Source organism: Paroedura picta, chromosome 1 (assembly GCF_049243985.1).
Source record: "Paroedura picta isolate Pp20150507F chromosome 1, Ppicta_v3.0, whole genome shotgun sequence".
Lineage (NCBI taxonomy): Eukaryota > Metazoa > Chordata > Lepidosauria > Squamata > Gekkonidae > Paroedura > Paroedura picta.
Genome location: NC_135369.1, coordinates 201,663,669 through 202,075,887, shown reverse-complemented (window position 1 = coordinate 202,075,887; position 412,219 = coordinate 201,663,669). Strand labels below are relative to the sequence as shown.

General features: G+C 45.6%; 9 protein-coding genes and 2 long non-coding RNA genes across 20 annotated transcripts; 6 read left to right on the top strand and 5 right to left on the bottom strand.

Annotated features, from left to right (window-relative positions):
- Window positions 1-38,808: 38,808 nt before the first annotated feature.
- Window positions 38,809-45,893, top strand: LOC143827407 (uncharacterized). The gene is made up of 2 exons (XR_013227300.1): window positions 38,809-40,927; window positions 41,022-45,893. It is a non-coding gene; the product is annotated as an uncharacterized LOC143827407 (long non-coding RNA).
- Window positions 45,093-52,430, bottom strand: KCNRG (potassium channel regulator). The gene is made up of 2 exons (XM_077316923.1): window positions 51,707-52,430; window positions 45,093-45,723 (listed from the first exon to the last, which is right to left on the bottom strand). The coding sequence occupies exons 1-2, from the start codon at window positions 52,279-52,281 to the stop codon at window positions 45,477-45,479; spliced, it is 822 nt and encodes a 273-aa protein (XP_077173038.1). The 5' UTR covers window positions 52,282-52,430; the 3' UTR covers window positions 45,093-45,476.
- Window positions 52,431-57,907: 5,477 nt separating this feature from the next.
- Window positions 57,908-66,417, bottom strand: TRIM13 (tripartite motif containing 13). Of its 3 annotated transcripts, XM_077316912.1 has the most exons (3): window positions 61,954-62,366; window positions 61,010-61,078; window positions 57,908-59,437 (listed from the first exon to the last, which is right to left on the bottom strand). In XM_077316912.1, the coding sequence occupies exon 3, from the start codon at window positions 59,429-59,431 to the stop codon at window positions 58,214-58,216; it is 1,218 nt and encodes a 405-aa protein (XP_077173027.1). In that variant the 5' UTR covers window positions 59,432-59,437; window positions 61,010-61,078; window positions 61,954-62,366; the 3' UTR covers window positions 57,908-58,213. The 3 variants fall into 3 exon arrangements, with proteins under 3 accessions (XP_077173027.1, XP_077173014.1, XP_077173023.1); XM_077316899.1 differs by lacking the exons at window positions 61,010-61,078; window positions 61,954-62,366 and adding an exon at window positions 66,321-66,417; XM_077316908.1 differs by lacking the exon at window positions 61,010-61,078 and having other exon boundaries at window positions 61,954-62,362.
- A 6,968-nt stretch (window positions 66,418-73,385) lies between these two features.
- SPRYD7 (SPRY domain containing 7) lies at window positions 73,386-85,375 on the top strand. Of its 2 annotated transcripts, none has more exons than XM_077316880.1 (5): window positions 73,386-73,549; window positions 76,139-76,255; window positions 79,171-79,337; window positions 81,675-81,777; window positions 84,662-85,375. In XM_077316880.1, exons 1-5 carry the CDS (start codon window positions 73,432-73,434, stop codon window positions 84,757-84,759), a joined length of 603 nt encoding a protein of 200 aa, XP_077172995.1. In that variant the 5' UTR covers window positions 73,386-73,431; the 3' UTR covers window positions 84,760-85,375. The 2 variants fall into 2 exon arrangements, with proteins under 2 accessions (XP_077172995.1, XP_077173002.1); XM_077316887.1 differs by lacking the exon at window positions 73,386-73,549 and adding an exon at window positions 74,616-74,797.
- Window positions 85,376-88,626: 3,251 nt separating this feature from the next.
- On the top strand, window positions 88,627-116,295 carry KPNA3 (karyopherin subunit alpha 3). Its single transcript, XM_077316867.1, has 17 exons — window positions 88,627-88,879; window positions 95,810-95,854; window positions 99,595-99,684; window positions 100,195-100,224; window positions 100,316-100,368; window positions 100,453-100,548; window positions 102,076-102,161; window positions 103,756-103,842; window positions 104,199-104,368; window positions 105,593-105,637; window positions 106,127-106,258; window positions 109,441-109,569; window positions 110,983-111,087; window positions 111,195-111,266; window positions 111,372-111,534; window positions 112,523-112,617; window positions 113,415-116,295. Exons 1-17 carry the CDS (start codon window positions 88,769-88,771, stop codon window positions 113,511-113,513), a joined length of 1,608 nt encoding a protein of 535 aa, XP_077172982.1. The 5' UTR covers window positions 88,627-88,768; the 3' UTR covers window positions 113,514-116,295.
- A 6,149-nt stretch (window positions 116,296-122,444) lies between these two features.
- Window positions 122,445-137,234, top strand: POFUT2 (protein O-fucosyltransferase 2). The gene is made up of 9 exons (XM_077316835.1): window positions 122,445-122,774; window positions 125,105-125,355; window positions 127,091-127,235; window positions 129,479-129,586; window positions 130,558-130,624; window positions 133,668-133,793; window positions 134,654-134,834; window positions 135,655-135,778; window positions 136,836-137,234. The coding sequence occupies exons 1-9, from the start codon at window positions 122,608-122,610 to the stop codon at window positions 136,987-136,989; spliced, it is 1,323 nt and encodes a 440-aa protein (XP_077172950.1). The 5' UTR covers window positions 122,445-122,607; the 3' UTR covers window positions 136,990-137,234.
- A 3,411-nt stretch (window positions 137,235-140,645) lies between these two features.
- On the bottom strand, window positions 140,646-219,184 carry ADARB1 (adenosine deaminase RNA specific B1). Of its 3 annotated transcripts, none has more exons than XM_077316804.1 (10): window positions 218,935-219,184; window positions 191,743-191,808; window positions 182,590-183,518; window positions 176,445-176,559; window positions 170,090-170,258; window positions 163,283-163,431; window positions 162,484-162,652; window positions 157,579-157,760; window positions 148,249-148,427; window positions 140,646-144,024 (listed from the first exon to the last, which is right to left on the bottom strand). In XM_077316804.1, exons 2-10 carry the CDS (start codon window positions 191,768-191,770, stop codon window positions 143,848-143,850), a joined length of 2,097 nt encoding a protein of 698 aa, XP_077172919.1. In that variant the 5' UTR covers window positions 191,771-191,808; window positions 218,935-219,184; the 3' UTR covers window positions 140,646-143,847. The 3 variants fall into 3 exon arrangements, with proteins under 3 accessions (XP_077172919.1, XP_077172928.1, XP_077172936.1); XM_077316813.1 differs by lacking the exon at window positions 218,935-219,184 and adding an exon at window positions 218,783-218,920; XM_077316821.1 differs by lacking the exons at window positions 191,743-191,808; window positions 218,935-219,184 and adding an exon at window positions 183,997-184,804.
- A 17-nt stretch (window positions 219,185-219,201) lies between these two features.
- On the top strand, window positions 219,202-312,693 carry LOC143827356 (uncharacterized). 2 transcript variants are annotated; one of them, XR_013227275.1, is made up of 3 exons: window positions 219,202-219,325; window positions 309,486-309,694; window positions 312,202-312,693. It is a non-coding gene; the product is annotated as an uncharacterized LOC143827356 (long non-coding RNA). The 2 variants fall into 2 exon arrangements; XR_013227276.1 differs by lacking the exon at window positions 309,486-309,694.
- SLX9 (SLX9 ribosome biogenesis factor) lies at window positions 268,916-327,653 on the bottom strand. Its single transcript, XM_077316848.1, has 6 exons — window positions 327,427-327,653; window positions 319,107-319,215; window positions 283,743-283,811; window positions 280,622-280,775; window positions 273,825-273,887; window positions 268,916-269,468 (listed from the first exon to the last, which is right to left on the bottom strand). The coding sequence occupies exons 1-6, from the start codon at window positions 327,547-327,549 to the stop codon at window positions 269,342-269,344; spliced, it is 645 nt and encodes a 214-aa protein (XP_077172963.1). The 5' UTR covers window positions 327,550-327,653; the 3' UTR covers window positions 268,916-269,341.
- A 1,630-nt stretch (window positions 327,654-329,283) lies between these two features.
- On the top strand, window positions 329,284-379,511 carry ITGB2 (integrin subunit beta 2). 4 transcript variants are annotated; one of them, XM_077316780.1, is made up of 17 exons: window positions 331,754-331,873; window positions 337,157-337,329; window positions 345,457-345,531; window positions 349,153-349,241; window positions 351,209-351,392; window positions 354,486-354,656; window positions 355,925-356,166; window positions 358,599-358,754; window positions 360,615-360,710; window positions 361,348-361,437; window positions 363,118-363,258; window positions 366,331-366,518; window positions 367,682-367,926; window positions 370,934-371,153; window positions 375,322-375,524; window positions 376,788-376,954; window positions 377,592-379,511. In XM_077316780.1, the coding sequence occupies exons 3-17, from the start codon at window positions 345,474-345,476 to the stop codon at window positions 377,655-377,657; spliced, it is 2,316 nt and encodes a 771-aa protein (XP_077172895.1). In that variant the 5' UTR covers window positions 331,754-331,873; window positions 337,157-337,329; window positions 345,457-345,473; the 3' UTR covers window positions 377,658-379,511. The 4 variants fall into 4 exon arrangements, with proteins under 4 accessions (XP_077172882.1, XP_077172888.1, XP_077172873.1 ...); XM_077316767.1 differs by lacking the exons at window positions 331,754-331,873; window positions 377,592-379,511 and adding an exon at window positions 329,284-329,378 and having other exon boundaries at window positions 376,788-377,143; XM_077316758.1 differs by lacking the exon at window positions 377,592-379,511 and having other exon boundaries at window positions 331,752-331,873; window positions 376,788-377,143.
- KMO (kynurenine 3-monooxygenase) lies at window positions 376,127-410,577 on the bottom strand. The gene is made up of 15 exons (XM_077316793.1): window positions 410,376-410,577; window positions 407,036-407,105; window positions 405,043-405,140; window positions 403,347-403,436; window positions 401,826-401,874; window positions 400,272-400,359; window positions 397,756-397,921; window positions 397,555-397,626; window positions 394,359-394,480; window positions 388,010-388,157; window positions 385,386-385,443; window positions 381,955-382,037; window positions 381,781-381,882; window positions 381,630-381,689; window positions 376,127-379,936 (listed from the first exon to the last, which is right to left on the bottom strand). Exons 1-15 carry the CDS (start codon window positions 410,427-410,429, stop codon window positions 379,787-379,789), a joined length of 1,410 nt encoding a protein of 469 aa, XP_077172908.1. The 5' UTR covers window positions 410,430-410,577; the 3' UTR covers window positions 376,127-379,786.
- Window positions 410,578-412,219: the final 1,642 nt, after the last annotated feature.

The following is a 412,219-nucleotide window of genomic DNA, read 5'->3' as shown; positions in this document are numbered from 1 at the left end:
TTTCGCTGCCGGAATTTCCCTCGTTTCTATGGCAACGGCCAAGCCGCTCCGTCTCCGGCCCCCCCTCCCAGCCCTGTGACAAGCTGTGGAAACCGCCAATCATGAAAGGGGGCGCTCCCCACACAACCAACCACGGTGACAAGTTTAAGGAGCCCCGCCTTTCATTTTCTGCGAAAGCTCTGAGCCCTGAAGCAGAGGGGGTCACCCATGGGGGGGGGGGGGGCTTATATGCATGTTGGATATACATTGTTGGGTGCTCTTCAGTTTTTAGTAGCGTTCAGCACCTGATCAGGAAAATTACAGAAACTTTTATCCTTGACAGCTAATTAATGCAAGTGTGAAATACAGCTTTTTAATCTTGCTTGAGCAGTTACTGAGCATTATCAGTTCTCAAGCAACTTGCTGCAAGTTGTGAGCCTGGGCCTGGGCCAAGAGTCCTTCTGTTCTTCAATTCACACTCAGAGGCTCATACCTGTGGCCTCACCCAGGCTAAAATACCTGCAGTAAGTGGAGGGGGCAGGATGGAGAATGGAAGATTATATGCTATGGCTAAGCCATACCATTTCCTTAACAAGGGGAATAATGCAACTCAAGTCGTCAGTAGAAGGCTGGAAACTTCTCATTTATTATTGAAACGTAGTAGATAATCTAAAAATATAGGCATATTTTACATTTTTTTTACATATTTTACAAAATATTTTTATCTAAGTGTCTCAGGATGGCAAATATAACTATTATTGTGCTTCCAAAATACTTAACATCTATAACTCTTCTGCACTGCTTCTTCATGGGGGAGCACAAAATTTATACTCTTGAAAGTGTAAGCAAAGCTCAAAATCTGGCTGTGAAGATTTTACACCAGAACCAGGAACTCAGACCTAAATCATCACCAGATCTGAACCCAAGACTCATGACTATGAAATTCTCTTGCCTTTCCCCTGGTTCTCCATGACTCACTTTCAATTACATTTTGAATAACTGGCTTCCAAACAAGATTCACATTTAGCCACTTAAAAACAGCATTTTAAAAAGAACGTTAATGTATTTCGATGTACATCAATACATGTCAAAAATAACATACAGAAAGCCACTGTGGATGTAAAGTTTGTGGATACGCCAAGTCATGGAACTGTTGCATTCCAACCTCTTGCATTCCAGAATTCTACCTGTTGCCCTTCCCCCTACTTGACAAGAACTGTCTGTTCAACTGCCAGTTGGCTAGGGATGGCAGAAGTTAACCGAAGGATGATCTCAGTTAGATGTCCAAGCCTTCCTGAATTGTTATTAGGGTTTTTTAGTATTCTGTATATTCTATTGTCCGTAAGCCACCACTGGTCATCTGACTCTAATAGGCTGCAAAACACAAATGTTTGAAATAAATAAAGAGGTGAAAGTAATTGCGCTTCTATGAAGACCTGCTGAAATCAACCAAGTATGTATTTCATGGTGGAACACTGAATTACTTAGTCAACGATGGGATTACCAGACCTCCCTTTGAAGCTTACTTCTTCCATGTTACATCAGCAGGATTTTCTGAAGTCCTTCTCCATCTTGGTAGGTTAAGCAAATGGCTTGGCCATCAGAGAAAGTGCTGATTGGACCTGGGTTAGGAAATACCTGTCCTGAAGACGCTCACCAGACCTTGAGTTTTAGGCACCAACACAAAAGGATTGTATTTGAGCACTTAATTGAATTAAACCTTCTGATGGCTCCTGTATCTGATGAAGGGAGCTTTGACACCTGGAAGCTTATATTCCAAAAATCTTGTTGGACTTTGAGGAGCTATAGCAGATTCAAATCTAGTTGCTGCCTCCTGTATATTGGCAGTGAGATCAGTGGTTGTTCTCTTGGTTTTATATTGCTGTGATTTGTGTCATTTAACTGAAAGGTGGGACCAAGAAGAACCCAAACAAAGAAGTGGGTTGGAGCAGATGGGAAGAAAGTTCATAATTCAGTCCAAGAGCAATTATCACCGGGAAGGTATAGAATGAGCCATTAAGGCTGAAAGAAATGAAACAATTATGTACAGAGCAACAAAATTTTAATTCCCGACTTTTTCCAATCAGGAATGAGCAGAAATGACACGCTCTGGTGTGAACAGGAATGGAAGAACCATAAAATGAAGCCTGCATACTTCCTCACTGCAGTCTGGATTGGTGAGGAAGGTAAAGGTAACCTGTGGTGTTGCTACAAAAGCTTGCCTTTCAAAGACCCGAGCACTTACGTGTTACAGAGATATCCTGATTCATGGGAGAACGGTGAGGGGGGCGAGGATGTCTGTGATGACTTCTGTTGTGGGTAGAAGAGAAATCACTTGTCAACCCGGGGTTTCCGAGAGAAATCCGATGGTGTCATTGCCCTCCCAATGCATTCTAGATTTTTCTCTACCCCCCCCCCCCCGCAACAGAAAGGAACTCTGCGCTTAACTGCCAATGGTCCAGAGAGGGAGGATGTGAGTGGAAGGATCCTCTGGCTATTAGCACTAGGCAAAAGTCCAAAGGCTATGGAGGAGGTCATTTTAAAAATGATATTTTAATTTTTTTTTTTTTAGTCAACCTTCTCATTGAAAGATAGAGCGTAAGAAAGAGAATATTCTGGAGAGATTCATCAAAGAACAAAGCAAATGCTTCTTGGGGAAATATTTAAAAGCTCAAGGAAAATCATGTAAAGCTCTTTCTGCTGTACTGCTAATGTGGGGGAAGGCTAGCCAACTTTTGGCTGCTGTAGTTGGGGGGGGGGGCACTGTTCCTAAAAAGCCTACATAAGACTGAAAGGCACAATATAAATAATCATCCCTGCTCTTTTCTGGGAGAAATAAAAGGATAATTTGGGGTATTTCTTCACTTTTCCAGGAGGCAGAAGTATGGACTAGGCATGTGAATTTGGTTTACCCAAGCAGGAAAAAAAATGGCCAAATAAATTCCTGCTCCAAGCCAAATACAGATTCTCATTCTGTATTCGGCTACCGATATAATCAATACTGAAAAAAGCTGAAAATATTCTGGAATACCAAATGTTTTTTAGCTCCACTGTACCATAAAAAAGGTAAAGGTATCCCCTGTGCAAGCACTGGGTCATGTCTGACCCTTGGTGTGACGCCCTCTAGCGTTTCATGCCAGACTCAATACAGGGTGGTTTGCCAGTGCCTTCCCCAGTCATTACCGTTTACCCCCCCCAGCAAGCTGGGTACTCATTTTACCGACCTCGGAAGGATGGAAGGCTGAGTCAATCTTGATCCGGCTGCTGGGATTGAACTCCCAGCCTCATGGGCAGAGCTTTCAGACTGCATGTCTGCTGCCTTACCACTCTGCACCACAAGAGGCTCTTCCACTGTACCATACGGGGCCATTAAAATAAGTGGCAAATCTAACCTGAGTCTACTCAGTGGTCTGGTGGGAGGAGATTGGGGTAAAGGCACCAAATTTACATTGTTCTTGCTGGAGCCCCTCCTCCAAAGAACCCCCAGTTTGAGAAAGATCAGACCTAGGTGTCCAATTATATGAGCACTCAAAGAAGTTGCCACCATCTTTCATTGTTTCCAATGGGGGAAAACAGGAAGGGAGCAGTACAAGCCCTGTATAATCTCTGCAGTAATTGTGTGTGTGTGTGGGGGGGGGGCTTTTTTGCAAGGCCAGCCCAGTGCAATTTGGGAAGAAAGCAAAACATTATTGGGTTTCTGTGGTTAGGGCTCAGGTGAGCTAGCAAAATGCTTGCCCACCCTGCACTTTTTAGCTCTGCTGGGCTTCTACTGCCCTTGCGTCTTAAAAAAAAAACTTGTGGGATTCTCAGGTATCACACTGGGTTGGTCTGTTGGGTTTGCACTGGACTGCTGCTGCAATGGCACAGGGTTGTGCAGCAGGGCGCTGCTCAATTTGTTCTATAGTTCTTGCAAAAAAGAAAAAAATCCTCCCCCTGCCTGGGGCTGTGATTCTGTGCTTGGCATTAGTCAGTGCTTTTGAGCTTGTACGTGCCACACCGGTGTCATTGGGTTCTGCCTCTGGGCACTAGTAGGTAGGTAGGCACCGGTTCTGCTGTCCCTGCAGGAATTCCCCCTCAGCTTCCACTTCAGAGACTTTCAGATGCGAACTTAGTCCTGCTGGGTTTGGCACTGCCACAGCAGCACAGGTTCTGCCGGGCACTACTGCATTTGTTCTGCTGTCTTTCTCCCTCCCTGGGATTGTGATTCCATGCTCAAGTCCTACTGGCCTGGCATTTACCACAATGGGGCACTAGGTCCTGCTGCTGGGCACTAGTAGCTTAGAAAAAAAAGGAATCACAAGACAAAATAATGTAGTAATCCTCTCTGTATTATTAGTAAACATCCAAATAAAGAGTCAATCATCGAGTCAACCAAACTCTTTATCAGTAAGACTGATGTAGTTATGCTATACAATAAGACATACCTTCAAGAGCCTCTTGTGGCGCAGAGTGGTAAGGCAGCCGTCTGACAGCTTTGCCCATAAGGCTGGGAGTTCAATCCCAGCAGCCGGCTCAAGGTTGACTCAGCCTTCCATCCTTCCGAGGTCGGTAAAATGAGTACCCAGCTTGCTGCTGGGGGGTAAACGGTCATGACTGGGGAAGGCACTGGCAAACCACCCCGTATTTAGTCAGCCATGAAAACACTAGAGGGCGTCACCCCAGGGGTCAGACATGACTCGGTGCTTGCACAGGGGATACCTTTACCTTTTTAAGACATACCTTCCAATGTAGTTATGTTATAACTAGTTTCAAAGCCCATTTCTAAAAATGGGCCTTGAAAGGGGAGAAGGGGGAAGGGGAAAGGAGAGAGGAGGGCCCCCGGCCGCGGCAGCTTACTTGGTTGTCCGGGCGAGTCCGGAGCTTGCAGAGGCCGGGGCGCTGGGCAGGCGCGCAGGCCACTCCGGACAGTTCTTGCGGGCCACTTCTTGCGGGGCGCGGCCTCATTAGCCTGAGGACAGCGCGCGGCTCGCTCTGCAGCCAGGGGAGATTTCTGAATGGGCTGCCTGAGTCACCCGGCGGCTTGTCGACACAGGCCGGCCTGTCTGCGGCAGCCACCAAGCGGGGCCGGCTCGGGCCGGTTTTCCAATTAGCTCCCCGGAGGCTCAGCTCACGCCCGTCGCTCAGCCTTGCCGCTTCCTGGCAGCGGAGCGCCTTTGCAGAGAAGGAGTTGCTTGGGCGGCGGCCTGACGCAGCGAGAGGCACTTTGCGCCTCTCGCCGGGTCAGGCTGCCGGGCAGGGAGCCCCTGGCAGCCGCGCTCTGCGTGGCTGCCGGGGGCTCCCTTGCGGCCGGCCTGACTCGTCGGAGGCGCAAAGCGCCTCCGACGCACCAGGCCAGCGGCAAAGGGAGCAACCGCGAGCCGCGCTGTCTGCGGCTCGCCGTTGCTGGGGCTGGGAATCGGAGGGACCAATCGGCAGGCGCTGCGCGTCTGCCGATTGGTCCCTCCGATTGTCTGTCTGGAGGAAGGGTCCAATCCGGACCCTTCCTCATCACGGACACATCCCGCCCTAGAACCCCTTAGCCTTTTACTTAGTCCGTGGCACCCGTGGTGCCACGGGCGGTTTAAAGATGATAGTAATATGCATTCCCCGACCTGGTGGAATGAGCTCCCGGGAGAGCTGCGGGCCCTGCGGGATCTTTCAATGTTCCGCAGGGCCTGCAAGACGGAGCTCTTCTGCCAGGTTTATGGTTGAGGCCGGGGCTGATAATAGATCTATGCCCCCCCCCGGGAACTCGGGTTCTGGACCTGAAGCAAAACATCATCAGGACCTCCTCTCCACCCGCAAGTAGTGGGAGGGAGGGGGGGAAGTTGAGCTGCCGTTCTTGCCATGCCGGCAATATTGGCAATGTTATTATTGTTTTTATGGGGTTTTAATGGGGATTTGTGATATTGTTACCTGCCACGAGCCGCAAGGGAGTGGTGGGCTATTAATAATAATAATAATAATAATAATAATAATAATAATAATAATAATAATAATAATAATAATAATAATAATAATAATAATAATAATTGGCAAATGCTCATCACACTCTGGGGATTTCATAAAGTGGGGCACTTTGTAAAATTATGAATTACGTTTTTTTGAAAGTTTGTATGGGTATACTTTCAACTTTATTTATTCTGCAGAGCAACCATTGATGAAGATAGACAGAAAGCGGGTTATTTAACCTAGGATTCCGTATTGGTTGACTCGTTAGGATTGACTCTTTATTTGGATGTTTACTAATAATACAGACAGGATTACTACATTATTTTGCCTTGTGATTCTTTTGTTTCTGGGCTCTAGTAGCTTGGCACTGGGTCTTGATGCTCGGTCTACGGTAGTACTGGCAACTAGTACTACTGATTCTGCTGTCCCTGCAGAAATGCCTCCCTGTGTTTCTACCTCTGAGATGCTCAATGTTGACCATGGTCATGTGACCACGGCCACAGCAATACTGATTCCGCTGGGCACATTGCACTGGCTCTGTTGCAGGATTGGACATGCAAAAATGCACCCCCTTCCACTTTCACTGCATGTGTCTTCAGTCTATACTTTAATTCAGGGGTAGTCAAATTGCGGCCCTCCAGATGTCCGTGGACTACAATTCCCATGAGCCCCTGCCAGCATTTGCTGGCAGGGGTTCATGGGAATTGTAGTCCACGGACATCTGGAGGGCCGTAGTTTGACTACCCCTGCTTTAATTCCTCTATCAGTGTCTTTCACCAGCAGGTGAAGAGGTTTTTTGTTTTGTTTTGTTAGATATATCCCTAACACAACATTTACTGGCCGACCTTCTAGTGTCGTTTATGTTTTGAATTGAACTATATTAATTTTAATAACTTTATTTTAAATTGCTTGATTTTTTTTTAGGGGGGGGGAATGTTTGTCATCTTATAGGCCCCGATTGAGTGGACCAGTACCATAAATTAATCACTAAGCGCTTACTTTTCAGGGCAAGAGCCCACAGACTTGCTCCTGCTTTCTGTTTCAGCAGTTTGGGGATCGGGAAAGCAACTCAGCCTATAGCAAAAAAAAAGAGGAGTGGGTATTCTTTCGACGGGGATTGACACCCATAGCCCCTTTCCACGGGGGGCTTGCTCCCTTTCTGAATCAGACTTCATCTGCGAAGGGAAAAGGAAACTCTTTGGGGCAGGGGTAGTCAACCTGTGGTCCTCCTGATGTCCATGGACTACAATTCCCATGAGCCCCTGCCAGCAAATGCTGGCAGGGGCTCATGGGAATTGTAGTCCATGGACATCTGGAGGATCACAGGTTGACCACCCCTGCTTTGGGGGATCCTCGGGGAGCAAGGGGGGCACAGTGGTGATAAAAACAGCCCTGACAAGACGCCTCCTGAAGGAGGGTTGTCGCCTCTTCTTTGAACAACTTCAGGCGAGCGCTAAGAAACGCGCGTCTAGAGACCGTTTAAACTCCGTTTTTGTCCTAGATCCGATTCGGACCCTGGATAAGGGGGGAAAAAGCCCTCCGCATCTGAAAGCGGAAAGGAAAGGAAAAAAGAGTCGCTCCGACCTCCGGAGGCGCCAATCCGGAGCCTCGTCTGAACTCCTATCTGTCCCAGACACGCGTCTTCGCCTGCTCTCGCCCCAGCCCCGTCCGTGAAAGGAAACCCTCCGCCTGCCCCTCTTCTCCTCCTCCGCCCTCCGCCGGGTCCCTCCTCGGCCCCCCAGAGCGGCTCTCGTCGAGGCGGCGCCGCCTCCGCTCAGCCCCCTTTTTCCCGGCATGCCGCGGCGCCGGCTGTGGCGAATTTGAATGAGGAGTCCGGGCTTTTCGGCGCCATTTTCGAGTCGGGTCTGGCTCGGAGCTGCCGCGGACTGACTGACTGACTGAGTGAGTGACGGGAGCGCCGGACGCGCAGCCGGTAGGAGAAGGGGCGCGGGCAGCGGGCCCCGGCGGGAGAGCGGAGCGAAGACCCTCCCCTCCCTTCCCTTCCCTCGGGCGCGCCCTTCTTCTTCTTCTTCGCCCCTCGCCGCTCTCCCCAGGGGGTCTCCCGGGCGCCCCAAGACCCCCCTCCCCCCAGACCCCCTCCCCCCATTCCGCGGGAGGCCAAGTCCGTCCCTTTCGGGCGAGGCGCCTGTGGGCACCCCGAGTCTTCCCGGACACGCGCCGGGCCTTCCTCACGTTACTTTCCCCGCCGGCGGCGGTTCCGCGCCGCCTGTCAGCCGCTGGGGCGCCGACGGGCCCGGCCTGTGGGGCTCTTGCCCGGGGCGAGGGAAGGCGTGTGGCGGCTGAGGCGGAGAGGCGCTTCCTCCCCCTTGGCCCCCCGGACCTGGGGAGAAGGACGCGAAAGGGGAAGCCAAGTTCTCCGTCCCTTCCCTTGTTGCTTCCCGCACCCGCTTATCTTCCGCACTTTGGAAGCCGAGGGACTTGCGCTGTGCCAAATCGGAAAGGGGGGGGGGGGGGCTCGCGCCAGCAAGTGAATTGAGCCTGTCAAGGAAAACAAAATTATTTTTTGGAGGGGGGGTTGGGACGAATTGATTCTGCACAGAGGATCTGTTTGAAGCGGGGGGGAGATCGAGATCTGCCCGACGACGCGCGGCGCGAACTGACAGAGAGACGGCGTCGTGTCGGCTGCAAGAGGGCGAGCTCCGCTTTGAAACCGGTTCCACCCTTTTTTCACGCCGCCGCCGACTTCGGGAGCTTCAGGTTTTCCGTCCCGTGCGCGACGGGGAAGAGGCGCTGGCGCTCATAGGATCCTGGGCGTGGGGGTTTGTTTTTTTCAACGGGGAAGTCAGTGCCCTGCCTCAACCGCCGCGTCTCTGCAAAAGTTCGTTTCTGGCTTCTGGCACTGGGGGGAAAAACAAAAACGAAAAGGGACAGTGCCGGGATATATCCGTGTCCGTTCACGATTGATTGAATGCAGGGACACGCGCACAAGTTTCCCCCCCTGACGGTGTATTTATATCTGCGCCAAGGAATCGGTGGTGGAAGTTAAATGATAGTCGTCAACTTTCACTTTCAGGCGCAACTCATTTCTGGCATGGAAAGTAGAATAATTCGGTGCTCCCGGACGCCTATACTCTTTTTTCAGAGGTCTAACTCCTATTTTTCAGTATCTTGTTTTCAGATCACATTTAAACTGTTTGCATTCAGCCCCCCTGTCCCCGTCTCGGCCCCCCAGTTTCATAATTAATGTGAGGCAAGCTACATCAAAGAATGCAAGAAGGTCGGGCTGTTTTGAGGGTTTGATCTTTAAATGATAGTTTGTTGAAACCTTTTGCTTTCTCCCTAGTTTCAAGGTGACCAGATTGTCCCACTTTTGGAGGGACATCTCGGGGTACCTGGCAAATTGTACTTATGTTGAAATTAAAAAAAAAATATTACAATACTATTTTTGCATTCTATGCATTCCATGAATCTTTTTGTTGCTCCATATAGACCAAATTTTAAATCAAGACCCCCCCCCCCCGGTCAATGGTGTCCCACTTTACCAATGTTAAAATCTGGTCACCTTACCCTAGTTGATATTTGGATTTTTGATCACTTGTTGGGGATCCTGAAAGGAATTACACTTTTCTTAAGCCATTGGATTTGTAAAATCAAACTTGGTGTTTTATAGTGTAGCTGGCCATGGGTGAGGTGGTGGTTGTTGAAGGGTTTTTTTAGGGAGGAGGGATTGCTTTGTGTTGTTTTCAGTTTACTAAGATGTTGAATGTGACATATAATATTTATACATATATTTCTGTGTTAATTCAAAATAGGTCAAATAGTGACCTTTCTGCCAGTCATATTGAGAATGCCTTTTTCAGTGTGAACAGCATCACAAATTTATTTATTTATTTATTTATTTATTTATTTATCATACTTATATACCGCCCTCCCCGGAGGCTCAGGGCGGTTTACATCATAACAGAGAACAATACATAAAACAGTCTGTAACATGTATAACTGATAACTAATAATTGTAACCAAAATAACAGCACAATATAACGGTATAACAATATAGTACTACAAACAGGTCCAGGGCTTAAATGTAATGCAGGTACATGTTTTATCACTATATATGTTAAGCCTTTCAGCAAGTTCCCTTGTTGTACTTGCAGAATAGGTTTGAGGAAACTGCAAAATGCAATTTTGTTTCTTACATCCTACAGTATCATTACTAATGGAGCAATGCTTCATTTAAACGGGATATCTGCTCAGCCTGTCCTGGAATAATTGGCTAAAACATAAGAGACAGAGGGAGTCTGCTTTCATAGGCTGCCCTAACAGGCCTGTTTCTGAAAAACTTAAAGCACTTCCTATAAAAACGTGCATGGATTATTGGTGTTCCTACACAACTATTCCAGTCTAAGGTCATTGATTTAAAGTGGTCTTAAACTGCAGTGACTGCATAAGATTGTACTATAGGTCTCCTTTATTAAAGAAGAGGTAATTGTTTAATGGAGGAAGGTTAAAGGCAAAAGAAAATGTAAGCCTGCAGTATTCTTACAACATTCATTCCTATGTGTGTAGATATATGCCTCAATCAAATCAACATTAGTTGTCGCTATATATAGTTGAAATCAATGGAACAAGTTTTTTACCAACTACAGTTTGGGGCCATGGTATTCTAAAAGTGGCATTAATGCTAAATTTGTCATTAAATCCACAGTTTCATCCTCTGATTTTAATTGGGAAAGTACTGGTTCCTTCATTAAATAAAGAGCATATTGAAACATTTAATATTATTTGCAATAACAGACCATGGAAAAGGTAAAATTATAAACCCTGGAAAGAGCATACCATCTCCCTATTGACACAAATATTTTAACTGTTTTTTCTGAACTGTGTATTGTTTTCTGTAGTTCTGTCTTCGTATTGCCTTATAGGGACATCATCTGACACTTTTGTGTATACAAGCAAAAACAGGAAACAGCAAAATATTTAAACGTGGTTAGAAAGAGTATGCAAACAGGAATATACATTGCTAAACTCTTTAATATAAATTGGAATATAGGTAAATTTCTGTAGTGTTGGATCCAGCTCTATAGCATATGTAAAGTTGCTTAATTATTTATCTGTATTAATTCTACTATAGTGGTACACAACTAATCATATGCAAGAAATACTGATCCTTAGGTGGACATTAATATCCCCATCAAAAAGTGCATTTAGCTACCTCATAGAAAACTAGATGTATATTGTTCTTCTGGTGAAACATGCATTCAGGTATACTTCTACATCTTTACTGGCTGGAAGCTGTTTACATGCAGTTCTCTTCGTGAACTGGGACAGTTGTCCATATATCAAAAATAAGATGTTTTATCCTGCCATTCCTTCATAGAGCTCAATGCAGCATATAGGCTACACCCTTCCTTCATCGTCAATAGATGTGAATAGATGTGGCCCAGTGAACTTCATTGCAGTGTGGCAATTTGAATTCTGGTATCCACAGTCTTTTATACTTGAACCACAGTATTATGCTGGATTCAAGAAGGAAAGAAAGAAAAGTCTAGCAGGAACTTTAGCCTTATAGTGCAAATAAATATTTGTGGGGCTTTGGAAACTAATTAGAGACTGAAGATGAATTCCTGAAACTGCTGAACAGATAAGGGCATTGCTTCTAATTCTGCAAAACCTGGATTTTACCCCTTTAGGGGGACAGGTGCACTTTAAAATCTGATTTTTAAAATATATATATTTATTGCATTTTAAAATTAATAGAGTGGAATTATCATGCTATTCTAGATATTTTTCCATGGGGTTTTTTTTGGGGCAGATGTGGCCAATTACACGTTCAAGAACTATAAGAAACATAAACATAATCTATACATAATCTATAAAATTTCCCTTTTTTTGAAATTAGTATATTTAATAATATCTCTTTTGCAAGACTATGGCATATTTCTCCAAAAATAATTTTAAAAGAAGCTTCAGATATTAAGCTCTTACTTCAATTAGACAAATACGGCACTACCTTTATGACAGGATTAGTGTTTAAGGAAAAATAATGCTTGAACTTTAGACCGAAGGTTAAGCTTCAAGGCTAGGGTCGCCTGTGGCCCTGCTAAAGTTAAGAATTACTAAATGAGAAATATTAGCTTATTCAACTTCATTGGCAGCTCACCAAGATTTCGTTGAGAAGGAGACATGAGGAGAAAGGCCATCTATGGATATATATATTTAATATAAAATACACATATTTAAGCCCCTGCAGAGCCCAATAATTATATTTTAAAGTAAGTATTTGTTACAGAGGGTTGTGATATAATATAGCTTGAGATATCTCCCAGGTTTTTATTCATAGCAGTCACTTACAAACTGAAGTCGGAATATGTGTTGTCAGACTCGTACTGAACACAGTAAAACAGCAAAACAATTTGGTTAACTTTTGTTTTGATGTTGGACAATTTTTGCATTCATGAAAAACTGTGCATGAAGTATTAAATATAATTCATCAAGCTGGCACTTCTAAAATGGTCTTATTTCTGATATACTGGAACTACATGCATGGATTCTGAGGTGTAATTTATATAATGTCTAATATTTAAAATATGAATTGTTTTAATCTTGTAATACAATATTTTAATTATAATAAAATATACAGATATTTTACTGCAAATGTAAAACAATGCACTTTCACATATTGTGTTTAAAGGAAGCACCGAAACCTTAGAAAACAAACAGTAAAGTGTACAGTTTTTTTCTAAGTTTTCTTTGGGAGCATATTACAGGCATTTTAATATCAAATAGTATTTGAAATGTGGAAGCTTAAAGTAAAATTCTATTTTAAGATAACCCGAACAGTGTAATTATCCCGAGATGTATGAGAATCAGCTCTAAGATATTGGATGGTGACATTCTGGTAAATATGATTTTTTCAAAGGCAAGTTTTTGAAATCAAGCTGATTGTAAGATTATGGAACTGTAATAGGACTACCTGGCTTCTACATAAAGTTAAATTGTGTTTCATTCTGGAGTTCAAAGTGCCTTGAATAATTTGCCAAATTATTATTGAACTTTCTCAATCTTGTTGAAGGTAGAATCTGACACATTTTGGATATTTAAAAAGTTCAGCTAGTACAGTATTTTTTAAAAAATTAAAACGGGGGCGGTTTTATCAGTATTAGTAAAAAATTAGTCAGCAAAAATAAGTGCAGTTACTTAATTCAAGAAACATTGATTTGTGTTTTGAATTAAAGAATGATTTTATTAACTAGCAATGCAGCAATCTTGGCTGGAATTCAGAGTTTTAAGTAGCTTTTTCAGGAAGAACCTTTTTATCTACGTAATAAAAAGGGAGTATTGCAGTAAGGACTAAATATTTTCTTACATAGCTGTATGAATCCACACAATTCTGTGAGTTTAGAGCTTAATGAAAATGTACTTACTGAAAGTACTTAATGAAAATATCACAAAATATAAACAGCAAACAGATTACTTAAAGCAGCACCTTTTTGGCCAATAGGAACCCATTCTTCCCTTCTCCATTTTATCCTCCTACCTGGACTGTGAGAGAGGTGAGGCTGAGATTCCAGCCTGCTTCCATGACAGAGTGGGGATTTACACTGGGTCTCCCACACCCTAGTCTGACACTAACCACTGTGCCATGCTGGCTCTAGATGAACCCTGAGGCATGTACAGTAATGATTCAAATGCAAATTAAGGGTTTCCTCCCCACACTTTTAAAAAGTGTAAATTGTCCTACATTTGCACACAAGTTAAGATATAGTAAATAATTCATTTCTGTGTGTATAACATTTAAGGGGGCCATCTTACATTCAGGATTGTCTTCCCTTTGAGTATGCCTTCCTTGTTCTGCCACCTCATGGAAAGTTCTGCTGTTGCTCTTCGATGTTACGCAGTTCACATACTCGAAGGCCAGAAGAATAGTTCATGAATAAGCTATTTTGCTTCCATGAGACTGCATCGTGGTTGGAAAGGTTCCCTCTTCTCAGTAGAATATGAGCCAAGGAGAGCTGGCAGAATTACAGTACACGTAAAAACTGATTTTAAATCAAGTTGATTTAAATAAAGAAAATGATATGTATTTTGATCATTTCCACTTTCTAGTGTCTCCTGAGCGTGCAGGTGAAATGGTTGCTGTAGTTAACGAAGCATGATCTAAAGCAGTCTTTCCCAACCCACGGGCCATGGACCGGTACCGGGCTGCACTGCAGGGGAGGAGGCGCAGGCACGGAGCTGCCATGCCTGCGCATTTGCACCTGCGGCGCTCGTTCCTGGGCCCCAGCGCAACGAGCGCCATGCTGCGGGGGGAGGTATGGCTGCAGATGCGCAGTCATGGAGCTGCCGCGCCTGCATGTTTGCGCCCACTGGCGCCCGCGCCTCCCCCCCCCCCAGGCCTCCCTCCCAGGTCCCCGTCCCGGAAAAGGTTGGGGACCACTGATCTAAAGCTTTTGGTCATGTTGCCCCTTACATTACAGAATTTACTAGGAGAGTTATTGAGAAATTAAGGTTTTATGTGTAATTCTTTATACATATGTTAACAAGATACATTAAGAAGATACTTAGTTGACCACTTTCCAAGCAAGTTACTCAGTGGAGCATATGAGGATGTTTAAAATATCTATGCTGTCAGGTTGGAATCCATACCTTCATAATACTAAATACAATTTGTCAGGTTTGCCTACCCGGCCAGCTTGAGTATCGTACGAGAACCTGAGTGACCAAGGTTTCAATCCCCCACTCCGCCGTGGAAGCTCACTGGGTTGTCATGTTCAAATCACCCAATCTCAGTCTCACCTACCTGACAGGGTTGTTGTGAGGCTAAAATGGATAGGAGTACAATGTAAGCTGCTTTGGGGGAGAACATGGGGTATAAATGCTGTAAATAAAACTATGACCTACTTAGACTCTAGACAGCTTTCATTTTCAATCCTAGTTAAGCAGCAAAATCAAGAGGCGTATGGAGCATCGATACATATCCAGTGGGCTGTTTATGGCTTGATACATCATGAGCTGTACAAGCCTGAGTCATATCGTTCTGGTGATTCTTGTCAGAATTTCTCACCTTTTCTTGAAAAGGAATCCCAGTCTACTTTCTTGAAGGAGCTTCTTATGTTTACATCTCCTTTATTAATCTGTTCCCCAGAGATATCGCAACATTAATGATAAAATAACGATAGTTTTCAACTTTTGTCTACATGTTAAGCAGTCTCTTGCCTAGTTTTATGGCAGACAGTAGAATGATAACAGATTTGTTCCAGGATGCTGAGGACTTACCTTTTCTGATGTTTGCTTTCTACTTAAGCATAAAATGAGGCTTCTAGAGCAATATATAAAAATATTAAATTTTGCTATTTGTGTCAGATGGCAGATTCATGAATCTACATTTAACTAGTGTGTGGTGATGTTTATTATCTCACTGTCTAGATATGTAGGTTTCCAGAGGAGCTCAACTCAGCAATCTATGGACAGACAAGAATTTAGTGAAGTTCTCGAATGTAGTTTACAGACTTTTATACCATCTCCTTTATGAAACGTCAGTTATGCAGACTTATTAATGTGTGGTCTTGGAAGTGATCTTCAGGGTCATCTAGTCCAACCCCCTGCAGAATGCAGGAAATTCACAACAACCTGTCCACCCACAGTGACCCTAATTCCATGTCCAGATGATGAGCCCCCACACACACCTGAAAAGAATGATTTTCTTAAGTCATTGAGTTGTAGTTCAGCATTATTTTTACAATTAGTTATTTAGGGTGGCATGAAAATAGAAATAATAATGTAGGGGGGGAGGAAGGAAATGTGAGCTTACTGCTTGCCTGCTGATTAGTTTGCCTCCTATTTTCCTTTGCCAGTTTGGGGGACTAAAATAAATTCTCTGAACTCTGTTCAATATTTATATTGCAAGCATTGTGAATGCCTATTTTACAGGGCCATTTTAAAGGTGTTAAGGACACAAAGTATGCAAAGTGCTTAGAACACTTGAAAGAGATATACAAACTGTACTTTACCAGCCAGTCCTGCAGAGATGTCACAGCATTTCAAGCTCTGAGGGTCCCTTCCCTCTGTAGAGGAGTGCTGTGAAATACAAAACTTGGCAGCATTTTTAAACTTGATGGGTTTTTTAAAAACCCTGATTTGTGGAAGGGACAGTATGGAGAGCAGGCTAGAGGCAACAGGCAGCTATGTCTGCCTTCCACACTCTGTGTTGCATGCAAAAAATAATCTGACATCCAGTCCCATGAAAAAAAGATTATTCAATCCAGCTTCCGAAAGGGAACATTTCATTTTACAGAGGCCTGGCTGCTATATTGAGTGCACATCATGTGACCAAGGAATGAAACAGCTCATGCTGAGAAATCGTGCAGAATCGCCCAAAATGTCCAACTTCTCAAGCATAGAGAAGGAAACATTCATGAAGGAGGCCAGAGCTGATAGAGAAAGCCCAAGCAGAAGCAATGGCTGTCTTTTAAAGAATAATCTCTAGACACAGAAAATTATCTTTGCCTTGCCTGCAGTTTAAGCAAAAGCCAAGTTGCCGTTTAGTACAGCTGTGATCTTCAAAGATATCGCTGAGAAAATTGACCCGACTTCTGTTCCATTTCAGAGACTGCACTGCCAAAACGAGCAAGAAATACACAGAATTTGTGTAACTACCTTTTAGATTAAAACGTCGCTGCATCAGTAGATACCCCCTTCATTAAACCTGATTTGTGATGAGAGGTGCTGGCTACTGTGAGCAGAGTTGGCTTCTTGTGCGCCCTCAATCTATGAACATCAGTGTGTGTGAGATTGGGTCAGGGTTCCTGAGAACTGAAATAACCGAGGAATATGCTGCAGAGTATTATGACAAGAAGAGCCTCTTGTGGCGCAGAGTGGTAAGGCAGCAGATATGCCCGTGAGGCTGGGAGTTCGATCCCAGCAGCCGGCTCAAGGTTGACTCAGCCTTCCATCCTTCCGAGGTCGGTAAAATGAGTAACCAGCTTGCTGGGGGGTAAAATGGTAATGACTGGGGAAGGCACTGGCAAACCACCCCGTATTGAGTCTGCCATGAAAACGCTGGAGGGCGTCACCCCAAGGGTCAGACATGACTTGGTGCTTGCACAGGGGATACCTTTACCTTTATTATGACACTCTTGTGGCGCAGAGTGGTAAGGCAGCAGACCTGCAGTCTGAAAGCTCTGTCCATGAGGCTGGGAGTTCAATCCCAGCAGCCACCTCTCGGTCGACTCAGCCTTCCATCCTTCCAAGGTCTTGCTCAGGGGATACCTTTAGAAGAAGAAGAAGAGTTGGTTCTTATATGCCGCTTTTCCCTACCCAAAGGAGGCTCAAAGCGGCTTACAGTCGCCTTCCCATTCCTCCCCCCACAACAGACACCCTGTGAGGTGGGTGAGGCTGAGAGAGCGCTGATATCACTGTCCGGTCAGAACAGTTTTATCAGTGCTGTGGCGAGCCCAAGGTCACCCAGCTGGATGCATGTGGGGGAGTGCGGAATCGAACCTGGCATGCCAGATTAGAAGTCCTAACCACTACACCAAACTGGCTTTACCTTTATTATGACAGAAACAACTGCAGAGGTTTTGAGAAATGACTGGAATCACTATATTGATTTATTGGTGCAGCACTATATGACCCATGGTCATGTTTTAATTACTGGAACATGCTGTCAACATTACAGATATTTCATTGCAACTGCAAAAGAAAATAGACACATGTGAATGAAAAAGTATTCCAACTTGGCTCGCAAAAACAAAAATAAGCTGATTAAGTCTGGCTGCCTGTTTTTTAGAGATTTGAGCAACAGTGGGATTCTCTTGTGTGGAATTTCAGCAGAGAGGCGTTTGGGAATGGGTTCCCAAATTACAGCACAGCTTGTCAGCATGATTCATTATTTATCTTAGTTTCCTGAACTGGGTTCTGCCTCTTCTGCTACCCAGAAATCCAGCCCTATAAAAAGAGAACTGTGATTTGTACAAAACATACTGTTCTTTGGAGAAGTACAGGAAAGACTTTGTGAAGCCTTCTAACCATCAGGGAGCCAGTGTGGTATAGTGGTTAAGACTGCTGGACTAGGATCTGGAAGACCCAGATTTGAATCCCTACTCATCCTCTGGAAGCTCACTGGGTAATCTGGGGCCAGTGGTCTCCTCGCAGCCTAACCTACCTCATAGGGTTGTTGTGCCGATAAAATGGAAGGGAGGATAACGGTTCAAGTCTCAATGGTTGCCCATTGGGGGGGAAAGGTGGAGTACAAGAATAAATAAGTTAAAAAGCAATATTGAGAGACTGTGAGAAGCAGTGCCTTACATAGCTAAAGAGATTGCTGCAGTGTAGACATCATTCCATATGCCAGAAAGTTTGAACAGGTACGCAAGGCAGATTACCTGAAAAAGACATGGTGAAATGTATGGTTTACTTTTTTACGCCATTTAACCAAGAGCTTTGAGTCTCAGACTTTTTAAAATTGCTCTAAGGTTTGGAAAGCATGTTGACTGAAATGCAACCTAAATTTAACAGCTGGAGAAAATGTGGGACAGAAGCAAGCATTTGATCAACGTGAATGGCTCTTCACTGACTCCAAAATATGACTTGCTGTGTAGTGTCTCTTTGCCCCCCCCCCATGTGCTTCTTAAAGTATTCAGTGCTTGGAGAAAAATCCTCCATGCTGTCTGAAACAGCATCTTCCCCACTGCAAGTTTGTCTGGGACAGATGTTGTCCTGTTGTAGTACTTGGGGAAAACTGGTTGCCTCAAATATTTGCTGGCAAGGGCTCATGGGAATTGTAGTCCATGGACATCTGGAGGACCACAGGTTGACTACCCCTGCTCTAGAGCATAGGTACATACACACATTTTTATTTGAGGCAACCAGATTTCCCCAAGTACGGCAGCATTTGCTGGCAGGGGCTCATGGGAATTGTAGTCCATGAACATCTGGAGGACCACAGGTTGACTACCCCTGCTCTAGAGTGCTATATTTTGGCCTATATTGTGTGTAGACAGACATATGGATAGCTTTGCGTTCTTACAAGAGTTGGACTTATGTCTTTTCTGCCCCCCCCCCCCCCCAGTGTATGCTGTTGTGAATCATGAAGTAATTTAATGGTGAACATGTGCAGATAGGGGAGCTTATTCCAGACGTCTGGAAAAACAGCACTTGTGCCCAACTGACTGGCTTATTAATTAAAAAGGTTCATTTAATAATAAGGAAAAACAGATGTGAATTATAGCAAATGATTTTCTTCCTGAGAGCTTTGAAATCCATCTTTGAGAAGTTTAATAGAATATCAGGACACATTAAGAAGACTCTAGATCAGTGGTCCCCAACCTTTTTTTGGCTGGGGACCGGCAGGGTGATGGCCACGCCCACGCAGCGCGCATGCGTTTCAGTGTGCATGTGCGCATGCGCGATGCTTGGCGCGGCCCTGATTCCCTCTCCCCCCCCTCCTGCAGTAAGAAGCTTCCCGGGCCGCAAGCTTGTGGCCTGGGAAGTTTTTTACTGCAGGGAGAGGGAACTGTGGCCCGGCGCCCTGGCCTTCGCGGCCGGCACTGGGCCGTGGACCGCAGGTTGGGGACCACTGCTCTAGATTGCAATTGTAATGTATCCAGTAGCCGTTCTATCTCTTAGTGTGGTGGTTTTGTGTCTTTACTTCATCTAACAGTGTTTTGGGTATGGCAAGAGAAACACATGTCCATCCATGCCATTGTACTGATGGGTTTTTGTTTGTTTTTGTGATCTGGCTGATGCAAGTTATCAGCTTGAACCAGCGGAGGGCTGTGGAATTTGCATCTAGCATTAGTTTTGCGCAATGCCTCGTGGTTTGAGATGCCGGCTTCTGTAAGGGCCAAACTAAACATGGTGGCACCTTGGTGGCTGTCACGAGGATCTGAGCAACGTGACATTTTTATTCTCCTTTCAGCCTTTTCGAGTGTTGGAACAGTTGTGGACGGGGAGGAACAAGCTCCCCCACAGCTGCTTCAGTACTTGAAAAGATGGAGATAAGCATGCTGTATTTTAAAATTACCGTTGAATGGTGATGGGGCCCTTCTGGCAGCCCTCATGTCTAGTTTGCCCATAAAACTTCCACTGTGCAGCATGAAGTCGTTTATATGGCCGTGCTTTGATCAGACTTTTATTGATGGTTTGATGTAAGACCCCATGGAATGAAGGCCTGGGGAATAATTTGCTGAAAATGGCCAGTTCTTATGAGGTGAGCTGACTTTAGGAACAAGTCTGCAGTTTCTGAGGATCCCACCCCCAGCTGAATACTGCTCTCCAGAGTCCGCCGAATTTACACAGGGGTTTAATGTAGGAACATCTTTGTGCATATCACTTCATTCCCATTCAGTCAATCAGTCAATAAAAAATTGCAGCTTTCAACTTTGCAAAGGCAAGAACAGGCTCCACCAGTCCTAAGCAGTTACCAGAATGTGTATTAAGAAATTCACTGCCTCATGACAGCAGTGATGTTCTTAATTATGACTGTAGTAGTGCATTTCTCATAAGAGATGTAGGGATGCGCGCAAATCTGGAGGGGGGTTCTGCCACAGAAGTATTGGCAGCATGAAGAAGGAGGAGGAGGAGGAGTTGGTTCTTATCTAAACTCAAATCTAAACTCATTTTAGTGATTTAACAAAATAAAATGCATTATTTATAACTTTATAAAAATGTCTTAGGCGAAGAATTGTAAGCATACCCAGTACTTGAGATAGTTGCAAAATGTGTTGCATGCTAGTCTAGTAAATGTATCTTAATTTCTGCCATCTGAAAGTTACAGGGGAAAGCTTGGAGAAGACATTCTGTAGTAAATGAAACTGTGTTGTTTTGATCAAACAGTCTCATATAGTCACAATAGATAATACCATTAGCATGTTTATATACTGTATTAAAACTTAAAAAAATAAAAGCATCAAACTGATGAATTAACTAGTGTAGCATATTGCTGCTAATTTTTTTAAAAATATATTGAATCTTTTACAGGCCTACAGTATACATAGGCATTATCATTATGTAATGCTGTAGATTGCTTTGCATACATAGTTTCTTACCATGCATTTGGAGTTCATTCCTGTCTTTCATTTAACTCATTTCCAATGGGGGGTGGGAATCATGGAAGCCCGCCCCCCCCCAAAAAAAAATCCCCATTTTTTCTTATTGGAAAAATAGAAGATGACATGGGGGAGTGCTTCATTCCCCCTGACCTTCACATTTTTAGCAGTGACACCAAAGACATTTAGAAGAAGAAGAAGAGTTGGTTCTTATATGCCGCTTTTCCCTCCCCGAAGGAGGCTCAAAGCGGCTTACAGTCGCCTTCCCATTCCCATTTAGGAGGTTGAGATGGCATTTTGCCTTCTGTTAACAACTGATGCATGCACCATTTGAATGCAATAACTAATCTTCATAACAGCAGGAAACGTACATATGTAATGTACATATGTAATTAAGGGAAACATACATATGTAATTAAGCATCCTCCGATATGTTAAGATAAAATAAAGAGAATTCTTTATAGGAGAATAAAGGAAGCTGAAATATCCTCCTTAAGGGGTAAAGCCGAATGAATCTGCACAAAGCCATGGGGACTTCCAAATATCTCCAGATCTTTGCATTTGTAAGAAATGTATCTCTTTATGTATTGCTGCTCACTTTCTCTAGAAACTTCTATTTCTGTTCAGAGGTGGCTGCAGTTAAGTAAATGAGCAGGAGAAGAGCTAGGCCCATCATCCCAAACTGTGTCTGCCATGAGAGTGAAACAACTGGGGAACGACAAGAAATGGCGTAGATAAGGCCTTCCTGCAAGGCCCAGAGTCCACACCCGCGGAGAAAGCTACCTGGTGTGCTCTAAAATCATTGCTCTGGCCTTGCCTCTAGCTGAGGGGGTAGTTCTCCCACATTTGTTGCCCCAGCTGCACACAATGCAGATAATGCTCTATTCATGTAGATGTATGCTTAGTCCTGGAATACCCACCCACAGGGATTAGATTTACAAACGGATGATCATGAGAACTGTCTTCTTTGCCTTGGTGAGGCTCACAATGTGGGAGCGTGTAGGATCTGCCAATGGTTCACACCTAAGGCAAGGTCAGATCGCTTAGCCAGACTCAAGGCTGCTCTTTGGGAAAAAGCCCTTCAAGGCCCACAATCCTTAGCTCCTTCCAAACCGGCTTCTGAGCCTTCCTCCGCTCCCGTCCTTCCTCTTGGCTTGGCATCGGTCCGTTCCACCAGGTCCGTCCCAACCGTCCTTTTAACCCAAGTGGAGAACAGAAAAACTGTTCCGTCTACTCCGTCAGTTCTGTCCCTGGCTCCTGCATCATCCAGGGCCATAAAGAGTACAATACATACCAGTTATGGAACAATTGAACAGTATAATGCATCATCTGACTGAAATTTCACAGTTAGAGAATCAAGTTCCAGTAGACTTGTATTTCTGAGTTACAGGATGTTGCACTATATATACTGTAGAGCAGTCTTTTTCAACCTTTTGACCGTGGAGGAGCCCCTGAAATAATTTTTCAGACTTTGAAGAGCCCCTCCCCCGCCACACCCCGGAGGTGACATCACTACATACACCCTTAGCCTTCCTTTTGCTCCCTCTCAGTGCCTTTACTTCTACTTTGGTGACTCTGCCTCATGCAGGCCAGAAAGAAGAGTAGGAGCTGAAAAGACAGCCCCCCCCCCCCCCGTCAATACCACACCACTTTAGAGTTCCCCTGGACCCCTGGTTGGGAATCCCTGCTGTAGATAGTCAAGTAAGCAGTACAATCCAAAGGGGGAGTAAAAGAAAGCTGGTAGCCTTCAAATTTTAGAAATATTGTCCTAGGATCATAGATAGAAGGGATCTGACAAAGGAGGCTTTGACTCTCAAAAGCTTCTATCTCAAAAAAATCTTGTTACTCTAAAGCGGTGGTCCCCAACCACCGGGCCATGGCCCGGTATCGGGCTGCAAAGGCCCTGGCACTGGGCCGCGGATCTCTCTCCCCGCCCCGCTCCCCCCCCCCCCCCCGCAGTAAGAAACTTCCCAGGCTGCAAGCTTATGGCGTGGCAAGCTTCTTACTGTGGGAGGGGGGAAGAAGGAATGTGCATGCACGAAAGTGCCGCCCGTGCGCAGCCGCGCATTCACCCTCCCTGTTGCCGCGGTCCCCAGCCTGAAAAAGGTTGGGGACCACTGCTCTAAAGTGCTACTGGACTTTAATCTGGATGGAATGAAGGGACAGAAGTTCTCTGTGGAGGTTCTGTGAGATCCTGGCTTTTGTAGTGCTGGAGCAAAATAAGCTTCTAGCACCCACCACTGTTGTCACATCTTTAAATAGGACAGGGTCCTATTAAATAAAAGAGTAAGGCCACCTGGGGAGGAGTTAGGGCGGGCCCTGTCCAGGATAAAAACTCAGAGGGCCCAATCAGGAGCCGCAAAGCGGCTCCTGATTGGGCCCTCCGAATGTCCATCCAGGGCCAAGCAGCCAATGGGGAGGCGCGCAAAGTGCCTTCCCATTGGCCCCTCACCACGACAGACCAAAATTCCATTCACCCAGCCCAGTCTGGCTGCCAGTCTGCTCCTGACCACCAAAGGGAGAGGAGGTCAGTAGGGCTGCCAAGTGGGATGAGAACAGAGGCTTGGACAGGCTGCGCCAGCCATTTTCACCCCAAGGCTGTCCTAACTGCCATGTCCAACTGCAAATTGCCTCAGAACCCTGACAGAGCTGGCCGGAGGCTGCAGAGTGCCCCCCCTCCCCCCCTTCAGGCCTGCTGTGAAGGAGCCTCTGACAGCCCCTGACTGAGGGAAGGAGGCCTTTCCAAGAGCAACGCAGGGGAGACTGAGGGCCTTCCTTTTGAGGGGGGGGGCTTTCCCCTTCTGCCAAACAGTTGCCTGACAGGGAGGCCACAGAAAAGCCCCTTCTCACTTAAAATACTGCTCTGGCCGGGGGTTAAACACAGCCAAGCCATGTGTCTTTCTTCTTTGCAACTCTCTGCAGATTTGAGGCCACTGCACAGCGTTATTCTGCAGAGGAAGCTGGCTCTTTTGTCTCCTGTTTCATCTGCACAACAACCCTGTGCAGTAGGCCTCAAGTCTTTCAATTCAACAACAACCTGTGTGGGAAGCCTTAAATGTTTCTTCTCTACCACAGCCCTGTCCAAAGTAGCCCTTTCTGCCTGGGGAGCTGATCTTTATACACTGCAGGTGAGCTGTAATTCCAGGAGCTCTCCAGGCCACACCTGTAGGTTGGCTACCCCTGGGTTGGAAATATTCCTGGAGGTTTGGAGGTGGGACTTCAAAATCGTACAGTGCCTCAGAGTCCAGCCTTCAAATGAGCCATTTTTGCCTGCAGTTGGTAGGGAGTGGTGCAGGAGTGTCCCTCCTGGCCTATGGGTTATGGCCAGCCCTTATCAGCAACTGTTTGTATTCTGGGGCGCAGACAGGCAGACCAGCATCAGTCCTGTGAGTCTGGAAAGTGCAGGAAGATCTAAATAAATATTTACAGCCTGAAACGAAATAGAGAACAAGTAAATGTCTGGAGACACATCGTAACTGAAATAGTAACTGGCCTGGCAAATAAAAAAAACAGTATTAAAAACCTTACTAAGATCAAGACTGCTGTGCACAGACAGTCTTCCTCTTAGGTTTGCCAGCTTCCCTGTGAGGCTCGCTACTCCACCTCCCTCATGGGGAGTTTGCTATGGGGAGAGAAGAGGAAGATGATTGGAAAATGCTTAGAGACACCTGAGGCCTGCTGGGTCACTGCGGCCCATTCCCAGTTCTCTCAGATCTCCCACAGCCCCACATACCTCACAGGTTGACTATTGTGGAGAGACAAATGGAAAAGGTGTTTGTAAACCGCTTTGAGACTCCTTTGGGTAGTAAGCAATAGGGTACAAAAATCCGTTATTCTAAGGAGCAACCATGAAAGAAGCATGTGGGCACATAACATTTTACCAACAGTGAAAATATGGGAGACAGAAGGAACAGGGTGGACACCTGTGTACTGTGACTACCCTATGTGTATTAGGGCAGAGGGACATTAGGGTGAATGTGGCCTAATTCACACAAGAAGGGAAATGACGCAGAACTGGGGGGAATTGGTTGCCATGTAATCTTCCCCTAAGAAGAGTCTCCAGTCTGATTTTCCCTTCACATATCTGAGGACATGGCTCTGGAAAGTTCATCTGTAACCACTATGCCACAATTCCCAAAGGTCAGTCCTCTCCTACAATCAACGAACATTCCACACCACAGGTTCTTGACACCCATATCTCCACACCCATGGCCTCATTTGCCACCATGCCACCACAACCTCCCACACAACACACATGACAACCCCATGCCCTTACAGACTGGACAACCCCTCCCCTTCCTCTTCCCACTGCCAAGCTCTAGCGCCCGTTGTATTCTTGGAGACAACGGGCTTTGCCCCTAGTGACCACACAATACAATAAGGTGCAGGTGTGTATTTCTGGCAGAACTGCTGGACCAGACTAATGGGAAAATACTCAAAATGTCACAAAGCAAAGGGAAAAATAAAATTACTGCTATCTGGGTCTTATACTACAAAAACCATTAACATTAAAACCAGATAGCATTTTAAAGTTTTAATGCATTCAGTGTGATGATGTAGCACATTAGCATTTTTACAAAGAAGATAATCCTTCAGGATAGAACAGAATGCACTTGTAACTTGTGCAATGTGCCAGTTAGGGAGGAGCATGTTAGCAACTGTGATCTGCTGCATGATATCCTGTCATGTTATTCCAATCTAATTATTGTATTGAAAAAGAATGGGCATCAGCCCCTTTGCCTTCTAAAAATGTTGATGACATATTTATAATGACTACAGAAGTCAGACTACTGACTTGACCCCCCCACACACAGAAACTCCTATCTTACTGTGTACAACAGGGTCCCCAGCATGTCCTTGTTGGTGCCATGGTGCCTGCCAAGCATTTTTAGGAAATGGACATGGAGACTTGATTGTTGTTCAGATGGGTTTTTTATGTTGTTTTGAGTGCAGCTTCCACCACAGCACAAGAATCTGTACTGTTTTCTGAACTTATGCCGTAACAATAATTTTGCAGTTGGCTCTGCCTACTGCACAAGCCATTTTGTTGCTGCACGCACCATGCTGTGTCAGAAGTCCAAATGTGCCTGCAGGCTGAAAAGGATTGGGGACCTCACCTCTAGAAGCATGCAAAGACACCCCCCCCCCCCCCAAAAAAAAAGAAAAGAAATCCCTGTCTGGTTATAGAAGTGATCCAGCTTGCTGGGAGGGTGGACTAAAAATCCAATAAACTTAAAAATACCCAGCCATAGGACTAAGCAAACAATTTTAGTCAAAAATCATAAGTAATACTGTATCTGATGACAGAGCAATTACTTAGCTGAAAAAAAATCTATATTAGAATTTTCAGGTCTTGTGAATATTATGCTCGCTAATGTAAACTCTTAGTGGAATAGCAAGTAATTTCCCATGAGAAATTTCTGGTACAATATTGGGATATGGTATTTTCTTGAAGAGCTTTCCTAACAGAAAATGGAATTCAGATTTTGTTAGGCCCACAAGTACTGCAGAGAGGAGGTAGAGAAAGTCAAAATGGTGGACATCCTTTGCCAGTAAACGGGCTACAGCTCTATTACAGAAAGGTGTCGAGTGACCATTAAAGTAATGTTGTGCTCCTTGGTGTTTATATATGGTATAGAATAATTGTATCATTAATAGCCTATTAAAATATTGTGATACTCATTGAGACAGTTGGATAATCTGACATTGAAGGAGTAAGGGTTTTTAAAATAAAGGAATATTTTGGGTATATATTATTTGTATCTTTCTAAAATATGACTGACACAAAATTGCTTTTTTTGTTTTGTTTCAGGTACTGCATTTCAAATAACTGGAAACAAGTGGACCAGAGAAGTACTCCAAGAATGGATATCAGCTACTTACTACATTTAATATGGCAAGAGGGAAATTTAATAGAGTGCAATTCCAGTTCTGAAGACTGCCATTATCCCAATATGTTCTATATAGTAAAAAAATGGTTTGCTTGTTTTGCAACAGTTTTCACACACAAACCTTCTCACAAAATTGTTCTGTCAATAATGCACAGAAATATTTCAGTGATGCCGTCAAGAAGAGAGAAAACAGTTATGTAGATCAGACTCAAGTAACAGTCAGTTTGGAGGTGGACATACTGTCAGTAGCAACCTAGATAGGGCAACCTATCTGGAACTCAACAGCCTGGATGCTAAGCAGAGTCAGCCACGGTTAGTACTTGGATGGAAGACCACCGAGGAAGGCTAGGGTTGCTATACAGAGGAAGGCAGTAGCAAACCACCTCTGCTTATTTCTTGGCGTGAAATCCCCCTGATGGGGCAACTACAAGTCAGTTGCAACTTGACAGCTCATGTTATGTTTTACGTGTCATCAATGTTGTGTACCCTCTGCCATGCTGAGAAAGAATGTGGTACATGTCATGCCAGCTTCACTGATGGGCAGACAACACCCACAGCTTCTGCATCAGCAGCAAAGATTGTATTCAGCGGTTTAACGAAAGGACTTTTAATATAGATATCATGCACACCATTTTTGAAAAATATGACATGCATGTAAGTAGTCTGTACATATTGAGGGAGGGAGGTTGCTGTAAACGAATCATTGAAAAATGATACCTTGAATGCTGTGTTTCCATGACTGCCATGAAGAGATGAAGCTGTGAAAGAAAACACGAGTTCAGATCACAGAGGTGTGACAGCTGAAAATGCTGAAGACAATATTGAACCAAATATATATACTTTGTAGGGAACCATGTGGGCTTTGGGAGTCTCTTAACACCTAGATATATGAGATCACAGGATACAACAGAGGAACATATTCCATTAGAGGTGGCTCCATTATTCAGATGGTTTGCTTTTGGTAGGATAGAAAACATGTCTTCAGGAAGGAAGTGTGAACAAGGCAACTGTGAACATTTCACAATGTGCTATAGGCATGACATACACAGATAGAGGTAGGTCAAGGATGTATGTCAACCTGGTGACGGGAGGCCTCAGCAGGTTCCTGAGAGGCTGCTAGTTCATCAGGCTTCTGGATCGAGAAGTTCTATCATTACACATCTCTGTGTTCCATTTCCAAAAACTGGTTATAACTGGGAAAAGAAATACTATGTACCCAAGAAGACTTGATTGTTGTCAATGTCAGGGAGTAGCTGTGTTGGTCTGCTGTAGAAGATGTAGATTTGAGTCTGGTAGAACATTTAGACCAGCAAGAATATTGAGGTACTAGAAATAAAGCCCGCTGTCCTCTGAATACAGCGGGCGCTAACATATGTAGGCTGGGGGTGCGGGCGGTTGTAGGGTGTAGAGTTCAGGGGCCATAGGAAGGAGGTGGAGAGGGTGGCTACCCGTCGCCGCGTGAGAGTGCGCCAGTGGCGGGGCGACAGAGGCCGGAATAAGGCCAGGGCAGCGAGGCGTGGCAGCTGCGGCGGGCCCCGACTTGGGGCCAGCGGTGCAGCCCTGACCTGGGGCCAGGGCTTGGGGGTGATGCTGCCAGCAGCGGAACGGAGTAGGGAAGAGCGCCGTCGCGTGGGCAGGTGGCCCTGGTGTCGTGCTGGTGGCGGCGGGGAGGCGACAGAAGTGGGGGGGAAGCGGCAAGTGGCGGCCGGGAGAATGCTTGGGGGGGCCGCCAAGGGACGTGCGGGATTGGGGTTGGAAGGGTGTGTTGGCGGGGGGCGGAGAGCCATTTGGGGAGGTGCAGCGGGGGTAGCGGGGAGTTTGCTGGGCAGGGAAGGTTACCCTCAGCCCAGCGGCGTGGGGCGAGGCTCCTCTGCGGCGGGTATGCCGGTGTACGCGACTGACTTACTGTGCTGCGGGCGCAGAAACGACGATGGTGGCCTTGGAGGAGTGGAGAGTCGGCGGTGGGCCAAGTATCCAATGGCGCGCCCCCCCATTGGCCACTTGGGCCTGGAGTGGCACTTGGTGGAGCGAATCAGGAGCTGCTTCGCGGCTCCTGATTCGCTCCTCCAAGTTTTTATCCCGGACAGCGCCCGCCCACTCTCCTCCCACTTACCCCTTACCCTTTTATTTAATACCGCAGAGTGGTTTAAAGATGAGCTTTCAAAAGTCAAAACTTCCTCTGTCAGATACAAGCAGGAAAAGTCCCTTCATCAGATAAAGATAGGGAAACCTTTCTTACTTGTAGATGACAAAGGGAGCTTTGACTCAAAAGCTCATACCACAAAAATGGTCATTAAGGAGAAAAAGAAAACTAATATGCATCATAGATTGCAGTTGCCACCCATAGGTGTCCAAGCTTTGATATATAGGATAATTCCAGAAGTGATGGAGACTTCAGGGGTAGTCAAACTAGGGCCCTCCAGTTGTCCATGGACTACAATTCCCATGAGCCCCTGCCAGCATGCTCTTGTAGTCCATGGACATCTGCAGGGCCGCAGTTTGACTACCCCTGGTTCAGATGGTGATAGTGGATGACTAACTGTACTGCTAAAAAGGAGGCATGTAGAAAAATAAGTACTTGAAACGTTCTCCCTCCGGGTCAGGAGGACAGCTGGAACGGATTTTTCCCATCTCTCTTTGAGGGAGGCAGGTCATTTGCATATTTTGCCTTCCGGTGGGAAACGCCCCTTCATCTCCAGTCGAAACTTCCGGAGCGCCATTCCGTCCATCTGCGGACCTCTGATCAACACCTTCTTACTCTGAAAGGCAATCTGTATTACCCTGAACACAACCCTTAACATGGAAGGCAACAAGCCACATATGCCCCAAACCTCAGCTAGTCTGCGTAAGCAAGGATTCTCTTTATTTATTTATTTATTTTGAACAATAACTGTGAAGCGAAGTGATGGACCACCCTATGGGTGGGACCAGCTGTCCTCCTGACCCTTGAGGAGAAGGACCCCTCTCGGTATGTAAACCAGTGGTCGTTCTCCCTCCGGGTCAGGAGGACAGCTGGAACGGGACTTACAAGAGCAGTCCCTAACCCAGGGAGGGTCCAACATGGTCCATCACGTGCGACAGAACTCTGCGCCCGAAGGCCGCCTGTTCCGCCTCTCGTTCCTGAATTTTGTAATGCTTGACAAATGTGGAAGGAGTAGCCCAAGTAGCTGCCCTGCACACCTCCACCGAGGCGTTTCTGGCGAAAGCCGCTGAAGCAGCAGCACTGCGCAGAGAATGCGCCGTAATGCCCTGTGGAATCTCCTCCCCCACAGCCCTATAAGCCTCTACGATGCAGGCCCTGACCTGTCTGCTGATGGCTGCCTTAGTCAAGGGTTCTCCCACCTTGGACCCTGATAAGAATACGAACAGCGAATCCGACTTCCGGAGACTGGCTGTCCGCCTAACATAAATCCTAAGGACCCGCCTGACATCCAACTTGTGCCATTCCCTCTCCTGGTCAGAAGCCGGACTAGGAAAAAAGGTGGGTAAACTGATTTCATGCGAAATGTGAAACCGGGAATCTACCTTTGGCCGGAATAAAGGGTTCACCCTCAGGACCACCCTGGACTTGCGGAACCTACACAACTCCTTGTCAATAGACAGGGCCCCCAGTTCCGAAACCCTCCTGGCCGATGTAACAGCCACTAGAAATATGGTTTTCATGCCTAACCACTGCAAGGGAATACCCCTAATGGGTTCAAACGGCTCTTTCGTCAAGGATGACAGAACCAGTCCCAACCGCCAGGTCGGGAACATGTGTCTAGGCGGTGGCTCAAGGCTGGCGGCTCCCTTCAAAAACCTCACAATATGAGGATGCTTAGATAACGGAGCACCCTCCTGCAGTCCTAGGACCGTAGACAAGGCCGCCACCTGCCTACGCAGAGTCCCGGAACGAAGCCCTGCCGCTCTGCCATCCTGTAAAAACTGCAAAATGTTACTAATTTTAGGCCTGGATGGCGTCACCACCTTTTTCCTACACCATCTAACGAAGGCCTTCCAGGAACAATTGTAAATTCTTGTGGTAGAATCGTGCCTGGAAGCCAAAATGGTGTCCATCACAGCAGCGCTGTAACCTCTGGAGTTCAACGCTGCCCGCTCAGTCGCCACGCGGTCAAGTTCCACCATCCCGGGCGGGGATGAAAGCAAGGACCCTGAGCCAACAGTTCCGGCGTGACTGGGATCGACAGGTGCGGACGTACTGCCAGCTGGACTACTGTTGAGAACCACCATCTTCTGGGCCACCACGGTGCCACGAGGATCACCTCTGCGCGCAGCTCTTGGACTCTTCGAAGGAATCTTGGCAGCACCGGAAGAGGCGGGAACGCATACAAGAGGCCCCTTGGCCACGCTGCTGTCATCGCGTCTGTCAGCTCCGCTTCTGGATGCCAAAACCTGCTGCAAAACCTCTCTACCTGTCGATTCTGCGCTGTCGCAAACAGATCCATGATCAGCGATCCGAACTGTACCGTGATGAGATGGAAAGCCTCTCTGCTGAGAGACCACTCCGCCTCCTGGATCCACTGACGGCTCAGCCAATCTGCCTGAGTATTCGCTAGGCCCTGGATATGTTCTGCTCGGATCGACGCCAAGTGAGCCTCCGCCCACTCCATCAGCAACTCGGCTTCCTTTTGGAGTCTCCCCGATCTGGAACCTCCTTGGTGGTTTATGTACGCTTTTGCTGCTACGTTGTCTGTCCTCACTAACACATGAGTGCCCTTGAGACTGTCGCTGAAGAACATCAGTGCCAACCGGATTGCTCGAAGCTCCAGCACATTGATTTGCTGCTTGCTCTCCGACTGGGACTACGCTCCCTGCGCCGGTGTGCCTTTGTACATCGCCCCCCATCCGGAGAGACTTGCGTCTGTGAACACCTGCTGCCACTGCTCGTGGAGGAAGACTTTTCCCATGCTTAGATGGGACCTCATAGTCCACCATCTCAGGCTGATCTTGACCTGTTGGTCTAGCGTCACTGACACGTCCTTTTTCTTCGATATCCGCTCCTGGAACGGTCTGAGTGCCTTTTGAAGAGGTCTGGCCCGAGCTCTGCCCCATTGAATGGCCTCTGTGTTGGATACCAAGACTCCTAGAACCTTTGCCAGCTGTAGTAGTGATGACCGTCTGGCCTGAGTCACCTGGGACATCAACTGAATTGTTTTCAGCATCTTGCTCTGAGGAAGGAACAGGGCACACCTCACTGTGTCTATCTCCACCCCCAGATGTTCTAACCTCTGCGCTGGGACCAGGGAACTCTTTTCCCTGTTGACTACAAAACCAAACTGCTCGAACACCGCAATTGCCCGGCATGTGAACTGGCTCGCTAACTCGAGCGATGGAGCCCTGATCAACAGGTCGTCTAAATTCGGGTGAATGTGCACTCCCTCCTGTCTCAAGATGGCTACCATATTCACCACTAGCTTTGTGAACACCCGGGGAGCGGTGGAGAGTCCAAACGGGAGCGCCCTGTACTGATAATGCCGCCCCCCTGCGCAAAAACGTAAGAACCTTCTGTGTTCTGCCGCTATAGGGACGTGTAGATAAGCCTCCTTGAGATCTAAGGATGTCAGGAATTCCCCTCTTTGCAAGGCCTCTGCAATGGATTTTAATGTTTCCATCCGGAACTTCTTTAAGGGGATGAATGAGTTTACAAATTTTAGATTGAGGATGGCCCTTCAATCCCCTGTCTTTTTGGGTACCGTGAACAGCAGAGAGTAAACTCCCTGTCCCTGTTCCTCTGTCGGAACAGGCTCTATCGCCCTTATGGCCACTAAATGCTCTATGGCTTGAATCATGCGGTCCCACTTTACTGGGTCCTTCGATATGGGGGAAGGAAAGAACCTGTCTGGAGGCACGCGTCTGAATTCTATTCTGTACCCCCGTTGTACCAATTCCTGAGACCAGCCGTCTATTCTGGAGTCCCGCCATTCCTGCGAGAACTCCGCCAGCCTTCCCCCCACTGGCATATTCTGGGTCTCATGCCTGAGATCCCTTGTTGTCACCGTCTGTGCGGTCTGATCTCTGCTGTCTAAATCTATTGTTTCTATTATTGAACGTCCCCCTGCGGAAGGACTGTCGTGACTGACCCCAGGACCCCCTTCTGCCTTCCGGTCGAAACCTGGGACCTGACCCCTGACCCCGGAAGGCTGATGGAAAGGGCTTCCCATCCCTACGAATGCGTCTCGGGAAAGCCTTTTTCTTATCCCTGGTCTCAATCAATACACGATCTAAGGAGTCCCTGATCAATTTATCTCCCTGGAATGGGTATGCCACTACTTGGGTCTTAGAATGGGGATCCGCCTGCCAGGCCTTGAGCCATAAGAGCCTCCTGGCCACTGCCGTCGATGCCATAGCTCGTGCTGCGAAAACCACGATGTCTAAAGAGGCATCTGCATTGAAAGCTGAAGCTTTGAGAATTCTGCTGGTTCCCTCCTGCAGCCGCCCCTCTGACTCTGGAATAAGGGAAAGCAGCTTCTTGCACCAGGCCATAGACGCTCTGGCCACCACCGAAGCTGTTGTAGCTGCTCTAATGGCCATGGCCATCACTTCGTGCGCCTTACGCAATGCAGTCTCTGACTTGCGATCCATCACGTCTTTAAGGAAACCTTCCCCGTCTTCAGAAACCAGTCCTGATGACTGGAGCGCTGCAACGGGTCCATCTATGATTGGCACCTGTAGGAAGGACTCAGCACAATCAGGTAAAGTATACATCTTTCTGATGAAGGCTGGAAATTGCTTAGTTACTAGCGGTTTCTCCCATTCTGCCCTGATCTTTCTTTCAAAAGACTCTGGCATAGGAAAGTTTTTTAAATTCGTCTCAGGCTTAGGAAAAAATTCACCACTGCCCCACGGGCCATAGTACTTCCTAGCCTGTTTGGCAGGTGGCTCCTCTGAACCTGACTGCTTCAATTCCAAAATAGAAATGGATTTATTTAACAAGAACTGAAAGTCCTCAGCATTGAAAAAACGTTCAGTCTGTTGAGGTACCTGAATTGGCTCCACCTCCTCCTCATCTGTGATAAATTCACCTTCTTCCCTCTCCCTGAGTTCCAATTCCTCATCAGAGGAAGGAGATTGCTGCTGAGAGCAATGAGGCCTCTTCTGCGCTGCCTTCGTTGGCCAGCTAGCCCTGGGACGTTGTTCCCTGGGAGACCTCCTATGGGCAGAGCTCCGCCTGGATGCTCTGGACTCTGGGGAAGAAGATCGGGACCTGGAACATGAGGGCCTGGACATACTAGGCAACAATTGTTGACATACTTTGGCAATCTCCGTCTGCACAGTATTTTTTATCATTGACAAGAATTCTGCAGGCAAAGAAATCTGGCCAGAACTGGCCTCAACATTACCAGTGTCCAGCCGGTCCCCAGACGTTCCCTGGGTCTGCACCGAAGAAGTGGAGTCCTCAGTGCCTGCTTGCCTCCTGGCTGATGAGTTAGGCACGTCTGGATCCGGCCCCTTACCCTTAGCCGCTGAGTTAGACGGCTTTGGGGGGCAACGAGCACGATTTTTGGCCCTGGAGCGCTGTCCTTGCTCCGCTGCCATCTTCGTCGCCGGATCAGGCCTGCTCGTTTCAGCCACGGCCTCCCCGGTAACTGCAGGGGGCTCCTGAAGGCTGATGTCCTCCTCGGAGGAAAATGCGCCTTCCCAGCGCTCGGCCGCCATTTCGTCGATGCCGCTCCCAAAATGGCCGCCGGACCACGAGCCGAGCACGTGGCCGCCGCCGCGGAGCTCTCTCCTGCTGCCTGATCCAGCGCAGCCGAAGAGGGAGAGCTCTAGCTCGTCGAAAACGGCCCGATCTTGAAGCGCGGCTGATTCTGCGGCCCGAAAAACACGCGCGGCTGTTTTTTAAACAGCCCTCAATACCGACTCGATCTTCCTTGCTCACTAACAGAACGGGACACTAAAAGTCACGTCTGCTCCCTCGCGAGGCAGGAAGAAGACTGGAGATGAAGGGGCGTTTCCCACCGGAAGGCAAAATATGCAAATGACCTGCCTCCCTCAAAGAGAGATGGGAAACACCCGTTCCAGCTGTCCTCCTGACCCTTGAGGAGAAGGACCCCTCTCGGTATGTAAACCAGTGGTCGTTCTCATTTTCCTGAACGTCTAGATTCAGGCGGATGGCAGAGATCATAATGGAATTAAGTACTTTAGATGGATGAGGCCGAAGCTGTGCAAACTTCAGAACTGTTAGTTACATTTCTCTTTTTCCCACGTTTTAAAATCTTGCCTCTTGCAAAGCTGGGACAGGGAGAAGTGGCAGAATTTGCTACTCTCAGGGAATCCTGTCATCTAAAACTTAGCTTTCAATTGGTGCTCACAAATTGGTGAACCATTTTCACTTTCCATTTTCACAGGTCAGAGGGCTATATCCCCTGAGAGTGGATCAAACTGCTGCTTTCTCTGCATTGATTGTAATTATAGACCAATTACAATAGACCAGTGCAGTGATTCAGCTGTACATAACCTCTATTCCAGCCTTTTTCAACCAGGGTTTTGTGAAATCCTGGGGTTTTTTTGATGGCCCTGGAAGGGTTTCTCAAATAGGTGGGAGTTAATTGATTTTTTGACCTGTGAGTACCCAGCTTGCTGGGGGGTAAACGGTAATGACTGGGGAAGGCACTGGTAAACCACCCCGTATTGAGTCTGCCAAGAAAACGCTAGAGGGCGTCACCCCAAGGGTCAGACATGACTCGGTGCTTGCACAGGGGATACCTTTACCTTTACCTTTAATTGATTTTTATATCTTTTAAAAATGTGTTAAACATTTATTGAGTGATATGACCATCTATAATCATGTCAACTTGCCCTGCCCCTCCCAAAATGGCTAATGATGGGACTGGAGGGGGTGAGAAGGGGAGGGGCCCAAGGTGGGTATATGCACAGCTATGCTTCCCAATGAGATTCTGGGGTTTCTTGAAGTCTGAAGAATGGTAAAGAAGTTTTTCTTAAAACTTCTAGATAAAATTGTTGCTTTTTCTAATGCCAAAAATAGGACTTTTTTTTTTAGGTGGGACCAGTGAAAGGACACACTTAATCATGCATGACAAATTTGTACAGGATGTTGTGTTTCAGTATAACTAGAGGGGTTTTCTAATCCTCTGAGACTGCATACGTACCTTGAAGCAGTCTCACATACAGCTGTGGTGCAGAGTGTTCTTATACTGAAGACTGGGTGTAGCTCATTCCTGTCTTTCTAGAATAGTTGCCTTCAGCCTTACGAGATCCAGAACCCCACCATTCAGTTCTAATTTATGGTGTGGAACCCACCTGAAACTTACTTCTGCTTGTGTCCGTTTATTTGTCTCTACTTGTGGGATGGTGGTCTAACTTTACCCCTTTGTATGCGGCTGTTATGCAACCAGAGTTTAACAGAACTTAGTTCATCTACAAACGGAGAGCCAGCGTAGCGTAGTAGTAAAGAGCAACAGACTAATCTGGAAAAATGGATTTGATTTCCTATTCTTTCACCTGAAGCCTGCTGGGTGACCTTGGGCCAGTCAGTTTTCTCAGAGCTTTCTCAACTCTACCTACCTTGCAAAGTGCCTGTTGTGGGGAGAGGAAGGCAATTGTAAATTGTTTTGAGACCCTTTGGGTTGAGAAAAACAGGATGTAAAAACCTCTTCAGTATCTGCTACACTGTTTTACAGGAAAACCTATAGCACTAAGTTTATTACTACTTAGGAAAAAATTGTCATTTTGTAACAATTTAAGTTTAAATAAGTCCATTTAAGTATTCCCTATAATTTCTCACTTGCTACTACTTTAAACCTGCTTTTCTAACAATAGTCCTCAAAAAGGCTAAGCTCTGACTGCATTTTTAAAATCTGTCAGAAATTATTTTGATTTGATCTTTACACAAATTCTCTTGAGTAATATATTCCTATTAATAATATAGACCAGTATTTAATAACCTACAGATTGTTTCTCAATTATTAATATCTACCACTCGGTTCTTAATTATTGTATCAAAGCTACATCTTCAAATGTTGGTTGTTCTCAGATGTTGGTGTTGCTAATTTGGTAATTGCCCATGTGGTTGTGTACTTTGATAAAATTGTTAAACAGTGTATGCTGATTCTGAAATTAATTTTAGAAATTCTCAAACTGGAAGGCAGGCACAGTACAGGAAGAGCCAACCAGCAGGATAGTAATGAAATGAAGGTCATCAGCCCCTCCATCAGAATGTAACCTTGGGATGACCTTCGGTCTGTCAAGATTCTCTCAGAGCTAACTTAAACCCACTGCTTATAATAGACTTAGAGTGGTATAATTTTCCCCAAGATTGTACTATAAGTCTGTCATCCAAGCAGCACTACTGTGATCAGCTGATGATTTGCTGCCCGGTCTCCTGATGTGTGTTCTTTGCGTCAGTTTTTGACGCAACAAATTATAAATTGCTGTACTTAAATATTAAGTATGTACATGGAATGGCAGAAGGCAAAAACTACAACTTTTTGTTACGCTTGTGAATTTGTTACCAAAATGCCTCTGCTCTGTAATTATATTGTATCATTGAACAAATGCTTATTCGGTTGAAGCAATGTTGGCCATGTGGGTATGTCAGATTTCTGTGTTTGGGTCAAGACATTAAACCAAGAACTAGAACTAAAACAGCATGGTAAAGACTTAATTGCCCCTGATAAGGTGGTAACAGAAGTCATCCACTTCTGTCACTAAAGCAAATACTTTAGTAGCCACATTTTAGACCAGTTGTACTTAGAATGAAAAATGTGCACGTACTAAAGAGACTTTTTCACTATTGTATTCCACAATTTGGGAAAGGTGCTGTTACTTGTATATGACAATCATCTATGGAACCGTTTGCCAACAGCATCTGTGCTTCCCTAATCCTGAGCCAACTTGCTGGAAGGGCAGTATGAATAAAAACCCTTTACTACAGAGGCTTCGGGGTGCCTGTCTAGTGATAGCTTCTTAAGCACCACCGTTAAAGACAGGAGTGGGATCCTGAAAAACTGGTCTGTTTGCATTATATCTTGGATTGGGAGTAACCAGGAAACGAGAGGAAGAGGAAGCAGAAATGGAGAACTAGGATGCCCTTGAAAATGAAGCTGTATGAGTGAGCATACATGCTTGCTTATGTCTGCTCATAAGACCCTTTTGCAAATATACCTTACCACATGGGGTTATACGCATTGTGTGCATATATGGTGCTAAACAGTTAGTTGCTGGACCCCAGCTGACCTTGCTGCTTCTTGTGGCTGAAGCAATTAAATCTGCTGCCCTAGCATGGTTACTCCAGCCTGTCCATTTAAGTCAGGTTAAGACTGGAATAACCCTGCATAGGATTGCACTGTCATTCACCACAGTTCCTTCCCTATTTCCTGTTCTCTGACAGCACAATCATGTCTGCACTTTAGGTTCAGTGAGACTTTTCCCCATGTAAACAAATATAAGGCTGCAGCCTGAATCTCCCAAAAAAACAGGAATGTTTGCTGACAGCCGATGAATTCAGGGTATATGTTACAGAGCTAATTTATTTTGTCTTTGCTTTTAATGTGAATAGTATAGCATTCTATTTCTTTGGGGCTGAGATAGTGACTGGAAGGTTCCAAGGTTGTTATTTATATTATTTATTCATATTAGTTTTTGTTAACTGCCGTTCCCAGATCGGCCGGTATAAAAACCTGCAAAAAATAAAATTACAATAAGACACTGGCAATGAGATCCCCTCACCTCCCCACCCATCCATACCCAGCAACATCCCCTACCACCGCCCTAACAACTAAGGGTGTACTAGTGCCCTAGGGCAGCGGTCCCCAACCTTTTGATGGTTGAGGACTGCCTCCAGGGGTGAGGAAGAGCTGGTGGCATGCATGCGCGTTAGCGCCCCTGGTGGTGAAAACGCGCATGCGCAGAGCTGCCGCATATGCGTGTTTTCACCACCAAGTGGCGCTAATGCGCATGCACAGCAGCTCCGCGCATGAGTGTTTGTGTCTGCCGGCGGCCACACCTGCTTCTCCCCCCCCCCCCCCCGTCTAGCAGCAAGAAGCTAGCCGGGCTGCGAGCAAAGTGGCCGCTTTGGCGGCCGGTTCGCTCGCGGCCTGGTGAGCTTCTCGCTGGGGAGAGGCAAGCGTGGCCGCCAGCGGCCCATTACTGAGGCCTTCGCAGCCCAATACCAGGCCACAGACCGGGGGTTACTACTGTGTGGCAGAAGGCATAAGCAGGGAAGGGACCCTATCTTCCTGGCCTGGCCACAATCAAATGCCTGATGGAAAAGCTCCATCTTACAGGTCCTGTGGAACTGTGATAGCTCTGTCAGGGCCTTCAGCTCTTTTGGGAGTTCATTCCACCAGGTCAGAGCCAGGACCGAAAAGACCCTGGCCCTGGTCAAAGTCAGATATGCCTCCTGGGGGCTGGGAACAACCAACAAATTAACACTTGCTGAGCGAAGAGCTCTATGAGGAGCATAAGGAAATATCCCTCAGATAAGGCCACAGATGGCCTTAAAGGTAAGAACCAAAACTTTAAACCTGATCCAGAAGATAACTGGAACCAATGCAGCTGCCTCAGCACAGGCTGGATATGGGCCCTTCAGGATGACCTTGTGAGGACCCTAGCAGCCACATTTTGGACCAGTTGTAATTTCTGGGTCAGGGATAGGGGCAGGCCTGCATAGAGTGAGTTATAGAAGTCTAATCTGGAACTGACAGTTGCATGGGTTTCAGTGGTCAGATGACCTGGGAACAGGTAGGGCACTAGTTAGCCTCATTTGGCACAGATGATAAAATGCCACTTGGGCTACTTTTGTGACCTGAGCATCCATAGAAAGGGAGGCATCAAAGATCACCCCTAAATTCTTGGTGGAGTCCAGTAAGCTGCACTCCATCCAGGACAGGTAAATGTGCTTCCTGATATAGCCCCCTGCTACCCAGCCACTGGACCTCCATCTTAGAGGGGTTGAGCTTCAGGCGACTAAGCCTGAGCCATCCAGAAACCACTTCTAAGCACGTGATGAAAGTTTCCAGAGGGGGAGTCCGTCTGTCAGAGCTTGGTGTCATCCACGTACTTGAGACAACCCAGCCCCAAGCTGTGGACCAGCTTTGCCAGAGGGCTCATACAGATATTAAATAATGTAGGGAGATTATTGCCCCCTGCAGTACCCCGCTAGAGAGCACTAAGTGGTGTGATAGCTCCTTCCCCACTGTCACCTGTGTCCGGTTCTGGAGGAAGGAGACTAGCCACTGTAAGGCCGTCCCCCTAATCCCCATCCTGGCGAGGCGGTGAGCTAACTCATGATTGCATCAAATGTGGCTGACAGATCTATAAGCACGAGGATTGCCAAATGGCCCCGATCCAGCTGGCACCGGAAATCATCCATCAAGACAACTAGAGTAGTCTCCACCCCGTGGCCAGGAGGGAAGCCTGACTGATATGCATCCAGGATCAAAGCTTCCTCCAAGAATGCCAGAAGCTAGTCCATGACTGCTCTCTCAACTACCTTACCCAGAAATGCTAAATGAAAGACTGGGTGGTAGCTGGCGGGATCCCATGGATCCTGCAATGGTTTTTTTTTTTTCAAAAGAGGGTAAACCACTGTCCCCTGAAGCAGTTTGGGGAATTTTGGATGACAGAGGTTAATAATACCCCTCAAAGGGCATCCCCTTTCCTTTGGTTGCCCGATTTGAGCAACCATAATGGACAGGGATCAGAGAGACAAGTGGTAGACCTCATTGAGCCCAGCAACTTGTCCACTTCGGATAGAGAGCCCCTGAAGCCATCAAATGTTATCCTCTGCAACGGCCACAGAGCTTTTCTACCAGCACCAGGATACCAAAATCTCGTTGTACCTAACTGAGATACCTTGTAGAAACAGTAGGAACTCTTTTATAAAATCTGAAATTAAAGTTGCTACTCTAAGGCCTTTCTAGATAGGGGCAAATCTTGATTTTCCAGCCCTGGAAGTTTGTGATGTGTAATCTGCTCCCATATCTGTTTTCTCAGAGCTTCATTTGAGTAACATCAATAGGGTTACTATTGATAGGCATTGAACATACGGGTCAGCCCATTGATTTATCTAAGCCATTCCTTTCTCCTCTAACTGGTATCAACTCTTTGAAGTAGTAGATTCTGGCCCAGCCTTTCAGATGGTGCAAAATTCATTGTGTTGATCACATAGACCAGGGGTAGTTAACCTGTGGTCCTCCAGATGTCCATGGACTACAATTCCCATGAGCCCCTGCCATCTGGAGGACCACAGGTTGACTACCCCTGACATAGACTGTTGGCTGTAAAAACGCGTTAACTTTTAAGACAGTCTTTCCGAACCTTTCTACCATTGAGAAACCTTGACATTCTTCAGGCTTCAAGAAACCCCAAAGGTGGTGCAATTGTGCCAAATATGGTTGAGAAACAAAATGGTGTATACCAGGGCCCCTCCCCTTTCCACCCCCTCCAGACCTATCATTGGCCATTAGGAGGGCAACATGATCATATATGTTCATATCACCTGGTAAATGTTTAACAATTTTAAAAAAATTAACTCCCACCCATATGGGAAATCTTTCCAGGACTGTCAGGAAACCCCAGGGTTTCCCAAATCCCTGTTTGAGAAAGCCTGTTTTAAGATGTTGCAGAGTTACTTGTTCCGAAAAACTTGTAGCTCCACCTTCATTTTATAACAAATTTGGACAGGGTTTACTAAGCATTGTCTGGTCCTCTTTTAACAGAAAATACTTTTTTTTTTGTATTGAGCTTTTGCTAACTTTTCTGTCTATTGTTTTATGATAACATTTTGGGGACTTGGCTCACCACTCTTGAAGGGGTTCAGTGATCTCTCGATGGCTGGGTAAAGAGCCCGGGGATGATGCTGGCTGCTTGTAATCCACCTTCAGTCCTAGTGAGAAAAAAACCCAAAATAAAGTGTTCTAGGACAAACAAAACCCAGCATGTGGGTTTTAATGTAGAAACTGAGAACATAAAGGTTGGTCAAAAAAAGAATGCCATTTTGTAGCTGAAGCTATGGATCTCTGCTTTGGTTCTTAGATGTGTCAAATCTTATTAGTCTAGAAATCCTTTCTGTTGTGGGCGGTACCGTGGTGGGGTCTTTCATGCAGGCCAATAGAACATTTTGGTTGTGACCGGACTTGACTACCCATTTGTGAGGCCTGTAAGAGAGGAAGTGTCAGCATTCACAGCTTACTTTATTGTATTACTACCATCCAGCCTTTTCTCTCTGTAAATAAGGCATTGTATATGCTTCCTATGTAGTCCACTGTCACATAGCATCTCTTAACTGTAGCACCTTTTCTTTCTTTGGTCAATGTATTAACTTAGGGGTTTTTTTGATACATAAGTAGTTCCCAATTTATTATTGAACAACATCTTACCCAAGTCCAGTCACACACCTCTTCATCTGTTTGGCCAAACAACTTGCCCTTATCACTAGTGGGGAAACAGGAGAGTTCCGTGCAAGTAAGGAGAGCAGGAAGCTTACAAGGCCAGGGTGTGTCCTCACTCTGTGTATGGAGTTACGTTATGTTTATGTCTACAGTGTGTAGTATTTAGCCTGGACCACACCAATGAACATTAACATAAGGGCGATATGGTTTGGGGATCTGAAGGATGGCCTGTAACAGTATACAGGGGTGACATCAGTATATCTCTAAAATGGTTTGTCAAGAAGTTCTGTCCATTTTGCACTAAGAAGGATGTGTAGTATGCTATAGTTTAAGGCAGGGATTCCCAACATGGGTTCTAGGGCAGTGGTCCCCAACCTTTTTTCGGCTGGGGACCGGCAGGGCAACAGCCCCACCCATGCATCGTGTATGCGCGGCAGAAATCGCGCATGCGCGATTTCGGCCGCGCATGTGCGCAGGCGCAGCCTGATTCCCTCTCCCCCCCCCTCCCGCAGTAAGAAGCTTCCTGGGCCGCAAGTTTGCGGCCTGGGAAGTTTTTTACTGCGGAGGGGCGGGGAGAGGGAACCGTGGCCCGGCGCCATGACCCGCAGGTTGGGGACCACTGTTCTAGGGAACCCGAGAACTCTCCAGGGGTTATATGGCCCTTCGAAAAAAATTCAGATGACAACTGACACCTCTAGACATCACTGGAGCCCACTTCCTCTGTTGGTCTACAGGCCTAGTCTCTGTTGCCACAACGGAAATGGTAAATGATCGATTGGCTAGCTCTTGCATCTTATTAATGTGCCCACTTCTCTGAAGGGGCATGTCACCATTTCCAGGGGTCCTCAAAGCCTGAAAAATATTTCAGGGGTTCCTCCACAGTCAAAAGGTTGCAAAAGGCTGGCTTAGGGTCAGTGTATGGACAAGGCCCAACCAGGTCTCACTGCTGCGCTTGTAAATCCTCCTCCCTGGAAGTCTGTCGATCCCTTGAGCAAATGTAGCAGCACATTATGGTTTGTGGATTTTGGAAAGGTACAGGCCATATTGTGCTGCCTCCAAAATTCAAGGATTTCTTCCTCATGAACGGAGGCTTCAGCTGTTGGACGGTTGTGGATAGGTTCCTGGTGTCAGCTGTGCCCTAGCAGCACAAAAATATTGGGAGTTATTATTAGTCAAGTGCCCCCAATATTGACTGTGCTGCTGAAGTAAGGCTGATGATTCTTCCACAAGTCTCTTGGAGTAAACGGATATCTAGTGCCGGTGGTGCTGTAATCGTGCAGCTCATGTCCATCGACGCTGCTGATGTAATTCTGTTAACTGCAATAAATGTTCCAGAATTGTGTTGTCTGGTAGATAAATTTCTGCTATAATTTGAGTTCATGACTCTGCTTAAATGTTTTAATGGCACTATGCAGCAATCCGGCCGACTGATTGGCCTATCACACAGTCGCTGTGTGACCCATTTTCTCACGTTAGTGGATTTGTCCTTCATCTAAGGACCTCAGGGCAGCATGTATCATTTTCTCCTTTTCCATTGTATGTTCACAGTAGCCCTATGAGGTAGGTTAGAAAGAAAGAGGTCCTGTTTGGTCAGCAACTCTTAGGGCAGAGCTGGGATTTGAACCAAGGTTTCTTAAATCCTATTTCAGCACTTCCCAGTATGTTATACTTGGTCATACAAGTTAGGAGAATACTTGGCACGTCACGTTGGTGGTTGAAACTTCTTCATATATGTTAGCTCATCTATACTTATTATATAGGTCATTATTACTCCAAAATTGAAGGAAGGCTCAAAGATTAAAAGTGAAATACAGCTTTCGTCACTTCTGTTCTTTTTAGTTATTATGCTGAAACTAGTACTGTGCTGCCCTATCCTGGATGGACCAGGTTGGCTGATCTCATCAGATCTTCCAAACTAGGTACTTCGGTGGGAGATCTCCAGAGAAGTCCATGGTCATTTTGCAGAGGCAGGCAATAGCAAACTACTTCTGAATGTCTCTTGCCTTCAAACCTCTATGGGATTGCCATACATTGGCTATGTCTTAACAGCACTCTACCCTATCAGTACTAAGCTACCTCCAATTCCTGAGAGAATTTCAGCAAATTAAATTGTCTCACTTACCTTTATCTAAATCTTCACCCATGGGCTACAAGTAACCTTCTCCCAGCTTGCTCAGTATGTATGGGAGGTGAGATCAACCATTGGTACCTACTGTGAAGGGTCCTTCTCCCCTGAGGTAATGGAGGACATCTTGTTGAGTTTTCCCACTCTGTTCTCCAGGGAGGCAGGATAGAACTTTCCCCCACTTCCTGGCTCGCGCACTGTGGATTCCAGTATTGGACTAACAAAGCTTAAGAGATACTGTCATGCAACAGTACTCATGGGAACAAAACTTTTAGAACACCAAAAAAAATTGAAAACACTTAAGAACAAGATAAGAAGAATCCAATGGAGGAAAACCTAAAAGAAGTCTATTCCTAATAACTAGGTCAAACTAACACCTAAACCCTACCTATGACAGGGTGGGACAGGAATATTCATTTTGGAGGGGAAATTCTCACAGTGCGGAAGGGTGTAGAAAGAGATGCATCATAACTACACTAGGGTAACCTTCCAAAATGATCAGAATTCATTCCAGTTACAACCACAAAGTTCATAGTACCACCCGAAAACCCTATCCCAGGGGTCTCAAGCCTTTTTAAAGACCTTTGGGCACCTTTGGAATTCTGATACAGCAGGTATACAATGGCTGAAGTAGCTTAACTTCAGTCATAAAGATCTTTGTACTGTGCTGGCATCTACTATCAAAGCAGTGTCTTAAAAATCAGCACAGTCAACCAAATCTCCTGTAGCCAATCGGAAGACCTTTTGGCTAAAAGGCCCACCCTTTCTAAAAGCAGAGGAGTTTGTAGGCACCGTATTTGGGGACCCTGCCCTACCTTTTGGGGATACCATGATTCCAGAGATTTTCAGATTCTTGCAATGCTTCCCTTCCTGTTTATGAGGTCAGGCATGACTGGATTTATTTTGTCCTAGGAGGCATACGATCTTGTGTGAACAAATTATTATAATAGGTAGCAGACTATGTTACCAGTGGCTGCAATGGAAAACTGTGTTTTGACATTTAAAATAAGTGTAAATGAGCTTTGAAGCTGCAGTAACTGAACCTACATTTATTTCACTAAAAAGAACCAAAGAACAACTGTATGGCAGCAAACATCTAGCTGCCACCCTTTTTAAGCTACATTTATACACCCATTGCAATTTTGAGCCCAGTAATTTCTACACCATATCTAAAATGTCACTGAAGACTTCACTTCTGTTTGTGCCTCTGGACAGCCTTTGTTCGGGGCACAGCAGAACCCTGCTGAGCTCGGCTGATGGGAAGGGCATCCAGCTGTCTTGTTCTTTCAAAACAGTAGCACTCGATTTTCTCTTCGGCCGAGACCGTCCTCGTGCTTACTAAATGGAATCCTTCTTTCAGTAAGACGTCCACCAGCAGGCCGAGAACATTAGTCCCGTTAATCAGTTTCCGGGGGTCAGGTTTGATGGAAACATACCTGGAAAATGTGAGGAAGTTGTTGATTGTTGACAAGCTTTTATTTTGCTGCATTTATTAATAATAAAAATAACAAAAATAAAATTTGCTTTGTGGATGGATTTTTAACCAGTCCTGTTTCTGAAGTCTGAAAAGAAGTACTTTGCGACAGATAATAAAGACTTGGAAATATTTGTGACGTGATCTTTACTGCGGTAAATAGCATATTGTAAGTAGGATCCCAAATGCTGGCAGGGGCTCATGGGAATTGTAGTCCATGAACATCTGGAGGACCACAGGTTGACTACTTCTGACTTAATGTGTTGTTAATACTCATGCGTACTCCTGTGCTTTCTGGTGGCTCCAGGCTTCTAATGTCCTAACATGTTCGTTATTGATTATCTCGTTTTGTTAATTGTACTGACTCATTACGTGAAATCTGCCTTGTCCATGTGAGAAAGGAAGGCTAAAATTAAAATACAATTCGGTCAGCTTCTAATGAAAATTGTAGGTGTTCAAACCCTACCATGTTTCTGAAGGAAGCAGGTTCCAATTCTGAGAAATGGCCTCTGAAAACAGCTCTCTGTGGCTTATGGCTATGGAAGGAAGACCTGTTTTTTTGTCCTCTGCTTTCAATGCATGAAGGAGCCTCAAAGTGGCTTACAGTCATCTTCCCTTCCTCACTCTACAACAGACACCCTCTGGGTTAAGTGGGGCTGAGAGAGCTCTGAGAGAACTGTGACTGGCCCAGGGTCACCCAGTTGCCTGCATGTGGAAGAGGAGTGGAGAATCAAACCCAGTTCTCCAGGTTAGAGACCGCTGCTCTTAACCACTGACTACACCATGCTGGCTCTCAAACCAAGAACAAATTCTAATGCAATAGCAGGAGAAGCTTCCATCCTTTTAATATGTTTTAATATCAAAAATAGGATCCCAAATAGCCCCTACTAGCCTTGGACTGCAAGGAAAACAAATCTGCCAGTTCTAGAGGAGATCAGTCCAGACTGCTCCTTAGAACGCTAGATCCTGAAGATGAAACTGAAATACTTTGACCACCTCATGAGAAGGAAGGACTCCCTGGAGAAGAGCCTAATGCTGGGAGCGACTGAGGGCAAAAGAAGAAGGGGACGACAGAGAATGAGGTGGCTGGATGGAGTCACTGAAGCAGTAGGTGCAAACTTAAATGGACTTAGAGGAATGGTAGAGGACAGAAAGGCCTGGAGGATCATTGTCCATGGGGTCGCGATGGGTCAGACACGACTTCGCATCTAACAACAACAAGCCTGAGCTTATCAAAGTTCAGAAGCTAAGCAGGGTCATTTGTGGTTAGCACTTGGATAGGAGAACACCAAGGAACTCCAGGGTTGCTATACAGAGGAAAACAGTGGCAATAGTCCTGTTGGGTGAAGTGTTCATAAGTGCCCCTGTAGAAAGAAACTCCCAAAGAGCTTGAGTCTCTTGCTAAAACACCACTAACCCCTGAGCTAAAATAATTCGCAGGCACTTCTTTGAAGTCACACAACGCCATCAGCAGCAGCCAGAGCACATCGTGGATGTTCAAAACAAATGCATCACGTTAACTGTATGCCATATCGCACAACGTAGGAGCACAGCCACAAAAGACGTGAGGATAACTGGGGCTAATCGGACATGACTTCGGTCAGTATGTACGTTCACTGGGAAAAGTAAGACTTAAATGATTCTTTAGTTATCCCAAAAGCCATGTACCAAATAAAGGTGTCTCTCTAGTTGAAAGCTTCATTATATCAAGAAGCGCAGTCTGTGAAGACCAATGCTATGTGGATATGATCATTTTTATACAGCGCCAAAATAACCTTTTCCCCTTTACAGCTGCTGTAACGCTCCCCTGGTTGTTGGGTATGGAATCTTCACAGAGATGGCAAGAGAAGGATTTGTTTCCTAATTCTGAAAAGAAGCCGCTTCCCCAAATCCTCATAGATGTCAAGAATTGTAAAATTGACCAGAGTGGATTTCATGAGCTCCTAGTAGTTTTCCCAATTTTATTCCTAAAGGAAACTTTCACAAATAACATATTATTGAAAGTGCTGGTGTCCAGGAAGCCTTCAAAGAAAAACATACAAAATATTTTATAGAACCCACATCTTCTGTTGTGAATATAATATATAGAATATTTAAGGTGGGTTGCTGTATTGGTCTTGAACAGCAGAACAAAGTTTGAGTCCAGGGCCTACTTTAAAACTAGCAATGTTTTATTCAAGATATACAAGTTTTCATGTGCAAGCCCTCTTCTTCAGATATGTTTTTATTTTGTTTATCTTTTATTTATCATTGGATTTATAGGACTGCCCCTCTTGGCCCATCCATCTCAGGACGGTATACAACACATAAAATCAACATAGTTAAAACAGCTCTATGAATTTTCTAAAATTGGTATCCCAAACTTTCTATCTCACCTGCTTTGCTCCTCCCATTAATTGCCAGAACTAGATGGTACAGGAGATTGTTTCAAGGGGAGAAGGGGTTTTCTAGATGTTCCTGGCAGCCTGGCCTCAACCAAATGCCTGGTAGAAGAGCTTGGTTTTACAGGCCCTGTAGAACTGAGTAAGCTCTGACAGGGCTTTTATCTCCTCCAGGAGATTATTCCACCAGGTAGGGGCCAGGCACATCTCTTGTGGACCAGGGACCACCAGACTGTTGGAACCAGCAGAGTGCAATGTTACTTTTTGGAGGGGGGGCATATATCTGAAGTTAGATAGATTAGTTATATCTGAAGAAGTGGGCTTGTACACAAAAGCTTATATCTTGAATAAAACTTAGTCGATCTTAAAGGTTCTCCTGGGCTCAAATTTTGTAATATATTTAAGTTTTTCATCTTTTCACTAACTAAACCATTTTCAAATGATGGGACATTGTCAGAGGTCCCACTACCTGCTAATTTTCTTTATAGAGAATATACAATCAGGTGGACATGCACATTATTAGAGAAAGCTTGTTTAAAAGTTGATTCCAGCAAGGGAAGAGGGAGGTATTTAAGACCAGTGTTGCCCCCCCACCCTTCTCCATAGGTTCCTGTGACATTTATATGCAGGCTCATGGTGGTTGGGTGAAAGATACCATTGGGAACTTGTTTATGTCAGGACTCCGTAAAGTGAGTTTGCCCGGAGCTCATGACTGAATAAAGAGAATGGGAAGGTACAAAGCAGGCAAGGATTGCTGGACCTATCATTGTACCTACAGATCTCTGCTGTTAGCATCTGCCCACAGTGTTACAACAGAAAAAACCAGGGAAGCTTTCCAAGGCAATATGTTTGTGATAATGTATATAATGAATTTCAATACAATATATTTTACGATTCCTTTATATATATATACCAGAAGGATGGCTTCTAGATAAATTCCGTTTTCATTGACTTCATCAGTGGTTGAATCCTCCAATCCTCCAAAAGCAGTTTATTGTATCAAAGGTGGCAAAATCCTACCGCCTTTCCTTATATTACTGTTTTAGTATTTTAGTATCAATAGGCCATAGGCTCTCTAGGGCAGGGGTAGTCCACCTGTGGGGCTCATGGGAATTGTAATCCATGGACATCTGGAGGACCACAGGTTGACTACCCCTGCTCCAGGGTACTGCGGGGAATGCTAGTCAACGTGGTCATTGTAAAAGAATTGTAAAAGAAATTGTATTGAAATTCATATACATCAGTGGTCCCCAACCCCCGGTCTGGGGACCAGGACCGGTCCGTGGATCATTCGGTACCAGGCTGCGGCTCCTCCTCATCCTCCTCCCCAGCAGCCCCCCTCGGGGGCTGCCCCTGCCACTCTGCCGTCGGCTCACCTTTGGTGCTCTCCAGCAGCCACCATAGCTGGGGCTCCCCCTCGCCGTGGCACTGCACAGCTGCTGCTGGTAGCACCCCCCAGCGGGCGAAGTCAGGGGTGCCAGCGGTAAAGCAAATGGAGCAGGGGCTCAGGCTATGGCGACATCCCTTGGCAAAAGACTACCTACCCCCCCGGGCCTCAGTAAATTGTCAAGTGTTGACCGGTCCCCGGTGATAAAAAGGTTACATTATCACAAACATATTGCCTTGGAAAGGTTCCCTGTTTTCTTTCTGTTGATTTTCCATTGTGAACCTTTATTTTTTTTTCGTATTTCATAGTGTTACAATATGCTGATGCCACCTAGCTCTATATTTCTTGGTTCAAATCGCCTAGTGATGGGATAGAGCAGGGGTCCTCAGTCTGGCCACTGTGGGCAACATGGCACCAAACACCTTTCCTGGTACTTGCGTGATATTTTTAGAGTGGGCGGGGCCAGGTGCAGATTTTGTCCAGCAGGGCTTCCTACTGGTCATTGCAAATCTGACTGGATGAACATTTATTTTACGCTTTAGCAGCCGTTGCCACTGCACCAAAAGGTTCTTTAATGTGTAGCATATGCAACAATTTGTTTGTAACCAAGATAAGGCATCCTGTTAGCAGATTCTGTCTGAAATGCTGAAGACTTCCTCCGAGAGTCATTCAAAAAGCTCACCCTCTGACGTTTTGTATTGGTACCATTTTATGATTGTGACCACCATCCTGTCTCACAATTCCAAAGGTTTCCGCTGGCTCACAAAGCTTGGGAACCTTTTTGGTAGAGCCTGAGAACCAATCTGTGACTACTATGTGACTACTGTGACTACTATGGTGAAACAACTACAGGTTAACTAAGGAATCCTGATATGACGGAGGTTGGTTAGTAAGGCTGAGATCCTGAAAGACCTCAGTAATAATGTAGTGGTTAAGAGCGGCAGCTTCTAATCTGGTGTGCCTGGTCAGATTCCCCACTCCTCCTCATGCAGCCAGTTGGGTGACCTTGGGCCAGTCACAGTCCTGTTAGAGCTGTTCTCACAGCGCAGTCCCATCAGAGCTCTCTCAGCCCCATGTGCCTCACAGGGTGTCCGTTGTGGGGAGAGGAAGGGAAGGCAATTGTAATCTACTTTGAGACTCCATCTGGTAGTGAAAAGTGGGATATAAAAAAATAAAAAAACTCTTCATGCATTTTGGAGTGATATTTGATCTAGCTTTATTGCTGGAGAAGCAAGCTGATATAGGTACACAAATAGGCATTCTACCAAACAAAACTTAGGCCGGAAGATGGATTCCTGTTGTAACTGACCTGGCTTCATGGATCCAGGACTCTGGTTACTTTGAGAATAGACTACTACATAACTACAAAGCCTTCTGAAGGTGCTACCCTGCAAACAGGTAAATTCAGTACTTGCCCGTTCATATGCATTTATTGTAGTAGTTCCTACATTGTGGAACAGCCCTCCTCAGGCTAGCAAACCAGAATTGTTTGGGAGAACTTTGTTGTGGCAAGAGTAACACTGTGGTGTCTTCGTTTGGCTCAGGAGGTGACTGTTTCTAAGGAATAAAGTCTTTCCCATTCCGATTGTCCTGTCACCTTAAAGAGATATTTTTGCATGTTTTCCCCCCATTCTGTAATCCCACACCAACTACATTTTTGTCTTACTATGTTCAGAAGGTAGCCATGTTGGTTTGCAGAAGAGCTAGATCCAGTGGCACCCTAGAGACCATAAGATCTTCAAGATATGAGCTTTTGAGAGTCAGAGCTCCCTTTGTCAGATACAAGTCAGGATGGAGATCTCAGAGTCCTTATACCCCAGTCAAAAGTTGGGAGGACGGCATAAGAATAAAGAACAACAAAGGATGGTATAAGAACTGGGATATATGGAACTCGAGATCTCTTTTCTGACTTGTGTCTGTCAAACAGACGGTGGAATTATGGGGATGTGACAAAAGGGAAAGGAGCATGTGATAGAAAGTGACCTGGGTTAGAGCCTAGAAAGGCTTTGAAATCACTGTCAGAATTACAGGGGAGTACAATAGGCAGGTCACAGATAACTAATTGATGAAATTTCTTTCTTGCAGTAATGTTAGGCCTTTCAGAAATAAGACTATACATGCAGTTTGTATTGTCTCATACAGCAATGGTTTGTAAACACACACACACATATATATACCTTGCCCCAAGCCGATCACTGTAGTCAGTGCCGCACTGGAAAATAAAGTCATGATGAGAAGGCCTTTCCAAAGGAAGGGAGACCAGCGGTTTCTGGGCAGGGATGTTGTGGTTATTCCAGGTTGGTCCCCCAAGCTGTTCTGCAAAGATGGTGACACACCCAGCCAGTGCATCGATCGTGGTGCTGCAAGAACCAAAAACCCGGAAAAAAGCCTGAGTCTCTTGGAGCAAGAATCGTATTTCCAGTATCTCCACCTTTGGCTTCAGTGCACTTTCCTGACTAAGGAGGTCAGCCATAGAATAAAGTTCATAGAAGTTAACCTCTCTCTGCAGCCTCTGATAGTCATTAAAATCACTGGGCAGAGAAACCTGGAGAGTTCTCAAGAAATCCAGAATATAGCTAAACAGAACTCCATCACGATCGACAAAGAACTCGCCGTTCACCAGCTGAAATTCCCGATCGCTGCCATTAAGCATCTTTGCCAATCTGGACTCAGGGAACTGCTGTAGTGTAGACGGCCAGGTAGTGAATTTCAACCCTCCCACGTTCAAAATGACCACACCTTGATGGCTCATTTTCTCCTTGGGGAAAACTGAGAATCCAACCGGTGTATAGCCAAATGACACAACGATAAGCCCAAAGCAAAAGCCGTTGATAAGTTTTGTGTTGGTGTGTGTTTGTTGTCGGGGAGAAGGGTAGCACCGGATTCCCAAGCAACCAGAATTTTGAATACACATTCACCAGTTCTGTTGACAGTGCTTGTTGCTTGGGAACCAGATATTGCCAATGAAATAAAGGCCAATTTTAAAGATGTTGAAAGCCCAATGGATCCAGTCCCAAAAGTTTACTGGTGAGCCATGCTGCTTCTCACATGGTTTTTGGATATCCCCCAGTCTAAATTAATGGTCTACCAAAACAAACAAAGTAAAGTACAACTCAAAAGGTCGCAGAGTGGTGAGCAAGTAGAAATACTGAATTGCTTTGAAAATGGGAGAGGTTGCTATAGAAGATTCATTAAGCTGCTCACTCACCTCCTGAAACGGTGGCTGAAAATATGCCTTAATTTTTCATAGCTCTGCAAAGTATTTGCTAGAGATCTCTACCTTCTTGAAGTTGAACCGTACCATCTGAGAAAACTGGCATAAAATGTTTTATAGATGGCATGTGACCCCTAGGTTATTGGGCAAAATATCTGGAAACTATGATACAATATGTTGGAAATGTAAGAAGGTTGGTTCCTTCTATCATATGTGGTGGACATGTAAAAAAACCCAGAAATTCTGGATAAAAATTCATGGTATTGTAGAAGGGATGCTGAAAATCTAATTCCCACTATGTCCCGAATTTATGCTATTGAGCGTTCTGCTGGATAACTGGCAGAAGCCGAAAAGCTGGTCACTTCTTCCACGGAATGACGGTGGCCCAGATGGTAGCTGCTAGACTTCGGAAACTGTAGGACATTCTAAAAGTGTCAGACTGGTTTGAGAAATTAGGGGAGCTGGCTAGAGTGGCAAAGCTTACAAATTCAATGGATAATCGACCTACAGATGAATTCCAGGGACTCTGGAGCTATTACACTAATTATTTAGATAGGCAGCCAGTAAACGTATTAGCGAAATAGCAAGGTAATAATTTGTGTTAAATCATGTTATCTATATATTCCTTCTTTTGCTTTATTTTCTCTATATCAATTTTAATAAACACTGGCTTACCAGCACTTAGAAAAAAGAGAGAGATGGCAAAAGGGGTTTATAAAGTTGTGTGAGGTAGAGAGAATTGAGATAAATTTTTCTCCCTCTCCCCAAATCCTGGAATTCATGGGCATCCAATAAAGCTGAGGGGTAGTAGGTCCAGGACGGAGAAAAGGAAATACTACTTTACAGAGCAATTAAAATATGGACTTCACTGCTAGAGGATGTAGCGATGGCTTAAGGCAGGGGTAGTCAAACTGCGGCCCTCCAGATGTCCATGGACTACAATTCCCAGGAATGCTGGCAGGGGCTCCTGGGAATTGTAGTCCATGGACATCTGGAGGGCCGCAGTTTGACTACCCCTGGCCTAAGGAATAAACAGCTTTAAAAGGGGATTGGATAGCTTCATGGAGGACGTCTATCAATGGCTGCTAGTCATGGTGATTGAAGAAAACCTCCGCATCCAGAATCACTAATCCTCTGATTACCAGAACCAGAAGGCAAAATCAGGGAAAGGCCTTGGTCTCTATGCCTTGTCCTTGGCCAACCAGAGGAACTGATTGACTCTCCTTATGTTCCTATGAGCCTATGGGTGCTTTTGGAATTCATAATGAGCGCAACCATTAAATGGCTGCTGACCACAGGAGGCGGAGCCAGCCACTAAATGGCTATCACATCTTACCTTTAGTCCCACATTGAAGATCCTTATGCTGCTCCCAGAGAAATGGTTTTGAAAATCTGCACCGCCAATCAATACTCCATTGTCCAGTGAGAAGCCTTGCTTGGCAACAACCCCAACTGATCCCGACTTTCTAAAAACACTTGGTGAGCACTAGGGTGCCCACAGGTACCATGTTGGGGTCCCCTGTTCTAGACTATGTGCCTATATAGCAGGGGTAGTCAAACTGCGGCCCTCCAGATATCCATGGACTACAATTCCCATGAGCCCCTGCCAGCATTTGAATGCTGGCAGGGGCTCATGGTAATTGTAGTCCATGGATATCTGGAGGGACGCAAATTGACCACCCCTGATCTTATGGACAGTGGACATTGATTATGTGGGAAGGAGTTGGTCTAAAGCAGCAGAACCCATCTTGAGGCCAGGGGCAACCCTTAAGAGCAGCGAATGCTGGCAGGGGCTCTTGGGAATTGTAGTCCATGGACATCTGGAGGGACGCAGTTTGACTACCCCTGATTTAAAATCTACCAGATCTCTTCCCCATTGCTGTTGGGGGTTATGAACTACTTTTTTTAACATTTTGCAGGAGGATTCCAATGGTTTACCTTGGTCACCAAAAGAAGATCCTGGTTTTTGTACCCCGCTTTTCACTAAATGAAGGAGTCTCAAAGCGGCTTATAATTGTCTTCTTTTCCCCTCCTCGCAACAGACACCCTGTGAGGCAGGTGGGGCCGAGAGAACTGTGACTGACCCAAGGTCAGCCAGTAGGCCTTGTGAATCTCAAAGCTGCTTACAATTTCCTTCCTTTCCTCTCCCCATAATAGACACCCTGCACGGTAGGTGGGGCTGAGAGAGCTCTGGGAGAACTGTGACTGGCCCAAGGCCACCCAGCTGACTGCATGTGGAAGAGTGGGGAATCGAACCTGGTTGTCGAGCTCAAAGGCTGCTGCTCATGACACCATGTGGTGAATCTTCCACAGCTAGCAGTCCACATATGCAAAACGGCTGGTCCTTTAGCATCCAGTTATACCGGCTGGACAGCTGTCAGCAGTTTCAAAGCATAGTGCCATAAAGGCCACTCTGAAATTGTCATTTGAGAACCTAGCTAGACAGGGTGATCTGCAATGATCATTTTAACATAATTTAAACCAGTTGCACATTGTGATTGTAAAATAAAGGATCTATCCTAAAGTGTCATTAATAATCCAATCTCTCGACTGTGAATTGCCAGCATGCGGACCCTAAAAGGTCACCAGGAATGGTATAACACGGGGGTAGTCAAACTGCGGCACTCCAGATGTCCATGGACTACAATTCCCATGAGCCCCTGCCAACGGTCGCTGACAGGGGCTCATGGGAATTATAGTCCACAGACATCTGGAGGGCCGCAGTTTGACTGCCCCTGGTATAACATGACACATAAGGGAGGGACGTAAAGGGTCTTTTGCTGCCATGGTGCTGAACGGGGTCTTTTGCACCCCACTTTTTGTCTATCCAAAGGAGTCTCAAAGCAGCTTACAATCGTCTACCTTACCCCTCCCACAACAGACACCCTATGAAGGTGAGGCTGAGAGAGCTCTGAAGGAACTGTGACTGGCCCACGGTCACCCAGCTGGCTGTACGTGGAGGAGGAGCGGGGAACCAAACCCGTTTCTCCAGTTTAGAGCCTGCCACTCTTAACCACTACACCAAGCTGGCCCTCTTGTTGGTGCAGGCCTTATCAAGAGTTTATTCTCCAAACACTGCATCCTCTATTAGTTAAGCCAGTTTCCTAGGTATGGGTCTGAACAGGGGAAATAAAAAGACCTTCCCTGCCCCAAAAAAAATACTTAGGTTGCTTACCTGTAACTAATGCCTTTTGAGTGGCCGTCTGTACACACAAAGCAGCCACCTTCCCTGCTGCGTTTGCTCCACTGCTGCAGTGGTCCCAAAGGACAGGAAAGTGATATTTTCTCACCTCAGGGAACAGGGCTATTGCAGCAGCTTTAGCCTTTAGCTCTCAGATGTTCCAAAGGGTACTCTTCAGAGGAGTAGAACCAAGTGTTTGAAGGGCATCATTGAAGGGTAAGCAACCTGTTTTATGGTCATGGTACCACGTGGGTTACTGTGCACATGCAGTCCTGCCATTGCTATTCCGAAGCTCAGAAATTTCCTCCTTCTCCATGCTGCTTTCTCAGCATAAATCAGTGGTTCTCAACCTGGGGGTCGAATGACCCTGTCGCAGGGGTTGCGGCAGGCAAGCAGCTTGGCGGGGGGGGGAGGCTTCACCCACACAACAGCCTTGCGGAGTAGATTGAGATAGAACGTTCGTCTGTCTGAAGCAGCGGAAAAGAGTGAGATCAGCATGGTGGTGTCAGGATTGCTGCTGAACCCTGCCATGATTTAGCATGAGTTTCTCCATGTTTATTTCTCTGATCTTTCCCTTGCTTTGTTCCTGGGGCCCCAGGCCCATATATTATGCTTGCATGCTTGCTTGAAACTGAAACTATGGTGTTGCATCCTGTTATCACAGAGAGCTGTGAATTATTTGTCTTTTGAACCTCTCGGCCGGGTCTGCCTTTAGTAACCATAACATCTTATCTTGTCCGGAGACGACCAAGGACCTGCGAATTGTAACACTATGGTTTATGGCACCTGCAGCCTCCTTTCCCCCTCCCTTGGGAACTTTCAAGTTTTAGGCGGGAGAACTGCCTTGATAAGGGGAGGCAAATCTGTCCTCAGGCAGATTTGACCTCTTTAGCTTAGGTGTATGAAGTAACTTCTCAATAAACGCTTTCTTTATTAAAGAAGCTTGTTGTGAGTTCTTGCAACGCTTGACAGGTGGGACAAGAGGCAGAACTGAACTGAGAAACCCCGGAAAAAAACAATTTATATACAATCCTGAACAATGGATCTTCACGCCATGGGTCAGTTTCGGTTTAATTTCTGTGAAAGAACCCTTGCATCATTTTACGGTTGGGGGTCACCACAACATGAGGAACTGTATTAAGGGGTCGTGGCATTAGGAAGGCTGAGAACCACTTGCATAAATGAAGGGGGTGGAGAACCTGCACAGATGATCACTCCATGAACAACACAACAAAACAAAATCAGAGTCCAGTGGCACCTTTAAGACCAACAAAGATTTATTCAAGGTGTGAGCTTTCAAGCTAGATTTCCTCAGGAAGAGTGCTTGCCCTCAAAAGCCCTCAAAAGCTTGCCCTCAAAAGCCACTGGACTCTGATTTTAGTTAGCTGTGCTGCTTCAGACCAACACGGCTACCCACTTGAATCCATGAACAACAGTTACAGGTCAGTAAAACCCTGTCTGGTTTTTTTTTTAATCATCTTGTTCCATACCAAGTGACCTCTAAAATCGGTAACCAAGTCTGATACAGCATGGACTTTTTTCCCTTCTCCAGTTCCCCCGAATGTATACAAGGTTAATTAAGGTTGAAACAGTTTTCACCTCAGGAGTATCATCCATGTACATTCATCAAAGGAAAACTCCTTTTAAGTTAATGAGGCATACTTAGTTTAGAATGAGAGTCTCATTAGCAACTGCTTTTCAAAACTGAACACTACACACTGGGCATAACATCCTTGCAGGAGGCTACGAGTTATTTTAGGATAGGTACTTGATTTTCAAAGTGCCGGGCCCAGAGCTGGCGCAATGAATAAATAACTACCACAGTCTAAAGCAGGGGTAGTCAAACTGCGGCCCTCCAGCTGTCCATGGACTACAATTCCCATGAGAATTGTAGTCCATGGACAGCTGGAGGGCCACAGTTTGGCTAGCCCTGGTCTAAAGCTCATTATCTGTCATTACCAAATGATCTCCTTGACTCCGAGATTAACTGAACAGAATTTTTATTGTATTTCATTAAAAAGTTGTCGTTATTTTGCTGTCTATTCTTTCACGTTAGAGGTACATCTGTTGTGCGTCCCATGTATAAAACAAGCCCCCAACAGGGCAGTATACTTGTGTTTCCTTTAGAAGTCAGCCCCCTTTGTGATATGTTAAATATTTCAGTACATGACTCTCAGAAAATCACATCTGGACCTGAAAAACCAAGATATTTTAGGAAAAAATCTGAGGTTGAAGCAATACAGGACAATTACTTCTTTTCAGTTCAAGTTTTGTGTATACTAATGCCTGCTACAAAAGTTTATAGTTGCAGACAAACTGAGCGACATTACCCAACATCACAAGAGTGTAGTTTACACATTTTTCACTCACAACGGAAGCGCCGTCAGTCATTTTTTCCCAGTACAACACGGCATGATCTGCCATCTCTGCTATGTCCACAAGGTACCCTGAACCCAGCTCTGAGGCCAGATCTTTCCAGTGCAGGAGCGTGTCACTTAGAGAGTCCATGAAGGGCATTCTGGTGATAGCCAGGAGAAGCAAGACAAGAAAAGCGGCCACCATCAACTTGCCTGAGCAGAGCAGAGGAATGAAGGTGGCTTTCTCCTGTGGTAAAGAAAGTTTGTCCACATCCGCTAGCTTAAATTGCTCCCACTGGCTGGTGTCGAAGCCTTTCATGGTGGAGTGGATCTCCACTGTGGGACAAGGCAACCTGGTCTCCTTGATCACTTTGATCTTCTCTCGGAATTCCTGCATCTGCTGCAAAAACACGATGGGCTCAGACACATCCTTAAAGGCTTCTGCGATGTTAAAAGCCATCCGCTGCTCTCGGATGATAGTATTTAACTTGTTGATTTCCGGGTCGTACGCCTGCATAACGGCAAGCTTCATCGTCTCAAAATCGGACAGAATCTCATTCTTCTTTTGCTCCAGCGTATATTGCAATTTCTCAAAGAATTCTTTGACTCTGTCATAGTCTTTGGTCAGCATCTGGAGGGCTTTCCTCTTACTAGTTTCCAGCGTGTCCAGCCGAGAGAGTGCGTCTCCACAGTGCCATATTTCGAACCCCTGGAACAGGGTCTCAAAAGCACGTTTCTCTTGGAAGTAAGCATCTTCGATGGAGCAAAACATGTGCTTTATATGATCTCCTCTAGTGGCACAGATACCACATATCAACTGTGTGTCAGTCTGGCAGAAAATGTTGAGGGGCTGGCCGCTGTGCACCTTACACACTGGCATTTTTGTCGTTCCTTTAATTTTGTTATATTTCTCCACAATACCTTTTAGGGAATAGTTGACCTGCAGGTTGTTCACTCCTGTAACTGTAGTTTCCTTCCTGCAGGTGGGACATTTGAAGAGTGACTGCCTCCAAATTACATTTCGGGCATTCCCCTCCAGGATCCCTTCCAAACATTTCTTACAAAAGTTGTGTGAGCACGGTAGCGCACGAGGATCGTCAAACAAGCTGCAACAAATGGGACATGTAAGGTCTTCCTCCAGAAGCTCCATTGCAGTCTATAACAAAAGAAAACATTTCAGAGGATATTACGGTTACAGTCCAAGATGTTTTGCTCGCTTTCATGCAGCCCTAACAAGAAGCCAAGGGACCAAGAAGTCCAAGGGACCAAGCCCTATGAAGATAGGTTGAGGGACTTGGGAATGTTCAGCCTGGAGAAAAGGAGGTTGAGAGGGGACATGATAGCCCTCTTTAAGTATTTGAAAGGTTGTCACTTGGAGGAGGGCAGGATGCTGTTTCTGTTGGCTGCAGAGGAGAGGACATGCAGTAATGGGTTTAAACTACAAGTACAACGATATAGGCTAGATATCAGGAAAAAAATTTTCAGTCAGCGTAGTTCAGCAGTGGAATAGGCTGCCTACGGAGGTGGTGAGCTCCCCCTCACTGGCAGTCTTCAAGCAAAGGTTGGGTACACACTTTTCTTGGATACTTTAGGATGCTTAGGGCTGATCCTGCGTTGAGCAGGGGGTTGGACTAGATGGCCTGTATGGCCCCTTCCAACTCTATGATTCTATGATTCTAAGCCCTGTGAAAAATCCTTAAGCTACAGCAGGAAAGTTTTGGCGTTTATATTTCACAGGGATGTTGAAATTATTATTTTTTAAATCTGAATTCCAAAAAAAATGATTACTTGCTAAAAAGAACAGCGCTGACACACAACTAAGATGTTCCATAACTACAACTTCAGGTTCAGCCATGCCCCTACTCAAAATGGAACATTCAAACATATTTCTAAGGTTTCACTTTGTTGTCAAAAAATTTACACAAGCGTCTGTATATGATAATGTGGAGGAGAGCTGATACACCAGCAGTCCCTACAAAGATGGACTCAGACATCAGGTATCTGAAGAGGTGGGCATGCACACAAAAGTTTATACCTTGATTAAAACTTGGTTGGTCTTAAAGGTGCCTCTGCTGCTTCAGACCAACATGGCTACCCACCTGCGTCTATCATCAGGAACATGGCTTCTTGTGATCCTACAGCACATCTAGCTACCCTGTTCCAACACGTTATCCATGACTATCATTACTTTAGATAGGGAGATCAATAGTACTTCCATGGCTTCAGATTACACCAACATATTTTTGGCTAACAACGCTGCCTTAGCTTTTGTCCCCAAACTCTCCTCTGCCTGAGACAGTTCAACGATTAATTCATCGGCTACCGCAGGGATCTGGAATCTCTGAACCTGTGAAGCAGCTTTAGAATTTTGAGAGAGGGTGGTGAGCGCCACCTCAAAATGGCTGCCACAGGAGGCGGAGCGAAAGCCAACTGACTGGGGCATTTTAAAAAAAATGAAAAGAAGATCTTCACACTTGACACCCTGGACAGCAGCTGCCAGTCAGAGTAGACAATGCTGAACACTGCCAAGCAGACTCACTATAATACAGGACCTTTGGACACGCACATATGGAACTGTCGTGCTACAGATCAAGTGAACTGTGGTCCTTTGTGGTCCTGGGCTCAGCGCTGGACTACGATCCGGGAGACCCAGGTTCAAATACTCATTCTGCCACAGAAGCCGGCTGAGGTGACCTGGAGCCACTCAGACCTTCTCAGCCTAACCTACCTCACAGGGTTGTGGTGTGGATAAAATGGAGAAGGAAGTCGAGTTGCTTGGGGGGTGGGAGGCTCTCCACTGGGGAGAGAAGCAAGAGATACATCAAATTGAAAAAAACAACCTTGACAAATCCCGGCTGCCAGGCCACCTAGGAACCCAGCATTCTCAGCAATTATTCTGCTGGCAATCAGGGTTATCCCCCCCCCCCAATATTAATAAATTAATTATGCTTGACAATCTTTGCACTGCAAGCATTACAGAGGAAAGGACGGAAAGCAGGCATTTCTACACTATTATTATCACCTTCTACGCTGTACCACTAGTTGTATGAATCATCATCATCATCATATTTTCTATGCTGTATCACTGGTTGTATTAATAATAATAATAATAATAATAACAACAACAATAACAATGATAATAATATTTTCTATTCTGTATCACTGGTTGTATTAAGAGTAATAAGAATGATAATAATATTTTCTATGCTGTATCACTGGTTGTATTAATAATAATAATAAGAATGATAATATTTTCTACGCTGTATCACTGGTTGTATTAATAATAATAATAAGAATGATAATAATATTTTCTACGCTGTATCACTGGTTGTATTAATAATAAGAAGAATGATAATAATATTTTCTACGCTGTATCACTGGTTGCATTAATAATAATAATAATAAGAAGAAGAATTATAATAATATTTTCTACGGTGTATCACTGCTTGTATTAATAATAATAACAACACCAATAATAATAATAATACTATTTTCTACCCTCTCACTTTCTGCACTCTAGCACTGGTTATAATAATAATAATTATTATATTTTCCCCCACTAGACCCCATCCTGCTCTCTATCGCTGGCTGTCACCCTCACCACCACCACTTGATCTTCGGAGCCGGCCCTTCCCAGGTGGGTGGGTGGGGGGTGGGTGGGGGGCCACCTACCCCGAGGCTCCCGTCGTGTGGCCGCTCGAGCGAAATGACAAGAAGCCGGGGAGTGTTTCGCGGCAGCGCCCATTCGCGAAATGCGGGTCTTTCCAACGCAAAGCCCCGGAGGGCGGGATGAAAAGCGGGTCCGCGCCGGGCGGGCGGGCGGCCTCTGTCCCGCCTTTAGGGCTTCCGCGGCTGCAGCCAGACGGCGGCCCGGCCTCCCCGCCAGCCCCTTCCCCCGGACCGGCCTCTACCCGCCCGCCTCCCCGCCGAGCCAGGCCCAGCCAGTCGCCCTCGCCGCCGCCGCCGCGCCCAGCCCTCCTGCGGCCCAGCCAGGCCCCGCCCACCCCACGCCCCACCGCCCAGGCGGGCGAGGCCGAGGGAGGAGCAGCCTTTCCCTTGCACCTTCCCGCCAGTGGAGAGGCCAAACTGCACGGGTAGTCAAACTGCGGCCCTCCAGATGTCCATGGACTACAATTCCCAGGAGCCCTTGCCAGCATTCGCTGGCGAATGCTGGCAAGGGCTCCTGGGAATTGTAGTCCATGGACATCTGGAGGGCCGCAGTTTGACTACCCCTGCTGGGACGGAGCCCCCGGGGCAGGGCAGATTGGCTTGGGGGAGGGGATGACGGTTAAATGTTTCAAATGTATTCAATGCAGCACGATTTTTTGTTTATCATTCCTTCATTCATTTAGCATTTATATACCGCTCTCTCCTGAGGCTCAGGGCGGTTTACATAGAACTTAGTGGAACACGAACAAGACTAAAAAATAGTGGCTGTAATTAACAGTAACAGATTCAGATACCTTTATTGGCATAAGATTTGATATACATAAAACAAAATTTAAAACAGAAACAAATTCCGGACATGGACATATGGACAACAGTAATAAGGCCTTATGCTGTATAGCCGATCTGCAGCAGAGATAGATTAATTCTCGAGATAGTTGACAGGATTTTTGCCAGGTCCACTATCTGAGAAGGCTCCTTGACACTCAGCAACATCTTCACACTAACAGTCAACTAAAATAAACCAGTAATAAAATAGAACAATGGTGCAGAAGTGAACAGTAGCAACGACAGCAGGCTGACGGCCCATGGTTGGATGGTTCAGGCGATGATTTTCATGGGAGGGAGGCTTGGAGGCCCAGAGGGAGGTCATGGTTCTGGTCAACCTCAACCAAATGCCTCTCTGTTCCCTTCCTCCTGGATTACCCCAGGTCCAGCTGGGAACAAGAAGTCCCCACCCCCTCCACAGGAAACTGTGGACTAATTCTGGGGAAAAGCCACCCCCCCTTTCCAGATACTGGCTTTCTGGCTAGGCCAGGTAGCATACAAAGGGAGGTGAGCAAGGGATTATGGCTAGATAAGAAGAAGAAGAGTTGGTTCTTATATGCCGCTTTTCCCTACCCGAAGGAGGCTCAAACCGGCTTACAGGCGCCTTCCCATTCCTCTCCCCACAACAGACACCCTGTGGGGTGGGTAAGGCTGAGAGAGCCCTGATATCACTGCCCGGTCAGAACAGTTTTATCAGTGCCATGGCGAGCCCAAGGTCACCCAGCTGGCTGCATGTGGGGGAGCGCGGAAGCGAACCCGGCATGCCAGAGTAGAAGTCCGCACTCCTAACCACTACATCAAAACTGCAATCATAGGTATATACATAAAACAGCTAGCAAAAAAACCAACAACACTGGGAACCGATACAAAATTTTAAAATGTTTAAAATGGCATGATTAATAGGTCCATTAAAAAGTGCATAGTCAATTTCCTCTAAAACACTTTTAATGGGGTGTGAGTTGTCTTTCCCGTGTGCTGAGCACATGAGCACAAAATTGGGCAGCCTGCTTAATAATATGGACCTTACTATTCCCCAAGAGGAGGGTGGTGATTATGATCATTGCAGGCAAAAAGTAAGACGGCCAGCCCATCATGCGGCGGATGCACTTTCAGTGCGCTTTAGAAGTGGATGATGCTGTTCTACACAGGGTGAGCCGGCTGCAAAAGCATACTGAAAGCGCGTTGCCCAAGGTGCGGTAAAGTAAAATAAAAAAATAAAATAAAATCACACACAAAGTCTCAAGAAGCGGGCATGCACAAGAAAGCTTATCTCCAGAATTAAACTTTGCAGGTCTGAAAAGCACCCCTGGACTTGAAGTTTGTTCCTGCTGCGATATATGTCTTTTGCTTGAAGAAAACATTCTACTAGCTTGCACACTCACAAGAACTAGATGTTAGGGCTAGGGCTGCCAGCTCCAGTTTGGGAAAGTCCTGGAGATTTGGGGGTACAGCCTGAGGAAAGTAGGATTGCGGGAGGTGAGGAATTTCAGAGGGGGAGAATGCCATGAGCATCTTTAACCGCTCCTGCGGTTAAATAAAAGGGTAAGGCCACCTGGGGAGGAGTTAGGGCGGGCCCTGTCCAGGATAAAAACTCAGAGGGCCCAATCAGGAGCCACAAAGCCCTCCGAGTGTCCATTCAGGACCAAGCAGTCCATCCAGGGCCAAGCAGACTTTGGACAACAGCCTTCCTATTGGCCCCTCACCAGGACAGACCAAAATTCCATTCACCCAGCCCAGTCTGGCTGCCAGTCTGCTCCTGACCACCGCAGGGAGAGGAGGTCAGTAGAGCTGCCAAGGGGGATGAGAACACAGGCTGAGCCAGCCCTTTTCGCCCCAAGGCTGTCCTAACTGTCATGTCCAACTGTCACTTTGCCTCAGAATCCTGACAGAGCTGGCAGGAGGCTGCAGAGTGCTCCCCCCCCCTTCAGGCCTGCTGGGAAGGAGCCTCCGAGAGCTCCTGACTGAGGGGAGGGAGGCCTTTCCAAGAGCAACGCAGGGGAGCCTGAGGGCATTCCTTTTGAGGGTGGGGAACTTTCCCCTTCTGCCAAATAGTTGGCTGACAGGGAGGCCACAGAAAAGCCCCTTTTCACTTAAAATACTGCTCTGTCCGGGGGTTCTTCTTTACAACTCTCTGTAGGTTTGAGGAAACTGCACAGCGTTATTCTGCAGAGGAAACTGGCTCTTTTGTCTCCTGTTTCATCTGCACAACAACCCTGTGCTGTAGGCCTCAACATTCAACCCCATGCCCTTACGGACTGGACAACTCCTCCCCTTCCTCTTCCCACTGCCAAGCTCTAGCGCCCGTTGTATTCTAGGAGACAACGGGCTTTGCCCCTAGTTTAGAATAAGGGTTTGCATAGAGATACATGAACACCAAAAGAAATGCCTATGCTGATGATGGCTTGAGGTATTATGTTGTTGTTGTTGTTAGGTGCAAACTCCATCCAGCCGCCTCATTCTCTGTCATCCCCTTCTTTTTTTGCCCTCGATCGCTCCCAGCATTAGGCTCTTCTCCAGGGAGTCCTTCCTTCTCATGAGGTGGCCAAAGTATTTGAGTTTCATCTTCAGGATCTGGCCTTCTAAGGAGCAGTCAGGTATTATTCTTTCTATACATGTTGTTGTCCAGAGTCTTTTAGTTCAAATTTATTGCTCAAAGGCTTCACAGGAAAATCAAGACAATAGTTTCTGTCAATATGACTTTTCGCAGTTGATAATTCATATAAACATTTTCATACACTCCAAAAAGAGCTTTCCAAAGTACATGAAAAATTCCCTTCACAGGTTAGTCTACATCAGGGGGAGTCAAACTGCAGCCCTCCAGATGTCTGTGGACTACAAATCCCACGAGCAGGGGCTCGTGGGAATTGTAGTCCATGGACATCTGGAGGGCTGCAGTTTGACTACCCCTGGTCTACATTTATCCCTCAGGCTTCTGCAACTATCAAACAATAAATGGAAGTAAACAACTTTGGACAACAGCAATTGTAGAAATTACGTCAAGCCATTATCTGTATAGGCATTTCTTTTGGTATAATGCCATAGAGTCTGCCTTCATAGAGTTGGAAGGTACCTCCGTGGCCATCTAGTCCAACTCCCTGCACAATGCAGGAACTCACAACTACCAGGGTTAACCTCAAGGGTCATCTACTCCAACCTCCAGGTAAACAGTGTCCACAGCATCCCCCTGATCTAACAAGGTAGTAACTTTCTTTAAAAAGAGAGATATTAAGCCAACTTTACTTGTTCTTGGGAAATCCTTGCTGACTCTTAGTAATCACAGCCATCCACTCTAGCTGCTCAAGGACTAACTGATTGATTTGTTCTAAAATTTCAGCTATAGGTGTCAAGCTGATGGGGCAGTAGTTACCTGGATTCTCCTTTTTCCCCTTCTTGAAGATGGGGACAACTGGAGTCATGGGAATTGTAGTCCATGAACATCTGGAGAGCTAGTTTATCCACTCCTGCTCTATAAAGTCAGTTGATACCACAATCCCCCCCAAGGTTTGCATTTCTTAATTTCATTTAAATAGTACCAACCAACCTACCAGAGGGTACAAAACAGAATCCACGGTTGTCACTTGGCAGCCATCGAGCACAGCTTCTGCTCCTCCGCATTTCTCCAGCATTTCCCCCATTCTCTGCCTTAAAACAATTCAGTAGTTGTAATAAAATAAGACAGACACTTCATTTCAGTCAGAAACTGTATTCGGATGAACTCCAAAGCTTTCTCAGGGCATCAGTAGACAGCACACTGGAGATCTCTGATCAGGGCTGGTTCTGCACTTACTCCCCCACCCGTTGTCAATCCTACTGATTTCAGATTGATCTGAACCCGGGTCTTCCGCCTTACTTTTTCCTGAATTGAAACAGACTGCATTCTACACTGAATTCTGTAGCTGCTCTCTCCTTCCTGCTTGATTGGGGAAGCTCAGAGGGGGGAGAGGGGGGAGAGGAGTGGTGGTTGCAAAGCTCCAGCCGGCATTGAAGGAGCACAAGGCTCGAGAGGGGCTTATTCCCTACCGTTCGTCTCCTGATTCTACAGCCAAAGCAAACGGGGGGGATGCAGCACTAGGCTGCTTGTTTATTTTTATTTTCTAGAGTGGGGACAGACAATCTAAAAGGCAAGTCTCAGCACATAGAAGTGTGGGCTTGGACCGCAGTCACTTCAGAATTGAGTGCAAAAATAAGTCTTCTGAAGGAATGGCAACTGGGAACCAGGCAGTCTTTGAACTGGCGCCCTGACTAATCAATGACAGACTACTGTGATATGTCATCATTGGAGGCACGGGTGACAGTTAATCCGGCAACATGCAGAACATGTACGCTTATACTGGGGCTTTGGGAGTGGTTTTCTCAAATGTAGTGCCTTATATCCATTCCTGGATATCACAGGAGAAGAAAAGTTGGTACTTATATGCCGCTTTTCTCTACCCGAAGAAGTCTCAAAATGGCTTACATTCGCCTTCCCTTTCCTCTCCCCACAACAGACACCCTGTGAGGGAGGGGAGGCTGAGAGAGCCCTGATATTACTGAAGAAGGAGGAAAGTTGGTTCTTATATGCCACTTTTCTCTACCCGAAGGAGTCTCATAGCAGCTTACAATCGCCTTCCCTTTCCTCGCCCCACAACATACACCCTGTGAGGTGGCTGAGGCTGATAGAGCCCTGATATTACTGCTCGGTAAGAACAGCTTTATCAGTGCTGTGGCGAGCCCAAGGTCACCCAGCTGGCTTGCCAGATTAGAAGTCCACGCTCCTAACCACTACACCAAGCCAGAGAAAGGTAGTGTCACCGCAATCATAAAGTTGCAGAGGGAAATTTTAAAGTTCTGAATATCAAAATGGATATCTAATAACGTGTAGATGACTTTTTAGGATCACTGGGATTAGAAACTCCAGTGCAGATTCAGCCCAGATCTCCCCATGGCCTTGTGCTTTCACAACCACTGCAAGCCCAGCACCGTCCCAGGAAGGATTGGGCCATGGTGCTGGGACAGTGCATTGGATAAACCCTTCCACGTCATTCCTCAGAGAGGATTCTTCCCATTGGCAACAATATATACACCAGCTGCTATTGGCACAAGTAGAGAAAAACGTGCATCCTTTTTCTCTGACCAGGTAAATGTTGCTTGGTTTTTGCATGCAATTCATTCATAGGAAGGAAGTCCACAGAAAGTCTATGGGTGATGGGAGAAAATGCTAAAAAGAGAATGAGAATGCTAGCCTACCATTACTGAACTTTCCTGGAATTAAGGCCATTTTCAAACAGTATCCACCAGGGGTGGGCAAACTGTGGCCCTCCAGATGTCCATGGACTACAATTTCCATGAGCCCCTGCCAGCGAATGCTGTTGTGGGGAGGTATGTGTTGTGGGGAGAGGAAGAGAAGGCGATTGTAAGCAACTTTGAGATTTGTTTGTGTAGTAAAAATCAGGGTAAAAAAAAGTTCTTCCGGTAATTTTGCTGTATAATACATAAATAAAATAAATATAGACTTCCCCGGATACCTGTATATGCTTGGTCTTAGGAGCTTTTTACTACACTCCAGTTGCTTATGGTTGGTTCTTGGTTCTGCTGATTAAGCACCTACCTCAGTTTTTGCTATGATAACAGAAATTCCTCTTTAAAAAAATGAAAAAGGTCAAATCTACATCAGTGAGATTAGATTATGAATAATCCGTCTTCCATTTTGCGAGTCTTGATGGTGCTGTGGCAGGAGTCCTCAAAGTCCTTGATTTTATTCTTTTTTAATGCTGGTAAGTGTTTAAACTCTGTTGCATATTGAAAATCTTTTATGATACTTCATGGTTGCTAGTCATTCTTCTGCTGCCCTCTGTCTGATTTTCTTTATTTCCTTTACCTGCTTTCTTTACCATCTTTTGCTGCTAAACTGAGATTTTGTGTTAATGCTTTAAATTTGCCAGCAAGGGATTTAAAGGCCGTTCACAACTTGCCTGCCATTGTGACAACAAGGGAGATAGGAATGACATGGGGGGGGGGGACGATCCCGCCGGGTTACCCTCTGCAGTCCCTCCAGATTGGCTTTTCCCATCCTCTTTTTGCAGGTATTTAGTTTAAAACATGGCTGACCCATCCAGATACATTTCTGGATTCTTTGCTTGTTTGTTATTGAAATTATCTCCCCTCCGGGAGACAATCAACCTATCTCTCACAATGGGAGAATTCCCAGAGGGACTGAAAGAGGAATGTCCACTATTGAAAAAGAAAAACATCAAAAACATCTTTAGACCCGCAAGAGCCTGACAACTACCGACCCGTCTCTCACCTAGCATTTCTGGGGAAGATGGTAGAAAGGGCTGTCGCAAACCAATTAAAGACATTCCTAGAAGAAGCTTCAGTCCTAGATCAATCTCAGTCAGGTTTCCAGCCCAGCCATGGGGTAGAGATGGCCTGTGTCATTGGACTGAGGCCGGTCACTGCTGCTGATATTACCAGACGTCTCAGCAGCGTTCGACACAGTCGATCACAAGCTCTTAGCTCACGGCCTCATGGAATACGAGGGACAGCCCTCCAATGGCTGATCTCCTTCCTCCGGGGTTGTGGACAGAGGGTCGCAATAGGTGAGAGAACATCAAACCGCCGACAACTTACTTGTGGATTCCCACAGGGAGTGGTCCTCTCTCCTATCTTATTCAACATCTTCATGTGCCCTCTTGAACAACTGGTACGGAGGTTGGGGCTGGGTTGTCATCAATACGCAGAGGACACCCAGCTCCTCTTCCTGATGGATGGCCACCTTGACTCTCCCCCAGAAGCATTAGCCAGCTGCCTGGAAGCAGTGGCGAGATGGCTCAAGCAGAGTCGTCTGAAGCTCAATCCTCCAAAGACGGAGGTCTAGTGGCTGGGTAGGAAGGGTCCATGTGAGGAAGTGCATCTGCCCACCCTGGATGGGGTGCAGCTCTCAGCAGCTCACACTGCCAGGAACCTGGGCATGATTCTGGATGCTTCCCTCACAATGGAAGCCCAAGGTCACAAAAGTAGCATGGCTAGCATTTTACCATCTCCATGAAGCCAAGCTACTAGCTCCCAACCTGACCCCGGAACACCTAGCCATAGTGATCCATGCGACGGTCACCTCTAGACTGGACTTCTGTAACTTGCTCTATGCAGGACTGCCCTTAGCCTTGACCCGGAAACTATAGCTGGTCCAAAACGCAGTGGCCAGGATCCTCACTGCAACATCATGGAGGTCCCACATTTGGCCCATTCTCCATCAACTACAATGGGTGCCACTTGAATTCCGGATCAGACTAAAGGTTCTGGTAATTACCTTTAAGCCATATGTGGTCAGGGCCCAGTGTACCTGAGGGACCGCCTTCCTGACTATGCCCCTCAAAGAGCTCTATGCTCCGCCACCACCAACCGACTGATGATCCCTGGCCCTAAATAAGCCTTGTTGTTGTTGTTATGTGCGAAGTCGTGTCCGACCCATCGCGACCCCATGGACAATGATCCTCCAGGCCTTCCTGTCCTCTACCATTCCCCGGAGTCCATTTAAGTTTGCACCTACTGCTTCAGTGACTCCATCCAGCCACCTCATTCTCTGTCGTCCCCTTCTTCTTTTGCCCTCGATCGCTCCCAGCATTAGGCTCTTCTCCAGGGAGTCCTTCCTTCTCATGAGGTGGCCAAAATATTTGAGTTTCATCTTCAGGATCTGGCCTTCTAAAGAGGAGTCAGGGCTGATCTCCTCTAGGACTGACCGGTTTGTTCGCCTTGCAGTCCAAGGGACTCGCAAGAGTCTTCTCCAGCATAAATAAGCCTACCTGGCCTCAACCAGGGCCAGAGCCTTCTCTATCCTGGTCCCCACCTGGTGGAAGGAACTCCCAGAGGAGATCAGGGCCCTGACGCGGCTAAAACAGTTCTGCAGGGCCTGCAAAAGGGAGCTCTTCCACCAGGCATTTGACTGAAACCGAGCAAAACCAGCAGTATCTACAGGGCTCCTGCTCCCTCCCTCCCAGAAACCCATTCATGCGTTCTGCCCCTGGACCTGTTAGCACTGTTATAGTTACCTCTGTTACAGTTACTAATGTTAATATTGTTGTGGTTATCTATACGTATGGAAAAACTAAGTTCTCTACATTCTATGTAAACTGCCCTGAGCCTCAGTGGAGGGTGGTTTATAAATACACCAAACAAACAAACAAACAAACAGTCTTTTTTTCTGTAAGCCGCTCAGCCCCTCAGGGAAGAAAAGCAGCCTTAAAATACTGAACCAAAATTAAATAAGATACAAGCGTCCAAGGCAAGAAAGACTGTGTGAATCAGGGGATATCCCCAGACGAAATCCCTGCTTTACCCTGAACTCCCTGGGGGATCTCAGGCAAGGAATAAATAGGAGCATCAGGAACATGGATTTTAACATCTCATTAGAAGCAGGCAAAGGAAGTGGTTCATGTGACTGGATTTATGTTGTGTGTGTGCGGTAAATAGGAGGACGACGTTTGAGTCAGCGAAACCTTTAAGACGAACGAAGTTTGATTCAAGATATATAAACTTGTATTCAAGACATAAGCATGCCCTGGAAGGGACTCATGCCCTGGCAGGGACTACGCTGGCAGGGGCTCATAGTAATTGTAGTCGGACATCAGGAGACCCATAGTTTGCTCTAGAGCAGGGGTAGTCAAACTGCAGCCCTCCAGATGTCCATGGACTATAGTTCCCATGAGCCCCTGCCAGTGTAGTCCATGGACATCTGGAGTGCCGCAGTTTGATTACCCCTGCTTTACCAGTGATTAGAACCAAAGGGTGTTCTTCCAGATAGGGTTAAAAGGTAAAGGTATCCCCTGTGCAAGCACCGAGTCATATCTGACCCTTGGGGTTACGCCCTCCAGCGTTTTCATGGCAGACTAATTACAGGGTGGTTTGCCTGTGCCTTCCCTAGTCATTACCGTTTACCCCCCAGCAAGCTGGGTACTCATTTTACCTACCTCGGAAGGATGGAAGGCTGAGTCAACCTTGAGCTGGCTGCTGGGATTGAACTCCCAGCCTCATGGGCAGAGCTTTCAGACTGCATGTCTGCTGCCTTACCACTCTGCGCCACAAGAGGCTCTCCAGATAGGGTCATGTTCTCATAAAACACATAATGTGGATCATTCTCTCCCCTGCCTCTCCCTCCCTGCGGCGTGCTGGGTGCATGCACAGAAACAGGATCCACACATCAGACTATGGACCCAGCTGGATATGACAGCATCCTCACGGCTGCCACAAGACACCATGGCCATTTTGAAGTGATTTGAAAATGCTTATGTGCAGCAGGCTGCGGTGCTCTTGTTTCTTCTCTGAATCTTATAAAGCAGGGGTAGTCAACCTGTGGTCCTCCAGATGTTCATGGACTACAATTCCCATGAGCCCCTGCCAGCAAACGCTGGCAGGGGCTCATGGGAATTGTAGTCCATGGACATCTGGAGGACCACAGGTTGACTACCCCTGTTATAAAGTACCAAACCGACAGGGGGTGGGGGTGATATCTATTTTTAGGGGGAGACAAGAACCTCACACTGCCCACAGCCCACCTTGCCGCTGCATTTTCAAATGACATGTTTCAACATAGCAAGGGTGTCCCTTTGCTGGCCATCAAGGTGCTGTCATGTCTAGACTGGCCCCAAGATGTTCCCGGTGATTGGGCCAAATGCTTGTCCAATTCAGCACCCAATCCAAGAATTAGACATAAAGTCAAGGATAAAATGGGGGGGGGGGGGGGAAATAGTGCAAACAGAGAGACCTGTTTATGACATGGCCTGTATTGACCTTTGTCTATTAGTGCTGGGACATTTTTGTACAACTTCCTGTTCCTTGTCTACAAACTGGAACTTTAGGGCTGCTTATGATGTCTCACATGCTAATTGGTTCTTATCTATAGAGCCTCATAAAATACAGAGAGCATCTGTACAAAGCTGATTAGAACAGGTTACGGCAAATCTATTTCCACAGGCTTCCTTACGACCTTTGCTGTTAATCAGGCACGTTTTGGGACACCCACTGTGCCGTTTCTCTGGTCATTTCGCCCACTGGGTGAAAAGCAATACAACTTCTGAGAAATATTGTTGGTATAATTTCCGTTCCCGGCGGGAGGACTTCGACACTCCCTCTGGGAGACGCCAGGGGGCGCTCCCGCTCGCCAAGAAAGCCGAAGGAAATCCCTGGTAAGACAAAGAGGTTTTGAAGGTGGAGGGAACACCCTAAACTACCGGGATCGAAGTGACATTTCCCCCACGCGTGGGTCAGAACTGAGGTTTGGAATGGAAGAGAAGCGCCTGGCGAAGGGACCTTCGGAGCACAGAGATGCGCTTGCAACTCTCCACATCAGGGGGTTGTCAAAGTGCGTCCTTCCAAATGTCCATGGACTACAATTCCCATGCGCCCTTGCCAGCGTTCGCTGGCAGGGGCTCATGGGAATTGTAGTCCATGGACATCTGGAAGGACGCAGTTTGACTACCCCCGTTACATTTTACGCGTTGGACGAGGCACTTTCCGTGCAGACTGACCCGGGAAAACGCAGCCGCAAAAGCGCCTTGACAGCGCATCCTTCAAGGCGGGACCCCTGTCGTCCCCGCACATGGAGGGCGCGCAGGGCCGTCGGACGGAAACCGGTCGTGCCGCCGCCCTCCTTCGGCCGGAGGGAGCGGGGCGCGGGCGGCCATGGCGGGCTCGGGCGCGGCGTGGTGCTGCCTGCGCTGGGCCTGCTGCGGGGAGGGCGGCGGGGGCCACATCCCGCTCAAGGAGATGCTGGCCGTGCAGCTGGACACGCAGCGGATGGGTAAGCAAGCAGCTCCAGCAACACCCCTGCCAGGTAGGCCAGGCGGGGGCCAGCGGAGGAGGAGGAGGAGGAGGAGGAGGAGGAGGAGGAGACTCTCTCTCTCTCCCCCCACCCCCGGGGCGGAGCAGCCACAGTCTTCAGGGGGACGACGGGCAGCTTCGTCCCAGCGTTTGCTTCCCTGAGCTAGAGCCTCCTGTGTCAGGCGCAGTGGAGCTTGTTTTTGCGAGGTAGGCTTGCCGGCTCTGCGTTGGAAGGTTCCTGGAGATTTGGGGAGGGGAGAAGCCTCAGTGGGCAGGTCCACCCCCTCCAAAATTTAAAAAAAGCACCTGATCTTGTAGGGGAGGCCGAATTGTGGCTCTCCATATGTCCATGGACTACAATTCCCATGAGCCCCTGCCGCTGGCGGCAGGGGCTCATGGGAATCGTAGTCCATGGACATATGGAGAACCACAGTTCGGCCTCCCCTGCAATAATAATAGGAATAATCTGTGAGTCGTTTTACTATGATGCAAACCACCCTCAGCTCCTTGGAAGGACGGTATAAAAAGGCAATAATAAGTAAATAATACTAAATTTTATTTTTATATATTCCAGCCTTTTCTAGATAGATCAGGGTAACAGCATGGTTTAAAACAGTTCAGTTACTTAAAAACCAGTATAAAAATCTGTAAAATTTGGGGGAGATTCCAGGTATTTCTTGGAGAGGATGTTCTGTGTGACCTCTGTTGTAGGCCTGGTGGGACAGATCTGCCCCGCAGAAGTGATTAAGGGCCTGCAGAGCCTTGATGTCCTTTGGAAGAGCGGTCCACCAGGGCCGAGAAGCCCTGACCCTGGTCGAGGCCAGTCTCTTTGGGGTTGGGGACCCTGAGCAAATTCCAGTAGCTTCATTTTAGCACTCTAGGGGGGGCCTAGTGGAAGAGGCGGTCCCGCTGAGATCTAAAGATTAGTTTTAACTCTGGGACAACTCCAGGCCCCATCAGGAGGTCAGCACCCCCACTTTGTGTTTATTTCATGCAGGAGAGGAAAATTTGAGTCCAGCAGCACAACTGAAAGTAACCCGAAGTCACGGCTTACAATTGAAAGCAACAGGCAGTCAAATCTCACCTTGGCGGAGTGTTAACCCTGAGTGTTAACCCTGAAACCTTATGTTGTGGAGAATGTTGCGGATCTCTGTGATGCTTCTGGAGTCAAGTTACTTTGCATTGCAGGCTGACACGGCTCTTCACCTGAAGCTCTTTAATGTAGGAGGTATAATTTTAAATATATATAGAAGACCCTCTTGTGGCGCAGAGTGGTAAGGCAGCAGACACGCAGTCTGAAGCTCTGCCCATGAGGCTGGGAGTTTGATCCCAGCAGCCGGCTCAAGGTCGACTCAGCCTTCCATCCTTCCGAGGTCGGTAAAATGAGTACCCAGCTTGCTGGGGGGTAAACGGTAATGACTGGGGAAGGCACTGGCAAACCACCCCATATTGAGTCTGCCATGAAAACGCTGGAGGGCGTCACCCCAAGGGTCAGACGGAATGCAGGAAGTAGACAAAGCTGATCTAGTAACCTAAAAGAAAGAACTTCTGCTAGTTATTATGTTAAACTGGTTCATATCTGTGACTGATTTTATTATAAGAGAAGCATATTCTGTTGTTCAATGTAGCACACTGTTTGCCCGTATTGAAGTTGTTTGCGAATAGGAAACACCTGTGTTGTCCTTTTTACGCACTATGAAAAATACACATATCAGGAGGATCACAGGATCCTCGAATCTGGAGAACCGGATTTGATTCTCCACTTCTACACACGCAGCCAGATGAGTGACCTTGGGCCAGTCACAGTTCTCTCTGAGCTCTCTCAGCCCCACCCCCCTCTCAGGCTGTCTGTTGTGGGGAGAGGATGGGGAAGGCAATTGCAAGCCACTTTGAGACTACTTTGTGTAGAGAAAAGCAGGGTATGAAGCCCTATGGCTCAGTGCCAAAATCTAAGTCTGAACAGGCCTGATATGTGCGTGCAACCGCATACCAGTTCAGTTTTTGTAGGAAAATTGCTGTGCACCCCTCTTAAGCGTGTCTCCCAGAAATATAACTTTCCTGATGGTTATAAAAGCAGATAGGGATGATAAGAGATATTCTGCTTTCTTCCTGTGTTGCTGGGAATTGCAATTTGTTCAGTAAAAAGGTAAAGGTGCAAGCACAGGGTCATGTCTGACCCTTGGGGTGACGCCCTCCAGCGTTTTCATGGCAGACTCAATACGGGGTGGTTTGCCAGTGCCTTCCCCAGTCATGACCGTTTACCCCCCAGCAGCAAGCTGGGTACTCATTTTACCGACCTCGGAAGGATGGAAGGCTGAGTCAACCTTGAGCCGGCTGCTGGGATTGAACTCCCAGCCTCATGGGCAGAGCTTCAGACAGCATTTCTGCCACTTACCACTCTGCGCCACAAGAGGCTCATAATTTGTTCAGTATTGATCCGTAAATGTTTGGATCTTAACGCATTATCGAATGGCTTGGATTATTCAGTATAAGTGCAGTTTAAGTCTTCAGCGAGAGCTGGGCCCTGTTTAAAATCTCCTCGGTCTTGTGACCTTTTGTAATTCTACAGGAACAGACGTTGTCATCGTCAAGAACGGCCGGAGAGTCTGTGGGACAGGCGGCTGCTTAGCCAATGCTCCTCTGCATCAAAACAAGAGCTATTATGAATTCAAAATCCAGTCTACAGGTCAGTGGGGAAGGGAGGGGTCACACGTTTTCAAAAGGTTTGCATCTTTAAGCTCCAAATCTCAAGCTGTTTTCCCAGATAAAATGAGCAGTATTCTGCCAGCAGCGCTTATTCGGCCCCTGTCCCCCCCCCCCCCCCCATTAACAATCCAAAAACTTAACTTAGGTCTCCAGCTGTAACTCCTGCTGCCTCTTTTAAAAATACCCGGTCCTACAGAATATTGGTAGAATATCTTGTCTGACTTATGGTGACTCTGTAGGGCAGGGATTCTCAACCAGGAGTCTGTGGACCCCTGGGGATCTGCAGGAGCTCTGAAGGGGGTCTGCGGGAACTCCTAAGTGGTGTGGCATGGGGGTCCAGGCTCTCTTCAGCTCCTATGCTTCTTTCCAGACTGCATGAGGCAGAGCTGGCCACCTGTTATCATTTCGGGGAGCTCCTTGAAGTCTGAAAAATTATTTCAGGGTCTCCTCTATGGTCAAAAGGTTGAAAAAGACTGCTGTAGGGTTTTCAAGACGAAAGACATCCAGAGGTGGCTTGCCGTTGCCTGCCTCTGCACAGCAACCTTAGCCTTCCTAAAGCCAATCCATCAACCAACTACTGAAGCTGGGTTGTCCATGCCCAGCCAGGGCCCACCCCTCCAGAAGCATCATTGGCCATTGGGGGAGGGTTGACATGACCGCATGCGGTCATAACACTCAATAAATGTTTAACAAAAATTTAAAAATATATTACAATTAATTAACTTCCGCCCATTCAAGAAACCCTTCCAGGGTCATCAAGAAACCCCAGGGTTTCATGAAGCCCTGGTTGAGAAAGCCTGGCCTAAGATGTGGGAGGGGAGAGGAGGGGCGGGAAAACCAAAATGTATAAAAATCTTTCTGAGAAAAAGAAACAGAACAAGGATCTCTCAAGTGGCAACAAATGTTTATTTACAGTCCGTTGACCAGTGAATTCCAACAAATAAAATGCCACAATGCATATAGAAATTATTACAATGTGGCATAGATTAATAACGATGATAAAAAGAGGATAAAATTAATATTAATATATAATGATAATTAGAGAATTACATCATTATTAAAAGAGCTTTGTGTTTGCAAATCACAGTATAACAAAATTTTACTACCATATATGATTCTCCTATATGATTCTCATATATGATACCATATCTCTCTTCCGCTTGTCATCCAGTAGATGTCTCTGTATTAGACCTTCAGCATGTTTAAAAGATCTTTCTAAAGGTATAGACTCAGACTCAGAAACCTTTATTGGGATACAGGGAAATGAAATGCGTAAGGAGGGCCATGATTAACAATTTCCTTTATGTGACATAGATTGTGCAAAATAATAGAATACGGGCAATTGTCTCAACAGTGTCCAATCAAAGACAAAGCATGAGGGTGATGGAAAATCTACCCTTTAAAACCGCCAAGGGGAAGGCATTAAATCTAGCCCTGGAAACACCCATCTTAATTTTGGACTTCTGACTTTATCAAGATATGAAGCTGGAGTCATGCTCAAATCTAATTTTAAATTATACAAGGGGGAAAGTGTGGCCAACTCATGTTGGGCTTCAATATGCGTTAAACGCTGCCTTAGCCAACTTCTTGCTTTAATGTACCCACTTTAAAAGCTGTTCAGGGTCTAGCATGATCGATCTTAGTTTGTCCAGGACTCTGAGGGACTATTGCAGGTGTGGAAGAAAACAAATGATTATACTCCAATAAATTTAATATACATATATTCAAAAAATATTGTAGTAACAAAAACTGTCCAACCTAATTACAAAAGAAACGATAGAATTCACACCATATAAACAACGAATGAGGGAAAAAAACATAACCATTAGTATTTATTCTTATCCATTGTTCTTCTTAATAATTGTGAAACAGCCCTGGGGGTGGAGAGTGTCCTGGCCATCCCAGATGGAATAGGGCCAATCAGGGTGTGGCCAGCAAAGCTGGCCGCACCCTCATTGGCCCTCTTTCTCCAGTTCCCGCCCTCCTTCCCTGGACACTAGCCACTTTGCTCTCAGATGCCTGAGAGAAACACACAGAGACCCCTGCCAAACCGCAAACGACCCCTGATTACCTGCTATGGCTCCTGCTGCAAAGGAGAGAGAGAGATAGACAAACTGCAAAGGAACTCCAAACTGCAAACAACCCCTGATTACCACCTATGGCTTCTGCTGCCAGAGAGAGATATCTACACCTGCCACTGTCCCCTGGGTCCTAGTGCCCATTTTATTCCTGGTTGCAATGGGCTTTCTTGCTAGTTTATACATAGAATAGAAAATAACAATGGGAAAGACTAAAAGAAGCTCATGCTGGTTGTCAAAATTCATCCCTCACATTGGCTCTAAGTATTTTTGATCCACTGTAGTTCTAAATAAGTATTCAGCTTAAAAAGAAAATGAACTATCTCCTTTGTTAAGCATTTTGTTTCATTGCGTAGATAAAATGGAGTGTTTGCCTACCCCCTAATCAAGGACAGAGGAATGTTGTCTTAGTGTGGCTACATCTCTCTCTGATTTGCTATAACTTTATGCTCACTTTTGGAATGTTACTTTCTTCCCTTGGGCCCATTATGCACGGGGGGAATAGCGCACATTCGGGGTGGAATGGCGTCGACTAAAATAATCGATAACGCACAGTGCCGGCTGCAACTGGCCGCAGATTCGGTGCATGCCGCCAAAAAAGCCGCATTAGCGAAACGCGGAAGAAAGCACAGCTTCCGGGTGACCGGGCCGCAACCAGAAGCGGCGCTGGGGTCGCCGCGTGCATAATCGGTTACTCTGGGTTTTGCCTGTGACCCGAAATCGCCGTTTTGGCAGCCGTGCATAATAGGCCGTAGTGGCGTTTCATTTATATGTTTTTCTTTGTCTTCCTGGCTGTGTCACTCCACCATTCTTCCAGGAATCTGGGGTGTGGGTGTTGCGACCCAGAAAGTCAACTTGAATCAAATCCCTCTTGGCCGTGACACGAATAGTTTAGTCCTGAGAAATGACGGAGCTCTTTACTACAACAATGAAGAAAAGAACAGGTTGCCGGCAAACAGCCTTCCGCAGGAGGGTGACGTGGTGGTGAGTTTCTTTTGGTGTCACATATGCAAATCTTACCCAAACCTGTGTTTTGATCTCTTTTAAAATTATATTCATTTCCAGTTCATTTTAAACCAGACCTGCTCATTAGAGCAGTATTTCTGATGCCCTTATATATGCTTGCATTGTGTAGTGGTTAGGAGCGCTGGCTTCTAATCTGACGAGCCGGACTTGATTCCCCACTCCCCCACATGCAGCCAGCTGGGTTCCCTTGGGCTGGTTACAGCTCTGATAGAGCTGTTCTGACTGAGCATTAATATCCGGGCTCTATCAGCCTCACCTCCCTCACAGGGTGTTTGTTGTGGAGAGTGGAAAGGGAAGGCAATTGGAAGCTGCTTTGAGCCTCCTTCGGGTAGAGAAAAGCAGCATATAAGAACCAACTCTTCTTCTTCAGTAATCTCAGGGCTCTCTCAGTCTCACTCACCTCACAGGGTGTCTGTTGTGGGGAGAGGAAAGGGAAGGCGACTGTAAGCCGCTTTGAGCCTCCTTCAGGGAGAGAAAAGTGGCATATATGAATCAACTCTTCTTCTTCTGTTCTGACCGAGCATTAATATCCGGGCTCCCTCAGCCTCATCTACCTCACAGGGTGTTTGTTGTGGGGAGAGGAAAGGGAAGGCGACTGTAAACCTCTTTGAGACTCCTTTGGGTAGAGAAAAGCAGTATATAAGAACCAACTCTTCTTTTTCAGTAATATCAGGGCTCTTTCAGCCTCCCCTCCCTCACAGGGTGTCTGTTGTGGGGAGAGGAATAGGAAGGCGATTGTAAGCCTCTTTGAGACTCCTTTGGGGAGAGAAAAGCAGCATATATGAACCAACTCTTCTTCTTCTGTTCTGACCGAGCATTAATATCAGGGCTCTCTCAGCCTCACCCACCTCACAGGGTGTCTGTTGTGGGGAGAGGCGAATGCAAGCCGCTTTGAGACTCCTCCTGGTAGAGGAAAGCGGCATATAAAAATCAGCTCTTCTTCTTCTTGGTCTAGTGTTTGAGAGCAGCGGAGTCTAATCAGGTAAATTGGGTTTTTCAACCTTCAGATACAAGTTCAGCACCCCCCCTTTTTTTTTGAAGCCGAGATAGCAGGATGTATTTTGTTTCTTTTTCATTCAGCAGTTTCCATTGTCTATTTCTTTTGAAAAAAAGTGACTTTCAGATATGCAACCGTTATGTCCTGGAAGCTTAAAATATTCCCCCACTATCTTCTGAGCATTGTGATTCCTTCCATCAGACTTATATTCATTGATTCTCTCCTGTTGGCACTGGCGCATTTATCCAATTCAGATAGTTAAAAGGGCACTGCTGGTGCATGATGATGGCATATTAAACCGAGTGACGTGCACACGGATGAGACGGTGTAGCTGATGCCATTTAGATTAAAACAAAATTACAATTAAAATTACCTCGGCATCAACCGAGACTTGGATTTCATCATTATTTCTAATTATCACTTGTGCCTCAGCTGCACAGAAAGGAAGGCCATCCATCTACAGCAGGGGTAGTCAAACTGCGGCCCTCCAGATGTCCATGGACTACAATTCGCATCAGTGCCTGCCAGCAATTGCTCATGGGAATTGTAGTCCATGCACATCTTTAGGGCCGCAGTTTGACTACCCCTGATCTACAGCCTGACACTATCCTTATGTTAGATGAAAGAGGCTGACAACCGCAAGGTGCACTGGATGTTATTCACAGGAGGCCATATGGCAACTTTCCAGTGCTGAACAGATCTGTGTGGCCTAGAAGATGCTCTGTCTTCTTCCTTATACAGAAGAATTCATAAATCCTGAAGTCCTGTGCAAACTTCAGTCCTGAGAAAGGTGGCATCAACCATGCTGCATCTTACTTCTGCATTGACCCTCCAGCTGCTCCTTAACTGGGCTCATTAACCCATTTTTCTTCCTAGTGTAGCCTTTCTCAACTTTTTTTGCCGTTGAGGAACCCCTGAAACATTCTTCAAACTTCAAGAAAACCCAGAAGTGGTGTGATTGTGCAGAATATGGTTGGGAAGCAGAGCTGTGGTCACGCCCACTTGATGCCCCCAGCAGCGTTTTTACACAGAAAGTCATCTTGATGAGTGAAATACTGACTTGGGGCACAGCTACGAATAACCAGCCAAAGTTTTCCAGTCTGTGAAAGAGTGGGTTACTTCTGGAATGAAAGAAATGTGCCCTGTAGCAAGAAATGACTTATAGCAATAAAATCTTTTAAAGATGTTCTTGGAAGAATTGGCCTCAGAATGCAGAGACCGTATTGAACTTTGTTTGCCACCTTGACAAACCGAAGCTGTGGGTGATAGAATTGACCATGCATCTTTCTGACTTACAGGGCATTACTTACGACCACGTAGAACTGAATGTTTACCTAAATGGGAAAAATATGCACTGTCCGGCATCCGGGATCAGAGGAACAGTCTTCCCTGTGGTTTATGGTAAGTTGGAGTTCCTAAAATTTTCAAAAAGCATTGAGCGATCTCTACTCACGAACACCTGCCGGTAATGCAGCTCTCCCTTAATAGCTGGTGGATGGATTTCCTGTGCCCTCTCTGGCATTATTCATATGCTACAATTTGCAGCCAATGCAGAAGAGTATTAGGAATTGGTTGACATGCAGCATTGGTCTGGTAGTTTTGTCTTCCAGGCCACAACCACACATCCTGGAAGACCCACAACAGCCAGTTGAAAGTCTCTGTGTATTAGGAATTTACTTGTTTTTAACCTCTGAGCCAGAAAACTTAGGACATGACGGAAGTTTAAAATGTCATAGGCTCAAGCTCTGTTTCAGGACCTACTTATTTATTTATTATATGATTTATATACCGCCGCTCTCCAAGACTGGCAGTTTACAATGATAAAACAACAATACCCATAAAATCCCCCATACAAAAGAGATGGCTCATCAGTGGAGTTGACTCCCCTTTAATCCCTCCCTGACCTGTCCAGCTAGCATTCCATGAGGAGCGAGGGACCTGTTCTCAGTAATTCAAGGGGACCCCCTGATGGTAATTCTGGGTCCTCAACCTGGCCTCAAACGTGTGCCTGGCGGAAGAGCTCCATCTTGCAGGCTCTGCAGAAAGCTGTTAGTTCCGGCAGGGCTATTAGCTATTCTGGGAGCTCATTCCACAAGGCCAAAAAAGCCCTGGCCCTGGTCAAGGCCAGGCAAATGTCCTGGGTGCCCGGGACAACCAGCAGATTCATACCCGCAGAGCAGGGGGCATAGCTGCGTATGGCCTTAAAGGTCAAAATGATACCTTAAACTTGATCCGGAAACAGACTGGTAACCAGTGCAGATGATGTAGCACCGGCTGTATATGGGCCCTCCAAGATATACCAGTGTGGACCCTCACAGCCACATTTTGTACCAGCTGTAATTTCTGGGTCAAAGCTAAGGATAGGCCTATGTAGAGCGAGTTACAGTAGTCTAGTCTGGAAGTGACCATTGCATGGATCACTTGCTGCCCAAAGACCACTCTCGGTTTCAACTTGGGCGTTTGGCCTCTGATGACTCTGATGTCACACGACACTGACGGTTTCCCATTTTAACGCAAAAATTCTTTGTTCAGTACTGAGACAGAATCCTCAGGAATTAAGTGAGGACACTGCTTGCCAGGGAACAGCTCATGATAAAACATCTTCTACCAAGTCATCTAAATATACTTGTGCCACGGAACTGGGACATACTGCAGGATCTCCACAAATTGGCCGCTAGCCATCATAGCTAAAGGGAGCTTCCATATTCAGAGGTGGTCAGTCTCTGATTCCCAGTGCCAGGAGGCAACATCAAGGGAAGGTCTTGGCTTTGATGCCATCTTATTGGCCCTCTAGAACCTGGTAGGCCTCTGTGTGAGACCTGTAGCCGGAGTAGATGAATCACTGGTCTGATCCAACAAGGCTCTTCTTAGCCAGGGGTAGTCAACCTGTGGTCCTCCAGATGTTAATAGACTACAGTTCCCATGAACCCCTGCCAGCAAATGCTGGGGATTGTAGTCCATGAACATCTGGAGGACCACAGGTTGACTCCCCCTATTCTTAGCTACTGCTTTCTTATTTCATCTAGAAGTCAGCACAGGAGCCAGGTAGTTCAGCTCAAACAACTTAACTGGACTGAAACGAACATGAGATAATATGGAGGACTGCAGTTTCAGCGTAGTACTTTCTGCCCTTTTTTTGGCAACACCTGTGTTTTAATCATTGTTTAATCAAGAGTAGGTGAACAAGTTGTAAGAGTGTGAGGATCTCTTCTCTGTGCCTTGGAATTGGTACTACGTATCAAGAATGGACCTCCTTCATGAACCAAAATAAAAAGATGAACAATAATCTATAATGCCCCATAGTGGCTGGATAGCTAAACTATGACCATTTTTCAGTATTCTGCAGTTTCAAAGCACAATCTAGTAGGGTTGTTCGCTATGGTGTGGTTTGGCCGCTTCGGCAATTACCGAAGCCCGAGGCAGGCAGTGCTGAGGAGGGACAGCGCCCACATGGAAGAGTAGCCATCTTGGGCTTCGGTGATCACCAAAGCAGCCGAACCGCACTGGACCACACAACCCTACAATCTAGTTCTCGGGTCCCCAAGCATTTTTGAGTCTGTGGGCATCTTTGGGTTTCTGGCGGAGTGCGGTGGGTACAGGCCCAAAATGGCTGCCACAGGGAGCCCGAGCCGGCTGACATAGCTTGCATTCACCATATGCTGCGGGGGCAGGTGCTACCAAAGGAATGTTTTAACAAATTGGCACAGCCAATCAGAACCCTAGCTTGTCAAAAGCCCCACCTGGCAAAACCCATTTTCTAAAAACAATTGGCAGGAAGAGGGGATTGGCAGGCACCCGGGAGACCACGGCCACCATGTTGGAGACCCCTGATCTTGTTCTTCTAAAAGCAGTAAGACTTGTCCAATTAATATTAAATGTCATCTAGATCAGGGGTAGTCAACCTGTGGTCCTCCAGATGTCCATGGACTACAATTCCCATGAGCATTTGCTGGCAGGGGGTCATGGGAATTGTAGTCCACAGACAAATTGACTACCCCTGATCTAGAGAATCTCCTTGATGGGCTGTACAACCAATCCATGCTTCTGAAAGCCAGCAAGATGGTGGAGTTTACAGTAATTCTGTCTCTTTCATTCTCATTTGTATATGACTAAGTGAACCTTGACTCAGGAAATCTTATCCCCTGGAAAATGTTGTTGGTTTTTAAAGGTGCTACTAGACTTCTACCCCTGAGTCCAACTACTCACCTGTATCAAAAGTTGTTAAAGCTGAAATGCGTGCTTGTCCTTCACTGTTTTCCTCTTCTTCTTCTGTTCTATGCTACAGTGGATGACAGCGCCATTTTGGATTGTCAGTTCAGTGACTTCTACCATACGCCTCCAACAGGGTTTGAAAAGATCCTCTTTGAGCAACAGATTTTCTGAAGGTTCCCATTCATTGCCCAGCCCTCGTTATAAACCTGCTCTCTGTTCCTGGAGCACACGTACCTGTATTGAGTCAAAGTACTTCTGATTTTTTTTTAAACTACCTTGCAAATGCTAGACCAGATATTGTTTTGTGATGTGGACAGTATTTGTATTTCATGTCAAGCTATTACAGCTGACAGTGTTTGTTGACTCACAGTCTCTGATGTTGCTGTACAATAAATAGTTCTTATACATATCTGTATGTTTCCCCCAAACTGTACGGACTCAAGTTTGCCCCAACATGTTTGTAGTATACCTTTCTATTCTCTGTCTGTACTTTGTCTGAGAAACTCCTCCAAGGCTTTACAGATTTCCGATGTCTTGTACAGAGCTGCTCATGGCTGCAAGGTTGGCAGCTATGATTTTTGTTATATTTTTAACTGCAGAGATTCTTATTTAATTTAATCCTGAGAGTTCCTTTGGTTAAAATCTGGGCAAGGTCCCGAATGTAAACAAACAAGCCAGCCCAAGCTGAAGGTCACCTTGCCACGTTCTGCTGGCAAAAAAAATAATTTAAAAATTGGCAAGTAATCTGCTGGTAGTGATTATAATAAAGCTTTATTTCTGAACCAAATCAGATTTGGGTGGATAGTTTGTGCTTTCCAGAAAACAAGTTATAGGAATACATCAGTTACTGTGTATCCTGTTTCTGCCATTGTGACAAATGGCCTGGTTTTGATAAAGATGGTATTATTATTATTATTATTATTATTATTATTATTATTATTATTATTATTATTTGCAGCCATTGTGGAAACTGTAATATGTGATTTTTGTTAATGCAAAACAAATAGCATCTTTAGCAGGTAGAAGCCCTTAAATCAGAGACACAATCATGTTGCCATTTTAGAGCACTGGGTTGGATCCAACCAGGGTTTTTTTTTAATTCATTCTTTCCCCCCTCCTTATGGGGATCCTGCCCCACACACCAAAAAGGAACAGATTAACAAACTCCTTGTTTTTTCGGTCAAGCTGATGACAAGACATTCGGTAACAGGTCTTCACTGAGTGACAAAAACACTCCAGTTGAAAAACTCAAGAGGATGAGAAACCGTGGCCCGCTCTGTGCAAATGCCTTTGGACACAAGGTCCACCGCATGCACAATTACATTGCACGGCTGGTGGAAAATGTGCACAAAACCAGAAATGACATGGGTGCAGGGGATACTGTGCAGGGCCCTTGGAAGACAGAAAGTACAGGCCCAATGTAGGTTATCTGTGAAGTTGTCCCACTGTTTTTTAAATGCACAGCCAAACAAGACAACCATTGATGAGGTGAAGACAATAATGATATCCGTGATGGAGACACCAGTGAGACGGATTCATTTAGCACAGGGGTCCCCAATATGGTGCCCGCTACCACCTGTCCTGGCATCCTCCCAAGTGTTTTTAGAAAGTGGGTGGGCACATGTGGGTCTCTTGCTCAGCAGAGCCTCCGAGACCCCAATGTTGGTTTCATTCACTCTTGCTCTTCTTTCCGAGTATATATTTTAAATTACCCATTTTTTCTCCGGCACTTGGGCTTCCTATGTTTGTGTGCTCCCCTTCTGAAATAGCCATTTTGTGCTTGGCTCCACCAAGGGATGCCAGCCTCAATGTGGGAACTGGGGATCCCCTGGAATTGCAGAGATCAGTTCTCCTGGAGAAGATGGATGCTTTGGAGGCCTTATACCCCACCGAAGTCCCTGTCCTTGCTAGGCTCCCCAAATCTCCAGGAGTCCCCCAACCTGGATCTGGCCATCCTTAACTTCCCTGCCATTGGCAACATCTTGCAGCAGCCATTTTGTGACTGTATCTACCACCCTGTGCCCAAATTCCAAAGGTGTGCACAGATTCAAAAAGGTTGGGGAACCCTGGTTTAACACATCAGATAATAAATTGTAACAATGGTTAATTTTAATTTTATAGCCTGCCCTTCTCTGGTTGATTCAGGCTGGATAACATCAAACTCAGCAATTATGATGAGCACAATGGTGTCTAAGAATATCCATAAACCCACAAAACATGCTTTGTGTCTTATGAATACAGGAAATGCCGAGAAGCCTTGGGTTTGGGATTTTCGTCCTTTCCGTGGCACTTCTTCCCTTGTGTGTGCAACCAGCCACTGAAATTATTCCATTCTCATTGCACAGCAGATTTTACCGTTCATCCAAACCAGGGGTAGTCAAATTGCGGCCCTCCAGATGTCCATGGACTACAATTCCCAGGAGCCCTTGCCAGCATTCGCCAGCGAATGCTGGCAAGGGCTCCTGGGAATTGTAGTCCATGGACATCTGGAGGGCCGCAGTTTGACTACCCCTGATCCAAACCATGAAATGATGGCCAATGCTGTTCTTGACAAACCAGGCTACTAGGTCCATCTTTTAATCCTTGTTTCGAGGGAGTACCCTGAGATTGTGGTTTGGATGTTGTCCTCTGGTACAGTTTGCTGCAAAATGGAAGCTTTTCATTATATCTCCAAAGGGAGAAAGGACAAGATCTACCATCGTTCATCCAGCAACACACAATTGTTTATGTTATACCTGAATTATAGCTTTTAAAAATTTACATGCTGCTATTCTTCTTGAGAGTGGGTCAGTGCAGTTCTTGGGAGTTCTCAGAACAGTAGCAGCTTTTTCAAGGTTCTTTCCAGGAAACTGTTGGTCTAAAAAAGTTCATCTTTGAGACCCAGCTCATTCTTACCTCCTCCGTCCTATCCCCATAACAGCTATCTTGCAAGGTATGTTAGGTTGAGTGATTGGGACAGACACAGGGTCACCTGGTGAGCTTCCATAGCACAGCTTGCAGGTGCTAGTCTGACTCCATAACCCAGTCTTTTTCTCTGGAAAGGTGTATTCTGTGGTATCTGCATCTACTTGGGTAAATATATTCTCCACAGCTTGTTAAGAGTTGCTTGGTATTTCTAATACAGACTTTATATCACCTAGGGGTGGTTCCTGGGAGGATGATATATAAATCATCAAATAAATAAGAATTTGTATTTAAAAATTTGAATAGAAAAATAGGTGGCAGTCATTGACAGCATACAGTATAAGATTATTGGCAGTAAGTTTTTGGAGGCTGTATTACATTTTCATTTATTTTATGTAGCCTTGCACTGGGTTTTGTTCTTGCAGTTGCATTGACTCAACAGTGTGCTTGTGTTTATTGATGATCAGACCCTGCAGCCTGGAAATTGGGAACCTGGAGGAATTGCCTCCCCAAATCCTAGGGAAGGGTAGTCAACCTGTGGTCCTCCAGATGTTCATGGACTACAATTCCCATGAGCCCCTGCCAGCAAACGCTGGCAGGGGCTCATGGGAATTGTAGTCCATTGACATCTGGAGGACCACAGATTGACTACCCCTGTCCTAGGAGGTCTCCCATCCAAACACTAGGCAGGGACGTCTGTTGGTGGTGTGCCGTTGCCTACCTCCGCATCATTAGTATTCCTTAGGAACCACCACTCAAAACTTTGGAGGTCTCCCACCCAGGCAGCTTGCCGTGGCTTGTCTCCGTGCCGTGACCCCTAGTATTCCTTAGAACGAGAAACCTAAACCAGGGGTAGTCAAACTGCAGACATCTGGAGGGCCGCAGTTTGACTACCCATGCCCTAAACCTTCCGTAGAAATGCCACAGAAACCGCGTCGCGAAGCACCTTGGGAAATGTAGGCCGGCGCTTCGCTCCTCCCCATAGCCAATAAAGCGCCGAGTCCGTGCGGCGCAGGCGCAGCAGCCGCGAAACACCCCCACCTCCACCCCCCTCCCAACCGCTCCTCAAGGAGCGTCACGTGCCGCAGGCTTCCGCCCCTCCTCCGCGCCCGGCCCGAGAGGCAGAGGCGCGCCTGCGCACCGCGGGCCCGTCGTCACGGAACGCGCCTCCCCCCCTCCTCTTCCCCCCCTCCCTCGGCTCGCGCTCTCTCGCTCGCGCGCACGCCGCCGCCGCCCCAGTCCGGAGCCGGGAGACGCCGCCGCCGCCGCCGCCGCCATGGCCGACAACTCCGCCGCCGCCGCCGCTGCCGCAGCTGCCGCCGCCGCCGCCGCCGGCCTGGAGAACCACCGCCTGAAGAGCTTCAAGAACAAGGGCCGCGACGTGGAGGTCGGTGTCAGCCGGCGGGGGCTCCGCGGGGCCTGGCTCTGCCCCTCCCCCTCCCCCGGCCGGCCGGCCGGCCGGCCTGAGGGGAAGCGGCGCGGCGGAGGGCCCGGCACGCCCACACGCCCCCTCGCCCCGGCCCCTTCCCCGCGGAGCTCTTTGTGCGGCCTCCCGTCTGGCCCTCCCGCCGCGGACACACACAGACACAGAGAGAGAGAGGCGCCGCCGCCGCCTGCCCTCCTCCCGGGGATCCCCAGCCAGCCAGGGGGCCGGGCAGGGCTTGCTCCCGAGGAGACCGGCGGGGGGGCTGCGCCGCTCCCTTTGTGCCTGCCTGCCTTCCCTCCCCGAGGGGGGTCCTGGGAGCCGCCTTCGGCCCTCTGTGTGCCCCGCCTGACAGGCTGGCCTGCCGGTTGGCCGGGTCTCTCCCTGGCTCTGCTCTTTCTTCAACTTTATTTTTGAAGGGCACACTTTGTGGGACCTGACCTTAACGTGTAATTCCCCCCCCCCCATAGCTGATATGGTTCCCTCGGTGGTAAGTATGGGTGCCGTTCCGCTCAGCCGTATTCGGAGGACCTGCAGCGTTCCTAGGCTTCCATGAGCAGTTGGTACGCCAAACGGGCCACCTCTTGCTCTCAGGGGGCGCTGCAGATGTCCTGGATGCCTTCTAGAACATCTTGGTTTGGGGATGGTGGAGCAGAACCCCCCATTGTAGCGCAGGGATTCTCAGCCGGGGTTCTGGAGAACCACGGGGTTACGTGAGAGCTCCCATGGGGTTATGCGGCCGTTGACATCGCTAGACATAACTGGCACCCCCGTCCCCTGTTGCTTTACAGGCCTGGTCTTTCTCTCCACAATAGAAAAATGGTGATTGATTGATTAATAGATGGGTTGATTGGCTGGCTCCCACATCGTACTTCCACGCTTGCTTCTCTCAAGGGACGCGTCACCACTTCCGGGGTTCCTTAAAGCCTGGGACACATTTCGGGGGTTTCTCCACAGTCAGAAGGTTGAAAAGACCTGTTGTAGTGGGAGGGATACGTGTTGTGGGTCCAGTGATGGGAAAACATTTTTTGGTGTGATTGAGGAGATCGTGTCTAGTGAAGGCGGTTCCTTTTGAAGCATCGTTCTCCTAATCCGGATGGCCAAGGCCTACCGGACCTCAGAAACTTAAGTAAGGTAGACCCTGGTTAGCACTTGGATGGGAGACCACTAAGGAAATCTAAGGTTGCTATGCAGTGGCAGGCGACAGCAAACTACATCTGTCAGTGTCTTGCCTTGAAAGCACTAAGGCAGGGGTAGTCAACCTGTGGTCCTCCAGATGTTCATGGACTACAATTCCCACGAGCCCCTGCCAGCGTTTGCTGGCCGGGGCTTGTGGGAATTGTAGTCCATGAACATCTGGAGGACCATGGGTCGACTGCCCCTGGAGTACTGCATCAAAATGTAACTGGGACGCCGCCTATTGAATGGAGAAGGCTTCTTGACTCAATGGCACGTCATCTGCAGGCAGCCCCACGTTGGGGAAGGCCTCTTGACTCGTGTTTGATCCCTATATTTCGTATGTAAAAGGATCAGATAGGAAATGATGTGAGACCTCCGCTTGAGATTATAGCCATCGCTGTCCATCAGAGTTGATGATACTCACTCTGAATCGTAAACTACTTTCATAATAAGGAGACACAAAACAAGTAATAGTTCATTTAAAACCTTCAAAGGTGCTCACCAGCCGGCAAGAGGACCACTGATGAGGAGACAAAAGGTCTCGGGCTAGGGACACACACACATCCCTTGTGCAGAGTAGCTTATCAGCAAGACGTATTGCCACGGTTACCAGTCCCTATGCCTACTTTACTTGCCTCTGAGGGGGCAGTTGCTGTGTGCCAAGTGGTATTCTACCAGATTCTTGATATGGCCTTGAGACCTCCAGTCACTGGCCCTTTCTTTTATACGGGAAGGAGAAATTGAAAAATTGTAAGGCTACAGACACATTTTAAATACTATAAAGCAAGTAAAATCTAAAATAAATGTTATTAGGAAAACATCACCCTAGAGCATTGCACAGTAACAAGCCAGCTTCTCAGTTTTCCTAAATTCGCCTTCAGGCTTAGAAATGTAGTTAAAAGGGGGAATGAGAAAAATTCTTCAGTATATGGCAGGAAAGTCCGGCGGTCTGTAGATTGTGGCAGTCCTCGAATGATGGCCTAGGGGTGGGGTGTGATGCAATTAGTTTCTGTTCTGGAGACAAAGCATTTACGCTCACACTGAGTACTTTTGGGTCCAAGAGGCAAGCCGTGGTTGCTTTGGGAAGCATAAAAACAAGCACTAATTCACTTTTTCTTTTAGCAATAATAGGGATCCTTATAAGATGGAGCACAGAAGAACAAAACCGCAGGGTGGTCCTTGTGGTGACAAACCCAGGGGTTATTTCTGGTGTGTCAGGCAGTGAGTCAGAAAGCCACAGGGGGCAGTATTACTTAGTGCAAGGGTAGTCAACCTGTGGTCCTCCAGATGTTCATGGACTACAATTCCTATGAGCCCCTGCCAACGTTTGCTGGCAGGGGCTCATGGGAATTGTAGTCCATGAACATCTGGAGGACCACAGGTTGACTACCCCTGACTTAGTGTTCTGAGGACTTGTGACCCTTACAAGCAGACTTTTGCATGTCTTTGATAACCCTTGGGAAGTAAACAAAGGGAGTCTATAGATTTACAGATAGGTCTTCTTCTTGCCTGTCTTATCAGCTGGTATAGAACTTACCTCTGAAGTAAGGTATTACTCTTATTAGAGAAATCCTAAATACTGCCAAAGAGCCTCTTGTGGCGCAGAGTGGTAAGGCAGCTGCCTGAAAGCTTTGCCCATGAGGTTGGGAGTTCAATCCCAGCAGCCGGCTCAAGGTTGACTCAGCCTTCTATCCTTCCGAGGTCGGTAAAATGAGTACCCAGCTTGCTGGGGGGTAAACGGTCATGACTGGGGAAGGCACTGGCAAACCACCCCGTACTGAGTCTGCCATGAAAACGCTGGAGGGCGTCACCCCAAGGGTCAGACATGACTCGGTGCTTGCACAGGGGATACCTTTACCTTTACCTTTAAATACTGCCAAGCTGATTTTGTTCTGTTTTTCGGAGCTTCTGGTTCCCACCTCTGCTGGAGAGAAGGATTTATCTTTTTGTTTTACTTTGATGAATCTTCCTGTTCTTGTGTATGAGAGAGTGTTAACTGAAATTTGTTCTGGCAGTTAAATCAGCAGGGTCGTAGCTAGCAAAATAACACTGTAAACAAACTGCTGGGCTCCCTTATTCTCCTTTACTTTATAGCATGGGATAAGGCCAGCTCCATCTTGTCAGATTTCAGCCACTAAGCAGGGTTGGCCTGAGTTAGTATTTGTATGGGACGACCAAGGAAATCTAGGGTTCCTACGCCGAAGCAGGCAATGGTAAATCACTTGTTTGCCACCTGCCTTGAAAACCACACCAAAGAAAACTAAAATGTTGCTGTGCCCTGTCTGTATGCAATGTATTTTGAATTTTCATGCTGTATCCTGTAACCACAAAACAAATCTAATACAGCTGGTTAGATCTATGCATTTTTATCATGAACGCATATAAGCAACAGTTTTAAACTATGTTAATGCTTACATTGATGTAGAAGGGGAAAATCCCAAAATACAAGCCATGTAATATAGTGTGCTTTTGTTTGTTAGTCAGCTTGAATACCCTAGTGCAGCCTTTTTCAACCTTTTGCCAGTGGAAGAGCCACTGAAATAAATGTTCAGGCTTTGAGAAGCCCCGGAATTGATGTCAGCTAGCCATGTCTCCATGTCACACACCCTGGAAGGGACATGTCACCTTCACCATCCTTTCACTCCCTCTCCCCACCTTTACTATGCCTCATGTAAGAAGGGCAAGAACTGAAAAGATAGCCCACAACCGCCACCCATACCATGACACTATCTACTCCTCCCTTTTGATTTTTACACCCACAGGCTACCCCCTGAGCCCTCCAGGCAGGGATGGCCAGTTCCCTAGCTTGTGGCTAAGGCCGCAGATTCCCCTCTTAAGTTCCTGTGGGCCCCCGGGGGTCCAGAGACCCCTAGTTGGGAATCTCTGCCTTAGTGTATCCTGGGCTCATCAGAGCTTGGGAGCTAAGCAGGATCAGCCACAGTCAATACCAAGGAAGATTTGAGTTGCTATGCAGAGGCAAGCCATGACGAATCACCTCTGCTCATCTCTTGCCTGGAATGCCCCATGGATGGGTTCACCATGAGTTGGTTGTGCGCAACAGCGCTCTCTTCTTTGTTTATGAAAGTTGAGGCTGATCTGGAACCTACAGACAAGACAACCTCAAGTACAGCTGTCAGTGCAAGTCTTGCTCTACTCACAGAAGAACTTTGAGTAGAGCAAGCTCTGAGCTTGAGTGGTGGTAAGAGGTGAAGGTGAAGCAGGTTACAGTTGCCTCTAGATTCCAGAATTGTGTCTGCATTCATGTCCATCCTGAGCGTCCTTCCAGTTTTAATGTGTGATGGTGAATTCTAGTATTGTAAGACAACAAAGGTGAAAAGATTTATCCCTCTACACTGTTTGTAGTCCTTTAAATCTGAATCATCTCCATCCTTACTTGGATTTTTGAAAAGTGGCCAACTTTTTTGTAAGGAAGTTGGCTTGAGCCCTTGGGTAACTTCGTTCTTTTGATGTGCTTGTTTTAGTTCTGTGATACTTACTAAGAGCAGGTGACTGGAAATGTATGCAGTTTTCCAAAGAAACATGGCGGAATTATGGAATAGCACTGTGATAGTTGCCTTTTAGGTTTTTCCCCCAGCCCATTTGCTTTAAAAAAAAAAATCCTAAAATTAAATTAGAGCCTCTTGTGGCGCAGAGTGGTAAGGCAGCGACATGCTATCTGAAGCTCTGCCCATGAGGCTGGGAGTTCGATCCCAGCAGCCGGCTCAAGGTTGACTCAGCCTTCCATCCTTCCGAGGTCGGTAAAATGAGTACCCAGCTTGCTTGCTGGGGGGTAAACGGTAATGACTGGGGAAGGCACTGGCAAACCACCCCGTATTGAGTCTGCCATGAAAACGCTAGAGGGCGTCACCTCAAGGGTCAGACATGACCCGGTGCTTGCACAGAGGATACCTTTACCTTTACTAAGATTAAATTTCCTTTTTCTACCATCACTGCCCATTTTTTCTTAATTTTTCATCCTGACCTCATATCTTTTTTTCCTCCCCTGGGTAGTCGTGTGCAATCTTGCACATTTTATAGCAGAATCCGGGATAGTTTAATTCTCCCTTTGCTGTCACACTATACATCTTTAACTTCATATAATAGTAACACCTTAGTTAGATTTTTGTTAAGGGATAGAGTTCCAACCACTTCTTATATGGTAGCAAAATTTCTTTATATTTCTACTAGAATAAGACTAGCAAGAGGGTCTGGAGGATAGCAAAGTGTAGGTAAATATCAATTGGAACAATTGGATCTGTTTTTGCAGATAACATCTTATTTTTTGCCATATTGCACTCATAAAAATAATATTTTTGATATTTGTTCTTAATATGTGTAACAATTCTGTACTAATTCATGATATTTTAATTTTACTAATCCTTTCCTGTTTGTTATACAGTTTTACTGATCTTAGTCCTTACATGTGTAGTATTACATGGGTCTAATGACTGAGTAAACTTGACTGGCTGACACATCATCTTCTGTATGAAGTTAAGACTTCCTTTTTTGTTCCTGGCTAGAAACTTCTTAATTAGACTCTTGCCTCCGCTTTTGCTCTTGAAGAGATCCTTTTTGGTACTTCACTGCTTCATCAGTTCAGAACTTCATCTGTAGCTGCTTCCCTTTAACATCTCATTGGTTCATACCAGGGGTAGTCAAACTGCGGCCCTCCAGATGTCCATGGACTACAATTCCCAGAAGCCCCTGCCAGCATTCGCTGGCAGGGGCTCCTGGGAATTGTAGTCCATGGACATCTGGAGGGCCGCAGTTTGATTACCCCTGGTTCACACTCTCAGCTAATGTGGTGGTAACCCTGACATGTTATATTACAGGTGGAGAATTGCAGGAAGAAATGTCCCCATGCTTGTATGTGTGTGTTTTTAAAAACCCCGCATATAGAAAGCTACTGTGTCAGACACAAGGTTTAAAATGCTTTGCCATTGGTGTGTAGTTTTTTTTTAACATGCAGGGGCTTTCTCATTCACAAACAGGTGATGTCTCCCCCCCTCCCCCCCCCAAAAAAAGGTCTACTTTCCTTAATCTGCCATGTTTGTGAACGTAGGCCATATTTCTTTAGATTTTACCCCCTCATACGCTGGGCTCCAAATTCAGATTTCTCAACCATGGGCTTTGTTGTGAATCTTGTGCATTTTACTAAGTCTGCGCATTTGTTGCCATACACCACAAGTGTGTACAAACTATTTAATATGTTATTTAATATGTGTGGATGAGGCGAATTGCAAGAAAATGTTTCATAATTCTTAACTTGGCACCAGAATACAAGTGATTATTTAAAAAAATCCAAAATGGGTCCAGGTACAGAAAGTAATTGTCTGTACAAACTTGGGAACTGTCTAGTTTGTAGGGGGAAAATCCCCTAAATTTAAAAAAAAACAACAACACCCCCTTAGTGGCCTTGTCTGTTGCATCTTTTCTGTTCCTACAAGTTCCCTGCAGGAGACCTTGACTTCCTCCAGGGGCACAATAGTTTGAATGAAGTGGTTTAGGGGAGGGGGAACACAGGCAGCCCTCCCCTCAGTCTGTTTTGGAGAAAATCGGCCTTGTGACAGGTGGGATGTGACTCTCTAACACTGGCCCATTGTGAGTCCTTAAGTACTCTTCAGCAAGTTTAAAACGGAAGTGCTGTTCTAGTCTGAACTCATCTTTAATTTGTTATGGTGAAACCTCTAACCCTTTCCCTCCCCTGTTTTACAGACTATGCGAAGACACAGAAATGAAGTGACCATTGAACTTCGTAAGGTGAATATGCCTCTTTTCATCTGCTCGTATTTAAAGTTGCTTGTGGGGATTTCCACCTACAGAGTTCAGGTTCATGAGGGAATTTAAGCCATGGTTCTAGTGGGGAAGCAGAGCATGGAGTCCATTGTGCCAAGCACATAGTTGCATCCACTGCCCTTCACAGGGCAGTATATTGATTTTTTTTTTTTAGAGATTCCACCTAAACTCTATTGTATTGAGCAAGGTGACACTTCTCTAATGCAGTGGTCCGCAACCTTCCGGTTGCTGCGGACCGCTGCTCTGGAGTGGCGGGAGAGGGCGGCCCGGGGCCCCGCGCACGCGCGACAGCCCCATCGCGAACGCGCACGCGCGGACTGCCGCGCACGCGCGTTTGCGGCCGGCAGGGGCGCAAATGCGCGTGCGCGGCAGTCCGCGCGTGCGCATTTGCGCTGCCGCCATGCCAGCGGCTGCGGCTCCCTCTCCCGGCCCCTCCGGGCCGCCAGCAAATCGGGCACCAAAGCTGCCGATTAGCTTGCGGCTCGGCAAGCTTCTCTCCCCCCCCCCCCGAAACAAGAAGCTTGCCGGGCTGTGAGCTAATCGGCCGCTTCGGCGGCTGATTTGCTTGCGGCCTGGCGAGCTTCTCGCTTCGGGGGGGGGGGCGGGAAGAGGGAGCTGCGGCCCGGCGCCAAGGCCTTCGCTCGGATCTTCCTGGCGGACAGAGCAAAAAGTGCCACCCTATATGAAATATAGGGGTCGACATCTGATAACAGGTGACTTTATCAAAATCAGAAGTGGGGTGTGAGTTTGGTAGTAACTTGGCAAGGAATTTGCCCCTGGGTTCGGAGTACAGGGGACAAGCCAAAAAATAGTGGGGCAGGTCCTCCACAGATGAATTTCCACATATACACAAGCGTTGGCCTCTTGGTATTTAGAGATATCGTCCAAAGAGCATGGCTGATGGCATCATTTCAAACCGCAAAGATGTTAGGGCCATTCTAAGATTGCGTGTTGTTATGTTTACTAAATATGATGCTCTAGAGTGGTCTTTTTTAATTGGAGTTATTAATTCATGTGCATTCAGTGCCAGAGGCCGTTATTTGTTCCTCTAAACTGCTGTGCCGGTGAGGGGGGGGCAAGCTGGACGAGTTAGCCTAATGGAGGGAAGAATGCCACAGGCAATTTATTGAATGGCATGTATGTAACATAGCTAGGAGATCTGAGGATTGTCTGGGGGTGGTTTGTCATTGCCTGCCTCCATGTCATGACCCATAGTATTCCTTGGAGGAACTTTATCCAAATCTTTGGAAGTCTCCCATCGGCCCATTATGCACAGAGTGGAAGGTCTGCATTTGGGGTGGAATGGTGGTGGCTAAAATCACCAATTATGCACACTGCAGGCGGCAACCGTGCGCAGTCAACGTATGCTGCTGAAAAAGCCACGTTTGCGAGATGTGGAAGAAACTGGAGCTTCCCGGGACCAGGGCGCAACCAGAAGCGGCTCCAGAGTAGCCGCATGCATAATCGGATACTCTGGGTTTTGCTGCCGTTGCGTTCTGTCCCGTGCGTAAGCAGTTTGCTTCGTTTCTTCCTCCTCCGCGTTCTCCATGTCGCCGTTTCAGCGGCCGTGCATAATAGCCCATCCAAATGCTAGCCGAGGTTAGCCTTGCTTAGCTATCCGAGATCAGGCATGGCTGAGCTATCTAGGTCAGAGCTACCACAAACGGGAAATAATGAGCAGATTTTAAGACACTTCTCATTGATGCATGCCTTCAAACCTTTCTTGTTGAACAACCTGCATTTGCCTGGCAGGTTAAGAATTTGGTGGTGATCACGAGAAGACAAGAGTCATTGGACAATACAACAATTCTAGGAAAAGGGGAAGACCCAACATGAGATGGATTGACTCCATAAGGGACACCACAGATCTCAGTTCAGGTGCAAGACCTGAACAAGGCTATTAATGATAGGATGTTTTGGAGGATGTTAATTTATAAGATTACCATAAGTCCTAAGGCACATGGCACAAACCCATGCTTGCTGTTTGGAAAGCAGGTTGATGTGGTGACCTGGAATGCCTCTGTTAGCTATATTTGGCCTGCCAGTTCTCTCCTTTTATTAGATTTGGCCCACTCAGCCATGGTAATCAATGTTTTTGTAACCTCATTGCTGGACTGCTGTAATAAGCTCTACATTGGGCTGCCCATGAAGACATTGTGAAAACTCCCCACTGGTTCGGGATGCAGTTGCCTAACTGTGGTTTGGGGCTCACTTATGAGAACAACTCTCACGAGTTTTAACGTAGCTAGATTTTCTGAGTTCAGTGTGTTGTTTTGTGTTGTTCAGTGTGCCTAGGACCCCCATATCTAAAGAACTGTTCCTGTACGCCAACTACAGCCTCCCTGGCACCTGCCAGAACCCATGCTTTTTTTTTTGCTGTTGTTCTCACTGTACAGCAGGCTCCATGAGTGAGGCAGACTGTCACTCTAGGACAACCCTTTTCAACCCTTGGACCATGAGGGTGCCCCTGAAATAATTTTTCAGGCTTTGAGGAGCCTGGAAGTAATGTCAGCAGGCCACGCCTCCCTGCCACACCCCCTGGAATTGCCATGTCATTCCCCATGCTAACAGGCAGGCTCTAGGAGGATGGATGGGGCAGGGAGACACAGGAGGCAGTTTAAGATGGGAGTAGGCATGCATGCTCCACCTCCTTCCTGGTACAGAAACCACGAGAGATCTCACTTGTGCTAAGGAGGGGGATGGAGAGCAATGGAAGTGACTATAAGGCAGGAGGAGAAATACTGCAGACTCCCTCAGGAGTTTCCATGGACCCCTAGTTGGGAATTCCTGCTGTAGCCTAAAAATTCACACTACGTTCATGTTGTATGTTTTTATTCTTTCTCATGACCAGCTTTCTGAATTATGCCACATGGGCTTTTAGTAGTAATATTGATTATTGGCATTCAAGTGGGTTTGAAAATGTTTATGGCTGTGGGGTCAGTAGCAGAGCATCCGCTTTGCTTGCAGAATGTCCCAAGTGAAATCCCTGGCATCTCCAGTTAAAAGGATCAAGGAGTAGATAACCCTTTTTCTACCTAAGGCCTTGTTGAAGCCCTGCTGGGCAGAGTGGACCCGAATGACCTGAGTAATGTCAGCCAGTTTCATGTGTCCTCTGTAGAGCAGGAGACCTTTAGAGCATTAATGTACTTGGTAAATAGTGGCACATCTAAGATAAATTGCATATGGAAAATTTCTTTTTCTCTTTACCAAAGTTCATGAAAATATGAATTTTGGAAAATATCTTCTGACTTGATAATTGTAAAAGCAGATGCCAGTTGAAGCAAATGCTGCCTCATTTTGATGGTAAATTTTATTATAGGCTCCACATTTAAATAGCAATGACTTAAAGAAAAATTAAGGCTGTTGGAAGTGTCACGTGGTAGCTAGAATCATGGTCTTAGCCCTCCACAAGTGATCTCGTATTTGTCCAGCAGGAAATTGGTTTGCTTACCTGGAACTTGTTCAGTAGACCATTTAACAGAAAGAAAGGTGTTCATAATGAACGCAGTAGAATTTCTTTTGCTCTTTGTACATTAATTGTAATCCAAGGGGTGGCAAGGTAAATGTGCCTTCCAGCTAAAAGAAACTGCAAGATTCTTTATGTGAATAAAGTTTGTTCATGCAATTTTTTTTTCAATTCTATTTTTAAGAATTAATTAGCATTGGAAAATATTAAGAGCGCTCTGTTGATGGCTTATTTTCAGAGCAAAAGAGACGAGCATTTGTTGAAGAAAAGAAATGTGCCACAAGAAGAAAGTTTAGAAGATTCAGATGTTGATGCCGATTTCAAAGCAGTAAGTGCTTTTTTTTTTAGAGAGCCGGTTTGGTGTAGTGGTTAGGAGTGCGGACTTCTAATCTGGCATGCCAGGTCCGATTCTGCACTCCCCCACATGCAGCCAGCTGGGTGACCTTGGGCTCGCCATGGCACTAATAAAACTCTTCTGACCGAGCAGTGATATCGGGGCTCTCTCAGCCTCACCCACCCCACAGGGTGTCTGTTGTGGGGAGAGGAATGAGAAGGCAACTGTAAGCCGCTTTGAGCCTCCTTCGGGTAGGGAAAAGCGGCATATAAGAACCAACTCTTCTTCTTCTTCTTCTAAATGCAAACAAAACATAGAAGTCAGAGACTCTTGTTCTATGAAATCTTTAGCTTAATAAGTAGTGGATATTGCAGAAAAAGTATGTGGGGAAAATTAATTAAGAAACTGTATCACTTTAAAATGTTTTTTTTGTCCCTTACTTTGTAAAGAATATGGGCTTTGTAATGAGACTTGTAACTAAACCACCTCTCTCTTTGATTTAAGCAAAACGTAACCCTAGAAGCTATATTGCAGGTGAGTTGCTGAACAAGTCTGTTATTTTCCTTCAAATTAATTTTCTGAATTCTTGACTTCTAAATTTCTGAAATCTGTGTTAACGCTGCAGAATGCTACCAGCGATAACCCCGTCATTCAACTCAGTGCTGTCCAAGCTGCTAGGTGAGTGTTTACTTGGGCTTCATTTGAAAGGCTGAAGGGCTGTTGCTGTCCTTTTCATTAACTTCTTGTGTTTTAATTTTACAGAAAGCTGTTATCAAGTGACAGAAATCCTCCCATTGATGACTTAATAAAATCTGGGATTTTACCCATCTTGGTGAAATGCTTAGAAAGGGATGATAAGTAAGTTCATAGTTTCTCTCTTCTCAGTACTCCATTTATAACCTAACAGTGTTCTTGGAAAATGTGTTAGGAGCTGGATGGTTGCAGTAATTTGTATTTAAAAAAAACATGCTATGTATTGTGATAAAATTCCTGTCCTTGTTTACTCAGGTGATAGTTACGCGTTTTATGTAGCTTTCCTCATTTGCAAAGATATTTCTTGGTCCTTAAAACAACCAGTCATTGTTTCCAGTTGCTGTTGAGACTCTGTATTGAGTCGATATCTGAACTATACTCTTGCCACTGGTCACAGGACCATCTTGCTATAAATATGGTATTTTGGATGCATTTGGGAACTGTTTTGATTGCTCACTGAAATATACAACCTCTGAGTTTCCCCCATTGTATTACTAAGGTTGGTTGCTACCTTATATTATTGAGGTTATTTTTCTTTTCCTTGTTGTAGCTAAATATTTACTTCTGGGAGTCCTAAAGCTGAATATCTTGTGTTATTCTTTGGGAAATCTAGGTTTAAGAGGCAGCTGCCGTGAACTTTTAACAGTAGAAATGCTGTCTTCATAGCTATTTTGGAAAAAAGCTCCAACCCTTGCATTAGAAAGGCCCTGATAGAAATCTGTGGAGTAATTCATATTTCTTAGAGTTCTTTATGATGCAATATTTAGTGTTGGTGTACACTTTGTAAAGACTGTTCTACAACCTACGCAGTGGTAGGATTACAGAGTATAGCAGTGAATGCTTTCGAAAGATTTCAGCATTTGCACCCTTTCTGTTGCCATTAGTTACAGAATGCAATGCAACTATTATTTTATTTATTTACTAGGCGAAACCCCAGCTGCCCTGGGGGCCTCAGAGCAGGGCCGCCGCATCCCCGACATGGTGGGCCTGCTCCGAGGCCCGCAGGGAAGCCTCCCCACAGCCGCCCCCTCCCCGCTGACTCCGTGGCTTCCCTGTGGGCCTCAGAGCAGGGGTGCCGCGTCGGCGACATGGCGGGCCTGCTCCAAGGCACACAGGGAAGCCTCGCCCCCATCCCCCCCCCCCCACTGACTTCACGGTTTCCCTGCGGGCCTCGGAGCACGCAGCGGGCCTGCTCCGAAGCCCGCAGGGGAGCCTCCCCCTGCAGTGGATGCAGTCGGTTGATGGGCCAATCGGAAGGAGCTTCACACCTTCCGATTGGCCCCTCAGATTGTTAGTCCCCTGTTTTCTATACCAGACTCCGACTGACCCCTCCAATTGTCAGTCCCCTGTTTTCTATCCCGGATTTGGCCCACCCCCCTTAGCCTTAGCGAATTATTTATACCGCTCCCCGAGCGGTTTACAGATTTATTTATTATATATATATATTTATATACTGTCTTTCCCGGAGGCTCAGGGTGGCTTACATGGAACGCAAGAACAATACATAAAGCAATCCATAACATATGAATAACCGTAACAATAATACTAGTAACTGATAGTTGTAAGAATAGAAACGATGTAAACAATGCAACAGTGCAAATGCTGTTTTGTCTTTTTTTGTTTCTTAAACAGTCCTTCCTTACAGTTTGAAGCTGCATGGGCCCTGACTAACATAGCATCAGGCACTTCTGCACAGACTCAAGCAGTTGTACAATCCAGTAAGTGCTCTGTGTCCTTTAACTTGGCGGATGGATGCTTATTTCCTGGGGAAAGATTTGTGCTGACTTGGAACAAGAGGAGAACTCCTTTGGAGTTCCTCATGCATTGCGTGCTTGTTTTGGAAGAAGTACGTGGCTTGCTCCAATTGAATGACGCAGAGAGTGTTCGCATGTTATTTTGTAAGGGTAGAATGGGGCATAGAATTGAGTTCTCTGAAAGAAGGGGGAGCAATAACTAGTCTTCACAAAGAAGGAGGCGTGACCACGACTCTTCTGGGGGTCAGAAAAGGCAACCATTGTCAACCTAAGTTGGGCCAAGATGGAGCAGAGGCAAAATCAAAGGTGGGATGGCATTTGAGACTGTGAAAGTGGTCTCCAAGCACTGTTTCATCTCTGCTACGCAAGTTGTGCAAGTAAGGAGGAAGTGACAAAATAGATTTTCAGACCCTGCATCCTTTCTGTTACCATTGGGAAAGGCATGTCTGACACATCTGTATTTGTGGTCTTAATCATGGCCGGGCTGGTCTCCTCATTATCCCTGGGGACAGATGTCAACTTGACCATGCTTCAGATGCATCAAAAGAAAATCTATAGCCATACTATTCGAAATGTTCTTTCCCTCCTTCACCCAAGGAAGTGGACTTGGAAGCTTGGGATCAATCGGGGCTCTGAAGTTTGGGGGGGGGGGTTTCCAGTTACAGCTTCCAAACTTTCAGGGTAGCTCTGGGAGGCTCTTCCTTAAACCCCCCTCTAAATTTCACAACGATTGGACCACGGGGTCCACGTCCAGGGGTTCCAAAAGAGGGTGCCTCCAGCCGCTCCATTCTATCCAATGGGGACAGACTCTCCATTGGGTAGAATTGAGAGGTGGACATTTGGACCCTGTGGTCCAATCGTTGTGAAAGGGGGGGGGGGTCAGGGAAGAGCCTCCCGAAGCTACCCTGAATGTTTCCCCTGGCCCCGGGAAAGGTGGGAATGCTGGACTTCCCATTAAAGTCAATGGCGCCATTGACTTTAATGGGTGCCTAAGCCAGATCCAGATCCGGCCCCTGGTGCACAAACCTAGTTGGGAGTATTCTGTGTTCCAGCACTTGGGAGAATCAACAGGCAGCTTAGGGAGATAGGCATGAGGTTGCCACACCCTTCTTGTTCTCTCCCCTAATGTTAGGCCCCAGGTTGGAGCTTCCCTTACCTGTCAGCTGCCTGACTTCTGTGTCAAACTAAAGCACCTCTAGGAGAATGTTGGGAAATGACTGCTGTCCTCAATAAGGCCCACTGGCAGAGTCAGCTCTCTTTGTCATAGAGCCGTGTGTAAGGGGACACTTTAATGGTTAGGCACCTTTTTTTCATAAACTAGAGTTTTTGACTTTTCCTCTTCCAAAAGTAGCATCTCTTTCCCCCTTCCAAAAGTGAAATCTTTTTCAAGGATAAGCATCATCTGTATACTCTTGAGATGTGTTTCTAATCCAGTTTGAATTCATGTCACTTGATTTCAGAACCCCTTCCAACAATTGCAGGGATACTCAACAAAATGTAGCGCTGTTCTGTATGGATGCAGTATTTCACTTATGTCACATCCGGGGTTCTCTTACAGATGCTGTGCCTCTCTTCTTAAGACTGCTCCACTCGCCGCATCAGAATGTTTGTGAACAAGCCGTGTGGGCTCTTGGGAATATTATTGGTAAGGATTAATTGTGTTTCTAGAAAGAAAAGAGAGAAAATAGCCGTTGAAGGCTTTAAAACCTAATGTTAAACATTGGCATCACCCTCATGAGACTATGTTTCCTCTTAAATTCTCTTCTTGGTGCACTAGAGTTTAAATAATGAAACATCTTTGTTTTGGTAACGTCACTCCTCTTGCTTTCCATAAAAGTGGGACAAATTGTGTTGCTCAGATTTTCTCTGAACAGTAACGTTTTTGTACTGTTCATAATGGGGAAACATAGCACATCAGTATCCCAACATAAGTCATTGCATACATTTCAGAGTTTCTCCATTGTGAATGTAATCTTCTTTAAAAAATTTTCATTTCTGTAGGTGATGGTCCCCAGTGTAGAGATTATGTCATATCACTGGGAGTTGTCAAACCTCTTCTCTCCTTCATCAACCCTTCCATTCCCATCACCTTCCTCCGGAACGTCACATGGGTCATTGTAAATCTCTGCAGGAATAAGGACCCCCCGCCGCCTATGGAGACCGTTCAGGAGGTAAATAGAGAATTGCACCTCAGCCTCACTGCAGGTCGTTTCCCACCATGGTGGCATGCGTGCTGTGTGCTTCTGTGATGCACCCTTCTTTGCTGGGTTCTGGTGACTGGCTTGCTAGACCTAGTGGTTTTTGAGGGATTTGTTTATCTTACCTAATTGCAAAGTTAAAATAGCAAATGATGCTAGCCGGCAGCTGGTCTTGAGCCAAATTGTCAATGTGGATAGGCCCATAAGAGTTCTAGGAGGAGGCAAAAGCCCACTAACATCAGTGAGAAACTAAAAGCACAAGAAGTCCACCATGTAAGAGAATGCGTTTGGAATCAGTAGGATACACAGAGGGTGTTTTTCAGAAAAATGAACCTTGAAATACAGGGATTTGCAGATGTATTTGGAGAAGCAGCAGTTCCCCTGCTGGCCCTTTCCCCCTCCTGTATGTTTTCACTTGCTGGGGGAGATGGATAAGATTCGTTCTTTTCATCAGCGGGACACAGTGGGGGGGGTAATCTTGATTGGGGGAAAATGGCTGAGCAGAAACTCAAGGATTTTCATTGCTACTGTTGCCCCAAATAAATTTGCCACTGCCTTTAGCTCCATTTCACTTCTTCAAAATAAGCTGTCAGCTGCTATGAGTATAAAGTTATTTGAAGCTTTCAGGGGACTGTGCCCATGTTGTGTCCAGCATGGCCCCAAGGCATGTGCAGCAGCTGCATTTAAATCCAGTAGTTGAGCAGGATGTTCCCTGCCATTGCAACCAGCTCCCAGCATTGCCAGTTCCTCTTGCCGGTGGGCTTAGGAAAGGAATCCTCTCGACTGGGGGAGTCTTTTTTATTTATTTCTTGTCTCCGCTGCTCTGTAGCCATAATCTCCGAGTTGTTTGCACCACAAAAGGTGAACAAAATAACAAATCAAGAATATCAGTTGAGTTGTTAGGGGTCTTGTGATGTTTTTGGCTGTTTTGCAAATTTGTTGATTAAAAGTGGCCATTCTGAATTATGGAGAAATTACAAATTAGTTTATGTTCTTGATATCGCCTTCTTATGTAAGATAAAATTGTTGTCTCTTCTAAATAACTAAATGTGTCCAATATAGGTTAATTAGTAGTTAAAATTATTTACTTGCTACAGTTTTAGTCAGTCTGCCTTAGTTTTGTTGCCCTCTTACAGAGTTGTCCTGCTTTCTTTAACAGTAATAAATTTACTGTAACAATTTTTTTCCTTCCATCAGATTTTGCCAGCCTTGTGTGTTCTCATATATCATACAGATATAAATGTAAGTAAATGCTGAAACTCTGATCTGTTTCTTTTAATATTTGAGCTGTTTCTATTCAAAATGTCCAGAATTGATACCAAAAAAATTCATGCAAGTAATATCAAAAGTTGGCTTTCGTGTGAGTTTCCACTGGAGAATTACAAGAAACAGAAGCTGGCTACTGCCAATAATCTTTAATAAGCACTTTTATTTATTTAAGCTTTTTGCACATCAGAAACGATTGCTTTAAAATCATTAATCCTAGTCCACCACACTAGCCACTACCCCACAATGGCTGGAAACAAATCTGTTTGGTTGTGAATCAACCAACACTGATTTCTAGACTGCTTTGAGATTGAATTCTGGAGCATTCTGTGAAGAGTATGCAGAGTGGGATTTATCTGGAGCAGGGAAAATCCGAGAATTTTCAAATTGTCAAGGACACTTTAATCTGTCTTGAATGTTTGTGGTAGTCCTATGCTGACTGGTGAAAATCTCTCTCCCCGGTAGATTCTTGTGGACACTGTTTGGGCTTTGTCCTACCTAACAGATGGCGGCAACGAACAAATACAGATGGTAATAGATTCAGGCGTTGTACCTTTTTTAGTTCCTCTTCTGAGCCATCAGGAGGTTAAAGTTCAGGTAAGATTTCTTTTGGTTGGGTGTTACAGTACACCACTGGTGTATTGTCCAAGCCCAATCAGTTTGTTATTGTATATGTTCCATTTTGTAATCCTTCTTTCAGCCTGTGGAAGCCTTTGCTGAAGAAGGGGACAACAGATGAGGTGGATGGATGGAGTCACTGTAGCAGTATGTGCGAGCTTAAATGGACTCCGGGGAATGGTAGAGGACAGGAAGGCCTGGAGGATCATTGTCCATGGGGTCACGATAGGTCGAACATGACTTTGCACCTAACAACAACAAAAAGCTTTTGTTCATGCACATAGCCAGGACCCTAGTGGTTAACCAGAACCTGTGTCATGTCACTGTATAGATGACACATATTAAGAAGACTCCTCTAGATCAGACCAGTAGCTGTGGTTAGTCCAGCATCCTGTCATATACATGGTCAACGAGTTCCCCTGGAGAGCCAACAACAGGGCATAGAGACTGAGGCCTTCCCCTGATGCTGCCTCTTGGCTCTGGGATTCAGAGGCTTAGTGCCTCTGAACATGGAGGTTCCCCTGCTCAATGCTGATACTGTTGCACAATTTAATTTTAGTTTAAATCCTATTTTATTGTATATTTGCATGTTGTACACTGCCCTGAGCGGGTCCACTGGGAAGGTGGTATAGAAATCAAATAAATGAGTCCCCAAGGCTAATAGCCATTGATGGACTCTTGTGCAAATCTGCCTACTTCCAAACTGGATTTGTTTGGATATTCCACAGCACTCAAAAACACTGAACTATTTAAGAATGCATTACAATTCAGCACATGTTAATTAATTGTTAGTGCGGTAATTGCAGCCAACATTATTTACATGTAAACAAAACATCTTGAAAATATTGGATACTAGAAATTAAGCCTGCTGTAACCAAAATACAGCGGGCGCTAGTGATGGGGAGGAAGGTAGAAGAGGGAAGGAGGAATGGGAGGGAGAAAGGAGGGGAAGGGGTGCTTGAAGGGATGGTTAGAAGGGAGGGAGGAAGTAAGGCAGGAAGACACGAAGCAAGAGAGAGACAGAACACCAAAAACCTTGCCATTGAGAAGCAATTTACTCATCAAAAGACAAAGCATTATTTAGGAGTTTTTCTTGGTGTTCTCCTGCCTTACATTCTCTACATCCTGGGCCCTCACAACTTTATATGATCTGTTTTCTGATTGAAGCAGACTTCAAACCTATGCACCCCTAGAGGTTTGTACGGTCACAGACCACGATATAAAAATTAGACATAGTAAAAAAAAAAGATTTTAGAATACGTTGGGGTGTAGAAAGTAAAATTGGTTCTTGTCAACGATTTTCTAGCAAAAATAGAGGTGTTTTGTTTCCTTCTGGGTTTGTTTCACATAGGCGCAAAATTTTGCTACCTGTAGAGAGACTTGAGGCTCGAGCTGTGACTGACCCATGGTCATCCCGGTGGCTTCCTGTGGAAGAGGAGTGGGAAATAAGAGACAGTTCTCCACCGTCCTTAACCACTATACCAGTGGTTCTCAACCTTGGGGTCCTGACCCCATTTGGGGTTGCTTGGCCCCTTCCTTGGGGTCATCAGGTTGCTGGCTGCCATGGGTGGAGATGGCGGCAGCTGACGGGCGGCGGAGGCAGGCGGTGGTGGCGGGTGGTACTGGCGGAGGCGGCGGACCTATGGCACTGGCCGCCTCCAATGGCGCACATCGTGGGCTGCCGCTGCCGCCAGGGTCGCGGCAGTGAGAAGGTTGAGAACCGCTGCACTATACCATCATAGGGGGCTCAGCTTTGAGGGGTAGAATTCCTGAAGATGCAGGCTGGGAAGCACTGTTTTGTAGTGGTCCGTGGTGGACTCAGACCTAGAAGACCCAGGTTCAGATTTCCCACTCTGCCTGGGGAGCTTGCTGGGTGACCTTGGGCCAGACATGCACAGCTTTCCCTGCTGCCTCGTGCATTTGTGATGAGGATAAATGGAAGAGAGAGAGAGAATGATGTATCCCGCTTTTGGGTCCCCATGGGGGAAGAAGGCAGAATATAAGTGGAATAAAGAATAAATAGAAATAAAAATATGCAAGAGTCATCCTGATGGGGGCAAAATGTTTGGATTCTCAGTTGCAAAGCTGGTAGTGCTTGAGAGGATCTCTTCTTCCTGGGCATTCCCTTTGTGTCAGGACTACACATTTCCACAGCCACTTGAACATTGTCCTTGAGGGCTAGAATCCTGCTGTAGCCAGGTGGCCTGCCCTCACAAGATGGCCCAGGCTGAATGAGTCTTGTCAGATCTCAGAAGCTGCAACAGGCTGGCCCACATTAATACCTGGATGGGAGACCACTAGGGAAGAGTCCAGGGTGACACAGAGCAGGTGATGGCAACCCACCTCTGAACATATCTTGCCCTGAAAACCCCACAGGGTCGCCATAAGCCAACTGCAGTGGCGCTGGTCTTTTTGCCGTGAAGTCACAGGTGGTTTAGGGTGTATGATTTCCAAGGCAAAACGTTTATAGAATAAGAAGAGTTGGTTTTTATTCACTGCTTTTCACTCCCTGAAGGAGTCTCAGCGTGGCATATAATTGCTTTCCCTTCCTCTCCCCACAACAGACACCCTGTGTGATAGGTGCGGCTGAAAGAGCTCTGACAGGACTGCTGAGTCAGAACACCACTATCAGGGCTGTGACTGCCCAAGGTCACCCAGCTGGCTCCATCTGAAGGAGCGGGGAATCAAACCTAGCTTGCCAGATTAGAAGCTGTCGACTAATCTGCCTCCTTTATCCTGCAGATATTCTCTGGAACAAGAACTAGACAATAGCTGCCAAATTACTTGAATTTGGAAAGACAGGTGGGCTGGTCCCTAAGCCAGAAGGCTAGAGTATTACACGAACAGAATAGAGGCTGAGTAGTCGGGGCAGCTGAGCGTGAACACTTTCTCAAGGCTCAGTTGTCCCCTGTCTTTTTCCAAAAAAGAAAAAGACGGGCGAACTTAGGTGAGCACAGCCTAGCTACATTGGTCTAGTTCAAAATTCAGCGTGCATTTGAGGAAAGCATGTAAGCTCGGTGCTTTCTGAATGAGGTATGTTGTATGCATAAATTATGATTAAAACATCTAAAAGAAAAATGAATGGATGGGCATATCACCCCATACTGGCAGGGATCCACAAATGGCCTTTAAAAATGTTCCTTGTATTTCTTCCACCCTAGACGGCAGCACTGAGAGCAGTCGGCAACATCGTCACGGGTACCGACGAGCAGACGCAAGTTGTTCTCAACTGTGATGTCCTGTCGCACTTCCCAAACCTTTTGACGCATCCAAAAGAGAAGATCAACAAGGTAACGGCTTGGGTGTCTGTAATGGTTTTAATGTCTTTCTGTCCTGAGTTCTGTAGACCAGGGGTAGTCAACCTGTGGTCCTCCAGATGTTCATGGAGTACAATTCCCATGAACCCCTGCCAGCGTTTGCATGTCTGCTGCCTTACCACTATCACCCAATAAAAGTTTAACATATTTTGAAAATCTATAAAAAATGAATTAACTCCCACCCATTCAGGAAATCCTTCCAGGGCTTTGAGGGAAGCCCAGGGTTTCATGAAACCCTGGCTGAGAAAGCCTGGCCTATACTTTTTGGCCCACCAGCCTCTCCAGTCCCCGCTGTCTATGCCCTCATCTGCCTTTAGAGGCATGTGGATGCCAACTAGACACGGCATTTTCTGTGGTGGGACCTTGCCTCTGGAACGCTCTCCCCCCTGAGACTAATCCAGTGCCTATTTTATGTTCTTATAGGCACCAGGCCAAAACACACCTTTATACCCAGGCTTTTAATTAGAGTATATCAACATCTTTTGGATGACAGTTTTTGTGTTGCTTGTGTCCAGTGTCTTGTTTCTGTCTTTAACTGGGTTCTGAAGAAGTGGCCTACAAAAATGCCCTAAGTAATTTCCTATATTCTAAGTCAGGGGTGGGCAAACTGTGGCCTTCAAGATGACCATGGATGCTGGCAGGGGCTCATGGGAATTGTAGTCCATGGACATCTGGAGGGCCACTGTTTGCCCACCTCTGTTCTAAGTGCCCAGCATCACTTTCAGGTTTTTTAATCTGTTCTTTAGAGGTTGGCCTTTGGGTCGTCTTCAGTGTATAAAACACAAAGGCTTTCTCAGTTAAGTTTTAAAAATACCATAGTGTATATCTCCTTACTGCACAAGGAATACAACTGAGGTAGTTCTGAGGAATGGTGTTTGTTTTGGTCCCTCACTAACTGGAGGTCATGTCGTTCCTGATGGTCTCACAAGGCGAATTTCTCTGACTTTTTTGTCAACTGCTTTGAAGAACTCGCTAAGCCTAAAAGTCAGGATACAAATCGACAAGTAATTCAGCCTAGTGTTGCACAGATGCTTCTTGCTTGCTTTTTCCCCAGATTAAGACTATTACTCCAGGTTGGACATTACCTCCCCCCCCCACACACACACATACGGTAGGGATGGGAGTGGGCTGTTACTCTCACTGCTTCTGCACTCATTTTGCCTTGTGTCAAAGTGAGCATCCAGATTACTGCTCCTGGAACTTGGCATGATCTTGGGCACTGACCCCTCTTCAGCTTCAGTTTCCTTGTATGAGATGTCCATTGACCCCCGGTAAGGGCCAGAGCCCAGAGCAAAGAGATTTGTTTCTGAAACCTCATTATTTAACACTCCATGTTAAATAACACCTGGCTCTAGCCTGAACTTGAAGTTTTGTTTTTGATTACAGGAAGCGGTTTGGTTCCTCTCCAATATCACGGCAGGTAATCAGCAGCAAGTTCAAGCTGTAATAGATGCTGGACTTATACCGATGATCATTCATCAGCTGGCTAAGGTCAGTTGGCTTTTCAGACTAGCCACTTACTTTGTTTAAGTTAGCCCAAGGTCCTTAGAAACATACAGACCTTATCTTGCTCATAAATCGTCTGTTAAATCCTCCAGGGAGACTTTGGCACACAAAAGGAAGCTGCCTGGGCAATTAGCAACTTGACAATAAGTGGAAGGAAAGATCAGGTACGTGTGTCCCGCTCTGTGACTTTGTCACTGTTGACCCAAGTTCATTTGAAGTGCCTTTCATTTATGCTTGCCTCATTCTAAACGCTTTCAACTGTTGTCTAGGTTGAATACCTCGTACAGCAGAGCGTAATCCCACCTTTCTGTAACTTGCTATCAGTCAAAGACTCACAAGTAGTGCAAGTGGTTTTGGATGGGCTGAAAAACATCCTAATAATGGCTGGCGACGAAGCAAGCACAATAGCAGAAATCATTGAAGAATGTGGAGGTAAGATTTCTGGCTGCTGTCCGCTGTGAATGGCTTTGAGATGCCCATCCATTCATTTTTCTTTTACATGTTTTAATCACCATTTATGCATACAGTATAACTCGTTTACACCCCTACCGTTAAGATGCTGGTGATGCAAGAATTTTTACTGGGAAAATTCAGCCTGAAGCTGAAAGTCATGCAAAAAGAAATATTCCAGTATTCAACTTGCACAATCAAATAGGGAGGTTCTAATTTATTTATACTTTCTTACTGGGACCGAAGGCAAATTCTGAATTCCATCAAACCCTCCCCACTTGTCAGGCAGTCAGAACTTGGAATACGAGATACAATAACATTTGAATCTAAGGGCAGAGATTCCTAGAAGGACATTTGATATCATCTGCTTACAAGAAACCTAGTCAGTATTGAACTTGATGGACCAATGATCCGATTTGGAATAACACAGCATCATGTGTTCCTGCTCTCCCCCATGTGTGCAGAGTCCAAGAGCATCCCCAGAACATATCCCAGAGTATTTCAGGAAAAGTACAGCCCTTCCTGAGTAGACGGAGTGCCTATTCTTGTTCAGCTTTTGTTCCAATCCGTATTTAATTTTACTTTTGAAATTAAGCTCCAGTTCAACCCCACTCTTTGCATTCAGAACCAGCCCAAACCAGTGCCCCCTGTAGTCACCCTGGCCAGGTGTTTCAGATTGTTAAAGGTATCAAACTCACTGCGAGGTCGAGGGGAACGAAATGCCAATGATCTCGTTGACAGCCTTTACAGAACTCTGCTTTAATGTACTGTTGAATTTGTGGTATACCTGAGGCCCTTCTGTCCCATGGACGTAGCCAAGCATAAGCAAAGCTCCTTGTATTTTTTTTATCTTTGTATTCTTCATAGGACTTGAAACAGTGATATAGCTGAAGTGAGCACCTTCAAGCATTAAGTGATTTTAAGAGCAACTAATGTTTTTTTTTTGCCTTTGTGTTTACCTCTTAACCAGGGTTAGAGAAAATCGAAGCACTGCAGCAACACGAGAATGAAGACATTTATAAACTAGCATTCGAAATAATAGATCAGTATTTCTCTGGTGACGATGTAAGTACACCTGTGGCTATTAGAAATACCGGGAAGGAGTAGTGCAGAGTTTTCCGTGAAGGCTTAGAAGCATCCATGGTGAGGGCAGGGGTTATGGAGGGGTTATGGAGGAGGGAAGGAGGAGTGACTCCATGCCCAGAGGAAATCTGCTAGACAGCCCAGGCTGCCTGAGAGCATAATGAAGCTTACTGTAACCTTTCCTGAGGCTCACCCAGTGTTTTGAAAAAGCAGACAGTGCCAAGTGGGGCTACCAGTTGGCCACTGGAGATCTGATTGGCTGTGCAGATTAAAATAATGTTTCAGCAGCAACTGCTACCATAGTGTTGGTTTTATTCTCTCTTTGTTTTGGTTTTATTCTCTCTTTAAATGTATTTTTTTAAAAACTCCTCGTTTCCAATGTTTGGGCTTCCTCTGAGTGTGTATGTCACCCAGGGTAGCTATTTTGTGAGTGTTAATACCTTCCTGAAAGGTTATTTTGTGGTGGCACCTACCACCCTGAAGCCATGGCCACAGGCTCAGAAAGATTGGAGACCTATGGGCTCAAGAAATGACTCTGTGCTAAAAGCATCTGTCCAGTGACATAAAGTCACAGAGTTGAGACAGAATGTGAAGAAACAGTTTCTGAGAGTTGATGGTATTGTCCAGACCAGGCCTGAAGGTTGTCACAGGACTTTATTTTTGCATATTAAGAAATGCATATGCGTGAGACCCTCAGGGGGCTCAAGGTGGGTAGAAACCTTAGGTCTCTCTCTGCGTCTTTTTTAAATGCTTTTTTTTTTTTGGTTTGGCCTTTGCAGATCGACGAAGACCCCAGCCTCATTCCAGAAGCAACGCAAGGAGGCACTTACAATTTTGACCCGACGGCCAATCTTCAAACGAAAGAATTTAATTTTTAAGCTCAACACAACCGCAGTCTGTCTGTCCCACACCAATAAGATGTTACCACCAGATGGCTACCATTTAAAAGAAAAGGAGAAAAAAAAGGTTCCGAGCCTATCCCTTCCTGTCTGATGCTTCTAAAGCAAGTCATATATTGGTCACTTTCGCAGTTGCCAAGTCACTGTCACATGGACTGTAAAAGCATATGCATGATCTCATAAACTGTTTTAGAATTTTTTAATGGCCCCTGTTACCTTTTCTTTTTCTTCCTTTTTTTTTTGTCTCCCCACCCACCCAGTGCCACATGCTGGAGACCCCCCCACACACACACCTGCAGTTTTGTGCTGAGTATCCCTTTTAGTGGTGGAACGTTGCCTTCCCACAGAGAGAAACTTTCTTTCGACAGGAGCGCCGTGCTGTGGATCAGGACTCCTTTAAGTAGGATACGCTTACATTTTTGGAAGACTTTTTGGGAGGCCCGATTTATTTTTTATTTTGTTTGAAGCCTCCACCATTGTTGTTCGACAAGCATATTTTCATATATTTCATGTGGAGGAATAAAAAGAAAAGAAAATGCAAGTTCAAATTATTTTCATTGGTGAAAACTGAAATTAAAAAAAAAAAAAACTTCTCAAACAACTTGATAATTGATTACAGGTTTAAAAACAGACACCTTGACCGGTAATTGTGTTTTATTACTGCCTCAGAAGCTTGGAAATTGAAGAACGAACTTTTAGATTTGGACTAGCAAAACATGGGCATTGCACCTAATTTTTTTTTCTGTTTTCTTTTTTTGGGGGAGAACAGCACGATGTACTTGACCACTCTTCAGCCTGTGTGTTCCTGCTGTTTTTTGAAGTAATGAAGTGCTGTGCATGGTAATTTACCTGAGCTACAAACCTGTTACAGACTTGAACTTCTGTTTAAAGCTGAAAGCAAGGGTCCCAGATTAAAGAAACGCAAGCTGTCCCAAACAAGCATTGGTTAAGGAGAATCTTGCTTTCATCTTTTGGTAGTCAGTATATTATTATTTTTTTGGTTTAAATTTATAAATTGAACAATGTTGATTTATATTTTGGGTTTAAAACTGTGGAGCTTTTCATGTTTACTGTAATTTAGTCTTAAAACTATTTTTTACTTACCAGTGCTTTTGATGATGTGGTTGGCAACAAACTAGCAACTCTTCTTCTTTTTTTTTTTAAAGAAGCATCATAAAAGCTTCATTCTTTGGAGTATTGGAAGAAATTAGAGGAAATTCTAGTCATAAACCTATTTCACATAGTTAAAAAGATACATACTAGTTGTGTGAGGCTTTGTGGGAGCTGCTATGTGGTTCAGCATATAAGCATTAATAATATGTGCAGCTCAGGACAGATGAACTGACATGAGTTGGTAACTTAGGAGATCGGTAGTTAATGGGGGAAACTGTCCAACCTGGCTGTGTTTTTAGATGGATTTTGGGATTGCTGTGGGTAAAAAGTGAAATTTAAACTCTTGTTTGCTGTCACACAAACTGGCTTTGTCGTCGCTGTTCACTGGATGTAACTTTCCCAATGCCTTGGTGTGAAAGGATTCAAAACAAAAAACAAAAAAATGTAAAACTAATGTAATTATTGGATGTGGGTTGTATTTACTGTGATGAAGATAAGGACAGATGCCATCAAAGCTTTGTTGATCAGCTGTTTTTTCCACTGAGGAACAAGACATTTGCAGGTGTTCATTCATTTTAAATATCTTATCTGCCAGGTGGAGCCACTTTAAAGAGTGAGTTGTCTTGTATCTCTAAAGGATACAAGTGTGTGTCTTAAACTGCAAGATTTTTACTTGCTAGATGATCTGTTTTAATAATAGTGGTTTGGCCTCTATTTATAGGTTTTATAAATTAAAAAAAAATCAATTTCTCTTTAAGGTGGCTCAGACTTTTCAACTCTTGTGCACATAAAAACTGAGTTGAAATTCATTGTGCCTTTTCTTTACCCAAATGTTTAAGTTAAAATTTTGGTAACTTGTGTCCTTGTTCACACATGGTCGAAGATCCTGACATTTTGTTGTGTTAGCTAAAAAAAAAAAATAGACATTATCAAATCAAAGCTAACTATGGTCACAGTTTTTGGACTTTTAAGGGAAGACAGGCAGCTGTTAACATGAGCAAATCTCTTTCCCTGTTCCCTCCCTTTTAAATAGCCTATGGTCTGTGTCCTATAATACTACATTCAAAACCAGTTTGATTTTCCACTACCGTGGTGATCCATTCCCCCCCCCCCTCCAATTAAGTGCATAGAGACAAACATAGGAAAATTGACTGAAGTTAACATTTTTCTCAATCCTGATCGGTTCTCGATTGGGATTCAACCATTTCATAGCTAATAAAGGAAGCAAATGTTTGGATGCGGAAGCCCATGCTGCATGAGTGGAAGGGCCTTCCGCTTGTAGCTGGTGCTGCCAGTTACCTTCTCCGTGCAACACCCTGCAGTCTGGCCCAGGGGAGCCCCCGAGAGTCCAGCTCCAGGAGTTACAGACCGAGGCATTGGTGTGGTAGCAAAGCCACCCCTCTCCCACGCAAGCAGAAGGCCTTCCACGCACGCAGTGGGATCTCTGGATCCAAGCCAAAAGTCTATTTGCTGCACTTTTTAAGTTTTCAAAACAGTGTTTTAAAATTGCATTGTGTTTATTATTTTTTTTTAAAGACTTATCAGTTAATAGATTTAAAATCATTCTTTCAAAAGAGGCATCTAAATGTGTTCCTAATTTTGTATATGGGCTTAGGTTTTATAACCAATAAAAAGCTGCTATCGAATACGCTCCATCTTAAGACCTTATTTTGAAGACGGCAAGAGCTGCTTTTGCCTTAAGCGGATTGTGTGGTTATTTTACTTTCTAAGCTGTTTGATTTGGGGAGAGGCACCGATGTGGAGTTCTATAGCGTTGCCAAGAAATCAGCTAGTGTGTTGTGGTGCTCCTTTTCGAGCACTCATCTCACAGGAGACATTATTTGATCATGTACAGCAGGGGTAGTCAAACTGCGGCCCTCCAGATGTCCATGGACTACAATTTCCATGAGTCGCTCATGGAAATTGTAGTCCATGGACATCTGGAGGGCCACAGTTTGACTACCCCTGCTGTACAATAATAAAGTCAGTGTCCACCAAATGCCAGAATCCAAGAGGAGAAGATGGACAACCACTTCCTAAATCCGGATTACTGCAGTGGAGCCAATTCTAGTTTTGTGTGTGTGTTTGTGTGTGTGTACATGCATGCCATCAAACCTTATCTGATTTCTGGTAATCCCATGAGGTCTTCACTACAAGACATTCAGAGGTGGCTTGCCATTGCATGCCTCCCTGGCATTCCTTGGAGGTCTCATACAAATGCTACCAGCCAAACCCTGCTTAGCTTCTGAGACCTGAGGAGAATGGGCTACCGTGGCCTATCTCGGTCAGGGAATCAGTCTTAAACACGTCCTACAGTGGCCTGTTCTAAAGAGCAAAGTGTTTGAGGTGTACTTGACCAGCAAACAACTGAGGAAATGACAGAAGACTCCATATGGCCAGTTGTAGAGCAGAGGTCCCCAACCCCCGGTCCGGAGACTGGTACTGGTTCGTGGATCAGTTGGTACCAGGCCGTGGCTTCTCCTTGTCCTCCTCCTTGGGGGCTGCCCTGCCACTCTGCTGCCAGCTCACCTTTGGTGCTTTCTAGCAGCCACTATGGCTGGGGCTCCCCCTTGGTGTGGGACTGTGCAGATGCTGCTGGCAGCGCCCCCCAGCAGGCGATGGGAAGTCAGGGGCGCTGGTGGGAAAGCAAGTGGAGCAGGGGCTCAGGCGGCGGTGGCGTCCCTTGGCAAAAGACTACCCCCCCTCCAGACCTCAGTAAAATTGTCAAGTGTTGACCGGACCCCGGTGATAAAAAGGTTGGGGACCACTGGCTTAGAGGATTGGGAGTTGTATCCCAGTGTTAACCACTGCCAGTGGCAATCAGATATATTTTTATTTCACTGCTGTAACACTGTCCTCCAGTTTTGCAGGCTTCTGTATCTCTTCAAACAATACCCTGGGCAAGTTGAATTACCCTCCCAATGCAAGCCTCCCAACTACTGGCAGCCGCCTCAGAAGGTGCCGATACGGAGGTTATGTGCATGTCTTTTTTACTTAGTAGGCTAAGAACCTACTTTCCGACTGTTCTGGCAAATGTCACTGTTTCAGTTAAACTTGAACCAGCTGAAGAATTGCAATTAAGAACTGCACCCCCGGTATCTTTCATGTAGCAAAGCACCCCCCCCCCATTCTGTTTGATCTGACAGAGAAGCTGGAAAGGGAAAGTTGCTGCAGTGATTCTGTAGCTGTTGCACACGTGTTGGTGGTAAATGCCATCAAGTCATAATAGGGGTTTTCAAGATAAGACATTCGGAGGTCATTTGGCATTACCTGCCTTTGCGTAACAATACTGGATTTCCTTGGAGGTCTCCCATTCAAATACTAATTCAAATACCAGGATTGCCCTGCTTAGCTTTTGAGATCTGGGCCTTGACCATCTAGGTCAGAGTTTGAATGCCTGCAAAAAGTAAATCTTATGGGCAAATGGTCGAAGGGAAAGTTTTGCAGTTTAAACGTTTTGCAGTTTAAGAGGGGAGGGACAATTGTTCACCCTGTTTCTGAGGGTGGGGTAAGAGGCTAAATGTAAGGCCTAGAAAGGTTGTAAAACATCCAGGGAGCTATTTGGCAAGCATTCTTTGTCAGACTAAGAACTCACCATCATAACAGTGAGAATATATAGGCAAAAGTTAATCTTGTTACATTAGTAAACACTGTCACAGCATCCAAACACAGCCACATGATGACTCCCTGCCAAACCAGCCAATCAAACCCCTTGAAGTGTTAGTAATATGTAATGTAATTTTGAATTCTACTTTCTGGTCCCAGGACAAGATAGCTGCCAGCTTTAGCTTCTACTTGTAAGAAAGTTTCACACTGGTATGGGGACAGATGGGGCCAACAATAAATAGTAGGATGTGAGCCGTGGATTTGACAGTTTTATTTCTAATATATATGTCTTTGTGAACTACAAATGGGTTCAAGGGGTCTGATTGGCTGGTTTGGCAGGGAGTTATCATGTGGCTGTATTTGGATGCTGTGACACAGTTTACTAATGTAACAAGATTAACTTTTGCTTATATATTCTCACTGTTATGATGGTGAGTTCTTAGTCTGACGAAGAGGGCTTGCACTCGAAAGCTCACACCTTGAATAAATCTTTGTTGGTCTTAAAAGGTGCTAGTGGACTCTAATAATTTATTTGCTTTCAACCTGGGCATATTGAACAAGGTTTGAGATCTACATCTCTTGGCTGAAATACAGCATGACAGCTGCAAACAAGTCTTGTATAAACAACTGGGTAAGTAGTATTGCATCCTAAAATTGGGAAGCGGCCAACCCTAGTTCATGTCCTCAGGTGCAATGAAACGGCGTGTAGTCTTGCTGAGTGAGGATGCCAGTAGTTTTGGTCGTGGAAGAAGGAAGGCAGTGGGAAAGTGACTCCTTCCCTACCTTGACATCTGGTGATGCTAGCCACTCAGTCGATTCCGACTCTTGGCGATCCTATGACTCCTCTGCCACAATTTCCAATCTCGCACCCTGTAATGTTCTAGTTGGTATCCACTTTGATCGTATCTAATCACGGTATTCTTTGTTGGCCTGGTTTCCTTTTTCCACTGACCTATCCTAGCATAATTGCTTTCTTCATTGAGTTTCGACTGCATGATATGGCCAAAGTAAGTGAGCCAGCGTTTTGTGATTTTGCCTACGAGTGATATGGCGAGCTTCATAAAACCCGCAGAAGCCTTCTCCAACAACAGAGTTCAAACGAATGGATTATTCTCTTGTCTGATTTTTTTCATTGTCCAGTTTTCACAACTGTAAGTGGCTATTGGAAATATGCTAGATCTAACATGTCCTTCCTCTCCCACATTCAGTTCAAGGTCATCATTGCTGAGCAACCCAGAACAGTCTGACGTTTCATTTCCATACTGCAGTCACCGGTCTCATTAATCTGTGATGTGAGAAAAATGAATTCTTGAATGCATTTGATCTCTTCACCACCTATTGTTATTGTGACATGTCTGGTTTTTGCCATGGTTATTATTTTTGTCTTTTCAGTGTTTAAGAAAAAGCCTTTTTTTTTTTTGCTTGCTTCATTGACCTTTGTAAATCAGCTGTTCTAGGTCTTCCTTAGTTTCTGACAGGAGGGTAGTGTCATCAGCATACCGAAGTTTATTTATATTCCTTCCTCCAATCTTAATTCCAATGTTTGATTCTTTAACTTCAATCTCTCATAATGATCCAAAAACAAGTTGCCCCACGGTTTCTGAAGGAACCAGAAGCAGCACACGGAGAGAAACATCACCACTTCAGATGCAAAAATCACATGCTGCTGGAGCTTGGCTCTGCAGAGGTAAAGACCGACCACAGGCCCTGCACCTTTCCTCCACAAAGAGTTGGGGTAAGTGCAACTTAGGACTACCAAACCTTTGTTAGACAAGAGGAATGCAGACACTGAGGCAGGAGCCAGGAAAGACACTACAGCAGGGGTAGTCACCCTGTGGACCTCCAGATGTCCATGGACTAAAATTCCCATGAGCCCCAGCCAGCAAATGCTGGCAGGGGCTCATGGGAATTGTAGTTCATGGACATCTGGAGGTCCACAGGGTGACTACCCCTGCACTACAGTGCCTTCGTAAAAAGCCCTGTGAACTCCTCAATTGCTCACGGGGAAAAGGCACCCGTCTCACACAGGGTTCAGATCCTGAAGTCGGAGGCTGACATGAAGACAGGCACAACTTTAGGTTTGGTCAGCTGTGTGACACCAAAAGAGATTGGACTAGTCTAAGACCTCCAGTCCTCTAACCATACACCCAACAGAGCAGAGTATGAGATCCTTATAGCTGCCCTCAAAGAAGAAAGCAATGACTCACAAAAGCTCATCCCCTGCCTCAAATTGTGTGTTTATGGAGCTACCGGGCTCTTGTTCTTTTCTACTATAGCTGCCCTAGTATCAGTGCCAGGCTAATATATCCAGGAAAGGAAGCAGGCACAGTTCAGGGGGGGTGGAACAGGCTTCTTAGTATTCCCAGTAGATATACTTACTATTTAATGATCACTCAGCCATTTGGACATAGTAGATTGAGTCATGGTGATATCAAACGCAACCAGATTGAAGGTGTGGTCTCTTATCGAGGTTCTGAATCTTAGACTGTCATGAATGGAAATGATCAATTTTTGGGTGCCAGTGCTTCCTTTGTGATCTCTACAATTCTTTTCTGACTGAGAATTGTTCTACCAGCAATCATTTTCCTTTGTGAAAGAAACGCAAGTTAGCTTTTGCCTGTAAATATCTTTTTATTGTAAACCTATCTATTAATTTTGCCCATTGTACGGTATATTTGTAGTCTCTTCCCTTTGTATGTATCTTAGCAATCTCAGCATCATTGGTTGAAGCCCTGGGTTAAGTTCTCCATGTGGCGACTTCTAGTATGGTGAGCCAGGTTTGGTTCCCTGCTCTTCCACATGCAGCCAGCTGGGTCACAGCCCTGATACTGCTGATGTGAATGGGCAGTCCTGTCAGAACTCTCCCAGCCCCACATCCCTCACAGGGTGTCTGTTGTGGGGAGAGGTGACTGTAAGCCACTTCTTACAGTCTCCTTTGGATAGAGAAAAGCGGCATATAAGAACCAACTCCTCTTCAGTAATATCAGGGCTCTCTCAGCCTTACCTCTCTCACAGGGTGTCTGTTGTGGGGAGAGGAAAGGGAAGGCGACTGTAAGCCGCTTTGAGCCTCCTTCAGGGAGAGAAAAGTGGCATATATGAATCAACTCTTCTTCTTCTGTTCTGACCGAGCATTAATATCCGGGCTCCCTCAGCCTCATCTACCTCACAGGGTGTTTGTTGTGGGGAGAGGAAAGGGAAGGCGACTGTAAACCTCTTTGAGACTCCTTCGGGTAGAGAAAAGCAGCATATAAGAACCAACTCTTCTTTTTCAGTAATATCAGGGCTCTCTCAGCCCCACCTACCTCACAGGGTGTCTGTTGGGCGGAGAGGAAGAAAACGCCATTGTAAGCCCCTTTGAGACTCATGAAGCCTACTGGGTGACTTTGAGCCAGCTACAGTTCTCTCAGAGCTCTTTTGGGCACACCTGCCTTACAGGGAGAGGAAGGGAAGGCGATTTCAAGACTCCTTCAGGCAGTGAAAAGTCGTATATAAAAAACCCAACTCTCCCCACATTTCAGATGAGTCAGTTTTTTTCCCATCAAGTGAACTGTTTACACATTTTTAAAGAAGCTGTGCCGTTTTTCCAGCTTCTTATTGCTTGTTCGTTTTTTTTTCCCCATTGGGATCCAGTGAGACTCCAGTGAGCTGGCCCAGAATTTCATTTCTTTAGTCTATCAGGGGTAGTCAACCTGCGGCCCTCCAGATGTCCATGGACGCTGGCAGGGGCTCATGGGAATTGTAGCCCATGTCCATCCAGAGGGCCGTAGTTTGACTACCCCTGATGGTGCTGCCGGACGGAAATTTTGTCCAGATACAATATAAATGGTGTACCAACTATACACGATGCCTTTGTGTAGACCAGGGGTAGTCAAACTGCGGCCCTCCAGATGTCCATGGACCACAATTCCCAGAAGCCCCTGCCAGCCAATGCTGGCAGGGGCTCCTGGGAATTGTAGTCCATGGACATCTGGAGGGCCGCAGTTTGACTACCCCTGGACATTGAGAGAGATCCGTTTCCCAGTCCACCACCCATTTATTTTATGTTTTAAAACTTAACAAAAAAAAATTAAAATGATGGCTGTTCTCATTAGCATGGTGAGAATTCTGGAATTTCCTTTCATCAGGCGCGGCTGGGGGTGGGGCTCTCGCTCAGCCCGGAAATTCAAAGAACGCCCAACCCGCCGGCCCGTCTGAAGAGGCCCTCCCGAGGGAGCCTCCGCCGCGCGCGCCGCGCCGCAACCCGGCTAGCCAATGGCAGCCCAGCGGGGGCGTTCTCGCCACGACGAGGCCCACTGGGCGGCGGGCCTGGGCTGCCCCACGGCGCCTTCCCCGGCCCCAGCGCGGAGCTCCGGAGATGGCGCCGGGAGCCCGAGGGCCCACCGCCGCCGCCGCCGCCCACCTCCTCCTCCTCGGTGTCGTCGTCGCCGCCGCCCAGCCGCCCCAGGAGGCCTTCCAGGCGGGCCACGGCGCCCCCTTCGCCGCCTCCCGGCCCGCCGCGGCTTCGGCGGCGCATCACAGGCGGTGAGAGAAAAGGCCTGAGGAGAAAAGCGGGCCTCAAAGGCGGGACGGGGACGAGCCTGAGGAGAAAAGCGGGACTCAAAGGCGGGACAGGGACGAGCCTGAGGAGAAAAGCGGGACTCAAAGGCGGGACAGGGACGAGCCTGAGGAGAAAAGCGGGCCTCAAACGTGGGACGGGGACGAGCCTGAGGAGAAAAGCGGGCCTCAAAGGCGGGACGGGGACGAGCCTGAGGAGAACCTCTCTGAGGGACCGAGAGCGGGAGGACGGGGCGGGTCTCGCTTGGAGCCAAGCGCTGAAGGGACGGGAGAGCGAGAAAGGGCCCCGCCCGGACCCCTCCTCGCGGCCTCCTTGCGGGAGGGGGGGGGGATGAGTCTATCGAGACAAAGAGATTTGTACCCCGCTTTTCACCCCCCGAAGGTGTCCCCGCGCGGCTGACAGTCGCCTTCCTTAGCCAGGCTCTTGAATCGGTTCAACACCTTCCTTTTGCTGTGTATTTGTTGGATGTTTTCGTGGTGCCGCTTGCTAATTTACTCTCCTTAGATTTGTAGTCTAGTAGTTTGCGTTGTTTCCTCTGAAGAAGTGTGCATGCGCACGAAAGCGCACAGCTTGAATAACGCCTTTGTTGGGTCTTAAAAATGCCCCTGGACTCAAACTTTGTGTTCCCCGCAACAGACACTCTGTAAGGTGGGTAAGGTTGAGAGATCTCTAAGAGAACTGCTTTGCGAGAACTGCTGAGAGAACCATGACTGGGCAAGGCCACCCAGTTGATCTCATGTGTCCCAAAGCAGCTTACAATGCCCTTCCCTTCTTCCCGCAGCAGACACCCTGTGACGTGAGGGGAACTGCTTTATGAGAACAGCTCTGTCAGGGCTGTGACTACCCCAAGGTCACCCAGCTGGCTGCATGTGGAGAGGTGGGGAAATCAAACCTAGTTCTCTGGATTAGAGGCTACCGCTTTTTATACCAGGACTCCTTGTCCTGCCCTCTGCCTCCAGAGGCCCCTTCATACATGCCTAGCTATGGCTTTCAAAACTACAATGATTGATCTGTCTGGACTCTTGTAACCTGGACAGTCCCTCGTCTGGATTTTGGTCTTGGAAATCACGGCTCTCTTTTGGCCTTCCAGGCAGGGAGGGAAAGGGAAATTATTTTTATTATTAAAAAAATTACTTGTTAGCACCCATCTCTCTTCCATCCTCACATCCAGTAAGTCACTGCCTAATCAGTTCAAGTTGTTGTTTCTGAATTGCACCTTTTCTGAGATCAAAGCTCGTGTTTTTGTTTTGTTTGTTTTGTTTTAAGCTTTGGAAACTTTTGTTTTAAAGTTCTCAGAGTTTTTGGATGTGAGACCACTGCTAATCTACTGAACAAAGTTTGAGTCCAGCGTGGTACCTCCAAGACCAACGAAGTTTTATTTGTTGGCCTTGAAGGTGTTATGCTGCTTTAGACCAACACAACTACCCACTTAAATCTGCTGACTCTACTGTAGTTGTCATGATTAACTTCTGCAGTGAAATATGCAGAGGAACTCCTGCTGCCCCCTTCAAAAAAAATGCTAAACAAGTTCATATTAGAGAGAGCGTACACCTTCCAAAACTGTCAAGCCTATCATCCTGTCCCCCTTCTCCTCCTACCTTCTGGTCTCCCAACCCACCTGTGAGAGTGATCTACCACACTTTTGCATCCCAGGCCCATCCCAGTTTTTGGAGAACTGCAGTTGTTGATTTTCTAACTGACTGTACTTCAGTAGCCCATGGCCAAACTGCCCTTGAGAGAAAATGAATTAATACAGCTGAGACTAGTCCTTGGTGTGAGTTTAGGCATGGGAGGTATTTAAGTGTCTTTCTATTCCCTTTGAAAAGTTGGTGATAAATAATCATTATGAAACAATATATCCTGTCACTGGTACATGCATGAGTATTGAGATCATGTGAATCACCTCTTAATAGCAAACTCCAATTGGTTTTTCCTTAGCTTCCTTTACACACCTGGTCTGCAGGTAAAACAGCGTGAGAGATTATGCGCTGTTGTTCTTTTAGTGCATAAAGGTGCATAAATGTTTACAGAGCCATGTTGCTTTGTGTGACTTCACATTCTAGTCTGTTACAGTAAGTGTTCAAACTCTTCTTTTCCTCTGTGGGAAAATGCAGGTGATTTGAATTAGAAGGTTAAATCAGTCATGCGTCAAAAAGTGTAGATATTTAAGGTTTCTGTCTCAATTTCTATGCCATAAAAGCAGTAAAGATGCTCTACAGCTTTGCATACTGAATTTATACCTGGAATTACTGTAGCTTTGCGAAGCCTAATAATTTTATTTCTTTGTTATTTCCAGGTACCTTTTGTATGATGTAAATCCACCTGAAGGTTTCAATCTTCGTCGAGATGTCTATATTCGAATTGCCTCTCTTATAAAGACTTTGTTAAAAAGCGAAGCTTGGGTGTTGGTTTTACCACCCTGGGGACATCTCTATCACTGGCAGAGCCCTAATATACATCAGGTCCAAATTCCATGGTTTGAATTTTTTGATGTTCCAAGCCTCAATAAAAACATACCTGTAATTGAGTATGAACAGTTTCTCGCAGGTAAATGATACAACAAAATAATCTGTGTTACAATATTTTGAAGGAATTTAATTTAAAGTTTTACTCTATACAGCCATGTATTTGTAGTAAGAAAAAATGTATAGCATTTCTATGTCCCTATTCAGTAAATTTATTTTCTTGGCCTTTTCAAGGTATTTTACTGATATTTATTCCCTTCCTCCCCCCACAACCTATGAAGTAGGTGAGATAGAAACTGTTCTGTGAGAACCACTCTCTGGACTGTGACTAGCCCAAAGTCACCCTTATGGCTGCATGTGGAGGAGTGGGGAATCAAATTCAGCTTTCTATAATGAAGCCACCTCTGTTAAGGACTTTATCAAGCTGACTTAGTTAAAAGAATAAAGACGTAGATTTAATTGTACACTATATTATGTATTTATTTAAAACATTTGTTAGCCATCTTTCCATCTTGTGGAACTCCAGGTGGCTTACAGTGTAAATAAAGCAACACTTGTAAGAACACATAAAAGACTGCAATTTAAAATCTCAGTTAGGACTGCCAATAAGTAAAAAGTAAATTTAGTGAAATGTCGCCCTAAATAAAACTGTCTTTAATTGCTTTCTGAAGTGAGGAGGCTATGGAGTTGCCTCTGATTGGCCACCAAGAAGTAATATACAACAATAGGTAATGTTTAATTACATTTTAATTTACTAATCGATCTAGTTTGTGTTTATCCCATCCTTCTTCTGAGAAGCTCAGAGCAGCATCTATATTTCTCCCATCTTCATTTTATATTTTTCTGTGAGTAAGTTAGGCTAAGAGAGACTGTCTGGCCAGAGATCACCAAGTATGCTTTGTGGTAGAGTTGGAATTTGACTCTTAGCCTCCCTCACCTTAATCTGACACCTACCACTATACCAACCTGGCTCAATGTATTTCAGATATTATGCAATTTAAATTTATTTATTTATTATATTTATATACCGTCCTCCCCGGGGGCTCAGGGCGGTTTACATAAGAACAAACAACAATACATAAAACAATCTATAAACATGTGAATAACTTTTAAATTGAATACTCTCAGCTGATTTTTGTCTGAAAAATACAGTGAGCCCCCCATTTAGAATACTAGCCGTTACCTTTTCAGTTTCTTTAGGAAAATAGTGTGGATTAGTTTAGAAATACATATGTATTTGATTTCAATTCTGCTTATCCTGAGGTTATCCTCAGAAATGTATATGATGTGGTGGTGGGTTTGAACTTGAATCTCTCAGATTTAATCTAACCCTCTAATCCAGTGGTTTTCAACCTTCCTAATGCCGTGACCCTTTAATACAGTTCCTCATATTGTGGTGACCCCCAACCATATAATTATGCAAGCGTTCTTTCACAGAAATTAAACCGAAACTGACCCATGGCGTGAAGATCCATTGTTCAGGATTCCATATAAATTGTTTTTTCCCCCGGGGTTTCTCAGTTCAGTTCTGCCTCTTGTCCCACCATGCCGATCTCGCTCTTTTCTGCTGCTCCAGACAGATGAACGCTCTATCTTGATCTACCCCGCAAGGCTGTTGTGTGGATGGTGCCCCCCCAGCCAAGCTGCCTGCCCTGCAGCGACCCCTGTGAAAGGGCCATTCGACCCCCAGGTTGAGCACCACTGCTCTAATCGTTATACCATGGTGGCTGGCTGTGCTTTACACTCACTTTATCAAATCAAATGTATAGATATAAATTGCATAGCTATCTGCTAATCTCTTTTTGATTATTCTCCAGAATCGGGTGGACCTTTTATTGAACAGATATATGTCCTGCAAAACTATGCTGAAGGATGGAAAGAGGGGACTTGGGAGGAGAAAATAGATGAAAGGCCATGCATTGATCAGGCTACTTATTCAATGGACAAAAACAAATACTACAGGTAATCTCCTGAAATAGTAGTTGCCTTTACCTAGTTCCTCTCCTACTTAATCATTGAGTCTTGCAATGTCTCCCCTCCACCCTGTATGCTGAAGTACAATGCATTTGAAAATTGGTTGTAATTATTGTTTTAAATACTCAGATTCACCAGACATTATGTACATTTGATACCACTTTTTAATGATCTGCAGGAGAGTTCAGTATTGGAATGAAAATGCTTCTAGAGACATTCTAAAGACAATCTGTGACAGGGTAGGAGCTTTTGTGAGTCACTTCTCACTTCTCCAGATGTATCTGAAACCGTGAGTGGTGACTCAAAAGCTTCTACCCTGCCACAAATTCTGTTAATCTTTAAGGTGCTGCTGGACTCTGGCTCTTTACTACTTAAACAGATGTATCTGCACAGATTGTTCAGGTTTCTTCCTTGTTCAGTTATCCCTCCCCAACTGCATTTTTGGTCTTAACTGGGAAATGTTAGATTCAAATATCTTGTTATTTGCCTTATAATAACTGTAACCTGCCTGTTTCCATACTTATGCTGGTTTCCCCATTTTGGCTTTCCAACATGGCAGGATTTTCTCCATTTGCGGGGAGAGTTGAAACCAGCAATTGCCATGTAGCATTAAAGTAGTCTGTCTGCCAGGTTCTCTGTACTCCTAGCATCCTTCCCCTCCCCCCCCGAAAGAAGTAAATCTGCAGCCCCTTTCATTCAAGTGATAGAAGGGGAAAGGCATATGTCTGCAATGAAAGTGGATAAAGACATGCTTCTTAAAGAAAAAATGAACGTTAGGAGTTCTGAGAACTTAATGCTACAATAGATAATTGCAAAAAATATTAAAGTTCTCCAGTGGAGGGAGGGAGTGGCTGATGTGAGGGTCTGAGCAGGGTACTGATATGGATGAGTCCAGGAAGATTGGGACTTTCCCATCCACATGACTGCCATCCTGGCTCTGCATCAATTCTTCCCTAAATGTCACAGCAAAACCAACTTGAGAAAGATCACAGGAAAGACAGATAAGATTCCTGAGGTACACAAAAGCACCATGATGCTGTGGAGAAACCAGGGGTTGGGGTGAGGGGAGCAACTTCCCAATAGTAACCTCAATCCCACTTTTCTCCATGGTGAGAACTCTCTAGTTACTTCCACACTGGCTAAATGTTCTGGCTTTGCTGCTGTGGACATTTTGTGCACCTTCTGGCTTTTTCCTGGCTTTCCTGCAATCTTTCCTAATCCTTCTTGATTCCAGTCTTCTAGGAAAGACTGCAGGGACACTGGGGTGGCTGCCTTGTGGACTGGAAAGTATGGACCTTTCCCACCCCCAGCCCCCCTGGGTGGCTAGGACCCCCCCCCTACACACACACACATCACTGGAGAGCTTTTTTGAAAAAATCAGCAAAGAGAAATTGATTAAAAAATCAGTAACTGACAGATTGTCTTGATCTGGACAGCCAGGGTTAACCCAGTCTCCTCAGATATTGGAAGTTAATCAGGGTTGGCCCTGGTCAGAATTTGGATGGGAGACCACCAAGGAATTTTGGGGTCATAACGTGGAGGAAGGCAGTGGCTAACAACCTCTGAACATCTCTTGCCTTGAAATCCCCACCAGCAGTCACCATAAGTCAGCTGCGACTTGACGACAAAAGAAACCAACCAAAAAAACTGACTAATTTCTGTAACATTATAAGGATCTGTATATGAAGTCTTGTGAAATCCTACCTTTAGTTTTTTTTAAGTTAGTTTTTAGCCATTTATGCTCCCATTTTAACTGCTCACACCACACCACAAGCAGTGGCTTCATTTTTTGTCTTTATGTTGCACATATTCCCAAACTTCCAATTGTTGACCCAAATGTTCAGGTTTACCAGATATTATTATACCAAGAAGAACAAAGAAAAACCATAACAAAAATTGAGTCAAATAGCGAGAGCATCCATTCTTCCTCAGACTAAATGGAACAAGTGTCATAAGCATACCGATATAAGGCAAAAGTAAATTGTGGCAAATTAGTAAACTGTCTCATAATATCCAAATTAAGCCATATTATGCCATATGATAAAATCATTGTTGGCCTTAAAGGTGCTATTGGACTAAATTTTTGTTGTGCTACTTCAGACCAACACAGATACCCACTTGAATCAAACAAAAACCATTATAAGCCAGGAAACTGTACATTAACAGTCCATCAAGTTGTTTTAGACTATACCAGGTTGTGTGACAACGGATTAAAGATTTTCATCTTATAGGGGATGGTTCTGGGGCTACGAGGAAACACGAGGCCTTAAATTAGCCTGCTTATCAGTCCAAGGTTCCGCATCTATCATAGCTCCTCTTCTTTTGAATACTTCATCTCGGTAAGGCATGATCTACTCATTTTTACCTTGGATGTTTGCAAGTTCACTTTTGCTCTACAGAAAAGCTTATTGCTGTCTCTGATTATAACAACTTTGGGCGGTAATAAATATGAATGAATATAACCTTGGTAAGATTACATTTTCATGGTTAGAAATCTTTTTGTGTGGGCCACCCAGTAAGAGTTCTATTTCGGCATGTTGTGCATGAATACTGAATATTGCAATACACAGTTTTGGTTGTTTACAGTGACATTGCAAGCAGCCAACAGTTTATTCGGGGATAATGGGGATGGATTAACGTGAGCACTCTTAAGGGCTGCACCTCTGGGAGGTGCCACTAGGCAGGGTTGACTTAGCTGTTAGGCACAGTGCTTGGGGCCCATAATAACCTTAAGGGCCCATGAAAATGTTTGGATTTCTTTTAAAATCAGAAGAGAAAAAATGAACTTTTGGGGGTCAAAGGAAATGTTTCATTTTTTTTCTCCACCTGAAATGTTTAGGGCCCAAGAAAGTTTATGAAATGTTGTCTAAAATAGGAGGAAATGTTGATAAAATCATATCAAAAATAGTTTTTAATATTGATATTATTATGGTGGGAAGGGCCCATGAAGGCAAAATGACCTAGGGCCCATGAAAGTCACTATGTGGTCCTGCCACCAGATCTACCGCCATCCGGTTTTTTCTCTGCCTCTTAGTTGACAGAGAGGAGATCACCCATGATCTGACCCACTGTCAGGAGGGGGAGAATTTGCAGGTAAGCAAGGTACCCACTTCCAGTTTTAAAAAGTGCATTGTTTGTATGATGTCCTGGATCAGGAAAGCCTACCTATTTTCACTCTCCCATAGAAGTTGTACTTTTAGAGCTGTCAGCCTCAACAGTTTTTCTGTCTCCTTGCTTTGCATGGAGAATGAATGACTTTCTAAGAGCCTGTGATCCTTTTGTAAAGGAAGATGCTTTCCTTTTTTATTAGGTCAGTGATGCTAGACAGAGCAGAAAATCTTCTTCATGACCACTATGCTGGCAAAGACTATTGGGATGTGAGTATTTATCTTGGGCTATTCCCAGATGACTGATTTGATTTGCAAAAAACAATTTGTTTTTGTTGCCAGTGATATGACAAATTTCCACAGTCTACAGTTCACTGATTTTTTGCCATGCACAGCTGCCATTTCTTTATTTTATAATAATTTTATTGTTTATTATTATATAAAGCATTTACAGAGAAGTTGTAAAGAAAAAGCGACCAGTTGATATGGTTTGCCATCTCTTTTAACATAGATATTTAGTTCTCATCACCTATTATTCCTAGTCTAGAAGTTTTTACCATTTTTCTTAGCCAAGTGATTGTTAATACATATGAGATCTGTTATAGGAATACATTCTGTTATTATCTTACATGATATTAGGTCAGTCTCCTTCATAAATTGGCCCTGACCCAAGAATTACTACTGTTGTCTTGTTAATGCCTATAAAATATGGTTTGTCGTCCTCTTTTGGCATACATATTAACATACATATTCAATTCCCATCGCATATTAATCCTGATCTAGGAGTTATTACCATCTTTCTTAACAAAGTAGTTGTTGATACATAGGAGAGTATAATCTATTATAAGGATATATTCTATTATTGTCTTAAACGATATAAAGTCAGTTCCCTTCATATATTGGACCTGTCCTAAAGGTTGCTACTACTATTTTTCTCCCAGGAAGCCAGGAAAATACTCCATTGTTCAGCTCATCTTTCAGGTGGTCGCAGAAAATGAAATTGTGTTTTTTTCCATAGTAGAGTGTTTCTGATTGTCCTTCTGTCAGGGCCTCTTACTTGATTCTTGCTTGTAATCGCCTTTGAGGGGGCTCTGAATCCTTTGTCAATCTGGATCTCTTCCTCTGGTCGCACAGAAATATCTCCTGATAGCTTCCTAGTTGCTGTCGCTTTTGAATAGACTCTTTTTATTTTGCTGATCCAAGTCATTTCCTGCTCTGAATAGACTTCCAGGTTTTTGGTACTTTCCTTCTGTGAATCTGTTTTCCCAGGTTCTTTAAAGATACTTTGGGTTTTTACATCTCTGGCACTCTCTCCCTCCAGTTGATTAGCTTCCAGACATTGAAGTTTCACTTGATTTACTGTTAGCTGAGCTGCGTCATCAGCTGGTCTCTCCGGACCTTGGGCTCCATCCAAAAGCTCCCCCTTAGTCCCACGAATTTCCTTTTCCAGCTTATTGACTGCTTTCAGTATCTCTGAGTTTCCTTTGCATAATAAATGGAAAAGCTGTGCCTTAGTTAATTCTTCCATAGTTCTAGGCAGTCACAAACTGTAAACAGAAAGTCTCGTAAGGTCTCGCGGGAGCACGAGTGATCCCAAATTATCAGTTTGTCGATCTCCGTATCAAGTCAAATTCCCCCACTGAACCTTCACCCATAAATCTTCAAAGCACTCTCTTTGTTTGGTTAATGGGTATAATTAGCTGGGAGTCTCTCACTCGGGGAAAGAAGGAATTCGCTTGTGAATTGGTTGAGGGGGGGGGGAGGGAAGAGCTTGTGGGAGAAGAGAGAGAAAAGCCAGAAAGCTTTCAATTCTTACTGTTGTAGGTTCCAGCTTCTGTCAGCTTCTGCTCCTGTCGATCTGGTAAATGATGGTCTGGGAAGAATGTGAGGTCGGCTGGTCGTTTCAAGCTTGTAAAGTTGTTTGCGACAAAGACGCCATCGTGACCTTGAGCACAAGCCGCTATTAATCCAGGGAGGTCTTGCTATCTCCCTACGGATCTGTAGGACCCTCAGGTCACCGTTCCCGGTTCCTGGGGCGACCGGTGAGCAGATTTGCGTATCTGTTCAGGTCAGCCAGGTGCAGAAGCCCCTGACCCTCGGCATGGCTTAAGAGCTGAACAGAAGTCCAGCTTTCTTTATGGCGCCATCTTCAGTTCTCCCACAGCTGCCATTTCTGATGTTGGAGATTCCCATGACTTTGTCCCAATGGGAATGAGTCTTTTGTGGCAATGTGCATCATCTAAGACCATGGCCTCTGCGGTAGCTTTACATTGGCACACCTGGTTTCGGTCCACTTGTCTATCATCAGACACAAGAAACTGCTTGGAGAGGCCACTCTTTTGACAGCTCTTGAAAAGACAAATGTTAAAACATAAAAAAACCTTGATGCCATCTATTTATTCTTCTTCCATTCATGATTGATCTTGGAAGACAGTGGCTGACCTGTTGTTCTTCTGGTCAGCAGGGTATGACGACATAACGACTGCAGGAAGGCAGCTGAACTGGAGCTGTCTACTGGTTACAAAACTGTCTGATACTGAATCAGACCCTTGGTCCATCAGTATTGCCTACTCAGACTAGCAGTGGCTCTCCACGGTCTCAGGCAGAAGTTTTCCATATCATCTCTTGCCTGGTCCTTATAACAGGAGATGCCAGTGATTGAACCTGGGACCCTCTGCATGCAAGTTAGAGGCTCTATCACTGAGCCATAGCCCTTCCCTAAATGTAACAAGCAGGAACCAGAGAAATATACAAGGAAGCAGGCAGGGGCCTGTTGTGCAGGAGAATGTTTCAGTGGGGCCCACAAGCAGGTTCTTAGAAGATGCTGAACTAGCGAAGGTTGCAGCTCGACTGAGAAGTTGCATAGGGAATCCGTAGCTCCTGATCCAAAATATGATCCTCTCCTGTCTTTAAGCTGCCTTGGGGCACTTCTTGACAGTTGTGATTTTGATGATAGTTGGCAGAGGTTACCATTAAGTGGACTCTTGGGGAGGAGATACTGAGACATTGGAAGACATTGGAAGAGGGGAGACATTGGAAGAGGAGAAGGTAGGCCAATAGCTGTGATGAGGGGTGCATAAGCGGGGAAATGCTGTTAGGTGTTGTAATTAAAGAAACATTTACATATTGGCACATAGAATACTAAAAATCCAAGTGAGTGGCAAATGCCAAAGTATGACCTGCGTTCCTAGAACTGTCCAGCCACATGCATTAGAAATTGCTGCTGAGATGCCTGTGCATTTTTTGTCTTCCTAAAAGAAATCTTGGTGTTTCAATTAATTAACCAAAAGCTTTTTTTTATTTCTCCTGACAGACTCGTCGAAGTATGGTGTTTGCAAAGCACTTGCGTGTGGTGGGAGACATGTTTAGAGCCACACACCTTAATTCCACTGATGAGAAGGACAAGATACAGTACACTGAGGACTGGACAAAGATGAAGGTAAAATGGGCATTTAGTTCTCTCTGCACTGTTTGCCCTTCCACGTTCACAGGCACTCAACCTCTGAGTCCCAGAACCGGGAAGCAGCATTGGAAGGTTGTGGCCACTACGCCCTGTTGTTGGACTTCTACAAGAATTGAGGGGCTGCTGTGTGTGGCAGGATGCTGGGCTAGATACAGCAGCACGTTTGCATTCCCTTCAACGTCACACCCTCCTTTATAGGACAGGAGTCCCCAACCTTTTGAGCCAGTGGCATCCTGGGTAGTAGGTGCCAACTACAAATGGGCACTATGGGAGGTAGAGCCAACCACAAAATGGCGGCTGCAGGAGGTAGAGGTAGAAACAGTCAGGAAACTCAAATGCAGAGGATTAAAAGAGTAATTTCAAAAAATGTGCCAGAAAAGGGAAAGCAAGAGAATAAAACGAACATGATGGTGGCAGCTTGTACTGAAGTGATGTTATTTTAAGCTGCATAGCCAGACAGATCCCCAATACTAATCAGTATCCCTAAAATCTAAAATTGCTTGGCGGGTGCTAGAAAAGTTGTTTGCGGGAGCCATGGCATCTGTGGGCAACATGTTGAGGAAGCAGCTAAAAATATATGTTTGTAAAGTGTAAGCAAAATGCCCTTAAAGAAACTTGCTTGGAGTGTCCTGATGAGGGCTTTGTACAAAGGCAGTTAAATGCATAAACAGGTTGACAAGTCACACAGAGTCCAGCTAAATGCACTTTTCCCTGGTAGATTAGAACTGTCCAGCCCTGCTGGGGAACGGGTGTTCACAAGCGGAGATTTTTTTTTTCCCACTGAACCAATGCCATTTTGTTTCAGCTTCAGCATGTGCTGGTTCTTCTGTGCTTAGGTCAAACCGGGCACAGCCATTGGTGGCCCATACCTGGGAGTTCATCTCAGGCGCAAAGACTTCATCTGGGGTCACAGAAAGGATGTGCCAAGCATCCAGGGGACGGCTAAACAAATCGCCAGCCTGATGAAGCTGCACAAGCTTGAGAAAGTGTTTGTAGCTACGGATGCAGTCGCAGAAGGTAGGCTGTCTTTTCAAGGCCACTTAAGACTTCCTTGTGCTCTGAACCGAGCCTGTTTGGTTTAGTGTTTGTGAATTTCTGAGTCCCTTCGAGAGCCATCGCAATGGCGGTGAAGGAAAAAGCGAGCTGTTCCCTGGGTCACGTCTGAGAGGCCAAAAGATCAGCATGCTTCTCTTTGTTTAGAACAGTTTTATTTTAGATCACCTCTCTGACAGTTTCTTGAGGTGACTCACATAACACAAACAGAAATACTGTACAGTCAGTTAAGATTCTGCGTTGAGCAGGGGGTTGGACTAGATGGCCTGCATGGCCCCCTCCAACTCTATGATTCTATGATAGCCAAATCAGTTTAACAAAGAACAGTAGAACAAAACAGCAGCAATAGACTAAGATTAAAAAACCCCAACAACTATCTGGGAGGGGTAGATGGGGTGGCCTGAAAGAACAGAAATGTTTTCTCTGGGCACCTGCATCAGATAATCTCTCCGATCATTACCTTCCTGCCCAGAGAGAGAGAGAGAGTGTTTCTCGTAATGATTTGCAAAGGGATAGCTATGTCAGTCTGTTGGCGCAAAATCAAAGTCCAGTGGTACCTTAATGTTGTTAGTGTTTAAGATGGCATGGGACAACCCATCTCATCTCAGGAAATGGGAGCACACATGGCAGGACTGTGTTTGAAGGGTCTGTCAAATGAGAGGCTCCCCCCATTCAACTTCTGACATCCTTTTATTGTTTCTGGTTGTCACTGTGCCACAAACACCCTTGCTTCTGTCGATTGGTGGAGAGCTTTCATGGGACAGCCGTCTTGTATCCTTTGCAGAGTTGGAAGAGTTGAAAGATCTGCTGCCAGGGATGGTGAGATTTCAGCCTTCTTGGGAGGAGGTGGAACTCTACAAGGACGGAGGCATCGCAATCATTGATCAGTGGATATGTGCCCATGCCAGGTAACTGCAGCATTTGCTTTTATTGGAGCAGTCGCCAGGCATGCATGACTCCCCCCCCCCCCCCCCCCCCCGGATGGGAAGAAACAGAACAAGGAATGATTTTGTATTTAGTAAACACAAAAGCCGTTTACCCTGCTGTAGGGACAGTGACTCATGCATGGAAACTATCCCAGAAAGGCCACAAATAGGATGGCTGCATCTTGCCAGTGCTTCCAAAGAGGCACTGGAGGGAGTCGCTGTCCAGTGTGATGCCCCTTTCCCTGCTTGCTACTTCACAAGAGCTGGGCTGAGAGGTTTCCCTTTCTCTGCTGGTAGGGGTGGAGCTGTCTGTAATTCTAGGGAAGCACCTCCTTTGGTCACAGGCAGGCTCCTTAGGCTTTTGGTGACCTTAAAAAGAGGGGCTTCCGTCTATCCTAGTTTGGCTAGTAGAGAGCAGGTCTTAGTATAATGAGATGACTCCATTAAAAAAAAATCACCTTTTCTCTCCTTTTGAAGATGGTAGGCCTTTGGCCACGCCTCTGCTTGCCTTGCAGAAGGGTCCTGGATTCAGTCCTCAGCATCTCCATTTTAAAGGCTCATCCATCCATCCATATTTTTCTACCACCCATTCTTTACCATGTAGCAGGTGAAAGAGCTCTGCCCAAGACCCTAGAAGGCTGCTGCCAGTCTGAGTACAATACTGACTTCAGTGGACCAAGAAGCTGATTCAGTACAAGGCAGCATCAGGGCTTCAGAAGGGTTCGAAGGAGTTGGGACACTCCCCACGCACATAGGGGTTGCACAAGTCCTTGTACAAGAGGAACTGCTAGGCCTATTTCTGCTTCCCCCTTGCATGTTGCTGGAGCCAAGTCTCGCTGTGTCTTGAGGTAGTCAGCCTACCCTTGCCAGGCCAGGCTGAACAGATGATACGCTGTAGCAAGTAAGAAAACCACTCATTGTAGGATGGCCCTGTGGCCTCATGCATAGCTGGTATCAATGTGTGTTTCGAATATGTAAATATATCCTGCAACTATTTTCCTTCCTTCCTTCATTTCTTTTCTTTTGCATTCCTTTACAGATATTTTATAGGCACTTCAGTCTCGACGTTTTCCTTCCGCATTCACGAGGAAAGAGAGATTCTAGGCTTCGACCCCAAAACAACTTACAACAGATTTTGTGGCTATGAAGAGAGAACTTGTGAGCAACCAACTCACTGGAAAATTGTGTATTAACATGGTTCACTACAGAGAACAGCTACTTTGTGGGCTCACCAAAGCAACATCATTTTTATGGGAAGAATTTATTTTAGACCGTCTGCCTTTTCGCATTTATGGAGATAAACAGATGCAAAAAAGTAGCAGTTTATTTCCTCATCCGGAACACAATGCTGTCATTCTGACAGATTATCTGCAAGGATGCTATATATTGGATCAGGTAACATTTGTAACATCATAAAACATTTATTTTTGAAACATCATGATTATAGCAGTCGGTGTTCATTTGAGAGAAGTTTTTGGTAATTTTTTGCTTTACCCATTTATAAGAAAGTTTTTGGCTATAGTTAATTTTGTATGAGGCTATATACAAAATGTGACGTTTCATAGAGTTTTTAAAAAAATATTAATGGCAAAGAAAAATGCACTAGAGGTCTGCCTGTATTTTGAACCCAACTGAGCTTTACCATAGTGACCATCCATCTGCTTCCCTTGGTCAACAATTTATATGGGAAATCCTTCACCCTCTGGTCTCTCTCCAGCTTGTTCCTGTATTTTTTTTCTTGCTGCTGCACTGCTCCTTACACAAGCTTGTTCCTGTGTGAAAACCACCAATGAGAATTGTAGTCCATGGACATCTGGAGGGCCGCAGTTTGACTACCCCTGCCATAAGGTTTTCAAGGCAAGAGGCAGAGCAGAGGTGGATTTCACCTCAGCCAGCTTCAGTGTTGCTACTGTCTACTTCCTTGGTGGTCTCCCATCCAAATGCTATCCAAGATTAGCACTAACATAAGTAGTAGACAGTGTAGTTTGCAGCTCTCTTGCACTTTCGCACTTGGCGTGGTTGCAGTTTTGCCTGCGTTTCTGGTTTATATTGGCTACAAAAACCAAGGGTTTTTTTTATATTGGCTACAAAAACCAAAAACCAAGACTAGAGCTGGAACCATAAACCCATCTGAAAACATTTAGAATCCACAAAGGTTGAATGTCTATTGTTGTTAAAATTATATTACTTTTATTGTGCACCGTTTAAAAAAACTTAATGAAAGAAGATGTCTAGTTTTCAGTCATTAGTTCTCTTCCAAAGGCTGCCCAAAATTTTCAATGGTGTGTTTCCTTATTAGTGCACTAGATTTTAAGCCCATTTTAAAAAGCAATAAAAGGGGCGCTAGAAAGGGGCGAGGGACGGCGCGGTGATGTGGGAAGAGTTCTGTGTGGGCAGGGAGGCAAGGGGAAGAAGGGCATGGTGTGAGTCTACCGCGGGGGAACCTACCTGGGTGAGGAATTCGTGCCGTGAAGGAGGTGAGGAGGCGTCCGCGGCCATGTCGTCGTGGATGAGCGCGGAGCAGGGGGCAGCGGCGAAGTTTGGGGCCGCGGTGTCGCGCAGAGCGACTCGGCGTCGGCGTCTTTGTGTCGATCTTAGAGGACGTTGGCTGGGCGCGGGAGAAGGCTGCCCGGCCCACCCCCCACCCAAGACTCTGTCGAGCCGTCTCCCGGCCGGCGGAGCGGCCTCGAGAAGGCTTCCCGGCCCACCCCCCACCCGAGGCTCTCTGGAGTCTTCTCCCGGCCGGCGGAGCGGCCAGGCCGCGTCCCCAATGCAGCGAGGCCACTCTGCCGGCCAGGAGAAGGCTGCCCGGCCCACCCCCCACCCGAGGCTCTCTGGAGCCTTCTCCCGGCCGGCGGAGCGGCCTCGCCGAGTCTCCGATGCGGCGAGGCCGCTCCGCCATATTCCCTGGGCGGGTGAAGTAGCCGGCTGCTTGGGGCGGGATGGACACTCGGAGGGGCCAATCAGGAGCCGCTTCGCGGCTCCTGATTGGCCCCTCTGAGTTTTTATCCCGGACAGGGCCTGCCCTAACTCCTCCCACACAGCCCTTACTGCTTTATTCAGTCCGTGGCGCTCCGTGCCACAGGGCTGTTTAAAGATGTATTGCAATGAGTGAAGTCATTAAGTGACTCTGATACTTTACAGCTCTTGCTTTGGAGCTTTTCTTGGCTGCTGTCCATATTTTCTGCGTTAAGAACTGGTGTATGTTAAAACCAGACCGTTGAAGAAGGCCCTTTAAAGGCCGAAACGCATCTGTCTATTGGTTCACATGCGGAATAGCATACTGGTTTGCAATAGCCTATGGGCTGGATATATGCTTTAATTCCTATAGTTTTAAAAAAATGTGCACAATAAAATTAATTTTAATAACAATGCATTCAACCTTTGTAGGTCCTAACTGTTCAGCTGTGTTTATCTTGGCTACACTCTTGAACTGTGTGTGTCTGTGGGTTCAAGTACAAAGCTTAAGACTGTTGGCTAGAAGGTATCCTACAGCTCTAGTGGCCAGAAGATGAAGGGTAAGCGTGGGACTGGGTGTACCTGCCAGGCCAGAGCTACAGAAATATTGGGAACTACTGAAGTGGTTTAGTTGCATGCTTACAAATGCAGCAAGGGCTGGAGCATCCATGTAGAGAATGGACCATCTCAGCTTGTCCCATTACTTAGCCTGGAGAGCATCAGAAAATACAGAGCCCATAAGAATTACAAAAGCTTCCCCCTCCTGATTCTCTTCAAAGTTTTTTTGGCATGCTCTTTCTAAAACCCAGGTATAGTGCATAATTTCAGGGGTTTGGAGACCAAGACATATGAAGAAAGGTTGGGGGAGCTTGGTCTGTTTAGCCTAGAGAGGAAACGACTAAGAGGGGATCTGATAACCATCTTCAAGTATTTAAAAGGGTGCCATATGGAGGATGGAGCAGAGTTGTTCTCTCTTGCCCCAGAGGGACAGACCAGAACCAATGGGATGAAATTAATTCAAAAGAAATTCCGTCTAAACATCCGGAAGAAGTTCCTGACAGGTAGAGCAGTTTCTCAGAGGAAGAGGCTTCCTCGGGAGGTGGTGGGTTCTCCATCTTTGGAAATTTTTAAACGGGCTGATTCTGTGAAGGCTAAAGGGGGTGGCAGGCTACAGTAGATGAGCGATTGGGATGTGAGTGTCCTGTATAGTGCAGGGGGTTGACTAGATGACCCACGAGGTCCCTTCCAACTCTATGATTCTAGGGGCTTGCATCCGCATCCTGTAACTTGTACTCCGTGTCTGAGCACATCACACATCCACACCCTGGTAGGCAACCACTTCAACCCAAGCATCTAAAATCTGGAAAATGGTGGTGTTGAAGGGGGAATAGCTCCATGGGGGATGCCAGTTGGACTCCATTAGAAACACTGGAGAGCTAGTCAGTTAACAGAGCATTCCATTCAGTCCAGGAACTTTGCACAAGGGCAGCACTCTCAGATTTCAAATCAGGCCTACGCAGCTCCTTGCCTGGTCAGAAAGGAAACTCAAGAACACACTCTGGAGAGGAAGACCTGGGGTGGGGTAAACTGCTTTTTTGACATATTATAATACAGGATATCGCCTTTTAGGCAGAAGAATCAAGAGGTTTTTATTTATTGCTTTAAAGAGGACCAGAGCATTTAATAACAGGAGCAGTGTATTTTACGTCATCTGTTAGCTTTTACAGAGTGAGATGTATTGTAAAGCCTATTGCAAGCCTGTCTGAAAGCTCGCTTACACATTTGGACAGCAGAAACAGTCTACTGAGTATTAGAGCGTCTTCAAAGGCCTCAAAATTGAGACTGCCCCCCTCCTTGTACATTCCAAATAAACACAACACCACAATGCCAATGATGTTTGTGTCCATTTTATTTGTGGACTTGCTTAAATATTTGAGTTCCCATCACAATATATCCTCCCCCTCCCCACCATTCTTAAAAGATATCAGATTTTTCCACAGCAGATTGTGCTTCAACTGCAGACGACAAAACCTGAAGTACTTTCCTCATATTGGAAAATAAAAATAACTTTGCATTGCAGTTATGTGGCAACATCAACCGTGTATTTCCAATATTCCAGTCTTTGCTCTGTGAGGAAATGGGCTGGCTGAGCTGGGAGGAGATGGACACGCAGCGTTGGCCGTCTGACCTAGCATGGGAAAGCACCTGTTCCTTATATCTTTGTACAGGTGTTGCCCTACCGGTCACAAAGAATAGAAAACGCAAACAGGGTATAGTGCCAGGAATTCTGACCTATTTGTGCTGGTGTTAGGCAAGTTACCTGATCAATGACATTTCCACCACTGGACTATTCTTTCTAGAGATCACTTTCTAGTCCTGTACTAGTCAAGGAAGTTTTATTGTGCACACTAATAATTATCTCACACATATACCAACAGGCCTTCACAAAAATGACTGCTGCATATTGCAGACCTGGTGTCAAAGGCTACAACAGCCTTGGTGTAAGAAAGATCTACAGCACGCTTATGAAGAAGCAGAGAATTGAACAGCAGGCTCCGTTTAAAGCTATGAATTGTAGTCAGCATGAAGACCTCACAATATAGTATTGATTATGACATGCCTTTTAAACCAACATTTTTAAGGTCCACAATTAGGATTGCCAGTCAATCATCAGAGGAAATAAATGAGCCAGCCATAGCTTCTTTCTGCTAGATTTTGGGGCTTGTGGGCTTGTTGTTTTAAATGGGGTGCACTCTTTCAGGCCAGTTCCCTAGGAAGCAAAGCATGGCTCTTCATTTTTCCCCCATCAGATTTATTTTTCCAGTCCAGAGGCCCATTAAAAAACCTTCTAGCTTCCACCCTGCCCTCGCCATCCTCAGGCATCCTCCAGGATCTGTGTTGTGACCCAGAGAGACTTGATGCTAGGACCTGCCCAGCTACTAGAACTTCCAATTTCAAGAACTGGCAACCCTCGTTGACTTTGTGGTCATCCACACCATGGCCCTGATCCACGGGACTAGAATATGCTTGAGTGGAACTATTTAGGTGACCTACTTTATGCATATGGATATGTTTACCCCCTATTTAAAACCAGAGTACTGCAAGAAAGATGCCCATTAAATATTTTAAAATATATATATATTATTTGCTTTCATATAATAAAATTCTGATTTATTCTATTAAAGGCTATATTAACATATTGCTATCATGCCATTGGGTCATACTCTTTTAAACACATACACTTTCCCTCTCTTTTTAACAGAGATGGGTACCACTGAATAGCACAGGGCTCCCCTGGGCATGCACAACCACCTTAGACTGCTTTTTTTTTGCATCTATTGCTATGCCACTATGATGGTGAAAGTGCCCAGAACAATGTCTTGGAAAAGAGGAACTAGTTACCATTAAGTCTACTACATATAGTCACAGACACCTTTAAAAATACTTTTAGCTGATGTGATACCTTCCACCATCACATCACACAGAAGCCAAGATTATACATGATAGATCACTAGTGCAACTTTGATTTCTGGCACTGGTTTAGCAAACCGTCCAAGCATTAATTATAAGCAGACCTACTGAACCTGTAAGATGTGTTTGGCTGACAAAGATCAGGCCCAGATTCCCTACTCTGATTGGCATCACACACACACACACACACACACACACAGAAATTATTTACAGAAACAAATTCTCTGCAGTATTTCTTATATACATCTAATACCTCTAGGACAGCCCACCTAGGAAGGCTGTTTGTAAATGTGGCATCAGCCTTACAGCTTGTCCGGTTCTGAGCCTCCTATGCTTGAGGCGCCTGGTCGTGTTCTTGCCAGACGGAGAAGCATTAAATGGGAGACTTTTTAGGGGTCGTCTGTGGGACTGATGGCTTCAGAGACGAGCTAACAACGGCAATCAGCAGGGACTTTGTCAGAGGACTTCCTGCAGAGAGGTGGCCCTTGTGCTCAGCATGGGTACGACTAACTTCCTCAGTCCGGATTGCAGCCCTTCAGCAAACGGAATTCATACAAAGATGCTGATGGATCAGAGACTGTACACATTAGTAGAAAGAAAAAAATGAGATTGATCAAACAAAAGTGAATTTCAGATTACTTGGGCGAGAATGTTATAGTCTCAGTTGTAAAAAAAATCACATGCAATTAAGGGGGACGTTTTGGCGAAAGCAGAGTATAAAATTCTTTTGTCCTCTGATTAACTTCTCACTTCCTTAACGACTTGTGGAGTTCATGCACTATTCTGTTTGCTTTCTTGGCAAGGCAGCGTATTTCCTCACAAACAAGTGTTCTGAAGTTGCCACATCACTGGTAATATTTATCATGGTCCTCCACTGAGTTCCTGTGAAGCACAGAACATCTACTTCTCTTGATTTTTTTTTTGATTTTTACATTAAAATCTAAAATGTATTAGCTTACAAATTTTTTTTTGTTTCCAGTTTACAATGGTAAAAAAAACAAATAACTTCACAATGCGTGTGTAAATGGAAAGCAAAGACAAGTATTTTAAAAATGGAATTAAAAAGTGGCATGTTAAAAAATTGAATCACAGGCTAATAAATACATACATCAAGGACACAAAAGTGTTCAGCAGCTGGTTTTTAAAGAGCAAGGAGGCAGGGGGGGAAAACACCCTAGCTATTCCAAACTCCAGCTTGGTTTTATGAATTTCAACAATTCAAAAATAATCTAGAAGCACATAAATTATCAGGCTCTAAAAGGACACAGGAATTCAATCACAGACTTAAAAGGTGTACTGTAGAGCTTCATGGGTTTTACATTATTTCATGAAATTGGGTGCAATGCTTTTAAAATAATTCCTAAACTGTCCAGATGAGTCATTTTAAGACAGCTGCAGAAGCAAGATCTTGAGAAAATATTAATTTAAAAAAAAAATTCTAAACTAGTAAAAATATCACCAGTTTTCCATGACAGTTCAGCCAAAAAAGAAAAAAGAAAACGATCACCAATTAGTTGTCTATAAACCAAAAAATTTAAAGCTGCCATGATAGCTGAATCAATGCAATGATGTCGGATATATCCACCATAGCCCCTATTGTGAGTGAAGTCCAAATCCGCGGGTCAGACTGCGAGGGAGAACTGATCCTGTTCTATTGGTTTCTCCACCCAGGCTCCAAGCCCAGCCTTGGAAAATGCTTTGAACAAAGATTCTTTGGCGCTTTGATATTCCAAAGCTACTTGCTTGGTTTCGTAGTACAGGTTTGGTTGGGTGACTTTTGAACGAAGGCTGGAAGAAAGCTAGAAGAAGGGAAGAGTACTTTTACACAAAGCAAATACTTTATTCTCCCCATTCCCAGCATTTAATTACTTAATTGGCCTATTACAAGAAAATATTTTGTCTACACAATATGATCTGAAAACTGACTTCCCATTGAAACCAAATTCCAAAACTAGGAACCAAATATACCTTCTTCCCATGCCCTTTCCAAACACTTTTTTGGCAGTGAATATTATAAATACCATGGCCCTTTTGGAGGGCGGACTATGGCATCATCCCATCGCTCCTCTAGCTCAACCCTCCAATCCCTAGGTATTTCCCAGCCTGGAATTGAGAACCTTACTTTAAACCCCACCCGCCCTTTTCGAGAAGCAGTTCTATTCAGTCCTTGGGGATAAGTGCTCCGCCTTGGAGCAAGAGGACTCTTATGAGTGGTGAAGATAGGGCCCTTCGGCCACTGAGTCCACCAACACTGAAGTCCATCAAGCAAACCTGACCGCTAAAATTCTCAAATTCATCATTCCCCCAAAATTATACTACAATTCTTGCTCATTTCCAGAAGCATTCTACAACTGTCGTATGACAAAAAGGTGGAGATTTAATAACATGACCTGCAACTGTTGTTCATCATATGGTCTTCTGTGCAAGCACACATGGGGACTATGCTTTCACAGGCCTGCCACAGAAGAGGAGCTAGCAAGCGATTTAAAGATATTTCTTGATCCCAAGGGTGCTCTCTCTCCCATCTTAGCTGAGGCTGGCTTTTCTGCCCAAAAGTCACATGATGTGGGAGGGGTGAGCAATCCTTTGCAACCCTTAAAGGTGCATACAAGCAAACAATTGTTAACTCCCAGTGGGGGAAAAGGAGGGAGGGATATATGTCTGCACAGAAGACCACTTGGTGAACAACAGTTACAGGTAAACACAACCATATTTTCATCTTTGTGGCTTCTGTGCAGTCAGTCACACATGACAGAATAGTAAGTTCACTTACTTGAGTGGCTAAGGAGTCCCTTCTTAGTGTATCTGCTAATATGTTTATATCTCCTGCTGTGTGTACACTGTAATGTATCGTCCACTGCCATATTCTGGTTTCTTTCTGACATAGTTTGAGTGATTCTATTTCTCCCTGCTTATTGATATAGCCACCTGGGTGCAGTGGATAGTCCAAAAGGTCAGACTGTACTGAAAAAGATGCCCCTCACAGGAAAAGCACAAGAACTTGTGATGTTCAGGGTGGAGTGAAATACGAAAATACGCATTCTTCAAATCAATAACCATGAACCCACAATTAAATTGTTATAATTGCAAAATTGAAGGAATGGACACCATTCAGAACTTAGAGACGTGAAGAAAATCATTCAATTTTCTGTCTAAAATGGATCTAATTCCCCCATCTTATCTACTAGGGACATACAAGAGAAAAAACCCTCAGAAGCCTGAGATCCTATAACCTCTTAGATGGCACCCTTATCAATTAGGGAAGTCAAAGCCAGGGAATGACCCAAAGCAGCTTGGTTGGAAACCCATATAGGTAAACAGCAAGGGGGGAAGGATAGACTTAAACTGTAAACAAATCTAACTATGGACAAAACCCACTAATCAGTAGTAATAGCCTCCCAGGCTGTATCAGACTGGGTTATCTGTCTCTGACCTAACAGAGGTTGACAATGGTAAATGGTTGACGGGTAGGATATTGAGGGGGCAGAAAAGCAGTAGTGCCATTAATACAGATGCCAGGGCTGTCTCACAAAGAATCTCTGCTTAAGCTGGGACATGGACAACTGTGAGACTCCTAGAGACTGAGATGGCTGCTTGTTCTTCAATAGCAGGGAAGGCACCTCCTCCTTGGGAGAGAAGAGAGTAGAAACTTCTAAAGTCCTCAACTAAGCCTGTTCTCCTCAGGCAACAGCATTGATCTTAACCATGCACGCTCACCATGGCCCATGAATCCAAATCCACAAAATGTCACCTCCTGTGTAATGGCCTCAGTATGAAGAACTCTAGCGAGGGGGCACTTACCTACTGACATAAGTTTCAGAAAACACCGAATCCTCTCCTCTTAGAACTCCTGATAATCAGCCAGAATGGTTTCATAGTGATTTTGAAACCTAATGATACTGAAAAATATAATTTTTGACCCAGGACACTCAGTTTTTTCCCTTCTTTGTAGGAGTGGAGTGGTAGGCCTGGCAGCCTTTCAGCTGCATCTCCTCTGTCACCAAAGTAGTTAACTAGCTCCTTTTTGATCTTATAAAAATGTTCTACCCTTCTCAAGGTAGGCTGGAGAGGTGCAGGCTTCTGACACAGTTTCTGTGTGAGGTCCTCAAGACCCTTCAAATACGGGAAGGCAATAATCCCAGGAGAACCTGGACAGAGGCAACTCAGCATCTTATCTTTAGTTTATGCTTTAAGATAATGACTTCTATCTTGAGTAACTGGAACATATGAATAATCTGTTCTCAAAACATTCAGAGTCTCCTTGGGGGATGCTGGAGATGGCTCGCCAACCCTGTCATCTGGGCTCCAATTTGATTTTTTCAATCACTACCTCTTATTCTAACTGCAAGAACAGAAGGATGTAGCCTTCATGCAACAGTCACTGAAGGCAGATCCAAGACACCTGATGAGGGTAATGATACATATTTGCACCCCAGGGGCCTGTAAAATTTTCACCCCATTCCTCTATATATTCTGGAGACATCATGCAGGGATGTGAAGGCAATCACAAAAGCAGTTGGGGCTGAGATCACAAGACCGTGGCCATTTGCTCTGCATTGGACTCACGTGGAACCTGGCCAAGAAGTAAGCCTGCGTAGCCATATCCTCACCTGAGACAGAAACAGACCCAGAGCTGAAGTCCTGGAAGTCTCCTGCAAGGCTTGTGTTAGCTCAGGAAAGCAGATGGGAGCGCCCTGCTGGGAAGCTAATTTATGTTTTTCTTTAGGTTTGCCCTTCTTAGCTAGAGGTTCAGAAGAGACATGATGAGAAGGGAGTGTGACCAAGATGGGAACCTACTGAAACATTGATCTGGGAGGTGGAGCCAAACACGTCAATTACAAAGATGCAGAATTGGGAGCTTTCTCCAGGGCCAGCTAGGTTGAGGGTTCCTTTGGGAGTCACAGCAAGGCAAGCAGCTTGGCTGGGGGGGGGGGATCTACACAACATCCATGTGGGATAGATCAAGATAGAGCGTTTGTCTGTCTGGAGCTGAGGAAAAGAGTGAGATCAGCATGGTGGAACAAGACGCAGAACTGAACTGAGAAACCCTGGGAAAAAACCAATGTATATACAATCATGAACAATGGATCTTCATGCCATTGGTCAGTTTCGGTTTAATTTATGTGAAAGAACACTTGCATGATCATATGTTTGGGGTCTGTACGGTTGGGGACTTTATTAAAGGAAGGTTGAGAACCACTGTTTTAAAGGCTTTCTTCTACATGTTGCCATGCCTTTTGATGACCTCTCCTCCTGAGCTTTAGGAGTGAAGGGTTGGGCAGGCCTTACAAGGACATTATGACTTTACCCAAAGAGAACAGACAGAGGTCAGGTTCACCACTTTGAGTCGTCTTTGCCCTACATTTTATCCAACTATCAGAGTCAGCTTGGTGTAGTGGTTAAAAGCACCGACTTTAATCTGGCGTGCTCCCGTACATGCAGCCAGCTAGGTGACCTTGAACTTGCCACAACACTGATCAAGCCCTGTTCTGACCGAGCAGTAATATCAGGGCTCTCTCAGCCCCACATACCTCACAGGGTGTCTGTTGTGGGGAGAGGAAAGGGAAGGCAAATTTGAGCTGCTCTGAGGCTCCTTCTGGTAGAGAAAAATGGCATATAAGAACCAACTCTTCTTCATTAGGAGCATTTCTTGAAAAGGGCCTTCTGAGCTATAGAAAGGACTCATAGGTTGACATAGCTTCAACAGATCTGGAAGAAATCCTCTCAGCTGTAGCTAGAGACTGTGAAAAACACGACCATAGACAGCACAAGAGGAACAAGATCCCTGGGGTGAGAACAACGTTTTGGCCCTGCTGTGCAGCACCCCCTGGAAGCTTTTTGCTGTAAAGACCTATCTGATGGTAGGCCTGCCCACACACAGATCCTCATTCACAGAATCTCAATGGTGAACTACTGGTACCTTTGGTCTTGAAAGATGAGGCATTGAAGAGAGAACTGAATGTTCAATAAAGGACAGGCTCAAAGGCCAAATGGTTAATTCTACCCGACATTCCCAGACATACCTTTGCATGAATGCGCATCCAGCGACTGTACAGAGCATGCTTACAGAGACGAGATGCGCGGCCCAATTCATCCTTGCCCGTTGTAGCATTAATTACTTCAAGACCAGCATCTCCTACAGTCCAGTTTATACTGAAATTCGGTGCTTTTCCTGGTTGACGGGCTTCAGCATTGCTGATACCTGAAAGAAAGACGAAAAGGTTCTCAACAAGGAGATAAGTTTATATTCAACCTTTATACCTTCGCTTCACACAAGAATTAGAGAGATATCATTCATGTCACAGTCAGATATGAAAGCTCAGGGCGGTGTGGGGGGGGGGAGATGGGAGGAATATTCCTCCCACCCCCCACTAAGAAATTTATATTTTCAATTTTTCCAGCAGAAAAACAGGAAATTAAAAAATAGGGGCAGCTAGTTCTAAAAACAAACTCTTATGAAATAGTTCATCTTTAAGAATGAGTAAAATACTTAAGCAATGTTTGTCACACTCAGAATGCATAGCAGGGAAAAGTCTGAGGACTGCTTCATTTTTTCCAATGGAAAAATTGGGAAATTTTGGGAAGTACTGAAAAAAGTCCAAAAATATTTTCTGTTCTAATGAGGAAAATCTTGTCTTTCCAAGCATTTCACACATTATAACTGCACTGGATGAAAACGTCTGAGAACCTGGAAGCACTTTAAAAAAATCAAAAACTTATATTATCTGAACACAGCCCGCGGCCGTGGGCGCCGTGGACTAAATAAAGCCGAAAAGGCTTTGTGGGAGGAGTTAGGGCGGGCTCGGTCCGGGATGAGGAAGGGTGCCGATTGGCCCCTTCCTCCGGACTGACCATTGGCCGGGCCAATTGGCAGGCACGAAGCGCCTGCCGATTGGCCCGGCCGATTCCCGCCCTGCTAACAAGGAAGCAACTGCGAGCCGCGCAGAGCTCCTTTTGCCGGCGGCCTGACGCGTCGGAGGCGCAAAGCGCCTCTCGCCACATCAGGCCGCTGCCCAAGGGGGCTCCCATGCCTAGCACCTGCTGTATTTTAGCTACAGCGGGCTTGATTACTAGTAAACATATAAAGCAAAGCTTTAAAACAATAAGTAAATAATTCTGACAACAATTTATACTATGAAGTGCTTAATGACAATACAGTATTAAAGAATTCAATATTTTCAAGGTTCAGTTTGATATCTCAATATCCTGACAATCATATTGTGACGTTTCTGTCCAGCTTTCTTTTCTTTCTACTCCAAAATTTGTTTTCTGCCTTCATTTTTGTTTTTGCCTGCTCCTCAGAAATCAAAAAATGAAAGACAGTGTGTGCTAAGGAAGCCTAGAGCACAACTAGGGTCTACTTTCTCAAAACTAGGATACACTTGCAATTTTTCTTACAGAAAATGAAAATATTTATAATTGAAAATTCCATAAATATAGCAAATATATTTGATTGTGCGTTTTAGGTTGCACATTTTAGGTTGTTAAAACAGTCAAAGAAGTTTAGGTTTGATAGGACAGTAAATATTGAATACATATATCAATTTTCAATTTCCCCCCCAGAGGTTCAAAACTTCTGGAAAATTAACAAATCTCATATTTATAATACATATTATAATAGTTTACAAGCTGGGCTACTGTTCTTGAGTATTCACGCTCAAAGACAAATACTTTACCACAAACACATGTTCCCACTAATACAGAACGTGGCTGAAATCTTCCAGCATCACATGAAGAAGAAGAAGAAGAGTTGGTTCTTATATGCCGCTTTTCCCTACCCGAAGGAGGCTCAAAGCCGCTTACAGTCGCCTTCCCATTCCTCTCCCCACAACAGAGACCCTGTGGGGTGGGTGAGGCTGAGAGAGCCCTGATATTCCTGCTCGGTCAGAACAGTTTTATCAGTGCTGTGGCGAACCCAAAGTCACCCAGCTGGCTGCATGTGGGGGAGTGCAGAATCGAACCCGGCTCGCCAGATTAGAAGTCCGCACTCCTGACCACTACACCAAACATGCAAAAGGTCAGAACCTGGCAGCCATTCTGAAATGGCTGCAACTTTGGCACCCTTTTCCTACGCCATGTAGAGCAAGTTACAGTAGAGTAGTGGTTCTCAACCTTGGGGTCTTGACCCCAATCTGGGGTCACCTGGCTCCTTCTGTAGGGTCGTCAGGTTGGTGGCCGCTGCGGGCAGTGGTGGTAACAGCCGGTGGGCTGCTGGCAGAGCCATGGCACTGGCCACCTCAACGTTGTTGTTCTGCCCACTTGCCTGTGCATGCTGCCAGCGTGTGTGTGCACGCCACCACTGCCACAGTTGGGGTCATGCCGTGACGGCAGTTGAGAATCACTGCAGTAGAGTCTTGTTGATGTTAGTATGTGAAATCCCACTGCTAAACCATTCCTGGGTTAGTAAGAAATATAACTATCGTATTCCATGGGGTGGTGTAAAAGTCGACTATTTATATTGCTGTGGGTTATTTAAAAACCTCTCCTGTGTTTTTTCAGTTTTATCTGGTACCGGCTTCAGTTAGTTCTGTTTTTCTTATTATGATGTTTTTTTGGGGGGGGGTGGTCAGCTATCCCCACCTGCCTTTTTAAAGTGCGAGAGTTGGGGGATATACGTTTAGATAAAATATTACTATTTCCCGGAGGGGGAAGAAGGAAGTATGAACAAAGCTCTCATCTAAAAGAGCAACTGTAAATATCCTTTTAGGACTGTACAAAAAAACTCAAAACTGTATTTTTTGGTTTCAGGTATACTGAAACCCCAATTTCCTGGGAAATATGAAACCTCCCCATATTCCTGAATCCCAATACTACTATGGTATTAAGATTTGGTAACTATTTGGGAATGCAAAATTCTTTCAGTTCCCTATGGGGACAATTATAGTTATTGGTCCCCATAGGGCAGTGCTTCTCAACCTCCTTACAGTCACAACCCCAACTGCAGTGGGGGTGGGCACGCAGGCACAGGACAATCTGGAGGCAGCGTGGAGCTGGAGGTGGCCATGGCTCGGCCGCTGCCACACCCCCCAGTTGCCTGCAGAAGGGGCCAGGTGATCTCACTTGGGGTCGGGACCCCCAGGTTGAGAACCACTGCCATAGGGTATAATGGAGAATTGATCCCGGGTATCTGGGGCTCTGGAGGGGGGCTATTTTCTGCAGTAGAACTTCTAAAAAGAAATTCCAAGTAATCAAAAAGATTAGACCAAGGGTTCAGTTCTGTGGGTCCCCAAAGAAGATGCCCCCATCCAAGGCATTCAATTTTTAAAGGGAATGCAGTCTCTTTAAAACTATAATGCCTTTTGCAAGCCATGGCGCAAATGAACTCTGAAGGTGTTTAATGGGTTTGCAATTCCTTTAAACTTCTTCTCTAAGTCACAAATCCACTTCGAAGGTGTTTAAAGGGATTACAACCCTTCTAAACAACTTCCAGCCATCTGACCTTGAAAAATCATTAATATTTTTAGGATTTTTCAGGCTCATTCAATTTCAGATAGCCAAAAAAATACCAAAATTTACATTTAGCTGAATTAATCCCTAAAAAATACCAATATTTTTCAGATGTTTTTTTCAGCTCAGATTAACCAAATGCATACCTCAAGTTCCTTGCGTGGATGGATGGACAACGTCCTGCAATGCGTGGATGGATGGACAACGTATAATTCTTTAGTACTCAAGGACACTTCAGGGTTTGCTTCAAATTGTACACAATTATTCCAATTCAGAGGAATGCAACTGGATTTTCAGCTACCAGGATGAGGAGCAATCTTTTGCAATTCTCCTGATTCTAAACAAGCCTTCTCAGCTATGGTTTTGTGAAACCCTGAGGTTCCCTTTCCTGAAGAAGAACAAACTGGTAGCCAGCTCAGAGTGAAGGTTTGGTTCTGTTCACAAATTATCTGAAAATATTTCTGTGCTGTCACTTCCCGCACTGTAGGAGTGGCCTGGTGACATCTGGTGGACTATCTGGGCGATGTCACTTTTGGTGGCATGTGACTTCTGGGGACGTGGCAGGAAGGTGTGGCCTGCTGACATCACTTCCAGGGTTTCTCAAATCCTGAAGAATGTTTCAGGGGCTCCTCATTGGCAAAAGAAGGTTGAGAAAGGTTGTTCTAAACTCCACACCCACAATTCCGGGAGTAGTTTTTCTAAACTGTTTTGGATACCATGTTTTCAAAACAAGGACCCCCCGTGAAGACAGGTACATGCATTTACACAAGAGTGTTTGTATGTGTGTCTGTCCACGTATGTGTGAGAGCGAAAGCAAACATGCATGCATGCTGGACTGAGGACAATGTTTGGAAAAGGTGTTCAAGGAGGACCACTTTGAAGTATTGCCAACTCGCATCATTACCCAAAAAAGTTGAAGGAAAGATCAGCTAGAGGGGGATTTGACACATAATACCTAGGGCTTGTATTCTATCCACCTAAAGATAAACTGGAAAACTGCACAGGCTTATCTTTGGCCACACCTGCAAAGAGCCAATCAGACTTGCATGGGAAGGCAACGGAATGGTGAGCTTCAAAGAAAAATGCGTTTCCGTGCATATGAAATTCCCCCGACTGTTCTTGATAAAAGCTCCCTGTAAACTCTGAAGAACCTTCTTTCTCTGCGAGACCACTCTCAAAAGTTTGCCCTTTCTGGGTCACATTCCACAGCGCTTACTGAATTTTCCAAGCACGCGTGAGTCCTGCTGCATGATGCTAGAGAAATACCACTGCCGGATCAAACTGCAATGCAAAACTCTGTTCCAAGGTGCATGGGATATGTTGCTGTTGCGAGGAAGGCACCAATCCCTAATGCTTTTAAAACCCACCCCAACAGAATGCAAGGGAATTCAGGGAAGGCTCCACATTGCTTAAGCCAGGGGTAATCAAACTGCGGCCCTCCAGATGTCCGTGGACTACAATTCCCAGGAGCCCCTGCCAGCGAATGCTGGCAGGGGCTCCTGGGAATTGTAGTCCACGGACATCTGGAGGGCCGCAGTTTGACTACCCCTGGCTTAAGCTGTCCAACAGGATCGAGATGCTGCTGCTTTCTGAATTTACAGTCATTAGAATACAGTCCCATCAGTTTGCATTTTTCCTCTGAAATCAGGCTATTTAGTGGCCTTATATGGAAGTTTCTCTCCATTTATTGCAGGCCAAGGCCAGAGTGCCATAAATTTACAGCATTCACCAAGGAAATATTTAGTAAGAAGGGGAAAATGGGAGGGGAGGGGACAAGAGCCTTGGAGACCCCCTCAGACACAGCTGGCAACAGCACGAATCCAGGTGATGATAACCGGCATAAGCCTGTTCCGTAGGAGCTCACCTGCAATGCTTTGGGGGAAGGCCGTCCAAGTGTGCCAAGCAAAACGCTGTGACATGTTGTTTTCAGCATTCCTGGAAGAAGCAGTGTGGTGTCATTCCTGTACCAGTTTGGAAGGCAGGGCCAATGGGATTTCTTTCTTGGAGAAGAGAGGGGGAGGATCTTCCCAGGATTACAAATCACTTTAAACTGCTCTTACAAGTTGAGTTGCAATCAAAAAAACACCAGCCATATCCAGAAAGATGGAACAAGGAGCAGAAATAATAGAAAACAAGCTAGGGGGGGAAACGGAGTCCCAAGAGACCCCTGCCCTAAAAGCTAAGAGTGCAAGGCAAGCAAATATAAACCACCTCAGTAGAAGAGTTGGTTCTTCTATGCCGCTTTTCTCTACCCGAAGGAGTCTCAGAGGGGCTTACAATCACCTTCCCTTTCCTCTCCCCACAACAGGCACCCTGTGGGGTGGGTAAGGCTGAGAGAGCCCTGATATTACTTCTCGGTCAGAATAGAAGAAGAAGAGGTGGTTCTAATATGCCACTTTTCTGTACCAGAAGGAGTCTCAAAATTGTTCAAAAGTGCCGACTGATCCACGGACCGGTCCAGGTCCCTGGACCGGGGGTTGGGGACCACTGCATTAAAGCATACTGCCCTTCCATGAACAGGAGGAGGGAACTGCTAGATCCAACTGAATTCCCCTCACTATATCCTAATTGTTACCAACATCCTACATTCTCTCTGTTTTTACTGCCCGCAAGCCTTGGCAGACCTCTTATAAGAAATGAGGCTGGATGACCGACCACTTAACACCTGCAAGTGCTGAATCTTCCAGGTTATGTCGACTGAATGATCTGCGTGTGGCAGACCCTGCTTTCAAGACGCTCTCATTTGAGCCTTGTTAACAACAATTTTTAGCATGCATGAAAATATGTTTCCTTGTATTCATCCATCTCATGTAGCTGGTTCATGTGCAATAAATCCCTTAAAATCCCTGCCACAAGACTTGTGATACAAAGACCTCGATGAACAAATGGCACCAAGCCCTACAGAATTTGCTGGGTAAACTATCATGTGACACATCATCTCCCGAAATAACTAGTTAACCAGTGTCATAACAAGAAGACAGGTTATGTGACAATTCTGATGGCCATTGTCCTGAGATCCTGTTATTTCTTTATGAAGAAGGAAAAAGTCAATTCATAACACATGCTTCCTCCGCCTTAAAACAGGAGGATCACATGCTTCATAAGCCAGGCTCTGCAAATCAAAGCAATGCACACAGCCGTGAGAACGTGCATCTCAGGAGGAAATCTTCTGCCTTCAACCTTTCTGGGAGCTATTAAAAAATGCATTTCATAAAGTTTTCAAAATGTACATCTGAGAAGGTTCCTTAGTACAATCTTTTGTCTCAGTCCCTTAAACTGAATTCCATCCAGTTTAATTTATCCAATTCATTCCGTCAACTGCTTAGTTTTATCACTGACTTCCTTCTCCCTAAGCAGTTCCAACTGCAGCTCCAAAAAAGGACCGCCTACTGAAAACAAGTGGAAAATTCTTTTAGGTGACACCCAGATCCATTTCAGAATTTGGCCCAAGTCATCTTTAGGAGTCTTGGCAAGCACCACCTGAGCAAGAAGGTGTTTATCAGCCCTCAAAAATTGCCTACCCCAAATGACCGAAAACCACTTGTCCTGAACACCACGGAACCTTCCTTTGCAACGTGACCTGGCCCAACCTGCATTGTGGCTCCCTTCCCAGACATTTCTTTGGCTGGAAGGGCCAGTTTCTCCCTGGTGCTTTTGACTCCAATCAATCAGAACCATTTTCTGTTCAAAAAGACTGATTTTAGAGGGTTGGGTATATTCTCCCCCCCCCTCCCCGTGCCCCTAGTAACAAAGTCATGCAGGCTAAATTGGCCGCCATGCTAACTGAAGCCAAAGTCGCATACAAAAAACAATTAAGAAAGAAGAGTCTGATGACAAGAAGAAAATACAACCAAAGGCAGCTGGGAAGTTCTCTCCATCCATTTTACTGATACAGAAACTCAGCTGCCACCCTGTTAAGTGGCGTGGGCTGCCCAAATATCTGCAACAGTAAGAAAAGCAACAGTGAGACCTAATGCACTATTGTAGGGGTGGAAGGGAGAAGATCTCGCCTGACCCACACATTTGGTTTACGTCAGAATAGCTAAGACGCCTGAGAGTGGGTGCCCAGTACAGAGTTGCAGCAGACTTCTGACTGAACGGCTACTTTAGTTCCTGCGGCTGTTGATTTCTTTCATGTCGGGGAGCAATTCCCATGCTGCAGAAAGAAGTCACTTGGCCAACTGCACGGGACGTCATCACCAAAATTCACTTTGTCAATACACACCCCTTTGGGCAGGGCTCACTCATTTCTGCAGAAAGTTCCCTAGAAGGAAATAAGCCCCCAAAGGGTAGGGGAGCCTGGCTTGGAGGGTGTTGGATCAGCAAATGTTTTCTCAGGGTCCCCCCCTTTTAAACAGTTATACTTTATTGTTGATATCTATAATGTGACTGTGGGGAGCTGCTGTGAGGAAAGTGAGGTGTTCATCTACCAAATAGCATTCCTTAGGGCAAAAGTAGAGCCTTTTGTGGTTCAGAGTGATAAGGCAGCGGACATGCAGTCAGAAAGTTCTGCCCATGCGACTGGGAGTTCAATCCCAGCAGCCGGCTCAAGGTTGACTCAGCCTTCCATCTTTCCGAGGTCGGTAAAATGAGTACCCAGCTTGCTGGGGGGTAAAACGGTAATGACTGGGGAAGGCACTGGCAAACCACCCCGTATTGAGTCTGCCATGAAAACACTAGAGGGCGTTACTCCAAGGGTCAGACATGACCCGGTGCTTGCATAGGGGATACTTTTACCTTTACCTTTAGGGCAAAAGTGAGTTGCTGGCTGTCAGTCATTCAGATAATGAAGGTTGGCAGGACAACCATTTTCTGGACTTTGTTTGGTCCATCAAAGAGACGAACTAAAGCTGTTTGCAACCCCAGACGTTCTATAGGGGTGATCCAGGGACTATTTTAATCCCTACTTTTCACCATTCAGTAGACAGTTCTCCCTTGTACTGTGAGCATCTAATAAGTAAATCAACCACTCAATTAAATTTAACATCACTTCCTTCCAAAATTCAGTCCTTGGAAAAAAAGAAACGTGATGCACACTTTTCCCCTCACATTCCTGCATTTTTGTTGAGGTAGGATGAACTTTCTATAAAATGTTCCGGAAACCCTAAAAGTGGTTATGAGGCCCAGGATAGTAATTTAGAAATTCATGGTTAAACAGATGGCACTTTATAAATTCAATCTTGAAATTTTATTACTTGGAGATTGCTGGCTTAGTGGCAGTTTAACCTATTACATCTTCCATGACTCTGAATTTGAATACCAATTCTTCTTCTAAAAACACTAAAGAACGTAAAAGTGCCTTTCAACTGAGCTGTGTACGGTTGCTGTGCAGCCATTTGTAATGGAGTGGAACCCAATTAACCGCTTAAAGCTTGTCAGCCCTTCTGATGTCTACCCACCCACTATCTGCAACCCCTGAGGGCCTGCCTGCATGAGGATTCCAGTGGGTCGAGGGAGACATGTTCAAGAAAAAAAAAAAACATAGCTCAATATTTTTACATTGCCCCATTGTACCAAAATTTTATCACCACTTGAGCTTCCACAAGGAGTATAATCCGCATATCAAAGGTTTAGTTAACAAAAACAAGTCCAGCTTAAAGGATATTACCAAACCTTCCCCCAAAACTACAGAACCTAACTGCCACGAGCATGCTAGGGCTTCTCTTTCTTTGTGCTGGATTCTGATTTGGCCCCCTTGAGCGTTCTCCCCTCCCCCCTTGAAGATGTGGCATATAAAAAGCTCCGAGTAAATAAATAAGCCTTAAATAAGGACTTATCATGCTTACTTCTAAATTCCTTTTAATTCTACCATAATCTTACCTGAAGCAAACACGTTCTGTGAATGGGAATGTCTGCAAATATCCCAGCACTAGAAGAGATTCAGTTTTTGCTCCACGCAAACTTACCACTGAGTAAGGGTCTGTTAAGAATGTAGAGTGGTGGTAACTCCTCTATCTCTGCTATTCGCTGGTAGACCGCCCTGGACAGATGATCGCCATGGTATAAACTTCCTAAGATGATGCTGGAGAAGTAAATAGGCTCCACAACGAGGCTAAGCAATGCTCCTTGAATGCCCAGCACATTCCACCTAAAGGGAATAAAACGGCAACACCACTTTGTGTAGCACATAATTTCTGCCTACAAAGAAGACAGGCAAAAATAATTATCAAAGTCAGCGCTGAAGAACCGGCTTGTTTACGATTGCCCTCTTGCTGGCTTTTTTTCTCACCCCCAATCGTTTCCCCTCAAGAATTTTTTTTTTAAGTAACCACAAAAGTTGCATTATCCCAAATCTGACCCCTTGTCTACTCACAAATCATTTCAGCATCTCGTGGTTTGTCTTGGTTTTGATGAAACAAATGATGGAGACTTTGCATAACGCTCACTGTGTATTTATTATTATTAGAATCATTAGGAAAAGTAGTCCTGAATTAGCTATGCTGTGTCAACAGCGATATAAAAAAGCAAACGCATGTTCCTATAGTATTCTACTTTTTAGCAGCGCACAAGCAAAAGAATAAGATCTGCCCACAGAGACTGTAGAGCAGGGATAGTCAAACTGCGGCCCTCCAGATGTCCATGGACTACAATTCCCAGGAGCCCCTGCCAGCATTCTGCCAGCATATCCCTGCTGTAGAGCAACAACTAAAATCCCATGGGACATTTGTTCATAGATAATGGTTCAGTACCTGGATGGCCCAGATCGTGGAAGTTAAGCACCATTGGGCCCTGGAAGACTACCATGGAAGTCCAGAGTCGCTACATAAGAGGCAAGCAATGGCAAACTGTCTCTGTGCATCTCTTGTTCTGGATGGCTCAGGCTAGCCTGATCTCTATGAGGCCTAAGAAGGTAAGCAGGGTCGGCCCTGGTTAGAACTTGGATGGGAGACCGCCAAGGAAGTCCAGGTTGCCACACAGGCAGGCAATGACAAGCCAACCTCTAACCTCCTGCTTGAAAACCCACCAGGATCACCATAAGTCAGCTGTGACTTGACAGCCCTTTCCACCAACCCCCAAAAAGGGGATTAAGAATTAGTACAACGATAAGGACAATGTTAGATGGTTTTCGTGCCCAGGTTGACAAACTTTTAAGGTTTTTTGCCAAGGAAGTGCTTCTCTAACCAAAGCAACAATGTCCTGTGAGTTCACCTTTCATTTATATGAGACAGATGAATGCGAACATGTCACATACAATTGGTCAGTTAGTTGTCCACTCACATTTGTCTTTAGCTAAAAGCCAATGGGCAGGCAGCCTGATGCACCAATCAGTGGTTGACTAAAGGGTCTAGCCAGGCTAGACATAAAAGCCCAGACATAACCTGGTTACAATCAGGAGTTGCTGGCACAGGCCCTGAGAGCTGAAGGGGACAAAAGAGGACAGGGTGGCATAGCTGTGAGGCTGAGAAGAAGAAAAAGAACCTGAAGAGGATTAGCTAAGGAAGCAATGGAGTCTGGGTGTCCTATTTCTAATGTCTTCTGTGAGCAATCCTGACCACGGGGAAGGGGCATTGTTCTATTTTCATGAGCATTGTTACTGACATAATTGATTGATTGAATTAATGATTGATTGGTTAAATTTCTCTACCGCTGCTCCTAGACCACCTAGCACACAGTGGCTTACAACAAATATAGAATGCAATAAAAAACAGAACATTATTATTAGTACTTCAGTAACAGAGCAACTCCTTGGCATATGGAATGTCCCAATGCCCCTTCTTTAAATACCCAGGCACAGTATTCCACGGGTTTCTGCCTGGGTAGGCACATCTTAAGGTAATTTTATCAACTGTCTGCCATACGCTGGGAGCTATTTTAAAATGCTTCTTTTCAAAGGGAGGCCAGCTAACAGTCCCAGCCCCATCCCAGGGTAAAGTTATTATGCAGATTTTGTATGAGACTGAAATACGGAGATGGAATGATAAAATGCCTAACCAGTTTGCAATAATTCAAAACGGCTTAAGGAAAATTTGGGGTCTCCCTCTGGGAACTCGTGTTGCACATTTAAGGTTAGAAATTGGACTACCCACTATTACAAAAAGAGTCCACTGGAAACGATTTTAAAAACTAGAGGAAATACAAAATATATAATTTCTTGCCTCCTATTCCGCAGTTTCTTGCCTCCTATTCCCTCTTCAGAGGCTATAAAGTTTTGTGACTCGGATAAAATTTGTAATTGGCTTTTTGAAAAATATGCCTGTTGAGATATTGATATGGCTCCAAAATCTAAATGTTCTTTGTGGTATCCTCGGATTAAGAAACACAAATTCTTCTATCACTATTTAGCTGACCTTTCTAATGTTCCACTAAGAAAGGCATTTACTAGCATACGTTTTCAAACTGTGCCATCTGAATATTTGCAGGCAGATTTCAAAAAAACATCCGTGAAATGCTTCTGCCCCTGGGGTCTTAATCAAGTGCGAGCGCCGACTGGCACTCGGTCGCTGACCCTCCCCCTCCCCCTGCACCGCGGCGCTGGTCACTTCGGGCTCGAATGGCAATTTCAGCGGCTGAGCCACACACTATTGTCTATGGATCCACTTGAAACAAACCACTGAATGTCAGGAACCAGGCAGAAGACACCCGAGTCAAGTCCTCGCAAAGCCAGTCCTCAAGACCACAGGGCTTGTGAAATCCAAAAGGAAGCTTTAATTCAAAGAACTAATACAAAGGCTTCTATGGGCAAAGTTCGGTGAACAAACTTCTTGGCAGAGACAAAGGATTAATAGCCCCCAAAGGGGTACTTATACAGAAGACCAAATGAGGGAGGGGGGAAGAGGGGTGCAAAGGCGGCAAAGTACACTGGTTCTCAGCAGGGCCATCTGGTCCCTGCTTTGATCTAAAATGTTACTAGTGTTGAGACTTCACAGATTCTAGCAAGGTCATTGAGAGCAGGATGAGATAAGGTGTTCTGGCGGTTAGACGCTTTAGTATGTAAAGGGAGGACAGGAACCAACAGGCGATTTATGGTTTTATGACAACCGCCCGGGAGTCTCCAGGAGAACTCAGGTGAAACTCAGGTCAGGAACCCGGGTTCATGACACCGAATCAATGTTTTGTACATTTTTTCCAGCTCAGATGAGGAATGTATGATTTTTTTTATTGGCTGATGGTACCCTTTTTTGTTACCCACAAAGTGGCTATTTTCATCTTTTTATCAGTAAATAGAAGATAAATAGAAATTTAGGTAGAATTTGTGCAGAAATTAGCAGATGCACAAATTCCACCTAAATTTTAACTCTATGTTATCTTATGTATTTTATTATTATTACTATTATTATTGTTGTTGAATTAATTTTTTACCATGTTAGTTTTAAATTTTGTCAGTTCTATCCTGTTCTGTTACGTAAAATTTTTTTAACCCTTCTGCTGCGGTACACTGTTATATGTTTGGTGTATATGCTGGGATGTTACGATCTATGGCTACACCAATAACCACAAAATATAAACTGTAATAATGTCAATTATCAGTAGAGTTAAATGTTATCACTTTGGTTATATGAACGGGCTCCCCCATGCTGGCTGGCCATTGATCTCTTGCTCTGAATGCAGATGTCATTTGGCTCTTTAATTCTAAAAACTTGCTGACCCCAGTCTGAAATGAGTTCAGACATACACTAGAGGGACTCAGAGACCTTCCATAATCAGCAATGGACTGCTCTAAGATTGGAAACATTTGCGTTGTTGCTGGAGAATGGGACTGCACATTCATTCCAAACAGTCTGGTCAAAGGATCAGGAGAGGGAATAAAGTAACAAATAATCTTTGGCTTCCTCTAGGAAGACATACTGAAACATTCACTGCCTGAGTCTCCAGTGTGGGAATTATCTGGCTGTTCCTATCTCACTTGTTGGGATATTTCTTGTCGGGAGGGGGCGGGGTTATCAGAATGAGACTAACATGCCCTAACCATTTTTCTCCTCCCATGTCAAAAGGCACTGTGGAGACCTCCTGATCAACTGAGTGTCACTCTGCAGCTAAGATTAATGCCGACTCTAAATAATCCCATTCACATTTGCCTCTAGTGCCTGGCTGTAAAAGGATTGTCAGTTCTCCTCTGCCACCATCAGAACCTGCCTCTCTGCCTTGCATGTCCCTCCTCCAAGACCTTTGACTGCTCACCTTGGGCCTAGCCTTCCTCACAAAGTTTTTGTGATGATAAAATGGAGGAGACTGCTGTAAGCTATTTCAGGGTCCCACTGTGGTGTACATGAAGTCTACAATAATATAATAATAACCAGGGTGGGCTATAAAAATAATTTATCCTGCTCCTGTACAACTAGAACTTGAGGGCCCCCAATGAAGTTGATGGGTAACAGATTTAGAACAGACAAAAGGAAGTCTTCCTTCATTTAAAGAATAGCTAAATGACAGAATTCACTACTAGTAGACACAGTGATGTCCAATAGCAAGGATTACTCAAAGGAAGATTAGATATACTCATGAAGGGTAGGTCTATCATTTGAGGTGTTTACGTGAATGGCACGAGGAAACAACATCAGATGCAACACTGACCTCTTACATCCTGTTTTTGACCCTGTATGCTAACTGGCTGGCCACTGTGTGAATACAGGATGCCAGATCAGTGGACCCTCTTGCCAGCCTGATCTGCTTATGTTCTTGTGCAGCATTATCCACGAAATGTGCATACACTTCAGTTAACAACACTGACCAATCCAAGGGTGGCCAAACTGCTGGCAGGGGCTCATGCGCATCTGGAGAGCCACAGTTTGGCCACCCTGGGCTAATCAACAATCCATGATCAGGCGTATGACAAAACTGTCTAGACAGAAGCCTAAAGAGAAACATCTCACCTAGCTATCTTATCACTACATGACATTGTAAGCAATCTCTCTCCTTGCAATACTCCATCCCACGTCTGGATTGTAGTTGTAGATCGGACAGGAATTGTTCCTTCCCCGGATTCAATTTTTGTCCGTAGCTGCCCTCTTGCTTTCCGGTTTGGATGTCTGTCTCCCTGATCTAAGTGACAAAAGAGGCCACAGTTACTGATCACAAAATGGGGGAGAAAAGCTACACATTTTTATGTAGGTCTACGCTCCACACAACAGAGTCTGATACCATTTTTCATGCCTTAGTTGAGATAAAGGATGTGCAGAATTGCATATCACCTTGTAGGACAAAAAGGGCAAAGAGGACAAGTAGTGATGTACATTAAAGTTCAGCAAGGATATGGTTTACATAAATTTACATCCAAGACTTGTTCTCCAAGGACCAGTTCAGATATGCCAAAATTGACACACGGGAATGAATCTTTTACAACCAGAGGCTGTGTAGTGTTGCAGTTCTGCATGTCCAAATTGCTGTGTCTGTACACATGTAGAACTGGCACATCACATGGATGCAACACATTACTTCCTATACAAAGTACCTTCAGTATAAGAACTTTGGAATGTATGAAATGCTCAATGCTATCAGCTCTTCCATCTGCACATTGTGGGCTTCATCGCCATCCCCCCAAAAGGAAAGACTGTAATTCTACAAGATACCTTACAATAAATATGGTACATTTCCTCACATTATGGTTATTTAGGGAATTTTCTAAATCAATCAATAAATTTGCAATTTTAATCCTGAAAAAAATGATCATACCTTCTTGTGCTGCCTCATGGGGTGAGAAAATTCGAGCATCACCACAAGGAGAGGTGCTGATGTAGAGATGAAACTGCACATTTTCTTTCAGTTTAAACCCACCTCTTTCTGACTGGATAAAAATAGATTTCTGTTGATCCTCCTTAGTACTGAAGAAAATGGATAATATGTCATTCAGAAGACCCAAAGTTCAGCATAGGTACATATTAGAAGTTACAGCATAATAACATGCAATCAATTAACACTCTTAAAATAAGACATTGATTGCTTCTTCAGTAAGTTCCATCTGAACTTTAAAATTTCTTTTTATGTCTCCCTAAAGCTTAAAGAACAATTTTGGGGATTCAGCAGTAGAACTCAAGGAAGCAGAGGGGAAACTAAGTTTGCAAATCTGACACTTGTACACTTGGGGGTTCTGGGCCACCTTGTCTGATTTTTAATGTATATTACAATATAAAATAAAACATACTTCCACTATGGCCCAATATCTGGCAATTATGAATATATAAGCAGGAGAACTGCAAGGATGTGGGAAGGGGAAGACCTCATTTCCCCCTCCTACAGAATTTTGTTTCCCTTCCCAGTAGCCTCTCCACTTTTCCTGCTTCCTGCTCTCCATCACCCATCCCACTTTCCCTTTTCCTGAGAACACTGCACAGTGCTGTACACCAGGCTGAGCCCAGTTGTGTAATGGAGAACCCACAAGGACTTGCAGGAAGAACCCTGCTGTTCTCTATATGCTCTTCACACTGGCAATTTCACCTCTCTCTTTTTTCTCTCTTTCCTGTTTACCTACCAACCTACCAACCTACCTGCCCTCTCATCTTTAGCAATATTATTTACTTCTCTTACATCCTGCCTTTCTCCTCAATGGGAACTCAAAGTGGCTTGCATAATCCTTCTCTCCTCCATTTTCTCAACACCCACGTGAAGTAAATCAGACTGAGAATGTGTAACTGGTCTCAAGGTCATCCTGCGAGCTTCCCCGGCTAAGTGGGGATATGAATCTGGGTCTCCCAGATCCTAGTCTGAAATGCTAAACACTATACAACACTGGCATTTGTGAAACAACTGTTGTTGAACACTGGTAAGCAGCAGGGCCTGGGTGAGTCATGCAATTCATATGGCAGCATCTCATATAATGGCTGCTGCTGGGGTGGGCCTGCCCCCAATGAGTCCTCCCTTCAAAGGCCAAACCAATCATAGAAAGGACCCTTCCCCTCCTCCCACCTTTAACTGGCAAAAAACAAGGCTGGAAGAATGGCAATTCTGCTGTGGTTGTCTGGCAACATCTATTGAGGGCATTAGTTTCTTACAAGTGCTGCTTCTATCAATTTTCTAGGTTTGTAACCATCCAAGGTGTTCTCTTTTTCTTTAGATTTCTGATTTTTCTCCAAACCTGGGGCTTTTCTCAAGTTGGTAAAAAGATAAAGAGTTGCATTCACATGTAACTGTGTCTTTAGTGCAGACACACATTGGAACTACGCATGCACAGGCCTGCCACAGACAATTTTTCCCTAGCTTTTATAGAAAGCTCAGACCCAGTGCATGTGCCCACTTCTTCCTGCTTCAGGAATCACGTGTCCTTGGGCAGCACATCCCATTGCCTTCAGTTCCTTATGCTACCATGAACCTCACCAATCTCTCTTTTTTGTGTGTGCAGCAGGGCAGGTGGGAGGGAATGTGTGAATGCACTGAAGACATTGATGAACAACAGTTACATATAAGTGCAACCCTGTTTTCATCTTCCGTCTTCATATGCAGCACCGCATTGGGACATTATCAAGCTACCTGCTATGAAGGTGGGTAGGATCTCTCATTGAAACACTGCCTTTACATCTGCATCTTTTCTAGATTAACAGTCCACAATGTAGTGTCAGACAAATGTCTCCTCCAAAGTCCATGTAGCTGCCCTGTATATATCCATTAATAACAGTCAATGATGGAAAGCTGCAGATGACCCTAGGGCTCTTGTAGAATGAGCTTTCAGTTCCAAGGGACATTATCTCCCTGTGTGGCTGTTTTACCTTTCTTAGGTCCCCAATAACAAACTAAGACTGGTCTTCACAAAACGGTTTGGTTCTTTCAAGATAATACAATAAAGCCCTTTTAACATCCAGAGTGTGTAGGGCTAATTCCCCCGTGAAGTTGGTGATGGGAAGAACACAGGCAACACAGTCTCCTCAGCTAAATGAAACTTAGACACCACCTTAGGGAGAAACTTCAAACAGGTAGAGATCTACCTTTTCCTTAAAAACATTTAGGAAGGGAGGATCTATCCTTAAAGCTACTAGCTTGCTAACTCGGCAAGCAGAGGCAGTACCCACCAGCACCTTCCCAAAGGCTCAAAGGGCTCCTTCATGAGTATTGCCAATACCAATAACAGGAACCACTGAGGAACCATACTTAGTGAGTATAGGTTTTATAATCCCTTCAGGAAGTACTGGGGCAGCTTATGTGAAAATACAGTGCAACCATGCACTTCCTTGTGAAAAGCAGTGATTGATGCTAAGGACACTGCTAAGGAGTAACAGGTAGATTGATTGCGAGACTGAAGGGGGACCTTCTCCTGGAAAAGTAAGGAGGGGTTGAATTCTCCAAGCAGTTAGATGCCTTGGTAGATGATCCTAAAAAACACCTTCTCTAAATACTAACAAATGTGGTACCCTCAGGAGAGACTTGTGCTCCCATTTGGCCAGCTGATACAACTCTGGGAACCATATCTGTCAGGTGCTATCAATATGGTGCTATCAAGGTATAATTGTTTCTCAATGACCCTGTATAATAATCAATGGAGGAAAAGCACAGAACAGAGCTCCTTTCCAAAACATTTGAAAGGTATCTCCTATCAAAAGGGGATTGTTCCCCGCTAGATAGCAGAACACAAAGGCTTTAGCTGACTCCATTATCGCAAAAGAGATCCACCACTGTGAACCCACATTCCATGAAGATCGGGTATAGGTAAGTATCCTGAATGGACCATTCATAGTTTGTTCTGAAAATACTGCTTAGGCTGTCTGCTTGAGTATTCATTATCCTGTTATGTGCATTGCCCTTAGGGAGATTCCCTTGACTACTGCATACTCCCATACCTCTAGGGCACCCTTGTACAGACATCTGGAACAGGCGCCCCCTTGCTTGTTCAGATAACGAACAGTAGCCGAATTGTCCAATTGTACCAGGACCTTCTTTCCCTGCAGTTTATCTGAAAATGAGATAAGGGCAAACTTCACCGTATACAGTTCTAAAACATTAATATGATACTGGGCCCAAGCAATGGGCCATCAGCCATGCAATGATGTGTTCTGGCAGTATGCCCCCCAACCCAACTGGGAAGCACTGGTTGTTACTGCAACATCATTGGACCAAACGACATCCCTGCAAGTAGGTGATCCTCCTCCATCAATCAAGATAAGGTCCTCACTGCCTGCTTGGGGATCATAAAGCATACCCCAGGAGAATGAAAGTCAGCCTTGCACCTACTTAGAAACCCCCTCACATGTAACATAGCCAATGCAACCACAGCTGTAGTAAATGCCATCCTAATAGGCATTGAATGTTCCAAACCTATTGCATTCAGTTTAGATTTCTGCTGATTGACTAGTAACCTTAATTATGACAAGTCCTGAGAGTAATCTCAATATCTCTGCACAGGACTTGGTTATCACGAGCTACTAATAACCTGTCATTTAGGTAAGGAAAAATCATACACTCCTGTGTAAGTAGAAAGGCCACTACCAAATACTTCGTAAAGACTCTTTGGTCTCTCAAAGGGGAGTGAAGAGTACTGGCAAACTCATTAAAGGTAAAGGTATCCCCTGTGCAAGCACCGGGTCATGTCTGACCCTTGGGGTGACGTCCTCTAGCGTTTTTATGTCAGACTCAATATGGGGTGGTTTGCCAGTGCCTTCCCCAGTCATTACCATTTACCTCCCAACAAGCTGGGTACTCATTTTACCGACCTCGGAAGGATGGAAGGCTGAGTCAATCTTGAGCCAGCTGCTGGGATTGAACACCCAGCCTCACGGGCAGAGCTTTCAGACTGCATGTCTGCTGCCTTACCACTCTGCACCACAAACTCATTAACCTTGTCTAAACCAAAGGAACTTTCAGTGTGATACATGAGTAGAGATATGAAAATAAACATCCTTGAGATCAAGGAATACAAACTACATACCCTGCTCAAGCCATTCTATTATAGACGGAAGACAGACCATCTTAAATTTAGAAACTTTAATCAATTTATTCAAATCCCTTAGATCTAGGATAGGTCAATGAAAAAAACATTCCATGACTTGGCTGTCTGTCTATGCTTCTTCATGGTGGTGAGGAACGTAGTCTCAGAGAACAGTCATGCCTTCAAAAGGTAAGTCTTCTACCTTGCAAAGGTTGTTCAAATGCAGTGCATTGCTGTATAACCAAGAGTGGTGCCAGAACACAATGCTGGATGCTATGGATCTAGCCATTACCCCCACAGTATGCTTGCCTGCACTGATTTCCTGTTTATAAACTTTGATGGCCACATTCTGGATAAGGCTAGCCTATCCTCTGGGAAGTTTCTCCCAATATGGGTACAGGCTTTCCCATAGGAATAGCTGGTAGCCAGCCATAATCACAGTGATCCACCCTATAATCCAGGGCTGCCAATGCATACAATCTTCTCCCAATATATCAAGCCTCTTCTGCCTTCCCTGTCAGCTGGTGAGGAATGCAGTCCCAGACACTGATGGGTAAGAATGTCCATAGTAATAAGGTATGACAGAGGTAGACGAGTCAAGAAGAATTCACGGGAATCTGTTTTAATACAATAGAGGTTTTCAATCTTTCTTGGTGTTGTTTGTATAGAAGCCAGTCATTTCCAAACTGGAATAGTCAAATCAGACAGTCCTCCTAAAATGGGAACGCTACTGAGCCCATCAAATCCGCATAGAGGCAGCTGAGGATATGATCCTTAGGTCTACTATGAGAAGAAGAAGAGTTGGTTCTTATATGCTGCTTTTCTCTACCAGAAGCAGTCTCATAGTGGCTTACAATCGCCTTCCCTTTCCTCTCCCCTCACCTCCCCTCCCCTGTGAGTTGGGTGAGGCTGAGAGAGCCCTGAGATTACTGCTCAGTCAGAAAAGCTTTATCAATGCTGTGGCGTGCCCAAGGTAACCCAGGAGGAGAACTGGGGAATCAAACCCAGCTCACCAGATTAGACATCCGCACTCCTAACCACTACACACATGTGAAGATATCAATTTTGAGAGCTCTAGCAATCCTGAGCATCTGTTCACTATAAAGTCTCAAGTTCTCACTAGGTCCCCCACAACTTCATCTGGTGAAGGTTTCAAAACACTCTCAGAATTGTATTGAGAAACCATATAAGCCAAATTCGAACGACACTGGAATGCAGGATGGAAGCGTTGTAAGTCATCAAAGACAAATATCGCTTCTGGGTCATCAAAAAACGCAAGCTGACATCCTCCCGCTCCCTTTGAGAGGGGGAGAGGCAGTATTCCAAATGACCTGCCAGTTGTCAGACAAGAGAAGGTCTCGACTGAGCTGACACTAATTGACCCACCGGAATGGAGGGATGCATCTCTTCTACCTCTGGATCTGAGAGGCATGGATGCTACTTTAGGTGATGGAATATGGGAGGTCCTCACCTTTGATCTAACACTCCCCCCAACATCAGATTTAGACACTGACTTAAATGGCTCAACATTAAAGCACTCCTTATGTTTCAATTTCTTATGTCCCTTGGTAGGTGGAGCATCAGATGCTGAATTAGTTCACTTTGAAGAGGAAGGATTCAATCACTCCTTTCTTAATCTCTTGAGCTACAGAAGAGGCTTGTCAAGGAGGTTCTACAGCCGTGCTTGACATAGTGCCTGTCAGAACTGAACAGCTCTACAGCATGCCTCCTTCAAGGTCAGGTTCAAGGATGCCACGCCCGGAGGTCCTGGAGATGGAACTGACAGATGGAAGGGAGGCTGAAAGTGTGTTCCCCCACAGCACTGCCTTAAAGTGAAAAGGCTTTGGACATGAAGTGCTGGCAAACTTGACACGCAGATACATTATGCATCTGTCCAAAGCACAAAAGACAGAGCTCTCGTTTGCGACTACAGACCATCTTAATGAAAGTACCTCTGAAAGACATAGGCCATAATCTTCCAAAAATCATAAGAAGAACACAGTCCAATCTCCAAGCTAATAACAAGGAAAAACATCTCTGCTCTTTGCAGCAGCAAAAGAGGAACTGAGGGGAAGGGGGCAACATGTGACACCTGGAGCATGGAGGAATTAGTGCATGCACTGGACCTGAGGGTGCGGTGCGCTCCTTGCAGAGCTTTCTATAAGTTAGAAAAAATATGTCTGTTTCAGGCCTGTGCATGCGTAGTCCTAGTGTGGGGCTGCACATGAAAACAGAAGGTGAATCTTGCCGGTCCATGGCTACAGTCTCTGGATTTAAGCATCCACAGATTTGGCCACATTGAGAATTAGATATATGGATGATATCAGTGATAATAATGATTATCACTGATATCTTGATCCATGGGTGCTGAGACAGCTACCAAAAACTTTAGAAAGTTCAGAGGTGTTGAGTCAAAGGCAATTACTGTTCCCCTGCCTGTGCTGATGTTGGTTTCAATTGTCATCCCAAGGGAATACCAGAATCTCATCCTATTATTTGTTGCACTAGAACAGGAACTCGCAGAATTGTATTATTAGGCTCTGAGCCCAAGCAAAATGCAACCAAGGGACCTTTGCTTCAACTTAGTGCCCTGAAGAGTGAGATACTAGGGAGCTGGGCTTTCAGCTTACCTTAACAGCAGTTCAAGTTGCATATAGAGAAATTTAAGCAGGCACCTGCGAGCTATAATTTCTGCATGGCAATCATTCAACGCAAGACCACGATCACTCATGTATTCTCCATTGATACACTTTGTTCCTGTGGAAACACTTATAACCTGAGCATCTTTCACATCGGTACCTGAAAAACAAATGTAAGAGTGGAAAAAAAATTTCCAGGGACATATTAGTCTGTTGCCCAGACTAACTTGCTTTGAACATGAGGCCTGGGGGATGCTGCTGAATTACAAAAGACTGTTCAACCTCTGTCAGCTCTCATTCTATATTTTAAAGAGCATACTTGCAATGGAAAAAAAATCACAATAAGATCCTGTCACACTGTTTGGGTTGACTTCTAGACCCATGTAAATGTAAGCGTAATTATTAAAATACGCAGAATTTAAATTTATTCTTCAAACCTCAAGCTATACTTAAGCAGTGAACTTGCAATGGCCAAATGTTACAACAACATTTCCTTCTCAAAACATGAACTGAAAGTGGCTTCGATTGAGTGGCAATGGAAAGAAGTTCCATCAGAGCACTGGGTCTTCTTTGCCCACCCCCAAAATACCACCCCGCCCCCAGGAGGGAAATGAAAGGCAGCTGAAAATCTAAAGCAGGAAGGAGGAATCAGCAAAAAACATTCCATAAACAGAAATCATCTGCTATCCAACCCAGAGGGTCTTGAGATTTGTATCGCTACATACCACAAGCCTTATCTAGAGAAGTAAAAGAGAATTCCAGTATCACCTTAAAGACTAACTTTTATTTCAATATGAGCTTTTGTGAGTCACAGCCCACTTCATCAGATAGGTATCTGAAGGAAAATAGTTACTGGGATATTTTATGAGATAGGGGGTAGTCAACGATTGGTGTAAATTGCACCATTTCTCTTCCAAGGGAAGAAGAAAAGGGAGCGCATCATTGGCGCATGATGGCCTCTATTAAATTGGATAATGCCCCAATGGGTAGGTATATACATATCATCGATATATGCTAAGTACAAGACAAGAGCCAATGGGCATGAGCTCAAAAAGCATTGCTTGAAGTCAGCCTTGAAAATGCTTGTATATTCTTGGTGTCAAGTAGGTGCCCATAGCTGTGACTAATTCATCTCCCAGAGTTGTCAAATAGAGTTAGATGCTTACTAATTTCAAATATGCGATCAGGTAGACCAGTCCTGCTCAGTTGTATATAAAATTATGTGTTGGGAAGGCATGAGATTTTTAAAGCAAAAAGGCTCACAGATATGGGGGAAGTAAATTCACCCATTGCCTATTCCTCATCTCTCTGTGATCTGTCTCCCCAGTCACTTTCTCCTTGGTCAGACTCTGACACAAAAAGTGATCTTGGTGGGGAGAAAAACCCCAAGTAAGCAATGGAGAGAGTTTAGATTAAAGTATGTGGAATACAATTAAGATAATTTTGACCTAAGGAAAAAGGATGGCATAACTGAAGGTTAAGGGCTGGATGTCAACAAATGAGTCATCAACACCATACTTGCCAAATAACAACAGCTCTGGTGGCCTATTTTCAGGAGATAAATTTTCAGTTAATAACTGTGCTGTGAATATGCAGGACTCCAGTTAATCAGCACACATGACTATATGTAACAAAGTCTTCTGGCTTGGGCATTTTCTGTAACAAATGTTCCCAAGGAAGGATGTTCATTTATCTCTGTGCAGAAACAGGAGTTTTTTGAGTGGTTACTCTGCAGCTGTATGAAACATCCTTCTGAACCCCCAAGAGGAATCTAAGATTTCTGGCACTGGTTCCATCCGTCTTGAGGAGAGAGGCATCTTCTAGGAGGCAGGTCTCAAATGGGTGGAGCTGAACCCTCCTGCACAGTTCCTCCCTTAGGGGGTGGAGCAAAATAAAGCATACAAAGTTGCAGGACAGAAGGCGCATTGTTTCAAAGGGCAACCATACTGGTCTGCAGCAGAAGAGCTACATTAGAGTCCAACGGCACCATGGAAACCAACAAGATTTTTGGGGTATGAAAGTTAAAGCTCCCTTCATCAGGTATCTGATGCAGGATGTTTTGATTCTCAAAAGTTTATATACCCAGAAAATCTTGTTGGTCTCTAAGCTGCTACAGCCTTTGTACAGGGCAGAAAACCAAATCCAAGAACTCACAAACTGACCTACCTGGACATTATGTCATCATGAAAAAGAGCACTGAGCTTGACCAAAGACCCTCTGGTTTTCACATCCAGGGCATAATACTACTACAAGCAGGCTTTCTCAACCAGAGTTTCATGAAACCCTGGGGTTTCCTGCTGCCCCTGGAAAGGTTTTCCAAACGGGTGGAAGTTAATTATTTTTATGTATATAGTTTTGTATATAGTTTTTAAAGTTGTTAAACATTTATCATGAAATATGACTATATATGGTTATATTTTAAAAAAAAAAAAACCTTGGCTAATTATTGGCCTGTAGGGTTGGGAAGGGGACGGGCACCGGGTAGGCATATACACAGCTATGCTTCCCAACCATATTCTGCCCCTTCTGGGATTTCTTGAAGAATATTTCAGGTGTTTTTCAATGGTCAAAAAGTTGAGAAAGGCTGTACTACAGGATGGTGGAGGGCTGGGACTAAACAGCTGCTCTGCAGATAAGGGCAAACATTTGCTAAAAGCTGTGTATGCAGCTATTGTTTGTCGTGTGTACCAGGAAGAGGCTTACATGCTGGTTCACAACACTAGGATAATAAGCACTATGATCCAGCAACTTAGGAACTGAGAGGATGCCCTCCAGATGAGTCTCCATATCAGGAACACAAGTTGGGGGTCTTCTCTGAAAGAGGAGAAACCAAACCCAAGGGTGCCACTGGACTCAAACTTTGTTCTGTACTAGAGATGTGCATCTCAGCGATCACTGAAGCCTGAGGTGGTGTGTAGGAGGCCAGCGCCACAGAGAGGAGGGGCGACAATGGTGCACCAGCCAGCGGCTGCATACAGGCGCAGAGCTTTGCGCCTGCATGCAGCTGCCACCATCACCGCCCCACCTCTTTGTGCTGTGGCGCTGACCTCCTATGGGCTGCCTCGGGCTTTGGTGTTCGCTGAGGCGCACATCCCTGTTCTGTACCTGTGAGACTGTAAGGAGAATAAATATTTAAGGACTGTAGGTTTCAACAATGCAACCGGGCAAAAAGGGAGGGGAAACAACTTGGAGGAGCTGCAGTAGTGTGCAGAGGGCCTGGCGTTTCAAAGCCAGGCTTATCACAAGGAGCACCATATGTTCTGCTGTTTGTTTCAGTGTAGGGGTAATATCGTGACATGTTCTGGGGATAAGAGATCTTTGGCCTCAGGAAAGTAATGGCTTTGTTGACCAGGTGTAATACTTTGGCAAACCCATGGAATACTTGGCTAGCATGAAGTGAGCAGTGTCCTGATTTTGTGAAGTATTCCAGCTCTGAGGAATATAGGCTTGAACATAGATAGAGAACATTTCCAAAGGTCATAAAGTCATCTTCAAGGGAGAGATCTCTTCCCCCACCCTAGTGTAATACTCGGAGCACTTGGAATTAACTGCAAGCTGAGAGCACCTCAATATTTAGAATGATTCCCCCCCCCTTCATGCTCACCTAGCAGTGAATGTGCTAAGTGTGTGGATTTTAACTAGAGGTCTCTCTGTAACATAAGCACTAGTTTATGGAGATTTGTAGGCTGTTAAATGGCTGTTTTATGTTGGAGGTTTTTTTGCCAATGACTTATTTTTAATACGGTGTGATTTCTTGGTATTGGTGATATTAGCAAGTTTACTTTTTTCACGTTTCCCAATGGAAAACTGGGGGGAGGGAGAGTGAAAGAAACCTCCTACAGAATATTTTTCTCATTTGGAACAAGAAAAATGCGACTTGGCGATCACAGAAGCCCCAAGTGGCACGTAGGAGGCCAGCGGCGTGGAGCGGAGAGGAGGGGTGGTGGCGGTGCTGACCACCTTGGGCTTCGGTGACTGCTGAGGCAGCTGAACCATACCAAGGCACACAACCCTACTGTAGACATATAAAATAGGAACGGGGTTCTGGGGAAAGTTTCTGCTAATAGGAAGAGTTTTCACAGATTCCTTGAGTTGTTCCTGTGGGTCCCCCCATCTCCCAGGAGCAATGTTTCAGGAGTCAGTTTGGGCAAAAATAGTAAGGAGGAAAAATCCTGTTCCATAGATAGATACTACATAGGCACATCTTCTCTATGCAATATTGTTGAAACGCCAATGTAAATTAAAGAAAAATCAGGTTAAATGGAGAAAAGATCTTTGTTAATGTGATCAAGAGTAAGCTGTGGGAACTTCCCGATGCATAAGTGCCTCAATTTCGGTTTGTATCTTATGTAAAGAAAATATAATGAGCATTTATCTCTTTGGAAGTTAGCCAAAATATATAATAATATGCTGGCACTGTACAATCTCCAAAGGGATTTTTTCTGTATGTGGTGGACATGTGAGAGAGTCAACAGATTCTGGGAAATGGTGGGAAACTGATATACAGCCAAACTACCCAAAGGATTACAGACTATTATTTTACACTTTCTATCTTTAGAAAGACACTCCCCAAATTTTGGAGGGAAAACACTTTTCACAAGAAATCAGATTGGCTCAAAGTTAACTAGGTATGTATTTTGTCCAGACTCACAATTTTGCAAAAACAAAAACCCTAAAGGACATAGAGCTGACAAATTATGGCCTTTGGTCATAAATTGGGTTGAATCTGACACAGCAAAATGTGAAGCTTTAAAGCCATGCAGTATTTCAGAGATTATAAAGTCAATTCAGATATGGCATTTGAAAAGGCAAACTCTACACTGGGGGTTAGCAGGGAAGAAACTGAAAATAACAGTCAATAGTGAAATGTCCTTGTAAGAGGCAGCATCATTTGGAGTATTAAGTATGGTTCTGGTTGCCACATCTCAAAAAGAACCTTATGGAGCTGGAAGAAAGTACAGAGGAGGGCAACCAGGATGATTACAGCAACTTTCTGATGGGGAAAGCCTACACAGTGGAAGGATCTCCTGACTGTGCTCAATGTTGTTTTGGTTTTCTTCTGAGAGAGCTGCTCAGTTGATGTCAGGATCAGTCACCTGCTCTCTGCCATGTCTGTATCAAGCTAGCCAGAGGGAATCCATCTTTGTGTGTGTGTAACTTCTATTGCTTTTACCCATGTAACCATTTGTGCTTATGGCTCTGTAGCATTTCCTTTGAACCTCTATCCTCCCTTTGATGCCCCTGAGCTTTTCACACTGCATGTTCCCCCTGCTGTGATACTTTGTTACCAGTATCCCTGTAAACATCTTATCTACAACTTGAGGCGCCGAGCTGACCAAGGACGCGGCAACAGAAACACTTTGGCAGGAAGCCCAGGATGGCACCTGGGTGGAGGATGTCGCCCCTCCCCTGGGAACGGGGCTGGTTTAGGCGGGAGAATTGTATTGATAACTGCCTGCTTTCCCGATATCGAACAGTCCTGACTTCAGATGTTTGAGTATTCAGATCTACTTTCAATTAAAGCTTTCTTTCTATAGAAGCCTTGTTGTGAGTTTTGTCTGCCTCTGACAGTGGGTTGGAACACCTTTCCTATGAGAAATGGCTGAAGAGTCTGGAACCTTTCAGTTTAGTATAAGATGACTGACGGGAGAGGACATAATAAAGTCTTATTAAATTATACATGGGAAAGAGTGGATAGCACTTCTTCTTACTCTCCCATAAAACAAGAACTCCATGGCGCCCAATGAAACTGATGGACAACAGGTAAAGAAGAGACCAAAGTAAATACTAGTGATGACCACAGGCACAGATGGCTTCAATAGGGGATTAGAAGGATTCTTAGGTCTGTCAAGGGTTTCTAGTCCTACTGACTGAAGGCAATTGGCCAATTCAGAGACATAAACACCTCTAAACACCCTGTACTAGGAGAACTTCAAGGAAAGGCTGTGGCCTCTATGACCAGTTTTGTCCAAACTCCGCACTCAGGCAGCTGGTTGGATGCTGCATAAAACAGATTCCCCAGCCAGAGGGACCAAGTCAGCAGGGCTCTCCTTATGTTTTCAAGTGTATGAGGTTGTATGGATATACTGAAGATTGTCTTGATAGCTTTCACAAATGTTTAAATTTAAAACGTAGTTGGGACTTCTTTCACTAAAAATCAAAAACAATTATTTCCATATTCAACTTTTTTCTAGTGATCAGTTTGCTACATTTAATTACATCTAGAAATCGGAATTAACCCTTTACATTTGATGCATGAAGAAACACAGGAACCCCTTCAGGAAAAGGAAGTGACATATAAGCGACACATAAAACAACAAACCAAGTGGGGGGAGTTTTTTGTTACCTGTCGTCATGACAACTCCAGCAAGAACTTTTCTACGTGCATGGGGTGATGTAAAATTATCAGTCAATTCACTGAACTTATCTACCACCAAGCGTGCTACAGCATCGGCTAAAACCTGCAAAATCATAGAAATAGTAAGATCATCCAACAAAACACATCATATGAATGTTCAACTTAAGGAAACTTCTTTCTAACATTTTCAAAAGTCATTTAACCACTGTGTAATATTATTTTAATATTTAACAGAAGTTGTTGGCATTTCTAATCACTGTTAATTAATTAAATGTATTAAGGTAATCCAAAGTAGTTAAAATATACACCAGCCATCTCTCTAACGCATTATTCTCAGATCATGATGCATTTTTTAATGGCAGCTTTTGGCAATCATCTTGGAATAGTATTTCAAATGCAAGGGGTGAAAACTGCATATTAACATCAAGGCTTGTAGTCTGGCCTCACATAGCTCCTTCCTTGGAAAGTGCACACATGCTTATCAAACCAGTTACATATCTACTCTGTTAGTTCCTTCTCATCCATTGCACCAAAAGGTTAGACTGAATAAGCTTGATTTCCATCCAGAAGGCATTGTTCCGTAGATGCCAATCAATGGTCCGTTATCATTTAACGCGTTAGTGACTTGGACAGAGGAGTCAACAGTATTGTTATCAAATCTGCAGACAGCATCAAACTTGGAGGAACTGTGAAAACTTCAGCAGATGGAATAAGAGGTTTTAATTGCCTTAGTAAGTCAGAAAACCAAGCCAGTAACCATATAATGTAACTGAGCGCAGACAAAAACCACACGTAGAAAAAGACAAGCACAAAAATAGAAACTTTATGTTTGTCCAGTTGGTTTATACATTATAATTTTGAAAGCAAAGTGAATCACACAGTCTTATGTACTGCTACAGCATCAAAAGCCAAAAGAATCTCAGCTGCAACTGGAGTGACAATAATGGCAGCCAACTGTGAAAAGAGCATTTATTTCAGCCGCTCCTGTGTGAACTAACCTCTTATGTCTGGTACCATCAACTGTAAAAACATTAATCTACAGCTGTTGCTAGTCAGTGTTACACATCTGACCAGCAACCAAATTTAGCAGAACAGCAAAGCTGAAAGGAAGTCATGTCAGTTCTGAAAATGGAGTCACAGATAATATGGCTAAGTTTAAGGTGGCAGTCTTAAACACAGTTGGGTACGCTTAAATCCACTAACTTTGAAAGGATGAGGCACACCTGTTCCTACTTCAAGATGGCCAATTAATAACAATTATTATCAGGGGAATTTGTTCAGAACAAAAAGATCCACACCAAGTCTAAATCATGAGCAAGAGAGATGTAGTTATTCTTCATAAAAACACAGGAGAGTCTTTAGAGCAGGGGTAGTCAACCTGTGGTCCTCCAGATGTCCATGGACTACAATTCCCATCAGCCCCTGCCAGCGAATGGGAATTGTAGTCCATGGACATCTGGAGGATCACAGATTGACTATCCCTGCTTTAGAGGGATAATTGATAGACAGTATGGATTTTGATGGACAGTACTATTACTCTAAAGTAAAACCGTAACCAAGTTTAAGAGAGGTTGGAATGATAAAAATCGGGAAGAACTGAAAATATAACTTAAGGGACTACTTGAAGAAAGAGAACCCGTTCACTGAAAGTGAAGAACAAAAGGGAAGGTGGGACAAAACAAAGCTCTATCTATCAGAAAAGTTGTCCCACAAAAATGAAGCACAAAGAGAAGTTGAGGAAATGTATTTAGACCTGAACACTGCAAGCAGATACAATTCTACATAACCACTGGGGAACAACTATCAGTGAGCCACAAACTCTCCCTCTACCCCTTCCTTCCTTCAGGACTATTAACTCAATGCTATGTCAGCAGCAAGCTTGGTCATGATTAATGCTGTTCAAGCTTAAACCCCAAAACCTGGAATCATGTTGTATTGCACCTATGTCATTCTGCATACTTTGTTTTTTCCATTGTGGATCCTGCTGAATTCAGATCTATTTGAACTCGGGTCTTCCTCGATCCCCCCCCCCCCCCAATTGAAACAGAAAGCGTTCTGCACTTGATTGGGAAAGCTCAGAGCGGGGAGAGGAGCCAAGCACAGCAGGAGTCTCTTTCTTTCTTTTCTTGAATGTGTGTGTGTGGGGGGGAGACAGCAGAGTAGGGGGAATAAATCCAAGAGGCAAATCTCTTCTGAGAGAGAAGCTAGGGCTTCTGGAGCGCAGTCACTTCAAGACAAGCCTTGCAACCGGAAACCACGAAATCTTTGAGCTGACGCCCTGGCCAATGAGGTAAGACTGCTTTGCTCCGAGGTACGGAGCAGTGAGTTAATTCACAAAAAGGAGACATCTACACATTTACTCATGGTGGTTTTTGAAATATCGAGGCTTATATCTACTCCAGGATATCATGGGGGAAAGGTAGCATCACCATGAATCAATCATGTATGTTGCAGAGGGAAAATCTAAAGTGCCCCAAATCAAAATGGAAATCAAATTCAGTTAAGACTGCAGGGATTTAGTCGATCTGGCAGTGGGTAAAAAGCCCCATTCAGACTACACCCAGGTCTCATGAGGATGGCAATTGGTTATGGGGACGTTTCTGACAAGAAAAAGGGTTTCAGAATATTCACCAGCTGCAGCTCATGATTTTGCATAAGCATAAAATATATGGCAGACGTCTAAATATCAAGGTACTTTAAGTAATAAAATCCCAATGTTCTAATAACTATCGGCTTTCTCCATCCTTTTCCTGCCCTGATGTAAGTTGTGCTGAATTTCTTCACTAAGCTAGTTCTTACTTAAAGCCAAAATAATTATTTGCAAAATACATATCCTAGAACAACTTCTGTGATACACAATGTAGTTTTGAGGCTAAGCTTGCATTTCCAATGTCTTCAGACACTGTTTGGAAAAAGCAATGGAACAAGTGTAATAACGATCTTATTATTATGATCTTTTAAAAAAAAATTAAAGGGAATTTTAGGGAAACTCTCATATCAATATAAATAGGTTGCTGACTACACTTGCTCAATCTCTAGCACTGCAAGGTTGATGTAAGAACTGCTTGGGAGTTCTTTAGATCTAGGCACTCCTTATTCAGGAGAGTTATACTCTATGACCGTTCAAAATCTCTTCCCATATGTTAACGCTGCATAAAAATACCTTCCTAATAAACACATTGCAATGCAGTTAAAATTTTTAATTTGCAGGAGGCTGAAGTCTTATGAAAAGTGATACAAAAAGCACTCACTTTAGGAATTAGGCTGTTGTCTGACTTCCAAACAATCTATGATAAATCTGGAATATTCTTAATTAACATTCTTGAAAGGATAAAAACAAACTGGTGCTAGTTTTAAAAGCTTACCATATATTTTATGTTACCATATATTTGAGAAAGATATTATTATAGCAAGATGATCCATAACTCAGGAAGCTCCAAAAAAATAAGGTGATAAGATTCATTAAGGTAATAAGGTTCATAAAGTCTTTTCCTGATCATTTTGAAGATATTATCGTTAGCACTTTATGAAGAGTGTGCTCAGTTTAAAAAGTGCAATTTGATCTTTACAATGGCAGCTATATATGGCTTATAGTACAGACACAGGGATGTCTTACAATGGTGACCTAAAATATTATGACCCACCAAGTCTCTATGCCACAAGTTCGTCTGCTGAATAAGGATTTTAAATTTTCTTGCATTGGATTTAATTTCACCCAGTCTATACGACATTTGTTTTAACAACACGGGTGCATTGCGTCATCCGAGAAGTCTGTGAGCAATGCCGCAGTGATGAGGCTATACATTACCAGCCTCAATCCTTTGAAACTTGTGTCAAAGATCTAGTAACAGAGCACAAGCAATGCAACGGTGGCTGGGAAGAACACAGAAATAAATTGCTGCCAGGACTCCTGGCTTTGGGTGCGTGCATCAGACAGTTTCAGATTAATTTTGGATTTATGTTTGGAGAGTGTATGCTTTTCATTATCCTGGATTTTTGGGACTCTCCTTACTATTTCAGGAGAGAAAGTGAGTCTCACCCAGCAGCTGTTTAGTCAGTCTCCTTTCCTTTAAATGTTTAAGGGATATTGTGGAAAGGAAGGCAATTGCAAAACACCTCCGCTCATCCCTTGACTTGAAAACCACTTGAAGGGTCACTGTAAGTTAGCTGAGACTTGAAAGCACATTAGTAATAACAACAATAAGAACACCAACAATAATAATGTATTGTTATTAGTTTCTATGAGAAGATGTCACCTCTGAAATCGGAGGCCAGTCTACCCCCACAGAAAATAATGGCCCTATGTATCGTACAGAGACCAGGTCTACTACACGCAGGAAACAATGGGTCAATTATTTCCTATGGATGGTACAGATAGCCTAGGCCAGTGGTCCCCAACCTGCGGGCTGCGGCCCAGCGCCGGGCCGCGGCTCCCCCCCCCGCCCCCCCCGCAGTAAAAAACTTCCCAGGCCGCAAGCTTGCGGCCCGGGAAGCTTCTTACTGCGGGGAGGGCGGGAAGAGGGAATCAGGGCCGATCCACGGGCGCGGCCCGCAGGCGCGGCCGGGCGCGGCTCGTGGGCGTGGCCCGCGCGGTCCGATGCCCTACCGGTCCCCAGCCTAATAAAGGTTGGGGACCACTGGCCTAGGCAGCCAGGTTTATCAGTCGGCCTCTCCAGTTCCATTAAATATTAACTGAGCCAATGTTTTCTATGGGCCTCTGATTTTAGATAGAAGATCTGCCTTTATAAACTAATGGCCTTTAAAATTTAAAGGAAGGAAGAGACAAGCAGTGGACCAACTTCCTTTCTCACCATTTGACTCCTAGCACTCAAATCTCAAAACATTGCCAGAATTCCAGGAGATACATTTTTGTTAGCCCTGGAGTTTGGGAGTGGTTCAAGTCATTTTAGATATCCCCAAGCTGACTCCTGATTTCTGGTTTATTTCTGGCTCAGGTATATTTGAGCACACATCCTTATCCTTGGCCCCCTGACAGGGTGATCAAGTAGAGTGAGTGCTAATTTCTCCCATATAATTCCAGGTAGCCCTGCATTTCTGTAAAAACAGCCCAAGTACTGCCCCTTCAGAAGACTACAGAATGGGATCAAAACCCCGGACCACCAGCAAAAGGTTTGCATTGTCTGGAAACTGTGAAAGAAAGAAAAAGCTGAACTGTGTTATGGTTGGATGGTGAGTTTCAACCCTACCAGAAACCATATGGTGGTGGAAGGGGAGAGCCTTTATTCATCCCGCACCACTGTAGTGTACCTGCGTGCAACCTTTCAACTTCTTCCACAGAAACAAATGGCAACCATTCTCCTGTATGAAAAAAAAATCTGAGATGTGTGAATAGAGACATGACCATGCACAGGTATGTGCTGGGTCATTTACTGTCCAAAAATATGTACAGTATCATACCAGTGTAGCCTCCTCCCTCTAGAGGTAGGGGTAGGAGTTGCAGGTAGAGGGAGTTTTTCCGTCATGTTGTTGGGTTGTTGGTCCACTGTATTTTTATTTTTTGTCCATTTTAATAGGATTTTAATGGGGGTTTTAACTGGACATCTGTAACCTGCCATGAGCCTACTTGGGAGTTGTGGGTAATAATAATAATAATAATAATAATAATAATAATAATAATAATAATAATAATAATAATAATAATAATAATAATTGCAAATAAAGTCATAGTGGCTCCTGCCGGCATTGAGACGCTGTGTTGTTGGCTCAAATTGCCTGTACAACGTCACTGGTAATACACCCCCTATACTGAACAGCTGTTTGCCAACAGTGTCTAAGTTAATTTGATTAGACCGTGCATTAGTCTCAGCATAGCCATTCTTATTTCTTTAGGAACTGGAATATATTCTTCCCTTTCAATTCTTTCCTCAGCAGCAAAGACAAGGTGTTAAGTAAGAGGATTGCTACATTTGATATCCCACTGGACCAGCTGGGCAGATCTGCCCCACAATGAATGTTAGAAACTCCATTGCAACAAAAGCAATACCCATGTTTTGTTGCACAGTACCTTAGTGTATGATTTCTGTAGTTCCATAGTGCTTAAAAACAAACAAACAAGCAAGTCATCTTTTACAGGTAAAGGAAAAGCTAAAGACAAATGCTAACTCTTTCTTACCTGTGGCAGGTGTAACTGAAGGCCCTCGCTGGGAATGGGCTGGTGAGATGGGGTCTGATCCAGCTGCATGTTAAATAAAGACGCAAGAGCAGACTGAGCTGCCCGAGCCTTTGCAAGTTTTTTGTTCCTTCCAGACCCTTCAAACATTTGACCATCCACCGACACGGCCATCACAAAGTTCTTTGCGTGGCTTTCTCCGCTTTCTGAAAGAAACTCGTATTTCAACCCTGGCCGAAGTTCATTCAGTATCATGACTGGGTTTTTCCCACTGGTTGGCGGATATGGCGACGGAGTAGGAAGAGACGACTGGATAATACTGGTAGTCACAGCAGATGACAGGTTGAAGTCTGTGCTAGAGCTGAAGGACCCATCGCCATTGGAATCCAGGCAAAAGGAAGGATCTGACTGAACTGGATTTTCAAACCCGTTAAAAAGTGCATCTGGGAAGTCGGCCTGGTCAGAGGTAAAGTCCGTATTTAACGAAAGAGTTCTCCCCATTGCTAGATGCGCTTCCGAGGCGTTGGGAAACTGAACAAAGGACCTCAAAGCTCTTTCTGCTGCATGAAGCTTTGCTTTCTTTTTGGTAGGGCCAGAACCTTCAAAAACTTGCCCGTTTACTTCTACTGCCATCACAAATATAGGGGCATGAACCGGTCCCGTCTGGGAGAGAAGCTTGTATTGTAAGCCAGGCTTGATTTCATTCAGCTGCATCAGGGCGTTTTTAGGCAAGACGGGCCCTGGCGTTTTCTTCCTCTTCTTTGGGCGGAACTTGGAGTGGCCATTGTTTCCCTCTTCCAATAGTCTCTTTCTGCTGCCTGTGCCACCACCATTGGAGAGCTGATTTCCCTCCCCGGTACCTTGCATACTCCCATCTTTAGAGGAAATGTTGTCCATGTTGCGGTTCTCTTTAACATCAGTGCTGCCTGAACCTGTGGTGCCCAGAAAGAGTAACTTACAATGCCTTCGTTGCAGGACCTTGTAAATGTAAAATTTACAGATTCCTTTATCTATCTTTGCAACTGGTTAAGTGATGTGTGCTCAAATGTTAGTCTCTTTGTTAGACAGATTGGAACATTAATGCTATCAATACATTAAGGCATTTGATATTCCTTATGCACTGTGCAGAAAACATGTCAATGTTCTCTCGGAATACTTAATATGCTAGGTCACTCCTGCCATCCCCAGTACTAAATTGAAAAAGCACATTCACTGTGCTGGGATTTCCATCTTTACTTGGTACCTGATAAAACCTTAAGACATAGGGTAGCTTTGTAAGATTGCTCATGTACTTCAAACTAGACACATGCGCACCTGAACCATGAGATAAAACACAGTTCGTTTGCAGGGAGTGAACCACAGCTATTCAAATGCAGGTAACACAGAAAAAGATGTTAAGCATCTTCTCACCTGCAAATACTCATGTTAGCAACTTCTAGGAACTGCTTCACACTTTATGAGGCTTCCAGGTTCCTGCAGTATTCCCCACAGAAAATTCATAAAAGCAAAGGGATTAAAGAAATGCCTAAACATGAAAAGGATGCTACTAACATAACCCGGCTGCCATATAATGTGAGAAGCTGTTCTAAGTAAATGACATTTATGCTAGTTTCTCAATAAATGTAATCAAGAATCTAGACTCAGTCATCACATACTGATTTTGAACTGCTCAATTATCCAGATCCTTAGGAACTCAACTGGTTTTTATACAATTTAGAAGCTACCTTAGCTGTTTGTAAGTTTAAAGTCCATTCTAGAAGGGTCAAACAGGCTAGGAGATTTTCCCTACCAATAGCAGAGACCTCCTTCTTTGCCGGAAAGTTATGTGGACTAAAAACTTCCCCCTAAACCACTGCAAGAGAGAGTTGCACATGTATCCTAGTGTATCTGGTGAAAACCTTGACTTCAGTGCATAGGTACTAGATTTCAGCTTCCAGGGACATGAGATTTCTTGCCTGAAAGGAGAAAGAAGTATCCTATCACCTGCTTTTTCTCAATCTAGCAGAGGTTAGGCCCCTCCAAAACAATTGAAGGAGGGGGAGAGAGAAAAGTGGCTCAGAAACAGAAAGGTGCCTTGCTCAGCCAATTCCCCCCTTCTTCAGAGATGGTGAGATGATCAGTGGTCTAAGGTAGCGATCCCCAACCTGTGGGCCTCGGACCACATGTGGTCCTTTGACTAATTGGAGGTGAGCCCCGAAGAACGGCTTCTCGCCCCCCGGCCCTTTACTTCCCCCCCCCCAGCCCTTTACAACACACTTCATTGTTGTGGCGTGTCTGTATCTTATTTTGAAGGGATGTTTAAACATTACCATAGCAATCAGAGAGCGCTAGGGCAGTGGTTGAGAGTAAACTACCTCCCCACCGGGCCTCAGTAAAAGGCTGTGAGTGGTCCCCGGTGATAAAAAGGTTGGGGACCACTGGTCTAAGGCACCCTAAAACGTCTCAGTCAGGGAGAAGGCAGTGGACCGGGAGGAAACTTTGAATGAATACAATTGTAGACACTACCAAAAAAGGGAATTACGATTGCAAATAAAAACCAGATATGCATAACAAATATTTTAACTGAAGCACATTAAAACTGTAGCCACAACATAATAAAAGAGGATTATACCAACAAAAGGCAGCATGTTATGAATACAAATGGCAATTGTGAAGAAATGCATTTTGGGGGGTAGATGGCAGTAAACCTTTACCAGGAAATTTAAAAAGTTTTTTCCTCTCTGGGCAGAAAATTGGCTGGGGGGGGGGGATCAGTTCCATTTGCTTTCCAGATCTTCCTCAGTCCACCTTCATACAAATGCTAATAGAGGTGGTATTGGGTGGCTCAAGCTCTCCCCCTTCTCCAAGCAGGAAACAGAGGTTTGGAGGACTTTGCACTAGGTAGCCTCAAGGTATAATCTCCAGGAAGGTGCTTTAAACAAGTTGACCTGTGCAGTGGGTGGAAGAAGGTGACAAAAACTCCTGGCAGCAAGGAAGGAAGTCTCTTTTGTGCCATGTCAATCATAGCAGTCAGATCTCTTAGGTCTGGCAGGGTTGCCATTTACCATGTGCTCACCTGGAGAGCTGAAGGTAATGGAACGTCTACAGAGATCTGTAACTTCTTAAGCTAAGGGAGTCTTTCCTATATTTTAACATCTATTAGGGCATGTATAGCAAGAGGGACAGAGGATTTGCATTTTACCCAATTCTTTTGGAACCTTTGCTCAATCTGGTGCGGTGCTAAAAGTATGCTTATGAACTTAAAAAAAATAATTTCTAACTCTGGATGCTGGTAATGGTTCTCGAACCACATAGCTCTCCACCATTTTGGACACACTACTTTAAAGAAGAACTCCAAGAAAGGGACAAGTTGGCAAGCAGTTATCACTCCGGGGGCATACCCAGCAGTAAACAGTCCCCACTGTGGTCAGATGTTGGACTGCAGGAGCAAGGCCTCAGTATTGAGGAGGCAAGTTGGGAGTTCTGAGCCTCCCAGCATGCAATTCCATACCCAATCAGGTGATGGTAGCAATGTTACCCTAAAAAAGAGAGAAACAAGCCTCTCCAGGAGAAACCCTTAGAGTGAGCAGGATGGAATAGGGCAGGCTGGCCAGAGCAGGCCTGTTTTACCACAACAAAAAAACAAAACAACAACAACAAAAACTAATAATATAATCACTATAGAACAGTACTTTCTCAGAAGCCTGCTCCTTCCTTTAATAAGACAAGGGAAGTGACTGATTTTAGAATAAAAAAATATAACTACCAGAAATAACTTTCATGGAGATGACAATGGTCACTGGAAGCCACATGGGATTGACAGTTAGTAGCTCTAGCATAACACAGCTTTATATCTACTTGAAACTACCCTTTCAATGAAAATGAAAGACCCACGAGTAGCAGAATCCTTTTAACCCAGACAAAGAAATATATAAAAACACACTGCTGTTGTATCCCACAGCAACATCAAAGTATTCCTCTGTGAAATTTTATTAGAATGAGGGTGCCAGATCTTATGACATGTATTAAACTGGTCCAAATTAAATTTGCAGGATAGAAGGGAAATAAGACTAAACTAAATCACAGTTTGCTACAATTTGAATTTGAATTTGCGTATTTTTTGTTTTTAGCAAACTATATGTAATACAGTGTATTTTACTATTAATCCCTGTTTTAACCTTTTTTTAAATACATATGCTGGGGATTTCTTTTAGAGATGAAGAAAAAAAAGTGATACTCCTAAAGCAATGTAATGACAAAGTATTTTTTGCTGAATATATCCAAACCAGACATCAAACACTATATAATTTTCACAACGTTAAAGAGACACAAGCATTCAACATTGCTCTTCTGCCTAGTATATTTAAATCTGTCAGAAAGCTAAACAATGAGAAGAAATGCACACACCACTTTGCCCAGTTGACAAAGGTGAAGGAATGGTTATTAAATTTTCATTTATAACATCCTCCAGCAAAAGCTCGATAGGTTACTCCTTTCGGTGCTCAAAACATAGAATATTAGAGGAGACTGGGTAGAAAGTTAACATACAGGTTAAAAAGGCATGAACATTTTGTGAAATAGCAGCAAATCAGAAAATGAATTCTTGCGTTTCTTAAGAAAGAATTCCGTAGACCAACTATTAAATTCTTCTTTTACCTAAAACTGAAATCTGTATTGGAAGGCCATGTACAGATGCACATTTTGTTGCTCTCAGAATGGAACACGACAAGTACACATGTAAAATTTCCCCTCCTATTGCAAGCTGTGGCCACACCCAATTTGAAGGTTTTCAACATCTTTCAGTTTAAGAAGAGCCTGATCCCTGCTCTCACAGAAGGGAGGCCAGGCAGAGCAGGAATACCTACTTCTCTCCCACCCTATGACAGCACCCCACATTAAGACCATTTTCCACTGAATTGAGTGTATGCCTCCCCCTTTGTAGCACAAGAGCTGACCTTTATTTTAAAGAAGGGAGACATCCCCCCCCCCCTTAAGTCAAGGCTCTCTTTGGTATGTGCACGTATTTATTCAGATACCGAAACAATTCAGGCTGGAGACACCATAAAAGGAAAAAGAAAATAACTCTGAAAAGGTTACATTTTTCTGCATCCGGTATGTTAACACTCAAAAACTAAATTACCATAAACTGCTCTAGCATCGCTTGGAATTAAATGGAGGCACCAGATAGGGAAAACGAAAATCTCATTCACTGAACGTTACACACATATTTGGATTTCACCTCAAGGAACTGTTAAACAAAACCTGTCATCAGTTAAACCTCACTGAGATTTAGATATAACTACATGCAGCACTGAGCTCAAAGACCTAATAGCCCACCTGCAAAATTGTAAAGTTCCTTTCACTACATAGGAACTAAGCCAGATATTACTGAGGCAGCAGATTAAATGCACAAAAATCTACAGATGCATTTTTCTCTCACCCTTCCTTCTACTTCATCATGGGGTCCATATCTGCATAATTAACACAACTTAGTTGTTGAAAAGAAAAATGACAAACAAGCAGCTATGGAACGTATCTCAGCATTCTATCCTCATGTACTAGCACAATACAATAGTAATTCAATAGTATCACCATACAAGTGCTCTACAGATTTCCCATGGAAGTATATGCCCTGCCATGAATATTCCCTCCCAATAAGCCCTGTGCTTCCATAAAGTATATTAAGAAGAATTATAATGATTTTTACATTTCAGAAACAGGCAATGACAATATTATAAAATTAAAACATTCAAGGTATTGTAACTGGAGTCATTTGCAGGGAACAAGAAATGCTTTCAATGCCTCATGGAAACCCACACATCAGCACCACCAGCCCACATCCCACATCTCCATATAAGTTTTCTTTAAGGAGTTGGTTCTTTTCAAGCCAAATGCAGCCATTTGGATGTGGTGTTTCTTTGCTCTCTAAAACTGTCAAATAGAGACAAAAAGAGGAACAACAGAACTGACCAAGACTAATGCAGCAGGCCAGGAAATTGCACCAACATCATGCATGGGGGGAAATTTCCTGGTGGAAATTGGCCTGGTGGAATGCTCTGCCTACCAAGATCAGAACCCTACAGAACTGTTCCATAGGGCTTGCAAGACAGAGTTGTTCCGCCAGGCCTATGGTTGAAGCCTGAAAATCACATCTAAATTTTGCTGATCTCCCTGTCTGAACTCACTTGCTTATCAACCTGTCTGAACCCACTTGCTTATCAACAATCACATTTTATGATTCTGCTGCTCCCATCCCATGAAGTGAGCAGATTGGCAATATTTAGCTTAAATAATGACTACTGTATTTTAAATTTTATATGACCTACATTATATTTTATGGGATTTTAACTTTTATCAGCTGCCCTGAGTCTCCAGGGAAGGGCGGCATATAAATACAAAAATAAATTTAAAAAATAAATAACACATTTCAACAGACTCATATTCTTATAGACAGAACACACCTTCTATTTCACCTTCAGAACAAAACAAAGGCAGGGAGCAGTTCTATGAATGAGGTGAAAATCTTTTTAAATTGATCAAGATGCAAAGACACATGATGTGTTCTGGAACAGATTGGAGGAGGGATGGAAGGCAAAAATTCAGGCAAAAAAAGAAGGCAAAAAAATGTACTTGCTCTGGTTCGGCCTCACTTGGAGTACTGTGTTCAGTTTTGGGCACCCCAGTTGAAGAGGGATGTACAGAAACTGGAGCATGTCCAGAGGAAGGCAACAAAGATGGTGAGGGGTTTGGAGACCAAGATGTATGAAGAAAGGTTGGGGGAGCTTGGTCTGTTTAGCCTGGAGAGGAGACAACTGAGAGGGGCTCTGATAAACATTTTCAAGTATTTAAAAGGCTGTCATATAGTGGATAGAGCAGAATTGTTCTCTCTTGCCCCAGAGGGACGGACCAGAACGAATGGGATGAAATTAATTCAAAAGAAATTCCGTCTAAACATCCAGAAGAAGTTCCTGACAGAGCGGTTTCTCAGTGGAACAGGCTTCCTCAGGAGGTGGTGGGTTCTCCTTCTTTGGAAATTTTTAAACAGAGGCTGGATAGCCATCTGACAGAGAGGCTGATTCTGTGAAGGCTAAAGGGGGTGGCAGGTTACAGTGGACGAGCAATAGGGATGTGAGTGTCCTGCATAGTGCAGGGGGTTGGACTACATGACCTATGAAGTCCCCTCCAACTCTATTATTCTATGATTCTAGGGAAATATATGCAGTTCCCTCCAGAGATGTTTGGGAAATTTGGGGGGGAATACTGAAAAAGCCTTCTCTAAAATATCAGAATGAGCAAAATGCTTTTAAAGATTTTATTCACTAAAAACAAATAGCTGTTTTATATTTTTTAATACTTATGTTTATCATTTTAAATTCCATCATCATTTAGTACAATTTTAAATACTAACTATGGTATAAATGATGTGTTTCATATAGGCTTGAAAGAAAAGTACTGCATGTGTTCCCATTTCCCCCAGCCTTTCCATTTCTCTCCAGATAAAAATTTCCCTCTCCATGCCTTGATAAATTCCACTTTTTTTACATTCAGTGTCTCTAAAAACATTCAGGCATGTCAGTGGAATGATTACATCTATGAAAAGTGAATGCAGTCTTTTTAGGCCACCTCTTTTGCCTGACACCCTCCCCAACCAACCAAAACCCAAAGTACCTGGAACACTGCAGTGAGGAGGGAAATATCAAGTAGGTACTACTCTTGCACAAACAAGACTTTCTTACAACTCTGTAAGAAGCCCTGCTGATGGAAGGTTAAGGCAACAAATTTCAATCAGTTTTCCCCTCTTCCCTGCAAAGGCAGAGACTATTGTTGAATGACAACTGATATACAATATCCCTACTTTTGGCCTTACGAAAACCATATCATAAATTCATGGTACCATGAGGCTCTGCGCTGTGTTGTTTATGCATCCTGTTTGCTGGGACTGAGTGGCCAAAGCATTTGTGCTGCCCACATTCAGCTTGCTATTCAAATATGAAGCACATCAAGAACTGTTGCCTCATCTCCTGATGTGGTAGTAGATATTCAGCGGTTTCAGCAAGTGGGCCAACTTAATATTTTCTCAACCCAGTCAGAAACTCAAAATCAACACTTTTAACCACTTTCAGTTGTGAAGCTTTTAAGCTGAGCAGCATACTGGCAATGACAGTGTCCCAGGAAAACTAATAGAACAACTGGAGATTTGTAGTCCCTCTTCTGTGCCATTAAAAATACTCTCACAAATCCTGACTTTTGTCCAGTTTTTGTTTCAGGGCTCCACTGTGGTTATTTCCTGAAATATTAGCCTCTGAACTGAACAGTGCAGTGTTTCTAACCATCAATGTGAATTCAGGTCCATGGTCTTGATATAAGACCACTGATGTGACATCATGGCAAACTGACAGGCATCACTTCACCACTTCTGCTGCCCCATAAAACAGAAAAATAAAGAATATAGTTATACGTGAACATATGCCCTGACCTGGATAGCCCAGGCAAGCCCAATCCTGTCAGATTTTGGAAACTAAGCAGTATTTGGATGGAAGATCTCCAAGGATTCGGATGGTAGTTCCTCCAAGGAACACTAGGGGTCATGAAAGTCCCTTGCGTGGCTGACAAACAATCCTTGCATCTCCTGGCCATAGGACACATGTCATATGCAATACAATAAATAAAATTATGGAATATGCTCAGGCAACTACTGCTGGCGATGAACCAGATTTGCAGTTGCAGAACAATGGGTTGGCTTCAACGACCCTCAGAATGAATGGGTAAACTGACCTTGCAAGGAATGGATGAAGAAAGTGGCAGCACTGGGACATCAGAGTTTGTAAAATGCAAGAGTATGATTGGGTATAATTCAGAGAAATCCAAGTAATATGAAGTCCTGAAATCAACAGGACCTTAGCATGTATAGAAGCATTTAACTCCCGTTACTCTCATTGATACTTAAGAAAGCTTTGTTCCCCCTTCTATACTTTTTATAACAAATTGACACATTCCAAGATACCTGATTCCATCACTGCATATATATATGAAGAAGGAAAACCATCATTTTAACTCAGGTTTGAAAAGCAAAATAAATAAATAAAAATTCACAAGTGGGAAAGGAATAAACCACCAAGGCAGTAATAAGCTGCAGAAACCACAATGTTTTAGCACCATGTAATGTGCACATCTTACTCATGTTTTCTTCATCGTCTATGTCCATTGTGGAATAGTTCAGGCTTCTTGACTGGTATGAATGTTCTGAAAGACAAAAACACAGCAGTCGTAATCCTACATATATTAAATGCCTGTGAACACTTTCAAATGCAACAGATTTAACTCAAATTAGTTTCTTTCAAGAAACAACCATTCTCCAAGTCACCCGCACATTCCTCCTGGGCTGAAACTTCTGCTACACAGAGAACTGAGCCAAACTCTGTGAGTCAGGCTTCACAGGTAAGTAGAGATATGAGCCAAGATTCCCTTGATGCAGCATTCTCCACCAGGTTCCATGCCTCTGTTGTCGAATGAAGGTCAGTGCTGCTCCATCACCACCCCTTGGCCTCTGAATTCCTGCGTCTGCTAGACTGAAAGGGAGCCTTCTCAGATAATAATTGGTGTGCTACATAACACACATATACACAGACTCTATATATTTAATATAATTACCTTCATCTGAGAAGGCTCCCTTTCAACACCGAATAAGACACACACACGCACAAATCCGGGGTTATCCTTAGCACAACTTGAAAGCTGCCTAACTTTACCCGTAGTACACTTGTAGTGCTACGTCACTAACAAAGCTTCCCTTACAAGGTGCGACAAATTTGCACACACCATTAATTGTGAAAATTGAACACAAATCCTGTTTTACCATATTTATACATTTTTCCTGCACTGCATCCCCCCCAAAAAAAACCTGGGGTTTAAAGCAGTTCTGGAGCACTAATTACTCCTAGGGAGCTATGGAACAGAACCAGAATAGTAGCCCTATAATCAGAAAATAGGTGTCTATAACTCAGAGGTAGAGCATCTTTTTGATTCAAGTGCCAAACGCATTGTACCTGTGAAGACTGTTGGGGGGGGGGAGATTTGGCTGGAAACAGTGTAATCCAAGCCCCAACAGTGCTGCTAGCACCATAGGGTTTGCTTTGGCGCATTCCAATGCAAACCATGCCCATCATCTTCTCCCATGGCACCATCCCCAGCCATGTGGCCAGCACCTCTGTTACTGAGGCACTGAATATGCCTGGCATATAGAGCAAAACAATATGGCATATTCGGGGGCTGCCTACACCTGATTTAGATATTTGGCCAAAGTATTTATATTAACAGTCATTAACATTCTTCTCTATCTCAGGACTGTATTATTTTCTATTCTGCTGGTGGAGTTTTGTGTAAATTGACAGGTGTGACTATTCACTGTCAAAAGTTGGGGCAACAGAACATATTGTCTCTCCTGACTTATAATCTGTTTTGATTAGGTTTGGGTAATTGCTGCTCATGTACAATGCACTTAGATTTGTATGTGTGGGTTAGATGGTTGCTTATTGATTAAGAGAGTAACTGCTGTTTACATATGAAGTCATCATCTCTCACATTCCCGCGTAAGTGTTTCATGCTTCTTTATTCATAGCTATGAATGAGTCACAGCATGCTCAGGGAACCCTAAATGGATTTTTAAAACACCGTTTTAGAACATAAATAACAGTGTATTGATTTGGCTTGAGAATGACATGCAAGACACATAAACCAATCATATGTAAACAGTACATCTGGAAGATTTATGGCGATTTATTGGCCTACAAAAAGTCCATCTATCTTTAGAGTAGAAGGAATTTTCACTTTTTTGTATATGGTTCCTCCATGGACACTCATAAATCTATATGGCATAGTTTAAAAATAAACACTGAGCTACTGGCTAAAACTGTGAGCATTATTAGCAAGCATAATGAGCTGCATACACTTTGCTATTTTGAACGCCTCGCTTGGTCAAGGCTGAAAATACAGAAGCTTTCTCTGCACAACCACCCTGCGACTAAGCAGTCTAATTGTCAGAAGGCAAGGACAAGAACTCACTTTGCAGTTCTCAGATCTCGGCACAGAAGAAATGCTGTGTATTGTCTCAGTGCAGAACACGAAAAGAAATTTAACACTCACATGAAAACAAGTTTTACAACCGAAAGCCGAAACTATATGAAAACCTGAAAACTGAGCATTTCAACTTAAATTAATTTTAATGCCTAATGCCAAGAGTCTTTTTTTCACAAAGTAGTGCTGGAAAACACTACAATGTTTAATCTCATTAGGGCAATCAATACATTTTGTAGCCGTCTGCCCTTTAGCCAGTCATTCAACTGACTAATAAATGAAATTTAGTATTACAACAACTTTAAGGTTTTTTTTTAATTTGGAAGAACTACATTTTTAACCGCTCTGCGGGAGTGGTATAAATAAAGCAGTAAGAGGGGATTGAGGTGGGCCAGGATGGAGAAGGTTGCCCATTGGTCCCTTGCCCCGGACTGACAAGCAGAGGGCCCAAGTGGCAGCCGCGAAGCTGCCGATTGGCCCCGGACTGGGCCCATGCCCTGGCTGCCAACATGGCAGGTCGTCGGCCGGCCGAGCCTGCCCTGCATATCTCTGCCATACAGCGGGCTTGCTTTCTAGTCACTTACAATTCAAGAGACAGAGAACTGCTATTTATTGCCCCTTGTGAAAATTTTCTCTTCTGAAACTGATAAACCTACCATCTACTTATACAGAACCAATATCAAGTACACTCCTTCAAGTTCAACAATATCGACAAGGATATTACCAAGCTATATAAACAATCAAGGGAGACAGCATTAGCTGCCATCTGCTGGGGGGAAAGTTTGATTAAACTAGGATGTAGGACCCTCTACCAAAATGCTACAACAGCTGTGGTAATAGCCCATTTTGGGATGCCTGACAAATGAGGAAGTTGCGGCCCAGATCTTGCCTTTCAAATGTCGACTACCAATGGAAGATAAAATTGCTGTGGTAGAAGAAGTGTTGTTAGAAGTTGGTTCTTATATGCCACTTTTCTCTACCTGAAGGAGTCTCAAACGGCTTGAATTCGCCTTCCCTTTCCTCTCCCCACAACAGACATCCTGTGAAGGAGGTGAAGCTGACAGAGCCCTGATAGTACTGTTCAGTCAGAACAGCTTTATCAGGGCTATGGTGAGCCCAAGGTTGCATCTGGTTGAGCGCAGAATCAAACCCAGCCCACCAGATTAGACGTCCGCACTCCTAACTACTACACCAAGCTGGTAGCAGCAAGGTTCCCATACTGAACCTGCTTGGGTTCAGCAAGGTTCTGATTTACAAAGAAAAGGATGATAAGAGGGAAGACCGAAAGAAAACTATGGAATGTGTGGGTAGTAAGGACATACATCTTGACAGTTTTGTTGTTTGAGATGGAGCAAGAAAATTTATGTGGCTTTTACGCTGCCCCTCTCTGAAGTGGTCTCAGGGCAGCTTACAACGGATGGGGAAAACCAAGCTGCAAAGAATGGAAGAGAAGAACATGCAGCTCACAGGCAGAACTAGCAAATATCCTGATTGCTGCTATTACTGCTGGTACCTCTAGAACATGCCAACACTAAGGCATCTGTCCTACGGTGACTGTTCTCAGCTCAGTGAGCTGGATTTATCATGCTCCAGTGCTTAAGGCAGGGATTCCCAACCAGGAGTCCCTGGGGGCTCCAGAAGGGGTCCGCAGCCTTTCCCCTCCTACCTTAATGGACCTGGCCACAAGCTTTGGAACTGGCTGCCTCTACTCAGAGAGTTAGGTGGGTAGGCTGTGGTTGTCAAACCACAAAGGGGGGGGGAGTTGGTTGTGTTGTAGTATGGGGGATCTGGGCTGCCTTCTCAGCTCCTGCCATTCTTTCAAGCCAAGGTGGAGTAATAGTAGAATAAGGGGGGGGGCAAAAGGTGCAGGTGGTACTGTTACTTCTTGTGACTTGTGACAGGGAGGTGTGGCCAGCTGACATCATTTCCAGAGATCCTCAGAGCTTGAACATTTATTCCAGAGGATCCTCCACTATCAAATGGTTGAAAAAGGATGGCATATGGTGTAGGAACATGAGCACTGCCTGCTAGTTTTTTGGTTTTTAATTTTATTTCATCAACTGTTTAAACAGTACTGGATTCCAAACAGCTCCATCTCTCCTCTTCTCTGTTGCTTTGCACTCTCTATCAGTTGACTTCAGCTCACTGGGCAGCAGTTCTTGGCTTGCATAGTCCACTTTCTGGATGTGGTTGGGTGCTATATCTCTTCTCAGTCACTTTGCAGTTCATTCAAGGGATTTCCTCTCATCAGTGACCTTCACTTTTCCGCCAACCCTCCCACCCTTTCCTGTCACTCTCATCTCCCACCCAATATTCTCCTTAGCAACCAGAATCTCTCAGCAGTCTGCTTCATCCTTACTTGGCTATTCCCTATGCAAGGCTCACTGCAACATTTTATCAGGGAGAAGAGGGTCAAATATGGGAGTAATCTGTTCCCAGAGGAAAATACTGGTAATATGCCACACATGACAGGCAGTTGGCAATCCAGACTAAAAGGGGGCAGAGGAATAGAAATTGGGCAGGGTTAGATCCATGCACACTGCTTGGCACAACCAAAAATGTAAATGACTAAAAGTTTCCCAACTATGCCTGGTATAAATGCAAATCCTATAATGTACCTGCACACATACACACAAAGCTGATTAGGACTCAGGTAAATAGATAAATCATGATTAGTTCCATCTCAGTGGGTACAATTTATCAGAGGTATGCTGAATTCCTTTGTGGGAAAGGATTTTCTACTTCCCAAAGCAATACAGGCTATATGTGCCTTGGATATATGGTTTCAATCAGTTCAGAAGATTCTGTGCCTTTTGGGATATATGACTTCCACCACTGCATTCCTGTCAATGGGTAGGTTACATATGCAGCCCCTGCAGCTCTGGTTTCTGTCTTGTTATAGAACTGGGGTTCAGATTTTCTTACAGCACAGATTTTCTATTCCTAGACCTGTCATACATTCTTTATTGTTGTGGTGTTCTATGGATAATTTATCTCAGGGGATTTCCTTTGGAATTTCTGAACCTGAGGTCATCCTTACTACGAATGCTTTTCTCTGGGGTTGGGGTGCCCACTGTGAGGGATTGTTGGCCAGGGGTATTTGGTTAGATTGAAGATGAAAATCTGCTGTACATTAACAGTTTAGAATTGTGAGAAGTTTGTTCTGCTCTTAATTTCTCAAATATCCTTTGGGACTGGTCCATTCTTGTCCAGATGGACAATACAGTTACAATGGTTTACTTAAATAAGGAGGAAGGTACACTGAAATGGGGCATGGCCGTGAAGCTCGGTGTTTCCATTCAAGCTGTCCATGTCTCTGGGAGTTTAAATACAGAAGCCGACAGATTGAGCAGGGCTGGTGTAATCTTCCCACAAGTGGTCCTGAAAGGCTGCTTACCTGGAACCATTTTCTATCCTCCGAGTGGGTCTGGATGTGGATCTTTTTGCAACATTAGAAAACAAGAAGGCATTAAAAGATTCTGATCCTGATTCCAAGTTCAAGGTTGGGGTTCCAGTCCAGGGTCGTTAGAAGGTTCAAGGCATGAAAGTAGAGTCAGGCTGTCACAGGCTGATAGTGTTACTCCTGCATCCCATTCTCCCTGGGCAAGCTTTAAATGCTGTTTGCCTGGGGCCAGCTTCAACAATCACACAGAGCCTGCATCTTGCAAAGAACACTGGCTTTGCAGGCAAGCAGATCTTCACCTCTCCTGTAGTGCTTCTCTAAGTTCCTGTCTGCACCTATGAGTTAGGAGAGGGAAGTCAGAGCTGCCAGTGCCTCCAGCTGAACATTCTCCATCTCCAATGCCTTGTTGCTTGTTTCTGGCTGGGCTGGAAGGTGATTAATTTAAAATGCCTGCACCGTGTCTACAGACGTCTCCAAATCTTCCTCTGAGGAACTCTCAGTGCTGACAGGAAGTGCTGTGATATCTTCTGGAGGTAGTTGGAGAGATGCAGGTATTTGTCACAGTTCCTGCATGATGTCCCCAAGACCCTCCAACAATAAGCCCAGGAAACTCTGAATAGAAGTGACTCAGAATTTAATCTTTGGGTTTATGCTCTGAGATTCTCTCTAAAGAGACTGAGCCAAATGAATAATCTGTTCACCAAACATTTAGGGATTCTCCTTGAGCGATACTGGAGATAGCTAGCCTAACCTCTCATCTGGGCTGAGATCCGATGTTTGTCAGATCCATTGTATTCAACTGCAGTTTCTTCTCCTCTCACTGCAAGAATAGGAGAACCCAGCTTTTGCACAATAATTGATGAAGGCAGTTATAACAACACCTAATGATACAAAATTGTGAAGCGGTCAAAAGATGTCGTTCTGAGAGTGTGGCAGGGCATCTGCTCTGCTATCTCTGAAGCCTGACAGGGGTCAATTGCGCAAGCAATTGGCAGAAAAGAGGAGGGGTACGCAAACCCCACCTCTCCTTTCTACCCAGGAAGTTCTTGGGGCTGTCTCCAATCCTTTAGGGAGTATATCTCCCTGGATTATAGGCTGTCAGGGTTCCAGGTCCAGAGGACGACTGCCATTTTCTATCTCAGACTTTCTTTTCTTTCTTTAATCTTAAAGTATCTGCTTCAACCCTACACGACGATTTACTGCAAATGAACGTTGTGAACTGAGGGGAGGACATCGGCTAAGTTCCAAAACATCATTTACTGCAAGTATCTCTCGGTTTTTTTTCTCCGTCTCTCTTCCTGCATCAAAGCCCTTTGTTTCCCCCCTCCTCTTACTCTGCTCTGCCCGAAGCCACCTCGTTATGAGGCAGGCTAATTCTCCTAACTAAGCAGAAGAAGGACTCAAATCAACTCAAATTAATTGGCAAATGCTCTTATTGTAATTGTTTTGGTTTTCAGAGATAAGAGATAAGAGCTGTGAATGGGAAGATCTCACGAGAACTCTGTTCCAGCATGAGAATATCTGCCTTACTGATACGTCACATGCCAGAGGATAAAACAGAGGACCTCTACTAGCCACTTGTAAAATTGTTTGAGGCCGGCTGTTTTTTTTTTAAGTCAAAAACATGTCTATGTTAAAAAGATTGGCTCATCTAATAGAGAAACAAACCCAAGATTTCAAAGTATTTACAAAAAGATTGGTCAAAAATATCTTCAAGGAGATCCAAGATGGCAAGGAAGAAGTCTCCAACAGGAATGATGGATCAATAACAGTTGCTGATGACAGCTTTAAACAAGGTGGAAAACCAACAGTAGAAGAGAAATCTGAAATTCATATCTTCAAGGAGATCCAAGATGCCAAGGAAGAAGTCTTCAACAGGAATGATGTATCAATAACAGTGGCTGATGACAGCTCTAAACAAGGTGGAAAACCAACAGTAGAAGAGAAATCTGAAATTCTGGAGACGGAAAAGGGGATGCCGGAGTTCTGCAGCCCAGATAAGGACACCCTTTTTAAAAAGACATACAGCCATCTCAAAGCAACAGTGTACAAAAATCAATCAAAAGAAATATGGATCTGTAGTGAAAGTAACCGATTTAAAGGAACTCTTTGGGAAAAAAATTGTATTGATACTGGAGTCCAGGAGGTGCAACGGCCTCAAGATTTATCGATGCATATTCTGCGGGAAAGAGTACAACTGCATTTTCTACGCCAAAGGCCAATGGGGCAGAATATAAGTCTACAGGAACGACAAGATGTTGCAAGCCTTGAGATGAGACCCCCTTAAGAAGACCGAAAGCTCATATTGTTTTATGTTTAATGTTATACTGTATTCTATATTTCTATTTTTATGAAAAAGGGGAAGGAGTGTCTCTTTCTCTCTTGTTTCTTTTCCTTTGTAGGCATATAGGTAATATAATCATTAGTGTTGGAAATATAAAATGGGGTTCTCCCCCCCTTATTTTTTCTTTTTTCTATTAGTATATTGTTCTAGGGCCAAAGCCCACACTGACCTGTAGAAAACGTTTAATGTTAAGCTTTCAACTTAAATCTGAAAATATACCTGTCAGGATGGCTCTTAGAATGGGTTAAGTATAAATTGTTTTGTAGATGTATCTGAATTAAGGATAAGGAGAAGCTATAGAAGACTGAAAGCTTATATTGTTCTATGTTTAATGTTAAGCATTTAATCTAAACCTGGAAACTTTACTATTCTCTGTATTAACAACATATACTGTATCCTACATTGCTATTTTTATGAAAAGGGGGAAGCAGTGTTTTTTCTCTCTTGTTTCTTTTCCTTTGTAGGCATATAGGTAATATAATCGTTAGTGTTGGAAATATAAAATGAGGTTTTCCCCCCTTATTTTTTCTTTATTGGTGTATTGTTATAGGGCCAAAGCTCACACTGATCTGTAGAAAATGCAAAGCTCTCAACTTATACCTGTCAGGATGGCTCTTAGAATGGGTCAAGTATAAATTGTTTTGTAGATGTATCTGTATTAAGAATAAGGAGAAGTTATGAAATCCTCTTGTAACTTTTTTCTTTGTACATCTTTAAGGCAAAGCTCTACTTTCCTTTCCCTTCATTAGGGTATTGATACAGGGCCAAAACTCATAATGTTCTACAAGAAATGTTTAATGTTAAGCATCTAACTTAAACCTAGAAATATCTGCCGGGATTGCTCTTAGATTGAATCAAGCAGTTAACGTGAGGTCTACGATCTCTCAAGTAAGTTAATAAATAACAATTTTTATTTTGTATATCTAAATAGGCCTTTTTTTTTTTAATGTAGTGGAAATGTGGATGGCTCTTAGACTCAGTTTTGGGCAAAAGTTTATATCACTGTGTAGTTAATGTGGGGTCGTATATTTTCAAATGATTATTATATTTTATTTACTGTTTTTTGTATTAATAACTCGTATTGCATCCTATATTTCTATCTTTATGAAAATAAAAAAAACTTGTATATAAAAAAGAATTGTGAAGTGGTCACCCCATTCTTTCTTATATCCTGCAGACATCACATAGGACTATGAAGGGCACTGCATAGGTGATTGGGACCATGGCCATTTACGCCGGATCAGATTCACATGGAACCTGGTCATGTGGTAAGCCAGTATCTTCATCCTCATGTTGAGTGGGGGGAGGGGGGAAAGAAGTTTAGTGTTCACTGTCAGAGAGGGTTAGGTTCTAAGGCCTGAATTGTTTTTATGGTTTTACTGTGGGGTTTTTATTGTTGTACCCTGCCGCAAGTCAACATGCTGGGAGCATCGAGTAAGAAATCAAATTAATCATCATCCCCATTGGAGGTAGAAATTGGTAGAGATCTCAGACCTGGGGGTGGATTCCTGAGCTTTTCTTGCAAGATTGGCATTAGCTCAGGAGTGAAGATAGGAGTGCTCTGATGGGAAACTTACACTTTTCCTTTATCTTGCCTTTAGCTTTTTTAGCTGGAGGCTCAAGAAGAGGCACAGTGAGCTTGAGGGGAGGCTCAGCCAAGGTTAGATATGCTGAGACCTGGATCTGGGAGGTGGAACTGAATGTGACAATTACAAAGAAGCAGAATTTCTCCACAGCCAACTTGAACAAGGGCTCTGAGATGTTAAGAGCTTTCTCCAAGAATGCTGCCTTTAGTAGGCCTCACACAGGGGGACACTATGCCTTTCACCAAACAGAAGTCATATTCATTAGTTCATCTTCTCTTCACATCAGGAGCACTTCTTGGAAAGGGCCTACTGAGACAAGGAAGGGAATCAGAAATCTAAATATCCAACAATTCCAGATGAAATCCTCTCAATTATAACTGGTGACTCAAAAAATACCAGTAAAACATATTGGTAACACTTGTGCATGCTGAACTCTCACCTCAACTGAACAAGTCCCCTCACCTCAAAACTCCAAACACAGACATCTAAATGGAATCACTATTTCACTTCACCAGCTAAAAAAAGGAGGAAAAACAACCTCACACAAATAAGCAAGAGGGATTCCATGCTTCAAATTATGACAACTCTCCTCATATATCTTATGGCTATTCAAACATGAGATTCAACATCAAAGTGGTGGAGAGTGAAGCATGAGAAATACAGGATTCCGCAGTTGGTACCATCATTGGTTCTGCAGTTGGTACCATCAATACTGACTATTTGGCAAGGTCCTGAGCCGTATGGGAGGGCAGTGTAAAAATCTAATAAATAAATAAGGTTGTAGGCCTAGCATTTCTGGGAAATTATAGAGGTTTATATACAAATGCTAAAAGTGTCTGAGGTAAGTCCAGGGGAAGGGGCCTATCAGCACCCTTCCTCATCCCGGACAGAGCCCGCCTTCGGGGCCCTTACGGCTTTATTTATTCCGCTCCGCGAGGAGTGGTTAAAGATGGGATGGTCACTGAAGAAAAAAATAGGAATCACAAAAGGAATGAAGCAGGGCTGTCCTTTATCTCCACTTTTATTTAACTTGCTTTTAGAAGTTTTGACTGTGAAAATAAGACTTAATCCAGAAATCTGGGGTCTCAACCTAGACAGTGAAGAGGTCAAGATATGCAGGTTGATGTGGTGATTAGAGTTAAAAAACCTGAATTGTCAATAGCAAGACTGATTAAATGTCTAAATGATTTTGGACATGTATCTGGTTATTAAAATAAATAAAAACAAGACAAAACATGTTTACAAGGAAGCACAGACAAACTGAAGAATGAAATTGCACAAATTACGAACTCCTTAATCTGAATAACATAAAATATCTTAGAATTTATATTGACAAGGCTTTAAAGAATATTTTTCAAAACAGTTATGAAACAACATGACAAATGATATCTAAGAATTTACAAGGATGGTTTAAATTAATTTTTTCTTGGTCTGCTAGAATGGCAACAGTTAAAATGAATGTCTTGCTAAGATTAAATTTTCTTTTCCAAACGTTACCAATAGAATTAAAAGATAAAGTTCTAATGAAAAGGCAGAGTTTTACTAATAAAATTGTACGGAAGAATAAAGAGACCTAGAATTGCAGTCAATGTTTTACAAGGCAACAGAACGAGGAGAACTTGGTCTTCCAAATTTCAAACTATATTACCATGCAGTGGTTTTGTCTTGGATAACATATTGGATTAAAGATCCAATGCAGAGAGGGCAGAAATTGGAAAAAAGTGGACTGAAACATGGTTTGTAATATTAAAAAATTAGATTTGGGTAAATATCATATATGGAAAAACAGCTTGATGAAGATATGGAAGAAAGATACAGATCCTTGTATATTCAAGATATGATTAAAGAGGATGGAAAACTAAACAATTGGCAAAAACTGAAACAGGAAGGGAAAACTATAGACTGGTTTATTTATATGCAACTGACTTCAAGGATAAACGAAGAACTAAAAGAGTTTCAAGGGATTTGAAAAATTAATTTTACAAAATAAGTCATACCTTTTAGGTCAAATATCCTTATCCATTGTTGTTCTATATTTCTGAAACAGCTTAGGGGGTGGGACGTGTCCGGCTGTCCAAGTTGGAATAGGGCCAATCAGGGTGCAGCCAGCTTTGTCCTGATTGGCCCTGCCCCTGCGGCTCCCACTCTCCAGCCCTGGATACTAGCCTCTTTGCTCTCAGACGCCTCAGTGCCTGGAACCAGCAGGAAGTAAGGGGAGAGGATCCTGGGCAAAGGGTCCTGGCAGAGGGCTAGCTAACGAGAGCCTCCCGGCCTGCCGACTGCCTGCTAAGGAGCTACGTCTCAGCCCTGCTAACGAGCTGCCCAGTCTCCGCCCACCCCACTTGATCTGGCTGTGACCTGCGGCCCAAAGCCACCTTAAGCTGCCTGCCCAGGGGCCAGGGGAGGGGACCCTTTCAGGGCCCATTCTTAGGAACGGGCTTTGAAACTAGTATATAAATATTTGCTCAAACTAGAAAATGAACCAGAATGGTATGGTAAAATGGTTGCAAAATTTTGGTGGGACTATTTCAATTGATGATTAGGAATACTCATGGTGTAAGAATGTAAAACTGACAAAATATTAAATGTTGCGTGAAAATTGGTATAAAATGTTCTGTAGATCGGGGATCATCAACCCCCAGTCCGCCGCCCGGTACCAATCTGTGAAGGCCATGGTACCGGGCCGCCAGCAGCCGCGCCTGCCTCCTCCCGCCACAACGAGAAGCTCACCAGGCCCAGCTATCTTCTCGCTGCAAGAGGGAGGGGAAGAGGCAGGCACAGCCGCCAGCATGCCGGCAACGCAAATACGCATGCGCCCCTGGTGGCGGAAACACGCATGTGCGGCAACTGTGCATGCGCGTTTGCACACAGCTGCCATGCGTGCGCAGCGCCCGGACCGTCGGCTCTCCCCTCACCCCAGAGGCGGTCTCTGACCACAGAAAGGTTGGGGACTGCTGCTGTAGATGGTATTTAACACCAAATGTTATATGTAAAATGTCTAGTCAATCAGATAGCAAATATTGGAGATGTCATGATGGCTTACGATCATTTTTTCATGTGTGGCAAAATTGTAAAGTTTTTAAAAAATTGGATAAAAGTTCATGATAAACTGCAGTCTGTTTATAAATGAAAATTTCCTCTTGATCCCAAAAATATGCTGTTAGGCATTTTCCCCGTGGATTTACTAAAACAAGGAAGACAATGTTTTCCCCATGCAAGAGCTGCTAGACTTCAAATTGCATTGTGCTGGAAATCACAACTTTCCCAAATGGGCTCAGTGGTTGAGATGATTAGAGATCTTACCATAATGGCTAAACTAACAAACTTGGTTAACCAAAGGCCACCGGAAGAATTTCAAGAATGCTGAGATGACTATATTAATTCTCTGTAACTTTTTTTCTTTTCTAGGTAAATTTTCTAATACACTTAAAAATAAAGAAAATCTTTAAAAATAAGAGAGAGAGGAGGTCCTACAGCTGATGGACAAAATAAAAAACTGAGAAATACCAAGCCCAAGTGACATACATCCAAGAGTTCTGGAAGAACTCAAATGTGAACTTGTGGATCTCCTGACAGATATATGCAATGTATCATTAAAATCTGTTTCTATTCCCATGGATTGGAAAGTAGGTAATGGAACTCCCATCCTTAAAAAGGTTCCAGAGGAGATTAGGAAGTTACAGGCTGGTCAGTCTAACATAGGCAAATTGGTGAAAACTGTTATTACAGAAAGAATTAATAGGCACCTACAAAAGCTACTGAGGAAGAATGAGCATGGATTCTGTAATGAAAGATCTTCTCTCACCTGTTAGAATTCTTTGAAGGAGTAGATAAACATGTGGGCAAGGATGACCCCACCCACTTAAACCCATAGATGTTGTTTACCTAGACCTCAAGAAAGCTTCTGATAAAGTTCCTCATCAAAGGCTCTGAAGTAAGTTCAGTAGTCATGGAATAAGAGGATAAATCCTCTTGTGGATTAAAAACTGTTAATTAACAGGTGACAACGAGTGAGTATAAATGGGCAATTTTCACAGTACAAAGTGGTATGCAGGACTATACTGCAGAACCCAGTACTAAGTCTGGTGTTGTTTTTTTTATTAATTATTTGGAGCTGGGAGTAAATCATAAAATGGATAAATTTGTGGATGACAGTAAGTCAGTAAGTTGTTCATGGAGTGAAAACTAGAGAGGATTGTGAGGGGCTCCAGAAAGATCAGTGAAGGCTGGGTAAGTAGGTGTCAACATGGCTAAGTTCAATATTGGTAAGTGCAAACGGGCACGTACCTAGCTATGGGGATGGGGCTTGGAGACATGGAGGGGGCCTGAATCATGTATCCACCCCAGAAAGCCCGCCAGAGCCCCCACCCACCATTTCTCAGAATTCTGTCTAAGCTATGACATTAATGCAACAGTAACCCTGGCTATCACCACAAAGTTTGAGTCCAATAGTACCTTTCAGAACAATAATGATTTATTCAAGGTGTATGCACACTTCCTTGGACAATGGAACAGAGATAATAAAAGTACAGCTATAAGGAAAAAGTAAATTAATAGCAAATTAGTAAATGTCATCGTAATGCCCAAAATATGCAGCATAATAATTATTTGCTATCACCATAAGAGGATCACTGCTGAGAATACCATGTTCTACAATTAAATTCTTAGGTGCCAGGGCTACTTGGCATCTGGAATTTGTCAATCTCTGGTGTACAGCATTATGTTGCTTGGTCATTTTAATGCAGAAAAGACTTCAGCATCAAAGCCATAAGCAAGAAAATTAATGAGATCAGAAAGTACCTTATTGCAACTAATAGACAGCCACTCTACAACAATAGAGAGAGGAATGAATTCATTACAACAGGGGTAATCAACCTGTGGTCCTCCAGATGTCCATGGACTACAATTCCCATGAGCTCCTGCCAGCATCTGCATTTGCTGGCAGGGGCTCATGGTAATTATAGTCCATGGACATCTGGAGGACCACAGGTTGACTATCCCTGCATTACAGTACTTGACTTGAATTGAAACGTCACACTCTAAAGTCAGCAGTGTAAGTACTCAGTCAAATGCCAAATGCATCTCGACCCCACAGATTATGGTTAACAGCAAAAGGGATGCTTTGGTGACAAGCACAGAAGCTTCTCCTTAGCTACAGCTTATATTCCTACAGTCTGCCTTACAGTTATTTTTCCCTCAACAAAACTATGATCTTGGAATGGGCTTCATGGCAGAGGGACTGCAGAAAGGCAAGCACTGGGAAAGTTGTGCATATTATCCATGCCTCTTTTTTGTTAAAATTGGAACCCAACCCACCTTCTGTGTGACTGGGGAAGCATCTGCTGGTGTTTTGCCCACAATTTGGCTCATAAAGAGTATGCTAAAAACAGAAATGTTGCTTAGCAAGGCCAGGTGTGGAATAAAATAAAACGAACTGTAGGGATGGGGCATAAGCAAAACAGATAAGCAATGCAAGCTTTTCCCTATAAACAAATTATTGATTGGCAAACTGAACTGCCAGAATAGAAAGGGGTGAAAGCTGACTGCTGGTGAAATAGAAAGTGCTGTATTTGCCAGCGTATAAGACGACTGGGCGTATAAGACGACCCCCAAACTTTTCCACTCAAAATATAGTTTGTTACATTACATTACAATACTATGGGCCACTATCGGCAGCTATGTCTATTCCAACTGAAGTGCACCCGGCGACCCCCCCACTTGGAGGCATGTTTTTCAGGGGGGGGGAGTAGTCTTATACGCCAGCAAATACTGTACTTTAGAATGTTTTAAAATAATTAAAGCTGCCCTTCCTTGTTTAAAATCCCACACACAACACTTAACGAGATATAATACTTGTTGAATCTAAGGAGAAAACGTGCTTGATTTAACAACTAGCCAGTTGTCATTATGACTAGCCAATGGTCTCCTCATGGACAGCCACCCGGACTCCCCCCCCCAGAACCATTTGCCAGATGTTTGGAAGCCGTGGCTGGATGGCTTGAGCAGAGTTGTCTGAAACTCAACCCCTCCAAGACGATGGTCCTATGGCTAGGTAGGAGGGGGGCAGAACAGGAAGTTCATTTGCCTGCACTGGCCAGGGTGCAATTTATCACCTTGCCTCAAGCCAGGAACTTGGGAATGACCTTGGATGCCTCACTGACCATGGAGGCACAGGTCACAAAAGTAGCTTGCCATGTGTTTGTCTATCTTTGTCAGGCAAGGCTACTAGGGTCCTATCTATCCTCTGAGCACCTGGGTATGGTGACACATGCAATGGTCACCTCCAGAATAGACTTCTGTAACTCGCTCTATGCAGGTCTGCCCTTGTCCCTGACCTGGAAATTGCAGCTGGTACAGAATGCAGCTGTGAGGAACCTCATAGGAACATCTTGGAGGGCCCACATGCAGACTGTGCTGAGGCAGATGCATTGGTTACCAGTTGCGGCCCAGATCCGGTTCAAGGTTTTGGTTTTAAGCATTAAAGCCTTCATGGTCTGGGATCCACATATCTAAGGGACCATTTTGTTGCCCTATGCCCCCCCCTCTCAAATGTCCTTTGGGGGGGACCTCAGGGGCCACACTTTTCTGTGGCCTCAAAATTACTGAACATTTCACATAATCTGGATGGACCATAGCACAAACTGAGGTTACTATCTTAAATACCTGTCAACAGATATGTCCCCCTATAAATAGACACAAAAATGTTGAGTAAAAGGATTGTTTTCATTATTACAAAAATGAGACCAACCTGGTAAGCAGTGAAGGAAATCAGCATACACTAAGCAAATAGAAACAACAGAGGAAACAAGATCAACTCACAAAAGCTAATGGCCTGGCAGAACAGTGTGAATAGTGTAAACAAACACCTTCAGGGACACTTACTTGTCTAGAGAGGTAACAATTGCAAGGTCCGACTTTGCTGATGTTTTCTTGTGTCAAATTTAAACTGGAATACAACCTCAGCAGCTATACACTGCTGTCTATACAAAGGATGGGAATCATGCTCTAAAATATGCTGAATAAACATGTGACATCCCCCCTCCCGCAAAAAAAAGTTCAGGAACTTTTCTCTTTGACTTTTAAGTTTTTAATATGTCTGAATGTTGTTTTTGTACCATTGCCTGCACCAGGTCCCAAAATGACTGGGGTAAAATTATATAAATATTTTAAATAAATAAGTTGGCATTCTTACCACCACAACTACCAAAGAGCTACGAATCAGTAAGACTGAAGACCTGCAGTTACAAAAATGACAAGTCCGTCCGCTCTGGGAATATGAAATGTGCTGAAAAGACATCTTCTGTAAAAAGTGATGTTATCAAACTTAAAACATAGTGTGGCATGGTCTACAAAACTGCTGACTTGAGCAAAATTTCCCAACCGATTATTCCTTTCTCAAATATTTATTTACTAGTCAAAAAGCCCATTGCATGCAAAAATGCAATGGGTGCTAGAGGCCTCCAGAAGTGAGAGTGGGCATGGGAGGGGCAACATACCTGCATGGCTGGACGGGAGGCACGGATTTGGAGGCCACAACCACGGGGCTGGCGATGGGATTGGCTATGGCGGCCAGCAAGCTTCTGGGCCCGAGGCCGGCCAAGCGGCTCACAAGCAGGCAGGCTGCTGGCGAGCAGCTGGAGTGCCAGCAGTTGGTCAGAGGCTCGCTGGGTGCCGTGAACATGGGCCGATGCTGTCGCCCAGCCAACATGCGGTGGTGCCGTCTCCGAGGTGGCGGCACCCGTCCAAGTACGCAAGCAGCATCCACCAGCAGCCAGCCCACCCCATGGTGGCCAGGCCCAGCGTGGTGGAAGGGCATGAGCCACAAAAGTGCCCTCCTCGCCATCCAGGGAACCGCCTGATGACAAGGCTGGATGAGCGGCTCATGCGTGACGGGCGGAGGTGGGCCCTCTAGGTGCCGGCCCAATCCAGATGCACCCAGCTTTGGCCCGCTGGAGCGGTGGAAGTCCAGGCTGGACCATGGGTTCCAGTCCTGGCCAGGGCCACCCAGATGTCCCTTTCCAAAACATTAGAGGACCTGTGCTAAGGATGTTACAAAACAACACCTGAAGCTTCGTCATAAATCTAATAGTTAAGGGTGGTCTTCCTATGCACACTGAAAAATCCACAACAGGGAAGGAATGCAGAGCTAGGGTGTTTGTCTCTGCAAACTTAAGAAGTTACAAAAAAAAAGCAGGGATATTAAAACTTCAAAAAAATCCTCAAAAATTTAACCCCCCAAAAGCATATGCAAATAAAACACTAAAAAAGGTAGGGAGTGGCAGAGAAGAACGGTTAATTGGACAGGAGGCTAATGGCTAATTGGGCACTCTCTTTTGTGCGGTATTGAGAGAATGCCAAACAAAAGAAAAGTCTTCATTCACTGGCAGAAAAGAATGTCAGAAGAAAGCAGGACCAAAAAGACACTTTCTCAAGTGTCCATCCAGCTTCAAAAGGCAGCAGCACCTGATGCAGGGTCTGTGAAGATGACCAGAATCAAATTATTTACAAAACTTGGAGGAAAGCCAATTTTAAAAATGGGCCTTGGAAAGGGGCCTCCCACGGCCTCCGCTGCCAGCTCGCCAGCCGGACAAGGGGTCATGGAAAGACACCCCCCCCGGTGGGCCAGCATCTCCAGGAGGAGCCGCTCGGCCTGTGAAGGCCTCTCGCCACAAGAGGCCTTTGAGGGGCAAGCAGTGAGGGAAAGCCCCCTGTCCCCTCAAGGCCGGAGTTCCCAGGAGGAGCCGCTTGTCCCGTGAAGGACTCTCGCTGGGGCAAGCAGCTAGGGAAAGCCCCCCTCCCCCGGTGCTCTCAGACACAGGAACCTGCCAGCCATGGATGCACCCTCCTTGCCGGCCAGAAAGCTTCTGGTGCCAAGGCTGGGCAAGTGGCTCAAGGAGGTGGACACTCAGGGGCTGGTCCAATCCGGACACGGGCAGAGAAGGAGCGGAAGTGCCAGCCAGACAGCAGGTTTCTGTGTCCTGGATAGCGCCCGGACAGCTGCCAGACAGCACCGCCCAGATGGCCATTTCAAAAATATATAGAGGAATTGTGGTAAGGATCAGTAGGAAAATCAAACAAAATATGGAACTATGATACGGATAAATTCAACAAACTTAGCTATTTAGGAATCATATTCTAATCGAACTTGTTATGGTCCAAGGCACAGTTAACTTCACCCAACTGGTACTAAAAAAGTTCAGTGTTCAAGGTGCCCAGTATATCCCAGCTCTTTAAAAAACTTATAAGACTAATAATACCACACATTTTATCATGGCTCTCAGACTAAATTCACTGGACCAACAGAACTTGAGAAACTTCAATTTATTTTGTTCACAAAATATTAACTCTGACACCATGCATTGCTTTTGGTTGAGGCCGCGGGGGGAGGGGGAGTTGGAATCCCGGGGCTGATTAATCCCACTTATGGGTCCCACCCTAAGACATCTGACTGCCTGTTTTCCATCATATGCCATTAATGGCATGATATGCATGGTGGTATGGGAACTGGGGGGTTGTTTTTGGTTTTGTCCGCCATCTGCCTTGCTTGGTTATTCATGGGATTGGATGCTATGTTTTAATGGGGTGGGGGGTGTTTTTTGTGTTTTAATTGTATTTATTATTGTTAAGGCTGTTTGCCTTATTTGTAAGCCGCCCAGAGCCGACTTGTTGAGAGGAGCGGGGTGTAAGTTTAATAATAAAATAAATGTAGTATGATCTGAATCTGGCCTCCCAAAAATCTCAATGTTGATCTTACTAGGTCATGAGTAATGGCATGACATTGTAGATGCCAAAATGAGGCACTTGGGTAAAACTGAAAATTTAACTCAAAAAGGACAATCACTACCTCTACAGTTCAGGAGAGGCAGAGGTGTGCTAGGTTATTATCATGACATCTGTCCACCCTGGCTTCTGATACAGAGTTGATGCAGGACCAAGGATTCAGTGAGTAGGAACTGGGTTTCAGCTTGGGTTGGACACTCCGGAGAACGTTAGTGCGGAACGAAACCCAAGGCTCCAGATCTCTTGGTGGACTGGTTTGCTAATTCTGTGTTATTTCTTGCTTTAACACCTTATAACTGACTGTTCTTGGGAAGAGTAAAAACATCATGCTGGGGGCTCAATGAGATATTTGATTTATTACACTTGTTTGTGTGCCTGCTGGCATAGCTTTTGATGCAACAGTGTAACATTCAGAGGTGTCAAAAGGGCCTCTGAGAAGGAATCCCACAAACTAAGTTCAAGGTCTGAGAAAACTCTGCATTTAGTACTCCTCAGTGGGCAGCAAAAAGATCCTCAGAGGGTCTCAGTGGATGTAGTAATGCTCAGCTAGGGATGCCAGCCTCCAGGTGAAACCTGGGATCCCCTGGAATAACAGCATCTCCAGAGTACAGAGAGCAGTTTCCCTGGAGAAAATGGATGCTTGAAAAAGTAGACCAGGGGTACTCAAAATGCGGCCCTCCAGATGTCCATGGACTACAATTTCCATGAGCCCCTGCCATGGACATCTGGAGGGCCGCAGTTTGACTATCCGTGGAGTAGACTCTGTGACACTGGACGCAATCCTCTCCTGACTTAACAGCCTTCCTTCAACCATTTTCTGCCAGTGGGGCTCTGAGAAGGGAGAAATGGGAAGAGCCAATGGAGGGGAATGCAGCAGATTCAGCTCTTCCATCCCGTTTCTTTTTCACTGTATCTGAATTCAACAAGATCAACATACACAAGACAGATGAACAGAGGAGAAGAAGAGTTGGTTCTTATATGACACTTTCCTCTACCAGAAGCAGTCTCAAAGCGGCTTACAATCACCATTCCCTTTCCTCTCCCCACAACAGACACCCTGTGAGGGAGGTGAGGCTGAGAGAGCCCTGATATTACTGCTCGGTCAGAACAGCTTTATCAGTGCTGTGGTGAGCCCAAGGTCGCCCAGCTGGCTGAATGTGGGGGAGCGGGGGATTAAACCCGGCTCACCAGATTAGAAGTCTGCACTCCTAACCACTATACCACTGTCCACTATACCACCCTGTTAGGTGAATAAAAATATATATATTAATGTATTTTTTAAAAATTAAATCCCTCCTGGTAGAAATAACCCTGGTTGAGAACGACTGCAATATACCAACAGGAATATATAAGAATAAAACTACAGGAAAATTAATTATTCACAATAGAGTGATAAGAGTCCCCCACATTTTAAGAATCGTTGAAGCAGAGTCACCAAAAACTCAACCCCTCCAAGACAGCGGTCTTGTGGCTGGGAGGTAGGGGGCAGGAGCAGGAAGCGTGTTTACTCACCCTGGAAGGGACACAACTGACAATCGCGCCCCAGGCCAGGAATCTGGGTGTGACCATCGATGCCTCATTGACCATGGAGGCACAGGTCAATTTAGTAGCTGGTCAGGCATTTTTCCATCTTTGCCAGGCTCAGCTACTAGTGCCCTACCTTGGCCACGGTGATCCATACAACAGTCACCTCCAGAATACATTTCTGTAAGTCGCTCTACGCAGGCCTACCCTTGTCTTTGATCCGGAGACTCCAGCTGGTACAAAATGCAGCTGCTAGGGTCCTCACTGTTACATCTTGGATGGCCCATATCCAGCCTGTACTGAGGCAGCTGCACTGGTTGCCAGTTGCTGTCTGGATCCAGTTCAAGGTTCTGGTTTTAACCTTTAAGGCCTTACGAGGGTTGGGACCCACATACCTGAGGTACCACCTATTGCCCTATGCCCCCCGCAGGGCCTTACGCTCTACGGGTGAAAACTTATTGGTTGTTCCCAGCCCCAAGGAAGTGTGCCTAGCCCCAACTAGGGCCAGGGCCTTTTTGGTCCTGGCCCCAACCTGATGGAACAAGCTCCCAGTTGAGTTGTGGGTCCTGCGGCAGCTTTTGGCATTCCGTGGGGCCTGCAAAATGGAGCTCTTTCGGCAGGTCTATGATTAAGGCTGGGGTCAGCAGGGTAGATCAATGCCCTCCACCCTGGGTGCAAGTAGCACATCATTGACCTCCTTCCTCACCCCTCTTGTAGTGGGGGATGGGTGTGGGGGTTTCCGCCCTTTTGGGATTTTTATGTCTTTTAACAGAGTTTTTATTGGTGTTTTATAAGACTTTGTAGCCTGCCACAAGCCAACTCGGAAATGGTGGGGAATAATAATAATAATAATAATAATAATAATAATAATAATAATAATAATAATAATAATAATAATAATAATAATGTGCTCATCCTGTACAAAACAACATATAATTGCAATCATAATGAGTCATCGTAACAAAACTTGACAATGTGTTGACCATGAATATTTAGCTTTTAAAATCTAGCTTTTATTTAAAGTCAGTGAGCTTCCCATGCCTGTAAGAAGCAGGAGTTGTGTAGCATCCAAGGGGTAGGTCATACTGAGCTATTAATCAATAAGATGGAGACATCAATCAAAATATCCTTTTCTGGCAGCCTATCTGCTGTTAGGACATTAGATATAACTGGAAGGCTTTGCAATGTTTTTTGCCTTCTCACTGCCTTTAAATAGAAAGGCAACATTTCTAAAAGTTCTAACTACTGCATTAGATGGGAATGCCAGGTCCACTATCTTATTCATTTGGAATGAAATTTCTGCCAATCCTGTTGGAACCAGGCATACATCAATATGTTATCCAAGAATGCATCCATACAATATGAAGGAAGGACCACTGACATCTTGAAAAAAGCACTTCAGGAGAATAGTAAGTTAACAGGACTGAGCTTACAATTAGTAGTAAAACCCTCAAACTATAATTGTAGCTTCTGACAGCTGGTCATCCATAACCTCTACTAACTGAAGGAAGCTTTGAGAACTTTTGACTTACAGCAAAGTCCCTATTTGAGACCTTATTACTTCACCTTCTAGTTGGAAACTGGACTCCATGCTTATACTTTGCTAGCCTAGATATATTATTGCACTCATTTTGGGTCTGAAGAGTATTGAGTATACTTGCTTGTTCCCACCCCACTTCTCCTTAATACCAACCTGGTTCAGCAAGATGTAGTGTGGGACCACGACTAGACATGTTAAGACCAATAAAACTGGAAATATCTGGGGGAACACAGGGTTTTTTTCCACCCCAGGCCTTCATTTTCAATTTTTCTGATGGAAAAACTGGCCATTTGGGGGAGTACCAAAACAAACAAGCCCTCTCATCCTTAACACTATTTCACTCCCTTATCTGTTTGGAAAACTGCCTCCTGGGAGGAGACTGTCCGGGGCCCTGTCCATCCAGGTCCACCCTAATTGGCCCTCCCCCTCTAGCTCCCACCCTCTCTCCTTGCCTGCTAGAAGCCTTGTGGCTGCAATGTCCACGAGGAGAGAGGCAGTGACAGGGATTTGAGGCCCACAGGTATGCTCCTGCTGGGAGGGAGCTGGGGGGGGAGTTTGGAGTCTCCCCGCGGGCTGCAAAGCCCTGTCGCCGCCAGTGGGGCGGGGCCCTTTCCACTCCCTTTAGCCTGCTTTGCGGGCCCAATTAAAACTCCATCAAAACCCCCATGATACAACAGTACCAAAATGAGCAAGATGGCAGCAAAAACCAATCCCTTCTCCAAAACCGTACCCCGACCACAGGGGCAGCAGAGGGCTTAAGTCCAACACATTCCACCCATGATGTTCTGGGTTGATGACATGACTTCAAGTCATATTGCAATGGTACATGCTAAGTAAGATAAATAATGAATTATATGTTGTTAAAGCAATACAATTAGTTTAGGCTTGATACGACAGTAAATATTGCATATTTTTTCAGTTCCTGAGTAAAACTTTCTGGAAATGTTACATCTCTAACCCTGAGCTAATATTTGTGAATCACTTTTTTGTGACAACATAATGCAATAGCTGGACTCTGGCAATTAAACTCCTGGTCTTCAATACTCATGTGTAAACTGGAAAGTAATCTTTATCAGATAAATACTACAAGGATGAAAGAAATGTAAAGGATGTGAAGTGCTTTTTCCAAGTAAAATGCTAGAAAAATAATGATAAATAAATTGGACAGAACTTAAACCTAGACCACAACCAGAACAATTAAATTAGGTAAGATTAAGATAATGCTTTTAACAACACATTTTCCATTCCTTTAGCTTTCATATTACTAGCAAGTTTGGACATTTTCAGCCCTAAAGAACGTTCAGTAATCATGAACTATTTAAAACAATTTTAGATTCTTTTCAGAGTGGACACAACTTTTTTTCAATCAAGAATATAGTATTTTAGCTTTACATGAATATATTTTGCTATAAGAAGTTTCTCTTTCAAGAACAAACTGATTTAAATTAAACTTGAGGCAAACACAGTCAACTGAACAGGACAAATTGAAGACTTATGAAAGGCTGCTTTTCTTTGTAAACACAAAAAACAGAGGAAAACATCTTCAGCACAACAGTTCATATCCTAGCCAGCTTGGTGTAGTGGTTATGAGTGGTTTAATTCCCTGCTCCTCCACAAGCAACCAGCTGGGTGACCTTGGGCTCACCACGGCACTGATAGAGCTGTTCTGACCGAGCAGGAATCTCAGGGCTCTAACCTCCCTTACAGGGTGTCTGCTGTGCAGAGAGGAAAGGGAAGGGAAGCCACTCTGAGACTCCACATAGAGAAAAGCGTCATATAAAAAACAACTCTTCTTCCTTATATAATTTTTTAATAGTCAAGGCACGGACTGGCAAATCTCCCCAAGTGTCACATCTGGACAATATTTTACTCCACCAACTACATGACCTGCAATCATCACAGTAGCTTCATTACCAGTGTTTACGACTCTGCCTATTCTACCAGTCAAAGAGCATAAACATTTTATCTTTAATCTCACTGAGAACACTCGGTGACTATCGTCAGTCCTCGCTTCTAGTTGAGGTGATTTAAGGGGCTGGGGGCACTCTTGTGACTGAGGAGGAGGCACCCATTCGAAAAGGTAAGCCTGCATTTTCCAGGACTGCTTTCAAGCATTGCCTGTCTACAAGAACCTGTCATGGATGCACGTCATAAAGAGAACCTTGTTTAAGGTCATCAAACGTTCAGAGATCTAAAAATAAGCAATAGAGGTAATTTCCATAAATACTGAAATTATTAATTATTTACGAAACCGTTATCTCTGAGGTTCTATAAAGGCCCTATTCAGTGTTCTACGGCCATAGCAACCAAACTGCCTGCACTTATTTAGAAAATATCAAATTAAATAGAAAATGTGGATTTAAACCATCCTTTCTTTTCATTTCTTTTCAATGACTCCACCATGGGCGCTCACAAAAACCTGGGGACAGCAACCAGTATATAAGCTTGTTACACGTCAGCAGCTGTTCTAGTTGACGGCTTTTTTGGTGGTGCTCAGGGATACCGAATACCCGCACATTTTTTAGGATATTCCCAAGTCTGGATCGTCATGCATTGGCCTTCCCCACTTAGCTAGAAAAAGAGAAAGTGATGCCTCAGGAACAGCTTAGAGGAGGATCTGCAGAGGGAGAGGGGGAATTGGTGGAAATCGGCACCTTGTTTTTACAAAAAAAGCAATGCTATCTATAAAACTTTCAACACAGTTTCTCTCCCCACTCCTGTGATAACAAGGTGCTTTCTTGTTTCTTTCACCTCAATACACTTGGCAATGTTCAGTAATTTGATAAACCACTGTCCTTATAAAAACCGACTTTGTAAAATAAAATATTTTACATTCTTCCTTTAAACTAGCAAGTACAGCAATTTCTGCAAAATATATGCATTTGTTTGTGAGTCTTCCCTCCCAGTAAAGGTCTGTGGCTATATTTAAGCTTTCCTAAAGCAAATAAAGCTACAAATGAAAGAGTCTTTGCCTACCTCAATGTCCCCAAAGAAACCAGTCTTACAAGATTACAGCCTTTTGAAAATACCACGCAAAATTACGTATCAGCAAAATAACAGTTTTTAGAAAAGCAATCAATCAACACTGTACTCTTCGCTCAAAGCAAGAGACCCTCAGCTTTCTCCCTGCTTTTGAAGAAAATGACATTTAAAGTAGCTGAGTTTAAATCAGAATTCACCAGGTACATTAAGAAAACCCACATGTATCCACTTTAATCCTGTTGTAAACAAAGTGATAGAAATTGTAACACTGAACACTTTAAGCTCATTTTGATCTTTTTGCATCTGAAGCAGTATGCTAATCTGATCAACTGTTAGCCTTTTATAATCCATGTACCATATCAACAGCATACTTGCAGTCTGAAGAAAAAAAGCTATAATGCAGCCAACTTTTAGTAAGAAGTTTAATGCTAAAACCAGTTTGGAAGAATATTGTTTTAAAGTTTTTCATTAGAAGACAATTTACTCGGAAAAAAAGTGAAATTAAAAGTTTATGATTTAAACCGTACGGTAGTTTATGATTGAATGTATATGTATTAACTGGCAGAATAAAAAAGAATATGAACCACTGGCAGAATAAAGAAAGACGGGGATGCTCCCATCACCATCATCCCCGGCAACTGACAATTCCTGTTCTCCAATGTTTTGCCAGCCCTTATCAGAGGATGGAACATTTACAGGAGGAAAATTGAGCTGTGGGCCTCTTTGCAATCATTGGGACGTGAATTGTAGTTCTTCGAAAGTTCAGAAATTAACTTTAATTAAAGAGGTGCCAAAGGAATTAAACAGCCACATAGTCATATAACCACTGCAGCTTCTCTAAAAAGACGCTACCGGGTTAGAACAGCAAGCCGAAGAAATCTTCCCACCCCACCCAACCCTCATTGCCTTTCTTTCCCTGCAAGGAGAGACTAGCTTGCAGGGAATATTCTTGGTGGGCTATTGGCAATCTGGAGCAAACAGAACTAAGACCCAGTACCTCTAACTTTTCAAGCACTGCTCAGCCTTACTCCAACAAGCTTTATTGGCATGTATAATGATTACCAGCCTATCCTACTCCAGGGCCATTTTACCTTCCCAGCCCAATCCTAATTCCCTGCAACATACAACCTAGTGCCCATTATTACTGTATCATGCCATGAGCTTTAGCTGTAAGCACATCTGATGGAAAGTGCAATGCAATAAAGGATCAGTATGCAAAGAAAGGTCAGCAAGTCAGTGGTGAATAGGGGGAAAAAGAGGCAGAAGGGGGGGTGCCAGAGCAGCCATAGGCAGGCAGGCAGGCCCTCACACCCCAGAATCCCTGTCTGATTTTCCCCTCCTGACATTTGGAGCACACTGCAGGAGAGGAGACAGAGGCCTGTAGGCTGAACAGAGGATTTAAAAAAATTACTTACAAGTTCAGAACGACCCCCCCACACACACACATAAAACAAGGATTGTTATCTCACTAGGGATGCTAAATTTCTGCTCCTAAGCATTACCCTTCAGCAATAATTCACAGAGCCGCTATAAGACAGAAGTGACTTGATCGCACTTAACGCACCCACCACTCCAGCTGACAATACCCATTGAGCCCCTCCATCCTTTACAAGCATCCTTCACAAAGCCCCTCCTACCTTTGACCGAGGGAAAAGAAAGATTCGGAGACCCCCATTCCTCACTGGCGCCAGAGGAACAGAGTTTCGACCCTCTGAAAATCTTACCCATCTCCAAGGTGCTACCGGAGTCGAATCCAACTATTTGTTTAATCGGAGCTCCCCCCCCTCCCAAATAGCCCATGAAGGAACACCACCTCTTCCTGCTGTGCTACATTTCTTCATGCAGGGCGATTTTCTGTTTGAAAAAAATTTGCTTCGCAAAGGGCCCCCCCCCAACATACATTATCATCACCAGCACGTCAGGACTCTGCCCCCTCCCTCCTCTGCCTACGTGGGCGGGGGGGAGGAGAAGAAGCCCCTCTGCACCTGTCGCGGCAGCCCGGCGTCCAGGCAGGCAGGCAGGCAAGGAGGGAGGGAAGGAGACAGGAGAAGATGCCTTGCGGAGGAATCAATCGCTCGCTCGCTCCCTCCTGAGGGGAGGCGAAGGAGACCGGCCAGCGGGAGGCTCGCCGTCCTACCTCACGCAGCGGCGCCTCAGCCGTGCTGCGCTCGGCGTCCCTCTGCGGTGGGCGCTGCCGGGCTCCCTCAGGCCTCCGCCGCCAATCCCGCCGCTCCGCCAGGCAGCCAAGCCGGACTCGCCGCTCCGCTTCTCCCCTTCCCAGGGCGGCCGGGCGGGCAGGCGGGCGCGAGCGCCGCGAAGGCAGCCAACGGCGGGTGCTCGAGCGGCGGCCGCTCTCCCATTGGCTCCGCGGCGCGAGGGAGGGGGGCGGAGCCGGCGGGCGCCGAGCACGCGCGAGGCAGGCAGGCAAGGCAGGCAGGCGGGCGGAGGAGCGCGTGAGAGGGGGCGGAGCCGGCGCGGACTCCGCCCCCCGTCTTGGTTCTCGCGAGGGCGGTGTCGCCGGGCCTGAGGTGAGAGCGGCCGCGCCGTTTTCTGTGAGGGGCCCGGTCGGCCTTGCCGAGGGCGGGGTTGGAAGGCGCCGGTTTGGGTGTGTTTCCTGAGCTGAGCTGGCTTGGCGGAGGAGGCCTCACGCCTGCTGAGGCGGTGGGAGAGCGGGCCGGGCCTCCTATTGAAAGAGCTCCCTGCAGCTCGAAAGCGAGCATGTCAGGGAATAGGCTGCGCCACGGGTCAGCGATGGCGGGAGTTTTAACGGTCTAAGCTCCTACCATGTGGGCCTCTGCACATGCCTGCAGCCCAGTTTCGACCTTCAGAACCGGTCAAACAATGTTATTTTTTAGTATTTTTGTACAGAATATAGCCCCCCCCCCCCCCGTGTACTTCGGCATAGGTAACGGGGCACGCAGGAGAATAATTTTAAGGCTTATACTGGTTATGCTTCTAGTAGAATTTAGACTGAATTTTTAACATGTTGTACTCTGCACCAATTCTGTCTAGGGAGGGGTGGTTTATAGGTCCAATTAATATTTATATTTTATTTACTTCTATAATTTACATTTATAAAATAATATGGTTAAGCTTTTCTATCTAAATTTTAATGGATTATTAAATTGTATATTCTTGCTGTTGTAACCTGCCAACAGCTCCTGGGGAAGGGTGAGGTAAAAATCAGAAAACAACTAAGAGTTGGTTTTAATACCCAATTTTTTAAATTAACTAATCACCTTCCCTTTCTCTCCCCACAACAGACACCCTGTGAGGTGGGTGGGGCTAAGAGACCTCTATGCAAACTGCTCTAAAAGAACTGACTGGCTCAAGGTCACCTAGCTGTCTCTATATGGAGAATTAGGGGATCAATCCCAGCTCTCCAGATTAGAGGCCACCACTCTTAACCATAACACAGGTGCTGGCTCTCCACCTCAGGTCTAACTGTTCTACTACAGACCAGCATGGCTACTCTTTGAATTATTTGGAGGGAGATTTATATAGAAAGCAGTCACAATGAGTAATTGCTATCTTTTTTTCTTATCACCAGGGGGGGATAAAATATTTCTAACCCAGCATGCTAATAGGCATGCCACACTTCTATGAGTCATTGGAAGATCCTTTGCTTTTCATTCGTAAGGTCCCAGGCTCAATCCCCAGTATCTCCAATTTAAATTAACGGGTAGTAAGATATGTAAAAAATCTCTTCTGGGGACCTCAGAGAGCTGCTGCCACCGATTAGATCAGCCTTTCTCAACCTCTTTACTGTTTAGAACAGGGGTAGTCAAACTGCGGCCCTCCAGATGTCCATAGACTACAATTCCCAGGAGCCCCTGCCAGCATTCGCTGGCAGGGGGCTCCTGGGAATTGTAGTCCATGGACATCTGGAGGGCCGCAGTTTGACTACCCTTGGTTTAGAACTCCCAGAAACATTGGAAAAACCCAGAAGTGATGTTAGCAGGCCGCATGACCATATATTCATTAATTCATTTATTTTACATCAGGCTTTCAGTGTGATCATATACCCAAAAATATTAAAACTTAAGTAACTCCCACCCAATTGGCGACACCCTTCCAGGGCCCATCGCAAAACCCCAGGAGTAGAGCCTGGAGTAGACAGTACTAATGGTGATGGATCAAGGGTCTGAGGCAGCTTCACGTCAGTATTCGTTTTTGTTGCCGAGGGCCTGTGGCTCAGTGCAGGAGGTCCGAGGTGTGCAGTCCCTGGTATCTTCAGTGAAAAAAGGACAAGGCAGTAGGTGATTTGAAAGGCCTCTTCCTGAGATCCTGGAGAGATTCTCTCAGAATCAGTACTGAGCTGGAGTGCCAATACTGACCTTGATGGACTGGTACTTTGATTCAGTATAAGGTCCCTTCAACATAACCTGCAAGGTTAATGTTCAAATTGCAACCCCTTCAACGTGTGAATAGCAGCTATAGCAGCATTCTGCTGCTTATGTTTACCCCCATGTATCTGGGATGTTGCTATTATTTTTTTTAATGTGGACCCTACAGCAGACAATCAGCATGCACTAGCTTATTTGCTATTTATTTGCTATTTATTTATTATACAGCAGCACTAGCTTATTTGCTTGATAGGTGTTTTTTATGTCTAAAATTCCTAAACAAACAAACTGTATTTTTCCCATCTTTTCCCCATCTTCTGTAGTGTGATGGTACAGGCTATTACAGCTTGTTGTTTTCTGTGTGTGTGACCTAAGGCTTTGATTCTTTGCAGACTGATCTGGTGTGTAACTAAAGTGAGATGTGATTCAAGTGGGTAGCCGTTAACACAACAAAATCAGAGCCCAGTGGCACCTTGAAGACCGGCAAATATTTATTCAAGTCCTCTGCACTATCAAGTATGGATATTCCAGTTTGGTGTAGTGGTTAGGAGTGTGGACTTCTAATCTGGCATGCCAGGTTCGATTCTGCGCTCCCCCACATGCAACCAGCTGGGTGACCTTGGGCTTGTCACAGCACTGATAAAACTGTTCTGACTGGGCAGTGATATCAGCGCTCTCTCAGCCTCACCCACCCCACAGGGTGTCTGTTGTGGGGAGAGGAATGGGAAGGCGACTGTAAGCCGCTTTGAGCCTCCTTCGGGTAGGGAAAAGCGGCATATAAGAACCAACTCTTCTTCTTCTTCTTCTTCTTCTTCTTCTTCTTCTTCTTCTAATAAATCATTTTTCCTATTCTTAGTACAGCGTGTGCAACTTCAATGACTTATTTACTCTGTCAACAGTTGCTAGGTCCAGTAATTGTGCCATTGGAGTGTATTGGAGTCATGGTGGAAGTTCATAGTCTGAGGAAGAGTGCTTGCACTCGAAAGTTCACGCCTAGAATAAAGCTTTGTTGGTCTTAAAGGTGCCACTGGACTCTGGTTTTAAAGTGAGATGTGTCTACTTGGCTGCTCACAAGTAGAACACAGATTCCAGTAGTGCTTCGTGGGTAAGGTGCCATCAAGTCACAGCTGATTTATGGCTATCCCGTAGAGCAGGGGTAGTCAACCTGTGGTCCTCCAGATGTTCATGGACTACAATTCCCATGAGCCCCTGCCAGCAAACGCTGGCAGGGGCTCATGGGAATTGTAGTCCACGAACATCTGGAGGACCACAAGTTGACTACCCCTGCCGTAGAGTTTCCAGAGCAAGGGAAAACCAGATGTTGTTTGCATAGCAACCCTGGACTTCTTTGGTGGTCTCCCAACCAAATACCAGGGCTGAGACTGCTTAGCAGCCTAGCTCTGACATAATCTGACTTGATAGGGCAGGGCAAGTGGGACTTGTTGCACTGTAAATATTGTTAAGATTGTAGTCTTGATTTCCACATTCAACCTTGACACTCCCCCCCCCCCAAATTCTCCCAGAATATCTATTTCAGTACAATATTCTGTGGTATCATTGTCACCTGACCGTGAAGCCAAGAAACCATGCACTATAATCTTATAATAATCTCATGGTGTTTCTAGTTAATTTGATTCAAACCAGCATTGCACACTGTTTAGAATATATTAAAAGTGAATGCTAAACTTACTTCCTAAAACCGTTCCTCAGGATGGATATACATAAATAGATATGTTTTCCTGTGTCCTAGTAGGGAGGAAACAAATTAATTTTATTTTTAAAAGGGGGCATTGATCCATCCAATACTTTTAACTCCCATTAATTATGTGGGGAGAGTTAAGCCCATACCTAAAACTTTCTTAGAATTGCTTGGTTTTTGCTGGATTAGGCCTGTAATTAGTTTTATATCATTCCAATATTTGAAGCAGATTCTTTTGTGGGTAATTTGTTAATGTATTGATATGCCATTTTAAAAAATTGCTAGTGCTTCATTTTCTTTCCTAAGTGTTTTTTGATCTGCTTCTGAAGCATTCCCCCCCCCCATAGCTAAAAATATCCTTCCCTTTTTTGTAATATCAACATTTGCTATAACCTTGTTGTGACCTGAATCAGTTAAACCACAAGTGGATTCATTTGTGTGTGTGGAGAGAGGGGTGTTTTAAGCTTAATTGAAAGCAGTAGATGTTGCTTCCACAAAATGTGTTTATAAACAGGTTGCCACTTCATATAGATTGATTTGTAGCATGTCGTTAAATTGTTAAATAAAAAGATTTCTGTATTTGGGGGACTTAAAGTGCCCTTGAAAGTACTGAAGAGCTGCAGACTGCAATCCATCTGTGATTCAAATGCACCATTTTGTACCTCACTGAAATGCTATTTAATTGCTCTTAATTGTGCAAGAAGGCCTGCCTCAGGGACCAGTGTATTTCTTTTCAATGAACACTTGACTCTGGTTCCCCAGTCCTTTTTCTTTCCTGGCTAGCTGTTTTAGGAAGGTGAGCTTGCTTGTTTCTGAATGTATCACAGTTAGATTTCCTCTTCATAGTAGGAGCTCAGATTTTTGCTATGTTTCATACGAGCATGAATGCAGACAACATCTCCAGTGTTTAAAACCTGCGTATCAAACTGCATTTGATACTATATGGAAGTGCAAAACTGATTTTTTTTTTCCTATTGAAAACCAAAGAAGTCGGGAACAGAAGATTCTCTGCATGAATTAGGCTATTGTGGAAGCGGGGAAATTGAAATGGACGTGCATTGTGTCCTCTGTGATAATCTTAGGCATGTATTTATCAGACCTAACCTCTATGTACCGTATCTACATTTTATGTAAACCGTCCTGAGCCTCAAGGGAGGGCAGTTTATAATAAATATAAATAAATAAAGAGTTGTGATAGCTTGACTCTCACAGGTATATGGAACACATACCTGCTCCTGGGCTGTTTGGTCCCTCCCTGCCTGCTTCATACACATGCGTGCGCGCAGACTCCCCCCCCCCATCTCAACCTCCTAATTCCCTCCTTCTCTCCAGTTTTCTTGAGCTCCTCTGTGGTCCCTCCTCCTTTTCTCTCAGAGAGAGACACATAGACTCCTTCCCCCCTCCCCCTCCCTCCTTACCTGTCATGGTAGGAGTGCTCCAACCTTCTGCGGCTGTGCGGGTGGCGCCCCAAAAGCTGCGCAGGTTGTGGGGCAGCCCTACCAGCAACAGGGGCAGTGCCCCACCCAGCAGCAGCCACATGGCTCATAGGATGGCTCCAGCTGGCTTCAGGGACAGCGCCTTGTCTCACAATGGTGACACAGAGGCCCTCACCCCACAGCGGCCCCACATGTGGGGCAGCCACCAGTGGCTTCAGGGGCCCACCTCCACCTCTGCCAGCTTCGCGACTGGTGCCATGGCCTCAGCCTGCTCTGCTGACAGCCTCCTCATGTCTTCTGGTGCACTCATGTCCGTAAGCATTTCCATCACACAGGGCATGCTAGAAGATGTGTTCCACATAAAAAATCCTTAAAAGATAGGAGGAATAGTATACTTCTCCAGCAGACCTTGACCTTGGAACCACCCTCCTTCATTGCCAACTCATGAAATATATCTGCAATTTTTATGCTTTTTATGTATTTTTGCTAATGCATGTTTTATACTGCTGGTCTGTGACTATAATGCACAATGGACTGATTGATTACTCTTTCTGGAGTTTCTCTTGACAAAGAAATTAAGCAGGCAGCTCTTTCCCAGCATCTCCATGCCAAGAAAAGTCTCACCTCCGTAAATTGTGTCTCATGCTGCTGTTAGAAACAAGGAATAGGGGCCAGAAACAGAGAAGACAAACTTTAGGATCAACGTGTCCTGACTTAGCAAAAACTGGGAAGTGCTGATGCTTATAGGAAAAGTTTGACAGTTCTGCATAAGCTATTTTTAAAGCCTAAAAAGTGCAGGTTTTGGTTATACACCTTTAAAATTGCAGTTAGTATCTGTAAACTGCTCCCGCGGGAGCGGTAAAAATAAAAGAGTAAGAGGTAAGTGGGTGAAGAAAGGAGTGGGGAAGATGCGCCAGCCCAACTCCCTGCCTGGCCGCGAAGCCAGGAGCATGGGGCGGGAGGGGGCCAGGGAGAGGGCTTCGCGCCAGGGAGGGAGGCGCCCCAAGGAGAGCTCCTAGCGCCCACTGTATTTAGGGTACAGCGGGCTTAAGTACTAGTCATTTATATCAATGGTAACTCCTTCAGGGTGTAGACTTTGCCATTTTTGCAAAGGTCTGATCTCGCAAGGCACTTCTTAAATTTTTAGGCAAAAGTGGACACCTGACCACTTTACGTGCATTAGTTATGCTTTAGTTCAGGGGTAGTCAAACTGCGGCCCTCCAGATGTCCATGGATTACAATTCCCATGAACTCCCGCCAGCAAATGCTGGCAGGAGCTCATGGGAATTGTAGTCCATGGATATCTGGAAGGCCACAGTGACTACCCCTGCCTTAGATCATGAAAAAGCACTTGTACTTCATATCTTTAAAACCCAACTGGTGGAGAAGGATATATCCAGTAAGAAATGAGACCACAGAAGATGAATGCCAGCCTTCCCTTGATACATCTTACTGAGTTGTAAGCATCAATTCTGCATGGAAAAATAACAAGCTTGATGATTTTCTTGTCAGCTCAAAGAGGCATCCCAGTTTCCCATGTACAGTGGCTCCTTTCTGTCCTCTGATCTCAGTGCTTACTGAATCTCAGTCCTTTTTTTTTTTTTTTACATGGGAAGGGCTGTGGCTAAGTGCAAGAGCCTCTGCTAGGCATACAGAAAGCCACGGGTTCTATCCCCAGCATTTCCAGATGAAAGGATCCGATAGGAGGTGATGTGAAGGAGAGCTGCTGCTAGCCTGAGCAGATTGTTCTGACCTTGATAGACTAATGGTCTTATTCAATAGAAGGCAGCTTTGTGTGTATGACAAAGTGCTCATATACTTCACTGCGGGAATATTAATTGCTCATTCCATTGTTGTAGGCTGCTTCTTGCTGGCCTTCCTCTTGTTTGAGTCAGCTCTGTTAAATGTACCCTTCTGGTTCTTTGTCACTTTCCTTAGCCTGGTGCATCAATTGCCTGTCACTCAACTTTCACTTGTATAAGACTCTATTTGCATAACCTTACCTGTTTTCTCTTTAGAGCCTCTTGTGGTGCTGTTTAGAGCTTCTTGTGGCGCAGAGTGGTAAGGCAGCAGACATGCAGTCTGAAAGCTCTGCCCATGAGGCTGGGAGTTCGATCCCAGCAGCCGGCTCAAGGTTGACTCAGCCTTCCATCCTTCCGAGGTCGGTAAAATGAGTACCCAGCTTGCTGGGGGGTAAACGGTCATGACTGGGGAAGGCACTGGCAAACCACCCCGTGAATCTGCCATGAAAACGCTGGAGGGCGCCACCCCAAGGGTCAGACATGACTTGGTGCTTGCACAGGGGATACCTTTACCTTTACCTGTTTTCTCTTAAGCCTCAGGTGGTTTTTCATAGGTTGTTTTTGCTGCCGGTACTCCCCTGACCAGTGTAAAGTCTCTTCCGGACACCCGTAGCCTCCCCGCCCCTGTTCCAAGTGTCAGTTCTTGATCTGGCCGTTGTTCACCTGGGTAGGTACTTTCTGCTACGTTCTATAATGCCTAAGTAGTATAGGTAAAGGAAAGGTCGTGGCCCAGTGATAGAGCATTTGCTTTGCATGCTGAAGATCCCAGGTGCAATCACCAGCTTTTAAAAGGCTTGGGTAGGAGGTGATGGGAGAGACTCTGGAGTGCTGCTGCCAGTCTGCTGCCAATGCTGTCCTTGATCGTCTGTTTCAGTATAAGGCAGATTTGTGTGTTTGTGTAAAAACCTAGATAGGAAATGGTAATTTACCAGTCCAGCTTATCCAGAGAGAAATGAGGGCACCTCATTGCTATCTGGGGTTGGATCCTGTGACCCATCAACAGAAGTCACTGATCGTCCACACTTCTCTTCCTCCAGGTGTCACAGAGCCCACTGAGGGAGGGGGGGCATTTTGCCCCCTTCCCCCACCTCACTACAACCCATTGACCCACCTGTTACTTAATGTGGGTCCCAGTACCCCAGGGAATAATTATCTCGGGGGTTGAAAGGAACTGATGGGGAAATGAGATACCGGCAGAAATCTGTAACCCTTAAACCAGTGGATAACTGGATCTAAGCTAGTAAGAAACAGCTTATTGTCTATTTAACACAGCTCCCTTTAAAAACTGACTTTAAGAATAGCAGTTATTATTTTGCTTTTAAAATTTATTATTTTTATTATTGTAACCGTGGTGTAGTCTTGATGTTCCGCAGTAAAAGCCAGAGAGATGAGACAATGAATTTTTCACATTTATATAAATCTCACAACACACTTCAAAGTTGTAATTCATTACTGCTTGCTTGAAATTAATTTCATGATAACAGTTGATTTAGGTTTTTTTAAAAAACAATTGGAATAAGTACCAAACAGGTTGATGATTCAAGTGTCTTTGCTGTTCAGATAAAGTTAATACTTAAAAAAAAATTGGATCCGTCAATGGACCAAATCTTTGAAGTTTGATTCCAGCACAATTATTTCAGTAAGCTTTGATTTCAATTTAACATGAGTGGTATGTTCTTTTTGAAAGATGTAATGAGTAAACTACATTTCAGATCAAATGCCAGTGAGGTTGCTTTTAGGATTAATGATACCCTGTTGAAGTAAAATGTGAAGGATAATGCATCTCGATCAGTCACATTTAGACAATGCCAAACCATGGGAACAAGCCTCAGAAATCCTTGGCTTCTCATACCTTCTCATCCTCTCATGTGCAGTTTCTAAACTAATCACTTCTGTGTTCAAGACAAGCCATAATTTGTCATTTTGTCTGAACTAAACCATGGTTTGGAATCCCAGTTTGGAGGCCATTATTTGTCTGAAACTGCAAAAAATCTTGAAAAATTCTTGAGCCTCTAGAAGGAAGGGAGGGAAGGAACATCTGCGCATGATGATTTCCAGTGTTCCACAGTGTTGCCATGTGATCATGGCCGAGCCTAGATGCCGTCTGCCTGCTTTTAAGTGGAGATTCAAAGGACCTAATACATGCAGTTTCTGAGCTGTCCATTAGTCTTCTCCCGCAAATTATCTGTATTTTAAAGAGGATGATGCTTGGAAGGTAAGATAGAGATATAAAGTCTCCACAGACACCCAATGGCTCCTGTGTGTCATAACAATTTGGGGAAATAAGTGTTTTCCTCACTGTAGAATCCTTTGACCCAAGGCAGTAGGGCAGATCAGCCACAGGAGGGGATAACAGTGGTCTCATGTAACGGGAGGACGGTCAAGAAATATCTTGGTAGTAGCAGCTGAATAAAGAGTGGTCTGTCCTGCTGCTGCATCTCTGTTTGCAGGTCTTTAAGCCTGGGCATGCCCAGGAGCACAAGCCCTTGGGGTGAGCCAAAGGACTCTGGCCTTGGCTCACAGCCTGGTGCCCATTGGACCCCAGCACCCATGCAAGATTTGGAGTGTACTTTGTTATTTGGTTTGTTTCTGTTTGTTTATTTAAATTGATTTTTGCAAATTGCTTTGGGTCCCAGTTGGGGAGAAAAACAGTAAAAATACTCAGTCTAAAAACTTCAGCATATTTCATATAGAAGAAGAGGATTTTGTTCCTGGAAACGTTTCAGAATGATAGTGATTTCCATTGCAAACTGAACAAGCACAAAGGTTTAAATAGTTTTGCCCCATGAGTAGTCCTAGTAATATGGGTGTGGTTAAGTTCATAATATCTCAAGCAGCAAAATCACATTAAAGAATGGAATTCAAATGTTTAAATGTTGGTTTTGTAAACGGATCTTTGTTTAGTCAGTTTCCAGCAAAAACTAAGAATGAGACTGCAGTGGATTCAGGTGGTATTCGTGCATTCCAGAAAGTATGGGGCTTTTCCTGAAGACGTTGTCCTCGGTTTCTGAAGGGGCGGTCTACCTACAAGGGTCGGTTTACAAAATTATAACTTGATCATAAGAAGAGCCCTGCTGGATCCAGCCAGTACTCCATCTAGCCGGTCAGCCAGTTACTGGAGGGCTAACAACAGGGCCTAGAGGCCTCATCTTACCTCCAGGCACTGAGATTCACAGGTTTACAAAAAGATCACTTGGGCTGGGCTTTCAAGCCACTCATTTCTTAGTGTTTTCAATTCTGCAAAAATCATGTAACAGAGTTGTTTGCTTCTATAACTCCATAACTTTTTTGCAATCAAGTTACAGCAGGGGTAGCCAAACTAGATATCCAGATGTCCATGGACTATACTTACCATGTATTATGCTGGCAGGGGCTCTTGGGAATTATGCATCATGTGTTATGCCGGCAGGGGCTCATAGGAATTGTAGTCCATGGGCATTTGGAGAGCCACAGTTTGGCCACCCCTGCATAGAGTTTTCATTCAGATGTGGTTTGTCAATGCCTACCTCCACATCAGGACCCAGGTATTCCTTGGGAGTCTGCCATCGAAATACTGACCAGGGACATCCCCACTTAACTTCCGAGATCTGACAAGTTCGAGCCAGCCTAGGCGATCTAGGTCAGGGCTCCATAATGCTTAGGAGCTCCCAGAGAACTACTTTTAGCTTCACCCAATGACTCTGTCATCTCTGGTGGATAATTGATTGCTCGTAATTTTAGAAATGAAGAAACAGCTCTAACCCATCGCAGTTATCAGAGGAAAATCTTTTTCTTCTCTCGACTGTAAATATGCAGTTGTGTTTGCCCTCGTATAATTTGAGCTAAATAACTTGTCAGTGTGAGTCTGTTTGTTGACAGATCAGCAATGCTGTTTACTTGTTTCACGTACTTAATGTACTTTTAAATGTACCCAAGAGGCTCTCGGAATTTAAACACATTAAATCAAAGGGACTTGCTTCCATGTCAGGGCTGGGATCCAATTAACTGCACATGTAGTTCCAACATTTCCCCTCCCCTTCAGGTCTTTAATAGTCCAGCCCACCTCTATACAGAGAACTGCTAGGCTATGGTTCAGGAAAGCTATAAAACTCATTGGGATGACTCAGCATTCATGTTCACCTGTAAATCTGCCTCCAGTCTCATCCAATTGCTTCTTTAAAAAGAAGAGCAGGGCCTGTGAAACTTTAATTGCAGGCAGCTGGCTTCTCAGGAAGGGTGTTGTCAGAAGTCTACAATCCTGAGAGCTCGGAATAGACATTTTCCCTTGCAACTTAAGAGCCTCTTCATGGAGAACCTGACTCTTAGAGAACCTCTGCTTCAGAGCACATGCCTTCCAAGGCAGGCTCAACCCCAGCCCCGTGAAGCTGTTGTTGCATTTATAAGGAGAGGGGAAGTGGATCACGGAGTACAGGCCCACACCAAGCTCACTTCCATCCTTCCCCTTTTGGCCCCAAGCAAGTCCTGGCTTTATTTCAGCCGAACTGTTTCCTACACACAAACCTCAATTAATCTGGCTGAGGGTTTGCCTCTGTAGGATGCTGACATCTCTGCATAACACATGAATGAATTAGATTTTTCAAGGTAAGAGAGGTTCAGAGGTGGATAGCGCTTGCCTGCCTCTGCATAGAATATCTGAACTTGATGGACTTCCATCCAGGTACTAACTAGCACCAATTTAGCTTAGCTTCTGCGAGCTGATGAGATAAAGCAGGGGTATCCAAACTGTGATTCTCCAGAAGTCCATGGACTCCATGAGCCCTGACAGTGCTTGCAGGGACACCTGGTAATTGTAGTCCATCAACGTCTGGAGGGCCACAGCTTGGCCACCACTGAGATAGGACTAGCCTGAGCCATCCAGATCACGGCCAGGTGACTTTCATCTCCCCCATTTTTTTCTGCAATACTATGTAGAAATCTCCCTGGGCTTTCTGACTATGAGAACATTCACCAACTTAGGAAATAAGGGGTCCCTCTCCCTATTCTAATACATCTAGCTGATTCTCCCAGTTATGGCTATCTGCTATTAACTGTGACAAATTGCTTTTACCATTCACATTTACTGTTTCCGCACTGGAGGTTTTGCTCCAGGCTGCAGGCTGGAGTTTGAGTTGGGGCAGGTTGCCCTGCCTCTTCCTGCTCACACATGAGGGAGCGTTTGGCCTGGTGCACCTTGCCCAGCCTGGGTTTGTGCTCCCATGCAGCAGCTGGGGCAACAAAGTTCCCCATACAGCAACAGTCATTGTCTTACCATAGTTATATAGAAATGCATCAGTTACAGCGCATCCCCCTCTGCTCTCCAGCTTCCACTCGAATTAGGCTTTAAACCAGTGGCAGGTCAGCTAATCCTTGATAACCTCAGATCCCTCCCACACTAGAAGCCTGCACGTGCCTCCCACCCTGAATCTGTTAGTGGAAGAGTTTCCACTTGCCATTTTCCCAGAACCAAATTTCTCATGTAAAAGTTGTACTTTGTCATTTCCTACAAGAAACAAACTGAGCTACCTCCAGATTGCTGAGCCAAATGCCTTCCAGGAGCCTAATGAAGTGGAATTGGATAATTGCTCAGAAGAATGCCCTAGATCAGGGGTAGTTAAACTGCGGCCCTCCAGATGTCCATGGACTACAATTCTGGGAATTGTAGTCCATGGACATCTGGAGGGCCGCAGTTTAACTACCCCTGATCTAGATCATGGCTTCATTGATGGCGGTCACAAAAACCATCCAGATTTCAGCCCAGGAAGAAAGGAAGTAAACTTCTGGTGTGAGCACAACTGTAGGGACCATCTTGAGATGCACATCCCTGTCCCTCTGGAGCAATGTTGGGGGTGGCATTTTGGACAGCTTGTGGAGGAGGCAGGGAAATTGCACTACATGGAGAAATGTCCCTGGTTGACCCAAACCACAGAATTATTAACAATGAATAATAAAACGTTCTGTTTAAAATACATTCATTTCCTTCAACAGGAAGAATGACGAACCAAGTGTGTTTTGGTGGTCACAATCTTCCGCCCCCGTCCTTTGCTGCCTATAAGCAACACAAAGCTGTGCTTCCTTAGCAAATCCCTGAGTTTCGTAACCAGGGAATTCATGGGATCCTCTGTAGACTTACTCCAGCCTGAGAGGCCACTGTTTTCAAGGGGCTTTGCCTGCAGTAGACTTTATTCATTTAACGGATTTGGATTTTCCAGAGCAAGGTGGTACCCCTGGTAATCAGCATAAAGTTGTTCAAGGCTACGACTTCCTGCAGCTGACAGCAAAGATCATCACAGACCTTGTTTGTTCTTTACAACACACTATAATTTGCATTTAAAAATGCTTGACAATTTTGCAGGCAAAATAGCAGGTATCTCATCCGGGATAAAGATCTTCCAGTGCTGTTGGGTTTAAGGCAGAGTGCTACACTGGGCCCAAAAATAGGAATCAGGACAAGGAGGGATGCACAGGCAGGAGGGTGTGGCAGGAGGGTGAGTGGGTGGGACAGGGTGGCCCTGTGAACTCTCTGCCCAGGGCCCCCCAAAATCTGCCCCCCCCCCAAATTGTTTAGTCTTGTTTTCTGCATTGGTGTGATGTATCTTACCTGATACTTTTTAATTTATTATTTTTTGTGCCTAGAGTGGGAAAGGGAGGGCCCCTGGGTGGGCGTGTATACAGCTCTACTTCCCAACAATATTCTGCACGATTGTTCAACTTCTAGGGTTTCTTGAAGCCTGAAGACTGGTTCAGGGCTTTCTCAATGGTCAAAACAACTGAAAAAGCCTGCTCTATTACTGCAAGATCCTCTTGTGGTGCAGGGTGGTAATGCTGTCTGAAGCTCTGACCATGAGGCTGGGAGTTCGATTCCAGCAACCGGCTCAAGGTTGACTCAGCCTTCCATCCGTCCGAGGTCAGTAAAATGAGTACCCAGCTTGCTGGGGGGTAAAACGGTAATGACTGGGGAAGGCACTGGCAAACCACCCCGTAATTAGTCTGCCATGAAAACGCTAGAGGGCGTCACCCCAAGGGTCAGACATGACTCGGTGCTTGCACAGGGGATACCTTTACCTTTAACCACTACTGCACTGCATTACCTTTAGTCTGGATAACCTTAAATAAAATTTGACTTTGACTACTGCGCTATGCTGGTTCTCTTCACACTGTCCACACTTTGAAAGCTCAAAATACTTTGCAACGCATCTGCTTCTGGTCACACTAGACAATAGAGTGCCTGTTTGCCCTTTTTAACGTTTGCCATATTCAGCAAGGTGTTATGTTTAAGATGCATTCAGCAAGGATGGTGGTAAAAAATGCCATAAAGTCACAGTCAGCTTATGCCAACCTGTAGGGTTTTCAGGGCAAGAGTTGTTCAGAGATAGTTTGCTATCGCTCACCTCAGCAATCAACGTTTAAAATAACATTCCCTGTAATTGTCTTTGGGTTCTTGCAGTATCTTCCAACCAGGAACCAAAAGTCATATTGCAACCAACAGGTGTCTAGTGTGAAGGTGGGGATTGATAGGAGGCTTGTGAACTGTGAAGGAATGGGACTGAATAGGAGGTGTTTTTTTATCCCTTCTGATTTTCCTGAGTACCAATCCATGTGCCACTGCTATCCAATTATAGCCCAATTTATTTTATCTACTTTAATTTTACAATGACACAACACATCAAAATAAAGAAGGGTTCATACAAGCACACCTGTTAGCTATCCTCTTCAAAGGTCTTAGGTGTGCCATCACAAAATGAAGTCATCAAGGTTGGAGAGAGATGCAAACCTTTGCTCCAAGCTGAAAACTCAGGCTAATTTATGATTTATTTATGATTTATGTATTCATTCAGCTTAAATACCGCTCCTCACTGTGACATCTCGGGGCGGCATACATAGAACAGAGGAACAAGAAAATACATTACATTTGTAACCATATGAAACAAAGAAATGTAACAGTCATAGATAACCAATATATAGCATATAACAAAGAATGGCCTAACATGAGTAGGATGTATTGGTGTTACAGTTTCCTGGTGATTGGATCAGTTATAAGGGTCCTCATCACTGGTCTTATCCAAAAGCCTGGTGGAAGAGCTCTGTTTTGCAGGCCCTACAGAACTGCTTGAGTTCTGCTAGGGTCTTGATCCTATTTGGGGTGCTCATTCCACCAGGTTGGGACCACGGATGAGAATGCTGCAGCTCTGATTGAGGCCAGGCAGATTTTTCTGGGGCCAGGGATCATGATATTGTTGGAGTGGATGAAGAAAGTGGCTCTTCAGAGAGTATAGGCAAGCTGACAGTTTTTGAGGTACACAGGACCCTGTCTGCATATGGACTTGAAGGTGAGTCCCAGCACCTTAAACCTGATCCGAGATTCAGTTGCTATCTGGTGTAAGAGCCATTGCCAATGTAAACTGTTGGTTGTGGAAGTCAATCATCTCATCATGCATGAATGATTTGTACTGGGTAAAAATTCCACTTGGGAAGGAAGGCAGTATGATGTAGCCTGATCCCATAACCAAAGCAGGGTTGGTACTTGGATGGGAGACCTCTGAGAAAGACTCTGCAGAAGAAGGCAATGGCAGGCCACCTCTGCTTCTCACTTGCCTTAAAAGCCTCTCACTGGGGTCACCATAAGTCGACTGGGACTTGACAATACTTAACAAATACACATTCAGTAATTTATTAATCTACAACTTGTGACTGACCAGAATTAGGCTGTTTTATAAAAGAGTCCCTGGTGTCTAATTGCTCGTTAGAACATTCACGTTCCATAAAACCTTGTGCATAGAATAACATTGGGAATATCAAGTTTTAATTAAGTTGCTAACTAAATGGAAGTAGATAATGAAAAGTTGCTTTTATTTATTTTTTTAATTGACGGTACCAGCATAAAGATGACACTGGAAGTTGTCAGATGTAAAGGTATAGGTTGGAGAGAAGCTACTTTTTAATTTTTTGCATATTCATAGCCTGCCTCCCCCCCCAGGGGACCCAGAACAGCTGACCATATTGTATTCCTTCAACAGCAGCCCTACGGTGTACGTTAGGCTGAGCAACCTTCCATGACAGAGCATGGGTCCCATAGTTCCTGGTGCAGCCCTCAAACCCAGGGTTCCCCAGTGGGGTGCCTGCAGACACCATGGTACCCTGCAGTACTTCCCCCGGCGACTTCTGAGGTTTTCGAGAAGTGAGTGGGGCCATTTTAAGGACTGGTTATCAGCTGCCCTGTTCAAATGAAAGGGTTTTTCAGGGGAGAATGAGAAGGGGTGGAAAGCAGCTGGGTTTTCCTTAGTGTGCAGTTCTATGCTTCCTTTATGGTGTCCTTCCCGGGAGACACTCCAGTCAATCCCTCGTCCCCCTCATTCAACCCCAGGTATAAGAATCCCTATGGCGGCCATTGACCCTTTGTCTCTACCAAAGAGTTTGTTCTCTGAACTTTTCCTGTTGATGCTTTTCTGTATTAGTATGCTGAATAAACATTCCTTTTGGATTTCACTACAACAGTGGTCTCGGGGAACTGCTTATTCAGGTGACTTTACTTAGGTGTCTTCTGCCTGGTTCCCGACAGTGGGTTGGCAGCCTCCAAAGTTCCAGCTCAGCAGTGACTGGAATTTTATTATTTAATCACAGCATAGTCCACCTTCCACGGTGAGGCGCAAGGTGGACTTTCACAATGCGGTCCAATAGGATGAGGCGTGTAAGAAGCAATGTAATAAGACGAGGGCAGGAATCTAAAACAGAACACAGATTTATTTTAGCTTTTTATGCCACCCTTCCATACGGCTCTAGGCAGTTTACATATAACATCATGGGGTAACTACATAGAACATTGCAACAATTATAACAATAATAGCATAACAGGTCAACCAGAACAATATTTAAACAGGAACATGGACACAGCTTAGGGTAGGTCGGATTCTTCAGTCATGGGAGAGGTGTCTGGAGGGGCAGTGGGTGTTTTGGGGCTGGTCGGCCAAGCAAATGCCTGGTGGAAGGAGCTCTCTTTTGCGGGCCTTGCGGAACTGTGGGAGTTCAGGCAGGGCTTTGATTTCCTCAGGGAGCTCGTTCCACCAGGTGGGGGCCAGGCCCAAGAAGGTTCTGGCCCTTGTTGAGGTCCGACATGCTTCTCTACAGCCAGCTGGAGGTGGTGGAGCGTAAGGCTCTTTGGGGGGTATAGGCAGGGAGGCAGTCTCTCAGATACACTGGGTCCAGACCGTGTATGGCCTTGAAGGTGATTGCCAGAACCTTAAGCTTCATCTGGAATTCAACTGGGAGCCAGCCGAGTTGCTGGAGTATAGGCCAGATGTGGGATTACGCAAGTAGAAATACAGTGTGGTAAGAGCAAGATGATACATATCACATACTAGACTGAGTATATCTCCAACGCTGACACCTTTCCTGGGACTCACTAAGTGTTTTTAGAAAGTGGGTGGGGCAGAGGCAACCACATGCTCCAACAGGTTAACCCATGCTCCATACCACATGAAAATAAAAGCAAAGGATGCTTGAAGATGCCTCTCATAATTATCCCATTAGTTAATCCTTTCCTAATACTTTGCTGCTCAGTTTGTCAAATTTATTTTGAAAAACTCCCAAAATTCACATGAGGCCGATTCAGGTCAGCATAATAATTTGAGGTAGTGAGACTAGAATAATTACCTCCTGGTAATCCTTTCCCCGTCTTGAATTCCAGTAGAGTAGTACAGAAGTGGATACATTTTAAATGACAACAAAATTTGCATTTTACCTCTTGTATTAATTCATCCATAAGGAAGGCTGAGCGTCAAAGAATTGAGGCTTTTGAACTCTGGTGCTGGAGAAGACTCTTGCGAGTCCCTTGGACTGCAAGGCGAACAAACTGGTCAGTCCTAGAGGAGATCAGCCCTGACTGCTCCTTAGAAGGCCAGATCCTGAAGATGAAACTGAAATACTTTGGCCACCTCATGAGAAGGAAGGACTCCCTGGAGAAGAGCCTAATGCTGGGAGCGATCGAGGGCAAAAGAAGAAGGGGACGACAGAGAGTGAGGTGGCTGGATGGAGTCACTGAAGCAGTAGGTGCAAACTTAAATGGACTCCGGGGAATGGTAGAGGACAGGAAGGCCTGGAGGATCATTGTCCATGGGGTCGAGATGGGTCGGACACGACTTCGCACCTAATAGTAACAACAACATTGATTCATCCTGATGGGCCAGACCAGCCTGATCTCTTCAGAGTTTGGAAGCTAAGCAGGGTCAACTACACAGTGCTTGGAGGGAGACCACCAAGGAAGGCTGAGATTGCTCTGCAGAGGGAAGTAATGGTAAACCACCTCTGCTCATCTGTCACCTGGAAACCCCCCATGGTCCCCGGGTCTCCATGAGTCGGTTGAAACTTGACAGCACACTGCTATATTATCATTGATGCATAATGTCAGCGCAAATGGTGCAAGTCAGATGCGCCTCCTTGTAAGGTGAGCAACAACAGTTCAGGATGCTCATGCATCATTCACTTTCTCTCTCTCTCTCTCTCTCTCTCTCTCTCTCTGAGCTTCCTCTTCACACATACAGAAACTTAAGCACCAGTTTCCTTACATACCTTTCAGAAGCTTAGCAGGGAGAAGGGATCCCAGAAGCAACACTGAGCTTCAACTCTTCATACAAGTCCAGTCCACATGGGTAAGGTCCAGCATGTGGTCTTGTTGCTGCTAATCCTCCAGAACACGCAACTTTCCCATGACCCCAATCTCTTCGAAGCACTGGCAGCGAGTCGATACGGCACGGAAGTCCTCAGGTCTCTGTGCCTGTCATTTCCTATGCTCTTTGCCCGGTCGCCCTTCTGAATGACCACAGATGGATGTAAATATGACGTGACTCTCCTGTCCCATGGAGTCAGCGCAAACGGCTTGCAAAGCCCTGCGCCCATGATGTGACTACACACTGGATCTGACATTTGCCAGTTATTCATAAGTGGATCCGTGAGCAAAAATATATCTCTTAGGCAGGATCTGTTCGTTTGAATCGGGGATCTGTTAGGTGATTTACCACACTTCTGCTGTCAGAAAATTCCCGCTTCAGGTTTCACAGGCACCTTGCCCTTCGTAGCAGCAACACAAGAGCCTCTAATGGTCTCACAAACACAGGGGTGGGTGGGGCAGAAGGGAATCGCTTGATGAGCAAACGCACAGGGTAACTCACCCTCCCTTCCATATTGCATCATTAGCAGCAGAGATATTAGCATACACCAGGTCAGTGCTGTCAATTTTAGACTGGCTACAGGTGTGAAGTCTTTCACTTCACTTAGTACGTGATCTTTTAAACTGGAGAAGCTGGGAATTGACCTTGGCACCTCCTTCATGCAAAGCAGAGGCTCTTCCTCTGAGCCCAAACCCTTCCCTTCTGCTATATCTTATAGCTTTTAAGTGCTTAGAGTCCTTAAAAGATTATCACATCTAGCTGGACTCAAGAGGAAGAATTCTGGGTTGGCCTGCAGCCAGAGGTTTTATGGCGAGGGAAGCCTACCATTTGCAATCACCAGCTCAAGGATGAGAAAGCCCTGAAGATTTGGGGGAGGAGCCTGAGAAGAGGGATTTGCGGAAGGGGGAGATCTCCGTGGGGTATAATGCCATAGATTCTACCCTACAAAGCAGCCATTTTCTGCAGAAGATCTGATCTCTGTAGTCTGGGGATCAGTTGTAATTCTGGGAGGTTTCCAGGCCCCATCTGGAGTTTTGCACTAGTATTGATAGGCGACCAGATTTTAACATTGGTAAAGTGGGACACCATTGACTGGGGGGGTGGATTAAAATTTTGGTCTATATGGAGCAACAAAAATGTTCATAGAACTGCAAAAGTAGTATTGTAATATATATATATTTTATACTTCAACAAGTACAATTTGCCAGGTGCCCCCAGATGTCCCTCCAAAAGTGGAACAAGAGGAAACCCTCACAAATCTTAAACCAGCAAAAGCGTATACTGACATCCATGATGCTAAGCAAGTCTACTTTGAAGTAAGACCCATGTTATTCAGTGGGACAGACTCCCAACAAAGTCATTTTACGACTGCAGTGTAAATATTTAAAGAATTATTCTGCATATTTTGGACATTATGATGCTATTTACTAATTTGCTTTCTCCTTATATCTGTATTCTTTTGATCCCTGTTCCATTATTTGAGGAAGTGTGCGTGCACAGGAAAGCTCACGCCTTGAATAAATCTTTGTTGGTCTTAAAGGTGTCATTTTGCTACTTCAAACCAACACGTCTATCCACTTTGAATATACCTTTTAGTCAGGTTACTTCAAATTGAATGGGATTTTAAATACCAAGTACCCAAGTAGGCCTCAGTCTAGGGTGACCATTGACCGATATTCCCTTCACCACAGAGACGTAAAATTTGTCCTAAGATCACTGACTGAACATTTCCGCACCTTGCCAACATGAAACCACAATCACAGTCGCGGCAAAAATAATACTCCGATGCTATGAGAGGTAATTGAGAAGCCTCTAGACTCCAAGGGGTATAACAATATCACAGAGGTGGAAATGGATGATCCTGTATTCTGCAACAAATGAGGAATTTGAGAATGGCTCTGGTTTGCAGCACATGAGGAGGAAAGAAGAGCCAGGAAGGGAGGGGCAGAGAGCAACGTGAGACTAGGTATCAACCCTATTTCGGAGTAACTCATCCTCTTTCAGTAAAACATTATACACTTTTTTTGGGGGGGGGATTTTCTCTTCTGTGCTTCAGATTCAAATGCTTGTGTTTCCTGTAAGTCACAGAGTGCAAACGCTGCAAGTATGTCTAAAAGGTAAAAATGGACTTTGAGGATGGGTGAAGTTAGCATATCCATCAGAGCATGGTCCTTTTGGTTTGCAACAGAAGAATCTGGTGGCACCTGAGAGACCAGTGTGATCTGGGGGTTTTGAAGGTCAAAGTTCCCTTCATCAGAAGGAAGCATCACCCTCAACTGTCAGGGAAAAAGTGATTGGCTTGTAATCATGGCCCCCATTACACAAATGTTTTCCTGCATAAAATTTATAAGTGCCCTGTTGCACCTTAAATCATAAGGGGCGCTTAGATGCTCGAGGGAAAGACAGGAAGCATGGTATGTATGGAGATGACTTTCAACTGGGTTTTTTTTTGGGGGGGAGGGCAGGAGGAGAGACAGGCTATTAGTAGGAGTTGAGGAGGAAGCCAACTCAACTCTTGAGCTTCCTCACTGGGTAAACGCAAATTCCCTCCCAGAGTATGGGGAGGAAACTGGTTTTAACATCATTCACAAAATGCACAGTAAACAAGGAGTGCTTTGCACCTGAATAGCAAGATTTCAGTGTAAAATGCTTGTAATTCCACAGACCCTTAAGGCAGTCGTTGCGCCATTTTTTGCAAGGGTGGAAACAGTCAACATGAAAAAGTGATGTTTTGGTGTGCATATCCCTCCCAAAAATGTTAACAATGGAAACCGTATCCTTAGGAACCTTCCCCTGTATTATTGTTCCAAGGACAATATGTCAAACTTAATTCCAAGTTCTCTTCTGACAAAGCATGAATTACAGAGCCAGATTTTTCTTGGGGTGTTAAATTCCCTCTGGCCTTTGTGTTTCAGTCTTGATGAGATAGCAGTACAGGAATCAGTGATGCAGCTTTCAGGATTTGGCTTAGGTTCCCTTGGTGTCAACTCTACTTCAACTACTGTTTGGAGATAACCACAAGCACTTGGGCCCACATTTCCCATGGGCCCCTGTAATACAGCTGAGGTCTCCAAGGCATAGAGCTCTTTCAAGTCTATGAAAGGCTGGGTTATGTCATGCCACCTGCTCTCCCAACTATCGTTCTTAGTAGCAGAAGGGCTGTCAAGTCACAAATGACTTCTGGCAACCCCAGCATGCAGTTTTCAAGCCAGTGAGAAGCAGAAGTGGTTTTCCATGACCTCCTTCTGCAGAGTCTTTTCTGGTTGTCTCCCATCATAGGACTGACCCTGCTTGACCTGTACCCTGCCACCTCCCCTCTCCCCTATGACTCACCCCACACATTGATATATAAAAAAGGAATGCAAAACCCCATGTATTGGCATGTCAACTGGATCAAAACTGGGCAGGTAGGTTGACAAAGCAGCTGGTTCAGCTTATGTCCAGAATGCAAGTAGATTAAAAGTGAATGTGGAAAGCAATTCTCCCAGTGGGTCCTGTCTTCTGTGATGGGAAAAGCCAAACAACTTGGAAGTTACCTCTTGGAAGCTGCCAATCAATATGGAACAAACAGCTGCCTGTGATAGTATTGACTGCTAGACAGTATCGACAGGGCTGAGAATATTTCCAGCAAAGGCATTTTCCCTGAGGGAGGATAGAGAGGACCCCCCTCCCTTGTGCCTCTTCTAGGACTGCCCATTGCTCCTTCATATGCTCCCACTGTGAACTCTGGTTTCTGAGATAAGCGCTGGTATTTCTGTGCTCGAAGATGTGGAAAGGGCTGGATCTAATTTTGAATAATGGTTTAAACCAGGGGTAGTCAAATTGCGGCCCTCCAGATGTCCATGGGCTACAATTCCCATGAGCCCCTGCCAGCAAACGCTGGCAGGGGCTCATGGGAATTGTAGTCCATGGACCTCTGGAAGGCCGCAGTTGGACTACCCATGGTTTAAAACAACAAAGGGGCCACAACTCAGCTGGGCTTTACCACCAAGATTCTGCAGCTGCTTAAAGTTACTTTATTCTATTTATTATATTTCTTTGGAGGCTTGGTGGCTTTCCTTGATTCGAACCAGAAGATCAGATTGTTTGAACCAACAGTGCTTCCTTAGCCATCAAAACAAGGCTGTGTGGACATGTATCCCTTTACAATTAGTAACAGTTTGTGGTATGCCAAGCGTTCAGCATGTTATCACAATGCTCTCTGACTAGCCTTTCTCTACATTTTACCATTGAGAAGCCCCTGAAACATTCTTCAGGTTTTGAGAAACCCCAGAAACGATCATTCAGAACATGATTGGGACGCAGAGCTGTGTACATTCTCACACCGGGCCCCTCCCCTTCCCACCCCCTCCAGGCCCATCATTGGCCATTTGGGGGAAGGGGAGGTTAAAATGACCATATATGGTTATATTACAAATAAATGTTTAATACAATTTTAGAATATATTTAAAAAATCATTAACTCCCACCCATTCGGGAAACCCTTCCAAGGCTGTCAAGAAGCCCTTGGATTTCATGGACCCCTGGTTGAGAAAGCCTGGAATAAACTGTACTCCTGCAACAAACAACTACTTTTCTGTAGTCTAAGGTGACCAGATTTTAACATTGGTAAAGTGGGACACCATTGACCGGGGGGGGGGGGGGTTCTTGATTAAAAATTTGGTCTATATGGAGCAACAAAAATGTCCATAGAATGCATAGAACGCAAAAATAGTATTGTAATATATATATTTTTAAATTTCAACTTAAGTACAATTCGCCAGTTGCCCCCAGATGCCTCCCATTTGGAGGAGGGCAGGATGCTGTTCCCACTGGCTGCAGAGGAGAGGACACGCAGTAATGGGTTTAAACTTCAAGTACAACGATATAGGCTAGATATCAGGAAGAAATTTTTCACAGTCAGAGTAGTTCAGCAGTGGAATAGGCTGCCTAAGGAGGTGGTGAGCTCCCCCTCACTGGCAGTCTTCAAGCAAAGGTTGGATGCACACTTTTCTTGGATGCTTTAGGATGCTTTGGGCTGATCCTGCATTGAGCAGAGGGTTGGACTAGATGGCCTGCATGGCCCCTTCCAACATTATGGTTCTATGATTCTATGATTCAGATGTCCCTCCAAAAGTGGGACAATCTAGTCGCCTATAAAGTGCTACCAGGAAAACAGCATGCAAAACCTTATCTGCATTCCAGTAGGACCACAATCAGAAACGTCCCTCGCCCATCAGTTGGAAGTTACCACTTCCTTTCTCAGTATTGTCTGCATATATCAGTCTCCAAAAAAAGAGAGCGATGGAAGGACTCATCCATGTATTCCACAACCGTCTTCTAATGAGCACAGTCCAGCCCTTTTCACGCAGTGCTTGAACACATGAACTAGAATCCTGGCTCATCAACTTCAGTGCTGTCTGCTGTAAGTGGCAACAGCTCTCCAGGGTCTCTGACAGAGGACTTTCACGTCACTTACTTCCTAATCCTTTTAGACTGGAGGTGCTGGAGATTGAGCCTGGTAACTTCTGAATGCCAAGCAGATGCTCTACCACTGACCCATGACCCTTCCTCATTAGAACAAAATTTTAGTCTAACGGCAACTTAACAAAGACCAGCGAAGAGTTATTCAAGGTGTGAGCTTTCGTGTGCACGCTTCCTCAAGCAATGAGATAGAAATCATCAGAGTACAGATAAAAGGAGAGGGTAAATTAACCACGAATTACTAAACAGCATCCTGAAAATATCGAACAAATATGTAGCAAAATGAGGAACAAAAAAATGCCTTGCTGGAATAACGAACTGAGTTCATCAGTCCTCTGGATTCAGTTGTCGTTCACAAAAACATTCTTAATCACAGCTGGCTGCACCCTGATTGGGCTGGCCCCTACAGCCTCCCTCACAGGAGAGAAAGGGAAGATGATTTTAAACTGCTTAGAGACACCTGAGGCCTGCTGGGTGACTGTGGGCCATTCCCTGTTCTCTCAGACCTCTCACAGCCCCACTTCCCTCACAGGTTGTCTATTGTGGGGAGATGGAAGGGAAAAGATGTTTGTAAACCACTTTGTGACTCCCCTTGGTAGTAGGGTACAAAAATCCAGCCCTTCTTCTTTTAAGGGGCGAAAGTGGAAGAAGCACATAACATCAACAGTAAAAAAATTGGAGACAGAAGGAGTAGGGCCACAACTGGGAGGAACTGGTTGCCATGTAATCTCCCCTAAGAAGAGTCTCCAGTCTGCTTTTCCTTTCACATATCTGAAGACATGGCTCTGGAAAGCTCATCTGTAACCACTATGCCACAATTCCCAAAGGTCAGTCCTCTCCCACACTCAACAAATATTCCAAACCACAGATTCTTGATACCTACACCCACACCCTCATTTGTCGCCACGCCCCCACAACTCCCCACACAACACACATTCAACCTCATGCCCTTACAGACTGGACAACCCCTCCCCTTGGTCTTCCCAGTGCCAAGCTCTCTCTATCTTAATCTCTTCCTTTCTATCTCCCCCTTCTCCCCCCTGCTAGCACCCGTTGTATCAGCTACAATGGGCTTTAATTCTAGGGGAATAAAAATGCTAAGGTTAGTGATTAATGGCAGTTGCTTTCCCAATAGTGAACAGAAGTAATTAAACGAGGCCTGTTGTTAGCTCCATCCGTTTGTTACTGTGACTAGCTTAAAGTCACCCAGCTAACTGCATGTGAAGGAGGGGGAATCAAACTTGGCTCTCCAGATTAGAAGCTGGCTCTCTCAGCCTCCTGCTCCTGGGAAAGTAAGTGTAAGGACCTCCTATTTGCTTCCAGACCTAGCCAGAGAAGTCCTGGGAGTGATGTCTAGACCTGCTGCTGGCTCCAGGAGGATGTTCTCCACCTCTAACCCAATGAGGTCTGTGGCCACACCCTTCCTAGCATCCAGGCGTAATTGCTCCCTGTTATCCAGTTTTAATCTCTGCCCTTGAGTCTCAGCAACAAAGATGAGCTATAAATCAAGCAAATACATAAATGCAGAGAGCCAGACATCCTGCAAGCGGAAACACATCAATTTCCTTTATTTTTGAAAATTATTAGTTTTTTTTCCCCATATACAAAACAACATGATCAAACCCACCTTAGCTCCAGGGGCTCCAACATGGCTGAGACCTTTCCCGGAGCCTGCCAAGAGTTTTAAGAAAGTGGGATGAACCAGTTGTGGCTTTTGGCCAGCTCATATAAATGGAATTGCCAGATCATCAGATGCCTGAGAAATGAAGGCAGATCCTGCCAAATGACTGATTCTAACTAGCTCAATACATACATTTACCTTGTGGGTATGCAATAATATGTTAATTTTAAGCACAGTTTCTGTTAAACAAAGCTTCTGCCTGAAATGCTGAAGACCTGCAAGCAGAGTTATGCCTCATGACATGTCATGACATTTCATGGTGAGCTCTACCTTCTGCAGCAGCCATTTTGTGGTCAGCTCCGCCTCTTGCGGAAGCCATTTTGTAGTTTATAAATTAAAAAATACATATATCGTGTCAAGACACAAATATGCAGCAATTCTCAGGACGTCAGAAACATCTATATCCAAACAACTATATTATCACAGCCAAAATTAACCCGTTTTGTCTGCCAGACTTTGCCTATCTAAGATTAGTTTGATATACCTTGTCATATCAGGTGGAGATGCGGGTGTCACTTTCCTCTGAGCCTGTCTGCATAGAAAAATCCCCTGGGGAAAGCGTCAAAGTATTATTAAATGTGTACCATTGTTATGTAATCACTAGGTGCCTCTGTTTGGTGCCGGGAGGGTTGGGAATCCATCGTACGGCTAATGCTTGTATTTAAGTGCTTCTCCTGATTTCATCTCTCTGCATCGAAGGCTGTGGCATTTTCCCTCCTTTCACAGAAAGGGATTTAAGCCTGGGTAAGATAGGCGAACTGCAGCTTTGCCAACCAGAGAGGGATGTATTTTCAGCCCTGTTTAAAAATGTGTCTCCCAGTCTTAAATACCTCGCTGCAAATATTATGCTGATGTCGATAATATTAGCTTTGGCCTTCTGCGGCACGTTCTCTAGCCCGGCAACAGCAGCTGAAGCCTACGGAGGAGCCCTTTAGCCTGGCGTCGTTCTGCCAAAAGCCCTTCCCTCTCGGCTGCCTCTCGCTGTCCTTGCCGACTCTCTGCAAATGCCCTTCCGAGGACTGACAAGCAAAACTGTGAGCGCCAAGGCTTCGCTTGCAAATAATCAGGCATGGCAGGCTCATGGGCAGGGGTAACTTAAGGACGCTGTGCTACTGCAGAGCGCAAAGACCTACCGGGGATGGGAAAGTAAGCAGACTTGGGTGTGAGGCAGGAGTCCTGCAAACAATTCCCCCCTTGCTTAGTGAACAGGCAGGCACCACCAGCTGTGATGTGTCTGCACCAGCCGATTCCCTATTCCCTGCCGTGTGGCCTGGAGTGTGCTGGGAAACCACTGCATTTCTCTGCCTCCCTCCTTACCAGTATGGGTAGATCTGCCCTGTAGCACCATGCGATGCTTGGTTTCCTTAAGACTTTGCTCCACATCTCTGCCTCTCTCTGGGCTTCCACACCTGCAGAACACACACCTCTGCTAATGAACTGAGAGAGACATAACCTGTGAAGCAGAGGAAGAGGGGGCAAAGGCGGAAGTCCTGGCTGCTCGAAAGGGCACGCTCAGGCACTCTGGGCAACGGTATTGGGGCAACAGCAGAATGCCTCAGGAGAAAAGAACGGGCAGTGACCAGGTATGGTGTCAGAGCACCGTGATGTTGGCCTGCAGCCGAGGAGATGGATTTGCGTCCGGGAGCAACTTGAGTCCCGTAACATCAGGGGAGCTCTGACTCTTGAAAGCTTATGCCCTCCAAAGTTTGTTGCTCTCCGTGGTGCTGCTGGATTCATTTCTAAAGTGGTGTCAAGCTACAGCTGACCTACAGTGACCCTGTGGGGTTTTCAAGGCAGGGGACCTTTGGAGATGGCGCCACCATTGCCCACCTCTGTGTAGCAGAACAGGACATCCTCGATGGTCTCATATTAGGGATGCCAGTCACTAGGTGGGGCCTGGACACCTCCTAAAATGACAGCTCCTCTCCAAGCTACAGAGATCAGTTCTCCTGGAGAAGACGGATGCTTTGGATGGTGGAGTCTATGGCATCGGACCCCACTGAGATCCCTGTCCTCCCCAGGCTCCACCTCCAAATCCAGGAGTTTCCCAATGGGAGCTAGCAACCCTAATCCCACCCACCCACCACCACCAGTGGCCAGGGGGGGGACCTGGCAAAGCCATCCAAGTAGTAACCAGGGCCAACCTTGCTTAGCTTCAGAGATCTGATAAGATTGAGCTGGCCTGGGCATCCAGGTCAGGGCCGATAAGGTGCAGGAGACACTAAACAGAGTATAGCTTCAAGGGCAATCAGCTACCATTTTATTCCCAGTACCTGAGAGGTACATCTCAGTGCCAATCCTGATTGAGCAAACCTGGCGAAAGTGCAAGCGTACCTTCCATTCCATCCCCGCCAATGACTGCCAATGAGAGCCAGTTTAGTGTCGTGGTTAGGAGTGCGGACTTCTAATCTGGCATACCGAGTTCGATTCTGCGCTCCCCCAGCTGGGTGACCATGGGCTCGCCACGGCATTGATAAAGGTGTTCTGACTGAGCTGTGAAATCAGCGCTCTCTCAGCTTCACTGGGGAGAGGAAAAGGAAGGCGACTGTAAAGAGAAGCAGCATATAAGGACCACCTCTTCTTCTTCTTCTTCTTCTTCTTCTTCTCCTTCTTCTCCTTCTCCTTCTCCTTCTCCTTCTCCTTCTCCTTCTCCTTCTCCTCCTTCTCCTTCTCCTTCTCCTTCTCCTGCCACCTCTGTGTTTGCAAAGCGCCAGCTGCTGAGGCCTGGGGTGGTGGGTTAAAAATAGCTCCCATTCATTTTGAAGTCACAGAAACTTAAGAGATTTGTGTTTCTTTTTTCCCCTGACGAGTGTTATTTTTAATAACTTCTCCCTGCACACACATCCCAAGCTAAACGTTGCCACATCAGCCTTTATTTAGTTGTTCTCGTGAGACGGCACCTTCCCTTCCTGAAGGATGCTCACCGTTTGCTGGGCTGGACTGATTTAACAGGGCAGCTATATTTATACAGAACTATATTCACACTTGGCAGGTGTGGGAAGCCAAGGCTTGTAGAGTAAATCATTCTTTTGATGCTGCCTAATGAGGGTTTCCCTCCCCCCGTGCACCAGTGTAGAGACGGGTGAGATCTATGTATGTGACTTCCCAGTGCATATGTGCGCATGAAAACAGATACATGGCAAACATCATGCATGTTTGCTTGATTTTATTTCCTTCTTCCAAGGACACCCAGGCATGAAACCCCCCATGAGTTTGATCCCACTGAGTGTTTTTGCAGATGGAAGGATTTCCATCCAGGGAGGACCCTTTTCCCTTTACCTTCACCTTCTTGTTCATCCCCAAATATGCCCCCTCCCATATGCTGTTCTTAGGGTCTCTTGTCTCCCAGGAACTGCACTGGAGGGACAACATATTGGGCTGCAGCCAGGATATAGAGATGACAAGGCATTCCTTCACCGGTTATGAATTTCCGTTCCCAGCCACACTGGGTTTATTCCAGTCCCCTGCATGCCACCCCCGTGTATCATCTGTAAGTGGCAGCCAGTGTGCTTTCAATAGGCAGAGGCAGAGCATGACAACTTGAGGGGAGGTTGCCCTCGCATGTCTCCTGTAGCTACAGGCCTGCACATGTCTAAACCAGCTTTTCTTAATTTTTTAAAAATGTTGAGAGTTCCCTGAAACATTCTGCAGGCTTCGAGAAGCCCCAGAAGTGGTGCAATTGAGCAGAAAATGGTTGGGAAGCAGAGCTGGGTATACACCCATCTGGGACTCCTCTTCCTCTCACCCCCTCCAGGCCCATGGAGGGGTGTGTGGTTGACATGAATATTTAACAATGTTAAAAATACATAAATAATTCATTTACTACTACATCCATCCAAGAAACCCTTTCCAGGGCCATCAAGATGCCCCAGGGTTTCACGAAAACCTGGTTGGGGAAGTCTGGTCTAAACTAAGTATCGAATGAGACCAAGTCTGGTAGACTGGTTAGAGCAGGGGTAGTCAAACGGCAGCCCTCCAGATGTCCATGGACTATCCCTGGGTTAGAGGGTCAGACTAGAATGTGGGGAGCCCAGATTCTGATTTCCACTTGTGCCAGGAAAGCTTGACTCGGTGACCTTGGGCCAGTCATACAAGCCCAGCTTCACCTACCTCACAGGGCATTCTGAGCATACAGTGGAGGAAAAGAAATCAATGTAAGCCAAATGGGTTTGACCTGCCAACCTCCAGGTGGGACCTGGTGATTTACTGGAATTACAATTGATTGAGGTAAGTTCCCCTGGAGAAAACGGCTGCTTTGGAGGAGGGACTCTATGCCCTTATTGAACCTTTTAATCATGGAGGAACCCCCGGAAGTGGTCAGCTGGCCAAGCCTCCCTGCCACATCCCTGGAGGTGTTATGTCACCGGAAGTGACATCACCACTTGCGTTAACAGGCAGGATTGAGGAGGAAAGGCAGGCACAGGAACAACAAGAGAACTTCCTCATGCGCAGGAGGGGAGGAGGGGGAGCAAAGGAAGTGGCCAGTTCCCTGGCTTGTGGCTGAGTCCATTGAGTTAGTAGGGGAAAGGCTGCAGATCCCATCCGGAGCACCTGCGTACTTGCATGGACCCCTAGTTGGGAATCCCTGCCTTATAGCCTGCGGAGGTCCCTCCCATCCACAAAGGCTGCCCTCTCCAGGGCTGATTCTGCACTTACTTTGTTTATTCCATTGTGGATCCTGCTGAATTCAGATCGATTTGAACTCAGGTCTTCCTCTATCCCTCTCCTCCCCATTGAAACAGAAAAGTATTCTGTCTCAGCACTGGCTGACTATGAGCCCTCCAAGGTGTTCCTGTGAGGACCCTCGCAGCCACATTCTGCACCAGTTGCAATTTCCAGGTCAGGGACCAGGGCAGGCCCACGTAGAGCGAGTTACAGAAGTCAATTCTGGGGGGTGAGCATTGCATGGATCACTGAAGTCAGGTGCTTGAGAGGCAGGTAGGGCACCTGCTGGGCAAGGGTGGTAAAATGCCTGGCGGGCTACCTTTTGTTTCTAAATCGAGTTTACGCTTCCAGTAGGAGCACTGAGGTAATGTTTTCATTTTGGAAGGGTGTTTGTGTGTAAGAAAATGCAAGCTAGAACTGCGAAGGAGAGGACACGCAGTAATGGGTTTAAACTTCAAGTACAACGATATAGGCTAGATATCAGGAAAAAGTTTTTCACAGTCAGAGTAGTTCAGCAGTGGAATAGGCTGCCTAAGGAGGTGGTGAGCTCCCCCTCACTGGCAGTCTTCAAGCAAAGGTTGGATACACACTTTTCTTGGATGCTTTAGGATGCTTAGGGCTGATCCTGCGTTAAGCAGGGGGTTGGACTAGATGGCCTGTATGGCCCCTTCCAACTCTATGATTCCATGATTATATGAAATAGTCCCACTGTTTCCCCAAGCCTGGCTTTTCTTCCTTTCTGAGCCATGTGTTCTGACAGTTCGGTGAGAGAGCAAATGCACATCCATCTGACAAATTTCCTTTCGGTGTCTGATAAGAGGACCATAGAAACGGCAGCAACATCCATTTTTGTGGGCACTCAAACACCACAGCCATGTTCTGGAACTATCTTGATGGATTGCGTTCAGAGGACAGCTCTAATTCAGATCGTAGGTTTACTGATATTTCAGTTAACTTTCAAAAACACTCATTCCATCTCATTATACCCACGGACGGGGTTGCTAATAGGGTTGTGTGCTTCAGCTGCCGAAGCGGCCGTTCCAGCCCGAAGCGGCCAAAGCTGCACTGCAAGGAGAGGGTTGGTGCTGGTGCATCAGTCGGCGTACGCACTCAGGAGCTGCACCTGTGTGCATGCGCAGTCTGGCATACTGGCACCGTCCCTCCCTCCCGCGCCGTGGCGCTAGCTGCTTCAGGCTGGAACGGCCGCTTCGGCATGCGAAGCGCACAATCTAGTTGCTAAGTCTTCCTTAGCCATCAGCAGGGGGATGAGAGGGCACCGTTTCCAGATCCAGGTTTGGAAACTTCTGGACAGAGACCTCAATGGACAGAGACCTCCACCCTCCAAAGCAGCCATAATCTGTAGGGGAGCCAATCTCTGTGGTCTGGAGATGGGCTGTAATTCCAGAGGATCTCCAGGGCCCACCTGGAGGCTGGCATCCCTAACTCCTGAACTGTATTTATTTGCATGCTGCATGTTACTGAATATTTGTATTAGGCCTAGCCTGATCGAGTCCAAAAAGCCGTTGTGCTTTGTGGACTCTTTTTTTTCTTTTTAGAATAAAACTGAGAATAAACTCCGATTCCACTTCAGAAGGAACCCTCATTTAATCTGCCGCCGCTTTATTATTTCACCTGCACAAGAGCTGCCGTAAGCTCACTGTACATCTTTTGGAATCATAGCGGTTGTCAGAACAGCTTTGCTGAAAGCCACATCACTGGTCTCCCAGTTTCGGCCATGTAGAAGCACGGCACATGTGCTGGGGCAGATATGCACACGTCCCCAAGCTCCCCGCATCTCTCTGAGATATGCACACAGGAAGAGGAAACAAGCTGGTTATTTTTTTGCTTCTAAAGGACCCTGAGAATTGTGCCTTGCATGGCCCCTGCTGTTCCTGTATTTATTGAATTAAAAATATTTATAGCCTCACCTTCCGTCAAAGGGCCCAAGACAGCTTGCAACAGGCAGACAATAGGCATCAACAACAGACACTTGTAGTTTCAAAACAATGACAAATGCCCACAAACCCAGAATAAATTTCCCAAATCATTATCAAAGAAAGCATAAGGCACAATATATTTTTAAAAGCCCGTTGGAAGTACGTAGTTTTCTATGTCCTTCTGAAGGACGACTGCCTGATGGTTCCTGCAGGTAAGGGGTCCCCCCCCCCCAGAGGCGAAGAAACATGAGAAAAGCCACGGCTTCTTGTAGAGGCCAAATGAGAAAGGTTATGGAGAAACCGGAAACTGTTTTGGTTTGATACCAGGAGATGCAGCCCTTCAGCTAAGAGGGCCTGAAAATGATGAACATGAGGGCTCCCTCAGCCTCACCTCCCTCACAGGGTGTCTGTTGTGGGGAGAGGAAAAGGAAGGGGATTGTAAGCCACTTTGAGGCTCCTTTTGGTAGTAAGCAGTGGGATATAAAAAACCAACTCTTCTTTACCTGCTCAGACTACCAGCAAACAATACCTCAACTTGTTCCTCATCCACTTGACCACTGGTTCTAGGCACTGGTTCGGGGGGCAGGCCATCGGCCACAACTGGAGCTATAAAGCTATGGGTCTCAATAACACATTGATTGCACCATCACTCACTGGTTTGGATGAGCTCAGCTAACACAGCTTTTACACACCATAGGTGGCCAGGCTTGACCTTAAGTCCCCTACTGTGGCTATCTTCTGCCAGCAGGTGAAGACATTCCATGTTTCCTCTGACGCTCCTTCAGCAATCCCTCCTTCCTGCCCTGTTCTTACTTGTTGTTGTTACATCTATTGTATTATGTCTTTTAAACCTTGACTTCAATTGTTTAAATTATCTATTTTTTCTTGGCTTCAAAGGTTTTTAAGATTTCTTGTTATTATATATGTTTTTAACATGCTAGCCTCCTTGATAGCCTAGATGTGGGCAGAGAAGGTAGGGTACAAATTGGAGAGATGGATGGATGGATGTAGGGGCAGGAGTCGCTAAACGGTGGCTCTCCATGGACTACAATTCCCATGCTAGCAGGGACTCATGGGAATTTTAGTCCGTAGACATCTGAAGAGCCACTGTTTGGCCACCCCAAGTGTAAGGTAGATGGTAGGAGGTCAGTTCTAGCTGAAAACTACACTTCTGGAAGGGATAACTCTGAATTAATACAGTGGGGTTTAAACGGTACTTAAAATGGTTTTCTGAGCACTGTAAACAATCTATTACTTATTCTGAACTGCAAACTGCCTTGAATTGAAGAGCAGAGAGGCATCCCATCAATGTATCCAATCAATAAAATAAAAGCAGGTTCTCATAAATAAAAACAAACATGAAGGGACTATGAGAAGAAACTGAGATCCTCCGAAGCAAGTCAGCATATTTTTGTTTTCCATTCTTTCTTCTTAGGAAAAGCAGCTGGATATTTGCCATTTTACAAGCACCAGATAGCTTGTCCATGGTAGAAATTTGGCTCTGAAATCATTAATGATATGCATCTATAATTTTATAATTTCTATAGTACTATCATATAATTTATTTGCTCATGGCCAGCTAACCCTTCTCTGTCCCCCTTGATAACTTTCTATTGAAAACCTAAGGACAGCTCTGCTGGCTTATGTTAAAAACAACCCATAACCCAATATTCCTTTTCCAACAAAGGGTTATATCGCCGTCTCCCCTCAGCATCTGGCTTCCAGAAGTGCACAGCCTCTGACCCCAGACCCTCTTAGCCATCCCGGATAATAGTAGTTGATTGATTTTTTTTCTTGCAGGATTTGTCTAATCCCTTTGTAGATATTTCACTGATTTCTTTTTTAATGCAAGTCTGCCCTGCAAGCTCAGTGGAGCGCTCAAAGAAAAACAGGCCTGCAGAAAAAGATAGATGGGCCACTGGGGGTGTGAGTTTTCAGGACAGTCACTTCTGTGCTGCCACAAACAAGAGATATGAAGCAGACCGTTTGGGATGCCACAGGAAACAGGGTACAAGTGAGAGAGCTTGGATTGTTATGTAGTACCAGCAATGGTCATGACACTTCACAAAATGAACAATACTTATCCCTTTCTCAAGGAGCATATACCATCTCACAGAAAAAGAAAAATAGTTTTTATATGCCTGGTGGTTTTCTCTACCAGAAGGAGTCTCGGGGAGGGGGGGACTTACAACCGCCTTCCCTTCCTCTCTCCACAACAGACACCCTATGAGGGAGGTAAGGCTGAGAAGAGAATTACTGCTCGGTCAGAACAGAAGAAGAAGAAGTAGTAGTAGAAGAAGAAGAGTTGGTTCTTAAATGCCGCATTTCTCTACCCGAAGGAGTATCAAAGTGGCTTGCATTTGCCTTCCCTTTCCTCTCCCTACAACAGACACCCTGTGAGGGAGGTAATGCTGAGAGAGCCCTGAGATTACTGAAGAAGAAGAAGAGATGGTCCTTATATGCCGCTTTTCTCTACCCAAAGGAGTCTCAAAGCGGCTTACATTCACCTTCCCTTTCCTCTCCCCACAACAGACACCCTGTGAGGTGGGTGAGGCTGAGACAGCCCTGATATCACTGCTCGATCAGAACAGCTTTATCAGAGCTGTGGTGAGCCCAAGGTCAGCCACCTGGCTCCATATGGGGGTGGAGCAGGGAATCAAACTCGGCTTGCCAGATTAGAAGTCCATGCTCCTAGCCACCATACCACCCTGGCTTTCTCTACGGTCTATGCCATGCAGAGACATGAGACACAACATGGGGGTTAGAACAGTTTCTCAGTGGAGCAGGCTTCCTCAGGAGGTGGTGGGTTCTCCATCTTTGGAAATTTTTAAACAGAGGCTGGATAGCCATCTGATGGAGAGGCAGGTTATGGGTTAAGAGTGTCCTGCATTGTGCAGGGGGTTGGACATAGATTCTGTGATTCAATGAGTAATTCCAGTGGCACCTTGGTTTAAAAGCTAGATGTTGACGATGCCAGTGATCCCCTTACCGCGATCTGAGATGCTACCTACATTTAAGGGTTCTGATCCACTAAAGCTCAAAGAGTCTTAGGGAGAAATTAACTGCGGTGGGAGAGAGGAGCACCCATATCCTTTAGTCCAGTGGTTCTCAACCTTCCTAATGCCACGACCCTTGAATACAGTTCCTCATGTCGTGGTGACCCCCAACCATAAAATTATGCAAGTGTTCTTTCACAGAAATTAAACCGGAACTGACCAGTGGCGTGAAGATCCATTGTTCATGACTGTATATAAATTGGTTTTTTTCTGGGGTTTCTCAGTTCAGCGCTGCCTCTTGTCCCACCATGCCCATCTCGCTCTTTTCCGCACTTTTAAACAGAGACTGGATAGCCATCTGATGGAGAGGCTGATTCTGTGAACATTCAAGGGGGTGGCAGGTACCAAATCCCTCTCCCCAAGTTCTTCTCCATTATAAACTCCAGTTACTCCTCATAATGAAAAGGGGGTGGCAGGTACCAAATCCCTCTCCCCAAGTTCTTCTCCATTATAAACTCCAGTTACTCCTCATAATGAAAAGTATTATTTGTTATTGTGTTAACAGCCATAACAATAGAAAATTTAAAAAAAAGATAGGTTTATTCATCCACAGATTCTAACAAAAAGTCCCAACAGTCATTACATTCTTCTGGCGGCCTTCTGTTTACTAGGTTAGTCAACATTGCCCTTGTGGCACACTCTCAAATCTTATCCTGCCATAGATCTCTTTGCCGAAAAAACCATCACTGGATTCACGGGACCTGGCCAACTACCACGCAGTTTTGCATTTTGCGTTTCAGACCAATTCCTTGGAGGAAACTTTAGCGCTTAATCCATGCCAGTCAGGCTTCTGTCCTGACTGATCGCCTTGATGGATGATCTCTGGCACCAGCTGGATCGGGGTGATTCGGCCATACTTGTGATACTTGATCTGTTGGCTATGTTTGACATGGTCGGCCACGAGTTATAGGCCCACAGTCTTGCTGAGGCTAGGATTTTGGGACAGCCCTTCAGTGGCTGTGCTTTCTCCGGAACCAGACACAGAGAGTAGCAGTGGAGGAAGAATTATCACATCCCTATCAACTTCCTTGTGGAGTGGTTTTCTTCCCCACATTATTCAACATCTTTATGGATCCACCAATATGGAGATGACACCCAGAAATATCTCCTGGCCACCTGGTCTCCCCCCTGGATACATTTGCCAGATGCTTGGAAGCCTTAGCTGGATGGTTAGAGCAGAGTCACCTGAAACTCAACCCCTCCATGATGGAGGTCCTGTGTCTGGGCAGGAAGGTGGCAGATCTCGAAGCATGCCTGCCCACACTGGCTGGGATGCAACTTAACATCTTGCCCTCAACCACAAATTTAGGTATGATTCTGGATGCCTCCCTCTCAGTGGAGGCCCAGGTCACAGGAGGAGCCCACACAGCATTATTCCATCTATGCCAAGCAATGCTACTGGTGCCCTAACTGTTCTCAAACTGCTTGGCCACAATCATCCTTGCAGTGGTCACCTCCAGACTAGACTTCTGCCACTCGCTCTATGTGGGCCTGCCCTTGTCCCTGACCCAGAAACTGCAGCTGGTGCAGAATGTGGCTGTTAGGGTCCTCACAGATACATCTTGGAGAACCCATATCCAGCCTGTGCTGAGGCAGCAGCCTGAATCAAGTTCAAGATTTTGGTGTTAACTTTTAAGGCCGTCTGTGGTCTTGGTCCATCATATCTGTGGGACCTAATATCTAGGTGCTTATTTGTTGGAGGTTCCTGGCCTGAGGTAGGTGTGCCTGGCCTCAACCAGGGCCACGGCCTTTTCAGTCCTGGCCCCAACCTGGTGGAATGAGCTCTTGGAAATGCTAAGGGCCCTAACAGAGCTGTCCCGGTTCCATGGGGCCTGTAAGATGGGGCTCTTCTACCAGGTCTTTGGTTGAGGCCGGAACAATTAGATCTGGAATCCTCCCTGAGTAAGCCAGGCTATTGGGCGCTTCCCTGAAGATTTTGCTGTGCAGGCTATAGGGTGGAAGAGGGTTTACTGTCACTACCAAGGGTGGGATTGTATTGGGTTTTGCTGTTTTAAAGGGATTATGATTGGGATTACTGGGTTTCATTGTTTTAAGGGGATTTTATTGTTTTAATTGTTACCTGCCGTGAGTCACTGTGGGAGTGGCGGGATAGAAATTTAAGCACAAAGAAATACATTTCCCATCAAACTGACTTGACATTCTACTTAAACCAGGGGTAGTCAAACTGCGGCCCTCCAGATGTCCATGGACTACAATTCCCAGAAGCCCCTGCCAGCATTCGCTGGCAGGGGCTTCTGGGAATTGTAGTCCATGGACATCTGGAGGACCGCAGTTTGACTACCCCTGACTTAAACATTTAGGAGTCACATACCACCTATAAAACATTTTATACCCATTTTCTCTCAATGACTGACTTTTTGTTAGTTTAACATTCTTACACCGTAACTGCCCCTCTTCAACAAATGTTATTTTTGACCTAGATTTTGCATCTATTTTACCATACAGCTTTTAACTTGTTCATCCTCTGTCTCTGTCTTCAACAGATGCTGATAGATTTGTCCTAATAATTTACGGTTTACTCTGAATAATTTCACGTTCAAATCCAGCCCTGAGGACACTCCCGGTGGTCATTAACTCTTCTCTCAGTCTTGAGACTATTTGCATATGGTTGAACCAAGTTGTAAATATTGAAACAGGAATTAAATGAGTTGCCCGCTCTTGGGTCATGGGAGAGAGAGGGCTCATTAGATGGACAGCTGAGTTAACTGGTGGATTCTGACAGGGAAGCCAACTGATCAGATGATTTTTAAGGCCTCAGCCATACAAGGCCTGCAGAATTGTCCTGCAGGGGAGTGATCTCTGGTCTCAGTTGGCCGAGCATTCCACCATGCTTGCCCCAGTGCTGAAAAGATCTTGGCAGTGGTAGAGGCCTCTCTGATCTCTTTGATCCATTTTTAACTCACCTATCCCCGGCAGTGCGGACCCAAAGTGGCTAACATCATTCACCTCTCCTCCATTTTATCTTCACAATAACCCTGTAAGGTAGGGTATTATGTTGAGAGAATGAGACCAGCCCAAGGGCACCCAACTTGCATGCTCTTGAAAGCTCATGCCTTGAATAAATCTTTGCTGGTCTTCAAGGTGCTGTTGGACTCAATTTTTTTGTGCTACTTCAGACTAACAGACCCACCCACTGGAATCTAACAATTGAATAAGACAGATAAAAAAGGTAAAATTTTGATATAAATAAAATCAGAAATCATAACATCACACAAACAACTGCTGTCAGTTTCCGCAATAGTTACTGAGATTAATAAGTAAGATGCTAGATGTAAGGACAGGTCAGAGGGGAAAGAGGGAAGGAAGGAGGGGGGCCTGTAATTTTGATGTAGATATTTTCTGGCTGGCCGAAAGCTTGGCAGAAGAGCTCTGTCTTGTAGGCCCTGCAGAACTAAGCAAGTTCAGACAGGGCCCTGATCTCCCCTGGGAGCTCATTCCACCGGGCAAGAGCCAGGACTACAAGGGCCTTGGCTCTGGATGAGGCCAGATACATTTCCTTGGGGCCAGGGACCCATAAATGATTGGTGTTACTAGATCAGAGAGCTCTCTGGAGATAGTATTCAGAGAGAAAGTCCCTCCGACTGCACTGGCATGCTGCTAACAAACTCTTCGTTTGCACAATCATTCTTTAGGAGTGATGAAAAGACCACTCTGTAGCTCCATTAATAGCTCTGGGTGATGGGCCAGCTAGGAAGGCCAACCTCCAGGTGAGACCTAGGGAACCCCTAACATTACAGGCTACAGAGATCAGTTCCCCTGGAAAGCGTGGATGCTGTGGAGCAGGGGTAGTCAAACTGCGGCCCTCCAGATGTCCATGGACTACAATTCCCAGAAGCCCCTGCCAGCATTCGCTGGCAGGGGCTTCTGGGAATTGTAGTCCATGGACATCTGGAGGGCCGCAGTTTGACTACCCCTGCTGTGGAGTGTGTATTCTGTGGCCTAGCGCCCCACTGAGGGCCCCTGTCCTCAGGCTCCATCCTTAAATCTTCATGAGTTTCCCAGCCTGAATCTATCAACCGACCTGTTGGCAGAGTTTGAATATGCAGGGAGAATGGAACACTTAGAGGATAAAATAGTTTTATTTGGAAGAGAAACAACTATGCACAGAAAGGGAGAGCAAGAGACTTGACGATCTAGCTAGTGGTTGTTTGCAGGCATTCTTCTGACAGCTGTTCTGGAGGCAAGCAGGGAGAACGTGGGCTCGAACAATCAGGACGTCTCCTGTTGAGCCAATCAGGGCACTGGAGGAGATAAAGTCATCAGGAAGCTCCTATCCTATCTATGCTAAATATACATCTCCTCTGATGGCTCATGCAGGACACCCTTGGTATTCGGCTCGGTTATGCACATTGTGTAGATCTTTTATATTGCAACACTACCCCCATCCCTGCTGGGGAGGGGAGACCTGGCAACCAACAACAACAAGCCTTTAATAGCATATAAAAGTACAATATAAGAAGGGAAAGTGCAAAAGGATCCACTGCTAGAGAAAACAAAGGCAAAGGTCATGCTTTAGACATAATACATTCACGATTTCTCATGACAAGATGTAAAAACTTTGCTACTGGTTCAGTTATATCAGGGTTCTGGGATGTCAAAAGAAACTGAGTCTTTCGTTCATCGGAACGCAGTTCTCTTTTACACAGCAGTGAGTTAAGAAATTTGGCTCGGATCGAAGAATAAAATGTGGAAGAAAACATGTGTAATTGATTCTATACAGCAGTGGTCCCCAACCTGCGGGCCGCGGCCCGGTGCCGGCCCACGAAGGCCTTGGCGCCAGGCCGCAGCTCCCTCTTCCCGCCCCCCCGAAGCAAGAAGCTCGCCAGGCTGCGAGCAAATCGGCCGCTGAATCCCCCCCTCCTTGTTTAGGGAGGGGGGGGAAGAGAAGCTTGCCGAGCCACAAGCTAATCGGCCGCTTTGGCGGCCGATTTGCTGGCGGCCCGGAGGGGCCGGGAGAGGGAGCCGCGGCCGTCGGCATGGCGGCAGCGCAAACGCGCATGCGCGGCAGTACGCACATGCGCGTTTGCGTCCCTGCCGGGCGCAAACGCACATGCGCGGCAGTCCGCACATGCGTGTTTGTGCTGGGGCTGCCGCGCGTGCGCGGGGCCCCAGGCCGCCCTCTCCCGCCACTCCGGAGCAGCGGTCCGCAGCAACCGGAAGGCTGCGGACCACTGCTATACAGCATTGTCCACATGGGCACAACCTAGCTGAATGCGGGATCTGAAGGTAGAGCATTAGTTCTAGCTAACGTGAATGCTCTACGCTGTTGTGGGATGATTAGATGGTAGAAGTATGCAGATAGGGGCTGAGAGCTTGGTGAGATCCCCAAGCTCAATGGCGAGCAAACGTTTCTAGCTTTACTGCTAAGTTCCTGCAGTTCTATGTCTAACAGTCTGCGTTTAATTAAATTAAATGCAGATTTTTCAGATATCAGATACAAGGAGTCTAAAGATATCCCTATAGATTTAATTTTTCCCTCAGTGTGTCCTAACCAAGTAGATGATTCTTGTTCAGATAGCACGAGGGAAATTAGACTATTGGGGTCAGATCTAAAATGAATGCGAATGTAAGCCGTGACTTCTTCGGGTAGACCTGGCAACCCTAAAGGCTGCTGAACACAAAAGGCAGGCTTGTCATAGAGGAAAAAGGGGAAGTCACGTGCCCACTTGGATGGGAAGCATTCAACAGTTCAGAGCATTGTAGAGATTCTCACTCATTTGTCAACTGTGTTATTGTCCCACGACAGGAGATATGGGTGTGGAGAGAGGACTGGGGGGGAGGGGGATGGCTCTCTTAAACCTCCTTCAGAGTTTCAAGTGAGCAGCCGTGTTGATCTGCAGTAGAAGAGGAAGGTTCGAATCCAGTACCCCCCTAGAGATCCGCAAGATTTCAGGTTATATGCTTCCAGCATGGTGTCAGGGTTAAGAGCGGCGGTTTCTAATCTGGAGAGCTGGGTCCGATTCCCCGCTCCTCCATATGCAGCCAGCTAGGTGAACTTGGGCGACTCCCAGTCTTGGAAGAGCTGTTCTCACATTGCAGTTCTGTCAGAGCTCTCTCCTGCCTCACAGGGTGTCTGTTGTGGGGAGAGGGAAGGGAAGGCGATCGCAAACCGCTTTGAGACTCCTTCTGGCGGAGAAAAGCTGGGTATAAAAACCAGCTCTTCTCTCAAGAGTCAAAGCTTCCCTTGTCCATTGGGCAGTGTCTCTCTTATTCATCATTTCTCCGAAGTGACTCCTGGGGCAAACGCCCTTCACAGCCTTTCCAGACAGGAACGGGTGGATTCCCAGAAGCACAGCACACTCTGAGCACACTCCTGCAAAGGCGGCCCCTGCCACCCCCCCCCCCTCTTCCGAGGGACTCCTCCAGGTCAGGCAGAAGATGCTCCTGCTTGCCAACAGCCACAGGAGCTGCCAAGACGCAGTGGGGGGGGGGCAGAAGATGCTCCTGCTTGCCAAGCCCAAAGTAAACACTGAGAAGGCCTACCGAACTGGAACTCCAGGCCGGGAAGGGGCAGGAAGAGCCTGAGGAGCACAGAATGTGGGGGCTGCCTTCCTGCCAAGAAAGAGGTGGGAGGTTTGTCAACACGGTTTCATGCAGGAGACAACACTGCGGCCCCTCTTAAAGGGGGATTCTGCAGCAAAATGAGCAAAGTTTGAGTCCAGGCGCACCTTTAAGACCAACCAAGTTTCATTCCAGGGATAAGTTTCTGTGTGGACCAACACATGAAAACTTATGACTTGCATAAAACTTTGTCAGCCTTGAAGAAGGAGAGTTGTTTTTTATACTTTTTGCTTTTCACGGCCCGAAGGAGTCCCAAACACCTTTCCCCCTTCCTCTCCCCCCAACAGACACCCTGAGAGGTAGGTGGGGCTGAGAGAGCTCTGAGAGAACTGGGACCGGCCCAAGGTCACCCAGCTGGCTACATGTGGAGCAGGAGCAGGGAATCAAACCGGGTTCTCCAGATCAGAGTCCGCTGCTCTTTAGGCACTACACCACACTGGTGTGCATAAATACAATTTCCACAACTCTCAGGAGGAACCTCATTTTTAATCATTTCTCCAGCACCTCACTGTGCCAGTGTCTTCCACCACGTTTGGCTGATTGGTTCCCTTCCCCCCACAGCTGGGGCCTGCTGCATCCAAGAGGGATTGCCTCCCCATCTCCCGTTGTAGGTTAGCGGAGAAGTTCCTCTTGGCACGGCTTCCGTGCATCGCCTTCGAGCAAAAGGCATTTGAAGCAGCTCTCTAGCTCTGCTGAACCTTCGTTCTCCTGGAGACAACCAACACACCAATCAGCTCCCGCAAGCACCGTGATGCTTGTTAAAAAACGTGGCTGCCTGTTGGTATCCAGGATACCCTGTGTGTGTCTTCAGCCATGCATCTGCGACACACAAACAAGGGGCGCTCAAAAGAAATCAGCGTGGCGGATTTTAACAGGTTAACTTCCATTTGTTCAGTATGTCGCAGAGCCCAATGATAAGAGGAAACCGTGCTTCTTCCCTGCCCTCCACGGCATAGCATAATCTACATAACGGCCTTCTTATGCAAGATGCACTGCCCTTTCTTTGCTTCTCTCCAATTTTATTCTTTTTTCTTGCTGACGCCGTCTTTACCAGAGATGTCAATAGTGAGCTGGCTAAAAGTCCCACCGTGCAAGCAGAGGTGTGACCTTGCACCTTTCTCCCCTTCTGAATCAGAGCACCACTGCCACCACCTCCCATTTCTGCAGCTGCGCTCTGTGCCCCCTGGCCGGGGCTGGTTTCCCACTGAAGTGGCCCAGCGGGCAGGAGGGTGGCAGTGTGCTACAGGGCCTTGAACTGTTCCCAGCCATTTGCGGTACAGGAAGAGAATTGGCATCCACCTCCTCCCTGCCAGTGCTGCCACCAGTAGGTTCCACTCCATTGGGGAGTTGTGTTGTAATTGCAATCAGCAAGTGATTTGGTGATGTCAACTCTGAAGGGCTATTGTTAAACTGTTTAAGCTCGCTAATGGTCAGTGCCGGGATCTCCAGCCAGGAGCAGCGGAAAAAGCCCAGCACATAGTCTGGGATTCCCTTTGCTTAAGCTGGGCTCCTGCCCACTTCCTGTTTCTTCAGGAAGAAGAAGATCAGTGTGTGTGCTTGTAGACGCAAGGAGCAGCTATTAGGCTCTCTGCTCTCTCCATATGTGGTCCTGCCTGCAAACCTAGCCATAGAGACTTGCAATGTGTTTTCCTTGTAACTATCTTTTAAGCTTTTGTACTCTGCTTCAGCAAGCAGACTGAAGCAGATGGATATTTTTCTGTAAACAACCATGCAGTAAAGATTCTCTCTTTTAAACTTCAAAACGCTGTGAGTCTGAATCTGTGACTCGTTCACAAAGGTTGCTATTAACAGCATACTTTCAAACTGCTCTGTGACTCTGGAGGAATTCAGGACCCAGTCACGTCCCAAAGTCCCAGCAAGTTGGCATCTGATCACCCGGTAGCTCCACTCCCCCATCTGTTCACCCCCATGGTCACCCGGGAGCACATGCTCCCCCCCCCCCAATTCTTCTGTCCTTCATCTGCTTTTGTTCATCAGCACCTGCATCAAGGCCCTGCTGGAAACAGGGGTGGGTTCTGGCCAGCTGTCTCTCCCGCCCCGGTGGACAACAGTCAGGCCCGATGAATGCCTCTCCACGTCCCCAGCCACAGCATCTCCATCACACTCAAAAGCCCCTTCCCCCTTCCCACCCCCTGCCGTATTCACACAGCAACACAGACCCGGCTGCCGCCACCAACAATGGGAACGCTGTCCAGTTTATTGGGAAACAAACCCGGCGCCCTCATTAACGGGCGGCTTAACAAGCTTTTGTGCAGCAGGCAGTGGGCTCCACATGCGCTCCCGATGGCACTCGGATCGACCCAGCTCGGAGCAGGACAACCAGTTGTCTCTATAGTAACTGAGGCGGGCAAACACGGCGCTATTGCGCTATTTTTAGCCGCCAGGACTCGGGGGCAGGCCACTACTTTTCTACGCTGTTGCTTCTGATTATACAGTCGCAGGGAACCTTTTGGGAGAGGAGGCAAATACACTTCAATATTCACTGGGTGTAATGGGCAGGTAAGCCCGGCTGTTGGTGTGTGGCCTCGGAGACGCTGAGCTATGTCACGCAAAGGAATGAAAGAAACAATGGTGACGCTCCCTTTCCCACCCGCCTTCTATCCCCATTCTTCCCGTGGGCCTGCAAACTTACATAAACCCAGCATATAAAACCAAAATAGCAATACTCTTTCTAGACTTCCCACTTACCAAGGTATTTTAAGGGAGCTGTGGACCCTACAGTCCATTCTGTCGGTTCAGCACAATCACTGGCTGCTCTTTCCCTCACCTACAAGAATACAAACATTTCACACTAGCAGAAAAGCCTTTATCTGTGAATACAACGGGTGCTAGGCCATCCCCCACTGTCCCAAGGCAGGGAGGAGGTGCTGGTGGGCAGTTTGGTCCCCCCTGCTGCCCCCAAAAGGCCCACTGAAGCAGGTGGAAGTCTTGATGGGCCTTTTGGGGGCAGGGGGGAGGTGCTGGAAGGCAGTCCACTTCTCCTGCTGCCCTGGCAACTCTCCCAAGCCCTGGCAAGGCTGCCCTTCCTCCCAGCTTCTGGTTACCAGGTTGGAACTTCTTCCAAGTGGAAGAATTTGGAGGAGGATGCAGCCAAAGGTGGGACATCCTTCCTGATTGGCTGTTCGTTGGACAGCCAGCCAATCAGGAATAGGACAGCCAGGACAGCTGACCTGATTGGTGGTTAGGCGAGTCCCAGCTCCTCCCAGAACCCCTTACCAGCTTTATTAATGCTTACAGATACTTTTTTGGGGGGGTGTTTCTTTGCACTTCTGTGGACATTAGAAAACTCTTCTTATGGGCAGATGGAGATTTGCCTCCCATTCGGTTACAAGAGGCACCAGATTGTATTGTTTTTTTTTTAAGTAGTAGGATGGTGTTGTGAAATTTTATTCTACAAGGTAAAATTAAAAGTTAAATGTGCTTTTAAATGTGAGGTGGCGCATAGGAGGCCAGCGCCACAGCGTGGAGAGGAGGGGCGGCAGTGCCGCCCCTCCTCTCCGTGCTGTGGCGCTGGCCTTCTATGCGCTGCCTCGGGCTTTGGTGACCGCCAAGGTGGCTGTGCCACACCAAAGTACGCATCTCTAGTATTTATCTTGAAGGCCATCCATGGTCTGGGCTTGGCATACCTGAGGGACTGCCTCTGCAAATGTCCTCTGAAGAGTTTTGTGCTCTTCAAATACCAACCAGTTGGTGGTCCCTGGGCCCAAAGAAGTACGTCTGGCCTCAACCGAGGTCAGGACATTTTCAGCCCTGGCCCCTACTTGGTGGAATGGGCTCCCAGAGGAGATCTAAGCCCTGACAGAACTGGTTGAGTTCCGCAGACCTTTTAAGAAGGAGCTCTTCCACCAAGCTTTCAATTGGGGCCAGTGACCGCCCCCCTACAAAAGCATCCCCCCCCCTACAAAAGCACCCCAAAACTGGATAAGACCTACTGATAAATGGGAATGTGTTAGAAGTTTTAGTTAGAAGTGATGCTGTGGTTCATCATAGTTGCTGATTTTAAGTGGTTTTAAGAGCCTCTTGTGCAACACAGTGGTAAGGCAGCAGACATGCAGTCTGAAAGCTCTGCCCATGAGGCTGGGAGTTCAACCCCAGCAGCCGGCTCAAGGTTGACTCAGCCTTCCATCCTTCCGACGTCGGTAAAATGAGTACCCAGCTTGCTGGGGGGTAAACGGTAATGACTGGGGAAGGCACTGGCAAACCACCCCGTATTGAGTCTGCCAAGAAAACGCTAGAGGGCGTCACCCCAAGGGTCAGACATGACCCGGTGCTTGCACAGGGGATACCTTTCCCTTTAAGAATGTTTTAGAAACAGTAATTGTTTTTCATCTGTTATTTATTGTGATGGATCCTGATGTTGTACATCGCCTGAGCCGGTTTGCTGGGAATAAATAAATAAATAATAAAAGATACCGAGCATCTCAAAAACACTCAAATGTGGCCAGCTATTAATAGGGAGAAACTTTCCCACTCTCTAGGCTCCACATTAATAAAAGGGCCACTTAGCCGTTTGTAGGACAGACAGTTTGCAGGAGCCTCCCTCCCCCCCCATCGGCCATCTGGTTTGAGCTCCGTTTGGCCGCCTGGCCGGAAAAGACCATTCGCCAGCCCCGGCAGAGACTATTAGCGATCATTCATGGGTATCAAATCAATTGGGAAAGGAGGAGGGGGAGGGAGAAAAGTAGGTCTAGGACAAAGGGCCTTTGAAACAGGTCCTCCATGACTCAGAGAGACAAAAGACAAGACCGGCATTAATAGGTCGAGAAGAGAATGTACAGAAGGGCTCTCAAAGCGATGGGGGTTATATTGCCGAGAACATCTGGGGTCCCAGCAGAGGCAGCAAGGACCGATAAAAGGAAACCTCTGGTTGAATCTTTTGAACATAAGGCATACAAAGGGGTTTTCATTGGACCAGACTAGACACGTAGGTTACATAGGCCTTGCTCTCCTTGCTGATTGTCCTTCTGTTCTCTCTTTCTCTTTCATGGGTCATTTCACCAGGGATCGGTCTGGATTAATCTCCCACACTGTGCAGAATAGCTCTATCTGACCAGTCCCTCAACCAAGTTGGAAGCATTCCCCCAGGCTCAGAAGCCTTCCTCTGAAGAAAGAGCCACGGGTGGAAATCTTCACTCTTGGCCGAGTAACATTTTTAGGCTCTTCATATGTGCTAGCTTTTTTGGAACTAATTGTTCTCGCTTTTCTTAAATGTTCTGATTAGATTTAGTGGGCTTCCAAAACAGAATAAAATTTCAAGATGCAACGGTTACACTTAAAGGTGTTCCACTAATCTGTATCTAACCAATCATTGGCTAACACCAGCAGGTATGCATTTGGGTCCTCTGCACCTCCCACCAAAAGTCCTGTTGAGTTATCACTGTTGTGCTATTAGCTTTTTCAAATACCATGAAAAAACATTTCAGAAGGGCTTAAACTAGAGATGCCAGCCCCCAGGTGGGACCTGGAGAATCCCTGGAATGACAGCTCATCTCCAGACTAAAGAGGTCAGTTCCCCTGGAGAAAACAGCAGCTTTGGAGGGTGGACTTCATAGCATTATATCCCACTGAGGTTCCTCCCCACTCCAAATCCCACCCAATTGCTCTCCAAAAAGTGCTCAATGAGTTCTTTCTAAGAACTCTCCACCCTCCTTTTTAGAACAGTGTGGACAGATGTTCTTCTAGCTTCTGTACTTTCTCCTCAAGGAGTACTACTAACTTGCACTTGGTGCATGTGGATTTAAAGTTACTCTGAGGCAAAAATATAAACATGCCACAAACAGTGGACATCACCGCCTCAGGTCCATCGCCAGCTACGTCACTTTGATCCATTGCGGGAAGAAGCAGACCCCTTCTGCAAACTCTGGAACATTTACAGAACCTTCTGGCTTGATCCACAAGCCGAAAGTCCTTTAGCTTTTGTAGTTTGCTGTGCATCTCTGGTGAGCAAGAGCCTTTTATAGCACAAAGGCCCACCCAGCAGAGGGTGGAAATAGCAGTCAGCCTCAGGCAAAACTACCAACTAATGCAAATTAGCTAATGCAATTAGCTGCAGTCCTCCATCACCCAGGCAAGGTTTGGATGGCCACAGACATCACTAGACATCACTAGAGCCACCTCCTCTCTCTTGCTCTACCAGCCTGGTCTCTTTCTCCACAATGGAAATGTTGAACGATCGATTAATTGGCTGGCTGGCTCTCGCATCTTACACCCACTTCTCTGTGGGGGGCGTGTCACCCCTTCTAGGGGCCCTCAAAGCCTGAAAGATATTTCCAGGGTTCCCCCCTGGTCAAAGGTTGAAAAAGGCTGCTCTCATCCACACAGCAGGACGGCATTTGCTTTTAAACTCTCCCAGAGCCAATGTGGGAAGGAAGTCCAAAGCCCTGGGAAGTCTGCCTCTTAAGAGCTTTCTGGCACAAGGCATTCTCGTCTAACTGGAACGAATGTTAAGACCGCTAATTCCGTTGCGGAATCAGGAGGTATTAAAATAAGCTGTAAAGAATGGAACAATACAATTCCTGACATACTCTGCATGAAATCCAAGTTTGCCCGCGTGTGTGTTTTAAAGCAACTTAATAGTGGAAAACAGGCATGTCCCTTGCAGCACCTCCCATCCGGGCATTGTTTGCAAAAGTATAAGGCAGAGAATATGTGCGAAGCCATTGGCCCAACGGAGGCAAACGGGAATGGTCTTGCGCCAAATATTTTTATCCCAGATTACCAGACAAAAACAAGTCTCCAGACGCATTTCTGTTTATTTGCCTAAAAATTCTTGGCTGCCTGGTTACGGGAATAACCCTGCCCCCTGTCTGGACTCACACTTCATCCACCCGAGGAGAGGAGACTCTGGAGTCTTCTGAAGAATTAAACTGAAAGACAACTGTTAGCAGGAGGGTTTCGATAGGGGGCCGGGCATCTGTTGCGTTTTTTAAGGAAAGTCTCAGTGAGAAGTCACTGGTGCTGAGCTCTGGGACTTGGATGTTGGGATATAGAGCAGGGGCCTTTCTGAGCACACGGGCAACCTTTCGAGTTCGGACACAGAGTGATGGGGGCAGACAAAGTGGCGGAGCCAACTCCCAAATATCAGGGATCGAGGTGACGTATGACCTGACAGGATGTCTTTTAAAATGAATGTTTAGTTTATTCAAGTTTATTCGTCTGGGAACTCAGCGCAACAGATTGACTAATTCAGCTTTCTGTCTCTGGCTTACCATCAGAAGACTTTGTTTTCATGCGTCTTTACAGAGAAGAAAGTGCCAACGAGTTACCTGCCCACAGGGGGTGTTACAGGCAAGACATGAGCAGAGCTGGTTTGCCCACTATCCTCTGTACAGCTACCTGGCTGTTCCCTGGTTGCCTTCCATCCGAGTACTAAATTCTAATCCGCTTCCAAGATTCAGCTTATGGTAGCTTGCCATTAGAATCATAGAACCATGGGTCATCTAGTCCAACCCCCTGCACTATGCAGGACACTCACATCCCAATCGCTCATCTACTGTAACCTGCCACCCCCTTGAACCCTCACAGAATCAGCCTCTCCGTCAATTGGCTATCTAGCCTCTGTTTAAAAATTCAACCAGATTTCCCTGCTGCATACCAACTCATTCATTCAGGAAAAGACTTGTTCCAAAAATCAGAGCCCTTCATTCATCTAAAGAGTTAGCACGGGATTGCCTGTGTTCTCCTCCATGCTGCTGCTAGCCTGTCAAAGGCAGCAAACCATTTGCTAAGTGATTTGTTTTTCTACAGTACAATAATACACACATCTACCCAATAAGAAGCAAACCTCAGATCCTTTAAGGAAACCAAGAGATTTATTTGAAACTCAATTGTGCACAGAAACAGGGAGCGGCAGCAGCCATTAACCCTGATTAAATAAGCGACGTATTTCAGGGGATTGGCGAAAATACGACCAGTGGAAAGAAGACGGCGCTTTCAACTTCTGCTTCCCGGAACCAACAGCTGGCCCGTGACTTAACGCAGAGTGGGCGAGGAGGATAATCGCAGCTCCACAGAGCTCTCCACAAAACAAGCAGTCAGGCTGTAGCTACGGCTAGCCGTCCAGATCGGCAGCCCGGGCGACGTTATTTCTGTTGGCAGAAAAGGAGGTCGCTTGAGGTCATCGTAATCCCGTGGGTGCGGAAGGGATGCTGAACTCCGGGCCGCGTGTGTGTAAACAGGATCCAGTCTCCTGTGCTCGCTGGTTGTCCCAGGGATGATGCTAGAGCGGTTCTCCCTCCCTCTCCTGCTTCAGTCTTTTGGAAAGGTGATCTCCAATGAGCGCCAGGGGGCTGGCTTTGAACAAGGGGTTGGACAGTGTCTTGTGAAACTGGGCGATATCATCCTGCCTAGAAAGAGAAGGCCAAAAGAAAAGAAAAGAAAATTGCAGCTATGCTTCTGGTTTGTTGGCACAGGGGGGAAGGCAAACATTTCCCCAATAAAATCAGGAGAGTTCTTGGTCCTTAACTCAAACGGTTCATCCCTGGCTGCTTACTTGGCTCTTGACCAAGCTGCTACACAAAACCTGACATTTAGGCATGAACCAAGGTAGAAGAAGAGACTCCACCTGAAGGAGTCTAAAAGAGGGTGACCATCACCTTCCCTTCTACTCCTCACAACAGACGCCTTGTGAGGCAGGTGGGGATGAGAGAGCTCTGAGAGAACCGTGACTGACCCAAGGTCACCTGGTAGGTCACTCCTCCCTCCAGTATACGTGACTACTTCCATGGTTTTGCAAACTGGATTTGGTGGTTGTTGGGTTGACTTTTTCTTGCACAGAAAAGCACACCTGTTTCAACACCTGGAGGTTCTGGAGAACTATATAGCACAGAAATTGCTTCAATCCCCCCACACACACACACACACACTTTGCCTGTTCGTATTATTACAAGTCGGGACCCACAATGAGGTACTCCTGGACTCAAACTAGTTGTTTTGAGTAAAATTTGATGTAACACAGAGGGAGGGAGGGTCTGTAGCAATCAGCAATTCCCTGGGTATGCAAGGAAGGGCCACAAGAGACAAACACTGGCACATCCCTTCCTGCCCATCTGCTCACAATCTGCCTAAGTTCATAAAATCAGCATTTCTGTCAGAGGACTATCTAGCCTCAGCTTTAAAACTCTGTGGGAAGCCAGGAGCCAGAAGCATCTCAAGCCCAGGCGGTCTTCGGCTATTTCCGCCACATTCTTAGTATTTAGCCCCCTCCTACGGCACTTGCCTGTCTGAGAAATCAGGTCCGGGGGAGAAACAGGATGGCCCTTCCACAGCTAATGCCACCTTTTGCTTGATCTGAGGACATTTTTTATGGCACAAACGGGACTGAAGCCAGAGAAGAGGCAGAAGAAAAAATATGGATCTGAAAGAACTGCCTTGGTTGACCTCTTCAGAAGCGACCGTCCACACCCCCCCCCCCGTACCCAGCAAACAAATTCGGCCTGGGGTGGAAAAGGCAGATTGCCAAATTTCACATTAGCGCAGTCCACTTTAGAGGACAGTGGGCTTGGCCCTGGGCAAACAAATCATCAGATCCTTGGGGCAGGAAGGGGAAAACTCCCAAGGACAAATGGACTCCCAAAGGCCACTGGGCTTGGAGAGCCAGGAGAACCCTTGGCACAAAACAAGGAGTCGGCAAATGTTTTTTGGTTCGGAGTCTGCTGGTCTGTCCAGGAAACGAAGTGGAAGTCAGATAATGAAATGCCTTGGGATGGATTCGCTCGCTGGCCAGGAAGAGCTGAGACATCCCACCTTCCGAGGGAGGCAGGAAACGAGGGGGGCAATTCTGGGATGGGGCTGAGGGGGAAGAAGGCTGCCTGCCCAAGGAAAAGGTGAGGGGTGAGGCACCAGGGGGCAGCGAAGAGGATGTGGCCAGATCCCGGCTGCTGCGGGACAGACTCAAGATCAGGGCAAGGAGACAAAAGAGTGCAGCTGGCACAATGCCATTGTGGTTGGCCAGACGAGCAACAGTGAAGCCAGGCCCAAGAGAATGGAGCAGAGAGCAATGAGGAGGGCGGGGCAGAGACAGGCAGTGCCCCTTGCTCCTGCAGGATGAGCAGCTGGCTCTGGGCAGGCCCTTGAGGAGGCTGCCAGACAAAGCTTGGGACTGAACGATCCCTGGAGACGGCCATTTCTTTAAGCCATATATGGCGGGAGAACAGGGGACACTGTAAGCTTTCAGCGTTCCACAGGGCCTGCAAAACGAGCTCTTCCGCCAGGTCATGGGATGAGGCTGGGCCGCATGGTCAATCTGGACCCCCTTACAGTGGCAGTACCGTAGTCCATCAGGCACCCTCTGTTCTCCCCCCACCCTCTATAATGGGTTACTAAGGGGCAGTGTAGATATGAGCTGTGGTTTTGTCGCATGTTGTCTTGTTCTTATTATGTGGGGAATTGTATATGATTCGTTTTTATAAGTTTTATTGTATGGTTTTAATGGGGTTTTTATATGCTTGTAACTCGCCTCAGGCCTCCGGGGAGAGGCGAGGGATAAATTCAAGAAATATAAATAAATAAATAAATAAATAAATAAATAAATAAATAAATAAATAAATAAATAAGCAAGCGAACCAGCAGCAATAAAAGGTTCTTTTCTTTTGAACCAGGGTTTTAAAAGCTATTTCACTTTCTAATACTCTTGGCTTTAAGAGAAAGGGATAGGTTATGTTTTAAATCACTCAAGTGTCCTAATAGATTTTTTTTTTTAGCACTCTCACACGCTTGTGAGCTGTCTCAAACCACTTACCTGATTGGGATTTTAAAAGGAGGTGTTGTGGACTAGCTTTAGTAAGCAATAGTATTTGCATTAAGTTCCTCCTAGACGGTCAGGGTCAGAATGATTATCTCCAGGGTTCAGCATCTCGGAGTGAATCTCTCAAGCTTGTTGGGAGTTTAACCACAATTTTACGTTACTATTTAGCGGGCGGCTCCATTTGATGTTAAGGCTCCTCAGTTCAACGGAGGCATCCAAATGAGTCAGACCCTGGTGTCATAAAAGGCTTTGCTTCACAAAGGCAACGATGAACACCGGAAGCTGCCTTATCCTGAATGAGGCCCTTGGTCCTTCAGGGTCAGCATGGTCTACTTCAAGGGTGGTCAAACTGTGGCCCTTCAGATGTCCATGGACTACAATTCCCATGAGCCCCTGCCAGCATTCGCTGGCAGGGGCTCATGGGAATTGTAGTCCATGGACATCTGGAGGGCCACAGTTTGACCACTCCGGTCTACCTTAATTGGCTGCAGCTCTCCAAGGTCCCAGGCAGAGGTCTCCTGCATCACCTACTGCTAGATTTTTAAACCGGAGATACCCAGGATTGAACCTGGGACCTTCTGTGTAGCAAGGAGATCCTCTGCCACTGAGTCACAGCCCTTCCCAAAGTTTTGCTGATTTTGGTTAATGCTGGACCCGGGGAGCTACACTTCTTCCCTCCCCCACCTCCCGCCCACAGCAAGACACCCAACATGAAGTAAATCCATCCATTATTCCCCGGGACACGTGAGAGTAGGTGGGATATATGTACATTGGAAATAATGGCATATTGACTGGAGAGAGAATAAAAGAGCCAGTGTGGTGTTAAGAGTGGCGAACTCTGATCTGGAGAACCAGGTTTGATTCCCCCCTCCTCTTCCACATGCAGCCAGCTGGGTGACCTTGGGCCAGTCACAGTTCTCTTAGAGCTCTTCTTACAGAGCAGTTCTCTTAGAACTCTCTCAGCCCCACCCACTTCACAGGGTGTCTGTTGTGAGTTGAGGGAGGGAAAGGGGTTTGTAATAAGCTGCTTTGAGACTCCTCCAAGTAGAGAAAAGTGAGCAGAAACATAGTGCTGGAAGGGACTCAAAGGGTCATCTAGACCAGCCTCCTACACAATGCGGGAAACTGACAGCCTCCTGCACTCTGCCCATGGAAAGACTCACAGCCCAATCTGGCCTGGAGGGAAATTTGATCCTAACCCCATTTACCAATCGGGATTACCTTCACTCTGCTCTCCAGAGAGCCACCCAGGAAGTTGACTCCACTGCTAGCTGATGACAGGATTGAGAGATCTAAAGCAGGGGTAGTCAACTTGTGGTCCTACAGATGTTCATGGACTACAATTCCCATGAGCCCTTGTCAGTGAACGCTGGCAGGGGCTCATGGGAATTGTAGTCCATGAACATCTGGAGGACCACAGGTTGACTCCCCCTGATCTAAAGTATTGCCTCTTCCGATATGGTTCTGGGCACCAATTACAATGCTCAGACTGCCCCCTACAGGCTGCTCCCCTGCCTCATGCAGCCTGCTTGGCAGCTCCAGCCCCGTGTTGTTGCTTCTGTGACGGAGCTTCCGCCCTGTGCAATGGGCTGACCTGTGGGGTGCCGGCCTCAGGAGCTTTTATTAGGAGCCACAGCAAGCCTGATTCATTCTCTGTGGCTTCTAACGGGGTGCAGACTGCAGGCACGGTGGGGGTGCTCGTGGGGGCGGGGGGAGGTTTATTGCAGCGTGCACGTTTTTAAAACTGGAGTTGGTCGTAAGCCACCCTGAGCCACAATGGGTATAAATATCTTAAGGATCACACAACGCTGGCACGAGGCCTGGTACGGCAGCTGCCACCCAGCGAGGCCACGGGATTGCCCTGTTTTTATCTCCTCTAATGCTTCTGCCTCAAAGGCGGACATCTGGCCTCGCTATCCACAAGGGTCTCCCCTCGTCTCTTGGCCTCTGTACTTACAGAACTCTGCGCTTCTGGGCTGATTTCATCTGACTGAAGTTCGTCACCGCCTTCTTTGCCTGGCTGAAGAGCACGCAGACGAACGGGCAATCCAAAGAAGAAAAGAACAGAAGAGTTATCTGAGTAGAGAAGGCAAACGAGTGTGGGGGCTCGCCCCTTTTCATCCCTCCATCCTCAACCAGGCACTGAGTCACTGGCCTTCCCAGAGTTCTGGCTGCAAGAGGTTCACTCCACTCCACAAGCGGCGGGAATCAATCAATCAATCAATCAATCAATCAATCAATCTATCTATCTATCTATCTATCTATCTATCTATCTATCTATCTATCTATCTATCTATCTATCTATCTATCTATCTATCTATCTATCTATCTATCTATCTATCTATCTATCTATCTATCTATCTATCTATCTATCTATCTATCTATCTATCTATCTATCTATCTATCTATCTATCATACTTCTATACCGCCCTCCCCGGAGGCTCAGTGGCTAATTTCTCCCTCACTATTCCAGAAGGAACGTAGGAGGGATATGCGTTTCGACGCGGCTGCCCCGGAGATCACCGAAGCCTGAGGCAGCGTGTAGGAGGCCAGTGTCACAGCGCAGAGAGGAGGGGCGGTGATTCTGCTGCCTCTCCTCTCCGCGCCATGGCACTGACCTCCTATGCACTGCCTCGGGCCTTGGTTATCACCAAAGTGACTGTGCCGCACCAAAGCACACATCCCTACATGGTAGTCGTCAACCAAAGATATGCGTTAAATGTCCTTCAGTTATGCAGACAAACACATCTCCTCTGGCCTAGGGAAGCCAGCATCTGGGTGGGACCTGGAGACCCCCAAGAATGCTGGTTCATCTCCAGACTACAGAGATCAGTTTTCCTCCCAGAAATGGGATGCTTTGGAGGGCAGACTCCATGGCACCCCACACTGAGGTCCCTGTTCCTCTCCAGGCTCCACCCCAAAATCCCCCATCTAGAGCTGGCAACCGTATCTCCCACCCCACCCTCTGCAGGGGCTAATGTGGAGGTGGCACCCATCTGTTCAAAACCCTTGGTCCAAAAACTGAACTGCACAGCATGGGAGAAGGATGTTTTGACCTCAGAGTCTCTCTCTGTGTCTTTGTGTGTGTGTGTAGGGGCGGAATGGGACAGGGGAGAACGAACAGCGGCCTTGTAGTGACCCTCACCCTATCCCAGGATACTGTCCTTTGTAACAACAAGTGTGTTTTTCGCTCTCACAAGGCCAACTGTGGTGGGAATAAGCGCTCTTCCTCAAACCTCAATGAACAGAGGCAGACTGGAAAACGAACAGGGCCTCGGAACAACTGGTTATCTGAGCAGCCCTCAAAGCCAGAACTTTAGGGGCCCCTGGACCCACGAGTACTGACAACAGACACTGGGAGTAACCTCAGCCCACACAGGGCTTTGCGGGGTGGAAGGAGACAATGGCCATTTTCAAACTGCCTTTGTATTTCGTTTTAGTAACTGGTGGCTGATGGGTTTTTTTCTGCCCTTTCAAGACAGACCTGTTTTAGTAACCAGCCGGTAGTGAAATTTATTCATCTGCTCATGCAAACATGCTTGTAGAGCTACTTTTGAGCGATGCTGCTCTTTTCCGTTTTCTACCACTTTGTTGCGCTTCTGAATTGCTGTGGCGTGCTGTTTAAAATGACTGCAATGCTTCCTACAAAGCTGCTTTCCCCCCTGCCGTTTTTTCACCAGGCAATCTTCCCTGAACTTAAAAGAAAATATTCTAAGTTGAGCGCCGTAGCACTAAACCAATATAGCCTTTCAGTGCTATAGCACCACCACTGAGTCAATGGTGCTGCTATAGCACTGAAAGGCTATGCTGGTTTAGCACTAGAGCACTCAACTTACTTAAAAAAAAACTCCAAAGAAGATTGCTCAGCAAAAAAAGGGCAGGGAGGGAGCAGCATTGTTTGAAATGCCCACAGTGCTTTGGAGGTGGCTCATTAATTGAATGAGATTTGCTGTACATAACCACTGTCCCCATACCTCTTATCACAAGAGCAGACCAGCAACAAAATTTATTTGTTTATTCAGAACAGTAATGTGAAACTCTTCAATGGGTGAGCTGACACCAATTCTCAATGAAGAACCTGATCCAAGAGGCCCCTGGAGGCACCGGTAGAGTTTGCTGAGGCTCAGCTTGCCTGCAGCCCTCTAGAGCAGCTGCCCAGGGGGAAATATCCCTGTAAGACGAATGGCCAGCCTGCTCCCGCTTATTAACTTCCACCACACCCTAGGAAATGACTAAAGCAGTGGTTCTCAACCTGGGGGTTGGGACCCTTTCACAGGGGTCGCGGCAGGGCAAGCAGCTTGGCTGGGGGGGGGGGTGTGCCATCTACACAACAGCCTTGTGGGACAGATCGAGATAGAGCATTTGTCTGTCTGGAGCAGTGGAAAAGAGTGAGATCAGCATGGTGGGAAAGAGGCAGAGATGAACTGAGAAACCCCAGAAAAAAAAATGTATATACAATCATGAACAATGGATCTTCACACCATTGGTCAGTTTCGGTTTAATTTCTGTGAAAGAACACTTGCATAACTGTATTAAACTGTATTAAAGGGTCATGGCATAAGGAAGGTTGAGAACCAGTGGACTAAAGGATTATGGGTACTCCTCTCTCCCACTGCAGTTAAGTTGTCCCTGAGACTCTTTGAGCTTTAGTGGATCAGAACCCTTAAATGTAGGTAGCATCTCAGATCGTGGTAGGAGGATCGTTGGCATAAGCGCCATTTAGCTTTTAAACCAAGGTGCCACTGGAATTACTGATCAAATCACAGAGTTGGAAGGGACCTCCTGGGTTATATAAGTCCAGCCCCCCGCACAATGCAGGACACTCATAACCCATAACCTGCCTCTCCATCAGATGGCTATCCAGCCTCTGTTTAAAAATTTCCAAAGATGGAGAACCCACCACCTCCCGAGGAAGCCTGTTCCACTGAGAAACCACTCTAACTGTCAGGAACTTCTTCTGGATGTTTAGACGGAATTTCTTTTGCATTAATTTCATCCCATTGGTTCTGGTCCATCCCTCCAGGACAAGAGAGAACAACTCTGCCCCATCCTCTAAAAGGCTTGCTAAAAGGCTGCCCAAAGTTCATATGTTAACTACATATGAGTGGACTCCAAAGGGCTAGGAAACCCTGAAATATTCAACACCAAATGTACACGATTCAAGGTAAGAAACAGGCAAGCACATCGGAATAAGCCATCCGAATCACTCCTCGAAACTTCTGCTCCAAGCTTTGCCGGCACAGAACTGCCTCCTCCTCCGTTTCACTCATTCGCAACGAATGGCATTCCTCATTTTTTTTTTTTACACTGTGCAGACTTCATTCATTATAAATGAACCTTGCCTGCACGCTCTCCTCTCCTGCTGGGGCGATCAAATTTCTGGAAAATCTAATCCTCTATGAACAAAAGCCGACAAATCACTGGGAGCAGGATCCCACTTTTTTGTGCAATCGTTCTAAGTCTAGACCAGAGGTAGTCAAACTCCGGGCCCTCCAGATGTCCATGGACTACAATTCCCATGAGCCCCTGCCAGCGAATGCTGGCAGGGGCTCATGGGAATTGTAGTCCATGGACATCTGGAAGGCCGCAGTTTGACTACCCCTGGTCTAGACAAACCTGCTGTGTTTTAAAAAGCCACGCACACACAACCAGAGCACAAGTGTTCATGCGCAGTGGGAATGGAGTCGTACGACAGGTCCGCCGCTGCAAAAAGTAATGGCTGTTGCTCTGAGCTAAGGGAGCATCGACTCCCAGACAAGAGAATTCAGCGCACGCTTCCCGATTTGGCTTTGGGGCTTGAGTGAACTAGACGGGGTTACATACCAATACGAACCACAAGCTCAATGAGGTCAGAAGTTCTGTGGGGAGGGGCGCTGTGGCTCAGCGATGGTGCATCTGCTTGGCATGCAGAAGGTGCCAGGTTCAGTTCCTGACCTCTCTAGTTAAAGGGATCAGGCAGTAGGGATGCGAAAGGTCCTTGCCTGAGGCCCCGCAGAGCTGCTGCCGGTCTGAGTACACAATACTGATTGGGATGGACCTACAGTCTGATTCATTATAAGGCAAGCTTCATGTGTCTGTGTGAATGCAGATTAAACATCACGTCTTGCTGACGATGAATGCACCCATGCATATCTCACATTAAAAATGGTCTAGCGCTTAGGGTCCCGTGCTGGCTTTCTCATGAAACCCTGAGTTTTCTTGAGAATCCTGGAAAGGGTCCCTGAATAAGTGAGAGAGAATTTTAAAATATATTTTTTAAATTTGTTAAACACTTATCAGGTGATGTGACCGTATATGGTAATGCTGACCCATGCCTCCCCTCCCAAAATGGCCAGTGAAGGGCCTGGAGGGGATGGGAAGGGGTGGGCCTCAAAGGTGCCACTGGACTCAAATTTTGTTCTGCTACTTTAGACCCACATGGCTACCCACCTGAATCTAATGGTATTTTTAGCTTTTCTTGAAGGAGTCCAACACAAAAAACAGGCAAATTGGCTTTATGATGGCAGAAAATAAAGGGTCTGTTTTGTTATTCCTCAAACACCCATGGTCTGAGGTTATATCTGGGCTGCTTCCACTTCAACCAGAGGTCATAGGGTTTTCCTAGAAAGAGTAGTGCACATCCCCCCCCCCCCCAATAAAGGTTCAAATCCAGTGGGGAACAGAGAGAAGGGAAGCTGTAATCAACAATGAGATTTGAATCACGCAGGAAACCATTCTGCTTAAAAACATAGGCAGAATAATAAACCTGCTGCATCAAACAGCATTTCTTACGATCCTGAACAAAGCACGCCATTTTCAGACACGATGAAAAGAAAAGAAAAAATCAAAGGAAATTAGACTTTTTGGATTGTAATGATTTCAACAGAATTTGTATCAAAGGGTAACGGCAGGAAAGCTGTGCGCGGCGTTCAGAAGGCTGAATAAAGTCTGCCCATAAGATGGCTTAAAGTAAAACGCAAAGCTTAAGATTTGAAAAAGCTACCCCGAACACCATGAGCTCATTTTATCAAAGGCTACGTAAAAACTCACAGGCCGGGTTGTCGGACGTTGAATTTCAAGATCACTGTTTGAGTACCAATTAGGAACTAGACTGGCCCACAGAGAGATCCCTAGAGTACACATTTCTATTGAATGAAAAAACTACATCTCATGCAAACGCTGCTTCGGCCTGGTGCGTATTTGCTAAGTGTTCGCTAAGCTTCACTGTGTGGTGCACATCCTATCCAGGTTTCTGGACAGCCTGATGAAGAAGAAGAAGAAGAGGAAGAGGAAGAAGAAGAAGAAGAGGAAGAGGAAGAAGAAGAAGAAGAGTTGGTTCTTATATGCTGCTTTTCCCTACCCGAAGGAGGCTCAAAGCGGCTTACAGTCGCCTTCCCATTCCTCTCCCCACAACAGACACCCTGTGAGGTGGGTGAGGCTGAGAGAGCCCTGATATCACTGCCCAGTCAGAACAGTTTTCTCAGTGCCGTGGCAAGCCCAAGGTCACCCAGCTGGTTGCATGTGGGGGAGCGCAGAATCAAACCTGGCATGCCAGATTAGAAGTCCGCACTCCTAACCACTACACCAAAAGCAGTCATTGCAGCTACCAAGACTCATAACACGGTCAGATGCTAGGGTGAGGTGGTCTAGGATGGAGGTAGGGCTGCCAACTTCCAGGTAATAGCTGGAGGTATCCCAGAATTACTATTGGTCTTCAAGTGACAGAGAACAGTCCCCCTGGAGAAAATGCCTGCTTTGGAAGTTAGTCTCTATGGCAGGGGTAGTCAAACTGCGGCCCTCCAGATGTCCATGGACTACAATTCCCAGGAGCCCCCTGCCAGCGAATGCTGGCAGGGGGCTTCTGGGAATTGTAGTCCATGGACATCTGGAGGGCCGCAGTTTGACTACCCCTGCTCTATGGTATTTACTGAAGTCCCTCTTCCCAACCCCACCCCCCAATTCCCCAGGACTTTACCAACCCAGACCTGGCAACCCTAGATAGAAGTGGGGGAGTACACAAATGTTCTTTCCGATGATCTTTAATAGTCCAGATGGAGAAACATGTCTATCATCCAGATCTGCTTCAAAGAAATTTCTCTGAAGGCATCAGGGTATGAAACCCTGTGCTTCGTTTGTAGTTAATACCCTCGTATGCTTTTGCATTAATTTATAAGTCATCCGGCCTTGGAAACTTTCCCTGGCAGGCAAGTTCATTCCCAGTGGACAAGTTCACCTGGTGGAAGCAGCCATGAAGCCCTGGCTCTATCAAGAAATCTCAAAGAAAATAACTTCTTGGTCCTCGTCCACAGCCCAGTCAGGCTACGGAAGGGTTCTGGAGTCAAAAGAAAACACAAGTCCAGTGGCATCTAAAGGAGAAACTCTAAGGCAGGGGTAGTCAAACTGCGGCCCTCCAGATGTCCATGGACTACAATTCCCAGGAGCCCCTGCCAGCTGGCAGGGGCTCCTGGGAATTGTAGTCCATGGACATCTGGAGGGCCGCAGTTTGACTACCCCTGCTCTAAGGTTTCCAGCATGGGCTTGTGTGAGTCACGGCTCACAGCTTCTGAAGAACTGAACTCTGACTCATGAAAGCTCATAACTGAAGGAAACGTCGGCCTTCAAGAAGCCACTGGATTTCTTCCCTTTTTAAATTTTGCAGAACTGAACGGTGAGCCCTCTGGAATTATTTTGCCTTCAAAGCTTACTTAACCAAACACCACAAATGACCTAAATTAAAGGGGGGGGGGAACATTTTGACATAATAGGCGAACGTACGTCTTAGGCTGTTTGGAGAACTTGCTGAAGGTTACCAGGTCCGAGAGCTCGGGCAAAGCTTCCATCAACGGATTCATATCTCCGACAACTGGGGTAGCTTTTCTCTTTGCCTCTGCTTTTTGTAGTTTTTTTGCTAGCTTAATATCTTCTATTTCTGAGAAATGGGAGGAAAACGGTTTTCAAATCTTTCTTCTTTATAACATTTTCTCTTTTCCGCTTGTACGCCCCCTGCAATATGCATACCGACCTTTAGCTGTCAAGTCACAGCATTCTATAACCAGCCTCGGTGGGGTTTTCAAGGCAAGTGATTTTGCCATTGCCTGGTATTCCTTAGAGCAGGGGTAGTCAAACTGTGGCTTGCCAGATGTCCATGGCCAAGCCATGCCAAACTGTGGCTTGCCAGATGTCCATGGCACATGGGAATTGTAGTCCATGGATGTCGGGAAAGGCACAGTTTGGCCACCTCTGCCTTAGAAGCCTTGCATCCGAATCAGCCATTCTCAACTTCTTCAGGCTGTGAGAAACCCCAGAAATGGTGCAATCGTGCAGAGTATGGTTGGGAAACATAGTTGTGTACATGCTTACCTGGGGCCTCTCCCCTCCCACCCCCTCCAGGCACATTAGCGGCCATTTTGGGAGGTGGGGTCGACATATATGGTCATATCACCCGATGAATGTTCAACAATTGTTAAACATACATAAAAATTAAACTCCCGCCCATTTGGGAAGCCCTTCCAGGGCCGTCAAGAAACTCCAGTGTTTCACAAAACACTGGTTGAGAAAGCCTGATCCAAATCTAGCCAGAGATGATCTTGCTTAGCTTCCAGGATCTGACAAGACTGGACCAGCCTCGACTCTTCCAAACCAGGGCATTGGTGTTAATCTATACTTAGCCCAGGATGCAGTTCAAAGCTCTCAAAGCTCAACTCCATAAACACAATAGGATTATATTTGCATTGCACGGAATGAAATTAAAATTCCACGCTGTCTTTGTAGGTTATGCAATGGCATATTTCCTGGCATTCCAACTGGCTTTGCAGCATGATGTCTGGAGGTCTGACTTCATTATTACCACCCTGTTTACTCCACGAGGTCTGTTCATTCCTCAGTTATGACGTTTGACATTTGAATCTATAACATCCCAGGCTCTTCCAGCTGACCTGTCATTTGGGGCTTTTAATGGATGCCTCTGCAAAATATGGATTGTATACACTTTTGCCTCGGAAGGCGAGATTGGCAAAGCTTTCCCTTCAGCCACACTTCTTTTTTTGGTCTGGTTCTGCAAAGCAAGGCTCAAAAGCCTCCCAAAAATGTCACTGGCTTCAAGTTTGCACGTACCCGATTCCGAATTCTTTTCCTATGAAATCTTTTCTGGGGGGAATGAGCTATGTTGCTTGCATGCAGCGTCTGAAGCTTCGCAGGATTTTTTTTTTAACATTCAATTCTCACTGCTCAGAATGGAAGACACCTGATGTAACATGTGCCATGCCCAAACCTAGATAGCCTGGACTAGCCTGATCTTATCAGATTGCAGAAGCTAAGCAGGGTTGACCGTGGTCAGGACTTGGATGGGAGACCTCCAAAGAAGGGCAGGGTTGCTGTGCTGAGGCGGGCAATGACGAACCAACCTTGGACATCTCTTGCCCTGAAAACCCTATGGAGGCACCACAAATTGGCTGAGATTTGACAGCAACACACACACACACTTCGTTGTGAGGATAAACATTCTCAACTGGCAAAAAGGGGGGGGGGAAGCGGCATGGTAGTCTACCACCAGCCCCCTCCTCCAAAGCAGAAAAGCAAAACTATCTCCCATATTCCAGTGTATAATGGAATCAAAATGCATTTTACGGTGATAACTGTTTTGTTGTAAACTGCCCTGAGCTGGTATGATGGGAGGGGCAGTCATATAAATCAAAGCATAAACAAGCAAACAAACAGTAAGTACATTCACAAGGAATCATTCTATAAAGTGACTAACATTAATTTAACAGCCTTTTCACGGCACCTTAGTGCACTGGTGTTCAGGGTGGTCATCTCATTGGCTCGGTCGACAATGTTACACCAAGTGCACCATCTCGGCTATAATCAGACACACGCACCAACTGATTTCTGCCAAGCTGTGGAAAATACTCAGGAAAGAATATTCTTCAAGTGGCTTGGTTCCTTTCTACCCCTCTCAGACAAGACGAGGTTAAACCTAAACTGAAATGCCTTCAGCCTGGGCAGAGGGCATAAGAGGAGGAAGAAGAGCACGTGGGTGGCTTGAGGATTTCCTGGCTCATTCTAGCAACAAACCAACCACGGTTTGTTCATGATATTAACATGGAGCTCCTGGAAAATTTACAGTGCTGTAATGGTTAGACCAGGGGTAGTCAAACTGTGGCCCTCCAGATGTCCATGGACTACAATTCCCAGGAGCCCCCTGCCAGCAAATGCTGGCAGGGGGCTCCTGGGAATTGTAGTCGGACATCTGGAGGGCCGCAGTTTGACTACCCCTGGGTTAGACTGTTAAGAGGGCAGCCAAGGAAATAATCCGTTTCTGCTAAACCACATCAGAGGAGGCGTTAGGTTTTTATGTCCCACTACCTGAAAGTGTCCCAAGGTGGTTTATAAACACCCTTTCCCTTCCTCTTCCTACAACAGACACCCTGTGAGGTAAGTAGAGCTGAGAGGACTTTAAGAGAACTGCTCTGCGTGAACAGTTCTCAGAGAACTGAGACTGGCCCAAGATCACCCAGCTGGCTGCATGTGGAGAAGTGGAGCATCAAACCCAGTTCTCCAGATTAGAGGCCACCACTCTTAGCCACACACACTGGCTCTCGTAACTTTGGGCAAACCACGCTCCCTCTCAGCATAACCTACCTCACAGGGTGGTAACAACAATAAGATTGGGGGGGGGGGAGACTTTATGCAATCCAGAACTACTCCCAGAGGAAACAAGGCACAAAACAAACACTTCATTTCAAATGTTTGTGGAGAGAACCAGAGCAGACTGGGAGCTTAAGTGGGAGAAGTACCAGCTGGCACACTTGAGCGTTCACAACTGGCAAAGCTTCATAGGGAAGGGCCTTCCAGACCACCCCACCCCAAATGCCTAGCAGAAGCAAAACAGACTTACTCTGTAGCCATCTCTCCTTGCGTAGCTTCATTTTATCTTTCTTAGACAAAGGAACCTTCTTTTCTCCATCTGGAAAAACCACACAGAAGAGGTTGATGAAGGCCCCATCCTGCCCTGACACTGGAAGCAAGCAGGTTTTATTTGCAATAGTTCCTCAACCTGTCTAAATATAATTCCAAGTGCAGAAGCAAAAAGGGGAGAGAGAGAGAAGCAGAAATTAGGTAGCTGCACCTGAGAAAAAATTTAGGACAGTGTGGAAAATGCATCCAAGACACAGACTAAATGTCTGATGTCAAAAGCTACTGGGGGAATACCATGGAATTATCATGTTGGTGTTTAAGGTGCTGTTGATTTGGGAATCCTGTTGATTTGGGAAATTTCTGTATCCTCGGGGTGTTACCTGATAACTCTTTCTCCTGTCAGAAGAGCAGCCACTGTTTGCTTGTGGCAGAAAACACAAGACAGAACCTTTGGGAACCTAACAAGTCAAGAAATGTATCGCTACACATTTATCTATCAAAAATCATCAATTCATATTCAACACACAATCAACAAGGAATATGCAATTAAAGTGACAAGTGCAAATAACACCCCCAAAAATCCGTACCGATACTGGTAGCATTTATGGATAGATTTCTGGCCTTACATACAGATTGAATTTTGGGTTTTTTGTATTTTCACTGTGGACCATTGTTGAGGTAAAGACAAGTATTGCAGCATAAAGCCTTCCTGGAACCACAGACTCGTGCGTTGCATTTCCCCTGGCAGATATCATTACACAGAAACACCGAAGAAAATAGTTAAAATGTGTTCATATGGGCAAGAGGAAGGAAGGGAGCAGTCAAGACGGGGTGACACTTGGCCACATCTCTCCTACTCCTTACACTCAGTTTACACATGTTACTCTCCCCCATCTTTTCCCTGCCCCCAGAACAATTATATAGGAGACACATACACAAGTTGAGCAAGAGGCCAGTGCTGCTGGGGGTGGATTAAGAGTGGTGGCTTTTGCCCAATCCCCTTCCCTTCCCCTTTTCTATTCCACTGGCAGAAAGAGCCACTGACGGTTCATGCAGACAAAATGTAGATGGCAGCTTCAATTCGCCTGGGGAGCATGTGAGGAATGCAGAGGCCATTTAACCCTTCAATGTCCAGCGCTATTCAAAACCGGTTCCTCCGCACAACACATTTTGAACAAGGCCTATACCAGGGGTAGTCAAACTGCAGCCCTCCAGATGTCCATGGACTACAATTCCCAGTAGCCCCTGTCAGCATTTGCTGGCAGGGGCTCATGGGAATTGTAGTCCATGGACATCTGGAGGGCCGCAGTTTGACTACCCCTGGCCTATACGTTAAACACGCAGTTTCCCTCTTTAAAATGTTAGTTTCTCCTCTGGTCTGTCTGAGCTTCAGGGGCGGGGTAATCTGACTGTTTACAGGCTAAGAATAACACGCAACTGTTTTTAGGCAAGAGGGTTCCCTCCCCCCCCTCCAAAGGAATGAAACTGAACAGAAAAAAAGTGACAACGGTGACAATGAAGAGCCGGCTAGAAGCCACAGGAGACTCTGAGCCCCTCGTGCTTCCTCTAGTAAAACCAACCATTGTCCAGATCAAGGCTTTTCACGGAGAGAAACACAACGCAGCAAGAACAAAACTGCCAGCTGAGGTGCGCACAAACCCAAGACGCACAGCCATTTTACTTTACAAGCCAAAAGAAAGGTGGTGACCAGTTGGTGGACAGTGCATGCTTGGGGGTGAAACAAGAATTCCAGTCTGCATATCTAAAGGACCGCCTCTCTGAATACATTCCCCAAAGGGCAGGACATTCAGGGAATGACAACAGCTGAGGACCCCTGGCCCCAAAGAAACACATCTGGCCTCAACCATAGCCAGGGCCTTTAATATTGTGAAACAGCCCTGTGGGTAGAGAGTGTCCTGGCTGTCCGACTCGGAATAGGGCCAATCAGGGTGCGGCCAGCAAAGCTGGCCACATCCTGATTGGTCCTGCGCCTATAGCTCCTGCCCTCCCTCCCTGGACGCTAGCCACTTTGCTCTCAGACGCTGGAGGAGCCAGTGTGTGAAAGAGAGACACAGAGAGCCCTGCCAAACCACAAACCAGCCCTGATTACCTGCTATGGCTCCTGCTGCAAGGGAGGGAGGGAGGGAGGGAGGGAAGAGAGAGAGAGAGAGACAGACAGACAGACAGACAGACAGATCCTGGGGATCCAAGGATCCTTGGTTGGGAATTCCTAAACTGGAGGCAGTCAACGACAAGCCACTTTTGAAATGTAGGAAAATGCAGCAGAAAAAGTCAGACTGCTGCCCCCTTACACCTCCAAATTCCTCACTGCCCCCTACCGCCCCTAGCATTTCTCACCACCCCCCTGGATCCTTCCACTGCCCATTAGGGGGGCATACTGCCTACTTTGAGAACCCCGAGTATTGATGGAATTGTGTTAATGAGATCGGGTAGGAGGATAGGCGGAGACATGGGTAGCCATACTGGCACCTGCCAGGTTCCTCTTTCAGAAACAGCTCAGAACTTCATGGCCACCATGCCAAATATCAAGACTGTCTCAGTGTCAAGCCCTACTCATCCAGTGAGCCATACTGTCAATTTTGGGCATTGGTGAAGGTTAGCAGAATAGTAATCTGAAGGTGAAGAAGTTTAATGTAGCCTCATTGTCATGGACAGCTCTCCACCTGGTGAGGTTTAGATTGGGGATGTCTTAGAATACCTACAGTGGCAGGAATTGGTCATCCTGATCATGCTGGGGTCCTAAATTTAATACGAACGTATTTGACATTTCACAAGTTTTCTTCTGGCTGTCTTTGTATGGATGAATTTTATTTGCTGCAACACTAGCATTGCAGACAGAACTCGAGATACGAAATAAGTTAGCCCAGCTGTCCCCAACCCCCGGTCCGTAGACCGGTACCGGTTCGTGGATCAGGGTACAGGGCCACAGCTCCTCCTCATCCCCCTTCCCAGCTGCTGCCTAGGGGCTGCCCTGCCACTCTGCTGCTGGCTCCCTCGGCAAAAGACTACCCCCCCCCCAGGCCTCAGTAAAATTATCAAGCGTTGACCGGTCCCTGGTGATAAAAAGGAGGTTGGGGACCACTGAATTAGACTGCTGCTCATCCTATCCTTGTCAATTATATCCACTCACACTGAAGTAGCCAACAGACAGGGCATGTCATTAATGATAGATGGGTCAGAGTCTCCAGTCCCTCGACAGGCCTTGTCAGACCAATATTAAAAATTTAATACATTACACTTGGTCCTATGGGTTTGAATAACCCATGTTAGCTATTTTAGGGCACAGATCTCACTGTAAAAAAGTTGAGAAAGGCTGACTAAGGCAAATCAGTGAATGATGCCAGAGATGCTATTGGCACCCCGATAGCAAAAGACTACATAATTATCTGGACTCTTGTACTATGATGCTCCCTGCATGGTGCTTCAAGGAAAGCAGTGCTTTGTTTTTTATTTTATTTTATTTCTATACCGCCCTTCCATATGGCTCAGGGCGGGTTACATACAACATCATAGGAGGATACATGGAACGAGTCAACATACAACATAGTCAATATGCAACAATAACAGCCCAACAGTTCATTTACAATAAAAGCAGACTTTTATAAGAGGGTCATAAATTCAGTTTTAAGCAAGTCTGTGGTTTTTGCACTGCTTAGATATTAGTTTTGAACCAGGTTATTTAGAATAGCGATCCCCAACCTGTGGGCGGCGGACCACATGTGGTCCTTCGACTAATTGGAGGTGGGCCCCGAAGGACTCCTTCTCCCCCCCCCCTGGCCCTTTACTTCATCCCCCCCAGCCCTTTACAACACACTTCATTGTTGTGGCGTGTCTGTATCTTATTTTGAAGGGATGTTTAAACATTACCATAGCGATCAGAGAGCGTTAGGGCAGTGGTTGAGAGTAGAGGAGTAAACTACTCCCCCCCTTCCACCGGGCCTCAGTAAAAGGCGTTGAGTGGTCCCAGGTGAGTGGTCCCCAGCGCTGAGTGGTCCCCGGTGATAAAAAGGTTGGGGATCACTGATTTAGAAGAGAAGTTACAGCTGAAACTTAAAACCACAAAGAAACATCACTCTTACCCCTCAGGGATTTTAGGTCCATTATTTCAGCAAACCAATCCCAGAATGTCATCGGGATGCAGACTTTATTACAATTGCTTGGATAAATACCAGTTATTTAAGCTCAGGGATGTGGAACAGTTGCTTGGGGGCAGCGTATCCTACCCTCCTCGCACTCACTCCTTGCTCATTGTGACTCGATACGGTGGGATCTGCAATACGGAACACCACGCTGAGATGAAGGCAGAACCTGAAGTTCAGTCAAAGCCTTTGTAGGCAGCGGAATACCTACAGGTGAGAGGGGAAGCTAGGCAAAAGAAACCTTAACTGATATGTTCACACTGTGGATGTTTCTCCCATTCACATCCAGGGAGTCATGCTTTACTAGTGTCATTTCAACAGTACTAGTTGAAAGCTAGTTAGGACCGGAGAGGGGACAGTGAACCCCAGGGGTAGTCAAACCTGTGGTCCTCCAGATGTCCATGGACTACAATTCCCATGAGCCCCTGCCAGCAAATGCTGGCAGGGGCTCATGGGAATTGTAGTCCATGGACATCTGGAGGACCACAGGTTTGACTACCCCTGATGAACCATTGCACAAGGAGACCTTCAAACTGCAGTGGGAGCAGACCGCCAAGACTCTGGACAAACTTAGAAAGAACTCATTGGGAAGCACATATTGGGCTGCACAGTGAGGAATATATTTGCCTGACCCCAGCCATTGCAGCGACAGGATGGTTAACCCCTTCCACCTGTTATACTTTCAATTTGCCCCAAACCTGGACCCTACAGAATGGGGTGGGTAGATGGGAGATGCTCCTGTTTTCTCATTCTCCAGAATTCTTCAGTCCTTCAAAGAAGAATGGGTTTGGCTTTCCTCACATATGCCCCTACCCTTATTTGCACATGTTACATGGCGCCAAAGGTCCATAAGTGACCTGTCAAACAGTGGGGGAGTTCCTTGCTTCCCCTCCCCTTTCGCATTGCCTTCCAGCATTCCCAGAACATGCCTGTGGGAGAATTGCAAGGCTTAACTTCCTGGCGGTCAATATCTGTACGAGGGTAATGTGCACTTTTAGCCCTAATCTGTCCAGTTGACTTCTTCTAATCTGGTTTAGTTAGGTATGTGTGAAGGGCTAAGACAATGGACTTCATTGCACTTTCGAGGCAAAGCAAAAGGATGCTATTTTGCAAGGGGGAAACTGGAAGCTGTTTCAGTTCAACTGCTTTGACATGCAGCCAGCTGAGATACCTTGGGCTGGTGAGTTCTCTTAGAGCTGTTCTCACAGAGCAGTTCTTCTAGAGCTCTCTCAGCCCCACCGACCTCACAGGGTGTCTGTTGTGGGGAATAGGTGTTAGTTAGCCACTTTGGGACTCCTTTGAGTAGTGAAAAGGAGGGTATAAAAAAAGTCTTTCTCCTGCAGTTTCATTCCAATTAAGGCTCATTCCTTTAAAAAATGGCGAATTATCACAGTTATCTCCTCTTGTTCCAGCTACTCAAACCACTATTCTTCTGGGGGTGGTGAAGAGGCCTTTGCTAGCAGCTGGTCAGTCACTACACATTTGAAAATACCTTGAATTAGTGACCGCACACACAGTGCTGAGCTGATTTCATATACTGGAAAAGACAGAATCTCCAGATGGGCTTCAGAGGTCCTCTTGCTTGATCATATCTCTGGTCTTTTTTGCTGCCTTTTGGAAGCGCCTCCCATGTAGGGAGAAAAGGGTGCCATGCTCCCTGTCTTCCTTCTCATACATACATGTTGAGAAGAATACTGGGAGGAGAAGGTGAGAAGGTGTCCTTGGAACAGATGACTCCCTGGCTCCTCCCCTTTGTTTGTTTCTCATTATGGAACCTCCTGATGTTTGGTCCCCGCCCCAGTTCACTTGATTCTGCTGCCTGTACACCATGCAATAACTCTGTCTTCCTTCTTCCTGTCACCTGACTTGGATGTGACCTGACTTCCGACTGTGCTTTTGCAGTTTAGTGGGACCCTTGCTTATGAGGGGTAGGGAACAAAAGGGAAAGTCCCCATTTCTTTCTAGGCTTCTCCCAAGACCTTCTCATTTCCAATCCATCCTATTCAGAGCTTAGTAAACGCTAGAGGAAAAAAAATCAAGGATGCATTATGTTTTATGCAGAGGCTATAAAACATTGTTTTTTACTGCAGGTTACAGATGGTAGCTGGAGAATGCCACCTTCCAGACCTGCATTTTGAGCCTTGTCAGTAAAGTTTAGTTGCTGCTACATCCAGCTTGATTTGCTCATTGTGTTGCATGTCACATACTTCCTAGTAGAAGATGGTACTAACCCACATCAGTTGCTTTGGATTTTAAGGGTTTTTAAAAAGTAACATTTTTTCTGCACACTTCGGAGGTTCCTTATACTTTATATTCTTATATAGTATATAATATAATACAATAGCCATCCATGCCCCCAATCTGCGGATAGTTAAATCCACAGATCAGGAGGGATCACATGTAGACAAATGAGACTTTTCTGCACATTTGGGGACTTTGCAAATAAGAAAAATTCAAAAGAAGACCTAGATTCACAGCATCCCCAAACTATAAACCAGTTCCTATGAATCAGTTTGACCCCATTCAGAACAGGAGACACCCCAATTCCTGGATCAACTCTTCTCTCTACACTACACCACTTCTAAATACCTGATGGAGAACACACACTATACTAATAGTTTTCCCAGATGTACTTCTGCTAGAAGCAGGACACTAACTATCCCATGCGCATTTTGAGAAAGAGTATACAAATATTTTAAACAAATACTCAACAATCATAGATACATCCTTAGAATAACCCAGCAGAAATCATCTTCCCTGAAGCTGTTTGCATTTTCCTGCTGTCAACAGGCAATGTACGTTCAGCCAACCATCTTTTTCCCACAAGACTCACAAAAGCCCTTTGACAACATCATGCTATTCCAAACATGACCTTTGCACTCAAGACTGATTTATTAGGGATGACGATGATCTGGCTGGACTTTATTATTACTACATTGTTATTTGGAAGGAGCAAAATGAGTCTGGCTTATGGTTCCCAGCCTCCAAGTGAAGATGCTGAATGGATTCAAGGCCCAAGCAGGAATAACAAGTTTCGTTTATAAGGCTACTATTTGTTTGGGTTAAATTTAGGGGGCAAACATAGTAAACGTGCCTCTGGATTTGATTTTGTTGCTTCAGACCAACGTGGCCACCCCGTTGCACCACCATGAACTGGGTTCAGGTCCCCCACCCCACCCCGGAAAAAAGAAAACATAAAGTAGCTGAGGCTACCCAAGTCTGTTTGTTGATAATGCTCAGAACCCACAGAGCCCTCAGTTATGTTGGGAGCATTAATAAGCTTTACAAAGGGCTGGTATCTTCTGGATCTACGGCTGGTAATCTCCTGGAATTACAACAGATCTCCAGGCTGCAGAGATAAGTTTCTCTGGAGAAAATGGTAGCATTGGAGGGTGGACTCTCCCAGTTTGGTGTAGTGGGTAGGAGTGCGGACTTCTAATCTGGCATGCCAGGTTCGATTCCGCGCTCCTCCACATGCAGCCAGCTGGGTGACCTTGGGCTTGCCACGGCACTGATAAAATTGTTCTGACCGAACAGTGATAGCAGAGCTCTTTCAGCCTCACCTCCCTCACAGGGTGTCTGTTGTGGGGAGAGGAAAGGGAAGGCGACTGTAAGCCGCTTTGAGCCTCCTTCGGTTAGAGAAAAGCGGTATATAAGAACCAACTCTCCTCTTCTTCCTCCTCTTCTTCTATTAGGGGCTCGGTTCGACCGCCTCGGCGATCACCAAAGCCCAAAGCGGCGTGTAGGAGGCCACCTCCATGGTGTGGAGGCGCTGCTGCCCCTCCTCTCCGTGCCGTAGTGCGGGCCTCCTGTGCACCACTTTGGGCTTTGGTGATTGCCAAGGCGGCCAAACCGAGCCAAAGTGCACAACCATAGACTCTATGGCAGGGGTGGCCAAACTGTGGATCCCCATGAACATCTGGAGAGCCAAAGTTTGGCCATTCCTGCTCTATGGCATCACATCCCTGCTGAGTGCCCTGTGGTCCCCAGACTCCGTCCCGTATATATCCAAGAATTTCCCAGCCTTGAGCTGGGAGCTCTAGTAAAGCTAGTGATGTACAGTTGGCAGCAAAGAGGACCTTGATGACCCTCCCCATCCTCTAAGTCTCTCCTGGCAAAGAGAGAGCACTCCTTACGGGGAGACAGAAAGAGTCGGAACGGAGTGTTCTGATGAGCTGGGGCAGACATCAAAGTTTCATTAATCAGGATTTTCAATATTATATGATTCCCCCCTCCTTGCAACCCCCCCTTCACTAATAATCCACTAGATTCACACTCAAATAATAATGAGGGGATGAAAGGTTGTAATCTGGGAGTATTATGGCCTTGTGTCTGCCTAAATTGCGCTAAGTAGATTAGCTGAACCAACATGACATTAAGCCGAAATCTGTTCGGTGGGAACTCTGTAGGGAGCAAAAGCTGTAACTATTCTTCTCTTCTGTGGATATCGTACAATGAAGGGGTATAGTTTGTGTGCCTAAAAAAATGAGGACACAAGGGGTGAGGTCAGTAGGGTAGATTCACGCGATAATCCTGCTGAGCAGGAAGGTGTCCATGTGATGTGAAGGTGTCCCTTGCTTTCTGATGCTATGGACGGCATTGAAGACAGCAGTGAAGGTGGTGACTGCAAACTCAGTCTACGCTAATAACCTCACACCAGCTACAGTTGAAGCTCTGTTTGGACGTACAGATGATGATGATGAATCCAGTTTTGAAGGATTTTAACTCTTGTGTTAGAGCCTCTTGTGGCGCAGAGTGGTAAGGTAGCAGACATGCAGTCTGAAAGCTCTGCCCATGAGGCTGGGAGTTCAACCCCAGCAGCTGGCTCAAGGTTGACTCAGCCTTCCATCCTTCCGAGGTCGGTAAAATGAGTACCCAGCTTGCTGGGGGGTAAAACAGTAATGACTGGGGAAGGCACTGGCAAACCACCCCGTATTGAGTCTGCCATGAAAACGCTAGAGGGCGTCACCCCAAGGGTCAGACATCTAGTGCTTGCACAGGGGATACCTTTACCTTAACTCTTGTGTTTTAGCTTGGTTGCTGACTAAGGTTTTTGCACTTTTAAAGTTATTGTTGATACCATATTGTTCTTGTTGACCCTCTTTTGCACTTGTTTTTCTTTGAAATAAATATTCAAAAATATTTAACCTACTGATGCCTCAATTAATGTAAATTTACCAGTAGCTGCTGCATTTCCCACCCTTGGCTTATACATGAGTCAATGAGTTTCCCCGGTTTTTCGTGGTAAAAGTAGGTGCCTTGGCTTATACTTGAGTATATACGGTAATTCACTATTGCCAAGGAGGCCAGGCAATGAGTCTTTATGACCTTAGTTAGTCCCAAGTTAGTTTCCTCTGAATCAGAGAATGTAAGAAGAAATACTAAGGCCTGAACCTGGAATCCCCGGCATGTTAAGATGACGTACACCACTGAGCTACGGATGTCAAGCGCTGACAAAACTCACAAACTTCTATAATAAGAAAGCTTCAATTGGAAGTAGATCAGGTCACTATAACATTCGAAGTCAAGACTGTTCGATACCAGGACAGCAAGCAGTTATCAATACATTTCTCCCGCCCAAATCCGAGCGTTCCCAAGGGAGGGGGGGGCACTCCTCACCCAAGTGCCATCCCAGGTTTCCTGCCAAGGTGTTGAAGTTAGCATGGCCTTGTTCAGGCCGGCGCCTCAGGCTAGCTGATAAGATGTTTACAGGAACAAGGCAACATTGTTTCACAGTGGGGAGACTATGCAGTGTGAAAATGCAAGGATCAAAGGAGGGGGGAATCAAAGGAAAACTACAGGGATGGGCTCCCTTGGTTACATGAGAACGTTTCTGAAAAGGCACAGCATCTCAAGATGGAGTCACTTAGGTTCACTGAAATACAAGCATGGCAGAGAGCAGGGACTGATCCTGACATTGGATCCCTTCCCTAAGGGTTACAAAACCAATCCCTGGGAATCCTAGACATTGGAAGGACAAAGAAAGGAAGAGCTGCCCTTTAGCAGAAACAATCAATGAGCATTTATGGCATATTGGGATGAGATTTAGAAAGGGGATGGGTGGGGGGGTCAGCTACCATACCCAGACACACCAAAAACCTGAGGGAAATGGAAGAGGGGTGGCTGCATTGCTCTTATTGACTTTAACACATACGTGAAGCTGCCTCATACAGAAATTAGAACACTTGTCAGGGATCAGGCCAAGCCCTGCTAGTAAAGCCTGTGAGAAAGGAACATCCAGGATTCCAAGGCAAGTGAAAATCCAAAGAGTAGCTTTATTAAACAGAAATACAGATGCGCGCCAAGACCCATTGAGCAAAGGTCTTGGCAGATACAAAGGCACAATAGACATTAGGTGATTCTTATAGAGGTGACCACATAGGGGAGAGGGGCTAAGGTTTAGGCAGGAGAGCAAGTGATACCAAGAGGTGCAAAGTTTCCCAAGCCCAGCCAGATGGCTCCGCTTTGATCCAAACAGTTACATTTCTGTTTCGTCTCCACCAGCCCAACACGGTCGTTGGAATCCGATAGATAGTGGGCCCCGCTGGGAACTTCAGTGGAATGCAGAGGAGGCTAGGAACTAAGAAAGGATTTTTATGATGTTTTGTGATGCTTCTCCTCGGGGGGGGGGGGGAGCACAGTGAGGGAGGGGGCATGAATCGGGGTTCATGACACCACTGATCCATCAAGGTCAACTCAGTCTCTCAGCAACTCTCCAGGAACTCAGACAGAGAGATCTTTCACATCACCAACTGCCTGGTCTTTTAAAATGGGGGTTGAACCTGGGACCTTCTGAGTGCCACGCAGAGGCTCTTCCACTGAGCCACAGGCTCTTGCTCTTTAAGCAAAGGTCCATCTGAGAAAATACTATTTCCCACCAACCTTTCCACCATTAACAAAAACAAGATTATGGCTTTTCAAAATTCCTTTTAGCAATATGAAGGAAAAGCAGAAGTCTGACATCAGGAGGACTTGCGCTTTGCACGAGCCGCCAGATGACGAGGGGACAATAAGAACGTTTCAGATGTCAGCTAGATTGGGAATAAACGCATCGCTTGGGAAGTCATGGATGGACAAACAAGCTCTGATGCACGGAAGGCAGAGCTGGTTGTAATGGCAAAGCCCTCTGATCGGTCGCCTGGAGGGTCGCTTTAAATAGCCCTCTGTTTTTTCTTAAGCTTGTCCCTCTTGCAAAACACACTCAGTTTTGAAAGATCGATCACCAGCAGATTTCTCGCTTCAGTGAGTTTTATTTCAACGGTTTTCTAATGCTCCGCTCTGCGCCAGCAAGGCAATTTGCTGGGGAAAGTAAGCAGGGAGTGTCATTTCATTACAAACCGTATTGCGAAGCTGCCGGCAGACACAAGATTATTTTACACAAGTAAAACTAGAGAGCCCTGACTTGGACAGCCAACGCTAGCCTGATCTCATGAAGGAGAAGAAGAGTTGGTTCTTATATGCCGCTTTTCTCTACCCGAAGGAGTCTCAAAGTGGCTTCCCTTTCCTCTCCCCACAACAGGCACCCTGTGAGGTGGGTGAGGCTGAGAGAGCTCTGATATTACTGTTCAGTCAGAACAGCTTTCTCAGTGCTGTGGCGAGCCCATCATATCTCATAAGCTAAGCAGGCTGAGTCCTGGTTAGTATTTGGTTGGGAGACCTCCAAGGAATACCAGGGTCACGGTGTGGAGGCAGGCAATGGCAAACTGCCCTGAAGGTCTGTTGCCTTGAAAACCCCATAAGGGGCTGCCACTGAGTCACCTGTGACTGGACAGCAGAAAACAGAACAGGGGCTGCCAACTGTTTTGAACTTGTGAGCACTTTATAGACTTCTGGCGAGGGGGGGGGAGCTATTAAACTGAGGCAGAGTCAACCCAAAGTGTCAGGAAGTGAAGTCAACATTTCAGGCAAAAGTCCTCTTTATTTTAAAAATGTTTTCTTGTGCACACACCTTCAACTCACACAGCAGAGACCTTTGTGCCGTGATGGGAGCAGCTCCAAAAGCTACTTAAAGTATCTGACAACCCAATCAGAAGCCTTACTGGCAAAAAAAACCCTACTTGGCCCCAGCCACTTCCTAAACACATGATGCCCACGGGGCCCACTTTGGGAATTCCTATCCCATCTTTCCACTAATGATCATCCAACGTAGCTTAAAAAAAATCAAAACAACATGCTTCTAATTTGCTGTTCTAAGGACCTTGACACAGTCAAGGATTTAATACCAGGCACTTCTTGGGCTGACCTGGATGGCCCTAGCTGGATCAGGTCCAATCTTGGAAGCTTACTTGGTCTGCCTAACTCTCTAGGCTGAACCGGGATGAAGGCTGAAGTTAGAAGCCATTCCAGAAATGTCCCAAGGCCGAGAAAAGGCAAGGAAGTCTGTCATGCTACTCCTACCATAAACTGATAATTAGCACAAAACACAAATCGTTGATACCTTATGCTATGCTGGTGACCTCCCCATAGAGGAAGTTTGTCTCTGTTTGAACCAAGCACTGCCCAAATGGCCAATCACAGTGATCCTATGTGGGGCCACCTTAAACCCACCGTTCCGGCTCTTGACTGTTCTGGCTCTCTGAGGATGGGGAGGTGAATAATTCATGGCTGGCTTTCACTGTCAGCTCCACGGTAATGAATCCCATTGATATATAGTCTGTCAACTTGACCTCTCTTGTACATTTACTTACTTGACCTCCGGACAAACAGCAATTCCTCTTTGCGGGTCAATACAGGGCTTGGGGATTGCGTTTCCTCACACTGCTATGGTATAGTTAAGGATGTACTTGCCATTCTTGATGCATGCTATTCCCTAAAGCAGGGAAGATGCCCCTATAGCCCCAGCTTTGCAAATAGCAGGAGTGGAAGGGTGCAATTTTTAACGGTTGCCCCTCCTGGCCCAGTTTACAAAGCAAACACCTTATCAAACCACCATATATTAGCATCTCATGACTGTGCAGAATTGCAATTTTAATTCCACTCTTCCAAGAAACTCAGGGCAGTGTACCAAAATCCTCATTTCCTCCATTCTGTTTGTGCAATAACCTTGTGATAAGGCTAGGTTGACAGAAGGACTTGTCAAAGGCCTCCCAGTGAGTTTCTTGGTGAGCAAGGGTTTGAAGCTGGAGAGCCAGTATGGTGTAGTGGTCCCCAACCTTTTTCAGGCCGGGGACCGAGGGGGGGGGGAGGGAGATGCCAGTGACAGCACCGAAGCGGCTGAGTGTGAGCACCACACTGTTGGGGGGGGGGGAGAGAGGTGCGCCAGCGTCTCCCTCCCCGGTACCGAGGGTTCCACAGCCCAGGGGTTGGGGAACAATGTTTGGATAAGAACAGGGGACTCTAATCAGAAGAACTGGGTTCAATTCCCCACTCCTCCACAACTAGCCAGCTGGGTGACCTTGAGCCCATCACTGTTCTCCTAGAACCCTCTCAGCACCAACTACCTCACAAAGTGCTTGATGTGGGGAGAGGGTGATTGTAAGTTGTTTTGAGACTCCCTGATAAAGAAAAGCAGAGGAGAGGAGACCAGGCTTTCTCAGTCAGGGCAACAGAGCTGCATAGACCTGCTTTGGCCCTGTTTCTGCAGGCTCCCACTGCAGGCTCCCCTTGAAGAGCAAACTGGTAGCCAGTCCAGAGGGCAGGTATGGTTCTGTGCACAAATAATCTGAAGATATTTCTGTGCTGTCACTTCCCATGCTGTGGCAGTGGCCTGGCGATGTCACATCCAATAAGAGTATCTGGGTGATGTCGCGTCTGGTAACATGTGACTTCTGGGGGCGTGGCAGGAAGGTGCGATCCGCTGACATCATATCCGGGGTTTCTCAAAGCCTGAAGAATGTTTCAGGGGGTTCTTAATGGCAAAAAGGTTGAGAAAGGCTGGCCTAGACTAATCACCCTGCTTATTCCTAAAACCTAACAAGCATCTACAAAAAATCAGGATCCTCAGGGCTGTCTCTATCACCCTGCTTGCACAATATAAACCATTCACTGTTCTACTTGTACGATAATTAACAAACACAGATCAGATTGGTGCATGGTCTATGGGAGAAAGACTTTCGCTCAACTCAACTGTGTCTATAAAAAAGGTAAAGGTATCCCCTGTGCAAGCACCGAGTCATGTCTGACCCTTGGGGTGACGCCCACTAGCGTTTTCATGGCAGACTCAATACGGGGTGGTTTGCCAGTGCCTTCCCCAGTCTTTACCGTTTACCCCCCAGCAACAAGCTGGGTACTCATTTTACTGACCTTGGAAGGATGGAAGGCTGAGTCAACCTTGAGCCGGCTGCTGGGATCCAACTCCCAGCCTCATGGTCAGAGCTTCAGACAGCACTTATGCCGCTTACCACTCTGCGCCACAAGAGGTTCAACTGTGTCTATATTGGGTCTATAATAGACTGGTCATTAAGTATACCAGAAAAAGTCCCAGACCTGCTATCTACAAATTTCACCCTGTACAGGGCAGGCAGTAACCACTTCAAATCAGCACCCTGAGGTTGGTGGGGAAGGAGGTGCATGCTTGAGCCCTGTGCACTGAAGGAGACGTGCAAAAGCGGGCCAACTCTTTCTCCCTCCCTCTTTTTTGGGTCAAATTTAGAGTCCGGGGCACCTTTAAGACCAACACAGTTTTATTCAAGGGATGAGCTTTCATGTGCACGCCCACTTCCTCAGATACGATGTCATGGGATGGAAGTCATCAGTCCAGACTTACAGGCAAAATGTGAGAGTAAACTAACATACAACATAATGAAAATGGTCAACAGATTCCAGGGATAAAAAGGGGAAAACAGCTATTTGGATTTGTTTGTATTCCCTTGAGATTGAATTACACGGGAAGCCTTTTGTGTACAATAGTTTCTATTACCCGCCATTTTTCTGCTGCCTCTCACTTTTCCCAGCATTTACGGTCTACTCTCTTTCCGTGCACTTATCTCTACTTTGGACTGTGCTACATTCCGGGTTGAGGCAGATCTACAATCCAAAGCGCAAGTAAACGGAATTCAGACTAAAAACACTTTGATTTGGTTTAAGTACAACCTGCACCCCGTCCCTTCCACTGCTACTAACCAGCAATAATTTATCCATCAGAGGGCAGGTTTTCAAGATCTGGAAGGGTGAAATTCAGTGGGAGGCAGTACCAACTATAACTACTAGCCCCTTTCCAGCTGTTTACTTTTCCAAAGACCCTCCACCAGATAAATGGAGGTTTACCAAAGACTAATAGAATACATCCTAGAGAGGGAGGAAGTTCTTCTGAGTACGTGCGTTGAGATCAACTTCATCATAGACACTAAAAACATAGACACTAGAGAGGTAGGAAGTGACTAAAATCACCGCCATGGCATTTCCTGTCTAAAACACAACCAAGAGATGTCTTAATAAGCTTTGCCAGAAAATTGGTAAGAGATTCTGTATTGGAAAAGAATCATAAATGGGCAAGAAGCTAAAATACTTCAAAATCTACCAAACAATATGTTGTCCAAACGAGTGCAATTTGCAACGGCAGAAACTCATACAGAAAGAAATCAGATACCGCTGGAAAATCCCTTTTTCACTTGAGGTCCTGCTACCAGGAGGAAGACGTATCATCCAAACTCTTGAACAAGCTCAAGAGCTAGCAACCAACTGTCTAAGGAAACAACAGGACAAGATCCAAAACAACTTCCAGAAAAACCACCACAACCAGACCGGCCCAAACCAGGGTCATCAAGTACAGGTTAGACAATATGGAGCGACTGAAGATCTTCTCGGTTAATGTTAATAGTCTGAATGCACCACAAAAAAGGTCAAAGATACTTAACCAACTTAAAAAAATACAAAGAACTACGCAAAATGGCTAAGCTGACAAACATATCAAACAGAAGACCTTTAGAAGAATTTCAATGCCATTGGCAGTATTATTTAGATTATATAAATAAGCAGTCCTAAAAACTGAAAGGAGGTATAAATGGAGAATATTTAGAAGCTGAATTGTTCAATATGTCACGCGGGTGAATACTGGCATCAGTTCTAGACAGCGCGCCCCTCCCCCCAATTTAAATACTACTTCCTGCTATAAAAATAAATATTTATTTTTCTAGCCAGCCCTTCCTACGCAGCTTAAGGCAGGTTACAACACTATTAGAACCATTGGTTTAATTGTTTAATTGTGGCGACAGCCTTGCAGAATCTCAGAAGCCCAAACTACAGTAAAAGGAAGCTAATTTCAACGTAAGGCCACCAGTCCCTCTACTGATCCAGAACCCAGAGCAGCAACATCTACTGATGGCTCAGAAAACCCCCTAGCTCAGCTCTCATTTACTGTGCCTGAATTGCAATCCTAAGCACAGTCAAACTCTTCAAAACCCATTAATTTGAATGGACTTAGAACAGGCTTTCTCAACCAGAGTTTCATGAAACCCTGGGGTTTCTTGACGGCCCTGGAAGGGTTTCTCAAATAGGGGTGGAGAGAGTTAATTTTGTATCTATTATTAAAATTTGTTAAACATTTACCGGGCGATATAACTATATATGGTCATGTCGACTTACCCTCCCCGCCCATATTGGCCAACGATGGGCCTGGAGGGGGCGGGAAGGGGAAGGGCCACAGGTGGGCGTGTACACTGTAGGCTACATTTGCCGGGTTTACTGTACTGCTTTGCCCAGGTATCAGTCTAGCATCCTATTTCCAGGCAAGTAACCGTTTTGTAGAAACTGCAGGAGACGTCCGAGGTGTCCTTTGCTTTCCTACCCTGCACATTCCATACACTTAAAAAAAAAAAAAGTTGGTTGTGGTGCGCAGATGATCACATGTCATAGGGATAGTCAAATTTCAGCCCTCCAGATGTCCATGGACTAATTCCCATGAGCCCCTGCCAGCGAATGCTGGCAGGGGCTCATGGGAATTGTAGTCCATGGACATCTGGAGGGCCGCAGTGGTGTCACAATACGTTAATCTACTGTGCAGCTATACGTCAAGAGTTAATCCGGCAATCTGCAGCTGTTGCATCAGGAACCGAAGAACCCCTCCGGTTACGAATTTCTGTGGACCAAACATCACATCACAAATCAATATATTTGGGGGGGGGGAAGCAACCACTCTACAAATTGGGGTGGGTGGGTGTGTTCTAAAAAAATGCAATTATCTGCCTGAACCACCACAGAGAAGAAGATAAAAGTTTTAATCTCTACACAAGCAAGTCTACAATACAATAAGGCAACTCCGCTGAATATGCAGATTTGGGGTTTGTGCAAAATTATTAACTGGACTCTTCAGCACAATCCTAAACCTTCCTGTGCTAATGGGGATACGCAGACGTTAGGGAACAGGGTTCCGCTCAAATTTAAAAAGGCATGACATTGCTAGCTCTTGGCAAGTAACTGGTGTCAGCGTTATTTTTTGCCTCCCCCCTGAAATTACACTCGGCAAAGACCAGAAACGGCCATGCGTACCACTGATAACCGATGCAAGAAACGCATAAAGCCTGCTGCAGTGCTTTGGTAGATCAGCTTAGTTCTAAAATCCTGCTTCCAACCCAGCAACATCACAGAGATTTCTTGTGGGTGTTTGTGAGTGAGCGGGCGTGTGTATAAGCCCAGTAGCCCGCAACCTTTTTCAGGCTGCGGACCGGCGGCAGCCGGGAGGGCGATAGCCCGGCTGCGCGTGCAATGTGCGGCATTTGCACCATGCGCGCCCGCAAACACGCATGCGCGGCACTGCGTTCCCAGAAAGATGTAATGTTCTCCTTGCTCTTCAACTACCTCGTGTTACCTATTTTAATCTGCTTGCTACCTATCTTAAATTTAAGTTAATCTTAAATCCAAATTTTTATCTCTTTACTTATTGTATTTTATCCATAATTTATTACACCACCCTGAGCCAGACTGCCATGAGAGCAGTCTAAAAATCAAATAAATAATTTAAAAGTACTATAAGAGCCAGTGTGGTGTAGTGGTTATGAGGGCAGACTCTAATCTGGAAAGCCAAGTTTGATTCCCAAATTCTCTCCCACATGCAGCCAGCTGGGTAGCCTTGAGCTAGTCACAGTTCTCTTAGAACTCTCTCAGCCTCACTCACTTCACAGCGTGTCTTTCGTGGGAAGAGGAAAGAAAGGCAATTGTAAGTAATTTTGAGACTCCTTTGGGCAGTGAAAAGCGGGGTATAAAAACCAACTTTTCTTCTTCACAACAACCCTGTGAGGTATCTTAGGCCGAGAGCATTGACTGGCCCAAGGTCACCCAGCAAGCATCCACAGCAGAGAGGGATTTGAACCTAGTTTGACACATTAAGAAGGTGGTGACCCCCCCCCACTGACAATCTTTAAGTAGCGGTTGAACAATTATCCTGGATGCCTTTAGGTCAGCGGCCCGCAAGCTTTCGGCTGCTGCGGACCGCTGCTCCGGAGTGGGGGGAGAGGGCGGCCTGTGGGCCCGCGCATGCGCGGCAGCCCCAGCGCAAACACGCATGTGCGGACTGCCGCGCAAACGTGCGTGCACGGCAATCCGTGCATGCGCGTTTGCGCCGCCGCCATGCCGGCGGCCACGGCTCCCCCTCCCGGCCCCTCCGGGCTGCCAGCAAATCGGCCGCTAAAGCTAAAGAGGCCGATTAGCTTGCGGCTCGGCAAGCTTCTCTTCCCTCCCCTCCCCTCCCGAAACAAGAAGCTTGCTGGGCCGCAAGCTTCTCGCTTCGGGGGGGGGGAGGGAAGAAGGAGCCGCGGCCTGGCGCCAAGGCCTTCGGGCCGCGGCCCGCAGGTTGATCCTGCACTGAGCAGGGGGTTAGACTAGATGGCTTGTGTGGCCCCTTCCAACTCTATGAATCTATGATTAACCAATAAACTACACTGCCTGAATCTGTATTACATTCACAGGATGGAACATTTTTTTGGGGGGAAATATGAAGTGGGTAGGTCAGGGGTGCCCAAGTTAGCCTCATGTTGCCACCAAGGATTGCCAGGGTTGCTAACGCAACCTGTTTATCTCCTTGGAAACTCTGAGGTTGGCAAGAGAAAGTAAGAAAAGTCTGGGGTTGCTGGTGCAAAACCCATCTATGGGCCCTGCGAGTTTTGAAACTGCACCTCGTAACAACTCTCCGCCAGCTTGTAAAAGCCCGCCACAGAAAACGGCTATCAGTCAAGTTTATTATGAGTTAGACCCCCGCAATGTAAATAGTGCTTAAGCAAAATTAAACAAGACAGATCCCTTGTTGAAAGCCAGTAATCCAAACACCAGGCAAAAGAAAAACCAAGAGCGGTAAGGGATGGGGTGAACAGAACATAAATCTATTAGAAGGTGCTAAAAATTATAAATATTCGATGAATTAATGTGGTTGGCTTTCAAATTGTTATGAAGGAAGTTTCAGCTAGGGGACAAGGGGGTCAGCCTTACTTCAGAAGTTGTCCAAGTGGTGATCTTAAAGGGGGGAGGGGGGAGTTAGGATTTCTTCAATTGGGCCAAATGGTGGGTGATACCCATTCCTCAGAGCACTGGACAGCGTGGGCTTTACCTATTGTATAGTAGCCGACAAGTCCATTGCATTCAGGATTGCAATGGGGGCTAGCGGGTAGCGGCAGGTACAGCGGGCTAAAGGGAGGGGGGGACGTACTAGAGGTGGCGTCAGCATCAAGGAGGTTGTTGGCATCCAGGCCGCCAGGAAGGTGGGGCAAACCAAGACTTAGCTTGCTCTTGCTACTTATGGATGGTAGGTTCGTAGCACACAAGCCACGGTTTAATGTGAAACCTGAAAGCAGCTGCTGTCATGGGGGGGGGGGGGAGAACTAATTTGCACTACTCTATAAGCCAGCCTTTCTCAACTTTTTAAGCATTGAGAAACCCCTGAAACATTCCTGAGGCTTTGAGAAACCCCTAAAAGTGGCACGATCCCCAGTGGTCCCCAACCTTTTTCAGGCCGGGGACCGGGAGGGGAGAGGGAGGCCCGGGGACTGGGAGGGGAGAGGGAGCGTCGTGCTGCAGGGGGGGGAGGCGCAGGCGCAAAGCTGCTGTGCCTGTGCGTTTGCGCCAGCCGGCATGCCGGCGCCCTTGCCTTCCTTTCCCCCCCCCCTCAGCACTCGCCGTGCCGGGAACGATTGGCTGCTTTGGCAGGGGTGGAGGGAGGTGCGCCCACTGGCACCTTCCTCCGCCCCCTCTGCGGCTCGGTAATAAGGGCTCCACAGCCTGGTACCGATCAGCGGCCCGGGGGTTGGGGAACACTGCTTTAGAATATGGTTGGGAAGCATAACGGTGTATGCGCCCACCTGAGGTCTCTCCCCTTCCCACCACTTCCGGGCCCATCATTGGCCATGGGGGAGGGGGCAGGTTGACACGACCATATGTGGTCATCTCACCCAATGTTTAACAAATTTTGAAAATACATTAACATTTAATTAACTCCCACCCATTCAGGAAACTCTCCCAGGGCTGTCGCGAAACCCTGATTAAGGAATCCTGCTATAACCATATAATATTGAGGGGTATTTTAGTAGTGGTAGAGGCAAGTGATGTTTCCTACACAATAAAGAAGGAGAAAGTACCTGGAAGTAGCACAAAGGCACAAAATTGCAACCCCCCCCAAAATCAGAGTGACTGATACTATTACTTAACCACCACCATTCTAAATACAGTTCCTAATTTCATAATTCCACATATAGAGCATAATAACTGGGGAGGGGGGCGGGCCACTGCAAATCAGCCACGGTGCATAAAGGTCATAGCTATCGGCTGCCAGAGATGCACGAGTCTCCGTATATCCAGTCGAACAGGAAGCTCACGCAAAAGGACAACAGAGTTGATGCCCGACTGCGGCAGCCGACAAAGCAAAATAGCACATGCCAAGAAGCGTTAGCATCACGAGTGACGGCCCAGCCCTTGTCCGCCAGGAACACAAGGCAAGACAGCAAGTCTCCATGAACAGCTGCGGAGAGCCAAAACTCAAATGCCGAATTTGGCAACTCGTGAAAAGCGGAATGCAGCCTGCAAACATGTATTTCTCTTGTATGGCCAAAGCTTTGACTTTCCAAGAGGAGCCAAAATAGAGTCCAATAGCACGTTTATGACCAACAAAGATTTATTCAAGGTGTGCGCTCGAATAAATCTTTGGTGGTCTTAAAGGGGCCATTGGACTCTAACACGGTGACCCACTTGACTCTTTCCAGGAGGAGGGCAGGTATGCTTGGCAGTTATCTGCACATGTATTTACACTATTAGCCTTGCGAACAGTCTGGGGGCGAATTAAAAATCTACCTCACTCCCCAAATGGGGACTATAGCACCAGGTTTGATTCCACACTCCCCCACATCAACCAGCTGGGTGACCTTGGGCTCGCCACAGAACTGGTAAAGCTGTTCTGACCGAGCAGTGATATCCAGGCTGTCTCAGTCTCCCTTGCCTCACAGGGTATCTGTTGTGGAGAGAGGAAAGGGAAGACGATTGTAAGCCGCTCTGAGACTCCTTTGGGTAGGTATAAGAACCAACTCTTCTTCTTCTTCTTCAGTAATATCAGGGCTTTCCCAGCCTCACCTCCCTCACAGGGTGTCTGTTGTGGGGAGAGGAAAGGAAAGGCGACTGTAAGCCGCTTTGAGACTCCTTCGGGTAAAGAAAAGTGGAATATAGGAACCAACTCTTCCTCTTCCACTTACTGAGTAAGACCGCTGGGTCTATCAAGATGGTTACTGTCTACTGTGATTTGCAACCCATTTAACTGGAGGTGCCACAGATCGAACCTGGAATCTTCTGCATGAAAAGCCATGTTCCCTCCCCACAAGAACTTGGTTTAGAATAAACACATCAGTGACTCTGAGTGCTCCTCTTCCAATATCAAGGAGTATGAGCTTATCCTGTTAATTCTGAGCTTGAGAAAGAATGGTCCTCCTTCTACTCCCCGTCCCCAGCCAACTACTTGTGAGCTGCAGTAACAGTAACTACTAGGCAACTTCTGAACGAATGGTGACCCATTCCCTAATGGTGCTTGAGGCATAGCTTAAGGCACCATTCAGGTGCCAAGAAGCACATTAGTTCTCAATGCCCGCCATGTTACCTTAGCAACACCAAACACTGCAGAGGAAAGGGAAGCAAGATACCTCCTCCTGTCTGCCTTCATTTATTCAAGGCAACCAGGGAGGCAGTTGCAGTCAGGGGTTCAGGACCCATATGAGGGGAACAATCACATTAATTCTGGAATTTTAGGAGAGGGGTGAGAAAAATCCTCCAAGCCTGTGCCCACATCATTTGTAATTATCTGCGGCATTCAGAACTGAGCCAGGAGGGACTTGCTGCTCGCTAGTGCTAAGGCCGTTTCCACACTAGGATGATTCTTCTGGAGGCGGACTCTGAGATGCCTTCAAGTTCCACTGACCCCAGGAAGACCACTGCCTCCAGCCGATTGCATTTAGTTTGTCACATTCATAAACTACTTTTAAATCTGGAGCACGACCAACTTGGCAGTTGGGCACTAACCACAAACCTTTTCGTATGAGTTCATTCACCAAGTATTTGTATGTTAAAACGTAAGCTGAAGACTAGCCGTTGTAGGCTACCCTATCCTGAAACAAAAAATAGATAATTATGGCAATCCCGTAGTTTTAAAGGCAAGAGACTAATAAGGGGTCATTTGCTACTGATTTCCTCTGCATACTGTACCAGGCGTTCCTTGGTAGTTGCCCCTCCAAATACTAACCAGGAACAACCCAGCTTAGCTTCCAAGATGTGACATGATTGGACAAGCCTGGGCCATCCAGGTCAGGGCTAACAGATAAATAAGTTGACACTTAAATGGCCACATCACCTTCATTCTACAAGGGCTCTCTAACATCTGGGCAACTTTTGGAGAACAAGTTCCCATAAATATTTTTGTGTCTGGGAGCTTGTGGGATGGGGATGGAATGACCATTGGCTACTTACCGAGAAGGGTCCCTTCTCCTCTGAGGTACAGGAAGATATCTTGTGGGTGATTTCCTGCACTTGCTTTAGGGGGCACTTCACCAAAACGCCACACTGACCGCTACTGTGCTTCCAGAGTCAGAGACTGTAGATCACCTCATCTTATTTGTGATTGACGGACAGCACTTAGAGGCCACCTCTGGATCACAACTATCCCAAGTAAACAGTGATTGAGGTGGCTGGATGGAGTCACTGAAGCAGTAGGTGCAAACTTAAATGGACTCCAGGGAATGGTAGAGGACAGGAAGGCCTGGAGGATCATTGTCCATGGGGTCGCGATGGGTCGGACACGACTTCGCACGTAACAACAACAACAAATCTTGTATTTGCTTTGACTTTGCTCAAGCCCTTTAGTTAGACGAGAAGGAAAACAAGAAAGAAGCCACTATGAATCGCCTAAAATAGTACTATTAAAAATCAATTGAGACGCTCAGAATTCCCTATAAAGGGAAAGTAGGCAATGAAACCTGCTCATGTCTGGGGGGGGGGGGAGAAGTATGCTGTTATTAAAAGGCCTTAACATTTATTAGAACTTTGTCATGTGTGGAAGCTGGCATTAGAAACCTACAAACAGCCACATACTGTTGCTAAAAAAGGGCATGCATTCAGAAAAAGGACTACCCGTCAGGAAAAGAAGATATCTGGAAGAAGCAAAGATGAAATCAGTGCCTGGGTGTGATTTGTGTAGTCAGGAGTACCAACTTCTAATCTGGCAAGCAGGGTTTGATTCCATGCTCCCCCACATGCAGCCAGCTGCGTGACCTTGGGCTCCCCACAGCACTGATAAAGCTGTTCTGACCGAGCAGTGATATCAGTGCTCTCTCAGCCTCACCCACCCCACAGGGTGTCTGTTGTGGGGAGAGGAGAGGGAAGGCGACTGTAAGCCGCTTTGAGCCTCCTTCGGGTAGAGAAAAGCGGCATATAAGAACCAACTCTCCTCTTCTTCCTCCTCCTCTTCTATTAGGGGCATGCACTTTGGCTCGGTTCGACCACCTCGGCGATCACCAAAGCCCAAAGCGGCGTGTAGGAGGCCACCTCCATGGTGTGGAGGCGCTGCCGCCCCTCCTCTCCGTGCCGTAGAGGAATGGGAAGGCGAATGTAAGCCACTTTGAGCCTCCTTCGGTTAGAGAAAAGCGGCATTTAAGAACCAACTCTTCTTCTAGCCACTAAGTTTCAACATGTCAAAGGAGAACTGGGCATGCTAACTATTGTCAGTAAAAGAAGGCTGTCAAGTAAGTTCTGTTTCTATGCGGGAGTTCAGTAGGAGAGAAGAAAATTCACAACAAACCTAGGGACAAGAAAGGCTGCATGCAGACAGGAAGGGAGTAGTCATTCAAGAAAGCTCTGAAGACTGGGCAGGAGAAAGCAAAGAAGAACGGAAACGGGAAAGAGAGGAGACTGAATTTCACATGTCGGTTTGCAACCAAGCAATGGCTTCAAGCTGTAACTATAAATTACAATTGAGATCACCCAACTGTTTACACAAATTTCTGACCTGATCTAACAAATCCCGAAATTATTTCAAGTGTTAGATATTTCAAACATGAGTAAACAAAAACTGCAGTTGAAATCAGTCCAGAGCATCTGCTTCCCATAGCAAGACTGTATGGTAGCCTTTCTCAACTTTCTTTTACCATTAAGAAACCCCTGAGACAGAAATAGTGCAGAATATGGTTGGAAAGTATAGCTGGGGACATGCCCACCCACGGCCCCTCCCCACCCCCTCCAGGCCCATTACTGGCCATTTTGGGATGGGGTGGGAGAGTTGACACAACCATATATGGTAATATAAGCTGATAAATGCTTAACAAATCTTCAAAGATATATAAAAATTAATTAACTCCCACCCATTTGGGAAACCCTTCCAGGGCAGTCAGGAAACCCCAGGGTTTCACAAAACCCTGGATGAGAAAACCTGCTTTATGGTATCTCTCTTGCATATTGATATCAAGAGACAAGATGCTGAATGGGATCCAGAGTCCCTTTCCCAACCTTTTTGGTATGGTGACCCACAGGTCCAGATTTACTCCGCGTGTGACAGGAAATAACCCTTGAGATGCCCTCCTGGCTCAGAGGAAGAAAAACTGTTTACAAGACCAATACTTAGAAGGTAGAAGAGCTGCTTTTTACTGCCCAAAGTAAAAGGAGGCTTACAATCACTTTCCGTTCCTCTGACCACAACAGGCACCCTGTGAGGGAGGTGGGTCTGAGAGAGCTCTGACAAGGACTGCTCTGTGAGCCCCAAGTCACTCAGTTGGCTGCATATGGAGTAAGGAATCAAACCCAGCTGACCAGATTAGATGCTGCCACTCTTAACCACTAACACCATGCTGGCTCTCAAGGTATAACAGAGGACAGCTGCTCTTTCCTACATATGGAACAAAGTGGCATTTGCTCCCTTGCCCCCAGGGATTGGAGAAGATGAGGAAGTACATGAAATAATGAGGGAGGGATAGGCCTTTCCTATCATGGCACAAGTCTTTGGAGAAAACAGAAGCTGTGCCAAGGCAACATATGGAAAGCCAGCACCAAGTGACTTGAAGCTGTGCTACAGTGCACAGAAGGCTTAAGAGCTAATAACAAATCTAACCTGGAGAAAACCCCTTCCTGAACTATCTAAAATATAATGAAATATAAAAATATGTATTTTAAAATCTTAGGCAGTCCCAAAAGCTACCTTGGAATCATCCAGCGTGAAGCCTGTAAAATAGCAGCAGCTCAGATGTTACAGCTGGTACCACCAAATCCTAACCTGGACGGCAAAGGTTAATCCAGCTCCATCAGCTCTCAGAAGATAAACAGGGTCAGCCCCGGATTGTGTTTGGATGGGAGATGGCCAAGATAGTCCAAGGTCACTACGCAGAGGCAGGTAATGGCAAACCATTCTGTTTGTTCTTCTCCTGCCTTGAAAACCTTATGGGGTTGCCATGAGTCAGATGCAACCCAATGACACTTTCCACCACCATGCAGAAATGTTTCCAGTCAGAGCAGCTTCCACATGGATGGCGTGATATAACAATCGGATTGGAGCACAAGATCAACAATAGCGAGACCTTCCAAGTGCCGTTGTTTGATAATGTATTAGTAGATTTGTCCGAGGCAGACCACACAAGGGTAAAGGGCCAATCAAATATCTTTATTGGCATAGTTCAGTTGTTAAAATTAAATATTCATGAATACAGCCCCAATATTATGAACAGTCCCAAAGCCCATCAATACAGTTGTCCTTTTTCAGACTTGGACTTCCATTGTTTAGGTACTGTCACCCGCAAAACTGCCACCTTTTCTGTGATCTTGGGAGTCTCCATTGGTTTGTAGTTTGTAAGTCAGTTACTGCGGGCAAAGGAAATAGTGGCTGAATGAACAACTTCACTCTTAGCACCTCCCTCCCCAACTGGACATATCTACGCATTTGTCAGCCATGTAGATATATGTCTCACAAAACCTCACAGGACAGTCAGGTGTCACCAGCAGTGTCAAGAGCAGCTGGAAGGGTAAGCTAGAAAAGGGTGGTTGCTGCTGCTGTCGACCATTCAGTCATGTCCAACTCTTGGTGATCCCATGGCACAGCTGTTGCCACATTCTCCAATCCTGCACCGCCTCCCTCAGCCATGCAATGTTCTGGCCGTTATCCATTTTGATCACATCCAACCACCACATTCTTTGTTGGCCGGGCTTCCTTTTTCCACTGCCCAGTCCTAGCATAATTGCTTTCTGCATTCAGTTGGATCACATGACATAGCCAAGTAAGTGAGTTGGAGTTCCGTGATTTTGCCTACCACTGATATATCAGACTTTAAGCACTGTAGTATTTCCTTGTTTGTGACTTTTGCTGTCCATGGAACCCATAAAAGCCTTCTCCAACACCAGAGTCCAAACGCATCGATTCTTGACTGATGTTTTCATTATCCAACTTTCACAGGCATAAGTAGCTATTGGAACTCTGATAGGTCTAACTTATCTACATTTGGTCATCAGGCTTATGTCCTTGCTTTTCCATGTTTGTTCAAGCTCATCACTGCTGAGCAATGCAGAGCAATTTGATGTTTTATTTCCATTCTGCAATCGCCATTCACATCAATTTGTGATCCAAGAAAAATGAATTCTTGAAGGATAAGGGTAAAAATGGAGGGTCAGGAATGAAGAACTCTTCACTATGCAAGATGCTGTACAGCTGTGAGAACAACGTAGGGTTCCCAGAGTGTCCCACTGATTGAAACTGTAGTCTCATGTATCAGCTCTTCTAATACCATCAAACAGAGATTTAAGACCATGAACCTTAAAAGCCTCTGGCATTTACGTGTGACCCGGTCTGGTGTCATCCCTGCTGAAAGCCAGCAGCCCTGAATATGAAACTCATTTTGACCAGATTTCCTGTTTGTGAATCAACGAGAGCCATCTGTACAAATGACGTACAGGTGCAATGCCTGAATGCTTTTATACACATTTCAGAAGCCACAAGGATGCTCTTGCCCATACAGCAAGGAAGGCTCAGCTTCTGAAACAGCAGCAACATTTCAAAATCGACAAAACGATGCCAGGCTCAATGGATAGTGATGTCACATGCACTGGCCAATATAAGCTTATGACTCTAATTTAACCCAGTACAGCACTCCTGTTTCTCCAGCTACAGCGGATTGCTACCGGTGTTAGGAGGTGATTTCAGTGTAACTAGTGCCACTGAGGTTGGGAAAGACACTTCACCATTCTGCAACCCCTGAGTAATGACCGTGCAGTCATTTATTAAACACATCTCGATAAATAGCACCCTCATTCTATCCCCCCACCACCATTTGAATCCTATTCTTTTTTCTCTCCATGAAGTTCAGGATGACAGATGCAGGTTTTTGCTATTTCATCCTCACAATATGCCTTTTTAAGGGGAGGGAGGCTGAGAGATGGCACCTAACCTAAGACTACCCAGTAAGCTGAAAGGGCTTGACCAGGGGTAGTCAAACTGCGGCCCTCCAGATGTCCATGGACTACAATTCCCAGGATCCCCCTGCCAGCGTTTGCTGGCAGGGGCTCCTGGGAATTGTAGTCCATGGACATCTGGAGGGCCGCAGTTTGACTACCCCTGGGCTTGACCCTGGTCCTCCATGCCGCTTCTCCCTTGGATCTCAAGACAAATGTTGCATATTTCATGACCTTGAATTTAGGAGTGGGCAGTCCTCCAACAGGGTTCCTAACTCAGCTCTTCAATACATCTGCCACTGGGACAAATGCTATTATTTCAGCAATATTTTATTCAAGTCAGTGGAGGCCCCATGGGTCGGGGGCCTCAAGTAGAATGTGGAGACTTCGACTGCTGGTAACAAGCCCTTCAAGAGCCATCAATATCAATTCAATATTCATGTATATATTTGTTGCTTTTAGGAAGGACGTTTGTGAGTGGAGATGGGTGCCGTGCCTCCTTCACATTTCTGTACGCCTGATGAGAATATCAGGAGGACGGTGAAGCTTGGTAACCCAGTGATGATGAAGATTCCTGCCACATTCTTGCGGCTTAGTGGGTTTCAGGATGAAGATAAGGATGAAAACCACCAACCTAAATGGGCGGGGAAGTGGGGGAGGGTTGACCACTGGGGGTCTCACCCTATTTGAATGCCCCACAATTACAATTAAGATCAGGAGATTGTTTCTTTGTTGGGATCTGTGGAGTTGGGTTGGGGGGGGATTATTGTTTTACCACCATCTTATAACTGAAGGATATTGTGATTATTGTTACGGTTGTTTTAATGGGATTTCATGGGATATATTGTTTTATGGTTTTACCTTGTAAGCCGTCTCGAGGTGACATTGTTGTGATAAGTGGGGTATAAAGATAAAATAAACAAATGAAATAAACTCCTTCATACAAGCCAATAATGTTCTAAAGGTGTCGGTCAGGGGTTTTCTTTGGGGGGTGGGGCTGGGGGAACATTCTTGTCCTGCTCTATAAAGTTTTGCCATCATGAGCCACAAAACACAACCCAAAACGACAGATAAGGCAAGACGCAAGCTGCCACATTTCCTACCGATCTCTTGAACTTCCAAGGCAATGAGAACGGCAGTAGAGTAATTAAAATGGAAACATTTTAAAAAATCTATTCTCATGAGCTGCTTATTTAATCAAAGCTACGCCGCTCAGCACGGAATACATTACGAAGAGTTCAATTATCCAAAGAATTACCACTGTCAATGTATATTCAGAGTGCCCTCAATTAGCACACTTCATAATATTCAGGAGGATACCGAACATAGGGGCAGGAAGACAACTGGCTGCTGGCCTTCCTCTTCACACAAATGGTGCTCAAGATTTCAGGAGCATCCACTTGTTAAATATGGGGATCTCCTCACTCCCCCCCCCCCCGACGGAAGTCATCAGGGTTCAACTTTTTAAAAAGAGCATTGACACCGAGAACTGTTGCCCACACATTTTGGCTGAGGGGTAGTCAACCTGTGGTCCTCCAGATGTCCATGGACTACAATTCCCATGAGCCCCTGCCAGCAAATGCTGGCAGGGGCTCATGGGAATTGTAGTCCATGAACATCTGAAGGACCACAGGTTGACTAACCCTGCATTAGACGATTCCTCTGCACACGCCAGGGGCCTTCAAAAGAGGGGATTCCATTTGTGCTTGGGACAAGCCTCAGCAGCATGATGCAAGGACCTCCACTCCACACAAGAAGAAGAAGAAGAGTCGGTTCTTATATGCCGCTTTTCCCTACACGAAGGAGGCTCAAAGCGGCTTACAGTCGCCTTTCCATTTCTCTCCCCACAACAGACACCCTGTGGGGTGGGTGAGGCTGTGAGAGCCCTGATAACACTGCCTGGTTAGAACAGCTTTATCAGTGCTGTGGCGAGCCCAAGGTCACCCAGCTGGCTGCATGTGGGGGAGCACAGAATCGAACCTAGCATGCCAGATTAGAAGTCCGCACTCCTAACCACTATACCAAACACACAACAAGGGAGGGAACAGAAGGTTGATGCTGTTTCTAACATCAACAACACACAACATACTGCTGCCCCTTCTACAGCACAGTGCATTATGAGAAAACTGTAGGGATAATCCCTGAAGACTACTGTTCAACGTAAAACATTAATTTTTGATCATCATATAATATCCCCCAAACAAAAAGAGAGTGGGGGAAATACAAATAGCAGATCTGATATTTAAAAAAAAGCCAATTTAATGCATTTAATAATTCACACACAGAAATAGACAAAAAAGGCATTCATAATGCGCAAGTATTTGTTTTCATGTTAAATTCTTTCTGCCTCTCCTACTGCAACGTTAAGTTTAGAAAGATCAGGATTCTAGAACGAGATAGCGGAAAGCTGTCAAGAGTTCACACCGAGTATTGCACAGCACAATAATGGGAAAGGCCCAGGAATAAATTGCCTGCCCGCAGCAACACCCAAGGCATTTCAGTTATAAAATGAAGAGTCATTTTTCAATAGCAGTTTTGCAAGCTCACGTGTGCGAAAACAAGACCCTGCCGCACAACGGATATTACCAAGGATTGGACACAACAAGATTCAAGCAGCCCCTCTCAGCAGAGCCCTGAGGATTGCAGCCACCATTACAAACAAATCAAGTATTGAGGCACTGGGATACCAAGGTGGCAAATAGAATAGACTTCTGTAGAGTCTTCAATCTTCTGTTATTTCTTTATTCTTTTATATTCAAAGCAGTCCCAACGTGTTTCGCCCACTGGCTTTGTCAAGGGACATAAAAGTGATTGTTTTCAGACCAACTTAAATTTAGCAAATATGTCTCTTAAACAGAGTATAAGGTCATTATAAAGGGTCATTATAAAAACAGCTACTCGTAGCTTATGGCGTTCCTTGACAACCTTGATAATCCCACCTGGGTTTGGCCCTGCATGATATTACAAGGTAGGGAGAAGCAGCATGGCTTGCTGGCCTTTTATTTTGAGCAATCTTCCAGTGTGAATGCAGCTGACAGAGCCCAATCGCTGGTGGGTCAACCGGAATATGCAGCAGAGACTCTGCCAGTGGATATGCAAGCTGCTGGCCAGTGATGTTGGTTTTCTGGGGGAATGTAGATTGGAAAAAGGTTCTGAAGTATTTTGACCAAATGTAAATAAATAACTTATTATACTGTCAGTAAAATGTATACTGTTAGCAGAATTTAAATAATGTTGGCAAAGGATGTCAAATACCCCACGCAGAAGCCCAAACCATGTATAAGCACTGGACTTTCTCCATGATTCACATCCCACGTTGAACTCATCTAACATGTCTATGCTTTAAGACAACCCTAAATGGTGGGCTCCTCCCTTGGCCAACTTATTTACCTTAATTGACTTACATGGGATTGTCCCAAGTTCTTGGTTGAATTCAATCATTATTCCCATGTTTAAAAAGGGTGACCATAATGACCCTAATAATTTTAGACCTATTAGTTTATTATCAATTATAGGTAAGATTTATGCAAAACATCTCGAACGGCGCCTAACTGATTGGGCTCGCTCTCAAAGAATTATAGGTCCTGAACAGATTGGTTTCTTGCAGGGTAACTCTACTATAGATCATTGTTTAACTCTCTCATGCCTGGCCGAGAAATATACGTCCCAAAATGGTAAGAGGCTATACACAGCTTTTATAGATCTTAAAAGTGCCTTTGATAAGATAGATAGGGATATGCTCTGGAATAAATTGCGATCAATGGGTATGGAACCGAGACTTGTGTTTCTCATCCAAAAACTTTGTGTCCACCTCCTGCCAAGTCCGGTATTCTTCAAAGGGAGACTTAACCTCTAAGATTTCAATGACCATTGGAGTTAAGCAAGGCTGTATTCTGGCCCCCTTGTTGTTCAATTTATTCATTAATGATTTAGCGTTAAAACTGGAACCAATTAATGGTCATCCCCCAAAACTTGGTTCCCAGCATATTCCTTTATTGTTGTATGCCGACGATACTACAATACTCTCATATACAAGGGTTGGCTTACAACGATACTTATCCACCTTTTACCAATATTGCCAAGATAATAAGTTAGTAATTAACTATGGTAAAACAAAAGTTTTGGTTTTCTCTAAGAGCTGGCATGCAATGACTTGGTCTATTGGAGGCACTTCAATAGAACAAGTCAAAACATTTAAGTATCTAGGTGTTACCTTCCAGTATAACCAGAAATGGAGCTCCCACTGCCAACGAGCTATCAATCTGGCCAAATCCTCTTCTTTGATAAAACAGTTCTTTTTCTCTGCGAAAGGTAACCAATTTATCCCTGCAGCAATTAAAATTTTTAATGCCAAAGTAATGTCCCAGCTCCTGTTTGGATGCCCCTTATGGGTTCCTGCCTTTAATAAATCTATTGAGGGTGTTCAATCTGCTTTCTATAGGCAAATTGCAGGGGTTCCCAACTGTGTCTCCTACCATGCCATTTGCGCAGAATTTGGCCAAATTAGGGTAGAGACAAGGGCCTGGATAGCTACTTTTAAATTTTGGGTCAGACTGTTTTTTAGAATAGAAACTGGCAGCCTTTTAACTTGTCTAAAAAGTGACCCTCTTAAATTTCAATGATTCCAGGCTATTGAACAAAAATTAGTCTCCATTGGCATCGATCTGAACTCCCTGCTACCTCTGGAAGAAAAATGTATCTTCCGGATTATTAAACAGAGATTATTAGATCATGAGCAGCAGGAACTCATACCTACCCAGCCTCGAGTCTGCTCACCAGCATTCTTTGGCATCACTATGCAGAGAAATATTATGCCTACATATTTGCATCTCCTTGATGTCCCACCCCTGAGAAGAGCTTTTCTCCTGGCACGAATGAATGCTTTCCCCTCAAAGGTCTTAGAAGGAAGATTCCACCATATCCCATACCATGCAAGACTCTGTCCGTGTGGTTCTGGTTGCCCTGACTCTGTCTCAGACATTTTGTTAGATTGCTCCTTATATGAGCAGTGTCGGGATGACAGCTTTGTTGCTTTGCTGGGAAACAAGCCTTCTGTAAGTAAATCTATGACCTTGCAATTTCTGCTCTATGACAAAGACCCAGAGATAACCATTTTAGTTGCCAGAGTTTTAACTAAGATGCTTTTATAATATGCTGCCTACCTTGTATTTTATCTCTTATAGTTTATTTAATCATTTTAAGATTTGTTTGGTCATGTAACCCCATTTTATTATTTTGTTGAAATTTTAAACCCTATTCTTATATGTCTTATACATTTTATGCCAATAAAAGGTTACTGACGGACTGACTTTAAGACTACACCAAACGCCCATCCCCACCTTGTCCTCCCCTCTTTTTTCTCAGGCGTCTGAGAGTTGAGGACCACAAACCCATGACGCTTTTGTCTCCCCAGCCAACCTGGATCCTCAGATAAGTAGTTATGGATCTGTTTTTGCTGCCAAGAATTCAGCTTTAAGTGGAAGGGCAGGAGGGTGTAGTTGGCATCTCATAGGTGATAGCCCAGGCTAGAGCCTGATCTCCTCAGACCTCAGACGCAAAGCAGCATCAGCCCTTGCAAGTATTTGGATGGCAGACTTCGAAGGCATACCAGGGTTTCTGTGTAGAGGTAGGCAACGGCAAACTACCTCCAATTGTCTCTTGCCTCAAAAACCCCAGGGGTGGCCAAACTGTGGCCCTCCAGATGTCCATGGACTACAATTCTCATGAGCCCCTGCCAGCATGCTAGCAGGGGCTCGTGGGAATTGTAGTTCATGGACATCTGGAGGGCCACAGTTTGGCCACCCCCGCCCTACACGGTCGTTGATTAAGCTGGGAAAAACAAACAAACAATAAAACTTTGCAGCTGTTTGTTTCCACTGCTTTTGGGTTCATCTCCCTGCTGCCTCATTGTCCTCCATTGGGGACTATTTTAGAGGTGTACTGTAGACTTTTATATGCACTGCCTGTGTATATGACCCATATAATTTTTCTGTAGCTTTCTGGTGCTCCTATATCCATCCCTTTTACCATTTGTTCTGGTCATCATGCAGTTTGCTTTTGTACAATAGTGCCTTCCAACTAACCAAATGATGCATGTCAGTAAAATTCTGGACTCTGCATCTTCCCGCCAGCAGTCACAGACCCACCAGGGTGAAATGAACCCATTGTAGCAAAGGCTTAAGGAAACCTAATCAACAGCACCCAGTAAAAGCTGAAGGTAGGGAAAAAATCCTGCTGAAGCAGTTATTTTGTTTTTGGGTTATGGTACAATTGGGCTCTTGAGCAAGACATTGGGGGGTGGGGTTTAAAATGCCTCCAAATTTCACTCCTTGACTGCAGAGGGTTTTAAGAAATCTAGAAGGGAATTCACCCCTCTCCCCAAACAAGGGACATAAAAGGAATGTTTTGTATAAGACTGTCACCTTCTCAGAAAAACAACCATATTTTTTTTCATTGGGATGCCAACTATGCCTGTGTACCTGTTTTGTTTTTGTTTTTTGGGGTTTTTTTACAAGCACGGGTAAGTTTCAGAGGTAAAAACTGTTTTCTTGTGTAACAAGAATCACTTATAGACTTTTCATAATGTTGCTTTTTTTGCAGGAAAAACTATGGAAAACAAAGAGAAACTAAGGAAAACCATTCATCCCCGAGAACAGATGGGCCATGTACAATTGGACCATGCCATAATTATGGATGACAGCATCTCACTTACAGCAGAGGCAAGAATACACAGAACATAAGGTTGCATCTATTAGTGCTTCCGATCAAAAGCAGATCTTTCCCCTTCCCTTCCCCCTCAGCAGGCCTTTTAAAGCATGGGAAAGATTTTTGGAGTTGCACAATCCCCAGAAATGTAGGATAGGGGGCTTCTCTGGGGAGGGACTAGAGGCAAAATTAGCCCACACAGATCCCAAACCTCTGGGAATCAACCTTCCTGGGGATCAGAAAAGACTGAGACTGGTCAGACTTTGCATGCAGAGGTACCTGAACCCAGTAATATTGCTTTTCTACAGCGCATCACTATTTCTTACTCAATAAAAGCTCCAGTGAAAAACAAAAAGAGTCCCAATATGAGAATGAACTAGTTCTGCCAGGCTGAGGGGTGATGTTTTAATCTATGTGCAGCAAGGTTAACGTGGCAGTTAGTTGCCTTCAAACAAACTTATCCTGAAGTTCAACAGCTGAGAGAAGCAAGGCTCTTTTTTTCCCCCTGGGAATGTCACGATCCATCTTGGATATTCCGCCCAACATGCAAGCTATTTTGGGAGCAAGCCATTCACAAAGACTAGCCCCTAATTCACCATGTCAATTCTGACATTCCTACCCACTGGATTGCGAACATGTGCCAGGAGAAGCTCAAATCTTACCTTTTATGACTGAAACAATGCTTCGTGAATCCGCATCTAATGTTTTTACCAGAGTTTTTGGGTCGATCTTCACCCCAGCAAAGATGTTGGAGGGCAAAAATGTCTGGAGCTGCCAGAACAAAAACAAGTTGTTATTCACCCTTTCATTATAGGCACTGTCTTGGTTCGAGATATGCAAACGTCACTGGTATTTTTTTGGTCCCCCTTCAGAGAAAGAAATGTGTCCGAAAGAACAAACGTTATGAAGAAATGCTTATTAAGGTCTTACAATTAATCCTGCACTAACCATTGAACAAAGAAAGGGTTGGGATCCCAGCAGAATGGATATTTTAAAAAAAGAGAGAGAGGAAGAGAAATAATTTGCTCACAAAGATCCAAGTGTTATAACTGGAATATATATACATCAGGTTCAGACAAACAGCTTGGTGGACCTGGATACAAGATAGCCAGCATGGCATGGAGGTTACAGGGTCAGACTGGGATCTGGGAAATCCACAATCAGATCCCTGTCCTGCCACGGAAGATCATTGAGTGATCTTGGGCCAATTACACAATTACAGTAGTAGTTGTGAGGATAAAGTGAAAGGGAAATGAGGTAAGTTACTTTCAGTCCCCACTGAGAAGAAAGGCAGGGTATGTGTGAAGTAATTAAGTAAGCATTTCCATCTTAAGGGATTTAAGTGAAGCTGAGAAAGCAATAACTCCTCTACTAAATAAAAGGCAAGCTGTGTAGCCTGAGGACTCACTCTTAAAAGCAGTGGTTGCCGGGACAGGGCACAAAGGTCAACATAACATCAGCACATTGGAGGACAGCGTACCTTGTGCCTGCTCCCCCACCCACCTGTAGGCTCTCCCAGCTGAACAGCGGCTTAGAATAATACAGTGATCAATGACTGAGGCTCCCTGTCTGAATCCTGCTTGCTCTATTCGCAGAACAGATCTTGTGTTTATCTGGTCAATTACTTTATAATACAGCTAAAATACATATAATTTACTGATCACTGGTAACAGACTAATTGGCTGGTTATTACTTGGGTCTGTTTGTTCACCTTTCTAAAATCCTGGACAAATAAGAGCATGTTTCCAAAGTTCCAGGATTCTACCTGTCAAGTTGCTTCTAGAGAACAAAGGGAATAAATACTCTACGACTGGGGGTTGTTCTTCAATGTTTCAGCTGGTATTAAGTCTATCGTTGGAGCTTTCCCCAGTTTCAAACATCTTATCGAGACTGATACTTCTTTGGATGACACCAGTGTTCATTTAAGACATCTTTATCCATCCATTGTTCCTCTTAATATTTGTGAAACAGCCCTGGGGGTGGAGAGTGTCCTGGATGTCCAAGATAGAATAGGGCCAATCAGGGTGCAGCCAGCTTGCCACTCCCTCTCCAGCTCCTGCCCTCCTTCCTTGGATGCTAGCCACTTTGCTCCCAGACGCCCGAGAGAGAGAGACACAGAGAGCCCTGCCAAACCACAAACGCCCCGATTACCAGCTATGGCTCCTGCACCAAGAGAGAGATCTGCACCTGTCGGTATCCCCTGGGTCCTAGCGCCCATTGCATTCCTGGTTGCAAAGGGCTTTCTTGCGAATTTCTTAATATTCAGGACTTCCACCTTGGAATACCAATCGGCTGCATTCCATGATAATATGCTTACTGTTGGTTCTATCACAGAGCCCTTCTGGATTGTTCAGTATTATATCGGACACACTCCCTTGTGGAGCCTCACAAGTGAATTTCGCAACCAAAAATGAAATAATCCCCCCTCAATTATAAAATTCAGGGTTATTCTTCAATTTTTCTATCTACTTTCTGAGTTTTAGTTTTAAGAGTTTCTTTGTCAGAATAGGATCTGCTCAACTTCATCGGGCGGGGGGGTTAATGCCCTTCTGTGATGCTCTCTAAGGTCAATTGTAATTTTTGTAATCTTAGTTTGCTCTATTTATTTTGCTGTATTTCTGGCAGTGCTCCAAAAGACGTTAACCATCTTGATTCCACTACATCTGTCTGTAGATTACTCAGGGGATTAGTTTCACTTGCCTTAAGGGATCAAGATCTGTAGGAGAACCAAGAAGTTATGTTGCTACTGTATTAATATTTCCTCTGACAATTTCCATAAGGGTTGTAGTAAGATCCACTTGCACCTGGATAAAATTTGGTCTTTTGTCCTTAAGATTTTAATTTATAAGGCAACAATGGAGTTATCTCAACATTTCTAAAAGACTTTTGTATAATGACACCATATTTCCTCAGCCAATCATATACTGCCAAAATTAAAGGTGGAACTCTAGCGAAGGAGGAGGAGGCCAATTTTCTCCACATATGGTCATAGAATCAGAATCATAAAGTTGGAAGGGGCCATACAGGCCATCTAGTCCAACCCCCTGCTCAACGCAGGATCAGCCCTAAGCATCCTAAAGCATCCAAGAAAAGTGTGTATCCAACCTTTGCTTGAAGACTGCCAGTGAGGGGGAGTTCACCACCTCCTTAGGCAGCCTATTCCACTGCTGAACTACTCTGACTGTGAAAAACGTTTTCCTGATATCTAGCCTATATCGTTGTACTTGAAGTTTAAACCCATTACTGCATGTCCTCTCCTCTGCAGGGAACAGAAACAGCATCCTGCCCTCCTCCAAGTCCCTCAACCTATCTTCATAGGGCTTGGTCCCTTGGCCCCAGATCATCTTCGTCGCTCTCCTCTGTACCCTTTCAATTTTATCTACGTCCTTCTTGACAGCCCTGGAATATATGTTTAAAAATATATTTTTAATAAAATGTTTACAATTTTAAAATATATTAAAAATAATTAATTCCGACCATTTGAGAAAGCTTTCCAGGGCTGTCAAGAAGCCCCAGGGTTTCACAAAGCTCTGGTTGAGAGAGCCTGCTCTAGTTGAACTAAAAATAGTGAAAAGTTAATAAGAAATTAGTAAGAATACAAGAAAGTAAAATAAACTTGTTTCTCTCTGAAGAAGAACTAAGAAAAAATTAAGAGTGAAAAGGAAAGGGAAGAAAGAGCATCTGTCAAATGCTTTGGGACAAACAATTCCATATAACACAGCTCAAGATAAACCTTTGTCCTGCCATGAAAATCATCCAAATCTGTTAATTATAGGGAACAACTGAGCTGAGTTAAAATAATGTGGGGACTTGATCCAATACTTTAACCCATGGGCCTCATGGAGCCCATTTGAGTTTTTAGAAAGTGTGTGCTGCCACTGTGAGGCCAACCAAGTTCCAGGCTCCCCTCATTCAAATAAAGGAGTTTTTCATCGGGGGATAAAAAGACTGGTAAAAAACTGGGCTTTCTTTAGTCAGTGTGTGGTTCCATCCCCGCTTCAGGATTTCCTAGAGAGTACTCATACTTTCCACACTATAATTTTAATTTTTAAGCTATTTTTATTGTTTGCTGAAATGAATGGTTGGAACATGATTTTGTTATTCATCACCCAGAGAGGAGCAGTACACAAATCAAATTATAAATAACTACTATTACAATGACAGTGTTTATGCAGAGATCATTATTCACACAAAATGAAAGAATGTTGCAATACGGGAGAAAGCTCACTTCTTTTATTCTGTTACTAGAAATTAAGCCCGCTGTAACAAAAATACAGCAGGCGCTAGTGATGGGGAGGAAGGATATAGGGAAGGAAGGTAGAAGAGGGAAGGAGGAATGGGAGGGAGAAAGGAGGGGAAGGGGTGGTTGAAGGGATGGGTAGAAGGGAAAAAAAGAGGAAGTGAGCAAGGAAGTAAGAGGGAGAGACAGAGACAGGAAGGAGATGGAGAAAGAGAGGAAGTCAAGAAGTCAGAAGGAAGGAAAGAAGGCAGGCAGGGAGGTGGAATGGTATGGGACAGGGGTGTGTGTGAAGGGTCAGGTGGTGGGGGGGAGATGGTGGTGTGTGTGTATAGGTTGAAGCGGCAGCAGAGCATGGAGGCTTTTGGGAGGGGTGGAAGAGTGGGTGGGGGTGGGGGGAAGCCGCGGCGGGGCAGGCCCCCTCGAGTGGCTGATGGGACATGAGGCCGCGGGGCTGCTTACCGCGGCAAGGCTGTCCGTCTGGCTGGGGTGAAGGCCGGCTGTGGCGGGCTGGCTGCAGGCAGCTTCCGGCCTTCAGGAGCAGCGAAGGGACAGGCCCGGCGCGCCATTGCTGCGGTGGGGCTGTTCCTTGGCCATAGCTGTCCACAGGCGGGCTGCGCGGCTCCACGTGGCTGCGAGCATCCTCCCGTCATCGCCTCCAGCAGGCTGCCCATGGTGGGCTGCTGGCTGGCGTGGCAGCCAGCGTGGTAATGGCGACATGGGTGGAAGGCGGCGGTTTGGGGGTGCGGGGCGGGAGGCGCTTAGCTGATTGGCCCCTTGGGGCCGGAATGGCAAGCGGAGGGCCCAATCAGCCCTCCACTTGCCATTCTGGGGGGAAGGGGCCAATGGCTACCCTTCCTCATCACGGACAGGGGCCAGGGTCCTTACTATTTTATTTATACCGCTCCTGCGGAGCGGTTTAAGATTATATTATTTGCTAGCACAGACAAGTGAGCAATTATTATTCTGTTGCTTTGCCACACACAGGGGCAAGCCTAGTAATGCAACAAATTTGCCCATATTGGCCATGTAACCAGTTAGCCCACATTTTTTGAAATCAATGAACTCCCCATTTCTAGGAAAAACATTACATGGAAAATAAGATAATCCTGTCACAAGGCCATGGACCACGCTGAAACATGAAGCTGATTAGCACTCACAGCACTGAATTAATTGCAGTGACCCCTAGCTACATCAAACCAAGAGGAAAAGTGGGGTATTAATGTTTTAATAAATAAAATAAATTGCACTCACTAAGAACAGGCCTTTTAAAAAATGCTGAAGAAAAGTTTCTGTTTCTCTGAACCTCTGCTTAGGTTTTGCCACAAAGATAACAGACATGGGTCTCTTTTCAAATGGTGTCCTGTACCACCATCTGGTGGAGAACACATGAAGGTAACAGACTTCTGTTTCCAAACCCCATTTGTCCAAGATGCTGCAATCATAACCAATGTTAAAAGTGTGGGATTTTTTGCGAACCAAGAAAATACTGTAGCACAGGCCTGAAAGCCAGCTTGGTGTAGTGGTTAGGAGTGCAGACTTCTAATCTGGCAAGCCGGGTTTGATTCTCTGCTCCTCCTAGCATGCAGCCAGCTGGGTGACCTTGGCCTTGCCACAGCACTGATAAAGCTGTTCTGACAAACAATTATATCAGAGCTCTCTCAGCCTCACCTACCCCACAGGGTGTCTTGGTTAGAGGAAAATGGAGGTGATTGTAAGCTGCTTTGAGACTCCTTCAGGTAGAGAAAAGCTGCATATAAGAAACAACTCTTCTTCTTCATAAGGGTGCCTCATGACACACCACAGGCTGTTCAAACAGCCACTTTCTCCATGGAGATTCTTTGCTCCCCTTTCACCTGAAGAGCTGTGTGTACCCCATCTTTGTGTATCTTCACTGGAAATTAAGTTCTGGAGAGTTCAATTAGACTAGCAACTAGTATTCATTAAACTGGTGGAGGAGGAAAGAGAATCAGACAATTATGTTTGAAATAAAGTAATTTAAAAGTGAGTGCATACACATTTTTTTTAAAATTACTTCATTTGTAGTAATGGGTTTAAACTTCAAGTACAACGATATAGGCTAGATATCAGGAGAAAAATTTTCACAGTCAGAGTAGTTCAGCAGTGGAATAGGCTGCCTAAGGAGGTGGTGAGCTCCCCCTCACTGGCAGTCTTCAAGCAACGGTTGGATACACACTTTTCTTGGATGCTTTAGGATGCTCTGGGCTGACCCTGCGTTGAGCAGGGGGTTGGACTAGATGGCCTGCATGGCCCCTTCCAACTCTATGATTCTATGATTCTATCCTACCTTAACAACGAATGACACAGAAAGTGGCTTGTGACATTTTCCCTTCTCTTCTACTTCATCCTCAAAACAACCCTGTGGGGCAGGTAAAGCTGAGAATGTTAATAAACCCAGGTCAATCAGAAAGCCTCCATGGCAGAATGGGGATTTGAATCTGAGTCTCCAAATCCCAAAAGCCAGGCTTTCTCAACCAGGATTTTTTTAAAACTCTGGAGTTTCTTGATGGCCCTAGAAGGGTTTCCTGAATGGGTGGGACTTAATTTTTAATATAGTTTTTAAATCTGTTAAACATTTATCAGGTAATATGACTATATATGGTCATGTTGACCCCCCCACACACACCTAAATGGCCAATGATGGCCCTGGAGGGCATGTCAACAGCTATGCTTCCCAACCATATTCTGCACAACTGTGCCACTTCTGGGCTTTCCTGAAACCTGAAGAATCCTTTTTGGGAGTTCTCAAAGGTTAAAATGTTGAGAAAGGTTGCCCTAAGGCAGGGGTAGTCAAAACTGCGGCCCTCCAGATGTCCATGGACTACAATTCCCAGAAGCCCCTGCCAGCAAATGCTGGCAGGGGCTTCTGGGAATTGTAGTCCATGGACATCTGGAGGGCTGCAGTTTGACTATCCCTGCCCTAAGGTGACACTGTAACAAATATACCACACTGGTTCTCAAGGGAATACAACAAACAAAAACAAACCTCAAGGTAAAACAGTTTACAATTACAATATGCAAAGGCTAGTGTTTTCATAAGGCCCTCTGTACAGCGAGGATTGATATTGGTAGCTGAATTTGGAGAACTGTAGGGGGAAAAAAGAATGCAACATACTTCACATAGCTGTTAACCAGCATCTACTGTGTGATTTCTTCTCATAAAGTAAGGTGACCAGATTGTCCCACTTTTGGAGAAACATCTGGGGGTAGCTGGCAAATTGTACTTATGTTGAAATTTAAAAATATATATTACAATACTCTTTTTTGCGTTCTATGCTTTCTATGAAACTTTTTATTGCTCCATATAGACCAAATTTTTAATTAAGAACCCCCCCGATCAATGGTATCCCGCTTTACCAATGTTAAAATCTGGTCACCTTATCTTAAGTGATCATAAGTCCAACTGTTGACATGACACCTGTTCTCTCTTCCACCATTCTATCCTAGTGGGCAAAGAAGAGAGTATCTGGCCCACCATAATTCTGCAGGGATCCATGGCAAATGGGAGGATTCAAACCTGGTTCTCCCAGAACCCCATCTGGAACGCCAACCACTACATCAAGCTGGTTCACAACTGAATACTTACAATAAAAGGATAAAGCGAATACAACAAAAGCACAGAAAAGGAGAGTCAATGAGCAGAGATAATGAAACAAAAAAATTGTACATTCATGCTCACATATTTGTAAATTTTAAAAGTATCTCAAATTCAAACCTTTTCAAGACATTCACACTGGAACGTGACCCCCCCCCCCTTATATTCCTGAGATTAAAACACAGTATATTTTTATTTCAAACAACCATGCAGAGAGTCATTTTCATTTTTGGCTTTCAAGTTTCCCTGTAATATGGGTTTAATGTAATAATAAGAATTTAATTTTTACAGCCCATCCTTCACAGTTGGCTCAATGTGGGTATGAAGAAAGTCATGATCTGATGGCCTGCAGTATAGCATACACATTCACCACCAAGCCATTTCTGTATTCCCCAGCAAATGGGAAGAAAAGGAGGTGTTAGGAAAGAAAATCATCAAGCTTACTCAGGACGAGCCCCCTCACATTCAACAGGTGCTCTGTAGTAGCCCATTCTATACATGCATGGGAAAGAAATGTGAGAAGGTCCTTGGAACCACTGTGTTGGAAGGGGCCATCCAGGCAACCTAGTCCAACCCCTTACTCAAAGCACCAGCAGCCAAGGAAACACGCAAGCAGCGCCAATGCCACACTTTCCCAAGTGCACAATTCCTACACATCATCCCCGTCACCATTACTACTACTACTACTACATTTATTTTTCTCAGGAAGGCAAATTGTATCCTAGGTAAAAAAACAAAACTGAAGCAAAAAAAAAAAATAGAGATGTAAAGAAATTACAGACATTACAACAAGAATTAGAATGAACTGCCCGCTCTTTCTGTCGTGGGAAGGGGTAGGGGACCGTAGAGATGGCCATTTGAGTTGGTGGGTGTTTGTTATACTGTTAGGTCAACTTCAGCAGGGAAGACTCCAGAACAGGGGTAGTCAAACTGCGGCCCTCCAGATGTCCATGGACTACAATTCCCAGGAGCCCCTGCCAGCATTCGCTGGCAGGGGCTCCTGGGAATTGTAGTCCATGGACATCTGGAGGGCCGCAGTTTGACTACCCCTGCTCCAGAACTTCTCACCCAGCCCAGCCTCTCTCCTCCTCCCCCGCGATGGCAGGAGCCAGCCCTGCCTCTTCCTCACCTGCTTGGGCGGCCCGGGCCAAGTCCCGATTCCTTCCTCCACCTGAGCCAAGCCCCTGCACGGCTGAGGCAGCTTCGGCGCCACCAGGTGCAACTGGGACCGTCTCACCACTTTGCCCACCATGGCAACAACAAAGGAGCAACACGCCACGCCGCTAACCAAGAAGTAAATCGGCGGAAACAGCGTTAAGACCGCCTTTATAACCCTTCCCCCGGAAACGCTGCGTCGGTGCTCCCAAGTTCCGCTTCATGAGCAGGCGCGCCGGGGACTGAGGCCTCGGCGGCCGTGGCTCGTTGCCATGGAGACCACGCCCCCCGCTGGGCCCGCCTGCGCGCGCGCCGCCTTCCAGGCAGGACCTGGGGATCATCTCCTGGAGTTCCAACTGGCCTCCAGGAGACAGAAATAGCTACTTTGTGGGAGCGCTGTAGGACATTTGACCCCCGCTGAGAGCTAACGCTGGAAACGACCCCCACCCCCAGGCTTTTACCCCTGTAAATCTCTAGGAATTTCCCCAAATAGAGTTGGCCAAACCTTAGGGATGCCTCCACCTCCAGGTGGGACCAGGGGATCCCCTGGAATTGCAGCTCATCTCCAGGCTACAGAGATCCATTCCCCTGTGGAAAATTGATGGTTTTTGAGATGGGTTCTAAGCATATTGCCCCACTGAGGTCCCTTATTAATTTATTAATTTATTAATTTATTAATTTATTAATTTATTAATTTATTAATTTATTAATTTATTAATTTATTAATTTATTATATTTCTATACCGCCCTCCCCGGAGGCTCAGGGCGGTTTACATTAAACTTATAAACAATACATGGAACAGTATTACTTCATGAATTGATGGTTTTTGAGATGGGTGCTAGAGCATATTGCCCCATCGAGGTCCCTTTCCTCATGAATTGATGATTTTTGAGATGGATACTAGAGCATATTGCCCCACTGAGGTCCTTTTCCTCATGAGGTTCCATCCCCAAATCTCCAGGAGTTTCCCAACATGGATCGGGCAAACTTGCACCCCATTCCCTACTGGTGGCCATAGGGAACCTGGCAACCTTATGTGTAGGATCCCTTGCCAAAGCTTCCCTAAAGCCGAGCTGAAAGTAGCCCCTTTTCTCTCTCACCAGAACCTCTGCATTCTGGCTTTCTCCCTGAAGGAGGAGGAGGAAAGCTGTGAGGTGCTACTCTCCCCATCAAGGACTGCTAATTGACCTGGAGGGAAAAAAATGTCCTGCCCCTTTTAATACAGCCTTCTGCACTAGGTGGTGTGATTTGCCGCCATACCTTTGGTCATTTGTACAGGTTAACCTGCTTTAATAAAGGGCCAGGATATTTTGCTCTCTAGGCCCATTTGCAATTTACATATCAATATAAAAAAACTCTAAAATGAAAAGTCATGTTTCTACCTCATCACTTAACAGGGATTTTTTTTAATTGAGTATATTCTAGTCCTGCCCTTCTTGGGGAAGTTCATAGAATAGAATCATAGAGTTGGAAGGGGCCATACAGGCCATCTAGTTCATAGAAGGGGCCATACAGGCCATCAGCCCTAAGCATCCTAAAGCATCCAAGAAAAGTGTGTATCCAGCCTTTGCTTGAAGACTGCCAGTGAGGGGGAGCTCACCACCTCCTTAGGCAGCCTATTCCACTGCTGAACTACTCTGACTTGAAAAACTTTTTCCTGATATCTAGCCTATATCGTTGTAAGAGTACAAAACACTGTTCTCAAACTGAGAATAGTTTTGTTTGAAGAAGAGGACAAAGGCATTTTCTTGAAACTCTGGAGACAGGCGTGAGGTAGCCAACAAGTTCTGCCACTTTCAAGACAATGGCCTAAGCCACCTGGTTCTGTTCTTTGAGCAGTTACAATGCTAAGCGCTTCCTGTCTCTGCACACACCACAACCATGCAAGACTGGCCAGGGCGTTGCTCGCCCTAGAAGAGACGGAGGTGAGGACGGCATGCGTTTTCATGTTTTGTTCCTGTTTTGTGCTTCTCGTTCATGCAGTGTGCTCTGATATATTTAATGTAAGCCTGGAATTTGGTTATAGAAAGGGAAACCTTTATACATATGATGGAAATCTGTTGAAGAGAAAGGAATGGAGAAAACAAGCACGCCTTGTTTTCCCTTGGCCACTTACTCTCCAATTGTGTCTTTATCCCATGTCTTTCTAAATCAGGGGTCTCCAACATGCTGCTTATGGGCACCATGACACCCACCAAGTTTGTTTCAGAAATCAGCAGGTGGGATCAAATTGGGGCTTTTGTAGAGCAAGGCTTCTGACTGGCTGCTGGAAATTTGATTGGCTGCGTTATTTGCTTTTTTTTTTTTTTTAATGTTGCTTTTGCAGCAACCGACACCACAATATGGTCATCATCATTGCATGTCAGAGTGTAAGTTGTGGCAGCTGTTTTGGGGCTGTCTTTGCCTCCTGCAACAGCCATTAGCATGCTGGAATTCCAAAAGTACCTGCAGGTTCAAAAAGGTTGAGGACTCCTTAATCAAGGGAAGTATCTGAACATAAAAATAAAATGATAAGAGGGTGCTGGGAAGAGTTGGGGCTCATTGCCTACCAATCAAGTAGGCTGTCCCATTCTTGATTGGCTTTTAATTGGACAGACAGCCAATCAGGAAGGATATCTCTCCCCCTGGCTGCCTCCCCTTCCATATGGAAGAAGTGCCAGATCAATAGGCGGGAGCTGGGTGGACGGCCTGGGACTGCGGGCCGGGGAGGGGGGATTGAGCCCCTGGCTGCACTCATCCTAGCCCCGAGCAGCCCTGTCCGCAGCCTTGCCAGGCCTTGGCTGGGCTGCTGGGCGGGAGAGGGTGAGCCAGTCCCTGCCAGTGCTCCCACTGCCCTGAGCAGCTCTGGCTGCAGCCTGGCAGAGCTGGGCAGGGAGAAAGATATGGAGTCCCCGCCAGTGCCCCCCCCCAGACAGGCCCAACGAGCGGACTCAGTGGCCCTTTTCTAGGTGGCAGGGGAGGAATGGAGTCCCCCACCAGTACTCCCCCCTGACCTTAAAACCTCTCCAGGCCTCAGTAGGCCTGCCTGGGGGGGGGGGTAGGGAGTCCCCTCCAGCGTTCCCCCCAGTGTTCCCCCCTGGCCCCCAAAAGCCCGCCATGGCCTCAGCTCACCTGCCTGGGGCTTTTTTGCTAGTATTATCATAAAATTAGAAATTTCTAGAAGTTTCCCAGTTTAGACTTGACAACCTTAAGTCTGTCACTAACCTTTTGCAACATGTTTCTTTGATTAACCAGTGTTTCACCGGGTGTATGCGCAAGGGTCATGATTCAGTATCTGTATTAGGTTGGCTGGTAATGAGGATCTTTCTCATAATTCCTGAATTTGGTATAAAGACAGTCAAGAGATAGCCAATGAGTTATGCCTTTCAAGGCAATGGCTCCTGGGTGGCCTTCTCCTTGGCTTGTTTTCAGAACAGTGAAACAGGCTGCAATTCTGCTGGTACTTTCCTTGGAGTCATTTAATAACACAGGGCTGCATTCTGAGTAGACCTTAGGCTTACTCCCCTGATCATCTAGTAGACAAATGGTTTGTTAAAAAAAACAACCTTAAATAGTCACATCTGTAAAAGATAATGTGCCTGGTCTGTGCAGAGGAAGTAAATCTCTGTTACCCAACAGTGATAATGGTGATGCAAATAATCCATCGTATGAACAATTTGACCTCCACCCAGATATGAAGAACAGCCCAGAGAAACTAATGGGCCACTGTGTGGTCTGATTCAGATGGTCTGATTCAGCAGGACTCTTATGTTCCTAAGTTCTACCGGTGCGTGCATGTATGTAAAAAAAAAAAGTCTGATTCAGAAATGAAAAATGGGAGACTGGAGCCCACATATCCTCAGTTGTAAGTGCAGATCTCTGATCCTGCACTCAGAGAACCGCAGTTTCCATATATGGCCAAGAGAAGATAGAAACAACTCCCTCACCTGAGAAGCTTACCAGAGAGGGCTCTTTTCCACATCATCATATGAGTTTAGAAACTGAAAAGGCCCACCCCCACCCCACCCCCAAGTCTTTCATGTGAAAGTGCAGCACCTTATTGTTTTTATTTTTCTTTAAGAATAATAATTGACCTTCTACCCTAGAGAGAAGCTTTGCGTAGGAAATTAAGAAACGCTATCCTGTTATTGAACGGATAGTTGGCTTCACATCGCATCGCAATGATAATAAGAGCCTTAAATCACAGGGGTTGCATGTAGTCTCCGTAATGAGAAAATAATGCTTGGAGGCCCTGGGAGGGGAATCAGACTCAGCGGTCAGCACTGGATTTGTGCCCTGTGTGTGCACCCAGGTGGGCTGGCTTTGGAGGAAGTAGCCAGGTGGAGCCAAGATGCCTGGTGGGGGGAGGGGGGTTAGTGAGCTTACTTTCTCTTTTTCAGCAATGTGGAGAAGGAAGACGATGTCTTGGGCTGCAGCTGAGGTAGATTGCCAACTTCATCTTGGAAAATTCTGGAGATTTGGGGGGGGGCAGGGTTGAAGCAGGGAGAAGGGGGAGGGAGGGAGCTTAGCATGGTTGCAATGCGGCCATTATCTCCAGAGGAATGGATCTTTGCAGTCTGGAGACATTTCCCTAGGATCCTCTTGGACAGTGGCAGTGGGTGAGGATCCTGTCCCCCACAGCCAGTGTGATTTAGTTGGATGTAGATGATTTGGTTGGATGAAGAGGCTTGGGTTCAAATCCCCATTTAGCAGAGAGGGTTAGTGTGTACCCTGTTGTATTTTCTCAGCTTGACCTACAAGTTTCTCAGAAGTGAGCTTGCACATTGGTGCAAGAATCCCATTCCATTCTCCCCTGCCCATTTTTCAAGTGGTGGTGGGAAATGGGCGGAGGGTGGGGCAAGGCTGGGAGGTCTCCCGTTTTGGTAGACCTGCCCCCTCCTTTCGGCGTGAATTTACTATTGCTGTTCTGATTTGGGACATTGCTATGGTTTCCTTTAATTCTTCTTAGTGATTTTTTTTCAAAACCTGGTTTTCTATTGCCATGTGGATGATAAGGTGTGCATTTCTGCAGGTCCCTCCCACTTCAATACCATTTCCTTTTCTCCAGTTCTGCTATTGCTGGTATTTTGCTGCTGTTTTCCCTCCACCACTAAAGGGCTTTTAAAAAGTCTGCAATTGACATAACTTTATATGATATGATGATATGGTATGATGTTAGAGTGATGTTATTCACTAGGTCAGGGGTTCTCAACCTGGGGGGTCAGGACCCCTTTGGGGGTCGAATGTCCGTTTCACAGGGGTTGCAGCAGGGCAAGCAGCTTGGCGGGGGGGGGCGCCAAACACACAACAGCCTTTTGGGGGATACATCAAGATCGTGAGTTTGTTTGTCTGTTTGGAGCCTGGTGGGACAAGAGGCAGAACTGAACTGAGAAACCCTGGGGGGAAAAAAAACAATTTATATACCATCATGAGCAATGGATCTTCACGCCATTGGCCAGTTTCGGTTTAATTTCTGTGAAACCCTTGCATAATTTCATGGTTGGGGGTCACCACAACAGGAGGAACTGTATTAAAGGGTCAAGGAATTAGGAAGGTTGAGAACCACTGGACTAGGTCCTCTGAGTTCCCAGTTTTGATTTAAAGGGAAAGTAAGGCTGCGTAAGAGAACATAAGAAGAGTCGTGCTGGATCAGACTAGTGGTTAAACTTAATGATGTTCATTAAACTATAGTACATTATATTCGTAAACCGCCCTCTTAACCTTATAGAGGGAGCCCGTTCTTGTTGGGCACTTGGTGGGTTTTTGGGATGGTGTATTTTCTGTTTTATGTGTAGGGAGGCCAGTGTGTTTCTTTGGTGTTAACTTTCTGACTTCAGCCATAGGTCTGGTGGAACAGCTCTATCTTGCCCAATACAAAGGTTGTGCATGGCGTGGATGATAACTGATTGATATTTCTATTTCCTTCCTTTATAAACACCCATGGAAAGCAAGCTTAGGAACAACTAGCCATATGGAAACGTGGTTCAGTGCTGTTAGCGTCATGTCCAGACTTGGTGTCCAGCTCAATCTCGTCAACTCTTGGAGGTTAAGCGGAGTCAGCCCTGTTTAGTGCAAGGAAGTTCAGTGTTATTAAGCAAACGGAGAAATCCCTAGGGCAAGGGTGGCCAAACTGTGGCATTCCAAATGTCCATGGACTACATGCTGACAGCACATGCTGGCAGGGACTCATGGGAATTGTAGGCCATGAACATCTGGAGGATCACAGGTTGACTACCCCTGCCCTATGGGATTCCTACAAGTCAGCTGCAAATGTGGTGATATTTTACACCCACGTTAAATGAGTATTTCAGGAGATGCTTATTCACGGGTCAGGAGGTTTTGCTTAACTCCCACTTGGGTTTCATCAGTCAGGAAACAGACATTTCTCATCTTGGACTGCCAGCATTTCACCACATATTTGCAGCAATTCACTTCCTCCAGGGACAGCTGAAATTTGCAGCTGGGCTTTAAAAGGAGGACACCCTAGTCCCCAGTGCATTGGACTGATAACAGCTTCCAGTGGTTAGAAAATTGGGCTGCTATTGCATAGGGGTGCTAACTCATGGTCGGGAAATTCCTGGAGATTTGGAGCTTAGAGCCCAGGGAGGGAAGGGATCTCAGCAGAGTATAATGCCATAAAGTATATCATTCAAAGCTGCCATCTTCTCTAGAACGGATTTATATTGTCTGGAGATCAGTTGTAATTCCAGAAGATCCCCAAATCCCACTGGAAGGCTGGCAATTCTGTGGGTGGTGGCAGGAGGGCATTTCACCCAACCTCATTTATAAGATAGTTATCTTCATGGACCTTTGATATTAATAGACCCAAGTTATTAATGTAGAGCCAGTTTGGTGTAGTGGTTAGGAGTGCGGACTTCTAATCTGGCATGCCGGGTTCGATTCTGCACTCCCCCACATGCAGCCAGCTGGGTGACCTTGGGCTTGCCACAGCACTGATAAATCTGCTCTGACCAAGCAGTGATATCAGGGCTCTCTCAGCCTCACCCACCTCACAGGGTGTCTGTTGTGGGGAGAGGAAGGGAAGGCGACTGTAAGCCGCTTTGAGACTTGTTCGGGTAGAGAAAAGTGGCATATAAGAACCAACTCTTCTTCTTCTTATATGGCTTAAAATATAAAATAGAAGGTATAAAATAGAAGGTAGTGTGTTGAAGTCTTTGTTAGTATCCTTGAAAAAACCCAGTTATGAAATAAGTTCACTGATGAAGTAAAATACGGAAATGAGGTTTTATACCTAGGAACTCGTTCTATTGTTTGAATAAAGTTCTTGCCATTGCTAGCTTGAAAATTTCTTTCTTCTTTACTAGGACTATGGCATTTCTGCCCCATGTAGGCCAGAAATAAGGGTAGGAGCGGAGAAGTCAGCCCAGGACCCCCATACCATGTCACTTTAGAGCTCCCACGGACCCCCTTCAGAAGTCCACAGACTTAGTGGTTGGGAATCCCTGAACTAGTCCATCACTCAGTGTGTTTCAATAAGGAACTGTGAACTTTCATCTTCTTCTTCCCCCGTATGCCATTAGAAGTTTGGCTATTTCTGCAACAGATTGTGAAAGCAGCAGTCAGGAGGGTCAAGGCCTAAAGATGGTACCCGTATGCCCAGTCCTGGTGCTCCAGGCTGCACCTCCCTGGCCCTCCATTGCATGACCTGAAGCCCTGACATGATAAAAACCTTGCCAGGCTGACTTGCAGCCCAGCAACTCCCTCACACTCTTTGTAGCTGAGTTGTGGCTTAGCTGTGAACTTTGAAAGGAACCTGTTAAAGTTTTGAAGGCGAGGCAGAAAAATGAAAGTTAATGTCATACTGAAAGCAAAGCTTAGCTCTGCTCCCATCCCCTTCTTGTTGGCAGCCACCCCACGTTCCCCCCCAGAGGGGAAGCAGTTTTCCCTTTAATTCAGTTTAAAAGGGGAAATTCCCAGGAAGCCCACATGTTGTGCTCAGAAATAGCATGAGAGCCAGCTTGGTATAGTGGTTAGGTGTGCGGACTTCTAATCGGGCAAATCGGGTTTGATTGCCCACTCTCCCCCATGCAGCCAGCTGGGTGACCTTGGGCTCGACACAGCACTGATGAAGCTGTTCTGACAAAGAGCTCTCTCAGCCTCACCTCCCTCACAGGGTGTCCGTTGTGGGGAGAGGAAAGGGAAGATGGTTGTAAGCCACTTTGAGACTCCTTCAGGCAGAGAAAAGTGGCATATAAGAACCAACTCTTCTTCTTCAGTAATATCAGGGCTTTCTCAGCCTCACCCACTTCACAGGGTGTTGTGGGGAGAGGAAAGAAGAAGATTTGGTTCTTATATGCCACTTTTCTCTACCCGAAGGAGTCTCAAAGTGGCATACAGTCGCCTTCCCTTTCCTCTCCCCACAACAGACACCCTATGAAGTGGGTGAGGAAAGGGAAGGCAATTGTAAGCTTCAGAGATATTATTGTTCCTGTTCTGGCATTTTAAGCTGAAGGAAAGCAAAATAAAGCCCTGAGCTGGGGATTGCTTGGACTGCCTCCACAGGGCAGCTGGTCTCTGTGTAGTTCTCATTGCTGCTGCAATAGCAGAAGCATTTACGGCAGAAGCTGAGTATCTTCAGAGTGTCTTCAGCCACTTTCCTTGTCTTAGATCAGGGGTCTCCAACAGGATGCCTGTGGGCACTGTGGAACCCACCAACACATTTTCTGACAACCCACTAAGTGTTTTTTGAAAGTGGGCAGAGCCAAGTAGAGCTTTTGCCCAGCAAGGTTTCTGATTGACTTTGCAGATTCAAAAGAAATGTTTGGCAGCAGCTGCCACGATAACCCAAAGTTCTGCATTGTGTTGCTGAAATTAAGCAGTGACAGCCAGTGTGTTACTGCATCCGCCTTCAGCCCAACAACATAATGGCTGATTGCAATGGCCTTCTAGTTCCTCCAAATTCCCAGCTTTAATTTTTAAAATGTCTTTCAATCAAGGGCTTTCCTTCCCCTCACTTTGCTGCTCTTTGCTAAGCTTGGATTTGTGTGGCATTTTAAAGATCACATTCAAAGTAGGGGAAGGTGTGCATTTTTGACAGTCCTGCTCACATTTGCCTTGCCTCTGAACCTGAATGCTATTCATTTCCGCACTCACTTGAGGGCTTTTCAGACTGTCACAAATCAGGAATTGTCTGATGGCTACAGTGCTATAATGTGATAACAGTCTATTTTGACAATGTTTGAGTTCCCAGATTTTTAAAAACTACGGCTCAAAGCTTTCTTTGTGAAGTTATAAGAGGAAAGGTCCAGGCTACACACTTACCCTTATAATTCCATAAGGAAAAGGACTAAGGACTTAAAGGAAAAAAGAGAAAGCTGGGAACTAATGCATTGTTGCAATATATTAACACCATTGCACAGGAAAATGACAGCCACAGAGGGTAGAGGCAAGGAACAGACAGGGAAAATTTCTGTGTGTCTCTTGACACAGTGACCACCTCTGTGTTCACTGCAGTCACAAGAGCAACCTGGAAGAATCAGCTCCATGCCAAACTAGGCCTGGAAAAGTTTTCATCAAAGCCTGGGGAAACCTAGGCAGGGAACAATGTAATGTGGATGCTTCAAAACGTGGGTTGCAAACAAGATTAAAAACTTGTGAAAGTAACCTTGGTTCCCAGCAGTTTCATCAGAACTTTACACATTCTAAGAACTAGAGTGCGAAAAAAGGTCTACCCATCCTCCTTCAGTTCTCACTTCCTTTGCAGCCCACAGAAGATGTATAATGCTAGGAGAAAGAAGGAAGAGGCGTAGCCGGCAACCGCGGTCTGAGAAGCTGGCTGTTTTTTTTGTTCAGAAGACCTTTCTGCATAAGTGAAAGAACTTCCACTTTATCGCAACGGGCAAAGTACAAGGCAAGAAGCCACCGGGACCACTGAATGTATGTTTTTAGAAATTATTTTCTTTGTAGCCTCCCTCCCATCACTGTGGGGGGACAGAAATTAATATGTCTGTGTCATTTGCCACTATTGTAGTCCCCACTCTCCCCAATCTGCTTTATGAACCATCAGCTGGTTTGTACCTTGTATAATGCTCTGAAACCCTGCTTTGCGGAAGGCCCAAGCCTTCACTGTGCTATTAGTAAACCTTTGTAGTTGTAAAGTTGGTTATTGTTGAGCTTGTGGGGACGGTGTGTCGTCCACCGAGTTGTGCTGTCTGTCTGGGGGTACCACTAGACTTCTTCTTGAGGATGTTTCAGTAAGGAGCTGATGATGATGTTGATGATGATGTTAGTGGCCATTCAGTCATGTCCAACTTGTGGTGACCCTATGGCTCAGCTGCCACCATGATCCTCGATCTTGCACGACCTCCCTCAGCCCTGCAATGTTCTGGCCAGAGTCCATGTTGATAGTTTCTAACCACCGTGTTCTTTGCCGGCCTGGTTTCCTTTCTCCACTGACCAATCCTAGCACAATTGCTTTCCCCACGGAGTCGGACGGCATGATATGGCCAAAGTAAGTGAGCCAGAGTTTCGTGATTTTGCCTACCAGTGATCGATGAGGCTTGCTATCAGGCTAGGGAGATAAATACATGGCAACCAATGTAACCCAGCCCTGAATGTGTTTGTTGTTTTGTTGTTACTAAAATCAAATAAAAAACATTTAGGGTGCATTAATCCTTTCCCTTGCCAACCATTTTTACCAGCCCAGGGTTCAAAATGTGGGTCTTTTCACGGGATTCTTCACCTAGCACCGGAACCCACTGCTGTACTTGAAGTAAGCTTTCAGACGTAGCCCCCCCTCGACAGTGTGTAAAGCTGCAAGCGGTGCCATTGGCTGTTTGGCTCTCTTTGTGGCCGGGAGGAAGTTGCTGGGAAGGAGAATGACGAAATGCTCAGAAACAGTTTTCAGCGTTTGCTGCGCTCCCGAATAGCTGCTAGCATCCTTTCATCACGGCTTCTTGCTGGATTGCACTTTGTAGGGCATTCGTGCATCTAAAGGTATTCAGCTCCCCAGCAGTGCGATGAGAGGATCTAGGGTAGGCTGTAAAACAGGGGTAGTCAAACTGCGGCCCTCCAGATGTCCGTGGACTACAATTCCCAGGAGCCCCTGCCAGCATTCACTGGCAGGGGCTCCTGGGAATTGTAGTCCACGGACATCTGGAGGGCCGCAGTTTGACTACCCCTGCTGTAAAACCACCTGTCAGTGATCAGGCCCAGCGCTCCAGCTGAGTGCCTCAGACAAAGGTTCTTTTCTGATGGAACCAAAAGTGTAGTGAGATGTAACAGGAGCTCAGGGGCCCCTGAAAAACTAATTGGTTCTGTTATGCTGTATTTGGTTAAGTTGTGAAATCTATGGGAGCAATGTACTTTTTTCTAATTGAAAAGGCTCCAAGTAGAACTGAGCAGATATTAAAAATCCTTCAAGAAAAGTGCCCCCCCCATGGATGACTGAGATCATGGAGTTTTTAAGGTTCAGGTTCCAGATGGGAAGCTGCATTTTTCCCCCATTCTCAGCCTTTTTTGACCATGGCCTTTTTAGGAACTCTTCTCAGGTCCCAGGGCCTACTGCAATAGACTGGCTGCTTGTGCAGTGAGCTAGGCTAACAAAGGCCTGAGCTAAGAGTGAATAAACTGGACTCCATGTACTTTGTCTTAGGAACACGCAAATCAGATTTCTAGAACATTCGGCTAAGAGAAGAATGTGCGTAATTTTTTGTTCTCGAATGGATTTTCAAGCACACACAAAGTGATGGATTACATGATTCCTTTTTCTTTCTCTTGACAAAGATAAAACTTACTAGCATTTAATGGTGTTATACGTGACAAAATGAGCATTGCATTGGTTCAGTTAACAGCCCCCCCCCCCCATAAACCATTGGGCTCCCCTTCTCACGTTTTCCTCTTCAAATGTTCCAGGGGCCTCCTGGGGTCATTTGGGTGGTCTGTGACTACAATCCTGGGAAGATTTTTTTGGGAGTAAACACTGTTGAATAAAATGGGACTTACTTCTTAGTAGATCTAATTAGGATTGCTCTCCAGTAGGTCTTCTGGCATGTTTGAAACAGATGGATAGAATTGGGTTAAATCCACAATGTGTCTCTATTTAGGATTGCCAGCACTGAACACCTGCCTTTTATAATACCTGTGTGCCAAAGGGGGTTTCCACTGTTTTTCACCACTCCTATTCTTGTGCTTCTAAAAGCAACCTGACGAAGAAATCCAGGAAGTATATTTCCTATCACATGGGAAAAGGGAGAAGGAAAAATGGCACCTATGCAAGTTTATTTGTTTCACATTTAAAGACTGAGGAGGAAAATCGGATAAAAACATCGTAAGAAGAAGTTTTGCGAGTTGATGTATCTGTTTCACAAGGGAACTTTTTCTCTGGAGGGATGGACCCGAACCAGTGGGATGGAATTAATTCCAAAGAAATTCCATCTGAACATCAGGAAGAAGTTCCTGACAGTTCGAGCGGTTTCTCAGTGGAACTGGCTTCCTCAGGAGGTGGTGGGTTCTCCATCTTTGGAAATTTTTAAACAGAGGCTGGATAGCCATCTGACGGAGAGGCTGATTCTGTGAAGGTTCAAGGGGGTGGCAGGTGATAGTGGATGAGCAATAGGGATGTGAGTGTCCTGCATTGTGCATGGGGTTGAACTAGATGACCCATGAGGTACCTTCAAACTCTGTTATTCTATGATTCAATTGGTTGAAGCCGGCTGACTCAACATCTGTTGGTCCCCCAAACACCCCCTCCATGATCTGAGTCATGCTGACCTCTCACGGGTTCATGTCAAAAGTTGAGAGTTGTTGTCACACCGTGAATCTGTTATAGTATCTTGTTATAATTTGTTATGTTCAATTTTGGAATCTATTGTCGCTAGATTTCTATTTATATTCATGGTGTTTTATATAAACCACCCTGAGCCTCATAGGAGGGCGGTAAAGAAATTCAATAAATAAACTTAGCCTGCTGAATTTCTGCCTGTTGTATGGCTATTAAAGGGACATGCCATCGCTGGCAGTCTTCAAGCAGAGGCTGGACAAGTATTTATCCTGGATGCTGAAGGCTGATCCTGCATTGAGCAGGGTTGGACTAGATGGCCTGTATGGCCCCTTCAACTCTATGATTCTATGACCCTTGCAAGATAAAAACTTGTCAATTTTACCTCTGGGTACCTGGTTGAAAGGTCATTCTTACCATAGTCTCTCTGACCTCAGCAGTTCAGTCCAAAGCAATCTCCCCTTTCAGGAAGTCTTTAGTTGGACATCTGCCAGCCTCTAAATCCAGTGGACCAAAATGGTCTACATTCTTCAGAGAGACAGCATTCAATCCAATCGCTTTACTCTTTTGCATGCCAGAGCTGGGCAGAAGAGAAGAACAATTCCTCAAGGTGCAGTCCAAAGATTTTAAAAATCTGGGCTGTGGAAAGTAGGCTAGGAGAGACATTTCTCAAAATGGATCTGACGCAACACTGGCATTTGTAGCTTGCTAATAACCCACCTTTTTGTTAGAAAAGAAAAAGACATATCTGACCTCCAATCTTTGTCCTTTTTGTAGCTAAATAACTAATGCTGTGTCCCAATGGCTGTAGTCCTAATGACATTTACTTGAGAATACAGAATTTAATTTCAGGCAAATATGCAATCCTGATTATGTTTGTGAGTTATTAAGATTTAGAGATATTTGTGTAAGATACGATCATAGATCTATCAGAACAAATGCCTTCCCTAGAATTCTTTCACTCCCTTCTGACTGCCTGGGTCTCAAGCAGCTGTCCGCATTCTTCATCATGGCTTCCTCCTGGATACAACAACAACAACAAACCAGCAAAAAGATGACGACCCACCATCACAGATGGGAAGAAAGCTGATCAACTGGCTATGCGCAAACCAGAGAATCTTCTTTATTTTTAAACTGGAACCACTAGTTCTTCCTCAGTGGCTATGTTTCTAAATAAATGAATCATAACCATATCAAAAATTGTCATCCATTAGTTAAAATGTTTATAATATATTTCATAGAGAATATTTTAGAAAATCTAACATGTAAACTTAGCACCCTGGGTCTGAAATTCCAGCGTTTCTATGATATTTATTTTTTTATTATTATTGGATTTCTACCCTGCCACTTCTCCAAAGACTCATGGTGCATTACAGGATAATGGCCACAAAACACTATAAAAACCCATACTATAACAATACCCCCTCCCCAACAGCAACAAGAAGATTTCCCTAATCCCCCCTGACAGCCACCCTAGGGCGGGATGCACAGGTGTTAATGCAGGGACCTAATCCCATGGAGGGGCCTGGTTGATCTTAAACCCTGGCCTCACCCAAAGACCTGGCAGAAGAGCCTACAGAAGAGTGTATTGTAACCGTTTTAAACAAATGGGTGACAATTTTTGATATGGTTATAATTTTTTTTTATTTAGAAACGTAGCCACTGTGGAAGAACTTTCTCCTTGAAAATGAGCCCAATACTGGATCTCATTTCAGCAGTTATTTTTGTTTAAAAATAAAGAAGATTCTCTTGTTTGCTCATATTTATTTTTATTTATTTATTTTATTTATTTTTGGATTTATATACCGCCGTTCGCCAATTTGATCTCACAGCGGTTCACAACATAGCATTAAAAATAAAATCCCCAATAAAACATCCCCCAACTTACATCATACACGTGTATCATACCTACTAGCGGCAATTGTCACAATTCCCATCCCAACTCCTCCCTCTATGTTCAGCATGGTGGGTAGGATAACATTCAAAGAGATTGGGAGCCAGTCCGATAAATCTTATTGGAGGGGATCCACAGATGGATGTACGGGAGACTGCCCTGGCCAGTTCATAGCCAGTTCATCAGCTTCCTCCTGGGTACAGCTGGAGAAACCTAGGAAAAATTCCTTTTTCTTCAGAAGTCACTTTTTTTAGCTTGGGGAAATGCACATGACTCAACAGTGACAAAAAAGTGGAGTAGGCGGGAATATGAACCAAGAGGGAAGTAACCAACCTCACAGGGTTGTGTGTGTGCATGCATAATGTCACAACTGCCTTACGGTATACCCTTAGGGTTTTCAAGAGATGTTAGAGGGTGGTTTGCCATTGTCTGCTTCCACATTACAACCTGGGGTATTCCTTGGAGGTCTCCCATCCAAGTACTAGCCAGGACCAACCCTGCTTGGCTTCCGAGATCCAATAAGATCAGGCTAGCCAGGTCAGGGCTCATTAGAGAGGGTAAAATAGAGGAGAGGAGAACCAGGTGTGCTGTGGTAGGATAACAATGTGACAGAGATACAGGAGCTCTATAAAGAGGAATGAGATGAGGCATATAGGCCCAGGTCATGTAGGAAGCAGAGAGAGTGTGATGCATTGGCTTGTTTCAAAAATGTCATACGTTAGAATTAAGGACCTATGTGGAACATGAGTGGCAAAAATGTATCTCACACAAGTGCCCATCAGTACGTAGCCCTGAAATCCGCCCTTCGCATTTCACCAGATGAAGAATTAGGTTGGTTTGATCACTCAAGCAATCCTTGTCCCTATCATTTATATCAGGGGTAGTCAAACTGCAGCCCTCCAGATGTCCATGGACTACAATTCCCATGAGCCCCTGCCAGCGTTCGCTGGCAGGGGCTCATGGGAATTGTAGTCCATGGACATCTGGAGGGCCGCAGTTTGACTACCCCTGACTTATATCCACCTGGCCCCTCCTATGATTCCTATCAGACAACCCCGTGACAATGTCCACATTTGGGGTGATTAAAAATGCCCAACAAACTAGGTGTTTAAGCGCAGGACCTTCTTGCATTATCCAGCAGTGTGCTTTATGACAACTCCACAGCAGTCTTGCAGAACTGTGGTTCGGCAAGAGACACCGTGCTTCTCCGTCAGTGAAAAACTGCTGGTTCATTTCAAGGACTCAGGAGGGAGCCAGATGCAAAGCCAAAGCTGAAACTACGGTTTCCAGACAAGAAAACCACACCGCTGAATCGTGTAATATCCGAGGATGTGCGAATTGCCTGCAGGATTTGACTCGCATGTGATCATGCTGTGTTAGGGGGTTGTTTTGTGTGTTTGGTTGCCAATAGTTGGTTCTTCGTTAAGTAAAGACTGGCTTTGCTGTTCCCACAGCTGGGGCCAGCTTGCCCACTTGGCCAGCCTAGACAATTGTCTAGGGCTCCGGACGGGTAGGAGACACCAGGGGGGGTAACAAGAAGCATCTCTGAGTGATACCTCTGGCCCCAGCATTGCTAGTCAGGACCTTCTCACCAGCTACCTTTCCCCACAGAAGAAGAAGAAGAAGAGTTGGTTCTTATATGCCGCTTTTCCCTACCCGAAGAAGGCTCAAAGCGGCTTACAGTCGCCTTCCCATTCCTCCCCCCACAACAGACACCCTGTGGGGTAGGTGAGGCTGAGAGAGCCCTGATATCATTGCCCGGTCAGAACAATTTTATCAGTGCTGTGGCGAGCCCAAGGTCACCCAGCTGGTTGCATGTGGGGGAGCGCAGAATCGAACCCGGCATGCCAGATTAGAAGTCCGCACTCCTAACCACTACACCAAACTGGCTCTCCTATGATTCCTATCAGACAACCCCGTGACAAGAAAAGATCTGGGAGATTTCCGATCAGCCTAGTTTCAGAGCAAGTGATAACTCCCTCTCCTCCACCCAGCTCTGGCCTGGCAGCCCAGGGGGCACCTGAATCCGGGAGCTCCCAGTTTGGCCCACAGCTATTTCACTTCTGGAACTCGGGGAGCACCTTTTTCTGAGCACGCCCACCAGCTGAATCTGTAGTGGCTTTTGCATGGCAGCTTGGGTAAACCCAAGTCCATCCACCCCAACCCAGCTCAAAGTGCCGTGCCTTTGGTGCTGTTGCTCATGGTGCAACCATGTCCATGCACAGTTGGACGGCTGGGGTTGGGGTAGCCTAGAGCAGGGGTAGTCAACCTGTGGTCCTCCAGATGCTCATGGACTACAATTCCCATGAGTCCCTGCCAGCAAACGCTGGCAGGGGCTTATGGGAATTGTAGTCCATGGACATCTGGAGGACCACAGGTTGACTACACCTGGCCTAGAGGATGCTGAAGCCACAGTTGAGGGTGAACCCACCGTAGTGGGGGAAGGGATTACCTGGCCCACTACGGCACTGAAACTCCTTCGTCCAGCCCTGCTCACAGCGCAGTAGGTCTGGCCAGTTGCCTGCAAGGTTTCTTGAAGAACTTTGGCCTAAAACCTTTGTTGCTTTTCAAGTTCACAATCCCTCCCTGCGTTCTATGAAAATCACCATTAGATTTCTGCCCTTTAATGCAAATGCCCTAGAATAAAGAGCTGTGGTGTAGTGGCTAAGAGTGATGGCTTCTAATCTGTTGAGCCAGGTTTGATCCCCTGCTCCTCCACATACAGCCAGCTGGATGACCTTGGGCTAGTCACAGTCCTGTTAAGAGCTGTTCTCAGAGCAATTCTGTCAGAGCTCTCTCAGCTCCACCTCCTGACAGGGTGTCTGTTGTGGGGAGAGGAAGGGAGGGTGATTGTAAGTTTTGAGTTACTCCTTTGGGTAGTGAAAAGTGGGGTATAAAAACTAATTCTTCAAATACATCTCATTTTTTGAAAAAAGCTGATATATTTGCATTTTCATAATCATCTGCCTCTTGTGGCGCAGAGTGGTAAGGCAGCGATATGCTGTCTGAATCTGTCTGCCCATGAGGTTGGGAGTTCAATCCCAGCAGCCGGCTCGAGGTTGACTCAGCCTTCCATCCTTCCGAGGTCGGTAAAATGAGTACCCAGCTTGCTGGGGGGTAAACGGTGATGACTGGGGAAGGCACTGGCAAACCACCCCGTATTGAGTCTGCCAAGAAAACGCTAGAGGGCGTCACCCCAAGGGTCAGACATGACTCGGTGCTTGCACAGGGGATACCTTTACCTTTACCTTTTTAATCATCTGCCTCTACACATTTCCTTTTCCCCAGGAAAATATGTTTCTATATTCTTCCACATGTTTTAGACATGCTCCTTAATGTACTTGCCCCTAAGCTTCCCTTACAGTTATTGAGTGCAGTCATTTGTGTTTAGTTTCAGTTGTGCCGAGGATGATTCCTGAACGCTTCCTTTTGCTCTCAGGAGCTGGGCTGGTGCTCCTGGCCACAGGTGAGTATGCTCCCTGCTTTTTGAAAGGAGAGAAAGCAAAGAGAATGATTCCCTTGAAAGTTGGGCGCATTGTACTTGCCTACCATATCATAGAATCATGGACTCATAAGAGTTCTCCCTGCCCTCCTCCAAGGGACAACTTTTCAGATACTTCAAGAGAGCCATCCTGTCCCCTCTCAACCTCCTCTTCCACAGGCTGGACATTCCCAAGTCCCTCAACCTTTCCTGAGACGGCTTGGTCCCCAGGCCCCCGGATCATCCCCGTGTCTCTCTTCTGTGCCCTCTCAAGTTTGTCCACATAAGTAAGGCATGGGAGGCTGTCAGGTGGTGGCAAGAGCATTGCTAAAGCACATTTTTTGAATGATATTGGGTGCTTTGATGCACAGCAGCCCTGTTAGGTTCAAATGGCCTTAAGAGAATGTCCTGTCCATCTGCCACTCTAACAGTAAGCAGAATGCTATCTGACAATGAGATTTGAGTCCAGCAGCACCTTAGAGACCAACAAGGCTTTCCAGCTCCTTTCATCGGGTATATTCTCTGACAAAGGGAGCTTTAACTCTCAGAAGTTTCTACGTCGACCATCGTATTGATCTCTCAGGTGCGACTAGACTCACACCTAGCTGCTTGAAAGCGGGCCAACACGGTTACCCTCTGAAGCAGTCTACCACGTAATTTTTTTCATAGCTGGCTGGAGTAGAGCAGAAGATTTGCCCCAGATTTGCACGTAATTGCACCACACTGTCAGTCAGTCAGTCAGTCAGTCAGTAACCTTTTATTGGCATAAAATGTATAAGACATATAAAAATAGGGTTTAAAATTTCAACAAAATAGTAAAATGGGGTTACATAACCAAACAGATCTTAAAATGATTAAATAAACTATAAAAGATAAAATACAAGGTAGGCAGCATATTATAAAAGCATCTTAATTAAAACTCTGGCAACTAAAATGGTTATCTCTGGGTCTTTGTCAGAGAGCAGAGATTGCAAGGTCATAGATTTACTTACAGAAGGCTTGTTTCCCAGCAAGGCAACAAAGCTGTCATCCCGACACTGCTCATATAAGGGGCAATCTAACAAAATGTGTGAGACAGAGTCAGGGCAACCAGAACCACACGGACAGAGTCTCGCATGGTATGGGATATGGTGGAATCTTCCCTCTAAGACCTTTGAGGGGAAAGCATTCATTCGTGCCAGGAGAAAAGCTCTTCTCAGGGGTGGGACATCAAGGAGATGCAAATATGTAGGCATAATATTTCTCTGCATAATGATGCCAAAGAATGCTGCTGAGCAGACTCGAGGCTGGGTAGAAGAAGAAGAAGAAGAAGAGTTGGTTCTTATATGCCGCTTTTCCCTACCCGAAGGCGGCTCAAAGCGGCTTACAGTCGCCTTCCCATTCCTCTCCCCACAACAGACACCCTGTGGGGTGGTTGAGGCTGAGAGAGCCCTGATATCACTGCTCGGTCAGAACAGCTTTATCAGTGCCATGGCGAGCCCAAGGTCACCCAGCTGGCTGCACGTGGGGGAGCGCAGAATCGAACCTGGCATGCCAGATTAGAAGTCTGCACTCCTAACCACTACACCAAACTGGGTAGGTATGAGTTCCTGCTGCTCATGGTCTAATATTCTCTGTTTAATAATCCGGAAGATACATTTTTCTTCCAGAGGTAGTAGGGAGTTCAGATCGATGCCAATGGAGGCTAATTTTTGTTCAATAGCCTGGAACCATTGAAATTTAAGAGGGTCACTTTTTAGACAAGTTAAAAGGCTGCCAGTTTCTATTCTAAAAAACAGTCTGACCCAAAATTTAAAAGTAGCTATCCAGGCCCTTGTTTCTACCCTAATTTGGCCAAATTCTGCTCAAATGGCATGGTAGGAGACACAATTTGGAACCCCTGCAATTTGCCTATAGAAAGCAGATTGAACACCCTCAATAGATTTATTAAAGGCAGGAACCCATAAGCTGCCATGCTATTTGTGAACCAGGGTGTATCCATCTTCGATTCTGTATGCCCAGGTTGTCTGTTTTGGCCTTCTGTTAAATGTATTTTCTGAAATGCTTTGTTCTCCTTTGCAACATTACCAGACAGTCTTATCTGTGTAGTAGCTGTAGATAGCGGAACCAAGGTCGGGGAGGTTTGGGTTATCGTCTTGGCTGTTTTCCTGGATGGCACCTGGACTTGGAAGGGGGCACCCTAGGAGTGAGAACATCTTTGAGCGGGAAAACTTTGGGGTAAAAGTACTGTCTTTTTAATGTACTTGCCAGTTCTGGCTTTGAAACTCTAAGGCAGGGGTAGTCAAACTGCGGCCCTCCAGATGTCCATGGACTACAATTCCCAGGAGCCCCCTGCCAGCGAACGCTGGCAGGGGGCTCCTGGGAATTGTAGTCCATGGACATCTGGGGGGCCGCAGTTTGACTACCCCTGCTCTAAGGTATCGATTTGCTTGGAAAATAAACACTTTCTTCCAGAGAAGTGATTGTTTCCAGTCTGTCAACCTGACGCACACCCAGCATTCTGTTTTCCAGGGCAGAGGAACTTGTTCTTCTCGGGAGTTGTTCAAGTCTTTAGATGTCAGGCTTTCTCAACCAGGGTTTCTTCAAACCCTGGAGTTTCTTGAGAGCCCTGGGAGGGTCTGCCAAATGGGTGAGAGTTAACTAATTTTTAATGTATTGTTTTGAATTAAATCTTTATCAGGTGACATAAATATTTATTTGTTTGTTTGTTTTGTTTGTTTGTTTAGAGATGTCTAGCTCTCCAAAATTGGTCCAAGGGTGGTATACAACAGTAAAAAATACAAAATACAAATACAAGTAAAAATACTAAAATCCAGTTTAAACCAAATTCTTAAATCCTATTAAATCGTTTTGCTCTAGACCTGGACCGTGGACTGGTACCGGTACGTAGATCAATCGGTACCGGGCCACGGCTCCTCCTCGTCCTCCTCCCCGGCTGCTGCCTCAGGGGCTGCCCTGCCACTCTGCCAACGGCTCACCTTTGGTGCTCTCCAGCGGCCACCTTGGCTCGGGCTCCCCCTCGACGTGGCACTGCACAGCTGTGCTGCTGGCAGCGCCCCAGCAGGCAGTGGGACGTCAGGGGCACCAGTGGGAAAGCAAGTGGAGCAGGGGCTCAGGCGGCGGCGGTGACGTCCCTCGGCAAAAGACTACCCCCCCCCCCGGGGCCTCAGTAAAATTGTCAAGCGTTGACCCGTCTCCGGTGATAAAAAGGTTGGGGACCACTGCTGTAGACAATATAAGACCTCTTCCCCCAAATAGCCAATGGAGTCGTAAGGGGAAGGGCACTGAAAGGGTGTGTCCACAGCTATGCTTCCTAACCATATTCTGCACAATTGCCTCACTTCTGAGGTTTCTCAAAGTCTTAAGAATGTTTCAGCGGGTTCTCAATGGTACAAAAAGTTGAGAAAGGCTGGCATGTGTGTATGAGCCATTTCCTTTAATGCTACACACTTAGACCATTCTCAGGAAAGGCCCCACTGCTTCAGATTGCTTCTTAATTTGCCCTGAATTTTAGCTGTGTCAGATGTCGAGCTGATTTCATTACCTGGACGCTGACTTTTGACTTACCTCTGTTAACATTGATTTTTCTTTCTCTTTCTCCTTGAGCACTTTCCCTTGAATGCATCAAATACAACGTCAAAACCTGCGAGGAATGCATCCGTTCTGGGCCAGGCTGTGCCTGGTGCAAGAAGCGGGTATGTCCTGTTCCACACCCCTGCACCCATTAATTTAACTTTAAACTACATTTTAAAAATTTGCAGTGTCCTTTTCCTGCCTTGAGAGCCAGCTTGGTGTCGTGGTTAGGAGTGTGGACTTCTAATCTGGCATGCCGGGTTCGATTCTGCACTCCCCCACATGCAGCCAGCTGGGTGACCTTGGGCTCCCCACAGCACTGATAAAACTGTTCATATGTATTGTTTATATGTTTGATGTAAACTGCCCTGAGCCTCCGGGGAGGGCGGTATAGAAATATAATAAAATAAATAAATAAATAAATATTCTGTTTTTCACTACTTCAAGGAGTCTCAAAGTGGCTTACCACCCTTCCTATCCCCACAACAGACAACTTGTGAGATAGGTGGAGCTGAGAGAGCCCTAAGAGAACTGTACTGTGAGAACAGCCTTAATAGAACTGTGACTAGCCCAAGGTCACTCAGCGGGCTGCATATGGAAGAGTGGGGAATCAACTCCAGTTCTCCAGAGTACAGGCTGCTGCACTTAACCACGACACCATGCTGGTTACCTTGATTTTGAAAGGTGACCTCCTGTGTTCCACCAGTCCGCTTAGCTGGACTCTGCTGTCTTTATGCTAGCCAAAGAAAAAAACCAACACCAGAATACATCATCACCCTTTCTGCAGGCAAGTAAGGGTTGCTCAGTATTGCTCAGTCAAGCCTTCCAAGTAAAGTGGTGATTGTTCTAGAACAGGGGTAGTCAACCTGTGGTCCTCCAGATGTCCATGGACTACAATTCCCAGGAGCCCCTGCCAGCTAACGCTGGCAGGGGCTCGTGGGAATTGTAGTCCATGGACATCTGGAGGACCACAGGTTGACTACCCCTGTTCTAGAATACTCTTTTTCAGCGGAGAGGTCATTGTGCAGGGTTTCTGTCATCACCTCTTCCCACGACCAGCACAAGAACTTACTCGTCCCTTGGGCCTTCACAAGCTTGTGATCCATTTCCCAGGCCTGTGAAAAGCTATTCCCTGGAAGGACAGACCGAGGACTGAGTTGCTGTTTTCAGCCTCAGCACTCCCTGGGACAGATGGTGGGCTTTGCTGCGACTCCGTACAGCACGTCTTGAAAAGTAGTTGGGTCCCATCCCAGAAGAGCAGGATATGGTCAATTATTCACACAAGGCATTATCAGTGGGCATAGTGGGGGGGGGGGGGGGAGGACCACCCCCTGGGGCTACCTTTGCTCCGAGAGAAGAGGAGCTTGGACGGTGGAGGGGGGGGAGTGTTGTACCCTGTTTTTTACCACCTGAAGGAGTCTCAAAGCAGCTTCCAGTGGTCTGCCCTCCCTCTCCCTACAACAGACAACCTGGGAGGTAAGTGGGGCTGAGAGAGCTCTGAGAGGGCACTGAGATTGGCCACATGTGCCTCAAAACAGCAGGCCTCGTGTGGCTTGTGACAGACCCACATAGCTAGCAGCCCAAAGGGAACTCTAGGAGACCTAGGAATCCCTAATGGGGGGGGTCACCCCAGAAGTAAAAGGGGGAGTGGCCTTGGAGGGTTCTAGAGCAGGGGTAGTCAAACTGCGGCCCTCCAGATGTCCATGGACTACAATTCCCAGGAGCCCCCTGCCAGCGAATGCTGGCAGGGGCTCCTGGGAATTGTAGTCCATGGACATCTGGAGGGCCGCAGTTTGACTACCCCTGTTCTAGAGGGAGAGAATTCTAAACAGGGCAGTTAGTCAGTGAGTGGCAGTTGGAGAGGGATAGATTCAAATGGGTCGCCGTGTTGGTCTGAAGTAGCACAATAAAGTCAGAATCCAGGAGCACCTTTAAGACCAACAAAGATTGATTCAGGGTGTGAGCTTTCGAGTGCAAGCCGGCCTTCTGCAAGCCTGCTCATGTGATCCTGTGTCTAAGCAATGGCTTTTCCTCACTTGCTCAAGACTCGCTGACTGTTTCTACCCTTCTTGATTCTTACAAAATACAGAATTTCACCAAGGCGGGAGAACCAGATTCCATCCGTTGTGACACCGAGGAACAGCTCCGGCAGAGGGGATGTGAAAGGGACATTATTTTCCCAGAAAGCTACAGCACTTCTGTGCCTCCTTTCCCTCCAGCAAATATGAGGAAACAAATCTACCCGGATGTGGTGAATCTGCGGCTGAGACCAGGTGCCACTTTTTAACTGATCCCCAGCTCTAGAAGTTGAAAGTGAAAGAAGAGCTGAGAGTTCACACTAAGGCAAGGGTGGCCAAACTGCGACTCTTCAGATGCCCATGGACTATAATTCCCCTGCATGCTCATGGGAATTGTAGTTCATGGACATCTGGCTTCTTACATTGGAAAACAATAGGTGTTCTTTATTGTAAGAAAATGCCATGCCAGGCAGAATAAAAATTTCCAGCTATTTATCTAAACTAGCGTGGAGAGAGTGGAACACGTGGCTCACCTTCATAATGGACAGAGAAAGAGAGAAAAGAGAAATGATTGGAAGGAAACCAAATGGATCGCATTCTGAGTAAGAAAGGGACAGCCGCAGGAGTAGACAAAGGAAGGGACAGGAAACACCCTGTCTAGCCTTTTACTCAGCATACCCTGAGGTAGGGCTGCTGCCAAGGTCCAGGTCCAGATCGGGATGCCAGATTGGGAAATACCTGGAGGCTTTGGAGGGAGGACCCAGGAGCGGGCAGGATTTGTGGCATGGAAGGACCTCATTGGAGTAGAATGCTGTGGAGCCCACCCTCCATGGCATCCATTTCCTCTGGGGGAATTGCTCTCTGTCACCTGGAGAGGAGGTGTAATTGCAGGGGATCCCCATGTTCCACCTGAGGGCTGGCATCCCTAGGACTGGATCTTCTGGTGGGGCCCACCGGTGCAGCCCTCCATCTGCTCAACTGCCCTGCTACCCATCTGAGCTCTTCGGAAAGGGCAGACTATGAATATAAATAACACTTTACTTGCATCAGAGAGCAAGCATAAGCGGATTCCTCAGAATCCTGTTCAGGTTTATTCACTGGGGCTTACTTGGAAAGTGTTCTTGGGATGGTGGTGCTGGCCACATTGCTGTGACTTGGGTGTGATTTTCTCAATTGCTGCTTGCGGTGTTGAAAAAGACAGGAAAGCAGTTTAAGCAGATAACAGTATTTGTTTTTTAAGATGTGGGATTTAGGAAGTGATATCTCTTGAGCAGTTATCTCCAGATCTCTGAAAAACATCACTGGCGGAGTTTGAGCATGCGTTTAAAGACTTGAACATTAAGGTCCATGAGATTATTTTGTATCTTTTTTTTGTTGGCTTGTTTGTTTGCTGTTGGTCTCCAGTTTTTCTTTAAGTTTCTTCAGTGTTTTTTTTTTTAAACTACCTTTCTGATATTCTGAAAAAACTGAAACATTTATTTTTTGAGTCGCAAGATATTGTGTGTAAAGGAGGGTGGGGAAAGGTGCAGTTGGGGTAAAAATCTGCTGTGGAAAACTGCAGTTCTCACAATAAATGGTTGCAGCTGGGGGATTTTTTAATCCATATTTCATAACAGCAGTTTAAAAAATCTTTAAAAAAACAATAAAAGCTATACTTTATACAATGGTTTGACCAAGAATGTAAAGCCTTAAAAAAAAAACCTTAACCTCTTGTATGAGACATGGTAAGACTGGTGTCTTGATGTCCCATCTTCTCCAACTCAGACCTTAATATAAAGACTTACTTAAACAAAAGAAAATTGATCATGCTAGACATTTTTGAAATGAGTTGGAATTGGCAGTCTTTGAAAAGAATGATCCAAGGTTCTGGGAACTGGTCTCAAATGGTTTAAGTAACTCATTGTGTCAATTTGAAGCACAAATCCCAGGAAAAGTTTGGATTATAGACCCAGCTCTGAAACTATTTACTAGCAAGGTCATCCCCCATCTCTTATAAGCTGCTGAAATCTGGGGTTGGAAGGAAGATATTATTACCAGCCTAGAAACTATTCAAAATCATCTTCTCAGGCGTATCTTAGTCTTGCCAAAAGGGGTCATCAGCAGCCCTGATGAGAGCAGAAACTGGTCTGCCCTCAATTAGGGCTCACATGGACTTAGCCATTGTAAAAGTAGGGACGAAATGGAAACGTAGACCATCAAGTTTAAATTTGCTTAGTGAACAATATTTTCAGCTTATATTCTCAGATACCTTGATTGAAAGATCATTACTCATGCAATATAAAAATTCACCTTGGTACAAACTAATCAAAACAAATAACTTCAGATCTTCCTATTTAGTCTTTCAACTCATAGTCTCAAAGTAGCTTTTACTTCCATGCGACTTCAGACAATGCCAACAGCTCTACTGAGTGGACAATACCATAAAACACCAAAAGATCAATGCTTCTGTATCTGTGAAGCCTTAGGTCCATTCCGCACAGCTGGTAGAAAACCGTGATCAGCGCTGCATGTTCCAGCGCCATGTTTTGTGGCGTCTCATCATCACTTCACATCTAAAATTTCACATCTGACTTTCACATCTGGATTTACTTTGTATGGAATGGCTTTGTATGGAATGGAATGGCTCTTAGTTTTGGAGGATCTCTCACATTACATTCTTACATGCCCGTTGTATACAGATACTAGGGTCAAATTTCTTGCTGGCCTACTAGATGGGCTAAATGATAAATCCAACCAAGAAAAACTTGTATTCTTGTTATCAGGTACTAACTTATTTGTCTCTAATAGAATGTCACTATTTGCTGTTAAGAAAATAAGGGCAAAAGTGGCCCTGCAGAGAGCAAATACCTAGAATAATTGTAGGATAGGTGGACATATATAATCTAGAAATATTCTTATGGTGATTAGTAATTGTTATCTGTGGTTGCTCATTCTCTTATTTACTATTTCATTTCTGATTTGAAATGTTTTAAATCTTTTTAAGATCTTTATATTATAATGGCCTATGGCTACATGCAATAAAATATGACTTGACTAGTAATTTCTACCAAATACAAATACTGCTCTTTCTTTACAACCTGTGTTCCTTTCAAGATTAAGTGAAAAGTTCTGATCTTCAAGACTGCATTCTACCTGTTTTTTTCAGTGTTTGTACTAAGGGAAGTACAGTGAGAACTTGAAACATATTCAGATCCGGTATACTTCATACATTAAATTGAACTTGCATCATTTGCCAATTTCCTTCATTGCTTCACCTTAAAATCGAGTCAAGAGTCCTGTAAGGGAAAATGAAAAGCTGTGCTAGAGCATTAAAGGCAAACATGTCTTTTGTCCCCTTTAACTTGACAGGTCAACCTGCTGTTTTTAATGTGACATTCCTCCGTGGTGAAGATTACCCAATCGATCTTTACTACTTGATGGACCTCTCGTACTCCATGGCAGATGACTTGGACAAAGTAAAGCAGCTAGGAGGTGATCTGTTGAAGGCGCTCAACAGCATAACGAGCCGTGCTCGGATAGGTGTGTGCAGGTCTGATTAATGAGGTCTAATCACTTGCTGGTGCTAAATTACTTTCCATATTAAAGACTTTTTAAAAGTCAGGGTTTTCCCGCATTCTCGCCTTTCTTGCTTGTAATTGCCTTTTTCTTTGGAGGTTTTTTTCCTGTTCCACAAATCTTTTGCTCCCCCTAGTGGTCGATTTGTTATCACACCAGTTTATGTCCAGCATATCTCCGTTTTTATGCCAGATGTAAACTGGAATAACATTGAGGAAGCTAAACATGTGGAAATGACACCCCCCCCTCCCAAGAACCTGGAACTTAAAAGTGAGGAAAATGAGAATGTAGAAAAACCTACAGACTAGGTAAATGACAAAGGGGGTCTGTCTTGCATTACATTATCAGTCTTGTTGTGATTGGAGGAACTCTCAATCATAAGCCTTCTGCTGCCACTGCATAACATGGGGATTGGGCTGCTTCCTACATGAAAGTTTCTGTAGGCACACATAAAAACACTCATCATAGCCCTGATGACTGTGATGTTTTCTCACAGAATCATGCCATCATCAGGAAAGTGCAATTTGACCAAGATTCCTTCATCCCAAATGGAGCTGGGTATTTGTTTGCTCTGTTTTGAATTTTCTGAATGAGATCCAACCTAATTTTGGGTATTTCATATCCATATTTGTCAAGGGAGGGAAAATACTAGCCAGTCTGAATTGGGCAGTTGGAATGGTTTGTACTTCTGCATCATATCCTTTCAAAATGCAAACAGGCAGCGTATCCTCAGAAAGCATTTAGCTGTTTCTTGGATGACACGGTTATCTTTTCCGCACAGATGAAATGGCGATAACTTTTCAGCTCTAGCATCTGTTTTCAAGCTCAAAATTCCAGCTTGGTTTAGACACAACATTCCTCTGTCCCCATATTTTAAGAAGAATAAGAAGAGTTGGTTCTTATATGCCACTTTTCTCTACTCAAAGGAGTCTCAAAGCGGCTTACAGTCGCCTTCCCTTTCCTCTCCCCACAACAGACACCCTGTGAAGTGGGTGAGGCTGAGAGAGATATCACTGCTTGTTCAGAACAGCTTTATCTGTGCTGTGGCAAGCCCAAGGTCATCCAACTGGCTGCATGTGGGGGAGTGCAGAATTGAACCCGGCTCGCCAGATTAGAAGTCCGCACTCCTAACCACTACACCAAACTGGCTCCCTTCTTTCTTCGTGTGTTTAGTAACATGATCCTGTTTCTGTCTACAGTTTTTCAACACCATTTCTCTTGTGTTTCTCTAGGGTTTGGGGCCTTTGTAGATAAGACCGTGTTGCCTTTTGTTAACACGCATCCCGAGAAGCTGCAGAACCCTTGTCCCAACAAGGAGTCCAAGTGTCAACCGCCCTTTGCTTTCCGGCATGTGCTCAGCCTTACAGATAATGTCAAGCAGTTTGAGCGGGAAGTAGGATTGCAGAACATTTCAGGAAATCTTGATGCACCGGAGGGAGGGCTGGATGCCATGATGCAAGCTGCAGTATGTGGGGTAAGAACCATAGCTCCTGGAATACATTAATGGGCACAGTGATAAAGTGGGGAGTGGGGGGACACTTTTTTGCCAACAAGAATGGCAGTCTCAACAAATAGTTTTAATGAGTGTTCTAGTAATTAGTTGGTCTTAGCCTTGGGCATCCAGGTCAACTGCCCTGATGACAGCTCACAGCCTTGTAATCCCACCTGCCCAATGGAGGGAGAAGAGGAGCAACAGCCAGTGGATGTGAATCCTTCTGGCCAGCCCATTGGCTGCCTGCCCTCTCTAGGGCTCATATTCTGGCTGGCCACCACAGCACTCTTGCCTGCCTATCCCGTATAGGGCAAGAGCCACTCCTGGCTTGAGCTTCAAGTGGCCCAGGTGGTGATGGTTGTAGTTGTGATGGAGAGGGACGCAAGTCATGGACTGCCTCTCATGTTCTCTGGCCTTCAGGGTGCCTTGGTCTTCTGTTTTTGCATGGAGTGGGTGAAAGGCTAGGAGGCTGATAGGAATGGATCCTCTTTGGGGCTCAAGATATCACTGTTTTGGGACACAAAACAAACAGTCCTGTTGACCGATCAGAGCTTGGGACTTCCCATGGACAGAGCCTCCAGTAAAGGTGCCATTTATTCTGGGAACTGCGAACTCATCTGGGTGGGTGGGTGCGAATAGCATTGGCAGGTGGGTGTGGTGACCCAGACAGAGGCTAACTCTCAGTGATCTGCCCGGATGCCCACAATCCAGGTGGGATTAACAGCGGGGAGTAGAACCACGGCCCTGTTTAGGGGGCAGTGCTCCCTCCCACAGAATCCAGGGCGCCCCACAGAAGACTTTTGATGGGAAGAGCATCCTTCCTTATCCAACACTCCCAATGAAGAAATAATTCTACAGTGGTCACATTCAAGATAAAGCGTCAGGATGGGAGAGAGGAGCTGTAGGCTGCAATGGGAAGTTTGTCTACAAATGTCCATGAAGGATGGTTTGTGGTTACTGGTTATTGGGGATTAAACTTCTGGAGATACTGCATGGAGGGGCAGTGGAAGTGGCGGGGTGGTATTAGGTTTGAACATTGCTGCCTCCTCCCAACGGAGGGAGAGACCAAAAACATACCCAGCCACACCTTGGCACCTGGAGACAGTCAGGCATCCCTGCCTTTGTTTGGCTTCCCGGCTGCCAGTCATACCCCGGAGTTCATTGCAATGACTCCTGGGGAAAGGGGGGCTGATGTATCATCTGCATGATGAATCTGGAGGGCATGCCTGTGGAGTGGGGGATGATCAGGAGGGTCCACAAGCTTAGAAGGGCCAAGATGTCACCGCACTCCTTGGGCCCTGGGTCCAGTCCTTGTAGGTACTTGTGCTCAGCAAGTGTTAGATAGGTGAATAGATGGTGGTGCAGGTGGGCAGGTAGATAGTTGGATAGGTAGGCAGGTAGAAAATGGGTTGATTGGTAGGTAGATAGGTGGGAAGTCAGAGCATCTGTCCCAGGATCCAGAGAGCATGTTGGGAACTACAACCCATCCAGGCCCCTCCAAGCTTGTGGACTCTCATTGTCATTTGTGTGGGCTCCACTTGCCCCCCATGGGGACTTCTGACACCCATTTCAGTCACCATCCATTACATAAGAAACCATGTGCCTCTCTAAAACTGTGACATAGGTAGGTAGGGCCAAAGGAAAGAAGGGTGGACACTGGAAAAGACCCAGAAACAATGTCCACAGTGAGGTGATATAGTCAGAGGGCTCCACAGTGAATTTCACATGTGTAGCGCCCTGGGAAACAGTTACAGTTAACAAACTTGTGAACCCAAAGGTTTGTGAACACCGGGAGGGGGGCGTGTCTGTGCAAGTTCATAGTTTGTGACATCCCCCCGATGCACAACCCCCCACAAATTCATCAAACTTCCGTTTTCCAGGTTTGGGCCCACCTCTAGCCATAACAATCCAGCTAGAAATGCGGAGAATATCCTTTTATTTCACGTATTTATTAATTGGAGCATTTATTTCTACATAACCAAAGGTGGCTTACTATGTAAATAAAACAACCATTATTAAAAATGCATAAAATATCACAATTTCAAATCACAAGTAAGACTGCCAATAAATAAAATGCTTAATTAGTTAAGATGCAGCCCTGAAAAAAGTTTTATTCAATCGCTTTCTAGAATTAACAAATGAGAGAGGTAGGCACCCCTCCCTAGGGAGGTTGTTCCATAACCATGGGGCCACCACCAAAATGGCCCTGCCTTCTCCACATAATTCCAGACAGACTCTTTGGTTGGTGAGTCACTCAGGAAATTTCCAAGGAACAGCTGTTAAGGCTATTGCAGTGTACAGATTATCGTGTCTCATGCGGGAACTAGGATTGGAAAACCTACTGGGTTCCTTCCTGCTCTGACTTTCTGTAAACTTTTGCACTCTTTTGAAATTTCTTCTTTTATTGAACGCAGAGTAAAATTGGCTGGAGTAATGTCACTCGCTTATTGGTGTATGCTACAGATGATGGTTTCCATTTTGCTGGTGATGGAAAACTCGGAGCCATCTTAACTCCATTTGATGGAAAATGCCACCTGGAAGAAAATATGTATAAAAAAAGCAATGAATATGTAAGTACTCTGGGCTAGCAGTGCACCTCTTAAAGTATTTGCCAGTGAGTACTGCAGCATACGATCTGTAATTAGTTATTTCAGGCTACAGTGGTAATTGAAGGGCTCATACAGCTCTTGTAATTCTCCGAAAATATGCTTACTGATTGTATAAAACCTTTAAATATATTATTTTCCTAAATCTGTTTGGGTTGCACAAATTGGTGTTAATTGTAGTAAAGATTTATAATCTGTCCTAAAGGAATCCTTAAAAAAAATGTTAAGATCCAAAATTATGGGTGTTCATTCAGTATATCCGACCCACAAAAACAGCTGAAAAAAATTTTAGGGGGATGGCCACATAGTTGAATTTAGAGAGCATTGAGAGGGATTGCAGTTAGGCTTCTGCGATTCGGCTGCCGAAGCAGCTGTTCCCTGCGGGCGCAACCAGCACCGCAACGCGGGGGGGGGGACGGTGCTGGCAGCGGCATGACAGCGGGCGCAACCACACTGGTATGTAGCACCTGCGTGGTTGCGCCCTCTGTCACGCCACTGCTGGCACCTCCCTCCCCACCCCCTGCGGTGTGGTGCTGGCTGCGCCCGCAGGGAACGGCCGCTGAAGCGGCCGAATCGCACAGACCTAATTGCAGTCCTTATAAATGTGTCATGTTGCTCCCTTCCTGGTTGCATGCCATCAATCAAGGGTCCTGCCTGGATGGGTTTTCTGGTGTTTTTCCATATGTTCCTCCACCTTGATCCACTCCCACCCCGCTTCCTGGATTTGCCTCATTCCCTGGCAGTGTTGTTTATGTTATTGTTATTTATGCCTGAGTCTGTGTAGTGTCTGAAGGGTAGATGGCTTTGTAACACCCAAATGTCAAACTTCTGAGCTGCTTTCACTTTGCATGTGCTTTGAAGATAAAAGGTTTTCCCCTTGGGAATGTATTTTAGCACGCAAAATACTAAGTGAAGGGGAGCATGGGGCTAAGCCTATATGTATCCTGATTTTGGCTTAATCCTTGTCTTTAGCAATGTTCTCCTGTTGTAGCTGAAAGCCCATTTTGTTCTCTGTGATCCAAATAAACAGCAGGTGGACTTTTCTAAGGAATTGCCTTTGTGTTTCTTCGGGTTCCTTGGTTGTGGATCGTGAGATAATGGAGGATGGGCGCACCACTTTTGGGGACCCATAGAATTGGGCCTCCTGATCCAGTCTTTTTGAAAGTTGGTGAGGTTTTTAGATGAGGTACCAAGAGCAATATTGCAAATTTGGTGCCTCTATCTCAAAAAGCAGCCCCCTCAGAGCCTCAGATAACCCCAGATCGATTCTCCATTATATCCTCCGAAGATCATTGAGCATAATGGTCCTCATAGAGCAGAGTTGACCAAACTGTGGTTCTACAGATGTCCATGGATTACAACTCCCATGAGCCTCTGCCAGCCTTCGTGGATATCTGGAAAGCCACAGTTTGGCCAAACTTGTCATAGAGTATAATGGAGCACAAAACATTCAAAATTTCCAAATATTTACCAATATTTACCAATACCAATATTTTTCAGGTTCAGTATACCTAAATGCCAAAATATACTTTTTCTTTTTGCACTCCTACCTGAAATCCAAACCCAAATTATATTATTATTATGTCACAGTTTCTTTAGAAAAAAGGAAGATTGCTAATACCTGAGACTGCACGATTTCTCTGGGCGAAAAGAGTAGGGTCTGTATTTAAACAATCCATCCATCTTAGAGAACGTGGTGCCATAAATGGGCTTGGAAGCCCAGTGGATGACTGGAATGATGTGGCAGCCAGTCTGGGAAGACCATGTGTGTTGAGTTGAAAAGAGAATCAACATCGCTTTCATTGATGTTTCCTTTCTCAACAGGACTATCCATCCATTGGCCAGTTGGTGCAAAAACTGGAAGAAAACTATATCCAGCCGATTTTTGCAGTTACCAAGAAAGTCTCCGAAACGTACAGAGTAAGCAAAATTACAAGAAATATTGAAAGTTAGGAACAGAATGGCTACAGTGAAAAAGGTGAAAGATCCCCACTGATGTCCTAAGCAGAGTTATACCCTACCAAGTCCATTGGAATCATTAGTCTAGATTGGTGTGACTCTGCTTAGGATTGCGTTATCAGATGTCTGTGGTTTTTTCACTGGAGTAAAACACACAGATGTGGAACACTATTATATTGCCCTATGCTGTCAAAGCTCAGAAGCTAAGCAGAGTTGGTACTTGGATGGGCGACCACCAAGGAAGGCACTGCAAGCAATGTCAAACCACCTTTGCTCTCACTTGCCTTGAAATCCCCTTGCTGGGGCTGTCATAAGTCAGTTGAGGCTTGAGTGTGCTTATTTATGGGGTATATTAGCAGAGCGGATGTGGGCGGCATCCACCCCAATGGCCTAAGGAGACTTCGTTAAACAAAAAAGAGGCTCTTCAAGTCCTGTTCCTTCAGGGAAAAATTCCTTGGCCTGGAGAGACTTAAAACTGGGATGAGCAGAGGGTTGGGGTAGAGCCCATTTTGTTCTTAGTCTAACCTGGTAGCCATTATGGTTCTGCTTCTAACGGAGCAGGACAACACTTTTTCAGACCTTTGTTCTTCATTGGTAGAAACTCAGCGAGATGATCCCCAAGTCTGCTGTAGGAGAGCTGCAGGAGGATTCCAATAATATCGTCCAACTTATCAAGGATGCTTATGATGTAAGTTCTACCCTTTAGGAGGTGTGTTTTATTTTTAATGCATGTTTGTTATCTTTGTGAGGATGTTTGTGTGGCTAGCTCATTTGGAGGGGTAAGAAGTTGGTGTCAGTTTTGGAAGACTTTTTCCCCCCAGGGCATGGCTACACAGCCCCTGCTCTGCTTCCCCAGTTTTCCTTCTGCTTCCTTTTTTTCTTCACTGGAATGCAGCCCTGGGTGACAGTAACGAGCATGCTCAGAAAAGGGGGAAGAGGACGGTGGCTAAATAAGAGATGAGAGGAAAAAGTCAACCATTAAACCAGAAGAAAGAAGAGATGGATTAATTTCAAGTGCTTCTTTCTTGTCTTTTTCCCACCAAATGTGTGTGTTATGAGTTGGATGGCTGCCTTAAGAAAAGTTAAGCCCTGCTTCACCTCTCTTGCTCCAATCTCTAGCAGAGAATGGGACAGGTAGTATTGCCAGATCCTGGTTGGGAAACTCCTGGAGATTTGGAGATGGAACCTGGAGCAGACAGGATATCATAGGGGCAGGATATCATAGAGTCTGCCCTCCAAAGCATCCAGCGGAATCTCTGTAGATCTGGAAATGAGCTGTAATTTTAGATCCTCAGCAAATCCCCAGGTCCCATCTGGAGGCTGGCATCCCTCAGTTTACTGCTTCCTTGGAGGGAAATTAACTATGCCTATGCTTTTCTTATGAGCCTCTTGTGGTGCAGAGTGGTAAGGCAGCCATCTGAAAGCTTTGCCCATGAGGCTGGGAGTTCAATCCCAGCAGCCAGCTCAAGGTTGACTCAGCCTTCCATCCTTCCGAGGTCGGTAAAATGAGTACCCAGCTTGCTGGGGGGTAAACGGTAATGACTGGGGAAGGCAGTGGCAAACCACCCTGTATTGAGTCTGCCATGAAAACGCTAGAGGGCGTCACCCCAAGGGTCAGACATGACTCGGTGCTTGCACAGGGGATACCTTTACCTTTATGCTTTTCTTCCATTCAACAAACCCACAACTTGCTGTCCATGTAGTGGGTAATCATTTTCTAGCAGATGTGGAATCATATAGTAGTCCAATCCCATCAGATTTTTGGCAGCTAAATAGGGCCAGCACATGAATGGGAGATGGCCAAGGAAGACTCTGCAGAGGAAGGCAATGGCCAACCACCTGTGCTTCTCACTTGCCTTAAAAACTTTACTTCAGGGGTGGCCAAACTGTGGTTCTCCAGATGTCCATGGACTACATTTGGAGAGCCACAGTACAGCCACCCCTACCCTATCTGATCATCATAAGTTGGCTAGAATTTGACAGCACTTCCCACACACATATTTTCCATTTCTCTTTAATCCTAGTCAGCATTGTTCAAATTAGACTGTAGCCATTGGGAACAAAAAAACTAACTATTTCCCTCCTGCCCTTGGGAAAGTCTCTTTCGTTTTATCTCTGGGGCACAGGAAGTTCCTTGTTCTTTGCTTCTCATCTAAGCATCATTCTGGTAACTTGACAGGGCTACTAAATGACATAGTGAGGGAAACCTGTCTGTTTCAAGCTCCTCTTGGGAGGAAGCACTGTGGGTGCAAGGTGAATTGCAGTTAAAATATCTCCATCTTTCTTTCCTTGAAGGTAGTATAGAAGATGGGAGACTTGAGTCCCTGTTTTGGATTCTTTCATCAGCCATACTATTATTTCTTCACAGAGCTTGTCTTCCAGAATCATTTTGGATCACAGTCCCTTGCCAAACATCATCAAAATCACATATGACTCCTTCTGCCCTAACCAAATACATACTAAGGACCAACCAAGAGGAGAATGTGACGCAGTCAAGAAACATGATAAGGTAGGAGAAGATCAATTGGCATGTTTCTGTTCTGCCTGCAATTGATCATGGGTATGATCTGTCAACCAGTTATTGATCCACCTGACAGAACTAGGATCCATACTGGATGTTATCAACTTGTCAATGAGAATATTATGTGGAACCTTATCAAAAGCTTTTCTGAAATCCAGATAAACTATGTCCACAGCATTCCCTGGATCCAGCAAGATAGTCACTTTCTCAAAAAAAAGAGAGAAGATTGGTCTGACATGACTTGTTCTTACGAAACCCATTTTAAGTCTTAGAAATCACAGCTCTCTGTTCCAGCTGCTCAAGGACCAAGTGTTTGATTTGTTCCAAAATTTTGCCAGCTACAGATGTCAAGCTGACGTGTCAGTAGTTACCCGGATCCTCCTTTTTCCCTTTCTTGAAGATGGGGACAACATTTGCCCGCCTCCAGTCATCTGGCACCTCACCTGTGCTCCAAGAAATGTCAAAAATAATGGACAATGGTCCAGCGATTACACCTACAGTTGGGCTAAAAGATGCCCACCGCCCAAGCAGGGAGGGGGTGGTACCCTCAGCTGGACCTTCAAGGCGTAGTAGTTTGACCATGATTTCTACTCCAGCATTAAGGATCAAGTCGAGGGTGTGGCCAGCCTGATGCGTGGGGCCAGTAACAAATTGGGAGAACGCTAGTGTCACCATGGCCAACACCAGGTCCAAACCAGACCCCGAGAGCAGCAAATTGGCATGTACAGCGAAGTCCCCCAAGACAATGAGTCTTGGATACTGCAATGTCCAGGCTGTCATCACTTGTAGGAGGCTCGATAGAAGAAGAAGAAGAAGAGTTGGTTCTTATATGCCGCTTTTCTCTATCCAAAGGAAGCTCAAAGTAGCTTAGAGTCGCCTTCCCTTTCCTCTCCCCACAACAGACACACTGTGAGGTGGGTGAGGTTGAGAGAGCCCTGATATCACTGCTCAATCTGAACAGTTTTATCAGTGCCATGGCGAGCCCAAGGTCACTCAGCTGGCTGCATGTGGGGGAGTGCAGAATCGAACCCGGCATGCCAGATTAGAAGTCTACACTCCTAACCACTACACCAAACTGGCTCTGGTAGAGTGCTGGGTGGTTGGTACACCAACCAGATGACCAAATTCTGTACCAAGCCCCACTCGTTGCCAACACACTCCACTCCCGAGGTTGATGATGCTGGGAGAGCCCTGTAGGAAAAGCCTCCCAGACAAGGAATGCCACCCCCCCTCACCTATCATGGAGCCAAGAATGATATAGGAGTGAAAACCCTGGTGGAGCCAGATCTTTCAGGGTGACAATCTTGCCCTCTCACGCCCAGGTTTCAGTCACTCATGCCAGGTCTGCCCTGTGAAGTTCTCCAGCAGAGTGAAGGACTTGTTAATGGACCTGGCATTGCATAAGTTCAGAGTTGGTTCCTCCCTAGCCTCCACCCTCGCATATCTGGGGATGACATGGAGATTAGAAGGGTAGCGAGTGTGTCCAGGCACCCTGCTGTGAAAACTCCATAACCAGGACCTTAGTGGACCTTTCTAGCTCTCTGCTTTTCTGTCTCCACTCCGGCCACCGCAATACCTCCCTTGGCCCATTATCGTTGGAATTCACCCTCCCCTGGAAAGCTCCCCATAGCGGATCCAGACATCCTAACCTAACTAGCCACATACCAATCCCCCCTCCAAAACCCAACCACCCACCCCATCCACACCATCACCTTTAAACTACACGTAGAACGGTACTGGCTAGATATAGGGGGAAATTCACAACCAGTCTAGTTCATCAGTAGAATGGGCTGCCTAAGGAGGTGGTGAGCTCCCCCTTACTGGTGATCTTTAAGCATCGGCTGGACAGATATTTATCAAGGATGCTTCAGGCTGATCCTGCGTTGAGCAGGGGGTGGGACTAGCTGGCCAGTATGGCTCCTTCCAACTCTAGGATTCTGTGATTCTCCCAGATCCTAATTCAGCGCTCTGATCACTGCCCCCCAATGTTGCTATTGATGCTGAAGGCACCAGAGTTGTCATACTGAGCATTCAATTGAAGACAGTATATTTTTTATTGTAAGGGACTTTGCACATCATTTCGACATGGCAGGTGCATTTCTGGATTTATTATTTTTTGGCGGTGGGGGGGGCTGGCAAAAGAATCAGTATTTCAAGTGCAGTGAAATCAGAGGTTTGCGAAAGCTGTTGAAAAATCTCGGACAGAGTCTCCTGGTAACAGGTACAGGACAACATGGTTCAGCCCTACCCCCACCCCCGCCAGTGCCCTGCCTGAGGGGACTGAGCAGGTTCCCATACTGCTGGCATTTCACAAACAGAGAAAAGCAGAATTGTGCAGGTAGGGCTTTCTTATAAGGGCAATAGCGCTGCAAAATAACAGACTGGCCCAGAAAAATGCATGGTGTTTCTACTGAGGCACTGTTGCTTCCTGCAACACTTAATGTCTTGTGTTCAGACAACAGCTCTGTTTCAAAATTTTGCAGTTCCTGGTCTTGCTATGTTGCTTATTAGATATAGCGCCCTATTGCTTTAGCCTTGAGCCTCAGTGAGAAAGAGATTATATAAATGGTCTAATAAGAGAATATCAGCAACATTCCAGCAGGACCTTGGGTGATGCTGGGGGTGCATGTGAAAAAAGTCTATGCAGAGAATTAGGCAAACTGCCAGGTGTCCATCCTGCTCTGTGAATATTGGTGTGATCCTTTGCCCACAGAATGACTCCTCTTAATTCTAATGTGAAGACCCATTCTGCACACGTTGGATAATGCGCTTTCAGTGTGCTTTTGCAGCTGCATTTTCCTGTGCAGAACAGGAAAATCTACTTCTGAAGTGCATTATCCAACCTGTGTGGAATGGGCTCCAGTTGTCTCATGCAAAGGGCTTTGCTCCCGGCATTGTCCAGAAGAGTGATGCAGTTACACACGTTGATTTGAATTCCGATTCAAAATCAGACAAAATCAGTTATCAAGAACCAGTTATGGATCTGTATAATGTTACTTTACTTACTACCACCGTAGGCCGCAACCCTGTTTTGAAGATGAATGCTTTGTTTTCTTGCAGATTACCTTCCAGGTGAAAATTACGGCAACTGAGTGCATTGACAACCGAACCCTCTTCATCCATCCTCTGGGTTTCGCGGACTCTCTCACAGTGAATATAAACAGTCGCTGTGATTGTGAGTGCGATGAGGAAAGAATGGAACCCTCGGAATGCAGCGGACACGGCAAAGTCAATTGTGGAATCTGCAGGTAATGTACTTGCCAGCATTCATGTTAGCTCCACACAAGACAACAAGACAGAGATGTTATTCATTCATTCGTTCGTTCGTTTGTTCATTCATTTATTGATTGATTAATTTACTGATTGATTGATTTACTGATTTATTTACTGATGATTGTTGGCGTTATATAGCACCTCTCCCAGCCATCCAACTCAGGGCGGTTCACAACAATGAAATACCATGATTGAGGCAGTTGCTAATGCATACCCACATGGATTTTGATGCATCCTTTCACCTCATGCTACTCCTCTAGGAGGGTCAAGATATTTGTTAAATATGAGAATCTGAGGATTTGTTATGAGAGAAGCTTAAACTAAACATGTGGAGGAAATATCACAGTACTGGCAGCATATCTCCCCCACTCCCCCTTAACCTGCTGTCTTGTCAAAATCTGAAATTTCCTGCCTGACTATGTCATTAACTGCCTGCAGAGGTGGCCACATTGTGACTCTCCAGGTGGCAGAACCATGCTGGTAGAAGTTCATGGTATTTGGAGAGTAACAGTTTGGCCATCCCTGCCCTAGATCCAATTTAATTTTTCATCCTTGCCTCTCATGTATGTTGGGATTTGTATGACAGCAGGAACAGAATGTATTTCTGTAAGAAGAGAAATCATAAAATGGCATAAAATCAACACTAGACTATGATACTCCTGGGAAATCATACATTTTAAGAGAATGTGCTGATGCTGTGTGGGCTTATGGCATTGCTGGTATAATTGTCTCAGCCCTGCAGAGTAGGTGAAATAACATAATGAAATAAAAAAAACTGAATCCGATAGCCGGAAATGTTTTGCTAGCCCTGCAAACTAAATCCTTTGTAGATTGAACTTTGGCAAGTGCTGTAGTGTAGACAGGAGTTGGATCTTAAAATGGTTCTGAAAGAGAGAAAGAGTGTGCAAGCAGTTCAGCCTTCTGCAATCTCACTGAAAAGATCATGGTATGAGTAAAAAGACACGGTGGTTGTTCATTTTTGTCTCCCACTGAATCTTGTTTCTCAGTCCTTTTCTATTATCATAAGCTTTAGGATGCTTAGGGCTGATCCTGCGTTGAGCAGGGGGTTGGACTAGATGGCCTGTATGGCCCCTTCCAACTCTATGATTCTATGATTCTATGATCTTTCTCCTGCCAGATGCGATCCCGGTTTTATTGGTAAGAACTGTAATTGTGAAACCGGAGGCAAATCCAGCAGGGAACTAGAAAATACTTGTCGAAAAGATGATTCCTCGGTCATCTGCTCCGGCCTAGGGGATTGTGTGTGCGGGGCGTGCTCTTGCCACGCCCACAGCGATCCCAAAAAGAACATCTACGGTCCCTACTGCGAGTGTGACGACTTCAACTGTGAACTTCACAATGGCAAGGTGTGCGGAGGGGAAGGTGAGTGACGGGGAGAAGAACTCAGACCTCTTTCAGCTCTGGCTTGCCACTGTTTTCGCAGGCTGATTTTACTCCTGCGGGACTTTCTGAAGCATTGCTTCTTTTCATTTTCTGTTCCTTTACCATTTCAGCTCTCTGACCCTTAGAAATAACTGCTTGAATACTAGCCATTTGTGGTGGCTTTAATGCTAGGCATCAAAAGAAAGTGGCAGCATAGTTTCAAAGACAACAGTTTCAGAAGTCCAATTCTCTGTGTTTGAAGCTACACTGAGAATAACTTCTTTTCTCTCTGTTCCTGCCTATATATACCAAGTCCCAGAGAGGACTAGGGCAGTCTAAACCAACAGGCCCAGATTAGCAGAACGTGTTCTGGATTTGACCATATCTTCTTTTGGAAATAGGTTCCATCATTAGCCATGTGATTTCCTTACATATAAGGATTTTATTCTCAGTGGTCAGCTATTCAGTAGCTCTTCTGAGTCTGAGGGAACAAGGCCAGGATAGAAATGTTTTGAATGAATAAATGAATGAATATTCTTTCCTCTTTTGCGCCATCTTTCAGAAGTTCTTGTGCTAGCAAGGGCCTGTCCTCACAAATGTTTGCAATGCCAAGAGAATCAGGGTCTTTCAATGTCAGTTTTAACATGAAGAAATGTATGTCATAACACTGAGTTTGATGTATTTTGATGGTTCTTAATCTGGTTGGCTGAAGATACAAAATTTAATGTAATGATTTTAAGACGTCTGTTCTTTGCTTGCTCTCTTTTCTTTCTGTCTTTTTAAATCTGTGTAAAGTCTTTAATTTAAAAAAAAAGAATCAGGATCTTTTAATATAAGCGATTATCACTTTTGGCCTTCTTGAAGAACATGGCATCATTCAAAAATGTCATTAATTCAGGACAGAAAATAGGGCAGCCATTCTCAAGTCAAGGACTCTCCAGCAACTCGAACCAGCATCATGCAGTGGTTAAGAGCCACGGTTTATCATCTAGCAAATGCTGGCAGGGGCTCATGGGAATTGCAGTCCATGGACATCTGGAGGGCCACAGTTTGCCCACCCCTGATCTAGTGAGCTGGGTTTGATTCCCCTCTTCTCCTCCACATGCAGCCTGCTGGGTGACCTTGTGCTTGTCACAGCCCTAATAGTACTGTTCGCACACAGCAGTCCTGTTAGCAGTTCTCTCTGCCTCACCTACCACACGGGGTGTCTGTTGTGGGGAGAGGAAAGGGAAGGCGATTGTAAGCCGCTTTGAGACTCCTTTAGGCAGTGAAAAGCAGGGTACAAAAAAAAACAATTCTTCTAGAAGTTTCACATTTGGAAAAGCAAAATTCTGTCTTAAACTGTAGCCTAAAGCAGGGGTCATCAACCCCCGGTCTTCGGCCCGGTGGCGGGCCGCAAAGACCATGGCATCGGGCCGCCGCCAGCCACGCCTGCCTTCCCCCGCCGGCAGCAAGAAGGAAGGGAAGAGGCAGGCGCAGCCGCCAGCATGGCGGTGACGCAAACGCGCATGCACACTGTTTCCATGCACGCGCGTTAGCGCCCCCTAGTGGCGAAAACGCCCACACGCAGTTGCCACGCATGTGCGTTACCGCCACCTGGTGGCGAAAACACGCATATGCGACAATTGCGTGTGCGCGTTTTCGCAGCACCCAGGCCGTCGGCTCTTCCCTCACTCCGGAGGCGGTCCCTGACCTGAGAAAGGTTGGGGACCGCTAGCCTAAAGATACCATTTTTAGCTGGACAGGTAGGAAGACAGAGAGTGGGGTTAGAAAGTGTCATCAAGTGGCGGCTGACTTAGGGCGACCCTGTAGATCTGTCAAGGCAAATGACCTTCAGAAGTGGTTCACCCTTGCCTGCCACGGCTTAGGAACCCTGGACTCCCTTGGGGGTCTCCCATCCAAGTACTAAGCTGGGCTAACCCTTGCTTAGCTTCCAAAATCAGCCAAGACCAGGCTTGCCTGGCCCATCCAGGTCAGGACAGATAAAGAGTGGTATGCCTCAAGATGTCAGGAAGACAGACTTGAAACCAAACCCTTCGTTAAAAATAAGGAAGAGTTTATTCCTTGCAGATCATTCCAAGACGAAACAAAGCCAGAACTGAGGGCCAATTCAAAGGGCAGTCCTTTTACCCCAGCATTTCCTCCCCAATTCCCTTCTCACAATAATAACCAAAACAGAAAGCAATACCAGGTGCCCTCTGGGCCCACCTCCAACAATGGTAACATGTTCAGCTCTGGCCTTGGAGAGGCCAGGCTTACTTCTTCCAACATAGCGCTTGTTACAAACTACTTCATGGCAGACAGGTCAAGGGTAGAATAAAGGTAAAGGTATCCCCTGTGCAAGCACCGAGTCATGTCTGACCCTTGGGGTGACGCCCTCCAGCGTTTTCATGGCAGACTCAATACGGGGTGGTTTGCCACTGCCTTCCCCAGTCATTACCGTTTACCCCCCAGCAAGCTGGGTACTCATTTTACCGACCTCGGAAGGATGGAAGGCTGAGTTGACCTTGAGCTGGCTGCTGGGATTGAACTCCCAACCTCATGGGCAAAGCTTTCAGACAACATTTCTGCTGCCTTACCACTCTGCGCCACAAGAGGCTCTCAGGGTAGAATACAGACAGGCTAAGCAATAACTCAGGACAAAAGAAATGTAAAATGGTTACACTGATATAATAAATCATGGCAGCAATCAGCAGATTCTGACACAAAAGCATTACTGCTAGATGTATTTTGCACTGGGGGAAATGGCACATTTGTCGCATATGAAAACTCACGTCTTGGGTCGATTCATACAATGTGAGCATGAAGCTCGGCGTTGCTGACTGAGAGATCGACCGGTCTACATTGTAGAAGGGTGAAGCTGCTGGGGAGGGTGGGGGTGGGGGGTGGGGAAGCCGCCCCGTCCCACATTTAATTAGCCACAAAGACCTTTTGCTGTTTGCATTTCTGATTCAGACTGGGGGCTGCTTTCTCTTTACTAAAACCTCCCCTTTCCCCCACAACCCAGAGCAAGGAAAATGCGACTGCTCAAAATGTGTGTGCAAACCCGGCTTCGAGGGCAGTGCCTGCCATTGCAAGAGATCGCTGGAAAATTGCATGGACGAAAACCAGGTTGTGTGCAGCGGCCGTGGGAAATGTGAGTGCAACATTTGCCACTGCCAGAACGGCTACCAGCCCCCGTTGTGCAAAGAGTGCCCGGGATGCCCATCACCTTGTGCCAAATACATGTAAGTGTTACATCATGTAACAAGAGACAAATTCAGTTCACTTGGTAGTGTTAGCTGGACTTAAAAAAAAAATAGAATAATCTTGTTCACCTTGTTGCATTTGGCGTTCATTTCTCTTTGCTTCATGGCAATCTGAAACCTTCCCCTCCCACCAATCAATTGGAATAACATTCTCCAGGATTGTATGCCACCCGTGTTCTACCCGCGAGATTTCAGACAGAGATTGACAAAGTAGCCTCATTTTATAGGAAACTAACATCCTCAACTTGCAGAGTGGGTGTAGGATGATGTGATAACTTTGTTGCCGGGCTGTGCTGCCGCGATCCTGGGGGCCACCGCCGCCACGTCAGCTATCTCTGGCTCTGTCCTGGGCGCCTCAGTTTGGCTACCGGACTGCAGGACTGTTGCTGTACCACACCGGGGGTGGCGTCGGCGATCCTGGGGGCCGCTGCCACATCGGATATCGCTGGCTCTGTCCTGGGCGCCCTCAGTTCGGCTACCAGACTGCAGGGTTGCTGTACCACACTGGGGGTGGCGTCAGCGGTGGGCCTGGTGGTTGCTTCTTCCAAATGCCCAAAGTGGTCTCGGCGGCGCACCTGGTCCACGTCCTTGCTCAGGACCCCGTAGGACACTGGTCCTGTTGCATGTGTGACGGTTGCCAGAATCCAGTTGGGCCCATCAGTATAGTTCTGCACGGTGGGGCTCTCGTGGCTCCTTGTCCGGGTCTCGTTGTGATTGGGGTGTAGGTGATCCAGAAGGGTTTGGAGTCTCCGGCCCATCAGCAGTTCTGCCGGGCTCTCCCGGTCGCTGAGGATGGTGTGGTATGCTGGCGGGCCACGAATTGTGTGAGGCGCGTCTGCCAGTCCCTGTGTGTGAGCTTGGACAACGCATCCTTGGTTGTCTGGACCATCCGTTCGGCCTGCTCATTTGTCGAGGGATGGAAAGGTGCCAAGGTTACCTGGTGGATCAGGTGCTGTTCCAAGTATGCCTGGAATTTTGTGGAAGTGAACTGGGCCTTGTTGTCTGAGACAAACGTTTCGGGAAGTCCGTGGCTCGCAAAAAGGCGTTGGAGGCTCTTAATGACCATGGCTGACGTCATGGTCGTGACTGGAACAACCTCCAGCCATTTACAGAACGAGTCCACCACAATCAAGAATGTGTGCCCTTGGAATGGCCCAGCAAAGTCAATGTGTAGGCGAGATCAAGGCTTCATGGCTGACTCCCATGTCCGCGGCGGCGCTTACGGCATCTCTGGCCGGCTTTCCTGGCAGGTCCGAAAGCCGTTGAGCCAGGATTCAGTGTTTTTGTCAATCCCCGGCCACCATACTTAGCTGCGAGCCAGCGCCTTCATGTGTACGATGCCGGGATGGCCATCGTGCAGCACCTCCATTACCCGCTGGCACAGCTTGACTGGCACCATACCTCGGTGCCCCCACAGCAAGCACCCTTTGTGTGCCGACAATTCCGTTTGCCTAGTGGTAAAGGGTGCAAAGTCCATGTCTTGTTTGCCCCCTGGCCAACCCCTCCACAACCAGTTGAGCACTCAGGCGATGAGGCGGTCCTTGGGTCCTGTGGTTGGGATCCCGGCAGTTCATTGGCTGTCCTTCGGGGTTGCTTGGATCCTGCTCGAGACCCCAAGCTCAGCCCTCTGCTGCCTTGCATCCACAACAGTCATATCGCCCAATAAATGTTAATTAACCCCCATCCATTCAAGAAACCCTTCCAGGGCCATCAAGAAACGCCAGGGTTTCACAAAATCCTGGTTGAGAAAGCCTATAGATTTAAACTGCAGGTTTTCATGCCACTAGGGGGAGCTGGAGCAGACATCAGAAAAGCACTCATTTCTTCTGCTCATAAGGAGTCAAAAAAGCCCTCACTGAGCAGCGAACACTGGCCAGAATTTGGCAAAAATTGTGGGGGACAGTGCATGTGTGCTGCCGTAGCCGGCCACACACAGGGTTAGTCCAAAAGAATGCACGCTTTCCAAGTCACCCAAGTTCAGAGTGCATACCAGGGAGTAGTCCGGGTCTTATCCGAAGCCTTGACAGCCAATGTTCAAATGCATACTGAAGGGAGGGAGAGTCGTTTCGCTCACCAAAGTCGAAAGCCAGAAAGTCATTCAAGCATAAATCAAGTGCACAATATCTATTCGTCTGCCAAGCTGGGAATCAGTCAGGCAGAGCTTCGTTGAGGTGTAGATAAACCGGAACCGGGTCAAGGTAACGGGTGGGCTTGCGCAAAAGTTGCACCCACACTGAGAAGCAGTGTTGCCATGCATAAATGCAGGCTGAGCTGACAGGCTAAGTGGTTCCACCTGTACTCTAGTCTCGTCCGTTGAATCAGCCCCACCTGGGCCCCATCTAGCTTCCTCCCTTGCTCTCAGCCGAGCACTTTGACGGCGTGCTGTCAACACCGTTTGTCTGCATTCCCTCCTGCGCTCTGGAGAGGAGTCTGGACTGCGAAGGGGTGTTGCTGCAGGCTGAGGTGCTGCTGGCGCAGAGGGCATGAAGACTGCCCTGCTGGGACCTGGTTGTGTGTCCCTATTGGAGCTTGCATCTGTAACCCGCATCCTGCTGCTATGCCCCAGCTCCTCATCTTCCTCCTCCGAGGGATCTGGCAGAACAGGCTCTGGCATTGGTGAAGAGGCACCCTCCAGGAACAGGGCCATGACAGCTTGGCAATGCCTGTCTCCATCAGCCAGCTCTTCTGGTTGGAACACGCTCCTGCCCAATTCTCTGACAATCCGTTCTCTTCCCTTGCCGGCTGTCCCAGTGCCCCCTCTCTTTGCCCGGCAGATGGCATGGCAGGCATTAAAGTAACAGTCATTTCCAAAGATTTTTGATGGTTGATATTTTAAGGAGTCAGATTGGGAATATCAGGCATTGCCAAGCAAAGAAGCTATTTGGATCGCAATTCATTTCCAGATGAGATCCTTGTTCCCTGAGATCCTTGTTCTGAACTGATACAAAGCAGGATTCCAGTGAGTAGCCATGTTGGTCTGAAGTAGCACAACAAGATTTGAGGCAATGGCACTTTTAAGACCAACAGAGATTTATTCAGGGCCTGAGCTTTTGCACACAAAAGTTCATGCCTTGAATAAATCTTTGTTGGTCTTAAAGGTGCCATTGGCCTCAAATTTCATTGATATAAAAGCAGGTTCATGTGGATTTCACATACTTTCCCCATTGTCCATATTTCTGCACTATACAGCACTACAGGGCTTGTTCTCTAAATAGACTCTCTTCATCTGTTCATGCTTTTGCTTGCAATACCCTCCTGGCTTGCTGTGCACGCTACCTACCATGATGAATCACCACTTATGACTCATTGGTCATTTTCTTATAACTTCAGTTCCACACATCGCTTCCTCACCAGGCTGCATATCTTTAATCTGCGTTCTCTAAAGCAGGGTTAGTCAACCTGTGGACCTCCAGATGTTCATGACCTACAATTCCTATGAGCCCCTGCCAGTGTTTGGTGGCAGGGGCACATGGGAATTGTAGTTCATGAACATCTGGAGGACCACAGGTTGACTACCCCTGATCTAAAGTACTTGGAACTACATTTCCCATTATGTGAACAGCCCTTACTGACCTACTGGTTCAGAATAGTGTGCTTAAGAACAAGAGCTGTAAGCATGAGGGGTTCTTAAGTTCAAACTTCACATTCCGCACAATCTCCATGGTCTCAGCTTGACGTACCAGTTAAGAGCGGTGGCTTCTAATCTGTTGAGCTGGGTTTGATTCTCCACTCGTCCACATGCAGCCAGCTGGGTGACCTTGGGCTCATCAAAGCCCTGATAGTGGTGTTCTTACATAGCAGTTGTCTCAGAACTCTCTCAGCTCCTCCTACCTTTCAGGGTGTCTGTTGTGGGGAGAGGAAGGGAAGGCGATTGTAAGCCACTTTGAGACTCTTTCTGGTAGAGAAATGTCTGGTATAAAAACCAACTCTTCTTCTTCATCCCCATATCTGCACTTTGATGTTCATGATACCAGTCTAAGTGCAGAGCTGATGTCAGAATTATGGAGATGACAAGTGTGAATTACTTTGAGCATTTGAAAATCACTGTCAAATTAGAATAAAAATAGTCAATTTCAGTATCGATCCATTGCATCTGTCTTCTGTGCAACAGTTCTTCTCAGATACATGCTTTTCCTTTATTTTCCAGTTCCTGCGTTGAGTGCATGTTCTTTAATAGTGGCCCACTGCAAAAGAATTGCTCGGAAGCTTGCTCAAACATTACCCAGAGAACTACATTACCAGATGCCAGAGTATGCAGAGAGAAGGATTCTGAGAACTGCTGGATCTCCTACAAGATCTTTCAGGAGGCTGGAGAAGAGAAGTATTCGGTGGAAGTCATTAAGGAGAAAGGTATGAAAACCTCATCCCTGTACATGGGATGATGCTAGTCTTCTTTTGAAGATGAAAGCTCTTTGCTACCATGTCATGAGGCAGGTGTTCTCAATCAAAGGTTTGCGAAAGCCTGGGGCCCTGGAAGGGTTTCCTGAATGGGTAGGAGTTAATTAATTTTTAAATATATTTTTTGAATTTGTTAAACATTATCGAGTGATATAAGAGCCTCTTGTAGAGTGGTAAGGAAGCAGAAATGTTGTCTGAAGCTCTGCCCATGAGGCTGGGAGTTCGAACCCAGCAGCTGGCTCAAGGTTGACTCAGCCTTCCATCCTTCTGAGGTCGGTAAAATGAGTACCCAGCTTGTTGGGGGGTAAACGGTAATGACTGGGGAAGGCACTGGCAAACCACCCCGTATTGAGTCTGCCATGAAAACGCTGGAGGGCGCCACCCCAAGGGTCAGACATGACTTGGTGCTTGCACAGGGGATACCTTTATCAAGTGATATGACCACTTACTTACTTACTTACTTTTTTAATCAGTTTTTTAGACTGCCCTCCCAGCAAGTTGTCTCAGGGCGATGTACAAAATTATATAAAATACAAAATTTGAAACAGATAAAATTAAGTTTTAAAATTAATTTAATTAAATAACAGTAGGTTAAAACAGCAGTGATGCTTTCACAGAGTCTCTATTATAATGGTTGGAATTCTCCCAAAATTCAGGCTGGCCTGGGAGTGAACCTGTACATAAATAGATGGAGAGATGGGTTGGTGGATTTATGAATAGGTAGGTCATGTTGACCTAGCCCCCCAAATTGATGGGCCTGGAGGGAGTGGGAAGGGGAGGCGTCCTGGGTGGGTGTGCCCACAGCTCTGCTTCCCAACCATATTCTGTATGATCACGCCACCTCTGGAGTTTCTTGAAGCTTGAAGAATGATTCTGGGGTTAGTCAATGGTAAAAAAAGTTGAGAAAGACTGCCATGGAGAAACATTTGCCTCTTTTAAAGGCATTTGCTGAACTGCCACTGTCAGGAAATGGAAACATTCGGAAATATGTGTTATTTAAGCAGAAAAGGGAAATAGCTGCAAATAGAACATATTCCTTTTTCAATGATCCCAGGGGTTTTTTTAGGCAGCAAAAACTGGCTATTCCCCCACAAGGGGTGACAGTTTTCTAGATTCATTGCCTGCTGGTTGCTGGCACACGACACATGTGCACCCCTTCCCGTTTCCGTTCCTCAGTGAGATAACCCAGGCCTTCTGCTCTTCTCCCATGCTCAGAGTGTCCAGAGCCCCCGAATATCGCGGCCATCGTGGGTGGAATTGTCGCCGGTGTGGCTCTCATTGGGCTCCTCCTCCTCATAATTTGGCGCTTTGTGACGGAGCTGATTGATCGCCGAGAATATCACCGGTTTGAGAAGGAAAAGGCCAAGGCCAAGTGGAATGACGTAAGCGGCTCACGGTGTGGGGGAGGATCCATGTACATTTGTTTCTGGCTCTTCCTAATGATAAAGCAGAAGAGGTTGGCCCAGCTCTGGCATGACTCCTGTTGGCCAAGGGTGCAGAATCTGGCTGGAGGAAACAACAAGTGGAGCAAAAGGCCTTGGAGGGCGTTAGTTGCTGGAACTGCACGCTAAATTGTACTGTCAAGCGGTAACAGCTTGCCTTCTGTCTCCAGCCTGGAGATGCTGAAATGGTAGCAGAGGAAAGGGGTGGTCAGATGCTCTGAGGCTTCAGCCTCTTAGGTGGATTTCGGTGGGCAGAGAGCGCGCAACGTAAACCATGAAAACAACTACTCTAAACGGCCGAGAACACTAACATCGTTATGCTAACCAGGGTAGTCAAACTGCGGCCCTCCAGATGTCCATGGACTACAATTCCCATGAGGCTTTGCTGGCAAATGTTGGCAGGGGCTCATGGGAATTGTAGTCCATGGACATCTGGAGGGCCGTAGTTTGACTACCCCTGCTAAGCCATGCAAGAGCTGTAGAGGCTAGCAAAGGTGTCAGATGTTGTAGTGACCTAGTCCTAGATCTTATCTGGAATGGTTTTACTGATGGCACACCCCTGTGGTTTCATTGGCAGGCTGACAACCCTCTCTTCAAGAGTGCCACCACCACAGTTGTGAACCCCAGATTCAACAGCCAGTGAAGAGGATCTGTAGCAGCACTGCGAAGCACCAAAGCGAAAACGGGAAGATGACCCCTGTCTGTTGTATTATCCACTGCATTTTTACTACCCCCTCCCCTCAATCAAGGCACAAGCCGATATCTTTGTTTTATCCATGTCACATTGTACATTTTCAAGAACCTTTTGTGCAGCTTTTACAAACTTTTTTTCCATCCCAATGATGAAAGGACATAGGGTGATCATTACAGTATTGGAGGCTGGTCCATTAGGTAAATGTGCCAGTTGTCCAGCAAGTTCTGGGTGTCCCCTGGCCCCCTGACAGACCAGGGGTGGCAGGCTGGCCACCCAGTAGGATAACCAGTCTACAGGTACAGCCTGGAGAGTTCCTGGAATTACAACGCATGGGTGTGTATGCGTGTATACAACATTCTGAATTGGCCTTCCACTAGAAACAGTATTTCTGGCCTGGCAGCCTGCTACAATTGTTTCTCAGGGTAGAGCCAAGACTTTTTTGGCATCCTAGAAGCATGCCTTCCTTCCCAACCCCTCACATTGTGGAAAAGCCACCTCCACTCAGGCTGCCCTCAGAAGCATCAGGCCCATGGCACCTTGCCACCATTCCCAGGCCCAGCAATGCAGCAGGCCCCGGAGCATCCTGGGTGTATCCATCCAATAAGAAGGGCTCAATGACACTGGCTGAATGCTGCAAGAGGGCTGGCCGGATGCCCCGCCAGAATGGGAACAGACTGGCAATGACCCTAGCCCTTTCTCAACTTTTTTTTACCACTGAGAAACCCCCTGAAACATTCTTCAGGCTTCGAGAAACCCCAGAAGTGGCTCAGTCGTGCAGAATATGGTTGGAAAGCAGAGCTGTAGAAACGCCCACCTGGTGTCTCAGAGCTTGTCTGGTCACAGGGCTGATTCCCACTTCCCAACGTTATCTGGTAGGTCCCAGGGCTGTCACAAACCTTGCTGTGAGTTGTTCCACAATGGCCTATTATGCACGGCTGCTGAAACGGCGGCATGGAGAACGCGGAGGAGGAAGAAGAGAAGCAAACCGCTTAAGCACGGGACAGAACGCAACGGCAGCAAAACCCAGAGTATCCGATTATGCACAGGGCTACTCCAGAGCTGCTTTTGGTTGCGCCCTGGTCCCGGGAAGCTCCACTTTCTTCCGCATCTCGCTAACATGGCTTTTTCAATGGCATACGTTGACTCTGCGCCCGGTTGCCGCCTGCAGCGTGCATAATTGGTGATTTTAGCCACCGCCATTCCACCCCGAATGCGGACCTTCCACTGCGTGCATAATGGGCCAATAAGAGAACGCTGGAAAATCAGCATAACCATTTTTGATACGGGTCTATTTGGTGTGTACGTCAGGGCTGTGTCATCAGGAACCTGGTAATTCACACCGTGCCCAGTCCACCTTTCCAGGCCCTCGCACCCACCCACCCAACCCCGCCCATAGATCGTCACTTCCACAGTCCTCGCCACCTCTTGCAGGTTGTATTTTAAAAAACATAGCCACTTGCGTTACATTTCCAATAGAATGAAACAGCATGCGCACACATACATACTCACTCTTCTGTGGTCATTGTGGCCTGAACCGTTCAATTTTTCTCATTATTACCAGGCGTCCTATCTTTAATATTAAGCTTCTTTTCTTTTGGCGGATTGCAGAGACACTGTCACCGCTGAATGCAATATCAGATTATAATTTGTTTGATTTTTGGATTTTGTAGACATTTGACATATTCTACATGTTAGGAATTTAATACAGATGCTGGCTGCTAAGGAAGTCCATTGAAAAACCAATTCAACCGGTGTAGTTTCCAGTCGTTGTTTGGAATAAACAGTTACAAGTGGGAGCCTCAATTCAGTGTTTTTGGTTTGATTATCCTACAACTGAGTGGCCTCCTGTTTGTTTTCCCACACAGAAGTTTGAAGCCTTAAACCTAGCCTGGGCTGAGATCACTGGCAAAATTCCCACTGGCTTCAGTCCTGAGAGACACATAATTCTGATCTAGCGACAAGCCTTTGTCTTCGGTGCTTCAACCACTTAGTGGATCTGACTTGCCTGAGGAGGGATTTCATGAAGACTTTAAGCGCCTGTATGGTGTCCCCAGGTTTTGACCCTCTTGTGTAAACAGTTATATTGCTCCAAATGTCCTCAGGTCAAGAGTCCATCTCCAGAGATCTTCTAAAGAGAAGTCCCATCTGGTCTTTATGCAATTCCTGAGCAGGTAAACACCACTTATGGCTCCTCCTGTCAGAATTAGGAAGAGGCCCCTGTTGATTATCTGAAAGAAGGAAAGCAAATTGTGTAAAAGTTCTCACTTCAAAGGCTAAAAATATTGCAATGGTGGGGAAGGAAATGCTGCTTGCAGTAGCTTTATCTGTCCATACTCAGAACTTTTGTCTTCCCAACTATACAGTTGGGAAAATTTCTGAAAACGTATTTAGAACTCAGAAGAAAACGTATTTAGAACTCAGGAGAACTCAGAAGAATAGGTATTTATGATGATTTTACAGCAAAGGTACACAGTGTTTTACCAATAAAGTGATCACCAAACAGAGTAGAATCTTCTATTCACAGCTTTCCTTGAAAAACCGAATGTAAATCTCTAGCCCTTTTTATTGCATAGTTATAGCAATATGTGGACCGAGAACTTCCAGAAGTACGGGCAGGATTTCGAAGAGGCAGAGGAATTAGAGATCAAATTGCCAACATACGCTGGATCATGGAGAAAGCTAGGGAGTTCCAGAAGAACATCTACTTCTGCTTCATTGACTATGCTAAAGCCTTTGATTGTGTGGAGTACGACAAATTGTGGCAAGTTCTTAAAGAGATGGGAATACCAGAGCATCTTATTTGTCTCTTGAGAAACCTATATGCAGGTCAAGAAGCAACAGTGAGAACCCAGCATGGAATCACTGATTGGTTCAGAATTGAGAAAGGAGTTCGGCAAGGCTGTATACTGTCGCCTTGCCTATTTAACTTGTATGCGGAGCACATCATGAGAAAGGCGGGGTTAGAGGAGTCACAAATTGGGATCAAGATTGCAGGGAGAAATATCAACAATCTCAGAAATGCAGATGATGCCACTCTAATGGCAGAAAGCGAAGAGGAACTAAAGAGCCTCTTGATACGGGTGAAGTAGGAGAGTGCAAAAGTTGGCTTGAAACTCAACATCAAGAAAACAAAGATCATGGCATCCGGCCCTCTCAATACCTGGCAGATGGGGAAGAAATGGAGATAGTGACAGATTTTATTTTCCTGGGCTCCAAGATCACTGCAGATGGGGACTGTAGCAAATAAATTAAAAGACGCTCCTGGGGAGGAAAGCTATGGCAAATCTAGACAGCATCCTAAAAAGCAGAGACATCACCCTGCCAACAAAAGTGTGTTTAGTCAAGGCTATGGTATTCCCAGTTGCAATGTATGGCTGTGAAAGTTGGACCATAAGGTTGGCTGAGCGTCAAAGAATTGAGGCTTTTGAACTTTGGTGCTGGAGAAGAATCTTGCAAGTCCCTTGGACTGCAAGTCGAACAAACCGGTCAGTCCTAGAGGAGATCAGCCCTGACTGCTCTTTAGAAGGCCAGATCCTGAAGATGAAACTCAAATACTTTGTCCACCTCATGAGAAGGAAGGACTCCCTGGATAAGAGCCTAATGCTGGGAGCGATTGAGGGCAAAAGAAGAAGGGGACGACAGAGAATGAGGTGGCTGGATGGAGTCACTGAAGCAGTAGGTGCAAACTTAAATGGACTCCGGGGAATGGTAGAGGACAGGAAGGCCTGGAGGATCATTTTCCATGGGGTCATGATGGGTCGGACACGACTTCGCACCTAACAACAACAACAACATATGAAAAAAGTCAATAGGGAAGTTTCCTTGTACATCTCCACAACAAAAAGAGATAACAAGAGTCCATAATTAAAACTAATCAAACAAACGCCTATTTCAGAAAGATCCCTCAGAAGTTCCTCTGACCTTATTTTGCCATTTCCACCTTTGCACAGCTTCATGATAGCGGATTCTGGAGAATGTGACCTGCATTGGGTTACAAAATTATGCAAATAAGCATGGAAGAGACCAAAATAACCAGACGTAGGTAAAATGCTGACATGTCATAGTGCCTTACCATTGTGTAGAGAGGAATAATGGTGGAAGGTAGGAGGGCGTGAAGAAAGTTGTCCACATACTTCCGGAATATGAACCACTTCGAATTAACATGGGAGCGCATCTGAAACAACCACGACAGGCTATAAATCTGATGATGTTAGGTTCATCGTCACTGGAACCGTATCTGACTTACCTCAATGTAATTGTACATGGCTAAATCTGAAATGGCATGGTCATCAGGAACTCTCAGCCTGGAGAACTCAGGGAGGCAAACACCTGAGGAAGAAATTGAACCCTTACACACAAGTAAACTGTGGAGCTCCCTGTATCTGGAAAATGCACATTTTTCTGACAGGGTTCTTCCATATTCTCATTTTCTTCACTTGTGTGCCCCTATCTCTATTGTTTTGGAAGTTTTTTCCTTTTCTGAATGCGTTTTCCTCCCTCTAATGCAGGGGTGGCCAAACTGTGGCTCACCAGATGTCCATGGACTACAATGACCATGAACCCTTGCCAGTGTTGGTAGGAGCTCATGGTCATTGTAGTCCATGGACATCTGGAGAGCCTTTAATTCTCCCTCTTGCTGACAGGAATAACATACTGTCCCAGCTTGTCTATTTTGTATGGAAATGTTCTGCCTTGCATAGTTGGTGTTCATTGGCCCACTTTTCTCTGAGGGGCTCCAAACTTTATCTTGATGGGAGGTGGGGAAGGAGATCCCCTCATGTCCCCCTTAATTTCATCTAATAAAGCGGCGGCTTCATCCACTGTTTTTAGGGGGCTTTTTGTCCCTCCGGAACCATCTATATTGTGAGGGAACCTGGCTATAGAACTGTTCTAAGTTTATCAGTTGCTTCACTTCTTCAATAAAATCAGTCCAGTGACACCTTTAAGACCAACAAAGATTTATTCAAGATGCGAGTTTAAAGGTGCTCTTGGACTCTGATTTTATTGTGCTACTTCAGCCCAACATGGCTACCCATTTGATTCAATCCTTCAAAGGGCCTGTAAAATGGAGCTCTTCTGCCAGGTCTATGGTTGAGGCTGGGATTGGCAAGGAAGAACATTGCCCCCGGGGTTTTTTGAAGTAGTCATCATCCCCCTCCATCCCCCAATGCCCTTGTTTGGGTAGGGGAGAGTGGTATTTTCCGCCATGTTGGGTATTTTTATAGTCTTTTAACAGTGGTTTTAATGGGGGATTTTAAGACTATTGTTACCCGCCACGAGCCTGTAGAAAGTGGCGGGAAATAAATATAATAATAATAATAATAATAATAATAATAATAATAATAATAATAATAATAATAATAATAATAATAATACCTAACTGCGCCTGTCTTTCCCCTGGCTTTCTTTTAATTTTCCCGAAGGCTTTTCTGCTTTGTACTAACCCCATCAACCCTTGTATGAGCTGCTTGTATGAGGGCCCAGCCACCCTTCCCTCCCCCGGCTAATATGGCACTGGCATCTTCTCTGCACAGCGGCTGTCCCTTGGGCAGAAAATGCAGCAGCCAAGAAGCTGTTATCCCAGCAACTGCCAGAAGAGACAGTTACTGGAACTCTTATGGCAATCATCCCCCAAGGTCCCGCCTCCCCTCCAGGGCTATGAACCAATCGCCTCCTTTGGAAAGAAGTGAGTTGTCCAGTGAGTTGCTCATGAGTTCACAAAACCCGGGTTGAGAAAGAAAACCTCGCCCCTCACCAAAAAAAGCTTTGTACCTGTACTGAGAACCGCCAAGGGGTACTTATAATCAGTGACTGCAACACCTGAGAATGGCTGTTGATAGGATGTTTTTGAGGTCATTAATTCATAAAAAGGTAAAGGTCAAGGTATCCCCTGTGCAAGCACTGGGTCATGTCCGACCTTTGGGGTGATGCCCTCCAGCGTTTTCATGGCAGACTCAATACGGGGTGGTTTGCCAGTGCCTTCCCCAGTCATTACCGTTTACCCCCCCAGCAAGCTGGGTACTCATTTTACCGACCTCAGAAGGACGGAAGGCTGAGTCAACCTTGAGCCGGCTGCTGGGATGGGTAATTCATATGGAGACCAAAAGCAGGAAGCAACCTGACAGCTCCAGGGACTCCGGGGAATGATAGAAGACAGGAAGGCCTGGAAGATCATTGTCCATGGGGTCGCAATGGGTCAGACAAGACTTCGCAACTAACAACAACAACCTGACAGCACTTAATACACATACATGATGATGATGAGTCGTGTCTGACCCTCGGCGATTCTATAGGAAAGTCTCTGCCACGCGCCCCTGTCTCTGACTGCTTCTTTTAATTGGCTCATGGTCATCCCTGTGTTGACTTTGATCCTGTCGAGCCAGCGGATCATTTGGCGACCACGTTTCCTTTTGCTGCCGATCATGCTGAGCATTAATGATTTTTCTAATGAGTTTGATCGCATGATGTATCCAAAGTAAGTGAGCTTTAGCCGTAATATCTTCCCTTCTAATGACATAGTTGGTTTGCTCCTCTCTAAAACACATACATAGACATCTTTATATTTCTTTCTGCCTAGAGGTGGGCAGAGTAAAAACTCATTATGTTGACCTGAATGACAGCTTTCAGTGGCACCAGCCACAATGGCCTGTTCCCACTCTCTTATGGCCAAAGTAGAGGTTTGAGTTTTTAACAAGCTGGGCGTGGGTGGCACACACCCATACAGCAGCTGCGGGGAATAGCTTTTTAAAAATAAAGGAGGGTCCAAGGAAGCTTCAAATGTCGCTTGCAAGAGAGGAAGGATCAACTTAGTGTAGTGAGGTGGCCTCTATTCTGGCAAGCTGGGTTTGATTCCCTGCTCCTCCTCTACATGCAACCAGCTGGGTGACCTTGGGCTCGCCACAGAACTGATAAAGCTGTTCTGACCAAGCAGGAATCTCAGGGCTCTCTCAGCCTCACCTCCCTCACAGGGTGTCTGTTGTGGAGAGAGGAAAGGGAAGGCAAGTGCAAGCCGCTTTGAGACTCCTTCGGGTAGTAAAAGGCAGGGTACAAAAAAACCAACTCTTCTTCTCCCCCTCCAGCCATTTTCCCATATCAAGACAACACTGAGGAGAATGATTTCCCTGTTTCTGCTGTTCCAAGTGGACTCTTCTGTAAACATGGAACAGAGTTGTCAGGTCCCCGTGGCCACCAGCAGGGGATGGGTCGTGTAGGGTTGCCAGATCCAGGTTGGGAAACTCCTGGAGATTTGGGGAAGAAGCCTGGGGAGGCCAGGGATCTCAGTGGGTTACTATGTCATGCAGTCTACTGTTCAAAGCATCCATTATCTCCAGGGGAACTGATCTCTGGAGGTGAGCAGTAATTCTAGGGGTTCTCCAGGTCCCACCTGGAGGCTGGCATCCTTCTCAGTCTGGTTTGGCCATGGGCAATTGCCTTGAGTGGGTAAGCAGGAGCCCTTCCTCCTCTTTCTCCCCCTGTGGCAGCAGTCTCTCCTTTATTTTTTAAAAGGTACTCCTCACAACTACTGAGTGGCTGCAGGGGATCTGAGCTGCCTAGACGTCTTGTTTGGTCCTCAGCCTGCAGAGGCAATTGCTCATACAAGCAGCTACTTTAATAAGGGATCCCGAGGCAGGGACTGCAAATGCATACGATACCATCTTTCCCCACAGATATGCTCACTGAGATTATTTTGAAACTGGTCCATTAACTCGTCAAAAACTAGGCAGTCTTCAAATCCCTGTAAGAAAGGAAAACAAAAGGAAAACAAATGGCTTAGGATATATATAGAGTTGTTGTCAATGGTGTTTCATCAGACTGGAGAGAGGTAAGTAGCGGGGTACCTCAGGGCTCGGTGCTCGGCCCGGTACTTTTTAACATATTTATTAATGATCTAGATAAGGGGGTGGAGGGACTACTCATCAAGTTTGCAGATGACACCAAATTGGGAGGACTGGCAAATACTCCGGAAGATAGAGACAGAGTTCAACGAGATCTGAACACAATGGAAAAATGGGCAAATGAAAACAAGATGCAATTTAATAAAGATAAATGTAAAGTTCTGCATCTGGGTCAGAAAAATGAAAAGCATGCCTACTGGATGGGGGATACGCTTCTAGGTAACACTATGTGTGAACGAGACCTTGGGGTACTTGTGGATTGTAAACTAAACATGAGCAGGCAGTGTGATGCAGCGGTAAAAAAGGCGAATGCCATTTTGGGCTATATCAACAAGGGCATCACATTGAAATCACAAGATGTCATAGTCCCCTTGTATACGGCACTGGTCAGACCACACCTGGAGTACTGTGTGCAGTTCTGGAGGCCTCACTTCAAGAAGGACGTAGATAAAATTGAAAGTGTACAGAGGAGAGCGACAAAGATGATCTGGGGTCAAGGGACCAAGCCCTATGAAGATAGGTTGAGGGACTTGGGAATGTTCAGCCTGGAGAAAAGGAGGTTGAGAGGGGACATGATAGCCGTCTTTAAGTATTTGAAAGGTCGTCACTTGGAGGAGGGCAGGATGCTGTTTCTGTTGGTTGCAGAGGAGAGGACACGCAGTAATGGGTTTAAACTTCAAGTACAACGATATAGGCTAGATATCAGGAAAAAAATTTTCACAGAGTAGTTCAGCAGTGGAATAGGCTGCCTAAGGAGGTGGTGAGCTCCCCCTCACTGGCAGTCTTCAAGCAAAGGTTGGATGCACACTTTTCTTGGATGCTTTAGGATGCTTAGGGCTGATCCTGCGTTGAGCAGGGGGTTGGACTAGATGGCCTGTATGGCCCCTTCCAACTCTATGATTCTATATTCACTTGTAATCCGTGGAATCACAGAAGTGCATGGAAAGCACTTAACTCCCTTGGAATAATTAAATCTCGACCTAAATTATGGGCAAAATAGTCATCCAAACTGAGTTTAGTTTCCAGCCATGGGGAAATTCAGCCGTTCTCAATTTTCTTTACTGTTGAGAACCCCCGTAAACATCCTTCAGGCTTCTAGAAACCCCAGAAGTTTTGCAACTATGAAGAATATGGTTGGGAAGCATAGTTGTGGGCATGCCCACCAGGGGCCCCTCCCCTTCCCACCCCCTCCAGCCCCATGGGCCATTTTGGGAGGGAGAGTGTGGGTCATATCACCCAATAAATGTTTAACAAATTAAATATATATTAAAAATTAATTAATTCTCACTCATTTGGAAAACCTTTCCAGGGCCGTCAAGAAAACCCAGGGCTGCACGAAACCCTGGATGAGAATGCCTGGAAACTTGCAAAGTTCCCTTGCCAGACTTTTTGGGTTTGCTCTGTCCTTGGTAGCCATGCAGAACAATTAATGCTACTTAATCGCGGGAAAACAGTACGAGAACTGGGTATCCTGTTAGCTTTTGTAGCTCACTACCAACACACCAAGTGCTCTGTCTTTCCCAAGAGAGGTTGCTTCTGAAACCCTGTTTACGGGAAGTTGCTCCCCTGCTTTTTCTCTCCCTTCCTGATAGACAGTTGATGTAGTGGTTAGTAGTTAGAGCAACCTTTCTCAACTTTTATTCCATTGAGAAACCCCTGAAACATTCTTCAGGCTCTGGTTGGGAATCACAGCTGTGTACATGCCCATCTGGGGCTCCGCCCCTTTCCACTCCCTCCAGGCCCATCAGTGACCATTTTGGGAGGGAGGGCGGATTTTCATGACTATATATGGTCATATCACCCAATAAATGTTTAACGAATGGCCTTGAAAGGGTTTCCCAAATAGGTGGGAGTTTTCATATATTTTTAAAATTTGTCAAGCATTTGGTCATATTGCTCTCCCCTAAAATATGGTCAATGATGGACCTGGAAGGGATGGGAAGGGGAGGGGCCCTAGGTGGCTGTGTACACAGCTGTGATTCCCAACCATATTCTACACAATTGCACCAGTCCTGGGAATTTTTGAAGCCTGAAGAATATTTCAGGGGTTTCTCAATGGTGAAAATGTTGAAAAAGGCTAGTATAACTGATGTAAACTGCCCTAATAGCATTGGGGAAGTGCGGTTTAGAAATTGAATGATGGATGGATGGATGGAACATTTGTTAGATTCTCAGCAACAGAACTACGGAGCAAGGCCGGTTTCAGATCTGAATTGACAGAGAATGCCTAGGGACCCTTCTTCCTTGCACTCTCCTCCCATGCTGCCCATATAATCTTCTTCCTAGTGTCCATATAGCTGGGAATGCGGGTGGTAGCAGGGCTCACAACAGATGTGCAACAGATGTAGATCCTGTTAGGGAGGGATCCCAGTGCTTAGGAATGGCAAAGCTGACAATTTCACTCACAGCATTCATGCCTTGTCCATAGAAAGGAACAACCGCATGGGCAGCGTCCCCCATCAGCACACAGCAAGAGTCCATGTGGTACGTGGAGCACTTCACAGAGACCATGGCTTGGGCAGGTAGCAAAAAATAATCATGTATCAGTGCTTCCCTGAAATTAAAAACAACAACTGCACATCACTGATCTGATGCAAAAATTATACAAAAGGTAAGCAGACAGAGAGATGCTTTATAATAGGTTTGCAGGTATCATGTTCTGGGCCACAGGCTGGGTGGGGGGGCTGCCACAGTTTCATTGCTCTCTTAAGGAGAAAAAATCTCAGCAACTAGGAACCTGCATCAGTAAGCTAGAAGTTCTGTATGCCCCTCTTGTTCACCTAAGCAGGAGTGTCCAAACTGTGGCTCTCCAGGTGTCCATGGGCTACAATTCCCATGAGTCCCTGTCAGCATCATGCTGGTGGGGCCTCATGGGGATTTTAGTCCATGGACACCTGGAGAGTCACAGTTTAGCCACCCCTGACCTAATGTGTTTCAGCATTAAAAAGCCTGAAGAACCACAAATACAGAATTAGCAGGGGCAGACTAACCCCTCAACTTGCCCAGAAAGTTCCTGGCAGGTTGTTGCTCAGTAGGCCAGCCATAAGGTGGCCAACTGGGATTCCTGGAGATTTGGGGGTGAAGCATGGCAGGAAGGGATGGACCTCAGTGAGATATAATATCACGAGTCCTCCTTCCAAAGTTTTATTTTGGGAACTTATCAATCACCAACCTGGAAGTTGGTGACCTTAACCCAGCCAGAAGGCCCAAACACTAGACCAACCTAGGTGGTTGCCTAGGTAACAATATCCTGAGGGGCACCAAAAGGACAACAAGTAGCTGTCTCCAGGGGTTTGGAAAGAGAAGCTTTGTGGGAAATGACTTCTAGTCTAGACCCTCCATATCAGTTGACCCTGGTCTTCTAGAGCTGCCACGATGAACATGGAGGACTCTTGAAGAACACATCTATTTTTATGCTGTTCATTTTGAACATCTTGTAAGAAAAATGTTAATGCTAGACCTTTCACTTTCACTGTATTGAATGTTTGTGTGAAATTAATGTTTGTGCTCCAGTGGAGTATAATGACAGAGTTCTCTTTAATCACTCTCAGGTTTCACAGCTGGGAATGCATCTGTCCATGAATCTTTAATCTTGATATTTTTATTTCCTTTATGTCTCCCATCCACCTACCCTAGAAGTGAACCCAAACAACTGATGACCTGATAAACTTTATTTATTTATTTGACTATTTCTATTCCACCCCTCTCAGATATTGCCATATGGGGCAGTGAACAACAGTTTGAATTAAAAAATAAACAGATATAATTCTATCAAAAATAAAGAATTCAATAACCATATAAAAGCAATAATTACTGAGGTTATAATAGTTCCAGGCAGCCGGGTGTTAGCTTAGAGAGCTAATGTAGTATCATGGCCAAGAGCTGCGGCCTCTAATCTGGAGAAACAGGTTTGATTCCCCATTCCTCCATGTGCAGCCAGCTGGGAGACCTTGAGCCAGGTCACAATTCTCAGAGCTCTCTCAGCCCCACCCACTTCACAGGGTGTCTGTTGTGGAAAGAGGAAGGGTGGGCAATTGTAAGCCACTATGAGATGACTTCTGGTATTGAAAAGTGGGGTATTAAAAACAACTCTTATTATTGTTATTTCTTTAAGTTCTTTGCATCCGGTAAATTCAAGCTTTTTCAACCATGGTTTTGTGAAACTCTGAAGTCTGCTGATAGCTCTGGAAGAGTTTCCCAAATGCTCATGTCAGCCCCCCCTACAATGGCCAGTGATGAACATGCCCACCTGGGGCTTCTCCTACTTCGGAGGGGCCCTCAGGTGGGCATGTACACAGTTCTGCTTCTCTACCATATTCTGCATGATCACACCACTTCTGGGGCCTGAAGAATGTTTCAGGGCTTTCTCAACAGTAAAGAAGTTGAGACAGGCTGCTCTAATTATATATGTAGAAGGAGAAGGAGAAGGAGAAGAAGAGGAAGAGGAAGAGGAAGGGGAAGGGGAAGGGGAAGGGGAAGGGGAAGGGGAAGGGGAGTTGGTTCTTATATGCCGCTTTTCCGTACCCGAAGGAAGCTCAAAGCAGCTTACAGTCGCCTTCCCTTTCCTCTCCCCACAACAGACACCCTGTGAGGTGGGCAAGGCTGAGAGCGCCCTGATACCACTGCTCGGTCAGAACAGCATTATCAGTGCCATGGCGAGCCCAAGGTCACCCAACTGGCTGCTTGTGGGGGAGTGCAGAATTGAACCCAGCATGACAAATTAGAAGTCCACACTCCTAACCACTAGACCAAACTGTGGTCATGTAACAACCATTTCATTGTCTGACAACATGTGCTTGTGCACATGAAAGCTCACACTTTGAAAAAGCATTGTTGGTCTTAAAGGTGCCACTGGACTCAACATTTGTTGTGTGTGTGTCAGCGTACCAAAGTTTGTTAGTCTGGGGTGCCAAAAATACTTGGGCCAGCCCTGACATTCAGGAGGAGGCTGAGATGAGCCCCAGCGGCTATTTGGGTCTGACCTGACCAGCAGCTAACTATCACTGCTGGGCACACAGATCCTTTAGAATAACAATAATAATATATTCCTGGTAAGACCTTGGAGGAGGAATGTGTCTCGTGGCTTAAGTGCCAGCACTTAGCGCCCACTCAGGACGGCTATCCCACCCCTGTGTCAGGATTGTAGAATCTCTGTCATAAATTAGCCTGAGTTCCTCCATGTCAGTTATATTACTAGATGGGGCCCGGCGCCTGCTAGTCCCGGCCTTGTAGTTTGTAAGCAATAAAATAGAATAGTGATGTTATGTTAACCTTATCTTGTTATGGGCAGAAAGGGCTGTTTGTCACCTCTTTCAAGGATGGGAGTTTGGAATCCTGTTTTGGTTTCACATATGTCTTTTCTCACTCACCTCCCCCCCTGGGAACTGTCAAGTTTTGGGCGGGAGAAATGTATTGATAAGCTGAGGCAAATCTGGCTTCTAGTCAGATTTGACTTTTCAGTCCATTGCGTGTAGTGCTAATCAATAAAACTATTTTTCTTTTGAATAAGTTTTGTTGTGAGTTTCCTGTGCGCTTGACATCAAGTCAAATCTCACAACTCCTTTCACCTGCAAAATGCAGGGCGAGGGACATACTTTTTCTGATCAGGGAGAGGGCCTGGATTGGGACCTCTCCCAGGCCGAAGGCGCTGGTGCGGGGCCGCACAGCTCGGCCATGATGCGGGCTGTCTCGGGGGCAACCCCGGGGCCCGAGGAATTTTTGGAACGTCACATCACCCAGCGCAGGCGGTTGTCAAAATACGACCGCCCTACTGGGGATGAACGTTGGCCGGAGCACCTGGGACTGCCTAGCTACGCGCTGGAGCCTGTGGGTGAGACACAGGACTTGCAGTACAAGCTGGACAGGGTGACTAACTGGCTGCAGGACCTCTCGGGTCGGCTGGATCCGGAGGAGAGACGCCGAACACAACGCCTGCTAAAGGACGTGCTCGGTGGGGGTGCACACGATACCAGTGCACGGAGAGAGAGCGGTGGGTTTGCACTGCAGGAGCACGGCATGGCGGCCGCGCAAGCAACGGCAGAGGCGGCTGAGGCGCTGGCCAGAGCCCGGGCTCAGCTAGAGATCGAAGCCGAGGCGGAAGCACGCGCAAGGGCGCAGAGGGAGAGAGAAGACGAAGGCGAGGAACGAGAGGACGAAGGTGGCGCTGGCGGCGACGGTGCTGGTGGAGACGGCGCGGACGGAGGCGAGGACGCAGCAGCGGCGGCGGCGGCACGGGCAGCGGCGGATGTCGCGGGAGCCGAGGCGGCGGCAGCGGCGGCGGCGCGTGAAGCAGCGCGAGCGGCCGCGCGAGCAGCAGCAGCGGCGCAGGCAGCGGAGCGAGCGAGAGTGGCGGCTGGGAGAGGGAGAGGCATTGGCCGGGGTGCAAGACCCCCGGCCCCGGCCCCAGCACCGGCGGACTGGGGCCCAGGGCGCCTACCTGCCCACCTCCCTGGAGTGGAAATGCGGAACACCTATAAGTTCAAGGCAAAGTTTTCTGGGGACCCCTCCGATTTCCCCACGTTCCTGGTGCACCTCCAAGCCTACATGATGGACATGGGGTTCACTTTCCAAGACGACGCCGAACGGGTGCGCTTCGTGGGGCAAGCCCTGGAAGGCAAAGCTGCCAAATGGTTCGTGGATTTGTACCGTTACCACCCCCAAGCCACCCGCGACTACAACCATTTCATGAGGGCCCTGCGCCAGATGTACGTGGAACCGTTTGAACGGGAGACTGCGGAGAAGAAACTCCGGGCTCACCGGCAAGGAAAGTTGTCCGTGGTTGAGTACGCCAGGGAATTTAAGGAGCTGGCTTCCTCTGTACCAGACTGGACGGAGCCCCAACGTGTGCTGGCGTTTGTAGGGGGCCTCACCCCACTCTGGCTGACAAGTGCCTCCTCCTGGAAGACCCACTCACTGTCGAAGGGTGGGTCCAGCTGGCTGGAGAAATGGAAAACCGTTTGGAACGAGCCTCAATGGTGCAAGCCCTGGCCGGTAAAACCATGGCGAAGACTTCCACCCCGGTGAAGACCAAGCCCCGAACCAAATTGGAACCGGCGGAGCGCACTCGGCGCATGGAGAAAGGGCTGTGCTTGGGATGTGGCCAAGCCGGGCATTTCCTCGCACACTGCCCAACGAAAGCGGCATCAACCCCGAAAGCTGCGAGCAGCGCCCCATCGAAAGCCACGCCTGCCAAGAAAACCACCACCAAGAAAAGCACCAAATCTCTCCTGGTTCCAGTGGCTGCCGTGCCAGCGGTGGACGACTCGGAGGAGGGAAGCGGGCTGGAGGACGAGGATCAAGCTGGGGAGCAGTCGGGAAACGAGGACGGTCTGCTGTAAAGGCGCCCCGCCAGCAGGCCGCCAACAGGGGCAAACGCGTGGTGAGTGATTCCCCCTTGCTACTCCTACCGGCCAACCTTTCTAACCCCAAGTCGGGGAAGACGGTGGGAATCCGATGTATTGTGGACTCGGGGTGCACCCAATCCCTAGTGAGCCCGGCACTGGCCGAGACTTTGGGGGTGGGGAAAGTGGCACTGAAAGAACCCTTGCCAATCACCCAGTTAGATGGGAAATGCGCTCCCGGTGGGGAAGCCACGGCAAAGACTCGCCCCATGGACTTGGACATTAAAAAACATTGGGAGCAAATCCAACCTTTGGTGGCCCCTCACTCTGCCTTCCCATGCGTGTTGGGGTTGGATTGGCTGAGGGAACATGATCCCCTTGTGAAGTGGAAGGAAGGGACTGTGGAATTTACCTCCGCCGCTTGCGAGCAGCACAAGCGGCAGCAGGGTCCTCCGAGATCCGGGGTGGTGGCTGCTTTGGGGGTGGGGGTGGACGCGCTCCCTCCTGAATACCGGGACTTTGGTGATGTGTTCGCGGAGGTGGAGTGCAACCAGCTTCCCCCCCACCGCAAAACTGACTGTGCCATCGAATTAAAGAAGGGAGAGCCTCTCCCCAAAGCCAAACTGTATTCCATGAGCCCGCGAGAGATGACAGAGCTTAGAGAATTTTTGGATAAGAACCTAGCGAGAGGTTTTATTAGACCAGCCACATCTTCCTTGGCAGCCCCGGTCCTTTTCGTAAAAAAGAAGGACGGTTCGCTAAGGTTGTGCACCGACTACCGCGGGTTGAACGCGGTCTCCACCTGCAACGCCTACCCGCTTCCCCTGATAAAAGACTTGCTGGGCCACTTGGGGAAAGCGCGCGTTTTTTCGAAACTGGACTTAAGGGAAGCCTACTATCGAGTTCGGATCAAGAAGGGGCATGAATATTTAACAGCTTTTAATACGCCCCTGGGGCAGTTTGAATACACCGTAATGCCGTTCGGCCTCGCCGGCGCTCCGGGCGTGTTCATGAATATGATAAATGAAATTATGCATGATTTATTGTACCAAGGGGCGTGTCTCATCCTCATCCTCCAACCGGCTGGCCTGTCGGTCCAGCGGCCAGCCAATCGCCTTCCATCCCCCACTCCTGACCACCCACCTCCTCCTCCTTCCACTTCCCTCTGAGGCTCGGAGGCTGCAGATCCCTGCTGCATGAGAGCTGCTTCTGCCGGTGAGTTCCCTAACAGCTGTCTGCAGCCTGTCCAGGTCCTGGGGGGAGGGGGAGCCTGTCTGCAGAGTTCTTCCACCCCCCCCACCCCCTAATCTAGCACCTGTTGTATACCTGAATGCAACAGGTTTGATCCCTAGTGCCTGAATAATTCACTGCAGTTTGTAAATTCAAAAGAACATAAACGGCAAAATAAAACTTACTTTCCTATTAGGGGAATGGAATCTGGAAAGTACGTTTTGAAGAAATCCAGGACTTGGTATCCTGTTGTGAGCTTTTCGAAATTCTCAAAAGGCATGAAGAGAGTGCAGGTGAAGGACTTATCCTATGGATTAAAAAAATTAAAATAAAAGACAGCACTGAAAGGAATGAACTCACTGACTGGTTCTTATCCTAATGCTAGTTTCCTGAAATGCAGTTGAAAAAAAATTCCCTGCATTGTTATATTAAGCAAATAATTGGGATCTACAGTATACAAATGCCTCTTCCAATCTAAACTATATTATTTTCAATATATAATACAATATTTTTACAGTGGAAGGTTACTAGAGGTACTAGTTACACAACACATGTGCTAGTATTGTCTACGGCTGCAAACCAGCTGCAAGCATTCATCATCATCATCCGTTTTATTTATCAGTGCATGCAATAACCTCAGTCTCTAAAGCAGTCATACGAAAATTAAGCATTTAAACATTTTAAAGGATTTTAAAAACCTCCTCCTCTTGATTAAATCAAACTCTCCTGAGGGGTTAGTCAGAGCAAGGAGGGTTTTTATTGGCAGATGGGTTCCCATGTTTATTCAGAGGCAACAATCCATCAACAGAATGGGTACACAAAGCAAGCAACACTGTCCAGAAGCAGGCCCGCCTCCACTGGCAGAACTTTGATGGTCCTAAAGGTGCCTCTGGACTCAAAGTACTTCAGACCAACAAGGCTACCCACCCGAATCTATCCTTAACATATATATGAGATTCCTGGGAGAAGACATCTCGAAACATTCAACACAGTGTCATTTATTTATTTATCTATCTATCATACTTCTATACCGCCCTCCCCGGAGGCTCAGGGCGGTTTACATTATAACAGAGAACCATACATAAAACAGTCTGTAGAACATGTACATCGATAACCAACAAATGCAACCAAACACAACACAGTATAACAGTAAACAATCGGAATACAAACAGGTCCAGGTCTTGTTGATGGGATTCTGAGGGGGGTGGCTTATTGGCTGAATTCTGAGGGGGGTGGGGGGGAGCAGGGGCCCTTGGTCGCTGTAGATTATGTCTGGTCTCGGCCAAATGCCTGGTGGAGGAGCTCCTTTTTGCAGGCCCTGCGGAACTGTTTAAGCTCTGTCAGGGCCCTGATCTCCTCTGGGAGCTCGTTCCACCAGGTAGGGGCCAGAACAGAGAATGCTCTGGCCCTGGTCGAGACCAGACGGACTTCTTTAGGGCCAGGGATCCTTAGCTGGTTGGTGGCAGTAGAGCACAGAGCTCTTTTGGGGGCATAGGCGGGGAGGCGGTCCCTCAGGTACACTGAGCCCTGACCGCGTATGGCCTTGAAGGTAATTACCAGAACCTTTAGTCTGATCCGGAATTCAACTGGTAACCATTGCAGCTGATGGAGAATAGGCCGGATATGGGACCTCCACGGTGTTGCCGTGAGGATCCTGGCTGGTTATAGAATCACAGAATCAGAGTTAAAAGGGATCTCCAGGGTCTTCTGGTCTTCCCCTGCACAATGCAAGAACTCACAACTACCTGCCAAACCTCAGTGACCCCAATTTCATGTCCAAGTGATCCCCCACATACACACACCGAATATCTCCAGAATCCAGTCTGGCTTGGAGGGAAATCACCTACAGTGGCAATCAGGAATTTCCTGTGTATGCAAGGAAGGGCCACAAGAGACAAACACTGGCACATCCCTTACTGCCCAGCCACTCACAATCTGTCTAACTGCATAAAATCAGATGACTATGTAGAAGGAGAACTCACCACCTCCTGAGGAAGAAGCCTGTTCCACTGAGGAACCACTCTAACTGTCAGGAACTTCTTCCAGATGTTTAGATGGAATTTCTTTTGAATTAATTTCAACCCATTGGTTCTGGTCTGCCCTTCTGGGTCAACAGAAATCAACTCTGCGCCATCTTCTGTATGGACAGCCCCTCAAGCATTTGAAGATGGTGATCATATCACCTCTTAGTCATCTTATCTCCAGGCTAAACAGATCAAGCTCCCTCAACTTTCCCTCATAAGATTTGGTCTCCAAACCCTTAATCTCATCTAAACCCCCTTAATCTCATCTAATAAAGCAGTGGCTTCACCCACTGTTTTTGAAACCTGGCCATAGAACTGTTCTAAGCTTATCAGTTGCTTCAATTCTTCAATAAAATCAGAGTTAAGTGGCACCTTCAAGACCAACAAAGATTTATTCAAGGTGTGAGCCAGGGGTAGTCAAACTACGGCCCTCCAGATGTCCATGGACTACAATTCCCATGAGCCCCTGCCAGCGAACACTGGCAGGGGCTCATGGGAATTGTAGTCCATGGACATCTGGAGGGCCGCAGTTTGACTACCCCATGTGAGCACTCGAAAGCTCACGCCTTGAATAAATCTTTGTTGGTCTTGAAGGTGCCACTGGTCTCTGATTTTATTGTGCTATGTCAGACCAACACAGCTACTTGTTTGGTTCAATTTTTCAAAAGATTTTACCTAGCTGTGCCTGTCTTTCCCCTGGCTTTCTTTTAATTTCCCCAAAGGCTTTTCTGCTTTGTACTAACCCCATCAACCCTTGTATGAGCTGCTTGTATGAGGGCCCAGCCACCCTTCCCTCCCCCGGCTAATATGGCACTGGCATCTTCTCTGCACAGCGGCTGTCCCTTGGGCAGAAAATGCAGCAGCCAAGAAGCTGTTATCCCAGCAACTGCCAGAAGAGACAGTTACTGGAACTCTTATGGCAATCATCCCCAAGGTCCCGCCTCCCCTCCAGGGCTCTGAACCAATCGCCTCCTTTGGAAAGAAGTGAGTTGTCCCCCAGCATGCCAAGCAAATTAGATATATGGTATAACATGATGGTATGACATATGTTTAACTATCCAAAAATGTACCGGTTTAGCAAATACATAAAATAAACTCTCTGGACTGTCTTGAAATGATCACAAAGTTTCAGATGATGCATTTCAGTGAAAAGACAGCATTTCACACACATTGGATAATGCACTTTAGAAGCAGATTTTCCTGTTTTGAACAGGAAAATCCAGCTCCAAAAACACAAAGCATGTGCTTATTCCGGGGGTGGCTCTCCAGTGTTGCCAGTGTTGGCAAGGGCTCATGGGAATTGTAGTCCATGTTCATCTGGAGAGCCACAGTTTTCCTACCTGTGGCTTACTCATACCTGGTTGGGCAGTGCAATCATCATGAACGTGTTCCTCGGCCAGATGTGAAGAAAATTCGGTTTCATTGCGAACTGAATGGAAAAGACAAAAGTTGGAAAGGAAATGATAAAGGTGATAAATGTAAGGAAGTCAACTCTCTTGGTCCATTTGTTGGAAGCAGAAGAAAGCAGAGACTGCAGGAAGCAGTCACCATAACTTACTTCTCCATTTTGGGGGGGAATTGTCAATTCCATGTATCCATGAGGAATGTACTCTTGGCTGTAATTGAAACGTGTTTGCCTCATGAACTGCTTCCTAACTGTGGAAAAGGCTCCATCGCAACCCACAATAAGATCACAAGTGACCTCTTTTGATCTTAGGTCCGACCTAAAAAAGATAGACGTAACATTGACTTATGGTTTTGGATCCTCTTCAAGTACTGTCTGGAAGAACAGTCAGATGCTGACAATCAGAGCCCTTCCTCAGTGGGACAGGCTTCCTTGGCAGGTGGTGAGTTCTCCTTCTTTGGACAGTTTAAGGCAGAGGCTGGATAGCTAGCTGACAAAAAAGCTGATTGTGAGTGGTTGTTCAGAAGGGACTGTGTTGGTGCTTGGCTCTTGTGGCCCTTTCTTGCATGCCCAGGGAAATGCCAATCACCACTTTGGGATTGGTAGGCAAATTTCTTCCAGGCCAGACTGGCCAGAGATTCTGGGTTTTTTTTTGGGGGGGGGGTCATCTGGGCATGGAATTGCGGTCACTGTGGGCAGGCAGGTAGTTGTGAATTTTCTGCATTATGCAGGGAGTTAGACTAGATGACCCTGAAAGTACCTTCCAACTCTATGATTCTATGCTTTAGGCTGGTCCTGAATTGAGCAGGGGGTTGAACTAGCTGACCTGGATGTCCCCTTCTAACTCCAAAACTATATGACTCTACCCCATACTTCTAGTACCATTAAGGAAAATTACCTTATTTCTGTGAATATTACTTTTCATAATTGTCTGAACTTGAATTTGTTTGGACCTCCTTTTGTAAAATTATATTTTAATTAATTAAGGCTTTCCATTCCTATTGTAAGCTTGGACTTTATCCTACCAGCAGCTGTTTAACATACAAAATCCATACTGAGGACTATGCAGGTGAATTCTAATTTTCTTTCCAAAAATCAAACAACAATTTTAAGTAGAAGAGTTGGTTCTTATATGCCGCTTTTCTCTACCAGAAGGAGTCTCAAAGTGGCTTACAATCGCCTTCCCTTTCCTCTCCCCACAACAGACACCCTGTGAGGTAGGTGAGCCTGAGAGAGCCCTAATATTACTGCTCAGTCAGAACAGCGCTATCAGGGTTGTGACTAGCTCAAAGTCACCCAGCATGTTGAGGAGGAGCGGGGAATCAAACCCAGCTTGCCAGATTAGAAGTCAGCACTTGTAACCACTACACCAAGCTGCCTCTCTTAAATGTCAGACATGACCCTCAAAATACCAGCATTCCTTGTACAACTCTGGAATTGAATCGCTTAATACAATATAGATTTATATTCTAATAAACAATAGAAGAGGAAGAAGAAGAATTGGTTTTTATACCCCACTTTTCACTGCCTGAAGAAGTCTCAAAGCGGTTTACAACCACCTTTCCTACAATATAAATAAGGTACAGATATGCTTATGGCTTAGGGGCACCAAGAGGACAATTTGGCCTGGCCCTGAACCCTAGGGCTGCCAACCTCCAGGTGGGTCCCAGAGTTCTTCAGGAAGTAGAGCTGATCGCCAAGCAAAACAGAACAGTTTGCCTGGAGGAAATGCCAGTATTGTAGGCCAGGAACTATGACATCACCCTTCTGAGTTTCCTTCTCCTGGCTCTCCTGTCAAATCTCCCAGAATTCCCCAACCCACAGTAGGCAATCCTGCCTCAAATATATATACACCTGTTAATTATGTTTGGCATTTGATATGTTTTGCAACTTTTTAAGCATGTCATATGCCATCTTTTCTTATTTTTAATATTGTATGGGGCCTCAAAACCTGGAAGGGGTCCAAACTTCTTTGAATCTCTGAGTGGGCCTGTCTTAGGCTTACAATAGGAAATAGGACTGGATGGTGTGTCCACTAATTCATTATAATTTAGAATACTTTTTTCGAAGCACAACAATCCCCCAGTTTATTTATTTCTAACGAATCTTAACATCCAAAAAAATTCTTCGGCCACCCCGAGTGTCCAAGGTCCAAAACCAAGACTTTCCACTTTATTACAAAGAGATTACACCAGGGGTAGCGAATGCTGGCAGGGGCTCATGGGAATTGTAGTCCATGGACATCTGGAGGGCCGCAGTTTGACTACCCCTGGATTACAGCATATCGTCTGAAGTTTACCTGACACTACTGAAGATAGTGTAGACCAATACAAACAATTTTGTCACCCGCAGAATAAAAAAAGGTAAGCTACATGTTGGCGGTTAAACTGCTGGCAAAATAAAACTTTCTTCTCCTGTGGCTTCTCTGGTTTGCCCATCCCTACCAGAACCAGAACAGGGCTTAGGGCTGATCCTGCGTTGAGCAGGGGGTTGGACTAGATGGCCTGTATGGCCCCTTCCAACTCTATGATTCTATGATTCTATGAACAGCAGACGAGATGGTAGAATCACGGCAGGATGCCCAAGCTCATTGGGCAAAACGAGGTGGCTGGTTTGTTTGGTTTCTGATTAATTATTAGATTGCTCAGGAGGGCCCTGTTATCCGTTACCCTGTGAAGGTCAACGTCCTTGTCTCCAAGTTGCAGCGCAACAGTTTCTGTTCAAAGTACAATTTGGCATTGGGGTATTTCTCTGCAGCTGTAGAAAGGAGGGCAAAAATAAGTATGATTTTTGCATTAGCACAAATATTCAGGCAAGCATAGCTGCTTCATCAAACTACATTTTTTCTTTAGAAATCTTTGCAGTTATAACGTACCAGAAATCAGAATCCAGTAGTAGCTTTAATATATATACGCTTATGCTTATATATTCCTACTGTTATGATGGCCAGTTCATAGTCTGAGGAAGAGCGCTTGCACTCGAAAGCTCACACCTTGAATAAATCTTTGTTGGTCTTAAAGGTGCGACTGGACTCTGATTTTATTGTGCTACTTCAGACCAACACGGCTACTCATTGGAATCCAGCCTATAGAAATGTATTAGATGCAATCAATCAGCCACTTTTACCATACTTTATGAGATGCTACATGTCAGTGCTTTGATCGGCTTTGTATGCCATCCAACTCCACCAGCATTAAGGTATTGATACAGATTTGGGCAGAAGAAGAGCTGGGATTTTTTCATACCCTTTGAGACTCCTTTGGGCAGATAAAGCGGCATATAAGAACCAACTCTTCTACTTTAAATTGTTGTTTGATATTTGGAATCAATCAAGCGGGAAGGAGACTAAAAATTGCAATCTGTTTAAAATCGAAAATAAGGAAGGTTATAGATACAGGTTCAAATCAACCAGAATTCGGCAAGATTTACAGTGGAAAAAAAGGGAGTGCAGAACAATCTCTGGACAGCTCAAATCTCATCAGATGTTGGATACTGGACAGCTTGGGTTCTGGTCACTCCCAAGAATTCAGGTTACTCCCAAGGGTTCTGGTTACTCCAAAGTCCTGATACAGAGGCAGAAAATGGTCAACCACTACTGAACAATGTCTCTTGAATTGAAAAGCCTACAGATGGCTTCCTCAACCAGAGTTTCTTGAAGCCTTGGGGTTTACTGACAGCCCTGCAAGGGTTTCTTGAATGGATGGGAGTTAATTTTTAAAAATATTTCTTAAATTTGTTAAATATTTGTCGACCTGCCCCCACCCAATGGCCGATGATGGGCCAGGAGGGGGTGGAAAGAGGAGGGACTTTGGTGGACATGTACACAGCTATGCTTTCACATTTTGCACGATCGCGCCACTTCTGGATTTTCTCAAAGCCTGAAGAACATTTCAGGGGTTTCTCAACGGTATAAAAATGGTGAGAGGCTGCCAGAGTCACCATAATTGGCGTCAGCAGTAATTTGACAGTACTATCTACCACCAAGTTGAGGAAGAAATCATTTGGAATCATATCTGCTGCCTTTGGCAGCAAATCCGAAGCCCCTCTGCCACACACAAAATGTCGCATCCGTCTTCCCTTTAATTTTAAACAATAAATAGCATTATGACCAAATCTGGTCACAGTTCACTTCTATTTTACTGAAGCTGGTGTCTCAATACACTAGATTCTTTTAAAAACTGGCAAAATGAAAAGGACCAAGAATTTTCAAAAGGCACACTTACCAGTGAGTAGTTCCTTGTTTAAATTTGCTCTATCGACAGAGAGAATGTACTAAAAGGAAAAATATATATATATACTAAGAATATTTGGGTCTGTGTTTTAAGTGTGGATGACCAAACCAGTGAAGTCAGACTTGTTCTCTAAATTCCCAGGAGTTCCATTTTAAAGGCTGAACAGCATATATATATATTAAAATTAAAATGCAAATATTTATTATCAAGCGATCATTCAGGAGATTAAAAACAATATTAAAACAATATTGAATGTACAGTCTCAATAGTTGCACAAGGCATGACCATAGGCCAAATGCATTTCAACCCAGAGGGCCTTCCTCAGTGGTCCAATAAACTATTTGCACACATATAACAGCACAGTCTTACAATGGCACCTGGTTGACGCTCCCAACAACATAGAATAATAATTTCAGATGTGGAGGTCACAATCAAAAATCAAAGTAGTCATGAACCACCATTCTCTCCAGGGACAAGAGTCAATCCTGTGCATCCTCAAGTATAAACCAAAAGAAAGTGATTTAAAGCAGTGGTCCCCAACCTTTTTATCACCGGGGATTGGTCAACACTTGACAGTTTTACTGAGGCCTGGGGGGGGGACTCTTTTGCTGAGGGCCGCCACCGCCTGAGCCCTTGCTCTGCTTGCTTTCCCGCTGGCGCCCCTGACTTCCTGCCGCCCACTCGGGGCACTGCCAGCAGCAGCTGTGCAGTGCCGCACCAAGGGGGAGCCCCAGTCATGGCGGCCGCTGGAGAGCACCAAAAATGAGCCGGCAGCAGAGTGGCAGGGCAGCACCCAAGGCAGCAGCCGGGGAGGAGGATGAGGAGGATCCGCAGCCCGGTACTGACTGATCTACGGACCGGTACTGGTCCCTGGACCAGGGGTTGGGGACCGCTGATTTAAAGGACTGTTACACCCCAGCACACCTTCCTAACTGGAAATGTCCATTGCATCTGTCACATAAATCTAGGGTTGTGCACTTCGGTGCAGTTTGGCCGCCTTGGCGAACAACAAAGCCCGAGGCGGCCAGCACCATGGCATGGAGAGGAGGGGCGGTGGCATGCCAGCTGGCGGCCACACACAGGTGTAGAGTTCCACTGTAGAGTCCCCTCCGCACTGCAGGGCTGGCCTCCTATATGCCGCTTCAGGCTTCGGTGATCACTGAGGCGGCCGAATCGCGCCGAACTGCACAACCCTACACGGATCCCTAGAATACTCTGAAGTTCTCTCCATGTCCTCAGCATTCATTTACTATTTATTTATTTATTCATTTATTTATTTGATTTCTATACCGCCCTTCCATATGGCTCAGGGCGGTTTACATACAACATCGTAGGGGGATACATGGAATGAATCAACATTCAACATAGTCAATATACAACAATAACAATCCAACAGTGGTTCTAAACAACAACTTCAGTGATAAAGCTTCTATCTACGTAAGAAGAGCTGGACATAACATATGAAAAGCAGCACTAAAGCTTATGTTAGCCAACAGCCCGATTCCCGGATACCTGGCTCTTTGTTCCATAAGGAATCGAATACTGTTTTCCCGAAAGCGTGTGAATCCTCCTTGCTCTCATTGGAATGCCTTTGCTCACTATCTGAAATCCAAAAGGCAGAAATGGTTAGTTTTTCTTAACCCTATATAGAACCCACACCTCACCTGCTGTTGAGTGTCCTTTTAAGTGCATCCTTAACAAGACAAACAGAAAAAGAAAAATCCTGGAGCTTTTGGAATCCTCTTTTGGCCCTAGCATCAAAATTAGCCACATGTAACGAGGCAGGGACATCTTGCCGAGAAAAGTATAAATCAGAATGAGCTGCCTTAGTTTAAGAATTCGTGGGGCCTGTAGCACCAGAGCCAGTTTAAGAATTTGCAGGGCCTTGGTGGGATGCGCAAGTGCAATACCCTAATATCTAAGAAGTCCTTCACACTTAGGCAACTTGTGGTCTACATACATGCTCATTAAGCTATGCACATGCTCAGTTACTAACAGAGCATGTGTATCACTCTTTTCCCATTCTCATGGTCCACAAGCTGCATAAGGACAAAGACCCCCTAATAATCCCAGTGTGAAGGTCCCTTACCACATCGCAGGGGGCCCAGGGGGCACATGCTACATGTGCTACTAGAATAAACTGCCTCTGGTAATGTGATAATATGGAACAACACACAGTCCCCCACAATGTTGTATGTAAACCGCCCTGAGCCCTATCGGAGGGCGGTATAAAAATCTAAGAAACAAACAAACAAATCATTGGGAATTAGCTGTCCCAGGCTCCAGTAATTGTACTCAGTGTGTTCCCATGCACACTGGAACTGGAGACTCAGGGTGCTGTAGTGGTGTGACTGAGTGTCGGACTAGGATCTGGGAGACACAGATTAGAATCTCTGCTCTGCTGTGAGGTTCACTGTGTGATCCTGGTATTCATCCCTCTCTCTCTTAGCCCATGCTAAGATTTATGAATGATAATATAATGGAGAAGGGGAGAACCAGGTATGGCACGCTGAGCTCTTCGGAGTAAGGGCAGAATAAACATTTACAAAAGGAAGGAAGCAAAGAAGCAAGGAACATAGCTGGGCAGATATTGGAGTACCCCCCCCCCCCAAGTGTGAGTCCCATGCTGAGGATAGCTGAGGTTATTCTTGAACAGGGGGTGAGCAAATATCCTAACAAGCTGGAATGCAAAGGGTTGCCAGTATAAAACAATCTAACATAAAGGATGAAGTTCTGAAGGCATCAGAAAAATGGAGATGATTGGTTCCACCCATCCCAGTATTATCTGTTCTAAATGACAGAAGCTCTGCAAAGGCCTTTCCCAATCCTTCTACCTTTCAACTGGAAATTCCAGGGAGAAAACTTTGGATGCTAACCCAAAACCTAATCATACCCCTAACCCTAATCCCGGACCCAAACCAGAACCCTGAAAAATAACTACTCTCAATTAGATTTCATATGCAGAAAAGGTGAATCTAGAAGGAGTCTGATAAACTATATAGCATCATCTTCTGCTGGGGATGAAATAACCTTCCTAAAAAAAACCTTACACACACACAGGTTTGTTTGAACGGTCCTTGTCCATACTACAAAAGTACCATAATGCTGTTTGCTTAGAATACTTGTTTTTCCCTCTAGTTACCTAGAAATCCAATACTATTCAAATGACCGCAGTGTGAAAAATAATTAAAGACAGCGACAATCTCACCTGATCTTCCAGTCCAACGGCCTTGAGGGCTTGCCGTCCCCTGTGAGACAATGCCAAATTAATGCTCCTGCCACGTGCCAAGTTGGAAGCACGAATATCTGAAATGAAATGAAAATTGGTCCCTTACCACCTCCCTTTTTTGCGTCCTTCGAAAAGCAGAACTGAAATGTTGGTTCTGCACCTCAATTTAGATAAAGCTGTATTTAGAGCTGTATTTAGGGACGCCAGTTCCCAGGTGGGACCTTAGGATTCCCAGGAATCAAAGTTCATCTCTAGCCTCCACACAAGGTGAGTATGTCAGTGATACCAGATAGTCCCTCCTAGGGATGCGTGCTTCACTGCCTGAGCGATCACTGAAGCCTGAGGCGATGTGTAGGGGGGCCAGCGCCCCTACGTGCCGCCTTGGGCTTCAGTGATTGCCGAGGTGGCTGCATTGCGCCGAAGCGAACATCCCTCCTTAGAAAGGCAGGGCACTATAAGCAATTTCAGAAGTCAGTAAGACACTGACCCTCAGTCCCAACAACCAATGATTTTACTAGAACAAGAAAACACTGAACACAGATAACCAGAATTGTTGAACTTATATACATTCTCGAGCTTCTTGCCAAGACGCACCATTGGTCGTTAACGGAGGCCCATGATTGGCCCATAAAGTCAGTTTCTGATTGGCTGCAAGCCTGGGACCTGGGACTCCCAAGCAAGGTTTCAGGATCCCAGTCTCTGCTGCCTAGTTCCATGTCCTTTTGCGTCCACAGACACAACAGTAAATGTTAGTTTTAAATCCCCTGTAAGTAAACAAGAATAGGCTTTTTGACACCTGTAAGATTTTGTTCCTTCCTGACATGACTGATAATGTGGCCAATTTTTGGTAATGTGCCACAAAGCTGTGCCAACAAAAGGTCATGGCATGAATTTTTAAAATATGTATTCTCAAATTATTCTTTTGTTATTTTGCTTTAGTCATATTTATACTTTTTACACTTTACCTGGTGCATATTCTAATTTTTAGATTGATTGATTATAAAACTGATTTAAAAACACATGAGAATTGTTCAAAGAAAAAGTAAAGTACATGTTTCTTTTTATTTTAATAAACATTAATGCTGTCTCTCCAGCATGTTCCTGAAGGCAGACTACAATAATGGCAGCAAAACAAAGTCAGCATTAAAACAAGCAACTAATAAACCAACCAACATTAAAACAGTCAGGCCATAAGAACATAAAAAACACACTGAGCAGACTCAGATGTGGCAGAGCTAGGGATGCCAGTTCCCTGGTTGGGACCTGGGGATCTCCTGGAATCATATCTCATCTCCAGGTGGCAGAGATCAGTTTCCCTGGAGAAAATAGCTGCTTTGTAGGGTGGACAAGACAGCATTATACCCCACTGAGGTCCTTCTCCTCCCCAAATCCCACTCACTCCCAGCTCCACCGCCAAGTTCTCCAAGTATTTCTCAACCCAGAGCTGCCAACCCTGGGCAGAACCAATGAACTCTGGCCCAGATGGAGACCACGAAACTGATTAAGAAGGGATCTCCTGGAATTATATCTATCTCATCTCCAGGTGGCAGAGGAAAATAACCTTTTGTTAAAAGCCTAGATTTTAAAAAGGAATGTTTAAGCCTGCTGCCTAAAAGAAAGTAAGGTAGGCACCCATGTGAGCCTCACAGGAGTGGGCATTCCGAACCTAAGGCACCACCACTGAAAAATTCCTATTAAACGTAATGCAAAGAGAACTTAATTGATAAGGTTTAAGACTATACACACACAAGCAATGTATATTAGAAGTCAAGGCACATACTTAGGACAGAATAGTATGGGGGATATGGAGGCCACCCACAAGCCTCCAGATGCTTAGGGATGGGGAGCCACTGGGTAGTAGGGACATTCCCCCCCCCCCCCCGGAATTACAGGTCATTTCCAGACTAAAGAGATAAATAAATAGGATTTTAGTTATTATTCTAAGACTTCAAATATTCTGAAGATCATGTACCTTGCCTTGCTTCATAAATTTCCACAGATAACCCCTTCCTTGCAAAGAAACAACCATTTAGAGCACCCACCTGCAAGAAAAACAGCAGAATCATTTAATGTAATTCTTTGAGTCATTTTTAAACCACCTTTTTCTGAAGGACTCAGCGGCTAACAATGACTGCTAAATACAGTGTCCACTGTAAAACAATTAACCCAGTAAGTGTTATCAAAAGCCCATCTGTTCTATGGGCTTCATTGTTGCCCCATACAAAATAAAAGCACACTTATGACAAGTCCCCGTCACACTTCCCAATACTGAGGTAAAAATTTTCCTCACAAAAAATAAAAATACTGTTCCCACACTGACTGCTTCCCAAGTAGCTTGGTTTCTTGGTTGTAGATAATGAAGCTGGCTGTCCCACCCTGTCACTGACAGAAGATCTGGCTTTTAACTCAGCCCTGGAACACTAAGGGAAGATGTAGGAGCAATCTTTTCTACACCTCTTTTGAATGGCACTAGAGATGGTGGTAAAGTAAAACCAAAGAAAAGATTTTATTTAACACCCAAGCAAAGTTTAGATGGCATGTGGAGTTAAAATATAGAAATTCAAAAAAAAAAAAGAGAGAAACTTTGTTGAAGAAATTCAATAGTTCATTAATTTTCAGATCTTACGTACAGGCATTTGAGAGTTACAGAAGTTTTTTCCTTGGTTTCTTGATTCTTACTAATGCAGGGCTTTTGTTTCTGTACTTTCCAAAACACTTCAGTATTTTTCTTTTTGAGTTCCCTTGAACTCTCCTGGTTTTCTTGAAGGCTGGTACCCTCTACCAGTACTCCAGTCTCCCTTCCTTAGAAACACCAGTTTCCTTAACTCCTGAGGAGTCCACAGCAGTATCTTTCCACACCTGACCAGAGAAATGCACACAGCTAGTTTCCCCTTTTAACTAGGAAGGGATTTTTCTTCGCTCCCTAGAAATTTCTCCCCTTTCCTTTGACCTGCTTGGGAGTTTCAATCCAGTACCCAATTCACTCTGTCAAACACTGTGCAATTCTAATATGTGCAGAACTGCTTTCAGCTTATGCTGAATCCAGACTATTTAGCCAAAGTTGTGTCTTCTGACTAAATTTTTCTCAGAGTAGATGTTTTAGCAACTAAGGCTCATATTGGTCTTTTCTCGAGGGTGCTCACAGGCTGAAAAAGGTTGAAAGGTTTAAATCAAAATGTCCACAAGACATTTAGATACTAATTTAGGAAAAGTGGATACTACTTGATTTTATAACTATATAAGTACATACTAAGGCCCAGCATCAACATACCCTGAGGTGGGGCACTTGGCAAGAACTGGGGATTCTGGTGGTGCTCATGTGACTCCCTGCTCATACATCTTCTCTGATGCCTTCATCACACCAAGGGATGCCACTTCTCATGTGGGACCCAGCGATCCCTTGGTTTTATAACTCATCTCTAGGTAATGGAGATCAGTTCCCCTAGAGAAAATGGTTGCTTTGGAGGATGGACTCCATAGCATTACACTCCTCTGCGGTCTCTCCCTGCTCCAAATCCCATCCACTCCTGGCTCCACCCTCACAGTCTCCAGGTATTTCCGTACCCACAGCTGGCTCCCCTAAGAAGAGCCTAGAAGTGGGTATACAAGGACCTTGAGCACTCTCTGCCCATGCCTCCCCCCCAAACATGAAAGTGGCCCTGTACGTATTGATTTAAATTCAAGTAGAGCTTTTATTCAACCTGAGGTGGCGCAGTGTAACCCAATGGTTTGGATCCAACCAAGAGTGTCCACTCATGAACAGCATTTATGTCTGCAGAATGTGACTCCCCTCCCACTGACAGCAATGCACAATGCTCCTTGAAATGCTGTTCCTGGAGGCGGGGAGGGGGGATGGACATTGCGATAAACAGAATGAGAGGAGAGCTTAAGGTCTGCCACAGGTGGGAGTAAGGAGTAAATAAAAAACTGCTACCACAATCATGGTTCCAAGTCAATATTTTTATCATTTGTGAAAATTACAAAGATTTCATAAAATTTCAGCCAGAAGCAATAGAACAGAAGCGATAGTCATGGGGTGTGTTCTCATTTAATTGAAAAATCAATTTCCTTATTCTTTGGCTGGTCGAATAGGCAGAATCCTAAAACATGCATAATGGTCAGTTGATTCATTGAAAAACGGTAGAGCAGTGTAAGGGAAAAGTGGCAGTAAGAACATACTTTATGTAATAAATGTATGCAGAACCCTCTGGGAGGGAAGGTGACTAAAGAGGTATTTCATACAAGGTAAAAAAGGCACAGCCTGAAGCTGCAGCTAGCTTAGCCCAGAAGGACTCCAGCCTTTCTATAAAGCTAGACATTCACATTCAAGAAAATCTTGAAAGGAAGGACAGATGATGACGCACCAATGAGCAGAGCGGCTGTTTGATTCATCTTCAAGGGGCTGGTTTGACAGGTCGGAAAAGAGGCCTGAACTATCAATTCTCATTATACATAGTGAATTCATGTTCCACAACACTAGTTCTTCTGAACAAAAGAAGTTTTAAGTTTATAGCTATTTTAATAAATATAAGAGTCACAAGGTGGGATCAAACTGTCAAAAATGTGAACTTCCCCAGTTCCTTAATTGGGGAAAAAAGTCTTTGACATCCCCCTTTGAATTAAGAAGAAGAGTTGGTCCTTATATGTCACTTCTCTCTACCCGAAGGAGTCTCAAAGCATCTTACAATCACCTTCCCTTTTCTCTCTCCAAAAAGATACCCTGTGAAGCAGGTGAGGCTGAGAGAGCCCTGATATTACTGCTTAGTCAGAACAGCTACATCAGTGCTGTGGCAAGCCCAAGGTCACCCAGCTGGCTGCATGTGGAGGAGGATCAGGGAGTCAAACCGGGCTCGCCAGATTAGATATCTGCACTCCTACCACTACACCAAGCTGCCGCTGTTGAAATTACAAATGAAATGGAAGTTGCAAATGAAAACGAAGAAACAACCCCTGAATTGACGCCAGATGAGATGCCTGGTTACAACACAATATTTCATGAGGCAGTTTGTAAAGAGTTTGACACTGAATGCTAGGCCACGACTGAAATTTTAGAAACAAATTGGGGCGGCTAATCCAGTTTTACTCCCAGTAATCCAACTAAGGTTTGGGTAGAACTAAATTTGAGTCCAAAGGCACCTTTAAGACCAACAAAATTTTATTCAAGACTTTGTCTCAAAGGTGCCTTTGGATTCAAACTTTGTTCTGCTACTTCAGACCAACACGGCTACCCATCTGAATCTAAGTGCTGGGTGGAAACTAGGCAGTGTTGTACCCATGGCTGTCAGACAGAGAATAAAATACTCGATCCTTACCAAACCTCCTCCGATAATGGCTACCCTTTTCTTCAGTGTATTGGGAGGGTCCATTCTTGGGATCTCTCTTCAGCCTTTGTTACCGCCTGCCTCCAGGAAGACAGAATGTAAATCTTCAGTCCCCTTGCCGTAATGAGTACGCTTGTTGCAGAGGGGTGGGGAAAGACTCAGTCCACAGTATGTGACTTCAAGGGTCAGTGTAAACAAAATAGTTCTGAATCTATGACAGTTGCACACAAATTGCTTAATGGAACTTGGCAGACAATGTTATCGGAACTCTAGCTGATAGGAGTGGTCACTGGGTCAGCTTGCTGGCTTTTGAGAATTGCACAGAAACATCACCAGCGACAACTCTTGCATTTCACAGTCTTTTGATCACAGTTCACAATTACCTCTCTCTCTCTCTCTCTCTTTGAATGTCTACTGCAGGGGTAGTCAAACTGCGGCCCTCCAGATGTCCATGGACTACAATTCCCAGAAGCCCCTGCCAGCAAATGCTGGCAGGAGCTTCTGGGAATTGTAGTCCATGGACATCTGGAGGGCCGCAGTTTGACTACCCCTGGTCTACTGACTGACAATTTACTTTGTGCATCTGATGAACTTGGTTTTATTCCAAATCAGGACATTTTTTTTTTGAGGGGTGAGGAACACAAAGCCTCCTTGTCAAGGACCCAGCCCCATTCCTATGTCGGGTGCTATCTTTCTGCACCCCAACCTTGATGACCCAGGTTAGCCCAATCTTGCCAGATCTCAGATGCTAAACCAGCATGGCCTTCAGCCAGTTGGGTGACCTTGGGCTGGTCACAGTTCTCAGAACTCTCTTAGCTCCACCTCCCTCATAGGGTGTCTGTTGTGGAGAGAAGGGAAGGCAATTATAAGCCACTATTCTTTCGGGTAGTGAAAAGTGGGGTATAAAAACCAACTCTTCTTGTCCTCCTCAGCATCACTCCTGATTAGGACTTGGATAAGAGACCTCCAAGAAAGTGTTAGTGGAGTTCAATTATGCAAAGGGGGCTAAAGATACAAAGGCAATGCACCCTGGACTCTTCTAAAGAACCTCCTACACCTGAAAGCTGGGATTCAATCTGCTTGGTTTCACTTTTCAGCATCAGAGAAGCATTTGGCCTGTGTAGCCATAGGGAGAGATTTCCAAATTAGCGATTTAAGAATGTTTTGGAACCTGTCCAAGATGAAACCAGAGCATTGCTAATTAATTAGCAGGCAGGGAGCAACTTGGCGCTCCCTGCTTTTTGGTATAATCTATTTAAGGGCACGTGTTATGTATGCAGACAGAATAGTGCTAATGTAAACCGCTATGCAAATCAAGGCTTGAAAGTTGACCAATCATAGACTCTTGGACTCCACGGACCAATCAAAGGGCTTTGTTAAGGGCCAATCAGGGCTCTTGGATGGCTGACTAAAGTGTATATAAATTCATGGTTTTCCCGTGTTCTTTATTCAGTATTGTTGGTGTTGGCTGGTGTTACTTCAAGAAAGAGCTGTGTTTTGAAGGAACTTTCTGTCTACCAAACACGCAGACTTTTTTTTTACTTGGATCACATCCTCTAGGCAGGGAGAAGAAAACAGCTACCCAGAAGCAAATGGGCAGATACCCCTGGGGTGGTAGTTTGAGGATATCTAGGTCCCCAAGGAAATGCAATTACGTCTTATTTTATTCAAAAAGACCACTTTATTCAAAAAGAAGACCACTACACTCCCAATTGCATTGAAAAGAAAAAGCATCAATTTGTTCATTTAATTCAGGTGTTAATTTAATGATTAAAAATCTGCATGAGCACAAAGCAAGAACCAGATCTGATGTTCTTTCTTGTAACACCTAACTG

Excerpts from the sequence above, each read along its gene's own strand:
- KCNRG (XM_077316923.1), bottom strand. The coding sequence starts at position 52,281 with ATGAGCCATCAAGGTGTGGTCATTTTGAACGTGGGAGGGTTGAAATTC. Across the intron at positions 45,724-51,706 it reads AGTGATCGGCTTGGGGCAAG|GTATGTTTCCATCAAACCTG; the intron begins GTATATATATGT and ends CACATTTTCCAG.
- TRIM13 (XM_077316899.1), bottom strand. The coding sequence starts at position 66,410 with ATGGGGGAAATGCTGGAGAAATGCGGAGGAGCAGAAGCTGTGCTCGAT. Across the intron at positions 59,438-66,320 it reads ATTCTGTTTTGTACCCTCTG|ACTGCAATGGAGCTTCTGGA; the intron begins GTAGGTTGGTTG and ends CTTTTGTTATAG.
- SPRYD7 (XM_077316880.1), top strand. The coding sequence starts at position 73,432 with ATGGCGGGCTCGGGCGCGGCGTGGTGCTGCCTGCGCTGGGCCTGCTGC. Across the intron at positions 73,550-76,138 it reads GCTGGACACGCAGCGGATGG|GAACAGACGTTGTCATCGTC; the intron begins GTAAGCAAGCAG and ends GTAATTCTACAG. Across the intron at positions 79,338-81,674 it reads CGCAGGAGGGTGACGTGGTG|GGCATTACTTACGACCACGT; the intron begins GTGAGTTTCTTT and ends TCTGACTTACAG.
- KPNA3 (XM_077316867.1), top strand. The coding sequence starts at position 88,769 with ATGGCCGACAACTCCGCCGCCGCCGCCGCTGCCGCAGCTGCCGCCGCC. Across the intron at positions 99,685-100,194 it reads TTGATGCCGATTTCAAAGCA|CAAAACGTAACCCTAGAAGC; the intron begins GTAAGTGCTTTT and ends CTTTGATTTAAG. Across the intron at positions 102,162-103,755 it reads TCAAGCAGTTGTACAATCCA|ATGCTGTGCCTCTCTTCTTA; the intron begins GTAAGTGCTCTG and ends GTTCTCTTACAG.
- POFUT2 (XM_077316835.1), top strand. The coding sequence starts at position 122,608 with ATGGCGCCGGGAGCCCGAGGGCCCACCGCCGCCGCCGCCGCCCACCTC. Across the intron at positions 125,356-127,090 it reads GTATGAACAGTTTCTCGCAG|AATCGGGTGGACCTTTTATT; the intron begins GTAAATGATACA and ends ATTATTCTCCAG. Across the intron at positions 134,835-135,654 it reads TACGGATGCAGTCGCAGAAG|AGTTGGAAGAGTTGAAAGAT; the intron begins GTAGGCTGTCTT and ends TATCCTTTGCAG.
- ADARB1 (XM_077316804.1), bottom strand. The coding sequence starts at position 191,770 with ATGGACATAGACGATGAAGAAAACATGA. Across the intron at positions 183,519-191,742 it reads AGACGATGAAGAAAACATGA|GTTCAGGCAGCACTGATGTT; the intron begins GTAAGATGTGCA and ends TGGGCACCACAG. Across the intron at positions 162,653-163,282 it reads CCATGAGGCAGCACAAGAAG|ATCAGGGAGACAGACATCCA; the intron begins GTATGATCATTT and ends TTTGTCACTTAG.
- SLX9 (XM_077316848.1), bottom strand. The coding sequence starts at position 327,549 with ATGGTGGGCAAAGTGGTGAGACGGTCCCAGTTGCACCTGGTGGCGCCG. Across the intron at positions 280,776-283,742 it reads CAAGGAGAGATGGCTACAGA|AAATAGAAGATATTAAGCTA; the intron begins GTAAGTCTGTTT and ends CCCATTTCTCAG. Across the intron at positions 273,888-280,621 it reads TTCTCCAAACAGCCTAAGAC|CCAGGCAAAGAAGGCGGTGA; the intron begins GTACGTTCGCCT and ends CGTGCTCTTCAG.
- ITGB2 (XM_077316767.1), top strand. The coding sequence starts at position 345,474 with ATGATTCCTGAACGCTTCCTTTTGCTCTCAGGAGCTGGGCTGGTGCTC. Across the intron at positions 349,242-351,208 it reads GTGCCTGGTGCAAGAAGCGG|AATTTCACCAAGGCGGGAGA; the intron begins GTATGTCCTGTT and ends TACAAAATACAG. Across the intron at positions 356,167-358,598 it reads TGCAAGCTGCAGTATGTGGG|AGTAAAATTGGCTGGAGTAA; the intron begins GTAAGAACCATA and ends TATTGAACGCAG.
- KMO (XM_077316793.1), bottom strand. The coding sequence starts at position 410,429 with ATGGACCCTCCCAATACACTGAAGAAAAGGGTAGCCATTATCGGAGGA. Across the intron at positions 397,922-400,271 it reads AGGACGTTGACCTTCACAGG|GTCGGACCTAAGATCAAAAG; the intron begins GTAACGGATAAC and ends TATCTTTTTTAG. Across the intron at positions 381,883-381,954 it reads CCATGTACAATTACATTGAG|ATGCGCTCCCATGTTAATTC; the intron begins GTAAGTCAGATA and ends TGGTTGTTTCAG.